Source organism: Carcharodon carcharias, chromosome 16 (genome assembly GCF_017639515.1).
Source record: "Carcharodon carcharias isolate sCarCar2 chromosome 16, sCarCar2.pri, whole genome shotgun sequence".
NCBI lineage: Eukaryota > Metazoa > Chordata > Chondrichthyes > Lamniformes > Lamnidae > Carcharodon > Carcharodon carcharias.
This window is the reverse complement of record NC_054482.1, coordinates 47,371,882-47,948,597: the sequence shown is the minus strand read 5'-3', so window position 1 is coordinate 47,948,597 and position 576,716 is coordinate 47,371,882. Positions and strand designations below refer to the sequence as shown.

At 44.1% G+C, this 576,716-nt stretch overlaps 4 protein-coding genes and 1 long non-coding RNA gene across 8 annotated transcripts; 2 read left to right on the top strand and 3 right to left on the bottom strand.

Moving 5' to 3' along the window:
- Positions 1–290,670: 290,670 nt before the first annotated feature.
- On the bottom strand, positions 290,671–301,493 carry LOC121288865. The gene is made up of 2 exons (XR_005945465.1): positions 301,370–301,493; positions 290,671–291,746 (listed from the first exon to the last, which is right to left on the bottom strand). It is a non-coding gene; the product is annotated as an uncharacterized LOC121288865 (long non-coding RNA).
- arpc5b (actin related protein 2/3 complex, subunit 5B) lies at positions 301,456–330,576 on the top strand. Its single transcript, XM_041207663.1, has 4 exons — positions 301,456–301,738; positions 323,681–323,753; positions 324,597–324,773; positions 329,995–330,576. The coding sequence occupies exons 1-4, from the start codon at positions 301,599–301,601 to the stop codon at positions 330,055–330,057; spliced, it is 453 nt and encodes a 150-aa protein (XP_041063597.1). The 5' UTR covers positions 301,456–301,598; the 3' UTR covers positions 330,058–330,576.
- Positions 330,577–350,014: 19,438 nt separating this feature from the next.
- LOC121288942 (nmrA-like family domain-containing protein 1) lies at positions 350,015–359,384 on the bottom strand. Its single transcript, XM_041207808.1, has 5 exons — positions 359,298–359,384; positions 356,076–356,342; positions 355,097–355,352; positions 352,275–352,468; positions 350,015–350,233 (listed from the first exon to the last, which is right to left on the bottom strand). The coding sequence occupies exons 2-5, from the start codon at positions 356,337–356,339 to the stop codon at positions 350,015–350,017; spliced, it is 933 nt and encodes a 310-aa protein (XP_041063742.1). The 5' UTR covers positions 356,340–356,342; positions 359,298–359,384.
- A 441-nt stretch (positions 359,385–359,825) lies between these two features.
- Positions 359,826–404,383, top strand: ncf2 (neutrophil cytosolic factor 2). 2 transcript variants are annotated; one of them, XM_041207662.1, is made up of 15 exons: positions 359,826–360,139; positions 371,718–371,800; positions 372,159–372,267; positions 374,065–374,199; positions 375,250–375,357; positions 378,050–378,109; positions 380,491–380,534; positions 383,507–383,648; positions 387,765–387,812; positions 388,613–388,688; positions 389,700–389,758; positions 391,301–391,452; positions 395,233–395,347; positions 395,479–395,563; positions 400,738–404,383. In XM_041207662.1, the coding sequence occupies exons 1-15, from the start codon at positions 359,966–359,968 to the stop codon at positions 400,842–400,844; spliced, it is 1,497 nt and encodes a 498-aa protein (XP_041063596.1). In that variant the 5' UTR covers positions 359,826–359,965; the 3' UTR covers positions 400,845–404,383. The 2 variants fall into 2 exon arrangements, 1 of the variants encoding a protein (XP_041063596.1); XR_005945464.1 differs by lacking the exons at positions 395,479–395,563; positions 400,738–404,383 and adding an exon at positions 391,545–391,606 and having other exon boundaries at positions 359,889–360,139; positions 395,233–395,307.
- Positions 404,384–405,236: 853 nt separating this feature from the next.
- On the bottom strand, positions 405,237–567,348 carry smg7 (SMG7 nonsense mediated mRNA decay factor). 3 transcript variants are annotated; one of them, XM_041208038.1, is made up of 24 exons: positions 567,007–567,348; positions 512,399–512,430; positions 507,057–507,174; positions 498,203–498,335; positions 497,563–497,734; positions 493,709–493,780; positions 483,009–483,159; positions 481,083–481,218; positions 479,117–479,279; positions 474,900–475,056; positions 468,350–468,420; positions 467,195–467,255; positions 456,531–456,650; positions 454,174–454,600; positions 446,095–446,239; positions 430,796–431,142; positions 429,666–429,924; positions 427,337–427,446; positions 425,841–425,990; positions 415,258–415,344; positions 413,181–413,340; positions 412,426–412,599; positions 411,145–411,293; positions 405,237–407,553 (listed from the first exon to the last, which is right to left on the bottom strand). In XM_041208038.1, exons 1-24 carry the CDS (start codon positions 567,033–567,035, stop codon positions 407,440–407,442), a joined length of 3,537 nt encoding a protein of 1,178 aa, XP_041063972.1. In that variant the 5' UTR covers positions 567,036–567,348; the 3' UTR covers positions 405,237–407,439. The 3 variants fall into 3 exon arrangements, with proteins under 3 accessions (XP_041063972.1, XP_041063973.1, XP_041063975.1); XM_041208039.1 differs by having other exon boundaries at positions 429,666–429,915; XM_041208041.1 differs by lacking the exon at positions 425,841–425,990.
- Between the last annotated feature and the right edge of the window lie 9,368 nt (positions 567,349–576,716).

The window sequence follows — 576,716 nt, the reverse complement described above, 5'->3', positions numbered from 1 at the left end:
TGTGACTCCTTGCCCTACTGTCGCAGTTCAGTTTGAAGTAATCTCCGAAACAAACTTTACAGAATGTGTATTATGTTGCAAATTTCTTGCCAAGTCACGTCACCGTTGCCAATTTTCAAAGCTGAAGTGCCAAAGTTTCTCCAGACTTTTGCCATAAGTCAATTCACTGAGGCTAGGAAATAAATCTTGTTACTTTTCTTCACTCCACCTTCAGGGCTTAATATCTAAATTGTATCTCTGCCATTTCTACTCACAGCAATGTCACCATGTGTCTGTCATTTCTACACATGGCAGTGTCGTCGAATGTCTCTGTCATTTCTACACATGGCAGTGTCGTCGTGAGTATCTGACATTTCTACACTCGGCAATGTCACCGTGTGTCTCTGACATTTCTACAAATGGCAGTGTCGTTGTGTGTCTCTGACATTTCTACACATGGCAGTGTCGTGATGTGTATCTCACATTTCTACACATGGCAGTGTCGTCATATGTCTCTGTCATTTCTACACATGGCAGTGTCGTCGTGCGTCTCTGACATTTCTACACACAGCAATGTCACCATGTGTCCCTATCATTTCTAAACATAGCAGTGTCGTCGTGTGTCTCTGACAATTCTACAAACAGCAATGTCACTATATGTCTCTGTCATTTCTACACATGGCAGTATCACCGTGTGTCTCTGACATTTCTACACATGGCAGTGTCATCGTGTGTCTCTGACATTTCTACCCGTGGCAGTGTAACCATGTGTCTCTGACATTTCTACACGTGGCAGTGTCACCGTGTGTCTCTGACATTTCTACACGTGGCAATGTCACCGTGTGTCTCTGACATTTCTACATGCAGCACTGTAACCAGGTGTCTCCGACATTTCTACACATGGCAGTGTCTCCGTGTGTCTCTGACATTTCTAAACATGGCAGTGTCACCGTGTGTCTCTGACATTTCTACACGTGGCAGAGTCACTGTGTGTCTCTGACATTTCTACATGCGGCAGTGTCTCCGTGTGTCTCTGACATTTCTACAAGCGGCAGTGTCTCCGTGTGTCTCTCACATTTCCACACTCGGCAGTGTCACCGTGTGTCTCTGACATTTCTACACATGGCAGTGTCACCGTATGCCCCTGACATTTCGACACATGGCAGTGCAACTGTGTGTCTCTGAGATTTCTACACATGGCAGTGTTGCTGTGTGTCTCTGACATTTCTACACGCGACAGTGTCACTGTGTGTCCCTGACATTTCTACACGTGGCACTGTCGCCATGTGTCTCTGACATTTCTACACACGCCAGTGTCACCATGTGTCTCTGACATTTCTACACGTGGCAGTGTCAACGTGTGTCCCTGGCATTTCTACACGTGGCACTGTCGCCGTGTGTCTCTGACATTTCTACACACGCCAGTGTCACCATGTGTCTCTGACATTTCTACACGTGGCAGTGTCAACGTGTGTCTCTGACATTTCTACACACAGCAATCTCACCATATGTCGCTGTCATTTCTAGACATGGCAGTGTCACCGTGTGTCTCTGACATTTCAACACATGGCAGTGTCTTCTTTTTTCTCTGACATTTCAACAAAAGGCAATGTCGTCATGTGTCTCTGACATTTCTACACGTGGCATTGTCACCGTGTGTCTCTGACATTTCTACATTCGGCAGTGTCGCCATGTTTCTCTGACATTTCTGCACATGGCAGCGATGCTGTGTGTCTCTGATTTCTACACGTGGCAGTGCCGACATGTGTCCCTGATATTTCAACATGCGGCAGTGTCACCGTGATTCTCTGACATTTCTACACGTGGCAGTGTTACCGTGAGTCTCTGACATTTCTACACATGGCAGTGTCACCGTGTGTCTCTGACATTTCTACACACGGGATTGTCACCGTGTGTCTCTGACATTTCTACACGTAGCAGTGTCACTGTGTGTCTCTGACATTTCTAAACATGGCAGTGTAACCGTGTATCTCTGACACTTCCACACGTGGCAGTGTCACCGTGCGTCTCTGACATTTCTACACACGTCAGTGTAACCGTGTATCTCTAACACTTCTACACGTGGCAGTGTCGCCGTGTGTCTCAGACATCTGTACACGTGGCAGTGTCACCTTGTGTCACTGACATTCCTACACATGGCAGTGTCACCGTGTGTCTCTGACATTTCTACACGTGGCAGTGTCGCCGTGTGTCTCTGACATTTCTACAAGTAGCAGTGTCACCGTGTATCTCTGACATTTCTACACTAGCCAGTGTCGCCGTGTGTCTCTGACATTTCTACACATGGCACTGTCACCGTGTGTTTATGATATTTCTAAACATGGCAGTGTCACCGTGTGTCTCTGACATTTCTACACGTGACAGTGTCACCGTGTGTCTCTGACATTTCTACACGTGGCAGTGTCGCCGTGTGTCTCTGACATTTCTACACTAGCCAGTGTCGCCGTGTGTCTCTGACATTTCTACACATGGCATTGTCACCGTGTGTTTATGATATTTCTACGCATGGCAGTGTCACCGTGTGTCTCGGATATTTCTACACGTGACAGTGTCACCCTGTGTCTCGGACATTTGTACACGTGGCAGTGTCGCCATGTCTCTCTGACATTTCTACACATAGCAGTGTCACCGTGTGTTTCTGATATTTCTACACGTGGCAGTGTCACTGTGTGTCTCTGATATTTCCACATGCAGCAGTGTCACCGTGTGTCTCCGACATTTCTACACGTGGCAGTGTCTCGGTGTGTCTCCGACATTTCTAAACATGGCAGTGTCACCGTGTGTCTCTGACGTTTCTACATGCGGCAGTTTCTCCGTGTGTCTCTGACATTTCTTCATGCGTCAGTGTCTCCGTGTGTCTCTGACATTTCTACACGTGGCAGTGTCGCCGTGTGTCTCTGACATTTCTACACTAGCCAGTGTCGCCGTGTGTCTCTGACATTTCTACACATGGCATTGTCACCGTGTGTTTATGATATTTCTACGCATGGCAGTGTCACCGTGTGTCTCGGATATTTCTACACGTGACAGTGTCACCCTGTGTCTCGGACATTTGTACACGTGGCAGTGTCGCCATGTCTCTCTGACATTTCTACACATAGCAGTGTCACCGTGTGTTTCTGATATTTCTACACGTGGCAGTGTCACTGTGTGTCTCTGATATTTCCACATGCAGCAGTGTCACCGTGTGTCTCCGACATTTCTACACGTGGCAGTGTCTCGGTGTGTCTCCGACATTTCTAAACATGGCAGTGTCACCGTGTGTCTCTGACGTTTCTACATGCGGCAGTTTCTCCGTGTGTCTCTGACATTTCTTCATGCGTCAGTGTCTCCGTGTGTCTCTGACATTTCTACACATGGCAGTGTCACCGTGTGTTTCTGACATTTCTACACATGGCAGTGTCACCGTATACAAATGACATTTCTACACATGGCAATGTCACGGTGTGTCTCTGAGATTTCTAAACGTGGCAGTGTTGCCGTGTTTCTCTCACATTTCTACACGTGGCAGTGCCGACATGTGTCCCTGATATTTCAACATGCGGCAGTGTCACCGTGTTTCTCTGACATTTCTACACGTGGCAGTGTCACCGTGTGTCCCTGGCATTTCTACACGTGGCATTGTCACCGTGTGTCTCTGACATTTCTACATTCGGCAGTGTCGCCATGTTTCTCTGACATTTCTGCACATGGCAGCGATGCTGTGTGTCTCTGATTTCTACACGTGGCAGTGCCGACATGTGTCCCTGATATTTCAACATGCGGCAGTGTCACCGTGATTCTCTGACATTTCTACACGTGGCAGTGTTACCGTGAGTCTCTGACATTTCTACACATGGCAGTGTCACCGTGTGTCTCTGACATTTCTACACACGGGATTGTCACCGTGTGTCTCTGACATTTCTACACATAGCAGTGTCACTGTGTGTCTCTGACATTTCTAAACATGGCAGTGTAACCGTGTATCTCTGACACTTCCACACGTGGCAGTGTCACCGTGCGTCTCTGACATTTCTACACACGTCAGTGTAACCGTGTATCTCTGACACTTCTACACGTGGCAGTGTCGCCGTGTGTCTCAGACATCTGTACACGTGGCAGTGTCACCTTGTGTCACTGACATTCCTACACATGGCAGTGTCACCGTGTGTCTCTGACATTTCTACACGTGGCAGTGTCGCCGTGTGTCTCTGACATTTCTACAAGTAGCAGTGTCACCGTGTGTCTCTGACATTTCTACACTAGCCAGTGTCGCCGTGTGTCTCTGACATTTCTACACATGGCACTGTCACCGTGTGTTTATGATATTTCTAAACATGGCAGTGTCACCGTGTGTCTCTGACATTTCTACACGTGACAGTGTCACCGTGTGTCTCTGACATTTCTACACGTGGCAGTGTCGCCATGTGTCTCTGACATTTCTACACTAGCCAGTGTCGCCGTGTGTCTCTGACATTTCTACACATGGCATTGTCACCGTGTGTTTATGATATTTCTACGCATGGCAGTGTCACCGTGTGTCTCGGATATTTCTACACGTGACAGTGTCACCCTGTGTCTCGGACATTTGTACACGTGGCAGTGTCGCCATGTCTCTCTGACATTTCTACACATAGCAGTGTCACCGTGTGTTTCTGATATTTCTACACGTGGCAGTGTCACTGTGTGTCTCTGATATTTCCACATGCAGCAGTGTCACCGTGTGTCTCCGACGTTTCTACACGTGGCAGTGTCTCGGTGTGTCTCCGACATTTCTAAACATGGCAGTGTCACCGTGTGTCTCTGACGTTTCTACATGCGGCAGTTTCTCCGTGTGTCTCTGACATTTCTTCATGCGTCAGTGTCTCCGTGTGTCTCTGACATTTCTACACATGGCAGTGTCACCGTGTATCTCTGACACTTCCACACGTGGCAGTGTCACCGTGCGTCTCAGACATCTGTACACGTGGCAGTGTCACCTTGTGTCTCTGACATTCCTACACATGGCAGTGTCACCGTGTGTCTCTGACAATTCTACACGTGGCAGTGTCGCCGTGTGTCTCTGACATTTCTACACGTGACAGTGTCAGCGTGTGTCTCTGACCTTTCTACACTAGCCAGTGTCGCCATGTGTCTCTGACATTTCTACACATGGCAGTGTCACCGTGTGTTTATGATATTACTACGCATGGCAGTGTCACTGTGTGTCTCGGACATTTGTACACGTGACAATGTCACCGTGTGTCTCGGACATTTGTACACGTGGCAGTGTCGCCATGTCTCTCTGACATTTCTACACATGGCAGTGTCACCATTTGTTTCTGATATTTCTACACATGGCAGTGTCACCGTGTGTCTCGGACATTTCTACAAGTGGCAGTGTCACCGTGTGTCTCTGACAATTCTACATGCAGCAGTGTCACCGTGTGTCTCCGACATTTCTACACTCGGCAATGTCACCGTGTGTTTCTGACATTTCTACACATGGCAGTGTCACCGTATGCCCCTGACATTTCTACACATGGCAATGTCACGGTGTGTCTCAGATTTCTACACGTGGCAGTGTCACCGTGTGTCTCTGACATTTCTACACGCTGCAGTGTCACTGTGTGTCCCTGACATTTCTACACATGGCACTGTCGCCGTGTGTCTCTGACATTTCTGCACACACCAGTGTCACCGTGTGTCTCTGACATTTCTACACATGGCAGTGTCACCGTGTTTCTCTGACATTTAAACACGTGGCAGTGTTGACGTGTGTCTCTGACATTTCAACACAAGGCAGTATCACCGTGTGTGCCTGACACCTCTATACGCGGCAGGGTCTATGTGTGTCTCTGATATTTCTGCACATGGCAGTAATGCTCTGGGTCCCAGCAGTGTCGACATGTGTCTCGCATATTTCTACACGTGGCAGTGTAACCGTGCATCTCTGACACTTCCACACGTGGCAGTGTCACGGTGCGTCTATGACATTTCTACACACATCAGTGTAACCGTGTAGCTCAGACACTTCTACACGTGGCAGTGTCACCGTGTGTCTCAGACATCTGTACACGTGGCAGTGTCTCCTTGTGTCTCTGACATTCCTACACATGGCAGTGTCACCATGTGTCTCTGACATTTCTACACATGGCAGTGTCACCGTGTGTCTCTGACATTTCTACACGTAGCAGTGTCACCGTGTGTCTCTGACATTTCTACACTAGCCAGTGTCGCCTTGTGTCTCTGACATTTCGACACATGGCAGTGTCACCGCGTGTTTATGATATTTCTATATATGGCAGTGTCACCGTGTGTCTCGGACATTTCTACACGTGACAGTGTCACCGTGTGTCTCTGACATTTCTACATGCAGCATTGTCACCGTGTGTCTCCGACATTTCTACACGTGGCAGTGTCTCCGTGTGTCTCTGACATTTCTGCATGCGGCAGTGTCTCCGTGTGTCTCTGACATTTCTACACGCGTCAGTGTCTGCGTATGTCTCTGACATTTCTACACTCAGCAGTGTCAGCGTGTGTCTCTGACATTTCTACACTCGGCAGTGTCACCGTGTGTTTCTGACATTTCTACACATGGCAGTGTCACCGTATGCCCCTGACATTTCTACACATGGCAATGTCACGGTGTGTCCCTGAGATTTCTACACGTGGCAGTGTTGCCGTGTGTCTCTGACATTTCTACACGCGGCAGTGTCACTGTGCGTCCCTGACATTTCTACACGTGGCACTGTCGCCGTGTGTCTCTGACATTTCTATACACACCAGTGTCACCATGTGTCTCTGACGTTTCTACACGTGGCAGTGTCACCGTGTGTCCCTGACATTTCTACACGTGGCAATGTTACCATATGTCTCTGTCATTTCTACACATGGCAGTGTCGACGTGTGTCGCTGACATTTCTACACATGGCAGTGTCACCGTATGCCCCTGATATTTCTACACATGGTAATGTCACGGTGTGTCTATGAGATTTCTACACGTGTCAGTGTTGCCGTGTGTCTCTGACATTTCAACAGCTGGCAGTGCCAACATGTGTCCCTGTTATTTCAACATGCGGCAGTGTCACCGTGTTTCTCTGACATTTCTACACGTGGCAGTGTCACCGTGTGTCTCTGGCATTTCTACACCTGGCAGTGCCGACATGTGTCCCTGATATTTCAACATGCGGCAGTGTCACCGTGTTTCTCTGACATTTCTACACGTGGCAGTGTCACCGTGTGTCTCTGACATTTCTACACCTGGCAGTGCCGACATTTATCCCTGATATTTCAACATGCGGCAGTGTCACCGAGTTTCTCTGACATTTCTACACGTGGCAGTGTCACCGTGTGTCTCTGACATTTCTACACATGGCAGTGTCACCGTGTGTCTCAGACATCTGTACACGTGGCAGCGTCAACTTGTGTCTCTGACATTCCTACACATGGCAGTGTCACCGTGTGTCTCTGACATTACTACACGTGGCAGTGTCGCCGTGTGTCTCTGACATTTCTACACGTAGCAGTGTCAATGTGTGTCTCTGACATTTCAACACTAGCCAGTGTCGCCGTGTGTCTCTGACATTTCTACACATGGCAGTGTCACAGTGTGTTTATGATATTTCTACGCATGGCAGTGTCACCGGGTGTCTCGGACAATTGTACACGTGTCAGTGTCGCCATGTCTCTCTGACATTTCTACACATGGCAGTGTCACCGTGTGTTTCTGATATTTCTACACATGGCATTGTCACTGTGTGTCTTGGACATTTCTACACGTGGCAGCGTTGCCGTGTGTCTCTGACATTTCTACACGCGGCACTGTCGCCGTGTGTCTCTGACATTTCTACACACGCCAGTGTCACCATGTGTCTTTGACATTTCTACACGTGGCAGTGTCACCGTGTTTCTCTGATATTTCTACAAGTGGCAGTGTCACCGTGTGTCCCTGACATTTCTACACATGGCAGTGCCACCATGTTTCTCTGACATTTCTACACTTGGCAGTGTCACCGTGTTTCTCTGACATTTCTACACGTGGCAATGTCACCATATTTCTCTGTCATTTCTGCACATGTCAGTGTCGACGTGTGTCTCTGACATTTCTACACACAGCAATGTCACCATGTGTCACTGTCATTTCTACACATAGCAGTGTCACCGTGTGTCTCTGACATTTCTACACATGGCAGTGTCTTCGTGTTTCTCTGACATTTCAACACATGGCAATGTCGTCATGTGTCTCTGTCATTTCTTCACATGGCAGTGTCGCCATGTTTCTCTGACATTTCAGCACATGGCACCGATGCTGTGTGTCTCTGACATTTCTACACCTGGCAGTGTTGACATGTGTCCCTGATATTTCGACAACCGGCAGTGTCACCATGTTTCTCTGACATTTCTACACGTGGCAGTGTCACCGTGTCTCTCTGACATTTCTACACTAGCCAGTGTCGCCTTGTGTCTCTGACATTTCGGCACATGGCAGTGTCACCGCGTGTTTATGATATTTCTATACATGGTAGTGTCACCGTGTGTCTCGGACATTTCTACACGTGACAGTGTCACGGTTTGTCTCGGACATTTGTACACGTGGCAGTGTCGCCATGTCTCTCTGACATTTCTACACACGCCAGTGTCACCGTGTGTCTCTGACATTTCTACACATGGCAGTGTCACCGTGTTTCTCTGACATTTAAACACGTGGCAGTGTTGACGTGAGTCTCTGACATTTCAACACAAGGCAGTATCACCGTGTGTAACCGTGTAGCTCAGACACTTCTACACGTGGCAGTGTCGCCGTGTGTCTCAGACATCTGTACACGTGGCAGTGTCTCCTTGTGTCTCTGACATTCCTACACATGGCAGTGTCACCGTGTGTCTCGGACATTTCTACACGTGACAGTTTCACCGTTTGTCTCGGACATTTGTACACGTGGCAGTGTCGCCATGTCTCTCTGACATTTCTACACACGCCAGTGTCACCGTGTGTCTCTGACATTTCTACACATGGCAGTGTCACCGTGTTTCTCTGACATTTCTACACATGGCAGTGTCACCGTGTTTCTCTGACATTTAAACACGTGGCAGTGTTGACGTGAGTCTCTGACATTTCAACACAAGGCAGTGTCACCGTGTGTGCCTGACATTTCTATACGCGGCAGGGTCTATGTGTGTCTCTGACATTTCTACACATGGCAGTGTCACCGTGTGTCTCTGACATTTCTACACATGCCAGTGTCACCGTATGCCCCTGACATTTCTACACATAGCAGTGCAACAATGTGTCTCTGACATTTCTACACGTGGCAGTGTTGCTGTGTGTCTCCGACATTTCTACACGCGACAGTGTCACTGTGTGTCCCTGACATTTCTACACGTGGCAGTGTCACCGTGTGTCTCGGACATTTCTACACGTGACAGTTTCACCGTTTGTCTCGGACATTTGTACACGTGGCAGTGTCGCCATGTCTCTCTGACATTTCTACACACGCCAGTGTCACCGTGTGTCTCTGACATTTCTACACATGGCAGTGTCACCGTGTTTCTCTGACATTTAAACAAGTGGCAGTGTTGACGTGAGTCTCTGACATTTCAACACAAGGCAGTATCACCGTGTGTGCCTGACATTTCTATACGCGGCAGGGTCTATGTGTGTCTCTGACATTTCTACACATGGCAGTGTCACCGTGTGTCTCTGACATTTCTACACATGGCAGTGTCACCATGCTTCTCTGACATTTAAACACATGGCAGTGTTGACGTGTGTCTCTGACATTTCAACACAAGGCAGTGTCACCGTGTGTGCCTGATATTTCTACACGCGGCAGGGTCTATGTGTGTCTCTGATATTTCTGCACATGGCAGTAATGCTCTGGGTCCCAGCAGTGTCGACATGTGTCTCGCATATTTCTACACGTGGCAGTGTAACCGTGCATCTCTGACATTTTCACACGTGGCAGTGTCACGGTGAGTCTATGACATTTCTACACACATCAGTGTAACCGTGTAGCTCAGACACTTCTACACGTGGCAGTGTCGCCGTGTGTCTCAGACATCTGTACACGTGGCAGTGTCTCCTTGTGTCTCTCACATTTCTACACTCGGCAGTGTCACCGTGTGTCTCTGACATTTCTACACATGGCAGTGTCACCGTATGCCCCTGACATTTCGACACATGGCAGTGCAACTGTGTGTCTCTGAGATTTCTACACGTGGCAGTGTTGCTGTGTGTCTCTGACATTTCTACACGCGACAGTGTCACTGTGTGTCCCTGACATTTCTACACGTGGCACTGTCGCCTTGTGTCTCTGACATTTCTACACACGCCAGTGTCACCATGTGTCTCTGACATTTCTACACGTGGCAGTGACAACGTGTGTCCCTGACATTTCTACAAGTGGCACTGTCGCCGTGTGTCTCTGACATTTCTACACACGCCAGTGTCACCATGTGTCTCTGACATTTCTACACGTGGCAGTGTCAACGTGTGTCTCTGACATTTCTACACACAGCAATGTCACCATATGTCGCTGTCATTTCTAGCCATGGCAGTGTCACCGTGTGTCTCCGACATTTCTACACATGGCAGTGTCTTCTTTTTTCTCTGACATTTCTACACGTGGCATTGTCACCATGTGTCTCTGACATTTCTACATTCGGCAGTGTCGCCATGTTTCTCTGACATTTCTGCACATGGCAGCGATCCTGTGTGTCTCTGATTTCTACACGTGGCAGTGCCGACATGTGTCCCTGATATTTCAACATGCAGCAGTGTCACCGTGATTCTCTGACATTTCTACACGTAGTAGTGTCACCCTGTGTCTCTGACATTTCTACACATGGCAGTGTCACCGTGTGTCTCTGACATTTCTACACACGAGAGTGTCACCGTGTGTCTCTGACATTTCTACACATAGCAGTGTCACTGTATGTCTCTGACATTTCTACACTTGGCAGTGTCACCGTGTGTTTATGATATTTCTACACATGGCAGTGTCACCGGCTGTCTCGGACATTTCTACACGTGACAGTGTCACCGTGTGTCTCGGACAATTGTACACATGTCAGTGTCGCCATGTCTCTCTGACATTTCTACACATGGCAGTGTCACCGTGTGTTACTGAAATTTCTACACATGGCATTGTCACTGTGAGTCTCGGACATTTCTACACGTGGCAGTGTCACCGTGTGTCTCTGACATTTCTACAAGCAGCATGTGTCACCGTGTGTCTCCGACATTTCTACACGTGGCAGTGTCTCCGTGTGTCTCTGACATTTCTACATGCGTCAGTGTCTCCGTGTGTCTCTGACATTTCTACACTCGGCAATGTCACCGTGTGTTTCTGACATTTCTACACATGGCAGTGTCACCGTATGCACCTGACATTTCTACACATGGCAATGTCACGGTGTGTCTCTGAGATTTCTACACGTGGCAGTGTTGCCGTTTGTCTCTGACATTTCTACACGCGGCACTGTCGCCGTGTATCTCTGACATTTCAACACATGGCCATGTCGTCATGTGTTTCTGACATTTCTACACATGGCAGTGCCACCATGTTTCTCTGACATTTCTACACTCGGCAGTGTCACTGTGTTTCTCTGACATTTCTACATGTGGCAGTGTCACCGTGTATCTCTGACATTTCTACACGTGGCAATGTCACCATATTTCTCTGTCATTTCTACACATGTCAGTGTCGACGTGTGTCTCTGACATTTCTACACACAGCAATGTCACCATGTGTCACTGTCATTTCTACACATGGCAGTGTCACCGTGTGTCTCTGACATTTCTACACATGGCAGTGTCTTCGTGTTTCTCTGACATTTCAACACATGGCAATGTCGTCATGTGTCTCTGACATTTCTTCACATGGCAGTGTCGCCATGTTTATCTGACATTTCTTCACGTGGCAGTGTTGCCATGTTTCTCTGACATTTCTGCACATGGCACCGATGCTGTGTGTCTCTGACATTTCTACACATGGCAGTGTCACCGTGTGTCTCTGACATTTCTACACTTGGCAGAGTCAACGTCTGTCTCTGACATTTCTACACACGGGAGTGTCACCGTGTGTCTCTGACATTTCTACACATGGCAGTGTCACCGTGTTTCTCTGACATTTAAACACGTGGCAGTGTTGACGTGTGTCTCTGACATTTCAACACAAGGCAGTATCACCGTGTGTGCCTGACACCTCTATTCGCGGCAGGGTCTATGTGTGTCTCTGATATTTCTGCACATGGCAGTAATGCTCTGGGTCCCGGCAGTGTCGACATGTGTCTCGCATATTTCTACACGTGGCAGTGTAACCGTGCATCTCTGACACTTCCACACGTGGCAGTGTCACGGTGCGTCTATGACATTTCTACACAAGTCAGTGTAACCGTGTAGCTCATACACTTCTACACGTGGCAGTGTCACCGTGTGTCTCAGACATCTGTACACGTGGCAGTGTCTCCTTGTGTCTCTGACATTCCTACACATGGCAGTGTCACCATGTGTCTCTGACATTTCTACACATGGCAGTGTCACCGTGTGTCTCTGACATTTCTACACGTAGCAGTGTCACCGTGTGTCTCTGACATTTCTACACTAGCCAGTGTCGCCTTGTGTCTCTGACATTTCGACACATGGCAGTGTCACCGCGTGTTTATGATATTTCTATATATGGCAGTGTCACCGTGTGTCTCGGACATTTCTACACGTGACAGTGTCACCGTGTGTCTCTGACATTTCTACATGCAGCATTGTCACCGTGTGTCTCTGACATTTCTACACGCGTCAGTGTCTGCGTGTGTCTCTGACATTTCTACACTCAGCAGTGTCACCGTGTGTTTCTGACATTTCTACACATGGCAGTGTCACCGTATGCCCCTGACATTTCTACACATGGCAATGTCACAGTGTGTCTCTGAGATTTCTACACGAAGCAGTGTTGCCGTGTGTCTCTGACATTTCTACACATGCCAGTGTCACCATGTGTCACTGACATTTCTACACGTAGCAGTGTCACTGTGTTTCTCTGACATTTCTACACGTGGCAGTGTCACCGTGTGTCCCTGACATTTCTACACGCGGCAGTGCCACCATGTGCCTCTGACATTTCTACACGTGGCATTGTCACTGTGTTTCTCTGACATTTCTACACTCAGCAGTGTCACCGTGTTTCTCTGACATTTCTACATGTGGCAGTGTCACCGTGTATCTCTACACACGGCAATGTCACCATATGTCTCTGTCATTTCTACACATGGCAGTGTCGTCGTGTGTCTCTGACATTTCTACACACAGCAATGTCACCATGTGTCGCTGTCATTTCAACACGTGGCAGTGTTGAAGTGGGTCTCTGACATTTCAACACAAGGCAGTATCACCGTGTGTGCCTGACATTTCTACACGCGGCAGTCTCTATGTGTGTCTCTGATACTTCTGCACATGGCAGTAATGCTCTGGGTCCCAGCAGTGTCAACATGTGTCTCGCATATCTCTACACGTGGCAGTGTCACCGTGTGTCTCTGACATTTCTACACATGGCAGTGTCACCGAGTTTCTCAGAAATTAATACACATGGCAGTGTTGCCGTGTGTCTCTGACATTTCTACACACGGCAGTGTCACCGTGAGTCTCTGACACTTCTACACGTGGCAGTGTCACTGTGTGTCTCTGACATTTCTAAACATGGCAGTGTAACCGTGTATCTCTGACACTTCTACACGTGGCAGTGTCACCGTGTGTCTCTGATATTTCTACACACGTCAGTGTAACCGTGTATCTCTGACACTTATACACGTGGCAGGGTCACCATGTGTCTCAGACATCTGTACACGTGGCAGTGTCACCTTCTGTCTCTGACATTCCTACACATGGCAGTGTCACCGTGTGTCTCTGACATTTCTACACGTGGCAGTGTCGCCGTGTGTCTCTGACATTTCTACACGTAGCAGTGTCACCGTGTGTCTCTGACATTTCTACACTAGCCAGTGTCGCCTTGTGTCTCTGACATTTCTACACACGGCAGTGTCACCGTGAGTCTCTGACACTTCTACACGTGGCAGTGTCACTGTGTGTCTCTGACATTTCTAAACATGGCAGTGTAACCGTGTATCTCTGACACTTCTACACGTGGCAGTGTCACCGTGTGTCTCTGATATTTCTACACACGTCAGTGTAACCGTGTATCTCTGACACTTATACACGTGGCAGTGTCACCATGTGTCTCAGACATCTGTACACTTGGCAGTGTCTCCTTGTGTCTCTGACATTCCTACACATGGCAGTGACACCGTGTGTCTCTGGCATTTCTACACGTGGCAGTGTCGCCGTGTGTCTCTGACATTTCTACACGTAGCAGTGTCACCGTGTGTCTCTGACATTTCTACACTAGCCAGTGTCGCCTTGTGTCTCTGACATTTCGACACATGGCAGTGTCACCGCGTGTTTATGATATTTCTATACATGGCAGTGTCACCGTGTGTCTCTGACATTTCTACACGTGAGAGTGTCACCGTGTGTCTCGGACATTTGTACACGTGGCAGTGTCGCCATGACTCTCTGACATTTCTAGACATGGCAGTGTCACCGTGTGTTTCTGATATTTCTACACATGGCAGTGTCACTGTGTATCTCGGACATTTCTACACGTGGCAGTGTCACCGTGAGTCTCTGACATTTCTGCATGCAGCATTGTCACCGTGTGTCTTCGATATTTCTACACGTGGCAGTGTCTCCGTGTGTGTCTGACATTTCTAAACATGGCAGTGTCACCGTGTGTCTCTGACATTTCTGCATGCGGCAGTGTCTCCGTGTGTCTCTGACATTTCTACACGCGTTAGTGTCTGCGTGTGTCTCTGACATTTCTACACTCGGCAGTGTCACCGTGTGTTTCTGACATTTCTACACCTGGCAGTGTCACCGTATGCCCCTGACATTTCTACACATGGCAATGTCACAGTGTGTCTCTGAGATTTCTGCACGAAGCAGTGTTGCCGTGTGTCTCTGACATTTCAACACACGGCAGTGTCACCATGTGTCACTGACATTTCTACTCGTGGCAGTGTCACCGTGTGTCCCTGACATTTCTACACGCGGCAGTGCCACCATGTGTCTCTGACATTTCTACACGTGGCATTGTCACCGTGTGTCCATGACATTTCTACACTCAGCAGTGTCACCGTGTTTCTCTGACATTTCTACATGTGGCAGTGTCACCGTGTATCTCTACACGCGGCAATGTCACCATGTGTCTATGACATTTCTACACGTGGCAGTGTCACCGTGTTTCTCTGATATTTCTACAAGTGGCAGTGTCACCGTGTTTCTCTGACATTTCTACACTCGGCAGTGTCACCGTGTTTCTCTGACATTTCTACATGTGGCAGTGTCACCGTGTATCTCTGACATTTCTACACGTGGCAATGTCACCATATTTCTCTGTCATTTCTACACATGTCAGTGTCGACGTATGTCTCTGACATTTCTACACATGGCAGTGTCTTCGTGTTTCTCTGACATTTCAACACATGGCAATGTCGTCATGTGTCTCTGACATTTCTGCACATGGCACCGATGCTGTGTGTCTCTGACATTTCTACACCTGGCAATGTTGACATGTGTCCCTGATATTTCGACAAGCGGCAGTGTCACCATGTTTCTCTGACATTTCTACACGTGGCAGTGTCACCGTGTGTCTCTGACATTTCTACACTAGCCAGTGTCGCCTTGTGTCTCTGACATTTCGGCACATGGCAGTGTCACCGCGTGTTTATGATATTTCTATACATGGTAGTGTCACCGTGTGTCTCGGACATTTCTACACGTGACAGTGTCACCGTTTGTCTTGGACATTTGTACACGTGGCAGTGTCGCCATGTCTCTCTGACATTTCTACACACGCCAGTGTCACCGTGTGTCTCTGACATTTCTACACATGGCAGTGTCACCGTGTTTCTCTGACATTTAAACATGTGGCAGTGTTGACGTGAGTCTCTGACATTTCAACACAAGGCAGTATCACCGTTTGTAACCATCAAGCTCAGACACTTCTACACGTGGCAGTGTCGCCGTGTGTCTCAGACATCTGTACAAGTGGCATGTCTCCTTGTGTCTCTGACATTCCTACACATGGCAGTGTCACCGTGTGTCTCTGACATTTCTACACATGGCAGTGTCACCGTATGCCCCTGACATTTCTACACATGGCAGTGCAACTGTGTGTCTCTGAGATTTCTACACGTGGCAGTGTTGCTGTGTGTCTCCGACATTTCTACACGCGACAGTGTCACTGTGTGTCCCTAACATTTCTACACTTGGCAGTGTCACCGTGTGTCTCTGACATTTCTACACATGGCAGTGTCACCGTCTGTCTCTGACATTTCTACACTAGCCAGTGTCGCCTTGTGTCTCTGACATTTCGGCACTTGGCAGTGTCACCGCGTGTTTATGATATTTCTATATATGGCAGTGTCACCGTGTGTCTCGGACATTTCTACACGTGACAGTGTCACCGTGTGTCTCGGACGTTTGTACACGTGGAAGTGTCGCCATGTCTCTCTGACATTTCTACACATGGCAGTGTCACCGTGTTTTTCTGATATTTCTACACATGGCAGTGTCACTGTGTATCTCGGACATTTCTACACGTGGCAGTGTCACTGTGTGTCTCTGACATTTCTACATGCAGCATTGTCACCGTGTGTCTCCGACATTTCTACACGTGGCAGTGTCTGCGTGTGTGTCTGACATTTCTAAACATTGCAGTGTCACCGTGTGTCTCTGACATTTCTGCATGCGGCAGAGTCTCTGTGTGTCTCTGACATTTCTACACACGTCAGTGTCTCCGTGTGTCTCTGACATTTCTACACTCGGCAATGTCACCGTGTGTTTCTGACATTTCTACACATGGCAGTGTCACCGTATGCACCTGACATTTCTACACATGGCAATGTCACGGTGTGTCTCTGAGATTTCTACACGCGGCACTGTCGCCGTGTATCTCTGACATTTCAACACATGGCAATGTCGTCATGTGTTTCTGACATTTCTACACATGGCAGTGCCACCATGTTTCTCGGACATTTCTACACTCGGCAGTGTCACTGTGTTTCTCTGACATTTCTACATGTGGCAGTGTCACCGTGTATCTCTGACATTTCTACACGTGGCAATGTCACCATATTTCTCTGTCATTTCTACACATGTCAGTGTCGACGTGTGTCTCTGACATTTCTACACACAGCAATGTCACCATGTGTCACTGTCATTTCTACACATGGCAGTGTCACCGTGTGTCTCTGACATTTCTACACATGGCAGTGTCTTCGTGTTTCTCTGACATTTCAACACATGGCAATGTCGTCATGTGTCTCTGACATTTCTTCACATGGCAGTGTCGCCATGTTTATCTGACATTTCTTCACGTGGCAGTGTTGCCATGTTTCTCTGACATTTCTGCACATGGCACCGATGCTGTGTGTCTCTGACATTTCTACACATGGCAGTGTCACCGTGTGTCTCTGACATTTCTACACTTGGCAGAGTCAACGTCTGTCTCTGACATTTCTACACACGGGAGTGTCACCGTGTGTCTCTGACATTTCTACACATGGCAGTGTCACCGTGTTTCTCTGACATTTAAACACGTGGCAGTGTTGACGTGTGTCTCTGACATTTCAACACAAGGCAGTATCACCGTGTGTGCCTGACACCTCTATTCGCGGCAGGGTCTATGTGTGTCTCTGATATTTCTGCACATGGCAGTAATGCTCTGGGTCCCGGCAGTGTCGACATGTGTCTCGCATATTTCTACACGTGGCAGTGTAACCGTGCATCTCTGACACTTCCACACGTGGCAGTGTCACGGTGCGTCTATGACATTTCTACACAAGTCAGTGTAACCGTGTAGCTCATACACTTCTACACGTGGCAGTGTCACCGTGTGTCTCAGACATCTGTACACGTGGCAGTGTCTCCTTGTGTCTCTGACATTCCTACACATGGCAGTGTCACCATGTGTCTCTGACATTTCTACACATGGCAGTGTCACCGTGTGTCTCTGACATTTCTACACGTAGCAGTGTCACCGTGTGTCTCTGACATTTCTACACTAGCCAGTGTCGCCTTGTGTCTCTGACATTTCGGCACATGGCAGTGTCACCGCGTGTTTATGATATTTCTATACATGGTAGTGTCACCGTGTGTCTCGGACATTTCTACACGTGACAGTGTCACCGTTTGTCTTGGACATTTGTACACGTGGCAGTGTCGCCATGTCTCTCTGACATTTCTACACACGCCAGTGTCACCGTGTGTCTCTGACATTTCTACACATGGCAGTGTCACCGTGTTTCTCTGACATTTAAACATGTGGCAGTGTTGACGTGAGTCTCTGACATTTCAACACAAGGCAGTATCACCGTTTGTAACCATCAAGCTCAGACACTTCTACACGTGACAGTGTCACCGTGTGTCTCTGACATTTCTACATGCAGCATTGTCACCGTGTGTCTCTGACATTTCTACACGCGTCAGTGTCTGCGTGTGTCTCTGACATTTCTACACTCTGCAGTGTCACCGTGTGTTTCTGACATTTCTACACATGGCAGTGTCACCGTATGCCCCTGACATTTCTACACATGGCAATGTCACAGTGTGTCTCTGAGATTTCTACACGAAGCAGTGTTGCCGTGTGTCTCTGACATTTCTACACATGCCAGTGTCACCATGTGTCACTGACATTTCTACACGTAGCAGTGTCACTGTGTTTCTCTGACATTTCTACACGTGGCAGTGTCACCGTGTGTCCCTGACATTTCTACACGCGGCAGTGCCACCATGTGCCTCTGACATTTCTACACGTGGCATTGTCACTGTGCTTCTCTGACATTTCTACACTCAGCAGTGTCACCGTGTTTCTCTGACATTTCTACATGTGGCAGTGTCACCGTGTATCTCTACACACGGCAATGTCACCATATGTCTCTGTCATTTCTACACATGGCAGTGTCGTCGTGTGTCTCTGACATTTCTACACACAGCAATGTCACCATGTGTCGCTGTCATTTCAACACATGGCAGTGTCACCGTGTGTCTCTGACATTTCTACACATGGCAGTGTCACCGCGTTTTTCTGACATTTAAACACGTGGCAGTGTTGAAGTGGGTCTCTGACATTTCAACACAAGGCAGTATCACCGTGTGTGCCTGACATTTCTACACGCGGCAGTCTCTATGTGTGTCTCTGATACTTCTGCACATGGCAGTAATGCTCTGGGTCCCAGCAGTGTCAACATGTGTCTCGCATATTTCTACACGTGGCAGTGTCACCGTGTGTCTCTGACATTTCTACACATGGCAGTGTCACCGAGTTTCTCAGAAATTAATACACATGGCAGTGTTGCCGTGTGTCTCTGACATTTCTACACACGGCAGTGTCACCGTGAGTCTCTGACACTTCTACACGTGGCAGTGTCACTGTGTGTCTCTGACATTTCTAAACATGGCAGTGTAACCGTGTATCTCTGACACTTCTACACGTGGCAGTGTCACCGTGTGTCTCTGATATTTCTACACACGTCAGTGTAACCGTGTATCTCTGACACTTATACACGTGGCAGGGTCACCATGTGTCTCAGACATCTGTACACGTGGCAGTGTCTCCTTGTGTCTCTGACATTCCTACACATGGCAGTGACACCGTGTGTCTCTGGCATTTCTACACGTGGCAGTGTCGCCGTGTGTCTCTGACATTTCTACACGTAGCAGTGTCACCGTGTGTCTCTGACATTTCTACACTAGCCAGTGTCGCCTTGTGTCTCTGACATTTCGACACATGGCAGTGTCACCGCGTGTTTATGATATTTCTATACATGGCAGTGTCACCGTGTGTCTCTGACATTTCTACACGTGAGAGTGTCACCGTGTGTCTCGGACATTTGTACACGTGGCAGTGTCGCCATGACTCTCTGACATTTCTAGACATGGCAGTGTCACCGTGTGTTTCTGATATTTCTACACATGGCAGTGTCACTGTGTATCTCGGACATTTCTACACGTGGCAGTGTCACCGTGAGTCTCTGACATTTCTGCATGCAGCATTGTCACCGTGTGTCTTCGATATTTCTACACGTGGCAGTGTCTCCGTGTGTGTCTGACATTTCTAAACATGGCAGTGTCACCGTGTGTCTCTGACATTTCTGCATGCGGCAGTGTCTCCGTGTGTCTCTGACATTTCTACACGCGTTAGTGTCTGCGTGTGTCTCTGACATTTCTACACTCGGCAGTGTCACCGTGTGTTTCTGACATTTCTACACCTGGCAGTGTCACCGTATGCCCCTGACATTTCTACACATGGCAATGTCACAGTGTGTCTCTGAGATTTCTACACGAAGCAGTGTTGCCGTGTGTCTCTGACATTTCAACACACGGCAGTGTCACCATGTGTCACTGACATTTCTACTCGTGGCAGTGTCACCGTGTGTCCCTGACATTTCTACACGCGGCAGTGCCACCATGTCTCTCTGACATTTCTACACGTGGCATTGTCACCGTGTGTCCATGACATTTCTACACTCAGCAGTGTCACCGTGTTTCTCTGACATTTCTACATGTGGCAGTGTCACCGTGTATCTCTACACGCGGCAATGTCACCATGTGTCTCTGACATTTCTACACGTGGCAGTGTCACCGTGTTTCTCTGATATTTCTACAAGTGGCAGTGTCACCGTGTTTCTCTGACATTTCTACACTCGGCAGTGTCACCGTGTTTCTCTGACATTTCTACATGTGGCAGTGTCACCGTGTATCTCTGACATTTCTACACGTGGCAATGTCACCATATTTCTCTGTCATTTCTACACATGTCAGTGTCGACGTGTGTCTCTGACATTTCTACACACAGCAATGTCGCCATGTGTCACTGTCATTTCTACACATGGCAGTGTCACCGTATGTCTCTGACATTTCTACACATGGCAGTGTCTTCGTGTTTCTCTGACATTTCAACACATGGCAATGTCGTCATGTGTCTCTGACATTTCTGCACATGGCACCGATGCTGTGTGTCTCTGACATTTCTACACCTGGCAATGTTGACATGTGTCCCTGATATTTCGACAAGCGGCAGTGTCACCATGTTTCTCTGACATTTCTACACGTGGCAGTGTCACCGTGTGTCTCTGACATTTCTACACTAGCCAGTGTCGCCTTGTGTCTCTGACATTTCGGCACATGGCAGTGTCACCGCGTGTTTATGATATTTCTATACATGGTAGTGTCACCGTGTGTCTCGGACATTTCTACACGTGACAGTGTCACCGTTTGTCTTGGACATTTGTACACGTGGCAGTGTCGCCATGTCTCTCTGACATTTCTACACACGCCAGTGTCACCGTGTGTCTCTGACATTTCTACACATGGCAGTGTCACCGTGTTTCTCTGACATTTAAACATGTGGCAGTGTTGACGTGAGTCTCTGACATTTCAACACAAGGCAGTATCACCGTTTGTAACCATCAAGCTCAGACACTTCTACACGTGGCAGTGTCGCCGTGTGTCTCAGACATCTGTACAAGTGGCATGTCTCCTTGTGTCTCTGACATTCCTACACATGGCAGTGTCACCGTGTGTCTCTGACATTTCTACACATGGCAGTGTCACCGTATGCCCCTGACATTTCTACACATGGCAGTGCAACTGTGTGTCTCTGAGATTTCTACACGTGGCAGTGTTGCTGTGTGTCTCCGACATTTCTACACGCGACAGTGTCACTGTGTGTCCCTAACATTTCTACACTTGGCAGTGTCACCGTGTGTCTCTGACATTTCTACACATGGCAGTGTCACCGTCTGTCTCTGACATTTCTACACTAGCCAGTGTCGCCTTGTGTCTCTGACATTTCGGCACTTGGCAGTGTCACCGCGTGTTTATGATATTTCTATATATGGCAGTGTCACCGTGTGTCTCGGACATTTCTACACGTGACAGTGTCACCGTGTGTCTCGGACGTTTGTACACGTGGAAGTGTCGCCATGTCTCTCTGACATTTCTACACATGGCAGTGTCACCGTGTGTTTCTGATATTTCTACACATGGCAGTGTCACTGTGTATCTCGGACATTTCCACACGTGGCAGTGTCACTGTGTGTCTCTGACATTTCTACATGCAGCATTGTCACCGTGTGTCTCCGACATTTCTACACGTGGCAGTGTCTGCGTGTGTGTCTGACATTTCTAAACATGGCAGTGTCACCGTGTGTCTCTGACATTTCTACACACGGCAGTGTCACCGTGAGTCTCTGATACTTCTACACGTGGCAGTGTCACTGTGTGTCTCTGACATTTCTAAACATGGCAGTGTAACCGTGTATCTCTGACACTTCTACACGTGGCAGTGTCACCGTGTGTCTCTGATATTTCTACACACGTCAGTGTAACCGTGTATCTCTGACACTTATACACGTGGCAGTGTCACCATGTGTCTCAGACATCTGTACACGTGGCAGTGTCACCTTGTGTCTCTGACATTCCTACACATGGCAGTGACACCGTGTGTCTCTGGCATTTCTACACGTGGCAGTGTCGCCGTGTGTCTCTGACATTTCTACACGTAGCAGTGTCACCGTGTGTCTCTGACATTTCTACACTAGCCAGTGTCGCCTTGTGTCTCTGACATTTCGACACATGGCAGTGTCACCGCGTGTCTCTGACATTTCTACACGTGACAGTGTCACCGTGTGTCTCGGACATTTGTACACGTGGCAGTGTCGCCATGACTCTCTGACATTTCTAGACATGGCAGTGTCACCGTGTGTCTCTGACATTTCTGCATGCGGCAGTGTCTCTGTGTGTCTCTGACATTTCTACACACGTCAGTGTCTGCGTGTGTCTCTGACATTTCTACACTCGGCAGTGTCACCGTGTGTTTCTGACATTTCTACACATGGCAGTGTCACCGTATGCCCCTGACATTTCTACACATGGCAATGTCACAGTGTGTCTCTGAGATTTCTACACGAAGCAGTGTCACCGTGTTTCTCTGATATTTCTACAAGTGGCAGTGTCACCGTGTGTCCCTGACATTTCTACACATGGCAGTGCCACCATGTTTCTCTGACATTTCTACACTCGGCAGTGTCACCGTGTTTCTCTGACATTTCTACATGTGGCAATGTCACCGTGTATCTCTGACATTTCTACACGTGGCAATGTCACCATATTTCTCTGTCATTTCTACACATGTCAGTGTCGACGTGTGTCTCTGACATTTCTACACACAGCAATGTCGCCATGTGTCACTGTCATTTCTACACATGGCAGTGTCACCGTGTGTCTCTGACATTTCTACCCATGGCAGTGTCTTCGTGTTTCTCTGACATTTCAACACATGGCAATGTCGTCATGTGTCTCTGACATTTCTTCACATGGCAGTGTCGCCATGTTTATCTGACATTTCTTCACGTGGCAGTGTTGCCATGTTTCTCTGACATTTCTGCACATGGCACCGATGCTGTGTGTCTCTGACATTTCTACACATGCCAGTGTCACCATGTGTCACTGACATTTCTACACGTAGCAGTGTCACTGTGTTTCTCTGACATTTCTACACGTGGCAGTGTCACCGTGTGTCCCTGTCATTTCTACACGCGGCAGTGCCACCATGTGCCTCTGACATTTCTACACGTGGCATTGTCACTGTGTTTCTCTGACATTTCTACACTCAGCAGTGTCACCGTGTTTCTCTGACATTTCTACATGTGGCAGTGTCACCGTGTATCTCTACACACGGCAATGTCACCATATGTCTCTGTCATTTCTACACATGGCAGTGTCGTCGTGTGTCTCTGACATTTCTACACACAGCAATGTCACCATGTGTCGCTGTCATTTCAACACATGGCAGTGTCACCGTGTGTCTCTGACATTTCTACACATGGCAGTGTCACCGCGTTTCTCTGACATTTAAACACGTGGCAGTGTTGAAGTGGGTCTCTGACATTTCAACACAAGGCAGTATCACCGTGTGTGCCTGACATTTCTACACGCGGCAGTGTCTATGTGTGTCTCTGATACTTCTGCACATGGCAGTAATGCTCTGGGTCCCAGCAGTGTCAACATGTGTCTCGCATATTTCTACACGTGGCAGTGTCACCGTGTGTCTCTGACATTTCTACACATGGCAGTGTCACCGAGTTTCTCAGAAATTAATACACATGGCAGTGTTGCCGTGTGTCTCTGACATTTCTACACACGGCAGTGTCACCGTGAGTCTCTGACACTTCTACACGTGGCAGTGTCACTGTGTGTCTCTGACATTTCTAAACATGGCAGTGTAACCGTGTATCTCTGACACTTCTACACGTGGCAGTGTCACCGTGTGTCTCTGATATTTCTACACACGTCAGTGTAACCGTGTATCTCTGACACTTATACACGTGGCAGGGTCACCATGTGTCTCAGACATCTGTACACGTGGCAGTGTCACCTTCTGTCTCTGACATTCCTACACATGGCAGTGTCACCGTGTGTCTCTGACATTTCTACACGTGGCAGTGTCGCCGTGTGTCTCTGACATTTCTACACGTAGCAGTGTCACCGTGTGTCTCTGACATTTCTACACTAGCCAGTGTCGCCTTGTGTCTCTGACATTTCTACACACGGCAGTGTCACCGTGAGTCTCTGACACTTCTACACGTGGCAGTGTCACTGTGTGTCTCTGACATTTCTAAACATGGCAGTGTAACCGTGTATCTCTGACACTTCTACAGGTGGCAGTGTCACCGTGTGTCTCTGATATTTCTACACACGTCAGTGTAACCGTGTATCTCTGACACTTATACACGTGGCAGTGTCACCATGTGTCTCAGACATCTGTACACGTGGCAGTGTCTCCTTGTGTCTCTGACATTCCTACACATGGCAGTGACACCGTGTGTCTCTGGCATTTCTACACGTGGCAGTGTCGCCGTGTGTCTCTGACATTTCTACACGTAGCAGTGTCACCGTGTGTCTCTGACATTTCTACACTAGCCAGTGTCGCCTTGTGTCTCTGACATTTCGACACATGGCAGTGTCACCGCGTGTTTATGATATTTCTATACATGGCAGTGTCACCGTGTGTCTCTGACATTTCTACACGTGAGAGTGTCACCGTGTGTCTCGGACATTTGTACACGTGGCAGTGTCGCCATGACTCTCTGACATTTCTAGACATGGCAGTGTCACCGTGTGTTTCTGATATTTCTACACATGGCAGTGTCACTGTGTATCTCGGACATTTCTACACGTGGCAGTGTCACCGTGAGTCTCTGACATTTCTGCATGCAGCATTGTCACCGTGTGTCTTCGATATTTCTACACGTGGCAGTGTCTCCGTGTGTGTCTGACATTTCTAAACATGGCAGTGTCACCGTGTGTCTCTGACATTTCTGCATGCGGCAGTGTCTCCGTGTGTCTCTGACATTTCTACACGCGTTAGTGTCTGCGTGTGTCTCTGACATTTCTACACTCGGCAGTGTCACCGTGTGTTTCTGACATTTCTACACCTGGCAGTGTCACCGTATGCCCCTGACATTTCTACACATGGCAATGTCACAGTGTGTCTCTGAGATTTCTACACGAAGCAGTGTTGCCGTGTGTCTTTGACATTTCAACACACGGCAGTGTCACCATGTGTCACTGACATTTCTACTCGTGGCAGTGTCACCGTGTGTCCCTGACATTTCTACACGCGGCAGTGCCACCATGTGTCTCTGACATTTCTACACGTGGCATTGTCACCGTGTGTCCATGACATTTCTACACTCAGCAGTGTCACCGTGTTTCTCTGACATTTCTACATGTGGCAGTGTCACCGTGTATCTCTACACGCGGCAATGTCACCATGTGTCTCTGACATTTCTACACGTGGCAGTGTCACCGTGTTTCTCTGATATTTCTACAAGTGGCAGTGTCACCGTGTTTCTCTGACATTTCTACACTCGGCAGTGTCACCGTGTTTCTCTGACATTTCTACATGTGGCAGTGTCACCGTGTATCTCTGACATTTCTACACGTGGCAATGTCACCATATTTCTCTGTCATTTCTACACATGTCAGTGTCGACGTGTGTCTCTGACATTTCTACACACAGCAATGTCGCCATGTGTCACTGTCATTTCTACACATGGCAGTGTCACCGTATGTCTCTGACATTTCTACACATGGCAGTGTCTTCGTGTTTCTCTGACATTTCAACACATGGCAATGTCGTCATGTGTCTCTGACATTTCTGCACATGGCACCGATGCTGTGTGTCTCTGACATTTCTACACCTGGCAATGTTGACATGTGTCCCTGATATTTCGACAAGCGGCAGTGTCACCATGTTTCTCTGACATTTCTACACGTGGCAGTGTCACCGTGTGTCTCTGACATTTCTACACTAGCCAGTGTCGCCTTGTGTCTCTGACATTTCGGCACATGGCAGTGTCACCGCGTGTTTATGATATTTCTATACATGGTAGTGTCACCGTGTGTCTCGGACATTTCTACACGTGACAGTGTCACCGTTTGTCTTGGACATTTGTACACGTGGCAGTGTCGCCATGTCTCTCTGACATTTCTACACACGCCAGTGTCACCGTGTGTCTCTGACATTTCTACACATGGCAGTGTCACCGTGTTTCTCTGACATTTAAACATGTGGCAGTGTTGACGTGAGTCTCTGACATTTCAACACAAGGCAGTATCACCGTTTGTAACCATCAAGCTCAGACACTTCTACACGTGGCAGTGTCGCCGTGTGTCTCAGACATCTGTACAAGTGGCATGTCTCCTTGTGTCTCTGACATTCCTACACATGGCAGTGTCACCGTGTGTCTCTGACATTTCTACACATGGCAGTGTCACCGTATGCCCCTGACATTTCTACACATGGCAGTGCAACTGTGTGTCTCTGAGATTTCTACACGTGGCAGTGTTGCTGTGTGTCTCCGACATTTCTACACGCGACAGTGTCACTGTGTGTCCCTAACATTTCTACACTTGGCAGTGTCACCGTGTGTCTCTGACATTTCTACACATGGCAGTGTCACCGTCTGTCTCTGACATTTCTACACTAGCCAGTGTCGCCTTGTGTCTCTGACATATCGGCACTTGGCAGTGTCACCGCGTGTTTATGATATTTCTATATATGGCAGTGTCACCGTGTGTCTCGGACATTTCTACACGTGACAGTGTCACCGTGTGTCTCGGACGTTTGTACACGTGGAAGTGTCGCCATGTCTCTCTGACATTTCTACACATGGCAGTGTCACCGTGTGTTTCTGATATTTCTACACATGGCAGTGTCACTGTGTATCTCGGACATTTCTACACGTGGCAGTGTCACTGTGTGTCTCTGACATTTCTACATGCAGCATTGTCACCGTGTGTCTCCGACATTTCTACACGTGGCAGTGTCTGCGTGTGTGTCTGACATTTCTAAACATGGCAGTGTCACCGTGTGTCTCTGACATTTCTACACACGGCAGTGTCACCGTGAGTCTCTGACACTTCTACACGTGGCAGTGTCACTGTGTGTCTCTGACATTTCTAAACATGGCAGTGTAACCGTGTATCTCTGACACTTCTACACGTGGCAGTGTCACCGTGTGTCTCTGATATTTCTACACACGTCAGTGTAACCGTGTATCTCTGACACTTATACACGTGGCAGTGTCACCATGTGTCTCAGACATCTGTACACATGGCAGTGTCACCTTGTGTCTCTGACATTCCTACACATGGCAGTGACACCGTGTGTCTCTGGCATTTCTACACGTGGCAGTGTCGCCGTGTGTCTCTGACATTTCTACACGTAGCAGTGTCACCGTGTGTCTCTGACATTTCTACACTAGCCAGTGTCGCCTTGTGTCTCTGACATTTCGACACATGGCAGTGTCACCGCGTGTCTCTGACATTTCTACACGTGACAGTGTCACCGTGTGTCTCGGACATTTGTACACGTGGCAGTGTCGCCATGACTCTCTGACATTTCTAGACATGGCAGTGTCACCGTGTGTCTCTGACATTTCTGCATGCGGCAGTGTCTCTGTGTGTCTCTGACATTTCTACACACGTCAGTGTCTGCGTGTGTCTCTGACATTTCTACACTCGGCAGTGTCACCGTGTGTTTCTGACATTTCTACACATGGCAGTGTCACCGTATGCCCCTGACATTTCTACACATGGCAATGTCACAGTGTGTCTCTGAGATTTCTACACGAAGCAGTGTCACCGTGTTTCTCTGATATTTCTACAAGTGGCAGTGTCACCGTGTGTCCCTGACATTTCTACACATGGCAGTGCCACCATGTTTCTCGGACATTTCTACACTCGGCAGTGTCACCGTGTTTCTCTGACATTTCTACATGTGGCAATGTCACCGTGTATCTCTGACATTTCTACACGTGGCAATGTCACCATATTTCTCTGTCATTTCTACACATGTCAGTGTCGACGTGTGTCTCTGACATTTCTACACACAGCAATGTCGCCATGTGTCACTGTCATTTCTACACATGGCAGTGTCACCGTGTGTCTCTGACATTTCTACACATGGCAGTGTCTTCGTGTTTCTCTGACATTTCAACACATGGCAATGTCGTCATGTGTCTCTGACATTTCTTCACATGGCAGTGTCGCCATGTTTATCTGACATTTCTTCACGTGGCAGTGTTGCCATGTTTCTCTGACATTTCTGCACATGGCACCGATGCTGTGTGTCTCTGACATTTCTACACATGGCAGTGTCACCGTGTGTCTCTGACATTTCTACACTTGGCAGAGTCAACGTCTGTCTCTGACATTTCTACACATGGCAGTGTCACCGTGTTTCTCTGACATTTAAACACGTGGCAGTGTTGACGTGTGTCTCTGACATTTCAACACAAGGCAGTATCACCGTGTGTGCCTGACACCTCTATTCGCGGCAGGGTCTATGTGTGTCTCTGATATTTCTGCACATGGCAGTAATGCTCTGGGTCCCGGCAGTGTCGACATGTGTCTCGCATATTTCTACACGTGGCAGTGTAACCGTGCATCTCTGGCACTTCCACACGTGGCAGTGTCACGGTGCGTCTATGACATTTCTACACAAGTCAGTGTAACCATGTAGCTCATACACTTCTACACGTGGCAGTGTCACCGTGTGTCTCAGACATCTGTACACGTGGCAGTGTCTCCTTGTGTCTCTGACATTCCTACACATGTCAGTGTCACCATGTGTCTCTGACATTTCTACACATGGCAGTGTCACCGTGTGTCTCTGACATTTCTACACTAGCCAGTGTCGCCTTGTGTCTCTGACATTTCGACACATGGCAGTGTCACCGCGTGTTTATGATATTTCTATATATGGCAGTGTCACCGTGTGTCTCGGACATTTCTACACGTGACAGTGTCACCGTGTGTCTCTGACATTTCTACATGCAGCATTGTCACCGTGTGTCTCTGACATTTCTACACGCGTCAGTGTCTGCGTGTGTCTCTGACATTTCTACACTCGGCAGTGTCACCGTGTGTTTCTGACATTTCTACACATGGCAGTGTCACCGTATGCCCCTGACATTTCTACACATGGCAATGTCACAGTGTGTCTCTGAGATTTCTACACGAAGCAGTGTTGCCGTGTGTCTCTGACATTTCTACACATGCCAGTGTCACCGTGTTTCTCTGACATTTCTACACTCAGCAGTGTCACCGTGTTTCTCTGACATTTCTACATGTGGCAGTGTCACCGTGTATCTCTACACACGGCAATGTCACCATATGTCTCTGTCATTTCTACACATGGCAGTGTCGTCGTGTGTCTGACATTTCTACACACAGCAATGTCACCATGTGTCGCTGTCATTTCAACACATGGCAGTGTCACCGTGTGTCTCTGACATTTCTACACATGGCAGTGTCACCGCGTTTCTCTGACATTTAAACACGTGGCAGTGTTGAAGTGGGTCTCTGACATTTCAACACAAGGCAGTATCACCGTGTGTGCCTGACATTTCTACACGCGGCAGTGTCTATGTGTGTCTCTGATACTTCTGCACATGGCAGTAATGCTCTGGGTCCCAGCAGTGTCAACATGTGTCTCGCATATTTCTACACGTGGCAGTGTCACCGTGTGTCTCTGACATTTCTACACATGGCAGTGTCACCGAGTTTCTCAGAAATTAATACACATGGCAGTGTTGCCGTGTGTCTCTGACATTTCTACACACGGCAGTGTCACCGTGAGTCTCTGACACTTCTACACGTGGCAGTGTCACTGTGTGTCTCTGACATTTCTAAACATGGCAGTGTAACCGTGTATCTCTGACACTTCTACACGTGGCAGTGTCACCGTGTGTCTCTGATATTTCTACACACGTCAGTGTAACCGTGTATCTCTGACACTTATACACGTGGCAGGGTCACCATGTGTCTCAGACATCTGTACACGTGGCAGTGTCACCTTCTGTCTCTGACATTCCTACACATGGCAGTGTCACCGTGTGTCTCTGGCATTTCTACACGTGGCAGTGTCGCCGTGTGTCTCTGACATTTCTACACGTAGCAGTGTCACCGTGTGTCTCTGACATTTCTACACTAGCCAGTGTCGCCTTGTGTCTCTGACATTTCTACACACGGCAGTGTCACCGTGAGTCTCTGACACTTCTACACGTGGCAGTGTCACTGTGTGTCTCTGACATTTCTAAACATGGCAGTGTAACCGTGTATCTCTGACACTTCTACACGTGGCAGTGTCACCGTGTGTCTCTGATATTTCTACACACGTCAGTGTAACCGTGTATCTCTGACACTTATACACGTGGCAGGGTCACCATGTGTCTCAGACATCTGTACACGTGGCAGTGTCTCCTTGTGTCTCTGACATTCCTACACATGGCAGTGACACCGTGTGTCTCTGGCATTTCTACACGTGGCAGTGTCGCCGTGTGTCTCTGACATTTCTACACGTAGCAGTGTCACCGTGTGTCTCTGACATTTCTACACTAGCCAGTGTCGCCTTGTGTCTCTGACATTTCAACACATGGCAGTGTCACCGCGTGTTTATGATATTTCTATACATGGCAGTGTCACCGTGTGTCTCTGACATTTCTACACGTGACAGTGTCACCGTGTGTCTCTGACATTTGTACACGTGGCAGTGTCGCCATGACTCTCTGACATTTCTAGACATGGCAGTGTCACCGTGTGTTTCTGATATTTCTACACATGGCAGTGTCACTGTGTATCTCGGACATTTCTACACGTGGCAGTGTCACCGTGAGTCTCTGACATTTCTGCATGCAGCATTGTCACCGTGTGTCTTCGATATTTCTACACGTGGCAGTGTCTCCGTGTGTGTCTGACATTTCTAAACATGGCAGTGTCACCGTGTGTCTCTGACATTTCTGCATGCGGCAGTGTCTCCGTGTGTCTCTGACATTTCTACACGCGTTAGTGTCTGCGTGTATCTCTGACATTTCTACACTCGGCAGTGTCACCGTGTGTTTCTGACATTTCTACACCTGGCAGTGTCTCCGTATGCCCCTGACATTTCTACACATGGCAATGTCACAGTGTGTCTCTGAGATTTCTACACGAAGCAGTGTTGCCGTGTGTCTCTGACATTTCTACACATGCCAGTGTCACCGTGTTTCTCTGACATTTCTACACTCAGCAGTGTCACCGTGTTTCTCTGACATTTCTACATGTGGCAGTGTCACCGTGTATCTCTACACACGGCAATGTCACCATATGTCTCTGTCATTTCTACACATGGCAGTGTCGTCGTGTGTCTGACATTTCTACACACAGCAATGTCACCATGTGTCGCTGTCATTTCAACACATGGTAGTGTCACCGTGTGTCTCTGACATTTCTTCACATGGCAGTGTCACCGCGTTTCTCTGACATTTAAACACGTGGCAGTGTTGAAGTGGGTCTCTGACATTTCAACACAAGGCAGTATCACCGTGTGTGCCTGACATTTCTACACGCGGCAGTGTCTATGTGTGTCTCTGATACTTCTGCACATGGCAGTAATGCTCTGGGTCCCAGCAGTGTCAACATGTGTCTCGCATATTTCTACACGTGGCAGTGTCACCGTGTGTCTCTGACATTTCTACACATGGCAGTGTCACCGAGTTTCTCAGAAATTAATACACATGGCAGTGTTGCCGTGTGTCTCTGACATTTCTACACACGGCAGTGTCACCGTGAGTCTCTGACACTTCTACACGTGGCAGTGTCACTGTGTGTCTCTGACATTTCTAAACATGGCAGTGTAACCGTGTATCTCTGACACTTCTACACGTGGCAGTGTCACCGTGTGTCTCTGATATTTCTACACACGTCAGTGTAACCGTGTATCTCTGACACTTATACACGTGGCAGGGTCACCATGTGTCTCAGACATCTGTACACGTGGCAGTGTCACCTTCTGTCTCTGACATTCCTACACATGGCAGTGTCACCGTGTGTCTCTGGCATTTCTACACGTGGCAGTGTCGCCGTGTGTCTCTGACATTTCTACACGTAGCAGTGTCACCGTGTGTCTCTGACATTTCTACACTAGCCAGTGTCGCCTTGTGTCTCTGACATTTCTACACACGGCAGTGTCACCGTGAGTCTCTGACACTTCTACACGTGGCAGTGTCACTGTGTGTCTCTGACATTTCTAAACATGGCAGTGTAACCGTGTATCTCTGACACTTCTACACGTGGCAGTGTCACCGTGTGTCTCTGATATTTCTACACACGTCAGTGTAACCGTGTATCTCTGACACTTATACACGTGGCAGGGTCACCATGTGTCTCAGACATCTGTACACGTGGCAGTGTCACCTTGTGTCTCTGACATTCCTACACATGGCAGTGACACCGTGTGTCTCTGGCATTTCTACACGTGGCAGTGTCGCCGTGTGTCTCTGACATTTCTACACGTAGCAGTGTCACCGTGTGTCTCTGACATTTCTACACTAGCCAGTGTCGCCTTGTGTCTCTGACATTTCGACACATGGCAGTGTCACCGCGTGTTTATGATATTTCTATACATGGCAGTGTCACCGTGTGTCTCTGACATTTCTACACGTGACAGTGTCACCGTGTGTCTCTGACATTTGTACACGTGGCAGTGTCGCCATGACTCTCTGACATTTCTAGACATGGCAGTGTCACCGTGTGTTTCTGATATTTCTACACATGGCAGTGTCACTGTGTATCTCGGACATTTCTACACGTGGCAGTGTCACCGTGAGTCTCTGACATTTCTGCATGCAGCATTGTCACCGTGTGTCTTCGATATTTCTACACGTGGCAGTGTCTCCGTGTGTGTCTGACATTTCTAAACATGGCAGTGTCACCGTGTGTCTCTGACATTTCTGCATGCGGCAGTGTCTCCGTGTGTCTCTGACATTTCTACACGCGTTAGTGTCTGCGTGTATCTCTGACATTTCTACACTCGGCAGTGTCACCGTGTGTTTCTGACATTTCTACACCTGGCAGTGTCTCCGTATGCCCCTGACATTTCTACACATGGCAATGTCACAGTGTGTCTCTGAGATTTCTACACGAAGCAGTGTTGCCGTGTGTCTCTGACATTTCAACACACGGCAGTGTCACCATGTGTCACTGACATTTCTACTCGTGGCAGTGACACCGTGTGTCCCTGACATTTCTACACGCGGCAGTGCCACCATGTGTCTCTGACATTTCTACACGTGGCATTGTCACCGTGTGTCCATGACATTTCTACACTCAGCAGTGTCACCGTGTTTCTCTGACATTTCTACATGTGGCAGTGTCACCGTGTATCTCTACACGCGGCAATGTCACCATGTGTCTCTGACATTTCTACACGTGGCAGTGTCACCGTGTTTCTCTGATATTTCTACAAGTGGCAGTGTCACCGTGTTTCTCTGACATTTCTACACTCGGCAGTGTCACCGTGTTTCTCTGACATTTCTACATGTGGCAGTGTCACCGTGTATCTCTGACATTTCTACACGTGGCAATGTCACCATATTTCTCTGTCATTTCTACACATGTCAGTGTCGACGTGTGTCTCTGACATTTCTACACACAGCAATGTCGCCATGTGTCACTGTCATTTCTACACATGGCAGTGTCACCGTATGTCTCTGACATTTCTACACATGGCAGTGTCTTCGTGTTTCTCTGACATTTCAACACATGGCAATGTCGTCATGTGTCTCTGACATTTCTTCACATGGCAGTGTCGCCATGTTTCTCTGACATTTCTGCACATGGCACCGATGCTGTGTGTCTCTGACATTTCTACACCTGGCAATGTTGACATGTGTCCCTGATATTTCGACAAGCGGCAGTGTCACCATGTTTCTCTGACATTTCTACACGTGGCAGTGTCACCGTGTGTCTCTGACATTTCTACACTAGCCAGTGTCGCCTTGTGTCTCTGACATTTCGGCACATGGCAGCGTCACCGCGTGTTTATGATATTTCTATACATGGTAGTGTCACCGTGTGTCTCGGACATTTCTACACGTGACAGTGTCACCGTTTGTCTTGGACATTTGTACACGTGGCAGTGTCGCCATGTCTCTCTGACATTTCTACACACGCCAGTGTCACCGTGTGTCTCTGACATTTCTACACGTGGCAGTGTCACCGTGTTTCTCTGACATTTAAACATGTGGCAGTGTTGACGTGAGTCTCTGACATTTCAACACAAGGCAGTATCACCGTTTGTAACCGTCAAGCTCAGACACTTCTACACGTGGCAGTGTCGCCGTGTGTCTCAGACATCTGTACAAGTGGCATGTCTCCTTGTGTCTCTGACATTCCTACACATGGCAGTGTCACCGTGTGTCTCTGACATTTCTACACATGGCAGTGTCACCGTATGCCCCTGACATTTCTACACATGGCAGTGCAACTGTGTGTCTCTGAGATTTCTACACGTGGCAGTGTTGCTGTGTGTCTCCGACATTTCTACACGCGACAGTGTCACTGTGTGTCCCTAACATTTCTACACTTGGCAGTGTCACCGTGTGTCTCTGACATTTCTACACATGGCAGTGTCACCGTCTGTCTCTGACATTTCTACACTAGCCAGTGTCGCCTTGTGTCTCTGACATTTCGCACTTGACAGTGTCACCGCGTGTTTATGATATTTCTATATATGGCAGTGTCACCGTGTGTCTCGGACATTTCTACACGTGACAGTGTCACCGTGTGTCTCGGACGTTTGTACACGTGGCAGTGTCGCCATGTCTCTCTGACATTTCTACACGCGGCAGTGCCACCATGTGTCTCTGACATTTCTACACGTGGCATTGTCACCGTGTGTCCATGACATTTCTACACTCAGCAGTGTCACCGTGTTTCTCTGACATTTCTACATGTGGCAGTGTCACCGTGTATCTCTACACGCGGCAATGTCACCATGTGTCTCTGACATTTCTACACGTGGCAGTGTCACCGTGTTTCTCTGATATTTCTACAAGTGGCAGTGTCACCGTGTTTCTCTGACATTTCTACACTCGGCAGTGTCACCGTGTTTCTCTGACATTTCTACATGTGGCAGTGTCACCGTGTATCTCTGACATTTCTACACGTGGCAATGTCACCATATTTCTCTGTCATTTCTACACATGTCAGTGTCGACGTGTGTCTCTGACATTTCTACACACAGCAATGTCGCCATGTGTCACTGTCATTTCTACACATGGCAGTGTCACCGTATGTCTCTGACATTTCTACACATGGCAGTGTCTTCGTGTTTCTCTGACATTTCAACACATGGCAATGTCGTCATGTGTCTCTGACATTTCTTCACTTGGCAGTGTCGCCATGTTTCTCTGACATTTCTGCACATGGCACCGATGCTGTGTGTCTCTGACATTTCTACACCTGGCAATGTTGACATGTGTCCCTGATATTTCGACAAGCGGCAGCGTCACCATGTTTCTCTGACATTTCTACACGTGGCAGTGTCACCGTGTGTCTCTGACATTTCTACACTAGCCAGTGTCGCCTTGTGTCTCTGACATTTCGGCACATGGCAGTGTCACCGCGTGTTTCTGATATTTCTACACATGGCAGTGTCACTGTGTATCTCGGACATTTCTACACGTGGCAGTGTCACTGTGTGTCTCTGACATTTCTACATGCAGCATTGTCACCGTGTGTCTCCGACATTTCTACACGTGGTAGTGTCTGCGTGTGTGTCTGACATTTCTAAACATGGCAGTGTCACCGTGTGTCTCTGACATTTCTGCATGCGGCAGTGTCTCCGTGTGTCTCTGACATTTCTACACACGTCAGTGTCTGCGTGTGTCTCTGACATTTCTACACTCGGCAGTGTCACCGTGTGTTTCTGACATTTCTACACATGGCAGTGTCACCGTATGCCCCTGACATTTCTGCACATGGCAATGTCACAGTGTGTCTCTGAGATTTCTACCCGAAGCAGTGTCACCGTGTTTCTCTGATATTTCTACAAGTGGCAGTGCCACCATGTTTCTCGGACATTTCTACACTCGGCAGTGTCACCGTGTTTCTCTGACATTTCTACATGTGGCAATGTCACCGTGTATCTCTGACATTTCTACACGTGGCAATGTCACCATATTTCTCTGTCATTTCTACACATGTCAGTGTCGACGTGTGTCTCTGACATTTCTACACACAGCAATGTCGCCATGTGTCACTGTCATTTCTACACATGGCAGTGTCACCGTGTGTCTCTGACATTTCTACACATGGCAGTGTCTTCGTGTTTCTCTGACATTTCAACACATGGCAATGTTGTCATGTGTCTCTGACATTTCATCACATGGCAGTGTCACCATGTTTCTCTGACATTTCTTCACGTGGCAGTGTTGCCATGTTTCTCTGACATTTCTGCTCATGGCACCGATGCTGTGTGTCTCTGACATTTCTACACCTGGCAGTGTTGACATATGTCCCTGATATTTCGACGAGCGGCAGTGTCACCATGTTTCTCTGACATTTCTACAAGTGGCAGTGTCACCGTGTGTCCCTGACATTTCTACACATGGCAGTGCCACCATGTTTCTCTGACATTTCTACGCTCGGCAGTGTCACCGTGTTTCTATGACATTTCTACATGTGGCAGTGTCACCGTGTATCTCTGACATTTCTACACGTAGCAATGTCACCATATTTCTCTGTCATTTCTACACATGTCAGTGTCACCATGTGTCTCTGACATTTCTACACATGGCAGTGTCACCGTGTTTCTCTGACATTTAAACACGTGGCAGTGTTGACGTGTGTCTCTGACATTTCAACACAAGGCAGTATCACCGTGTGTGCCTGACATTTCTATACGCGGCAGGGTCTATGTGTGTCTCTGATATTTCTGCACATGGCAGTAATGCTCTGGGTCCCAGCAGTGTCGACATGTGTCTCGCATATTTCTACACGTGGCAGTGTAACCGTGCATCTCTGACACTTCCACACGTGGCAGTGTCACGGTGCGTCTATGACATTTCTACACACATCAGTGTAACCGCGTAGCTCAGACACTTCTACACGTGGCAGTGTCGCCGAGTATCTCAGACATCTGTACACGTGGCAGTGTCTCATTGTGTCTCTCACATTTCTACACTCAGCAGTGTCACCGTGTGTCTCTGACATTTCTACACATGGCAGTGTCACCGTATGCCCCTGACATTTCTACACATGGCAGTGCAACTGTGTGTCTCTGAGATTTCTACACGTGGCAGTGTTGCTGTGTGTCTCTGACATTTCTACACGCGACAGTGTCACTGTGTGTCCCTGACATTTCTACACGTGGCACTGTCACCATGTGTCTCTGACATTTCTACACATGGCAGTGTCACCGTCTGTCTCTGACATTTCTACACTAGCCAGTGTCGCCTTGTGTCTCTGACATTTCGGCACGTGGCAGTGTCACCGCGTGTTTATGATATTTCTATACATGGTAGTGTCACCGTGTGTCTCGGACATTTCTACACGTGACAGTGTCACGGTTTGTCTCGGACATTTGTACACGTGGCAGTGTCGCCATGTCTCTCTGACATTTCTACACACGCCAGTGTCACCGTGTGTCTCTGACATTTCTACACATGGCAGTGTCACCGTGTTTCTCTGACATTTAAACACGTGGCAGTGTTGACGTGAGTCTCTGACATTTCAACACAAGGCAGTGTCACCGTGTGTGCCTGACATTTCTATACGCGGCAGGGTCTATGTGTGTCTCTGACATTTCTACACATGGCAGTGTCACCGTGTGTCTCTGACATTTCTACACATGCCAGTGTCACCGTATGCCCCTGACATTTCTACACATAGCAGTGCAACAATGTGTCTCTGAGATTTCTACACGTGGCAGTGTTGCTGTGTGTCTCCGACATTTCTACACGCGACAGTGTCACTGTGTGTCCCTGACATTTCTACACGTGGCAGTGTCACCGTGTGTCTCGGACATTTCTACACGTGACAGTTTCACCGTTTGTCTCGGACATTTGTACACGTGGCAGTGTCGCCATGTCTCTCTGACATTTCTACACATGCCAGTGTCACCGTGTGTCTCTGACATTTCTACACATGGCAGTGTCACCGTGTTTCTCTGACATTTAAACAAGTGGCAGTGTTGACGTGAGTCTCTGACATTTCAACACAAGGCAGTATCACCGTGTGTGCCTGACATTTCTATACGCGGCAGGGTCTATGTGTGTCTCTGACATTTCTACACATGGCAGTGTCACCGTGTGTCTCTGACATTTCTACACATGGCAGTGTCACCATGCTTCTCTGACATTTAAACACATGGCAGTGTTGACGTGTGTCTCTGACATTTCAACACAAGGCAGTGTCACCGTGTGTGCCTGATATTTCTACACGCGGCAGGGTCTATGTGTGTCTCTGATATTTCTGCACATGGCAGTAATGCTCTGGGTCCCAGCAGTGTCGACATGTGTCTCGCATATTTCTACACGTGGCAGTGTAACCGTGCATCTCTGACATTTTCACACGTGGCAGTGTCACGGTGAGTCTATGACATTTCTACACACATCAGTGTAACCGTGTAGCTCAGACACTTCTACACGTGGCAGTGTCGCCGTGTGTCTCAGACATCTGTACACGTGGCAGTGTCTCCTTGTGTCTCTCACATTTCTACACTCGGCAGTGTCACCGTGTGTCTCTGACATTTCTACACATGGCAGTGTCACCGTATGCCCCTGACATTTCGACACATGGCAGTGCAACTGTGTGTCTCTGAGATTTCTACACGTGGCAGTGTTGCTGTGTGTCTCTGACATTTCTACACGCGACAGTGTCACTGTGTGTCCCTGACATTTCTACACGTGGCACTGTCGCCTTGTGTCTCTGACATTTCTACACACGCCAGTGTCACCATGTGTCTCTGACATTTCTACACGTGGCAGTGACAACGTGTGTCCCTGACATTTCTACAAGTGGCACTGTCGCCGTGTGTCTCTGACATTTCTACACACGCCAGTGTCACCATGTGTCTCTGACATTTCTACACGTGGCAGTGTCAACGTGTGTCTCTGACATTTCTACACACAGCAATGTCACCATATGTCGCTGTCATTTCTAGACATGGCAGTGTCACCGTGTGTCTCCGACATTTCTACACATGGCAGTGTCTTCTTTTTTCTCTGACATTTCTACACGTGGCATTGTCACCATGTGTCTCTGACATTTCTACATTCGGCAGTGTCGCCATGTTTCTCTGACATTTCTGCACATGGCAGCGATCCTGTGTGTCTCTGATTTCTACACGTGGCAGTGCCGACATGTGTCCCTGATATTTCAACATGCGGCAGTGTCACCGTGATTCTCTGACATTTCTACACGTAGTAGTGTCACCGTGTGTCTCTGACATTTCTACACATGGCAGTGTCACCGTGTGTCTCTGACATTTCTACACACGAGAGTGTCACCGTGTGTCTCTGACATTTCTACACATAGCAGTGTCACTGTATGTCTCTGACATTTCTACACTTGGCTGTGTCACCGTGTGTTTATGATATTTCTACGCATGGCAGTGTCACCGGCTGTCTCGGACATTTCTACACATGACAGTGTCACCGTGTGTCTCGGACAATTGTACACATGTCAGTGTCGCCATGTCTCTCTGACATTTCTACACATGGCAGTGTCACCGTGTGTTTCTGAAATTTCTACACATGGCATTGTCACTGTGAGTCTCGGACATTTCTACACGTGGCAGTGTCACCGTGTGTCTCTGACATTTCTACAAGCAGCATGTGTCACCGTGTGTCTCCGACATTTCTACACGTGGCAGTGTCTCCGTGTGTCTCTGACATTTCTACATGCGTCAGTGTCTCCGTGTGTCTCTGACATTTCTACACTCGGCAATGTCACCGTGTGTTTCTGACATTTCTACACATGGCAGTGTCACCGTATGCACCTGACATTTCTACACATGGCAATGTCACGGTGTGTCTCTGAGATTTCTACACGTGGCAGTGTTGCCGTGTATCTCTGACATTTCTACACGCGGCACTGTCGCCGTGTATCTCTGACATTTCAACACATGGCAATGTCGTCATGTGTCTCTGACATTTCTACACATGGCAGTGCCACCATGTTTCTCGGACATTTCTACACTCGGCAGTGTCACTGTGTTTCTCTGACATTTCTACATGTGGCAGTGTCACCGTGTATCTCTGACATTTCTACACGTGGCAATGTCACCATATTTCTCTGTCATTTCTACACATGTCAGTGTCGACGTGTGTCTCTGACATTTCTACACACAGCAATGTCACCATGTGTCACTGTCATTTCTACACATGGCAGTGTCACCGTGTGTCTCTGACATTTCTACACATGGCAGTGTCTTCGTGTTTCTCTGACATTTCAACACATGGCAATGTCGTCATGTGTCTCTGACATTTCTTCACATGGCAGTGTCGCCATGTTTATCTGACATTTCTTCACGTGGCAGTGTTGCCATGTTTCTCTGACATTTCTGCACATGGCACCGATGCTGTGTGTCTCTGACATTTCTACACATGGCAGTGTCACCGTGTGTCTCTGACATTTCTACACTTGGCAGAGTCAACGTCTGTCTCTGACATTTCTACACACGGGAGTGTCACCGTGTGTCTCTGACATTTCTACACATGGCAGTGTCACCGTGTTTCTCTGACATTTAAACACGTGGCAGTGTTGACGTGTGTCTCTGACATTTCAACACAAGGCAGTATCACCGTGTGTGCCTGACACCTCTATTCGCGGCAGGGTCTATGTGTGTCTCTGATATTTCTGCACATGGCAGTAATGCTCTGGGTCCCGGCAGTGTCGACATGTGTCTCGCATATTTCTACACGTGGCAGTGTAACCGTGTAGCTCATACACTTCTACACGTGGCAGTGTCACCGTGTGTCTCAGACATCTGTACACGTGGCAGTGTCTCCTTGTGTCTCTGACATTCCTACACATGGCAGTGTCACCATGTGTCTCTGACATTTCTACACATGGCAGTGTCACCGTGTGTCTCTGACATTTCTACACGTAGCAGTGTCACCGTGTGTCTCTGACATTTCTACACTAGCCAGTGTCGCCTTGTGTCTCTGACATTTCGACACATGGCAATGTCACCGCGTGTTTATGATATTTCTATATATGGCAGTGTCACCGTGTGTCTCGGACATTTCTACACGTGACAGTGTCACCGTGTGTCTCTGACATTTCTACATGCAGCATTGTCACCGTGTGTCTCTGACATTTCTACACGCGTCAGTGTCTGCGTGTGTCTCTGACATTTCTACACTCGGCAGTGTCACCGTGTGTTTCTGACATTTCTACACATGGCAGTGTCACCGTATGCCCCTGACATTTCTACACATGGCAATGTCACAGTGTGTCTCTGAGATTTCTACACGAAGCAGTGTTGCCGTGTGTCTCTGACATTTCTACACATGCCAGTGTCACCATGTGTCACTGACATTTCTACACGTAGCAGTGTCACTGTGTTTCTCTGACATTTCTACACGTGGCAGTGTCACCGTGTGTCCCTGACATTTCTACACGCGGCAGTGCCACCATGTGCCTCTGACATTTCTACACGTGGCATTGTCACTGTGTTTCTCTGACATTTCTACACTCAGCAGTGTCACCGTGTTTCTCTGACATTTCTACATGTGGCAGTGTCACCGTGTATCTCTACACACGGCAATGTCACCATATGTCTCTGTCATTTCTACACATGGCAGTGTCGTCGTGTGTCTCTGACATTTCTACACACAGCAATGTCACCATGTGTCGCTGTCATTTCAACACATGGCAGTGTCACCGTGTGTCTCTGACATTTCTACACATGGCAGTGTCACCGCGTTTCTCTGACATTTAAACACGTGGCAGTGTTGAAGTGGGTCTCTGACATTTCAACACAAGGCAGTATCACCGTGTGTGCCTGACATTTCTACACGCGGCAGTGTCTATGTGTGTCTCTGATACTTCTGCACATGGCAGTAATGCTCTGGGTCCCAGCAGTGTCAACATGTGTCTCGCATATTTCTACACGTGGCAGTGTCACCGTGTGTCTCTGACATTTCTACACATGGCAGTGTCACCGAGTTTCTCAGAAATTAATACACATGGCAGTGTTGCCGTGTGTCTCTGACATTTCTACACACGGCAGTGTCACCGTGTGTCTCTGATATTTCTACACACGTCAGTGTAACCGTGTATCTCTGACACTTATACACGTGGCAGGGTCACCATGTGTCTCAGACATCTGTACACGTGGCAGTGTCACCTTCTGTCTCTGACATTCCTACACATGGCAGTGTCACCGTGTGTCTCTGACATTTCTACACGTGGCAGTGTCGCCGTGTGTCTCTGACATTTCTACACGTAGCAGTGTCACCGTGTGTCTCTGACATTTCTACACTAGCCAGTGTCGCCTTGTGTCTCTGACATTTCTACACACGGCAGTGTCACCGTGAGTCTCTGACACTTCTACACGTGGCAGTGTCACTGTGTGTCTCTGACATTTCTAAACATGGCAGTGTAACCGTGTATCTCTGACACTTCTACAGGTGGCAGTGTCACCGTGTGTCTCTGATATTTCTACACACGTCAGTGTAACCGTGTATCTCTGACACTTATACACGTGGCAGTGTCACCATGTGTCTCAGACATCTGTACACGTGGCAGTGTCTCCTTGTGTCTCTGACATTCCTACACATGGCAGTGTCACCGTGTGTCTCTGACATTTCTACACGTGGCAGTGTCGCCGTGTGTCTCTGACATTTCTACACGTAGCAGTGTCACCGTGTGTCTCTGACATTTCTACACTAGCCAGTGTCGCCTTGTGTCTCTGACATTTCTACACACGGCAGTGTCACCGTGAGTCTCTGACACTTCTACACGTGGCAGTGTCACTGTGTGTCTCTGACATTTCTAAACATGGCAGTGTAACCGTGTATCTCTGACACTTCTACAGGTGGCAGTGTCACCGTGTGTCTCTGATATTTCTACACACGTCAGTGTAACCGTGTATCTCTGACACTTATACACGTGGCAGTGTCACCATGTGTCTCAGACATCTGTACACGTGGCAGTGTCTCCTTGTGTCTCTGACATTCCTACACATGGCAGTGACACCGTGTGTCTCTGGCATTTCTACACGTGGCAGTGTCGCCGTGTGTCTCTGACATTTCTACACGTAGCAGTGTCACCGTGTGTCTCTGACATTTCTACACTAGCCAGTGTCGCCTTGTGTCTCTGACATTTCGACACATGGCAGTGTCACCGCGTGTTTATGATATTTCTATACATGGCAGTGTCACCGTGTGTCTCTGACATTTCTACACGTGAGAGTGTCACCGTGTGTCTCGGACATTTGTACACGTGGCAGTGTCGCCATGACTCTCTGACATTTCTAGACATGGCAGTGTCACCGTGTGTTTCTGATATTTCTACACATGGCAGTGTCACTGTGTATCTCGGACATTTCTACACGTGGCAGTGTCACCGTGAGTCTCTGACATTTCTGCATGCAGCATTGTCACCGTGTGTCTTCGATATTTCTACACGTGGCAGTGTCTCCGTGTGTGTCTGACATTTCTAAACATGGCAGTGTCACCGTGTGTCTCTGACATTTCTGCATGCGGCAGTGTCTCCGTGTGTCTCTGACATTTCTACACGCGTTAGTGTCTGCGTGTGTCTCTGACATTTCTACACTCGGCAGTGTCACCGTGTGTCTCTGACATTTCTACACGTAGCAGTGTCACCGTGTGTCTCTGACATTTCTACACTAGCCAGTGTCGCCTTGTGTCTCTGACATTTCTACACACGGCAGTGTCACCGTGAGTCTCTGACACTTCTACACGTGGCAGTGTCACTGTGTGTCTCTGACATTTCTAAACATGGCAGTGTAACCGTGTATCTCTGACACTTCTACACGTGGCAGTGTCACCGTGTGTCTCTGATATTTCTACACACGTCAGTGTAACCGTGTATCTCTGACACTTATACACGTGGCAGTGTCACCATGTGTCTCAGACATCTGTACACGTGGCAGTGTCTCCTTGTGTCTCTGACATTCCTACACATGGCAGTGACACCGTGTGTCTCTGGCATTTCTACACGTGGCAGTGTCGCCGTGTGTCTCTGACATTTCTACACGTAGCAGTGTCACCGTGTGTCTCTGACATTTCTACACTAGCCAGTGTCGCCTTGTGTCTCTGACATTTCGACACATGGCAGTGTCACCGCGTGTTTATGATATTTCTATACATGGCAGTGTCACCGTGTGTCTCTGACATTTCTACACGTGAGAGTGTCACCGTGTGTCTCGGACATTTGTACACGTGGCAGTGTCGCCATGACTCTCTGACATTTCTAGACATGGCAGTGTCACCGTGTGTTTCTGATATTTCTACACATGGCAGTGTCACTGTGTATCTCGGACATTTCTACACGTGGCAGTGTCACCGTGAGTCTCTGACATTTCTGCATGCAGCATTGTCACCGTGTGTCTTCGATATTTCTACACGTGGCAGTGTCTCCGTGTGTGTCTGACATTTCTAAACATGGCAGTGTCACCGTGTGTCTCTGACATTTCTGCATGCGGCAGTGTCTCCGTGTGTCTCTGACATTTCTACACGCGTTAGTGTCTGCGTGTGTCTCTGACATTTCTACACTCGGCAGTGTCACCGTGTGTTTCTGACATTTCTACACCTGGCAGTGTCACCGTATGCCCCTGACATTTCTACACATGGCAATGTCACAGTGTGTCTCTGAGATTTCTACACGAAGCAGTGTTGCCGTGTGTCTCTGACATTTCAACACACGGCAGTGTCACCATGTGTCACTGACATTTCTACTCGTGGCAGTGTCACCGTGTGTCCCTGACATTTCTACACGCGGCAGTGCCACCATGTCTCTCTGACATTTCTACACGTGGCATTGTCACCGTGTGTCCATGACATTTCTACACTCAGCAGTGTCACCGTGTTTCTCTGACATTTCTACATGTGGCAGTGTCACCGTGTATCTCTACACGCGGCAATGTCACCATGTGTCTCTGACATTTCTACACGTGGCAGTGTCACCGTGTTTCTCTGATATTTCTACAAGTGGCAGTGTCACCGTGTTTCTCTGACATTTCTACACTCGGCAGTGTCACCGTGTTTCTCTGACATTTCTACATGTGGCAGTGTCACCGTGTATCTCTGACATTTCTACACGTGGCAATGTCACCATATTTCTCTGTCATTTCTACACATGTCAGTGTCGACGTGTGTCTCTGACATTTCTACACACAGCAATGTCGCCATGTGTCACTGTCATTTCTACACATGGCAGTGTCACCGTATGTCTCTGACATTTCTACACATGGCAGTGTCTTCGTGTTTCTCTGACATTTCAACACATGGCAATGTCGTCATGTGTCTCTGACATTTCTGCACATGGCACCGATGCTGTGTGTCTCTGACATTTCTACACCTGGCAATGTTGACATGTGTCCCTGATATTTCGACAAGCGGCAGTGTCACCATGTTTCTCTGACATTTCTACACGTGGCAGTGTCACCGTGTGTCTCTGACATTTCTACACTAGCCAGTGTCGCCTTGTGTCTCTGACATTTCGGCACATGGCAGTGTCACCGCGTGTTTATGATATTTCTATACATGGTAGTGTCACCGTGTGTCTCGGACATTTCTACACGTGACAGTGTCACCGTTTGTCTTGGATATTTGTACACGTGGCAGTGTCGCCATGTCTCTCTGACATTTCTACACACGCCAGTGTCACCGTGTGTCTCTGACATTTCTACACATGGCAGTGTCACCGTGTTTCTCTGACATTTAAACATGTGGCAGTGTTGACGTGAGTCTCTGACATTTCAACACAAGGCAGTATCACCGTTTGTAACCATCAAGCTCAGACACTTCTACACGTGGCAGTGTCGCCGTGTGTCTCAGACATCTGTACAAGTGGCATGTCTCCTTGTGTCTCTGACATTCCTACACATGGCAGTGTCACCGTGTGTCTCTGACATTTCTACACATGGCAGTGTCACCGTATGCCCCTGACATTTCTACACATGGCAGTGCAACTGTGTGTCTCTGAGATTTCTACACGTGGCAGTGTTGCTGTGTGTCTCCGACATTTCTACACGCGACAGTGTCACTGTGTGTCCCTAACATTTCTACACTTGGCAGTGTCACCGTGTGTCTCTGACATTTCTACACATGGCAGTGTCACCGTCTGTCTCTGACATTTCTACACTAGCCAGTGTCGCCTTGTGTCTCTGACATTTCGGCACTTGGCAGTGTCACCGCGTGTTTATGATATTTCTATATATGGCAGTGTCACCGTGTGTCTCGGACATTTCTACACGTGACAGTGTCACCGTGTGTCTCGGACGTTTGTACACGTGGAAGTGTCGCCATGTCTCTCTGACATTTCTACACATGGCAGTGTCACCGTGTGTTTCTGATATTTCTACACATGGCAGTGTCACTGTGTATCTCGGACATTTCTACACGTGGCAGTGTCACTGTGTGTCTCTGACATTTCTACATGCAGCATTGTCACCGTGTGTCTCCGACATTTCTACACGTGGCAGTGTCTGCGTGTGTGTCTGACATTTCTAAACATGGCAGTGTCACCGTGTGTCTCTGACATTTCTACACACGGCAGTGTCACCGTGAGTCTCTGACACTTCTACACGTGGCAGTGTCACTGTGTGTCTCTGACATTTCTAAACATGGCAGTGTAACCGTGTATCTCTGACACTTCTACACGTGGCAGTGTCACCGTGTGTCTCTGATATTTCTACACACGTCAGTGTAACCGTGTATCTCTGACACTTATATACGTGGCAGTGTCACCATGTGTCTCAGACATCTGTACACGTGGCAGTGTCACCTTGTGTCTCTGGCATTTCTACACGTGGCAGTGTCGCCGTGTGTCTCTGACATTTCTACACGTAGCAGTGTCACCGTGTGTCTCTGACATTTCTACACTAGCCAGTGTCGCCTTGTGTCTCTGACATTTCTACACTAGCCAGTGTCACCGCGTGTCTCTGACATTTCTACACGTGACAGTGTCACCGTGTGTCTCGGACATTTGTACACGTGGCAGTGTCGCCATGACTCTCTGACATTTCTAGACATGGCAGTGTCACCGTGTGTCTCTGACATTTCTGCATGCGGCAGTGTCTCTGTGTGTCTCTGACATTTCTACACACGTCAGTGTCTGCGTGTGTCTCTGACATTTCTACACTCGGCAGTGTCACCGTGTGTTTCTGACATTTCTACACATGGCAGTGTCACCGTATGCCCCTGACATTTCTACACATGGCAATGTCACAGTGTGTCTCTGAGATTTCTACACGAAGCAGTGTCACCGTGTTTCTCTGATATTTCTACAAGTGGCAGTGTCACCGTGTGTCCCTGACATTTCTACACATGGCAGTGCCACCATGTTTCTCGGACATTTCTACACTCGGCAGTGTCACCGTGTTTCTCTGACATTTCTACATGTGGCAATGTCACCGTGTATCTCTGACATTTCTACACGTGGCAATATCACCATATTTCTCTGTCATTTCTACACATGTCAGTGTCGACGTGTGTCTCTGACATTTCTACACACAGCAATGTCGCCATGTGTCACTGTCATTTCTACACATGGCAGTGTCACCGTGTGTCTCTGACATTTCTACACATGGCAGTGTCTTCGTGTTTCTCTGACATTTCAACACATGGCAATGTCGTCATGTGTCTCTGACATTTCTTCACATGGCAGTGTCGCCATGTTTATCTGACATTTCTTCACGTGGCAGTGTTGCCATGTTTCTCTGACATTTCTGCACATGGCACCGATGCTGTGTGTCTCTGACATTTCTACACATGGCAGTGTCACCGTGTGTCTCTGACATTTCTACACTTGGCAGAGTCAACGTCTGTCTCTGACATTTCTACACACGGGAGTGTCACCGTGTGTCTCTGACATTTCTACACATGGCAGTGTCACCGTGTTTCTCTGACATTTAAACACGTGGCAGTGTTGACGTGTGTCTCTGACATTTCAACACAAGGCAGTATCACCGTGTGTGCCTGACACCTCTATTCGCGGCAGGGTCTATGTGTGTCTCTGATATTTCTGCACATGGCAGTAATGCTCTGGGTCCCGGCAGTGTCGACATGTGTCTCGCATATTTCTACACGTGGCAGTGTAACCGTGCATCTCTGACACTTCCACACGTGGCAGTGTCACGGTGCGTCTATGACATTTCTACACAAGTCAGTGTAACCGTGTAGCTCATACACTTCTACACGTGGCAGTGTCACCGTGTGTCTCAGACATCTGTACACGTGGCAGTGTCTCCTTGTGTCTCTGACATTCCTACACATGGCAGTGTCACCATGTGTCTCTGACATTTCTACACATGGCAGTGTCACCGTGTGTCTCTGACATTTCTACACGTAGCAGTGTCACCGTGTGTCTCTGACATTTCTACACTAGCCAGTGTCGCCTTGTGTCTCTGACATTTCGACACATGGCAGTGTCACCGCGTGTTTATGATATTTCTATATATGGCAGTGTCACCGTGTGTCTCGGACATTTCTACACGTGACAGTGTCACCGTGTGTCTCTGACATTTCTACATGCAGCATTGTCACCGTGTGTCTCTGACATTTCTACACGCGTCAGTGTCTGCGTGTGTCTCTGACATTTCTACACTCGGCAGTGTCACCGTGTGTTTCTGACATTTCTACACATGGCAGTGTCACCGTATGCCCCTGACATTTCTACACATGGCAATGTCACAGTGTGTCTCTGAGATTTCTACACGAAGCAGTGTTGCCGTGTGTCTCTGACATTTCTACACATGCCAGTGTCACCATGTGTCACTGACATTTCTACACGTAGCAGTGTCACTGTGTTTCTCTGACATTTCTACACGTGGCAGTGTCACCGTGTGTCCCTGACATTTCTACACGCGGCAGTGCCACCATGTGCCTCTGACATTTCTACACGTGGTATTGTCACTGTGTTTCTCTGACATTTCTACACTCAGCAGTGTCACCGTGTTTCTCTGACATTTCTACATGTGGCAGTGTCACCGTGTATCTCTACACACGGCAATGTCACCATATGTCTCTGTCATTTCTACACATGGCAGTGTCGTCGTGTGTCTCTGACATTTCTACACACAGCAATGTCACCATGTGTCGCTGTCATTTCAACACATGGCAGTGTCACCGTGTGTCTCTGACATTTCTACACATGGCAGTGTCACCGCGTTTCTCTGACATTTAAACACGTGGCAGTGTTGAAGTGGGTCTCTGACATTTCAACACAAGGCAGTATCACCGTGTGTGCCTGACATTTCTACACGCGGCAGTGTCTATGTGTGTCTCTGATACTTCTGCACATGGCAGTAATGCTCTGGGTCCCAGCAGTGTCAACATGTGTCTCGCATATTTCTACACGTGGCAGTGTCACCGTGTGTCTCTGACATTTCTACACATGGCAGTGTCACCGAGTTTCTCAGAAATTAATACACATGGCAGTGTTGCCGTGTGTCTCTGACATTTCTACACACGGCAGTGTCACCGTGAGTCTCTGACACTTCTACACGTGGCAGTGTCACTGTGTGTCTCTGACATTTCTAAACATGGCAGTGTAACCGTGTATCTCTGACACTTCTACACGTGGCAGTGTCACCGTGTGTCTCTGATATTTCTACACACGTCAGTGTAACCGTGTATCTCTGACACTTATACACGTGGCAGGGTCACCATGTGTCTCAGACATCTGTACACGTGGCAGTGTCACCTTCTGTCTCTGACATTCCTACACATGGCAGTGTCACCGTGTGTCTCTGACATTTCTACACGTGGCAGTGTCGCCGTGTGTCTCTGACATTTCTACACGTAGCAGTGTCACCGTGTGTCTCTGACATTTCTACACTAGCCAGTGTCGCCTTGTGTCTCTGACATTTCTACACACGGCAGTGTCACCGTGAGTCTCTGACACTTCTACACGTGGCAGTGTCACTGTGTGTCTCTGACATTTCTAAACATGGCAGTGTAACCGTGTATCTCTGACACTTCTACACGTGGCAGTGTCACCGTGTGTCTCTGATATTTCTACACACGTCAGTGTAACCGTGTATCTCTGACACTTATACACGTGGCAGTGTCACCATGTGTCTCAGACATCTGTACACGTGGCAGTGTCTCCTTGTGTCTCTGACATTCCTACACATGGCAGTGACACCGTGTGTCTCTGGCATTTCTACACGTGGCAGTGTCGCCGTGTGTCTCTGACATTTCTACACGTAGCAGTGTCACCGTGTGTCTCTGACATTTCTACACTAGCCAGTGTCGCCTTGTGTCTCTGACATTTCGACACATGGCAGTGTCACCGCGTGTTTATGATATTTCTATACATGGCAGTGTCACCGTGTGTCTCTGACATTACTACACGTGAGAGTGTCACCGTGTGTCTCGGACATTTGTACACGTGGCAGTGTCGCCATGACTCTCTGACATTTCTAGACATGGCAGAGTCACCGTGTGTTTCTGATATTTCTACACATGGCAGTGTCACTGTGTATCTCGGACATTTCTACACGTGGCAGTGTCACCGTGAGTCTCTGACATTTCTGCATGCAGCATTGTCACCGTGTGTCTTCAATATTTCTACACGTGGCAGTATCTCCGTGTGTGTCTGACATTTCTAAACATGGCAGTGTCACCGTTGTCTCTGACATTTCTGCATGCGGCAGTGTCTCCGTGTGTCTCTGACATTTCTACACGCGTTAGTGTCTGCGTGTGTCTCTGACATTTCTACACTCGGCAGTGTCACCGTGTGTTTCTGACATTTCTACACCTGGCAGTGTCACCGTATGCCCCTGACATTTCTACACATGGCAATGTCACAGTGTGTCTCTGAGAATTCTGCACGAAGCAGTGTTGCCGTGTGTCTCTGACATTTCAACACACGGCAGTGTCACCATGTGTCACTGACATTTCTACTCGTGGCAGTGTCACCGTGTGTCCCTGACATTTCTACACGCGGCAGTGCCACCATGTGTCTCTGACATTTCTACACGTGGCATTGTCACCGTGTGTCCATGACATTTCTATACTCAGCAGTGTCACCATGTTTCTCTGACATTTCTACATGTGGCAGTGTCACCGTGTATCTCTACACGCGGCAATGTCACCATGTGTCTCTGACATTTCTACACGTGGCAGTGTCACCGTGTTTCTCTGATATTTCTACAAGTGGCAGTGTCACCGTGTTTCTCTGACATTTCTACACTCGGCAGTGTCACCGTGTATCTCTGACATTTCTACATGTGGCAGTGTCACCGTGTATCTCTGACATTTCTACACGTGGCAATGTCACCATATTTCTCTGTCATTTCTACACATGTCAGTGTCGACGTGTGTCTCTGACATTTCTACACACAGCAATGTCGCCATGTGTCACTGTCATTTCTACACATGGCAGTGTCACCGTATGTCTCTGACATTTCTACACATGGCAGTGTCTTCGTGTTTCTCTGACATTTCAACACATGGCAATGTCGTCATGTGTCTCTGACATTTCTGCACATGGCACCGATGCTGTGTGTCTCTGACATTTCTACACCTGGCAATGTTGACATGTGTCCCTGATATTTCGACAAGCGGCAGTGTCACCATGTTTCTCTGACATTTCTACACGTGGCAGTGTCACCGTGTGTCTCTGACATTTCTACACTAGCCAGTGTCGCCTTGTGTCTCTGACATTTCGGCACATGGCAGTGTCACCGCGTGTTTATGATATTTCTATACATGGTAGTGTCACCGTGTGTCTCGGACATTTCTACACGTGACAGTGTCACCGTTTGTCTTGGACATTTGTACACGTGGCAGTGTCGCCATGTCTCTCTGACATTTCTACACACGCCAGTGTCACCGTGTGTCTCTGACATTTCTACACATGGCAGTGTCACCGTGTTTCTCTGACATTTAAACATGTGGCAGTGTTGACGTGAGTCTCTGACATTTCAACACAAGGCAGTATCACCGTTTGTAACCATCAAGCTCAGACACTTCTACACGTGGCAGTGTCGCCGTGTGTCTCAGACATCTGTACAAGTGGCATGTCTCCTTGTGTCTCTGACATTCCTACACATGGCAGTGTCACCGTGTGTCTCTGACATTTCTACACATGGCAGTGTCACCGTATGCCCCTGACATTTCTACACATGGCAGTGCAACTGTGTGTCTCTGAGATTTCTACACGTGGCAGTGTTGCTGTGTGTCTCCGACATTTCTACACGCGACAGTGTCACTGTGTGTCCCTAACATTTCTACACTTGGCAGTGTCACCGTGTGTCCCTGACATTTCTACACATGGCAGTGTCACCGTCTGTCTCTGACATTTCTACACTAGCCAGTGTCGCCTTGTGTCTCTGACATTTCGGCACTTGGCAGTGTCACCGCGTGTTTATGATATTTCTATATATGGCAGTGTCACCGTGTGTCTCGGACATTTCTACACGTGACAGTGTCACCGTGTGTCTCGGACGTTTGTACACGTGGAAGTGTCGCCATGTCTCTCTGACATTTCTACACATGGCAGTGTCACCGTGTGTTTCTGATATTTCTACACATGGCAGTGTCACTGTGTATCTCGGACATTTCTACACGTGGCAGTGTCACTGTGTGTCTCTGACATTTCTACATGCAGCATTGTCACCGTGTGTCTCCGACATTTCTACACGTGGCAGTGTCTGCGTGTGTGTCTGACATTTCTAAACATGGCAGTGTCACCGTGTGTCTCTGACATTTCTACACACGGCAGTGTCACCGTGAGTCTCTGACACTTCTACACGTGGCAGTGTCACTGTGTGTCTCTGACATTTCTAAACATGGCAGTGTAACCGTGTATCTCTGACACTTCTACACGTGGCAGTGTCACCGTGTGTCTCTGATATTTCTACACACGTCAGTGTAACCGTGTATCTCTGACACTTATACACGTGGCAGTGTCACCATGTATCTCAGACATCTGTACACGTGGCAGTGTCACCTTGTGTCTCTGACATTCCTACACATGGCAGTGACACCGTGTGTCTCTGGCATTTCTACACGTGGCAGTGTCGCCGTGTGTTTCTGACATTTCTACACGTAGCAGTGTCACCGTGTGTCTCTGACATTTCTACACTAGCCAGTGTCGCCTTGTGTCTCTGACATTTCGACACATGGCAGTGTCACCGCGTGTCTCTGACATTTCTACACGTGACAGTGTCACCGTGTGTCTCGGACATTTGTACACGTGGCAGTGTCGCCATGACTCTCTGACATTTCTAGACATGGCAGTGTCACCGTGTGTCTCTGACATTTCTGCATGCGGCAGTGTCACTGTGTGTCTCTGACATTTCTACACACGTCAGTGTCTGCGTGTGTCTCTGACATTTCTACACTCGGCAGTGTCACCGTGTGTTTCTGACATTTCTACACATGGCAGTGTCACCGTATGCCCCTGACATTTCTACACATGGCAATGTCACAGTGTGTCTCTGAGATTTCTACACGAAGCAGTGTCACCGTGTTTCTCTGATATTTCTACAAGTGGCAGTGTCACCGTGTGTCCCTGACATTTCTACACATGGCAGTGCCACCATGTTTCTCGGACATTTCTACACTCGGCAGTGTCACCGTGTTTCTCTGACATTTCTACATGTGGCAATGTCACCGTGTATCTCTGACATTTCTACACGTGGCAATGTCACCATATTTCTCTGTCATTTCTACACATGTCAGTGTCGACGTGTGTCTCTGACATTTCTACACACAGCAATGTCGCCATGTGTCACTGTCATTTCTACACATGGCAGTGTCACCGTGTGTCTCTGACATTTCTACCCATGGCAGTGTCTTCGTGTTTCTCTGACATTTCAACACATGGCAATGTCGTCATGTGTCTCTGACATTTCTTCACATGGCAGTGTCGCCATGTTTATCTGACATTTCTTCACGTGGCAGTGTTGCCATGTTTCTCTGACATTTCTGCACATGGCACCGATGCTGTGTGTCTCTGACATTTCTACACATGGCAGTGTCACCGTGTGTCTCTGACATTTCTACACTTGGCAGAGTCAACGTCTGTCTCTGACATTTCTACACATGGCAGTGTCACCGTGTTTCTCTGACATTTAAACACGTGGCAGTGTTGACGTGTGTCTCTGACATTTCAACACAAGGCAGTATCACCGTGTGTGCCTGACACCTCTATTCGCGGCAGGGTCTATGTGTGTCTCTGATATTTCTGCACATGGCAGTAATGCTCTGGGTCCCGGCAGTGTCGACATGTGTCTCGCATATTTCTACACGTGGCAGTGTAACCGTGCATCTCTGGCACTTCCACACGTGGCAGTGTCACGGTGCGTCTATGACATTTCTACACAAGTCAGTGTAACCATGTAGCTCATACACTTCTACACGTGGCAGTGTCACCGTGTGTCTCAGACATCTGTACACGTGGCAGTGTCTCCTTGTGTCTCTGACATTTCTACACATGGCAGTGTCACCATGTGTCTCTGACATTTCTACACTAGCCAGTGTCGCCTTGTGTCTCTGACATTTCGACACATGGCAGTGTCACCGCGTGTTTATGATATTTCTATATATGGCAGTGTCACCGTGTGTCTCGGACATTTCTACACGTGACAGTGTCACCGTGTGTCTCTGACATTTCTACATGCAGCATTGTCACCGTGTGTCTCTGACATTTCTACACGCGTCAGTGTCTGCGTGTGTCTCTGACATTTCTACACTCGGCAGTGTCACCGTGTGTTTCTGACATTTCGACACATGGCAGTGTCACCGTATGCCCCTGACATTTCTACACATGGCAATGTCACAGTGTGTCTCTGAGATTTCTACACGAAGCAGTGTTGCCGTGTGTCTCCGACATTTCTACACATGCCAGTGTCACCGTGCTTCTCTGACATTTCTACACTCAGCAGTGTCACCGTGTTTCTCTGACATTTCTACATGTGGCAGTGTCACCGTGTATCTCTACACACGGCAATGTCACCATATGTCTCTGTCATTTCTACACATGGCAGTGTCGTCGTGTGTCTGACATTTCTACACACAGCAATGTCACCATGTGTCGCTGTCATTTCAACACATGGCAGTGTCACCGTGTGTCTCTGACATTTCTACACATGGCAGTGTCACCGTGTTTCTCTGACATTTAAACACGTGGCAGTGTTGAAGTGGGTCTCTGACATTTCAACACAAGGCAGTATCACCGTGTGTGCCTGACATTTCTACACGCGGCAGTCTCTATGTGTGTCTCTGATACTTCTGCACATGGCAGTAATGCTCTGGGTCCCAGCAGTGTCAACATGTGTCTCGCATATTTCTACACGTGGCAGTGTCACCGTGTGTCTCTGACATTTCTACACATGGCAGTGTCACCGAGTTTCTCAGAAATTAATACACATGGCAGTGTTGCCGTGTGTCTCTGACATTTCTACACACGGCAGTGTCACCGTGAGTCTCTGACACTTCTACACGTGGCAGTGTCACTGTGTGTCTCTGACATTTCTAAACATGGCAGTGTAACCGTGTATCTCTGACACTTCTACACGTGGCAGTGTCACCGTGTGTCTCTGATATTTCTACACACGTCAGTGTAACCGTGTATCTCTGACACTTATACACGTGGCAGGGTCACCATGTGTCTCAGACATCTGTACACGTGGCAGTGTCACCTTCTGTCTCTGACATTCCTACACATGGCAGTGTCACCGTGTGTCTCTGGCATTTCTACACGTGGCAGTGTCGCCGTGTGTCTCTGACATTTCTACACGTAGCAGTGTCACCGTGTGTCTCTGACATTTCTACACTAGCCAGTGTCGCCTTGTGTCTCTGACATTTCTACACACGGCAGTGTCACCGTGAGTCTCTGACACTTCTACACGTGGCAGTGTCACTGTGTGTCTCTGACATTTCTAAACATGGCAGTGTAACCGTGTATCTCTGACACTTCTACACGTGGCAGTGTCACCGTGTGTCTCTGATATTTCTACACACGTCAGTGTAACCGTGTATCTCTGACACTTATACACGTGGCAGGGTCACCATGTGTCTCAGACATCTGTACACGTGGCAGTGTCACCTTGTGTCTCTGACATTCCTACACATGGCAGTGACACCGTGTGTCTCTGGCATTTCTACACGTGGCAGTGTCGCCGTGTGTCTCTGACATTTCTACACGTAGCAGTGTCACCGTGTGTCTCTGACATTTCTACACTAGCCAGTGTCGCCTTGTGTCTCTGACATTTCGACACATGGCAGTGTCACCGCGTGTTTATGATATTTCTATACATGGCAGTGTCACCGTGTGTCTCTGACATTTCTACACGTGACAGTGTCACCGTGTGTCTCTGACATTTGTACACGTGGCAGTGTCGCCATGACTCTCTGACATTTCTAGACATGGCAGTGTCACCGTGTGTTTCTGATATTTCTACACATGGCAGTGTCACTGTGTATCTCGGACATTTCTACACGTGGCAGTGTCACCGTGAGTCTCTGACATTTCTGCATGCAGCATTGTCACCGTGTGTCTTCGATATTTCTATACATGGCAGTGTCACCGTGTGTCTCTGACATTTCTGCATGCGGCAGTGTCTCCGTGTGTCTCTGACATTTCTACACGCGTTAGTGTCTGCGTGTGTCTCTGACATTTCTACACTCGGCAGTGTCACCGTGTGTTTCTGACATTTCTACACCTGGCAGTGTCTCCGTATGCCCCTGACATTTCTACACATGGCAATGTCACAGTGTGTCTCTGAGATTTCTACACGAAGCAGTGTTGCCGTGTGTCTCTGACATTTCAACACACGGCAGTGTCACCATGTGTCACTGACATTTCTACTCGTGGCAGTGACACCGTGTGTCCCTGACATTTCTACACGCGGCAGTGCCACCATGTGTCTCTGACATTTCTACACGTGGCATTGTCACCGTGTGTCCATGACATTTCTACACTCAGCAGTGTCACCGTGTTTCTCTGACATTTCTACATGTGGCAGTGTCACCGTGTATCTCTACACGCGGCAATGTCACCATGTGTCTCTGACATTTCTACACGTGGCAGTGTCACCGTGTTTCTCTGATATTTCTACAAGTGGCAGTGTCACCGTGTTTCTCTGACATTTCTACACTCGGCAGTGTCACCGTGTTTCTCTGACATTTCTACATGTGGCAGTGTCACCGTGTATCTCTGACATTTCTACACGTGGCAATGTCACCATATTTCTCTGTCATTTCTACACATGTCAGTGTCGACGTGTGTCTCTGACATTTCTACACACAGCAATGTCGCCATGTGTCACTGTCATTTCTACACATGGCAGTGTCACCGTATGTCTCTGACATTTCTACACATGGCAGTGTCTTCGTGTTTCTCTGACATTTCAACACATGGCAATGTCGTCATGTGTCTCTGACATTTCTTCACATGGCAGTGTCGCCATGTTTCTCTGACATTTCTGCACATGGCACCGATGCTGTGTGTCTCTGACATTTCTACACCTGGCAATGTTGACATGTGTCCCTGATATTTCGACAAGCGGCAGTGTCACCATGTTTCTCTGACATTTCTACACGTGGCAGTGTCACCGTGTGTCTCTGACATTTCTACACTAGCCAGTGTCGCCTTGTGTCTCTGACATTTCGGCACATGGCAGTGTCACCGCGTGTTTATGATATTTCTATACATGGTAGTGTCACCGTGTGTCTCGGACATTTCTACACGTGACAGTGTCACCGTTTGTCTTGGACATTTGTACACGTGGCAGTGTCGCCATGTCTCTCTGACATTTCTACACACGCCAGTGTCACCGTGTGTCTCTGACATTTCTACACGTGGCAGTGTCACCGTGTTTCTCTGACATTTAAACATGTGGCAGTGTTGACGTGAGTCTCTGACATTTCAACACAAGGCAGTATCACCGTTTGTAACCGTCAAGCTCAGACACTTCTACACGTGGCAGTGTCGCCGTGTGTCTCAGACATCTGTACAAGTGGCATGTCTCCTTGTGTCTCTGACATTCCTACACATGGCAGTGTCACCGTGTGTCTCTGACATTTCTACACATGGCAGTGTCACCGTATGCCCCTGACATTTCTACACATAGCAGTGCAACTGTGTGTCTCTGAGATTTCTACACGTGGCAGTGTTGCTGTGTGTCTCCGACATTTCTACACGCGACAGTGTCACTGTGTGTCCCTAACATTTCTACACTTGGCAGTGTCACCGTGTGTCTCTGACATTTCTACACATGGCAGTGTCACCGTCTGTCTCTGACATTTCTACACTAGCCAGTGTCGCCTTGTGTCTCTGACATTTCACACTTGACAGTGTCACCGCGTGTTTATGATATTTCTATATATGGCAGTGTCACCGTGTGTCTCGGACATTTCTACACGTGACAGTGTCACCGTGTGTCTCGGACGTTTGTACACGTGGCAGTGTCGCCATGTCTCTCTGACATTTCTACACGCGGCAGTGCCACCATGTGTCTCTGACATTTCTACACGTGGCATTGTCACCGTGTGTCCATGACATTTCTACACTCAGCAGTGTCACCGTGTTTCTCTGACATTTCTACATGTGGCAGTGTCACCGTGTATCTCTACACGCGGCAATGTCACCATGTGTCTCTGACATTTCTACACGTGGCAGTGTCACCGTGTTTCTCTGATATTTCTACAAGTGGCAGTGTCACCGTGTTTCTCTGACATTTCTACACTCGGCAGTGTCACCGTGTTTCTCTGACATTTCTACATGTGGCAGTGTCACCGTGTATCTCTGACATTTCTACACGTGGCAATGTCACCATATTTCTCTGTCATTTCTACACATGTCAGTGTCGACGTGTGTCTCTGACATTTCTACACACAGCAATGTCGCCATGTGTCACTGTCATTTCTACACATGGCAGTGTCACCGTATGTCTCTGACATTTCTACACATGGCAGTGTCTTCGTGTTTCTCTGACATTTCAACACATGGCAATGTCGTCATGTGTCTCTGACATTTCTTCACATGGCAGTGTCGCCATGTTTCTCTGACATTTCTGCACATGGCACCAATGCTGTGTGTCTCTGACATTTCTACACCTGGCAATGTTGACATGTGTCCCTGATATTTCGACAAGCGGCAGTGTCACCATGTTTCTCTGACATTTCTACACGTGGCAGTGTCACCGTGTGTCTCTGACATTTCTACACATGGCAGTGTCACCGTGTGTCTCTGACATTTCTACACATGGCAGTGTCACCGTGTTTCTCTGACATTTAAACACGTGGCAGTGTTGACGTGTGTCTCTGACATTTCAACACAAGGCAGTATCACCGTGTGTGCCTGACATTTCTATACGCGGCAGGGTCTATGTGTGTCTCTGATATTTCTGCACATGGCAGTAATGCTCTGGGTCCCAGCAGTGTCGACATGTGTCTCGCATATTTCTACACGTGGCAGTGTAACCGTGCATCTCTGACACTTCCACACGTGGCAGTGTCACGGTGCGTCTATGACATTTCTACACACATCAGTGTAACCGTGTAGCTCAGACACTTCTACACGTGGCAGTGTCGCCGAGTGTCTCAGACATCTGTACATGTGGCAGTGTCTCATTGTGTCTCTCACATTTCTACACTCAGCAGTGTCACCGTGTGTCTCTGACATTTCTACACATGGCAGTGTCACCGTATGCCCCTGACATTTCTACACATGGCAGTGCAACTGTGTGTCTCTGAGATTTCTACACGTGGCAGTGTTGCTGTGTGTCTCTGACATTTCTACACGCGACAGTGTCACTGTGTGTCCCTGACATTTCTACACGTGGCACTGTCACCATGTGTCTCTGACATTTCTACACATGGCAGTGTCACCGTCTGTCTCTGACATTTCTACACTAGCCAGTGTCGCCTTGTGTCTCTGACATTTCGGCACGTGGCAGTGTCACCGCGTGTTTATGATATTTCTATACATGGTAGTGTCACCGTTTGTCTCGGACATTTGTACACGTGGCAGTGTCGCCATGTCTCTCTGACATTTCTACACATGCCAGTGTCACCGTGTGTCTCTGACATTTCTACACATGGCAGTGTCACCGTGTTTCTCTGACATTTAAACATGTGGCAGTGTTGACGTGTGTCTCTGACATTTCAACACAAGGCAGTATCACCATGTGTGCCTGACACCTCTATTCGCGGCAGGGTCTATGTGTGTCTCTGATATTTCTGCACATGGCAGTAATGCTCTGGGTCCCAGCAGTGTCGACATGTGTCTCGCATATTTCTACACGTGGCAGTGTAACCGTGCATCTCTGACACTTCCACACGTGGCAGTGTCACGGTGCGTCTATGACATTTCTGCACAAGTCAGTGTAACCGTGTAGCTCATACACTTCTACACGTGGCAGTGTCACCGTGTGGCTCAGACATCTGTACACGTGGCAGTGTCTCCTTGTGTCTCTGACATTCCTACACATGGCAGTGTCACTATGTGTCTCTGACATTTCTACACATGGCAGTGTCACCGTGTGTCTCTGACATTTCTACACGTAGCAGTTTCACCGTGTGTCTCTGACATTTCTACACTAGCCAGTGTCGCCTTGTGTCTCTGACATTTCGACACATGGCAGTGTCACCGCGTGTTTATGATATTTCTATATATGGCAGTGTCACCGTGTGTCTCGGACATTTCTACACGTGACAGTGTCACCGTGTGTCTCGGACGTTTGTACACGTGGCAGTGTCGCCATGTCTCTCTGACATTTCTACACATGGCAGTGTCACCGTGTGTTTCTGATATTTCTACACATGGCAGTGTCACTGTGTATCTCGGACATTTCTACACGTGGCAGTGTCTGCGTGTGTCTCTGACATTTCTAAACATGGCAGTGTCACCGTGTGTCTCTGACATTTCTGCATGCGGCAGTGTCTCCGTGTGTCTCTGACATTTCTACACACGTCAGTGTCTGCGTGTGTCTCTGACATTTCTACACTCGGCAGTGTCACCGTGTGTTTCTGACATTTCTACACCTGGCAGTGTCTCCGTATGCCCCTGACATTTCTACACATGGCAATGTCACAGTGTGTCTCTGAGATTTCTACACGAAGCAGTGTTGCCGTGTGTCTCTGACATTTCAACACACGGCAGTGTCACCATGTGTCACTGACATTTCTACTAGTGGCAGTGACTCCGTGTGTCCCTGACATTTCTACACGCGGCAGTGCCACCATGTGTCTCTGACATTTCTACACGTGGCATTGTCACCGTGTGTCCATGACATTTCTACACTCAGCAGTGTCACCGTGTTTCTCTGACATTTCTACATGTGGCAGTGTCACCGTGTATCTCTACACGCAGCAATGTCACCATGTGTCTCTGACATTTCTACACGTGGCAGTGTCACCGTGTTTCTCTGATATTTCTACAAGTGGCAGTGTCACCGTGTTTCTCTGACATTTCTACACTCGGCAGTGTCACCGTGTTTCTCTGACATTTCTACATGTGGCAGTGTCACCGTGTATCTCTGACATTTCTACACGTGGCAATGTCACCATATTTCTCTGTCATTTCTACACATGTCAGTGTCGACGTGTGTCTCTGACATTTCTACACACAGCAATGTCGCCATGTGTCACTGTCATTTCTACACATGGCAGTGTCACCGTATGTCTCTGACATTTCTACACATGGCAGTGTCTTCGTGTTTCTCTGACATTTCAACACATGGCAATGTCGTCATGTGTCTCTGACATTTCTTCACATGGCAGTGTCGCCATGTTTCTCTGACATTTCTGCACATGGCACCAATGCTGTGTGTCTCTGACATTTCTACACCTGGCAATGTTGACATGTGTCCCTGATATTTCGACAAGCGGCAGTGTCACCATGTTTCTCTGACATTTCTACACGTGGCAGTGTCACCGTGTGTCTCTGACATTTCTACACATGGCAGTGTCACCGTGTGTCTCTGACATTTCTACACATGGCAGTGTCACCGTGTTTCTCTGACATTTAAACACGTGGCAGTGTTGACGTGTGTCTCTGACATTTCAACACAAGGCAGTATCACCGTGTGTGCCTGACATTTCTATACGCGGCAGGGTCTATGTGTGTCTCTGATATTTCTGCACATGGCAGTAATGCTCTGGGTCCCAGCAGTGTCGACATGTGTCTCGCATATTTCTACACGTGGCAGTGTAACCGTGCATCTCTGACACTTCCACACGTGGCAGTGTCACGGTGCGTCTATGACATTTCTACACACATCAGTGTAACCGTGTAGCTCAGACACTTCTACACGTGGCAGTGTCGCCGAGTGTCTCAGACATCTGTACATGTGGCAGTGTCTCATTGTGTCTCTCACATTTCTACACTCAGCAGTGTCACCGTGTGTCTCTGACATTTCTACACATGGCAGTGTCACCGTATGCCCCTGACATTTCTACACATGGCAGTGCAACTGTGTGTCTCTGAGATTTCTACACGTGGCAGTGTTGCTGTGTGTCTCTGACATTTCTACACGCGACAGTGTCACTGTGTGTCCCTGACATTTCTACACGTGGCACTGTCACCATGTGTCTCTGACATTTCTACACATGGCAGTGTCACCGTCTGTCTCTGACATTTCTACACTAGCCAGTGTCGCCTTGTGTCTCTGACATTTCGGCACGTGGCAGTGTCACCGCGTGTTTATGATATTTCTATACATGGTAGTGTCACCGTTTGTCTCGGACATTTGTACACGTGGCAGTGTCGCCATGTCTCTCTGACATTTCTACACATGCCAGTGTCACCGTGTGTCTCTGACATTTCTACACATGGCAGTGTCACCGTGTTTCTCTGACATTTAAACATGTGGCAGTGTTGACGTGTGTCTCTGACATTTCAACACAAGGCAGTATCACCATGCGTGCCTGACACCTCTATTCGCGGCAGGGTCTATGTGTGTCTCTGATATTTCTGCACATGGCAGTAATGCTCTGGGTCCCAGCAGTGTCGACATGTGTCTCGCATATTTCTACACGTGGCAGTGTAACCGTGCATCTCTGACACTTCCACACGTGGCAGTGTCACGGTGCGTCTATGACATTTCTGCACAAGTCAGTGTAACCGTGTAGCTCATACACTTCTACACGTGGCAGTGTCACCGTGTGTCTCAGACATCTGTACACGTGGCAGTGTCTCCTTGTGTCTCTGACATTCCTACACATGGCAGTGTCACTATGTGTCTCTGACATTTCTACACATGGCAGTGTCACCGTGTGTCTCTGACATTTCTACACGTAGCAGTTTCACCGTGTGTCTCTGACATTTCTACACTAGCCAGTGTCGCCTTGTGTCTCTGACATTTCGACACATGGCAGTGTCACCGCGTGTTTATGATATTTCTATATATGGCAGTGTCACCGTGTGTCTCGGACATTTCTACACGTGACAGTGTCACCGTGTGTCTCGGACGTTTGTACACGTGGCAGTGTCGCCATGTCTCTCTGACATTTCTACACATGGCAGTGTCACCGTGTGTTTCTGATATTTCTACACATGGCAGTGTCACTGTGTATCTCGGACATTTCTACACGTGGCAGTGTCTGCGTGTGTCTCTGACATTTCTAAACATGGCAGTGTCACCGTGTGTCTCTGACATTTCTGCATGCTGCAGTGTCTCCGTGTGTCTCTGACATTTCTACACACGTCAGTGTCTGCGTGTGTCTCTGACATTTCTACACTCGGCAGTGTCACCGTGTGTTTCTGACATTTCTACACATGGCAGTGTCACCGTATGCCCCTGACATTTCTACACATGGCAATGTCACAGTGTGTCTCTCAGATTTCTACAAGAAGCAGTGTTGCCGTGTGTCTCTGACATTTCTACACACGCCAGTGTCACCATGTGTCACTGACATTTCTACACGTAGCAGTGTCACTGTGTTTCTCTGACATTTCTACACGTGGCAGTGTCACCGTGTGTCCCTGACATTTTTACACTCAGCAGTGTCACCGTGTTTCTCTGACATTTCTACATGTGGCAGTGTCACCGTGTATCTCTACACGAGGCAATGTCACCATATGTCTCTGTCATTTCTACTCATGGCAGTGTCGTCGTGTGTCTCTGACATTTCTACGCACAGCAATGTCACCATGTGTCGCTGTCATTTCTACACATGGCAGTGTCACCGTGTGTCTCCTACATTTCTACACACGGGAGTGTCACCATGTGTTCTTGACATTTCTACACATGGCAGTGTCACCGTGTGTCTCTGACATTTCTACACATGGCAGTGTCACCGTGTTTCTCTGACATTTAAACACGTGGCAGTGTTGAAGTGGGTCTCTGACATTTCAACACAAGGCAGTATCACCGTGTGTGCCTGACATTTCTACACGCGGCAGTGTCTATGTGTGTCTCTGATACTTCTGCACATGGCAGTAATGCTCTGGATCCCAGCAGTGTCAACATGTGTCTCGCATATTTCTACACGTGGCAGTGTCACCGTGTGTCTCTGACATTTCTACACATGGCAGTGTCACCGAGTTTCTCAGAAATTAATACACATGGCAGTGTTGCCGTGTGTCTCTGACATTTCTACACACGGCAGTGTCACCGTGAGTCTCTGACACTTCTACACGTGGCAGTGTCACTGTGTGTCTCTGACATTTCTAAACATGGCAGTGTAACCGTGTATCCCTGATACTTCTACACGTGGCAGTGTCACCTTGTGTCTCTGACATTCCTGCACATGGCAGTGTCACCGTGTGTCTCTGGCATTTCTACACGTGGCAATGTCGCCGTGTGTCTCTGACATTTCTACACGTAGCAGTGTCACCGTGTGTCTCTGACATTTCTACACTAGCCAGTGTCGCCTTGTGTCTCTGACATTTCGACACATGGCAGTGTCACCGCGTGTTTATGATATTTCTATACATGGCAGTTTCACCGTGTGTCTCGGACATTTCTACACGTGACAGTGTCACCGTGTGTCTCGGACATTTGTACACGTGGCAGTGTCGCCATGACTCTCTGACATTTCTAGACATGGCAGTGTCACCGTGTGTTTCTGATATTTCTACACATGGCAGTGTCACTGTGTATCTCGGACATTTCTACACGTGGCAGTGTCACTGTGTGTCTCTGACATTTCTGCATGCGGCAACGTCTCCATGTGTCTCTGACATTTCTACATGCGTCAGTGTCACCGTGTGTCTCTGAAATTTCTACACTCGGCAGTGTCACCGTGTGTTTCTGACATTTCTACACATGGCAGTGTCACCGTATGCGCCTGACATTTCTACACATGGCAATGTCACAGTGTGTCTCTCAGATTTCTACACAAAGCAGTGTTGCCGTGTGTCTCTGACACTTCTACACACGCCAGTGTCACCATGTGTCACTGACATTTCTACACGTAGCAGTGTCACTGTGTTTCTCTGACATTTCTACACGTGGCAGTGTCACCGTGTGTCCCTGACATTTTTACACGCGGCAGTGCCACAATGTGTCTCTGACATTTCTACACGTGGCAGTGTCGCCATGACTCTCTGACATTTCTAGACATGGCAGTGTCACCGTGTGTTTCTGATATTGCTACACGTGGAAGTGTCTCCGTGTGTCTCTGACATTTCTGCATGCGGCAGTGTCTCCATGTGTCTCTGACATTTCTACATGCGTCAGTGTCACCGTGTGTCTCTGACATTTCTACACTCGGCAGTGTCACCGTATGCGCCTGACATTTCTACACATGGCAATGTCACAGTGTGTCTCTCAGATTTCTACAAGAAGCAGTGTTGCCGTGTGTCTCTGACATTTCTACACACGCCAGTGTCACCATGTGTCACTGACATTTCTACACGCAGCAGTGTCACTGTGTTTCTCTGACATTTCTACACGTGGCAGTGTCACCGTGTGTCCCTGACATTTTTACACTCAGCAGTGTCACCGTGTTTCTCTGACATTTCTACATGTGGCAGTGTCACCATGTATCTCTACACGCGGCAATGTCACCATATGTCTCTGTCATTTCTACACATGGCAGTGTCGTTGTGTGTCTCTGACATTTCTACGCACAGCAATGTCACCATGTGTCGCTGTCATTTCAACACATGGCAGTGTCACCGTGTGTCTCTGACATTTCTACACACGGGAGTGTCACCATGTGTCTCTGACATTTCTACACATGGCAGTGTCAGGGTGTGTCTCTGACATTTCTACACATGGCAGTGTAACCGTGTATCTCTGACACTTCTACACGTGGCAGTGTCACCGTGTGTCTCTAACATTTCTACACACGTTAGTGTAACCGTGTATCTCTGACACTTATACACGTGGCAGTGTCACCGAGTTTCTCAGAAATTAATACACATGGCAGTGTTGCCGTGTGTCTCTGACATTTCTACACACGGCAGTGTCACCGTGAGTCTCTGACACTTCTACACGTGGCAGTGTCACTGTGTGTCTCTGACATTTCTAAACATGGCAGTGTAACCGTGTATCTCTGACACTTCTACACGTGGCAGTGTCACCGTGTGTCTCTGACATTTCTAAACATGGCAGTGTAACCGTGTATCTCTGACACTTATACACGTGGCAGTGTCACCATGTGTCTCAGACATCTGTACACGTGGCAGTGTCACCTTGTGTCTCTGGCATTTCTACACGTGGCAGTGTCGCCGTGTGTCTCTGACATTTCTACACGTAGCAGTGTCACCGTGTGTCTCTGACATTTCTACACTAGCCAGTGTCGCCGTGTGTCTCTGACATTTCTACACATGGCAGCGTCACCGTGTGTTTATGATATTACTACACATGGCAGTGTCACCTTGTGTCTCGGACATTTCTACACGTGACAGTGTCACCTTATGTCTCGGACATTTGTACACGTGGCAGTGTCGCCATGTCTCTCTGACATTTCTACAAATGGCAGTGTCGCCGTGTGTTTCTGATATTTCTACACATGGCAGTGTCACCGTTTGTCTCTGACATTTCTGCACATGGCAGTGTCACTGAGTGTCTGACATTTCTACATGCGGCAGTGTCTCCGTGTGTCTCTGACATTTCTACATGCGTCAGTGTCTCCGTGTGTCTCTGACATTTCTACACTCGGCAGTGTCACCGTGTGTCTCTGACATTTCTACGCATGGCAGCGTCACCGTATGCCCCTGACATTTCTACACATGGCAATGTCACGGTGTGTCTCTGAGATTTCTACACGTGGCAGTGTTGCCGTGTCTCTCTGACATTTCTACACACGCCAGTGTCACCATGTGTCTCTGATATTTCTGCATGCAGCATTGTCACTGTGTGTCTCTGACATTTCTACACGTGGCAGTGTCTCCCTGTGTGTCTGACATTTCTATACATGGCAGCGTCACCGTGTGTCTCTGACATTTCTACACGTGGCATTGTCACTGTGTGTCTCTGACATTTCTGCATGCGGCAGTGGCTCCGTGTTTCTCTGACATTTCTACATGCGTCAGTGTCTCCGTGTGTCGCTGACATTTCTACACTCGGCAGTGTCACCGTGTGTTTCTGACATTTCTACACATGGCAGTGTCACCGTATGCCCCTGATATTTCTACACATGGCAATGTCACAGTGTGTCTCTGAGATTTCTACACGAAGCTGTGTTGCCGTGTGTCTCTGACATTTCTACACACGCCAGTGTCACCATGTGTCACTGACATTTCTACACGTAGCAGTGTCACCGTGTTTTCTCTGACATTTCTACACGTGGCAGTGTCACCGTGTGTCCCTGACATTTCTACACGCGGCAGTGCCACAATGTGTCTCTGACATTTCTACACGTGGCAGTGTCACCTTTTTTTTTGACATTTCTACACTCAGCAGTTTCACCATGTTTCTCTGACATTTCTACATGTGGCAGTGTCACCGTGTATCTCTACACGCGGCAATGTCACCATATGTATCTGTCATTTCTACACACAGCAATGTCACCATGTGTCGCTGTCATTTCAACACATGGCAGTGTCACCGTGTGTCTCTGACTTTTCTACACACGGGAGTGTCACCATGTGTCTCTGACATTTCTACACATGGCAGTGTCACCGTGTGTCTCTGACATTTCTACATATGGCAGTGTCACCGTGTTTTTCTGACATTTAAACACGTGGCAGTGTTGACGTGTGTCTCTGACATTTCAACACAAGGCAGTATCACCGTGTGTGCCTGACATTTCTACACGCGGCAGGGTCTATGTGTGTCTCTGATATTTCTGCACATGGCAGTAATGCTCTGGGTCCCAGCAGTGTCGACATGTGTCTCGCATATTTCTACACGTGGCAGTGTCACCGTGTGTCTCTGACATTTCTACACACGGCAGTGTCACCGTGAGTCTCTGACATTTCTAGACGTGGCAGTGTCACTGTGTGTCTCTGACATTTCTAAACATGGCAGTGTAACCGTGTATCTCTGACACTTCTACACGTGGCAGTGTCACCGTGTGTCTCTAACATTTCTACACACGTCAGTGTAACCATGTATCTCTGACACTTATACACCTGGCAGTGTCACCATGTGTCTTAGACATCTGTACACGTGGCAGTGTCACCTTGTATCTCTGACATTCCTGCACTTGGCAGTGTCACCGTGTGTCTCTGACATTTCTAGACGTGGCAGTGTCGCGGTGTGTCTTTGACATTTCTACACATGTCTGTGTCACCGTGTGTTTATGAGATTACTACACATGGCAGTGTCACCGTGTGTCTCTGACATTTCTACACGCGGCATTGTCACTGTGTGTCTCTGACATTTCTGCATGCGGCAGTGTCTCCGTGTGTCTCTGACATTTCTAGACGTGGCAGTGTCGCGGTGTGTCTTTGACATTTCTACACATGTCTGTGTCACCGTGTGTTTATGAGATTACTACACATGGCAGTGTCACCGTGTGTCTCTGACATTTCTACACGCGGCATTGTCACTGTGTGTCTCTGACATTTCTGCATGCGGCAGTGTCTCCGTGTGTCTCTGACATTTCTACATGCGTCAGTGTCTCCGTGTGTCTCTGAAATTTCTACACTCGGCAGTGTCACCCTGTGTTTCTGACATTTCTACAAATGGCAGTGTCACTGTATGCCCCTGACATTTCTACACATGGCAATGTCACAGTGTGTCTCTGAGATTTCTACACGAAGCAGTGTTGCCGTGTCTCTCTGACATTTCTACACACACCAGTGTCACCATGTGTCACTGACATTTCTACACGTAGCAGTGTCACCGTGTTTCTCTGACATTTCTACACGTGGCAGTGTCACCGTGTGTCCCTGACATTTCTACACGCGGCAGTGCCACAATGTGTCTCTGACATTTCAACACGTGGCAGTGTCACCTTGTTTCTCTGACATTTCTACACTCAGCAGTGTCACCGTGTGTCTCCGACATTTCTACACGTGGCAGTGTCTCCGTGTGTCTCTGACATTTCTACATGCGTCAGTGTCTCCGTGTGTCTCTGACATTTCTACACTCGGCAATGTCACCGTGTGTTTCTGACATTTCTACACATGGCAGTGTCACCGTATGCCCCTGACATTTCTACACATGGCAATGTCACGGTGTGTCTCTGAGATTTCTAACCGTGGCAGTGTTGCCGTGTGTCTCTGACATTTCTACACGCGGCACTGTCGCCGTGTGTCTCTGACATTTCTACACACGCCAGTGTCACCATGTGTCTCTGACATTTCTACACGTGGCAGTGTCACCGTGTTTCTCTGATATTTCTACAAGTGGCAGTGTCACCGTGTGTCCCTGACATTTCTACACATGGCAGTGCCACCATGTTTCTCTGACATTTCTACACTCGGCAGTGTCACCGTGTTTCTCTGACATTTCTACATGTGGCAGTGTCACCGTGTATCTCTGACATTTCTACACGTGGCAATGTCACCATATTTCTCTGTCATTTCTACACATGTCAGTGTCGTCGTGTGTCTCTGACATTTCTACACACAGCAATGTCACCATGTGTCACTGTCATTTCTACACATGGCAGTGTCACCGTGTGTCTCTGACATTTCTACACATGGCAGTGTCTTCGTGTTTCTCTGAAATTTCAACACATGGAAATGTCGTCATGTGTCTCTGACATTTCTTCACATGGCAGTGTCACCATGTTTCTTTGACATTCCTTCACGTGGCAGTGTTGCCATGTTTCTCTGACATTTCTGCACATGGCACCGATGCTGTGTGTCTCTGACATTTCTACACCTGGCAGTGTTGACATGTGTCCCTGATATTTCGACAAGCGGCAGTGTCACCATGTTTCTCTGACATTTCTACACGTGGCAGTGTCACCGTGTGTCTCTGACATTTCTACACATGGCAGTGTCACCGTGTGTCTCTGACATTTCTACACATGGCAGTGTCACCGTGTTTCTCTGACATTTAAACACGTGGCAGTGTTGACGTGTGTCTCTGACATTTCAACACAAGGCAGTATCACCGTGTGTGCCTGACATTTCTATACGCGGCAGGGTCTATGTGTGTCTCTGATATTTCTGCACATGGCAGTAATGCTCTGGGTCCCAGCAGTGTCGACATGTGTCTCGCATATTTCTACACGTGGCAGTGTAACCGTGCATCTCTGACACTTCCACACGTGGCAGTGTCACGGTGCGTCTATGACATTTCTACACACATCAGTGTAACCGTGTAGCTCAGACACTTCTACACATGGCAGTGTCACCGTGTGTCTCTGACATTTCTACACACGGCAGTGTCACCGTGAGTCTCTGACATTTCTAGACGTGGCAGTGTCACTGTGTGTCTCTGACATTTCTAAACATGGCAGTGTAACCGTGTATCTCTGACACTTCTACACGTGGCAGTGTCACCGTGTGTCTCTAACATTTCTACACACGTCAGTGTAACCATGTATCTCTGACACTTATACACGTGGCAGTGTCACCATGTGTCTCAGTCATCTGTACACGTGGCAGTGTCACCTTGTATCTCTGACATTCCTGCACTTGGCAGTGTCACCGTGTGTCTCTGACATTTCTAGACGTGGCAGTGTCGCCGTGTGTCTCTGACATTTCTACACATGTCTGTGTCACCGTGTGTTTATGAGATTACTACACATGGCAGGGTCACCTTGTGTCTCGGACATTTCTACACGTGACAGTGTCATCATGTGTCTCGGACATTTGTACACGTGGCAGTGTCGCCATGTCTCTCTGACATTTCTACACATGGCAGTGTCGCCGTGTGTTTCTGATATTTCTACACATGGCAGTGTCACCGTTTGTCTCTGACATTTCTACACATGGCAGTGTCACTGAGTGTCTCTGACATTTCTACATGCGGCAGTGTCTCCGTGTGTCTCTGACATTTCTACACTCAGCAGTGTCACCGTGTGTTTCTGACATTTCTATGCATGGCAAAGTCACCGTATGCCCCTGACATTTCTACACATGGCAATGTCACGGTGTGTCTCTGAGATTTCTACACGTGGCAGTGTTGCCGTGTATCTCTGACATTTCTACACGCGGCAGTGTCACTGTGTGTCCCTGACATTTCTACACGTGGCACTGTCGCCGTGTGTCTCCGACATTTCTACACACGCCAGTGTCACCATGTGTCTCTGACATTTCTAAACGTGGCAGTGTCACCGTGTTTCTCTGACATTTCTACACATGGCAGTGTCACCATGTGTCTCTGACATTTCTACACGTGGCAGTGTCACCGTGTTTCTCTGACATTTCTGCACTCAGCAGTGTCACCGTGTTTCTCTGACATTTCTACATGTGGCAGTGTTACCATTTATCTCTGACATTTCTACACATGGCAATGTCACCATATGTCTCTGTCATTTCTACACATGGCAGTGTCGTCGTGTGTCTCTGACATTTCAACACACAGCAATGTCACCATGTTTCGCTGTCATTTCTGCACATGGCACTGTCACCGTGTGTCTCTGACAATTCTACACATGGCAGTGTCTTCTTGTTTCTCTGACATTTCAACACATGGCAGTGTCGACATGTGTCTCGCATATTTCTACATGTGGCACTGTCACCATGTGTCTCTGACATTTCTACATTCGGCAGTGTCGCCATGTTTCTCTGACATTTCTGCACATGGCAGCGATGCTGTGTGTCTCTGATATTTCTACACCTGGCAGTATCGACATGTGTCCCTGATATTTCGACTTGCGGCAGTGTCACCATGTTTCTCTGACATTTCTACACCTGGCAGTGTCACCATGTGTCTCTGACATTTCTACTGACAGGAGTGTCACCATGTTTCTCTGACATTTAAACACGTGGCAGGGTTGACGTGTGTCTCTGACATTTCAACACAAGGCTTTATCACAGTGTGTGCCTGACATTTCTACACGCGTCAGTGTCTATGTGTGTCTCTGATATTTCTGCACATGGCGGTAATGCTCTGGGTCCCAGCAGTGTCGACATGTGTCTCGCATATTTCTACACGTGGCAGTGTCACCGTGTGTCTCTGACATTTCTACACATGGCAGTGTCAACGAGTGTCTCAGAAATTAAGACACATGGCAGTGTCGCCGTGTGTCTCTGACATTTCTACACATGGCAGTGTCACCGTGAGTCTCTGACATTTCTAGACGTGGCAGTGTCACTGTGTGTCTCTGACATTTCTAAACAAGGCAGTGTAACCGTGTATCTCTGACACTTCTACACGTGGCAGTGTCACCCTGTGTCTCTGACATTTCTACACACGTCAGAGTAACCGTGTATCTCTGAAACTTCTACACGTGGCAGTGTCACCGTGTGTCTCAGACATCTGTACACGTGGCAGTGTCACCTTCTGTCTCTGACATTCCTACGCATGGCAGTGTCACCGTGTGTCTCTGACATTTCTAGACGTGGCAGTGTCGCCGTGTGTCTCTGACATTTCTACACACGCCAGTGTCACCATGTGTCTCTGACATTTCTACAGGTGGCAGTGTCAACGTGTCTCGCTGACATTTCTACACGTGGCACTGTCGCCGTGTGTCTCTGACATTTCTACACATGCCAGTGTCACCATGTGTCTCTGACATTTCAACACGTGGCAGTGTCAACGTGTGTCTCTGACATTTCTACACACAGCAATGTCACCATATGTCGCTGTCATTTCTAGACATGGCAGTGTCACCATGTGTCTCTGACATTTCAACACATGGCAGTGTCTTCTTTTTTCTCCTACATTTCAACACATGGCAATGTCATCATGTGTCTCTGACATTTCTACATTCGGCAGTGTCGCCATGATTCTCTGACATTTCTGCACATGGCAGCGATCCTGTGTGTCTCTCATTTCTACACGTGGCAGTGTCACCGTGTGTCTCTGACATTTCTACACATGGCAGTGTCACCGTGTGTCTCTGACATTTCTACACACGGGAGTGTCACCGTGTGTCTCTGACATTTCTACACGTAGCAGTGTCACTGTATGTCTATGACATTTCTACACATGGCAGTGCCACCGTGTGTTTATGATATTTCTACGCATGGCAGTGTCACCGGCTGTCTCGGACATTTCTACACGTGACAGTGTCACCGTGTGTCTCGCACAATTGTACACGTGTCAGTGTCGCCATGTCTCTCTGACATTTCTACACATGGCAGTGTCACCGTGTGTTTCTGATATTTCTACACATGGCATTGTCACTGTGTGTCTCTGACATTTCAACACAAGGCAGTATCACCGTGTGTGCCTGACACCTCTATTCGCGGCAGGGTCTATGTTTGTCTCTGATATTTCTGCACATGGCAGTAATGCTCTGGGTCCCAGCAGTGTCGACATGTGTCTCGCATATTTCTACACGTGGCAGTGTCCCCGTGTGTCTCTGACATTTCTACACCTGGCAGTGCCGACATGTGTCCCTGATATTTCAACATGCGGCAGTGTCACCGTGTTTCTCTGACATTTCTACACGTGGCAGTGTCACCGTGTGTCTGTGACATTTCTACACCTGGCAGTGCCGACATGTGTCCCTGATATTTCAACATGCAGCAGTGTCACCGTGTTTCTCTGACATTTCTACACGTGGCAGTGTCACCGTGTGTCTCTGACATTTCTACACATGGCAGTGTCACCGTGTGTCTCAGACATCTGTACACGTGGCAGCGTCAACTTGTGTCTCTGACATTCCTACACATGGCAGTGTCACCGTGTGTCTCTGACATTTCTACACGTGACAGTGTCACCGTGTGTCTCGGACGTTTGTACACGTGGCAGTGTCGCCATGTCTCTCTGACATTTCTACACATGGCAGTGTCACCGTGTGTTTCTGATATTTCTACACATGGCAGTGTCACTGTGTATCTCGGACATTTCTACACGTGGCAGTGTCACTGTGTGTCTCTGACATTTCTACACATGGCAGTGTCACCGTGTTTCTCTGACATTTAAACACGTGGCAGTGTTGAAGTGGGTCTCTGACATTTCAACACAAGGCAGTATCACCGTGTGTGCCTGACATTTCTACACGCGGCAGTGTCTATGTGTGTCTCTGATACTTCTGCACATGGCAGTAATGCTCTGGGTCCCAGCAGTGTCAACATGAGTCTCGCATATTTCTGCACGTGGCAGTGTCACTGTGTGTCTCTGACATTTCTACACATGGCAGTATCACCGAGTTTCTCAGAAATTAATACACATGGCAGTGTTGCCGTGTGTCTCTGACATTTCTACACACGGCAGTGTCACCGTGAGTCTCTGACACTTCTACACGTGGCAGTGTCACTGTGTGTCTCTGACATTTCTAAACATGGCAGTGTAACCGTGTATCTCTGACACTTCTACACGTGGCAGTGTCACCGTGTGTCTCTGACATTTCTACACACGTCAGTGTAACCGTGTATCTCTGACGCTTATACACATGGCAGGGTCACCATGTGTCTCAGACATCTGTACACGTGGCAGTGTCACCTTGTGTCTCTGACATTCCTGCACATGGCAGTGTCACTGTGTGTCTCTGGCATTTCTTCACGTGGCAGTGTCGCCGTGTGTCTCTGACATTTCTACACGTAGCAGTGTCACCGTGTGTCTCTGACATTTCTACACTAGCCAGTGTCGCCTTGTGTCTCTGACATTTCGACACATGGCAGTGTCACCGCGTGTTTATGATATTTCTATACATGGCAGTTTCACCGTGTGTCTCGGACATTTCTACACGTGACAGTGTCACCGTGTGTCTTGGACATTTGTACACGTGGCAGTGTCGCCATGACTCTCTGACATTTCTAGACATGGCAGTGTCACCGTGTGTTTCTGATATTTCTACACATGGCAGTGTCACTGTGTATCTCGGACATTTCTACACGTGGCAGTGTCACTGTGTGTCTCTGACATTTCTGCATGCGGCAGTGTCTCCATGTGTCTCTGACATTTCTACATGCGTCAGTGTCATCGTGTGTCTCTGAAATTTCTACACTCGGCAGTGTCACCATGTGTCACTGACATTTCTACACATAGCAGTGTCACTGTGTTTCTCTGACATTTCTACACGTGGCAGTGTCACCGTGTGTCCCTGACATTTTTACACGCGGCAGTGCCACAATGTGTCTCTGACATTTCTACACGTGGCAGTGTCGCCATGATTCTCTGACATTTCTAGACATGGCAGTGTCACCGTGTGTTTCTGATATTGCTACACATGGCAGTGCCACTGTGTATCTCGGACAATTCTACACGTGGAAGTGTCTCCGTGTGTCTCTGACATTTCTGCATGCGGCAGTGTCTCCATGTGTCTCTGACATTTCTACACTCGGCAGTGTCACCGTATGCGCCTGACATTTCTACACATGGCAATGTCACAGTGTGTCTCTCAGATTTCTACAAGAAGCAGTGTTGCCGTGTGTCTCTGACATTTCTACACACGCCAGTGTCACCATGTGTCACTGACATTTCTACACGTAGCAGTGTCACTGTGTTTCTCTGACATTTCTACACGTGGCAGTGTCACCGTGTGTCCCTGACATTTTTACACTCAGCAGTGTCACCGTGTTTCTCTGACATTTCTACATGTGGCAGTGTCACCGTGTATCTCTACACGAGGCAATGTCACCATATGTCTCTGTCATTTCTACTCATGGCAGTGTCGTCGTGTGTCTCTGACATTTCTACGCACAGCAATGTCACCATGTGTCGCTGTCATTTCTACACATGGCAGTGTCACCGTGTGTCTCCTACATTTCTACACACGGGAGTGTCACCATGTGTCTCTGACATTTCTACACATGGCAGTGTCACCGTGTGTCTCTGACATTTCTACACATGGCAGTGTCACCGTGTTTCTCTGACATTTAAACACGTGGCAGTGTTGAAGTGGGTCTCTGACATTTCAACACAAGGCAGTATCACCGTGTGTGCCTGACATTTCTACACGCGGCAGTCTCTATGTGTGTCTCTGATACTTCTGCACATGGCAGTAATGCTCTGGATCCCAGCAGTGTCAACATGTGTCTCGCATATTTCTACACGTGGCAGTGTCACCGTGTGTCTCTGACATTTCTACACATGGCAGTGTCACCGAGTTTCTCAGAAATTAATACACATGGCAGTGTTGCCGTGTGTCTCTGACATTTCTACACACGGCAGTGTCACCGTGAGTCTCTGACACTTCTACACGTGGCAGTGTCACTGTGTGTCTCTGACATTTCTAAACATGGCAGTGTAACCGTGTATCCCTGACACTTCTACACGTGGCAGTGTCACCTTGTGTCTCTGACATTCCTGCACATGGCAGTGTCACCGTGTGTCTCTGGCATTTCTACACGTGGCAATGTCGCCGTGTGTCTCTGACATTTCTACACGTAGCAGTGTCACCGTGTGTCTCTGACATTTCTACACTAGCCAGTGTCGCCTTGTGTCTCTGACATTTCGACACATGGCAGTGTCACCGCGTGTTTATGATATTTCTATACATGGCAGTTTCACCGTGTGTCTCGGACATTTCTACACGTGACAGTGTCACCGTGTGTCTCGGACATTTGTACACGTGGCAGTGTCGCCATGACTCTCTGACATTTCTAGACATGGCAGTGTCACCGTGTGTTTCTGATATTTCTACACATGGCAGTGTCACTGTGTATCTCGGACATTTCTACACGTGGCACTGTCACTGTGTGTCTCTGACATTTCTGCATGCGGCAACGTCTCCATGTGTCTCTGACATTTCTACATGCGTCAGTGTCACCGTGTGTCTCTGAAATTTCTACACTCGGCAGTGTCACCGTGTGTTTCTGACATTTCTACACATGGCAGTGTCACCGTATGCGCCTGACATTTCTACACATGGCAATGTCACAGTGTGTCTCTCAGATTTCTACACAAAGCAGTGTTGCCGTGTGTCTCTGACACTTCTACACACGCCAGTGTCACCATGTGTCACTGACATTTCTACACGTAGCAGTGTCACTGTGTTTCTCTGACATTTCTACACGTGGCAGTGTCACCGTGTGTCCCTGACATTTTTACACGCGGCAGTGCCACAATGTGTCTCTGACATTTCTACACGTGGCAGTGTCGCCATGACTCTCTGACATTTCTAGACATGGCAGTGTCACCGTGTGTTTCTGATATTGCTACACGTGGAAGTGTCTCCGTGTGTCTCTGACATTTCTGCATGCGGCAGTGTCTCCATGTGTCTCTGACATTTCTACATGCGTCAGTGTCACCGTGTGTCTCTGACATTTCTACACTCGGCAGTGTCACCGTATGCGCCTGACATTTCTACACATGGCAATGTCACAGTGTGTCTCTCAGATTTCTACAAGAAGCAGTGTTGCCGTGTGTCTCTGACATTTCTACACACGCCAGTGTCACCATGTGTCACTGACATTTCTACACGCAGCAGTGTCACTGTGTTTCTCTGACATTTCTACACGTGGCAGTGTCACCGTGTGTCCCTGACATTTTTACACTCAGCAGTGTCACCGTGTTTCTCTGACATTTCTACATGTGGCAGTGTCACCGTGTATCTCTACACGCGGCAATGTCACCATATGTCTCTGTCATTTCTACACATGGCAGTGTCGTTGTGTGTCTCTGACATTTCTACGCACAGCAATGTCACCATGTGTCGCTGTCATTTCAACACATGGCAGTGTCACCGTGTGTCTCTGACATTTCTACACACGGGAGTGTCACCATGTGTCTCTGACATTTCTACACATGGCAGTGTCAGGGTGTGTCTCTGACATTTCTACACATGGCAGTGTAACCGTGTATCTCTGACACTTCTACACGTGGCAGTGTCACCGTGTGTCTCTAACATTTCTACACACGTTAGTGTAACCGTGTATCTCTGACACTTATACACGTGGCAGTGTCACCGAGTTTCTCAGAAATTAATACACATGGCAGTGTTGCCGTGTGTCTCTGACATTTCTACACACGGCAGTGTCACCGTGAGTCTCTGACACTTCTACACGTGGCAGTGTCACTGTGTGTCTCTGACATTTCTAAACATGGCAGTGTAACCGTGTATCTCTGACACTTCTACACGTGGCAGTGTCACCGTGTGTCTCTGACATTTCTAAACATGGCAGTGTAACCGTGTATCTCTGACACTTATACACGTGGCAGTGTCACCATGTGTCTCAGACATCTGTACACGTGGCAGTGTCACCTTGTGTCTCTGGCATTTCTACACGTGGCAGTGTCGCCGTGTGTCTCTGACATTTCTACACGTAGCAGTGTCACCGTGTGTCTCTGACATTTCTACACTAGCCAGTGTCGCCGTGTGTCTCTGACATTTCTACACATGGCAGCGTCACCGTGTGTTTATGATATTACTACACATGGCAGTGTCACCTTGTGTCTCGGACATTTCTACACGTGACAGTGTCACCTTATGTCTCGGACATTTGTACACGTGGCAGTGTCGCCATGTCTCTCTGACATTTCTACAAATGGCAGTGTCGCCGTGTGTTTCTGATATTTCTACACATGGCAGTGTCACCGTTTGTCTCTGACATTTCTGCACATGGCAGTGTCACTGAGTGTCTGACATTTCTACATGCGGCAGTGTCTCCGTGTGTCTCTGACATTTCTACATGCGTCAGTGTCTCCGTGTGTCTCTGACATTTCTACACTCGGCAGTGTCACCGTGTGTCTCTGACATTTCTACGCATGGCAGCGTCACCGTATGCCCCTGACATTTCTACACATGGCAATGTCACGGTGTGTCTCTGAGATTTCTACACGTGGCAGTGTTGCCGTGTCTCTCTGACATTTCTACACACGCCAGTGTCACCATGTGTCTCTGATATTTCTGCATGCAGCATTGTCACTGTGTGTCTCTGACATTTCTACACGTGGCAGTGTCTCCCTGTGTGTCTGACATTTCTATACATGGCAGCGTCACCGTGTGTCTCTGACATTTCTACACGTGGCATTGTCACTGTGTGTCTCTGACATTTCTGCATGCGGCAGTGGCTCCGTGTTTCTCTGACATTTCTACATGCGTCAGTGTCTCCGTGTGTCGCTGACATTTCTACACTCGGCAGTGTCACCGTGTGTTTCTGACATTTCTACACATGGCAGTGTCACCGTATGCCCCTGATATTTCTACACATGGCAATGTCACAGTGTGTCTCTGAGATTTCTACACGAAGCTGTGTTGCCGTGTGTCTCTGACATTTCTACACACGCCAGTGTCACCATGTGTCACTGACATTTCTACACGTAGCAGTGTCACCGTGTTTTCTCTGACATTTCTACACGTGGCAGTGTCACCGTGTGTCCCTGACATTTCTACACGCGGCAGTGCCACAATGTGTCTCTGACATTTCTACACGTGGCAGTGTCACCTTTTTTTTTGACATTTCTACACTCAGCAGTTTCACCATGTTTCTCTGACATTTCTACATGTGGCAGTGTCACCGTGTATCTCTACACGCGGCAATGTCACCATATGTATCTGTCATTTCTACACACAGCAATGTCACCATGTGTCGCTGTCATTTCAACACATGGCAGTGTCACCGTGTGTCTCTGACTTTTCTACACACGGGAGTGTCACCATGTGTCTCTGACATTTCTACACATGGCAGTGTCACCGTGTGTCTCTGACATTTCTACATATGGCAGTGTCACCGTGTTTTTCTGACATTTAAACACGTGGCAGTGTTGACGTGTGTCTCTGACATTTCAACACAAGGCAGTATCACCGTGTGTGCCTGACATTTCTACACGCGGCAGGGTCTATGTGTGTCTCTGATATTTCTGCACATGGCAGTAATGCTCTGGGTCCCAGCAGTGTCGACATGTGTCTCGCATATTTCTACACGTGGCAGTGTCACCGTGTGTCTCTGACATTTCTACACACGGCAGTGTCACCGTGAGTCTCTGACATTTCTAGACGTGGCAGTGTCACTGTGTGTCTCTGACATTTCTAAACATGGCAGTGTAACCGTGTATCTCTGACACTTCTACACGTGGCAGTGTCACCGTGTGTCTCTAACATTTCTACACACGTCAGTGTAACCATGTATCTCTGACACTTATACACCTGGCAGTGTCACCATGTGTCTTAGACATCTGTACACGTGGCAGTGTCACCTTGTATCTCTGACATTCCTGCACTTGGCAGTGTCACCGTGTGTCTCTGACATTTCTAGACGTGGCAGTGTCGCGGTGTGTCTTTGACATTTCTACACATGTCTGTGTCACCGTGTGTTTATGAGATTACTACACATGGCAGTGTCACCGTGTGTCTCTGACATTTCTACACGCGGCATTGTCACTGTGTGTCTCTGACATTTCTGCATGCGGCAGTGTCTCCGTGTGTCTCTGACATTTCTACATGCGTCAGTGTCTCCGTGTGTCTCTGAAATTTCTACACTCGGCAGTGTCACCCTGTGTTTCTGACATTTCTACAAATGGCAGTGTCACTGTATGCCCCTGACATTTCTACACATGGCAATGTCACAGTGTGTCTCTGAGATTTCTACACGAAGCAGTGTTGCCGTGTCTCTCTGACATTTCTACACACACCAGTGTCACCATGTGTCACTGACATTTCTACACGTAGCAGTGTCACCGTGTTTCTCTGACATTTCTACACGTGGCAGTGTCACCGTGTGTCCCTGACATTTCTACACGCGGCAGTGCCACAATGTGTCTCTGACATTTCAACACGTGGCAGTGTCACCTTGTTTCTCTGACATTTCTACACTCAGCAGTGTCACCGTGTGTCTCCGACATTTCTACACGTGGCAGTGTCTCCGTGTGTCTCTGACATTTCTACATGCGTCAGTGTCTCCGTGTGTCTCTGACATTTCTACACTCGGCAATGTCACCGTGTGTTTCTGACATTTCTACACATGGCAGTGTCACCGTATGCCCCTGACATTTCTACACATGGCAATGTCACGGTGTGTCTCTGAGATTTCTAACCGTGGCAGTGTTGCCGTGTGTCTCTGACATTTCTACACGCGGCACTGTCGCCGTGTGTCTCTGACATTTCTACACACGCCAGTGTCACCATGTGTCTCTGACATTTCTACACGTGGCAGTGTCACCGTGTTTCTCTGATATTTCTACAAGTGGCAGTGTCACCGTGTGTCCCTGACATTTCTACACATGGCAGTGCCACCATGTTTCTCTGACATTTCTACACTCGGCAGTGTCACCGTGTTTCTCTGACATTTCTACATGTGGCAGTGTCACCGTGTATCTCTGACATTTCTACACGTGGCAATGTCACCATATTTCTCTGTCATTTCTACACATGTCAGTGTCGTCGTGTGTCTCTGACATTTCTACACACAGCAATGTCACCATGTGTCACTGTCATTTCTACACATGGCAGTGTCACCGTGTGTCTCTGACATTTCTACACATGGCAGTGTCTTCGTGTTTCTCTGAAATTTCAACACATGGAAATGTCGTCATGTGTCTCTGACATTTCTTCACATGGCAGTGTCACCATGTTTCTTTGACATTTCTTCACGTGGCAGTGTTGCCATGTTTCTCTGACATTTCTGCACATGGCACCGATGCTGTGTGTCTCTGACATTTCTACACCTGGCAGTGTTGACATGTGTCCCTGATATTTCGACAAGCGGCAGTGTCACCATGTTTCTCTGACATTTCTACACGTGGCAGTGTCACCGTGTGTCTCTGACATTTCTACACATGGCAGTGTCACCGTGTGTCTCTGACATTTCTACACATGGCAGTGTCACCGTGTTTCTCTGACATTTAAACACGTGGCAGTGTTGACGTGTGTCTCTGACATTTCAACACAAGGCAGTATCACCGTGTGTGCCTGACATTTCTATACGCGGCAGGGTCTATGTGTGTCTCTGATATTTCTGCACATGGCAGTAATGCTCTGGGTCCCAGCAGTGTCGACATGTGTCTCGCATATTTCTACACGTGGCAGTGTAACCGTGCATCTCTGACACTTCCACACGTGGCAGTGTCACGGTGCGTCTATGACATTTCTACACACATCAGTGTAACCGTGTAGCTCAGACACTTCTACACATGGCAGTGTCACCGTGTGTCTCTGACATTTCTACACACGGCAGTGTCACCGTGAGTCTCTGACATTTCTAGACGTGGCAGTGTCACTGTGTGTCTCTGACATTTCTAAACATGGCAGTGTAACCGTGTATCTCTGACACTTCTACACGTGGCAGTGTCACCGTGTGTCTCTAACATTTCTACACACGTCAGTGTAACCATGTATCTCTGACACTTATACACGTGGCAGTGTCACCATGTGTCTCAGTCATCTGTACACGTGGCAGTGTCACCTTGTATCTCTGACATTCCTGCACTTGGCAGTGTCACCGTGTGTCTCTGACATTTCTAGACGTGGCAGTGTCGCCGTGTGTCTCTGACATTTCTACACATGTCTGTGTCACCGTGTGTTTATGAGATTACTACACATGGCAGGGTCACCTTGTGTCTCGGACATTTCTACACGTGACAGTGTCATCATGTGTCTCGGACATTTGTACACGTGGCAGTGTCGCCATGTCTCTCTGACATTTCTACACATGGCAGTGTCGCCGTGTGTTTCTGATATTTCTACACATGGCAGTGTCACCGTTTGTCTCTGACATTTCTACACATGGCAGTGTCACTGAGTGTCTCTGACATTTCTACATGCGGCAGTGTCTCCGTGTGTCTCTGACATTTCTACACTCAGCAGTGTCACCGTGTGTTTCTGACATTTCTATGCATGGCAAAGTCACCGTATGCCCCTGACATTTCTACACATGGCAATGTCACGGTGTGTCTCTGAGATTTCTACACGTGGCAGTGTTGCCGTGTATCTCTGACATTTCTACACGCGGCAGTGTCACTGTGTGTCCCTGACATTTCTACACGTGGCACTGTCGCCGTGTGTCTCCGACATTTCTACACACGCCAGTGTCACCATGTGTCTCTGACATTTCTAAACGTGGCAGTGTCACCGTGTTTCTCTGACATTTCTACACATGGCAGTGTCACCATGTGTCTCTGACATTTCTACACGTGGCAGTGTCACCGTGTTTCTCTGACATTTCTGCACTCAGCAGTGTCACCGTGTTTCTCTGACATTTCTACATGTGGCAGTGTTACCATTTATCTCTGACATTTCTACACATGGCAATGTCACCATATGTCTCTGTCATTTCTACACATGGCAGTGTCGTCGTGTGTCTCTGACATTTCAACACACAGCAATGTCACCATGTTTCGCTGTCATTTCTGCACATGGCACTGTCACCGTGTGTCTCTGACAATTCTACACATGGCAGTGTCTTCTTGTTTCTCTGACATTTCAACACATGGCAGTGTCGACATGTGTCTCGCATATTTCTACATGTGGCACTGTCACCATGTGTCTCTGACATTTCTACATTCGGCAGTGTCGCCATGTTTCTCTGACATTTCTGCACATGGCAGCGATGCTGTGTGTCTCTGATATTTCTACACCTGGCAGTATCGACATGTGTCCCTGATATTTCGACTTGCGGCAGTGTCACCATGTTTCTCTGACATTTCTACACCTGGCAGTGTCACCATGTGTCTCTGACATTTCTACTGACAGGAGTGTCACCATGTTTCTCTGACATTTAAACACGTGGCAGGGTTGACGTGTGTCTCTGACATTTCAACACAAGGCTTTATCACAGTGTGTGCCTGACATTTCTACACGCGTCAGTGTCTATGTGTGTCTCTGATATTTCTGCACATGGCGGTAATGCTCTGGGTCCCAGCAGTGTCGACATGTGTCTCGCATATTTCTACACGTGGCAGTGTCACCGTGTGTCTCTGACATTTCTACACATGGCAGTGTCAACGAGTGTCTCAGAAATTAAGACACATGGCAGTGTCGCCGTGTGTCTCTGACATTTCTACACATGGCAGTGTCACCGTGAGTCTCTGACATTTCTAGACGTGGCAGTGTCACTGTGTGTCTCTGACATTTCTAAACAAGGCAGTGTAACCGTGTATCTCTGACACTTCTACACGTGGCAGTGTCACCCTGTGTCTCTGACATTTCTACACACGTCAGAGTAACCGTGTATCTCTGAAACTTCTACACGTGGCAGTGTCACCGTGTGTCTCAGACATCTGTACACGTGGCAGTGTCACCTTCTGTCTCTGACATTCCTACGCATGGCAGTGTCACCGTGTGTCTCTGACATTTCTAGACGTGGCAGTGTCGCCGTGTGTCTCTGACATTTCTACACACGCCAGTGTCACCATGTGTCTCTGACATTTCTACAGGTGGCAGTGTCAACGTGTCTCGCTGACATTTCTACACGTGGCACTGTCGCCGTGTGTCTCTGACATTTCTACACATGCCAGTGTCACCATGTGTCTCTGACATTTCAACACGTGGCAGTGTCAACGTGTGTCTCTGACATTTCTACACACAGCAATGTCACCATATGTCGCTGTCATTTCTAGACATGGCAGTGTCACCATGTGTCTCTGACATTTCAACACATGGCAGTGTCTTCTTTTTTCTCCTACATTTCAACACATGGCAATGTCATCATGTGTCTCTGACATTTCTACATTCGGCAGTGTCGCCATGATTCTCTGACATTTCTGCACATGGCAGCGATCCTGTGTGTCTCTCATTTCTACACGTGGCAGTGTCACCGTGTGTCTCTGACATTTCTACACATGGCAGTGTCACCGTGTGTCTCTGACATTTCTACACACGGGAGTGTCACCGTGTGTCTCTGACATTTCTACACGTAGCAGTGTCACTGTATGTCTATGACATTTCTACACATGGCAGTGCCACCGTGTGTTTATGATATTTCTACGCATGGCAGTGTCACCGGCTGTCTCGGACATTTCTACACGTGACAGTGTCACCGTGTGTCTCGCACAATTGTACACGTGTCAGTGTCGCCATGTCTCTCTGACATTTCTACACATGGCAGTGTCACCGTGTGTTTCTGATATTTCTACACATGGCATTGTCACTGTGTGTCTCTGACATTTCAACACAAGGCAGTATCACCGTGTGTGCCTGACACCTCTATTCGCGGCAGGGTCTATGTTTGTCTCTGATATTTCTGCACATGGCAGTAATGCTCTGGGTCCCAGCAGTGTCGACATGTGTCTCGCATATTTCTACACGTGGCAGTGTCCCCGTGTGTCTCTGACATTTCTACACCTGGCAGTGCCGACATGTGTCCCTGATATTTCAACATGCGGCAGTGTCACCGTGTTTCTCTGACATTTCTACACGTGGCAGTGTCACCGTGTGTCTCTGACATTTCTACACCTGGCAGTGCCGACATGTGTCCCTGATATTTCAACATGCAGCAGTGTCACCGTGTTTCTCTGACATTTCTACACGTGGCAGTGTCACCGTGTGTCTCTGACATTTCTACACATGGCAGTGTCACCGTGTGTCTCAGACATCTGTACACGTGGCAGCGTCAACTTGTGTCTCTGACATTCCTACACATGGCAGTGTCACCGTGTGTCTCTGACATTTCTACACGTGACAGTGTCACCGTGTGTCTCGGACGTTTGTACACGTGGCAGTGTCGCCATGTCTCTCTGACATTTCTACACATGGCAGTGTCACCGTGTGTTTCTGATATTTCTACACATGGCAGTGTCACTGTGTATCTCGGACATTTCTACACGTGGCAGTGTCACTGTGTGTCTCTGACATTTCTACACATGGCAGTGTCACCGTGTTTCTCTGACATTTAAACACGTGGCAGTGTTGAAGTGGGTCTCTGACATTTCAACACAAGGCAGTATCACCGTGTGTGCCTGACATTTCTACACGCGGCAGTGTCTATGTGTGTCTCTGATACTTCTGCACATGGCAGTAATGCTCTGGGTCCCAGCAGTGTCAACATGAGTCTCGCATATTTCTGCACGTGGCAGTGTCACTGTGTGTCTCTGACATTTCTACACATGGCAGTATCACCGAGTTTCTCAGAAATTAATACACATGGCAGTGTCACCGTGAGTCTCTGACACTTCTACACGTGGCTGTGTCACTGTGTGTCTCTGACATTTCTAAACATGGCAGTGTAACCGTGTATCTCTGACACTTCTACACGTGGCAGTGTCACCGTGTGTCTCTGACATTTCTACACACGTCAGTGTAACCGTGTATCTCTGACGCTTATACACATGGCAGGGTCACCATGTGTCTCAGACATCTGTACACGTGGCAGTGTCACCTTGTGTCTCTGACATTCCTGCACATGGCAGTGTCACTGTGTGTCTCTGGCATTTCTTCACGTGGCAGTGTCGCCGTGTGTCTCTGACATTTCTACACGTAGCAGTGTCACCGTGTGTCTCTGACATTTCTACACTAGCCAGTGTCGCCTTGTGTCTCTGACATTTCGACACATGGCAGTGTCACCGCGTGTTTATGATATTTCTATACATGGCAGTTTCACCGTGTGTCTCGGACATTTCTACACGTGACAGTGTCACCGTGTGTCTTGGACATTTGTACACGTGGCAGTGTCGCCATGACTCTCTGACATTTCTAGACATGGCAGTGTCACCGTGTGTTTCTGATATTTCTACACATGGCAGTGTCACTGTGTATCTCGGACATTTCTACACGTGGCAGTGTCACTGTGTGTCTCTGACATTTCTGCATGCGGCAGTGTCTCCATGTGTCTCTGACATTTCTACATGCGTCAGTGTCATCGTGTGTCTCTGAAATTTCTACACTCGGCAGTGTCACCATGTGTCACTGACATTTCTACACGTAGCAGTGTCACTGTGTTTCTCTGACATTTCTACACGTGGCAGTGTCACCGTGTGTCCCTGACATTTTTACACGCGGCAGTGCCACAATGTGTCTCTGACATTTCTACACGTGGCAGTGTCGCCATGATTCTCTGACATTTCTAGACATGGCAGTGTCACCGTGTGTTTCTGATATTGCTACACATGGCAGTGCCACTGTGTATCTCGGACAATTCTACACGTGGAAGTGTCTCCGTGTGTCTCTGACATTTCTGCATGCGGCAGTGTCTCCATGTGTCTCTGACATTTCTACACTCGGCAGTGTCACCGTATGCGCCTGACATTTCTACACATGGCAATGTCACAGTGTGTCTCTCAGATTTCTACAAGAAGCAGTGTTGCCGTGTGTCTCTGACATTTCTACACACGCCAGTGTCACCATGTGTCACTGACATTTCTACACGTAGCAGTGTCACTGTGTTTCTCTGACATTTCTACACGTGGCAGTGTCACCGTGTGTCCCTGACATTTTTACACTCAGCAGTGTCACCGTGTTTCTCTGACATTTCTACATGTGGCAGTGTCACCGTGTATCTCTACACGAGGCAATGTCACCATATGTCTCTGTCATTTCTACTCATGGCAGTGTCGTCGTGTGTCTCTGACATTTCTACGCACAGCAATGTCACCATGTGTCGCTGTCATTTCTACACATGGCAGTGTCACCGTGTGTCTCCTACATTTCTACACACGGGAGTGTCACCATGTGTCTCTGACATTTCTACACATGGCAGTGTCACCGTGTGTCTCTGACATTTCTACACATGGCAGTGTCACCGTGTTTCTCTGACATTTAAACACGTGGCAGTGTTGAAGTGGGTCTCTGACATTTCAACACAAGGCAGTATCACCGTGTGTGCCTGACATTTCTACACGCGGCAGTCTCTATGTGTGTCTCTGATACTTCTGCACATGGCAGTAATGCTCTGGATCCCAGCAGTGTCAACATGTGTCTCGCATATTTCTACACGTGGCAGTGTCACCGTGTGTCTCTGACATTTCTACACATGGCAGTGTCACCGAGTTTCTCAGAAATTAATACACATGGCAGTGTTGCCGTGTGTCTCTGACATTTCTACACACGGCAGTGTCACCGTGAGTCTCTGACACTTCTACACGTGGCAGTGTCACTGTGTGTCTCTGACATTTCTAAACATGGCAGTGTAACCGTGTATCCCTGACACTTCTACACGTGGCAGTGTCACCTTGTGTCTCTGACATTCCTGCACATGGCAGTGTCACCGTGTGTCTCTGGCATTTCTACACGTGGCAATGTCGCCGTGTGTCTCTGACATTTCTACACGTAGCAGTGTCACCGTGTGTCTCTGACATTTCTACACTAGCCAGTGTCGCCTTGTGTCTCTGACATTTCGACACATGGCAGTGTCACCGCGTGTTTATGATATTTCTATACATGGCAGTTTCACCGTGTGTCTCGGACATTTCTACACGTGACAGTGTCACCGTGTGTCTCGGACATTTGTACACGTGGCAGTGTCGCCATGACTCTCTGACATTTCTAGACATGGCAGTGTCACCGTGTGTTTCTGATATTTCTACACATGGCAGTGTCACTGTGTATCTCGGACATTTCTACACGTGGCAGTGTCACTGTGTGTCTCTGACATTTCTGCATGCGGCAACGTCTCCATGTGTCTCTGACATTTCTACATGCGTCAGTGTCACCGTGTGTCTCTGAAATTTCTACACTCGGCAGTGTCACCGTGTGTTTCTGACATTTCTACACATGGCAGTGTCACCGTATGCGCCTGACATTTCTACACATGGCAATGTCACAGTGTGTCTCTCAGATTTCTACACAAAGCAGTGTTGCCGTGTGTCTCTGACACTTCTACACACGCCAGTGTCACCATGTGTCACTGACATTTCTACACGTAGCAGTGTCACTGTGTTTCTCTGACATTTCTACACGTGGCAGTGTCACCGTGTGTCCCTGACATTTTTACACGCGGCAGTGCCACAATGTGTCTCTGACATTTCTACACGTGGCAGTGTCGCCATGACTCTCTGACATTTCTAGACATGGCAGTGTCACCGTGTGTTTCTGATATTGCTACACGTGGAAGTGTCTCCGTGTGTCTCTGACATTTCTGCATGCGGCAGTGTCTCCATGTGTCTCTGACATTTCTACATGCGTCAGTGTCACCGTGTGTCTCTGACATTTCTACACTCGGCAGTGTCACCGTATGCGCCTGACATTTCTACACATGGCAATGTCACAGTGTGTCTCTCAGATTTCTACAAGAAGCAGTGTTGCCGTGTGTCTCTGACATTTCTACACACGCCAGTGTCACCATGTGTCACTGACATTTCTACACGCAGCAGTGTCACTGTGTTTCTCTGACATTTCTACACGTGGCAGTGTCACCGTGTGTCCCTGACATTTTTACACTCAGCAGTGTCACCGTGTTTCTCTGACATTTCTACATGTGGCAGTGTCACCATGTATCTCTACACGCGGCAATGTCACCATATGTCTCTGTCATTTCTACACATGGCAGTGTCGTTGTGTGTCTCTGACATTTCTACGCACAGCAATGTCACCATGTGTCGCTGTCATTTCAACACATGGCAGTGTCACCGTGTGTCTCTGACATTTCTACACACGGGAGTGTCACCATGTGTCTCTGACATTTCTACACATGGCAGTGTCAGGGTGTGTCTCTGACATTTCTACACATGGCAGTGTAACCGTGTATCTCTGACACTTCTACACGTGGCAGTGTCACCGTGTGTCTCTAACATTTCTACACACGTTAGTGTAACCGTGTATCTCTGACACTTATACACGTGGCAGTGTCACCGAGTTTCTCAGAAATTAATACACATGGCAGTGTTGCCGTGTGTCTCTGACATTTCTACACACGGCAGTGTCACCGTGAGTCTCTGACACTTCTACACGTGGCAGTGTCACTGTGTGTCTCTGACATTTCTAAACATGGCAGTGTAACCGTGTATCTCTGACACTTCTACACGTGGCAGTGTCACCGTGTGTCTCTGACATTTCTAAACATGGCAGTGTAACCGTGTATCTCTGACACTTATACACGTGGCAGTGTCACCATGTGTCTCAGACATCTGTACACGTGGCAGTGTCACCTTGTGTCTCTGGCATTTCTACACGTGGCAGTGTCGCCGTGTGTCTCTGACATTTCTACACGTAGCAGTGTCACCGTGTGTCTCTGACATTTCTACACTAGCCAGTGTCGCCGTGTGTCTCTGACATTTCTACACATGGCAGCGTCACCGTGTGTTTATGATATTACTACACATGGCAGTGTCACCTTGTGTCTCGGACATTTCTACACGTGACAGTGTCACCTTATGTCTCGGACATTTGTACACGTGGCAGTGTCGCCATGTCTCTCTGACATTTCTACAAATGGCAGTGTCGCCGTGTGTTTCTGATATTTCTACACATGGCAGTGTCACCGTTTGTCTCTGACATTTCTGCACATGGCAGTGTCACTGAGTGTCTGACATTTCTACATGCGGCAGTGTCTCCGTGTGTCTCTGACATTTCTACATGCGTCAGTGTCTCCGTGTGTCTCTGACATTTCTACACTCGGCAGTGTCACCGTGTGTCTCTGACATTTCTACGCATGGCAGCGTCACCGTATGCCCCTGACATTTCTACACATGGCAATGTCACGGTGTGTCTCTGAGATTTCTACACGTGGCAGTGTTGCCGTGTCTCTCTGACATTTCTACACACGCCAGTGTCACCATGTGTCTCTGATATTTCTGCATGCAGCATTGTCACTGTGTGTCTCTGACATTTCTACACGTGGCAGTGTCTCCCTGTGTGTCTGACATTTCTATACATGGCAGCGTCACCGTGTGTCTCTGACATTTCTACACGTGGCATTGTCACTGTGTGTCTCTGACATTTCTGCATGCGGCAGTGGCTCCGTGTTTCTCTGACATTTCTACATGCGTCAGTGTCTCCGTGTGTCGCTGACATTTCTACACTCGGCAGTGTCACCGTGTGTTTCTGACATTTCTACACATGGCAGTGTCACCGTATGCCCCTGATATTTCTACACATGGCAATGTCACAGTGTGTCTCTGAGATTTCTACACGAAGCTGTGTTGCCGTGTGTCTCTGACATTTCTACACACGCCAGTGTCACCATGTGTCACTGACATTTCTACACGTAGCAGTGTCACCGTGTTTTCTCTGACATTTTTACACGTGGCAGTGTCACCGTGTGTCCCTGACATTTCTACACGCGGCAGTGCCACAATGTGTCTCTGACATTTCTACACGTGGCAGTGTCACCTTTTTTTTTGACATTTCTACACTCAGCAGTTTCACCATGTTTCTCTGACATTTCTACATGTGGCAGTGTCACCGTGTATCTCTACACGCGGCAATGTCACCATATGTATCTGTCATTTCTACACACAGCAATGTCACCATGTGTCGCTGTCATTTCAACACATGGCAGTGTCACCGTGTGTCTCTGACTTTTCTACACACGGGAGTGTCACCATGTGTCTCTGACATTTCTACACATGGCAGTGTCACCGTGTGTCTCTGACATTTCTACATATGGCAGTGTCACCGTGTTTTTCTGACATTTAAACACGTGGCAGTGTTGACGTGTGTCTCTGACATTTCAACACAAGGCAGTATCACCGTGTGTGCCTGACATTTCTACACGCGGCAGGGTCTATGTGTGTCTCTGATATTTCTGCACATGGCAGTAATGCTCTGGGTCCCAGCAGTGTCGACATGTGTCTCGCATATTTCTACACGTGGCAGTGTCACCGTGTGTCTCTGACATTTCTACACACGGCAGTGTCACCGTGAGTCTCTGACATTTCTAGACGTGGCAGTGTCACTGTGTGTCTCTGACATTTCTAAACATGGCAGTGTAACCGTGTATCTCTGACACTTCTACACGTGGCAGTGTCACCGTGTGTCTCTAACATTTCTACACACGTCAGTGTAACCATGTATCTCTGACACTTATACACCTGGCAGTGTCACCATGTGTCTTAGACATCTGTACACGTGGCAGTGTCACCTTGTATCTCTGACATTCCTGCACTTGGCAGTGTCACCGTGTGTCTCTGACATTTCTAGACGTGGCAGTGTCGCGGTGTGTCTTTGACATTTCTACACATGTCTGTGTCACCGTGTGTTTATGAGATTACTACACATGGCAGTGTCACCGTGTGTCTCTGACATTTCTACACGCGGCATTGTCACTGTGTGTCTCTGACATTTCTGCATGCGGCAGTGTCTCCGTGTGTCTCTGACATTTCTACATGCGTCAGTGTCTCCGTGTGTCTCTGAAATTTCTACACTCGGCAGTGTCACCCTGTGTTTCTGACATTTCTACAAATGGCAGTGTCACTGTATGCCCCTGACATTTCTACACATGGCAATGTCACAGTGTGTCTCTGAGATTTCTACACGAAGCAGTGTTGCCGTGTCTCTCTGACATTTCTACACACACCAGTGTCACCATGTGTCACTGACATTTCTACACGTAGCAGTGTCACCGTGTTTCTCTGACATTTCTACACGTGGCAGTGTCACCGTGTGTCCCTGACATTTCTACACGCGGCAGTGCCACAATGTGTCTCTGACATTTCAACACGTGGCAGTGTCACCTTGTTTCTCTGACATTTCTACACTCAGCAGTGTCACCGTGTGTCTCCGACATTTCTACACGTGGCAGTGTCTCCGTGTGTCTCTGACATTTCTACATGCGTCAGTGTCTCCGTGTGTCTCTGACATTTCTACACTCGGCAATGTCACCGTGTGTTTCTGACATTTCTACACATGGCAGTGTCACCGTATGCCCCTGACATTTCTACACATGGCAATGTCACGGTGTGTCTCTGAGATTTCTAACCGTGGCAGTGTTGCCGTGTGTCTCTGACATTTCTACACGCGGCACTGTCGCCGTGTGTCTCTGACATTTCTACACACGCCAGTGTCACCATGTGTCTCTGACATTTCTACACGTGGCAGTGTCACCGTGTTTCTCTGATATTTCTACAAGTGGCAGTGTCACCGTGTGTCCCTGACATTTCTACACATGGCAGTGCCACCATGTTTCTCTGACATTTCTACACTCGGCAGTGTTACCGTGTTTCTCTGACATTTCTACATGTGGCAGTGTCACCGTGTATCTCTGACATTTCTACACGTGGCAATGTCACCATATTTCTCTGTCATTTCTACACATGTCAGTGTCGTCGTGTGTCTCTGACATTTCTACACACAGCAATGTCACCATGTGTCACTGTCATTTCTACACATGGCAGTGTCACCGTGTGTCTCTGACATTTCTACACATGGCAGTGTCTTCGTGTTTCTCTGAAATTTCAACACATGGAAATGTCGTCATGTGTCTCTGACATTTCTTCACATGGCAGTGTCACCATGTTTCTTTGACATTTCTTCACGTGGCAGTGTTGCCATGTTTCTCTGACATTTCTGCACATGGCACCGATGCTGTGTGTCTCTGACATTTCTACACCTGGCAGTGTTGACATGTGTCCCTGATATTTCGACAAGCGGCAGTGTCAGCATGTTTCTCTGACATTTCTACACGTGGCAGTGTCACCGTGTGTCTCTGACATTTCTACACATGGCAGTGTCACCGTGTGTCTCTGACATTTCTACACATGGCAGTGTCTTCGTGTTTCTCTGAAATTTCAACACATGGAAATGTCGTCATGTGTCTCTGACATTTCTTCACATGGCAGTGTCACCATGTTTCTTTGACATTTCTTCACGTGGCAGTGTTGCCATGTTTCTCTGACATTTCTGCACATGGCACCGATGCTGTGTGTCTCTGACATTTCTACACATGGCAGTGTCACCGTGTTTCTCTGACATTTAAACACGTGGCAGTGTTGACGTGTGTCTCTGACATTTCAACACAAGGCAGTATCACCGTGTGTGCCTGACATTTCTATACGCGGCAGGGTCTATGTGTGTCTCTGATATTTCTGCACATGGCAGTAATGCTCTGGGTCCCAGCAGTGTCGACATGTGTCTCGCATATTTCTACACGTGGCAGTGTAACCGTGCATCTCTGACACTTCCACACGTGGCAGTGTCACGGTGCGTCTATGACATTTCTACACACATCAGTGTAACCGTGTAGCTCAGACACTTCTACACATGGCAGTGTCACCGTGTGTCTCTGACATTTCTACACACGGCAGTGTCACCGTGAGTCTCTGACATTTCTAGACGTGGCAGTGTCACTGTGTGTCTCTGACATTTCTAAACATGGCAGTGTAACCGTGTATCTCTGACACTTCTACACGTGGCAGTGTCACCGTGTGTCTCTAACATTTCTACACACGTCAGTGTAACCATGTATCTCTGACACTTATACACCTGGCAGTGTCACCATGTGTCTCAGTCATCTGTACACGTGGCAGTGTCACCTTGTATCTCTGACATTCCTGCACTTGGCAGTGTCACCGTGTGTCTCTGACATTTCTAGACGTGGCAGTGTCGCCGTGTGTCTCTGACATTTCTACACATGTCTGTGTCACCGTGTGTTTATGAGATTACTACACATGGCAGGGTCACCTTGTGTCTCGGACATTTCTACACGTGACAGTGTCATCATGTGTCTCGGACATTTGTACACGTGGCAGTGTCGCCATGTCTCTCTGACATTTCTACACATGGCAGTGTCGCCGTGTGTTTCTGATATTTCTACACATGGCAGTGTCACCGTTTGTCTCTGACATTTCTACACATGGCAGTGTCACTGAGTGTCTCTGACATTTCTACATGCGGCAGTGTCTCCGTGTGTCTCTGACATTTCTACACTCAGCAGTGTCACCGTGTGTTTCTGACATTTCTATGCATGGCAAAGTCACCGTATGCCCCTGACATTTCTACACATGGCAATGTCACGGTGTGTCTCTGAGATTTCTACACGTGGCAGTGTTGCCGTGTATCTCTGACATTTCTACACGCGGCAGTGTCACTGTGTGTCCCTGACATTTCTACACGTGGCACTGTCGCCGTGTGTCTCCGACATTTCTACACACGCCAGTGTCACCATGTGTCTCTGACATTTCTAAACGTGGCAGTGTCACCGTGTTTCTCTGACATTTCTACACATGGCAGTGTCACCATGTGTCTCTGACATTTCTACACGTGGCAGTGTCACCGTGTTTCTCTGACATTTCTGCACTCAGCAGTGTCACCGTGTTTCTCTGACATTTCTACATGTGGCAGTGTTACCATTTATCTCTGACATTTCTACACATGGCAATGTCACCATATGTCTCTGTCATTTCTACACATGGCAGTGTCGTCGTGTGTCTCTGACATTTCAACACACAGCAATGTCACCATGTTTCGCTGTCATTTCTGCACATGGCACTGTCACCGTGTGTCTCTGACAATTCTACACATGGCAGTGTCTTCTTGTTTCTCTGACATTTCAACACATGGCAGTGTCGACATGTGTCTCGCATATTTCTACATGTGGCACTGTCACCATGTGTCTCTGACATTTCTACATTCGGCAGTGTCGCCATGTTTCTCTGACATTTCTGCACATGGCAGCGATGCTGTGTGTCTCTGATATTTCTACACCTGGCAGTATCGACATGTGTCCCTGATATTTCGACTTGCGGCAGTGTCACCATGTTTCTCTGACATTTCTACACCTGGCAGTGTCACCATGTGTCTCTGACATTTCTACTGACAGGAGTGTCACCATGTTTCTCTGACATTTAAACACGTGGCAGGGTTGACGTGTGTCTCTGACATTTCAACACAAGGCTTTATCACAGTGTGTGCCTGACATTTCTACACGCGTCAGTGTCTATGTGTGTCTCTGATATTTCTGCACATGGCGGTAATGCTCTGGGTCCCAGCAGTGTCGACATGTGTCTCGCATATTTCTACACGTGGCAGTGTCACCGTGTGTCTCTGACATTTCTACACATGGCAGTGTCAACGAGTGTCTCAGAAATTAAGACACATGGCAGTGTCGCCGTGTGTCTCTGACATTTCTACACATGGCAGTGTCACCGTGAGTCTCTGACATTTCTAGACGTGGCAGTGTCACTGTGTGTCTCTGACATTTCTAAACAAGGCAGTGTAACCGTGTATCTCTGACACTTCTACACGTGGCAGTGTCACCGTGTGTCTCTGACATTTCTACACACGTCAGAGTAACCGTGTATCTCTGAAACTTCTACACGTGGCAGTGTCACCGTGTGTCTCAGACATCTGTACACGTGGCAGTGTCACCTTCTGTCTCTGACATTCCTACGCATGGCAGTGTCACCGTGTGTCTCTGACATTTCTAGACGTGGCAGTGTCGCCGTGTGTCTCTGACATTTCTACACACGCCAGTGTCACCATGTGTCTCTGACATTTCTACAGGTGGCAGTGTCAACGTGTCTCGCTGACATTTCTACACGTGGCACTGTCGCCGTGTGTCTCTGACATTTCTACACATGCCAGTGTCACCATGTGTCTCTGACATTTCAACACGTGGCAGTGTCAACGTGTGTCTCTGACATTTCTACACACAGCAATGTCACCATATGTCGCTGTCATTTCTAGACATGGCAGTGTCACCATGTGTCTCTGACATTTCAACACATGGCAGTGTCTTCTTTTTTCTCCTACATTTCAACACATGGCAATGTCATCATGTGTCTCTGACATTTCTACATTCGGCAGTGTCGCCATGATTCTCTGACATTTCTGCACATGGCAGCGATCCTGTGTGTCTCTCATTTCTACACGTGGCAGTGTCACCGTGTGTCTCTGACATTTCTACACATGGCAGTGTCACCGTGTGTCTCTGACATTTCTACACACGGGAGTGTCACCGTGTGTCTCTGACATTTCTACACGTAGCAGTGTCACTGTATGTCTATGACATTTCTACACATGGCAGTGCCACCGTGTGTTTATGATATTTCTACGCATGGCAGTGTCACCGGCTGTCTCGGACATTTCTACACGTGACAGTGTCACCGTGTGTCTCGCACAATTGTACACGTGTCAGTGTCGCCATGTCTCTCTGACATTTCTACACATGGCAGTGTCACCGTGTGTTTCTGATATTTCTACACATGGCATTGTCACTGTGTGTCTCTGACATTTCAACACAAGGCAGTATCACCGTGTGTGCCTGACACCTCTATTCGCGGCAGGGTCTATGTTTGTCTCTGATATTTCTGCACATGGCAGTAATGCTCTGGGTCCCAGCAGTGTCGACATGTGTCTCGCATATTTCTACACGTGGCAGTGTCCCCGTGTGTCTCTGACATTTCTACACCTGGCAGTGCCGACATGTGTCCCTGATATTTCAACATGCGGCAGTGTCACCGTGTTTCTCTGACATTTCTACACGTGGCAGTGTCACCGTGTGTCTCTGACATTTCTACACCTGGCAGTGCCGACATGTGTCCCTGATATTTCAACATGCAGCAGTGTCACCGTGTTTCTCTGACATTTCTACACGTGGCAGTGTCACCGTGTGTCTCTGACATTTCTACACATGGCAGTGTCACCGTGTGTCTCAGACATCTGTACACGTGGCAGCGTCAACTTGTGTCTCTGACATTCCTACACATGGCAGTGTCACCGTGTGTCTCTGACATTTCTACACGTGACAGTGTCACCGTGTGTCTCGGACGTTTGTACACGTGGCAGTGTCGCCATGTCTCTCTGACATTTCTACACATGGCAGTGTCACCGTGTGTTTCTGATATTTCTACACATGGCAGTGTCACTGTGTATCTCGGACATTTCTACACGTGGCAGTGTCACTGTGTGTCTCTGACATTTCTACACATGGCAGTGTCACCGTGTTTCTCTGACATTTAAACACGTGGCAGTGTTGAAGTGGGTCTCTGACATTTCAACACAAGGCAGTATCACCGTGTGTGCCTGACATTTCTACACGCGGCAGTGTCTATGTGTGTCTCTGATACTTCTGCACATGGCAGTAATGCTCTGGGTCCCAGCAGTGTCAACATGAGTCTCGCATATTTCTGCACGTGGCAGTGTCACTGTGTGTCTCTGACATTTCTACACATGGCAGTATCACCGAGTTTCTCAGAAATTAATACACATGGCAGTGTTGCCGTGTGTCTCTGACATTTCTACACACGGCAGTGTCACCGTGAGTCTCTGACACTTCTACACGTGGCAGTGTCACTGTGTGTCTCTGACATTTCTAAACATGGCAGTGTAACCGTGTATCTCTGACACTTCTACACGTGGCAGTGTCACCGTGTGTCCCTGACATTTCTACACACGTCAGTGTAACCGTGTATCTCTGACGCTTATACACATGGCAGGGTCACCATGTGTCTCAGACATCTGTACACGTGGCAGTGTCACCTTGTGTCTCTGACATTCCTGCACATGGCAGTGTCACTGTGTGTCTCTGGCATTTCTTCACGTGGCAGTGTCGCCGTGTGTCTCTGACATTTCTACACGTAGCAGTGTCACCGTGTGTCTCTGACATTTCTACACTAGCCAGTGTCGCCTTGTGTCTCTGACATTTCGACACATGGCAGTGTCACCGCGTGTTTATGATATTTCTATACATGGCAGTTTCACCGTGTGTCTCGGACATTTCTACACGTGACAGTGTCACCGTGTGTCTTGGACATTTGTACACGTGGCAGTGTCGCCATGACTCTCTGACATTTCTAGACATGGCAGTGTCACCGTGTGTTTCTGATATTTCTACACATGGCAGTGTCACTGTGTATCTCGGACATTTCTACACGTGGCAGTGTCACTGTGTGTCTCTGACATTTCTGCATGCGGCAGTGTCTCCATGTGTCTCTGACATTTCTACATGCGTCAGTGTCATCGTGTGTCTCTGAAATTTCTACACTCGGCAGTGTCACCATGTGTCACTGACATTTCTACACGTAGCAGTGTCACTGTGTTTCTCTGACATTTCTACACGTGGCAGTGTCACCGTGTGTCCCTGACATTTTTACACGCGGCAGTGCCACAATGTGTCTCTGACATTTCTACACGTGGCAGTGTCGCCATGATTCTCTGACATTTCTAGACATGGCAGTGTCACCGTGTGTTTCTGATATTGCTACACATGGCAGTGCCACTGTGTATCTCGGACAATTCTACACGTGGAAGTGTCTCCGTGTGTCTCTGACATTTCTGCATGCGGCAGTGTCTCCATGTGTCTCTGACATTTCTACACTCGGCAGTGTCACCGTATGCGCCTGACATTTCTACACATGGCAATGTCACAGTGTGTCTCTCAGATTTCTACAAGAAGCAGTGTTGCCGTGTGTCTCTGACATTTCTACACACGCCAGTGTCACCATGTGTCACTGACATTTCTACACGTAGCAGTGTCACTGTGTTTCTCTGACATTTCTACACGTGGCAGTGTCACCGTGTGTCCCTGACATTTTTACACTCAGCAGTGTCACCGTGTTTCTCTGACATTTCTACATGTGGCAGTGTCACCGTGTATCTCTACACGAGGCAATGTCACCATATGTCTCTGTCATTTCTACTCATGGCAGTGTCGTCGTGTGTCTCTGACATTTCTACGCACAGCAATGTCACCATGTGTCGCTGTCATTTCTACACATGGCAGTGTCACCGTGTGTCTCCTACATTTCTACACACGGGAGTGTCACCATGTGTCTCTGACATTTCTACACATGGCAGTGTCACCGTGTGTCTCTGACATTTCTACACATGGCAGTGTCACCGTGTTTCTCTGACATTTCTACATGCGTCAGTGTCACCGTGTGTCTCTGAAATTTCTACACTCGGCAGTGTCACCGTGTGTTTCTGACATTTCTACACATGGCAGTGTCACCGTATGCGCCTGACATTTCTACACATGGCAATGTCACAGTGTGTCTCTCAGATTTCTACACAAAGCAGTGTTGCCGTGTGTCTCTGACACTTCTACACACGCCAGTGTCACCATGTGTCACTGACATTTCTACACGTAGCAGTGTCACTGTGTTTCTCTGACATTTCTACACGTGGCAGTGTCACCGTGTGTCCCTGACATTTTTACACGCGGCAGTGCCACAATGTGTCTCTGACATTTCTACACGTGGCAGTGTCGCCATGACTCTCTGACATTTCTAGACATGGCAGTGTCACCGTGTGTTTCTGATATTGCTACACGTGGAAGTGTCTCCGTGTGTCTCTGACATTTCTGCATGCGGCAGTGTCTCCATGTGTCTCTGACATTTCTACATGCGTCAGTGTCACCGTGTGTCTCTGACATTTCTACACTCGGCAGTGTCACCGTATGCGCCTGACATTTCTACACATGGCAATGTCACAGTGTGTCTCTCAGATTTCTACAAGAAGCAGTGTTGCCGTGTGTCTCTGACATTTCTACACACGCCAGTGTCACCATGTGTCACTGACATTTCTACACGCAGCAGTGTCACTGTGTTTCTCTGACATTTCTACACGTGGCAGTGTCACCGTGTGTCCCTGACATTTTTACACTCAGCAGTGTCACCGTGTTTCTCTGACATTTCTACATGTGGCAGTGTCACCGTGTATCTCTACACGCGGCAATGTCACCATATGTCTCTGTCATTTCTACACATGGCAGTGTCGTTGTGTGTCTCTGACATTTCTACGCACAGCAATGTCACCATGTGTCGCTGTCATTTCAACACATGGCAGTGTCACCGTGTGTCTCTGACATTTCTACACACGGGAGTGTCACCATGTGTCTCTGACATTTCTACACATGGCAGTGTCAGGGTGTGTCTCTGACATTTCTACACATGGCAGTGTAACCGTGTATCTCTGACACTTCTACACGTGGCAGTGTCACCGTGTGTCTCTAACATTTCTACACACGTTAGTGTAACCGTGTATCTCTGACACTTATACACGTGGCAGTGTCACCGAGTTTCTCAGAAATTAATACACATGGCAGTGTTGCCGTGTGTCTCTGACATTTCTACACACGGCAGTGTCACCGTGAGTCTCTGACACTTCTACACGTGGCAGTGTCACTGTGTGTCTCTGACATTTCTAAACATGGCAGTGTAACCGTGTATCTCTGACACTTCTACACGTGGCAGTGTCACCGTGTGTCTCTGACATTTCTAAACATGGCAGTGTAACCGTGTATCTCTGACACTTATACACGTGGCAGTGTCACCATGTGTCTCAGACATCTGTACACGTGGCAGTGTCACCTTGTGTCTCTGGCATTTCTACACGTGGCAGTGTCGCCGTGTGTCTCTGACATTTCTACACGTAGCAGTGTCACCGTGTGTCTCTGACATTTCTACACTAGCCAGTGTCGCCGTGTGTCTCTGACATTTCTACACATGGCAGCGTCACCGTGTGTTTATGATATTACTACACATGGCAGTGTCACCTTGTGTCTCGGACATTTCTACACGTGACAGTGTCACCTTATGTCTCGGACATTTGTACACGTGGCAGTGTCGCCATGTCTCTCTGACATTTCTACAAATGGCAGTGTCGCCGTGTGTTTCTGATATTTCTACACATGGCAGTGTCACCGTTTGTCTCTGACATTTCTGCACATGGCAGTGTCACTGAGTGTCTGACATTTCTACATGCGGCAGTGTCTCCGTGTGTCTCTGACATTTCTACATGCGTCAGTGTCTCCGTGTGTCTCTGACATTTCTACACTCGGCAGTGTCACCGTGTGTCTCTGACATTTCTACGCATGGCAGCGTCACCGTATGCCCCTGACATTTCTACACATGGCAATGTCACGGTGTGTCTCTGAGATTTCTACACGTGGCAGTGTTGCCGTGTCTCTCTGACATTTCTACACACGCCAGTGTCACCATGTGTCTCTGATATTTCTGCATGCAGCATTGTCACTGTGTGTCTCTGACATTTCTACACGTGGCAGTGTCTCCCTGTGTGTCTGACATTTCTATACATGGCAGCGTCACCGTGTGTCTCTGACATTTCTACACGTGGCATTGTCACTGTGTGTCTCTGACATTTCTGCATGCGGCAGTGGCTCCGTGTTTCTCTGACATTTCTACATGCGTCAGTGTCTCCGTGTGTCGCTGACATTTCTACACTCGGCAGTGTCACCGTGTGTTTCTGACATTTCTACACATGGCAGTGTCACCGTATGCCCCTGATATTTCTACACATGGCAATGTCACAGTGTGTCTCTGAGATTTCTACACGAAGCTGTGTTGCCGTGTGTCTCTGACATTTCTACACACGCCAGTGTCACCATGTGTCACTGACATTTCTACACGTAGCAGTGTCACCGTGTTTTCTCTGACATTTCTACACGTGGCAGTGTCACCGTGTGTCCCTGACATTTCTACACGCGGCAGTGCCACAATGTGTCTCTGACATTTCTACACGTGGCAGTGTCACCTTTTTTTTTGACATTTCTACACTCAGCAGTTTCACCATGTTTCTCTGACATTTCTACATGTGGCAGTGTCACCGTGTATCTCTACACGCGGCAATGTCACCATATGTATCTGTCATTTCTACACACAGCAATGTCACCATGTGTCGCTGTCATTTCAACACATGGCAGTGTCACCTTGTGTCTCTGACTTTTCTACACACGGGAGTGTCACCATGTGTCTCTGACATTTCTACACATGGCAGTGTCACCGTGTGTCTCTGACATTTCTACATATGGCAGTGTCACCGTGTTTTTCTGACATTTAAACACGTGGCAGTGTTGACGTGTGTCTCTGACATTTCAACACAAGGCAGTATCACCGTGTGTGCCTGACATTTCTACACGCGGCAGGGTCTATGTGTGTCTCTGATATTTCTGCACATGGCAGTAATGCTCTGGGTCCCAGCAGTGTCGACATGTGTCTCGCATATTTCTACACGTGGCAGTGTCACCGTGTGTCTCTGACATTTCTACACACGGCAGTGTCACCGTGAGTCTCTGACATTTCTAGACGTGGCAGTGTCACTGTGTGTCTCTGACATTTCTAAACATGGCAGTGTAACCGTGTATCTCTGACACTTCTACACGTGGCAGTGTCACCGTGTGTCTCTAACATTTCTACACACGTCAGTGTAACCATGTATCTCTGACACTTATACACCTGGCAGTGTCACCATGTGTCTTAGACATCTGTACACGTGGCAGTGTCACCTTGTATCTCTGACATTCCTGCACTTGGCAGTGTCACCGTGTGTCTCTGACATTTCTAGACGTGGCAGTGTCGCGGTGTGTCTTTGACATTTCTACACATGTCTGTGTCACCGTGTGTTTATGAGATTACTACACATGGCAGTGTCACCGTGTGTCTCTGACATTTCTACACGCGGCATTGTCACTGTGTGTCTCTGACATTTCTGCATGCGGCAGTGTCTCCGTGTGTCTCTGACATTTCTACATGCGTCAGTGTCTCCGTGTGTCTCTGAAATTTCTACACTCGGCAGTGTCACCCTGTGTTTCTGACATTTCTACAAATGGCAGTGTCACTGTATGCCCCTGACATTTCTACACATGGCAATGTCACAGTGTGTCTCTGAGATTTCTACACGAAGCAGTGTTGCCGTGTCTCTCTGACATTTCTACACACACCAGTGTCACCATGTGTCACTGACATTTCTACACGTAGCAGTGTCACCGTGTTTCTCTGACATTTCTACACGTGGCAGTGTCACCGTGTGTCCCTGACATTTCTACACGCGGCAGTGCCACAATGTGTCTCTGACATTTCAACACGTGGCAGTGTCACCTTGTTTCTCTGACATTTCTACACTCAGCAGTGTCACCGTGTGTCTCCGACATTTCTACACGTGGCAGTGTCTCCGTGTGTCTCTGACATTTCTACATGCGTCAGTGTCTCCGTGTGTCTCTGACATTTCTACACTCGGCAATGTCACCGTGTGTTTCTGACATTTCTACACATGGCAGTGTCACCGTATGCCCCTGACATTTCTACACATGGCAATGTCACGGTGTGTCTCTGAGATTTCTAACCGTGGCAGTGTTGCCGTGTGTCTCTGACATTTCTACACGCGGCACTGTCGCCGTGTGTCTCTGACATTTCTACACACGCCAGTGTCACCATGTGTCTCTGACATTTCTACACGTGGCAGTGTCACCGTGTTTCTCTGATATTTCTACAAGTGGCAGTGTCACCGTGTGTCCCTGACATTTCTACACATGGCAGTGCCACCATGTTTCTCTGACATTTCTACACTCGGCAGTGTCACCGTGTTTCTCTGACATTTCTACATGTGGCAGTGTCACCGTGTATCTCTGACATTTCTACACGTGGCAATGTCACCATATTTCTCTGTCATTTCTACACATGTCAGTGTCGTCGTGTGTCTCTGACATTTCTACACACAGCAATGTCACCATGTGTCACTGTCATTTCTACACATGGCAGTGTCACCGTGTGTCTCTGACATTTCTACACATGGCAGTGTCTTCGTGTTTCTCTGAAATTTCAACACATGGAAATGTCGTCATGTGTCTCTGACATTTCTTCACATGGCAGTGTCACCATGTTTCTTTGACATTTCTTCACGTGGCAGTGTTGCCATGTTTCTCTGACATTTCTGCACATGGCACCGATGCTGTGTGTCTCTGACATTTCTACACCTGGCAGTGTTGACATGTGTCCCTGATATTTCGACAAGCGGCAGTGTCACCATGTTTCTCTGACATTTCTACACGTGGCAGTGTCACCGTGTGTCTCTGACATTTCTACACATGGCAGTGTCACCGTGTGTCTCTGACATTTCTACACATGGCAGTGTCACCGTGTTTCTCTGACATTTAAACACGTGGCAGTGTTGACGTGTGTCTCTGACATTTCAACACAAGGCAGTATCACCGTGTGTGCCTGACATTTCTACACGCGGCAGGGTCTATGTGTGTCTCTGATATTTCTGCACATGGCAGTAATGCTCTGGGTCCCAGCAGTGTCGACATGTGTCTCGCATATTTCTACACGTGGCAGTGTAACCGTGCATCTCTGACACTTCCACACGTGGCAGTGTCACGGTGCGTCTATGACATTTCTACACACATCAGTGTAACCGTGTAGCTCAGACACTTCTACACATGGCAGTGTCACCGTGTGTCTCTGACATTTCTACACACGGCAGTGTCACCGTGAGTCTCTGACATTTCTAGACGTGGCAGTGTCACTGTGTGTCTCTGACATTTCTAAACATGGCAGTGTAACCGTGTATCTCTGACACTTCTACACGTGGCAGTGTCACCGTGTGTCTCTAACATTTCTACACACGTCAGTGTAACCATGTATCTCTGACACTTATACACGTGGCAGTGTCACCATGTGTCTCAGTCATCTGTACACGTGGCAGTGTCACCTTGTATCTCTGACATTCCTGCACTTGGCAGTGTCACCGTGTGTCTCTGACATTTCTAGACGTGGCAGTGTCGCCGTGTGTCTCTGACATTTCTACACATGTCTGTGTCACCGTGTGTTTATGAGATTACTACACATGGCAGGGTCACCTTGTGTCTCGGACATTTCTACACGTGACAGTGTCATCATGTGTCTCGGACATTTGTACACGTGGCAGTGTCGCCATGTCTCTCTGACATTTCTACACATGGCAGTGTCGCCGTGTGTTTCTGATATTTCTACACATGGCAGTGTCACCGTTTGTCTCTGACATTTCTACACATGGCAGTGTCACTGAGTGTCTCTGACATTTCTACATGCGGCAGTGTCTCCGTGTGTCTCTGACATTTCTACACTCAGCAGTGTCACCGTGTGTTTCTGACATTTCTATGCATGGCAAAGTCACCGTATGCCCCTGACATTTCTACACATGGCAATGTCACGGTGTGTCTCTGAGATTTCTACACGTGGCAGTGTTGCCGTGTATCTCTGACATTTCTACACGCGGCAGTGTCACTGTGTGTCCCTGACATTTCTACACGTGGCACTGTCGCCGTGTGTCTCCGACATTTCTACACACGCCAGTGTCACCATGTGTCTCTGACATTTCTAAACGTGGCAGTGTCACCGTGTTTCTCTGACATTTCTACACATGGCAGTGTCACCATGTGTCTCTGACATTTCTACACGTGGCAGTGTCACCGTGTTTCTCTGACATTTCTGCACTCAGCAGTGTCACCGTGTTTCTCTGACATTTCTACATGTGGCAGTGTTACCATTTATCTCTGACATTTCTACACATGGCAATGTCACCATATGTCTCTGTCATTTCTACACATGGCAGTGTCGTCGTGTGTCTCTGACATTTCAACACATGGCAGTGTCGACATGTGTCTCGCATATTTCTACATGTGGCACTGTCACCATGTGTCTCTGACATTTCTACATTCGGCAGTGTCGCCATGTTTCTCTGACATTTCTGCACATGGCAGCGATGCTGTGTGTCTCTGATATTTCTACACCTGGCAGTATCGACATGTGTCCCTGATATTTCGACTTGCGGCAGTGTCACCATGTTTCTCTGACATTTCTACACCTGGCAGTGTCACCATGTGTCTCTGACATTTCTACTGACAGGAGTGTCACCATGTTTCTCTGACATTTAAACACGTGGCAGGGTTGACGTGTGTCTCTGACATTTCAACACAAGGCTTTATCACAGTGTGTGCCTGACATTTCTACACGCGTCAGTGTCTATGTGTGTCTCTGATATTTCTGCACATGGCGGTAATGCTCTGGGTCCCAGCAGTGTCGACATGTGTCTCGCATATTTCTACACGTGGCAGTGTCACCGTGTGTCTCTGACATTTCTACACATGGCAGTGTCAACGAGTGTCTCAGAAATTAAGACACATGGCAGTGTCGCCGTGTGTCTCTGACATTTCTACACATGGCAGTGTCACCGTGAGTCTCTGACATTTCTAGACGTGGCAGTGTCACTGTGTGTCTCTGACATTTCTAAACAAGGCAGTGTAACCGTGTATCTCTGACACTTCTACACGTGGCAGTGTCACCCTGTGTCTCTGACATTTCTACACACGTCAGAGTAACCGTGTATCTCTGAAACTTCTACACGTGGCAGTGTCACCGTGTGTCTCAGACATCTGTACACGTGGCAGTGTCACCTTCTGTCTCTGACATTCCTACGCATGGCAGTGTCACCGTGTGTCTCTGACATTTCTAGACGTGGCAGTGTCGCCGTGTGTCTCTGACATTTCTACACACGCCAGTGTCACCATGTGTCTCTGACATTTCTACAGGTGGCAGTGTCAACGTGTCTCGCTGACATTTCTACACGTGGCACTGTCGCCGTGTGTCTCTGACATTTCTACACATGCCAGTGTCACCATGTGTCTCTGACATTTCAACACGTGGCAGTGTCAACGTGTGTCTCTGACATTTCTACACACAGCAATGTCACCATATGTCGCTGTCATTTCTAGACATGGCAGTGTCACCATGTGTCTCTGACATTTCAACACATGGCAGTGTCTTCTTTTTTCTCCTACATTTCAACACATGGCAATGTCATCATGTGTCTCTGACATTTCTACATTCGGCAGTGTCGCCATGATTCTCTGACATTTCTGCACATGGCAGCGATCCTGTGTGTCTCTCATTTCTACACGTGGCAGTGTCACCGTGTGTCTCTGACATTTCTACACATGGCAGTGTCACCGTGTGTCTCTGACATTTCTACACACGGGAGTGTCACCGTGTGTCTCTGACATTTCTACACGTAGCAGTGTCACTGTATGTCTATGACATTTCTACACATGGCAGTGCCACCGTGTGTTTATGATATTTCTACGCATGGCAGTGTCACCGGCTGTCTCGGACATTTCTACACGTGACAGTGTCACCGTGTGTCTCGCACAATTGTACACGTGTCAGTGTCGCCATGTCTCTCTGACATTTCTACACATGGCAGTGTCACCGTGTGTTTCTGATATTTCTACACATGGCATTGTCACTGTGTGTCTCTGACATTTCAACACAAGGCAGTATCACCGTGTGTGCCTGACACCTCTATTCGCGGCAGGGTCTATGTTTGTCTCTGATATTTCTGCACATGGCAGTAATGCTCTGGGTCCCAGCAGTGTCGACATGTGTCTCGCATATTTCTACACGTGGCAGTGTCCCCGTGTGTCTCTGACATTTCTACACCTGGCAGTGCCGACATGTGTCCCTGATATTTCAACATGCGGCAGTGTCACCGTGTTTCTCTGACATTTCTACACGTGGCAGTGTCACCGTGTGTCTCTGACATTTCTACACCTGGCAGTGCCGACATGTGTCCCTGATATTTCAACATGCAGCAGTGTCACCGTGTTTCTCTGACATTTCTACACGTGGCAGTGTCACCGTGTGTCTCTGACATTTCTACACATGGCAGTGTCACCGTGTGTCTCAGACATCTGTACACGTGGCAGCGTCAACTTGTGTCTCTGACATTCCTACACATGGCAGTGTCACCGTGTGTCTCTGACATTTCTACACGTGACAGTGTCACCGTGTGTCTCGGACGTTTGTACACGTGGCAGTGTCGCCATGTCTCTCTGACATTTCTACACATGGCAGTGTCACCGTGTGTTTCTGATATTTCTACACATGGCAGTGTCACTGTGTATCTCGGACATTTCTACACGTGGCAGTGTCACTGTGTGTCTCTGACATTTCTACACATGGCAGTGTCACCGTGTTTCTCTGACATTTAAACACGTGGCAGTGTTGAAGTGGGTCTCTGACATTTCAACACAAGGCAGTATCACCGTGTGTGCCTGACATTTCTACACGCGGCAGTGTCTATGTGTGTCTCTGATACTTCTGCACATGGCAGTAATGCTCTGGGTCCCAGCAGTGTCAACATGAGTCTCGCATATTTCTGCACGTGGCAGTGTCACTGTGTGTCTCTGACATTTCTACACATGGCAGTATCACCGAGTTTCTCAGAAATTAATACACATGGCAGTGTTGCCGTGTGTCTCTGACATTTCTACACACGGCAGTGTCACCGTGAGTCTCTGACACTTCTACACGTGGCAGTGTCACTGTGTGTCTCTGACATTTCTAAACATGGCAGTGTAACCGTGTATCTCTGACACTTCTACACGTGGCAGTGTCACCGTGTGTCTCTGACATTTCTACACACGTCAGTGTAACCGTGTATCTCTGACGCTTATACACATGGCAGGGTCACCATGTGTCTCAGACATCTGTACACGTGGCAGTGTCACCTTGTGTCTCTGACATTCCTGCACATGGCAGTGTCACTGTGTGTCTCTGGCATTTCTTCACGTGGCAGTGTCGCCGTGTGTCTCTGACATTTCTACACGTAGCAGTGTCACCGTGTGTCTCTGACATTTCTACACTAGCCAGTGTCGCCTTGTGTCTCTGACATTTCGACACATGGCAGTGTCACCGCGTGTTTATGATATTTCTATACATGGCAGTTTCACCGTGTGTCTCGGACATTTCTACACGTGACAGTGTCACCGTGTGTCTTGGACATTTGTACACGTGGCAGTGTCGCCATGACTCTCTGACATTTCTAGACATGGCAGTGTCACCGTGTGTTTCTGATATTTCTACACATGGCAGTGTCACTGTGTATCTCGGACATTTCTACACGTGGCAGTGTCACTGTGTGTCTCTGACATTTCTGCATGCGGCAGTGTCTCCATGTGTCTCTGACATTTCTACATGCGTCAGTGTCATCGTGTGTCTCTGAAATTTCTACACTCGGCAGTGTCACCATGTGTCACTGACATTTCTACACGTAGCAGTGTCACTGTGTTTCTCTGACATTTCTACACGTGGCAGTGTCACCGTGTGTCCCTGACATTTTTACACGCGGCAGTGCCACAATGTGTCTCTGACATTTCTACACGTGGCAGTGTCGCCATGATTCTCTGACATTTCTAGACATGGCAGTGTCACCGTGTGTTTCTGATATTGCTACACATGGCAGTGCCACTGTGTATCTCGGACAATTCTACACGTGGAAGTGTCTCCGTGTGTCTCTGACATTTCTGCATGCGGCAGTGTCTCCATGTGTCTCTGACATTTCTACACTCGGCAGTGTCACCGTATGCGCCTGACATTTCTACACATGGCAATGTCACAGTGTGTCTCTCAGATTTCTACAAGAAGCAGTGTTGCCGTGTGTCTCTGACATTTCTACACACGCCAGTGTCACCATGTGTCACTGACATTTCTACACGTAGCAGTGTCACTGTGTTTCTCTGACATTTCTACACGTGGCAGTGTCACCGTGTGTCCCTGACATTTTTACACTCAGCAGTGTCACCGTGTTTCTCTGACATTTCTACATGTGGCAGTGTCACCGTGTATCTCTACACGAGGCAATGTCACCATATGTCTCTGTCATTTCTACTCATGGCAGTGTCGTCGTGTGTCTCTGACATTTCTACGCACAGCAATGTCACCATGTGTCGCTGTCATTTCTACACATGGCAGTGTCACCGTGTGTCTCCTACATTTCTACACACGGGAGTGTCACCATGTGTCTCTGACATTTCTACACATGGCAGTGTCACCGTGTGTCTCTGACATTTCTACACATGGCAGTGTCACCGTGTTTCTCTGACATTTAAACACGTGGCAGTGTTGAAGTGGGTCTCTGACATTTCAACACAAGGCAGTATCACCGTGTGTGCCTGACATTTCTACACGCGGCAGTGTCTATGTGTGTCTCTGATACTTCTGCACATGGCAGTAATGCTCTGGATCCCAGCAGTGTCAACATGTGTCTCGCATATTTCTACACGTGGCAGTGTCACCGTGTGTCTCTGACATTTCTACACATGGCAGTGTCACCGAGTTTCTCAGAAATTAATACACATGGCAGTGTTGCCGTGTGTCTCTGACATTTCTACACACGGCAGTGTCACCGTGAGTCTCTGACACTTCTACACGTGGCAGTGTCACTGTGTGTCTCTGACATTTCTAAACATGGCAGTGTAACCGTGTATCCCTGACACTTCTACACGTGGCAGTGTCACCTTGTGTCTCTGACATTCCTGCACATGGCAGTGTCACCGTGTGTCTCTGGCATTTCTACACGTGGCAATGTCGCCGTGTGTCTCTGACATTTCTACACGTAGCAGTGTCACCGTGTGTCTCTGACATTTCTACACTAGCCAGTGTCGCCTTGTGTCTCTGACATTTCGACACATGGCAGTGTCACCGCGTGTTTATGATATTTCTATACATGGCAGTTTCACCGTGTGTCTCGGACATTTCTACACGTGACAGTGTCACCGTGTGTCTCGGACATTTGTACACGTGGCAGTGTCGCCATGACTCTCTGACATTTCTAGACATGGCAGTGTCACCGTGTGTTTCTGATATTTCTACACATGGCAGTGTCACTGTGTATCTCGGACATTTCTACACGTGGCAGTGTCACTGTGTGTCTCTGACATTTCTGCATGCGGCAACGTCTCCATGTGTCTCTGACATTTCTACATGCGTCAGTGTCACCGTGTGTCTCTGAAATTTCTACACTCGGCAGTGTCACCGTGTGTTTCTGACATTTCTACACATGGCAGTGTCACCGTATGCGCCTGACATTTCTACACATGGCAATGTCACAGTGTGTCTCTCAGATTTCTACACAAAGCAGTGTTGCCGTGTGTCTCTGACACTTCTACACACGCCAGTGTCACCATGTGTCACTGACATTTCTACACGTAGCAGTGTCACTGTGTTTCTCTGACATTTCTACACGTGGCAGTGTCACCGTGTGTCCCTGACATTTTTACACGCGGCAGTGCCACAATGTGTCTCTGACATTTCTACACGTGGCAGTGTCGCCATGACTCTCTGACATTTCTAGACATGGCAGTGTCACCGTGTGTTTCTGATATTGCTACACGTGGAAGTGTCTCCGTGTGTCTCTGACATTTCTGCATGCGGCAGTGTCTCCATGTGTCTCTGACATTTCTACATGCGTCAGTGTCACCGTGTGTCTCTGACATTTCTACACTCGGCAGTGTCACCGTATGCGCCTGACATTTCTACACATGGCAATGTCACAGTGTGTCTCTCAGATTTCTACAAGAAGCAGTGTTGCCGTGTGTCTCTGACATTTCTACACACGCCAGTGTCACCATGTGTCACTGACATTTCTACACGCAGCAGTGTCACTGTGTTTCTCTGACATTTCTACACGTGGCAGTGTCACCGTGTGTCCCTGACATTTTTACACTCAGCAGTGTCACCGTGTTTCTCTGACATTTCTACATGTGGCAGTGTCACCGTGTATCTCTACACGCGGCAATGTCACCATATGTCTCTGTCATTTCTACACATGGCAGTGTCGTTGTGTGTCTCTGACATTTCTACGCACAGCAATGTCACCATGTGTCGCTGTCATTTCAACACATGGCAGTGTCACCGTGTGTCTCTGACATTTCTACACACGGGAGTGTCACCATGTGTCTCTGACATTTCTACACATGGCAGTGTCAGGGTGTGTCTCTGACATTTCTACACATGGCAGTGTAACCGTGTATCTCTGATACTTCTACACGTGGCAGTGTCACCGTGTGTCTCTAACATTTCTACACACGTTAGTGTAACCGTGTATCTCTGACACTTATACACGTGGCAGTGTCACCGAGTTTCTCAGAAATTAATACACATGGCAGTGTTGCCGTGTGTCTCTGACATTCATACGCATGGCAGTGTCACCGTGTGTCTCTGACATTTCTAGACGTGGCAGTGTCGCCGTGTGTCTCTGACATTTCTACACACGCCAGTGTCACCATGTGTCTCTGACATTTCTACAGGTGGCAGTGTCAACGTGTCTCGCTGACATTTCTACACGTGGCACTGTCGCCGTGTGTCTCTGACATTTCTACACATGCCAGTGTCACCATGTGTCTCTGACATTTCAACACGTGGCAGTGTCAACGTGTGTCTCTGACATTTCTACACACAGCAATGTCACCATATGTCGCTGTCATTTCTAGACATGGCAGTGTCACCATGTGTCTCTGACATTTCAACACATGGCAGTGTCTTCTTTTTTCTCCTACATTTCAACACATGGCAATGTCATCATGTGTCTCTGACATTTCTACATTCGGCAGTGTCGCCATGATTCTCTGACATTTCTGCACATGGCAGCGATCCTGTGTGTCTCTCATTTCTATACGTGGCAGTGTCACCGTGTGTCTCTGACATTTCTACACATGGCAGTGTCACCGTGTGTCTCTGACATTTCTACACACGGGAGTGTCACCGTGTGTCTCTGACATTTCTACACGTAGCAGTGTCACTGTATGTCTATGACATTTCTACACATGGCAGTGCCACTGTGTGTTTATGATATTTCTACGCATGGCAGTGTCACCGGCTGTCTCGGACATTTCTACACGTGACAGTGTCACCGTGTGTCTCGCACAATTGTACACGTGTCAGTGTCGCCATGTCTCTCTGACATTTCTACACATGGCAGTGTCACCGTGTGTCTCTGACATTTCTACACATGGCAGTGTCACCGTGTGTCTCTGACATTTCTACATGCAGCAGTGTTGCCGTGTGTCTCTGACATTTCTACATGCGGCCCTGTCACCGTGAGTCTCTGACATTTTTACACGTGGTAGTGTTACCGTGTGTCTCTGACATTTCTTCAGCGGCAGTGTCACCATGTGTATCTGATATTTCTACACATGGCAGTGTCACCGTGTTTCTCTGACATTTCTACACGTGGCAGTGATGCCATGTGTCTCTGACATTTCGACATGCGGCAGCGCCACCCTGTGTCCCTGACATTTCTACACGTGGCAGTGTCACCGTGTGTCTCTGACATTTCTACTTGCGGCAGTGTTGCGGTGTGACTCAGACATTTCTACGCACGCCATTGTCACCATGTGTCTCTGAAATTTCTACACTTGGCAGTGTCACCGTGTATCTCTGACATTTCTACACATGGCAGTGTCACTGTGTGTCTCTGACATTTCTACACATGGCAGTGTCACCGTGTGTTTATGATATTACTACACATGGCAGTGTCACCGTGTGTTTATGATATTACTACACATGGCATTGTCACCGTGTGTCTCAGACATTTCTACATGTGACAGTGTCACCATGTGTCTCGGACATTTGTACACGTGGAAGTGTCGCCATGACTCTCTGACATTACTACACATGGCAGTGTCACCGTGTGTTTCTGATATTTCTACACATGGCAGTGTCACTGAGTGTCTGTGACATTTCTACACGTGGCAGTGTCAAACTGTGTCTCGGACAATTCAACTCGTGGCATGTCACTGAGTGTCTCTGACATTTCTACACATGGTAGTGTCACCGTGTGTCTGTGATATTTCTACACGCGGCAGTGTCTCCGTTTGTCTCTGACATTTCTACACGTGGTGGTGTCACCGTGTGTCTCTGTCATGTCTACACGTGGCAATGTCACCGTGTGTCTCTGACATTTCTACACATGGCAGTGTCACCGTGTTTCTCTGACATTTCGACACGTGGCAATGTCAACCTGTGTCGGGCAATTCTACACGTGGCAGTGTCACTGTATGTCTCTGAGATTTCTACACGTGCCAGTGTCACCGTGTGTCTCTGACATTTCTACATGCGGCAGTGTTGCCGTGTGTCTCTGACATATCTATGCACGCCATTGACACCGTGTGTCTCTGACATTTCTACATGCGGCCCTGTCACCGTGTGTCTCTGACATTTTTACACGTGGTAGTGTTACAGTGTGTCTCTGACATTTCTTCACGCGGCAGTGTCACCATGTGTATCTGACATTTCTACACATGGCAATGTCGCCGTGTGTCTCTGACATTTCTAAATGGGGCAGTGTCACCGTGTGTCTCTGACATTTCAACACGCGGCAGTGTAACCGTGTGTCTCTGACATTTCTACACGCGGCAGTATCACTGTGTGTCTCTGAGATTTCTACACGTGGCAGTGATGCCATGTGTCTCTGACATTTCGACATGCGGCAGTGTCACCGTGTGTCCCTGACATTTCTACACGTGGCAGTGTCACCGTGTGTTTCTGACATTTCTACACATGGCAGTGTCACCGTATGCACCTGACATTTCTACACATGGCAATGTCACGGTGTGTCTCTGAGATTTCTACACGTGGCAGTGTTGCCGTGTGTCTCTGACATTTCTACACGCGGCACTGTCGCCGTGTGTCTCTGACATTTCTACAGGTGGCAGTGTCACTGAATGTCTCTGACATTTATACACATGGCAGTGTCACCGTGTGTCTTGGACATTTCTACACGTGACAGTGTCACCGTGTTTCTCGGACATTTGTACACGTGGCAGTGTCGCCATGTCTCTCTGACATTTCTACACATGGCAGTGTCGCCGGGTGTTTCTGATATTTCTACACATGGCAGTGTCACCGTTTGTCTCTGACATTTCTACACATGGCAGTGTCACTGAGTGTCTGTGACATTTCTACACGTGGCAGTGTCAACCTGTGTCTCGGACAATTCGACACATGGCATGGCACTGAGTGTCTCTGACATTTCTACACATGGCAGAGTCACCGTGTGTCTGTGACATTTCTGCACGTGGCAGTGTCACCATGTGTCTCTGACGTTTCTACACGCGGCAGTGTCTCCGTGTGTCTCTGACATTTCTACACGTGGCATTGTCACTGTGTGTCTCTGAGATTTCTACACGTGGCAGTGATGCCATGTGTCTCTGACATTTCGACACGCGGCAGTGTCACCGTGTGTCCCTGACATTTCTAATTGCGGCAGTGTTGCCGTGTGACTCTGACATTTCTATTTGCGGCAGTGTTGCCGTGTGACTCTGAAGTTTCTACGCACGCCATTGTCACCATGTGTCTCTGAAATTTCTACACTTGGCAGTGTCACCGTGTATCTCTGACATTTCTACACACGGCAGTGTCACTGTGTGTCTCTGACATTTCTACACATGGCAGTGTCGCCATGTGTCTCTGACATTTCTACATGTGGCAGTGTCACCGTGTGTCTCAGACATTTCTACGCTTTGCAGTGTCACCGAGTGTCTCTGGCGTTTCTACACACTCATGGAAGTGTAACCATGTGACTCTGAGATTTCTACACGTGGCAGTTTCACCGTGTGTCTCTGACATTTCTACACATGGCAGTGTCACCGTGTGTCTCTGACATTTCTACACTCGGCAGTGTCACCGTTTATCTCTTAATTTCTACACGCGGCAGTGTCACCGTGTGTCTCTAACATTTCTACACGTTGCAGTGTCGCCGTGTGTCTCTGACATTTCTAAACATGGCAGTGTCGCTGTGTGTCCTTGACATTTCTACACTCGGCAGTGTCACCGTGTGTCTCTGACATTTCTACACGCGGCAGTGTCACCGTGTCTCTCTGACATTTCTACACGCGCCAGTGTCACCGTGTGTCTCTGACATTTCTACACTAGCCAGTGTCGCCGTCTGTCTCTGACATTTCTACACATGGCAGTGTCACCGTGTTTTTATGATATTAATACACATGGCAGTGTCACCGTGTGTCTCAGACATTTCTACACTTGGCAATGTCACCGTGTGTCTCTGGCGTTTCTACACAAACATGGCAGTGTCACCGTGTGTCTCTGACATTTCTACACATGGCAGTGTCACCGTGTGTCTCAGACATTTCTACACTCGGCAGTGTCACCGTGTATCTCTTAATTTCTATACGCGACAGTGTCACCGTGTGTCTCTGACATTTCTACACTCGGCAGTGTCACCGTGTGTCTCTGACATTTCTACACGCGGCAGTGTCACCATGTATCTCTGACATTTCTACACGCGGCAGTGTCACCTTGTGTCTCTGACATTTCTACACGTGGCAGTGTCACTGAATATCTCTGCCATTTATACACATGGCAGTGTCACCGTGTGTCTGTGACATTTCTACACTCGGCAGCGTCACCGTGTGTCTCTGACATTACTACACATGGCAGTATCGCCGTGTGTCTCGGACATTTCTACTGGTGGCAGTGCAACTGAATGTCTCCGACATTTATACACATGGCAATGTTGCCGTGTGTCACTGACATTTCTACACGTGGCAGTGTCACCGTGTGTCCCTGACATTTCTACAAGTGGCAGTGTCACCGATTGTCTCAGACATTTCTACACGTGGCAGTGTCACTGTGTTTCCCTGACATTTCTACACGTGGCAGGGTCACCTTGTTCCTCTGACATTTCTACACGCGGCAGTGTCACCGTTTCTCTCTAACATTTCTACACGCGGCAGTGTCACTGTGTGTCCCTGACATTTCAACACGTGGCAGTGTCACCGTGTGTCTCTTGCATTTCTTCACATGGCAGTGACACCGTGTTTCTCTGACATTTCTACACATGGCAGTGTCACCGTGTGTCTCTGACATTTCTACACGCGGCAGTGTCACCGTGTGTCTCTGAGATTTCTACACATGGCAGTGATGCCGTGTGTCTCGGACATTACTATACATGCCATTGTCACCCCGTGGCTCTGACACTTCTACACTTGGCAGTGTCGCCGTGTGTCCCTGACATTTCTACACGTGGCAGTGTCACCGTGTGTGTCTGACATTTCTACTTGCGGCAGTGTTGCCGTGTGACTCTGACTCTTCTACGCACGCCATTGTCACCATGTGTCTCTGAAATTTCTACACTTGGCAGTGTCACCGTGTATCTCTGACATTTCTACACATGGCAGTGTCACTGTGTGTCTCTGACATTTCTACACATGGCAGTGTCGCCATGTGTCTCTGACATTTCTACATGTGGCAGTGTCACCGTGTGTCTCAGAAATTTCTACACTTCGCAGTGTCAACGTGTGTCTCTGGCGTTTCTACACACACATGGCAGTGTAACCATGTGTCTCTGAGATTTCTACACGTGGCACAGTCACTGTGTGTCTCGGACATTTCTACACATGGCAGTGTCACCGTGTGTCTCTGACATTTCTACTCTTGGCAGTGTCACCGTTTATATCTTAATTTCTAGACGCGGCAGTGTCACCGTGTGTCTCTGACATTTCTAAACTCGGCAGTGTCACCGTGTGTCTGTGATATTTCTACACGCGGCAGTGTCTCCGTGTGTCTCTGACATTTCTACACGTGGTGGTGTCACCGTGTGTCTCTGTCATGTCTACACGTGGCAATGTCACCGTGTGTCTCCGACATTTCTACACATGGCAGTGTCACCGTGTTTCTCTAACATTTCTACACGTGGCAATGTCAACCTGTGTCGGGCAATTCTACACATGGCAGTGTCACTGTATGTCTCTGAGATTTCTACACGTGCCAGTGTCACCGTGTGTCTCTGACATTTCTACATGCGGCAGTGTTGCCTTGTGTCTCTGACATATCTATGCACGCCATTGACACCGTGTGTCTCTGACATTTCTACATGCGGCCCTGTCACCGTGTGTCTCTGACATTTTTACACATGGTAGTGTTACAGTTTGTCTCTGACATTTCTTCAAGCGGCAGTGTCACCCTGTGTATCTGACATTTCTACACATGGCAGTGTCACCGTGTGTCTCTGTCATGTCTACAAATGGCAGTGTCACCATGTGTCTCTGAAATTTCTACACTTGGCAGTGTCACCGTGCATCTCTGACATTTCTACACATGGCAGTGTCACTGTGTGTCTCTGACATTTCTACACATGGCAGTGTCGCCATGTGTCTCTGACATTTCTACATGTGGCAGTGTCACCGTGTGTCTCAGAAATTTCTACACTTCGCAGTGTCAACGTGTGTCTCTGGCGTTTCTACACACACATGGCAGTGTAACCATGTGTCTCTGAGATTTCTACACGTGGCAGAGTCACTGTGTGTCTCTGACATTTCTACACATGGCAGTGTCACCGTGTGTCTCTGACATTTCTACTCTCGGCAGTGTCACCGTTTATATCTTAATTTCTACACGCGGCAGTGTCACCGTGTGTCTCTGACATTTCTAAACTCGGCAGTGTCACCGTGTGTCTCTGACATTTCTACACGTTGCAGTGTCGCCGTGTGTCTCTGACATTTCTAAACATGGCAGTGTCGCCTTGTGTCTCTGACATTTCTACACTCGGCAGTGTCACCGTGTGTCTCTGACATTACTACACATGGCAGTGTCGCCGTGTGTCTCTGACATTTCTACAGGTGGCAGTGTCACTGAATGTCTCTGACATTTATACACATGGCAGTGTCACCGTGTGTCTTGGACATTTCTACACTTGACAGTGTCACCGTTTGTCTCGGACATTTGTACACGTGGCAATGTCGCCATGTCTCTCTGACATTTCTACACATGGCAGTGTCGTCGTGTGTTTCTGATATTTCTACACATGGCAGTGTCACCGTTTGTCTCTGACATTTCTACACATGGCAGTGTCACTGAGTGTCTGTGACATTTCTACACGTGGCAGTGTCAACCTGTGTCTCGGACAATTCGACATGTGGCATGTCACTGAGTGTCTCTGACATTTCTACACATGGCAGTCACCGTGTGTCTCTGTCATGTCTACAAATGGAAGTGTCACCATGTGTCTCTGACATTTCTACACGCTGCAGTGTCTCCGTGTGTCTCTGACATTTCTACACGTGGCGGTGTCACCGTGTGTCTCTGTCATGTCTACACATGGCAGTGTCACCGTGTGTCTCTGACATTTCTACACATGGCATGGTAACCGTCTTTCCCTGACATTTCTACACGTGGCAGTGTCACCGTTTGTTTCTGATATTTCTACACATTGCAGTGTCACCGTGTGTCTCTGACATTTCTACACATGGCAGTGTCACTGAGTTTCTCTGACATTTCTACACATGGAAGTGTCAACCTGTGTCTCGGACAATTCTACACGTGGCATGTCACTGTGTGTCTCTGAGATTTCTACACGTGGCAGTGATGCTGTGTGTCTCTGACATTTCGACACGCGGCAGTGTCACTCTGTGTCCCTGACATTTCTACACGTGGCAGTGTCACCGTGTGTCTCTGACATTTCTACATGCAGCAGTTTTGCCGTGTATCTCTGACATATATATGCACGCCATTGTCAACGTGTGTCTCTGACATTTCTGCACTTATCAGTGTCACCGTTTGTCTCTGACATTTCTACACATGGCAGTGTCACTGTGTATCTCTGACATTTCTACACATGGCATTGTCGCCATTTTTGTCTGACATTTCTAGATGTGGCAGTGTCACCGTGTGCCTCAGACCTTACTACACTTGGCAATGTCACCGTGTGTCTCTCGCGTTTCTACATACACATGGCAGTGTCACCACGTGTCCCTGACATTTCTACATGTGGCAGTGTCACTGTGTGTCTCTGACATTTCTACACATGGCAGTGTCACCGTGTGTGTCTGGCATTTCCGCACGTGGCAGTGTCACCATATGTCTCTCACATTTCTGCACGCGGCAGTGTCACCGTGTGTCTCTGATATTTCTACACATGGCAGAGTCACCGTATGTCTCTGACATTTGTACATGCGGCACTGTCACCGTGTGTCTCTGACATTTTTACACGTGGTACTGTTACAGTGTGTCTCTGATATATCTTCACGTGGCAGTGTCACCATGTGTATCTGACATTTCTACACATGGTAGTGTCACCGTGTGTCTCTGTCATGTCTACAAATGGAAGTGTGACCGTGTGTCTCTGACATTTCTACACATGGCAGTGTCACCGTGTGTCTCTGACATTTCTAAACGCGGCAGTGTCACCGTGTGTCTCTGACATTTCTACACGCGGCAGTGTCACCGTGAGTCTCTGACATTACTACACATGGCCGAGACATAGTGTGTCTCTGACATTTCTACATGCGGCCCCATCACCGTGTGTCTCTGACATTTTAACACGTGGTAGTGTTACAGTGTGTCTCTAACATATCTTCACGCGGCAGTGTCACCATGTGTATCTGACATTTCTACACAGGGCAGTGTCACCGTGTGTCTCTGTCATGTCTACAAATGGCAGTGTCACCGTGTGTCTCTGACATTTCTACACATTGCAGTGTCACCGTGTGTCTCTGACATTTCTACACGCGGCAGTGTCACCGTGTGTCTCTGACATTACTACACATGGCAGTGTCACTGTGTGTCTCTGACATTTCTACATGCGGCAGTGTCACCGTGTGTCTCTGACATTTCTACACTCGGCAGTGTCACCGTGTGTCTCTGACATTTCTACACGTTGCAGTGTCGCCGTGTGTCTCTGACATTTCTAAACATGGCAGTGTCACCGTGTGTCTCTGACATTTCAACACTCGGCAGTGTCACCGTTTATCTCTTAATTTCTACACGCGGCAGTGTCAGCGTGTGTCTCTGACATTTCTACACACTTCAGTTTACCCGTGTATCTCTGACACTTCTACACGTGGCAGTGTCACCGTGTGTCTCTGACATTTCTACACACTTCAGTTTACCCGTGTATCTCTGACACTTATACACGTGGGAGTGTCGCCGTGTGTCTCAGACATCTGTACACGTGGCAGTGTCACCTTGTGTCTCTGACATTCCTACACATGGCAGTGTCACCATGTGTCTCCGACATTTCTACATGCCGCAATGTCGATGTGTATCCCTGACATTTCCACACATGTCACCGTGTGTCTCTGAACTTTCTACTAGTCGCAGTGTCACCGTGTGTCTCTGACATTTCTACTCGTCGCCGTGTCGAACAGTGTCTCTAACATTTCTAAACGCGGGAGTGTCACCGTGTGTCTCTGACATTTCAACACGTGACAGTATCACTGTGTGTCTCTGACATTTCTACCCGTGGCACTGTAACCATGTGTCTCTGACATTTCTACACGTGGCAGGGTCACTGTGTGTCTCTGACATTTCTACATGCAGCAGTGGCACCGTGTGTCTCCGACATTTCTACACATGGCAGTGTCTCCGTGTGTCTCTGACATTTCTAAACATGGCAGTGTCAACGTGAGTCTCTGACGTTTCAACATGCGGCAGTGTCTCCGTGTGTTTCTGACATTTATACATGCAGCAGTGTCTCCGTGTGTCTCTCACATTTCTACACGCGGCAGTGTCACAATGTGTCTCTGACATTTCTACACATGTAGGTGTCACGGTATGCCCCTGACATTTCTACACATGTCAGTGTCACTGTGTGTCTCTGAGATTTCTACAAGTGGCAGTGTTGCCGTCTGTCTCTGACATTTCTACACGCGGCAGTGTCACTGTGTGTCCCTGACATTTCTACACGTGGCACTGTCGCCGTGTGTCTATGACATTTCTACACACGCCAGTGTCACCATGTGTCTCTGACATTTCTACACATGGCAGTGTCACTGAGTGTCTGTGACATTTCTACACGCGGCAGTGTCTCCGTGTGTCTCTGACATTTCTACACGTGGCGGTGTCACCGTGTGTCTCTGTCATGTCTACACATGGCAGTGTCACCGTGTGTCTCTGACATTTCTACACATGGCATGGTAACCGTCTTTCCCTGACATTTCTACACGTGGCTGTGTCACCGTTTGTTTCTGATATTTCTACACATTGCAGTGTCACCGTGTGTCTCTCACATTTCTACACATGGCAGTGTCACTGAGTTTCTCTGACATTTCTACACATGGCAGTGTCAACCTGTGTCTCTGACAATTCTACACGTGGCATGTCACTGTGTGTCTCTGAGATTTCTAGACGTGGCAGTGATGCTGTGTGTCTCTGACATTTCTACAGGCGGCAGTGTCACCATGTGTCTCTGACATTTCTACACGCGGCAGTGTCACCTTGTGTCTCTGACATTTCTGCACGTGGCAGTGTCTCCGTGTATCTCTGACATTTCTACACATGGCAGTGTCACCGTGTGTCTCTTGCATTTCTACACATGGCAGTGTCACCGTGTGTCTCTGACATTTCTACACATGGCAGTGTCACCATGCTTCTCTGACATTTAAACACATGGCAGTGTTGACGTGTGTCTCTGACATTTCAACACAAGGCAGTGTCACCGTGTGTGCCTGATATTTCTACACGCGGCAGGGTCTATGTGTGTCTCTGATATTTCTGCACATGGCAGTAATGCTCTGGGTCCCAGCAGTGTCGACATTTATCTCGCATATTTCTACACGTGGCAGTGTCACCATGTATCTCTGACATTTCTACACATGGCAGTGTCGCCGAGTCACTCAGAAATTACTACACATGGCAGTGTCGCCGTGTGTCTCTGACATTTCTACATACGTCAGTGTTGCAGTGTGCCTCTGACATATCTACTCACGCCAAATTTCATCGTGTATCTCTGACATTTCTACACATGGCAGTGTCACCGTGTGTCTCTTGCATTTCTACACATGCCAGTGTCACCCCGTGTCTCTGACACTTCTACACTTGGCAGTGTCGCCGTGTGTCCCTGACATTTCCACACATGGCAGTGTCGCCCTGTGTCTCTGACATTTCTACACTTGGCAGTGTCGCCGTGTGTCTCTGACATTTCTACACAAGACTGTTTCAGGGTGTGTCTCTGACATTTCTGCACATGGCAGTGTCAACGTGTGTTTCTGACATTTCTACACATGGCAGTGTCACTGAGTGTCTCTGACATTTCTACACGTGGCAATATCAACCTGTGTCTCGGACAATTCTACACGTGGCATGTCACTGTGTGTCTCTGAGATTTCTACACGTGGCAGTGATGCCGTGTGTCTCTGACATTTCAACACGTGGCAGTGTCACCGTGTGTCCCTGACATTTCTACACGTGGCAGTGTCACCGTGTGTCTCTGACATTTCTACATGCGGCAGTGTTGCCGTGTGTCTCTGACATTTCTACGCACGCCATTGTCACACTGTGTGTCTTATATTTCTACACTTGGCAGTTTCGCCGTGTTTCTCTGACATTTCAACGCATGGCAGTGTCACTGTGTGTCTCTGACATTTCTACACTTGGCAAAGTCACCGTGTATCTCTTAATTTCTATACGCGGCAGTGTCACCGTGTGCCTCTGACATTTCTACATGCGGCAGTGTCACCGTCTGTCTCTGACATTTCTACACACATCAGTTTACCCATGTATCTCTGACACTTCTACACGTGGCAGTGTCGCCGTGTGTCTCAGACGTCTGTACACGTGGCAGTGTCACCTTGTGTCTCTGACATTCCTACACATGGCAGTGTCACCATGTGTCTCCGACATTTCTACACGCCGCAATGTCGATGTGTATCCCTGACATTTCCACACATGTCACCGTGTGTCTCTGAAATTTCTACTAGTCGCAGTGTCACCGTGTGTCTCTGACATTTCTACTCGTCGCCGTGTCGAACAGTGTCTCTAACATTTCTACACGCGGGAGTGTCACCGTGTGTCTCTGACATTTCTACCCGTGGCAGTGTAACCATGTGTCTCTGACCTTTCTACACGTGGCAGGGTCACCGTGTGTCTCTGACATTTCTACATGCAGCAGTGTCACCGTGTGTCTCCGACATTTCTACACATGGCAGTGTCTCCGTGTGTCTCTGACATTTCTAAACATGGCAGTGTCAACGTGAGTCGCTGACATTTCTACATGCAGCAGTGTCTCCGTGTGTTTCTGACATTTATACATGCATCATTGTCTCCGTGTGTCTCTCACATTTCTACACGCGGCAGTGTCACCATGTATCTCTGACATTTCTACACATGTAGGTATCACGGTATGCCCCTGACATTTCTACACATGTCAGTGTCACTGTGTGTCTCTGAGATTTCTACAAGTGGCAGTGTTGCCGTCTGTCTCTGACATTTCTACACGCGGCAGTGTCACTGTGTGTCTCTGACATTTCTACACATGGCGTTGTCACCGTGTGCCTCTGTCATGTCTACACATGGCAGTGTCACCGTGTGTCTCTGACATTTCTACACATGGCATGGTAACCGTCTTTCCCTGACATTTCTACACGTGACAGTGTCACCGTTTGTTTCTGATATTTCTACACATTGCAGTGTCACCGTGTGTCTCTGACATTTCTACACATGGCAGAGTCACTGAGTTTCTCTGACATTTCTACACATTGCAGTGTCAACCTGTGTCTCTGACAATTCTACACGTGGCATGTCACTGTGTGTCTCTGAGATTTCTAGACGTGGCAGTGATGCTGTGTGTCTCTGACATTTCTACACGCGGCAGTGTCACCATGGGTCTCTGACATTTCTACACGCGGCAGTGTCACCTTGTGTCTGACATTTCTGCATGTGGCAGTGTCACCGTGTATCTCTGACATTTCTACACATGGCAGTGTCACCGTATGTCTCTTGCATTTCTCACATGGCAGTGTAACTGTGTGTCTCTGAGATTTCTACACGTGGCAGTGATGCCATGTCTCTCTGACATTTCTACACATGGCAGTGTCACCGTGTGTCTCTTGCATTTCTCACATGGCAGTGTAACTGTGTGTCTCTGAGATTTCTACACGTGGCAGTGATGCCATGTCTCTCTGACATTTCTACACATGGCAGTGTCACCGTGTGTCTCTGACATTTCTACGCGCGGCAGTGTCACCGTTTGTCTCTGAGATTTCTACACATGGCAGTGTTGCTGTGTGTCTCGGACATTTCTACACACGCCATTGTCACCGTGTGTCTCTGACACTTCAACACGTGGCAGTGTCGCCGTGTGTCTCTGACATGTCTAAGCATGACAGTGTCACCGTGTGTCTCTGACATTTCTACATGTGGCAATGTCACCGTGTGTCTCTGACATTTCTACACTCGGCAGTGTCACCGTGTGTTTCTGAGATTTCTACACGCGGCAGTGTCACCGTGTGTCTCTGACATTTCTACACGTGGCAGTGTCACCGTGTGTCTCTGACATTTCTACTCTTGCCAGTGTCACAGTGTATCTCTGACACTTCTACACGTGGCAGTGTCACCGTGTGTCTCTGACATTTCTACACACTTCAGTTTACCCGTGTATCTCTGACACTTATACACGTGGGAGTGTCCCCGTGTGTCTCAGACATCTGTACACGTGGCAGTGTCACCTTGTGTCTCTGACATTCCTACACATGGCAGTGTCACCATGTGTCTCCGACATTTCTACACGCCGCAATGTCGATGTGTATCCCTGACATTTCCACACATGTCACCGCGTGTCTCTGAACTTTCTACTAGTCGCAGTGTCACCGTGTGTCTCTGTCATGTCTACACATGGCAGTGTCACCGTGTGTCTCTGACATTTCTACACATGGCATGGTAACCGTCTTTCCCTGACATTTCTACACGTGACAGTGTCACCGTTTGTTTCTGATATTTCTACACATTGCAGTGTCACCGTGTGTCTCTGACATTTCTACACATGGCAGAGTCACTGAGTTTCTCTGACATTTCTACACATGGCAGTGTCAACCTGTGTCTCTGACAATTCTACACGTGGCATGTCACTGTGTGTCTCTGAGATTTCTAGACGTGGCAGTGATGCTGTGTGTCTCTGACATTTCTACACGCGGCAGTGTCACCATGTGTCTCTGACATTTCTACACGCGGCAGTGTCACCTTGTGTCTCTGACATTTCTGCATGTGGCAGTGTCACCGTGTATCTCTGACATTTCTACACATGGCAGTGTCACCGTATGTCTCTTGCATTTCTCACATGGCAGTGTAACTGTGTGTCTCTGAGATTTCTACACGTGGCAGTGATGCCATGTCTCTCTGACATTTCTACACATGGCAGTGTCACCGTGTGTCTCTTGCATTTCTCACATGGCAGTGTAACTGTGTGTCTCTGAGATTTCTACACGTGGCAGTGATGCCATGTCTCTCTGACATTTCTACACATGGCAGTGTCACCGTGTGTCTCTGACATTTCTACGCGCGGCAGTGTCACCGTTTGTCTCTGAGATTTCTACACATGGCAGTGTTGCTGTGTGTCTCGGACATTTCTACACACGCCATTGTCACCGTGTGTCTCTGACACTTCAACACGTGGCAGTGTCGCCGTGTGTCTCTGACATGTCTAAGCATGACAGTGGCACCGTGTGTCTCTGACATTTCTACATGTGGCAATGTCACCGTGTGTCTCTGACATTTCTACACTCGGCAGTGTCACCGTGTGTTTCTGAGATTTCTACACACGGCAGTGTCACCGTGTGTCTCTGACATTTCTACACGTGGCAGTGTCACCGTGTGTCTCTGACATTTCTACTCTTGCCAGTGTCACCGTGTATCTCTGACACTTCTACACGTGGCAGTGTCACCGTGTGTCTCTGACATTTCTACACACTTCAGTTTACCCGTGTATCTCTGACACTTATACACGTGGGAGTGTCGCCGTGTGTCTCAGACATCTGTACACGTGGCAGTGTCACCTTGTGTCTCTGACATTCCTACACATGGCAGTGTCACCATGTGTCTCCGACATTTCTACACGCCGCAATGTCGATGTGTATCCCTGACATTTCCACACATGTCACCGTGTGTCTCTGAACTTTCTACTAGTCGCAGTGTCACCGTGTGTCTCTGACATTTCTACTCGTCGCCGTGTCGAACAGTGTCTCTAACATTTCTAAACGCGGGAGTGTCACCGTGTGTCTCTGACATTTCAACACGTGACAGTATCACTGTGTGTCTCTGACATTTCTACCCGTGCAGTGTAACCATGTGTCTCTGACATTTCTACACGTGGCAGGGTCACCGTGTGTCTATGACATTTCTACATGCAACAGTGGCACCGTGTGTCTCCAACATTTCTACACATGGCAGTGTCTCCGTGTGTCTCTGACATTTCTAAACATGGCAGTGTCAACGTGAGTCTCTGACGTTTCTACATGCGGCAGTGTCTCCGTGTGTTTCTGACATTTATACATGCAGCAGTGTCTCCGTGTGTCTCTCACATTTCTACATGCGGCAGTGTCACCATGTGTCCCTGACATTTCTACACATGTAGGTGTCACGGTATGCCCCTGACATTTCTACACATGTCAGTGTCACTGTGTGTCTCTGAGATTTCTACAAGTGGCAGTGTTGCCGTCTGTCTCTGACATTTCTACACGCGGCAGTGTCACTGTGACTCCCTGACATTTCTACACGTGGCACTGTCGCCGTGTGTCTATGACATTTCTACACACGCCAGTGTCACCATGTGTCTCTGACATTTCTACACATGGCAGTGTCACCGTGTGTCTCTGACATTTCTACACGCAGCAGTGTCAACGTGTGTCTCTGAGATTTCTACACATGGCAGTGTCACTGAGCGTCTCTGACATTTCTACACATGGCAATATCAACCTGTGTCTCGGACAATTCTACATGTGGCATGTCACTGTGTGTCTCTGAGATTTCTACACGTGGTAGTGATGCCGTGTGTCTCTGACATTTCAACACGCGGCAGTGTCACCGTGTGTCCCTGACATTTCTACACGTGGCAGTGTCACCGTGTGTCTCTGACATTTCTACATGCGGCAGTGTTGCCGTGTGTCTCTGACATTTCTACGCACGCCATTGTCACACTGTGTCTCTGATATTTCTACACTTGGCAGTTTCACCGTGTTTCTCTGACATTTCAACACATGGCAGTGTCGCCATCTGTCTCTGACATTTCTACATGTGGCAGTGTCACCATGTGTCTCAGACATTTCTACACTTGGCAAAGTCACCGTGTATCTCTTAATTTCTATACGCGGCAGTGTCACCGTGTGTCTCTGACATTCCTACATGCGGCAGTGTCACCATGTGTCCCTGAGATTTCTATACGCAGCAGTGTCACCGTGCATCTCTGACATTTCTACACATGGCAGTGTCGCCATCTGTCTCTGACATTTCTACATGTGGCAGTGTCACCATGTGTCTCAGACATTTCTACACTTGGTAATGTCACCGTGTATCGCTTAATTTCTATACGCGGCAGTGTCACCGTGTGTCTCTGACATTTCTACATGCGGCAGTGTCACCGTGTGTCCCTGACATTTCTACACGTGGCAGGGTCACCTTGTTTCTCTGACATTTCTACACACGGCAGTGTCACCGTGTCTCCCTGACACTTCTACACGCGGCAGTGTCACTGTGTGTCCCTGACATTTCTACACGTGGCAGTGTCACCGTGTGTCTCTTGCATTTCTTCACATGGCAGTGACACCGTGTTTCTCTGACATTTCTACACATGGCAGTGTCACCGTGTGTCTCTGACCTTTCTACACACGGCAGTGTCACCGTGTGTGTCTGAGATTTCTACACATGGCAGTGATGCCGTGTGTCTCGGACATTTCTACACACGCCATTGTCACCCCGTGTCTCTGACACTTCTACACTTGGCAGTGTCGCCGTGTGTCCCTGACATTTCTACACATGGCAGTGTCGCCGTGTGCCTCTGACATTTCTACGCTTGGCAGTGTCGCCGTGTGTCTCTGACATTTCTACACAAGAATGTTTCAGCGTGTGTCTCTGACATTTCTGCACATGGCAGTGTCAACGAGTGTTTCTGACATTTCTACACCCTGCATTATAACCCTGTGTCTCTGACATTTCTACACGTGGCAGTGTCACCGTGTCTCTCTGACATTACTGCTCTAACGCCGCGTACCGTGTGTCTCTGACATTTCTACACATGGCATTGTCACCGTCTGTCTCTGACATTTCTACACGCGGCAGTGTCACCGTGTGTCTCTGACATTACTACACATGGCAGTGTCACTGTCTGTCTCTGAGATTTCTACACGTAGCAGTGATGCCGTGTGTCTCTGACATTTCGACATGCGGCAGTGTCACCGTGTGTCCCTGACATTTCTTCACGTGGCAGTGTCACCGTGTGTTTCTGATATTTCTACACATGGCAGTGTCACTGAGTGTCTCTGACATTTTTACACGTGGCAATGTCAACCTGTGTCTCGGACAATTCTACACGTGGCATGTCACTGTGTGTCTCTGAGATTTCTACACGTGGCAGTGATGCCGTGTTTCTCTGACATTTCAACACATGGCAGTGTCACTGTGTGTCTCTGACATTTCTAAACATGGCAATGTCGCCATGTGTCTCTGACATTTCTACATGCGGCAGTGTCTCCGTGTGTTTCTGACATTTATACATGCAGCAGTGTCTCCGTGTGTCTCTCACATTTCTACACGCGGCAGTGTCACCATGTGTCTCTGACATTTCTACACATGTAGGTGTCACGGTATGCCCCTGACATTTCTACGCATGTCAGTGTCACTGTGTGTCTCTGAGATTTCTACAAGTGGCAGTGTTGCCGTCTGTCTCTGACATTTCTACACGCGGCAGTGTCACTGTGTGTCCCTGACATTTCTACACGTGGCACTGTCGCCGTGTGTCTATGACATTTCTACACACGCCAGTGTCACCATGTGTCTCTGACATTTCTACACATGGCAGTGTCACTGAGTGTCTGTGACATTTCTACACGCGGCAGTGTCTCCGTGTGTCTCTGACATTTCTACACGTGGCGGTGTCACCGTGTGTCTCTGTCATGTCTACACATGGCAGTGACACCGTGTGTCTCTGACATTTCTACACATGGCATGGTAACCGTCTTTCCCTGACATTTCTACACTTGGCAGTGTCACCGTTTGTTTCTGATATTTCTACACATTCCAGTGTCACCGTGTGTCTCTGACATTTCTACACATGGCAGTGTCAACCTGTGTCTCTGACATTTCTACACATGGCAGTGTTTCCGTGTGTCTCTGACATTTCTACACGCGGCAGTGTCACCGTGTGTCTCTGACATTTCTACACATGGCAGTGTCACCATGCTTCTCTGACATTTAAACACATGGCAGTGTTGACGTGTGTCTCTGACCGTTCAACACAAGGCAGTGTCACCGTGTGTGGCTGATATTTCTACACGCGGCAGGGTCTATGTTTGTCTCTGATATTTCTTCACATGGCAGTAATGCTCTGGATCCCAGCAGTGTCGACATTTGTCTCGCATATTTCTACACGTGACAGTGTCACCATGTATCTCTGACATTTCTACACATGGCAGTGTCGCCGAGTCACTCAGAAATTACTACACATGGCAGTGTCGCCGTGTGTCTCTGACATTTCTACATGCGTCAGTGTTGCCGTGTGCCTCTGACATATCTACTCACGCCATTGTCACCGTGTATCTCTGACATTTCTACATATGGCTGTGTCACCGTGTTTCTCTTGCATTTCTACACATGCCAGTGTCACCCCGTGTCTCTGACACTTCTACACTTGGCAGTGTCGCCGTGTGTCCCTTACTTTTCCACACATGGCAGTGTCGCCCTGTGTCTCTGACATTTCTACACTTGGCAGTGTCGCCGTGTGTCTCTGACATTTCTACACAAGACTGTTTCAGGGTGTGTCTCTGACATTTCTGCACATGGCAGTGTCAACGTGTGTTTCTGACATTTCTACACATGGCAGTGTCACTGAATGTCTCTGACATTTCTACACGTGGCAATATCAACCTGTGTCTCGGACAATTCTACATGTGGCATGTCACTGTGTGTCTCTGAGATTTCAACACGTGGCAGTGATGCCGTGTGTCTCTGACATTTCAACACGCGGCAGTGGCACCATGTGTCCCTAACATTTCTACACGTGGCAGTGTCACCGTGTGTCTCTGACATTTCTACACACGGCAGTGTTGCCGTGTGTCTCTGACATTTCTACAAACGCCATTGTCTCACTGTGTCTCTTATATTTCTACACTTGGCAGTTTCGCCGTGTTTCTCTGACATTTCAACACATGGCAGTGTCACTGTGTGTCTCTGATATTTCTACACTTGGCAATGTCACCGTGTATCTCTTAATTTCTATACGCGAGAGTGTCACCGTGTGTCTCTGACGTTTCTACATGCAGCAGTGTCACCGTGTGTCTCTGACATTTCTATACGCGGCAGTGTCACCGTGTGTCTCTGTCATTTCTACACATGGCAGTGTCACTGTGTATCTCTGACATTTCTAAACATGGCAGTGTTGCCATGTGTCACTGACATTTCTACATGTGGCAGTGTCACCGTGTGTCTCAGACATTTCTACACTTGGCAATGTCACCGTGTGTCTCTGGCGTTTCTACACAAACATGGCAGTGTCACCATGTGTCTCAGACATTTCTACATGTGGCATTGTCACCGTGTGTCTCTGACATTTCTACACATGGCAGTGTCACCGTGTGTCTCAGACATTTCTACACTCGGCAGTGTCACCGTGTATCTCTGTCATTTCTATACGCGACAGTGTCACCGTGTGTCTCTGACATTTCTACACTCGGCAGTGTCACCGTGTGTCTCTGACATTTCTACACGCGGCAGTGTCACCATGTGTCTCTGACATTTCTACACGCGGCAGTGTCACCTTGTGTCTCTGACATTTCTACACGTGGCAGTGTCACTGAATATCTCTGCCATTTATACACATGGCAGTATCACCGTGTGTCTGTGACTTTTCTACACTCGGCAGTGTCACCGTGTGTCTCTGACATTACTACACATGGCAGTGTCGCCGTGTGTCTCAGACATTTCTACTGGTGGCAGTGCAACTGAATGTCTCCGACATTTATACACATGGCAATGTTGCCGTGTGTCACTGACATTTCTACACGTGGCAGTGTCACCGTGTGTCCCTGACATTTCTACATGTGGCAGTGTCACCGATTGTCTCAGACATTTCTACACGCGGCTGTGTCACTGTGTGTCCCTGACATTACAACACGTGGCAGTGTCACCGTGTGACTCTTGCATTTCTTCACATGGCAGTGACACCGTGTTTCTCTGACCTTTCTACACATGGCAGTGTCACCGTGTGTCTCTGACATTTCTACACGCGGCAGTGTCACCGTATGTCTCTGAGATTTCTACACATGGCAGTGATGCTGTGTGTCTCGAACATTTCTACACATGCCATTGTCACCCCGTGTCTCTGACACTTCTACACTTGGCAGTGTCGCCGTGTGTCCCTGACATTTCTACACATGGCAATGTCGCCGTGTGTCTCTGACCTTTCTACACAAGAATGTTTCAGGGTGTGTCTCTGACATTTCTGCACATGGCAGTGTCAGCGTGTGTTTCTGACATTTCTACACATGGCAGTGTCACTGAGTGTCTCTGACATTTCTACACGTGGCAATATCAACCTGTGTCTCGGACAATTCTACACGTGGCATGTCACTGTGTGTCTCTGAGATTTCTACACGTGGCAGTGATGCCGTGTGTCTCTGACATTTCAACACGCGGCAGTGTCACCGTGTGTCCCTGACATTTCTACACGTGGCAGTGTCACCGTGTGTCTCTGACATTTCTACGCACGCCATTGTCACACTGTGTCTCTGATATTTCTACACTTGGCAGTTTCACCGTGTTTCTCTGACATTTCAACACATAGCAGTGTCGCTGTGTGTCTCTGACATTTCTACACATGGCAGTGTCGCCACCTGTCTCTGACATTTCTACATGTGGCAGTGTCACTATGTGTCTCAGACATTTCTACACTAGGCAATGTCACCGTGTATCTCTTAATTTCTATATGCGGCAGTGTCACCGTGTGTCTCTGACATTTCTACATGCGGAAGTGTCACCGTGTGTCCCTGACATTTCTACACGTGGCAGGGTCACCTTGTTTCACTGACATTTCTACACACGGCAGTGTCACCGTGTCTCTCTGACATTTCTACACGCGGCAGTGTCACCTTGTGTCTCTGACATTTCTACACGTGGCAGTGTCACTGAATATCTCTGCCATTTATACACATGGCAGTGTCACCGTGTGTCTGTGACATTTCTACACTCGGCAGTGTCACCGTGTGTCTCTGACATTTCTACACATGGCAGTGTCACTGAGTGTCTCTGACATTTCTACATGCGGCAGTGTTGCCGTGTGTCTCTGACATTTCTACGCACGCCATTGTCACACTGTGTGTCTTATATTTCTACACTTGGCAGTTTCGCCGTGTTCTCTGACATTTCAAGACATGGCAGTGTCACTGTGTGTCTCTGACATTTCTACACTTGGCAATGTCACCATGTATCTCTTAATTTCTATACGCGGCAGTGTCACCGTGTGTCTCTGACATTTCTACATGCGGCAGTGTCACCGTCTGTCTCTGACATTTCTACACACATCAGTTTACCGATGTATCTCTGACACTTCTACACGTGGCAGTGTCGCCGTGTCTCAGACGTCTGTACACGTGGCAGTGTCACCTTGTGTATCTGACATTCCTACACATGGCAGTGTCACCATGTGTCTCCGACATTTCTACACGCCGCAATGTCGATGTGTATCCCTGACATTTCCACACATGTCACCGTGTGTCTCTGAAATTTCTACTAGTCGCAGTGTCACCGTGTGTCTCTGACATTTCTACTTGTCGCCGTGTCGAACAGTGTCTCTAACATTTCTACACGCGGGAGTGTCACCGTGTGTCTCTGACATTTCTACCCGTGGCTGTGTAACCATGTGTCTCTGACCTTTCTACACGTGGCAGGGTCACGGTGTGTCTCTGACATTTCTACATGCAGCAGTGTCACCGTGTGTCTCCGACATTTCTACACATGGCAGGTTCTCCGTGTGTCTCTGACATTTCTAAACATGGCAGTGTCAACGTGTGTCTCTGACATTTCTACATGCAGCAGTGTCTCCGTGTGTTTCTGACATTTATACATGCAGCAGTGTCTCCGTGTGTCTCTCACATTTCTACACGCGGCAGTGTCACCATGTGTCTCTGACATTTCTACACATGTAGGTGTCACGGTATGCCCCTGACATTTCTACACATGTCAGTGTCACTGTGTGTCTCTGAGATTTCTACAAGTGGCAGTGTTGCCGTCTGTCTCTGACATTTCTACACGCGGCAGTGTCACTGTGTGTCCCTGACATTTCAACACGTGGCACTGTCGCCGTGTGTCTATGACATTTCTACACACGCCAGTGTCACCATGTGTCTCTGACATTTCTACACATGGCAGTGTCACTGAGTGTCTGTGACATTTCTACACGCGGCAGTGTCTCCGTGTGTCTCTGACATTTCTACACGTGGCGGTGTCACCGTGTGTCTCTGTCATGTCCACACATGGCAGTGACACCGTGTGTCTCTGACATTTCTACACATGGCATGGTAACCGTCTTTCCCTGATATTTCTACACGCGGCAGTGTCACCATTTGTTTCTGATATTTCTACACATTGCAGTGTCACCGTGTGTCTCTGACATTTCTACACATGGCAGTGTCACTGAGTTTCTCTGACATTTCTACACATGGCAGTGTCAACCTGTGTCTCTGACAATTCTACACATGGCATGTCACTGTGTGACTCTGAGATTTCTAGACGTGGCAGTGATGCTGTGTGTCTCTGACATTTCTACACGCGGCAGTGTCACCATGTGTCTCTGACATTTCTACACGCGGCAGTGTCACCTTGTGTCTCTGACATTTCTGCACGTGGTAGTGTCACCGTGTATCTCTGACATTTCTACACATGGCAGTGTCACCGTGTGTCTCTGACATTTCTACACATGGCAGTGTCACCGTGTGTCTCTGACATTTCTACACACGGGACTGTCACCGTGTGTCTCTGACATTTCTACACATGGCAGGGTTTCCGTGTGTCTCTGACATTTCTACACATGGCAGTGTCACCGTGTGTCTCTGACATTTCTACACATGGCAGTGTCACCATGCTTCTCTGACATTTAAACACATGGCAGTGTTGACGTGTGTCTCTGACATTTCAACATAAGGCAGTGTCACCGTGTGTGCCTGATATTTCTACACTCGGCAGCGTCTATGTGTGTCTCTGATATTTCTGCACATGGCAGTAATGCTCTGGGTCCCAGCAGTGTCGACATTTGTCTCGCACATTTCTACACGTGGCAGTGTCACCATGTATCTCTGACATTTCTACAAATGGCAGTGTCGCCGACTCACTCAGAAATTACTACACATGGCAGTGTCGCCGTGTGTCTCTGACATTTCAACATACGTCAGTGCTGCCGTGTGCCTCTGACATATCTACTCACGCGGTTGTCACCGTGTGTCTCTGACATTTCTACACTTGGCAGTGTCACCGTGTGTCTCTGTCATTTCTACACATGGCAGTGTCGCCGTGTGTCTCTGGCGTTTCGACACAAACATGGCAGTGTCACCATGTGTCTCAGACATTTCTACACTCGGCAGTGTCACCGTGTATCTCTGTCATTTCTATACGCGACAGTGTCACCGTGTGTCTCTGACATTTCTACACTCGGCAGTGTCACCGTGTGTCTCTGACATTTCTACACGCGGCAGTGTCACCATGTGTCTCTGACATTTCTACACGCGGCAGTGTCACCTAGTGTCTCTGACATTTCTACACGTGGCAGTGTCACTGAATATCTCTGCCATTTATACACATGGCAGTGTCACCGTGTGTCTGTGACATTTCTACACTCGGCAGTGTCACCGTGTGTCTCTGACATTACTACACATGGCAGTATCGCCGTGTGTCTCGGACATTTCTACTGGTGGCAGTGCAACTGAATGTCTCCGACATTTATACACATGGCAATGTTGCCGTGTGTCACTGATATTTCTACACGTGGCAGTGTCACCGTGTGTCCCTGACATTTCTACATGTGGCAGTGTCACCGATTGTCTCAGACATTTCTACACGTGGCAGTGTCACTGTGTTTCCCTGACATTTCTACACGTGGCAGGGTCACCTTGTTTCTCTGACATTTCTACACGCGGCAATGTCACCGTGTCTCTCTGACATTTCTACACACGGCAGTGTCACTGTGTGTCCCTGACATTTCTACACGTGGCAGTGTCACCGTGTGTCTCTTGCATTTCTTCACATGGCAGTGACACCGTGTTTCTCTGACATTTCTACACATGGCAGTGTCACCGTTTGTCCCTGACTTTTCTACATGTGGCAGTGTCACCGATTGTCTCAGACATTTCTACACGTGGCAGTGTCACTGTGTTTCCCTGACATTTCTACACGTGGCAGTGTCACCGTGTGTCTCTTGCATTTCTTCACATGGCAGTGACACCGTGTTTCTCTGACATTTCTACACATGGCAGTGTCACCGTGTGTCTCTGACATTTCTACACGCGGCAGTGTCACCGTGTGTCTCTGAGATTTCTACACATGGCAGTGTCACTGAGTGTCTCTGACATTTCTACACGTGGCAATATCAACCTGTGTCTTGGACAATTCTACACGTGGCATGTCACTGTGTGTCTCTGAGATTTCTACACGTGGCAGTGATGCCGTGTGTCTCTGACATTTCAACACGCAGCAGTGTCACCGTGTGTCCCTGACATTTCTACACGTGGCAGTGTCACCATGTGCCTCTGACATTTCAACATGCGGCAGTGTTGCCGTGTGTCTCTGACATTTCTACGCACGCCATTGTCACACTGTGTCTCTGACATTTCTACACATGGCAGTGTCGCCGTGTGCCTCTGACATTTCTACACTTGGCAGTGTCGCCGTGTGTCTCTGACGTTTCTACACAAGACTGTTTCAGGGTGTGTCTCTGACATTTCTGCACATGGCAGTGTCAAAGTGTGTTTCTGACATTTCTACACATGGCAGTGTCACTGAGTGTCTCTGACATTTCTACACGTGGCAATATCAACCTGTGTCTCGGACAATTCTACACGTGGCAGTGATGCCGTGTGTCTCTGACATTTCAACACGCGGCAGTGTCACCGTGTGTCCCTGACATTTCTACACTCGGCAGTGTCACCGTGTGTCTCAGACATTTCTACGCACGCCATTGTCACACTGTGTCTCTGATATTTCTACACTTGGCAGTTTCACCGTGTTTCTCTGACATTTCAACACATGGCAGTGTCACTGTGTGTCTCTGACATTTCTACACATGGCAGTGTCGCCACCTGTCTCTGACATTTCTACATGTGGCAGTGCCACCATGTGTCTCAGACATTTCTACACTTGGCAATGTCACCGTGTATCTCTTAATTTCTATATGCGGCAGTGTCACCGTGTGCCTCTGACATTTCTACATGCGGCAGTGTCACCGTGTGTCCCTGACATTTCTACAAGTGGCAGGGTCACCTTGTTTCTCTGACATTTCTACACACGGCAGTGTCACCGTGTCTCTCTGACATTTCTACACGCGGCAGTGTCACCTTGTGTCTCTGACATTTCTACACGTGGCAGTGTCAATGAATATCTCTGCCATTTATACACATGGCAGTGTCACCGTGTGTCTGTGACATTTCTACACTCGGCAGTGTCACCGTGTGTCTCTGACATTTCTACACATGGCAGTGTCACTGAGTGTCTCTGACATTTCTACACGTGGCAATATCAACCTGTGTCTCGGACAATTCTACACGTGGCATGTCACTGTGTGTCTCTGAGATTTCTACACGTGGCAGTGATGCCGTGTGTCTCTGACATTTCAACACGTGGCAGTGTCACCGTGTGTCCCTGGCATTTCTACACGTGGCAGTGTCACCGTGTGTCTCTGACATTTCTACACGCGGCAGTGTTGCCGTGTGTCTCTGACATTTCTACGCACGCCATTGTCACACTGTTTGTCTTATATTTCTACACTTGGCAGTTTCGCCGTGTTTCTCTGACATTTCAACACATGGCAGTGTCACTGTGTGTCTCTGACATTTCTACACTTGGCAATGTCACCGTGTATCTCTTAATTTCTATACGCGGCAGTGTCACCGTGTGTCTCTGACATTTCTACATGCGGCAGTCTCACCGTGTGTCTCTGACATTTCTACACACATCAGTTTACCCATGTATCTCTGACACTTCTACACGTGGCAGTGTCGCCGTGTGTCTCAGACGTCTGTACACGTGGCAGTGTCACCTTGTGTCTCTGACATTCCTACACATGGCAGTGTCACCATGTGTCTCCGACATTTCTACACGCCGCAATGTCGATGTGTATCCCTGACATTTCTACACATGTCACCGTGTGTCTCTGAAATTTCTACTAGTCGCAGTGTCACCGTGTGTCTCTGACATTTCTACTCGTCGCCGTGTCGAACAGTGTCTCTAACATTTCTAAACGCGGGAGTGTCACCGTGTGTCTCTGACATTTCTACCCGTGGCTGTGTAACCATGTGTCTCTGACCTTTCTACACGTGGCAGGGTCACCGTGTGTCTCTGACATTTCTACATGCAGCAGTGTCACCGTGTGTCTCCGACATTTCTACACATGGCAGGGTCTCCGTGTGTCTCTGACATTTCTAAACATGGCAGTGTCAACGTGTGTCTCTGACATTTCTACATGCAGCAGTGTCTCCGTGTGTTTCTGACATTTATACATGCAGCATTGTCTCCGTGTGTCTCTCACATTTCTACACACGGCAGTATCACCATGTGTCTCTGACATTTCTACACATGTAGGTGTCACGGTATGCCCCTGACATTTCTACACATGTCAGTGTCACTGTGTGTCTCTGAGATTTCTACAAGTGGCAGTGTTGCCGTCTGTCCCTGACATTTCAACACGTGGCACTGTCGCCGTGTGTCTATGACATTTCTACACACGCCAGTGTCACCATGTGTCTCTGACATTTCTACACATGGCAGTGTCACTGAGTGTCTGTGACATTTCTACAAGCGGCAGTGTCTCCGTGTGTCTCTGACATTTCTACACGTGGCGGTGTCACCGTGTGTCTCTGTCATGTCCACACATGGCAGTGACACCGTGTGTCTCTGACATTTCTACACATGGCATGGTAACCGTCTTTCCCTGATATTTCTACACGTGGCAGTGTCACCATTTGTTTCTGATATTTCTACACATTGCAGTGTCACCGTGTGTCTCTGACATTTCTACACATGGCAGTGTCACTGAGTTTCTCTGACATTTCTACACATGACAGTGTCAACCTGTGTCTCTGACAATTCTACACATGGCATGTCACTGTGTGACTCTGAGATTTCTAGACGTGGCAGTGATGCTGTGTGTCTCTGACATTTCTACACGCGGCAGTGTCACCATGTGTCTCTGACATTTCTACACGCGGTAGTGTCACCTTGTGTCTCTGACATTTCTGCACGTGGTAGTGTCACCGTGTATCTCTGACATTTCTACACATGGCAGTGTCACCGTGTGTCTCTGACATTTCTGCACACGGGACTGTCACCGTGTGTCTCTGACATTTCTACACATGGCATTGTTTCCGTGTGTCTCTGACATTTCTACACGCGGCAGTGTCACCGTGTGTCTCTGACATTTCTACACATGGCAGTGTCACCATGCTTCTCTGACATTTAAACACATGGCAGTGTTGACGTGTGTCTCTGACATTTCAACACAAGGCAGTGTCACCGTGTGTGCCTGATATTTCTACACGCGGCAGCGTCTATGTGTGTCTCTGATATTTCTGCACATGGCAGTAATGCTCTGGGTCCCAGCAGTGTCGACATTTGTCTCGCATATTTCTACACGTGGCAGTGTCACCATGTATCTCTGACATTTCTACACATGGCAGTGTCGCCGAGTCACTCAGAAATTACTACACATGGCAGTGTCGCCGTGTGTCCCTGACATTTCAACATACGTCAGTGTTGCCGTGTGTCTCTGACATATCTACTCACGCCATTGTCACCGTGTGTCTCTGACATTTCTACACTTGGCAGTGTCACCGTGTGTCTCTGTCATTTCTACACATGGCAGTGTCGCCATGTGTCACTGACATTTCTACATGTGGCAGTGTCACCGTGTGTCTCAGACATTTCTACACTTGGCAATGTCACCGTGTGTCTCTGGCGTTTCTACACAAACATGGCAGTGACACCATGTGTCTCTGACATTTCTACATGTGGCATTGTCACCATGTGTCACTGACATTTCTACACATGGCAGTGTCACCGTGTGTCTCAGACATTTCTACACTCGGCAGTGTCACCGTGTATCTCTGTCATTTCTATACGCGACAGTGTCACCGTGTGTCTCTGACATTTCTACACTCGGCAGTGTCACCGTGTGTCTCTGACATTTCTACACGCGGCAGTGTCACCATGTGTCTCTGACATTTCTACACGCGGCAGTGTCACCTTGTGTCTCTGACATTTCTACACGTGGCAGTGTCACTGAATATCTCTGCCATTTATACACATGGCAGTGTCACCGTGTGTCTGTGACATTTCTACACTCGGCAGTGTCACCGTGTGTCTCTGACATTACTACACATGGCAGTATCGCCGTGTGTCTCGGACATTTCTACTGGTGGCAGTGCAACTGAATGTCTCCGACATTTATACACATGGCAATGTTGCCGTGTGTCACTGACATTTCTACACGTGGCAGTGTCACCGTGTGTCCCTGACATTTCTACATGTGGCAGTGTCACCGATTGTCTCAGACATTTCTACACGTGGCAGTGTCACTGTGTTTCCCTGACATTTCTACACGTGGCAGGGTCACCTTGTTTCTCTGACATTTCTACACGCGGCAATGTCACCGTGTCTCTCTGACATTTCTACACACGGCAGTGTCACTGTGTGTCCCTGACATTTCTACATGCGGCAGTGTTGCCGTGTGTCTCTGACATTTCTACGCACGCCATTGTCACACTGTGTTTCTGATATTTCTACACTTGGCAGTTTCACCGTGTTTCTCTGACATTTCAACACATGGCAGTGTCACTGTATGTCTCTGACATTTCTACATGCGGCAGTGTTGCCGTGTGTCTCTGACATTTCTACGCACGCCATTGTCACACTGTGTTTCTGATATTTCTACACTTGGCAGTTTCACCGTGTTTCTCTGACATTTCAACACATGGCAGTGTCACTGTATGTCTCTGACATTTCTACACATGGCAGTGTCGCCATCTGTCTCTGACATTTCTACATGTGGCAGTGTCACCATGTGTCTCAGACATTTCTACACTTGGCAATGTCACCGTGTATCTCTTAATTTCTATACGCGGCAGTGTCACCGTGTGTCTCTGACATTTCTACATGCGGCAGTGTCACCGTGTGTCCCTGAGATTTCTATACGCGGCAGTGTCACCGTGCTTCTCTGACATTTCTACACATGGCAGTGTCGCCATCTGTCTCTGACATTTCTACATGTGGCAGTGTCACCATGTGTCTCAGACATTTCTACACTTGGCAATGTCACCGTGTATCTCTTAATTTCTATATGCGGCAGTGTCACCGTGTGTCTCTGACATTTCTACATGCGGCAATGTCACCGTGTGTCCCTGACATTTCTACACGTGGCTGTGTCCCCGTGTGTCTCTTGCATTTCTTCACATGGCAGTGACACCGTGTTTCTCTGACATTTCTACACATGGCAGTGTCACCGTGTGTCTCTGACCTTTCTACACACGGCAGTGTCACCGTGTGTGTCTGAGATTTCTACACATGGCAGTGATGCCGTGTGTCTCGGACATTTCTACACACGCCATTGTCACCCCGTGTCTCTGACACTTCTACACTTGGCAGTGTCGCCGTGTGTCCCTGACATTTCTACACATGGCAGTGTCACCGTGTGTCTCTGACATTTCTACACGCGGCAGTGTCACCGTGTGTCTCTGAGATTTCTACACATGGCAGTGATGCTGTGTGTCTCGAACATTTCTACACATGCCATTGTCACCCCGTGTCTCTGACACTTCTACACTTGGCAGTGTCGCCGTGTGTCCCTGACATTTCTACACATGGCAATGTCGCCGTGTGTCTCTGACCTTTCTACACAAGAATGTTTCAGGGTGTGTCTCTGACATTTCTGCACATGGCAGTGTCAACGTGTGTTTCTGACATTTCTACACATGGCAGTGTCACTGAGTGTCTCTGACATTTCTACACGTGGCAATATCAACCTGTGTCTCGGACAATTCTACACGTGGCATGTCACTGTGTGTCTCTGAGATTTCTACACGTGGCAGTGATGCCGTGTGTCTCTGACATTTCAACACGCGGCAGTGTCACCGTGTGTCCCTGACATTTCTACACGTGGCAGTGTCACCGTGTGTCTCTGACATTTCTACGCACGCCATTGTCACACTGTGTCTCTGATATTTCTACACTTGGCAGTTTCACCGTGTTTCTCTGACATTTCAACACATAGCAGTGTCGCTGTGTGTCTCTGACATTTCTACACATGGCAGTGTCGCCACCTGTCTCTGACATTTCTACATGTGGCAGTGTCACTATGTGTCTCAGACATTTCTACACTAGGCAATGTCACCGTGTATCTCTTAATTTCTATATGCGGCAGTGTCACCGTGTGTCTCTGACATTTCTACATGCGGAAATGTCACCGTGTGTCCCTGACATTTCTACACGTGGCAGGGTCACCTTGTTTCACTGACATTTCTACACACGGCAGTGTCACCGTGTCTCTCTGACATTTCTACACGCGGCAGTGTCACCTTGTGTCTCTGACATTTCTACACGTGGCAGTGTCACTGAATATCTCTGCCATTTATACACATGGCAGTGTCACCGTGTGTCTGTGACATTTCTACACTCGGCAGTGTCACCGTGTGTCTCTGACATTTCTACACATGGCAGTGTCACTGAGTGTCTCTGACATTTCTACATGCGGCAGTGTTGCCGTGTGTCTCTGACATTTCTACGCACGCCATTGTCACACTGTGTCTCTGATATTTCTACACTTGGCAGTTTCACCGTGTTTCTCTGACATTTCAACACATAGCAGTGTCGCTGTGTGTCTCTGACATTTCTACACATGGCAGTGTCGCCACCTGTCTCTGACATTTCTACATGTGGCAGTGTCACTATGTGTCTCAGACATTTCTACACTAGGCAATGTCACCGTGTATCTCTTAATTTCTATATGCGGCAGTGTCACCGTGTGTCTCTGACATTTCTACATGCGGAAGTGTCACCGTGTGTCCCTGACATTTCTACACGTGGCAGGGTCACCTTGTTTCACTGACATTTCTACACACGGCAGTGTCACCGTGTCTCTCTGACATTTCTACACGCGGCAGTGTCACCTTGTGTCTCTGACATTTCTACACGTGGCAGTGTCACTGAATATCTCTGCCATTTATACACATGGCAGTGTCACCGTGTGTCTGTGACATTTCTACACTCGGCAGTGTCACCGTGTGTCTCTGACATTTCTACACATGGCAGTGTCACTGAGTGTCTCTGACATTTCTACATGCGGCAGTGTTGCCGTGTGTCTCTGACATTTCTACGCACGCCATTGTCACACTGTGTGTCTTATATTTCTACACTTGGCAGTTTCGCCGTGTTCTCTGACATTTCAAGACATGGCAGTGTCACTGTGTGTCTCTGACATTTCTACACTTGGCAATGTCACCATGTATCTCTTAATTTCTATACGCGGCAGTGTCACCGTGTGTCTCTGACATTTCTACATGCGGCAGTGTCACCGTCTGTCTCTGACATTTCTACACACATCAGTTTACCGATGTATCTCTGACACTTCTACACGTGGCAGTGTCGCCGTGTCTCAGACGTCTGTACACGTGGCAGTGTCACCTTGTGTATCTGACATTCCTACACATGGCAGTGTCACCATGTGTCTCCGACATTTCTACACGCCGCAATGTCGATGTGTATCCCTGACATTTCCACACATGTCACCGTGTGTCTCTGAAATTTCTACTAGTCGCAGTGTCACCGTGTGTCTCTGACATTTCTACTTGTCGCCGTGTCGAACAGTGTCTCTAACATTTCTACACGCGGGAGTGTCACCGTGTGTCTCTGACATTTCTACCCGTGGCTGTGTAACCATGTGTCTCTGACCTTTCTACACGTGGCAGGGTCACGGTGTGTCTCTGACATTTCTACATGCAGCAGTGTCACCGTGTGTCTCCGACATTTCTACACATGGCAGGTTCTCCGTGTGTCTCTGACATTTCTAAACATGGCAGTGTCAACGTGTGTCTCTGACATTTCTACATGCAGCAGTGTCTCCGTGTGTTTCTGACATTTATACATGCAGCAGTGTCTCCGTGTGTCTCTCACATTTCTACACGCGGCAGTGTCACCATGTGTCTCTGACATTTCTACACATGTAGGTGTCACGGTATGCCCCTGACATTTCTACACATGTCAGTGTCACTGTGTGTCTCTGAGATTTCTACAAGTGGCAGTGTTGCCGTCTGTCTCTGACATTTCTACACGCGGCAGTGTCACTGTGTGTCCCTGACATTTCAACACGTGGCACTGTCGCCGTGTGTCTATGACATTTCTACACACGCCAGTGTCACCATGTGTCTCTGACATTTCTACACATGGCAGTGTCACTGAGTGTCTGTGACATTTCTACACGCGGCAGTGTCTCCGTGTGTCTCTGACATTTCTACACGTGGCGGTGTCACCGTGTGTCTCTGTCATGTCCACACATGGCAGTGACACCGTGTGTCTCTGACATTTCTACACATGGCATGGTAACCGTCTTTCCCTGATATTTCTACACGCGGCAGTGTCACCATTTGTTTCTGATATTTCTACACATTGCAGTGTCACCGTGTGTCTCTGACATTTCTACACATGGCAGTGTCACTGAGTTTCTCTGACATTTCTACACATGGCAGTGTCAACCTGTGTCTCTGACAATTCTACACATGGCATGTCACTGTGTGACTCTGAGATTTCTAGACGTGGCAGTGATGCTGTGTGTCTCTGACATTTCTACACGCGGCAGTGTCACCATGTGTCTCTGACATTTCTACACGCGGCAGTGTCACCTTGTGTCTCTGACATTTCTGCACGTGGTAGTGTCACCGTGTATCTCTGACATTTCTACACATGGCAGTGTCACCGTGTGTCTCTGACATTTCTACACATGGCAGTGTCACCGTGTGTCTCTGACATTTCTACACACGGGACTGTCACCGTGTGTCTCTGACATTTCTACACATGGCAGGGTTTCCGTGTGTCTCTGACATTTCTACACATGGCAGTGTCACCGTGTGTCTCTGACATTTCTACACATGGCAGTGTCACCATGCTTCTCTGACATTTAAACACATGGCAGTGTTGACGTGTGTCTCTGACATTTCAACATAAGGCAGTGTCACCGTGTGTGCCTGATATTTCTACACTCGGCAGCGTCTATGTGTGTCTCTGATATTTCTGCACATGGCAGTAATGCTCTGGGTCCCAGCAGTGTCGACATTTGTCTCGCACATTTCTACACGTGGCAGTGTCACCATGTATCTCTGACATTTCTACAAATGGCAGTGTCGCCGACTCACTCAGAAATTACTACACATGGCAGTGTCGCCGTGTGTCTCTGACATTTCAACATACGTCAGTGCTGCCGTGTGCCTCTGACATATCTACTCACGCGGTTGTCACCGTGTGTCTCTGACATTTCTACACTTGGCAGTGTCACCGTGTGTCTCTGTCATTTCTACACATGGCAGTGTCGCCGTGTGTCTCTGGCGTTTCGACACAAACATGGCAGTGTCACCATGTGTCTCAGACATTTCTACACTCGGCAGTGTCACCGTGTATCTCTGTCATTTCTATACGCGACAGTGTCACCGTGTGTCTCTGACATTTCTACACTCGGCAGTGTCACCGTGTGTCTCTGACATTTCTACACGCGGCAGTGTCACCATGTGTCTCTGACATTTCTACACGCGGCAGTGTCACCTAGTGTCTCTGACATTTCTACACGTGGCAGTGTCACTGAATATCTCTGCCATTTATACACATGGCAGTGTCACCGTGTGTCTGTGACATTTCTACACTCGGCAGTGTCACCGTGTGTCTCTGACATTACTACACATGGCAGTATCGCCGTGTGTCTCGGACATTTCTACTGGTGGCAGTGCAACTGAATGTCTCCGACATTTATACACATGGCAATGTTGCCGTGTGTCACTGATATTTCTACACGTGGCAGTGTCACCGTGTGTCCCTGACATTTCTACATGTGGCAGTGTCACCGATTGTCTCAGACATTTCTACACGTGGCAGTGTCACTGTGTTTCCCTGACATTTCTACACGTGGCAGGGTCACCTTGTTTCTCTGACATTTCTACACGCGGCAATGTCACCGTGTCTCTCTGACATTTCTACACACGGCAGTGTCACTGTGTGTCCCTGACATTTCTACACGTGGCAGTGTCACCGTGTGTCTCTTGCATTTCTTCACATGGCAGTGACACCGTGTTTCTCTGACATTTCTACACATGGCAGTGTCACCGTTTGTCCCTGACTTTTCTACATGTGGCAGTGTCACCGATTGTCTCAGACATTTCTACACGTGGCAGTGTCACTGTGTTTCCCTGACATTTCTACACGTGGCAGTGTCACCGTGTGTCTCTTGCATTTCTTCACATGGCAGTGACACCGTGTTTCTCTGACATTTCTACACATGGCAGTGTCACCGTGTGTCTCTGACATTTCTACACGCGGCAGTGTCACCGTGTGTCTCTGAGATTTCTACACATGGCAGTGTCACTGAGTGTCTCTGACATTTCTACACGTGGCAATATCAACCTGTGTCTTGGACAATTCTACACGTGGCATGTCACTGTGTGTCTCTGAGATTTCTACACGTGGCAGTGATGCCGTGTGTCTCTGACATTTCAACACGCAGCAGTGTCACCGTGTGTCCCTGACATTTCTACACGTGGCAGTGTCACCATGTGCCTCTGACATTTCAACATGCGGCAGTGTTGCCGTGTGTCTCTGACATTTCTACGCACGCCATTGTCACACTGTGTCTCTGACATTTCTACACATGGCAGTGTCGCCGTGTGCCTCTGACATTTCTACACTTGGCAGTGTCGCCGTGTGTCTCTGACGTTTCTACACAAGACTGTTTCAGGGTGTGTCTCTGACATTTCTGCACATGGCAGTGTCAAAGTGTGTTTCTGACATTTCTACACATGGCAGTGTCACTGAGTGTCTCTGACATTTCTACACGTGGCAATATCAACCTGTGTCTCGGACAATTCTACACGTGGCAGTGATGCCGTGTGTCTCTGACATTTCAACACGCGGCAGTGTCACCGTGTGTCCCTGACATTTCTACACTCGGCAGTGTCACCGTGTGTCTCAGACATTTCTACGCACGCCATTGTCACACTGTGTCTCTGATATTTCTACACTTGGCAGTTTCACCGTGTTTCTCTGACATTTCAACACATGGCAGTGTCACTGTGTGTCTCTGACATTTCTACACATGGCAGTGTCGCCACCTGTCTCTGACATTTCTACATGTGGCAGTGCCACCATGTGTCTCAGACATTTCTACACTTGGCAATGTCACCGTGTATCTCTTAATTTCTATATGCGGCAGTGTCACCGTGTGCCTCTGACATTTCTACATGCGGCAGTGTCACCGTGTGTCCCTGACATTTCTACAAGTGGCAGGGTCACCTTGTTTCTCTGACATTTCTACACACGGCAGTGTCACCGTGTCTCTCTGACATTTCTACACGCGGCAGTGTCACCTTGTGTCTCTGACATTTCTACACGTGGCAGTGTCAATGAATATCTCTGCCATTTATACACATGGCAGTGTCACCGTGTGTCTGTGACATTTCTACACTCGGCAGTGTCACCGTGTGTCTCTGACATTTCTACACATGGCAGTGTCACTGAGTGTCTCTGACATTTCTACACGTGGCAATATCAACCTGTGTCTCGGACAATTCTACACGTGGCATGTCACTGTGTGTCTCTGAGATTTCTACACGTGGCAGTGATGCCGTGTGTCTCTGACATTTCAACACGTGGCAGTGTCACCGTGTGTCCCTGGCATTTCTACACGTGGCAGTGTCACCGTGTGTCTCTGACATTTCTACACGCGGCAGTGTTGCCGTGTGTCTCTGACATTTCTACGCACGCCATTGTCACACTGTTTGTCTTATATTTCTACACTTGGCAGTTTCGCCGTGTTTCTCTGACATTTCAACACATGGCAGTGTCACTGTGTGTCTCTGACATTTCTACACTTGGCAATGTCACCGTGTATCTCTTAATTTCTATACGCGGCAGTGTCACCGTGTGTCTCTGACATTTCTACATGCGGCAGTCTCACCGTGTGTCTCTGACATTTCTACACACATCAGTTTACCCATGTATCTCTGACACTTCTACACGTGGCAGTGTCGCCGTGTGTCTCAGACGTCTGTACACGTGGCAGTGTCACCTTGTGTCTCTGACATTCCTACACATGGCAGTGTCACCATGTGTCTCCGACATTTCTACACGCCGCAATGTCGATGTGTATCCCTGACATTTCTACACATGTCACCGTGTGTCTCTGAAATTTCTACTAGTCGCAGTGTCACCGTGTGTCTCTGACATTTCTACTCGTCGCCGTGTCGAACAGTGTCTCTAACATTTCTAAACGCGGGAGTGTCACCGTGTGTCTCTGACATTTCTACCCGTGGCTGTGTAACCATGTGTCTCTGACCTTTCTACACGTGGCAGGGTCACCGTGTGTCTCTGACATTTCTACATGCAGCAGTGTCACCGTGTGTCTCCGACATTTCTACACATGGCAGGGTCTCCGTGTGTCTCTGACATTTCTAAACATGGCAGTGTCAACGTGTGTCTCTGACATTTCTACATGCAGCAGTGTCTCCGTGTGTTTCTGACATTTATACATGCAGCATTGTCTCCGTGTGTCTCTCACATTTCTACACACGGCAGTATCACCATGTGTCTCTGACATTTCTACACATGTAGGTGTCACGGTATGCCCCTGACATTTCTACACATGTCAGTGTCACTGTGTGTCTCTGAGATTTCTACAAGTGGCAGTGTTGCCGTCTGTCCCTGACATTTCAACACGTGGCACTGTCGCCGTGTGTCTATGACATTTCTACACACGCCAGTGTCACCATGTGTCTCTGACATTTCTACACATGGCAGTGTCACTGAGTGTCTGTGACATTTCTACAAGCGGCAGTGTCTCCGTGTGTCTCTGACATTTCTACACGTGGCGGTGTCACCGTGTGTCTCTGTCATGTCCACACATGGCAGTGACACCGTGTGTCTCTGACATTTCTACACATGGCATGGTAACCGTCTTTCCCTGATATTTCTACACGTGGCAGTGTCACCATTTGTTTCTGATATTTCTACACATTGCAGTGTCACCGTGTGTCTCTGACATTTCTACACATGGCAGTGTCACTGAGTTTCTCTGACATTTCTACACATGACAGTGTCAACCTGTGTCTCTGACAATTCTACACATGGCATGTCACTGTGTGACTCTGAGATTTCTAGACGTGGCAGTGATGCTGTGTGTCTCTGACATTTCTACACGCGGCAGTGTCACCATGTGTCTCTGACATTTCTACACGCGGTAGTGTCACCTTGTGTCTCTGACATTTCTGCACGTGGTAGTGTCACCGTGTATCTCTGACATTTCTACACATGGCAGTGTCACCGTGTGTCTCTGACATTTCTGCACACGGGACTGTCACCGTGTGTCTCTGACATTTCTACACATGGCATTGTTTCCGTGTGTCTCTGACATTTCTACACGCGGCAGTGTCACCGTGTGTCTCTGACATTTCTACACATGGCAGTGTCACCATGCTTCTCTGACATTTAAACACATGGCAGTGTTGACGTGTGTCTCTGACATTTCAACACAAGGCAGTGTCACCGTGTGTGCCTGATATTTCTACACGCGGCAGCGTCTATGTGTGTCTCTGATATTTCTGCACATGGCAGTAATGCTCTGGGTCCCAGCAGTGTCGACATTTGTCTCGCATATTTCTACACGTGGCAGTGTCACCATGTATCTCTGACATTTCTACACATGGCAGTGTCGCCGAGTCACTCAGAAATTACTACACATGGCAGTGTCGCCGTGTGTCCCTGACATTTCAACATACGTCAGTGTTGCCGTGTGTCTCTGACATATCTACTCACGCCATTGTCACCGTGTGTCTCTGACATTTCTACACTTGGCAGTGTCACCGTGTGTCTCTGTCATTTCTACACATGGCAGTGTCGCCATGTGTCACTGACATTTCTACATGTGGCAGTGTCACCGTGTGTCTCAGACATTTCTACACTTGGCAATGTCACCGTGTGTCTCTGGCGTTTCTACACAAACATGGCAGTGACACCATGTGTCTCTGACATTTCTACATGTGGCATTGTCACCATGTGTCACTGACATTTCTACACATGGCAGTGTCACCGTGTGTCTCAGACATTTCTACACTCGGCAGTGTCACCGTGTATCTCTGTCATTTCTATACGCGACAGTGTCACCGTGTGTCTCTGACATTTCTACACTCGGCAGTGTCACCGTGTGTCTCTGACATTTCTACACGCGGCAGTGTCACCATGTGTCTCTGACATTTCTACACGCGGCAGTGTCACCTTGTGTCTCTGACATTTCTACACGTGGCAGTGTCACTGAATATCTCTGCCATTTATACACATGGCAGTGTCACCGTGTGTCTGTGACATTTCTACACTCGGCAGTGTCACCGTGTGTCTCTGACATTACTACACATGGCAGTATCGCCGTGTGTCTCGGACATTTCTACTGGTGGCAGTGCAACTGAATGTCTCCGACATTTATACACATGGCAATGTTGCCGTGTGTCACTGACATTTCTACACGTGGCAGTGTCACCGTGTGTCCCTGACATTTCTACATGTGGCAGTGTCACCGATTGTCTCAGACATTTCTACACGTGGCAGTGTCACTGTGTTTCCCTGACATTTCTACACGTGGCAGGGTCACCTTGTTTCTCTGACATTTCTACACGCGCCAATGTCACCGTGTCTCTCTGACATTTCTACACACGGCAGTGTCACTGTGTGTCCCTGACATTTCTACATGCGGCAGTGTTGCCGTGTGTCTCTGACATTTCTACGCACGCCATTGTCACACTGTGTTTCTGATATTTCTACACTTGGCAGTTTCACCGTGTTTCTCTGACATTTCAACACATGGCAGTGTCACTGTATGTCTCTGACATTTCTACATGCGGCAGTGTTGCCGTGTGTCTCTGACATTTCTACGCACGCCATTGTCACACTGTGTTTCTGATATTTCTACACTTGGCAGTTTCACCGTGTTTCTCTGACATTTCAACACATGGCAGTGTCACTGTATGTCTCTGACATTTCTACACATGGCAGTGTCGCCATCTGTCTCTGACATTTCTACATGTGGCAGTGTCACCATGTGTCTCAGACATTTCTACACTTGGCAATGTCACCGTGTATCTCTTAATTTCTATACGCGGCAGTGTCACCGTGTGTCTCTGACATTTCTACATGCGGCAGTGTCACCGTGTGTCCCTGAGATTTCTATACGCGGCAGTGTCACCGTGCTTCTCTGACATTTCTACACATGGCAGTGTCGCCATCTGTCTCTGACATTTCTACATGTGGCAGTGTCACCATGTGTCTCAGACATTTCTACACTTGGCAATGTCACCGTGTATCTCTTAATTTCTATATGCGGCAGTGTCACCGTGTGTCTCTGACATTTCTACATGCGGCAATGTCACCGTGTGTCCCTGACATTTCTACACGTGGCTGTGTCCCCGTGTGTCTCTTGCATTTCTTCACATGGCAGTTTCACCGTGTTTCTCTGACATTTCAACACATGGCAGTGTCACTGTATGTCTCTGACATTTCTACATGCGGCAGTGTTGCCGTGTGTCTCTGACATTTCTACGCACGCCATTGTCACACTGTGTTTCTGATATTTCTACACTTGGCAGTTTCACCGTGTTTCTCTGACATTTCAACACATGGCAGTGTCACTGTATGTCTCTGACATTTCTACACATGGCAGTGTCGCCATCTGTCTCTGACATTTCTACATGTGGCAGTGTCACCATGTGTCTCAGACATTTCTACACTTGGCAATGTCACCGTGTATCTCTTAATTTCTATACGCGGCAGTGTCACCGTGTGTCTCTGACATTTCTACATGCGGCAGTGTCACCGTGTGTCCCTGAGATTTCTATACGCGGCAGTGTCACCGTGCTTCTCTGACATTTCTACACATGGCAGTGTCGCCATCTGTCTCTGACATTTCTACATGTGGCAGTGTCACCATGTGTCTCAGACATTTCTACACTTGGCAATGTCACCGTGTATCTCTTAATTTCTATATGCGGCAGTGTCACCGTGTGTCTCTGACATTTCTACATGCGGCAATGTCACCGTGTGTCCCTGACATTTCTACACGTGGCTGTGTCCCCGTGTGTCTCTTGCATTTCTTCACATGGCAGTGACACCGTGTTTCTCTGACATTTCTACACATGGCAGTGTCACCGTGTGTCTCTGACCTTTCTACACACGGCAGTGTCACCGTGTGTGTCTGAGATTTCTACACATGGCAGTGATGCCGTGTGTCTCGGACATTTCTACACACGCCATTGTCACCCCGTGTCTCTGACACTTCTACACTTGGCAGTGTCGCCGTGTGTCCCTGACATTTCTACACATGGCAGTGTCACCGTGTGTCTCTGACATTTCTACACGCGGCAGTGTCACCGTGTGTCTCTGAGATTTCTACACATGGCAGTGATGCTGTGTGTCTCGAACATTTCTACACATGCCATTGTCACCCCGTGTCTCTGACACTTCTACACTTGGCAGTGTCGCCGTGTGTCCCTGACATTTCTACACATGGCAATGTCGCCGTGTGTCTCTGACCTTTCTACACAAGAATGTTTCAGGGTGTGTCTCTGACATTTCTGCACATGGCAGTGTCAACGTGTGTTTCTGACATTTCTACACATGGCAGTGTCACTGAGTGTCTCTGACATTTCTACACGTGGCAATATCAACCTGTGTCTCGGACAATTCTACACGTGGCATGTCACTGTGTGTCTCTGAGATTTCTACACGTGGCAGTGATGCCGTGTGTCTCTGACATTTCAACACGCGGCAGTGTCACCGTGTGTCCCTGACATTTCTACACGTGGCAGTGTCACCGTGTGTCTCTGACATTTCTACGCACGCCATTGTCACACTGTGTCTCTGATATTTCTACACTTGGCAGTTTCACCGTGTTTCTCTGACATTTCAACACATAGCAGTGTCGCTGTGTGTCTCTGACATTTCTACACATGGCAGTGTCGCCACCTGTCTCTGACATTTCTACATGTGGCAGTGTCACTATGTGTCTCAGACATTTCTACACTAGGCAATGTCACCGTGTATCTCTTAATTTCTATATGCGGCAGTGTCACCGTGTGTCTCTGACATTTCTACATGCGGAAATGTCACCGTGTGTCCCTGACATTTCTACACGTGGCAGGGTCACCTTGTTTCACTGACATTTCTACACACGGCAGTGTCACCGTGTCTCTCTGACATTTCTACACGCGGCAGTGTCACCTTGTGTCTCTGACATTTCTACACGTGGCAGTGTCACTGAATATCTCTGCCATTTATACACATGGCAGTGTCACCGTGTGTCTGTGACATTTCTACACTCGGCAGTGTCACCGTGTGTCTCTGACATTTCTACACATGGCAGTGTCACTGAGTGTCTCTGACATTTCTACATGCGGCAGTGTTGCCGTGTGTCTCTGACATTTCTACGCACGCCATTGTCACACTGTGTGTCTTATATTTCTACACTTGGCAGTTTCGCCGTGTTTCTCTGACATTTCAAGACATGGCAGTGTCACTGTGTGTCTCTGACATTTCTACACTTGGCAATGTCACCATGTATCTCTTAATTTCTATACGCGGCAGTGTCACCGTGTGTCTCTGACATTTCTACATGCGGCAGTCTCACCGTGTGTCTCTGACATTTCTACACACATCAGTTTACCGATGTATCTCTGACACTTCTACACGTGGCAGTGTCGCCGTGTGTCTCAGACGTCTGTACACGTGGCAGTGTCACCTTGTGTATCTGACATTCCTACACATGGCAGTGTCACCATGTGTCTCCGACATTTCTACACGCCGCAATGTCGATGTGTATCCCTGACATTTCCACACATGTCACCGTGTGTCTCTGAAATTTCTACTAGTCGCAGTGTCACCGTGTGTCTCTGACATTTCTACTCGTCGCCGTGTCGAACAGTGTCTCTAACATTTCTACACGCGGGAGTGTCACCGTGTGTCTCTGACATTTCTACCCGTGGCTGTGTAACCATGTGTCTCTGACCTTTCTACACGTGGCAGGGTCACGGTGTGTCTCTGACATTTCTACATGCAGCAGTGTCACCGTGTGTCTCCGACATTTCTACACATGGCAGGGTCTCCGTGTGTCTCTGACATTTCTAAACATGGCAGTGTCAACGTGTGTCTCTGACATTTCTACATGCAGCAGTGTCTCCGTGTGTTTCTGACATTTATACATGCAGCAGTGTCTCCGTGTGTCTCTCACATTTCTACACGCGGCAGTGTCACCATGTGTCTCTGACATTTCTACACATGTAGGTGTCACGGTATGCCCCTGACATTTCTACACATGTCAGTGTCACTGTGTGTCTCTGAGATTTCTACAAGTGGCAGTGTTGCCGTCTGTCTCTGACATTTCTACACGCGGCAGTGTCACTGTGTGTCCCTGACATTTCAACACGTGGCACTGTCGCCGTGTGTCTATGACATTTCTACACACGCCAGTGTCACCATGTGTCTCTGACATTTCTACACATGGCAGTGTCACTGAGTGTCTGTGACATTTCTACACGCGGCAGTGTCTCCGTGTGTCTCTGACATTTCTACACGTGGCGGTGTCACCGTGTGTCTCTGTCATGTCCACACATGGCAGTGACACCGTGTGTCTCTGACATTTCTACACATGGCATGGTAACCGTCTTTCCCTGATATTTCTACACGCGGCAGTGTCACCATTTGTTTCTGATATTTCTACACATTGCAGTGTCACCGTGTGTCTCTGACATTTCTACACATGGCAGTGTCACTGAGTTTCTCTGACATTTCTACACATGGCAGTGTCAACCTGTGTCTCTGACAATTCTACACATGGCATGTCACTGTGTGACTCTGAGATTTCTAGACGTGGCAGTGATGCTGTGTGTCTCTGACATTTCTACACGCGGCAGTGTCACCATGTGTCTCTGACATTTCTACACGCGGCAGTGTCACCTTGTGTCTCTGACATTTCTGCACGTGGTAGTGTCACCGTGTATCTCTGACATTTCTACACATGGCAGTGTCACCGTGTGTCTCTGACATTTCTACACATGGCAGTGTCACCGTGTGTCTCTGACATTTCTACACACGGGACTGTCACCGTGTGTCTCTGACATTTCTACACATGGCAGGGTTTCCGTGTGTCTCTGACATTTCTACACGCGGCAGTGTCACCGTGTGTCTCTGACATTTCTACACATGGCAGTGTCACCATGCTTCTCTGACATTTAAACACATGGCAGTGTTGACGTGTGTCTCTGACATTTCAACATAAGGCAGTGTCACCGTGTGTGCCTGATATTTCTACACTCGGCAGCGTCTATGTGTGTCTCTGATATTTCTGCACATGGCAGTAATGCTCTGGGTCCCAGCAGTGTCGACATTTGTCTCGCACATTTCTACACGTGGCAGTGTCACCATGTATCTCTGACATTTCTACAAATGGCAGTGTCGCCGACTCACTCAGAAATTACTACACATGGCAGTGTCGCCGTGTGTCTCTGACATTTCAACATACGTCAGTGTTGCCGTGTGCCTCTGACATATCTACTCACGCGGTTGTCACCGTGTGTCTCTGACATTTCTACACTTGGCAGTGTCACCGTGTGTCTCTGTCATTTCTACACATGGCAGTGTCGCCGTGTGTCTCTGGCGTTTCGACACAAACATGGCAGTGTCACCATGTGTCTCAGACATTTCTACACTCGGCAGTGTCACCGTGTATCTCTGTCATTTCTATACGCGACAGTGTCACCGTGTGTCTCTGACATTTCTACACTCGGCAGTGTCACCGTGTGTCTCTGACATTTCTACACATGGCATGGTAACCGTCTTTCCCTGATATTTCTACACGTGGCAGTGTCACCATTTGTTTCTGATATTTCTACACATTGCAGTGTCACCGTGTGTCTCTGACATTTCTACACATGGCAGTGTCACTGAGTTTCTCTGACATTTCTACACATGACAGTGTCAACCTGTGTCTCTGACAATTCTACACATGGCATGTCACTGTGTGACTCTGAGATTTCTAGACGTGGCAGTGATGCTGTGTGTCTCTGACATTTCTACACGCGGCAGTGTCACCATGTGTCTCTGACATTTCTACACGCGGTAGTGTCACCTTGTGTCTCTGACATTTCTGCACGTGGTAGTGTCACCGTGTATCTCTGACATTTCTACACATGGCAGTGTCACCGTGTGTCTCTGACATTTCTGCACACGGGACTGTCACCGTGTGTCTCTGACATTTCTACACATGGCATTGTTTCCGTGTGTCTCTGACATTTCTACACGCGGCAGTGTCACCGTGTGTCTCTGACATTTCTACACATGGCAGTGTCACCATGCTTCTCTGACATTTAAACACATGGCAGTGTTGACGTGTGTCTCTGACATTTCAACACAAGGCAGTGTCACCGTGTGTGCCTGATATTTCTACACGCGGCAGCGTCTATGTGTGTCTCTGATATTTCTGCACATGGCAGTAATGCTCTGGGTCCCAGCAGTGTCGACATTTGTCTCGCATATTTCTACACGTGGCAGTGTCACCATGTATCTCTGACATTTCTACACATGGCAGTGTCGCCGAGTCACTCAGAAATTACTACACATGGCAGTGTCGCCGTGTGTCCCTGACATTTCAACATACGTCAGTGTTGCCGTGTGTCTCTGACATATCTACTCACGCCATTGTCACCGTGTGTCTCTGACATTTCTACACTTGGCAGTGTCACCGTGTGTCTCTGTCATTTCTACACATGGCAGTGTCGCCATGTGTCACTGACATTTCTACATGTGGCAGTGTCACCGTGTGTCTCAGACATTTCTACACTTGGCAATGTCACCGTGTGTCTCTGGCGTTTCTACACAAACATGGCAGTGACACCATGTGTCTCTGACATTTCTACATGTGGCATTGTCACCATGTGTCACTGACATTTCTACACATGGCAGTGTCACCGTGTGTCTCAGACATTTCTACACTCGGCAGTGTCACCGTGTATCTCTGTCATTTCTATACGCGACAGTGTCACCGTGTGTCTCTGACATTTCTACACTCGGCAGTGTCACCGTGTGTCTCTGACATTTCTACACGCGGCAGTGTCACCATGTGTCTCTGACATTTCTACACGCGGCAGTGTCACCTTGTGTCTCTGACATTTCTACACGTGGCAGTGTCACTGAATATCTCTGCCATTTATACACATGGCAGTGTCACCGTGTGTCTGTGACATTTCTACACTCGGCAGTGTCACCGTGTGTCTCTGACATTACTACACATGGCAGTATCGCCGTGTGTCTCGGACATTTCTACTGGTGGCAGTGCAACTGAATGTCTCCGACATTTATACACATGGCAATGTTGCCGTGTGTCACTGACATTTCTACACGTGGCAGTGTCACCGTGTGTCCCTGACATTTCTACATGTGGCAGTGTCACCGATTGTCTCAGACATTTCTACACGTGGCAGTGTCACTGTGTTTCCCTGACATTTCTACACGTGGCAGGGTCACCTTGTTTCTCTGACATTTCTACACGCGCCAATGTCACCGTGTCTCTCTGACATTTCTACACACGGCAGTGTCACTGTGTGTCCCTGACATTTCTACATGCGGCAGTGTTGCCGTGTGTCTCTGACATTTCTACGCACGCCATTGTCACACTGTGTTTCTGATATTTCTACACTTGGCAGTTTCACCGTGTTTCTCTGACATTTCAACACATGGCAGTGTCACTGTATGTCTCTGACATTTCTACATGCGGCAGTGTTGCCGTGTGTCTCTGACATTTCTACGCACGCCATTGTCACACTGTGTTTCTGATATTTCTACACTTGGCAGTTTCACCGTGTTTCTCTGACATTTCAACACATGGCAGTGTCACTGTATGTCTCTGACATTTCTACACATGGCAGTGTCGCCATCTGTCTCTGACATTTCTACATGTGGCAGTGTCACCATGTGTCTCAGACATTTCTACACTTGGCAATGTCACCGTGTATCTCTTAATTTCTATACGCGGCAGTGTCACCGTGTGTCTCTGACATTTCTACATGCGGCAGTGTCACCGTGTGTCCCTGAGATTTCTATACGCGGCAGTGTCACCGTGCTTCTCTGACATTTCTACACATGGCAGTGTCGCCATCTGTCTCTGACATTTCTACATGTGGCAGTGTCACCATGTGTCTCAGACATTTCTACACTTGGCAATGTCACCGTGTATCTCTTAATTTCTATATGCGGCAGTGTCACCGTGTGTCTCTGACATTTCTACATGCGGCAATGTCACCGTGTGTCCCTGACATTTCTACACGTGGCTGTGTCCCCGTGTGTCTCTTGCATTTCTTCACATGGCAGTTTCACCGTGTTTCTCTGACATTTCAACACATGGCAGTGTCACTGTATGTCTCTGACATTTCTACATGCGGCAGTGTTGCCGTGTGTCTCTGACATTTCTACGCACGCCATTGTCACACTGTGTTTCTGATATTTCTACACTTGGCAGTTTCACCGTGTTTCTCTGACATTTCAACACATGGCAGTGTCACTGTATGTCTCTGACATTTCTACACATGGCAGTGTCGCCATCTGTCTCTGACATTTCTACATGTGGCAGTGTCACCATGTGTCTCAGACATTTCTACACTTGGCAATGTCACCGTGTATCTCTTAATTTCTATACGCGGCAGTGTCACCGTGTGTCTCTGACATTTCTACATGCGGCAGTGTCACCGTGTGTCCCTGAGATTTCTATACGCGGCAGTGTCACCGTGCTTCTCTGACATTTCTACACATGGCAGTGTCGCCATCTGTCTCTGACATTTCTACATGTGGCAGTGTCACCATGTGTCTCAGACATTTCTACACTTGGCAATGTCACCGTGTATCTCTTAATTTCTATATGCGGCAGTGTCACCGTGTGTCTCTGACATTTCTACATGCGGCAATGTCACCGTGTGTCCCTGACATTTCTACACGTGGCTGTGTCCCCGTGTGTCTCTTGCATTTCTTCACATGGCAGTGACACCGTGTTTCTCTGACATTTCTACACATGGCAGTGTCACCGTGTGTCTCTGACCTTTCTACACACGGCAGTGTCACCGTGTGTGTCTGAGATTTCTACACATGGCAGTGATGCCGTGTGTCTCGGACATTTCTACACACGCCATTGTCACCCCGTGTCTCTGACACTTCTACACTTGGCAGTGTCGCCGTGTGTCCCTGACATTTCTACACATGGCAGTGTCACCGTGTGTCTCTGACATTTCTACACGCGGCAGTGTCACCGTGTGTCTCTGAGATTTCTACACATGGCAGTGATGCTGTGTGTCTCGAACATTTCTACACATGCCATTGTCACCCCGTGTCTCTGACACTTCTACACTTGGCAGTGTCGCCGTGTGTCCCTGACATTTCTACACATGGCAATGTCGCCGTGTGTCTCTGACCTTTCTACACAAGAATGTTTCAGGGTGTGTCTCTGACATTTCTGCACATGGCAGTGTCAACGTGTGTTTCTGACATTTCTACACATGGCAGTGTCACTGAGTGTCTCTGACATTTCTACACGTGGCAATATCAACCTGTGTCTCGGACAATTCTACACGTGGCATGTCACTGTGTGTCTCTGAGATTTCTACACGTGGCAGTGATGCCGTGTGTCTCTGACATTTCAACACGCGGCAGTGTCACCGTGTGTCCCTGACATTTCTACACGTGGCAGTGTCACCGTGTGTCTCTGACATTTCTACGCACGCCATTGTCACACTGTGTCTCTGATATTTCTACACTTGGCAGTTTCACCGTGTTTCTCTGACATTTCAACACATAGCAGTGTCGCTGTGTGTCTCTGACATTTCTACACATGGCAGTGTCGCCACCTGTCTCTGACATTTCTACATGTGGCAGTGTCACTATGTGTCTCAGACATTTCTACACTAGGCAATGTCACCGTGTATCTCTTAATTTCTATATGCGGCAGTGTCACCGTGTGTCTCTGACATTTCTACATGCGGAAATGTCACCGTGTGTCCCTGACATTTCTACACGTGGCAGGGTCACCTTGTTTCACTGACATTTCTACACACGGCAGTGTCACCGTGTCTCTCTGACATTTCTACACGCGGCAGTGTCACCTTGTGTCTCTGACATTTCTACACGTGGCAGTGTCACTGAATATCTCTGCCATTTATACACATGGCAGTGTCACCGTGTGTCTGTGACATTTCTACACTCGGCAGTGTCACCGTGTGTCTCTGACATTTCTACACATGGCAGTGTCACTGAGTGTCTCTGACATTTCTACATGCGGCAGTGTTGCCGTGTGTCTCTGACATTTCTACGCACGCCATTGTCACACTGTGTGTCTTATATTTCTACACTTGGCAGTTTCGCCGTGTTTCTCTGACATTTCAAGACATGGCAGTGTCACTGTGTGTCTCTGACATTTCTACACTTGGCAATGTCACCATGTATCTCTTAATTTCTATACGCGGCAGTGTCACCGTGTGTCTCTGACATTTCTACATGCGGCAGTCTCACCGTGTGTCTCTGACATTTCTACACACATCAGTTTACCGATGTATCTCTGACACTTCTACACGTGGCAGTGTCGCCGTGTGTCTCAGACGTCTGTACACGTGGCAGTGTCACCTTGTGTATCTGACATTCCTACACATGGCAGTGTCACCATGTGTCTCCGACATTTCTACACGCCGCAATGTCGATGTGTATCCCTGACATTTCCACACATGTCACCGTGTGTCTCTGAAATTTCTACTAGTCGCAGTGTCACCGTGTGTCTCTGACATTTCTACTCGTCGCCGTGTCGAACAGTGTCTCTAACATTTCTACACGCGGGAGTGTCACCGTGTGTCTCTGACATTTCTACCCGTGGCTGTGTAACCATGTGTCTCTGACCTTTCTACACGTGGCAGGGTCACGGTGTGTCTCTGACATTTCTACATGCAGCAGTGTCACCGTGTGTCTCCGACATTTCTACACATGGCAGGGTCTCCGTGTGTCTCTGACATTTCTAAACATGGCAGTGTCAACGTGTGTCTCTGACATTTCTACATGCAGCAGTGTCTCCGTGTGTTTCTGACATTTATACATGCAGCAGTGTCTCCGTGTGTCTCTCACATTTCTACACGCGGCAGTGTCACCATGTGTCTCTGACATTTCTACACATGTAGGTGTCACGGTATGCCCCTGACATTTCTACACATGTCAGTGTCACTGTGTGTCTCTGAGATTTCTACAAGTGGCAGTGTTGCCGTCTGTCTCTGACATTTCTACACGCGGCAGTGTCACTGTGTGTCCCTGACATTTCAACACGTGGCACTGTCGCCGTGTGTCTATGACATTTCTACACACGCCAGTGTCACCATGTGTCTCTGACATTTCTACACATGGCAGTGTCACTGAGTGTCTGTGACATTTCTACACGCGGCAGTGTCTCCGTGTGTCTCTGACATTTCTACACGTGGCGGTGTCACCGTGTGTCTCTGTCATGTCCACACATGGCAGTGACACCGTGTGTCTCTGACATTTCTACACATGGCATGGTAACCGTCTTTCCCTGATATTTCTACACGCGGCAGTGTCACCATTTGTTTCTGATATTTCTACACATTGCAGTGTCACCGTGTGTCTCTGACATTTCTACACATGGCAGTGTCACTGAGTTTCTCTGACATTTCTACACATGGCAGTGTCAACCTGTGTCTCTGACAATTCTACACATGGCATGTCACTGTGTGACTCTGAGATTTCTAGACGTGGCAGTGATGCTGTGTGTCTCTGACATTTCTACACGCGGCAGTGTCACCATGTGTCTCTGACATTTCTACACGCGGCAGTGTCACCTTGTGTCTCTGACATTTCTGCACGTGGTAGTGTCACCGTGTATCTCTGACATTTCTACACATGGCAGTGTCACCGTGTGTCTCTGACATTTCTACACATGGCAGTGTCACCGTGTGTCTCTGACATTTCTACACACGGGACTGTCACCGTGTGTCTCTGACATTTCTACACATGGCAGGGTTTCCGTGTGTCTCTGACATTTCTACACGCGGCAGTGTCACCGTGTGTCTCTGACATTTCTACACATGGCAGTGTCACCATGCTTCTCTGACATTTAAACACATGGCAGTGTTGACGTGTGTCTCTGACATTTCAACATAAGGCAGTGTCACCGTGTGTGCCTGATATTTCTACACTCGGCAGCGTCTATGTGTGTCTCTGATATTTCTGCACATGGCAGTAATGCTCTGGGTCCCAGCAGTGTCGACATTTGTCTCGCACATTTCTACACGTGGCAGTGTCACCATGTATCTCTGACATTTCTACAAATGGCAGTGTCGCCGACTCACTCAGAAATTACTACACATGGCAGTGTCGCCGTGTGTCTCTGACATTTCAACATACGTCAGTGTTGCCGTGTGCCTCTGACATATCTACTCACGCGGTTGTCACCGTGTGTCTCTGACATTTCTACACTTGGCAGTGTCACCGTGTGTCTCTGTCATTTCTACACATGGCAGTGTCGCCGTGTGTCTCTGGCGTTTCGACACAAACATGGCAGTGTCACCATGTGTCTCAGACATTTCTACACTCGGCAGTGTCACCGTGTATCTCTGTCATTTCTATACGCGACAGTGTCACCGTGTGTCTCTGACATTTCTACACTCGGCAGTGTCACCGTGTGTCTCTGACATTTCTACACGCGGCAGTGTCACCATGTGTCTCTGACATTTCTACACGCGGCAGTGTCACCTAGTGTCTCTGACATTTCTACACGTGGCAGTGTCACTGAATATCTCTGCCATTTATACACATGGCAGTGTCACCGTGTGTCTGTGACATTTCTACACTCGGCAGTGTCACCGTGTGTCTCTGACATTACTACACATGGCAGTATCGCCGTGTGTCTCGGACATTTCTACTGGTGGCAGTGCAACTGAATGTCTCCGACATTTATACACATGGCAATGTTGCCGTGTGTCACTGATATTTCTACACGTGGCAGTGTCACCGTGTGTCCCTGACATTTCTACATGTGGCAGTGTCACCGATTGTCTCAGACATTTCTACACGTGGCAGTGTCACTGTGTTTCCCTGACATTTCTACACGTGGCAGGGTCACCTTGTTTCTCTGACATTTCTACACGCGGCAATGTCACCGTGTCTCTCTGACATTTCTACACACGGCAGTGTCACTGTGTGTCCCTGACATTTCTACACGTGGCAGTGTCACCGTGTGTCTCTTGCATTTCTTCACATGGCAGTGACACCGTGTTTCTCTGACATTTCTACACATGGCAGTGTCACCGTTTGTCCCTGACTTTTCTACATGTGGCAGTGTCACCGATTGTCTCAGACATTTCTACACGTGGCAGTGTCACTGTGTTTCCCTGACATTTCTACACGTGGCAGTGTCACCGTGTGTCTCTTGCATTTCTTCACATGGCAGTGACACCGTGTTTCTCTGACATTTCTACACATGGCAGTGTCACCGTGTGTCTCTGACATTTCTACACGCGGCAGTGTCACCGTGTGTCTCTGAGATTTCTACACATGGCAGTGTCACTGAGTGTCTCTGACATTTCTACACGTGGCAATATCAACCTGTGTCTTGGACAATTCTACACGTGGCATGTCACTGTGTGTCTCTGAGATTTCTACACGTGGCAGTGATGCCGTGTGTCTCTGACATTTCAACACGCAGCAGTGTCACCGTGTGTCCCTGACATTTCTACACGTGGCAGTGTCACCATGTGCCTCTGACATTTCAACATGCGGCAGTGTTGCCGTGTGTCTCTGACATTTCTACGCACGCCATTGTCACACTGTGTCTCTGACATTTCTACACATGGCAGTGTCGCCGTGTGCCTCTGACATTTCTACACTTGGCAGTGTCGCCGTGTGTCTCTGACGTTTCTACACAAGACTGTTTCAGGGTGTGTCTCTGACATTTCTGCACATGGCAGTGTCAAAGTGTGTTTCTGACATTTCTACACATGGCAGTGTCACTGAGTGTCTCTGACATTTCTACACGTGGCAATATCAACCTGTGTCTCGGACAATTCTACACGTGGCAGTGATGCCGTGTGTCTCTGACATTTCAACACGCGGCAGTGTCACCGTGTGTCCCTGACATTTCTACACTCGGCAGTGTCACCGTGTGTCTCAGACATTTCTACGCACGCCATTGTCACACTGTGTCTCTGATATTTCTACACTTGGCAGTTTCACCGTGTTTCTCTGACATTTCAACACATGGCAGTGTCACTGTGTGTCTCTGACATTTCTACACATGGCAGTGTCGCCACCTGTCTCTGACATTTCTACATGTGGCAGTGCCACCATGTGTCTCAGACATTTCTACACTTGGCAATGTCACCGTGTATCTCTTAATTTCTATATGCGGCAGTGTCACCGTGTGCCTCTGATATTTCTACATGCGGCAGTGTCACCGTGTGTCCCTGACATTTCTACAAGTGGCAGGGTCACCTTGTTTCTCTGACATTTCTACACACGGCAGTGTCACCGTGTCTCTCTGACATTTCTACACGCGGCAGTGTCACCTTGTGTCTCTGACATTTCTACACGTGGCAGTGTCAATGAATATCTCTGCCATTTATACACATGGCAGTGTCACCGTGTGTCTGTGACATTTCTACACTCGGCAGTGTCACCGTGTGTCTCTGACATTTCTACACATGGCAGTGTCACTGAGTGTCTCTGACATTTCTACACGTGGCAATATCAACCTGTGTCTCGGACAATTCTACACGTGGCATGTCACTGTGTGTCTCTGAGATTTCTACACGTGGCAGTGATGCCGTGTGTCTCTGACATTTCAACACGTGGCAGTGTCACCGTGTGTCCCTGGCATTTCTACACGTGGCAGTGTCACCGTGTGTCTCTGACATTTCTACACGCGGCAGTGTTGCCGTGTGTCTCTGACATTTCTACGCACGCCATTGTCACACTGTGTGTCTTATATTTCTACACTTGGCAGTTTCGCCGTGTTTCTCTGACATTTCAACACATGGCAGTGTCACCGTGTGTCTCTGACATTTCTACACTTGGCAATGTCACCGTGTATCTCTTAATTTCTATACGCGGCAGTGTCACCGTGTGTCTCTGACATTTCTACATGCGGCAGTCTCACCGTGTGTCTCTGACATTTCTACACACATCAGTTTACCCATGTATCTCTGACACTTCTACACGTGGCAGTGTCGCCGTGTGTCTCAGACGTCTGTACACGTGGCAGTGTCACCTTGTGTCTCTGACATTCCTACACATGGCAGTGTCACCATGTGTCTCCGACATTTCTACACGCCGCAATGTCGATGTGTATCCCTGACATTTCTACACATGTCACCGTGTGTCTCTGAAATTTCTACTAGTCGCAGTGTCACCGTGTGTCTCTGACATTTCTACTCGTCGCCGTGTCGAACAGTGTCTCTAACATTTCTAAACGCGGGAGTGTCACCGTGTGTCTCTGACATTTCTACCCGTGGCAGTGTAACCATGTGTCTCTGACCTTTCTACACGTGGCAGGGTCACCGTGTGTCTCTGACATTTCTACATGCAGCAGTGTCACCGTGTGTCTCCGACATTTCTACACATGGCAGTGTCTCCGTGTGTCTCTGACATTTCTAAACATGGCAGTGTCAACGTGTGTCTCTGACATTTCTACATGCAGCAGTGTCTCCGTGTGTTTCTGACATTTATACATGCAGCATTGTCTCCGTGTGTCTCTCACATTTCTACACACGGCAGTATCACCATGTGTCTCTGACATTTCTACACATGTAGGTGTCACGGTATGCCCCTGACATTTCTACACATGTCAGTGTCACTGTGTGTCTCTGAGATTTCTACAAGTGGCAGTGTTGCCGTCTGTCCCTGACATTTCAACACGTGGCACTGTCGCCGTGTGTCTATGACATTTCTACACACGCCAGTGTCACCATGTGTCTCTGACATTTCTACACATGGCAGTGTCACTGAGTGTCTGTGACATTTCTACAAGCGGCAGTGTCTACGTGTGTCTCTGACATTTCTACACGTGGCGGTGTCACCGTGTGTCTCTGTCATGTCCACACATGGCAGTGACACCGTGTGTCTCTGACATTTCTACACATGGCATGGTAACCGTCTTTCCCTGATATTTCTACACGTGGCAGTGTCACCATTTGTTTCTGATATTTCTACACATTGCAGTGTCACCGTGTGTCTCTGACATTTCTACACATGGCAGTGTCACTGAGTTTCTCTGACATTTCTACACATGACAGTGTCAACCTGTGTCTCTGACAATTCTACACATGGCATGTCACTGTGTGACTCTGAGATTTCTAGACGTGGCAGTGATGCTGTGTGTCTCTGACATTTCTACACGCGGCAGTGTCACCATGTGTCTCTGACATTTCTACACGCGGTAGTGTCACCTTGTGTCTCTGACATTTCTGCACGTGGTAGTGTCACCGTGTATCTCTGACATTTCTACACATGGCAGTGTCACCGTGTGTCTCTGACATTTCTGCACACGGGACTGTCACCGTGTGTCTCTGACATTTCTACACATGGCATTGTTTCCGTGTGTCTCTGACATTTCTACACGCGGCAGTGTCACCGTGTGTCTCTGACATTTCTACACATGGCAGTGTCACCATGCTTCTCTGACATTTAAACACATGGCAGTGTTGACGTGTGTCTCTGACATTTCAACACAAGGCAGTGTCACCGTGTGTGCCTGATATTTCTACACGCGGCAGCGTCTATGTGTGTCTCTGATATTTCTGCACATGGCAGTAATGCTCTGGGTCCCAGCAGTGTCGACATTTGTCTCGCATATTTCTACACGTGGCAGTGTCACCATGTATCTCTGACATTTCTACACATGGCAGTGTCGCCGAGTCACTCAGAAATTACTACACATGGCAGTGTCGCCGTGTGTCCCTGACATTTCAACATACGTCAGTGTTGCCGTGTGTCTCTGACATATCTACTCACGCCATTGTCACCGTGTGTCTCTGACATTTCTACACTTGGCAGTGTCACCGTGTGTCTCTGTCATTTCTACACATGGCAGTGTCGCCATGTGTCACTGACATTTCTACATGTGGCAGTGTCACCGTGTGTCTCAGACATTTCTACACTTGGCAATGTCACCGTGTGTCTCTGGCGTTTCTACACAAACATGGCAGTGACACCATGTGTCTCTGACATTTCTACATGTGGCATTGTCACCATGTGTCACTGACATTTCTACACATGGCAGTGTCACCGTGTGTCTCAGACATTTCTACACTCGGCAGTGTCACCGTGTATCTCTGTCATTTCTATACGCGACAGTGTCACCGTGTGTCTCTGACATTTCTACACTCGGCAGTGTCACCGTGTGTCTCTGACATTTCTACACGCGGCAGTGTCACCATGTGTCTCTGACATTTCTACACGCGGCAGTGTCACCTTGTGTCTCTGACATTTCTACACGTGGCAGTGTCACTGAATATCTCTGCCATTTATACACATGGCAGTGTCACCGTGTGTCTGTGACATTTCTACACTCGGCAGTGTCACCGTGTGTCTCTGACATTACTACACATGGCAGTATCGCCGTGTGTCTCGGACATTTCTACTGGTGGCAGTGCAACTGAATGTCTCCGACATTTATACACATGGCAATGTTGCCGTGTGTCACTGACATTTCTACACGTGGCAGTGTCACCGTGTGTCCCTGACATTTCTACATGTGGCAGTGTCACCGATTGTCTCAGACATTTCTACACGTGGCAGTGTCACTGTGTTTCCCTGACATTTCTACACGTGGCAGGGTCACCTTGTTTCTCTGACATTTCTACACGCGCCAATGTCACCGTGTCTCTCTGACATTTCTACACACGGCAGTGTCACTGTGTGTCCCTGACATTTCTACATGCGGCAGTGTTGCCGTGTGTCTCTGACATTTCTACGCACGCCATTGTCACACTGTGTTTCTGATATTTCTACACTTGGCAGTTTCACCGTGTTTCTCTGACATTTCAACACATGGCAGTGTCACTGTATGTCTCTGACATTTCTACATGCGGCAGTGTTGCCGTGTGTCTCTGACATTTCTACGCACGCCATTGTCACACTGTGTTTCTGATATTTCTACACTTGGCAGTTTCACCGTGTTTCTCTGACATTTCAACACATGGCAGTGTCACTGTATGTCTCTGACATTTCTACACATGGCAGTGTCGCCATCTGTCTCTGACATTTCTACATGTGGCAGTGTCACCATGTGTCTCAGACATTTCTACACTTGGCAATGTCACCGTGTATCTCTTAATTTCTATACGCGGCAGTGTCACCGTGTGTCTCTGACATTTCTACATGCGGCAGTGTCACCGTGTGTCCCTGAGATTTCTATACGCGGCAGTGTCACCGTGCTTCTCTGACATTTCTACACATGGCAGTGTCGCCATCTGTCTCTGACATTTCTACATGTGGCAGTGTCACCATGTGTCTCAGACATTTCTACACTTGGCAATGTCACCGTGTATCTCTTAATTTCTATATGCGGCAGTGTCACCGTGTGTCTCTGACATTTCTACATGCGGCAATGTCACCGTGTGTCCCTGACATTTCTACACGTGGCTGTGTCCCCGTGTGTCTCTTGCATTTCTTCACATGGCAGTGACACCGTGTTTCTCTGACATTTCTACACATGGCAGTGTCACCGTGTGTCTCTGACCTTTCTACACACGGCAGTGTCACCGTGTGTGTCTGAGATTTCTACACATGGCAGTGATGCCGTGTGTCTCGGACATTTCTACACACGCCATTGTCACCCCGTGTCTCTGACACTTCTACACTTGGCAGTGTCGCCGTGTGTCTCTGACATTTCTACACAAGACTGTTTCAGCGTGTGTCTCTGACATTTCTGCACATGGCAGTGTCAATGAGTGTTTCTGACATTTCTACACCCGGCATTATCACCGTATGTCTCTGACATTTCTACACGTGGCAGTGTCACCGTGTCTCTCTGACATTACTGCTCTCGCGGCCGCGTTCCGTGTGTCTCTGACATTTCTACACATGGCATGGTCACCGTCTGTCAATGACATTTCTACACGCGGCAGTGTCACTGTGTGTCTCTGACATTACTACACATGGCAGTGTCACTGTGTGTCTCTGAGATTTCTACACGTGGCAGTGATGCCGTGTGTTTCTGACATTTCGACATGCGGCAGTGTCACCGTGTGTCCCTGACATTTCTTCACGTGGCAGTGTCACCGTGTGTTTCTGATATTTCTACACATGGCAGTGTCACTGAGTGTCTCTGACATTTTTACACGTGGCAATGTCAACCTGTGTCTCGGACAATTCTACACGTGGCATGTCAATGTGTGTCTCTGAGATTTCTACACGTGGCAGTGATGCCGTGTGTCTCTGACATTTCGACACGCGGCAGTGTCACCGTTTGCCCCTGACATTTCAACACGTGGCAGTGTCACCGTGTGTCTCTGATATTTCTACATGCGGCAGTTTTGCCGTGTGTCTCTGACATTTCTACGCACGCTATTGTCACCATGTGTCTCTGATATTTCTACACTTGGCAATTTCACCGTGTTTCTCTGACATTTCAACACATGGCAGTGTCACTGTGTGTCTCTGACATTTCTACACATGGCAATGTCGCCATGTGTCTCTGACATTTCTACATGCGGCAGTGTCTCCGTGTGTTTCTGACATTTATACATGCAGCAGTGTCTCCGTGTGTCTCTCACATTTCTACACGCGGCAGTGTCACCATGTGTCTCTGACATTTCTACACATGTAGGTGTCACGGTATGCCCCTGACATTTCTACACATGTCAGTGTCACTGTGTGTCTCTGAGATTTCTACAAGTGGCAGTGTTGCCGTCTGTCTCTGACATTTCTACACGCGGCAGTGTCACTGTGTGTCCCAGACATTTCTACACGTGGCACTGTCGCCGTGTCTCTATGACATTTCTACACACGCCAGTGTCACCATGTGTCTCTGACATTTCTACACATGGCAGTGTCACTGAGTGTCTGTGACATTTCTACACGCGGCAGTGTCTCCGTGTGTCTCTGTCATGTCTACACATGGCAGTGTCACCATGCTTCTCTGACATTTAAACACATGGCAGTGTTGACGTGTGTCTCTGACATTTCAACACAAGGCAGTGTCAACGTGTGTGCCTGATATTTCTACACGCGGCAGGGTCTATGTGTGTCTCTGATATTTCTGCACATGGCACTAATGCTCTGGGTCCCAGCAGTGTCGACATTTGACTCGCATATTTCTACACGTGACAGTGTCACCATGTATCTCTGACATTTCTACACATGGCAGTGTCGCCGAGTCACTCAGAAATTACTACACATGGCAGTGTCGCCGTGTGTCTCTGACATTTCTACATGCATCAGTGTTGCCGTGTGCCTCTGACATGTCTACTCACGCCATTGTCACCGTGTATCTCTGACATTTCTATACATGGCAGTGTCACCGTGTGTCTCTTGCATTTCTACACATGCCAGTGTCACCCCATGTCTCTGACACTTCTACACTTGGCAGTGTCGCCGTGTGTCCCTGACATTTCTACACAAGACTGTTTCAGGGTGTGTCTCTGACATTTCTGCACATGGCAGTGTCAACGTGTGTTTCTGACATTTCTACACATGGCAGTGTCACTGAATGTCTCTGACATTTCTACACGTGGCAATATCAACCTGTGTCTCGGACAATTCTACACGTGGCATGTCACTGTGCGTCTCTGAGATTTCTACACGTGGCAGTGATGCCGTGTGTCTCTGACATTTTAACACGCGGCAGTGGCACCGTGTGTCCCTGACATTTCTACACGTGGCAGTGTCACCGTGTGTCTCTGACATTTCTACATGCGGCAGTGTTGCCGTGTGTCTCTGACATTTCTATGCACGCCATTGTCACACTGTGTCTCTTATATTTCTACACTTGGCAGTTTCGCCGTGTTTCTCTGAAATTTCAAGACATGGCAGTGTCACTGTGTGTCTCTGACATTTCTACACTTGGCAATGTCACCGTGTATCTCTTAATTTCTATACGCGGCAGTGTCACCGTGTGTCTCTGACATTTCTACATGCGGCAGTGTCACCGTGTGTCTCTGACATTTCTATACGCGGCAGTGTCAAAGTTTGTCTCTGTCATTTCTACACATGGCAGTGTCACTGTGTATCTCTGACATTTCTAAACATGGCAGTGTTGCCATGTGTCACTGACATTTCTACATGTGGCAGTGTCACCGTGTGTCTCAGACATTTCTACACTTGGCAATGTCACCGTGTGTCTCTGGCGTTTCTACACAAACATGGCAGTGTCACCATGTGTCTCTGACATTTCTACATGTGGCATTGTCACCGTGTGTCTCTGACATTTCTACACATGGCAGTGTCACCGTGTGTCTCTGACATTTCTACACTCGGCAGTGTCACCGTGTGTCTCTGACATTTCTACACGCGGCAGTGTCACCATGTGTCTCTGACATTACTACACGCGACAGTGTCACCTTGAGTCTCTGACATTTCTACACGTGGCAGTGTCACTGAATATCTCTGCCATTTATACACATGGCAGTGTCACCGTGTGTCTGTGACATTTCTACACTCGGCAGTATCACCGTGTGTCTCTGACATTACAACACATGGCAGTGTCGCCGTGCGTCTCAGACATTTCTACTGGTGGCAGTGCAACTGAATGTCTCCGACATTTATACACATGGCAATGTTGCCGTGTGTCACTGACATTTCTACACGTGGCAGTTTCACCGTGTGTCCCTGACATTTCTACATGTGGCAGTGTCACCGATTGTCTCAGACATTTCTACACGTGGCAGTGTCACTGTGTTTCCCTGACATTTCTACACCTGGCAGGGTCACCTTGTTTCTCTGACATTTCTACACGCGGCAGTGTCACCGTGTCTCTCAGACATTTCTACACGCGGCAGTGTCACTGTGTGTCCCTGACATTTCTACACGTGGCAGTGTCACCGTGTGACTCTTGCATTTCTTCACATGGCAGTGACACCGTGTTTCTCTGACATTTCTACACATGGCAGTGTCACCGTGTGTCTCTGACATTTCTACACGCGGCAGTGTCACCGTGTGTCTCTGAGATTTCTACACATGGCGGTGATGCCGTGTGTCTCGAACATTTCTACACATGCCATTGTCACCCCGTGTCTCTGACACTTCTACACTTGGCAGTGTCGCCGTGTGTCCCTGACATTTCTACACATGGCAGTGTCGCCGTGTGCCTCTGACATTTCTATACTCGGCAGTGTCACCGTGTATCTCTGTCATTTCTATACGCGACAGTGTCACCGTGTGTCTCTGACATTTCTACACTCGGCAGTGTCACCGTGTGTCTCTGACATTTCTACACGCGGCAGTGTCACCATGTGTCTCTGACATTACTACACGCGGCAGTGTCACCTTGTGTCTCTGACATTTCTACACGTGGCTGTGTCACTGAATGTCGCCGACATTTATACACATGGCAATGTTGCCGTGTGTCACTGACATTTCGACACGTGGCAGTGTCACCGATTGTCTCAGACATTTCTACACGTGGCAGTGTCACTGTGTTTCCCTGACATTTCTACACGTGGCAGGGTCACCTTGTTTCTCTGACATTTCTACACGCGGCAGTGTCACCGTGTCTCTCTGACATTTCTACACGCGGCAGTGTCACTGTGTGTCCCTGACATTTCTACACGTGGCAGTGTCACCGTGTGTCTCTTGCATTTCTTCACATGGCAGTGACACCGTGTTTCTCTGACATTTCTACACATGGCAGTGTCACCGTGTGTCTCTGACATTTCAACACGCGGCAGTGTCACCATGTGTCTCTGAGATTTCTACACATGGCAGTGTCACTGAGTGTCTCTGACATTTCTACACGTGGCAATATCAACCTGTGTCTCGGACAATTCTACACGTGGCATGTCACTGTGTGTCTCTGAGATTTCTACACGTGGCAGTGATGCCGTGTGTCTCTGACATTTCAACACGCGGCAGTATCACCGTGTGTCCCTGACATTTCTACACGTGGCAGTGTAACCGTGTGTCCCTGGCATTTCTACATGCGGCAGTGTTGCCGTGTGTCTCTGACATTTCTACGCACGCCATTGTCACACTGTGTCTCTTATATTTCTACACTTGGCAGTTTCGCCGTGTTTCTCTGACATTTCAACACATGGCAGTGTCACTGTGTGTCTCTGACATTTCTACACATGACAGTGTCGCCATCTGTCTCTGACATTTCTACATGTGGCAGTGTCACCATGTGTCTCAGACATTTCTACACTTGGCAATGTCACCGTGTATCTCTTAATTTCTATACGCGGCAGTGTCACCGTGTGTCTCTGACATTTCTACATGCGGCAGTGTCACATTGTGTCCCTGACATTTCTATACGCGGCAGTGTCACCGTGTATCTCTGACATTTCTACACATGGCAGTATCGCCATCTGTCTCTGACATTTCTACATGTGGCAGTGTCACCATGTGTCTCTGACATTTCTACACTTGGCAATGTCACCGTGTATCTCTTAATTTCTATATGCGGCAGTGTCACCGTGTGTCTCTGACATTTCTACATGCGGCAGTGTCACCGTGTGTCCCTGACATTTCTACACGTGGCAGGGTCACCTTGTTTCTCTGACATTTCTACACACGGCAGTGTCACCGTGTCTCTCTGACATTTCTACACGCGGCAGTGTCACTGTGTGTCCCTGACATTTCTACACATGGCAGTGTCACCGTGTGTCTCTGCCATTTCTACACGCGGCAGTGTCACCGTGTGTCTCTGAGATTTCTACACATGGCAGTGATGCCGTGTGTCTCGAACATTTCTACACATGCCATTGTCACCCCGTGTCTCTGACACTTCTACACTTGGCAGTGTCGCCGTGTGTCCCTGACATTTCTACACATGGCAGTGTCGCCGTGTGCCTCTGACATTTCTATACTCGGCAGTGTCACCGTGTATCTCTGTCATTTCTATACGCGACAGTGTCACCGTGTGTCTCTGACATTTCTACACTCGGCAGTGTCACCGTGTGTCTCTGACATTTCTACACGCGGCAGTGTCACCATGTGTCTCTGACATTACTACACGCGGCAGTGTCACCTTGTGTCTCTGACATTTCTACACGTGGCAGTGTCACTGAATGTCGCCGACATTTATACACATGGCAATGTTGCCGTGTGTCACTGACATTTCTACACATGGCAGTGTCACCGTTTGTCCCTGACATTTCTACACGTGGCAGTGTAACCATATGTCTCTGACATTTCTACACGTGACAGTGTCACCGTGTGTCTCAGACGTTTTTACACTTGGCAATGTCACCGTGTATCTCTTAATTTCTATATGCGGCAGTGTCACCGTGTGTCTCTGACATTTCTACATGCGGCAGTGTCACATTGTGTCCCTGACATTTCTATACGCGGCAGTGTCACCGTGTATCTCTGACATTTCTACACATGGCAGTACGCCATCTGTCTCTGACATTTCTACATGTGGCAGTGTCACCATGTGTCTCTGACATTTCTACACTTGGCAATGTCACCGTGTATCTCTTAATTTCTATATGCGGCAGTGTCACCGTGTGTCTCTGACATTTCTACATGCGGCAGTGTCACCGTGTGTCCCTGACATTTCTACACGTGGCAGGGTCACCTTGTTTCTCTGACATTTCTACACACGGCAGTGTCACCGTGTCTCTCTGACATTTCTACACGCGGCAGTGTCACTGTGTGTCCCTGACATTTCTACACATGGCAGTGTCACCGTGTGTCTCTGCCATTTCTACACGCGGCAGTGTCACCGTGTGTCTCTGAGATTTCTACACATGGCAGTGATGCCGTGTGTCTCGAACATTTCTACACATGCCATTGTCACCCCGTGTCTCTGACACTTCTACACTTGGCAGTGTCGCCGTGTGTCCCTGACATTTCTACACATGGCAGTGTCGCCGTGTGCCTCTGACATTTCTATACTCGGCAGTGTCACCGTGTATCTCTGTCATTTCTATACGCGACAGTGTCACCGTGTGTCTCTGACATTTCTACACTCGGCAGTGTCACCGTGTGTCTCTGACATTTCTACACGCGGCAGTGTCACCTTGTGTCTCTGACATTTCTACACGTGGCAGTGTCACTGAATGTCGCCGACATTTATACACATGGCAATGTTGCCGTGTGTCACTGACATTTCGACACGTGGCAGTGTCACCGTGTGTCCCTGACATTTCTACATGTGGCAGTGTCACCGATTGTCTCAGACATTTCTACACGTGGCAGTGTCACTGTGTTTCCCTGACATTTCTACACGTGGCAGGGTCACCTTGTTTCTCTGACATTTCTACACGCGGCAGTGTCACCGTGTCTCTCTGACATTTCTACACGCGGCAGTGTCACTGTGTGTCCCTGACATTTCTACACGTGGCAGTGTCACCGTGTGTCTCTTGCATTTCTTCACATGGCAGTGACACCGTGTTTCTCTGACATTTCTACACATGGCAGTGTCACCGTGTGTCTCTGACATTTCAACACGCGGCAGTGTCACCATGTGTCTCTGAGATTTCTACACATGGCAGTGTCACTGAGTGTCTCTGACATTTCTACACGTGGCAATATCAACCTGTGTCTCGGACAATTCTACACGTGGCATGTCACTGTGTGTCTCTGAGATTTCTACACGTGGCAGTGATGCCGTGTGTCTCTGACATTTCAACACGCGGCAGTGTCACCGTGTGTCCCTGACATTTCTACATGCGGCAGTGTTGCCGTGTGTCTCTGACATTTCTACGCACGCCATTGTCACACTGTGTGTCTTATATTTCTACACTTGGCAGTTTCGCCGTGTTTCTCTGACATTTCAACACATGGCAGTGTCACTGTGTGTCTCTGACATTTCTACACATGACAGTGTCGCCATCTGTCTCTGACATTTCTACATGTGGCAGTGTCACCATGTGTCTCAGACATTTCTACACTTGGCAATGTCACCGTGTATCTCTTAATTTCTATACGCGGCAGTGTCACCGTGTGTCTCTGACATTTCTACATGCGGCAGTGTCACATTGTGTCCCTGACATTTCTATACGCGGCAGTGTCACCGTGTATCTCTGACATTTCTACACATGGCAGTATCGCCATCTGTCTCTGACATTTCTACATGTGGCAGTGTCACCATGTGTCTCTGACATTTCTACACTTGGCAATGTCACCGTGTATCTCTTAATTTCTACATGCGGCAGTGTCACCGTGTGTCCCTGACATTTCTACACGTGGCAGGGTCACCTTGTTTCTCTGACATTTCTACACACGGCAGTGTCACCGTGTCTCTCTGACATTTCTACACGCGGCAGTGTCACTGTGTGTCCCTGACATTTCTACACGTGGCAGTGTCACCGTGTGTCTCTTGCATTTCTTCACATGGCAGTGTCACCGTGTGTCTCTGACATTTCTACATGCGGCAGTGTTGCCGTGTGTCTCTGACATTTCTACGCACACCATTGTCACACTGTGTCTCTGATATTTCCACACTTGGCAGTTTCACCATATTTCTCTGACATTTCAACACATGGCAGTGTCACTGTATATCTTAATTTCTATACGCGGCAGTGTCACCGTGTGTCTCTGTCATTTCTACACATGGCAGTGTCACTGTGTATCTCTGACATTTCTAAACATGGCAGTGTTGCCATGTGTCACTGACATTTCTACATGTGGCAGTGTCACCGTGTGTCTCAGACATTTCTACACTTGGCAATGTCACCGTGTGTCTCTGGCGTTTCTACACAAACATGGCAGTGTCACCATGTGTCTCTGACATTTCTACATGTGGCATTGTCACCGTGTGTCTCTGACATTTCTACACATGGCAGTGTCACCGTGTGTCTCAGACATTTCTACACTCGGCAGTGTCACCGTGTATCTCTGTCATTTCTATACGCGACAGTGTCACCGTGTGTCTCTGACATTTCTACACTCGGCAGTGTCACCTTGTTTCTCTGACATTTCTACACGCGGCAGTGTCACCGTATCTCTCTGACATTTCTACACGCGGCAGTGTCACTGTGTGTCCCTGACATTTCGAAACGTGGCAGTGTCACCGTGTGACTCTTGCATTTCTTCACATGGCAGTGACACCGTGTTTCTCTGACATTTCTACACATGGCAGTGTCACCGTGTATCTCTGTCATTTCTATACGCGACAGTGTCACCGTGTGTCTCTGACATTTCTACACTCGGCAGTGTCACCTTGTTTCTCTGACATTTCTACACGCGGCAGTGTCACCGTGTCTCTCTGACATTTCTACACGCGGCAGTGTCACTGTGTGTCCCTGACATTTCGAAACGTGGCAGTGTCACCGTGTGACTCTTGCATTTCTTCACATGGCAGTGACACCGTGTTTCTCTGACATTTCTACACATGGCAGTGTCACCGTGTGTCTCTGACATTTCTACACGCGGCAGTGTCACCGTGTGTCTCTGAGATTTCTACACATGGCAGTGATGCCGTGTGTCTCGAACATTTCTACACATGCCATTGTCACCCCGTGTCTCTGACACTTCTACACTTGGCAGTGTCGCCGTGTGTCCCTGACATTTCTACACATGGCAGTGTCGCCGTGTGCCTCTGACATTTCTACACTTGGCAGTGTCGCCGTGTGTCTCAGACGTTTCCACACAAGAATGTTTCAGGGTGTGTCTCTGACATTTCTGCACATGGCAGTGTCAACGTGTGTTTCTGACATTTCTACACATGGCAGTGTCACTGAGTGTCTCTGACATTTCTACACGTGGCAATATCAACCTGTGTCTCGGACAATTCTACACGTGACATGTCACTGTGTGTCTCTGAGATTTCTACACGTGGCAGTGATGCCGTGTGTCTCTGACATTTCAACACGCGGCAGTGTCACCGTGTGTCCCTGACATTTCTACACGTGGCAGTGTCACCGTGTGTCTCTGACATTTCTACGCACGCCATTGTCACACTGTGTCTCTGATATTTCTACACTTGGCAGTTTCACCGTGTTTCTCTGACATTTCAACACATGGCAGTGTCACTGTATGTCTTAATTTCTATACGCGGCAGTGTCACCGTGTGTCTCTGACATTTCTACATGTGGCAGTGTCACCGTGTGTGTCTGACATTTCTATACGCGGCAGTGTCACCGTGTGTCTCTGTCATTTCTACACATGGCAGTGTCACTGTGTATCTCTGACATTTCTAAACATGGCAGTGTTGCCATGTGTCACTGACATTTCTACATGTGGCAGTGTCACCGTGTGTCTCAGACATTTCTACACTTGGCAATGTCACCGTGTGTCTCTGGCGTTTCTACACAAACATGGCAGTGTCACCATGTGTCTCTGACATTTCTACATGTGGCATTGTCACCGTGTGTCTCTGACATTTCTACACATGGCAGTGTCACCGTGTGTCTCAGACATTTCTACACTCGGCAGTGTCACCGTGTATCTCTGTCATTTCTATACGCGACAGTGTCACCGTGTGTCTCTGACATTTCTACACTCGGCAGTGTCACCGTGTGTCTCTGACATTTCTACACGCGGCAGTGTCACCGTGTGTCTCTGACATTTCTACACGCGGCAGTGTCACCTTGTGTCTCTGACATTTCTACACGTGGCAGTGTCACTGAATATCTCTGCCATTTATACACATGGCAGTGTCACCGTGTGTCTGTGACATTTCTACACTCGGCAGTGTCACCGTGTGTCTCTGACATTACTACACATGGCAGTGTCGCCGTGTGTCTCAGACATTTCTACTGGTGGCAGTGCAACTGAATGTCTCCGACATTTATACACATGGCAATGTTGCCGTGTGTCACTGACATTTCTACACGTGGCAGTGTCACCATGTGTCCCTGACATTTCTACATGTGGCAGTGTCACCGATTGTCTCAGACATTTCTACACGTGGCAGTGTCACTGTGTTTCCCTGACATTTCTACACGTGGCAGGGTCACCTTGTTTCTCTGACATTTCTACACGCGGCAGTGTCACCGTGTCTCTCTGACATTTCTACACGCGGCAGTGTTTCTGTGTGTCCCTGACATTTCTACACGTGGCAGTGTCACCGTGTGACTCTTGCATTTCTTCACATAGCAGTGACACCGTGTTTCTCTGACATTTCTACACATGGCAGTGTCACCGTGTGTCTCTGCCATTTCTACACGCGGCAGTGTCACCGTGTGTCTCTGAGATTTCTACACATGGCAGTGATGCCGTGTGTCTCGAACATTTCTACACATGCCATTGTCACCCCGTGTCTCTGACACTTCTACACTTGGCAGTGTCGCCGTGTGTCCCTGACATTTCTACACATGGCAGTGTCGCCGTGTGCCTCTGACTTTTCTACACTTGGCAGTGTCGCCATGTGTCTCTGACGTTTCCACACAAGAATGTTTCAGGGTGTGTCTCTGACATTTCTGCACATGGCAGTGTCAACGTGTGTTTCCGACATTTCTACACATGGCAGTGTCACTGAGTGTCTCTGACAATCTACACGTGGCAATATCAACCTGTGTCTCGGACAATTCTACACGTGACATGTCACTGTGTGTCTCTGAGATTTCTACACGTGGCAGTGATGCCGTGTGTCTCTGACATTTCAACACGCGGCCGTGTCACCGTGTGTCCCTGACATTTCTACACGTGGCAGTGTCACCGTGTGTCTCTGACATTTCAACGCACGCCATTGTCACACTGTGTCTCTGATATTTCTACACTTGGCAGTTTCACCGTGTTTCTCTGACATTTCAACACATGGCAGTGTCGCTGTGTGTCTCTGACATTTCTACACATGGCAGTGTCGCCATCTGTCTCTGACATTTCTACATGTGGCAGTGTCACCATGTGTCTCAGACATTTCTACACTTGGCAATGTCACCGTGTATCTCTTAATTTCTATACGCGGCAGCGTCACCGTGTGTCTCTGACATTTCTACATGCGGCAGTGTCACCGTGCGTCCCTGACATTTCTACACGTGGCAGGGTCACCTTGTTTCTCTGACATTTCTACACACGGCAGTGTCACCGTGTCTCTCTGACATTTCTACACGCAGCAGTGTCACAGTGTGTCCCTGACATTTCTACACGTGGCAGTGTCACCGTGTGTCTCTTGCATTTCTTCACATGGCAGTGACACCGTGTTTCTCTGACATTTCTACACATGGCAGTGTCACCGTTTCTCCCTGACATTTCTACATGTGGCAGTGTAACCATATGTCTCTGACATTTCTACACGTGACAGTGTCACCGTGTGTCTCAGACATTTCTACACTTGGCAATGTCACCGTGTATCTCTTAATTTCTATATGCGGCAGTGTCACCGTGTGTCTCTGACATTTCTACATGCGGCAGTGTCACCGTGTGTCCCTGACATTTCTACACGTGGCAGGGTCACCTTGTTTCTCTGACATTTCTACACGCGGCAGTGTCACTGTGTGTCCCTGACATTTCTACACGTGGCAGTGTCACCGTGTGACTCTTGCATTTCTTCACATGGCAGTGACACCGTGTTTCTCTGACATTTCTACACATGGCAGTGTCACCGTGTGTCTCTGACCTTTCTACACACGGCAGTGTCACCGTGTGTGTCTGAGATTTCTACACATGGCAGTGATGCCGTGTGTCTCGGACATTTCTACACATGCCATTGTCACCCCGTGTCTCTGACACTTCTACACTTGGCAGTGTCGCCGTGTGTCCCTGACATTTCTATACATGGCAGTGTCGCCGTTTGCCTCTGACATTTCTACACTTGGCAGTGTCGCCGTGTGTCTCTGACATGTCTACACAAGACTGTTTCAGCGTGTGTCTCTGACATTTCTGCACATGGCAGTGTCACCGTGTGTCTGTGACGTTTCTACACTCGGCAGTGTCACCGTGTGTCTCTGACATTACTACACATGGCAGTATCGCCGTGTGTCTCTGACATTTCAACACATGGCAATGTTGTCGTGTGCCTCTGACATTTCTACATACACATGGCAGTGTCACCGTGTGTCTCAGGCATTTCTACACTCGGCAGTGTCACCGTGTGTCTCTGACATTTCTACACTCGGCAGTGTCACAGTGTGTCTCAGACATTTCTACACTCGGCAGTGTCACCGTGTGTCTCTGACATTACTACACATGGCAGTATCGCCGTGTGTCTCGGACATTTCTACACGTGGCAGTGCAACTGAATGTCTCCGACATTTATACACATGGCAATGTTGCCGTGTGTCACTGACATTTCGACACGTGGCAGTGTCACCGATTGTCTCAGACATTTCTACACGTGGCAGTGTCACTGTGTTTCCCTGACATTTCTACACGTGGCAGGGTCACCTTGTTTCTCTGACATTTCTACACGCGGCAGTGTCACCGTGTCTCTCTGACATTTCTACACGCGGCAGTGTCACTGTGTGTCCCTGACATTTCTACACGTGGCAGTGTCACCGTGTGTCTCTTGCATTTCTTCACATGGCAGTGACACCGTGTTTCTCTGACATTTCTACACATGGCAGTGTCACCGTTTGTCCCTGACATTTCTACATGTGGCAGTGTCACCGATTGTCTCAGACATTTCTACACGTGGCAGTGTCACTGTGTTTCCCTGACATTTCTACACCTGGCAGGGTCACCTTGTTTCTCTGACATTTCTACACGCGGCAGTGTCACCGTGTCTCTCTGACATTTCTACACGCGGCAGTGTCACTGTGTGTCCCTGACATTTCTACACGTGGCAGTGTCACCGTGTGTCTCTTGCATTTCTTCACATGGCAGTGACACCGTGTTTCTCTGACATTTCTACACATGGCAGTGTCACTGTGTTTCTCTGACATTTCTACACGCGGCAGTGTCACCTTGTGTCTCTGAGATTTCTACACATGGCAGTGTCACTGAGTGTCTCTGACATTTCTACACGTGGCAATATCAACCTGTGTCTCGGATAATTCTACACGTGGCATGTCATTGTGTGTCTCTGTGATTTCTACACGTGGCAGTGATGCCGTGTGTCTCTGACATTTCAACACGCGGCAGTGTCACCGTGTGTCCCTGACATTTCTACACGTGGCAGTGTCACCGTTTGTCTCTGACATTTCTACATGCGGCAGTGTTGCCGTGTGTCTCTGACATTTCTACGCACGCCATTGTCACACTGTGTCTCTTATATTTCTACACTTGGCAGTTTCGCCGTGTTTCTCTGACATTTCAACACATGGCAGTGTCACTGTGTGTCTCTGACATTTCTACACTTGACAGTGTCGCCATCTGTCTCTGACATTTCTACATGTGGCAGTGACACCATGTGTCTCTGACATTTCTACACTTGGCAATGTCACCGTGTATCTCTTAATTTCTATACGCGGCAGTGTCACCGTGTGTCTCTGACATTTCTACATGCGGCAGTGTCACCGTGTGTCCCTGACATTTCTATACGCGGCAGTGTCACCGTGTATCTCTGACATTTCTACACATGGCAGTATCGCCATCTGTCTCTGACATTTCTACATGTGGCAGTGTCACCATGTGTCTCAGACATTTCTACACTTGGCAATGTCACCGTGTATCTCTTAATTTCTATAAGCGGCAGTGTCACCGTGTGTCTCTGACATTTCTACATGCGGCAGTGTCACCGTGTGTCCCTGACATTTCTACACGTGGCAGGGTCACCTTGTTTCTCTGACATTTCTACACACGGCAGTGTCACCGTGTCTCTCTGACATTTCTACACGCGGCAGTGTCACTGTGTGTCCCTGACATTTCTACACGTGGCAGTGTCACCGTGTGTCTCTTGCATTTCTTCACATGGCAGTGTCACCGTGTGTCTCTGACATTTCTACATGCGGCAGTGTTGCCGTGTGTCTCTGACATTTCTACGCACGCCATTGTCACACTGTGTCTCTGATATTTCCACACTTGGCAGTTTCACCATGTTTCTCTGACATTTCTACACATGGCAGTGTCACTGTGTATCTCTGACATTTCTAAACATGGCAGTGTTGCCATGTGTCACTGACATTTCTACATGTGGCAGTGTCACCGTGTGTCTCAGACATTTCTACACTTGGCAATGTCACCTTGTGTCTCTGGCGTTTCTACACAAACATGGCAGTGTCACCATGTGTCTCTGACATTTCTACATGTGGCATTGTCACCGTGTGTCTCTGACATTTCTACACTCGGCAGTGTCACCGTGTATCGCTGTCATTTCTATACGCGACAGTGTCACCGTGTGTCTCTGATATTTCTACACTCGGCAGTGTCACCGTGTGTCTCTGACATTTCTACACGTGGCAGTGTCACCATTTGTCTCTGACATTTCTACACGCGGCAGTGTCACCTTGTGTCTCTGACATTTCTACACGTGGCAGTGTCACTGAATATCTCTGCCATTTATACACATGGCAGTGTCACCGTGTGTCTGTGACATTTCTACACTCGGCAGTGTCACCGTGTGTCTCTGACATTACTACACATGGCAGTATCGCCGTGTGTCTCAGACATTTCTACTGGTGGCAGTGCAACTGAAAGTCTCCGACATTTATACACATGGCAATGTTGCCGTGTGTCACTGACATTTCTACACGTGGCAGTGTCACCATGTGTCCCTGACATTTCTACATGTGGCAGTGTCACCGATTGTCTCAGACATTTCTACACGTGGCAGTGTCACTGTGTTTCCCTGACATTTCTACACGTGGCAGGGTCACCTTGTTTCTCTGACATTTCTACACGCGGCAGTGTCACCGTGTCTCTCTGACATTTCTACACGCGACAGTGTCACTGTGTGTCCCTGACATTTCTACACGTGGCAGTGTCACCGTGTGTCTCTTGCATTTCTTCACATGGCAGTGACACCGTGCTTCTCTGACATTTCTACACATGGCAGTGTCACCGTGTGTCTCTGACCTTTCTACACACGGCAGTGTCACCGTGTGTGTCTGAGATTTCTACACATGGCAGTGATGCCGTGTGTCTCGGACATTTCTACACACGCCATTGTCACCCCGTGTCTCTGACACTTCTACACTTGGCAGTGTCGCCGTGTGTCCCTGACATTTCTACACATGGCAGTGTCGCCGTTTGCCTCTGACATTTCTACACTTGGCAGTGTCGCCGTGTGTTTCTGACATTTCTACATGCGGCAGTGTCACCGTGTGTCCCTGACATTTCTACACGTGGCAGGGTCACCTTGTTTCTCTGACATTTCTACACACGGCAGTGTCACCGTGTGTCTCTGACATTTCTACACGCGGCAGTGTCACTGTGTGTCCCTGACATTTCTACATGCGGCAGTGTCACCGTGTGTCCCTGACATTTCTACACGTGGCAGGGTCACCTTGTTTCTCTGACATTTCTACACATGGCAGTGTCACCGTGTGTCACTGTGTGTCTCTGAGATTTCTACACGTGGCAGTGTCACCGTGTGACTCTTGCATTTCTTCACATGGCAGTGACACCGTGTTTCTCTGACATTTCTACACGCGGCAGTGTCACCGTGTGTCTCTGACATTTCTACACATGGCAGTGATGCCGTGTGTCTCGAACATTTCTACACATGCCATTGTCACCCCGTGTCTCTGACACTTCTACACTTGGCAGTGTCGCCGTGTGCCTCTGACATTTCTACACTTGGCAGTGTCGCCGTGTGTCTCTGACGTTTCTACACAAGAATGTTTCAGGGTGTGTCTCTGACATTTCTGCACATGGCAGTGTCAACGTGTGTTTCCGACATTTCTACACATGGCAGTGTCACTGAGTGTCTCTGACATTTCTACACGTGGCAATATCAACCTGTGTCTCAGACAATTCTACACGTGGCATGTCACAGTGTGTCTCTGAGATTTCTACACGTGGCAGTGATGCCGTGTGTCTCTGACATTTCAACACGCGGCAGTGTCACCGTGTGTCCCTGACATTTCTACACGTGGCAGTGTCACCGTGTGTCTCTGACATTTCTACGCACGCCATTGTCACACTGTGTCTCTGATATTTCTACACTTGGCAGTTTCACCGTGTTTCTCTGACATTTCAACACATGGCAGTGTCACTGTGTGTCTCTGACATTTCTACACATGGCAGTGTCGCCATCTGTCTCTGACATTTCTACATGTGGCAGTGTCACCATGTGTCTCAGACATTTCTACACTTGGCAATGTCACCGTGTATCTGTTAATTTCTATATGCGGCAGTGTCACCGTGTGTCTCTGACATTTCTACATGCGGCAGTGTCACCGTGTGTCCCTGACATTTCTACGCGTGGCTGGGTCACCTTGTTTCTCTGACATTTCTACACACGGCAGTGTCACCGTGTCTCTCTGACATTTCTACACGCGGCAGTGTCACAGTGTGTCCCTGACATTTCTACACGTGGCAGTGTCACCGTGTGTCTCTTGCATTTCTTCACATGGCAGTGACACCGTGTTTCTCTGACATTTCTACACATGGCAGTGTCACCGTTTGTCCCTGACATTTCTACATGTGGCAGTGTAACCATATGTCTCTGACATTTCTACACGTGACAGTGTAACCATATGTCTCTGACATTTCTACACGTGACAGTGTCACCGTGTGTCTCTGACATTTCTACACATGGCAGTGTCACCGTTTGTCCCTGACATTTCTACACGTGGCAGTGTAACCATATGTCTCTGACATTTCTACACGTGACAGTGTCACCGTGTGTCTCAGACGTTTTTACACTTGGCAATGTCACCGTGTATCTCTTAATTTCTATATGCGGCAGTGTCACCGTGTGTCTCTGACATTTCTACATGCGGCAGTGTCACCGTGTGTCCCTGACATTTCTACACGTGGCAGGGTCACCTTGTTTCTCTGACATTTCTACACACGGCAGTGTCACCGTGTCTCTCTGACATTTCTACACGCGGCAGTGTCACTGTGTGTCCCTGACATTTCTACACGTGGCAGTGTCACCGTGTGTCTCTTGCATTTCTTCACATGGCAGTGACACCGTGTTTCTCTGACATTTCTACACATGGCAGTTTCACCGTGTGTCTCTGACCTTTCTACACACGGCAGTGTCACCGTGTGTGTCTGAGATTTCTACACATGGCAGTGATGCCGTGTGTCTCGGACATTTCTACACACGCCATTGTCACCCCGTGTCTCTGACACTTCTACACTTGGCAGTGTCGCCGTGTGTCCCTGACATTTCTACACATAGCAGTGTCGCCGTTTGCCTCTGACATTTCTACACTTGGCAGTGTCGCCGTGTGTCTCTGACATTTCTACACAAGACTGTTTCAGCGTGTGTCTCTGACATTTCTGCACATGGCAGTGTCAACGTGTGTTTCTGACATTTCTACACCCTGCATTGTCACCGTGTGTCTCTGACATTTCTACACGTGGCAGTGTCACCGTGTCTCTCTGACATTACTGCTCTCGCGGCCGAGTTCCGTGTGTCTCTGACATTTCTACACATGGCATGGTCACCGTGTGTCTCTGACATTTCTACACGCGGCAGTGTCACCGTGTGTCTCTGACATTTCTACACTCGGCAGTGTCACCGTGTGTCTCAGACATTTCTACACTCGGCAGTGTCACCGTGTGTCTCTGACATTTCTACACTCGGCAGTGTCACCGTGTGTCTCTGACATTTCTACACGTGGCAGTGTCGCCATGTGTCTCTGACATTTCTACACATGTCACTGTCGCCGTGTGTCTCAGACATTTCTACATACACATTGCAGTGTCACCGTGTGTCTCTGAAATTTCTACACACACATGGCAGAGTCACCGTGTGTCTCTGGCATTTCTACACATGGCAGTGTCGCTGTGTGTCTCTGACATTTCTACATGCGGCAGTGTCGCCGTGTGTCTCTGACATTTCTACACACACATGGCAGGGTCTGAGAAACATGGCGACACTGCCGCGTGTAGAAATGTCAGTGACACACGGCGACACTGCCATGTGTAGAAATGTCAGAGACACACGGTGACACTGCAGAGTGTAGAAATGTCAGAGACACACGGTGACACTGCTGAGTGTAGAAATGTCAGAGACACACGGTGACACTGCTGCGTGTAGAGGAGTCAGAGACACATGGCGATACTGACGTGTGTAGAAATGTCAGAGAAACATGGTGAGACTGCCGCGTGTAAAAATATCAGAGACACATGGTGACACTGCCGTGTGTTGAAATGTCAGAGAAACATGGCGACACTGCCGCGTGTAGAAATGTCAGAGACTCACGGTGACACCGCCGTGTGTGGAAATGTCAGAGACACGCGGTGACACCGCCGTGTGTGGAAATGTCAGAGACACACGGCGACACTGCCTTGTGTGTTTCGAAATGTCAGAGACACACGGCACACTGCCACGTGTAGAAAGAACAGAGACACAGGGCGACACTGCCATGTGTGTGTAGAAATGTCAGAGACCCATGGCGACTCTGGCGCGTGTAGAATTGCCTGAGACACATGGCGATACTGCCGCGTGTAGACATGGGTAGAGACACACTGCTGTATGTAAAAGTGACAGAGAATCACGGGGGAACAGCCATGTGTAGAAAAGACAGGGAAACTTGGCGACACTGAAACGAGTAGAAATGTCAGATACACACGACGACACAGTGTGTATAAAATTGTCTGAGACACATGGCGATACTGCCGCGTATAGAAATGGGGAGCGAAACACTGCTGTATGTAACAGCGACAGAGAATCACGGCGGCACTACCACGTGTAGAAAGATCAGAGACACAGTGCGACACTGCCATGTGTGTGTAGAAATGTCAGAGACACATGGCGACACTGGCGCGTGTATAATTGCCTGAGACACATGGCAATACTGCCGCTTGTAGAAATGGGGAGAGACACACTGCTATATGTAAAAGCGACAGAGAATCAGGGCGGCACTGCCATGTGTAGAAACGACAGGGAAACTTGGTGACACTGAAAAGTGTAGAAATGTCAGATACACATGGTGAGACTGCCGCGTGTAGAAATATCAGAGGCACACGGTGACAATGCTGTGACACTGAAAAGTGTAGAAATGTCAGAAATACATGGCAACACTGCCATGTGAAGAAAAGTCAGAGAAACATGGCGACACTGACACTTGTAGAAATGTCAGAGACACAAAGTGACACTGCCGCGTGTAGAAATGTCAGAGACACACGGTGACACTGCCGCATGTAGAAATGTCAGAGAAACATGGTGACACTGACTAGTGTAGAAATGTCGGAGACACACGGTGAAACTGCCGAGTGTAGAAATGTCTGAGACACACGGTGACACTGCCGCGTGTAGACATGGGGAGAGACACACTGCTGTATGTAAAAGTGACAGAGAATCACAGCGGGACTGCCATGTGTAGAAAAGACAGGGAAACTTGGCGACACTGAAACGTATAGAAATGTCAGATACACATGGCCACACTGCCATGTGAAGAATGGGTCAGAGAAACATGGCGTCACTGACAGTTGTAGAAATGTCAGAGACACACGGCGACACTGCCGCCTGTAGAAATGTCAGAGACACACGGCGACACTGCCACGTGTGTGTAGAAATGTCTGAGACACACGGCGACACTACCGCATGTAGAAATGTCAGAGACACACGGTGACACTGCCTCATGTAGAAATGTCAGAGACACACGGTGACGCTGCCATGTTTAGAAATGTCAGAGACTCACGGCGACACTGCCGCATGTAGAAATGTCAGAGACACACGGTGACACTGCCATGTGTAGAAATGTCAGAGACACGCGGTGACACTGCCGCGTGTAGAAATATCAGAAACACATGGAGACACTGCCGCATGTAGAAATGTCAGAGACACACGGTAACACTGCCGAGTGTAGAAATGTCTGAGACACACGGCGACACTGCTGCATGTAGAAATGTCAGAGACACACGGTGACACTGCCGCATGTAGTAATGACAGAGACACACGGTGAAACTGCCGCGTGTAGAAATGTCAGAGACACACGGTGACAATGCCGCATGTAGTAATGACAGAGACACACGGTGACACTGCCGCGTGTAGAAATGTCAGAGATACACGGTGACACTGCCGAGTGTAGAAATGTCAGAGACACACGGTGACACTGCCATGTGTATGTAGAAATGCCAGAGACACACGGCGAAACTGCCATGTGTAGAAATGTCAGAGACACACGGTGAAACTGCCGAGTGTAGAAATGTCAGAGACACACGGTGACACTGCTGAGTGTAGAAATGTCAGAGACGCATGGCAACACTGCCATGTGTAGAAATGTCAGTGAAACATGGCGACACCGCCCTGTGTAGAAAAGTCAGAGAAACATGTTGAGGCTGCCACGTGTGGAAATATCAGAGACACACGGTGACACTGCCATGTGTTGAAATGTCAGAGAAACATGGCGACACTGCCGAACGTAGAAATGTCAGAGACACACGGTGACAATGCCGCATGTAGTAATGACAGAGACACACGGTGACACTGCCGCGTGTAGAAATGTCAGAGACACACGGTGACACTGCCATGTGTAGAAATGTCAGAGACACATGGTGACACTGCCATGTGTAGGAATGTCAGAGACACAAGGAGACACTGCCACGTGTACAGATGTCTGAGACACACGGCGACACTGCCATGTGTAGAAATGTCAGAGACACACGGTGACACTGCCGATTGTCGAAATATCAGAAACACACGGTGACATTGCCGTGTGTTGAAATGTCAGAGAAACTTGGCGACACGGCCGCGTGCAGAAATGTCTGAGACACACGGTGACACCGCCGTGTGTAGAAATGCCAGAGACACACGGCGACACTGCCTTGTGTGTTTCGAAATGTCAGAGACACACGGCGACACTTGCACGTGTAGAAAGATCAGAGACACAGGGCGACACTGCCATGTGTGTATACAAATGTCAGAGACACATGGCGACACTGGCGAGTGTAGAAATGTCAGAGACACAAGGTGACACTGCCAGGTGTGTGTAGAAATGTCTGAGACACACAGCGGCGACACTGCCACGTGTAGAAATGTCAGAGACACATGGTGAGACTGCCGCGTGTAGAAATATCAGAGACACACGGTGACAATGCTGTGACACTGAAAAGTGTAGAAATGTCAGAAATACATGGCAACACTGCCATGTGAAGAAAAGTCAGAGAAACATGGCGACACTGACACTTCTAGAAATGTCAGAGACACACTGCGACACTGCCGAGTGTAGAAATGTCAGAGACACACAGTGACAGTGCCGCGTGTAGAAATGTCAGAAACACACGGTGACACTGCCATGTGTAGAAATGTCAGAGACACACGGTGACACTGCCGCGCGTAGAAATATCAGAAACACATGGCGACAATGTCGCGTGTAGAAATGTCAGAGACACACTGTAACAATGCCGAGTGTAGAAATGTCTGAGACACACGGCGACACTGCTGCATGTAGAAATGTCAGAGACACACAGTGACACTGCCGCATGTAATAATGACAGAGACACACGGTGAAACTGCCGCGTGTAGAAATGTCAGAGACACACGGTGACAATGCCGCATGTAGTAATGACAGAGACACACGGTGACACTGCCGCGTGTAGAAATGTCAGAGACCGACGGTGACACTGCCATGTGTAGGAATATCACAGACACACGGTGACACTGCCGAGTATAGAAATGTCAGAGACACACGGCGACACTGCCATGTGTAGAAATGTCATAGACACGCGGTGAAACTGCCGAGTGTAGAAATGTCAGAGACACACGGTGACACTGCTGAGTGTAGAAATGTCAGAGACACATGGCGACAATGCCATGTGTAGAAATGTCAGTGAAACATTGCGAGACCGCCCTGTGTAGAAATGTCAGAGAAACATGTTGAGGCTGCCACCTGTAGAAATATCAGAGACACACGGCGACACTTGCACGTGTAGAAAGATCAGAGACACAGGGCGACATTGGCGAGTGTAGAAATGTCAGAGACACACGGTGACACTGCCGAGTGTAGAAATGTCAGAGACACAGTGTGACACTGCCACGTGCAAAATTGTCAGAGAAACATGGCGAGACTGACGCGTGTAGAAATGAGGAGAGACACACTGCTGTATGTAAAAGCGACAGAGAATCACAGCGGCACTGTCATGTGTAGAAAAGTCAGGGAAACTGGGCGACACTGAAACGTGTAGAAATGTCAGATACACTTGGCGACACTGCCATGTGAAGAAAAGTCAGAGAAACATGGCGACACTGACACTTGTAAAAATGTCAGAGACACTCGGCGACACTGCCATGTGTGTGTAGAAATGTCAGAGACACACGGCGACACTGCCGCGTGTAGAAATGTCAGAGACACACGGTGACACTGCCATGTGTGTGTAGAAATGTCAGAGACACACGGTGACACTGCCATGTGTGTGTAAAAATGTCTGAGATACACGGCGACACTGCCGAGTGTAGGAATGTCAGAGAAACATGGCGACACTGCTGCGTGTAGAAAAGTCAGAGACACATGGCAATGCTGCCGTGTGTAGAAATGTCAGAGAAACATGGTGAGACTGCCGCTTGTAGAAATATCAGAGACACAAGGTGACAGTGCCGTGTGTTGAAATGTCAGAGAAAAATGGCGACACTGCCGCGTGTAGAAATGTCAGAAACACACGGTGACACCGCCGTGTGTAGAAATGTCAGAGACACACGGTGACACCGCCGTGTGTGGAAATGTCAGAGACACACGGCGACACCGCCTTGTGTGTTTCGAAATGTCAGAGACACACGGCGCACTGCCACATGTAGAAAGATCAGAGACACAGGGTGACACTGCCATGTGTGTTTCGAAATGTCAGAGACACACGGCGCACTGCCACGTGTAGAAAGATCAGAGACACAGGGCGACACTGCCATGTGTGTGTAGAAATGTCAGAGACACAAGGCGACTCTGGCACGTGTAGAATTGTCTGAGACACATGGCGATACTGCCGCGTGTAGACATGGGGAGAAACACACTGCTGTATGTAAAAGCGACAGAGAATCACGGCGGCACTGCCATGTGTAGAAATGTCAGAGACACACGGTGACACTGCCACGTGTAGAAATGTCAGAGACACACGGCGACACTGCCGCTGTAGAAATGTCTGAGACACACGGTGACACTGCCACGAGTGTGTAGAAATGTCTGAGACACACGGCGACACTGCCATGTGTAGAAATGTCAGAGACACACGGTGACACTGCCATGTGTGTGTAGAAATGTCTGAGACACACGGCGACACTGCCATGGGTAGAAATGTCAGAGACACACGGCGACACTGCCATGTGTAGAAATGTCAGAGACACATGGCGACACTGCCATGTGTAGAAATGTCAGAGACACACGGTGACATTGCCATGTGTAGAAATTTCAGAGAAACATGGCGACACTGCCGCGTGTAGAAATGTCAGAGACACATGGTGAGACTGCCGCGCGTAGAAATATCAGAGACATACGGTGACAATGATGTGACACTGAAACGTGTAGAAATGTCAGAAATACATGGCAACACTGCCATGCGAAGAAAAGTCAGAGAAACATGGCCACACTGACACTTGTAGAAATGTCAGAGACACACTGCGACACTGCCGAGTGTAGAAATATCAGAGACACACAGTGACACTGCCACATGTAGAAATGTCAGAGACACACGGTGATACTGCCGAGTGTAGAAATGTCAGAGACACACGGCGACACTGCCGCATGTAGAAATATCAGAGACACATAGTGACAATGCCGCATGTAGTAATGAAAGAGACACACGGTGACACTGCCGCGTGTAGAAATGTGAGAGACACACGGTGAAACTGCCAAGTGTAGAAATGTCAGAGAAACACGGTGAAACTGCCGCGTGTAGAAATGTCAGAGACACACGGTGACACTGCCTAGTGTAGAAATGTCAGAGACACACGGCGACACTGCCATGTGTAGAAATGTCAGAGACACACGGTGACACTGCCAGTTGTCGAAATATCAGAAACACACGGTGACACTGCCGTGTGTTGAAATGTCAGAGAAACATGGCGACACGGCCGCGTGTAGAAATGTCTGAGACACACGGTGACATTGCCGAGTGTAGAAATGTCAGAGACAGACGGTGACACCGCCGTGTGGAGAAATGTCTGAGACAAACGGTGACACTGCCATGTGTAGAAATGTCAGAGATTCACGGTGACACTGCCATGTGTGTGTAGAAATGTCAGAGACACAAGGTGACACTGCCATGTGTATGTAGAAATGCCTGAGACACACAGCGACACTGCCATGTGTAGAAATGTCAGAGACACACGGTGACACTGCTGAGAGTAGAAATGTCAGAGACACACGGTGACACTGCCAAGTGTAGAAATGTCAGAGATTCACGGTGACACTGCCATGTGTGTGTAGAAATGTCAGAGACACATGGCGACACTGCCATGTGTAGAAATGTCAGTGAAACATGGCGACACCGCCCTGTGTAGAAACGTCAGAGAAACATGGTGAGTCTGCCACGTGTAGAAATATCAGAGACACACGGTGACACTGCCGTATGTTGAAATGTCAGAGAAACATGGCGACACTGCCGCATATAGAAATGTCAGAGACACACGGTGACACTGCCATGAGTAGAAATATTAGAGACACACGGTGACACTGCCGCGTGTAGAAATGTCAGAGACACACGGTGACACTGCCGAGTGTAGAAATGTCAGAGACACACGGCGACACTGCCATGTGTAGAAATGTCAGAGACACACGGTGACACTGCCTATTGTCGAAATAGCAGATACACACGGTGACACTGCCGTGTGTTGAAATGTCAGAGAAACATGGCGACACGCCTGCGTGTAGAAATGTCTGAGACACACGGTGACACCGCCGTGTGTAGAAATGCCAGAGACACACGGCGACACTGCCTTGTGTGTTTCGAAATGTCAGAGAAACACGGCGACACTTGCACGTGTAGAAAGATCAGAGTCACAGGGCGACACTGCCATGTGTGTATAGAAATGTCAGAGACACACGGCGACACTGCCGAGTGTAGAAATGTCAGAGACACACGGTGACACTGCCGAGTGTAGAAATGTCAGAGACACACGGTGACACTGCCGAGTGTCGAATTGTCAGAGACACACGGTGACACTGCCACGTGTAAAATTGTCAAAGAAACATGTCGACACTGACGCGTATAGAAATGGGGAGAGACAGGCTGCTGTATGTAAAAGCGACAGAGAATCACGGCGGCACTGTCATGTGTAGAAAAGTCAGGGAAACTTGGCGACACTGAAACATGTAGAAATGTCAGATACACTTGGCGACACTGCCATCTGAAGAAAAGTCAGAGAAACATGGCGACTCTGACACTTGTAAAAATGTCAGAGACACGCGGCGACACTGCCGCTTGTAGAAATGTCAGAGACACACGGCAAGACTGCCGCATGTAGAAATGTCAGAGACACACGGTGACACTGCCATGTGTGTGTAGAAATGTCTGAGACACACGGTGACACTGCCACGTGTAGAAAAGTCAGAGAAACATGGCGACACTGCCAAGTGCAGAAATGTCAGAGACACATGGTGAGACTGCCGCGTGTAGAAATATTAGAGACACACGGTGACAATGCTGTGACACTGAAACGTGTAGAAATGTCAAAAATACATGGCGACACTGCCATGTGAAGAAAAGTCAGAGAAACATGGCGACACTGACACTTGTAGAAATGTCAGAGACACACAGTGACACTGCCCTGTGTAGAAATGTCAGAGACACACGGTGACACTGCCCTGTGTAGAAATGTCAGATACACACTGCGACACTGCCGAGTGTAGAAATTTCAGAGACACACAGTGACAGTGCCGGGTGTAGAAATGTCAGAAACACATGGCGACACTGCCGCGTGTAGAAATGTCAGAGACACACGGTGACACTGCCGAGAGTAGAAATGTCTGAGACACAAAGCGACACTGCCGCATGTAGAAATGTCAGAGACACACGGTGACAATTCCGCATGTAGTTATGACAGAGACACACGGTGACACTGCCGCGTGTAGAAAGATCAGAGACACACGGTGACACTGCCGCGTGTAGAAATGTCAGAGACACACGGTGACACTGCCGAATGTAGAAATGTAAGAGACACACGGCGACACTGCCATGTGTAGAAATGTCAGAGACACACGGTGAAACTGCCGATTGTCGATATATCAGAAACACACGGTGAAACTGCCGTGTGTTGAAATGTCAGAGAAACATGGCGACACGGCCGCGTGTAGAAATGTCTGAGAAACACGGTGACACTGCCGACTGTAGAAATGTCTTGAGACACACAGTGACTCTTATGAGTGTAGAAATGTCAGAGACACATGGTGACACTGCCGAGTATACAAATATCTGAGACACACGGTGACACTGCCATGTGTGTGTAGAAATGTCAGAGACACACGGCGACACTGCCATGTGTGTGTAGAAATGTCAGAGACTCACAGCGACACTGCCGCGTGTAGAAATGTCAGAGACACACGGCGACACTGCCGCGTGCAGAAATGTCAGAGACACACGGCGACACTGCCATGTGTAGAAATGTCAGAGACACACGGTGACACTGCCATGTGTTTGTAGAAATGTCAGAGACACACGGTGACACTGCCATGTGTAAGTAGAAATGCCTGAGACACACGGCGACCCTGCCATGTGTAGAAATGTCAGAGACACACAGTGAAACTGCCGAGTGTAGAAAAGTCAGAGACACACGGTGACACTGTTGAGTGTAGAAATGTCAGAGACACATGGCGACACTGCCATGTGTAGAAATATCAGTGAAACATGGCGACACCGCCCTGTGTAGAAATGTCAGAGAAACATGTTGAGGCTGCCACGTGTAGAAATATCAGAGACACACGGTGACAATGCCATGTGTTGAAATGTCAGAGAAACATGGCGACACAGCCGCGTGTAGAAATGTCAGAGACACATGGTGACACTGCCGTGTATAGAAATGTCAGAGACACAGCGACACTGCCATGTGTGTTTCGAACTGTCAGAGACACACGGCGACACTGCCACGTGTAGAAAGATCAGTGACACAGGGTGACACTACAATGTGTGTTTAGAAATGTCAGAGACACATGGCGACACTGGCGCGTATAAAATTTTCTGAGACACATGGCGATACTGCCGCGTATAGAAATGGGGAGCGAAACACTGCTGTATGTAACAGCGACAGAGAATCACAGCGGCACTGCCACGTGTAGAAAGATCAGAGACGCAGGGCGACACTGCCATGTGTGTGTAGAAATGTCATAGACACATGGCGACACTGGCGCGTGTAAAATTGTCTGAGACACATGGCGATAATGCCGCGTGTAGAAATGGGGAGAGACACACTGCTGTATGGAAAAGCGAAAGAGAATCACGGCGGCACTGCCTTGTGTAGAAAATCAGGGAAACTTGGCGACACAGAAACGTGTAGAAATGTCAGATATACATGGCGACACTGCCATGTGAAGAAAAGTCAGAGAAACACGGTGACACTGCCGTGTGTAGAAATGTCAGAGACACACGGTGACACTGCCGAGTGTAGAAATGTCAGAGACACACGGTGACACTGCCGAGTGTCGAAATGTCAGAGACACACGGTGACACTGCCACGTGTAAAATTGTCAAAGAAACATGTCGACACTGCCGCGTGTAGAAATGGGGAGAGACCCGCTGCTGTATGTAAAAGCGACAGAGAATCACAGCGGCACTGTCATGTGTAGAAAAGTCAGGGAAACTTGGTGACACTGAAACGTATAAAAATGTCAGAGACACACGGTGACACTGCCATGTGTGTGTAGAAATGTCAGAGACACACGGCGACACTGCCGCGTGTAGAAATGTCAGAGACACACGGCGACACTGCCGCGTGTTGGAATGTCAGAGACACACGGTGACACTGCCGCATGTAGTAATGACAGAGACACACGGTGACACTGCCGAGTGTAGAAATGTCAGAGACACACGGTGACACTGCCATGTGTAGAAATATCAGAGACACAAGGTGACACTGCCGCGTGTAGAAATGTCAGAGACACACGGTGACACTGCCGAGTGTAGAAATGTCATAGACACACGGCGACACTGCCATGTGTAGAAATGTCAGAGACACACGGTGACACTACCGATTGTCGTAATATCAGAAACACACGGTGACACTGCCGTGTGTTGAAATGTCAGAGACACAAGGCGACACTGACACTTGTAGAAATGTCAGAGACACACGGCGAAACTGCCGAGTGTAGAAATGTCAGAGACACACAGTGACACTCCCACGTGTAGAAATGTCAGAAACACATGGCGACACTGCCGCGTGTAGAAATATCAGAGACACATGGTGACACTGCCGCATGTAGAATTGTCAGAGACACACGGTGACACTGCCGTGTGTAGAAATGTCAGGGACACACGGCGACACTGCCATGTGTAGAAATGTCAGAGAAACAAAGTGACACTGCCGAGTGTAGAAATGTCAGAGACATACGGTGACACTGTCATGTGTGTGTAGAATTTTCTGAGACACATGGCGACACTGACGCATGTAGTAATGTCAGAGACACACGGTGACACTGCAGAGTGTAGAAATGTCAGAGACACACGGTGACACTGCCGAGTGTAGAAATGTCAGAGACACACGGCGACAATGCCATGTGTAGAAATGTCAGAGACACACGGTGACACTGCCTAGTGTAGAAATATCAGAAACGCACGGTGACTCTGCCACGTGTTGAAATGTCAGAGAAACATGGCGACAATTCCGCGTGTAGAAATGTCAGAGACACACGGTGACACCACCGTGTGTAGAAATGTCAGAGACAAACGGCGACACTGCCTTGTGTGTTTCGAAATGTCAGAGACACACGGCGACACTTCCACGTGTAGAAAAATCAGAGACACATGGCAACACTGCCGGGTGTAGAAATGTCAGAGACACACGGAGACACTGCCATGTGTAGAAATGTCAGAGACACACGGTGACACTGCCGAGTGTAGAAATGTCAGAGAGACACGGTGACACTGCCGTGTGTAGAAATGTCAGAGAAACATGCCGACACCGCCGTGTGTAGAAATGTCAGAGAAATATGGTGAGACCGCCACGTGTTGAAATATCAGAGACACACGGTGACACTGCCGAGTGTAGAAATGTCAGAGAGACACGGTGACACTGCCATGTGTGTGTAGAAATGTCAGAGACACACTGCGACACTGCCGCATGTAGAAATGACAGAGACGCACGGCAACACTGCCATGTGTAGAAATGCCAGAGGCACTTGGTGACACTGCCATGTGTGTGTAGATATGTCAGAGACACACGGTGACACTGCCATGTGTATGTAGAAATATCTGAGACACACGGTGACACTGCTGAGTGTAGAAATGTCAGAGACCCATGGCGACACTGCCATGTGTAGAAATGTCAGAGAAACATGGCGACACCGCCCTGCGTAGAAATGTCAGAGAAACATGGTGAGTCTGCCACGTGTAGAAATATCAGAGCCACACAGTGACACTGCCGTGTGTTGAAATGTCAGAGAAACATGGCGACACTGCCGCAGGTAGAAATGTCAGAGACAGACGGCGACACTTCCGAGTGTAGAAATGTCAGAGACACACGGTGACACGGCCGAGTGTAGAAATGTCAGAGACACAGCGCGACACCGCCATGTGTGTTCAGAAATGACATAGACTCATGGCGACACTGGTGAGTGTAAAATTGTCTGAGACACATGGCGATACTGCCGCATGTAGAAATGGGGAGAGACACACCGCTGTATGTAAAAGCGAAAGAGAATCACGGCGGCACTGCCAGATGTAGAAAAGTCAGGGAAACTTGGCGACACTGAAACGTGTAGAAATGTCAGATATACATGGCGACACTGCCATGTGAAGAAAAGTCAGAGAAACATGGCGATGCTGACAATTGTAGAAATGTCAGAGACACACGGTGAAACTGACGAGTGTAGAAATGTCAGAGACACAGAGTGACATTGCCGTGTGTGGAAATGTCAGAGACACACGGTGAGAGAGCCGAATGTAGAAATGTCAGAGAAACGTGGTGAGACCGCCACGTGTAGAAATATCAGAGATACACGGTGACACTGTCGTGTGTTGAAATGTCAGAGAAACATGGCGACACAGTCGCTTGTAGAAATGTCAGAGACACACGGCGACACTGCCTTGTGTGTTTCGAAATGTCAGAGACACACGGCGACACTGCCACGTGTAGAAAGATCAGAGACACAGGGGGACACTTCCATGTGTGTGTAGAAATGTCAGAAACACATGGCGACACTGCCGTGTGTAGAAATGTCAGAGACACACGGTGACACTGCCGCATGTAGAAATGTCAGAGACACACGGCGACACTGCCGCGTGTAGAAATGTCTGAGACACACGGTGACACTGCCGCATGTAGAAATGTCAGAAACACACGGTGACACTGCCGCGTGTGTGTAGAAATGTCAGAGACACCCGGCGACACTGCCGCATGTAGAAATGTCAGAGACACACGGTGACACTGCCATGTGTATAAATGCCAGAGACACACGGTGACACTGCCATGTGTGTGTAGAAATGTCAGAGACACACATTGAGACTGCCATGTGTATGTAGAAATGTCTGAGACACACGGCGACACGGCCATGTGTAGAAATGTCAGAGACACATGGCGACACTGCCGTGTGTAGAAATGTCAGAGAAACATGGCGACACCGCCCTGTGTAGGAATGTCAGAGAAACATGGTGAGACTGCCACGTGTAGAAATATAAGAGACACACAGTGAAACTGCCGTGTGTTGAAATGTCAAAGAAACATGGCGACACTGCCGCGTGTAGAAATGTCAGAGACACACGGTTACACCGCCGAGTGTAGAAATGTCAGAGAAACACGGCGACACTGCCATGTGTAGAAAGATCAGAGACACAGGGCGACACTGCCATGTGTGTGTAGAAATGTCATAGAAACATGGCGACACTGGCGCATGTAGAAATGTCAGAGACACACGGCGACACTGCCATGTGTAGAAATGTCAGAGACACACGGTGACACTGCCTAGTGTAGAAATATCAGAAACACACGGTGACACTGCCGCATGTTGAAATGTCATAGAAACATGTCGACACTGCCGCGTGTAGAAATGTCAGAGAGACACGGTGACACTGCCGTGTGTAGAAATGTCAGAGACACACAGCGACAATGCCAAGTGAAGAAATGTCAGAGACACACGGCGACATTGCCATATGTAGAAATGTCAGAGACAGACGGTGACACTGACGCGTGTAGAAATGTCAGAGAGACACGGTGACACTGCCCTGTGTAGAAATGTCAGAGAAACATGCCGACACCGCCCTGTGTAGAAATGTCAGAGAAACATGGTGAGACCGCCACGTGTAGAAATATCAGAGACACACGGTGACACTGCCGTGTGTTGAAATGTCAGAGAAACATGGCGACACAGCCGCGTGTAGAAATGTCAGAGACACACGGCGACACTGCCTTGTGTGTTTCAAAATGTCAGAGACACACGGCGACAGTTCCACGTGTAGAAAGATCAGAGACACAGGGGGACACTTCCATGTGTGTGTAGAAATGTCAGAAACACATGGCGACACTGCCGTGTGTAGAAATGTCAGAGACACACGATGACAGTGCCAAATGTAGAAATGTCTGAGACACACGGCAACACTGCCGCATGTAGAAATGTCAGAGACACACGGTGACACTGCCGCTTATAGAAATGTCAGGGACACACGGTGATACTACCGAGTGTAGAAATGTCTGAGACACACGGTGACACTGCCGAGTGTAGAAATGTCAGAGACACACGGTGACACTGCCGAGGGTAGAAATGTCAGAGACACACGGTGACACTGCCGAGTGTAGAAATGTGAAAGGCACACGGCGACACTGCCACGTGTACAAATGTCAGAGACACACGGTGACACTGCCGAGTGTAGAAATGTCAGAGACACACGGTGACACTGCCGAGTGTAGAAATGTCTGAGACACACGGTGACAATGCCGAGTGTAGAAATGTCAGGGACACGCAGTGACATTGCTGTGTGTAGAAATGTCAGAGACACACGGTGACACTGCCGAGTGTAGAAATGTCAGAGACACACGGTGACACTGCCGAGTGTAGAAATGTCTGAAATACACGGTGAAACTGCTGAGTGTAGAAATGTCAGAGACACACGGTGACATTGCCGTGTGCAGAAATGTCAGAGACATACGGTGACACTGCCATGTGTGTGTAGAAACGTCAGAGACACACAGCGACACTGCCATGTGTAGAAAGAACAGAGACACAGGGCGACACTGCCATGTGTGTGTAGAAATGTCAGAGACACATGGCGACTCTGGCGCGTGTAGAATTGCCTGAGACACATGGCGATACTGCCGCGTGTAGAAATGGGGAGAGACACACTGCTGTATGTAAAAGTGACAAAGAATCACGGCAGCACAGCCATGTGAAGAAAAGTCAGAGAAACATGGCGTCACTGACACTTGTAGAAATGTCAGAGACACACGGCAACACTGACACTTGTAGAAATGTCAGAGACACATGGCGAAACTGCCGAGCGTAGAAATGTCAGAGACACACAGTGACACTCCCATGTGTAGAAATGTCAGAGACACACGGCGACACTGCCGCGTGTAGAAATATCAGAGAAACACGGTGACACTGCCGCTTGTAGAAATGTCAGAGACACAAGGCAACACTGACACTTGTAGAAATGTCAGAGACACACGGTGACACTGCCGCGTGTAGAAATGTCTGAGACACACGGTGAAACTGCCGAGTGTAGAAATGTCAGAGACACACGGTGATATTGCCGTGTGTAGAAATGTCAGAGACACACGGTGACACTGCCGAGTGCAGAAATGTCAAAGACACATGGTGACACTGCCGTGTGTAGAAATGTCAGGGACACACGGCGACACTGCCATGCGTAGAAATGTCAGAGAAACACGGTGACACTGCCGAGTGTAGAAATGTCAGAGACTCACGGTGACACTGTCATGTGTGTGTAGAATTTACTGAGACACACGGCGACACTGCCATGTGTAGAATCGTCTGAGACACACGGTGACACTGCCGTGTGTAGAAAAGTCAGAGAAAAATGGGGACAACGCCCTGTGTAGAAATGTCAGAGAAACATGTTGAAACTGCCACGTGTAGAAATATCAGAGACACACGGTGACACTGCCGAGTGTAGAAATGTCTGAGACACGCGGTGACGCTGCCATGTGTGTGTAGAAATGTCAGAGACACACGGCGACACTGCCATGTGTATGTAGAAATGTCTGAGATACACGGCGACACTGCCGCATGTAGAAATGTCAGAGACACACGGTGACACTGCCGAGTGTAGAAATGTCAGAGACAAACAGTGACACTTCTGAGTGTAGAAATGTCAGAGACTCACAGCGACACTGCCGTGTGTAGAAATGTCAGAGAAACATGGCGACACTGCCCTGTGTTGAAATGTCAGAGAAACATGGTGAGACCGCCACATGTAGAAATATCAGAGACACACGGTGAAACTGCCGTGTGTTGAAATGTCAGAGAAACATGGCGACACAGCCGCGTGTAGAAATGTCAGAGACACACGGCGACACTGCCTTGTGTGTTTCGAAATGTCAGAGACACACGGCGACACTGCCGTGTGTAGAAATGTCAGAGACACACTGTGACACTGCCGAGTGTAGAAATGTCTGAGACACACGGTGACACTGCCGAGTGTAGAAATATCTGAGACACACGGTGACACAACCGAGTGTAGAGATGTCAGAGACACACGGTGACATTGCCGTGTGTAGAAATGTCAGAGACACACGGTGACACTGCCGAGTGTAGAAATGTCTGAGACACACTGTGACACTGCCGAGTGTAGAAATGTCAGAGACACACGGTGACACTGCCGAGTGTAGAAATGCCTGAGACACACGGTGACACTGCCATGTGTATGTAGAAATGTCAGAGGCACACGACGACACTGCCATGTGTGTGTAGAAATGTCAGAGACACACGGTGACACTTCCGCATGTAGAAATGTCAGAGACACACGGCGACACTGCCATGTGTAGAAATGCCAGAGACACACGGTGACACTGCCATGTGTGTGTAGAAATGTCAGAGACACACGGTGACACTGCCATGTGTAGAAATGTCAGAGAAACATGGAGACACCGCCATGTGTAGAAATGTCAGAGAAACATGGTGAGACTGCCACGTGTAGAAATATCAGAGACACACGGTGACACTGCCGTGTGTTGAAATGTCAGAGAAACATGGCGACACAATCGTGTGTAGAAATGTCAGAGACACACGGTGACACTGCCATGTGTAGAAATGTCAGAGACACACGGTGACACCGCCGTGTGTAGAAATGTCAGAGACACACGGCGACACTGCCTTGTGTGTTTCGAAATGTCAGAGACACACGGCGACACTGCCGTGTGTAGAAATGTCAGAGACACACTGTGACACTGCCGAGTGTAGAAATGTCTGAGACACACGGTGACACTGCCGAGTGTAGAAATATCTGAGACACACGGTGACACAACCGAGTGTAGAGATGTCAGAGACACACGGTGACATTGCCGTGTGTAGAAATGTCAGAGACACACGGTGACACTGCCGAGTGTAGAAATGTCTGAGACACACTGTGACACTGCCGAGTGTAGAAATGTCAGAGACACACGGTGACACTGCCGAGTGTAGAAATGCCTGAGACACACGGTGACACTGCCATGTGTATGTAGAAATGTCAGAGGCACACGACGACACTGCCATGTGTGTGTAGAAATGTCAGAGACACACGGTGACACTTCCGCATGTAGAAATGTCAGAGACACACGGCGACACTGCCATGTGTAGAAATGCCAGAGACACACGGTGACACTGCCATGTGTGTGTAGAAATGTCAGAGACACACGGTGACACTGCCATGTGTAGAAATGTCAGAGAAACATGGAGACACCGCCATGTGTAGAAATGTCAGAGAAACATGGTGAGACTGCCACGTGTAGAAATATCAGAGACACACGGTGACACTGCCGTGTGTTGAAATGTCAGAGAAACATGGCGACACAATCGTGTGTAGAAATGTCAGAGACACACGGTGACACTGCCATGTGTAGAAATGTCAGAGACACACGGTGACACCGCCGTGTGTAGAAATGTCAGAGACACTAGGTGACAGTGCGGCAGTGTCACCGTGTGTCTCTGACATTTCTACACATGGCAGTGTCGCCGTGTGTCTGACATTTCTACACTCGGCAGTGTCACCGTGTGTCTCTCCCCATTTCTACACGCGGCAGTATCGCCATGTATCTTAGACAATTCTACACGCTCCAGTGTCGCCGTTTGTCTCTGACATTTCTACACACACATGGCAGTGTCGCCCTGTGTCTCTGATATTTCTACATGTGGAAGTGTCGCAGTGTGTCTCTGACATTTCGAAACACACAAGGTAGTGTCACATTGTGTCTCTAACATTTCTACACGTGGCAGTGTCGCCGTGTGTCTCTGACATTTTGAAACACACAAAGCAGTGTCGTCGTGTGTCTCTGTCATTTCTACATACGGCGGTGTCAACGTGCGTACCTGACATTTCTGCACAATGCAATGTCACCATATGTCTCTGATATTTCTACACGCGGCAGTCTCACCATATTTCTCTGACATTTCTACGCAGGGCGGTGTCGCCATGTTTCTCTGACATTTCTTCACACGGCAGTGTCACCGTGTGCCTCAGACGATTCTACACATGGCAGTGTTGCCGTGTGTCTCAGACAATTCTACACACACATGGCAGTGTCACCGTGTGTCTCTGACATTTCTACACATGGCAGTGTCGCCGTGTGTCTCTGACATTTCTACACTCGGCAGTGTCACCGTGTGTCTCTCCCCATTTCTACAAGCGGCAGTATTGCCATTTGTCTCAGACAACTCTACACGCGCCAGTGTCGCCGTTTGTCTCTTACATTTCTACACACACATAGCAGTGTCGCCCTGTGTCTCTGATCTTTCTACACGTGGAAGTGTCGCCGTCTGTCTCTGACATTTCGAAACACAGAAGGCAGGGTCGCCGTGTGGCTCTGACATTTCTACACACGGCGGTGTCACCGTGTGTCTCTGAAATTTCTACACGCGGCAGTGTCGCCATGTTTCTCCGACATTTCAACACACGGCAGTGTCACTGTGTGTTTCTGATATTTCTACACGCGGCAGTGTCGCCGTGTGTCTCTGACTTTTCTACACTCGGCCGTGTCACAGTGTGTCTCTGACATTTCTACACATGGCAGTGTCGCTGTGTGTCTCTGTCATTTCTACATACGGCGGTGTCAACGTGTGTACCTGACATTTCTGCACAATGCAGTGTCACCATGTGTCTCTGATATTTCTACACGCGGCAGTCTCACAATGTTTCTCTGACATTTCTACGCAGGGCGGTGTCGCCATGTTTCTCTGACATTTCTTCTCACGGCAGTGTCACAGTGTGCCTCAGACGATTCTACACATGGCAGTGTCGCCGTGTGTCTCAGACAATTCTACACACACATGGCATTGTCACCGTGTGTCTCTGACATTTCTACGCACACATGGCAGTGTCCCCCTGTGTCTCTGATCTTTCTACACGTGGAAGTGTTGCCGTGTGTCGCTGACATTTCGAAACACACAAGGCAGTGTCACCGTGTGTCGCTGACATTTCTACACATGGCAGTGTCGCCGTGTGTCTCTGACATTTCTACACTCGGCAGTGTCACCGTGTGTCTCTCCCCATTTCTACACGCGGCAGTATTGCCATTTGTCTCAGACAATTCTACACGCGCCAGTGTCGCCGTTTGTCTCTTACATTTCTACACACACAAAGCAGTGTCGCCCTGTGTCTCTGATCTTTCTACACGTGGAAGTATCGCCGTCTGTCTCTGACATTTCGAAACACAGAAGGCAGGGTCGCCGTGTGGCTCTGACATTTCTACACACGGCGGTGTCACCGTGTGTCTCTGAAATTTCTATACGCTGCAGTGTCGCCATGTTTCTCCGACATTTCAACACACGGCCGTGTCACTGTGTGTTTCTGATATTTCTACACGTGGAAGTGTCGCCGTGTGTCTCTGACTATTCTACACTCGGCCGTGTCACAGTGTGTCTCTGACATTTCTACACATGGCAGTGTCATCGTGTGTCTCTGACATTTCTACACTCGGCAGTGTCACCGTGTGTCTCTGACTTTTCTACTTGCTGCAGTGTCACCGTGTGTCTCAGAGATTTCTACACTCGGCAGTGTCACCGTGTGTCTCTGACATTTCTATACTTGGCAATGTGGCCGTATGTCTCAGATAATTCTACACGCGCCAGTGTCGCCATGTGTCTCTGACATTTCTACACACATGGCAGTGTCCCCCTGTGTCACTGATCTTTCTACACGTAGCAGTGTCGCCGTGTTTCTCTGACATTTTGAAACACACAAGGCAATGACGCCGTTTGTCTCTGTCATTTCTACATACGGCGGTGTCAACGTGTGTACCTGACATTTCTACACACGGCAGTGTCACCATGTGTCTCTGATATATCTATACGCGGCAGTCTCACCATGTTTCTCTGACATTTCTACACAGGGCGGTGTCGCAATGTTTCTCTGACATTTCTTCACACGGCAGTGTCACCGTGTGTCTCAGACGATTCTACACATGGCAGTGTCGCCGTGTGTCTCTGACATTTCTACACTTGGCAGTGTCACCGTGTATCTCTGGCATTTCTACACGTGTCAGTGTCACCATGTGTTTCTGACATTTCTACACGTGGGAGTGTCACTGTGTGTCTCTGACATTTCTACACTCAGCAGTGTCGCCGTGTGTCTCTGACATTTCTACACTTGGCAGTGTCGCCGGGTGTCTCTGATCTTTCTACACGTGGCAGTGCGCCGTGTGTCTCTGACATTTCGAAACACACAAGGCAGTGTCACTGTGTGTCTCTGACATTTCTACACTCGGCAGTGTCGCCGTGTGTCTCTGACATTTCTACATGTGTCAGTGTCGCCAAGTTTCCCTGACCTTTCTACACATGGCAGTGCCGCCGTGATTCTCTGTCGCTTTTACATACAGCAGTGTGTCTCTCCCCATTTCTACACGCGGCAGTATCGCCATGTGTCTCTGACATTTCTATACTTGGCAATGTGGCCGTACGTCTCAGACAATTCTACACGCGCCAGTGTCGCCATGTATCTCTGACATTTCTACACACACATGGCAGTGTCGCCCTGTGTCTCTGATCTTTCTACACGTGGCAGTGCGCCGTGTGTCTCTGACATTTCGAAACACACAAGGCAGTGTCGCCGTGTGTCTCTGACATTTCTACACACGGCGGTGTCACCGTGTGTCTCTAATATTTCTACACGCGGCAGTGTCGCCGTTTGTCTCAGACATTTCTACACACACATGGCAGTGTCGCCCTGTGTCTCTGATCTTTCTACATGTGGAAGTGTCGCAGTGTGTCTCTGATATTTCGAAACACACAAGGCAGTGTCACCGTGTGTCTCTAACATTTCTACACACGGCGGTGTCACCGTGTGTCTCTGAAATTTCTACACGCAGCAATGTCGCCATGTTTCTATGACATTTCAACACACGGCAGTGTCACCGTGTGTTTCTGATATTTCTACACGCGGCAGTGTCGCCGTGTGTCTCTGACGTTTCTACACTCGGCAGTGTCACCGTGTGTCTCTGACATTTCAACACTCGGCAGTGTCACCATGTGTTTCTGACATTTCTACACGCGGCAGTGTCACTGAGTGTCTCTGACATTTCTACATGTGTCAGTGTCACCAAGTTTCCCTGACCTTTCTACACATGGCAGTGCCGCCGTGATTCTCTGTCGCTTTTACATAAAGCAGTGTGTCTCTCCCCATTTCTACACACGGCAGTATCGCCATGTGTCTCTGACATTTCTATACTTGGCAATGCGGCCGTATGTCTCAGACAATTCTACACGCGCCAGTGTCGCCATGTATCTCTGACATTTCTACACACACATGGCAGTGTCCCCCTGTGTCACTGATCTTTCTACACGTAGCAGTGTTGCCGTGTGTCTCTGACATTTTGAAACACACAAGGCAGTGACGCCGTTTGTCTCTGTCATTTCTACATACGGCGGTGTCAACATGTGTCTCTGATCTATCTATACGCGGCAGTCTCACCATGTTTCTCTGACATTTCTACACAGGGCGGTGTCGCAATGTTTCTCTGACATTTCTTCACACGGCAGTGTCACCGTGTGTCTCAGACGATTCTACACATGGCAGTGTCGCCGTGTTTCTCAGACAATTCTACACACACATGGCAGTGTCACCGTGTGTCTCTGACATTTCTACACTCGGCAGTGTCACCGTGTATCTCTGGCATTTCTACATGCGGCAGTGTCACCGTGTGTTTCTGACATTTCTACACGTGGGAGTGTCACTGTGTGTCTCTGACATTTCTACACTCGGCAGTGTCACCGCGTGTCTCTGACTATTCTACACGTGTCAGTGTCGCCATGTTTTTCTGACATTTCTACACGTGGGAGTGTCACTGTGTGTCTCTGACATTTCTACACTTGGCAGTGTCGCCGGGTGTCTCTGATCTTTCTACACGTGGCAGTACGCCGTGTGTCTCTGACATTTTGAAACACACAAGGCCGTGTCACTGTGTGTCTCTGACATTTCTACACTCGGCAGTGTCGCCGTGTGTCTCTGACATTTCTACATGTGTCAGTGTCGCCAAGTTTCCCTGACCTTTCTACACATGGCAGTGCCGCCGTGATTCTCTGTCGCTTTTACATACAGCAGTGTGTCTCTCCCCATTTCTACACGCGGCAGTATCGCCATGTGTCTCTGACATTTCTATACTTGGCAATGTGGCCGTATGTCTCAGACAATTCTACACGTGCCAGTGTCGCCATGTATCTCTGACATTTCTACACACACATGGCAGTGTCGCCCTGTGTCTCTGATCTTTCTACACGTGGCAGTGCGCCGTGTGTCTCTGACATTTCGAAACACACAAAGCAGTGTCGCCGTGTGTCTCTGACATTTCTACACACGGCGGTGTCACCGTGTGTCTCTGATCTTTCTACACGTGGCAGTGTCGCAGTGTGTCTCTGACATTTCTACACGCGGCAGTGTCGCCGTGTGTCTCTGACATTTCAACACACACATGGAAGTGTCGCCCTGTGTCTCTGATCTTTCTACATGTGGAAGTGTCGCAGTGTGTCTCTGACATTTCGAAACACACAAGGCAGTGTCACCGTGTGTCTCTAACATTTCTACACACGGCGGTGTCACCGTGTGTCTCTGACGTTTCTACACTCGGCAGTGTCACCGTGTGTCCCTGACATTTCAACACTCGGCAGTGTCACCATGTGTTTCTGACATTTCTACATGCGGCAGTGTCACTGAGTGTCTCTGACATTTCTACATGTGTCAGTGTCACCAAGTTTCCCTGACCTTTCTACACATGGCAGTGCCGCCGTGATTCTCTGTCGCTTTTACATAAAGCAGTGTGTCTCTCCCCATTTCTACACACGGCAGTATCGCCATGTGTCTCTGACATTTCTATACTTGGCAATGTGGCCGTATGTCTCAGACAATTCTGCACGCGCCAGTGTCGCCATGGGTCTCTGACATTTCTACACACATGGCAGTGTCCCCCTGTGTCACTGATCTTTCTACACGTAGCAGTGTCGCCGTGTGTCTCTGACATTTTGAAACACACAAGGCAGTGACGCCATTTGTCTCTGTCATTTCTACATATGGCGGTGTCAACGTGTGTACCTGACATTTCTACACACGGCAGTCTCACCATGTTTCTCTGACATTTCTACACAGGGCGGTGTCGCAATGTTTCTCTGACATTTCTTCACACGGCAGTGTCACCGTGTGTCTCAGACGATTCTACACATGGCAGTGTCGCCGTGTTTCTCAGACAATTCTACACACACATGGCAGTGTCACCGTGTGTCTCTGACATTTCTACACTCGGCAGTGTCGCCGTGTGTCTCTGACATTTCTACATGCAGCAGTGTCGCCGGGTGTCTCTGATCTTTCTACACGTGGCAGTGCGCCGTGTGTCTCTGACATTTCGAAACACACAAGGCCGTGTCACTGTGTGTCTCTGACCTTTCTACACTCGGCAGTGTCGCCATGTGTCTCTGACATTTCTACACTTGGCAGTGTCGCCGGGTGTCTCTGATCTTTCTACACGTGGCAGTGCGCCGTGTGTCTCTGACATTTCGAAACACACAAGGCATTGTCACTGTGTGTCTCTGACATTTCTACACTCGGCAGTGTCGCCGTGTGTCTCTGACATTTCTACATGTGTCAGTGTCGCCAAGTTTCCCTGACCTTTCTACACACGGCAGTGCCGCCGTGATTCTCTGTCGCTTTTACATACAGCAGTGTGTCTCTCCCCATTTCTACACGCGGCAGTATCGCCATGTGTCTCTGACATTTCTATACTTGGCAATGTGGCCGTATGTCTCAGACAATTCTACACGCGCCAGTGTCGCCATGTATCTCTGACATTTCTACACACACATGGCTGTGTCGCCCTGTGTCTCTGATCTTTCTACACGTGGCAGTGCGCCGTGTGTCTCTGACATTTCGAAACACACAAGGCAGTGTCGCCGTGTGTCTCTGACATTTCTACACACGGCGGTGTCACCGTGTGTCTCTGATCTTTCTACACGTGGCAGTGCGCCGTGTGTCTCAGACATTTCTACACACACATGGCAGTGTAGCAGTATGTCTCTGACATTTCTAGAAGTGTCAGTGTCGCCATGGTTCTCTGACTTTTCCTCACATGGCAGTGTCGCCATGTGTATCTGACATTTCTACACGTTTCAGTATCGCCATGTTTCCCTGACTTTTCTACAATTGGCAGTGCCGCCCTGATTCTCTGTTGCTTTTACATGCAGCAGTGTGTCTGTCCCCATTTCTACACGCGGCAGTGTCGCCATGTTTCTCTGACAATTCTGCACGCGGCAGTGTCGCCGTGTGTCTCTGACACTTCTACACTCGGCAGTGTCACCATGTGTCTCTGACATTTCTACACGCGGTAGTGTCACCATGTGTCCCGGCAGTGTCAACGTGTTTTTCTGACATTTCTACATGCAGCAGTGTCGCCGTGTGACTCTGACATTTCTACACATGGCAGTGTCACCATGTGTCTCTGACATTTCTACACATGGCAGTGTCACCGTGTGTCTCTGACATTTCTTCACGCGGCAGTGTCACCGTCTGTCTCTGACATTTCTACACATGGCAGTGTCACCGTGTGTCTCTGACATTTCTACACGTGGCAGTGTCACCGTGTGTCTCTGACATTTCTACACATGGCAGTGTCACCGTGTCTCTCTGACATTTCTACACTCGGCAGTGTCACCGTGTGTCTCTGACATTTCTACACGTGGCAGTATCACCGTGTCTGTGACATTTCTACACGTTGCAGTGTCACCGTGTCTCTCTGACATTTCTACACGCGGCAGTGTCACCGTGTGTCTCTGACATTTCTACACGCGGCAGTGTCACCGTGTGTCTCTGATATTTCTACACGCGGCAGTATCACCGTGTCTGTGACCTTTCTACACGCGGCAGTGTCACCGTGTGTCTCTGACATTTCTACACATGGCAGTGTCGCCGTGATTCTCTTACATTTCTACACACACACGGCAGTGTCGCCGTGTTTCTCTGACATTTCTGCACGCGGCATTATTGCCGTGAGTCTCTGACATTTCTACACATGGCAGTGTCGCCGTGATTCTCTTACATTTCTACACACACACGGCAGTGTCGCCGTGTTTCTCTGACATTTCTACACTCGGCAGTGTCTCCATGTTTCTCTGACATTTCTTCACATGGCAGATTCGCCATGTATCTCTGACATTTCTACCCTTGTCAGTGTCGCCATGTGTCTCTGACATTTCTACACGTTTCAATGGTGCCATGTTTCTCTGACATTTCTTCACATGGCAGTTTCACCATGTTTTACTGACATTTCTACCCGTGTCAGTGTCGCCATGTGTCTCTGACATTTCTATACTCGGCAGTGTCACCATGTTTCTCTGACAATTCTACACGCGGCAGTGTTGCCGTGTGTCTCTGACATTTCTACACGCGGCAGTGTCGCCATGTTTCTCTGACAATTCTACACGCGGCAGTGTTGCCGTGCGTCTCTGACATTTCTACACTCGGCAGTGTCACCATGTGTCTCTGACATTTCTACACTCGGCAGTGTCGCCGTGTGTCTCTGACATTTCTACACGTGGCAGTGTCGCCGTGTATCTCTGACATTTCCACACGTGCAGTGTCACCATGTGTCTCTGACATTTCTACACTGGGCAGTGTCACCGTGTGTCTCTGACATTTCTACACATGCAGTGTCGCCATGTTTCTCTGACATTTCTACACGTGGCAGAGTCACCATGTGTCTCTGACATTTCTACACGCGGTAGTGTCACCATGTGTCCCGGCAGTGTCACCGTGTGTTTCTGACATTTCTACATGCAGCAGTGTCGCCGTGTGACTCTGACATTTCTGCACATGGCAGTGTCACCGTGTGTCTCTGACATTTCTACATGCGGCAGTGTCACCGTGTGTCTCTGCCATTTCTCCACGTGGCAGTGTCACCGTTTGTCTCTGATATTTCTACATATGGCAGTGCCACGGTAAGTCTCTGACCATTTCTACACCTGGTAGTGTCACCGTGTGTCTCTGACATCTCTACATGTGGCAGTGTCACTGTGTGTCTCTGACATTTCTACACACGGCAGTGTCACCGTGTGTCTCTGACATTTCTACAAGCAGCCATGTCACCGTGTGTCTCTGATATTTCTACACATGGCAGTGTCACGGTAAGTCTCTGACCATTTCTACATGTGGCAGTGTCACCGTGTGTCTCTGACATTTCTACATGTGGCAGTGTCACTGTGTGTCTCTGACATTTCTACATGCGGCAGTGTCGCTGTGTGTCTCTGACATTTCTACACATGGCAGTGTCCCGGTAAGTCTCTGTCCATTTCTACACATGGCAGTGTTGCCGTGAGTCTCTGACGTTTCTACACATGGCAGTGTCGCCATGTTTCTCTGACATTTCTACACACGGCAGTGTCGCCGTGTGTCTCTGACATTTCTACACACGGCAGTGTCGCCGTGAGTCTCTGACATTTCTACAAACGACAGTGTCGCGGTGAGTCTCTCACCATTTCTACACATGGCAGTGTCACCGTGTGTCTCTGCCATTTCTACACGTGGCAGTCTCACCGTGTGTCTCTGATATTTCTACATATGGCAGTGTCACAGTATGTCTCTGACCATTTCTACACGTGGTAGTGTCACAGTGTGTATCTGACATTTCTACATGTGGCAGTGTCACTGTGTGTCTCTGACATTTCTACACACAGCAGTGTCACCGTGTGTCTCTGACATTTCTACAAGCGGCAATGTCACCGTGTGTCTCTGATATTTCTACACATGGCAGTGTCACGGTAAGTCTCTGACCATTTCTACATGTGGCAGTGTCACCATGTGTCTCTGACATTTCTACATGTAGCAGTGTCACTGTTTGTCTCTGACATTTCTACACACGGCAGTGTCTCCGTGTTCTCTGACATTTCTACACGCGGCAGTGTCACTGTGTGTCCCTGACATTTCTACACACGGCAGTGTCACCGTGTGTCTCTGACATTTCTGCACGTGGCAGTGTCACCGTGTTTCTCTGACATTTCTACACGCGGCAGTGTCGCTGTGTGTCTCTGACATTTCTACACACGGCAGTGTCACGGTAAGTCTCTGTCCATTTCTACACATGTCAGTGTTGCCGTGAGTCTCTGACATTTCTACACACGGCAGTGTCGCCATGTTTCTCTGACATTTCTACACACGGCAGTGTCGCCGTGTGTCTCTGACATTTCTACACACGACAGTTCGCGGTGAGTCTCTCACCATTTCTACACATGGCAGTGTCACCGTGTGTCTCTGACATTTCTACACATGACAGTTTCACCGTGTGTCTCTGACATTTCTGCACATGGCAGTGTCACAGGGACAGTTTCAACTGCGGTTTTCAAACGGAAACTGATAATTATCTGAAGAGAAAATATGTTACAGGACTACAGGGTTAAGGTGAAGGTGTTGGACTACATGATGTGCTGTAGCAGAGAACTGACACAGAGACAATTTGCTGAATGTCTTCTTTCTGTGCTGGAACCATTCTATGATTCTAGTATAGATACATTCAAGGAAGTTGATAAACACATGAGGAAGAAAGAAGCTGACGGTTACCCTGATACTGTGATCAAGAAGTGTGGGAGGAGGTTCATGTGGAACATAACCACCAACACAGATGAGATGGGCCAAATGGCCTGTTTCTGTGCTGTAACTTCTATGTAAAACTGCAGTCAGAGACTGCACAGGGAATACAACACCAGACAGCATTTTACATCCTCAGGCCATCAGAAGCAAGGAATTAATGTTCAGTAGGCAAATGCAGCAGGCTGTTTGGGGATATTGATGCTGCTTTAGATCCTGGGAACCTTGAGCACCAAAAACCCTAAAATGCTTGTTTATGAGAAATGTGTGTGCAGGGAGTTGTAAGGTCTGTACTTTTTCTCTCCGCCAGCTCTTAATCTCCCAGGCTTCGGATTCACAGCCACAACGTGAGCTCTGGATATTCTGGTCAACTCTTACAATCCGGCCTAAACTCAAACTCCAAGAACATGTGGCCAATGTAATTACACAGGTAGAATTCACTCAACATGGTCCCCGCACCAGCCACCTCTGCTTCACGCATCACACAACCGCACGTGGTTGCGAGAGGATTTCCCTCCAGTTCTGATTGTTGGCATAACTAAGCCAAATCCCCTTACATGTGTTATTCCTGGAAACAAGTGGCTTCAATTTGGAGGCAGTGAGGGTTAAAATCAACACCAATCTTACAGATTGAAAATCCAGTTAATTAATGGGGTGGATTCCACTGAGAATCCCCCCAACCTGCCCCTCCAATCTCCTCCCCACACCTACCCCCAACCTCCCCAATACCCTCACTCGGAACTCACTTCTCCACAACACCCCCTCTACACCCTAACCCTCCCAATCTTCATTCTAAAATTTGTCAGTGAAATCTATTTCTACACTTACAACAACAGTGACTATTCTAAAATAACTTAATTGGCTGTCAAGTACTTTGGGACACCCTGAGATTATGAACGGTGCAAATAGAAATACACTTTTTTTTATATATAGGCAGCCTCTGATATGGCCATAAAACCATGGGAGGGAGAGGCTTGCCTCAATCCAGTCCCTGTCAGACTCAGTCATGATGCTCTCACTTGTGAAATGTTCGAAAACACGGACATCAGTTTAATCTAACGCAACAGGCAGGTTTTAACATTTCTTATCATGCTTCTGGGACCACTCACCACCTGCACAGGCCAGGCATATTTATCATCTGGCCTGGCAGGTGCCCTGCTTACACTTTCTCCATCTCTATTTTTGCAGGACAAGCTGGCACACAACAAGAAGGAGAGTTCACAGACCGGTGGCAGAATGCCCGAAATCAAGGTCCTCACTGACTTGCTGGCCGGCAAGGATCTGGACCGGTCCTGTGTTGATGGTGAGGTCAGCGCTGATCTACCAAGTGGGGATCCAGCAGTGCAACATCCATCAGACAACCATGCTGTGAGTGATGTGTCCTGTTTCACAGGCCACTGCCATATACTAATTATCTCCCCTTGCTTTCGCAGGCACTTCTGCCAAACAGCCAACAGTGTCCATGATCCAGGTCCTAATCAAGCCCAAAGAATCCTCTGAAGAGGAATCTGAAGGCGCCCTCCCTGAATCCCGTCACAGCGCTCACCCACATCCTCCTCCAGTGCAGAGACACACACCTCGGTTGGACCTAACTTTAGAACAGACATGGGATTATAATCTGGTGAGCACATCGCACTTTCTGATCCACTGCAGGCGGCGACAGGGACCTCCCAGGTGTCTGGCACTCAGACCACTGCTGGAGGCCAGAACGTCGCTGAGTCCGAGTCAGATGATGAGCCTCTGCACTTGGTCATGTCACAGTTGCTGGAGCTGCAAAGGCAAGCTCGGGAACATCGGAAAGGGATGTCTGCTGCACTCTTCAGATTGCAAGGCACGATAAAGGAGTCCATCTGTCTTCATGCTGAGGTGACAGTGCCAGCATGTCAATGCACTGATGTCAACACAGGTAGGATAACAGCCGCAATGGAGACGTTGGTCCGGCTCGTTGCTCCTGCACTGCTGCGCATGCTGAACTCCATCACTAACATCTTAGTTGGCCTCCAAAAGTGTATATGAGAGAGGATGCAGGGCAGCTCGGTCTCACTCCAGCTACCCCTTCCCCTCAAGGATTCAGCCAAGGGCCCTCAGACACCCATAGAAAGGAGGATCAGCAGCTGCACACTCCAGGGTCATTCACCCAGGAGATTCTGGGAGTGTCTGGCCCACCTGAATTCCTCTTCCTGTGACTTCAGCAGCTCCGGCTCCACAGGCCGAGAAGCGTGCCGCTGCCACATAGCAGGACCCCGAAAGCAGGCCGGGGCCCTCCAAGTCTCGGCCCTCCAGAGGACGCCCGCCAAAGTCATCAGAGACAGGGCGTCACAGTGAGCAGGCTACCTCCACCTCCGCTGTGGATGTCCGGGGAGCACCAAGGTGTAGCAGCAGGGTTAGGAAAGTTAAGGCGAATTAGTTGCACAGCCTGGGCATGTGTGTTAATCACTTGTACATACTGTTCGCTATTATCAATGAACTCCCAAGAATGTCTCCCTGCCTATGGCTCCTTGTCCAGTGTTCTCATCACTCAGATGTGAAACCTTTCTGCACAAGATAAAGGCAGGTATCTCAGTCCAGGGCCTCTCCCCTGTGCTCTGTGCAGCCTTCAGACCAATGTGATGGTCCAGCCTCACAATCCCTGGAAACATTACTGATGCCTGCACCTCGATGGTTGTTCTCATTCTCTCTGTGTGCACCTTTAAGGTGGGGCTGGCCCCCATCACACCAGCATCTGCAACCAATGACGCTGTGCTCCTGAAGGGCTCAGATGCTTCTAAAGTTTCTTGACTGCGCCTCTATGATATGTCCCTGATCATGGAGTGGAAGCGAGCTGCCCTCAGCCAGACAGGAGTCAAACATTCCCAGTGGCTGTGTGAAGATTTATGGGGTGTCCCCACTGCATGTTGTCATCATCCTCCTACAATCGAGAGACTATTAGCACCTCCACCACATCTCCATGACAGGAACATTCTCACAGAGGGTATTTGCACTGCCATAAGCCAGACTGGAGTCAAACTTTCACAGATATGATGTGAGGATCTATGGGGACACCTCACTGCATGTCCTCATCATCTTCCACAAATCTAGCAGCTATGAGGGCTCCCCAAACACACCTGCCTCGTCTGGCCAGTGTGATGGCCTCATCCCTGTCATTGTCACCTCCGTGGACTTTCTGACCCTCATCCCTGTTGGCGCCCTCCTCATCGGCAGAGACGTGCAGCTCCTCCATCTCCTCCTCAGCCAGCTCCTCTCCCTGTTGAAGGGTCAGGTTGTAAAGGGCGCAGCGGACAACGATAATGCGTGACACCCTCTGTGGACTGTATCGCAGGGCTCCACCAGACCAGTCCAGGCGTTAGAACCTCATTTTCAGCATCTCGATGGTCTGCTCCACCAAGTTGTGAGCTGCAGCATGAGCATCATTATAGCGTCGCTCTGCTGCAGTCTGAGGCCGCCTCATGGGTATCATCAGCCACGTCCTCTGCAGGTAGCCTTTGTCCCCAAGGAGCCAAACCTGCAGCCTCCGTGGACCCTGGAATTCTGCAGGGATCTGTGACCAATTGAGGATGTAGACATCGTGCACACTCCCTGAAAACTGTGCGCGGACCTGCAGGATGTGATTCTGGTGGTCGCATAACAGCTGCACATTCAGTGAGTGGAAGCCCTTGCAGTTGATGAAGTCCACCGTGTGCAGCAACGGAGACCTGAGCGCCACATGAGTGCAGTCAATTGCACCCTGCACCTGTGGGAATCCCGAGATCAGGGCAAATCCAATGGCCCTGGCTGGCCCGGTCCCGGATGAATTGCACAAAGTTGTGTGCCATGGAGAAGATGGCATTCGTGACCTCATGGACACATTTTTGGGTGGTGGTTTGTGATATTCCACAGAGGTCACCTGTGGAGCCCTGAAAGGAGCCACTGGCATAGAAATTGAGCGCCGCTGTCACTTTCACAGCTACTGGCATTAGATGTCCTCCATGTCTCTTTGGTGCCAAGTCCTGCAGTAAGTGGCAGATGTGAGCCACCAGGTCCTTAGACATGTTCAGTCATTGGCGATACAGGTTCTTGGTCATCTGCAGGAATGACTGGCGGCATCTGTAAACCCTGGGTGTTGCTAGGTTCACTGTCGCTCCTGGGCAGCGTATGCAGGAGCCCCAGCAGCCCCTTCTTCCTGAGGTTGCTGCTCCTGCCCTTTGCATGGCCGGGAGTCTCAGTCACTCTCTCCTCCGTCCTCTTTGTTCTCTGCAGGCCATCAGGCATACAGCTAGGTCACCAGGCTCCATGCTCCTGATGTGGTCCTCCTGCAGCATGAAAGAGAGATAGATATGGTTAGCATGGGTGAACTTAGCACCTTTCCTGGCCCTGTTTAGCGGCCCCTTAGCACTTCCCAGAGAGTGCTGACCACCCCTTGGATGGCCACAGATGAGTGAACTATGTGGCTGCCCTGTCAGCCTGCGACATGGCGGGGAGACAGCTCCTAACTGGGTTGCTGAGATTGCAAGGGGCTGTGAGCGCCTTGAGAAGTGACTGCTATATGGCTAGCGTTGGCGTGGAGATTGTACAACGTGTGCAGTACAGCTGTTGCGCGATCCAGTAAAGTGGTCATGGACTCTCAGTCTGTGCTAGGGGTGGGCTGGGTTGGGGAGGGGGTGGGTAAGGTCTGGAGCGCTTGGTTGTACTTTCATGCCTCCACAAAGCTTGTGTGGATAAGCAGTCTAGGAACCCGACTCCAATGATATCACTGTGGCTACGCCTGAACTGTCTCAGTTGCAGAGGAATGGTCAGTTTATACAGATGTCTCTAATACATGGCCACTTCCCTCACCTACCTTGCCTCCCGCCTCGACTTCTTGTGCGTGGGATCCAAAGCCAGGGCAGCAATTGCCATCCCCATGCCTCCCAACTCCCCCCACCCCCACCTCCTTGATAACAGTCGCCTCTGAAGTGAAGCAGCAATTACCCCCAGACACCCCCCTGAAAGCAGTTCCCTCCGTGGCAGGGCGGCTCTTTACCCAAGCCCCCTGACACCCCTGAAGACTGCAAAGCAATGGGTGACCCTGGCGAGCTGTGGAAAACAATACTGTTCACTCACCTCCAGTTCCCCAGAAGTGAAGGTCGCCAAGTGCCCGTCACCTGTGTGCTGTTGTGAAACACGTCAACATGCTTTCCCACCAACGTGACCAGATGATCCAGTGGGGCTGCAAGAGCCCAGTGGGGTGGCCTTTTAATGATGCACTGATGTATTACGATGACTATTGGTGGGAAACGCGGCCCACTGTTAGTGGGCTGAGCAGAAGATCGCGACCTGCCTTCTTGAAACCAATCGCGCCGTATTGTCCGCACACGCCACCTTTTACACCCGTTGCTAGTGGGCACGGAAAATTCCACCCTATGTTTAAAATTCAGCATTGATCACAGGACAAAAAGCAACACAGAATGAAAGTTTCAGTAAAGGTGGGCAACATTAATGTTATTCCAGGAGAAAATAAGGAAAACACACACGCATTATGCTGATTCATTTTGGGCCAATTTGGCTTTCCGGTTCAGATCCATGATTTTCTTTGAGATGTAGCTGTTCAGTTTTGGTTGCTCCTTTGAGACCTCATCCTAGCTCAAACTCATCTTCTTCAAATGATGAGTGAAACATGCTGCAGATGGGGAAAGAAGAGGGAAAACAGAAGCATTGATTCATTGAAATCATTAACGTCACGACTGTAGTCAGCTGTATAAGTGAGATAGCATGTCACAGCAGGGAGATGAGACAAAAACAGAAGTATATTGACATCTACAGTGAATACAATCTAAGAGTAAATAGTGCTGGTGAACAGCTGCCTTTGACAGCGCTCATCTTCCTGGGCGAGATGGAGGCTTGGCTGTTTGCTGTGTGCTACTGTTTATGAAGTGTGGACAAACACGGCCATATATGGAGCTGCCTCTGAGCACATCAGAGCCCCACAGAGCAGTGGCCAGGGACTTAACAAATAGGGAATTTGTCCTCTGGCCTGTCATGCTTGCCCACTGCTGTTCAGTGAGCACCAGACTGCTCTGCAATTGAACCTGTAGGGAAAAAAGGAACATATCAGTGTTCTGCGTGCAGATTAAATTAGACATGAATGCAAATGATATTGGCCATGGGATGTCTATCTTTTTAAGAATGCTTTGTGTGTGAACCAGTACTGTTTTTATCCAGAACACTGATTGAAACATACCTTCCCATCTATTGGAGTATAAAGCACCACCGCACGTGTGTTTGCCTCCCCGACTGTGTGAATAAATTTGGATGCAGCTTCAATCTGTGCAAGCCTGGGCAGGATTGTCACTCTGAGAAGCATCACCGACTCTTGTGTCCCCACACACGATTGCTGTGGTCCTCAGGCTGTGACAGAAAACAAGGGAAGTAGTTAAGCTTATATGATTCCCCTGCAATAAGCTGTGCCATGAGGGCTGCAGTTATCTAAATGCATATTACTATGCATGTATGTGTTGAGAAATTGGTCCTGGAGCCTGCAGTTGAGTCTTGATACCTCCTCCAAACTTTCCTGGAGGCCTCGATTAATCTTAGAAATCTCCTCCCGCCTCTGCTGCAGGGCTGCCTTCTCCAGCCTCCAGATTCTGAGTGGCCAATAGCATTTCCTGCTTCTGGGCAGATTCTATGCAATCCTCCAAATGCATTTCAGCCTGGAAGTACTAGCTGTATGACTCTTGGCTGCCAGATGTTGGGACATCACGCTTCTTAGCTTGTTGCATCACGCCACCTCTGCTTGGACAATCTTATCCTTCTTTCAGGAAAAAGAAATAAGAAGTTAACAAGGTTGTTGGCATTTTTGAAGTGTGCAGGCATAGAATTTCCATGCGCTCTTTGCTTTCAGGCACATTATTGTTCATTTGGGTTTGTGAGAATACAAAATTAGCTAACATGATGGTAAATAATGAGCTGACAGCTGCACATTTACCCTGGTTACAGTAGCATCTTCTAGTGCCTGTTATGGCACACCGGATGGTAAATGCCAAACTGCTCAAATCCCAGAGCGAAACTTGAAACAACTGCCACAACTGTTTTGCAATTTGTATTTTTATTTCAAGGTGCGTGCCTTGAATTCAGTAGTAATAAATCCACTGAATCTTAGAGGTTATTTTTATAAAACTAAATTAAACATTTATTAATAAAAGAAATAATTTTAAGCACATACATAGGTCTACAAATTACTACTATGTTAACTCCTAGCTCCTCTAATTAATCTGACTCCCAATTACACCCCCATTAAGGCAACATTAAAACATATAGATTCTAACAGACTCAGGCAAAGCATAGTGAATTCTCTAACTTTGATGCCTATAGACAGCAGCTTGGTACATACAGGCTGGAGGTTTTTCACACTTGCCTTCACCTTATACATAGCCTCATCTCCTTTATACATGTTTCTCCCTTTTTAATGTAAATCCCATTGTTCCAATATGTACTTGGACTTTATCTTTCTATTATTAAAGATCTTTCATAGTACCAATTTTATTAGTAAGCTTTGGGAAAAATAAACACACTGTTTTTCTTCTGGCTAAGTGTAACATTTCACACTCTCTTTTGAAATTCAAATTACTCTGGTTTATCTAAAAATGCAAATTTTCCTTTACACCTCATATTCTAAAACTTCAGCCATGTTTACTTATTTAGCATTTTAAATTTAGCTTCTCTTCTGATATATCCAAGCCTTCAGACCAGCTGCCTTTAATTCAATACACATATGCACACACTGTCCAGATCCCACTAATCCTACTTTACAATAAATCCCAATGACATTATGAAAATTATTATATTTTCATGGCAGTGCCTTCTTCGCTTGAAGAGTTGCAAGGGTACCTCATTGGCACTGGTATCACTCTCTACACTGATGTTGCAAACCTTTGGTATTCAGATGCGTGTTGACTCCTTCTGCTCCTTAAGGCCTTCGCAGGCGCTGCATGCAGACAACGAAAGAAAACTTCATCATATCTCAAGATACACTTAATTTGCAATAGACATGAGCACGAAGTTTCAGCTTTTTCATTGAGATTTACTTCCAAGCAAAAGGATCCGTGCCTTATAAAAGACATCATCCCGCATGCGGTTCTCTTCTCAATTGAGGCACCGACACTTGCCTGCACCCACCGCACATTGTAGACTTTTGAGTCATGGTGGGTCTCAGAATCAAACTTTTTAATGTCCTCTTTAATGGACACAATCCTGCAGACTTGCTTATCATCCAGGAATTGGATGTAAGTGAACTTTGCTGCACCAGCCATACTTGGATCCTAGAGATATGGATTGGATTGATATAGGAAATCAGTGCCAAAGAGCTCCTTTCTCCTAAGATGCGAGAACATAAGCACGTCTCCATTTTACCCACTCTGTACCTCCCCTCAGCAAATCAATTCTACCCCCATCTCTGGAGGGCAGCAGCTTTTAAAGTCTATTACTGTGGCTCTTAAAATCTCATCACATGGACTTGTGAATATTCAAAGATCAGATCATTGTTAACTTATCTCTTTCGACCATCCCTTTCCTCTCATATGACCCTTTTAAAAGTTCTCCTTCACCCGCGCCCCCTCCCCCCGCCCCCCACTTCCCCCATTGGATGGCTTTTTTGCACTAAAATTATCTTACCTGCTTTTCTCTTCACCTTCACTGTTCAATGCAGAAATTGAAATGTGCCCTCAGACTTTCAGCCTCATTTTTAAACTTGAGGCATGAAATTCAAAGTGACCAATCAGCGACCAGCATTGGGGCAGCTAATGGCCAATCAGGTTCCAAATAGGCTGGAATTTCTGTTTTACACAGGAGAAATGATGGGAGATCTTCAAAACAGGCAACAAAAAGTATAAAACCTATAACCTCCAGGAGCCATCTTGAAATTCTGCACAGATAAGTAAAAATTTATGCCCTACCATCCATTCTTAATTAGCACATTCGTTTAGATAATATCACCAACTTTAACACATATGTGTTCTTTTGTTCTATTGTTGTTGACATCTTTTGATGATCTGCTTCTATCACTGCTTGTTTGTCCCTACAACCACACACCCCCCCCTCTACTTCTCTCTGTCTCTCTCTCTCCGCTCCCCACCCCCACCCCCCACACACCTTAAACCAGCTTATATTTCAACTCTTTCTTGGACTCGAACTCAAGTTCTGTTGAAGGGTCATGAGGACTCGAAACGTCAACTCTTTTCTTCTCCGCCGATGCTGCCAGACCTGCTGAGTTTTTCCAGGTAATTCTGTTTTTGTTTTGGATTTCCAGCATCCGCAGTTTTTTTGTTTTTATCTTAAGTAAAAATTTAATTTTGCTGCAATTAAATTTAGCTCTGAGGGGGCATTCTATGATTGTTAAGTCTTTAAATTTAATCGAAAATAGAATCTGTGAAACTAGTTTAATGTCAGCTTTGTAAGTGTAAGATAAGTGTAGGTGTAAAAGTGCAAATAATTTAAACTTTGTGAATTATGCTGAAAATGATCACAGTTACAGTGACTGAATTTTTTGACTATAGCTGGCTGCCGGGTGCCTACACGATATGATCCCTGCATTAGGGAATATCTTTTACCATGGGGACTAATTGATCCAATTTAAAATCAGTCTGGAGACTCCCTATTTACACGTGTCCCAGACTGATCGGATGCTAAGGAGTCCCCAGACGTGGGTCGGATCCAAGTGGAGTCCCTGATCCTGCTTGTTTTTGGATCCAAGAGGGATCCCCATGTCTGTTTAAATTGGATCCAACGCTGCTCAAAGGGAGTCTCCGAATTGCTTGAGGGAGTCCCCATTCGCCAGTCGAGCGCTGGATTGTCAAGTCAGCTTGTATTGGATCCAAGAGGGAGTCCCCAGATGCTTGTATAATTCGGATCCATTGTGGCTAGCCAATGCATCCTATTTAAACATGCATCTGGGGACACCCTTTGGCCAAAGTTGATCCAAAAAGCAGTCGGGGACTCCCTTTACCCATGGGAGCACTGGATCTGATTTGAACAAGTATGTGGGGTCTCCCTGAAAACAAGCAATCTCAGATAAGTTCTGGCTGCTCAGTGTGGATGACCTGAATTCTGTTTAAAACACTTAGACCCTGGGCTCCAATATTTGGAATTGTCTGCACACCCTTCTCCCGGGCTCTGCTTGGAGGTGCCAGAGTGGCGCTCCGGCACCACTACATTCCTGCTGAACAGGTTGATTCTTGACCTGCAGATACTTGGGCTCATGGGTCAGGACCTCCCACGAGGTAGTGGGATCTGGAATGCAGGATTTTCTTCCTTTTCTGTCCTTCTCTGCTGCCACTCTGCCTCATTAAACTGTTTGGGCTCAAAACATGATGTAGCTTGATAGACAAGTTGCTGCCATTTTGAACCATCCTTCAAGGAGAGCTTCAGCGTGTCTTTGAAGCATTTTCTTTGCCCTCCCCTGGAACATTGTCCATTTGAGAATTGAAAAAGCAGGGCCTGGTGGGGGAGACAGTTTTTGGCCACCTGGATATCCAGTCCATCCTAGTTGACTTTGCAGGAGTTTGGCCTGAATGCATGTGGAGCTGAGTTCAAGAAGGACAGTAAGGTTTGTTGGACGGTTCCTCCGTTGCCTAGTACCCTGAGTTCAACCCCATCCTGTCCTCACCTGCTATCCTACAGCCAGTGCACTTTCCAACATAGAGGAAGTAGGTGTCAGACACTAACAGCACTCCTGATTTTTTTGATCCACTTTGTTCAAAGGATATTGGGGCAAATTGTAGTGGTCTCACATCTGTCCCAACTGACATTAACTATTTATTATTCACTCGTAAGGCATCCTGAGACCTTCCATCATTGCTAGGCACATTCTGTATGTGTTCATGAACCCTATTTAAAAATTGCCAACATTGCTAAATCACTTGTTAATTTGTTGCAATGTAGCAAAATGGTTACGAATATTCAGAATCAAATATATTGAGTTTGTTCATTATATTTTACTGAGAGATTTTTAAAATCACAAAATAAATAGTTGAAGATTATTGTTTTAAAATGCAGTTAACTAAAACGATTTTTTTTTTAACCAAAGTGAAGCTGTAAACACAATAAAATCCGGCCAATAATAGAACTAACAAGTGAAATACTTGTAGAAAAAGTACTATCGACTTCATCACGGCTATCACTATATTCTAATCTCCATTTATGGATTTACATCAGCTCACAGCTGAGGCACACGAATGTTGAAGAAGCACTGCAAACAAAGAGTGCACCTAACTTTTATACGATACATCAGAAGAGAAAAATAAGATACGTTTTGTAAATAAATCAAATATACTTACCGAAAGAAAAAAGATAATTCAGCTGCTTAGAATAAACAGTGGACATCAGTCCCAGAAAGAAAATCTAGTTAGCGATTTAAAAAAGAAAAATCAGTGAATGGTTGACCTGATTGTCAGGAAGATATAATAACGTTACTGGAATTTATTAGAAAATAGTGGCATCCATGTCTATATATATATATATATATATATATGTGTGTGTGTGTGTGTGTGTGTCTGTCTGTCTGTGTGTATGTGTCCATGTGTATGTGGAAATCAGTACTTACTGACAATAATGGATGTGCCTACCAGGTTTCCTGAAGCAATACCTTTGAGAAATATTACAACAAAGAAAGTTGTGGAAGATTTTTTTTTTACCAGATATGGTTTACCTAAAGAAATACAATCAGATCAGGGTTCAAATTTCATTCACAGCTGTTTAGGGAAGTAATGAACAATTTGGGAATAAAGCAGCTGCAGTCGACAACTTATCATCTTCAATCATAAGGGGCTTTGGAAAGATGGCATCAGATTCCAAAAACGATGAAGGCATATATTCAGGATTATCTGCAGGATTGGGATGGTTACTTATTACTTGCTATTAGGAACGCTCCTAATGCATCAACTGTCCTTTTGAACTAGTTCATGGTCATGAGGTGAGAGGGCCACTGAAATTGATTCATGAGAAATTGTGGGTCGAAATTCAGAAACTACTTTCTTGGATTATGTATCAAACTGCAGAGAGATATTTGACAGAGCATGTGAGTTGGCTAGGGAACATTTAAAGATATCACAGCAAGTGATGAAAGTGAAAGCAGACAGGAAGGCTACAGCTCGTATTTTTGATTCTGGGGAGAAAGTGCTAATTCTGTTACCAGTACTGGGTGACTCATTAAAGACAAGGTTTAGTGGGCCTTAGAGGATTTGAAAGAAGCTGAGTGAAGTGAATATTTACTAAATACTCCAGATAGAAGAAAGAAGCAGAGGTTGTGTCATGTAAATATGCTTAAGTACTTTGACAGGGAAGAGGACCAAAAGTAGGTGTAAGTGGTGGTAGATAATGAGAGAGAAGTAGAAATGCAGGATTCTGAAATTGATTTTCCTCTAATCAAATTGGATAATGAGGCGATACTTGAAAATGTAAATGTAATATTGAACTACCTTCCAGACAAGTGTCAAAATGATTTGGAGAAGCTATTGCAGTCACACAAATTTATTTAAGGAAATAAGTTGGGGAGGACAAATTTAGCTATACATTATGTGTCTGTAGATGTTTCATCTTCACTAAGGCAACATCCTTATAGATTAAATCTGGCAAAGTTATCACAAGTACAGGAAGAAATCAAATTCATGCTTCAAAATTATATCGAGTCTAGTTGCAGTAACTGGAGTTCACCTATTGCGCTGGTAACCGGATGGAACACAAAGACTGTGGGCAGAATTTTTCCATTGGCATGTGGGAGCTGGCCCCTCACACCGAAGTGTAAAATGATGCATGTTGATGTCGGGCGAGTATCCCGACGTCACCGCGCGCCTTTGCGATATTTCAGTGGGCGGGTGCACAATGTTCCCTGATGCGCGTCCACCATTAATTAATGGGCCACTTAAGGCCCTTGAAGCACCAATTGTCGGGGATTTTTGGGGGCCTGTGCAGTCTTCAGGTTGTTGCACGGGCGCATGTAGGACACATTTGTATAAACTTCATCCACGGGTGGGATAAGAGGGATCAGTGGGGTCGCAAATGTGCTCAGACAGATAGTTAATTTGGAAAGTTATTGATACTTGCCTGTGTGAGCAGAAATACTTCAAAGCTCATACCAGTTGCTTGAACAGGACTCTCAGCCTTCAGGTCAGCACTCTGCAGCTGAGGTCCTTTTGGGGGCCTGCAGGTTTCAGGAAGTCTTCCCTTAGCCTAGGAATGGGAGTTGTGTTCTCCATGGAGGCACCTCCTCCTCTGAGGAAGGGAGGGCCAGAAGGTGGAGGGGGCCAGGAGTGCACAGTCAGCCTCCAGGGGAGCCACCTTTGGAAGGAGAGGTGCAGGCACAAGGGATGCAAGGCTAACAGGAAGTCCAAGATGGAAGGAGCCACAGAAGATGCCACTATCCTACTACCATGGTATATAGGCAGCGAAGCAGCTTCCTCAATATGTCTGAGGTGCAGTGCCAAAGAGGGTCAATGTCTCAAGGGAGACAGTCAACTCTATCTGTCAGATGCTTGGGCCTGAGATGTCCCCTAACTGTGTGGGTGGACACCCCTTGCCAGTGGTGCTAAAGGTCTCAGCTGCCCTCAACTTCTATGCCTCTGGCTCTTTCCAGGGCTCAGTGTGTGATTTTTGCGGTGTTTCCCAATCAGCTGTCCATACTTGTGCCAAGCAGGTGACAGAAGCACTGTTCAGGCATGCATTGACCTTCATCCACTATCGCTGGGACCAGGCCGGCCAGGCTGAGCAAGCCAGAGGCTTCGCAACCATTGCTGGTTTCCCCCCGGTCCAGGGTGCAATTGACTGCACACATGCGTCCATCAAGACGCCAGCAGGTTAGCCCAGTGCCTTCGTCAACAGGAAGAGTTTCCACTCCATGAAAGTGCAGATAGTGTGTGATCACAGGATGCAGATTCTACAAGTCTGTGCAAGGCACCCAGGCAGCTCGCATGACGCCTACATCCTCATATACTCCCAGGTGCTGGGGCTCTTCAGTGCTCCAGCCCGGCTGGATGGATGGTTGCTGGGTGACAAGGGCTATCCCCTGCGAAGGTGACTCATGACGTCTCTCCACCATCCAAGAACAGAAGCTGAGCAGCAGTACTATAGGAACCCGGCACCACAAGGGCAGTGGTGGAGAGAACCATTGGTCTTCTCAAGATGTGCTTCCGATGCCTGGACTATTCAGGGGATGCACTCAAATACCCCCCAGATCGTGTGTCACTGATAGTGGTTGCATGCTGCACTCTCCACAATCTCGCGCTGGAAAGGGGTGATGCAGTGGACGACAAGATGTAAACGCAGCTGCTGCGGCTGCACAGAATGAGTCTAACAGTGAGTCCAAGGATGAGCACACACACGGAATTGTTGAGCGGATAGACGCTGACCCGGACATACTCCATGGAGGCAGGGAAACCCGGGAGGCTTTAATCCAATGAACCTTCAGCTAGAACACCACAGATGGACCTCCAACAAAAGTCTGTGCTGCAGACTTCATACTCAATACCTGAGTATGAGTAACTAAGGGCCTTGTCAATAAAGTTCAATGTGACACTCACTCATAACATCATGGGTAACCATCCACCTGCAGAGGAAAAGAGACACCCTCAGCCATGGTCATGTCTAAATTTAATGATATTACAAAATGAACATAAGGAAACAAAATGACAAGGGTGTTTAACACCACACCAACTAATCATGACCTCATTGCGGGCAACACAAAAACACCAGTGAGAAACCCATGGTTTGCCCAAGGTGCCTTAACTTCAAGCTTTCGGGTGCTACATCCAGGTTCTGTCCCCTCGCTGGCACTGGCATCTGAGACAGCCTGCTCACTGTGCTGTCCTGTTGGCCTCAATGACCTTGGCAGCTGTCCTCTGGCCTGTGGAGCCTGTGCTGGCCCTGCCTGGGAGGGATCAGCCAGTTTCACAGCTGGCATCTCCCCAGTCATCACAGCGGTGACTGGCAGAGGAGCTGCCGCCCTCATCTGGAGCACCCTGAGAGGAGCCCACAGAGATGACAGGCAGCTGTTGCGCCAGCGTGCGGTTGCTTCAGACCTCCCTGCTCACTGTGGATCGATGGGCACCGAGCTCGGAAACTTGGTGCCCAGACCATCTCCCACACTGGTACTGGCCAGCTGAGGTCAATGCCGACGTGAGGGATTGCTGGTCCAAGCACATCCCCAGGAAGCCCTGATTGGGCTCCTGGAGGAGCCTCTCCACAAGAGTCACCACTCTCTCCATGGAGGACGCATGGCATTTGGCCATGAGGCTCATCGCATTGGTGATGGTCCGTGTGGACTCCTCCACCAGGGAGACCAAGCCAAGCATAGCCTCGTGTATCTCCGCCAGATCCTCCCTCTCACCCTGCTGGACATCCAGCATTTGCTACCTCAGGGATGACTCCAGAGGCTCATCATCAGCCATCGTCTGAGCATGTGCCTGGTCCCCTGTAGTCCCCTGACTGCTGGCACCATGGGCACTCTGTCTCTGCCAGCTCCTCCAGCAACTGTGAAATGCCCTCACCGGTGTTTCCCAGGGCATTAGCCGATGATCTAATTCCCACCAAGGTGCTAGTATCTGCACTGGTGCCCACCTGGCAGAGGTGGTGTGACGCTGGTGGGTCAGAAACTTCGGGGCCCTCAGGTGTGAGGGGGGCCCCTGCTGCTCCTCCTCCCGGCCCTGCTCCGGCGATGCTGAAAGGAAGAACGAGGACATTGGATCAGTTAACATGGAGACAATGACAATGTGCATCTCTGTACCCCTGATCATTATGCGTTCATCCTGCCATAAGCAATGGTCAAGCAACGTTGCAAACTTCAATCACTGAACATTCAGCAGTTCCATGGCTGCTGGGACACTAATGGTGACCTCAGTGCTGGGCTAACATACCTGTCTGTGGCACCCCAGCCTCACCAACACCAGTGGACCTGGCTGCATGGTGCCTCTCCAGATCGAGGGCCTCCTGCTCAAACCTGGTAATGATGGCCAACAGGGCCAGTCCTCTGCCAGTCCTCAACCGCTCAGCGACATTATGAGCATTCTTATCCTGAAAAGGAGAAAAGAACATTGATTAGTGCTACTTGTACCTGGAATCTCTTTGCTGCCGTCCCACCCCAACCATTGTGGAACAGTGCCTCCTCACCCCGCAGCCGCTGCACACTCACACAAAGATGCCTGGCCTGTCCCCCTTGGCCAAATGCAGCCTACATCACGTTTGGCACCACACGGTCCAACCTTGCAAGGTAAGGAGGCACAAGCACATGGAATGCAAAGGGCAGCAGATGGATCAGTGCCCTGCCACCTGGAAACTCCCCTCCCAGCTTGTCAGCACCCTGACTTTGATATGTCCTGGAGTTCAAGCGCTGCACCTAGTGCAGATCCTCCAGGTGCCCCCAAAACAGTAATGTGGGTCTCAGTGTACCACATGCTGCAGGTGCAGAACTTATCTCATCACCACCCTCTCGAGGTGACCTCGGCATGGCCAATATCTGCTGGCCCACCCAGTGCAGGGCACAATGCTGTCAATCATTCAAGGCAGTAACTGAACTCAGAGTTGGGGGTGGGGGGTGGGAGGCGCCAGGGGGGAAAGCCTACCTGCTGGGTTTAGTGACCAATGCCAACATGGTACTCACCCTTCCAGAGCGCAAAAGGTCATTGAAACACTTGCGACACTGGATCCAGGTGCATCACACCACGGTCGTGGGAGCTCACAATCTCCGCCACCTCCTCCCAGGCACATTTGGTCATGTGGGGGGGGGCCTCCTCCTCCTATCCCTGGGAATGAGGGCCTCCCGCCATGCTGCCACCTCCTCAAGGAGGTTAGCAAAGCAATAGTCTGAGGAACGAAGACACGGTGCCCGCCTGCCCTGTCCTCCTGCCTGGCCTGCTCACCAGCAGTGCTCTGGGGAGCCCTTCTGCTGGCCATGTTTGACAGTCTTTGCAAGGCTGCAGGAGCACTTTTAAACAAGCCGCCGTATCGCCTTTGTCCCAGCGATCATAGCAGTCCCACCGCCACCTGCCCACTCCCGCTGTCCTAGGGAGCCGCATTTCACACTGGGTGGTCTTTAATTGTCCCAGCCACATAAAATAGCGGTGCGGACCCAGTCGCGGGTGGCGATCAGGTCTGTGCCCGCTCCTGTTCCAACACGGCCCGTCCAACAAGCAGAAAATTCTGCCCTATGTGTGGACTATTGCATGGTGAATGCGGTGACAAAAGTGGATTCATATCCTATACCAAGGTTGGAAGATTGTATTGAGAGAATGGGACAATCAAAATTTATCACAAAGATCGACTTGCTGAAAGGATATTGGCAAGTACCGTTATCAGAGAGAGCAAAGGAGATATCGGCTTTTGTGACACGAGATGAACTATATCAATTTAAAATCATGCCATTTGGTATGAAAAATGCAGCTGCAACATTTCAAAGACTGACAAACAAAGTAATTGCAGGTTTGAGCAATTGTGCTGTTTATATTGACGGCTTGATAGTTTTCTGTTAGACATGGGAGGAGCATTTACAACATCTGGAAGAATTATTTACTGGATTATAAGAAGCTAATTTGGTGATGAGCTTGGCTAAAATGAATTTGCAAAAGCGTAAGTTATGTGTCTAGGCCATACCATTGGACATGGTAAGGTGGCTCTGGGGGAAGTAAAATTAAAAAGCTATTATGAATTTTCCCATGCCTGCAACAAAAGGAGAAGTTTTGAGATTTCTAGGCACAAGTGGGTTTTATCAGAAATTTATACCAAATTTTAGCAGTGTGGTTGCTCCATGACTGAACTATTATAAAAGAACAAGAGGTTTCAATGAACAGAGCAGCATTTTGAGATTTATGTTACAAACAATTCAGCAGAAACAATTGTTTTTATAGACTATAATCCTTTAAAGTTTCTGGATAAATTTCGGGACAAAGTGCAAGGCTGTTCAAATTGAGTTTATTATTGCAATGATTTCATCTGCAGATTATACATGCAGCGGGATGAGGAAATCTGATTGCAGATGTATTATCAAGAGTTGAAGCTTAAAGGGAAAATTGGACATTTAAACTCTGCACACTGAACTGAAATGATTTTTGTTGATAGGATTTGTATATATATTGTTGTTAATGCATGCATCTGGTAATAGTGTAAGTATATAGATAAGTATAGGAGATAGTATTAGATGGCTTAGTAAAAATGGAGCCATCATTTTAAATTATGACAGTTCATTTTTCAATAAGGATGGGGATGTCAGGAAGATATAATAATGTAATTTATTGAAAAATAGTGGTTTCTGTGTCTATATGTGTGTGTGTGTGTGTGTGTGTGTGACTTAATTGGATTAAAAGCAGCTGGTCTGGAGGCTTTGATGTAACAAAAGATAAGCTAACTTTGAAATGTTAAGTAGGTAAAGAAGGGGTAGGTTTAGAATGTGTGGTGTAAAAGGACATTTGCATTTTTAAATAAACCAGAGTAGATTGTTTTCAAAGGAAGAGTGAAATGTGTCACCTTGCCAGATGAAGGTCAGAAACAGTGGGCAGGATTTTTCCCTTGGCGGGGGTGCTCGGCAGGGGCGGTCAATAAGCCAACTGCCACCCGCGATCGGCTCCGCACCGCGATTTCATGCGGGCGGGCCAATTAAGGCCCATCCTGAGTGGATCGTGAGCGGCAGTGCTGAGCGCTGCCTGTGCAGATGGGGGGAGGAAATGGACCCGGGTCCAGCATGTAGTTCACGTATGCACCCGAAAAAGCCTCCGGGAGATTGAAGCATTTTTTTAAAAAATGAATAAAGACAGTAAAAATTTAATAAAACATGTCCCCTCATGTGACTCTGTCACACGAGATGGGACATGTTTTTAATTCCAAAATAAAGTTTTTATTTAATGCGTATTAGCTTTAGGAAACCTCAGCCTGCTCATGGATGAGGTTTCCTAAAAATGTAAAGGTCGCTTGGCCTTATTGCCTGCCTGTCCAACCTAACGGTTGGTGGCGTGCGAATAGGCCAAGGCAGCCTTTCCATTTTTTAGGAAACGTCATTCTTGGGCAGGATGGGGTTTCCAACAGTAACTTAAAAAAAAAATTAATATGTCCCTGTTCAGGTGACTGAGTCACATGTGGGGGCATGTTTCCCTTATTTTTAAAATCCTTATTTTTCTTTGTAAAATTCTTCAATTTTTAATTGGGCAGCCAGTGTGAAATCGCAGTCGGCAGTCCGTTTCACAGCTGCTCCCGGGCCTATTTGCTGTGCCCGCCCGACAAACGAAAATCCTGCCCAATGGTCTGAATATTGCCATCAGCGTGCAGGGGTAGGCCTGACACGCCGATGTGCAAAATGACGCAAGGTGACATCAGGCATCTGCTCATGGATGAAGTTTCCTAAAAAATCTAAAGGCTGCCTGGCCCTTTCGCCCTCCTGTCCAACCGACTCACGCACGTGCCTGCCGACCAAAAGATCGTGAGAGTGTGTGATGACATCCAGACGCTCACCCGACGTCATTGCGCACTATTTTACTCCCAATTGGGTCAGGCCTGTGCCCACCTGTGGGGGGTAAAATTCTGCCCACAGTGAAACAATTGGAATTTGCATTCTAGGGGGAAACATATATAAAGGAGAGAAGGCTGTGTTTAAAGGCAGGCATTTTAAGGTATAACAAGTGTGAAACACTTTCAGAATCTATGCCTGAAGCTGCTATCTACAAAGAAATGAAGTTAAGGAAACTAATTTGAATTGGATTGTCCAGGGTATAATGTTTCTTTGCCTGGGTCTTTTAAAATCTATATGTTTTACAGTTGCCTTAACAGAGGCATAACTGGGAGTCAGATTAATTAGGGATTTAGAAGTTATGATGATAGTAATTTGTAAACATATGTATGCGTTTAAAATCATTTCTCTTATTAACAAATATTTAATCTAGTTTTGTAAAAACCTATAAGGCCTTGTGGTCTTATTACTACCGATTTCAAAGCCCGCATCTCAAAACATACAAATTGCAAAAAAATAGTTGTGGCAGTTGTCTGAAGTTTCCCTTTGGGATTTGAACAACATTGCCATAACATTGATACTCAGTATTTTTTTCTTCCCGCTGTCATTGTCTTTTTGCCATTTTGAAGATGCCTCGCTCTTGTCCCAAGTGCCTTTGGCTGACCTTGCTCCTATGACAGGGTCTTAATTTAAGACCCTGGAGCCTGCTGCAGTGTAGCCCCTGGGCCCCAGTGTTAGGAACCGACTGCACAACCCTCTCCCGGGCCCTGGTTGGAAGTGTCAGAGCAGTGGTCCGGCAGCACTATACCCCCACACCAACTTCATGCCCTCTGTTGTTTTAGCTTGGAGATGATCGTGTTCTCATAATAATGCTACTCTTGTGTTTCTCAATGGTAGAAGCTGCAGAGGGAGGATCTGCTATCAAAATGATTGGGTAAGCAGCTGCAGTGCTGTAGATCATATACAATGGCCACATTGTGGCTATACTAGAGGAATGAGTATTGAGCTTGGTAACTTTTGCCAATTCAGCAAACTGACATGACCTTGATGGCTTCAGCTCTTTGAGTGTTGTTGTTCCATCAATGTAGGTGAGGGGGGTAATGTCCCATTACAGGCCAGACTTGAGTGTTGTAAGCTTTGAGGGATCAGGAGGTAAGCCACATGTCACAGTGTAGCCAGCCTCTATTCTGCCCTTGGAGGCACAGAATTGATATGGCCAGTCCAGTTTAGCTGCTGGTGAATAGTGACCTCCAAGATGTTGATGGTAAGAGATTCAATGATAATGGTAGTCATGGAGTTGGGCTTTTTCTTGTTTGTATTGGATATTACCTGCCATAAATATTAGCAACAATTTATCAGCCCAAGCCTGAATAATATCCAGTTCTGATTGTAACCATGTGGCTCACCTCATTATCAGAATAGCTGTGAATGGAGCTGAATACTGTGAATTTGTCAGCAAGCATACCCAATCCTGATCTCACCCAATCCTGATCTCACCCAGTCATACTCAATTCTGATCTCAGGAAGATCATTTGCAGCATAGGATAGTTGGGCTAATGCAGTGAATGCCATGGAAGTGTGCTGAATGGCCTCTGATTACCATCTTCATTTGTATCAGGTACGACTGTTGAGCTTTCCCTTTGCCCACTCCCATTGACCTCAGTTTTGCTAGAGCTTCAGTGGAAAAGAAAACCAGGTGTAGGTTAAAACCTGCTTGCACTAGGCTAAAGTCAAATATTGCCCGCAAAGCTTTAATTTTCAGATTCATCCAATGCAGCTTTAGCTCTGCAAACGGCTGCAGTTATGATACAAGCATGTTTTTTTTTTAATTCATTCATGGGATGTGGGCTTCGCTGGCTGGGCCAGCATTTATTGCCTATCCCTAGTTGCCCTGAGAAGGCGATGGTGAGCTGCCTGCTTGAACCGCTTCAGTCCATGTGGTGTAAGTATACCCACAGAGCTGTCAGGAAGGGAGTTCCAGGAAGGAATGGCGATATATTTCCAAGTCAGGACGGTGAGTGACTTCGACAGGAACTTCTAGGTGTTCGTGTTCCCATTGATCTGCTGCCCTTGTCCTTCTATATAGTAGTGGTAGTGGGTTTTGAAGGTGCTGTTTAAGGAGCCTTGGTGAATTCCTGCAGTGCATCTTGTAGATGGTACACACTGCTGCTACTGTGAGTCAGCAATGGAGGGAGTGAAGGTTTGTGGATGTGGTGCCAATCAAGCGGGCTGCTTTGTCCTGTTGTCAAGCTTCTTGAATGTTGTGGGAGCTGCACTCATCCAGGCAAGAGGACAGTATTCCATCACACTCCTGACTTGTGCCTTATAGATGGTGGACAGGCTTTGGGGAGTCAAGACGTGGGTTACTCGTCATACTATTTCTAGCCTCTGACCTGCTCTTGTAGCCATAGTATTTATATGGCTAGTACAGTTCAGTTTCTGGTCAATGGTAACCTCAGGATGTTGATATGGGGGGATTCAGTGATGGTAATGCCATTGAACATAAAGGGGTGATGGTTGGATTCTCTCTTGTTGGAGATGGCCATTGCCTGATACTTGTGTGGTGCGTATGTTACTTGCCACTTGTCAGCCCAAGTCTGGATGTGGTCCAGGTCTTGCTGCAGTTGGACATAGATTGCTTCAGTATCTGAGGAGTTGTAAATGGTGCTGAACATTGTGCAATCATCAGCGAACATCCCCACTTCTGATCTTATAATGGAAGGAAGGTAATTGATGAGGCAGCTGAAGATGGTTGGGCCGAGGACACTACCCTGAGGAACTCCTGCAGTGATGTCCTGGAGCTGGACCACAACCATTTTCCTTTGTGCTAGGTATGACTCCAACTAGCGGAGAGTTTTCCCCCTGATTCCCATTGACTCCAGTTTTGCTAGGGCTCCTTGATGCTACACTCTGTCAAATGCTGCCTTGATGTCAAAGGCAGTCACTCTCACCTCACCTCAGGAATCCTCTTTTGTCCATGTTTGAACCAAGGCTGTAAGGAGGTCAGGAGCTGAGTGGCCCTGATGGAACACAAACTGGGCATCAGTGAGCAGGTTATTGCTAAGCAAGTGCCGCTTGATAGCACTGTTGATGACCCCTTCCATTACTTTACTGATGATGGAGAGTAGACTGATGGGGCAGTAATTAGCTAGGTTAGATTTGTTCTGCTTTTTGTGTACAGGACATACCTGGGCAATTTTCCACAGAGCTGGGTGGATGCCAGTGTTGTACCTGTACTGGACAGCTTAGCTAGGGGTGCAGCAAGTTCTGGAGCACAAGTCTTCAGTACTATTGCTGGAATATTGTCAGGGCCCATAGCCTTTGTAGTATCCAGTGCCTTCAGCCATTTCTTGATATCACGTAGAGTGAATCGAATTGGCTGAAGACTGGCATCTGTGATGTTGGGGACCTCCGGAGGAGGCCGAGATGGAACATTCACTCAGCTCTTCTGGCTGAAGATTGTAGTGAATGCTTCAGTCCTATCTTTTTCACTGATGTGCTGGGCACCTCTATCATTGAGGATGGGGATATTTGTGGAGCCGCCTCCTCCAGTGAGTTGTTTAATTGTCCACCACCATTCACAACTGGATGTGGCAGGACTGCAGAGCTTAGATCTGATCCGTTGGTTGTGGGATCGCTTAGCCCTGTCTATCACTTTCTGCTAATGCTATTTGGCATGCATGTAGTCTTGTGTTATAGCTTCACCAGGTTATAGCTTCACCAGTTTGACACTTCATTTTTAGGTATGCCTGGTGCTGCTCCTGGCATGCCTTCCTGCACTTTTCATTGAACCAGGGTTGATCTCCTGGCTTGATGGTAATGGTAGAGTGGGGGATATACTGGGCCATGAGGGACTCGAAACATCAACTTTGCTCTTCTCTGCCGATGCTGCCAGACCTGCTGAGTTTTTCCAGGTATTTCTGTTCTTGTTACAGATTGTGTTTGAGTACAATTCTGCTGCTGCTGATGGCCCACAGTGCCTCATGGATTCCAAGTCTTGAGTTGCTAGATCTGTTCGAAATCTATCCTGTTTAACATGGTGGTAGTGCCACACAACATCAATGTGAAGGTGGGACTTCGTCTCCACAATGACTGTGTGGTGGTCACTCCTACCGATACTGTCATGGACAGAATAATCTGTGGCAGGTAGGTTGGTGAGGATGAGGTCAAGCATGTTTTTCCATCTTGGTTCCTTCACCACCTGCCACAGACCCAGTCTAGCAGCTACGTCCTTTAGGACTCGGCCAACTCAATCAGTACTGGTGCTACCGAGCTACTCTTGGTGGTGGACATTGAAGTCCCCCAACCAGAGTACATTCTGCGCCCTTGCCACCCTCAGTGCTTCCTCCAAGTGGTGTTCAACATGGAGGACCACTGATTCATCAACTGAGGGAGGGTGGTACATGGTAATCAGTAGGTTTCCTTGCCCATGCTTGACCTGATGCCATGGGACTTCATGGGGTCCGGAGTCAATGTTAAGGACTCCCAGGGCAACTCCCTCCTGGCAGTATACCATTGTGCCGCTACCTCTGCTGGGTCTGTCCTGCCGGTGGGATAGAACAAACATCCTAAATATGACTTAATTCTTCAGGGTCCAAAGCAGGGTACAATGGCATGAAGGGGCACATAAACATATTACTCAAACAGCTATGTAGATCACCTCAGCAAGAGCGACATTGCTTAATTGTTTTATTTATTGTTTTTGTGAGTCATTAGCCTTTCTCGTATTTGTAGGAGTCACAGTAAGTCACCATGGGTGAGATAATCTCTTAGCATCATTTAATGAAGTAAGACATAAAGAAGTTGCATTTAAGTTACACCTTTGAAGACTTCAGGGTATCCAAAAGCAAACTGCAGCCAATTTTGTACTCTTTGAAGTGCAATCACTGTTATGATGTAGAGAAATACAGCAGGCAATTTGCACAAAGCAAACTCCCACAAACAGCAATGAGATAAATGGCAAATTCAATAGTTTTAGTGATGTTGGTCAAGAGTTACCTGGTAGTCAGGAAATGTCCCCTGCTTGTCATAGATTCAAGACCTTTTATATCAATCTGAAAGCACAGGTGGACTTTGATTTAACATCTCTTCAAAGCACAGTATCAGTCAGCATTATAGTTTCATGTCCTGGAATGGGCCTTGAACTCACAACCTTCTGTCTCTGAGGCAAGAGTGCTAACCACTGAACCAATGCTAACACTTGGTGAACAGCTTTGATTGTGAAGTGCCACAGGACATGGCACTACCTAAGTCTTACACCCTCCCTGGTGGTGCATGCACATCTGACAAGGCCCACATAGCATATCCAGTTGAGAAGAGTGACTGCATGGAAGTCCCATGCGTACACCAGAAGCAACTGAATCAGTACTATCCTGATGTCATGCAGTAATACCATCTGACACTGTATTTCCTAATTTGGACCACACAGATCCATTGAACAAACTTGCACGTCACTCTCCAAAGAACAAGCTACAAGATTAATCCTGCACCAGTGTTATTTGAAGAGCCAGGTCACCTTGCAGGTAAAGTAACTTAGATAAATTTCTGCTATTGCAACGAGTCTGGAAGATACTGTGGAGTGTTTCTGGAGGTGTTGTGGCAAATGGATTTGTGATGAAGTATTGTGGATTTGCCAGAGAGTGATGTTGCATCCTCACAGGCATGGCAGAAGAGTAGGTGACCTGTCCACACAAAGGCTGCAACAAGTGTGGGGCAGGACTGACATGGCCTCTAGCTGTGCAACATGACAGGGAGATGGGCAGAGGTTCTGGAGAGGGCAAGAGCTGAGCCATGCCCTCTACAATTAGGGTCAGACTTCTCCCTGCTCTTTGGCAGTGATTATGAAGCTGTCTGGCGAGCCAGCTAATGCACACAGCATCTTGGTATCCATATTCATCAGTGTTCTCCTGTATACAGCCCCATTAAGGTCCTCATCTGAGTCTTCTGTAACAGAAGCAGACTGTGACATCACCCTCTGGAGAACCGGCAAACAACCCATCCTTTACCTACGGTCTGGCTGCAGTCCACTCGGGTCTGGTGATTCACCACATGCTGATCCCAACTCTACATTAGTCTCCAAGGTACCTCATGAGCTGGTGTCTGAGCTGATGTCAGATCAAGTGATGGGGCCACTTGGTCAGTGCTGTGCTGTTTATCTCTCTCTTCCTCTGGCCAGGTGACAGTTCTTGGATGTCTGAAAACAGGAGCTTGAAGGCAAATGTTGTTGTGAAGGTGGGTGGGGGTCAGGTGAAAAGCAGGGGGTCTATGGTCACACCATCAGCAGTTTGTTCATCATGCCAAATAGTAGGATGAGGATGAGCTGGGAGTTGAGAAAGGGCATAAGGCTGGAACATACCATCATCCTCGATCTTCTTAGTGATGCTGCATGCCACAGGCACTCTCTGCTATTGTGTATCACCTTGCAAGAGAAGACAGAATGTCAGTGGCTGTGTTGCACTCTGTTTTGGTGACGTGCCTGACATAGCTTAATAGGTGGAGGCAGAGGGATGTAGATGCAAGGCTGACAGTATTGGTAAATGTGTGGGGGTGAGGTGGAGCATTTGAATGTTTGGTGTGAGTCCTAAAAGCCAGGGATTGGTGCTGGGTGAGTGCTAGATCAGTGATAGGCATGTGATACAAAGAGTAGCATGAGTGGCTGGTGCAGATGCCATTTCCACTCCATGACTTTAATCACAAGTCTATTGTGTGGCACTGCCTTTTCAAAGTCCATGTATACCACATCAACAGCATTACCCTCAACGACCTTTTCTATTACCTCTAAAAAACTCTAGCAAGTTAGTTAACCATGATTCCCCCATGTAACTACTAATTCTATCCCGAATAATTCTTTCTAGAATCATGCCCACCACTGAAGTTAAACTGGCTGGTCTGTAATTGCTGAGCTTATCCTTATAACCTTTCTTGGACAAGGGCATAATGTTTGCAATTCTCCAGTCCTCTGGCACCACCCCTGTGTCTAGGAAAGACTGAAAGATTATGGCCAGTGCCCCTGCAATTTCTACTCTTGCTTCCTTCAATATCCTTGGATGCATCTCATCTGGTCCTGGTGCCTTCTAAACTTTAAGTACTAACAGTATATTCAACACGTCCTCCTTATCAATTTTGAATCCTCCTGGTGACAGTTTCCTCGTCTGTCACCATTGGCTTGGATAGCATCTATCTCCTTGGTAAAGATGGATACAAAGTATTAATTTAATAACTCAGCCATGGCCCCTTCATCCATGTGTAAATTCCCTTCTAGATCCCTAAGCGGCCCTACCCCTCCTTTTACCACCCTTTTGCTATTTATATGCCTATAGAAGACTTTGGGATTCCCCTTTATGTCGGCTGCCAGTCTTTTCTCATAATTCCTCTTCGCTTCTCTAATATGCTTTTTTACCTCCCCTCTGAACCTTCTGTATTCCTCTTGGCTCTGAATTGTATTTTCTACCTGACACCTGTCATAAGCACTTCTATATCCTAACTTCAATCTCCTTTTTCATCCCGGGAGCTCTGACTTGTTTGCCCTACCTTTCCCTTTCAATGGAATATACCTTGGCTGTGCCCGAACCAATTCTTTTTTGAAGATGACCCATCATTCAGCTGCAGATTTTCCTACGAATCTTTCATTCCAGTCTATCTGCCCAGCTCCATTCTTGCCCCATCGAAGTCGGTTCTTGTCCAGTTAATTGCTTTCACTCTGGATTTCCTATCATCCTTTTCTATCATCCTAAAACGTACAATACAATGATCACTGTCTCCTAAATATTCTCCCACTGACACTTGATCTACTTGGTCCACCTCATTTCCAAGAACTAGGTCCAACAGTGCGTCTTTTCTTGTTGGATTGGACACACACTGCTGTAGAAAATTCTCCTGAACACAATCTAAGAACGTATGACTCTCACCGCCCTTTACACTGCCACTGTCCCAGTCTACTTTCAGATAATTAAATTCCCCTATTATAACTACTCTATAATGCTTGCATCTCTCTGTAATTTCCCTGCAGATTTGTTCTGCTACACCCTTCTCAATATTTGGCAATTTATAGTTCCTTAGTCCTAGCCAAATTGATTTTGTCCTTGAACCCACTGGGACATCCTCTTTCTCCAGCACTGCAATGCTCTCCTTAACCAATACCACCACCCCTCCTCCTTTCCTATCTCCTCTGAACACCTTGTACCTGGGAATATTTAACACCCAGTTCTACCCTTCCTTGAGCCAGGTCTCTGTTATCACCACAACAACATATTTCCACATGGCAATCTGCACCTGTAACTCCCCAATCTTATTTACTATACTCCATGCATTCACATACATGCATAGTAACCTTGCTTTAGATTTTGCTACTTTCTCCATTACCCTGACTTTACCTATTAACTTACTATTCTCTATACTAGTGCAATATGTCCCTCCCAGTGTATTGCACTCCCTGGTATTCCTCTCTAATATTTTTTCTTGGTTCCCACATCCCTGCCAAGTTAGTTTAAAGTCCTCCCAACAGCACTAGCAAAACATCCTGCAAGGAACTCAGTCCCAGCTCTGTTCAGGTGCAACCCATGCAGCTTGTACAGGTGCCATCTCCCCCAGAGCCAGTCCCAGCATCCCAGGAATCTAAAGCCCTCCCTCCTGCACCATCTTTCCAGCCACGCATTCACCTGCTTTATCCTCCTATTTCTGTACTCACTGGCACCGGGACCAATCTAGAGATTACTACATTGGAGGCCCTGCTTGCTAATTCTCTACCTAGTTCCCTAAGTTGTGATTGCAGGACCACATTCCCCTTCCTACCTAAGTCATTGGTACCAATGTGGAGCATGACCTCTGGCTGATCACCCTCCCCCAGAAGAATGTCCTGCAGCCGCTCTGTGACATCCTTGACCCTGGCACCAGGGAGGCCACATACTATCCTGGAGTCACGTCTATGGCCACAGAAACACCTGTCTGTTCCCATAACCAATGAATTTCCTACCATTATAGCTCTTCCTTTCTTCTTCCTCCCCTCCTGTACAGCCACCAACTTGTTTAAAAATATTACACTTTTCTAATTTACTCACTAGTTCCTACTAACCAAGGCCACCACTCTTCTTTCTAAGGAAAGGTAGAAAAAGAAAGGAGTACTTCCTCCCTTCTCACTACACTCCCTCAGTCATCAAACTCCAACTGAAGCTCTCTACTGCAGCCAAAAGCAGCACTCTAGGGCAAACAAAGTCAGCACTATAAGATAGCCTACTTTTATACTCTCTAAACCTAGCTTCTGAAAACCTGATTAGGCCAGTTATCAAATTAACTAGTTGCAGTTGCAAGCAGAGCCTGTATGAGCCCTGTTTTAAGGCTGGACTAAAACTCACCTTCTTCCAACCCTAACAGCAGCTTTTAATTAATTGCTAAATTAAAGAAAGACTAGACTTTAGATAGAACTTAACCCTTTAGCTCCCTCAGTCACCAATCTCCAACTGAAGTTCTGTACTGCAGCCAAACACAGCACTCCAGAGCAGACCCTGGGAGTCTCCTGCCATGACCAAGTTCCGAGTTGAGCAATTGCTTCAGGAGTCTGGTGTCAGCCGTATGAACTACATGTCCTGCCCAGTAGAGCTGGTTTAGAGTGATTAGCGCCTCAATGCTGGGCATGTTGGCTTGGGAGAGGGCGCTGCTGGTGATCAGCTTTTCTTGCTGCTGGATTTGGAGGATCTTGTGAAGGCACTGTTGGTGGTATTTCTTCAGTGCTTTGAGGTGCCTGCTATAGGTTGTCCACATCTCCGAAGCATATAAGAGTTTGGGGATCACTGCTGCCTGGTCAACCATGAACTTGGGTTTGAGATCCTGATCTTCAAATGCTATTTTCCTCAGATGGCCAAGGATTGAGTTGGCATATTGGAGGTGATGATGAATTTCGTCATCTATGTCTTCCTTTGTTGAGAGGAGGCTCCAAAGATACGGAAAATGATACACGTTTTCAGGATCTCATCATTGATCTTAATTGATGTGGAGAAGTGTTGTGCTGGAGAAGCTGACAGGAAGAGGACCTTAGTCTTCCGGGTGTTTAGTGTAAGGCCCATTTTCTCATAGGCTTCAGATGCTTATTATATTCATATGCTCATTATCACACACTAACTTCCACTCATTCTCCCACACTCACACTGACTCACACTTACTCACTCACACTCACTTACAAACTCGCACTCACTAACACAATCTCCTGCACTCACTCACTGACTCAGACTCATGCATTCACTCATGAACTCACACTCACACCGACTCGCACTTACTCTCCAGCTCACATTCACTTTCTCGCGCTCACTCACTAACCTACTCTCCTGCACTCACTCATGAACTCATACTCACTCTTCTGCGCTTGCTCACTCACAAGTACAAATTTAGTATTGTTGTTGAGTATGTAAAGACATCCTGTGACACAGTGGGTAGTGGCCCTGTTTCTGAACCAGAAGCTCTGGGTTCAAGTCCCACTCCAGGACTTTATGGCCAAGGAAGATGTGTCTCTAACCTGGCCAAACAGGTTGAGTATAAACTTGTAAATCCTTCCAACATATGCTAATGGCAGACAGTGAGACTGTGAGAGTCCTGGTCAGCCATGTGATGGAAAGGAATTAGAGCTTCTACAATCACTATCTATGGCTACAACGTATAAAGTGAATGTTGCCATAGTGGCTCAGTTGGCTGGATGGCCAGTGTAGTTCAGATTGGTGCCAGCAGCACAGGGTTTGATCCTTGTTCCGGCTGGGGGTGGAGATTGCAGAGCTGTGGGTTGGACCTGCCTTCAGGCAGAGAACTCAGGATGGAAGGAATTGTATCAGGTTTTGCCTTCTCTTTCTATCGTGGTGTTAAAAATCAGGTTCACTCATTTTAAAAAAAAGCAGCACAAAGTATTTTGACATAATTTGCAATTTCCTGATTGAAGGGAAAATATAACCAACTCAAATATACCCAAGGTGCAAGATGAGTTTTATTTCTATATGATTAATCAGTAGCTCCTTCCGAGTTCAACAGACACAAATGTCAATTTGTTTTGTCCAGTTATTTTTTGAGAAGTATTTTTCAGTCTGCCTTGTAAAACAAAGTAATATATCTGAAGCCATCAGAGAGAGACAAGTGATAAAAAAATAGCAAAAGAAAATGGATGGTAAGCATAAACTTTGCAGTTCAGCATGGTAACCATGCCCGCTCAAGGAGAGGTGCTGAACATGGATCTATGTGAACCTATCATGAGTCACCGCTTAATCACCTGTCTAATTAATAATTAATAACTCTAGCAATTTGTTTTATCCTAAATCAACTAACAACTGTGTTGTTTTTGTTTCCTGCTAATCTTGTATCTGGGAAGGAATCGCAGGCTGACTAACAGTCTGACAGATCATAATGTCAATGCTCCTTGCATGGCTATAAGCACCTTTATACCAGCAAATAGAATAGTTGAACTTTTTTGGTGTGAGGCTTAAAGGCTCTCAGAACCTATACGATGAAGAGGGACTAAAAACAGCCACCAAACCTCTGTGTTCCTCAAGATGGCAGCACAAAAGTCAGTGCTAGTGCACCAGTCTCCAAACCAAAGGACAGAATGCTGCCACTAAGCCAAAGGCTCACTCTGGCATCTTGTAGTGAAATATTTATAATACCATCCTCGAAAGTTGAACAAGATCACTTGAGGGCACATGATGCAACCAGTAGCCGAAACAATGTTTTATCTTTAATTAGTACTTAAGTATCAACTAGGTAAAGAAACACTTCAAGAATTAGAGAGAGAGGTCCTGCCCAAGTGAGCAATCTCACATGATCAAGAATAATGTCCAACATAAAAACCCATAATCATAACATTGGTCACTCCCCGGTAAATCTCCCAAGTGTCTATTGCACATGTATAAACCTGGACAGTGTGTATCAATAGTCTACGTGACCCTGACAACACAACAGCAGAGCCCAACCCTGTTCTCATTGGACATGCATTTTTATTGTTTATTTCCCCGTTCCCTGACCATGCCCCAATCACTGTCACAGTTGAGATCAGCTAACAGCACATACCTGGCAAATCCACAGTTGGTTACACAGTAAACGTATTAACCAAATGAACAGAAGAACCTCTTTGACTGTTATAAAAATATAACAAGTAGTTACTGAGAGATGCCGCTAAGTTTAGCACTCCAGCTAATGAAATTTGTTTTATGGGTATGTTGTTTCTGGTCCTTCTACATCAGGTAATTTGCATACCCATGCTTGATGCTATTATAGGTGTCTACACTTGCTGCGAACCAATGTCAGTGTTTTACAAAACAAATGGTACCATGGTTTCCTCATATAGCTCAGAGGGATTATGTTCCTAATAAATCATTCAAGTGACTGAATACATGTAACATACAAACTAAAGTTTTACTATCACTTTCTCAGGGGCACTGTTTTGAAATGGGAAATTTAAACTGAAGTTAATAAGTACTTGAAATAAAGACACAAACATACAGCTAAACAGTGTAAAGAGAAAAAGCAGAACTTCAGGATGATGTGCCGATTGTAACATGGCTTATTGGAAAGACAATCCAAAGTGGTACAGAGCTGCGCCCATGATTGTTTTCATGCACATGCCTGCACACATACACCTTCAGGAAGAGCAGAGAGAAAACCAGTGAATAAAATGGAAAGAAAGAGGTAACATTGACCGTTAAAAAAAAGAAAAATAAAAGGAAAGAAAACCATTACTATTAACAAGTGGCTAATGCTTGATGCATTTTGTAATCTACTTTGTCCTGTGTATTCAGGTTGGAGCCTTTGGATTAAAATGAAGGAAAGTTAGTCAAAGTCTGAAGAAGAACCATTTCAGTTCATTGCTTTGGGACCATCGCTACGTCATGTTGCAAAGAGAGAAGGATTATCTGATTACTTTGACTAAAGATTGGCAGTAGGCAGCAGTCATTTTAAGAGAGATTTTTTGACTTGGGGTTGGAAAGTTGGAATTTTCAAAATTGTCTAATGAAAGCTGTAAGTTTTGTGAGAAGACAAACCTGCCTTTGCTGATAGTATCTGATCATAAACACAAGAAGTTGAGTTTCTGTGATCAGCCCTTCGTGTTTTACCAAATACATAACTGGGGAAAAGAGAAAACACTTTTGGCTCTGAAAACATTCAGCCGTTCCAAAAGACTGACATCATATGATTGGTAGTCATCTATTGGAACGGTCACAAATGTGGCCACAGGATGACTTTGTCAGGGCAGAATTTTTGCTCACCTCCCACAAGGCCATTGGTACCATGATTTGGGTGTAGTCTCCCAAAGGTTTGGGTTGCCTCTGCCTCATCCTCAGTTGTGGCCCTGTGTGACAATGGTGCGTGCAAACCTAATGTTCACCAAAATCTGGGGTAGAGTCCATCTAGGAGTGCAGGCCAGGGTTACTGTCTGCATTCCTGAAGGGTGGGGGAGACAGAAGTTTACAGGAGCCATCTGACAGAGGCTCATGGGGGAAAAACTTCATCACCCTTCCTGGGACAGAAGGAACACAGCGTGCCCCCCTCCCACCCCAAGCTGTGTGGTTCCCACTGGCATTTCTAGTCTGCATCATCACTCTCTGTAACCTCCTCCAGCCCTACAACTCTACAAGGTCTCTGCACTGCTCCAATCTGGCCTCTTGTACAGGCCCAATATTAATTATTCCACCACTGGTGGCCATGTCTTTAGTTGCCCAGGCCCTAAAGTCTAGCATTGCTTCCCTAAACCTCTCATTGTCTCTAGCTCTCTTAATTCTTTTAGGAAGCCCCTTTAAAACTACCTTTTTTGAGCAAGCTGTTGGTAGCTTATCTTAATATCTCATTATATGACTCTTAGTCAAATTTTCTTTAATAACACTCCTGCGAAATGCTTTGGGACACTTTTGTTTAGCAGAAAATGCAGCAGAATTGCTCCCAAATCACCAAAGGCTGGATCAGGAGTCCCCCTCTACCTGACCCTGCATATTTTGGGAGGATCAGGTCACACCAAGCTTGATCCTGACATTAATAACGTTCATTTCTTAGCTCTTTTGTTCCACCCAGGCTTTTCAGAATCAGTTATGACTAATATCTCTGAAATGACTGCAGGTGTCGGACAACAAGCATCTGCACCCAAGTCTTGCAGCTACTGTTTCAAGGCTTGTTTATCTCTTGTTTTCAGTTTTGATTGATGCCCCCACCGTCAATGTATCAGTATGAGAGGATGGCTGGAGACCTGCTTTCAAATGTCAACAAAAGATAATTTGTAGTCAGCCGTTATAAAGGATGTGACCGCAACCCAGATCGTGAATCCTCTGACTTCTCCCTCGCTTTCTATTGAGGACTGTCTCACCTCTATTTTCAGCCTACTGGTAGCATCATGGCTTTGGTCAGCAGCTGTCAGTGCAGACAATTGTGCTCCAAACCCATATTCAGCATTCCATAGGTCAGTACAAAGGAAATCCACCTGCTATGCTTCCTCTCATCCATTTACCATAGCTAAAACAATGTATTTTTCATGGAGGGAATGCAAACAACTTCATTCACTGCTTTCTGTGTTTTCTGTATATTTTAGGTGACTTGTGTGGAAATTCATTGGGTCCATTGTCTCTCACCCAACTTCACAAGTTTTGTACAAAGACCTCACTGCTCACATGCTGACACAAGAATCATGTCTGAGCTCAGAGGTCTTCGACAGACAAAAGTGAGTCATTTTCACTGGGTCACATGGTTTAAATGCTGTTCCATGTCAGTTCATACTGCACATTTATATTAGGAAATATCTTTGTCAGGCTTTTGTGAGTCTCAGATTATTTGTTTGAAACAAATTAATATTGGGAGTCCTTTTGAGACTGTACGGTGAGAGGTTCTACTTGTGTGCATGTTTTTATGGGTCATAGAAGGAAATCAACATGTAATAGAGACAAAGAAAAAGAAATGAAGGGTTGGAAAGAGCTAACAGGCAAAAATATAAGTTGAGAGGGAGCGAGAGAGAACATTCAGTTTCAAGGACTGATTGATAGACAATAGAGAATCATGTTAGTCAGGTTACTGAGTAAACAGAAAGGGAAGGGAAGGAGGACAGTTGTCAGTTTAAAACTGGGAATGAAAGTGGATGAAGAACATGAAGAGGCATGCATGTGAAGTCATTTTGGCAATAGTATGCAATGATTGCAAAGCACAGAGCCTAAACCCTATAACTCCGGACCCAACTCACTTGGAAATGTGCCTGAACAGCAATAAAGAGAACAGACTTGAATCAAAACATCAACTTTTTGAAGCATGGATGATGCTTAGACAGAGAAATTCAGAGATATAACTGTTTTATATCGGTTAGTGCAGGAATGCTAAATAATATGATAACATTAAGTTAACTCAGCAATAACCAAAGATGTAAGAAGGGTTCAAGAGGACCACTAGCAGTTGAATAAGAACAAACCCACAGAGAAACTCACGACCAGGGATTCTCTTGACCAGGGATACGATGTATCTGGTTCATGGTCTCCAAATTGCAGGACACAGTGAATAGCTGGAGCCCGCATGTTCTAGGATGAGGGGGTAGGACTCACTAGAAAGGGTGTGAGGTTCCCAAGGCTGATGAGAGGAGCAGGGGCATTAGCAGCAGCAGCCAGGCTCTATAATGTAGTGGTTAAACTGTTAAAAACATGAACAACAGCAGCATTCAGAACAGACCGTGCCAAAAATAAACAAAAAGCGCTTATCGGGAGTTGGTGGAGGCCAAACCAGGACCAGACCCAATCCGGTGGATTACCAAAGGACCCATGGTTACATAGGAAATCAATTGCTTTTTGTATTGGTCACAGGGCTCCCTCCCTTTCCCTTCCAGCCCCCACCCTCCCACAGCGCCCTCAAGAGCCCACGCCAGTGGGTAGAAAGCCAAGCTGACACAAAGAGAGAGTCTTACCCTGGTAATCTCATTTGAACATTCAAATGGGCAAATTCTGTAAGAGAAGATTTCAGCAGCAATTGAACATCTCACTGAATGTATGCCAAACTGAATCGGCGGGAAGTAATGAGGAAGTGATAAAACAGCAAAAAATTAACGAGGTAGCTGTTTACCTGAGCAATAAATTAAAATATAGTTTATGATAGTTTCCTTCTCTCTGTGTCATGATGGAAAATAAACTAATACTCCATAAGTTTTTTTAAACTCCTTTCCCTGTCTCCTCCACCCTTAGCTCTAACAACGGACCAGATGTCACCAGCTCTCTAGGGATGAGCTGGGATGGAATGGATTCCTGTAAAATGGCAAGAGAGGGTGGGGAGAGGAATGCCCATCATCTTCCTGTTACCAATAGTAGGGAAGATGGCGGAAGCTCTACCTCCCCTGCTCAGACAAATTGAATCACTTCAAAAGCCAATTAAGGGCCTCTTCCCACCACTATTGGCATTTTATCAGTGGCTGGTGGGCCCTGTGCTGCATGTGGAGACAGCCTGGTGAATGCTGGTGGGCTGCCTGCAGGCTCAGTGGGATGTCATTTCAATGTTGTGGCCCACAGAAGGGGGCCCCCCCAGTAGCAATTGATGCCCCTGCGCAACCTCCCTGCCGCTCTCACCGGCCCAGCTTGCCTGATTGGCCATGGCAACCCCAGACCCCTGCACCCGTGGCGTCCTCTGTGTTGGTACAGTCCCAGAAGTGCCCACAACTCCCAGTGGTACTGCTGAAACTGAAGAGCTGCCAACTCTGCAATTGGCTGCTCTGGGAGGTGGGCCCTCATCCCCTCCTCTTGGAAGCCCAATGGCAACTAATTGGCCAAAAATGCAGATGAGGGGTTCCTACAAACTGCTGAGGCAAGGTTGCCCCACCCCAGCTTTCAGGCCTGTCGTCAGGGCTCCTGCCACCCAGAAAACATTCTGCCCAACAAGTGTGAAGAGCCCATGGATTTCTTGGGGCGGAATTTTCTGAGCTGCTGGTGACGGGCGTGATAGGAGGCGTGAATGCAGGTCACAATCATCCGCTTAGCCTGCTGATGGCGGGCTGTGTTTCCCGCCATCGGTTGGCGGGGAGCTAACTGTAATACATCAGTATATAATTAAAAGGCCTTCCCGTCGGGCTCCTGGAACCCTGCTGTATCGTCTGACGGTAAAGAACGTCGATGTGTTTCACAACAACTCGCAGGTGATGTGCACTTGGCGGCCTTCTCTTTGGGGGAACTGAGGTGAGTGGGCAAGAGCGTTCTCCACAGCTCGTCTATTGTTTACAGGCCTCAGGGACACCAGGGGAGGGGGCAGGGGCAACTGATGCCTGGCCTCGGAGGCGACTTCTGGGGGTGGGGGGTGTGGTGATATCCGGGGGCAAGTCCTGGCCAGCCTTGGAGGTGACCGTTATCAGTGGGGGAGGTGGGGCAGGGTGGTGGTCAAGTGTTGCCCTGGCGCTGCATCCCGTGCACAGGCAATCAAGGTGAAGGTCAGGGTAAACAAGGGAAATGGCCACATGATAGGGATACCTGTATAAACTGACCATGCCTCTGCAAATGAGACAGCACAGCCACATTGATGTGACTGGGGTCAAGCTCCTAGGCTGCCCGCCCATGCAAGCAATGCAGAGGCCCCAAAGAGCTACCAAGCACTCCATACCTTACCGCCCCCACAACAGACTTTGAGACCGCCACCACTTTATTGGACCGTGGTGCAGTTGGACTACACAGGTTGTAGAAGGGACTGAGGCACCAGGCTGTGCGAAGACAGGAGCAGCAACCTCATGAAGGAGGGACAGCAGGGGCTCCACACGTCCTGCCCACGAGCGACAACAAGCCGTGGCTGGTCGGTGCCTAGTGACACCCAGGATCTATAGGTGTTGCCTGCCATTCCAGCATACAACAGAGAGAACCAGTGTCGCCGAGGACTGTGCATGTATAGGGACCTGGTGGCTCACATCTGCCTCTTACTGCAGGACTTGGAGCCAAGGGGTCATGGTGGGCATCCACTGCCAGTGGTTGTGAAAGTGACCATGGCACTCAATTTCTACATCACTGGCTTCTTTCAGGGCTCCACAGGTGACCTCTGTGGGATTTCACAATCCGCCACCCACAAATGCATCCATGAGGTCACAGATGCCATCTTCTCCATGGCACACAACTTTGTGCATTTTGCCCAGGACTGGGACAACCAGGATGCAAGGGCCATTGGATTCACCTATATCTCAGGATTCCCATAGATGCAGGGTGTGATTGACTGTACTCATGTGGCGCTCAGGTCTCCATCACTGCACCCAATGGACTTTATCAACCACAAGGGCTTCCAATCACTGAATGTGCAGCTAGTGTGAGACCACAAGAAACACACCGGCAGGGTGTGTATACACGGTTTCCAGGGAGTTTGCATGATGCCTACATCCTGAGTCACTTGCAGATCCCTGCAGTCTTCCAGGATCCAAAGAGGCTGCAGGGTTGGCTCCTTGGGGACAAGGGCGGAGGCTGTGACACATATGTGGCCTCAGACTGCAGCAGAGTGACGCTACAATGAGGCTCATGCTGCAGCTCCCATCTTAGTGGAGCAGACCATCGAGATGCTGAAGATGTGTTTCCAGTGCCTGGACTGGTCTGGTGGACAGACCGCAAGAATGACCCAAACCTCCCTGTCGCTTGCCATTTTAACACTCCACCCTGCTCACTTGCCCTTGGCTTGCTGCATTGTTCCAGTGAAGCCCAACGCGAACTGGAGGAACAACACCTCATCTTCCGACTAGGCACCTTACAGCCTTCCGGACTGAATATTGAATTCAACAACTTTAGGTCCTGAACTCCCTCCTCCAACCCCACCCCCTTTCTGTTTCTTCCTCCTTCCTTTTGTTTTTTCCAATAAATTATATAGATTTTTCTTTTCCCACCTAGTTCCATTATTTTTAAATATCTTTAAATCTTTTATGCTCCCCCCACCCCCACTAGAGCTATACCTTGAGTGCCCTACCACCCATTCTTAATTAGCACATTCGTTTAGATAATATCACCAACTTTAACACCTATGTGTTCTTTTGTTCTGTTGTCTGTGACATCTTTTGATTATCTGCTTCTATCACTGCTTGTTTGTCCCTACAACCACACCAACCCCCTCCACTTCTCTCCCCCCACCCAAACCCCGCCCCCCCACCACACACCTTAAACCAGCTTATATTTCACCCCTTTCTTGGATTCACTCAGTTCTGTCGAAGGGTCATGAGGACTCGAAACGTCAACTCTTTTCTTCTCCGCCGATGCTGCCAGACCTGCTGTGTTTTTCCAGGTAATTCTGTTTTTGTTTTTATTTTGGATTTCCAGCATCCGCAGTTTTTTTGTTTTTATCCTTCTTAACTTTCCTAACTCTGCCGCTATGTCTTGGTGCTCCCCGGACATCATCAGCAGAGGTGGAGGCAGCCTGCTGACTGCAACGCCCTGTCAGTGATGACTTTGGTGGGCGTCCTCTTGAAGGGCCAAGACTTGGTGGGCCCCGACCTATTTTCATGGTCCTGCTGTGTGACCTCAGCCTGTGAAGCTGGAGCTGTGGAGATCACAGGAAGAGGGGATTCAGATGGGCCAGTCACTCCCAGAGTCACCTGGGTTGATGGCCCCGGGATGTGCACCTGTTGATCCTCCTCCCTATGAGTGCCCAAGGGCCCCTGGCTGGCTCTGTGAGCGGAAGGGGTGGCTGTAGTGAGATCGAGCTTCCCAGCACTCCTCTCACATATACAATGTTGGAGGCCAACTATGGCATCAGCACTGGAGTTCAACCCGTGCAGCAGTGCAGGAGCAACATCCTGGACCAAGGACTCCATTGCAGCCGCCATCCTACCTGTGTTGACCTTGGTGTATTGCGATGCTGGTGCTATCACCTCAGCCTGAAGATGAACAGACTCCTCCATCGTGCCTTGCAATGTGAGGAGTGCAGTGGACATCCCTTCCTGATGTTCCCAAGCTTGCCTTTGCAACTGTGACATGACCGAGTCCAGAGGCTCATCATCTGACTCGGACTCAGCAATGTTCTGGCCTCCAGCTATCCTCTGAGTGCAGGGGACCTGGGAAGTTCCTGCCTCTGCCTGCTGTGGATCAGAAAGTACGACGTGCTCAACAGATTGTGATCCCAAGGCCACCCTAAAGCTAGATCCCACTGTGTCTCTCCACTGGTGGAGGGTGTGGGTGAGCGCTGTGATGGGATTTCAGGGGTGCCTCCAGATTCCACTTCAGAGGTTTCTTTGGGGCTTGATTGGAGGCCCTGGGTCATGAATTCTGTCGGCTGTTTCCCAGATGTACCTGCAAAAGCAAGGAGAGATCATTAGTGCATGGCAGTGGCCTGTGAAACAGGACACATCACTCACTGCATGGTTGTCTGATGGATGTTGTACTGCTGGATCCTCACTTGGTAGAGTAGTGCCGACCTCACTGTCAGCACAGGAATGGTCCAGTTCATCGCCGGCTAGCTGGATGGCTCAGTTTTCGAATTCTGTCAAAGATTTGATCTCCAGCATCCCTCCAACAGTCTGCAACCTTTCCCTCCTGTTGGATAGAGATGAGGAGAGTGTATCAGGATGCCTGCCAGGCCATATGATAAGAATGCCTGGCCTGTATGGGTGCTGAGTGGTCCCATGGGCGGGATGAGGACAATGATGGTATGTGTGATAGAATGAATGGTGACATCACTTGAACTGGCAGTGAGTGAGGGCCCTGTGGATGCATGATGGGTTTGTGAGTGTGTGAGTTGGGAGTGATGAAAAGAGTGACTGACCCTGGCATTCCGTTCCGGAGGAGATCATTCATCCTTTTGCGGCACTGGGTGCCTGTCCTCCTCTGCAGGGTGTTTGCGCTGACCACCGTTGTCACCGCCTCCCAAGCGGGTTGGTGACTTTGCTGCCCGTCCTGCGGGCAGAGCGGGAATAGAGCACATCCTGGCGGTCCTCCACAGCATCCAGCAGTTGCTTGAGGGACCCGTCGTTGAAGCAGGGAGGCTGTTGTCTTTATTCCTTTGCTGCCATGTCTCCCGGGCATTGGTGGTGAGCGTTGGTGATGAGCGCTTTGCTAGGGGCTGCTTTTTAAAGATGGCAGCCGGTGTGATGCAACAGCTAGGTGATGGCGGGCGGGCAAATAAGAGCCAGGCTGCTATGGAAATGGCGTGTTTCGTGGAAGTGAATAAATAATGAGGTGGGCTCAGGACAATACAGCATGAAAACCCATCATTACCGTCGGCGGGTAGGAGTCCATTTTACCTGCCCGCTGCCACACTTAATGCAATTCTGGGAAATTTCACCCTTGGTCACTGAGATTGAGACCATCCATTCAGCTGCGTGCCTCTGCTGCTTCCTCCCCTTTCCCTGGAGGCTATCAAAAGACTTGTGTTGTAATACAAGTGATCCAAAGAATTTTTATAACATGGGAGATGGGGGGGCACTCAGAAGCTCTAGGTTGAGAATCCCAGTATGAACTGTTATAATTGAGTGAAAAGGTACATAAAAGTGATATGAGCACAAGGCAAAAATATTTGCAATCAGGAAAAGATTAAAACTGAGAGACATGAAATATTTTTAATAAGGTTTCAATCCTTAGACTTTACCAGTGTAGTGCACAAGTCCATGAATGAACTGGTGAATTGAAGATTTCAATAATAAGTAATCCCAGGCAGATTACTGAGGAACTGCCACAGACTCTAGGGAAACAATAAAGTATCCCACAAAAGAAAACAAGTTACCTTACAAACTTCTTTTGTAAAACCATTTTGTTTAATTAAACACTTATCTCCATTTTTTAAACTCTCCCTTCTTCTGTAATTGTCCAGGTGGCCACTCTATAACTTGCCCAAGTATCAAATCCTAGGTAGACAGGGTTGGCTCAGGGTGGTACCACAGTAATGATGAAGAAATCAAAGTTGACTCCAATCTTGTCATCATCCAGGATCCACATGGTTCACATAGAAGCAGTGTGCTAAATGGAGGTGGCCCGTTGGGGTGGGTGGTGGTGGGGGCTAGGTTTTAATGAAGAAAGAGGGAGCTGCAGGCAGGGAAATTCAGCACCCGTTGCCCCAATGGTTTCCCCAGGATGTTTCCTCTCCGACACTCAGCCCTGTGATTCTTTTCCTTGTTTTCTATAATTACCTGCTGTAGGTATATAAGGAGACCTCCAGGTTTCTGACATTCCTCAGCAGTGATCACCTCTCCCAGTGGAAGAGCTGAGGCTTTGGAGCTGCTGATCAGCACTGTGGGTGTACTGACACCACATGGACTGCATGTCTCTTTCTTTCTTCCTCTCCCTCTCCCTCTCTATCCCAACCCATCTCTCTGTCTCAATCACCCCGTCTTTCTCTCACCCGGTTTCTCACTTTCTCACCCTAGGGTTGTAGGTCAGATAGCACACGTGGGAGCTTGTCTAAATGGAATTTAGTTACTGCAGGTATGTGTTTATGTTAGGAAAATGTGTTACCGATAAAGTTAGCTCAACTACAATGTCAACAGCCTGTGTGCGTCATTGAAACAAAAAACAAGACATGGTGTCAGAAGTAAACTAAACACAGCATAAGAGGTTCTGAAACCACCGACAGAGCTCAGTTTCGAGGGAAATCTCGCCTAAAACTGGAGGAAGTTCCGGCAGCGATTCGAGCTGTACCTCACAGCAACAGGCAGTGATAACAAAGACCCCCAGGTACAGTCTTCCATCTTTCTTCACGTAGCAGGGGAAGCAGCCCTAGGAGTCTATAACACATTCATGTTTGAAAGTTATGAGAAACAAAATGACTTAAAAGAAATAATGGAAAAGCTCAAAGAAAAACATCACATATGAAAGATATTGATTTTTTACATGCATACAAAGCAATGACAACATTAGTCAGTATGTAACTGAGTTGAGAAAATTAGCTAAATCGTGTGAATTTGGAGAGCTTGAAGAATCACTCCTCCCAGCTGGAATAATTTATGGGATTGCACATGATACTCTGAGACAATGGCTTTTGAGAGAAGTTGATCTCAAGCTGGAAAAAGCAATAAATATCTGCAGAGTGGCAGAAACAACAAAATGACAGTTTAAACAGATGACTGAAGATGACAAGCTGCATACAGTCAAGCAGTTAGATGCAGTTAAACAGAAACAGCCCTGGGAAAGAACAAATAGACAGTCTGAAAAGAAAAAGAACAAAACTGCATTAAAACATTTAATTGCAGCCGATGCGGAACACAGCATTTACCATGTAGTTGTCCAAACTACAGAAAGCAGTGTAAGAACTGTGATAAACTAAATCACTTAGCTACGATAAGTAAATTGAAGAAAGTGCACATGATTGACACAGACACTGAAACTGTAACAACAAATTCTAAAGCAGATGAATGGAAGGTTGATTTAAAAATTGCCAACATGATGGTGAATTTCAAGCTTGACACAGGTGCACAAGCAAATGTCATTCCCATAAGCTGTATCATAAGATTAGAAAAGAAAAACAGCTAACTAAAAGTGAAGCAGTCCACTTATACAGGTGAAAAAATTGCTGTACTAGGCAAGTGTGCACTTAAAGTGAACTACAAAAAACAGTCTCAAGCACTTCCATTCATAGTGGTGAAAACTGATGCAAAACCCATTCTTGGAATCAAACCTCGTGAAAATCTGAAGCTAATCAAGAGAATAATGACTGCCACCACTGATGATCTCTTGAGTGATTATAAAGATGTGTTCCAGGGGATTGGGTGCCTAAAATGAGAACACACCATCAAGATTGATGAAACTGTGACACCCAAAATACACCCACCCAGCAAAATGCCAATAATTTTGTGAGACCAACTGAAAGCAGTCAGACAGAGTGGAGAAACTTCACATCATCAAGCAAATTGAAGAACTGACAAAGTGGGTTAATCTAATTGTACTTGTAGAAAAATCAGATGGGAATCTGAGAGTCTATCTGGATCCAAGAGACCTAAAGCAGGCAGTACAAAGTGAGCATTACTCACTGCCCACAGCAGAAGAGACCATGTGTAAGCTAGCCGATGCTAAATACTATTCAGTCTTGGATGCAAGCTCAGGCTTCTGGCAGGTCAAGCTGGATGAATGCAGCTCCTATCTCTACCTTCAACACCTTATGGGCGATTCAGGTTTTCATGCTTACCTTTTGGTATTAATTCACCTCTGGATGTGCTCCACAGAACAGTGAAGCAGCTGTTTGAAGGGTTAGAGGGCATGAAACCTATATCGACAATGTGCTGGTCTGGGGTGCATCACGAGAAGAACACGACCACAGACTGAGACAGGTGCTTGCCAGAGCTAGAGAAAGGAACCTCATATTGAAGAAGGAAAAGTGCAAAATAGGTCTTCATGAAATCAAATACTTGGGACATGTGCTAACAAGTGAGAGACTGAAGCCGGACCTGAGTAAAATGGAAGCAGTCGTGAACATACCACCCCCAGAATGTAAGAGCGGAGATGTTTTTTGGAACGGTGACCTAACTTGGGAAATTCATTTTGAACATGTCAGACCTGACAGCACCTCTCAGAGAACTTCTGCAAAATGATGTGCAGTGGCACTGGGAACAAAGTCACCAGGAAGCTTTGACCAGTCTGAGGAGAACACTGATCCAGGCACCAGTGTTAAAGTGTTATGATGTGAGTCAGCCGGTCAATATCTCAGTGGATGCTTCAGAGACTGGCCTGGGAGCTGTCCTCTTGCAAAATGAGGCAGCAGTGGCATACATTTCAAAGGCAATGACTCAAACATAGCAGCAGTATGCCCAAATTGAGAAAGAAATGGTTCCAATTGTGTTTGGCCTAGAACACTTCCACCAGTTTGTCTATGGCAAAGACGTGGAGGTAGAGCCTGATCAATAAGCCTTTGGAAACTATACTTAAAAAGCCCCTGAACTGTGCACCACCAAGAATTCAAAGATTCCTAATGTGTCTGCAGAAGTACCAGGTCAGAGTTAAATACAAACCGGGCAAGGAAATGCATGTTGCAGACACTCTGTCACATGCATATTTACCCATCACTGAGGAAAAGGATAAAAAAAACAGAAGCACAGGTTCACATGCTGACAAAAAACTTACCTGTGGCTGTAACCAAATTGGATGAGATCAGGGAAGCGACCAAGAACGACGCCACCCTGAGAAAACTGCAGCAGATTGTACAAACTGGCTGGACCACACATTAGAGCGGAACCCCTTCTGCTGTATGAGATTACTGGAACTTTCATGAGGAACTTTATGTAGCAGAAGGAAGACTTTTGAAGGGAGAAAAGATTATAATTCTTGCAACACCGAGGAAAGAAATGCTGTAGCGCATACGTGAACGTCACCTCGGCTTAGAAACATGAAGGAGAAGAGCTCGAGATGTATAATGTATCGGTCTGGAATGGGAGTACCAATTGGGGAAATGGTGAATATGTGTGCAATATGCCAAAAGTACAGTAAGTCGCAACAAAAAGAACCATTCAACCACACAGTGTTCCAGAGAGGCCCTGCCAGAAAATTGGAGTGGACTTGTTCATAATTTGACAACAGCGAGTACCTACAAGCAGTAGATTATTACTCAAAGTGTTTTGGGTCTGTGCTGCTGGGAAATGATAGTAAGAACATCACTGTAATAATTCATTTAAAATATATTTTTGCTCACCACGGCACACCTGAAGTGCTCATCTCAGATAATGGTCCACAATTCTCAGGCACTGAGTTTTTGCAAATTTGCACAGGGCCAGGAATTTTGCCACATTACATCAAGACCCAAATATCCACAATCCAATGGAATGGTGGAACATATTGTGCATACCTTAAAACACCTGTTGAAGAAGGCAAAGGTGGACAGAGAGACCCCTGCCTGGCTCTGATGGATTTCAGGAATACTCCATTAGAAGGCATTGGATCATTTCCAGCACAGCTCCTAATAGGGAGAAGACTGAGAACTAAGCTTCCAACTGCGCCCCAACTGTTATTTCCACAGCTAGTGAGCAACAACATGCAGGATCTGCTCAAACTGAGACAGCAGAAGCAGAAACAATACTTTGATCAAGGCCCCTGACCTCTGCCTGACCTGAACATGGGAAAGACAGTGTGAATTCAGCATTAAGAGATCTGGAATCCTGCTGTTGTCACAGGAATCACAGGAGAACCAAGGTCTTACATAGCGCAGACTCCAAATGGACAACAGTACAGGAGAAACCAGAAAATCTTACGGAAAACAAATGAAACGCAACCCTGCACTGAAACAGAAAGTGTCGCTGAAGATCAAAAGCCAGAATGCACCAGTGAAGGAATAGATAACAAGACAAAGCCTGAGAGTCATGAAACCTACCCAAGGGGTGATAGTAACACAGAGCTGAAGAAGGCCCCTTGTCCTTCAAAATCACCTCTGTCGCCATTCAGGACATTCAGTAGAAGAATTGTTAAAAAAACAGAGATACAGAGATCAGTAAAAGACAAAACAGACTGATCAAAACAATGTGAGAAAGAATAGATAAGAGACTTTGTGTACTTGAGTTGTGTAAAAGTTTTTTTTAATAAAAGGGATATGTCGTGATAATAGTTGATTGTGGTGTTGGAGTCCAGTATTCAATACTATTTGGTACTCTGTACTAGGTAGGGTGCCACCTGACCCGGGGGTTGAAGGTCAGATAGCAGATGTTGGAGCCTGTCTAGATGGAATTCAGTTACTGCAGGTATGTATTTATGTTAGGAAAATGTGCTTTCAATAAAGTTAGCTCAGCTACAACGTCAACAGCCTGTATCATTGCATCATTGAAACAAAAAACAGGACAAGTTGGTTAAGAGTGAACATCATAACATAATATTTACATTAGTAATGGAGAAGAGCAAGGAGTAATCTAATACGGAACTTGTAAATTGGAAGAGGGGTAATTTGAATGCGATGTGAAGGTATCTATTCAGGATAAAATGGAACTAGAGACTGGCAGGAAAAACTGTAATGGAACAATGGGTGATATTTAAAGAAGTGATGCTTCAGATACAGGCTAGGTACATTCTAACAAAGGCAAAAGGTAAGGGAGGCAAAAAAACAGAGCTCCTTTGATGACAAGGGAGATTAAGATTATGATAACATGTAAAAGGACGGTGTCTGATGCATGTCAGGTAAATTTTGTTGAAAAGAGAGACATGTTGATGAAGCCTTTCACCTTGCACTCATCAATGCCAAATTTCAAACAATCACAACAATTTATACTACAGGAGAAAAGAGTGCTGGATGCTTGCCAATTCAAATCTAATGGCTGAGACATTGCCATGGAGAAAGCAACAGGGAGCTATAGGCTCCCCAAGCTCCCTGGGGTAACTGAAAAAAGATGCAAGGCTTGAACAAACTCTTTTTGTTTGTAGATAACGGGTCCTGACGTATGAATATATGTCACCTCTAGCAAGTGTAAATGAACCACATTATGAGCATGACTGATGGTCTTAAATTGGGTGTTGGTTTGGCTATTAGCATACTCAGGATTGTTCATCACGTGAAATCGCATCTAACAGTAAACATTTTGTCTTGGATTTTGCAAGCGTGGCTGATTAAATACGGTCTGTACTCTTCCTGCTATGAACAACCAAAAGCACATGCTGTTTGATTCGATCAGCTTGTCGTTGGGACATACAGCCTACATACTTGGCATCATATCAACATGGAATTCATACACAACGTTGCTCAACATTGTGTGGTAGGCAGGTTATCTTTTTGGGCTGATGGCAGCATCCTGTGAGTGGAAAATACCATTTGCATAATAGCAGTGTGAAACATCTTCCTTAACTTTTTGTTTAAATTTTTCAGGTACATTGCCTTTCCAGGGTAATTTGAGGTAGACTGGACATTTTCAGATCCAAAAGTGCCAGCCTTTGGCCCATTTGAAAATTTGCACAATGCACAGTGAAGAATGGTGCAGAGGTAGAGCGCATTCACAGCTATCCTGTGGGACAATGGCTACCCGATCAGATCATTGCAAATTTGCATTACAAAGTTTGGGTCTCAGGTCAGCATTATTTGACTGCCCTGGAAATGTGCCCTATGTCCCTTACAATCAGGAGTTTACCTTTATTGTCCAATACCTAGTCATACAACACTGGAAGGTCATAATAATGAAAATCATTGTTAACTAAATTGGATGCCTTAATCTCCAATGTGCTACCACAAGCATTTCCCTTGTATTCCAAAATGCAAGCCTGATGAACTCTTTATTGGGATGAAGGTAGTTGTAAATTAATAAGATGTGTGTGCATGTTTGCAGAGAGTTTTGGTCAGGACAGGATATTCTTGAATGTAGGTGGTTGGCACTTCACTATATTGACACATAAATGAAGAAAAACCACACAGGAAAGTTAACAGCTAACTTATCCCTTCTAATGTCAAAAGAAAGGAGCAAACAGAAAAACTTGGAAAGAAAGGGGTTTTCACTAAAAAGCAAATGTTATTTAATAGAGCAAAAAAATTGGTTTAAAATATGCAACATTTAAAAATAGCACCAGTTTATACCAAGGCCTGGAAACACTGTATCTATGGATTCTACAAGGCAAAAGACACTTAAGTAGGGTTAGGCAATCTCAAAAAAATGTGACACTGCTCAGGCATAAAAAAACATGAACATGAGGCTGGGCATTCCATGAAGTGAATAACCACATCTAAACCCATCCTATGTATTTCTCTGCATGGGGTGAACTTCCTGAAAAAGGGTTATGAACAGTAATTATGCAACCCAACTGCTTGCTTAAACAAAGCTAAGAATGTATTTTTTTAATAAGCTGCTGCTTTACAACTTACTCAGTGGTTATCCTACAATAAACGTCAAGAAAGCAGGCTCATAATACTCAGGATTGTGCTTATGACTTTTATTAAACACTAGAATTGAAAAAAAATATTCAGCAGCCTAAAGGGGCTGAAGCGACAGTGGCTATGGAAGAAACTATACTATTGAGAAGAATTCTAAGTTTTGAAACAGAGGAGATTTCAGTGGACCTGCATTCAGCCAGTACTTTCTGTGACTTGGGTTGGGCAGTTTCCCAAAGAGATCAGCAGGTTCCCTGATGCAATCAATGCCATTCACATCAAATTTGCCTGAAAGCTTGATCTGGACATTACAGAAATATAGAAAGTCGCAGCAGAAAAGAATGCCATTTGGCCCATTGTGGCTGTGCCGATTCTTTGAAAGAAATACAAATAGTCTCACTTCCCTGTTCTTTCTCCATCATCCTGGAGATTTTTCTCCTTCCAGTATTGATCCAATTCACTTTTGAATGTTATTAATCAAGCTGTTTCTACCACCCATTCCAGATCACAGAAGCCCATGATATGAAAGCATTTCTCTTCATTTCCCATTTTGCCAACTACCTGAAATGGATGTCTTCTATTGAGCAATCCTAGTACCACTGGAAGTTGTTTATCCTTGTCTCCTCTTTCAAAACCCTCCATGATTTTGAACATCTCTATTATATCTCCCTTTAATCTTCTCTGCTCTGAAGAGAACAATTCCATCTTTCCTAGTCTCTCCACGTAACTGAAGTCTGGTGTCCCTGGTATTATTCTAGTAAATCTCTGCACCCTCTGCCCTGGCATCCTTCCAAAAGAGTGGCAGGCAGAATTGGACACAGTAGTCCAACTAAGGCTGGAGCTTTATATAGATTTAATATGTCTTCTTTGCTTCTATAATCTATGCTACTGTTTCAAGCCAAGGAGTCTACAAGCTCTATGACAAGCCTTATCAACTTATCTTTCCACCTTCAATGAGTTGTGTGCATACACTCCTAGGTCTTTGTTCCTGTTGAAATTGTACAATTTTGTTTATATTTTCTCGCCCCATTCTTCCTACTAAAATGTATCATTTCACATTTTCTGCATTAAATTCCATCTACTATCTGTCTGCTCATTTCATAAGTTTATCTGTTTGGTCCTGACATCTGTTTATTACACTTTTGCATTTTGTCCCATCTGCAAACTTTGAAATTATGCCCTTTGTAGCCATTAATATACACTAAAGAGAGCAACGGTCTAAATATTGACACCTGGGCAAACACCATCATATACATGACTCAAGTCTGTAAAAGAATTGTTCACTAATACTCTATGCTTCTGTCTCTTAGTTAATATTGTATCCACACTGCCACTTCCCCTTTATCCCACAGGCATCGATTTTGCTATTGTGTGATACTCTATCAAACTCCTTTGGAAAGTTCATGTACACAACATCAATATTCATTGATCCTTTTCATTACTTCATCAATGAACTCAGTCAAGTCAGGCAATCAAAAACAATTTGCTTTGAATGAATGACCCAAGTCATTAATATATATTTACAATATATTTTAATGACTTGGATGAGGGAAGAGGTCAGATGTGCACCTCGGGATCAAATATGACATCAAGGCTGTGAACAATCTGGCTTAATCTCAGACTGTTGCCAGGAAGAGGGATGGAGTCAGTAGCTAGGGAATGTGGTTTGGAGCACAGACCAAAAACAATGGCTTCAGTCTTCTCAATATTTAATTGGAGGAAATTTCTGCTCATCCAATACTGGATGTCAGATAAATAGTCTGATAATTTACTGCCAGTGGAAGAGCCGAGAGAGGTGGTTGCGGTGGAACTGGGTGCCGTCAGCTTGCATGTGAAAACTAATGCTGTGCTTTTGGATGATATAATCAAGGGACAGCGTACAAATGAGAAATAGGAGGGGGCCAAGGATAGATCCTTGGCGATGCCAGAGATAATGATGTGAGGACAGGCAGAGGAAGAGAAATCTTGTAAGTGACTCCCTAGAGCCATTGGAGAAGGATGGTGTGGCCAACTGTGTCAAAGGCTGGAGACGAGGCATGAAGGGCAAGGAGGGTAGTTTGTCACTGTCACGTAGCATGTCATTGAAAACTTTACTATGAGCTGTTTTGGTACTGCAGCAGGGGTGGAAACCTGATTGGAGAGATTCAAACATCAAGTTCCAGGAAAGATGGGAATGGATTTGCGAGGTGAGAATGCATTCAAGAACTTTGGAGAGAAAATGGAGATTGGAGATGGGGCAGTAGTTTGCAAAGACAGTGAGTTGAAAGTCCTGTTTTTTGAGCAGACGGATGATGATATCAGATATAAAGGCAAGAGGGACAACACATAAAGAGAGAACCATTTAAACATGGGCTAACATGGGGACCAGGAGAGGAAGTTAGGCGGTTAGCAGTTTAGTGGGAATAGAATCGAGGGAACAGAAGGTGGGTCTCATGAACAAAATCAGCTCAGAGATGGCGTGAGGGGAAATAGAAGAGAAGCTTGGAAAGATGATTAAGGGACTGGCGGGGGTGGGGTGGGGGCTGCATTATGGGAAGTTGGGCCAGGTGGGCAAGTGGAAGGGAGGGAAGCAGCAGAGGCAGCTTATCGGATAGTTTCAATCTTACGGACAAAGAAGTCCATGTGCGCCAAGCAAATATTGTTGGAAGTGAGGGTGGAAGGGAAAAGGAGATGGGTTTAACAAGATGGTTTGTAGCCAAGATAAGAAGCCAGGGGTTATCTTTACATTCCAGGATGATCCTGGAATGGTGAGCAGCTTTCGTAGACAAAAACAGGACCTGATAGTGCTTTAAGTGGTCAGCCAATTCTGGCACTGGATGGCTAGACCAGTTGTCCGCCATATCCTTTCAAGTCTGCATCCCTTGGACTTAAGGAAATAGAGATGAGGGCTGTACCAGGCAGAAAAGGGTGAAAGGAATGGTTTTATTGGGGACTAGGGCATCAAAGGTGGAGGTCAGGGTGCAGTTGAGCAAATCAGTAGTTGCTATTGAGGCAAATGGAGGGCCAAAGATTAGACAGTTAGGATTTTGAAAGTGTAGTTATAAGTGTTTTGAAGGATAGTTTTTTGCAGGGATGGACACAGAATGAGGGATATTGTAGCAGGTGTATTGTAATAGGAGCATTACAGTAGGAATATTGCAGCAGGAATACTGTAGTAGAAATACTCCAAAGGAGTACTGTAACTGGAATGCTAAAGCAGATGTATTATAATAGCAGCACTACAGTAGGAGTTCAGTAGTCGAAATACTGTAGCAGGAGTACCGAAGCAGGAGTATTGAGCAAGTGTACTGTAGCAGGAATATGGTAACATGAATACCAGAGGAATATAGCAGTAGGTATTCTGTAGTAGGAATACTGCAGCAGGAACACTGTAACAGGAGTATTATAGTAGGAGTACTGTGGCAGAAATAGTGTAAACAGGAATATGTAGGAACACTACTGTAAGAGTAGAGTTACTGGACACTGTGGTAGGAACATTACAGTAGGAGTACTATAATAGGAGTATATAATAGGCATACTGTTGGATCTTAGCAAGCCCAAATTTATGTTAGGCTTCTTGCCCCTTTCATCTGTGACTACTAATTCATGGCTCTTGTCACTTTGTAACAAGTTCTTTGGACTCATGGACGTTGGATATGCCCTCATCGTCAGTGGTCCTTCGGCATCAAGGATGATGTCCGTCAGGCTTGGTGAGACTTCAGATGACTGAGGAACCCAATTCTGGATCCACATGTTCTTCAGTAGTGGGGGCACGTTGTTGCTCAGGGGAGTGGAAATCGCAGCCCTGGGTTTTCTTCCTTGTCCTTCCTCTGCCCCCACTGTTCCACCTCGCTGTTGAGTCGCTGAGCTTCGAAGTGGCTTGCACCATGCCAAGCGATCAGCAGCATTCTCCTCCCTGTCAGTGGTGTTAATGCCTCTGTGCTTTAGGGCGACCTTGAGCGTATCTTCTACCTTTTCCTTTGGCTACCCTTCCTGCGTTGGCCAACTGAGAGCTGTGAGAAGAGAACCTGCCGAGGGAGGTGGTTTTCAGGCATCCGGACGCAATGGCCTGTCCATCGGAGTTGGTTCCGCAGGAGCAGGGCTTCAATGGTAGACCCAGCTTCATGGAGGGTGCTCGTGTTAGTCCGGCAGTCCTCCCATTTGATCCCCAGGATTTGAAGCAAGCACTGCTGATGGAAGCTTTCAAGGATCTTAATGTGGCATTGGTAGACAGTCATATCCTTAGATCCTAAAAGTTTTCAGCCAATTTTACACCAATAAGCTGTTTGAACACCTGATACTCAATAGGATAGCACCAACTGTAGATGTGAAGATCATTCCTGAGCAAGCAGGTTTCCGCCCTGGCAAATCAACAAGCCAACTGCTCAACCTCACACAACATATCGAAGATGGTTTTGAGCAAGTGATGATAACAGGTGCTGTTTTTGTAGACCTGTCAGCAGCATACAATACAGTGAACCATAGATGTCTCCTCTGCAAGATCCTAGAGATGACAAAAAATATTCACTTAACAGAGCTGTTAGAAAGCATGCTTCAGAATCACCGGTTCTATGTTGAACTAGGTGGGAAGCGCAGCAGGTGGTGTATTCAGAAGAATGGTCTTCCTTAGGGAAGCGTGCTTGCACCACTGCTGTACAACATCTACACGAATGACCAACCTATAGACGGTGTCACATGCCGTTTTATATATGCTGATGACTTATGTGTCACTGCCCAAAGCACTGATTTTAACACCGTAGAGAAAACACTTTCTGAGGCCTTGGAGGGACTAACATCCTACTATGATGAAAACCACCTTTGCGCAAACCCATCAAAGACGCAAGTTTGTGCATTCCACCTCAGAAACTGTGAAGCCAAATGCCAGCTTAAAGTAACCTGGTGTGGAGCAACACTGATGCATTGCGAGCACCCTACCTACTTAGGAGTCACCCTTGACAGATGCCTCACCTTCAAGAACCACATTGAAAAGACAAAGGTGAAAGTGAGCACACAAAACAACATCCTCAATAAGCTTACTATCATAAAATGGGGAGCAAACTCGAAAACATTGCGAACCAGTGCACTTGCTCTTTGCTATTCCACTGCCGAATACGCCTGCCCTGCAGGGGAAAGATCTGCTCGTGATAAGAAGATGGATAGCATTCTGAATGCAAGCTGCTGACTTATCATAGGTTGGTTTTAAACAACAAACACCAACAGCCTATATATCCTGGTGGGTATCGCTCCCCCTGTTATAAGAAGAACGGTAGCCAGCATGAAAGAGCGACTCTGTCAAACATCAGATGAGAGGCACCCTCTACATGGTCATACATCTACACCTAGCCGCCTAAAGTCAAGGAAGAGCTTCATGAACAGTGTTGTTCCATTACAATCAACCCCATCTGAAGCTTGCATTGCCTTGTGGAAAGATTGGCTCACCAGTCTTGAACAACCCCCAGTGATGGAAATTCTACCAGATGAAAGCCTTTCCCCAGGAGCTAATTGCAACTGGGCAACCTGGAAGTGCCTTAACAGACTTAGGACTGGTGTAGGTCATTCAAAGGTGTCACTAAGCAAATGGGGATATACAACATGCCCGACAACTTATGAATGTGGAACTGAGCCACAGACTATGCAACATCTCCTGCAATGTCAGTCGCTAGAGGAACCCTGCACTGTTGCAGACCTTGCCGAATTCAACAACAAGGCGCAAAAATGTGGCCAGTTCTGGCTGGGCCATGTATAGACTGTCCATGGACACGATAAGAAGGTAGACAGTCCATGTTTCGTTGCAGTAGAGGAAGGTGGTCAACACTATGGCCTTATAAACCAGAGCCTTTGTTGACTTGCAAAGGTCCCTGTTGTCAAAGACACATTGGCACAGCTTGAAGAAGGCAGCACTGGCACAGTTGATTTGGTGTTGGACTTCCTCATTAATGGTAGTCCCTTGGGAGAGGTGGCTGCCGAGATGAGGGAAGTGCTGCACACACTCCAGAGCCACCCTATCTACGTGGTTGCATCCTACGGAGTGAGTGTGTGCACCCCTAATCAGGCCAACAGAAACCACTTATGTAAATTTCTTAATTTGCTTTGGAATCTATTAAACTCTGTAATAGATTTTCACCCATGTCAGACAATCTACAAAAGTCATAAAATAGAACTCTTTTCTGTCAGTGTAAATTTGCAAAGTCTTGATAAAGATGATGACAGTATGTTGGTAGAATTGATGGCATCCATTCTATTTGGAGAAGTTAGCAGTGGCCATCATTGTGAATCCCATGGGACTATTGAGAGGCTGATTGATCTGGTGTGCTGAAGTGTGTGATGCTCACTGGTGGAATTACACTGGACTTAATTGCCAGTGTGGCTGTGGGCTGTGGAAATTCAGAAAGATACTAATAGCATAGAGTGTGAGCAAAAAGGTTAATGTCAGATAGGGAATCCTTCTTTCAATTCAACCTACAGTCTACCTCTATTGCAACCTTTCTTTTCCCTCTCAATTTCATCAGCATGCTGTGGTCGCTACTCTTATAAATATTCCTCTAATGTTCTTCATATCCTTCAAATACAATGCACCAGAGTCTTCAAACACATTAATACTCACTTTGTAAAAATCAGACCTCATTACAGTGCCTCATGTTGTCACTCATTATTTTGTAGCATTTTCCTCCTTCAGTCTACTGAAGATCAAAACTTCATCAATACATTCTGATTTACTTTGATTTCACCCCTCCTGATCTCAACCTTGGTTGGCTCTTTGCTTAAGATTTTCTAATCAATATATTATTGTAACATTGTCACAGGTTGAACTGAAGCTGTGAGCCTAATGCTTGTAGTATAAGGGTGAACTAATGGGATATGCTAATATATGACGTAGGTGATGATGTACCACTGACATCAGTCAGTCATGTATTAGGCTTAAGAGAGTGAGAGAGGTTGGAATCATGACTAGGAGCAAGGTGCTTACTCTTTAAGCTGTTTAGATGTAGTACTTAATAAACAAGTGTTAAGCAGATAGCAGAGTATGTCTACAATCTATACTAACCAAGTCCCATACTTAGAGTCCAAGGTAGAAGGTCACATGTCAGAAAAAGTACTTAGCAATATAATTTATTTCGTTGGACATGCTACATGCGGCACTATTCATCTGTGAATATGAATTTCTGCAAATAGAGGTTATTTGACCAATTATTAAAACCAATTTGAGACCCAGAATTGTGGTATGTTTATACCACCAATACCCATCACCTAAAAGAAAGAAAATATTTGCAGTTATATATATCTTTCAGAACCTTTCTAAATTATTTTATGGAATTTTCATGTCACTAGCAAGGCCAGCATTTGTAGCCCATCCCTTATTGCCCTTGAGAAGGTGATGATAAGCAGTGCTTGTGGTGTAGGTACATCCACAATGCTATTGGGAAGGGAGTTTCAGGATTTTGTACCAGCGACTGTAAAGGAATGGTGATATACTTCCAAGTCAGGATGTGTGACTTGGAGGGGAACTTGCAGGTGCTGGTGTTTCCATGCATCTGCTGGTCTTGTCCTTCTAGTTGGTAACCTCATAACATCCAAAGCGCTTTACAGCCATGAAATATATTCTAAATTGGGAGGCAGCAAACACAATACCCAATTTGCATACAACAATCTCTCACAAATAACAATGTAATAATGACCAGATAATCTGTTTTAAAGAGAGTAAGTTGGTCGAGGGATAAACATTGGTCAGGATACCAGACAGAACTTCTCAGCTTTTTTTTAGTACTATAGAATCTTTTACATCTGCCCAAGAGGAAAGTCCAGGCCTCAGTTTAATGTCTCATCTAAAAGCACCATAATATAAGTGACAACTAAAGCTAAAACAGCTAGCCATTTATAGTCTGTTCCATGAACTACTGCACAAGGCAATCCAGAGCCTATACTGGGGCCAAATAGTGAGTGTCAGGCTAGAAAATGGACAATCAGATATGTTTCAAGTGAAGCAAGTTGTATGACAAGACTTTGTATTGTTGCCAAACTCTCCCTAAAAGATTATTTGGTCATCATCATATTGCTATTTGTGAGAGCTTGCTGTATGCAAATTGGGCATCATGTTTCCTACATTATAACAGTGACTACACTTAGAAAGTATTTAATTGGCTGTAAAACATTTTGGATGTGCTGAGCTTACCATCTAGAGAATTAGATGAACCTCCAGGGGTAAAAATTGGAGGCAAGAACATAATAAACTTGCAGTACTCTAATGACACAGCTCTACTTGCAGAATCAGGAGGCCCTACAAAATTTCGTAGATCAAGTAAAATCCAGAAGTTTAGGATATGGATTGAGTATGAACACCAAAAGACAAAAACAATGGTAGTTAGAAGGAATATGTTAGAAGAAATTAAAGTGAAGATTAAAGTAGATGATGTCACACTGGAACAAGTAGATAAGTTTGTCTATTTAGGACCTAACAGAAGATGATAGATGTGATGCAGAAGTTAGAAGAAGGATAGAGACAGCCAGAAGTAATTTCATGAAGATGAAAGATGTGTTAACAAGAAAACTCAAGCTTGTAACAAGAATTCTATCCACTTTCTTGTATGTCTCAGAAACCTGAGGAATAAGTAAAAATCTGTGGAAGAAAATGGGAGCCTTTGAGGATGCCAAGATGTGTGCTAAAATTCCATGCACAAGACCATAAGAAAAATGGAGAGGTACTTGAAATAGCAAAAGCAAAAATTCTCCAGAAAGTGACATCCAGTAAAGAAAATGTCAGTATTCCAGCCAGTTAATCATAGCTGAAAAGCTGCAGAGACCTTTTCTAGAGGGTAAAGTGGAGGGCAGCAGGAAGAGGGGTTGGCCCAGGTGTAGTTGGATGAGGATGTCACAGAGTGATTGCAGACAGGCTACAGCGGATGTGCGAGGATGGTGCAAGATAAACAATCATGACAGGAGTAGCTACAAGCAGCAACAGCAGCCAAATTTCCCAGCTTGCGTAAATGCAAAACGCATTGTTACAAAAATACATGTATGCTTGAAAAGCGCCCATAGTAAAATGCCTCAAAATATGACACACAATTCAGAGTGAAACAACTTTTAGTTTACATGACTAGGCAAATATTGTCTAATTCCTGGAAGTTACAAGAGCAATCTCATAGCTTGTTTTGTAGGCTTTAATTTTAATAACATACAGCAGTATGATGACATGGACAGGATTGAGTCATAGACCTGCTACACTTTTGACAGATCAGCTAACAAGAACCTTATTATATGTGTTATTCAAAATAGATTGGAGTAAATGTAGTGTCACTTAAGGATTCTGCAAAATTTTGTGTACAATTAAACAGTCTAATGAAGCAGAGGATTGGTACCATGTTATATACAGTCACAGGTTAGTGTTGCAGAGAATTGTACCAGTGCTGGCTCCTCAAACTGACCCAAAAGTTTCTTGTCATTGTCAAGAACAGAGACATAGGAGGATACTGTGGCACAGGGACTTTAAAAATCAAAAAGGTTGCTGTTTTATAAAAGTTTTTTGATAAAATCATAATAAAAATACATATTTTATAATCTAAAATTTTAGGCCTGAATTTCTTTGTAGCCTGAGATACAATAGATTAGGAAAGGGAGGTTAAAATGGGTGCAGGATGCTAAGAGTAGGAAGCAGAATGATTTTCCATTTGGGACTGCAGAGATGGTGGGGGTCGGGGCGAGGATGCAGTTGAAAAATCGAGTTTGACATCTCAAGGAATCAGGACCAACAGAAAAACTACTTCTGCCTGAATTCTCATTGCTCCTACTTCTTTTCATTTCAGGGTGCAGGTGAGGCCCACCTGAATGTTCATTCCTCCGCTCTGGCCCCTTTTAAAGAGTGTCACCTTAAAAAATACTTAGCAGGCTGTGGCATCAGCTGAGTACCCAAGCAGCTTTTCAATGCCACATCTCTGTACCCCGTACCACACACCTCCCCACCCCCCCTCATCACCCACCAAAGCAGGCACACAAGTGGTACTCGTACTTGTTCGGACAGCCACTGACAATATTCAAATGCTATAACTGCATCCTGACCCTGAACACTACAGCATAGTAGAGAGTGGAGGACTGGAAAGACAGGTGTGACAATTCTTCATGGGCATAATGTTTCTGCAGTTACATGTGGGGCTTAAGCAGCAAGTAATCTTCCTAAGGTTGCGCATAATTGGCAGAAAAACAGCACCTGTAAGCACTCAGGAGAAGCAGGGATCTGGGAGAGTGCAGGTTTTTTACTCATTTTGTACATTATTCTATTAAACTATGTGCACTGATGTTTTTCGGTTTGCATGGAGGTTAGATTTGTAGAGGAAAGAATGCATATTTTTGATAACTTGTTCACTACACCATCCGTTATTGCCACTTTCAGGGTGGGGCATGAGGACCAATCTGTTGTCACATTATAGGATGGGTTGTGGATTAAGGGAATGTCCCTTTAATTTGAAAAAAAAGGTGAGGCTCTGATGTGAAAGGTAGACAATTAAACAGAAGAGAATTCTCCAGTCATGGGATGTGTTTATCAGTGGATGGGTGGCTGCAAGGGCCAAAAAGTATGTAGGAACATGGGGGAAGCCATTTAATGGCAGAAAACAAGTGCAAATGGTTTATGTCCTGTTTCCGTACCAGAAATATTTTCCTGCACTACATTAACACAGTAATTACTTTGAAAATGGTATGGAAATTCACTGGCATTATGGGTTCAAACAATGAGCCATCAGTTGCGACACTGTTGATTTTTGTAATTTTTGTTTTAATTGCAGATTCATTTTAAAAACATAATGTAATTCCTTCACAGTACATCTAGCTTCTTCTTGTGGCTCTGTTACTTTTCATCATAATATTTTCCAGTCCAACTTCAGGGTATTAGGAATAATTTGCGGTTGGACAACTATATTCAGGAAGCATGCAAAAAGGTTCTGTGCCATTTTGATAAGCCTACTGGACAGCTTTTTGTTGAATCCTGAATGAATGCCCAATGGCTCAATGTTTCAGTTGGGGTTTATATCATAAAATGCATTGTTTCTAAGTATTCTAATTAGATCTTTGGAAACAGATTGTGGCTGTGCATTTGTGAAGGCTTTGCTTTTGTTGGCCTACCTTTGAGTGGAATTTGAATTGAATTTGTTTAGATACTTGTATGTACCAGAATGTTTGAGGCCCTGTAGGAACAACAGAATCGAGTAGCCAGGACATTGACCAAAAACACTCCCCATCAACAACAGTGTTATCTAATTCTCTATTTACTTTGGATCCAGTGTCTTAGGCAGGCTGCAGGGTGGGCAGATGAAGTGGATCTACCCAATACATACTCCACATTTTCAAGAGACAGCAGTACCTGCTGAATTTATTTTATGAGTATGCATCAATCTGAAAAGATATATTGGAATAAGAAAACAAACTGATTTCTATGTATAAAAACAAAAAACTGCGGATGCTGGAAATCCAAAGCAATAACAGAATTACCTGGAAAAACTCAGCAGGTCTGGCAGCATCGGCGGAGAAGAAAAGAGTTGACATTTCGAGTCCTCATGACCCTTCAACAGAACTGAGTGAATATTAGGAGAGGGGTGAAATATAAGCTGGTTTAAGGTGGGGGGTGGGGGGGTGGTGGTGGTGGGGGGTGGGGGGAGAGAAGCAGGGGGGCTGTGGTTGTAGGGACAAGCAAGCAGTGATAGGAGCAGATAATCAAAAGATGTCACAGACAAAAGAACAAAGAGGTGTTGAAAGTAGTGATATTATCTAAACGAATGTGCTAATTAAGAATGGGTGGTAGGGCACTCAAGGTACAGCTCTAGTGGGGGTGGGATGGAAAGACTAGCAGGGCATAAAAGATTTAAAAATAATGGAAATAGGTAGGAAAAGAAAAATCTATATAAATTATTGGAAAAAACAAAAGGAAGGGGGAAGAAATGGAAAGGGGGTGGGGATGGAGGAGGGAGCTCAAGATCTAAAGTTGTTGAATTCAATATTCAGTCCGGAAGGCTGTAAAGTGCCTAGTTGGAAGATGAGGTGCTGTTCCTCCAGTTTGCGTTGGGCTTCACTGGAACAAAGCAGCAAGCCAAGGTCAGACATGTGGGCAAGAGAGCAGGGTGGAGTGTTAAAATGGCAAGCGACAGGGAGTTTGGGTCTTTCTTGCAGACAGACCGCAGGTGTTCTGCAAAGCGGTCGCCCAGTTTACGTTTGGTCTCTCCAATGTAGAGGAGACCGCATTGGGAGCAATGAATACAGTAGACTAAGTTGTGGGAAATGCAAGTGAAATGCTGCTTCACTTGAAAGGAGTATTTGGGCCCTTGGATGGTGAGGAGAGAGGAAGTGAAGGGGCAGGTGTTGCATCTTTTGCGTGGGCATGGGGAGGTGCCATAGGTAGGGGGTTGAGGAATATGTATGGTGGACTAAATGGAAATGAGCGCTGCAAATGGAACAAGGATAAATGTGATAGGTGGGGAAGAGATAATCTAGGGGAAAATCATGTGTCTTTTGCACCAACTCCAGACTGACACTGACAAAAAATCCACCCCAGGGAAGCTTCAGTTAATGCTATTGACAACCTACTGCATAGACTTTTTAAAAATTACATTAGCAAATGGAAATAAGCTTGAGGCAAATGCTAGTCCCAGCCTAAACAATAGTTTAAACAAGGTTTAATGGATACAAATAATTAAATATAAATTACAACACAGAAACTGGCCACTGGGCCTAAAGACTCCAAACTGGTGTCTATCCTCCAAATTGGCATTGTTCCTTTATCCATTTATTTCAACCAATTATCCAACCTATTTTTAAATGTTGCCATATGATCTCTGCTTCAGTTATTTTAGTGGAAGGGTCTGACACATATAGGGTTAATGTTGGACTGAGTACAGTACCACCCAGTGACGTATGAAGGCAGATGGCCTAGACCCAGTGTTAGTGTGATGTTGGCCAGAGATGTGTTAAGACTTAGGATGGAGATGGCTCCATGCCTGTATCCTTTACTGTGTATTTGTATGTCATTACAAGTAGCTAATAAAGAACTGCTGTTAACAGTCAGAAGACTAGGAACACTTCTCTAACAGACGTGTTCTGTAACCAACACCATCCCAACATGATGGTAGTGGTGGGGTCAAAAGCCCTCATCCTCAGAGAAATGCTGAAAAACTAAGAAAAAGGACATCTTCAATGAATTCTGAACTGAAAGAGGCTCCCAAATGAAGCTACTAATGTGGGGAAAATTATCCTAGAAAAAGCTCCAGAGACACGAGCCTGAAAGCTAAGGTCAGAAGTTTTACCGCAGCAGAAGACTCCAAAATCTCCCCTGGAAGTCCAGCTTCAGCATGCAGAGTTCATAGCCTGCAAGGGTGAGCTAGATCCTTTTCATTTCCTGGCTGCATTCGGTCCTGAGAAGGCCTTTTACTAATTCATCAGAAGCACCAAAACATGTGCTAATCCCGATTCCCTGACTCTGAGCCTCAACATGTAGGCTCCAAGTTGAACAGAAGAAAAAACAAATTAATAATTAACCTACTCAACTCTTGGGCAACTTGCAGCTGTCTGAATCCTTAAACAGCAAGCTTGCAGTTCATTCAAATGTCTTACTACTCACTGATTAAATCAAGTCAGCTCAACGCCAAACCACGCAGCCATTGTTGAAAATTCTTCTTCCCGAAAAGCACCACTGCCAGTTTGCAAAGCCCACCAAAACCAGCAAGCACAGTAAAACTATTGTCCTGCAATGAACGGCAATGCCATCTTGGAAGCCTGTAAGCTCTTAAAAGCTGCACCCATACTTCTAAAATCTTCAACATGGATCACAATTTCACTCTTCCAACTCCACTGGGACTCACTCAAGGCCCGGACCAGTCACAAAATTGGAGTCTTTGGAGGAAAAGATATTTAAGAAATGGCATTGCTTCAGGTTTAGATAAAAAATCAGAAGTGTAAGAAGCAAACACACTTCTTTACTCAATAGGGCCAATTGCACATGACATCATTGAATGACATGATACTGCTGAGTCATCTGCCAAATTTGAGGAGGTTTTAAAATACTTTTATGTTTACTTCAACTTGAGATCCAACAAAATATTGGAAAGAGCCAAATTCAATAAGAGAGTCCAACTGCCTGGGGAACCTGTTGATTCCTTCATAAATGATCTCTACAAGATGACAGAGGGGTGTGAATATGAAGATTTAAAATTTAAACTCATCTGAGACAGAACCAGAGGATTCACTCTCTGATGTCCTACAAGTGAAAGATAATCTTATCCTAGACATCCTATTCTGCTAGTTAGACTGTCTGAGCTATATGCACAACACAGGACAATCCTAAGGGGAATGAATACATAGGGCAGAAGCCACTCCTCAGTCCAGCTTATCAGGTCGCAAAGGCACAGGGATAATCTAAGTTAGGGAGAGCAATTCCTGAACTGCGCAGCAGAGCAACCCTGCCAATGCCATGGTGCGAAGTGTCCTCACAGGAGAGATTAATGTCCTGGGAGTACAGCCCAATCCTTCCACTGCAACTGACAGGGACACTTTGGTAAACTGTGCAAGTCAAAACCCCAGCACTGCACAGGCATCCCAAAGATATCCACAAGGTTGAGACCGAAAACCCAGAAGATACTTCTTGGGTGAGATCAAAGATCTTCATTTTGGAATGCTGACATCCTGGTGAATGGTCATCTAACAAAATTTAAATTAGATTCAGGTGCCAGCATGACAGTCCTGTCAGACAAGGAAACATGGATCAAAGACCTCTGATTTCAAACAATGGACACTCCGCTTTACCGAGCGGGGGAGTCCGACTCCCGGTCATCGGCATGATCCTGGAGCCATTGAGGTATGGCAGCAAATGTACCTTTGGGCTGATGTACGTCATCCATAACCAGCTTTTCTCTCTCCTGATCTGGAATGCCTGTGCAGCTCTGGATATCTTCCAGATGGTGGCGGATGTCAAGACTACCAGTGTCACTAGCCAGCCTGAACAGCACAGTGCTGAGTCCTCAAACACTAAAGAGCATTCAGACTCTGGTTTCACCTTCTTTCTTTGCGGAACAGGCTTGCTCATTATCGTTTCAGGTTCCAGAAAGCCCCCAGTGGTTAGACCAAACTACCGCCCACAAAATTACCATAACACCTCTGATGGAAGGGGTACCAAAAGAATGATCAGCAGTCTGAGAAGCCTCTACCTCCAACTACGACAGTGTTACAGCTGGTTGATACAGCAACCACTGTGCGCTCACTGCAACTTCTAGCCAGCATGCCACAACCGCATGGGATGCTGGAACCTGGTAGCAGTCTATCACCATCAGCAACAAAAAGTAGAGGTGAGCGTACCATTAAACTTTCTTCTCACCACAGAAACACTCTTCCTCAGCCTCAGAGAGCTTTCAGACACCTCACATGGCAAAAGAAGAAAAAGCAGCACCAGGGAGATTAATACTGTGTTTGTCCACCCTGCAAGAAATGATGGAGTCAACATGGATCGACACAATAGCTAAACTGACCATGCGTAGTTCAATATAAAGCAATGGAAGAAAAGAATATCCAAACGCCAGTCCCACCTCCAAACCAACAACAAAAACCAGAACCAAAAGAGCCTAGCACTCTTCTGACAGAACTGAGAACAATATGTGGAAGGGTTATATGGCCTCCAGACTGCTTGAACCTCTAATTTTAAGGACTTGAAGGAGGGAGATGGGGTAGTGAGAATGTTGTTAATGTTAATACTGTAATAGCAATAATGTTGGAATTGCAATAAGGCTGTAACAATAAGGTAAATACATGAGAATTATAATAATGTAAGACTTGAAGTAAATTAAAGTAACTCTATATCCATGAGATAAAGACCTGGGGGGGGTGTAGTAGAAGATTTTGATATGTACAGGGTTAATGTAGGACGGAGTACACTACTGCCCACACAGTGATGTAAGAAGGCACGTGACCCAGAGGTAGAGTCAGTGTGGTGTTGACCAAAGACGTGTTAAGACCTAGGGTGCAGATAGCTCCATGCCTGAACCCTTTATTGTATATTTGTACATAGTTACAAGTAGTTAATAAAGACTACAAAGACTTCTTTAACAGACACTTTCTGTAACAAATACCATCACAATATTCATGAACACTGATAATTTAGCCTAAGTCTTCTGGGTGAAAAGTTTCTCTTGCACTCTGTACTAAATTTCTGATTCTTTTCTGACATGTTTTATTGAGCAGGGTGCCTGCTGTCTTTCCTTTCTGACTAGCTTTTAATCGTTACCTCCATCTTATTCCTTAATCTTCTCCAAGTCTCTTGTCTGTGACATTATCAAAGATATTCTGAAAGTCCATGTCCTCTATATCCACTCAATTTCCCACATCCATCATATCTGCCACCTTATCAACATTTTGGCTTGACTAATTGTTTGGAGGAGAATTCCAACTCAGGACCCAAGACAAGGGAGAGAATTTTCACCCCATCAGGGGGGTTGGGTGGGAGCAGGCACAAACCTGATCAGCACCCCCGATCGTATCCGCGCCGCCATTTTATTGGCCTGCCCTGCGTGATATGTGCCCAAAAGCACTGTGTGTGTGGGTGTGGGAGGTGCCTCAGGGAGATTAAGGTTTAAAAATTTTAATAAAGACACACGCCCGATGTCACCTTGTGTCACTTTACACATCGGAGAGCGGGCCCTGCCCCTGCTCGCCGAGCTGAAAATTCTGGACAAGGAGTAAAAATTAGTAGGTTTCCCCAAAAGAATAATTCAATGTGCAACTTTCCCCATGGTTAGGCAATTTCACAATGATACAAGAAAAAAAGATAATCTTGCATTTATATAGCACCTTTCATGACTGCTGGACATCTCAAAGTGTTTTGCAGCCAATAATGTACTTTTGTAACGTAGGAAACACAGCAGCCAATTTGTACATCATGTTATTCTGCAGCAGCAGGAAATTATTTAATTTGATTCAAATTACATAATCTGGAAAGCAGGAGAATAGTTTTAAACTTGTGCTATGTAACACTTAGTAACACAGTCATCTGAAATTAATCTCTCATTAATTCTGTGAAGATATTAACCATTTAAAATAAAATGGAATAGTGCTCTAGATAAATCCGCAGAGGAGGGAATCACAGGCAGATATGTTAAACAGTTGCATATTAATATCCCACAGCCATAATTTCGGAGTCTGCTTGTTTTGTTATGTTCAAAACTAGATGGGCAGTAAGACAGAAACTTGGAGGGTAGTAGCTGGAACTGTGTCTTGAATTCTGATAATCCTCTTTACTGCTGATGAAAATTCAGTGGAAACCTCAATAATTAATGCCTCCATATCATAAGGTAGAGAAGTATGAGCAGGAACAGGCATTTTAAAATCAGATTTTAACTCTTCCCAATTGACAGGAACGGAGAAGTTAAAATGGAGAAGATTCATTTCCTATTCCTTTCCTGCCGATTCCCCATTTTAAAGCTGCTAGGAACCTCATTAATCAATGCAAACCTGGGTCTCATGACCTTCATGGGCCCCTGATGACATTTAACACTCGGCAGCCGTCCCACCAGATAAAGCTGTTGGGAACCCAGCGAGGTCCTCTGGGGTGAATTAAAATAAAAATCCCTAGTGGGGTCAGGAAGAGCATGATGTTTAAGATCGAGTTACAATTGGCCCTTTAATGTCTGGGTCACATTTTAGAAATTTCCAGGCAGTTCCACCAAAAACAGACTAGCTAGTCCAATATTAGATGAATATCAAGTGATAGAAAATAGTAGTAGCCAAATTTAGATTGTAAGAGAAGAATATCCTGGAGACTCTTCCAGGGCGGGGTGAGGGTGTGGGGTGAATTTCCTTGGGGGATCTCTCACTTGGTTGATGTGACTTCAGTGCTACAGACAAAGAGACCCTTGAAAAATGGCATGAATAGCATTTTTTCCCAGGATTTCTGTGGTTCTTTCTGTGAAATTCCTGCTAATGATTGGAAAGACTCCAGTGCACCACCACTTAAGTAACCTCAGATAACCACAGTAAGTACAGATGATCAATACCATTCAATTCAGAACTGGGTGAAAGCAAATTACTCCCAAGTTCTTGGTTTCTCACATTGTTTTGTGTTTTACTTATTCAATGAACATTCCATACCATCATGGAAGGTTGCATTTTTGGATTCTGGAGAGGGTCACTAAGCAGAAAAATAAAAATTCTAGTAACCAAACAAGTGGACAATTATATATATTTAGAGCATTCAAAAAAATCTTCAAAGAATAAATAAAGGCAGCTAAGTCTGTGTTAGTGCGTACTGGAATGCTTACTGTATCAAATCTTGGTTAGATCACACTTGGGGTACTACGTGCAGTTCTGCTCACCATATTATAAAAAGAATATAGAGGCACTGGAGAAAATGTAGAGAAGATTTACAAGGGTAATATCAGAAATGCATGGGCATACATACCAGGGAAGGGTTGTCAGGCTGGCTCTCTTCGCTTTTGACCCTGAGCTAACCAACCCTCTTGTGGAGAAGAGCATAACTAGAGGCCATCAATATCAGAGTCACCAAGAAATTCGATAGTGAATTCAGAAGAAACTTATTTAATAAAAGAATGGCAAGAACATAGAATGTGTTACCACATGGAGTGGTTGAAGCGAATGTATTTGAAGGAAAGTGAGAAAAGCATATGGGGGAGAAGGAAATAGGTGGCTATGTTAGATTTAGATGAGGAAAGACGGGAGGAGGGTCAAGTGGAGCATAAGCACTGGCATAGGCTGGTTGGGCTGAATGGCCTGTTTCTGTGCCTCACATCCTGTGTAAAAGTCTTGCATATAATATTAACAGAAACAGTCAAAGAGAAGAAGAATTTGGCAATTAAGATGGAATGTTAACTCCAGCAGAATTTGTATATTTGATATTTGAGAAAAAATGCAAGAACTATAGGGCTTTGAAAATGGGACTTCAATTATCCTAACATCGATTGTAAAAATAAGTGTTAAGGGCAAAGAGAGGAGGAATTTCTGGAATGTATACAAGAGAACTTTTTTTGATCTCTATGCTTCCAACCCAGTGAGGAAGGAAGCAGTGCTAAATCATGGTCAGGAAATGAAAAGGTGGAAAATGGATCCTGTTTGCAAGTACTTTGCAAAAACTGATCATGAAATAGCTAGGCTTAGACTAATACTTATGGAAAAGGTGGAAGAAATGTGAAAAACTGCAACAGGAGAAGGGGAAATTTCAGTGAGAAAGAGGATCCAGCCCAGATGGATTAGTATAAATGATTGGCATGTAAAACGGTAAATGAGCAATGAGAGGCCTTCAAAGAGGAGATTGTTTGGATACAGATTAGAAAATATTCCCACAAGGATGAAAAGAATGGAATCCAAAGCTAGCAGAGATACAGGGATTAAAAGGAATAGGAAAAGGATGGTTATAGTAAATGTCAGGCTTATCGTACAATGGAGAACCAAGCAGAATACAGAAAGCGCTGAGCACAACTCAGAGGATCAAAGAGGAAATAAATTAGTGGCAAACATAAAAGGGAACCCTAAAGTCTTTTATAAATGTATAAATAGTGAAAAGATGGTCAAAAGAAGGGTGGGAATAATTAGGGACCAAAAAGGAAATCTCGTTCTGGAGGCCCAGATCTTCACAGAGTCAGAATGGCAGGTGGGACCTGAGTCCATGATTCATGCCACTATTACCCTGCTCCCAATTTTCGTTAGCACGGGATGTGGGTGTGGATGGTGAGCCCACATCCTGCACTCCTGACCTGCCCAGCTCCATTGTGAGGGTAAGCATCTCCTAGCCCCTGCAATTTCCTTGGTGTCGGGCCAGCTTCTGGGTGACTCTTGGTTCATAGCCCCTCAGAGAACTTGTGAACCATAGTCTGTACTCTCAGCCAAGCATGCATAATGAGGACAAGTGTAAGAACTCTTTCAGTCAAACTTGATGACCTCAACCTGTGTGCTAGGCCAAGAGCCCAGACTTATAAAAGGATTTTCTCATCAGAGAATTCTATTTCGACAGCTGGAGAGAACTGTTGACTTTGCTTGATTGACATCTTTAAGTTGTCATAATAAATTGTTCTTTGTGATCTCTTTTGTCAATGTCTCAATGTTTACTTATGCAAGATTAAGAGGTCTGAAGTGCTTGAAGCTTCTGTTATTGATACTGTAATGGTCTGTCAGAGTAACTTTTATAGGGTTGTAAGAATAGTAGTTTCTTTTTAAAGATGATTTGTGAATGGGTGTTTTTTATTGAGCAGTTCCACACATGCCAATGTTATGATAGAGTTCAATGATTCTGTACATGGTGCATACTGGGTGAATAGGCATGAAAGGGTCATAGATTGGCATGGAGGGTATGAGGGGCCATTCAGTAGAGTCATGAGTTGGCATGCAGGCTAAAAGGGGCCATCGGGGTGGGTGGGGGGCATGACCTGGTATGGTGGGTATAAGGAACAATGGGGAGTGGGTTGGGGAGTGAGGGTTAAAGGGCCTAACAGTTTTTAATACTGTGACAAATTTCCAGTGAACCGAAGTGGGCCTTTTAACCAGTCTGTCTCAGGACTCGGCTGTACTTTTGCCCAACTCTGATTTGCCTCCTGGGCCTGACTACATCCTGCAGCACCCCACCCCTCTCCACTCGAGTGGAGATCATGCCAATCAAGGGCAGTTCTACCGAGGTGGGTCTGGTGAGTCGGGACATTTACCAGCTTGAGCTACCCTGCCTCTGTAGGGAAAATCCAGGCACATGGCTGAGGAACTAAGTGAATACTTTGCACCTGCCTTTACTAAAGAACAGGATGCTGCCAATCTCACATCAGAGAATGTCACTAGTGTTCATAGAGAAATTGGATAGGATAAAAATAGATAAAGAGGACGTACTTAAATATCTGGCAGTGTTCAAAGTTGAAAAGTCATTTACTGTGGATGGGATGCATCCTATGCTGCTGAGGGAAGTAAGGGTGCAGATAGTGGAGGATTTGGCCCCAGTCTTCGAATCCAGCTAGACATGGGTACTGTGCCAGAGGACTGCCAATGTTAGATCTTGTTCAAAAAGAGGGCAGGGATAAACCTGTCCAAAATATGGGTTAATAAATGACAGCCAGCACAGAGTAGACTAAAAGATCATAAGACATAGTAGCAGAAGTAAGCCATTCAGCCCATTGAGTCTGCTCCGCCATTTAATGAGATCATGGCTGATCTGAAAATCCTCAATTCCACTTTCCCCATAACACTGATTCCCTTAGATTAAAAATCTGTCTATCTCAGCCTTGAATACACTTAACAATTCAGCCTCTATAGCCCTCTGTGGTAAAGAATTCCACAGATTCACTACCCTTTGAGAGAAGAAATTCTTCCTCATCTCTGTTTTAAATGGGTGACCCCTTACTCTGAGATTAGGTCCCCTGCTCCTAGACTCTCCCAAAAGGGGAAACAACCTCTCAGCATCTACCCTGTCAAGCCCCCTAAGAATCTTATATGTTTCAAAAGGCTGCCCCTCATCCTTCTAAACTCCAATGAGTACAGGCCCAACCGACTCAACCTCTCCTCATAAGAAAATCCCTCCATACCCGGGATCAACCTAGTGAACATTCTCTGGACTGCCTCCCATGCCAGTATATCTTTCCTTTGATAAGGGGACCAAAACTGTTCACAGTATTCCAGGTGTGGTCTAACTAGTGCCTTGTATAGTATCAGCAAGACTTCCCTATTTTTATACTCCTTTCCCTTTGAAATAAAGGTTAACATTCCATTTGCCTTCCCTATTACCTCCTGTACTTGTATTCTAGCTTTTTGTGATTCATGCATGAGGACCCCCAAATCCCTCTGTGTAGCCGTCTTTCTCCATTTAAATAATGTTCAGCTCCCCTATTCTTCCTGCCAAAGTGCATAACCTCACATTTTCCCATATTATATTCCATCTGCCGAGTTTTTGCCCACTCACTTAACCTGTCTATATCCCTCTGTAGACTCTTTGTGTCATCCTCATCACTTGCTCTCCCACCTATTTTTGTGTCATCCGCAAAGTTGGCGATAATACATTCATAGTCACACCATCACTAAGACCACCTCTTTCCACCTCCATAACATTGCTTGAATTTTCCCCTGGCTTAACTAATCTGCTACTGAAACCCTCACCCTTGTCTTTGTTGCTTCCAGACTTGACAATTCAAATGCACTCCTGCCTGGTCTCCCACATTCCACCCTCTGTAAACTTGAGATTATTCAAAACTCTCCAAAAGTCTCCAATGACTTAACTTGCACCAAGTTCAGTTCCTCTATCATCCCTATGTTTGCTGACCTACATTGGCTCCCAGTCAAGCAACATGTTGATTTTAAAATTCTCACCATTGGTGGCCACACCTTCAGTTGCCTAAGCCCCACCCTCTAGAATATTCCCCCTACACCTCTCCACCTCTCTGCATCCCTTTCCTCCTTTAAAACACTCCTTAAAATTTACCTCTTTGACCAAGCTTTTGGTCATCTGACCTGATATCTCCTTATGTGGCTTAGTGTCATACTTTGTTCTCTAATGCTGATATGAAATGCCTTTGGATGTTTTATTAGGTTATAAGTGCTATTTAAATATAAGCTGTTGATGCTACAGTACTCCGACTGCATTTTCTTTGGTATGTTTACACACTTATTCCTTTTGGGGAATAGTGGAGGCATGTTTAAGGGATTGGTAGGCTGATTATCAACTTGTTGAATTATGTCTGTGGCCATTAAGTTCTGGAGTGGGACTTGAACCTAGGGCTTCTGGATTTGAGGTGGCTGCACAACACAACTGAGTCTCAAAACCTCCAGATTCCTATGACAGTACTGCTGTGGTAGTCCTACAGTTGGACCTTAACCAATACAAAGCAATGATAAGCTTCTTCTTACTTTGTCTTGCAGGATTCTCAAAATGTGATTGGCTGTTGACTGTTGTTGCTATGTAAAACCAGTTTTAAAGAGTAATAAATGAGAGATTCAGCAAAGAGGAATTTACAGCATTTAAGCAGATTTGGAGGGAGACAATACCTATGTGGAACTTAAGAAACATTCAACTCTGTGGTTTGAACATACATTTGACTTTTAATAACTGTCAACAGTATGGAAACTGCTGTGATAGATATCTTGTAGAAGCTTGTGGAAGTTGTTAATCAGCAGCTCTCTTTATCCAGAATTCCTACAATGTGAAGCTTCAGTGCTAGCTAGGGGTTTTGGATTTTTTTTTTCCACAGGATGTGGACAATGTGACCAAGCCACATTGATTGTCCTTCCTTAACTGCCCAGAGATGATGATGAACCTTATTTTTGAATAACTGCAATCTTTATACAGATGGTGTTCCCACAATGTTTTGGAGCAGGGAATTTAAGTTTTGATCTGGCAATGATGTAGGAATAGCAATATCCATCCTCAGTCTGAGTCAGAATGCTATGTGATTTGGGGAAATTTCAGGGATATTCCTTCTTTTGGGTAAATAACATGGAGCTGGAAGATGCTCTCAAATTTGGTTAGTTGCTGCAATGCATTCTGTGGATTGTACATACTGCAGCTACCAGGCTCTGATAAAGGAAGGTGGGCTGATCAAGGAAACTATTCTGGCTTGGATGCTGTCAAACTTCTTGAGTTTTGTTGCAGTTGCACCTATCTAGAGGCAAGTGGTGACTATTCCATGGCACTCCTGACTTGAATCATGCATCTGGTAGAGGCTTTAAGGGGTCGGGAGATGAACCACTTGTCACAGGGTACACAGTCTTGTAGCCACATTTTTGACATGGATGGTCCAGTTAAATGTCAGATCCATAGTGACTCATCAGGAAGTTGAGGACAAAGCAGTTGGCAATGATGGTACCTGTGATGGTTAGGGAACAATGGCTGGGCTTTTTCTTGTTGGACATGGTTAGTGCCTGGCAGTTGTGTGGCATGAATGTTATCTACCATTTGTCACCTTGAACCTGCATGTTATCCCAGTTAAGCTGGAGGCTGAGATGACTACTTCATTATTTGAGAAGTTGTGAACGGAGCTGAACACTTCAGAATCATCTAACAGTTCTAATTCTGACTTTCTGACAAGTGAAATGGTTTGGAAAAGGAAACTTCACTGAGAAGCTCCAGCAGTATTGTCTTGAGACTCTGATGACTGGCCTCCAAAAACCATAATCATTTTCCTTTGTGGCAGTATGATTCCAGCCACTGCAGAGTTTTCCCTTTGACCCCTATTTTTAAAAATTCTTTCATGGGATGTGAGCATTGCTGGCAAGGCCAACAGTTTTATTGCCCATCCCTAAGTGCCCTTGAGAAGGTGGTGGTGAGCCACCGCCTTGAACTGCTGCAGTCCATGTGGTGTAGGTACACCCATAGTGCAAGGGAGTTCCAGGATTTTGACCCAATGACAGTGAAGGAACGGCAATAAATTTACAAGCCAGGATGGTGTATAGCTTGGAGGGGAATTTCCAGGTGGTGATGTTCCCCTGCATCTGCTGTCCTTGCCCTTCTAGCTGGTAAAGTTTGTAGGTTTGGAAGGTGCTGTTGAAGGAGGCCTGGCAAATTGCTGCAGTGCATCTTGCAGATGGTACACATTGCTGCTACTGTGTGTCAGTGGTGAACGTAGTGAATGTTTAAGGTGGTGGAGGGGGTGCCATTCAAGTGGGCTGCATGTTGAGCTTCTTGAGTGTTGCTAGAATTGGAGGGTATACCATCACACTCCTGCCTTGTGCCTTGTAGATGTTAGACAGGCTTTGATGAGCCAGGAAGTAAGTTACTCATCTCAGAATTACCAGCCTCTGACCTGCTCTTGTTGCCACAATATTTATATGGCTGGTCCAGTTCAGTTTCTGATCAATGGTAACCCCCAGGGTGATAAGGGTTACAGTGGTAATGCCATTGAATGTCAAGGAGAAATGGTTAGATTCTCTTTTGTTCGAGATGTTCATTGCCCGACCTCAGTCTTTAAGTGCTCTTTGATGCCCTCAAGAAGCACGTTTTTATCCAAGATTAGAACTCCAACTCATATACTAGATACTTGCAGTTTTTCATCCTCAACTTTTGAGGAGTGTGGTTACATAATTCCAATGTGCTATGCCACTACTTACTCTTTACTACAAGTCCAAGTGGAAGATGGACATTGAGACAATTGGAAATGGAACTATTTATTTAATTATTTAGAAATCCAAGCTTTTTTAACAATTTGCTCAGGATTCTGATATATTTTGAAATTATTACAAGGAAAATATATAAAAACACAAAGCTTACATATTGGGCCTTTTCAGCAAACTATGGCTTAGAGTGTCTCTTCACAACTGTACAGATGTCAGTTTATTTGCAGCAGTCATTAGGAAGCAGTTGCAATACTGCTGTGTCACAACACCATCTCCTGGTAATCAATGTTTATACATTTGGATGTGTATTTATATAGCACCTTTATGCTGGGCAGGAACAGAGGCTGAATGGGTGTGAATTAAAATCAGCTAAGTCAACTCACTGAACTATACTTCAGTGCAATAATGTGGGAGTGCTGCACTGTCAGAGGTACTAACGGTGGGTGTGATGTTAAGCTGAGGCCCTCTCTGCCTCCTCAGGTGGATGTAAAAGATCCTGTGACACTATTTCAAAGAAGAGCCAACTTCACCAGCATCATTCAAACAGATTATCTTGTTACCTGTTTGTGGGGACTTGCTGTGTACAAATTGTCTGACGTTACAAAAATGACAATTTTTTTTAAGAAGTACTTAATTGGCTTTAGGACATTGTGAAAGATGTTGTACAAATACAAGTCCTTCTAATAAGAATAACTTTTGAACTTTACAACATTTTACCTTCCACTTCACTCCTCTACCATCCCATAATCTAACTAACTGAGTACTCTAAAGCGACTCACCATTTCAATGCCCTATTCTCTTCCTGTCCACTCAGCTGTTTATTTTCATCTACTCCACTCAATCTCTGCAGTCATTTCTTTGCACCTCCCTCACTGTTTTCCCCAGTCTCACTCTATTACCTGCTGTACTACAGACTTTATGTCCACTACAGCTTCTTATTACAATCTTCTGTTACACTATAACGTTCCTATTCTTACACATCATTTTATGATACTTTGAGCAACAACACCAGAGATCTAATAAGTGTATATCTATGTATATAGTCTGGCACAACACACACAGATATATATTTAAATAAGTACTTTCATATATTGTGGTATTCATAAGTTGGTAAATCACTCACAGTTTATCTATGTTTACTTACAAAGTACATTTGTGCCACCTAGTGCCCAAAAATAATATTAATTTAATGCAGTTAATGGAGTGATTTTGATTCAGCTAGGTTCATTGAAACCACGAGTGTCTGTATTGGAGGACCCCTTTTTGTTGTTTAGAGTGCAATAATTCATCTGCAGTAAGAATCTACCAAAAAAACACAAAAACTTCCGTTTATAAAGCTTTCCTTATACATGGATACTTCTTAGGTTACTTTGTACAGCAATGGGCTAATCAAGAAGGAGAAAGTGATGAATGGAGTTTAGAGAAGATTGAAGCACCATCGCAGAGAAGGGAAAGGTTTTTGAAAGCAAGGGGGATCCAGAGGGTTGGTGGGGGGGGGAATGGTGCTGCTAATGGTGAAGTGAAAGAAGTGGAGAACAGGTAGAAAATGAGGGTCGAAACAGCAGAACATCCATGAGGTACTATTGCTGGATCCATGGATGGGTTTGAGAGAGATCAAAGATCTTAAGGTCAATTCTCTGCGGTGTTGGGGCCACGGGAACTCGGCAAGCAGTCCGGTGTCCTGGTAACTGTCACAATGCCTTCATTCTGCAGCCGTCCTCTGTGCCAACTGCCACCAGGGCAAACCAAAGGTGCTGCTCCTTGACATTAACCACAGGTTTTCTGACAGATTTCCCAAGGTACCAATTGTGCGTGCCCATTAGTGTTCTTCTGTGGCTGGCTCCATCCAAGTGCTCATCCAAGTCTTCTATGCCCTTACTCTCCAGGGAGTTGGCACATGTGCTACTCTTGGCCCCTGGCCTGGCTGCAGAACACTTGTGCTCAAGTGTATCATTGGGTGGAACTTAAATACCCCCACCACCCAAAGCAGGCAGGGAGGCTGTGGGATCTCCTAATTGAGTGGGAAGGCATGAGGTGGAGAGGTTGTCGTCTTCCTGACTTATCACAATTAAGTCCGGTAGAGGAAGGGTTGTGTATGGCCTTTCCACTTGGAGGCCTATTGAGGGCTTCATCCCGCTGCCACTGGTACTCTACTAGCGGTGGGTGGGGCCACATCATGTGGGGGTGCAGCCAATTCACCAGAAAATATGATGACAGGGCCACCACTGTGGCCTTTAAATTCAGTCCATTTTGTGCAGATCCCACCTCTAATTATCCTCTAAGATATGTGCAGTGTCAGTATCTGAGATGTTGGTTGCAAATGTGAAATCAAAGTGACAGTTCGTCTTCATCATCACCATCTTCCTGGTCGTCTTCAACTGCCTGGCCAGGTTGTACTTCCTGGATATCTAAAAGACAAAGACACAGGGTAAGATTTTGGTGTGGGGTGAAGAAGGGAAGGTAAAGAGTGCATGCTTCATCATCTCATCATCATCGTGTATGCTCTGCCTGAAGGCAGGTCCTTGGTTCATAGTAGTATTTCCATATCTCTCTATCCTGTGTCTTTTCATTCACCAATAATTTCCATCAATTTTCAAACCATCCAGCATTGATGTTCTCTTCCTGTTTATTCCTTGAAACTTTCCCTCCACAACATCTCTTACAAGTCTGTTTCCTTTGAAGACGTGCCCTATCCACACTCGGTCTGATCCTAATAACATTCAGCAAATTTCTTTGTTCTTTCACTCTCCTCAGTACTTCACTATTTATTACTGTTTCTGTGCAGCTGATCCTTTCCATTCTCCTACAAACCTACATTTCAAAGCTATTTAGCAAGCTGGCCACCTCCTTCCACAAGGTCCAAGTCTCACATCAATACAAAACAACACTCCAAATCCAGCCCTTTACAAGTCATTTCTTGAGTTGTTCATTCAGCTTTCTGGCAACCATCTAATCTTACCAATATCTATCCTTCCTCATTGCTGTACTTGTTCTTATTCCTTTGCTGCACCTTCCTCCTGCAGATATTATGCTCCCTAAATACTTAAATTCTTTCACCTGGTCTTGTTCTCTTCCTTCTATGAACATGTGAATATTTCTTGCTGATTTTGTGACATGCGTCACTTGGTTTTGCTGATGTTCGCTTTCATTCCAAAGTTCATGCATGCTGTCAAAAGTCTGTCTAATAGTTCTTATAATCTTTATTCTGTGCTTGCTACAAATGCTTCGTCATTTGTAAATCTAACTGATGTTCTGCTGCACTCCCCCCCACCCACCTCAATCTTAACGCCAGATTCTGTGTCTTCAAACAATTCTTTGATCATTGCTTCCACATAGACATTGAAAAGGACTGATGATAAACAACAACTTTGTATAAGTCCTCTTCTAATTACACAATTCAAACTCCCCTTTGGCTACTCTCACTACTGATGCCATGTCCAGATTTCTTACAAGTTGTTTCTCTCTCCAGTCTACTCCAATGTCTTTCAGCACTGTCCAAGAGTTTAATCCAGTTAACCTGACTGAATGCTTTATCAAAATCTACAAAGCAACCATATAATTAATATCCAAATTCTAAACCGTGCTCACTCATTAATCTTTTGCTTCCCTCATCCTCCCTGAAATCCAAATTGGTCACCTCCAATGTAGTTCAGCCCCTTCCCACTCACTCTCTTGTTACAATTCTCTACACAACCTTCGATGCATGGGCATGGAGATTGGAACAATATTGTTGGAGAAGGAAGAGATGACAAAGAAATAGGACCATGTGACCTTGGAAAAAGAAATGAGCAAGGCCAAAAACAGTTAGATTTTTGCAGAAGAACAGGACTCATGATAACAAATACTGGTTTAGGCATCATAAAAGGTGATATACATGGAAAATGTTTGATGACACAGGAAGATTTCAACTGGACTATATAATGGTGAGACCAAGATACAGGAATAGTGTTAAGAACTGAAAAGCACAGCAGGGAGCCAATGCAGAATCAGATCATAATCTTGCTAAAATGGAAGAAGATCCAAGGTGGAATGTGCAGAAAACGATGGAGACTAGAGAGGCTGAAATAAATAAATGGAGAATTTGTAAATGAAACACTGGCTAGAATGGATAAGGAATGTGCACTGAAAACAGAATAAAGAATCTGTCGATGAAGGAGAGGCAAGTAAGATTTTTATGATGAATAAAGGTCATAACCATGGGTGATGACTGCAATGCTGCAAAGAATGGAAGAAAGGCGGAAATGGAAGAAAATCAACACTGAAGAAGACAAGCTTTAATACAGACATTTGAATAACAAATTTAGAGGAGAAACAGAAAAGGTACAAGTACCATGGTTAAAACAGCAGTGTGATATACTTGAAGAATTGGATCAATTATTTAAGTTAGACCTTATGTATGCAAAAGCAAATTATTGGTAGAAGTGACCACCAAACAGTCCTCATGGGGACAAAGTCCTGTTTTCTCAGAGGACGCCCTCCATCATGTTGTGTAGCACTACCAACACACGAAATGGAATAGATTCAGAACAAATAAAGTGGATGTAAACAGGTATGATATAGTCGAGATTACAGAGACATGGCTGCAGGATGACCAGGGATGGAAACTCAACATCCTGGGGTATTCAGTATTTAGGAAGGACAGACAAAAAGGAAAAGGTGGTGGAGTTGCATTGCTGGTGAAAGACGAAATTAACGCCATAGTGAGGAAAGATATTAGCTCCGACGATGCCGGAATCTGTAAGGGTAGAGCTGAGAAACACTAAGGGGCAAAAAAACGTTATGGGGGGTTGTTTATAGACCCCCAAACTGTAGTGGCGATGTTGGGAATGGCATTAAACAGGAAATTAGAGACGCATGCAATAAAGGAACATCTGTAATTATGGGTGACTTTAATCTGCATATAGATTGGGCAAATCAAATTAGTAACAATACTGTAGAGGAGGAATTCCTGGAGTGTATATGGGATGGTTTTCTGGACCAATACGTTGAGGAACCAACTACAGAGCAGGCCATCCTAGACTGGGTATTGTTAATGAGAAAGGAATAATTGGCAATCTAGTTGTGCGAGGCCCCTTGGGGATGAGCGACCATAATAAGATCGAACTCTTCATCAAGATGGAGAGTGACGTAGTTGATTCTGAGACTAGGGTCCTGAATCTTAATAAAGGAAACTACAATGGTACGAGGCGCGAGTTGGCTATGATGGATTGGGAAACGTTATTTAAAAGGATGACAGTGGATAGGCAATGGCAAACATTCAAAGAGCACATGGGTGAACTGCAACAATTGTTTATTCCTGTCTGGAGCAGAAGTAAAACAGGAAAGATGGCCAAACCATGGTTTACAAGGGAAATAAAAGATAGTAAAAACAGAATTACCTGGAAAAACTCAGCAAGTCTGGCAGCATCGGCGGAGAAGAAAAGAGTTGACGTTTCGAGTCCTCATGACCCTTTGACAGAACTTGAGTGAGTCCAAGAAAGGGGTGAAACATAAGCTGGTTTAAGGTGTGTTTGTGGTGGGGGGGGGTTTGGGTGGGGGGAGAGAGAGAGAAGTGGAGGGGGTTGGTGTGGTTGTAGGGACAAACAAGCAGTAATAGAAGCAGATCATCAAAAGATGTCACAAACAACAGTTGTTTGTGACATATTTTGATGATCTGCTTCTATTACTGCTTGTTTGTCCCTACAACCACACCAACCCCCTCCACTTCTCTCTCTCTCCCCCCACCCAAACACACCTTAAACCAGCTTATATTTCACCCCTTTCTTGGACTCACTCAAGTTCTGTCGAAGGGTCATGAGGACCCGAAACGTCAACTCTTTTCTTCTCCGCCGATGCTGCCAGACCTGCTGAGTTTTTCCAGGTAATTCTGTTTTTGTTTTGGATTTCCAGCATCCGCAGTTTTTTTGTTTTTTTGTTTTTATAAATAAAAGATAGTATTAGATCGAAGGAAGAGGCATGCAAATTGGCCAGAAAAAAACAACAGGCCTGAGGTTGGGAGCAGTTTAGAATTCAGCAAAGGAGGACCAAGGGATTGATTAAGAAGAGGAAAATAGAGTACAAGAGTAAACTTGCAGGGAACATAAAAACTGACTGTAAAAGTTTCTATAGTTATGTGAAAACAAAAAGATTGGTGAAGACAAATGTAGGTCCCTTACAGTCAGAAACAGGGGAATTTATAATGGGGAACAAAGAAATGGCTGACCAACTAAATACATACTTTGGTTCTGTCTTCACAAAGGAGGACACAAATAATATACCAGAAATGTTGAGGACACAGGGTTTAGAGAGAGGGAGGAACTGAAAGAAATCAGTATTAGTAGGGAAATGGTGTTGGGGAAATTGATGGGATTGAAAGCCGACAAATCCCTGGGACCTGATAATCTACATCCCAGAGTACCTAAGGAAGTGGCCCTAGAAATAGTGAATAGTGGTCATCTTCCAAGATTCTATAGGCTCTGGAACAGTTCCTACAGTTGGAGGGTAGCTAATGTAACGCCACTATTTAAAAAGGAACGTAGAGAGAAAACAGGGAATTATAGGCCAGTCAGCCTGACGTCAGTAGTGGGGAAAATTCTAGAGTCTATTATAAAAGATTTAGTAGCTGAGCACTTGGAAAACAGAGGCAGAATTGGACAGAGTCAGCATGGATTTACGAAAGGGAAATCATGCTTGACAAATCTACTGGAATTTTTCGAGGATGTAACAAGTAGAGTTGATGAGGGGGAGCCAGTGGATGTGGTTTATTTGGACTTTCAGAAGGCTTTCGACAAAAGTCCCACATAAGAGATTAGCTTGTAAAATTAAAGCGCATGGGATTGGGGATAGTGTATTGAGATGGATAGAAAACAGGTTGGCAGACAGGAAACAAAGAGTAAGAATAAACGGGTCTTTTTCCGAATGGGCAGGCAGTGACTAGTGGGGTACAGCAGGGATCGGTGCTGGGACCCCAGCTATTCAGTATTAATGATTTAGATGAGGGAACTAAATGTAATATCTCCAAATTTGCACAAAGCTGGGTGGGAGGGTGAGCTGTGAGGAGGATGCAGAGATGATTTGGATAAGTTGAGTGAGTGGGTAAATGCAGTATAATGTGGATAAATGTGAGGTTATCCACTTTGGTAGCAAAAACAGGAAGGCAGACTATTATCTGAATGGCTATAAATTGAGAGAGGGGAATGTGCAACGAGACCTGGGTGTCCTCGTACACCAGTTGCTGAAATTAAGCATGCCGGTGCAGCAGATGGTGAAGAAGGCAAATGCTATGTTGGCCTTCATAGAGAGAGGATTTGAGTACAGGAGCAGGGATGTCTTGCTGCAATTATACAGAGCCTTGGTGAGAACACACCTGGAATATTGTGCAGCTTTGGCCTCCATATCTGAGGAAGGATGTTCTTACTATAGAGGGAATGCAGCAAAAGTTTACCAGACTGATTCCTGGGATGGCGGGACTGACATATGAGGAGAGATTGAGTCAGTTAGGATTATATTCGCTGGAGTTCAGAAGAATGAGGGGGTTCTCATAGAAACCTATAAAATTCTAACAGGACTAGACAGGGTAGATGCAGGAAGTATGTTCCCGATGGTGGGGGAGTCCAGAACCAGGGGTCACAGTCTGAGGATATGGGGTAGGCTATTTAGGACTGAGATGAAGAGAAATTTCTTCACCCAGAGAGTGATGAGCCTGTGGAATTCGCTGCCACAGAAAGTAGTTGAGGCCAAAACATTGTATGTTTTCAAGAAGGAGTTAGATATATCTCTTGGGGTGAAAAGGATCAAAGGATATGGGGAGAAAGCGGGAGCAGGCTATTGAGTTGGATAATCAGCAATGATCATAATGAATGGCGGAGCAGGCTCGAAGGGCCGAATGGCCTACTGCTCCTATTTCTATGTTTCTGTGTAAATCCAGCAGATCTCACAACTGGGCATCCATAAGAAACTGTGCATATCAGCAGCTGCAGAATTGTATTGAGCCATAATCTGTAGCCTGATGGCCAGCATATGCCTCAATGTACCATTACCATCAAGCTGCAGGAGCAACCCTGGTTCAATAAAGAGTGTAGAAGATTATGCCAGGAGCAGCACCAGCCAGAGATGCCAACCTGGTGAAAATATAACACAGAATTACATGCCTGCTAAACAGTTCAAGGAGCATGCTATAGACAGAGCTAGGCAATCCCACATCAACGGATCTAAGAATCGCAAAATGACAGCACAGAATGATACCTTTCAGCCCACTGAGTCCACACTGGCACTCTGCAAGAGCAACTCTGCAGGTCCCACTCCCTCAGCTTTTACCTCTAACCCTACAGTCTTTTTCTTTTCAACTCCCTTTTGAAAAATACAATTGAATCTGCCTCCATCACAGTTAAGTCAGTGCATTCCAAACCCTAATCATTAGCTGAGTAAAAAAATATTTTCTCATGTCTGTCGCTATTGGTTCTTTTCCCAACCATCTCAAATCTGCATCCTTTAATTCTCGACCCCTCAAAAAGGGAACAGTTTCTCTCTATCTACTCTGTCTGAACTCCTCATACTTTTGAACATGTCTATCAAGTCTCCTTTCAATCTTCTCTTCACTAAGGAGAATAACCCCAGCTTCTCTGATTTATCCTCATAACGGAAGCACCTCATTCCTGGAACTAGTCCCATAAATCATTTCTGCACTCTCTGTAAAACCTTTACATCCTTCCTAAAATGTGGTGCCCAGAATTGTGCATGAGAAACAGACCAAATCTTTGAAGTCCTATCACATCCAGTTATGAATGGTGGTTGACAATTAAATGACTAACCAAAGGCGTAGGGTCTAAAATCATCCCCATCCTCAGTGATAAGAGAGACCAGCTTGTCAGTGCAAAAGTCATGACTGAAGCATTGTAACCATCTTTAGCCAGAAGTGCCAAGTGGATGATCCATCTCGGCCTCCTCCTGAGTTTCCTACCATCACAGATACCAATCTTCTGACAATTCAATTCACTCCACATAGTGTCTAGAAATAGTTGTAGGCTCAGACAGGATACAACAAAGGCTATGGGCCCTGACAATATCCTGGCTGTAGTACTGAAAACTTGTACTCCAAGTCAAGCAATTAGTCAAGCCCTTAGTCAAGCAATTCCAGTACAGATACAACATTGGCAACTTCCCAGCAATGTAAAAAATCGCCCAAGTATGTCTTGGCCACAAAACACAGGACAAATCCAATCTGGCTAATTACCACCTCTCTCAACCAGCAAAGTGATGGAAGGTGCAAGAGGTGACGGAATGAACTGGCCAGCAGCAAATTGGATCGGTCCCTAGTCACATGCAGTAAGTGATATCACTTCGGGCAACCATAAAGCCATACTGGCACCAGCTCACCAATGTTAGCAACAATGCATGCATTGGCAGGCGTAGTGCGAACCAAGAGCACATGCACAACTGTTCCTGACACAGGGCAAATAAACATCAGGAGTTGCCGTGTTTTGTTATCGACCTGACATCTTTTATACACACCTTTTTCTGCCTCATCTTCCTCCTTCTCCTTCATGCTCCAGGAGCTCCAGCTTTTTATCCTGACTTTTCCCCTCAATGTACCTCAACTGTGCCCAAACTATCTCCCCTATAAAGGCAGCCCATCGTTCAATTACAATTTTACCTGCCAATCTTTGATTCCAATTCACCTGAGCCAGATCTGTTCTCACCTCACTGAAATTGGCCCTTTCTGCAATAATTATTTTTACTCTGTATTGCTCATTGTCCCTTTCCACAATTAACCTAAACCTAATTATATGGAATCACTGTCCCCTAAAAGGTTTCTTACTGACACTTGATCTACTTGATCCATCACATTCCCTCAGATCCATCAATGCCTCCTTCCTCATTGGGCCAGAAACATACTGATCTGGAAAATTCTCCTGAATGTGGTTCAAAAATTTTTTCCCATTTTAGCCTTTACACTATTACTATCTCCATCTATCTTAGGACAATTAAAGTCTACTGTTATAACTACTCTATAGTTTTCAGATAGCTTTCTATTTTTCTTGCAAATTTGGTGAATGGCTTACTTCTGCTCCTAAGTCTTATGGCTCTCTATATCTTTCCCACTAGTTAGTGGTCTTTAGAATATACCCAATAGTGTAATGGCACCTCTACTGTTTCATAACTCTAACCAAATTGATTCTGTTATTGTCTCCTCTAGGACAACATCTCCTTCTAGCACTATAATATTCTCCTTAATCAATACTGACACTCCTCCTCCTTTCTTTCCTTCCCCATCATTCCTGAACACCTTATATGCAAGAATATTTAGTACCCGGTATTGCACTTTTTTGAGCCAGGTCCACATTATTGCCACAGCATCATATTCCCACATGGCTATCTGTGCCTACAGCTCACCAGCCTTACTTATTAAACTCTGTGTATCCACACTCATGCACTGTTGAAGTGAACAAAAAATAATATTGGGCAGGGTGTAAGACTGGCATTCCACTCAATCCCCAAGGGTTTCCCACCCAGAGTTAAGTTAGTCCTGTAATTATTAAACTCCCCAAGCTGTTAGGGGTCAGTTTATCAAAAAGAATATAAAAACAGAAAATGCTGGAAATACTTGGCAGATCTGGTAACACAATGGAGAGAAACAAAGCAAACATTTCAGGTCAGTGACTTTTCAACAGAGCTTTCATATCAAAAATTGTGCAGTGATGATCCGCCCAAGGGCAGGTTCTCTGCTAATTTCTCCAGGCCTCGTGGTCCTGCACTTTCCTCTTCAATTACTCTGAGGAACCTCCCATTTTCAACTTCATTGAGAAATGATCAATATGGCTAGGGAAAAGAATACATGAGGTGGTTTCCCATAGTCTTCCTCATATGAGCTTAAAGGAAACACAAGTCATCTTCCCAATGGTTCCTCTGCCAGTAAGCAGCCATTGTCCCTTGAGGTGCTAGTTCTTCTGCTATCACCACCAAAAATTCACATGACCCACTATTAGCCATGGCTCATACCCTGAGCATGGGATGTTTACTAGGGGTTGGGTGACTGACAAAAGGGCCATCCCATGAAATCTCAAATGACCCTGCTAATTGCACACACACAGTATTACCTAGGATACATTGCACAGAAACAGGCTTTTCAGCCCAACCAGCATGCCACATAAGATAAAAGCAAAATACTGCGGATGCTGGAAATCTGAAAGAAAACAGAAAATGCTGGAAAAACTCAACAGGTCTGAAAGCATCTGTGGAGAGAAAAACAGAGTTGACATTTTGAGTCCGTATGAACTTTCATATGGAAATTCATTTTGGCTACATTGCTCCACTGGCACCTCCTCCCAACTTTCCTTATCTAAATCTATCAGCATAACCCTCTATTCTCATCTCCCTCTATGCTTGTCTAGCTTCTCAAGTGCATCTATACTTTTCCCTGTGGTAGCGAGTTCCAGTTCTCACTACACTTTGGGTAAAATTCCTTATTGGATTTCTATATGACTACCTTATATACTCTTCCTCACAAAAGGAAACATTCTCACTGAATCCACTCTGGCAAAACACTTCACAATTTTAAAAACCTCTATTAGATCACCCTCCTTTTTTCTAGAGAAAAGAGACCCACCCCGTCAATCCTTTCCTGATATGTATACCCACACGTTTCAGGTATAATCATTGTAAATCTTTGCACTCTCCCCAGTGCCTTTATATCCTTTCTATATGGCAACCACAACTACACACAGTACTCATAAGTGTGGTCTAAAACAAGGCTCAATAGGTTTGACATAACTTCCCCAGCTACTTTTCAATTCTATCCAAGTAAAAATAAAGCCTAGTACTTGGCTTGCATTTTTATGACCTTGTTAACCTGTTAAAATTCTGAGGTCTGATCTCTACCCCACCCACATTCGCACTTTCCAAGTAATCCTCCTCTTCCCAACAAAATGTACTACCTCACATTGAGTCTTGTTTATTTCTGGATCAGAAACATAAACACAGGTCGCCATTCTAAACCAAAACGGATTGAGCCTTATTCCAATGTAATTGGTGAATGTGCCAAAGAAACTTCAACCTCTCTGAACGCCTGCCTTGTCCGCCACAAGCACGTGACCTGGCTGAGTCTCGGTGCGCACGGGCGGTCTGTGCTCGCACACGCAGAGGGCGCGCTCGGGAGGCAAATGAGCGGGTTCGCGCAGCCTGGCTCCTCCCTTGTGCGGAAGCGCCGGCCTCCGTTTACTTTGGGCTACGGCGGGCGGCTTCCGAGTGAGTGAGAGGGTTTGAAGCTGCTGCCTGTCCCCGACATGTCTAAGAACACCAGCGTCGACAAGTTCCGTCGGGTTAATGTCGATGACTACGACGAGAACAACTACGTGGACGAGGAGGATGGAGGCGAGAACCAGCTGGGACCTGACGAAGCCGAGGTGGACGCTTCCATTAGACAATATCCTTCCTGAGCTGGGCCCCGGAGCGGGGCGGGTGTACCTGGCGGGCTGGGGTCGGGTGAGGGCAGTGGATGTAGCTGAGCTTCAGGGGGAGCACTCAGGGTGGCCCCGCTTGTTCCCAAAGCCTGAGCTGTTCATTCACTCAGTGGGAAGCCCACCTCCCCCTGTCGGCTGCACTCGCTGCATTTTCCTGTGGTCTGGGCGTGGTTTTTGCACTAAGGATCTGCTTTGTGCTTCTGCATTTAATGTCACCTTATACCGTTTTTACTTAAATACTTTTTTATTTGAGAGATTTTGTGTAAGGGCACCTTGTATTTACACAGTATCAATTATTGCATTCAAGGGTGGAACACAAATGATGAGCAATGGTTAGAGAGAGTTAGACTGCTCACTGAAGGACCTGGTGGTTTTGAAGGAGCTGTTTGGGTGGGAGATGAATGTCAGAAATTTTAGGGTCAAGAATGCTGTAATTCTGTTTCAAAATGTAGAGCAGAAGATTCACGGGGAGGCATGAGGATATGGAGAGATTGGAAGATGAGGATTTTATTTTACTTTGTGTGTTTGGGTACAATTCAGTATACAAGCTTGGCTTAAATAGCCAAGTGGTTATGTTACTGGGTTTGTAACCACAAGATCAAGAGTTCAAATCTCACAATGGCAAACTATGAAACAATGTAACTTCATCTGAAACAGATGGAAACATGAAAGAGTTACAATTCAGTATAGATTGGTGGGGTAGGTGTGACAGGAGTGGAACTTAATGCAGAATGGGATTTGAGAAGGTTGGCATTTTTGTAGAATGGAACGCAGCAGAAGCTAAGAATTGCATTGGATAAATGAAGCTCTGATTTGATCAACAATAACTTGCATTTATTTCAAGTCTTTAATGGCATAAAATGTCACAAAGCTCTTTGCAGAATTTCAAACCACTTAAGGAGACATTAGGACAAGTGATCAAAAGCTTGTTTGAAGAGGTGGGCTTCATGCAGCACCTTAAATGAAGAAAAGTAGCTAGAGTGGTGTTGGGAGGGTAGTTCCAGATGTTGGAGTTTCAAGGCATGGCTGCCAGTGGTGAAGAAGCAAAAGTCAGGAATGAGCAAGAGACCAGATTTGGAGGAGCCCAGAGATCTTGTAGGATTGTATAGCTGGAAGAGGTTTCAATTGTAACAAAAGGCAAGGCCACAGAGGGATTTGAAAACAGGGATATGAATTTTGAAGTCACGACGTTGCCAGAATGGGAGAGTCAGTGCAGGTCAGTGAACATGGGTGGTAAGTGAATGGGATTGGTATGCGTTAGGGAATGGGCAACATTTCTCAATGAGCTCAAGTTTGAGGAGGGTGCAAGGTAGGAAGCTGGTCAGTAAGGAGAGCACTGGAATATTCAAATGTACAGCTATCAAAGACATGGATAAGGGTCTCAGCAGCAGATGAGCTGAGACAGTTGTGGATAACAGGTAATTTTACCAAGGTGTATGTAGCAGTCTTAGTGGGAGAGAGGATATGGGGTTGGAAGTTCAATTGAGGGTCAAATAGGAAATTGTACACTGTCTAGCTGAGCCTCAGATGGCGACCAGGAAGAAGCGCAAGTCAGTGCCTAGGGAACAGAGTTTGTGGCGGGGACCAAAAGCATTCGCTTTGGTTTTTCTAATATTTGAAGGAAATTTCTGCTCATCAAGCACTGTATTGTCAGACAGATACTGAAAAGCTTGAGAGGACGTGGTTAAATAGGCCTGGATATCGTCAGCATAATATAGAACTTGAACAGTATTTGAATGATATCACAGAGGGCAGCATGTAGATGAGAAATAGGAAGGAACCAATGAAAGAGGGCTCAAAGGGTAACTGTGCAAGGCATCAAGGCATAAATGACTGTTTCAGTTATGTTAGGGCCAGAGTTGCAGGGTGATGTAAAACTGGAAATAGGTATTCTCAGTGATAAGGTGAGTTTTGGAGCTCATCTCAAGGTCAAACAGGACATTGGGGTTCACAGTGTCAAGTCCAGTTGTCAGGAAGTGGGCTGGAACTGGAACTAGTGTGGCTGCAGTATTGCTTTTCTCAAGATGAAGGAAGTACACTCATTTGAAATTTTTGAAACATTTTGGTCACTTTTTCATGCAGAAAGAGGAAGATGTCTTTTTGTGCATTATTTATGTGGGAAACAGTGTAAGACTCTCCAACAGCTCCAGAAGACTGGGCTTTTTTTAAAAAAAGGATTGTAAAAAGACAACATGGATCTATCCCTGCCCTCACACTCTTTCATTAAAAATTGAATTATGAGTTTGGGTAAAATGATGTGAACCTTGATTACGTCACCAGTTTAGGCCCCTTCCTTAGTGATAATATGGTGGGTAAATAATAGCATTCTTAACAGAATACAAGAAATAGGAGCAGGAGTAGATTATATGGCCTGTCAAGCCCGCTCCACCATTCAATACAATCATGGCTGATCTTGGGCTGCAACTTCATTTTTCCCACCTGCTCCCCTTATTCCTTAATTTCCTGAGACACCAAAAATCTTTCTGTTCCAGTCTTAAATCTATTCAATGACGGAGCATCCACAACCCTCTGCAATGAAGGTTTCCAAAGATTCACAGCCCTATGAGTGATTTCTCCTCATTCAGTCCTAAATGATTGGCCCCTAATCCTGATACTGTTCCCCCACGTTTTAGACTCCCCAGCTGGTGGAAACAATCTCTTGGGCATCTACGCTAGCAAGTCCCCCTCAGAATTTTGTATGTTTCATTCCTCTAAACTCCAGCGAAAAAAAGCCTTTCATCATAGGACAACCCCCTTATCCCAGGGACCAATTTAGTGAACCTTCAGCCTCCAATACGAGTATATCCTTCCTTAAAAATGGAGATCAAAATCACGCACGTTACTCCAGATATGGTCTCGCCAAAACCCAATGGGGTTTCAAGATTTGTACCTCATTTGCTGTGTACTTGCTTAGTTTTGTAAAGGTTTATTTTTCTGCGATACTGAGCTTAACATCTCAACCCTCATGTGAAGTAGAGTTGCTGGAGGGCCTCTAGAACTGCACGCTAGTAATGAGGTATTCTTAATCTGCAAATGATTGGTGCAGATTGCTGTGTAGCTTTAGAATAAGAACTCCGAATATGTTTATCATAGGGGAATTAAGGATTTAAGTCCCTGACAGCATTGCTGTATTGTTCAGAATATGATCATATGATGAGATGTAAGAATTTTACAGGTTGCAGCAGATGTTAGTGCAGTAGGTACTGACATTGTAGCTTTGTTCATATTGATTACGTGAGTACCTAGAAGAGATGGTTCTGCAACTTGGAAGTGTGTTGAACAGACCCCAGACTGTCTCATACAAGTTTAGATATTGGGTATATGATACAGTCAGAAACTTGTCACTGTATTAACAGTGCAGCTTTTCAATACAAGGTTGTGACATTAAGTTAAGTGCTGCCTAAAATGGCTGCTTTGTCATACCTGCTGTTAATTTCCACCAAAGTATTTATAGGTACGAGTTTTAAAAGGTCATAAGTTGAGTAAGCTTTTCCTTGAATAGATCTTTAAACATAATTCTTATTTGACATGCAGATACAAAATGTGTGATATGGAGGCTTTCAAAAGACAAGACTTGTTTTCAGTGCATATTTGACACCCAAGCTTGAATTTGTGGTGAATGAAGGCGAAATATGAAAGTAAAACAGAAAATGCTGGAAACCCTCAGATCATTTAGCACCTGTGAAGAGGGAAAGGTAGAGTTAATGTTTCAGTTCGAAGGTATTACATCGGATGATTTGCAGTGAAATATGTGGAAGTGAATTAAATGAAACGCTATATTTTCACTGGGTTTCATAAAGTTAAGACCACTAATTTGTGGGGATAGTCTTATTGTCTAATATAATCTGAATACATAGAATACAGCTAAGACGACAATTTTATAGCCGCTGAGTAGGTCTTGATGTTTTTAAGTTAGTGTGGATTTGGTTAAGGTAAGCTCCACCTTTTCCTGGTTACTATGCCTATTGCAACAACTACTATGATAACTTTTAGCAATCTTAACAAGATCTTCAGCCTCAACCTGAATAATTTTGGGTAGAGAAGTACCACACTTGCACATAGCTGTTTTGAAAAGGAGGGTCTTGTGCTGCCTCCATGTTGCCTGCATGTAGATCGCCCTTGCTTTTGTTTTGTAATCCTGATCTACAGTGTTTCTTTTGGAATATTGCTATAGAAATTTCAGCATAGGAGGTGACCAATTGCCCCATTGCATCTGTGCTGAAAGAAGCTTATCAACCGGAAAAACAGTTAGCTGTTTAACTTCTAATAGTTGACATTTTCAAGAACATCTTAAAGATAATCCCTAGCTTTTCTCCATTACTAACCAGCCCCTTAAACTTCTGCCACAGCCAACGAATGTGTTGAGCTGCGGATGATTTTTGTCACCAAGAATGAGACCATTCATTCAGCTGCCTTTGCTGCTTCCCCTCTGCTTGTCCACCATGCCAAACTACACCTACCTTAGCTATGACCCTGTGTCCTTCACTGATTTCTCTGTCTCAGCTCACCTTGCTTGTGAAACCCACATCCTGCTCTCTTGACATCTTTCCCTGAATCGATTACGTCCACCCTCACCCACCCCCAACTTCTCTTCCTGGCCCAAACCGCGACCCCCTCCCCCTCAGACCCCAAACCACCCCACCATAGTAAGTGGTTCTCTCTCCTCTGGTATTGCTTCCATTCGAAACTCCTCTCATCGCCCGCTTTCTCACAAAAAAAACAAATTGCTTAACCTGTTTTTTTTCTTGCAAACTGTCACCCTATCGCCATATTTCCTTTCCTCTCCAAAGTTCTTGAATTTGGAAAGCAACAATACGTTCATATTCAAGTTCCCTGCAACTTCATGTGTAAATCTCTTCAATCAGATTTCCACTGCTGCCACAACACTGAAATAGTTCAAATAATGTTTCAAACATTTGAGGAGGGGTGAAGTGGCTCCCCTCTTCCCTCTCCTCGTTTGATCACAACAGGTTTCTTTTGAAAGAAATGGATACTTGCCAGCAGTGCTGCTGCTTTCAGCACCAAGGCGATTTAAAGATGTAGACAGAGAATTTATCTGTTCTTTTGGAGACGGCAGCATTGAGTTGAGTTTTTGTTAGAATCTCTCTGTGGCAACTGGATAGTCAAAATCAGCAAATGTTCAAAACTTGCAAGTTGAATGGGGAGAGAGAGAGAAATAGGAAAGGAACCTACGAAGGGTCTTGTTCCTTTGGTGTTTCAGTTGCTTGTCCAGTTCTGCAGAGAAAATAGGTGCTGAAGCACACAAGGGGTTGTCTTGTCATATGACCTCTCTCCAACTGCCCAGTGACTCAAAAATCGTTGTGAGTAGTGTATTTCAGTTACCTTGATTAGATTATGGCTGGGAATTCCTCTCTCTGCCAGGGTCCTATTGTCAAGGTCATTATATCTAATACAAACATACGAAGTAGGAGCAAGAGTAGGCTACTTGCCCCTCGACCCTGCTGCGCCATTCAGAAGATCATTACTAATCTGATTTTAACCTCCACTCCACATACCTGCCTATCCTTATTGACCTTTCAACCACTTGTTTTTCAAAAATCTATCTAGCTGTGCCTTAAAAATATTCAAAGACTCTGCTTCCGCTGTATTTTGAAAAAGAGAGTTCCAGAGACTAATGACCCTCTTAGAGAAAAAATCTTCTCCTCATCTCTGTCTTCAATGTGCGACCTCTTATTATTAAACCGTGACCCCTATTTCTAGATTCTCCCACAAGAGGAAACATCCTCAACACATAATGGCTTGTCCACACCCAGTTGAGTACCCAGGTGATTGTCTGGACACTTTGCTAAAGGGATAGGCAACAGCACCGTTCATCTCTTTCGAAGCAATTTTTCCTGGTGTGCCTTTGCATATAGGTTGTCTCCATTTCAATAGTTTTGGAATGTAGCAGGTACAGTGATACTCATGTGCAGCCTTCCTTGACTATGATCCAAGTTGTTGGAATGTAGCTTAGTCCTTTTTTCAAAAAAATCAATCAGGGGTTTCCAGCAGTAATTTCAAAACTCATTTTTGATATAAAGCAGGGTTTCACATCATAAGTCACAAGGCCACCCTCTGACTGTCACCATGGTGCATTTTCCGTACTCTCTTTCAACCTTTCTGCAGCCTTTGATTGCACCAACCCCTTAATTCTTCAGTTCATACAGACTGCCCTCACTTGGTTCCAATCTTTCACATTCAGAGCATCCCTAAGACCAGCTTCTCTTTCCATCCTGTACTGTTATTTCTGGAACTAAGAACCTGGGCCTTTCATCTTTCTCGCCCACATTCTGTTCCCCAGTGATATCTTCTAAAAACTTGGGGTCGGCTTCTACACGTTTGTTGACACCCAGGTCTACCTCCTACCGCTTTGTTTGACGTCAGTGTTTTCTGACTGCTTGGCCTACATCCGGTCTTGGATGAGCTTCAGTTTCCTCCAGTTAAGCTTTGGAAAGACTAAATTCATTGTCTTTGGACCACAGTACAAACTGCATCCGTTGTCTTGCCATTAATTACACTTCTCTCTCAATCATAATCTCGGGATGAGTCAGTCTCCCCGCAACATCGCCATCCTTTTTGATCCTCAGAGCTTTCAACCCAGTATTCCTCTATCACAAAAACTGCTTGCTTCATAACCTTACCTGTCCACCAATACCCCCTCTAATTTTTTTGTGTGTGTATGGTACCTTTGAATTTTTTGCCTAGCAGCGCACATGCACGATCTTAAAGAGGGCAAATTGTGTGCTCCTGAGCAATAACTTCCAAGTTGCTTAAAGAGAACCTTGTTGTTCACGCACTGGCCTTAGTATGTTTTCTGCTGTAACTCCCATCCATGTATTTTCAGCTGTTCCAGTGCTTTATGGCTAGCCCCCATTCCAGCATGCGATGTAAACTTCAGCTTATCCACCCCCTCTTTTTCATTTGATTCTTCTTAAAACTAACCTCCTTGGCCAAGCTTTTGCTCAATTCTCCTAATATCTTCATCTGCCATCCTATCTCCATTTTTGGCTGATTATGCCTTTGAAGTGCATTGGGGCATGACAGAATTTGAGTCCATTAAATTGGTTTAAAACCCATGAATAGGCAGGTGGTTTTCATAGAGATCTCAATGTTCTGAATACCTTGAATAACAACAAAAACTCTACTGCACTCTGGATGAAAGGTCACTTTTGAGGCAGGTAATTCTGAGCTAACTCTTTGTCTGCAAGCTGTATGAAACTATATACCTAGTCTGGTGTCTTTAGGGTGGAGGGTAGAGAGAGAGATTGTATATCCGACTCCCATTGTTTCCTAAAAAAAATTCCTAGCAAAAGGCTAGATTCCCTATTAGTTGGCTTCCATTACTGCTGTCTTTCTTTCAACCTATCACCACAAAATCTGTGCCACCTTTATTGCTGGCATCTGCCTGCCCACTCCATCAGTAAGCCTTTTTTCAGCGCATAATATGCCTACAGAATATTAATTGAATTTCAAAGTAATCCATTGTGGATTGATTTGAGATGTCCAGACGCATGACGTTTTATAAATATGAGTCATCTTTTGCAATCTTGCTGTACTAGCAGTGTGAGCATTAGTTACTGATGTCTCTCTAATGACAGCATACAAGTTAATGTTCATTGTGTTGAAAATCTTGAAGCATTGTGAACATGGCCGTATAGTCACCTGAAATTTGAGACTTGCAGGAGTATATGTAATCAGGTTTGTGGAATAAGAGTTGATTTCAAATGACCCACTTCCTTGTTTTGAAAGGGAATTGGGTACTTATTTGTCGATTAAGGAGTGTAAGGAACGTGCCTATCCAACCAGAGTGATATCAGTGGTGCCAAATGAGGACTTGAGCGCTGTGATGTGTAGATATGCACACTTGAATGCTCTTATTCTGGGTAATGTCGCTCATTGGCTTATTCTCTGTCTGCCATTAATGGCTTCCCTTTTACGGGTTCTGCTTCTGATTCTGAGCTCATTTGAAAACTTTCTGCCTGCTTTCAGATTGATTGTTCTTTATCTTTGACTGTAACCACTTTGTTTCCTGACTTGTTGATTCATTGATGTTAAGCGTATGTGAGGATATATTTAGGATGAATTAAGAACAATTGTTTAAAATAAGTTTAAAACATTTTCTTCAGTGTGGTGGTGATGTAATTGATCTTAGGAGGAAGAATGAGGAGAGGCAACTGAATTATACAGTTTTAAAGGGGATGAAGGAACAGAGACCTAGAGCTGTTTTGGTCGTGCATCTTTAAGGCTATCAAGACAAGTTGGAAAGGCTGTTTAAAGTATGGAGCTTTAAAGTACAAAAACCTGGTTAAGCCTGAATCATTATGTTCAGTTCAGGGCACCGTGCTTTAAGAAGGATATCAAGTGTTTAGAGGTGGTGCAGAGAAATTTGCTAGAATAGCACTGGGAATGAGGAACTTCAGATATTTGGAGAGATTGGCGAAGCTGGAGTTGCTCTCCTTAGAGCAGAGAGGGTTAAGAGGAAGATTTGATGGAGGTGTTCAGAATCAACAGTTTTAATAGAGTAAATCAGGAGGAATTGTTTTCAGTGGCAGAAGGGTTGGTAACCACAAGACACAGATTTAAGAACATAACATAAGAACAAGGAGCAGGAGTAGGCTTGAGCCTGCCCCGCTATTCAATATGATCATGGCTGATCTCATTTTGGCTTCAACTCCAATTTCCCGCCCTCTCCCCACAACCTTTCAACCCATTACTAATTTAAAATCTGTCTATCTCTTCCAAATTTATTCAGTGATTGACAAAAGAACCGGAGGCAACATGTAAAAACAATTATTTACACAGTGAGTCAGTCATATGATCTGGAATGCACTGCCTGAAGGGGTAATGGGAACAAATTAAACAAAACTTTCAATAGTTGGATAAATACTTGAAGGGAAAGCATTTGCATAGCCATGGGGGACAGAGTGGGGCAGTGGGACTTGTTGGAGAGCTCTACCAAAGAGCTGACGCAGGCCCAAATGATCTCCTGGGCTCATTATTCTATGCCTCGATAAAAGAACAATTGATTTGGAAGCTGAAGCTGGGTAGCAATAATTTATTAACTTTAGTTTTGTTCTCTCCAAACCCAGATTCCCGATCCAATAAATATAAATTTCCAGACAGTGGTCCAGTTGTAATTTGTCACTCAAACCTGCAGAAGCTCAGAGTTCAGAAAATAAACAGCACAACTGAAAATCTTCTCCTGTATTTAAAAAAAACACTTTTTTTTAAAGTTGGATTTTTTCCCCAATTTAATACAAATGAGTAACAATCTAACCGCCAGCTTCAATACCAAGAGTGGAAAGATTAGTGTGTAGAGGAACATTATGGCAAAACTAGAATGAGAAATGTGCCTTATCATACATCATGGATATCTCAATGCTTCACATACAATGAATAACTTGCAAATACTTGGCCAGTCTCTGTTTAGGAAATTGACTTTGGAATTTCATAAAGGAACGGCATTGAAGCTTGTTGGAAAATTGTATATGCTATGTAATTCATTTAATGGAGATTTTTTAAAAATGAAACTATCCAATTCAGTGTGTACATAGGTTTTACACATTGCACGTGCTAACGTGCAATTTGTACTATGTTAATGTATCACGGAGCAAAAGTGGAGTTGTATGCTGTATGGTGCAGTGGAACTCATTGCCACAGGATAAGCAAATAGTGCAGATGCATTAAGGGGAAGCTAGACAAGCATATGAGGAAAAGGGAATAGAGGGTTATGATGATAGGTTTAAGTGGGGAAAGGTTGGAGGAGGCTCCGCTAGATAATAAACATCGGCATGAACTAATTGGATTTGCTTTTGTGCCATGTATCTAATGTAATCCTATGGATTCCATTGTATATTGTTTGGTAATGACTTGTTCCAAGTCAGCTCATGACTTATAGATTGCATAGTGGTAAACTTCTTGGGGATGTTTGAAAAGTTACCATAGATGGTAAAATTGAACTTGCAGCTGTCTATCCCAGATATTACAGCCTCAACTTATGGTGTGCAGCGTTGAAGGTGTGCAACTGTTGTGTTCTGGTCAGGACATGAGATTTGTTTTTTCGTGCTTCAACTTTGACTGGCTTTGAAGGGTGAGTCAGTCACTGACTGAGTTAACCAGACTGGTTCCCTGTGTTTGTATCCATAGTGCAAGAACCCCATTTGCCCATCTGCTTAAGGATAAATTACTGCCAGAATTTAAAAGAACATTTTAAAATAATCTCAACATTACTCACAAGGAATCTTGTCCAGAGTAATGTTTCATATTGCTTGCAAGGGTCAGCAAAGTGGCTGCATTAGTTTTTAGACTAGTAATGTTAATATCTGGTAGAAATATATATTTTGAGATCTGGAAAGGTGGTCAGATATTAAAGCTCCACATAATTCCACATCCTTGATAACCATGGATTATTTTTTACACACCTATTTAAGCTGTGTAAATTTGGTCAGACATCATAACCTGCTAGTTCTTCACTTGAGCATTCAGATTATCTGACTGCTATGGAAAAGTTGGGAATTGAATTTTTTTTTCATTCATGGCATGTGGGCTTTGCTGGTTGGGCCAGCATTTATTGCCCATCCCTAGTTGCCCTTGAGAAGGTGGTGGTGAGCTGCATTCTTGAACCCCTGCAGTCCATGTGGTGTAGGTACACCCACAGTGCTGTTAGGGAGGGGGTTCCAGGATTTTGACCCAGTGACAGTGAAAGAGCGGCAATATATTTCCAAGTCAGGATGGTGAGTGACTTGGAGGGGAACTTCCAAGTGGTGGTAATCCCATCTATCTGCAGCCCTTGTCCTTCTAGATTGTAGTGGGTTTGGAAGGCGCTGTCTAAGGAGCCTTAATGAATTCCTGCAGTGCATCTTGTAAATGGTACACACTGTTGCAACTGAGAATCAGTGGTGGAGGGAGTCGGTGTTTGTGGATGTGGTGCCAGTCAAGTGGGCTGCTTTGTCCTGGGTGGTGTCAAACTTCTTGAGTATTGTGGGAGTTATTCCATCACCATCTACAAGACACAAGTCAGGAGTGTGGACAGGCTTTGGGGAGTCAGGAGGTGAGTTACTCATCGCAGGGTTCCTAGCCTCAGATCTACTCTTGTAACCACAGTATTTATATGGCTAGTCCAGTTCAGTTTCTGGCCAGTGGCAACCCCCCCTAGGATGTTGTTAGTGGGGGATTCAGTGATGGTAATGCTATTGAATATCACGGGGCAATCATTAGATTCTCTCTTGTTGGAGATGGCCATTGCCTGACATTTGTGTGACATGAATGTTACTTGCCACTTGTCTGCCCAAGTATGGATATTGTCCAGGTCTTGCTGCATTTGGACATGGGCTGCTTCAGTAACTGAGAAGTCGTGAATGGTGATGAATGTTGTGCAGTCATCAGCGAACATCCTCACTTCTGACTTTATGGAAGGAAGGTCATTGATGAAGCAGCTGAAGATGGTTGGGCTGAGGAACTCCTGTAGTGATGTCCTGGAGCTGAGATGACTGACCTCCAACAACAGCAACCATCTTCCTTTGTGCTGGGTATGACTCCAACCAGCGGAGAGCTTTCCCCTGATTCCCATTGACTCTAGTTCTGCTAGGGCTCCTTGATGCCACACCCTGTCAAGGGCAGTCACTCTCACCTCACCTCGTGAGTTCAGCTCTTTTGCCCATGTTTGAACAAAGGCTATAATGAGGTCAGGAGCTGAGCAGCCCTGGTGGAACCCAAACTGGACATCAGTGAGCAGGTTATTGTTAAGCAAGTGCTGCTTGATTGCACTGTTGATGATCCTTTCCATTACTTTACTGATGATGGAGATGGTAATTGGTTGGATTGGATTTGTCCTGCCTTTTGTTTACAAGACATACCTGGGCAATTTCCCACATAGCCATGTAGATCAATTTCCCACATAGCCATGTAGATCAATTTCCCACATAGCCATGTAGATCAATTTCCCACATAGCCATGTAGATCAATTTCCCACATAGCCATGTAGATCAATTTCCCACATAGCCATGTAGATCAATTTCCCACATCGCCATGTAGATCAATTTCCCACATAGCCATGTAAATGCCAGTGTTGTAGCTGTACTGGAACAGCTTGGCTAGGGACTCGGCAAGCTCTGGAGCACAAGTCTTCAGTACTATTGCTGGAATATTGTCAGGCCCATAGTTTTTGCAAGATCCAGTGCCTTCAGCCATTTCTTGATATCAGGTGGAGTGAATTGAATTGGCTGAAGACTGGCATCTGTGATGCTGGGGACCCCCAGAGGAGGCTGAGATGGATCATCCACTCGGCACTTCCGGCTGAAGATTGTTGGAAATGCTTCAGCCTCATCTTTTGCATTGATGTGCTGAGCTCCCCCAACATTGAGGAAGGGGATACTTGTAGAGCCTCTTCCTTCAGTGAATTGTTTAATTGTCCACCACCATTCACAACTGGATGTGGCAGAACTGCAGAGCTTATATCTGATCCGTTGGTTGTGGGAGCGCTTAGCTCTGTCCATCACTTGCTGTTTATGCTGTTTGGCACACAAGTAGTCCTGTGTTATAGCTTCACCAGGTTTTTTAGGTATGCCTGGTGATGTTCCTAGCATGCCCTCCTGCACATCTTTATTGAACCAGGGTTGACCCCCTGGCTTGATGGTAATGGTAGAGTGGGGGATATGCTGGGCCATGAGGTTACAGATTGTGTTTGAGTACAATTCTGCTGATGATGGCCCACAGCGCCTCATGGATTCCCAGTCTTGAGTTGCTAGATCTTTTTGAGATCTACCCCATTTAGCACAGCAGTAGTGCCACACAGCATGATGGAGGGTATCCTCAATGTGAAGGTGGGACTTCACCACCACAATGACGCTGCAGTGGTCACTCCTACCGATACTGTCATGGACAGATGCATCTGCGGCAGGCAGGTTGGTGAGGATGAGGTCAACTGTGTTTTTTCCTTTTGTTGGTTCCCTCACCGACTACCGCAGACCCAGTCCAGTAGCTATGTCCTTTAGGACTTGGCCAGCTTGGTCAGTAGTGGTGCTACTAAGCTACTCTCAGTGATGGAGATTGAAGTCCTCCACCCAGAGTGCATTCCACGCCCTTGCCACCCTCAGTGCTTCCTGGAAGTGATATTCAATATGGAGGAGCACTGATTCATCAGCTGAGGGAGAGAGGTACGTGGTAATCAGAAGGAGGTTTCTTTGCCTATGTTTGACGTGATGCCATGAGACTTCATGGGGTCCAGACTCAATGTTGAGGACTCTCGGGACAACTCCCTCCCGACCGAATGCCAGTGTGCCGCCGCCTCTCCTAGGTCTGTCCTGCGGGTGGGACAGGGCATACGGAGGGATGGTGATGGTAGTGTCTGGAACGTTGTCTGTAAGATATGGTTCTGTGAGGATGACTATGTCAGGCTGATGCTTTACTAGTCTGCGGGACAGCTCTCCCAATTTTGGCACTAGTCCCCAGATGTTAATAAGGAGGATTTTGCAGGACCAACGAGGCTGAATTTGTCATTATCGTTTCCAGTGCCTAGGTTGATGCCAGGTCGCCCGTCCGATTTCATTCCTTTTTTGAGACTTTGTAGCAGTTTGAGTGGCTTGCTAGCCCTTTTCAGAGGGCATTTAAGAATCAACCACATTTGCTGTGGGTCTGGAGTCACATGTAGGCCAGACCAGGTATGGTTTTTAACAGCAATTGACATGGTTTCATGGTCATTATTAGACTTTTAGTTCCAGATTTTTATTGAATTCACATTCCACCATCATGTCGTGGTGGTGAACCCAGATCCTCAGAGCATTCCCCTGGGCCTCTGGATTACTAGTCCAGTGACAAAACCACTACGCCCCATCGCCTATTTGGAGGCTCAAGTGACTGGGATGCCAATTAAAATGTTTGGTAAGGCATCAAAATAGCTGCTTAGAATGTAATATCCTTGCAATGCAGAAGTGTTACAATGGTCCCTGAGCATTTCATTGTTATCATTCAGGTTCCTTAGAGCTCACAATCGTGAGTACGAATGGGCCTCCCCAAAATGAGCTTTTCTGCTTGTACTGCTTTTTAATCAAGTTGTTGAGCTGTTATATTTATCCACTTTGGATAGTATCTCAAATTACTTTATTTTTAGATAGATTAGAAATTAAAGCTGTTTCCATTCCATTCCTTTAGCATTCTGCCTGAAGGCAGGTGCTTGGCTTATTATCTGCTGATGCTTCATCCTGAGCCATTTTCTTTGGCAGTTTTTTCCATGATGGTTTGTGATTGCCTTCCACTCTTAAGAGCAGGATAAGGAGGCAGCTCCCAGGTCTACCTCAGCTGGAATAGGAATTGAAACCATGCTGTTGGTGTCATTCTGAACCATCAGCTAGCCATCTAGCCAACTGAGCTAATTAACTCTAAATCTGCTTCAGAGATATGTAAATTTTTGTTTAAAACTTGCATTTATATAGCGCTTTTCATGAGCACCAGACATCTCAAAGCACTTTATAGCTAATGAAATACTTTTGAAGTGTAGTCACTGTTATAATGTAGGAAACGAAGCCAATTTGCACAAAGTAAGCTCCCACAAATAACAACATGATAATGACCAGACAATCTGACTTTTGTGATGTTGATTGAAGGAATAAATATTGGTCAGGACATCAGGGATAACTCCACTGGCCATCATCAGAATAGTGCCATGTGATCTCTTATGTTCACCTGAGAGGCAACTTGGTTTAGCATCTCATCAGAAAGATGGCACTTTGTTGGTTGTAAAGCTTTTTGGTATCCCTTTCCGATCCCCCTTTTTCCAATTATTTATATTTTTTTATATATATATTTTTCTTTTCCCACCCATTTCTACTATTTTTAAATGTATTTCCATTCATTGTTTTATCTCCACCTTTTAGCCCATTTCGAACCCTTCCCCCTACCCCACCCCCACTAAGGCTATCTGTCGCTTGCTCATCCTGCTTTCTATCCTTAATGTCACCATTAGCACAATCCATAGCTAATATCACCACCGTCAACATCCTTTTGTCTATGACATCTTTGGCAATCTCTTCTTTGCCTCCACCTATCACTGGCCTTCTATCCAACTCTACATATCCCACCCCCCTTCAACAAGCTTATATTTCATCTCATTTCTATTTTTCCTTCGTTCTGATGAAGAGTCATACGGACTCAAAACGTTAACTGTCTTCCTCTCCGCAGATGCTGTCAGACCTGCTGAGTTCTTCCAGCTACTTTTGTTTTGTTTCAGTATGTTTGGTGGGTCAGGAAAGGTGCTATATAAATGCAAGTTTTTTTATACTCACCATAAAGTTAAGTCAAGTTTTTTCAAGTTTTTAAATACCCTTTTAATAATGTAATGAATGCTAATTGCTGCCAAACAACCTCTGACACTGAAAATTAACGATTGCAAACATGGAATCTTGTTGATTTTGGTTACCTTAAAAATATTAAAATTTAAATTTAATTTGTTTTTACTTTGTCTCTTCTTTCACTTATCGAATCCTTCTTTCTCCCTCTTTTTCTGTATCTGATTTGACATTGAATTCACCCACTCTAATTTACGCTTCCTTCTCAGTCTTGTGCTGTTAATTTCACAGCCCTTCAATCTGATCAATTAAAGAGATGTACGCTTGCTTGATAAAAACTAAAAACTGCGGATGCTGGAAATCCAAAACAAAAACAGAATTACCTGGAAAAACTCAGCAGGTCTGGCAGCATCGGCGGAGAAGAAGAGTGGACATTTCGAGTCTTCATGACCCTTCCACAGAACTGAGCGAATATAAGGAGAGGGGTGAAAGTGGCGGGGGGGGGTGGAAGAGAAGTTGGGGGGGCTGTTGGTGTGGTTGTAGGGACAAGCAAGCAGTGATAGGAGCAGATAATCAAAAGATGTCACAGACAAAAGAACACAGAGGTGTTGAAGGTGGTGATATTATCTAAATGAATGTGCTAATTAAGAATAGATGGTAGGGCACTCAAGGTACAGCTCTAGTGGGGGTGGGGTGGAAAGACTAGCAGAGCATACAAAATTGAAAAATAATGGAAATAGGTGGGAAAAGAAAAATCTATATAAATTATTGGAAAAAACAAAAGGAAGGGGGAAGAAACGGGGTGGGGATGGAGGAGGGAGTTCAAGATCTAAAGTTGTTGAATTCAATATTCAATCTGGAAGGCTGTAAAGTGCCTAGTCGGAAGATGAAGTGCTGTTCATTCTCTCAGTTCCTTCGCCTCCGTCGCATCTGTTCTGATGATGCTACCTTCAAAAACAGTTCCTCTAACATGTTCTCCTTCCTTAACCAATGTTTTCCACCCACAGACGTTGACAAGGCCCTCAACCGTGTCCGGCCCATCTCCCGCGCATCTGCCCTCACGCCTTCTCCTCCCTCCCAGAAACATGATAGGATCCCCCTTGTCCTCACTTATCACCCTACCAGCCTCTGCATTCAAAGGATCATCCTCTGCCATTTCCGCCAACTCCAGCATGATGCCACCACCAAACACATCTTCCCTTCACCCCCCTGGCGGCTTTCTGTAGGGATTGTTCCCTCCGGGACATCCTAGAGCACTCCTCCATCACCCCCTACTCCTCAACCCTCACCTATGGCCCCTCCCCATGCCCACGCAAAAGATGCAACACCTGCCCCTTCACTTTCTCTCTCCTCACCGTCCAAGGGCCCAAACACTCCTTTCAAGTGTAACAGCATTTCACTTGCATTTCCCACAACTTAGTCTACTGCATTTGTTGCTCCCAATGCGGTGGTCTCTACATTGGAGAGACCAAACGTGAACTGGGCGACCGCTTTGCAGAACACCTGCGGTCTGTCCCAAAGAATGACCCAAACCTCCCTGTCGCTTGCCATTTTAACACTCCACCCTGCTCTCTTGCCCACATGTCTGTCCTTGGCTTGCTGCATTGTTCCAGCGAAGCCCAACACAAACTGGAGGAACAGCACCTCATCTTCCGACTAGGCCCTTTACAGCCTCCTGGACTGAATATTGAATTCAGCAACTTTAGATCTTGAACTCCCTCCTCCATCCCCACCCCCTTTCCGTTTGTTCCCCCTTCCTTTTGTTTTTTCCAATAATTTATATAGATTTCTCTTTTCCCACCTATTTCCATTATTTTTAAATCCTTTATGCCCTGCTAGTCTTTCCACCCCACCCCCCACTAGAGCTGTACCTTGAGTGCCCTACCACCCATTCTTAATTAGCACATTCGTTTAGATAATATCACTACTTTCAACACCTCTTTGTTCTTTTGTCTGTGACATCTTTTGATTATCTGCTCCTATCACTGCTTGCTTGTCTCTACAACCACACCACCCCCCACCCCCCCCAACTTCTCTTCTCTCCCCCTGCCCCCGCCAACCTTAAACTAGCTTATATTTCACCCCTCTCCTTATATTCGCTCAGATCTGTGGAAGGGTCATGAAGACTCGAAATGTCAACTCTTTTCTTCTCCACCGATGCTGCCAGACCTGCTGAGTTTTTCCAGGTAATCCTGTTTTTGTACAGTTGCTTGTCCTGTTCATTCAGGCCTCAGACATCCTGTTTCACTCGCTGTGATGTTATCAGTTTATGCTTTCAGCACCTTGCCACAAAAAATGTAAAAGACCGAATGTGCTTGGACAAGTGTAACAAAGGCATGTTACAATCCCTGTGAGGGAGCCATTAACCAAATTTGCCAAGCAAATTCTCCCCCCACCCGTGAAGACATGACTAACAATATTTTACTTTTTGTAATTTGTACTTTAATATGAATCAGAACCAATGCAAATGAAATATAAATTAACAGGGAACTGATATTTCAAATAAAAAGGCACATTTCACTTTAAATAGTCGATAGGATAAAGATACATTTTCGCAGCCACAAGCACCCATATCACACCCGCACAAAAAAATGCGGCACTACGTGCAATCTCTGTCTTTCGAACTCGATCAATTCAGCCCTCAAGTTGCATTCACCAACAGGCATATTCCACCTGAGGTCCGCAGATATGATTAGCACCAACATGGTGCACATCTACTAATTCCCCCCTCACTCGGGTCATGTCAGTCTTGATGGTGTAGATTTCCAGAGCTCCTTTTCAACAGACCAGCCAACAACACCAGTTCACAATCTGGTCCTCTGATACAAACTCTAAGCTCTTTTGCATGCTTGAGCTACTTGCAACACTTTTTAGGATTCAGTCTCTTTTAGTTCGCTCGTATGTCGCTTCTAGAATTCTGTTTTTTTTCTGCCAAACACAAAACTGACCCTTTTTTAAAGCTTTTCTGGCTTCTTCTCACACAAACTGTTCCTCTTTCTGTCTCGGTCTGCTTTCTCTTTGTGTCTGCATCTATGTGCTGATTGCCTTCATCCTTCAGCTTTCCTGTTTGTGGCTCTCCTTTGTCTGGCCACACAGCTTCTGTCTTCCTTCCTGTTGGTACTGCTTCCATAAGACCATAAGATGTAGGAGCAGAAGTAGGCCATTTGGTCCATCAAGTCTGCTCCGCCATTCAATGAGATCATGGCTGATCTGGTAATCCTCAGTTCCACTTTCCTTCCTTCACTTCCCTCATCCAGATTATTTATATATATTTTGTACATAATTGTGGCCCCAGCACTGATCACTGTGGTACTCCACGAATTACAGGTTGCCATCCTGAAAATCCTCCCCCACTTATCCCAACTTTCTGCCTTCTATTAGTTAGCCAAGTCCACTCCAGCCAACTTTGCCCTCATTCTTTTGCAATTACTCTCATTTAAGTGTAGCACAGTTGTTGCCGACCCAAGTTTCTCATTTTCAAACTGCTAAATTCTACCATGTTATGGTCACTGTTTCCTAGGGGATCCTTTACTCTTAGATAATTTGAGATCATTTATGAAACCTGCCTCATTACACATTACCAGATCCAAAATAGCCTGATCCCTGGTTAGATCCGCAACATATTGTTCTAGGAAACTGCCCCAAATACACTGAATTCTTGGTCGTGGCTACCTCTGCCAATTTTATTTTTCCAATGTACATGAAGATTAAAGTTACCCATGATTAATGTGCTGCTTTTTTTACATGCCCTCCTCATCTGCTGATTTATTCTCTGTCCTATAATATAGCTACTGTTGTGGGAGTAGTCCATAAGCCCCCTCAGTGTCGTCTTCCCCTTGTTATTTCTTACCTCCACCCATATGGATTCTACATCTTCTGAGAAGATCATTTCTTACTGTTGTACTTATTCCATCTCGTAGTAACAAAGCTACCTTGCCACCCTTTCCATCCTGCCTATCCTTTTGAAAAGTCATGTACCCCTGAATATTTAGTTCCCAGCTTTGATCTCCTTTTAACCATACCTCAGTAATGGCTATAAGATCATACCCATTAATCTCTATTTGTGCCATTAATTCATTTATTTTGCTCCAAATACTATGTGCATTTAAGTAAAGAGCTAGTTATTTTCCCTTTTTACCATGTTTTCTCCCTTTGACCCTATTTGCTGCTTTTTCTCATGTTTGCACACACTGTCCCTTCCTGTCACACCCTGGCTATCATTTCCTAAATAGCTGTCTTGCAATGCTCCCATATCCTTTTGCTTTGTAAACCTACTCCGGTATCCCCTCTCCAGAACCCACCCCTCCCATTTAGTTTAAAGCCCACTCTGCAGTCCTAGTTACTTGATCGCCAAGATACTTGTCCCATTGTGGGTCAAGTGCCCCTCCCACCGGAACAGTTCCCTTCTACCCCAGTACTGGTGCCAGTGCCCCATGAACTGAAACCTATTCCTCCCACACCAATCTTTGAGCCATGCATTTAACTCCTTGACTTTATTTACTCTATGCTAGTTTGCCTGTGGCTCAGGTAGTAATCCTGAGATTACCTTGGAAGTTCTGCTTTTTAATTTAATTCCTAACTGTTCAAATTCTTTCAGCAGAACATCCTTTCTAGTCCTATTAACATCGGTGGTACCAATGTGGACAACAACAACTAGATCCCTCTTCTCCCACTCCCAAGTTCCTCTCCAGCCCTGAGAAGATGTCCTTAACCCTGGCACTGGTCAGGCAACACAGCCTTTGGGAATAGGCTGCAGAGAACAGTATCTATCCCTCTAATTATACTGTCCCCTATCATCTACTACATTCCTACTTCCTCCCCCGACTTGAATTGCTCCCTGTACCACAGCACCGTGGTCTGTTCGCTCATCCTCCCTGCAGTCCCCCCCTCGTCCACATAGCTTGCAAGAATCTTGTAACTTGGAAAATTGCAGGGGCCGAGGCACCTCGAACGCTACCAGCTGGGTCCCCATACCTGTTTCACCTGCAGTCACACCCTCCTATCCCTGATCACAGGCCAAATTTAAATTACCTAATCTGAGGGATGTGACTGCCTCCTGGAGCAAAGTGTCCAGCTACCTTTTCCCCCCCCCGACATGGTGCAATGTCTGCAGCTCAGACTCCAGCTCCTTAACTCGGATCTGAAGTTTTTTGAGCTGCAAACACTTACTACAGATGTGTTCGCTCTGGATCACCTTGGTGTCTAGTTGGTCCCAAATGCTGTAGTAGCAACACATCACCCGTCCTGCCATCACTATTGTACTTTATTCAGTTTATTAATTCGGTAGTATCCCTGCTGTTTACACTTGAAGAACCACCCGCTCTTTACTCTTTATTGTTATTAATTTTTTTTACACCAGTATCAATCTTGTACTTAAGCTATTTTTTTTAAAAAGAGACGGAAAAGAAGACTAGACACCTAAACACAAACTAAAGACCTTACTTTTACTTTAAAGACTACAAATCCTCACCAATCCTACTTGCCAATCAGCTGCTTTCCCTGCACTTGTGTCATGTTGTGGTTCATAACACCTCTTCGCCGCTGCTCTCGCTGCAGATAGGCCTCTTGTTCCATGCCTTTAAGCCACTCCCACTCACCTCTTGCTCAAAATATACTATTTTGAGCCTAAGGAGTAGAATAAACCTTAATCACTTACCAGATACTCACCAACTAACCAGCTTCTCCTGTAGCAGAGCAAGAATCAATTCCTGGAGACTGAAAAAGTTTAGGCAAAAGCAATCAAACACCCCTTTCCCCTCCTCCGCTTAACTCCCTGAAGCACTCAGCTCTGGCACTGTATCCAACTCTAGGGCCACCAGGTCATATGGACCAGTATTTCTTCCTTTCCAGGAAAATTAGAATTGATCCCTTTACAATTGATGCAAGCTCTTAAAAGCCTCTTTCAAACATTCTTAACACGGGCATTTTAAAAACAAATTTTCCTTTCTGTACTGCTTTTGAGGTCAAAGATCCCTCTTAGATGTCTTGCCAGAGCAAATTATGGCCCATTGTTTGTTTATTTAAAAAAAGCTTTGCAATTGCCAGAAGATTCCTTATTGAAATATATTAAACCATATTTTCATGATAAATTCACAGTATCTTTTCTCCTTTTCCTGATCAATTTGCCTTGCGCAGTTTTACTACTTGGCACCAAGTATCAGTCATAGCTGATGAATATTGGTTAGTTGAAAGATATTTTCAACTTCATTAAGCAGGTGAGCTTGAATGCGGACCTGTTGGTGCTGTGGTATATTAATATCTGCGGATAGCAGACAATAAGAAGTTTGTGTCTCTTTTGTTCTGTGTGTTATGTGTGAGCTTGGCCTAGTTGTGTCAGCTGTGGCTCAGTTGGTAGCATCTTTCGCCTCTGATCGAAAGATTGAGTTCAAGTCCCACTCGAGGATTTCAGCACAAAAATAAAGGCTAACACTCCCCTGCTGAGGGAGTACCACTGCAAATGCAGAGGTGCCAACTTTCAAAGGAAACATCAAACTAAAGCTGCCCCCTCAGGTTGGCTTAAAAGACCTCATAGCACTATTTCAAAGAGAAGGGGAATTATCCCCCATGTCCTGTATTCTTATGGGTAAAATATGAAATCTGTTATATTCCTTAATATCTGTGCACAGGAAACCTGAATGCAGCTCTCCAAGCAGCACTGAAAAATCCCCCAATTAATACAAAGAATCAGGCTGTTAAGGTAAGGCTGAAGGATTAAATATCTTTGCCCTTGCAGCTTTTTGAAACTTAGTCTGAGGTAATTTTCTTCCAGCAAGTTCGTCCAATCCACGTGAGGCGGTCTAAGGATTTATATGCAGAGTCTAAAACTGGTAAATTTTGATGCACTGATTTTGTTTGCTGGTAAAGTTTGTCAACTTCAGGGCCTTGATTTCAAGTTGAATTGATATTGAGTTAAACTTCATATGGAATTTAGATTCATGGGCTGAGTAGGTTTAATTCAGTTTGGTTAATGGCACAACTTACATTTGGCGGATCTGTTTTAAGCTGAGGCCTAATTGAACTTATCAGCAAAAACACTGACTTCAAAACTATTATCATTTGCTCAAATTCTTATCTGTGTACAATCTGACCCATCTTGGGATTAGTTTTGCACTTGAATCAATTAGGGCATATGCTATCACAATCTACAAACACACGGGACAGCGATCTGTGTAACATAGCATCTCCTCGTCATACTTACATACAGTTAAACTGCATGTTCTGCCTGCCCAAGTAGATGCATACACACACTACATGCACATGAGTTGTTGAGGGGAAGGTGAGGGGAGAGAAGCAGAGGAAGGTTTTTGTGAGCTGCCTTGTTGAAAGTATTCCATATAGCTTTCCACTCCACCGATTCAATTAAGTTTACTAAATCTAGTTTGTCAGCCCGTGCAAGCTATTTGGTATAGTGGTAGTAAGTTGACGCCTCTGCCGAGTTCTTGTCTAAAGCAAAGAAATGCAAGTGGGACATTTAAATTCAGTTGATAATTGTAAGTATAGTGTAATTACCACTGACGAAGCCTTGTTTTGTCTTTAACAGGACCGAGCAGAAAATACTGTTGTTAAAGTTTTGACTTCATTTAAAAGTAATGATATTGAAAAGGCTGTTCAATCCCTTGACAAGAATAGCATTGACCTCCTGATGAAGTACATCTACAAAGGTTTTGAAAAACCATCAGAAAATAGCAGTGCAATTTTACTACAGTGGCATGAAAAGGTTAGTAGAGTATAGTATTTATCAATGTAAGAATAATGATTATTTTGCATTTTCTTCACCACAAGGGTATAGCCCAACCTGGTAGGTTCTGGGGGAAACTACGGCCACAGTATTAATATATTGACAATTTCTGGGCAGGGAGGTGGAAATGCACGGGACAAAGCTGGCAGTTAACCCAGCAGATCAAATCTGCAATCTCAGCTTTATTGAACTAATTTGCCTTCTGGATTTTGTGTCTCTAAGCTGTGCAGCAGATGTGATACACATCACCATGACTATGTTTAAAAGGAAAATGTACAAATAGAAATTGAACGTGTTCAGGATGGATGACAGACAAGAGGGCAAGGGCAACACCCAGAGCTAATGATACATTCCTAGAATTACTACTAGGTGCAGTCAGGAGAAGGAAGGAAATATTTTTCCCCAGCAGATCATCAAGATCATCTGGTTGCAGATGGCTGAGGAGGTGAGTAGTAGAAACAGTGTGCCCCAGTCTTGGGTACAATGTAGGAAGCCGCTTACTGACTTAACCAGGTTAGGAAAAGTGAGTACATTAGCTGATTCAATTATATCCTGTGGTTTAAGCTCTTGCCCCCTTTCCTCCTTGCGAAGCATTCTCCATCACATCACTCTTCACTCACAATGACCTTTTAGCAGCTCCCAGCATCACCTACTATGCACTTCTTTAACTCTCTATTTATTCATCATTGCCACTTACTCCAATGCTTTTGCAATTTGATGCATCTGTCTCATTGTAGCCTTCACCGTATGCACTGCATCCGTAGGGTGACTGCCTGACCTTCACTCATTCACTCACAGGTCTGTTTTCTAGCCTCTTTAGAAGCGAGTGCAAAACACGAGGAAGAGGGCTGGAAGTGGACTGTCACAAATAGTCCAGCTAACGGATGCCAAGAAGGAGACCCTGGAAATAAGTGACTGCGTTTCTTTTGGTTGGATATGGCAAGCCGAGAACTCGCTGATAGCTAGTGACAGAATTACAGTTATCTCTAACAGGCAAATACCCACTTTAATTCATCATTGACTAAACTATGAGAAGACTGAGTATGGTGATTGTCAAAATTGTGACTTTGCCATTATCTGATCATTTCTTTTGCATTTCAGGGCTTTTATTGTTTCTGGACATGCATGAGGACAATTTCTCAGAGGACCTCAGTCATTCTGAGGGCGCACTGTCATAGGGCATACAGGCATGCATCAGTGCAAATGCTCTAACTTCAGTGGATCTACTTTAGCAGTCAGTTGTCTTTTCATCTGGTTAATTCATCCCCCACAAGTGTGCATGAGCAGACATTGTTGGCAGGGACAGTGGTGAAGAGTTCACATCAGGGAACATAATGCTCTCCAAGCTCTGATCAGCTAGATGCTGATGCTGAACCAGGAGGTGCTGATGTTGAGAAGGAGAATGCTAGAGATATATCAGCAACTGAGCCAGGCACTGACAGATGTGCCTTGTACGCTCTCAACAAAAGTGAAGAGCATTAAGGAATTTAATTCGATTGCTGGGGAATCAGTGGAACAGGGATTTGTGAGAATGTCTACCATCGCTAGAGTATAAAGCACGGCACTGAAATTATTCTATGCAAACATGGCTGTGCACATTTTGGATTTCAGCTTCTCTGCAGTTTTAAACATGATGCCACATGTGGCCTTACGACATGCCACTGACCTCAGGAAACTTGTGCTGCATAGGCTTAAGTTGAAGCAAAGTTAAAATCAAGTTTCAAAGGCCTTATTAACATTTCCTTAGGATATTAATTGGACCAACAACTTGCTTACCTGCAATAACTTCAGGGAGCAGGTTTCTAGCTGGTATCCAGACGTACCTGAGATAACCCATTGGAGTTAAGTTGCTGTTGTGCTTTATGTTTCTCCAATTTTAAGTACACCCACAAACTACCCATTCTTGCCTGTTAAAATCCCCTCCTACATACCTGGTGCACATAAGAAGAAAATGTGATACTTCAAGTAGACAGTAATGCTAGTTCTACATGTGTTCCATGTAGATTTACATTCAACATTGCACTCGTTCATTTTGCCAACTAAAATTCTTTATTCCCCATGCTGGTTATTGTTAAAAGTTTGGAGAAAGTCACTGGCTTCTCTTCAGGGGTAAGTTAGTTTGCCTTTTTTCATTTTTCTCTGGAACCTAACCTCTCTGCCTTTTTTTTTAAGATGCTTCTTAAAATCAGCCTCTTCAACCATGCTTTTGTTCATTTGCCTTAATAACTCCTTATGTGGCTCAGTGTCAGATGTTCTTTGATAATGCACCTGTGTGCTGTACAAATGCAAGTTGTTGCTCCCTATCTTCAAAACTCCATAAAAGTGTTAATGCCAGTTTAGTGCACGCATCCTTGTCTGAGGATATTAGAGTCTTAATTTAAAGAAAATAAATGAATACCAAAAATCACAGGCTAAAGATGTGCAATTTTCCGTATCCTGGGAGAGCTGATGTGGAAAATCTCCAGCTCCCCATTTGGCATTTATCATTGGGCTTAGTTAATTTATTTTGGTTTTGAGTTTGCGTTGAACTAGGTGAAGTGAAGTGACCAAGAAATGTGATGTCATTACAGATTTTATTTTTGTTGGAATGATTTAATAAAAGGAATTTTAGGATTTGTCAAGTGCACTTCTTGCTGAAATCGTGACGCAGGTACTTCAGGCATCTGCACTGTCATGCATGCACACACCCAGTCCACAAGAAGGTTGCAGTCATGTGGGGAAGTGGCAAACAGATTGATATCAAGCTCCTGGCAAAAGCTTTTGAATTGTCATCTGCATCCTTTACCATTAATAAGTTAGAGTCATGCAAGAGCAAATAATAAGTCAACAGTAATATCATTACCTCCTCAAGTAGGCTAATTGTTATAACCTAGGTGATTTCTCTTCAATAGGAACTGCCATTAATGGGATCACTGGACTTATAACTGTGCAGTAACAAACTGAGATGCCTTGTGGTTCTGGCAAATGTTAGAGAGTTGACTACTGCAAACAATGATCTGTATAACAAGATTCCACTGTAAACCATTTCTCGATGCTCTCAGTCTTTATATGGAATGCTTGTTGCTTAAATATACCACAATGTACTGTATTTACTTTGGATTCACAACACATATCCTAAAGGAACAATTGCACCATGGCTCTTGTATTATTCAAAGCAAGATAGCTAAATATTGTAAGCCTAAGAAATCCAGACACATCCATTTGGGGACTCGGCAATATGGTGTGTTGACATGCTAAGGAATCTTTAGCTTTAGTTGACACTAGAGAGGGATTCACTTACCTCAAAGGGGAACAGTCCAGCCAGCCAAAGTGTTTAGGGCATTTTTTGGTGCGAACAAATTTCAAGAGTTTTGTGTCACTTGTAGCACCAAGCTTTTGTTGACACAGACCTGGCTGTCTATTTTGTTCAAGGATGGAATGCTCCCAATTCACCAGAGGTAGCTTGAATAAATAGCTAGAAGGCTGCAAGGTAGAAAGTAGGGTAATTAGGAAATATTTGGAGTGGGAGAAGGTGGAAACCAGGGCCCCATAGCGCTGGGACCAATGTTCAACAATTTATATTAACGTTTTAGATTTTGGAATTAAGCAATTTCTAAATTTGCAGTTGACAGAATGATGATGGGATGGGAGTGGTGGAATGGTCAGGATTGAGCAGCACTGCAACAAAGTATAGGACAGCATTAATAAGCTTGCAGAGTAAGTATATAATTGCTAAATGAATTTTGCCACTGAGATATTACATTTTGGTTAAAAAAATAAGGTTACATATTACCATATGTGGAAAATAATCTAAATGGGATACAGGAGTAAAGAAATCTGGGAATACAAATACATCAGTAAAAGCAATGATGTAGGTTAACAGTTGATTTTTTTTTTTCTTTTAAAATGAGCAAACCAAACATTTGGGCTTATTCCCAGATGGATAGAATTGAAAAATTGAGAAGTTATGCTAAACTGCTGTTAAAGCTTGACACTTGGAGTACTATGTACTGTTCTGATTGCCATCTTATAAAAAGGATAGAGATGCATGGAGAGGATGCGAAAAGATTTACAAAATTGATTGCTGAAACATAGCTATGCCCATCAGGAAAGGAAGAACAAAATGTGTGTCTCTTCTCACTGAAAGAAAAGATTGATTGGTGACCTGACAGAGGTCTTTAAAATTATGAAAGGTTTTGATAGGGTGAACAGAGTGTTTCTATTAAAGAGAATTGCATCAATATAATATGGTCATCAAGAAATCACATGGCAAATGCAGAAGAAACTGGTTCATCAGAGAGAATGTGGAACTCATTACCACAGGGAGCAGCTGATGCAGCTGGTATATATGCATCTAAGACGAGGCTAGATAAGCAGAAGAGGGAGAAGGGAATAGAGTATTATGCTTGTAGTTAGATGAGGAAAGATGGGAGGGATCCCAAGTGAAGCATCAGTGCCACCACAGACTCATTTGTTGGCCAAATGGCCTGTTTTTGTGCTGTATATTCTATGTAATTTGCTTAATGACACAAGACTCCAGGATCTTCAGCTCCAAGCCCTCAGCAAGTACCAGTGAAGCAACTAAGGAGCCAGCCAGTAATAGTTTTAGACTAAGTGGCTAAAATATTTAGCACACTGTTCTGTAGAGAAAATTTGCTATTAATATCTTTTAGAAATTATTCAGGACCAAAAAAAGTATCAAATGCACAAGTCACTGCTCAATAGAAGTGACCAAAAGTAGCAGGTTACACAATATAGCTTCAATAGCTCCAATAATCACCACAACCTGGTAACTGACCCAAGTGGTGAAATCCCAGGTTTCAGTCTTCCATGGAAAATCTGGATAGTCCTCAACTGCTTGAAGACAGGTTGGGGAAGCTGTGGCCATTTGCTCCGCAAGTGGATCATGAAGAACAGCGCAAATTATGACTATGGCCATCCAAATGAAACCATCACTCACATTCTGAACACCTACCATGACAGACCCATTCCTGGTGATATCATAGACATCACCATAATATAAAGTAAACTCACTGCATGTGGGGAGTTATTAATTTGAAGAGGGTTATGTGTCACTTTTTCTTACCATGACCAGTTTCCTCCTCTTCTACCCCCCCTCTCCTCGCTACACCCAACCCCACAAATAAATGTTTGGAGTTTAAAATTCAAAGCAAAATTATTGTTGAATCAGCCATTACCACTTATATATCTTGTTCCTTAGGTGTTAGCAGCTGGAGGAGTGGGATCCGTAGTACGAGTCCTAACAGCGAGGAAAACTGTTTGAGCAATGGAACCAAGAGCAGCTATCTGGTACAGAGAGGCTGGTGCCGAGACCAAAAGAACCAGTTTGTGCAACACTGGAGTCATATAATCTCCTTGCATTTTTTTTAAAAATTTGGCTTGCTTTTTATGACCAGTTTGTATATGTAATTAGCTCTGTTCATTTGTCTGTTAACCAGAATCAAAGATGCAATTTAATCTGGTTTTATTAACCCAGTACTTAGTACAATTTTTGTATTCAAACAAGAACATTTCTGAAGCACGGTTTTATTTTTAAAAAAAGACTTGCCAGAAAATTGGAGATTTTTCTTTGCAGAAAACTGTATCCTTTTTTACTTCAAATGTTTTATTGAATAAAGGTACAGTATATGAATGTTTGATGCAGACATGAACATGACTAAAATTTGATGCATTCAGATGCAGTTGGCCACACATACAGCTGTTCATGAGCATTTTAAATTTGAAGCTCGGATGTGTAGCTGAGTGTTAAAAGTTGAACCACATAAAATATTTCTGTTTGAAATCATGTCTTGGTTGATAATGGTAATAGTGAATATTAAGGTTTCAACATGTTAGGGGTGAATTAACATGCTATTATTATACCTGGCATGAAGGGTGTGAGTGATATAAATAGACCTTGGAGATAATTCCTTCCTGTCAACCTGTATGGGCGATATACCACCTTTCACTTTTTTTAAGATGAATTTTAAATTAAAGAATTGCACCAGAAGTACACAGTGAACAAATAAATTCAGACAATTACTGCATCAGAATAACCAGGGGTTTACAACACAATGGTCACTTCTCAGTTTTGCTACCATATCAACAATGAGCTCATCCAGGTATTGCAGACTTGACTTGCCAGGCTTAATATTAATTCAGAATATCTAAATAAAGCTTCAAATTATATTAAAAATTATACTTAAACACACTGCTTTCAATGATTTAAAAGATAGGAAATCCAATTGAAAACTTCCATTCTCTCCATTAGTTAAACAGTGCGGTTCACAAATGGCACAGAAACTCGTGTGTATGGCCTTTTGTACCATGTGTACTAGTTCTAACTAGCATAATTATTTCAAAATGGTGCATTCAGCTGATGGCAAATTTTGATGTTTAAAGCAAATCACTACTTTAAAGAAAAAGTTGGTACCACAATGAAAACACAGAAGTGAATCAGCCGTGAAATGGTTTCCCCTAATCCTGCCGAGCTCCTGTACCACCCCCCCACCCCATATTCCTGAACCTTGTTAACCCCAAGGTTCAGCATCTAGTTACTCCCAATTATAACAGACTCACCAAGGAGCACAGTTTAACTTTATGCTTAAAAATGTATCAACAGCAGCAAAAACCTATTCGTTGCACTGACATTTTACCTCAGAACTTAACTGGTTTAGAATCTTTAGCAGACAATCGTGTTTCATTTTTTGTGACCATAAATGTCTATTATAAAACAGTGGACAAGGGGCTAAATAGCAGTTAAAACGTAAGCTCTGGTTCAGGGAAGTCTGAAAAATCATTGAATCATGAATCATCCTATTATTGATGATGAAATAAATGTGTTTTGATAGCTCAGCTACTACATCTAAAATGCCTGAAACAAGTGTGTTAAATAGGAATCAATATTTTTAATTTAAGTGATTACTGTTACAATTGGAAGCATTTTAATCAAATTGCCCCAAGATTTTAAAATTTTTTTTAAAGATAAGATATTAAAATACCATTGCAATTCTTTATTACATGGTCGGGATTTAAATCACCCAATACTTACAGTTTACCTTAAGTTTGATGATAGGTTCTCTTTTATACTGCCTGTGTTAGGCCCCAATTGGGCCTGATTTAAAGTCTATGTCAGTGAAGGGTGACACTCAGTATTTTAATTTCTTCCTTCTTGTGGAAGGAGCACAGGGCTGGATTTTAACCTCCAAGCTGGTGGGTTTGAGGCCGTTGGGGTGGGGGCAGAATCGTAAAATCCGGTGTGTGGCCTGCCTGCGCCGAATGGTCTCAAATTTTATGGGTGGCAGCGGAGGCGTCAGGCAACCTGCCTGCCTTTGGGCCTATCGAGGCCGTTAAGTAGCCAATTAAAGGCCTGATCCTGGACCCGCCACTATTTTATCAGCAGCAAGGAAAATCCAGGCCATGAGGGAAACCAGGCAGCTTTAGCTGCATAGGACGGTGTTAGGTAAGTAGGGGGTATCTCTTTTACAGGTTCCCTGTGTGCCCATTGACAGCAACCCCCTCTCCTAAGGTCATCTTTCTCTCCCCTGCACCCCCTCCCCCACAGCATCCACAGAAGCTGCCAAATCTGCCTAGTTTTTCTAGCATTTTCTGTTTTTATAAAAGCAATCATTGGCTGAGTGAGAGGTGCCAGATTCCCCAGTCCCTCTTTCTTTCCTCATGTGAGTAGAGTTCTGTTTGTTGGATGTTAGTAGGGGATTGTGTTGTTGTAGATGCAGGGGGTGCAGCAGGTGCTTTCTTCAGACCTGGAGCACAAGGTAAACAAGATGAAGCACCTGTCCCTGCATTAAGTTACTGGCCAGAGAAATTGACAGCTTTAAATAACATCTTGTTCAGAAAATCACGACCATGGCCTTTTAAAAAGCTTCAGCAGGAAAATGCCACGATTGCACTGAAGATTGCCTTTGGCCACTGCATGAAAATGAACTGGTGGAGCTCAGCTGGGGGACATCACAATCCACTGGGATTCTGCCTTCACAGGTTCGCATCAACTTTCCAGCAGTGAGTAACCAAGTCAGTAATCACGCTCGACTAATTCTGCTCATCGTCCTGAGAATTAGCACAAAGGACTAACGTTTCAGCCTCAGCCTCTGTACAAATGGGCAGTTAAAAATTAGGGTTGTCTTAGGGCAGATGGTTCAGTAATGTGTTGCTTTTATTAGCTAAGCCATCTGGGGAGCTTAAGGTGTGCTGTGCTACAGTCGCTGAGTGTTTAATCATTGTCTCATACCCATCCCTGCCTGATGTACAAGCACAAAACCTTTCTCGCTGTTGATTCAGTTTGGAAGCTCCAAGAGCTGGGGAGTTCAGCTGTTGAACCGTTAGCAGGTGGTTTGCACTGTCATCTGTTCAATACTCTGCTCTTTTTAACATTAAAACAAGGTGCTGGTTTTAATTATCAGATTGTGCAGTGACACTGTTTTAATTGATAGTTGAGGTTCAGGCCTGTGAGGATCCATGTGAGAAGTCAATTAAACTGTTGATCAACCCTAAATGCGCACGGTGCACCCTCACCTTGTTTTTCCCCCATCCTGAACTCAAAAGAGTGGATTTGAATAAAGGATTTCAGCCCACCCTGAACACCAAATTGCTGAACTGGAAAAGACCCACGGCAATGACAGAGCTCCATGGCCCTGAAGCACATGCTGTCCTGACATGAGTGTTTGTTCATGTTGGCTGCCACATGAAGGAGACATGTAACCTGTTCTCATCACTTGGGTATTGCTGATACTTTGGTTGGATTCGTATTCTGTTTCTTTACAACGAGGTAACTGGAAAATCAGCATCCTGACCAGACCAAAAATGAGCTCAACTGCAGTCATCTCATGGTACATTTACAATTTCTGCAGCATCGGATGATGTTCAAAAGTTGGTCAATCCAAAGATTCAATTTTACAGTAGTTCATAGGTGAATAAGGAACTAGCAACTGCAGTAGCCATTAAATAGTTGCTATCAGCATATAGAGCAGACCACCCAATTACCCTTGCATGGGATGTGGTCAGATGTGAATATTTCCCATAATTTTGCTGATTTCTGTTTTGACCAGAAGTTGTTTGTAAAATACTTCATCCTATGCACTATAATCTGTGTACTTGTGTTGAACTGCATAGGTTACTTTTGTGATTTGATACTAATGCATTAGTCCACAGTCTTGACAGTAATGGAAGGTAAACAATGTGAAAACTATTCTTTCTACCAACTTGAAGTCTAATAATTCCATCCATTTAAAGTGGCCTAGAAGGATTTGCATTCACTATAGATCATTAAAAAGTGCTATAATGACAAGATTCCTTGTCACAAAAAAACCATACTTTTTTTGTCTTCAGCCACTCTCATCCCTGCTTCCCCTTTTACCCTCCTCCCCTCTGGCTTCTCAAACCTGGCACCTCACCAAACCTACCAGCCTGTACCCAGTAATAACCTGGACTTACTTTAAGTCCAGCCTCCTTTTCATTAGGGCTGCCAATGGACCCAGTGGTGGCCATCACCCCTGACATCCAATTGGCTGGCAGCTCTCATAAGGTGAGATTTATTCCTGAGATGGGGTGAAAGTCTCACTTTAAAGCAATTAACTCTGCTTCCAGTATTAAATTGTTGAAGGGCAGCTATCACTTTGATGCGCGGTCTCACCACCAACTTTTTATTCAGGTGGCCAGGAATCATGGCACCAGGTAAAATCCAGCCCTCGGTGCGGATATTGAAACTGCATTCCACCTCTCCTGGCATCCAAAGTTAGAAACAGGAATAGGCCTGTTCTGGGATTCATTTCATTCATGACTGAACTGATTTGTACCTCAACAATCCAATTCACTACGTTGTCATGCTAAGTTGAATGTGTCATTACACTGAGGTTAAATTAATTTCACAATTGGTGTACTTAATTATGTTTTGAAACTTGTGTTCCAAATATACTTAGAGACTTAAGCCTCATTATTCTTAGGATGCAGATATAAAAGAAGCACACTAGGCAACGTTGCGCTTTTGGTTTTTGTGCATATTGTGAAATGGAGCAGAGTTTGTTTGCATAACTGGTGTTACCTGTTACTACATTTCTTGCCTTAGTTGACACATCTGTAATAAATTCTCCCTCCACATATGATTAACTAAATAATCAAAAAAAGTTTGGTTGTTCAACTGTGCATTGTGCTTGCTTATCCATCCTGACTTGGAAAATGCTGATTTACCCACCATGCTCAGTCATTATGAAGAGCAAATCTCTGACTTATAACATTTTTAAAAAGTCAAGGAGTTACATAGACTTCTGCAAAGTAAGTGAAGTAACCCATATATTATTTTCAGATTTTAATAATGAATTTTTGAATGTGGGCCATCTCAGCAGAGCCCAGTATTATTATGATTGTGAGTGCTGAGGCTCGTTGAACTTGCTCTTGTTAAAATACAGGCATTATTTAGCTTGTTGATGCTCGTAACATATTCCTCTAGTCTAACAATTATAGGCATGATCATCAAATTGCTTCTAAGAATCAAACTAAAAGTGAGAAACCAAATCGGAGGATTTTATTCATGGCAACATCTGGATCTAAACCCCACAAAATCAGACCATTAATGAGTCAGTCCCATTCCCTTGCAGAAAGAGCCCTCTTTCACGCTCTATGTAAAGGAGTTGCCTTTGTTTATTCTCAAACATTCACCCAAATATAAACCTCGGGGCGGGGGCATGGTGGAAACTCCTTGGTTGCTTATCTAATTCAATTAAAGGGAAAGGAAAATCTTTTGACTCGGAGTTGAAATCCATTTTCTGTTGGGCTTTATTTAAAAGCAATTAACCTTGATTCTGCAAATTTGTAGAAGAGTTCTGTTTTAATTTCAAAAACTCCGTTATCCAGACAGCATGTTATGTACTTATCACTTCCGTGTACACCTTTTTCATTTTAATTTAGTAGTTTCTTCATTTTCTCAGTGCTGTATTCAGAGCCACATGACTTGAGGCTGAACCAGACTGCTCGCAATCTTGGTGTCATATCTGACCATGAGATGAGCTTTAGACCACATCCACACCATTACTAAGACCACCTATTTTTGCCTTTGTAACAGTACTAAATTCTACCCTTGTCTCAGCTCATCTGCTGCTGCAACCCACAGCCATGCCTTTGTTACGTCGACTTGACTACTCCAGCCTTCCATGTCGACCCTCCATAAATTTGAGGCCATCCAAATCTCTGCTTACCTGTGTCCTTGTTCACACCAAGTCCCATTTGCCCATCACTCCTGTGTTTGCTAACATTGACATCTATATAACAACGCCTTGATTTTTAAATTTTCATTCTTGTTTTCAAATCCCTGCATAGTATATCCTCTCCTTGTCTCTGTAACCTCCTCCAGCCTCACAATCCACAATCTGCCACCCTGCAATTCTGGCCTCTTGAGCATCCCCAATCTTAATCACTCTACCCTTGACTTCAGCCACCAAGGCCCTAAGCTCTGGAATTTTCTTTCTAAACCTCTAGTTCTCTTTCCCCTTTTAAGACATTCTTTAAAATCTATCTGTTTGACCAAAGTTTTGGTCATATGCCCTAATATTTCCTGATGCAACTTGGTCTCATATTTTGTTTCTTAACACTCATGTGATGCCTTGGGACATTTTACTACCTCGAAAAAACTATATAAATACAAGTTGTGGTTGATGTTTGAAAGCAACATAAATATTAAGCTATTGGGTTGCAACTCCTTGACCAATGTTAACATTGTGAATCAATTACTTTCCTGGTCTCCTGGGGGAAAGCTTTAGAATTTATTGATGGCTGTCAGGTAGGTTGGAGGGGATGGGCATTTGAATTTGATTGCGAAGTAAATTTGCATTGATTTGAATATGAAATGCAAATCGCACATGAAATCCACCAATTTAGATGGACACTGAGCAGGAATTAAAGGAGTTTAAGCAGGCCAGTGAAAAACATGGTCAACAAGATGGTGTTAATTCAGGCAGTAAGGCTCAGTGAGATTAGAAAAAAGATTCCACAGATGCAGGCCGGGGTGGGGGGAATATTTCAGAGATGGTGATGGGGGTTTGAAGGGGGTGCTAGGTGGTGTGTTGGCTCAAAGATGGATGTAGATTTCAGGCCAAGATACAGCATCATTACCTGCAGCGAAATCTGTGTAGTTTTAAGATATAGTTTATCTTTAAAACTTCCAGCATTTCCATAACTTCATATGACCTTTTTGCAGGTAATTGGTCTTCCAATATATTTTAAAGTTATACCTGTATCATTTTAGACCAAGGACCTGTTTCCTGTGAGCACACGATCATTTCATTGTTTTAAGCTGAACTGCTATTGTGTTGATTTGGAAGTAAAGTTGGGTTGTTTTAGGCCTGCCCGATGACTCAATCTTCAAACCTGTGTGTTCCAGGACACTCGTTGATACTTTCGTAACTCTTGAGTTACACATCAGAAGCAGTTCAGCAATGATGCAGAGATACAAAAAACTTGAGTACATTGAAAAACACAGGCTCTAAACTGCTTCAAATTTACTAGACAGGCAGACCATTTATCACGGCCAGGGTGTAATCTGCAGGATTTGTTGCCTGCTTGCTTGCAGTAGCTGTGCCCTTGGGAAGCTTTGCTGCTGCATATCATCCCTTTGATTACCAATGCATAGCTTGCCAATACTATGTAGGTTTTGGATGTTTGAGGGTAAAGGCCTAAACCTCAGGCCATGCAGATAATAAACAAGTGATCTCCAGTATATTGTGACTTATTTTGCAAAACAATTTAACAATCAACTCAGTTGTTAGTCATGGCTACTTATTAACGACAACAACTCATACATTTACTGTAGAATAATAAACAGTGGCCCATGCTTTAGAAGAGTTTAAAAAATACCTGTTTTTCAGAAATGGTTTCCATTAATCGGTAAAAGAAAAGCTGATTAATGAGGTTATCTTCTGTGCTGTGTGTGCAAAATTTTGAAACGTTTACAGTTCTGTAACATAAAGTATAATGAATTATATATCCCCTCCCTGTGGACAGTTTACAGATGAACTCAATCTAGTGATATGGAATATAATTATTTCTCATTGCAGAACCACATCATATACACTCTTTAAAAACTGTTTTTTTTCTTGGTAATATGACTGAGGGCATACTATTGGAGAGGAACCCTTTTTACTCTAACAGTCATAAAGTTTTATGGACTCAAACATTGACTTTATTTTAAATGATTTAACTCAGGCACACCCATTGAATCCTTCAACACTGCCTCTATGGTGTTCCCCCAGTTTTCTCTCAAGATGATGCTCATGGATATGTGCCAACTTCTACTGAGGCTGCTGATAGCACTCAGTCCTTCTACACAATAAACCTCTAAATTATACTTTAGCAAACAGGTCTAATTGTAGGATAGAGTAAGACTCCAAGAGCAGAATTTCACAGTTGGCGTGCAGGGGCGGGCCTGACACGCATGTGCATAAAATGAAGCACAATGACATTGGGCGTGCGTCCTGAAGTCACTGCGGGCCATCATGATATTTCGGAAGGCGGGTGCGCTATGAGTTCTGAGACGCACCCGCCATTAATTAACAGGCCAGTTAAGGCCCTTGAGAAAGTAATTGACAATGATTTTTCGCAGCCCGTGTGATTTTCAGGGTGTCGCTCGGGCACAACGGGCAGACAGGAAGGCCCATTTTTAAAACCTCATCCACGGGTGGGATAAGAGGGGTGAGTGGGCTCGTGAATGCGAGTTGTTAGAACTTAGATTATTATTTACTGCTGCTTGCTTGTGTGAACAGGACAACTTCATTTCGCTTCAGAGCTGCTTTGACAGAAATAACAGGCATCAGTTGAGGACTCTGGAGGAATCATAACACTTGGGGCCTTGCAGGTAGAGACAGCCTTCCCTTACCCTGGGAATGGGGATTGTGGTCTCCACTGGAGACACCTCCTCTGAGGAGGAAGCAAGGGCCAGAAGGGGGAGGAGGGCAGGAGTCCATTTTCAGCCTCCAGGGGAGCCACATATGGGAAGAGAGGCGCAGGCACAAGGGGCGCAGAATCAGCAGGAAGCCCAAGGCCGAAGGGGCCACAGAAGATGTCACTAACCTGCTGCCAGAGTTTACAGGCGGGGATGCAGCTATCTCAATATGTCTGAGGTGCAGTGCCGAAGGAGGGTCCGTCTCTTAAGGGAGACAGTGACCTCCATCTGTCAGAATATCGGCACTGAGATCCACTCCGATTGTGTGGGTGGATACCCCATGCCAGTGGCGTTGCAGGTCATGGCTGCCCTCAACTTCTATGCCTCCGGCTATTTCCAGGAGTCAGTGGATGATCTTTATGGAGTGTCCCAATCAGCTGTCCACAGTTGTGTCAAGTTGGTGACAGACGCTCTGTTCAGATGTGCATTGACTTTCATTCACCACCACAAGGACGAGGCCAGCCAGGCAGAGCAAGCCAGAGGCTTCACGGCCATTGCTGGCTTCCCCTGCGTCCAGGGTGCAATAGGCTACACACGTGGCCATCAAGGTGCCAGCAGGTGAGTCCGGTGCCTTCGTTGATAGGAAGAGCAGATAGTGCATGAATGTGCAGATAGTGTGTGATCACAGGATGCAGATTCTACAAGTCTGTGCAAGGTATCCAGGCAGCTTCCACGACGCCTACATCATCAGACACTCCCAGGTGCCAGGGCTCTTCAGTGCTCCTGCCTGGCTGGATGGATGGCTGCTGGGTGACAAGGGCTATCCCCTCAAAAGGTGAACCATGACATCTCTCTGCCATCCAAGAACAGAAGCTGAGCAGCGGTACAATACGACCCACGCCTCCACAAGAGCCATGGTAGAGAGAACCATCGGTCTTCTCAAGATGCGCTTCCAATGCCCCTCAGATCTTGTGTTTATGATAGTGGTTGCATGCTGCACTAGAAAGGGGGGATACAGTGGAGAAAGAAGATATGTAGACGCAGCTGCTCTGGCTGCAGATGATGAGTCCAAGGACGAGCTCAGGAGAACACTGAGGGGATAGACGCTGACCCAGGTAACCTCCAAGGAGGCAGGAACACCCAGGAGGCTTTGATCCAATGCTCCTTCAGCTAGCCCACCACAGATGAACGTCCAACACATGCCAGGGCTGCAGACTCCATACTTGATACCTGAGGGCAACATTTGCCTGGTTAGGAACAATAACTATGCGCCTTGTCAATAAAGCTCAATGACAAACAAGTCACTCATAACATCATGGGTTCCCGTCCACCTGTAGAACTAATGAAGCACCCAGAGGCTTGTTGAGAACCAACACATTTAATGATTCGCAGCTTGGCATACAGAAATCAAACTCAATGAAAAGGTGTTGAACATCACACCAATTTAGTTGGGCAAAACAAAACCACTAGTGACAAGCCTGTGTTGTGCTTTATGTTTATGCTTGTGGGTGCTCCGTCTAGGTGCTTCCCCTCACTGGCACCAGCATCTGAGACAGCCTGCTCACTCTGCTGCCCTGTTGGCCTTGATGACCTTGGTGGGCGTCCTCTGGCCCATGGAGCCTGTGCTGGCCCCACCTGGGAGGGAGCACCTAGTGGCACAGCTGGCATCTCCCCCATACACCACAGCCTCATTGGATGCCACAGTCACTGGCAGAGGGGCAGAGGAGCTGCTGCCCTCATCCAGAGTGCTCTGAGAGGAGCCCAGAGATGACAGGCAGCTTGTGCACCAATGTTACGTCACTTTGGACCTCTCTGCTCACCATTGATGGATGGGCACCTAATTGGGATCCTGGATGCCCAATCTATCTCCCACACTGACACTGACCAGCTGAGGTCAATGCCACTGTGAGGGCTTGCAGGTCTGAGTGCATCCCCAGGAAGCCCTGATTGTTCTCCAGGAGGAGCCTTTCCATGAAAGTCGTCACTCTTTCCATGGAGGAGGCAGTGCGCTCATGCTCCACATGGACTCCTCCATTGCGGAGACCATGGTATGCATTCCCTCATGTATCTCCTCCACCAGATCCTACCGCATACCCTGCTGGATGTCCAGCATCTGCTGCATCAGGGACGACTCCAGAGGCACAACATCAGCCACCAACATCAGAACATTGTCCTGATCCCCAGCTGTCCTCCGATTGCCGGCACCCTGGGCACTCTCTGCCTCCACCTGCATCTCAAGCGAGTGTGAAGTGCACTCAGCGCTGTACAGCGAGATAGTAGCCGACCATCTTATCCCCACCGAGGTGCTGATATCTGCGCTGGTGCCTGCCTGGCTGAGAGGGTGTGACACTGGTACGTTTATATCTTCTGTGCCCTCAGAGGTCAACGGCGGACCCTCAAGCTCCTGAGTCTGGGCATGCTCCGGTGAGGCTGAAAGGAAGAACAAGGACATTAGATTAGTTGAAGTCATTACACTGTTGATCTGCTTGCCTAGACCCCCGGATCAGGATGCACTCCTACTTCCATTATCAATATGAAACCCATGTTGGATGCTGAAATCAATATACAGCCACAGGGGAATGTTTGCACTGACAGACATTGTGCCCTCAGTGCACTGCACTTACCTCCCACTGACACCCCAACCTCACCGCGGCCAGTTGCTCCAGGTGCATGGCACCTCTCCAGCTACAGTGTCTCCTGCTCATATCTAGTGAGGATTCAAAGGTGGGGCTGCCCTCCCTCAGTCCGCAGCTTCTCAGCATTATTGTGTGCTGTCTTCTCCTGAAAGGAGAGAGGAGCATTGATTAATCCACCCTGTACCTGCATTGCCATTGAAGCCTGGCCAAACCCACCAGAGTGAAACATTCCAGGGCTCATCTGATTCGTGACCCTGGAGCCACCATACACTCATTCCAAGCAGCCAGGGCTGACCCCCTTGCCCAGATGCTGCCTCCATTACATTCGCCACTCATATTCTAAGACCTTCCAAACCCACGAGCACTACCACCTAGAAGGACAAGGGCAGCAGATAGATGGGAACACCACCACCAACTGGAAGTTCCCCTCCAAGTAACTCACCATCCTGACTTGAAAATATATCAGCGTTCCTTCACTGTTGCTGGGTCCAATTCCTGGAACTCCCTTCCTAACTGCACTGTGGATGTACCTACACCATATGGACTGCAGCGATTCAAGAAGGCAGCTCAGCACCACCTTCTCAAGGGCAACTAGAGATGAGCAACAAATGCTGGCCCAGCCAGAGAAGCCCACATCCTGTGACTGAATGAATAAAAAAACAAGGTGGAGGATGTGCAGGCAACCTAACTGCTGTGCTAAGTGACCCATGTTAACACGGTACTCACCCTTCCCGATCGCAGGAGGTCATTAAACCACTTGCGCCACTGCGCCCATGTGTGCATCACCACATCGCGGGAGCTGATCCGTGCTGCCACCTCCTCCCAGGCACATTTGGTTAGCTGGGAGGGGGGGCTCCTCTTCCAGTTCCTTGGGAAAAGGATATCCTGGCGTGCTGCCACCTCCTCGAGGAAGGCAGCAAGACACTCAACGGAGAACCTTGGGGCCGGCTGCCCCGCTGACCTGCCCTCCCAGCTCAGTGGCAGATGAACAAACTCAGTGGCAGCCTTAGGACGGCTGCCTGCGCCGTTTATGAATAGGCTGCCGTGTCGCCATTGGACCCGGCAGACGTTGGCCTCCAGCCACCGCCTACCCCCTTCCCAAAGATCTCGGGTGCCATGAAATTACGCTGGGCGGGCCTTAATTGGCCCGCCCGCATAAAATTGCAGTGCGCACCCGATCGTGGGCAGCGTTCACGTTCACGTTCCCGACCACCCCTGCCCGCTCCTGCTGAGCCCACCCCCCAACTCAGAAACTCTGCCCAATAGTATGTCATGAAATAATCCTCACTACTTGTTTGCCTGTTTGCTTATGCCTATAATTACCAGAGGAAAATATCGCACAAAGCCTTATTTCAAAAATGGTTTTCTGATGACCATATATGGCTGCACTGTGCTTGTAGCACCATCTGCCTTATAGAGGAGAAGTTCCATTTCTAATATTGCTGTGTTTTTGTTTTAAGAGCAACTACGTTCCTCATTGATACAGAGGGAGCAGCTGATTCAACAATGGACTAAGTTTACAGTAATAAAAATCCCTGATGGGAGACAGTGTTCCTGATATTTGGTTGTGTGATCTCATAGTATTACCCCACTGATTTTATATTCAATGCAGGATTAAATGAATGAGACTCTGGGACTAAAGTGAAAGGAACAATATCATTGTGAGCATTTATTAAGTAACAAGCTGAATTTCTGCAGAGCCTGAGTGAAAGCAGGATGTGGTCAAAGCAACGTGGCAGAAAATAAACTATTGAAATCATTTTCAAAATCTAGTGTCCATTTTGAGGTCTGCCTTCACAACAGTTCCTTTAACATCTGCCTTCACTGGAGTTGTGGAAAAGAGCTGCTACAAGTGCTTTATGTGTCCGTGACGCTGCCATCGGGATAATCAAGAAGGTTTTGGTTATGTAACTGTGGAGAGTAGGCCCTTCATTTTGTACTTCTGTGGGCTGTGGTATAGAAACAGAGGCAGAGAATGAGCAACCCGGTTCCAGTGTAAAAGCCATGGAGCAGTGTACAGACAACAACATTGTGCAACAGATGCAGTATCAGCACATGTATAAAATCAGTGCTTAAACATTCATTTGAAATAAAAAGAGTGGCCGCACTGAACCTGGCATTTCCCCACATGTACACCACTTGTAATTGATCCTTGAGTTTTCCACTTTATTAAGCAGTAGTGTATTCAAAATTCATGTACTTAAAAGGCAGTTCTTCCAAAATACAAATCTTGCTGTGAAGATTGGCAGGCCTAGGACAGAGACAGGATACCTGAGCTTTTCATCCACAGGTTACCTGGTAACATGCGTATTGCTAGGCATGATGTCCTGTGCGGATTGGTAGAGTAACCTGTTTGAAGTGAGATCCTATGTTAATTTTAATGTGGAACCACTTGGTCTGCTTAGAATATTGTTCTGATTGACAACCCTTTCTGTCATGCTGAAATCTTATTGCATTAATTTCAAATCTGTTTATATTGTGTAAAGAGATGTTGGTTTTGTCCATGTATTAAAAACAAAAACAAGTTTTATTGAATGCAGGTGACTTCAGCCATATTACAACGAAAGAATAACAGATCTCCAGCTATGCCTGTCTCTTTATGGGGTATGTGGAACATTCCTTGTTCCAGTCCTACTCCGGCCCCCTCCCACAACTCTTTCTCCGGTACATCGATGATTACTTCGGTGCAGCTCATCCTCTCATCTGGACCTGGAAAAATTTATTAATTTTGCTTCCAATTTCCACCCCTCCATCATTTTCACATGATCCATCTCTGACACCTCCCTCCCTTCCTTGACCTCTCTGTCTCAATTTCTGGTGATAGACTGTCCACCAATATCCATTACAAGCCTACCGACTCCTACAGCTACCTCAACTACAGCTCCTCAAACCCCACTTCCTGTAAGGACTCCATCCCATTCTCTCAGTCCGTTCGCCTCTGTCGCATTTGTTCTGATGATGCTACCTTCAAAAACAGTTCCTCTGACCTGTCCTCCTTCTTCCTTAACCGAGGTTTTCCACCCACAGTGGTTGACAGGGCCCTCAACTGTGTCCGGCCCATCTCCCGTGCATCCACCCTCACACCTTCCTCTCCCTCCCAGAAACATGATAGGGTCCCCCATGTCCTCACTTATCACCCCACCAGCCTCCGCATTCAAAGGATCATCCTCCACCATTTTTGCCAATTCCAGCATGATGCCACCACCAAATACATCTTCCCTTCACCTCCCCGGTGGCATTCCGCAGAGATCGTTCCCTCCAGGACACCCTGGTCCACTCCTCCATCACCCCCTACACCTCAACCCCCTCCCACGGCACCTTCCCATGCAACCGCAGAAGGTTCTGCAACACCTGCCCCTTCACTTCCCCTCTCCTCACCATCCAAGGGCCCAAACACTCCTTACAAGTGAAGCAGCATTTCACTTGCACTTCCCTCAATTTAGTCTACTGCATTTGTTGCTCCCAATGCGGTCTCTTCTACATTGGAGAGACCAAACGCAGACTGGGTGACCGCTTTGCAGAACACCTTCAGTCTGTCCGCAAGTATTACCCAGACCACCCTGTCGCTTGCCATTTCAACACTCCACCCTGCTCTCATGCCCACATGTCCGTCCTTGGCTTGCTGCATTGTTCCAGTGAAGCTCAACGCAAACAGGAGGAACAGCACCTCATCTTCCGACAAGGCACTTTATAGCCTTCCGGACTGAATATTTAGTTCAACAACTTTAGATCATGAACTCTCTCCTCCATCCTCACCCTCTTTCCAATAACCCCGCCCCCCCCCCCACCTTTTTTTCCAATAATTTATATAGATTTTTCTTTTCCTACCTATTTCCATTATTTTTAAATGTATTTCCATCCATTGTTTTATCTCTACCTTTTAGCCTTATTTGATTCCTTCACCCCACCCCACCACCACTAGGGCTTTCTGTACCTTGCTTGTCCTGCTTTCTACCCTTAATTAGCACATTCCTTAGATAATATCACCACCTTCAACACCTCTTTGTCCTTTTGTCTGTGACATCTTTTGGTTATCTCCACCTATCACTGGCCCTTTATCCAGCTCTACTTGTCCCACCTCCCCCGCCCCCAACCTTAAACCAGCTTATATTTCACCTCTCTTCTATTTTTACTTAGTTCTGTTGAAGGGTCATTCGGACTCGAAACATTAATTGTGCTCCCCTCCGCAGATGCTGCCGGACCTGCTGAGTTTTTCCAGGTATTTTTGTTTTTGTTTTGAGATTGATAAGACTGTCATTCCTGGTCTGTATTTAGTTAACATAGAACATTTGGAGTGCTGTATTCAGCCTCAAAGCTACTGTGCACAGGAGAGGAGATCAGTCGGGGCACCCACACCTGTTATCTGCCTAATGATCCCGCTGGAAAATGTGGGGTGTGGACATTGGATAAGGGCTATGATTCTCTTCTTGGCCAGATAGCCTAGTGATAGTATCCAGGCTCTGATGATGAACAGTCACCTGTGTAAATACAACCCATTGGCCGGAATTTTCCGTCCCCGTTAGTGTCAGCCATTATGGCAGGTGTGATTGGGCAACATGGCGAGAAAGCCAAAAATTATTTTCATGGCGTTGTGAAACTTGTTTGTGATTGTCCACTCCACCTGTCAACGGCAGGCCACATTTCCTGCCACTGGACGTTGGGAATGTTTATGCCCTGTTCACCATTATAATCCCCCCATGTCAAATTTTGCTACCCACATCGGTGTCAAAACACATGGGCCCAGGATCTGTCTTGCCAAGTGTGATGTGCAGAAGTCAGGACTCACCATTAGGGCCTTGCTCAAATCGCAGAGGATGCTGGCGCCCTACAGCAACTGGACCCTGGAGGAACACATGCACCGTATATTGGGTGGATTCTCATGAACATGGCTCCGCCACGAAGCAGCTCACCGAAGCTGGGAGGTCTCTGTTGATGTCTACGGTCTGCTTGATAATTATCGGGGGTGGGAGAGGAAGGTCCAGCTGTGAGTGGAAGAGGAAGGTGTACAGGGGAGTGGGGGTTGGGAGAGGAACGTCTATGTTTGACTGGGTGGGGAAGGTATACCAGGGTGGGGTGAGGTTGGGAGGGGGGGAACAATGGTGTTGAGGGGTGAGGTTGGGAAGGGGAGTGAAGGTGTCAGGGGAAAGTTTGGGAGTGGGGAGTGAATACAGGGGAGGAAGGCATGATGGGGGAGAATGTGGCAACTGGGGAGGTAGGTGTAAAGGAAGGAGTTCAGACGGAGGAAGGAGGTCAGAGGATGGAATGTGTCCGGGGGAGAAAGGAGTGTGGAGGGAGGAAGGAGTTCAGAGGCGGGAAGGATTCCAAGGAGTGGAAGGAATTCAGAGTGGGGGAGGAGTCCAGGGTGAGAAAGGACTCTGCAGGGAGGAAAAAGTCCTGAGGGGAGGATGGAGTAAGGATGGAGGAGGGAGTAAAGGTGGTGGAGGGAATAAAGGCGGGTAATGTCCAGGTGAACGTGCAAGGGAGAGATCTGTGGAGTCAATGACTGCCTCCTGGGGAGTGAACTGAGGGTGGGAGTGGTAGTAGGGAATGATGAGTATGAGAGAGGGCAGAGTGAGCTGGTAGGGTGGAAGGGTAAGGATGCAATGGTAACGGTAGAAGAGATGGTGAGGGTGGTTGGTGGGGACTCGGAGGCAGGCACAGTCCCTGGGGGTCAGAAGGAGGAAGTCAGGGAGGTCTGTGTTGATGGGGGTGGGATTCTCAGGAAGGTAGGGAACATGCACATTCACCTGGACATCCTGAAAAAAAGGTTCAGGCTGGTGGGTGACGAAGGGGAGGTGGAAGGTGATGTCATGGGGTCAACAGTGATGAGTGAAAAGACATGGGTGGCTGGGGGAGGGGAAAGGATGGGGGAGCTGAAAACAAAGATTAAAACAACTATGCTTCTGAAATCAAAAGTGAGTGGAGCCTCATGGGCAGGCAGAGATGCTTCATGGGTGTGTGGTAAGTGGGTGGGTGGAGATGCAGGTCAGCTCAGATGGACAACTGAAAGAGAACCCCAGCAGGCAGCATTGAAAATGCTCAGGACATTGAGATGAGTGTGATGGAGGAAGGATCCACGTGCGTGGCAGAGTGCTTGTGTGAGATTCCGAAAGGCCCTGCCCCATACACAAACACTTCTCCCTCCAGAATCACTCGTGATCCAGCTGTGTGCAGCTGAACTTCAAGTTGGGGGGGATGTAGGGGGGTACTCCTGAAGCTGAAAGACAACATTACACATTACTCAGTGAAAATGAATATATTTTCAGATTACAAAATGACAAAATGTGTTCACCCGTGCAATCACTTCTGATCGGAAATTCATAACTTTTCTAGGCCTATCACTTCTTCTAGGTGCTGCCCTGACATCCGCAGCAGGGGTGGAGGCAGCCAGTACAATGGTTGGCCCTGTTGGTTCTGTTGCCTTTGGCATGGGTCCTCTGGAGAGCCGAGTCCCTGAGGTCACGGCTTACTTTGACTGTCCTCCTGTGGGCCAGCTACTACCTCTGCGGTGACAGGACAAGGTTGAGGGGGTCACAGGCAAAGGGGGATCAGAGGGAGAGGATATTACTGCCTGCCCCCTATAATCTTTGACTCCCTTAATTATAGATCAAAAGTTCATCTCACTCAGCCTTGAATACATTCAATAATCCAGCCTCCGCTGATCTCTAGTGTAGAGATTAACAACCCTCTGAGAGAAAAAAATCCCTCTCATTTAAATGAGAGACCTTTTAGCCTGAAACTAGAATTCTAGGAACCAGGAACCTAGTTCTAGATCTTCTGTTAAATAGAGTTTGTAAAATTATTGCCAAATGCACTAACGTAATGATTTTTTTCAGAAGCGTGGCATTTCTAAGAGAAGTACACAATACCAAGAATGCAAACGGATTCATGTGAAGTACTTATAAATACCAGAAGTGAAAGTTTTGTCCTGTTGAACAGTAATGAGGGATTTGTGTTTTAAATCATTGAGGAAAGACTGATGTCATTTGAACTGTGGAATGGTGACAGTGTCAGCTCCCAGGCTGTAATTCATGGGCAGTTATGATAAAGCTTTAAACTTGGGGGAAAAAGGGTATCATCTTAGTTTGTTCTCAAATAAATCCTAATACTGGTCACCACAGAATCACAGAGACTTTACAGTGCAAAAGGAGGCCATTCAGCCCGTTGAGTCTCACTGCCTCTCTGAAAGAGCCTTCTACTTAGTACCACTCCCTGTCCGCACATTTACTTCCAACATATTATGTTCACAGGGACCACTAGAGAGGGGAGAAATAATTTTTAAAATTTAGAGAAACAAAATTATACGATAATCCATGAGATTGAAAATGGTGTGGCATCATGAAATAGAAACAGAAATAAAATATCTTTGTGCACTAAAATCAGACAATGCGAGCAGTGCACAGGAAATGAAGGGTCACCATCTGAAACATTCATCTTTTGTCTTTAGAATACTGGTTGGCCTGCATATTTCCAATTTGTCCTTTTTATAACCATTTTATTACAGGGTGTACTGAATCAATAAGATTAACATTTCAAATTTAGTTTAGGGAAATAAGGTTTCCAGATGCCAGGAAAATGTAATGAGTATGTGCGCTAAGTAATGCTACACAAGTAGGATAGGTTGGGCATGCCAAGTATTCCCACTTGGTGACTAAGGGAGCTTATTCTTGCACTATAGGGTGAAACTCACAATGGGGGAGGCAGTGCACCAAAAAAAATGAACAAAAATCTGATATGAATGGGCCTGCACCAGTGCTGTTCTCTCTCATCAATGCTGAGAATGCAGCATTGCCAGAAGTTGGCAGAGCCCTGCTGCACAAGCTCACAGTCCAAAGTGGGCACACAGTAAGGGTGAACGTACAAACATGAACAGAAGTTTCAAAACAGGAAATGATATTTCAACAGCCCATGGCCACAATGTGGGGAATTACTGGAAAACTAAATGTGTATATATATATATATATATATATATATATATATATACATTATATATGTTAACTTTCAGCACCTTACTGGGGAAACTATGCCAACAAATTAACTCTTGTTAACTGGTTAATTATTAATGATTAAAATTAGTTTTAAAAATGTTTTATTGACTGAAAGTTAAAGCAGTTTTGTATTTATCACACAGTGTACTTCTCGTTTCTATAAATTACTAGTGACTTCTTACGTAACATGTGACATAGCACTTTGTGGCTGAGGTTTTATCCTCACACCCACAGATAGATGATGGCACAAAATACTGCAGGCCTGAATGTGAAGGTTGGCTCAGTTATTACAGCCCTCATTTGTGGGTGTTTAATTTTTCTTACTGGATCAGTTGGGGCAATATGTAGAACCAAATGCACTTTTGTATGGCCAAGTGGGTCACAGTTTGATCCCACCTGGCACTAGGCTTGTAATATTCATTCTGAAATCCTGAAATTAGAGGAGGAGATTTCAGAGGAGTGCCATTTCTGGGCTACTCACTTCTTCAGAATACCAGCAGAGGACCACACGTAAATTGCCCTGTAGGTCTCAGGCAGAGTTTGAACCAGTGAGATGAGCAAAACTAGAGCGAGAGAAATTTAATACACATAAACCCAAAAGTGTAAAGTTTATTTCTGAGCACCAATTTTTGCTAAACATGGTCAATGGTGTATTCTCCAACAACCCTATCTACTGTCTTTACCTTTCTGTGAAAGATTAGGAAACAGGTGTTACTCTCTGCCTATATGAATTCAGCTGCCCATCGGTACTGCCTGTTCATTATCCAGAGAAGCCCTGAGCAAGGTGCTGTTAGCTGAAACCCACCGTTGGAATTGTTGTAACTCAGGATACAGCTCCAGAGTTAAAGCATGGTTCATTTTCTGTCCACCTCGCTTCCAAAATTCAAACATATTCCCGAGGTCCTGAGCTCCTGGTCCGCCAAAAAAGTCCACAAACTCTCGGACTGAAATCTGTCACAAAGAAAAATAAATGGGAAAGTTTCTTTCAGATTATTACGGAAACCGTATAAAATATCCCGAGTGACAGAGTGGGGTGTTGTAGTCAGCATTTATTTTCTTGCTCCACATATATTTTGTTTGGAATATGTAACAGCTGTAAGTGTTATCAAAAGGGTCTGTATCAGGTTAAGAGCAGGAAGAGTTGTATGTGCACTCTCATTCCTGGTGCATGTGACATAGCATTATGTGAAATGCCAAAGATTGAAGAAGAGCAGATGATGAGCTAAGTAAAGAGATTGTACTGGTGATGCCAAGTCTAGGTGGCAGAATAGTGATATTGTCACTGGGCTAGTATTCCAGAGACCCCACCATGGCAGATAGTGAAATTTGAATCCAGTAAAAATCTGGAATTAAACCATTGTTGATTCTTCAATAATGTCCTTTAGGGAATGAAATCTGCTGTCCTTACCTGATCTGGCCTACATGTGACTCCAGACCCACACTCTTAAATACCCTCTGATCAAGGGCAATTTGGGATGGGCAATAAATGCTGACCTAGCGAGTGATGCCCACATCCCATGAATGAATAAAAAAAGTCTTCAAAATAAGGAAGGAAATCTGGAAGGAAATGAGAGGCTTAACAATATTTAACCCCATTATAGGGGGTGATGAGTTGAGTCTTGCTTTAAACAGAGTGGGGCTGCAGAGGAATAACTGGAGCAAGGAATGAAGGGAGGATATTTTCGAAGCACAAGGCCACAATATCAATGATAAAAGAGAAGACTGGAAGGGGGACCTTGGCAAGAGAAAGTTGAGAGACGAATCACACATAGACAATAAATCTTTCTTATTCAGTATAGGAGTATAAAACAAGTGATTGAAAAGTCTTCCAGATATGGGAACAGTGTTCAAGTCTTGGACCCAATGGCAATATCTGCTTTGTGAAGACTCTTTACAATTGCATTCTAAACATTTCGCCCAGAGTTGCAACTATGCCTTTCATTTCTGTGCAAACAAGCTTGGCAAAATTTTCAAGATATTTTGGACTTTTTATAAAATCACACTGAACATTGACACTTCTTGATAGTTGATGACAGAAGAACTGGTCTTTAAGGTTGAGATGAACTGTAAAATTTAAAATTTAATCCCTACTCAGTTCATTTTCAAAATGGCCACCTGTCAGACTTGAAGAGAAGCTCCCCTGACATGAAGGAGAGAATTAAGGCACACTTTCCCATTAGAATAATTCCCAGTACCACTCAATGAAGAAATAAAACAAAAACTTTGATATCTCCACTTAAAACAATTTACCCTTAAGTTGTTACATATATCAGATAGTGTGGGATAATCAGCTGGTACTATTTTATTGACTTGAGTTATCAGAATTTCCACACAGTATAATAAACTGGCTATCTCGGTGTTTTTTCTGTTATCTTCTTTCAAAGATTGGATCAAGATGACACCTCCTTATCAGGCCTGGGCGTTCATTCTGCACACAGTAGCAATCTTTATAAATTCACTTGGTGGCTGTGGGTAATGAATGCAAAAAAGCATTTTAAAAGCTTTTTAGTTTTGTGCTCATTCAGTATCTCACTCTTGGAGAAAAGGATATCTTTGAGGTTTTTTTAACCCCTATCATCATCAGCTATTTCATAAGTAGATAAACTATGCAGATTTAAACTCTGGATCAATCTCAGAGGAGTACCCTGGCTACACCCAGTATGTTGTTTCCGTTTTTCAAACCAGCCCTCCTTGTGATCCGAGTAACACTCTTTAGTGTCACATTAGGGGCAGCTCTGTGCCAAAGATTTAAATTCACAACAGATTGGCTGGAGTTTGTCTAAATTCATTTCACTTTGGATCTTTACAGACAATGAGGAGGACACATTCATCTGCGTTGTCTAGATTTCCAATCTAAGTCCCTGAAGTGAAAGGTCAGTGTGCTGACCCATTGCAGCATGCTGCTCAGCAGCAACTCTGTTTCATTTTCAACCACAAGACGCTTATGAGAATCACCTAATTTAATGACAGTGCTTTCTTGAAATGGTCATACCCGGGAATCTTTAAACTGTTTGGGGCCTAGGTGATGTGTGAGGATTTGTGCATATTCCGGGATCCTCAGACTGCCTGCTGACAGAAAGCAGCTCTTTCCTATCCAGCGCTGTGGGTTTTTAAATAAGGTTGTTACAATCGGACCGATCTGTTTGATACTTATTCCGTCCATGGCTGCTTCTCCCATAGGAATGGCTGAAAACAACAACACAAAAGTTCTAAAAGTAAAACAATGGCATCTGGAATATTTCCACCCACTAAAAAAATGAACACTTATTATAAAATTTATATACTCTTTATAGAGAGCCAACATGCTGTTTAGACTTTAACAATTATCTTTTCTTCCACCATGTACCAAGGAAAGGAAGTAACAACGTGCATTTATAAAGCACATTTCACATCTTAGAAGCACGCTACAGTCAATGAATCATTTTTGAAGCATAGTCACTGTTGGTATGTAAGCAGCAGCCAGTTTGCTCATGGCAAAAGCCCACCAACAGCAAAAGGCCAGTTAATATATTTTGTTGACTGAGGGAAGAACGTTGGCCAGGACATTGATAGAACTTCATCCTCTTCATCGAATCCTGTACATCCACCTGAAGAGGTAGATAGGGCTTCATTGTAAAGTATCATCCAACAAATGACACCGCCAATAATGCAAACTCCCTCAGTGCTACACTTAATGGTCAGCTTCGGATTGTATATTGAAGTTCTGGAGTGGGACTTATCCTCTCTAGCTTTTGCCATCTTTATCAACAGTAGGTGTTAGAGGTGACAATACCACTGCCAGTCAAACTGAATCACAGAATCGTTACAGCACAGAAGGAGGCCGTTCAGCCCATTGCATCTGCACCAGCTCTCCAAATGAGCAATTTACTTAGTACTATTCTCCTGCCTGTTCCCGTCACCCTGCACATTCTTCCTTTTCAATAACTTTCTAGTTTCTTTTTGAATGCTTCAATTGAACCTGCCTCCTCCACACTCTCAGGCAGTGTATTCCAAACCTCAACTGCTCGTTGTGTGAAAAAGTTTTTCCTCATGTCACTTTTGCTTATTTTCCAATTACTTAAATCTGTGTCCTCTCATTATCAATCTTTTCATGAGTGGGAACAGTTTCTCCCTATCTACCCCGTCCCAATCCTTCATGATTTTGAATACCTCTATCAAATCCCCTCTCAGCCTTCTCTTCAAGGAAAGCAGTCCTAACTTCTTCAAACTATTTTCATAGCTGAAGTTTCTCATCCCTGGAACCATTCTCACGATTTTTTTCCTCACTCTTTCCAATGCCTCAAAATCCTTCCTTAAGTGCGGCACCCAGAACTGGGCACAATACTCCAGCTGAGGCAGAGCTAGCGTCCTATACAAATTCAACATAACCTCCTTGCTCTTGTTCTTTCTGCCCCTGATAATAAAGCCTAGGATACTGTTTGCTTTATTAACCACTATCTCAAGCTGTTCTGCCACATTTGATGACTTATGCACCCAGGTCCCTCTTTGCCTTTTGCGAAATTTACAGTTTAGAAAGTTTGTCTACTCTTTATAGAGAGCCCAAAACTAGAGAAACAAAAAGGAGGCCACTGCCTCCTTTAATTGCAAACAAAATGCATCTAATCAACTTGAGATCCAGGGCCAGGGAGGACAGGAGCAAGGAGGTTATGTTGAATTTGTATAGGACGTGAGTTCTGCCTCAGCTGGAGTATTGTGCCCAGTTCAGGGTGCTGCATTTAAGGAAGGATTTTAAGGCATTGGAAAGAGTGCAGAAAAAAATCACGAGAAAGGTTGCGGGAATGAGGAACTTCAGTTACGAAGATAGATTGGAGAAGTTTGAACTGTTTTCCTTGGAGAAGAAGAGGCTGAGAAGAGATTTGATAAAGGTATTCAGAACCATGAAGGGTCTGGACAGAGTAGATAGGGAGAAACTGTTCCCAATCATGATAGGATTGAGAATGAGAGGACATGGGTTTAAGTAATTGGTCAAATAAGCAAAAGTGACATGAGGAACAACTGAATTCAATTATTTATTTACTGAAAGTGAAAACCAGTCTCATCCCATGTTTCCTCTGTCTATCATCAAAGTGTGTGGGGCAGTGTTCAATGCTCAAACAGCTGATAATGTATCTCAGTGATCATGAATGAAAAGTACCACTTACCAAACCAATTTTACAATCACCTTTTTAAATGGCTGTTAGGGACGTTTTCAGGAACATCACTATTCCAAGTAATAAAAACAAAAAAACCGCGGATGCTGGAAATCCAAAACAAAAACAAAAACAGAATTACCTGGAAAAACTCAGCAGGTCTGGCAGCATCGGCGGAGAAGAAAAGAGTTGACGTTTCGAGTCCTCATGACCCTTCGACAGAACTTGAGTTCGAGTCCAAGAAAGAGTTGAAATATATTTCAACTCTTTCTTGGACTTGAACTCAAGTTCTGTTGAAGGGTCATGAGGACTCAAAATGTCAACTCTTTTCTTCTCCGCCGATGCTGCCAGACCTGTTGAGTTTTTCCAGGTAATTCTGTTACTATTCCAAGTACCTCCTCTGATGATCATCTGTCACAACGCAAACTGCATACACAGCATGTATAAATGTGAAACTGGACACTCCCCTCTAACTTCACTCTTTTCAATGGGAAATGTGAGAGTTCTCAGCATAGCTGATGTGTGAGCAATTGTAAGCCATTCAGTGGGTCTTCAACTCACTGAACCGCTGTTATTAATGATCTTTGGGGGAATATATTGTGGATTCTTTACAACATTTTGCCTTGAGATTATAGTAAATAGAAGGTATATTTGCAATTCACTAAAACTGAAACACAATCCTTACCAATTTTATAAGTATTATTTCCAGTTGGACTTGGTTTGAATGTTGTCAGAAAACTTTCAAAGTAAAATGGAACTATAATCTCAGTCTTGGGCAAATCAATTTCGTTCATATAATCGTTGATGCAGGCCTTTGCATCCATGTGCCTCGCTGGGAGGCTGTATTTCCTGTGGACATGATGAGCTCCACTTAACACAACCTGCCTAATGTTGTGCTGTTTACATACGTCAGCAAGTTTATACCCCTGCTGAATTTCAGTCTGTAAAAGATGCAAATGTTTTTGGTCAGAAAAAGCAACTGTTTTTAAATGGTAAAACCTTTGCATGATCTTTATATTTCTTTCAATGGCTCAGTGACTTATCTCATCAACTGCACTGGACCAGCCGTTATACTCCTGATACAGCCTGTGTCTAAATGGAGTTGATGGGTGTTGAACAAGTATATATGCTGGTAGAAATTATGGTATAAATCAGCAGTAATCTCATTGCATTTATAGACTTCCACAACGTTTGGCTACTGTATACTGTCCACCACTTTTTTTCTTGAAAATACAAGAAATATGGCCTTTGAACAGACTTTATTTAGGCTGAATGAGATGGTGAACGTGTCTTCTGGACACCAATTGACCAATTCAGGAAAATTCACTGCAGGGTGACTGCTCCTGACACAGTGCAGGGACAGGACCCTCATTTCACCTCACATTAGGGTCCCAACCCAAAATGCGAACTCCTCCCTCAGGGGCCAGCTGCCCGGAGCTATTGTCTGCACTGCTTCCAGGGTGTGAATCTCTCTCTAGTGACTTAGTGATGCATGTCGCAATTAGCTTTTCCCAAACAGCTCCCCCACAACCAGTTTAAGTACTAATCCATCATTTCCATTTCTGTATATGTACTCAATAGTTTCAGTAAGTGGCTGTGGAAGCAGCTAAAACAATCATGCCTCCTACATGTGATGTTTGATTGTAAATGGTGATGTGACTAACCCTCAGGGGTTCCTTGTTGTTGAAATCTGTGTGGGTGATGACAAAACACTTATGTGCACCACACAGAGTGGAGTCGATGCTTGCAGGCTTGTTATAGTCCACGAGAAAGGTGTGTGCACCACCTGCCTGTAGCTGCTGACTGGTCAGAGAGGTTAACTCTTGCACGACAGCACGCACTGTGAAATGACCATGCTGGAGCAAGGCTGTGGCTATCGCATTCCCTTGACACTTGTCAGCACCAAAAACAGTCACGGTCTCGGACATTCTCTGGAAAGAAAGGATAATGGAGAATTAACAGGGAATGTTGGGAGTGAGATTCTTCCTGTTAATTGCAAAAGAAAAGATAGAAATGCTGTTTTGCAATTGCATCAATTTTTTTCACTGAAATTATCTACAGGATGAATTTTCTCCCCATTTAGGGTTTAGTCAGGTGAAGAGAAATTGAGTTCATGACAGTTTATAATTAGCAAGAGAGCTACTAGTTGAAGTTTGGCTGTTTCAGATGTAAGCAAGCTTTTTAATTTAGACTGTTGATTACAGAACTGAAGGACATGGGGGGTAAAATGAACATATCTGATCCATGACTGAAGACCAGGAGAAAGTCTCTTTCCTTCAGAGCCGTGGATATGTGAAACAGTAAAATCCAGTTAAATCTCAGGTGCTCAACTTCTTTAATCTTTGGGAATAGAGATTATAGGAGTAGGAAACTCAGATGTCTTCTCAACTGGAGATGTTGTGTTGTGGGTTGGAGGATTGCAAGTCAGCAATGAACAATGAAGGTGGGAGAATGGTTTGGTGACTTTCTTTTAATTACATTCGGGAATTTACACTAATTTCAAATGGATTGAATAGTACAGTTGATAGGTGCCTGTATTGAAATTGAGAGTCAACTAGCTTTTCTTCTTGTTTTTATGTAGATCATAAAGGCCTGTAGACAGAAGATTAAACTACAGCGGCCATGGAGCAGAGATTGAGACCAGGGTCTAACGTGTGGCCAGGGAGGAGAGATTGAGACCAGGGTCTACAGTGTGGCCAGGGATCAGAGATCGAAACCAGTGTCTATAGTGTGACCGGGGATCAGAGATCAAGGCCAGGGTCTATAGTATGACCAGGGATCAGGGATTGAGACCAGGGTCTATAGTGTGACCAGGGAGGAGAGATTGAGACCAAGGTCTACAGTGTGGCCAGGGATCATAGATTGAGACCAGGGTCTACAGTGAGATCAGAGATTGGGACTAGGGTCTACAGTGTGACCAGGGATCAGAGATTGGTACCAGGATATACTGTGTGACCGGGAGAAGAGATTGGGAGCAGGGCTAGTGAAAGTCATTGAGGGTTATCTTTGGAGATCTGACACAGTACATAATGGAGCAGTAGAATGTGCTTGTGCTCTCAGTTTCCCTCAAAACATTGAGTATTTGGTTTTAGTTGAAGCTGTTGAGTTGATCTCTTCTTTCCAATGACAACATGATGGGTAATGTCAGCTATGATAGGGCAGCGTTGGAACTCTTTGAGATCCGCAGTGAGGTCAAACAGAGTTGTGTTCTGGCACTGACACACTTTGGCATATTCTTCTCCTTGCTGCTCTCATATGCCTTCAGGTATCTGGGAGGTGGTGGCATAGTGATATTGTCACTGGACTAGTATTCCAGAGACCCAGGTTAATGCTCTGGGGACCCAGGTTTGAATCCCACAGCAGATGGTGAAATTTGAATTAATTAAAAGCCTGATGATGACCATGAAACCATTGCCGATTGCCAGACAAACACATCTGGTTCACTAATGCCCTTGAGGGAAGGAAATCTGCCATCCTTACCTGGTCTGGCCTACATGTGACTCCATACCCAACAATGTGGTTGACTCTAAACAAGAGCAGTTAGGGATTGGCAATAAATGCTGGCCTAGCCCACATTCTATGAACGAATAACAAAAATCTACAGAGGTGTCTACTTACATACCAGAACTGACGGAAAGCTATTCAGCCTAGCTCATCTGAGATCCAAGACAAGGGGCAAGTCCTTATCAGCAACTTGCCCTACACTAATGATATTGCACCAGCATTCTATAGAGGAACACCTTCAGTAGCAAATGGACAGACTCTCTCATGCCTGTAAATGCTTTAGCTTTACCATCAGCGTCATAAAAAGAAATGTCATGGTCCAGGATGTTGCCATCTATTAGCTTTGACAATGTGATGCTGGAGGTTGTTGATAGCGTCCTGTATCTAGGTCAGCAATCTATCGCTTGATGCTGAAATCATCAAACATCACAAAAGCTACAGCTGTTATGTCCAAGCTGAGCAAGGTTGTGAAACAACAGCAACCTGACTGCGAAAACCATACTGCATGTATACCAAGCCTACATCCTTAGTGCACACCTCACAGTGGTGAGGCTTTGACAACATATACTAGACAGGAGAAAAGGCTGAACAGTTTCCACCTTCACTGTCTCAAATGTATCCTCAGCATCTCTTGACAGGACAAGGTCACCAGCTCAGAGTTCCTGAAATGTGCTAAATCTATCAGCATATATTAATTTCTAAGCCAATGACATCTCCACTGGTTCGGCCACGTACATCAGATGATTGGCAGCCATATACCCAAAGACCTTCTGTACGGTGAACTGGCCATGAGCTCCTGGGTATCCATACCTCCATTACAAGGACACCTGCAAGCTAGATATGAAGATGGAGGACATTGACATAGACAACTTGCAGACAGCCACTGGCATCCCGTGACATCTGGAGACCGACTGTCTGGAGGGATATAGGAAGAGGTGAGATGAAACAGAAAGCTCAGCTGGCTGAAGAGGGAGCCCACTGAAAACAGAGGCCAGTGAATAGTGCACCTTCTCAGTCCACTGTCTTTGTCTGTAGCAAATGCGGCACAGACCACCATGTCAGACTGGGGCCCCTGAGCCACACCAGACGATGTTTAACATGGAGTTGACCACCACAGTGCAAATGATCATCTCACGAGATGGAAGGCTCCCAAAGATTATTGAGGGGTTAAGTAGAGAATACTACAATCACAAATGTTATTCTTAACTGCTATGGAGAGAACAATCTCCCATCTACTGCAATATCTGCTACCTGGGTGGTGATGAAGTGGAATATCTTCATGCAATTGAATCAAAAAATTGTAATAAGGTCTATCACTTGGTAATAAACATCATTCATAATACACTGACATAAAATCAGATAAAATCCACAAAGCTACTCACCAAATCTTAGTGCTTTTTGCCTTTTTTCCCTAATTGGAAGAGATGGCTCTTCAGCAGTTTGTTGGCTCGGCATCTGGTCTTCCTGGGAGGTGGATGGCTAAACTGTTGTTTGTTGATAATTTCCTTGTTGCCAAAGAAACATCAAGGCGGAACAGGTTCAGTATAACAGCAGACGGACTGTGCACTGCCCAGAGTTTGATCCTTTATTACATTTAGCAAATTCATTCCAGCCTTTGATGTATTTGATTTGCAAGTTTACAACAGAAAAATAAAAGACAAAATACACAAAGGGATTTGTGAAGGGGATGGGGTTGGGTAAATTAAATACTTTGCACCATACTTTTCTAATCCTTCTTAACATCATTATAAAGATCAGATTTTTCAGTCTGTTTACATTTCCACACAAGCCTGAGCAGCTGAATCAAATGGTGAGGTCAGTGCATTAACTTCCTGTGAAACTGGTCCGCACAGAGCTGAAGCTCGTCGCTTGGCCACATTTCCTGAACTATTTTTGTAGCATATTCGGTTAGTGGAGGAAGCAGATGGTAAAAGAGGTAGTGTCTAGAATGTGATTACTAGTTCACTAGTTGAACAAGTGCACAGGAGACACAACATTTCACACATTACAGCCTGTGTGTAAGCATACACACCAAACGCCAGGGCCCAGCATGTCTTTGACAGATCTCATAAGACTGTGGGATGAAGGAATCACTGCAGCAGACCGGCAAGAATGGGTAACGGCACTGGACAGGTTTACTGCTATTCTAGAGCCCACCTCCAAAATCTGCTTCAACATTGGCTGCCTCCTCCTCTTACTGGGAGAATTAAACCAGGCTGAAAAGGTAAGTGACTGGTAATTCAGTTCCACCTTCTGAAGGAGCACTCAGACTAACCTGAGATACTCCTGTATCCATTGCAGGATATATTGATAAAAGGATTATAATTAACAGATTAACATTGTATATCCATGAACAGATCTTTAAAAAAATGGATATGATTTCATTAGAGAGGGTTCAGTTCATAAGAATTGTAGGAAATGTAGTTTTTTAGCTGCTAATGGGGAAAGGAAGCGGTTGATTTATTGTTTTATGGATGCAAGCAATTTAATAAAAAAATGAAAATGAAACTGCTCATGACACAAATATAAATCAGTTTCAAAATATACCGGATATTAATCTAACTGCTGCGCACTACATTGGTGTATTTGTGCAGTTCGGTTATAATATCAATTAAATAAGCACAAAGGCTTCTACAAACTCCTTTGAACATTACAAATAGCAGCTTTGGGCTGACGAGTGACAGGTATCATTTTTGCCACATGCACCAGGCAATGATCATCAACAAGAAAAAGCTTAAGCACCTTCCCCCAATTCTCAACATCAACATTCTACAGGCTACTATTAAACCATCACCTCCAAGTCACACTCCAACTTGACTTCCAGCCAATATCTTACAAGTTCCTACCCAACTCCATCTCCTCAGCTATTTCTTCCCCATAACAAGGCTTGGCTGAGTGCCCAGACATCAATTAGCCAGCTGAAACTGCTGTGTCCAAGGGAAAACATTGCTTGATTGACAGCTTCTTTTGTTAACTCTATTTCACAATGGCTCAATGCTTATTTACACCAGCTAAAGAGGTGTCAAGTGCTTATAGTTCCTGATATTGATAAGTTAAAGGTCTACCTCGCAGAGGCTGAGTGCCAACTCGCAGACACTACCTCCTCCTGGACCAAGACTCCACCACTGAACATCAAGCCATTGTTTCCAGGACTGTTACTGACCTCATCTCCTCTGGAGATCTTCCTCCCGCAGCTTCCAATCTGATAGTCTCCCAACCTCGGTCGGCCCGCTTCTACCTCCTACCCAAAATCCACAAACAGGACTGTCCCGGAAGACCGATTGTGTCAGCCTGTTCCTGCCCCACGGAACTCATTTCTTGCTATCTTGACTCCATTCTCTCTCCCTTTGTCCAGTCCCTTCCCACCTACATCCGTGATTCCTCTGACACCCTACATCATATCAACAATTTCCAGTTCACTGGCCCCAACCGCATCCTCTTCACCATTGACATCCAATCCCTCTCACCTCCATCCCCCACCAGGATGGTCTGATGGCTCTCCGCTTCTTCCTCGAACAGAGGCCCGAACAATCCCCATCCACCACTACTCTCCTCCGACTGGCTGAACTTGTTCTCACACTGAACAATTTCTCCTTAAACTCCTCTCACTTCCTCCAATAAAAGGTGTGGCTATGGGTACCCGCATAGGCCCCAGCTATTCCTGTCTCTTTATTGGGTATGTGGAACATTCCTTGTTCCATCCTACTCCAGACCCCTCCCACAACTCTTTCTCCGGTACATCGATGATTACTTCGGTGCTGCTTCATGCTCTCATCTGGACCTGGAAAAATTTATTAATTTTGCTTCCAATTTCCACCCCTCCATCATTTTTACACGGTCCATCTCTGACACTTCCCTTCCCTTCCTTGACCTCTCTGTCACAATTTCTGGTGATAGACTGTCCACCAATATCCGTTATAAGCCTACCGACTCCCACAGCTACCTCAACTACAGCTCCTCACACCCCGCTTCCTATAAGGACTCCATCCCATTCTCTCAATTCCTTATTCTCCGTCGCATCTGTTCTGATGATTCCACTTTCAAAAACAGTTCCTCTGACATGTCTTCCTTCTTCCTTAACTGAGGTTTTCCACTCACGGTGGTTGACAGGGCCCTCACCTGTGTCCGGCCCATCTCCAGTGCATCCGCCCTCACACCTTCCTCTCCCTCCCAGAAACATGATAGGGTCCCCCTTGTCCTCACTTATCACCCCACCAGCCTCCGCATTCAAAGGATCATCCTCCACCATTTCTGCCAATTCCAGCATGATGCCACCACCAAACACATCTTCCCTTCACCCCTCCCGGTGGCATTCCGCAGGGAACATTCCCTCCAGGACACCCTGGTCCACTCCTCCATCACCCCCTACTCCTCAACCCCCTCCCACAGCACCTTCCCATGCAATCGCAGAAGGTGCAACACCTGCCCCTTCACTTCCCCTCTCCTCACCTTCCAAGGGCCCAAACACTCCTTACAAGTGAAGCAGCATTTCACTTGCACTTCCCTCAATTTAGTCTACTGCATTTGTTGCTCTCAATGCGGTTTCCTCTACATTGGAGAGACCAAACGCAGACTGGGTGACCACTTTGCAAAACACCTTCAGTCTGTCCGCAAGTATTACCCAGACCACCCTGTTGCTTGCCATTTCAACACTCCACCCTGCTCTCATGCCCACATGTCCATCCTTGGCTTGCTGCGTTGTTCCAGTGAAGCTCAACGCAAACTGGAGGAACAGCACCTCATCTTCCGACTAGGCACTTTACAGCCTTCCGGACTGAATATTGAGTTCAACAATTTTAGACCATGAACTCTCTCCTCCATCCCCACCCCCTTTCCGATCCCCCCCTCTTTTTTCCAATAATTTATATAGATTTTTCTTTTCCCGCCTATTTCCATTATTTTTAAATGTATTTCCACCCTTGTTTTATCTCTAACTTTTAGCCTTTTTCGATTCCTTCACCCCACCCAACTCCTACTAGGGCTATCTGTACCTTGCTTGTCCTGCTTTCTATCCTTAATTAGCACATTCCTTAGATAATATCACCACCTTCAACACCTCTTTGTCCTTTTGTCTGTGACATCTTTTGGTTATCTCCACCTATCACTGGCTCTACTTGTCCCACCCACACCCCCCCGCCCCCCCTTAAACCAGCTTATATTTCACCTATCTTCTATTTTTATTTAGTTCTGTTGAAGGGTCAATTGAACTCAAAACCTTAACTGTGTTCCTCTCTGCAGATGCTGCCAGACTTGCTGAGTTTTTCCAGGTATTTTTGTTTTTGTTTTGGATTTCTAGCATCCGCAGTTTTTTGCTTTCACTTTAAAGATCTGTTTGATTGATGCTTTTAAAGGGCTATAGTAAAAGCAGTTTCTAAAAAGCAGAGTTATAAGTGAATGACTGTTTTTTTAAAGCTTTTTCACACATGCCATTGTAACTATAAGGTTCATTGTGTCTATGTAAGTGCTGAATGGGCATAGAAGTGCCATTGGTTGGCATGGAGGGTATGAGGGTCTACGGGAGGTGGGAGGATGAGCAAAGGTTGACATGAGAGGCATGGGTAAGACCTTTTGAACTTACCTTTCAAAAGGTTTCCTCATCTAGGCTAATGGTTCACAATGCCTCTGAGGGGTCGTGAACCACAAGTCCTTTAAAAGCTGGCCCAATTTCATGAAAATTGCAGGGTGCTCGGAGATGCCTATCCTCACAATGAAGCTGGCCAAGTCAGGAATGCAGAGTGCAGGCTCGTGACCTGCACCAGCCTACACTCTTATCCCATGCTGACAAAAATTGGGGGCACCGGGAATCCCAGAATTGAGTTCTGCCCTATAAAATCCAGCCCTATATCTCTCTCACTTTTAACCAGTTCAGGATTTCTCTGCTCTTCAATATCCTCTTATGTCAACATTGAAGTGAAGGACCTGTTAATATCCCCACTAATTTCTGCTTATCCTCTACTAACTCACTATCTTCTCCCCTCAGGATCCACCTCACATTTACCAATTATCTCTACTGAGAATACTTTACTGTTCTTAATATTTTTTGAGAGTCCCTCCTCATACTTCCTCCTTATTCCTCTCCTTTTCCCTTATTTTCTAGTATTTCTCACTTACGCTCAATCTCTGTTAGGTCAGTTAATAGTCTAATTACTGGAGCCATGGCAGGGCATCTCCTGTCGAATGCATATCCTGCGACAGGTGGGAACTCCAAGATGCTTCTCATATACAAGAAGTGTTGCCAGCACCAGCAACTCACGCTCTTTGTTTTGGAGTTTAAGCCGCAGTTGGTGTCACGGCAGTGCATCCATGAGTGTGTGAGTGCAGCCAGAGCCAAGTCATATGGCACCATGGCTGGCTTTGCTGTATAGGGGGACAGGAAAGAAGACTAAGAGAGCAGTAGTGATGGGGAACAGGCAGGTATTTCTACAGCAACAGACATGAATCCAGCATGGCATATTGCCTCTCTAGTGCTTTGGTAAGGGTGTCACTGAGCAGCTGAAAAACATTCTGAGGTGGGAGAGTGAACAGCCAGAAGTCATGGTCTAAATCGATACCAAAAACATAGATAGAAAGAGGGATTAGGTCCTACAGGCAGATTTTAGGGATATAGCAAAGAAACTAGTAAGCACTTTATCAAGATTAGTAATCTCCAGATTACTCCCAGTAGCATGCACTACTAAGTATGGATGTAGGAGGATAGAGAAGATGAATGCATGGCTGGAAAGATGATGCAGGAGGGAGGACTTTTGATTCTTGCGATATTAAGACCAGTTCTGAGGGAGATGAGGTCTATTCAGGCCTAATGGGTTGCACCTAAACAAAGAAGGACCAATGTCCTTGCAAGGTGGTTTGCTGGTGCTATTGGGGGGGTATTTAAATGTAAAATTCACAGGAGGATGGGAGCCAGGGGGCAAGATTAGAGAGGAAAGACAATGTGCACATAGAATTTGGAGGGACAGATATCAATGGAATAAGAAATAATAAGGTATTACATGTGGTCAGAGTAAGAGGGAATGCAATAAAACCTAAATTAGGTTCACCGTGCAGGAGTGTGATAAATAAGGTTGGTGAGGGGCAGGTGAGAATGGAAATTTGGCTCCAAAAATGACTGGGTACAAAATATTCCTGGATATATCGTGTTCAGGGATGATAGAGAAGTAAATAATAGGGGTGGCAGCAATAAGGAGAATACTACAGTGCTGGAGAGAGAGGTTGTCCTAGAGAGGTCAGGGACAACATCTTTTTGGTTAGAGCTAAGAAACAATAGAGGTGTCATTACACTACTGGGTGTATTCTATAGTCCACCAGTTGGTGAGACAGATATATAGGAACAAATTTTCTAGGAAATGACAGAGAGGTGCAAAAACTATACAATAGTTATATTGGAAGACTTTAATAATCCTAATATGGACTGGGGTAGTAATAGTGTAAAGGACAGAAAGGGTAAGAGTCTCTAAAGTGTGCTCAGGAGAATTTTCTGCATCAGTATGTTTGCAGTCCAATAAGGAAGGATGCATTGCTGGATCTGGGGAATGAGGTAGGTCAAATAGGTCAAGTGTCAGTAGAGGAACATTTAAGAGACAATGATCATTGTATCATAAGGTTTAGCTTAGCTATAGAAAGGGACAAGGAGAAATCCAGAGTGAAAGTAATTGACTGGGAGAGGGTTAATTTCATTGGGGTGAGAATAGATCTGGCCCAGATAAATTGCAAGGAAAGATTGACAGGCAAATTTGTATGAGTTATAGACTGCCTTTAAAGAGGAGATTGTTCAGGTACAGTTGAGGTACATTCCAATGAGGGGGAGATGTAGGACAAATCAAGCCAGTGCTTCCTGGATATTGAAAGAGTTAGAGATTAAGGTGAGACAGAAGAAGGGTGCATATGACAGATTTCAGGTTGATAACACAAGAGAGAACCAGGTGGAACATCGAAAGTTCAGACGGTAAGTGAAAAAAGAAACAAAAAGCAAAGAAAGAGTATGGGAAGAGAGTGGCAGCTAACATAAAAGCAAATCTAAGTGTATTCTATAGGTATATAAATAGCAAAAGAGTGGCAAGTGGAGGAGTGGGCCAATTAGGAACCAAAAAGGGGATTTACACATGAAGTCAAATGTCATGGCTGAGGTACTAAATGATTATTTTGCATCTTACTTTACCAAGGAAGACGATGCTGCCAAACTCACAGTCAAAGAGGTGGTATTTGAGATATTGGACAGGCTAAAAATTGATAAAGAAGAGGTGTTACAAAGGCTGGCTGTACTTAAAGTTGATAAGTCATCAGAATTGGATCGGATGTATCCTAGAATACTGAGGGAAGTAAGGGTAGAAACTGCAGAGATACTGGCCATAATCCTCCAATCTGCCTTAGATACAGACCTGGTGTTAGAAGACTGAAGAGCTGTAAATGTACACCCTAGTTCAAGGAAGGGTGTAAGGATAAGCCCAGCAACCGCTAGCCAGTCAGATTAATCTTGGTGGTAGGAAAATTTATAGAACTGATAAACCAAGACAAAATTAACAGTTTTGTTGAACAAACATTGGTTAATTAAGGAAAGTCAGCGAGGCTTTGTTAAGGATAAATCATGTTGACTAATTAGATTCAGTTGTCTCATAAGGTAACAGAGAGGGTTCATGCGGTTAATGTGGTTGTTGTGATGGTACATGGGCTTTCAAAATATGTTAAGTGCCACATAACAGGCTTGTCAGCAAAGGTGAATCACATTGAATAAAAGGGGCAGTGGCAGCATGGATATGAAGTTGGCTGAGTTCCAGGAAGCAGTAGTGGTGAACAGTTGTTTTTCAAACTGGAGGAAGATATATAGTGGGGTTCCCCAGGGCTTGGGATGGGAACAAAAGATAGAAACAAAAAAACTGCGGATACTGGAAATCCAAAACAAAACCAGAATTACCTGGAAAAACTTGCTTGGGATGGGATCTTTTCTTGATCTGTATGACTGGTCTAGACTTTGGGTGTACCGGGCACAATTTCAAAATCTGCAGATGACACAAAACTTCAAAGTAGTGTGAACACTCAGGACAACAATGATAGACTTCAAAAGGACATAATTTGGTGGAACAGCTGCTAGATGAAATTTAAAGTGGAGAAATGTGAAGTAATACATTTTGGGAGTAAGAATGAGGAGATGCAATACAACGGGTAAAATTCTAAAGAGGGTGTAGGAGCAGAGGGACCTAGGCATATAGGTGCATAAATCATTGAAGGTGGCAGGGCAGGTTGAGGAAGTGATTAATGGTTGTTTGTTAATACAGAACTTGAGTATTACTGAAAAAAAATACATGTTGAAGTTTTTTGTCTTGCACTCATCAGGACGCTTCGCAAGGACACCAATATAAGGGGAAAACAACAATTTATGCTCTATGTGAAGAAAGTGATGATTAGTTGGCAAGTGGATTCAGATTGGCAGTGGTGTTGCCATGGAGAATGCACCAGTTATAGTGACTGATAGTTAACTGTCAGCCATTGTTTGAAATTTAAACCGGGCAGCTTGACACTGATTGGTCAAGGCATTGCCCTGAGGAATTAATCAGTGAATGGCTGTCACTTATTTTGTTTAGCTGAAATAGTTGCAATGTCATTCCATCAAAGACTTGTTTCCCATGGAACCCAACAAAGGCGTTTGCAAGAGCTGGGCCTAGAGGGGATCCCATGGCAACATCCATTTGGGCGTACATGGTGTCATTAAAACTGAACTCAACTGTGCGAGTTACTGAATTCATAAGTTCAATGAATGCTGATTCGTGCAATGGTGGCAGGTCAAGAGTGCCATGATATAGTGCTGCAGTGCAAATATCTATGGCTTCCTTAAGTGGGACGTTGGTGAATATCCAAAAAATTTGAGCAACAGGTGAAACTAGCTGTTCCACACTGCTACTATGCAATAGCAACACGAGTGGTATTCACCACTAACAGGATGCTGCCATCAAGCCAAGAAGACGTTCTGCCTATCACACAAATGAGTAATGTGGTGTATGTATTTCAGTGCCAGTGTGACACTAGGTATGTAAGCCGTACATCCCAAAGACTGGCGGATCGGAACAAGCAGTATGCCCCAGCCGCTGTTCGCAAGGGGCAAGGTACAGATCATACCCAACCAGCCTGTGTTTGCAAAACTAAAAACACAGTTTCCAACATTAGATGTGATTCCATGACTGGACAACATTTGCTAAATAATCCTCAATGTGCTAAGAATTACGCTGACAACCAGTCAGGCTCACAGTGTGGTGCCTTTGTGTGTACTGGAAGCTACATATATTAATACACAGGGTCCCATTCTTTGCAGTTGCACCTGTTTCAGCTAAACAAAATAAGTGATAGCCTTTCACTGACTCATCCCTCAGGGCAATGCCTTGACCAATCAGGGTCAAGCTGCCTAGATTAAATTTCAAACAATGGTTGACAGTTAACTGTCAGTCACCATCACTGGTGCATTCTCCATGGCAATGCCTCTACTAATTGAAGCCCACTTGCCAACCAATTGGCATTGTCTTCACATGCAGTATAAATTATTATTTTCCCCCTGTACTGGCATTCTTGCAAAGCATCTGATGAGTGCAAGTCAAAGAGCACATGTCTCTTTTTTCAGCAATACTAACATGATTAATAAGGCATACAGAATCCTGGAATTTATAAATAGAAGCATACACTACAAAAGCAATGGTGATGGTGAACGTTTATGAAACATTGGCTCAGCCTCATTTGGAGTATTTTGTCTAATTCTGGGCATCGCACTTTAGGAAGGATGTGAAGACATTAGAGAGGATACAAAAAAGATTTGTGAGAATTGTTCCAGGGATGAGGGACTTCAGTTACCTGAATAGTTTGGAGAAGCTGGTGCTGTTCTCCTTATAGTAGAGAAGGTTTAGAAGAGATTTGATAGAGGCGTTCAGAATCATGAGGAGTTTGGACAGAGTAGATAGAGAGAAACTGTTCTTATTGGCAAAAGGGTCGAGAACCAGAGGACACTAATTTAAGGTGGGTGGCAAAGAACCAAAGGCAACATTTTATTTTTTTATGCAGCGAGTGGTTAGGATCTGGAATGCAGCACCTGAGAGTGTGCTGAATGCAGATTCATTTGTGGCTTTTAAAAGGGAATTAAATAATTATCTGAAGAGAAAAAAATTCCAAGATTTTGGGGAGAGGATGGGGAAATGGGACTGGGTAAGTTGTCCTTGTGGAGATAGCATGGACACAATGGGCCAAATGGTCTCTGTATTGTAACCAATCCATGGATCTATTCTAAATTTTCCAATCCATTTTTTTTTAAAAGAAAAATCCAGTTATTGATTCGCAAATGTTTGCCACTTACTCTTACTGCCTCATCTCACTTTTCTGAGGTATGCTGTATTTCAGCCTGGTCACCCTTGTTTATGTACTAGCTGTTCTCCCTTCTATGGATATATTGGTGTGGTCACTGCTTTTGAGGTATTCACCTACATTTAATTCAACTGCTTGATCTACTTTGTTACACATAACTAGAACTAGCAATGCCTCATCCCTTGTAAAGATAAAAACATTGGCTGGGATTTTCTGGCCCTGTCACGGGTGGGACCTACCGCGGGTGAGGCGGCGTCCCAGCCAGAAGTCCATTGACTTGCAGCAGGACCAGAAGATTGCAGCGGTGAGCGGGTGTGGAAAATCCCACCGATACTGTTTGAGGAAGGAGCCACGCCTTAGGAATTCCATTCCTTTCTCTGTATATACTTCCCCCCCGACCCCAGACCCCAATTAATGAGTGGGTGTGATTAAAATCTCCCAGAACAAAAATGTTGTTATTCCCTACTTGTTTTTCTTATCTGTCTACATATGAGATGCATACACATTTATTTCCACAATTACCGGTTCTTTGGTACAACCCTTGTTTGGTGTCCACCTCTTTCTTCTTCCCTCCTTGTAAATGTTTGTCCCCACACTAAGCACTTATATAAATGTAAACTGTTGTAATGGCTGTCTAACCTAACAATTTTTATTATCCAATTCTGGCAACTGTTTTCTACAAAGCAGTTTTTCTCAACTGCAAAAGGACCCCTCATATTCCACAGGGTATTTAATCAGCTCTATCTGAGACCTCCAATCCCGGTCATTGCTAAATATTTCCCTAAGGTCTTTAAAACAATGTAATCGAAATGAAACAAATTACTTCTGATGAGACTCCATTGTTCATATCAACTATAGTATGTGAGGGGATATCTTTTATCTCTGGTTCAGCTTGAAATTTATTAATTTTGATGTCCTCTAATTATTTTTAATAGAGGATCTGCATTGTATAAAGACACATTAACATTTACTACTTAAGCATTTTAGATGATAGGCAAATTCCCTGCAGGAGTTCTTTGCATTAACATTGCACATTGGTGGGTCTACAATTCTTCTTTCATGTTTAGGAAGCAGTGTTTAGCAACATCATTATGTGAGGGATCAGTGCAAGGTTGCTGCACCCCCAGAATCTGAATTGCAGAAGTGGTAACTACAAACCTGTGAAGAGGAAAGAAAGAAGTTGCAATTGTACAGCATCTTTCACAACCTCAGAATGTCCCAAAACAGTTCACAGCCAATGAAATATAGCCACTCTCATATTGTAACCAAATACAGCTACACACATCAAGACCCTGCAAATAGTGTAAGATAAATGAAAACTGCTTTAGTGATGTTGGTTGAGAGATGATTGTTAGCTGGGCACCAGGGGAACTCTCCTTTTCATCGAATAGAGTAATGAGATCTTTTACTTCCACCCTGAAAAAGGCAGGTTTAAAATCTCCGGACTGAATATTGAATTCAACAACTTTAGATCTTGAACTCCCTCCTCCATCTCCACCCCCTTTCCGTTTCTTCCCCCTTCCTTTTGTTTTTTCCAATAATTTATATAGATTTTTCTTTTCCCACCTATTTCCATTATTTTTAAATCTAAATCTTTAATGCCCTGCTAGTCTTTCCACCCCCACACCTACTAGAGCTGTACCTTGGGTGTCCTGCCATCCTTTCATAATTAGCACATTCGTTTAGATAATATCACCACTTTCAACACCTCTTTGTTCTTCTGCCTGTGACATCTTTTGATTATCTGCTCCTATCACTGCTTGCTTGTCCCTACAACCACACCCCTCCCACTTCTCTGCCCCCTCCCCCCCCCCCACTTTAAACCAGCTTATATTTCACCCCTCTCCTAATATTCACTCAGTTCTGTTGAAGGATCATGAGGACTCGAAACGTCAACTTTTTTCTTCTCTGCCGATGCTGCCAGACCTGCTGAGTTTTTTCAGGTAATTCTGTTTTTGTTTTAGGTTTAAAATCTCAACTGAAAGATGTCACCTCAAACACTGCAGCACTCCCTCAGTACTCCACTGGAGTATCAACTGAGATTAGTACTCAAGTCCTGCAATGGGGTATCTGAGGTGAGTATGTTGCCATGGGGTGAAGGCTGACTTTGAAGGGAAGTCTCAAACCCAGCTGCACTAGTTCCATCCTTTGTCTCTGGGTAAGATTCCTTTTTTAATTATGAGCAGGAGAGTCAGTTTTTGTACTCCATTTTTTACTACACTTTCAGGCATTACTTGTGTTGTTCCCACAATTTTGCTCGCAAGCTGAAAACAGGCATTCTCTTGTTTTGTGATAAAAGATGGATATCTCCCCATGGAAACGTTACTATTACATGAGAGCTAAATAGGAAGCAAATTAAGTTGACAATGAATCATTGCAAAGCGCTAAAGCATCTTGAAGTACAGATGTGTTACCATTGGGTACTTTTGATTGAAAAGGAAGACTAATGTGAACTCCTTGCTCTTTAGGCATTTGATAAAAGCATCTGCAGGGATGAGCATTTAGCAGTCGCTTTCTTTCAACGTGGAATAACTTTGTACAAAAGTGAAAAGTAAGTTGCTTTGCTACACTGTTTTGGAGTCAAATCCAATGCTTCCAATTGAAATCAGCAACTGCCTATAGGCTCCAATGGTAGAGCGGAGCAGACTGTTTGGAAAAGCTTGACATTGTTCTTCACAGTTTCAATAATGGTCTAGAATTACATTTTTAAAACTGTTTAAAAACAGTGTTAATGTGAGAATTATGACCGACTCACAGCGCTGCTTTTGTTTCAGTTGCTTCTGAACTCGGTCCTATATACATGCTGCAACTTGCAAGTAAAAAATTCTTGATGAAAATATTCATTTAAGTTAAATATTATTTATGTGATGTACTTTTGGAATTGATGTTGATCCAAATTCTGTGTCTAGATATGAAGAGGCCTTGAGGGACTTTATAGAAGCCTTTAACCGTATGAGGGGGAATCAGTTGATTGACTACAACCAGTTGGGCCTGAGGTACAAGCTGTGCACTTGTCAAGTAAGTACATTTAAACAGCTGATACTCTGGGGGAAAAACAAACTGCGCATTCCCAGCTCACCAGGAGAAGTGCAGTTGTGGTTGTGACAGGAAACTAGATCAATTGTTCACAAGACCATAGTAGAGACTAGTAGGTAACACTAGAGGTCTTACTGCAAGAGATGACCCAAAGAAAGGCAACCCTCTTTGAAGATGAGCATCACCCTTCAGTAAAAGCATAGCTATCATCTGCATGGATTGCTGACTGAATACCTAACTTCAAAAGAGAAAGCCATGCTGCTGTCAAAAGAGAAGTAATGATAAATATACTGCTGAACTTTGCAGGAATTTCTTGTGGGGTGCATCAGCTGTGATACAAAGCTGAGTTGTGAAAAGCTGCATGTTCTGGATTGTGCACAATTTTTCTTTGTGCTAAAGCTTTTCTTGATGGTGGAGGTGGTAGTCAAAGATCAACAAACAAATGCTGAGATGTCTACACCCAGATGCTCCATGCTTTTAGGATGTTTCCGGCCGGCATGTATATGGAGGATTGTATTGTTCACCTAAATGTCACCTTCCTCCAAAAAATGTGGGAACCTCAGAATGTCACACATCATCGTTACTTCCTGGATAATGTGCAGGATGATTTTCTGTAGTGGGTACCGCCTGATTATTAATTGATTGGAAAGCTTTTCTTTTCATTAAGGTGGGTAACGTGAAGAATGTTATTTAAGCATCATTAGATAAGTACAGGTGTGACTCTTTGTAGATAAGGGAAATATGTATTTGATAAAAGATGCGTATCCTGTCAAACTAATGTCTCCAGCCACCAGAAAAATTATGAACATGTTCCCCTGTGCACGTTAATATTCATCACTTGCTTATAGAGCTGTGTACTGTGGATTGTCTGCCCTGATGTGACAGATGTTCCTTGGAATGGGTTGGAAGGAAGCCAGCACAATAACAGCCTGTTCCATGCAGTGAAGGTGGCAGACAAGCTTTCCCTAATCTGTCTAGGATCAACTCCTGCACTAGTGATGCTCATGGCCAGAATATATTTTTGGCTCATCTTAATTAATTGTTCAGAAACATCCCAGGAATATCTATTCTGATGTATTGTAAAGTGTCATGCCAAAATCAGCAGAATGCAAGAATAGTGAAGAAAAGGTAATCTTGGATTAAAAAAAAACTAAAATTCAACAATGGAGAACTTGAGCAAAGAGCAACTACTATGTGGAGCAAAATTCAGCGCGGGCACATGAAAATGCAAATTTGCAGTTCCCCAAAAATAATTTTTTAAAAAGTTACCTTTTCCCTTTAAAAGGGTAATCTGAGCAGCCGAGCTCCCAAAGATGCTAGTGCACCTAGTCTTTTTTGGATAAGACTGGAATTTTGGAGGAGCCTAAAGCAAAATGTAATATGTGACCTCCAGACTGCTCATTTAAATAGATAACAGAGCCAAACTTCACCAGCTTGACTTTGCCAAAACACTGGTCATAAATTCAGACACGGTGGGACTTGGACACATGGGCCGGAATTTTACAGCCCCGTTGCGGCAGGGATGGGGCTGTAAAATGCGGTGAGTCATTCTAAACTCCATTGACTTCAGTGGGATCATAAAATCCCACATCATAAAATTCCACCCATGAAGTCCCATGCCCAATATCTGAATGTGCACCAATATGCAAGATTAGTAAAGTCACATTATATTTATTCTGTTGTGTTTCAATAATTGTTGTTAATAGTTGCTGATGTTTTAAACTTACAGGTAGAAGAAAAACCAGTTCTCTGTACTTAAACTTATATTGGCCCTTCCAGGTACTTCACAATGTGGCGCTGGCACATGCCACAATACAGAAATGGGACAAAGCTGAAGAGGCTTTAAAGAAAGCCTTAACTTTTAAAACCGAGGCCAAGCCCAATTTTGTGGATCAAGCTCTGGAAGCTGTTCTGGTATTGACTTTATTCTAATGTTCACAAGCCTGGTATCTTCCCCTCCTCTTATGTGTTCACTATACACTTCCATTTTCTACTGTGCCCACAGGTTCTTGCTGTTTATTGATCTTACTGATTTGGCTATTTTTTTCGTAGAATATTAATTAAAACATGTAGTTTTGCCTGGAGGAAGATATAATTGCTTAAGTATCATTAATTGCTAATATGGGTGATAAGAATCAACTATAACTAGCATAGGGAGTAATCTCAGCTCAGCACAGTTTTACTTAGCTAATAGAACAAGCAACTGATCTCTGCTTCAGACTCATTCCCTGATGCAGTAATGGACTGGTACACACCCTGTCTCTGTTGATATTAGTTAGGGCGTTATCACAGGTCTCATTAACATGCAGGAATGACAAGAATAGAAATGATCTTTCCTTCAGTGGAGACATTCACTCATTAGGTTTAGAGTCATAAAGTCAGAGTTATACAGCACAGAAACAGGCCCTTCGGCCCATCGTGTCCATGCCGGCCATCAAGCACCTATCTAGTCTAATCCCATTTTCCAGCACTAGGCCCATAGCCCTGTATGTTATGGCGTTTCAGGTGTTCACCTAAATACATCTTAAATGCTGTGAGGGTTCCTGCCTCTACCACCCCATCAGGCAGTGCATTCCAGATTCCAACCACCATCTGGGTGAAAAAGCCCCCCTCAAATCCCCTCTAAACATCCTGCCTCTTACCTTAAATCTATGCCTCCTGGTTATTGACACCTCCACTAAGGGGAAAAGTTCCTTCCTCTCTACCCTATCTATGCCCCTTATAATTTTGTATACCTCTAACAGGTCCCTCCACTGATGTCAGTTAAACATCAATCAGAGATTTCACATCTTGTACTGAATCAGGACAAAATTTGTTGGTGCAACTATAGTGAAAATAAACTTAAAGAGCGGAAAGCAATTCCCCCCACATTAAAGTGCTCCATTCTAAAAATGACTCCTGCAAGTTTGGGAGGTATCTTGTGTTTTTGTCACATGTTGACTGGATCTAATCCCTGATTCACAGAAGCAGGAGCTGTTTCAACTCATACAGCTGCCAACAGGAGAACTCTTCAGGCCGAAGAAAAAAATTGTAGCTCAACTGGAAAAGCAGGACTTCCTGGGAGAGGCCAAGGTACTGACTCATTCCCAAAACATTCCCACTTCATCAAACAATATGGAATGATTTTGAACATCAGACATCTGTGAACTTAATTATGAAGTGATTTGCTCAGCAGAGCTTCAGCCCAGTACTGTGAACATTGTATAGACAGCTGCTGAACAAAGGGCTGCAATTCACAGTCACAGGTACAATCATAAGCCCTCTCACTTGAAAAAAAATTGGTCTTATCCATAAAATAATTAAGGCTTCAGAACACTTTCCAAAGTTTGTAACTAGGGATACCATCTCGTAGCAAATTCAAAACCAGACTGTAAGTAGGTGGGATCATTGCTTCAGTTCTGAGGCTTGCTCTGCCAGTGATGAAATCCATATAAACCTAATAATGAATGCATCCACACCACTAGATACAAAAGTGCAAAATATTGACTTTTATTTGAAAACATAGACTTTTTTTGTTTATAGTTTACATATTTCTGGACAGTTGTTAAAAACCTGGATGAATAGCAACACAAAATTGCAGGTGGCAATAATACTAGGCTATGATACATAACCTCTTCAACATGATTGTCATTCTTTTCATGATAACTATTGAACCTAGAATCAAGTATTCTTAACTCCTGTGTTGTAGTTCATGCTTCATTTGCTCTGCAGAGTCTGCTTTATAGTCCACTGCCAATGATGTTCTTGTATAAGCTGATAGGATTCAAAGAATGACCTAGAGTGACTTTCTCTGAGAGAGGCCATTGCATCTTTTAAGGAGAAATTGAATGAATATTTGAAGCAGAGGCAGAGGCCGGGGTGGTGGGATTAGATCTGGACTGCAAGTGGACCGATGGCCTCCTCTTGTGCTGCAGTGGTTCCAAAGGAGTGCTCTGCCCTCCGTTGGCCATCCTCCCACAATGGCTGAGGTCTGAAACTTACTGCAGGTAACCTTGACTTTGTATAATAGTGTGAAACAAGTGATAGAGGCTCGAACCTATTTTACATCGCTTACGATTTTTATTTCTGTTGCAATAAAAAATCCAGGAAGATGTAAAACAAGTTGCTGAGTCACTCTTACATTCAATTAAAATTACCCCTGTTTTGTGGAGCTTGCAGACCTTCATTCCTATGGTGTCCAAGGGCAACATTTTCCCCCCGTTGGGGGGGTTGTGCGGGAGCATATGCGGGCAGGCGGGTTCCCAATCGGCACCGCCGGTCGGGGGCGCACTGCCATTTTACATGGGCGGGCCAATAAGGCCCACCCAACTTGACGTGGAGCAGGAAGGGCTTATGCGCTCCCTGTGAGGGTGGGGGGATTCCCTGAGCCGGGAGTGTGCTCTTTCGCGCATGCACACGAGAGAGTGCACAGATCTCCCTGCGGCAGAGTGCTGCCTCAGGGAGATTGGCTCAGGTTGGAATCATTAAATAAAGATGAGAAAAAAAATCACTGACATGTTCCCTCATGTGCCACTGTCACATGAGGTAGGATATGTCCATTTCTTTTATTTAGAGATTTCATAAAAATTTTAATAACCTCATGAAACCTCATCCCTCCCGTAGATGAGGTTTCATGTTTTTCAAGAAGCCCGCCCGGGCTCCCGACCTGCCCACCAACCTTAAGGTTGAACTTTATCACTTTAATTACTCTCTTAATGGCCTTAATAGGCCTTTGACAGTTCAACGGATGTCGGCTGCGCACCCACCAAACTGAAAATCTAAATGACACGGGATGATGTCAGGACGCACGCCTGACATCACCTCAGCTCATTTTACATGTCGGCAAACACCCCCCCACCCCCCACACCCCCCCTCCACTCGCCGAACAGAAGATTCTGCCCCAAATCCTTCATGAATGAATGCTGGAAATATTCAGCAGGTCAGACAGTATCTGTGGAGAGAGAAGCAGAGTTGACAGGCAGAATTTAATCAAGCCAATAGGAGAACCCTTCATCGTCTCCTTTGGGGAAGGCCCACCATATTAAGTACCAATCAGGTACAAAGCGGGGCTTCCGCAGGATCAAGGACTCCACAGGCTAAAAATCCCACCCCTCAGAGCTGTCAACCAATCAGATGCCAGCAGCTCCCCATTGCCATCAGTACCACTGGGAGAGCATTAAGTGCCGATAATGCACCCACCAAAAGGCCAGGATCAGCAATGGACCCATGTCGCAGTTGAGTGAGGGCAGGATGGGGTTCGTGGGCAGGATGGGGGTCGTGGGGAGGATGGAGGTCGTGGGGATGGGGGGCTGGCTGGGGAGGGAGTAAAAAAGACAAGAGTAAAACCAAAACCTATGAACAGAAAGGAAACAAAATGGGACACAGGGGTTTATGGTCTGAAATTATTGATAATTAATAATTATATAATAATAATTATTGAAATTATGTTGAGTCCAGAAGGCTGTAATATGGCTAGACAAAAGACGAGCTGCTGTTCTTTGAGCTGACATTGAACTTTATTTGAACACTGTGGTAGGCTGATGTCAGAGTGAGAACAAGTTAGCGATTTAAAATAATAGGCAACCAGAAGCTCAGAGTCAATCATACGGACTTTCATGAACGAACTTACGTCTGTTGTGTGTCTTAGTGTAAATGGGTTACATTAAGGGTATGAGTGTGTGGTTATTAACTAAGTCAGCATTGTGCAGACTGCTGACCTGACAGAACATTCACCAGTTTTCAGAGATTATAGACTGATTCCAGCTGCTTTCTTCTTGCATTCTAGGTGGTAGCATCAATCATTGACAAAGATGCATTCTCTGGCTTCGCTCCCCTGCAGCCTCAGGTACATTTTACTTTATAAAATTGGTTAAACAAAAACAATGACCATATGGCTTAGGCCACAGGTATTAATTACATTAATTAATCTATTTTCTATACTGTAGACTTGATGTAAAAGTTACTTTTTTCAGAAATAAGGGTGCTGAAATGTCATCACTCTGGTACCAAATGAATGGTACAGTCTAGACAGATAGGGAATGAATTTGGGGTTGGACCTGGTTCCCCTACAAATCTACTCCATTTTGCCTCTGTCAGAAATTCTATTAATCTTGGGGCCTGATATATAATAAGCAAAACTGGCTTACTATTACCTAACTCTGACCCTCAAAATGGAATAATGCTCCATATTGTGCTGTAGGATTGAACTTAGCTGCCTCTGCCGTTAGCTAGACTTGTCTGTGAACATTTAGATTTTTTATTTTTTTACCTGGCAAGTTGCTGACAGTGCAATCTGATAATGTCAAAGTGAGGGGAAGCAGGCATCTGGGACCTGAGTGAACAAGGCAAGCAACTGTGTTGCTCCTTAACAATCAGGTTGAAGGATTGAGAAACGAACAGTGCAAGGACTGAGACGGCAGTGTAAGAATGGATAAATTCAATGCCAAAACAGATATAGAAAAGGAAATAAATAAAGAGAAAAAGAGAAAATAAAGAGCCAGAAGTAAAAGTTAACATTTTTTAAATGTTTTTAAAGTTTTCAATAATTAACACCTGGAAAATTGAGACTGTACACTTGTAATAGTTAATTTTCAGTGCCAGAGAGATTGTTTGACAATAATTAACATACATCACATTATTAAAAGGACACTTAATCTGCAATGGGCAATACTTAACTTTCTGTGGTGAGGTTAATTATCTACTGTGCATGTCATTTATGCCAATCGATGTTGAGGTAGACAGTGAGATGCTGTTTCTGCAAAGCTCATAGCAAAGCAGCACAACTCCAAATTTTTGGATTTAACTGTGCATCTGCCCCACATCTGCAGTTGCTGTACCATTTGTGCAGAAATAGCTATTGGTGCTATTTGCTCCACCATAATACCAAAGGGAAAATGTGGGTTGATAACTACAGGAAGTAGTGACATTCAAATTTTAACTGTTGTTTCTATTTAGTTTTGGTTATATTGTCATTTGGAAGCTCTTTTGCTCTACATATCTATTTTATAATGGGATTAAGTAGAAAGTATCAGTACATAAAAAAATGTAATTATTGTACTACTTTTATTGGTTGAAATAAAATGATAATTTTCTGTAGCTATTTATTTACTTATGCTCCTATTATCATTGGCTGTTCTCTGATTTCTAACACTTCCTTTTTCCTCCTGTGTTTATTCTACATTGCTGATTCACTTTCATTTTCTCTCTCTTACTCTTTCTCTCCTTTATTGCCTCAGTAAAAATCCAACCCTCTTATGTCCACTGATTTCTGACGTGTTATTTTGAATTTCTCCTTCACAGCCCATTTCTTTCCTCATGGTTTATTAGCATGTTCAGAGACCCACAGCCCAAAGAAACTGCACCAAAAATAAATTAGAGCACACATTGTCCAACCTTCAAAAGAATACAAGCAAGTTATCTGGTTTCAGATCATGAGGAAAGGCAGTGGCTGGTAAACATGTACAAACTTTATTTCCCTCCTTCCCTTTCTGCTCCTGGTGGTAACAGTTCAACGTGGACCATTGGTGCAAGTTTATCATTCTTTCTTTGCGAGCTTGGCTCATGAATGCTAGAGGTTGATTCATCCATGGGATCCACCAGCAGAGCCAAGCCTAATCAAGCAGCCTTACATGTGGACTTTTCATTAATGCTCAATCAATAATAATCATAAATGGGGACCCTGGATAATTATTTGTCCCCTCTCCATCTCTAGCTTTGGGCCAGCAATGCCACTCCATTACTGCTCTAGATTAGATCATTCAGCCCAGTTATGATATTAATGACCATACTTTCTTAGTCTGGTTTAGTCAGCACTCCACAACAATGTGCAACAAACCATTGAAACCCTGGAAGCTAAAAATATGTTTTGTGTTCCTGTGTCCTGTGTGTTACACAGTCCATATGACTCTGAATTATCTTCAGTAATTACAATGCAACTTTGCAGAAACATCATCTCACTGTCTACCTCACTATTGAATGACATGAGTGACATGCTCGGTAGATAACTAACTTCACCATAGTAAGTTAAGTATTGCCCAATGCAGAAGAATCCTTTAATTAATGTGATGTGTGTTAATTACTGTCAAACAACCTCTCTGGCACTGAAAATTAGTTATTACAAGTATATAGTCTCATTCTTTCAGGTGTTAATTGTTTCATTCATTTTATTCAGTGAACTGCTTCTTTTCAACTCTTTAATGAGATATGTGATTCTTATTTAATTAACAGGCCCCTGAACCTGTTCCTCAAAAGAAAGTACCAGAAAAATTCAAGTAAGTGGATTCTACTCACTGCTTTGTTCTACTTTGAGTTCTGATCAGCATTTAGGGCTGTGTGCTGGTTAGTACACAGCAGTTGAAAGTGGTGTGGGCCTACTTTTGTATATGTCGCCGCAGTGAGTTATGGAACCAGTTATGCTATTCCAAAAGGAATGCATACTACAAGAATGAAGATCCACTGGATGGCCAGTACTTACTGCCACTGCTGAGCAGAGGCTAATTTACTGGCTTTAAGTCACTTTTATCTTTCATGGATTTGCACTCTATTCTGTTCCAGAAACTCCCAAAAACCGCAACGTGATAATGATCAGAGAATCTATTTTTGTGATGTTGATTGAGGGATAAATATTGGCCAGGACACCAGGAAAGTAGTGAAAGATAGAACTAGATTCTAATCTTTACACACTTCTATAAGCTCTTATTTACAGAGACACACATTGCAAACATGCACCTCCAAACCCAACAATCTCAGTTTCAGCCTTCTCCTCTAGTGAATTTCCAGTTAATGCCCACCACCTAAATACAATTAAGCACTCAATTACCATACAGTTAACACTGAGTGTGCTGTTACATTCTTTGTCTCTCAGAAAAGACCATTCATGTACTGCAGCACCCACAGATCATGTGCAATCTGCCCCTTTGTGAACTGTACCTCATTCATTTAATCTCCTGAGGGAAATGTCTGCAAAATTCTCCTTGATCCTGAAAGGTAATAAAATCATAATCCAAAATAGTCACCTATTCTCACATTTCCACTGCAGACCTGCTTGTTGGGTCAGCCCTTGCCACCATCTCCAACAGCAGAGACGAATGTGCTCTGTGGAGAAATTTGAATGCTGCAGTTCAGTTTTAATGCCATTCAAAAACCATTCCTAACTAGGCAATTATGTTCAGTTATGGTAGCACTTGCATCTCTGAGTCATAAGGTTCCAGATTCAAAGCTCACTTCAGGGCTTGAACACAAAAATCAAGGTTAACATTCCAGTGCAATACTGAGGGGGTGCTGCACTGTCAGAGGGACCGTCTTTCAGGTGAGATGAGGCCCCATCTGCCTATTTGAATGGATGTAAAAGATTGAAGAAGGGAAGGAGAGTTATCCCTGGTGTCCTGGACAATAGTTATCCTTCAATCAACATCACAGAATCACAGAATTACAGAATTATTACGGCGCAGAAGGAGGCCATTTGGCCCATCGTGTCTGCACTGTCTCCCCAAATGAGCATCATGACATAGATCCATTCTACTGCTTTTTCCCCCTCCCTTGCACATTGTTTCTATTCAAATAATCATCTAATGCCCTCTTGAATGCCTTGATTGAACCTGCCTTCACCACACTCCCAGGCAGTGCATTCAAGACTCGAACCACTCGCTGTGTGAAAAAGTTTTTTCTCACATCACATTTGCTTCTTTTGCAAATCATTTTAAATCTGTGTGCTCTTCTTCTAGATCCCTTGATGAGTGTGAATAATTTCTCCCTTTCTACTCTATCCAGCCCCCTCATGATTTTGAATACCTCTATTAAATCTCCTCTTAGCCTTCTCCTCTCCAACCCAGCTTCATAAATTAAGTTTCTCATCCCTGAAATCAATCTTGTAAATCTCTCTCAAATGTGATCACATCCTTCCTATAATGTGGTGCCCCGAACTGTACACAATACTCCAGCTGAGGTCTAACTACTGTCTTACATAAGCTCAGCATAACTTTCCTGCTCTTATACTATATACCCTTATTAATAAAGCCCAGAATATTATATGCTTTATTAACTGCTCTCTCCACCTGTCCTGCCACCATTAATGATCTATGCACAAAAACACCCAGGTCCCTCTGCTCCTGCACCCCCTTAGGAACTGTATCCCGTATTTTATATTGTCTCTCCATGTCCTTCCCACCAAATGAATCACCTCACAATCCTCTGCATTGAACTCCATCTGCCACCTATCTGCCCACTCCACCAACTTCCTTTTGAAGTTCCACACTGTCCTCTTCACAGTTTACAATGCTTCCAACTTTTGTTCCATCCGCAAACTTAGAAATTGTCCCCTGCATACCCAGATCTAGATCAATAACATATATCAGGAAAAGCAAGGGTCCCAATCCGACTCCTGGGAAACTCCACTACAAACCTTCCTTCAGCCTGAAAAATATCAGAATTCTCCTCTGGTCATTATTGCAACACCTTTTGTGGGAGTTTGCTATGTGCAAATTGGCTGCTGCATTTCCTACATTACAACAGTGACCACATTTCAAAAAGTGCCTTATTAGCTGTAAAGTGATTTGAGACATCTGGTAGTCATGAAAAGCGCTAGACAAGTGCAAGTCCTTCTTTCTTTTCATTCTTTTTGGAAGAGTTAATCATTTTAGCCCCTTACTGGAGGTTTGTTCACCTGCCTTCTTGAGACAGATTTCTGCCTCTCAATTAACAGTCTACAGTTTATTAAACATAGTAAGATAATTCATTGGAAAGTCGACAGTGCCACAGTTTCCCCTTGTGGGAGCGAGTAGAACTAGGGGACACAGTTTAAAAGTAAAGGGTCTCCCAATTTTTTTTTTCAAAGGATTGTGTATCTGTGGAACTGTCTTCCCCAGGTAGGGACATTGAATAGTTTTAATGTTGAATTTGATAGATTATTGATTGACAAGGCATTCAAAGGGCATAGAGGGTAGGAAGGACAGTGGAGTTGAAACCACAGTCAGATCAAACATGATCTTAATGAATGATGCAGCAGGTTCAAGGGTTGAATAGCCTACTCCTGCTCATAATTTGTATGTTGGTATGTATGTTCATATGTAGCACTAATGGCTTTAAAAGGAGTTTATTGGGATAAACTGTCTAAACCTTCTAAAATGGGCTACTGTTGTGATATTCTACATTGAACAAAGGACATAAAGACAACATAAAGACCTCATAAGAGGTCTGACATAAAGAGGTCTGACTTTAGATTTTATAAATGTCTCCTTCCTTGCAGGACACTGGAGGGTGCACCTCACCGCGTGTTGTTTAGCTTCATCCCAAGTAATAGATGGGAGCTGGAAGTACAGTCAGGAAATATAGTCTTCCTGCTGAAGAAAGGACAGGACAACTGGGCCACAGTCATGTTCAACAATGAGGCAAGTTCTAACTAAGGAGCATTCAACCTCCAGAGCAAAATGATGAGTGACTGAATAAAATCACAGGTTGCAGATGGCTGGCCAGTGGTCCCAGAATCATATTTCAGATTCTTTTATTGCAACAATATTTTATGAAGGAATCATGGGCAGACATCTGATGACGTTCAAAGCAACCTTCCAGTAAAATGCCTTTATAATCAATAACAATGAGTAAATCTGAAAAAAAGAACAGAAGCTGAACCAAAATATTCAACACTTATTTATTTATTTTTTTAATTTATTTTTGGTATTCTGTTGATGGGAGACAGATAACTCAGAGCCTAGCATTGACCACCATGAGTGAACCCTCCACTCAGAGAGCTGGTAGTTTTATCCACAATGTGAGAAATAGTAGGATGAGATCAAAACAAAATTAGCAGGTGGGTCATTTCACTGACCGGCACTGGCAAAATACAAAGGGTAATCACCAGACAATGAGCAGCCAATCCTCAGAATTCAGATTGAAGGACAAAAAAATAGCTAAAATATAATTTTAAAAAAGCGACATAGTGACCTAGCTCCTCATGACTTCATGAGTGAGTGACCAAGTTTCCTAAAATTCATCAATTTAAATTTCCCACCAAAGTGCATCACCTCCAGGCGCTGCCCACCCCAACCCTTCACCCTGCTTCATGATGTCACTGGCTGCTATAGGGGAAGCCTTCGGCTCAGTGACATTGCCAGCAGAGTGGGGACCCACTGTAGAGGAAGCCGGAGCATTTCAAAGGTCTCTGCATTCGGAGGGGTGTCAGCAATTGGGAATTCTCAGCATTCGGAAGGGATCTAAAATGATGGATGCTGGTTCCTTGGCTTCCTGTCTTTGGCCTCCTGGTTGTTGGAACATGTCACACAACAGCTACTGGTGTGAAACCACAAGCAAAAATACTCAGCTACAGGGGACAAAACCTTTATAAGATAAATACAGTAACATTAGTAGAACTCATGTGAACATGTCATGTGATTAAGCATTACAGATCCAGCATCAATGTGGTAAGGATGTCACATATTGAAACATCCATTATCTTAATCGAGAATTAGCACCAGTACCTGTCCTGTAGCTGAAAAAGCTCCTGTAGGAGGAAAGGGTGAAGGACTAGTTACAATGGGCATCTGTTGTGAAGCTTTACAGGAAAACAAACTGAACAGCCTCTGGTTTACTTGAAATAAACACTATGGAGTTTGTTTTTTCTTGTTCCTCTTCCTGGCCTCTGAACCCTGTTCCATCTAGTGGCCTAACTTGAGAACTACCAGAACTCACCAAAATTGAGGCTGGCTCCGCTGCAATCCATTCACCTTTGATCTCATTTTGGGCCTGACATAAGGTGGCATCCCTATTTTGGGCCTTGGCATTGTGAAACAAGAGTTCCAGGACTATTGAATGTTTAATGTTAGTCTACATTGCGCCAAACAAATCATGTGACTGAATGGTGCAGGGCACAGGAAAGTCATTGAGATCATTTTCAACAAGATGTGTTTGTTATCGTTGCTGTTGTTGTCTGGCGCACTGACCGCTACCTCGTGGAGGCTGAGCGTCAACTCGCAGACACTTCCTCCTACCTCTCCCTGGACCATGACCCCACCACTGAACGTCAAGCCATTGTTTCCAGGACTGTCACTGACCTCATCTCCTCTGGGGATCTTCCTCCCACAGCTTCCAACCTGATAGTCGCCCAACCTCGGACGGCCCACTTCTACCTCCTACCCAAAATCCACAAACAGAACTGTCCCAGTAGACCGATCATGTCAGCTTGCTCCTGCCCCACGGAACTCATTTCTCATTATCTTGACTCCCTTCTCTCTCCCCTTGTCCAGTCCCTTCGCACCTACATCCATGATTCCTCTGACACCTTACATCAACAATTTCCAGTTCCCTGGCCCCAAGCGCTTCCTCTTCACCATGGACGTCCAATCCCTCTACACCTCCATCCCCCACCAGGATGGTCTGAGGGCCCTTAGCTTCTTCCTCGAACAGAGGCCCGAACAATCCCCATCCACCACTACTCTCCTCCGTCTGGCTGAACTTGTTCTCACACTGAACAATCTCTCCTTCAACTCCTCTCACTTCCTCCAAATAAAAGGTGTGGCTATGGGTACCCGCATGGGCCCCAGCTATGCCTGTCTCTTTATGGGGTATGTGGAACATTCCTTGTTCCAGTCCTACTCCGGCCCCCTTCTACAACTCTTTCTCCGGTACATCGATGATTACTTCGGTGCTGCTTCATGCTCTCGTCGGGACTTGGAAAAATTTATTAATTTTGCTTCCAATCTCCACCCCTCCATCATTTTCACGTGGTCCATCTCTGACACTTCCCTTCCCTTCCTTGACTTCTCTGTCTCAATCTCTGATGATAGACTGTCCACCAATATCCATTACAAGCCTACCGACTCCCACAGCTACCTCGACTACAGCTCTTCACACCCCGCTTCCTGTAAGGACTCCATCCCATTCTCTCAGTTCGCTCGCCTCCGTCGCATCTGTTCCGATGATGCTACCTTCAAAAACAGTTCCTCTGACATGTCCTCCTTCTTCCTTAACCAAGGTTTTCCACCCACGGTCGTTGACAAGGCCCTCAATCGTGTCCGGCCTATCTCCCGCGCATCCGCCCTCATGCCTTCTCCTCCCTCCCAGAAACATGATAGGGTCCCCCTTGTCCTCACTTATCACCCCACCAGCCTCCGCATTCAAAGGATCATCCTCCGCCATTTCCGCCAACTCCAGCATGATGCCACCACCAAACACATCTTCCCTTCATCCCCCTGTTGGCATTCCGTAGGGATCGTTCCCTCTGGGACACCCTGGTCCACTCCTCCATCACCCCCTACTCCTCAACCCCCACCTATGGCACCTCCCCATGCCCACGCAAAAGATGTAACACCTGCCCCTTCACTTCCTCTCTCCTCACCGTCCAAGGGCCCAAACACTCCTTTCAAGTGAAGCAGCATTTTACTTGCATTTCCCCCAACTTAGTCTACTGTATTCGTTGCTCCCAATGCGGTCTCCTCTACATTGGAGAGACCAAACGTAAACTGGGCGACTGCTTTTCAGAACACCTGCGGTCTGTCCGCAAGAATGACCCAAACCTCCCTGTCGCTTGCCATTTTAACACTCCAACCTGCTCTCTTGCCCACATGTCTGTCCTTGGCTTGCTGCATTGTTCCAGTGAAGCCCAACGCAAACTGGAGGAACAGCACCTCATCTCCAACTTTACAGGCTTCCGGACTGAATATTGAATTCAACAACTTTAGGTCTTGAACTCCCTCCTCCATCCCCACCCCCTTTCTGTTTCTTCCCCCTTCCTTTTGTTTTTTCCAATCATTTATATAGATTTTTCTTTTCCCACATATTTCCATTATTTTTAAATCTTTTATGCTCCCCCCCACCCCCCTAGAGCTATACCTTGAGTGCCCTACCATCCATTCTTAATTAGCACATTTGTTTAGATAATATCACCAACTTCAACACCTCTGTGTCCTTTTGTTCTTTTGTCTGTGACATCTTTTGATGATCTGCTCCTATCACTGCTTGCTTGTCCCGACAACCACACCACCCCCCTCCACTTCTCTCCCCCCACCCAACCCCACCCCCACCCCACCTTAAACCAGCTTATATTTCACCCCTCTCCTTGGATTCACCTAGTCCTGTTGAAGGGTCATGAGGACTCGAAACGTCAACTCTTTTCTTCTCTGCCGATGCTGCCAGACCTGCTGAGTTTTTCCAGGTAATTCTGTTTTTGTTTTGGATTTCCAGCATTCGCAGTTTTTTGTTTTTATCTCTGTGTTTGTTAACATGGCAGCTACAATAGAACTATAACACAACAAATGCTGCTCTGCCCCTCCCTTGAGCACTCAACTCATTCTTAAACACCTGAATTCCATCTGTATGATTGTCCAATAAAATACTGATGTTCTATTTCTTGAAGTTGTTATGCTATTTTTTCTGCTTTTTGTGTTTCATTTGACATAACAAGTAATTTTAAAACATCTTCCTAGCTGTTAATGTGAGTAAATCCATTTTGGTTTAATTTGATGTACATTGGTTATAGATATCTCCTGACTGTGTTTTCTCTTGTTTGTTAGACGGGATTAGTTCCCTACAACTATTTGGAGCCACTGGAACCTGAAAAGGTAAAACTGTGAGTGGCATGTCTATAAGAGAAAAGTTCTATTCTGCTTGATGCAGAAAATAACATTATCTATTTCTTTTGATCTTGAAAAGCTCCCCTCATGGCCAGGTAGATCCGGAAAGTGTCATATTCAACCCCTGCTTCTTGCTGATTATATTTCAGGCAGTGGTAGCAACCCTATATTTGGATTCAGTGCACCTGGATTAGGTAAAGGAAAAATCATTCAGTATCACAATCCCAATTGCTATCCAGTGACCTTTGTTGGCAGTGCATGCATGTTGCTGTGCTGCCATTCTGGTTCTCCTCCTTGGGGTTGAACAGCCTATTGAAATTTAAGAGAAGTACAGATTGTGCTTTTACTACCATCAGTGATGGTCACTGAATCACAAGCAAGAAATACAGTTCAAGCAGCATTTAATTTCTGTTGAAGAGTCATGCGGACTCGAAACGTTAACTGTACTCCCTTCCACAGATGCTGCCAGACCTGCTGAGTTTTTCCAGGTATTTTTGTTTTTTATTTCTTTACTTCCCAGAATTGAACCGTTATGTTCCCAGGTAGACACCAGGTAAAGAACTAGTAACATTTGTCCAAATAAGGCAAATCCTGGATTTTCTGATTTAAATTTGAACAGAATTTTGTTTAAAAATGCACTTTGTGTTATTCTTTTCATAATTTATTTTAGAAAAAAGTCCTATTTCAGCTCATGTAAAAAGAACATGAACCCCGAAAGAGATTTCAGCTCATGTATAAAGAACGTGAACCCCGAAAGAGATGATGTTTTCTATGTGTTTTTTGATTAGGGTGAAAAATCTCCACCTCCCAATATCCCAGCACCGCCCACAACAATAGCTCCTGAAAGACCAGCCAGTGTGAAAGGTGAGGAGGTCCAGAGTCTCACCAAATGGTGTGACCATAACTGCATCAGCTAGAAAGTTACAGACATAACAAATTATGTAAAATATGCAAAGCAAAATGGCCAAAAATCTTTTAAGAATTAAAACTGTGAGGCTCAGTACATTCTAACAATGACTTATGGTTTATGGGACTAACTGTTGTGGAAACATGCTGAGTGTATGCCAGTCTAGCTGTCATTAATGGGAGCTGGAAAATGCAAGTAGCTTTCAAAGTGTAACTGGGTAAATACTTGAATCAAAACCATTTGCAGAGCTATGGGGAAAGAGCAGGGCATGTAGGACTAATTGGATAGTTCTACCAATGAGATAGCACAGTCACAATGGGCCAAATGGCCTCCTTCTGTGTTGTATCATTGTGTGATTCTTCTACATTCAACTGAAGAAGGCCTAACCCCTTTGCAATTTGACCTCCCACACAGCAATGACAGAGGCCTTATAACAGAAGTTTGTCTAGTGTCTGGTTGCAGGAAATACATGGACTGAAAGTCCTTGGGGAAATCGTTTTTCCAGGTGTTTATGATCCTTCACTTCATCCCTCCTCTGCTGAAGGTATGGTTTGATAGGTGTCGGCAGCACTCTGAGTTCTCAGGGAGAAAATTTCATTTGTCAATTGGCTTTGGAAGCGACTACATGTGTTCAGGTTTTTGCATGTGCAGCTGCTTGGGAAATAAGTTTGGGGTTTTGAACATCCTCAAAGATGTTGCATCTCCACTTTTGTACTGGAAATGGAGTTGGATCAAGAGCATGGGAACCTGAGACTCATTTTATAATGATTCAGGGAAATGGATGGCTACTGTTCAGTTGTCTGACGATGAATTGACTATGGCCATTGATGAGTAAGTCCTAGAGTGCCCTAAAGTTTAAGCGACATGGCAGTGAGTGATGTCATAATAGAAAATTACAAAGTTAGCAAAAAAAATTTAATGGACTGTTGGGAGTTAAATTCATAGAAATGTATTTGTTGATCTTTCAGATGAGAACTCATGCACCAATGCAAGTCAACAGGTGATAGAACATTCAAAAAAGATTGTGGTAAGGGACTTCAACTTAAGTATTACAGAAAACAGAAACTAAGCTGCGCATTTATTTTGTACATTATCACATTCTTAAAGTACTTCATGCATGACAAATTAAGATGTGACTTATTATGTAGCAAATGTAGCAATCATTTTGTGACCTGCAAATAACAACGAATAGTAAAGAGATAATTGGTTTTTGGTGGTGTTGGTTAAGGGAGGAAAGCTGGCCATGTCACTAGGAGAAACCCCTGCTTTTCTTTGTATAGTGCAGTGGGATCTTTAATGCTGATGTGAACTAGACAGCCTTTGTTTAACATTGCAATTGAAGGACAACACCTCTAAAATAGCACTCCCTAATTTATTGTACTAGAGTAGTCTAGAATATGTGCTGAAGTTCTAGAATGGGGCTTGAACTCACAACTACTACATAAAGTGTTACCAATTAAAACAAGTTGCATGTCATCCTGGTACCCCAGTGTTAAGTACAAAAGTTGATTCTTAGTTTCACAGCGGTAGAACAATGTAGTCATTTTAAAGTTACAGGTAGGGTATTTCACTCTTCCAAAGAGCAGGAGGTGGTCTGTAAATCGTTTCACAGATTCTTATGCTTTGATATTTCTTTGTCTGAGAAGAGAATTATATATGTAGAAAAGGGTTTTCTGCTGCAATGGAAAATGGTATTGTTTTGATCTGAATTTTAATTTCTTAAAATTTATTTATTCTTGGGAGTGGGTGTGACTAGCAAGGCCAACAATATTGCCCATTCCTAATTTCCCTAGCAAAGGTGGTGGTGAGACACCTTTTTGAACCACTGCAGTCTCAGCTGTGAAGGTACTTCCACAGTGCTGTTGGGTAAGGAGCTCCAGGATTTTGAACCAGCAATGAGAAATGCAAAAGCAAAATACTGCAGGTGCTGGAAATCTGTATTAAAGACAAAATGCTGGAAATACTCAGTAGTTCGGGTAACATCTGCGAAGCAAACTAGAGTTCACTTCAAGACTGATCTTGCACCAGAATTTTTGATCAATGCTGTGCATTACTTTTTTTTCTATTAACTTAATTGAATTTCATCAACAATAATTTTCTTGACTAATTTCTGAGCCAGCTCCCCTAATTTTAACACATGTCCCTAGATGTTGGCGAGAAGGACTTTGCAGGCTTGACTGGGCAGGGTATGCCTTTGTCGTTTCAGTGCCCAGGTTGATACCAGGTTTTTTTACTCTTCCAATTTTTCTGTAGCAGTTTGATATAACTGAGTGACTTGCTAGGCTATTTCTGAGGACAATTAAAAGTCAATCACACTGAGGTGGGTCTGGAGTCACATGTAACAAGGCTGGTGAAGGACAGTCTTTGCTACACAGCTTACCTTATCTCAATTGTGGAATAGCACTAAATGAAGAATTATTATTATTCGTAAAGACAGCAAGGACTGAGGGGTTTGTTAGCACTTTTAATTCCTTTCTTAAGCCAATAATTTGACCAATGTAATCCATTTGAGTTACTGACTGTACAATATAAAATGTCACCAATCTACAATTTTCTTCCTCATGGAAAGAACAAAGATCACCCTATGCCGGTATCTTCCATTGTTAAAGTGCACTTCAAGTACACAGTAGCTATACGTGTAAAACCCAGGCTGTCATATAGTGAACTGTTGGCTGTCATCGGTAAGAAGCTTCATCTTCCTGAGAAAAGACTTGGGCTGAGGTATGAGTGAAACTTTTTAAATATATTTAACACTGCCACAAAAATGTTTTGTTTTTCACATTTACTTTTCATTGAATTTTTGCACTTATCAGATGAAGAATCATCAATGCTGGGAAATTTTATATTCAAAGTTGTTGTCAGCTATTTGGATCAGGTAAAGCACAACTTGGATGCAAAATAAACTTTTTCTACCCTACTCTGTTTCAACTCTGATCTTCTGCTGCACCAACATCACTTTAAACCACCTTGGTAGCCAGAGTGGCACTGCCAATTCACTTCCAAATTGGGCCCTTGTTGCACTGTGGATGCTACACCTACCTGAAATTGAATTGAGCATAGACTCATAGATAGGCTCATAGACATTTACAGCACAGAAGGAGGCTATTCGGCCCATCGTGTCTAAGCCAGTCAACAAAGATCTGACCACACCAATCCCATTTTCCAGTGCTTAGCCCATAGCCCTGGAGACTATGGCAACCAAGTGAATATCTAAATACTTCTTAAATGTTACGAGAGTTTCTGACTCAACCAACCCTTCAGGCAGTGAGTTCCAGACTCCCACCAATTTCCTTAATTCCCCACTTAGCGTTCCATCGCTTACCTTAAATCTATGCCCCTGATTATTGACCGCTCTACAAATGGAAAAAGTGCCTTCCTATCTATGCCCCTCATAATCTTATACACCTCTATCAGAACCCCTCTCAACCTTCGCTGCTCCAAGGAAAACAACCCCAGCCTATCCAATCTTTCCTCATAGCTCAGATCCTCCAGCCCAGGCAGCATCCTGGTAAATCTCCTCTGCACCCTCTCCAGTGCAATCACATCCTTCCTATAATGTGGTGATCAGAACTGCATGGAGTACTCCAGTTGTGGCCTAACCAGCATTTTATATAGTTCCAGCAAAACCTCCCTGCTCTTGTATTCCATGCCTCAGCTAATAAAGGCAAGTATCCCATATGTCTTCCTAACCACCTTTTCTAACTGCCCTGCTACCTTCACGGATCTGTGGACATGCACATCAAGATCCCTCTGATCTTCAATACTTTCCGGGGTCCTACCATTCATAGTGTAATCCCTTGCCTTGTTAGCCCTCCCCAAGTGCACTACCTCACACTTTTCTGGGTTGAATTCCATTTGCCACTGTTCTGCCCACCTGACCAGTCCATTGATATCCTCCTGCAGTTTACAGCTACCCTCCTCACTATTTACCACCCTACCAATTTTTGTGTCATCTGCAAACTTCTTGATCATACCCCCTACATGTCCAAACCCATTTCATTTGAGCTATTATAGTTAGCAGAGAAATAATGATTTGAATTCAAAATCAGAGGTGAAAGGACAATGTGCCTACTCACTGCATCACCTAAGCCTGAAAATGAACTTCCTTTTAACTTAAACTTACTTTTAATAAGTTAAATGTGCTCCATTACAAAGACACACCCATCCATTCAATGCTTTCATTGAGTAGGTCTATAGTTGTTTGGATCCAGAGGTGAATTACCATCAGTTGCTATTTTTCTTCACAGACGATTTGAACTTGAGTAATTTGTTGATCATTTTCTGTGAACTGCTCCTGCTCTATCACTGTTATCTCACCAAAAGTGTGGCAGGAGTATCTAATCATCTTAATGGGATTTCTGATTAAACCATGCTAGCGGAGTAGAAGCAACTTAGGAAATTCCCAGCTATTGCTAATGACAGTATTGTTAAAATTTGACTAAAAAGATCTGGATTTTTTCCTGGATGTGGAGGCAGAGGGAAAGTGTAATGAACAGTGCAGACAGAGAGTTTGTTATGAGGAGTTTCACTGGACTTTGAATTTTCACAGAATCACAGTGCAGAAGAGGCCCTTCGGCCCATCGAGTCTGCACCGACACATGAGAATCACCTGACCTACCTACCTACCTACCTAACCCCATTTACCAGCACTTGGCCCATAGCCTTGAATGTTATGACGCGCCAAGTGATCATCCAGGTGCTTTTTAAAGGATGTGAGGCAACCCGCCTCCACCACCCTCCCTGGCAGGCATTCCAGAGCATCACCACCCTCTGGGTAAAAATGTTTTTCCTCACACCCCCCATAAACCTCCTGTCCCTCACCTTGAACTTATGCCCCCTTGTGACTGACCCTTCAACTAAGGGGAACAGCTGCTCCCTATCCACCCTGTCCATGCCCCTCATAATCTTGTACATCTCAATCAGGTCGCCCCTCAGTCTTCTCTGCTGCAATGAAAACAACCCAAGTCTATCCAACCTCTCTTCATAACTTATATGTTTCATCTCAGGCAACATCCTGGTGAATTTCCTCTGCACTCCCTCCAGTGCAATCACATCCTTCCTATAATGTGGCGACCAGAACTGCACAAGGTACTCCAGCTGTGGCCTCACTAAGGTTCTATACAATTCCAACATGACCTCCCTACTTTTGTAATCTATGCCTCGATTGATAAAGGCAAGTGTCCCATATGCCTTTTTCAACACCCCATTAACATCTTTTCCTTCTGGCTTCTTTGCCATTATCAATCTCATCACAAACTTAATCTTGCTGTGGCAAGAAAAAGGTTTAGCAAAGCCCTTTTGCACATGGCTCTGTACTTTGAGAAGGGGATTAATAAAATAAATGGGGTTTTAGGGTGTATGGATTAGGAATTCAAGATGTTAGATTAATTCTACGCAAATACTGAATATGAAAAAGATCTGAAATAACAGAGGTTATTGGGAACTCTCAGCAGGTCAGGCAACATGTGTGGAAAATGTTAGCGTTTCAAGTCAGATGACCCTTCTTTCATTGTGAAGATATGCTTCTCACTTTACAAAGTGAATGTTGAGTCTATGAATTTTTTCAAAACAGCCCATTATAGTTCTCTTGGATGAAGGTTAAAAGGCAGGCGCTGAAAAAAGATGATGCTAATTGTTATTGACTATGTAATGAAAATTGTAAAATAGTAATCCATCAAAGACGACAAGCTTCACAAATGGAATGGTCTATTCTTATCCCAGGTCAATTTTAGAAACATGTACAAATCATAAGAATATCAAAATAAAAAGTGATTTAGCTGATCTAACTTACTTGCTCATATTTAGCATCCATAGATTTAATTTCTTCTTGGGTTACGCATTTAAATTTCTGCTCAGTTAAATCAAAATTCTTTTTTGAGGGGCATTTCCACTGCTATTTATTGGATATTTATGTTATTCCATGTTAAGAACTGCAAAAACCCACTAAAAGGCATCTTTGTGATTTTGACAATAATTATACTCCTGTTACTGCCCTTATTTTTCACTTAGTGCCAGTTTGGCTTTGGTAGCAATTTGGTGATTTAGGTTGAACACTCCCACCGGCTTTTAAAGTAAATTGCTTGAGATTTTGAAATGCTGCTCATAAATTGGCGAACATGTCAGTCATTTGAAGTTCACTCTCCTATATAGTTCCACATGCCATTGAGACCAAGTCTATCTGTTGTTCGCCAGTTGATCCTATTTTTATAATACTGTTGCTTACTTCTATTATCTTTAGCCTTTGACATAAAATTGCCGACATTTGTAGAAGTTTAAGAGCATGAAAATACCAATGTTGGGATTAGGCTGTCTATATAAATATATTGTCCATTTAAGAGAAGAGATATACAGATATGCTGTAAGTGCTGGGAACTGCGAAATTGGTGGGGTGGGGTGGGGGCAGCGTAGGACAAAAAAGACCACAAATGTGTGACCTGTTTACCCAAAGCCTTTGACGTTTTTAAAAATGTGTTTTCTATCTCTAATGATTCTTCTTTTCAGTTACAAGTCACAAGAGAATGGTGAGCTCATTTCCATTACCAGTGAAACTAAAATGAAGAATGCATGGATTGAGGTCAGAAATCAGCGTTTGAGCATTTGGTGCAAGTTTCTGGAGGTAAGAGATGTTTATTCATATGTTTCTATATTCAGACTTTTAATATTTATTTTTGTTATTTTTCTCAAGCCTCAAGCCTGGGAGTATTAAGTAACCTGAGATTTTCAAATTCATTCATCTTTCCACACCAGGTAGTGGCACTGTATGATTATGAGGTATCTGTCCCTTATGATCTGGGCTTTCATGAAGGAGATATAATCCAAGTCTTAGCAGAAGGTAAGAACCATAAGCTCCTTAAGTATTAAATATTTATCATGACCTTTTATTGGCAATCCCTCCAATGTAATTTTTTTGGACTAGTTATTTTGGTCATAGTTTGTAAATGTAGCATCTGATAAAATACTTACACCTGAAGTAGTCCTTTGTATATTTGCATTGACTGTTCAACTTCACAAAAGCTATAATATTTTACTGTTTATGTTAAAAAAAATGAAAATCCCCTCAACTATTGATTTCAGAAAAACAGTCACTCACATCAATACATAGAAACATAAAGAAGTTGCAACACGGAAACAGGCCATTCAGCCCAAATTGCCATTTATGGCCCATGTCAGCAAATAGTTCTAATCGTACTTACTCACCCTGTAGCCATTATCTCTTCAATTCCTCACCCACCTATTCAATCTAACTTTGAATGTTGCAATAGACGTTGCCTCAACTGTTAAACCTGGAAGGGAAATAGTGTAATCAGCACAGGTTGCAAAAAGGAAGCTCATGCTTGACCAACTTTATTGAATTTTATTAACTCACCTAAACAAGTGGAGAGTATTCTATCACACTCCTGACTTGTGCCTTGTAGATGGTGGACAGGCTTTGTGGAGTCAGAATGTGAATTATTTACCTCAGAATTCCCAACCTCTGATGTGTTCTTGTAGCCACAGTATATGTATGGCTGGTCCAGTTAAGTTTCTGATCAATGGTAATCCCCAGGATGTTGATAGTGGGGGATTCAGTGATGGTAATGCCATTAAATATCAAAAGGAGATGGTTAGACTCTCCTTTGTTGGAGATGGTTATTTTTTGGCACTTGTGTGGTGTGCATGTTGCTTGCAACTTATCAACCCCAGCCTGAATGTTGTCCAGGCCTTGCTGCACATGGACATAGACTGCTTCAGTATCACAGGAGTTGTGAATAGTACTAAACATTGTATAATTGTCAGTTAACACCCCCACTTCTGATAGAGGGGTTATTGATGAAGCAGCTGCAGATGGTTGGGCCGAGGATACTACCCTGAGGAACTCCTGCAGTGATGTCCTGGAACTGAGATGATTGACCTCCAACAATCACAAACATCTTCCTTTGTGCTAGGTATGACTCCAACCAGTGGAGTGTTTTCCCCGATTCCCATTGACTCCAGTTGGGCCAGGGCGGTTTGATGCCAGACTTCATCAAATGCTGCCTTTACATCAAGGGCAGTCATTCTCACCTTACCCCTTGAGTTCAGCTCTTTTGTCCAAGTTTGGGGCAAGGCTATGCTGAGTGGCCTGGTGAAACCCAAACTGAGCATCAGTGAACAGCTTATTGCAGTGTAAGTGTCACTTGAGCACAAGTCTTCAGTACTATTGCTGGGGTGTTGTAAGACCACACAGCGTTTGCACTATCCAGTGCCTTCAGCCATTTCTTCATATCGCATGAAGTGAATTGAATTGGCTGAAGACTGGCATCTGTGATGCTGGGGCCTCAGGAGCATGCAAAGATGGATCACCCACTTGGCACTTCTGGCTAAAAATGGTTGCAAATGCCTCAACGTTACCTTTTGCGCTAATATGTTGCCCCCCTATTATTAAGGATGGTGATATTTGTGGAGGCTGTTCCTCCATTAGTCGCTTAATTGTCCATCACCATTCCTGACTGGATGTGGCAGGACCGCAGAACTGATCTGATCTGTAGGTTATGGGATCACTTTGCTCTACCTCTGTTTGGCATGCAAGTAGCCATGTGTTGTTGCTTCACCAGGTTGACACATTTTGAGATACATTTGGTGCTTTTCCTGGCATGCCCTCCAGCACTCTTTATTGAATCAGAGTTGATCCCTTGGCTTGATGTTAATGGTAGAATGAGGTATATGCCATGCCATGAGGTTATAGAGTGTGGTTGAATACAATTCTGTTGCAGCTGATGGCCTTCAGGACCTCATGACTGCCCAGATTTGAGCTTCTAGGTTTGTTCTGAATCTATTTCATTTAGCACAGTGGTAGTGTCACACATCACAATGGAGGGTATACTCAGTGTGAAGGGAGGACTTCAGCTTCACAAGGCCTGTGTGGTTATGTTAAACTTGTTTCGAAACTTGAGTAGATCACACTTCAGAGAAGTGTACAGTGATCTCCCCATTATGAAAAGGTTATACAGGCATTGATGTAAGTACAAAGAGATTCACAAAAGATACCAGAACACAGAATATACTTAAGAGGAGAAACTGCAGTTCTTTAGCCAAGAGAAGGCTGAGAGTTGAGCCGATAAATCATGATACGGTTTGATAGGTTAGATGTGGAGAAAATGTTTCCACTTCTGGGGAGTCCAAAACTAGAGGCTATAAATATGAGAAAGTCGCTAATGAATTCAAGAGAAGCTTCCTTACCTATAGAATGTGGAAGGTGCTGATCCAGTTTCTCCTTCATTGCATCTATTCTACTCATCTCAACTAGCAAGTTCCACATGCTCACCACTGAATTTCATGTTAACGTCTTGCTGATCAAAGTTCCTTCTAATTTTTTTTGGAGCACGCAGATGATTTATTTAAGTGTGTGGCCATCTTAGATTTTTTTTTGCATGGGCATTTAAAGGGCCAACTTGTGCATGGTGTGTTTAGGGACTCATGGCTGAGCAGCTTCCAAAGAACATTGTCACGGACTATGTTACATTGATGCCCACTAGTTTTGGTGGTTCTCAGAGCTGGAAACATACCGTCTACTCTATCAAAGTTTTTCATAATTTTTAAAGTCCTCTGTTAGGTCACCTCTCAGCATTTATTTTTAAAGAGGAAAGAGACAGATCCTGTCAATCCCTTCCTGATAAATATAACCTCCTAATTCTAGTATCATCCTTGTAAATCTTTTGGCACCATCTCCAGTGCCTCTGTATCCTTTGTATAATATGGTGACCAGTACTCAGATCTAACCAAGGTTCAATCGTCAGCATTAAATTCTGCTTTCACTCTAGAAATATACTGTTGCTTTCTTTGCTTTTGTTAGGCCTAATTAATCTGCATTGCTATAAAAACAAAAAACTGCGGATGCTGGAAATCCAAATCTGCATTGCTACTCTGTGATTTGTATATTTGTATTCTCAGAATGCATTGCTCCTCTACACCATTTAGATTCTTTCCAACATGTGATCTCATGTTTCTTACCAAATTCACACTTGTTTAAATTCATTTGCCAATTAGATGCCCATTCTAAAATTTTGTCATCTTGTAATTTGTTGCAGTCCTTCTCGGTGTTGACTATTGACCCCAATTTGTTGCAGTTCCTTAACTGAGAAATTGTCTCTGATTTCAAAGTCTTAATCATTAATTTAAATGGTGAACTGTAACATTGATGAAAGTGCATGAAAAATTAATTTCACTGCCTCATAACTAAAGTAACTTCTTTTGCTCTGTTCTAAATGCTACATTTAATCTTGTATCTATGACCCCATGACCTTAATACCTACACCACTAGAAGCTGTCTCCTTCAATCCTTTTATAATTTTAAATACCCATGTCATTTTAATGAAACGATGAGCTTTTGCATGCTTTTCATATTCATTTCTTGCTTGTACCTAGCAATCTAGTAAATTAAGTTGTAACCTCTTTAAATATCCTTTCTATGCTGCAAAAACACTTGCATTTATACATTTTCATGACCATTGGACATCTCAAAATGCTTTGCAGCCAATGAGGTACTTTTTGAAGTGTAGTTACTGCTGTAATGTAGGAAACGTGGCAGCTAATTTGCACTCAGCAAACTCCCACAAATAATGTGATAATTACCAATTGATCGATTTTTGTTGATGTTGATTGAGGTATAAATATTGGCCAGGTCACTGCGGATAACTCACCTGCTCTTCTTCAAAGTAGTGCCATGAGATCTTTTACACCCACCCAAGCAGGCAGATGAGGCCTGGGTTTAATATCTCATATGAAAGGTGGCAGTTCAGAATACAACAGTTCAGATGCACTGGAGCATCAGCCTGGATTTGCATGCTTAAGGCCTGGAGTGGGACTTGAACCCAGAACCTTATGATTCAGCAACAAGTGTGCTACCAACTGAGCCACAGCTGACACGCACTGCATGCTGAGCTCTTAATATCTTATATAATTTTATAATCTATACTCTTTGCATAAAATTAGCTACTTTATTTATATAGCCTTATTAACTGGAGTTGATGTCTCTAATGTCCTGGGAACCTGTACTGCTAAATCCCTGTTATTTCACAGCTCTGAACTCATTTTCAGAATATAATCACTGCTGTCATTTATTTTAATGAAAATGCATAATCTAAATCTTACTGACATTGAATTCCATCTGTCAGCTTTATCCATTCTACTCACCTTAATATCCCTTTGCAGTTTGGGGTTGGCCTTGAGCAAGTGGCATGGGTACACATGCCAATTTCAACACAACTCCCTCTAGGTCCATATACAATTATTGATATGCACAGTATGCAGAAGTGCCCTAAGAACTGAATCCTATGGAACACCACTGTCCACTTTGCAAAAACTGCCCTAAACTCCTACTTTCTCTCTCCCTTCCAACTTTTAATCTAGTTTACTATCATCCTTCATGATCCTAAGACGTATCCTGTCAGGCAATGGCACATTGTCTTCTTTTAGCTTAACTAACTTATCTAAAATGTCCATAATAGCATTCATTCTACACTCAGCCACTTTAGAATTAATCTTGTGAAGATATTTACCTTAGTAAAGACTGATGCAAAGTATTTCTGAAATACCAATGCCATTTATTGCTCATTTCAAATGGACAATTTTCTCCTAAGAGTACTCACTTGTTTTTAATAGTTTTATTTACTGATGTACTCTACTGTCCCTTTTGATATTTTTAAAAATTGTTTCCCCATACACCTTCTTAGCTTTCCTTATCCTGATCTTAGCCTCTATTTATCCATGGAAGCCTAAAATTAGCATTGGCATTTTTGAAAAGGAACAAACATGGACAGTTGTTAATGTATATGTCTATATTGTGAAAGTTAGCAAAAGTAGAACTGAAGGCTTGTTCTGAAATTCTGAATCTATGAAATAAATTCTAACATTCAAATATAAGTTTAAACATTCATACACTGATAGTCACAAACGTACTTTTCTTTGAAGTCATCAAGCTTGGAAATCTCTCCGGTATCTCATTTCAGATCTGTATTTAAACATAGTTTCACGACTTTGCTTTCACAGTGAACAGCAATTGGCTGGAAGGACAATGTGAAGGAAACACAGGCATCTTCCCAGCAACTTTCGTCAAAGAATTAAGCATGATGGAAATTCTGAATTCGGGAATGTAAAACACATGCAAATGTGCGCTGATTTTGAAGTGGCCCCTTTCTCCTAGGGTTATTTTAGAAGGATTATCTACAGATAAGGTGTTTAGTGGTTTGAATTTTTAAAATTGTTTTATCCACACTCAAAATTGATTCAACTTGTGTTTGGGCTTGTGACTACTGCCAAAGGATTGGGAAAATGCTGAGTTTCCTTTGAATATTGTGTTGTATGGCAGTATAACTTAATATAAGTTTGCACTACTCAAAATTCCAAAATTTCCAAAAATGTTTGTTTTGAAAGCCCTTAGTTGCAGTCATGATTATGAGCAAGAAACCAAAGTCTAGCTGCTCTACTCATTCTGTTCTCAAGTGACTAAAAAAAAATCTAATTACAATTTTTAATTTGAGGGAATCGTGAAGTAGATTCCAAAACATTATATATTATTTGTAGTAACTTTATATAAATGAACCCATAATGGATCAGATTAATTGGTTTTGCTCTCTCATTCATGAGTTGTTGATTGCTTACTTAGCAATGAGAGTATTTTTCTCACTGCAAAAGACGAACAGGTTTACAGCATCCAGCATCACCTACCTGTCCTTTTCATGACTGATCACATTGGCCATCTTCCCTGATTCAAACTACTAAGTGAATGAAATTATTAGAAAAATCCTATAATTCCAATTTTTTTTTCTGTTAGCAAAAGGTTAACAATGCATTTCGATTTTGCAAGCATACAGAGTAAACTGTAGTTCCTTGTATTCTCTATGTTAAAGAAGGTGGTCCAGGATATTCAAATTTATTGACAGTCAGTTTCTTTGACACTGTATTAAATAAAAATTGGGCAGGTCAAGACAACTTGTTCTGAAATTCAGGGCTGTTGCTAAAGTACTAACATGACTTGTTTCAGAGACAGCAACAGGTTTATACCAACAATCGTACCTAATGTCTTCCCTTTATGTGTGGCTACAGATATTGATAATGCTTTTTTTCTCCCCAAAGTCATGACTACAAAAAGTACAACCAAAATGTTATAAATCCATTTCTCAGCCTTATGAGCTCCATCCTTCTCCCTATTAACTGTCTGAGGCTGAACCATGGTTCATAACCTTGGTGTCATATTTGGCCCCAAGATGAGCTTCCAACCTCATATCCACACCATCACTAAAATTGCCTATTTCCACCTCCCTAACATCACTCGCCTCAACTTATTTGCTGCTGAATTTCCCATCCATGCCTGTTACCTCTAGACTTGACTATTCCAAAACAGTCCTGATCAGCCTCCCATCTTCCATAATGAAAGCTTCATTATTCAAAACTCTGCCTGTGTCGTATCTTGCATCTAGTTCCATCCGCTAATGTACAAAGGGTCCCAGTTAAACAACTGCTCAATTTTAAAATTCTCATCCTGGTTTTCAAATTTCTCTACAACTGTGTCCTCACCACCCTGCCCCCTTTTCTCTGTAGCCACCTCCAACTTTACAACTTTTAATGTGTTTCACCAATTCTGGTCACTTGCGCATCCTTAATTTTAATTGCACCAGCATTGGCGCCAAGGCCCTAACCTCTGGAATTCCCTCCTTAAAACTCATTTCTCATTTAAAACACTCATTAAAAACCTACCTTGTTTGACCAAGTTTTTGATCATCTGCCTTAAGATCTCATTAAGTGGTTTGGTGTTAAATTTTAAAGTTTTATATGGGTACAGCAGAGGCCATTCAGCCACTCATGTCATGTCAACTTAACTCTCTGAAAGAGGAACTCGGCAAGTCCCACCTTTCTGCCTTTTCCCTATAGGCTTCCAAATTTTCATCTTCAGATAATTATCCAATTCCCTTTTGAAAGCATGATTCAATGTGCCTCCTACCACACACTCAGGCAGTGTATTCCAGATCCTAACCATTCGTTGCTTCATGTTATCTTCAATTCTTTTGTCATCACTTTAAATCGGTGTTCTCTGATTCTCGACTCTTCCATCCCACTATACTCTATCCAGATCCCTCATGTTTTTGAACACCTCTATCAAATCCCTCAACCTGTTTTGACAGCAGCCACAGCTTCTCTAAACTATTCACATGACCTCATCCCTGGAGCCCTTCTCAACTTTTTCTGCACACTCAGATTCAAAGCCTTCACATCCTTCCTGAAGTGTGGCACCCAGAATTTGAAACAAAACTCCAGTTGAGACTAAACCATCCTTTTATAAAGGTTCACCCACAACTTCCTTGTTTCTTTATTTAACTCCTCTATTTATAAATCCTAGGATGCTTTAACAACTGTTTTCTCAACCTGCACCTTCAATGATTTGTGCACATATACTCCTAGGTCCCTCTGCTCCTGCACCCCTTTTAGAATTGTACCCTTGATTTTATATTGCCTCTTGTTTGATAATACTCCCTTTAAGTACCTTGGGACATTTTACTACATTAAAGGCACCATATAAATACAATCTGTTTTGGAATTCTGTCAGTTTTGTCCTCTTTGTTCCCGTTTTCCTATAGCTTTAATAATGTTACACAAATAGATGTTGAAGATTCCAACAGATTTTGCAGTCTGCATTACATTTTCTGCTTGCGTTTTTTTCAGTAATGTTAACACTATCAGCCAATGCAAAGCAATATTAATGCTGAGGATCACTGCAAGTAGGTTGTACAGTATCTAAACCCTTGCGCCACTTAATGGCTCTCTGGACTGCATTCATGTTTTTAAGAAGATGTGCAAACTCAAAGAACTGGCTAAACAAACGTTATTCATGGTGTCAAATTTCACTATTCTGTAATCAAATATATTAAATTTCAACACATTTGGTTATTCAAATCATTGCTGAGCTTTACAAGCCTCATGTGATTTTTTGGAATGCTTTTTTTTAAAGAATAAGTTACTTCTGCTGGCAAAATATAGTGCCTTTCACGAGCTCAGAACATCCTAAAGTTCCTAACAGTCAATTAAGTATACTTGAAGTGTAGTCACTATTGTAATGCAGGAAACATGACAGCCAATTTGCAGACAGCAATCTCCCTCAAACAGCAATTTAAAAACAATCATGTTGCTTTTAAAAAGTGATGTTGATTGAGGATGAAAATTGGCCAGGACACTCCTGTCTAAAATTGTGCCTTTGAATCCACCTGAGAATGCAGACGGACTTCGGTTTAACATCTCATATGAAAGACAGCACCTCCAGCAGTCCAGCACTCCCTCAGTACTATACTGAAGTATCAATCTAGATTTTTGTGCTCAAGTCCCAGAGTGGGACCCACAACATTCTGACTCAGGTAGAGTGCTACCAACTGAGTCACAGCTGAAATAAAGTTCATGAGCTACTAGTTTTGGTACTTCAACCAAGTGACCATCCTTTATGTATGTCAGGAGGATATAATAATTTTCATGTTATTGGAATCTATTGTAGAGTAATAATTGGGTCTGTATCTATGGTCTGTGTGGAGGGAGGGGGAACTTAATTGAATTAAGGACAGCTGGTCTGAAGGCTTTGATGTAATAAGACAAGCTAGGTTTGAAATACTAAATAAGTAAACACAGGTGAAGTTTTAGAATGTGAGGTATAAAGGGAACATTTGTATTTTTAAATTAACCAGAGTAGCCTGAATTCAAAAGAGGGGGTGAAACGTTACACCTAGCCAGAAGTTAAGAAAGTGTGTTTATTTTTCCCAAAGATTACTGGTAAAGTTAGAATGATAAATTTTTATTATTAGAGAGGTAAAGTCCATAGACATAATGAAACAGTGGGAATTTGCATTCAAAGGGGAAAATATGTATAAAGGAGAGAAGGCAGTATGCAAGGGCAGGCATTTTAAGATCTAAGACAAGTGTGAAAAGCCTCCAACATCTAAGCCTCAGGCAGCTGTCAAGGAACCGAAGCTGAGAAAAACTCACTTTGAATTCGATTGTCCAGGGTGTGCTTTGCCTTGGTCTGTTTAAATCTGTATTTTACTGCTGCCTTAACGGAGTTAGATTAATCAAAGGAGCTAGGAGTTATCATAGTAGTAATTTGTAGACCTATGTATACGCTTAAAGTCTTTTTCTTTTACTGATAAATGTTTAATTTAGTTTTGTAAAAAAAACCTCTAAGACTTGGCGAACTTATTGCTACTGAGTTCAATGTATGCATCTCAAAATAAATATACAAATTGCAAAACGATTGTGGCAGTTGTTTCAAGTTTTCCTTTGGGATTTGAGCAGCTCAGCATTTACCATTGGCTGTGCCATAACATATACAAGCAGAGTGTGTTCTGCTATGCTATTCAATTCTGGAGATATTACAACTAAGTCCAATCCTCAACCTTTTCTAGCTGGGTTCACTACATAGCAGCCAGGAACCCTGGCTGACTTCTGCTCCGTATAACTTAAAAAAATGTAGACAACTATGAAAATTTAAATAGCACACAACACAATATATCTTGCATGTTTAACAGTATTTAATGTAAGTTTAGCACCACACCAATGTTTGTAGATTTTTCCTTCAAGGATCATCCTTAAAGGAAAACACTCTGCACAGAAGAACAAGTGATTAAACAAACAGTTTTATTTAGAACATGGTTTCATTTATTGAAGGCAAAGCTGATTCCAGCAATTGCTGCACAAGTTCTTACACAAAAAAGACATGAACACAAAAGCTTAGAACAGAAACCATTTTTCTTCCAAGGGCCCTATAATCTTTCTTGCAGTGCTCCTGTTCCCCAGAAATATAATTATTCCGAACAGCATACATGCATGCAGGATGTGAATTCATGCCCTGGTACTTTTGCTAACCGTCTGGGACTTGTCAGCTCAGTGAATAGACCTGGGGGAGACAAGGTGATTCAGTACCAGAGTAGTTTTAGAGTTAGGTGACCAGAACGGTGGAATGTTTCAGTGGGTTGGCTGTGGAGCTGCGCTTCTGTTTGACTTGCAGAGCACTGTTTGACTTTTTTTTTTAAACTCAGTGTGGGAGTTGTCTTAGTTGTTTTCAATCTGTAGGTCTTTACTACCGTGAAGAGGTTGTTATACACCATTTCCCTCAAAAAAAAATCTTTTTCTCCACTTCTTCCTAGTGTTGCACTTCATACCAACCTGGCCTGAATTGTCCTAGCACCCACCTGAGTTTCATACTTTCCCCCACAAGCATATGAGACATTGGTTTTGAACAGTTCTCAGTAACTCAGACATGTAACTCTTCCACCCCAAAATAAGAACAGAAAGAAATGTGTCCCTACACAGTGTTACATCAGCTTTTGCCATTAGAAATTCAATTGATATCGAGTTTTGACTGAAAATATTTTCATTATGTGACTTAAAGAATGGCTTTAACAGGCATTTTCCATGTGAGTCTGCAAACGATACATTCAGATCTTTCCACAAAGCTCAAAGGACAGAAATGTTTGTTACATTCAAGAGCCTGAAACTTTTACTGATATGATGACCACAGTGTATGACCCATGCTTTTCATATATTTTTTTAAATTGTAAATGGGAGTAGCAGGTGGCCACAAGCAGCAACACACACCCACAAGTACAAGTGGCCCACTTACTCACACCTGCTTTGTGCCCCGTTTTGCTGAACCAGCAGCATTGCTGGACCCTTTTTCCACTTTGAAAGACACTGCCAAATTGGGAATAAAAATTACCATCAGACAGAAGCCGACAAAAGCTGTTCTTATCTAGTAATTAAAAGAAGCCTGAACTAGAACTAAATAGATAAATTAACCCCTTTCAAGGTTGGTATGCTATAGTAAAATTTATAGCTACTGTTATAATCAAAAACCACTAATTTAAAATCCTTAGCAATTACTGCTTTTTTGTTTTAAGCAGAGCTCTCTGCTGTACGTCTCATCACCATTTTAGCTAGGACTGCTACAGAACAGTATCACAAGTATTTAATATTGTAATTACTACTGCAGCTATTGACATTAACAACTAGTTTTTTCCTTTAAAAAAATCTATTAGCTAAAGGTGCAGTGATGTGAAGCTGTTTTCAAACACACAAAACCCTTGCCTGTCTGAAAAGTTGCCTTCATATAAATTCACTAACAGAATGCCTCCACACATCCTTATGTAATAGGTTTGAGGAAAGCTGACAAATGGGCCAGTGTCACTACATTTAGAGATTACAAGCACACCTGTTCCTTAACAGAGCAGAAAATGATCACTCTCAAAAACCAAGATGATAGAGGATTTAAAAAACGTAACCACGTCCTCACTAGCAGAGCATTCATTAGTTGATTCTCCTCGTATTTTATTTTTTTACAATGCAACACTACTTCAGCCCACTTGATTTTTCCTTCCCCATCTCATCTCCCTTCATTGCCCAACCATATTAGAGATGTATAAAATGGAGAAGAACATAGGAGATCTTTGAGCAGAATCAAGTGTCTAGGAGATAACTGAGTGAGGCCGGTGATGGACCTTCCTCTGGAAGTGACAGGAAGCATGTAATGTTCTTTTTTGTTTTTTCCTCAGCAGCAGCTTTGTGCACACGCAGCACTGGTGGAGTGCTTACGCCCTCTCATCAGCAAGAAAACAGAGGAGAGAGGGCTGCCACCTGCAGGGGACCGTGGGTTGTAATGCAAACCCAACATGCCTTGAGTTGTGAAACCTGGATTCACCGGTCATGCCATTGTGCCTCTCAGTGTGGTGGGTTCAGTGTGCCGAGTCCTCGCTGTTGCTTCTGTTTCTGCTGCATTAGCAGCTGCTCCAGTGCAGATGGTCCAGGATGCATCATTGAACTTGACCAGATTGACTGAAAAGGGAAGGGGGATGAGGGAATGAAAAAGAATGAAGAAACCAATATATCAAAATTTAACAGCCTATAAAGAAAAATACTTTTGAGTAAAGGAGTAACAGTACAGACACTGAGCATGCCCACCCTAACCAACAGAGGAAGTTTTCTTTCCGGAGACAAAACTCCTACTAGTTAAATAAATGTTGTTTGACTAATGTCACATTTGCTGACTTAACCCAAAATTGGTAGTTTATTGTAGGACACAGGGTGCCATTACCAAAAATTGCAAGAAATTTTGCATTCTAGAAAACATTATCAAAGAGAAATAAAATGTATGAAATCATTTTTATATTCAGCTTGCCCTTAATGCAACGGTATATTTTATTAATGCATTTTTGGAATGAGGGAGTAACTCAAGGCCAGAATTTTGTGCCCGAGTTTAATACAAGTGAAGTGGCATGCTAGGCTACTTCAGTGGCCAACTAAGAGTCGACTATTCTGGTATGTGACTAGATCTGCACATAGGTCAGACCATGCAAAAACATCAGGTTTCCTTCCACAGATAACATTAGTGAACCACTGGGCTTTTAGGGCGATCTGACAGCTACATGTTTTATGTTTTATTTCTAGGTTTTTAAAAAAAAAAGATTCAAAATTCTCAAGTTGTCATTATGAGATTTGAACTCTCATTCTTTGCTTTGTTAGTCCAGGACTCTAGATTATCAATCCAGTAAAATAAGCAAACTAAACTGTCATACCTACTATATTAATTTTTGTGTTGTTTTAGGGTATCTTGAAATATGGTTGCAGTCTTAACAACTTGATCATTTAACTACTCTTTAAGAGGCTACTTTCACTAGTAACTTTATTCCAGAAGGAATGAACAAATTTGTATTTATATAGCACCTTTCATGTCCTCAGGACATGCTTCCCAGCTAATTAGTTCTTTCTTCTGGTCAATGTTGTAGGAAAATGAAGAAGCCAATTTGCACTCAACAAGGCCTCACAAACAGCAATGTGCTAAATGATCAGATAACTGTTCTGATGCTGTTGATTGAGGGAATAAGTGTTAACCATCTAAATACACTTACAACTCAATTTCTTTTGTATTCGTACTTGGAAAAAAATGCTCCAAGTAATTTGGGACAGTACTTTCAAAATCAACCATCTTGTGTTGGTCTTCCATTCACAATGATACTTCTATAGTTGTCAATTTGATCAACTACTCCCTCACCTTTGATGGTCTTGATCTCAGCCAAATCTTCATTCTTCCCTATCCCAGGAATTTTCCCTGGTATGGTCCCCTCCATTGTTCCCTTAAGTCTAAGACATATGTGCAGTTGCCACAATTGGTTTGGCCATTCATCAGCAGGTCTAGCTGAGCCATATTGGGTGCCAACTGGTCATGTTCTCCTATGCTAAATCCACCTAACACTTCAGGATCACTCTGGAGAGTAAAAATAACACTTGGCTTCTCCATTATCAGCAGTCTCCTTAAACCACTGCCCCCCCTCCACTCTAATCTCCAACAACAAATACAAGGAGGTCATGAACTTCTTTGTCATTAAGCCTGAGATCATCCATTTAGCTGCCTCTGCTGCTCCCTCACTTTTCCATTTTACACCAAACTAAACCTTTTGTCAGACATCCTCTTGTTATAACCCCAAATGTTCAACTCATTATTTTCTTTCCCATCTTCCCTCATTCCCTTTAGTTAATCACACCAACCATGACTTCTCTGTCCTTGCAAGCTACATTCCCATCTAAAATTTCTGTTTCCAAAGTGTTTGAACATCTCTTGTTGCCTTCCAAATCTGTGCCCATCTTTCCTGCAATTTCCTGTTTGAATTTTCCCAATCAAGCTTTTGCTCTGCCGCATGCTCACAACGGCCCTAATCAAAGTCATAAATGACTGCTTCTGTGGTTGAGAGCGTGGTGCATTAAACCTCAATTGCTCTGCAGCCTTTGACACCACATCGACTGTACCATTCTCCTCTAATGTCTCCATCTGTTACCCAGCTCAGTGGGATTTCCCGTGCTTGGTTCAGCTTTTACTTATCCAATCATAGCCAGAGAATCTCTAACAAGGGCTTCTCTTCCCATATCTTTATCTGTGAAGTCTCTAGGATCTTTTCTTGCTCCTTCCTGTACCTCATCCACATGTTACCCCTCGACAATATCTAAACTGGCATGGGATGAGCTTCCAAGCATATGCTGATGAAACTCACTCTACCTCTCCAACGTGGTTCTTGACTTCACTCAGCCTCTGTTGTCCATTATTCAGCATGGGATGAGCAGTGATTTCCTTTAGTTCAATATCAAGACTGAAGCCATGACAGACTCTGTACCCTTGCCTGCCATTTCATTCCCCACCAGAGTCTCTGACTCAGGATGAGTCAGACTAATCGCAATCTTGGCATCTTCTTCGATCTTGAGTTCAATTTTCGATTCCATATCCTCTCCTTAACAGAGACCACTTAATTTCACCCAATGAAAGCCACCTAGTTCTGCCTCAGCCAATCTGCTGCTGAAACCATCATTGATGCCTTTGTCACTTTCAGACTTGATTAATACATGTCTTGGGCGGTCGTGTAAAACAAGCAATAGCCAAGTCTGCACCCACTTTACAGTCTAGCTCACTGTCTTTTGCATTGAGTTTTAATGCCTGTTCTGTGCCAGATTTGCTGATCTCAGATTGTGCTGCTACAACTGGCTTCAGCATCACTGTATTGGGGGGATAGAAGAAAAAATCTTAATGAGCTAGACTCTATGTTGCTGTCCAGAATACAATGGAGTAGAAGTCATGCTTCAGCTATAAAAAGCTATACATTAGATCATGCTTGGAGTACTGAGAGCAGTTCTGGGCACCACACCTTTGGAAAGACATAGTGGAACCGGAGTAAGTGCAACATAGATTTACTAGAAAGACACCTGAACTCCAAGGGTTAGATTATGAGGGCAAATTACACAAACTAGGTTTGCAGCCCCTGGAATTGGGAAGATTAAGGGATGATTTGATTGAACTTTTCAAGATATTAAGAGGAACAGATAGAGTAGATAGAGAGAAACTATTTCTACTGGCTGGGGAGGTTAGGACTAGATGCATAATCTAAAAAGAGCCAGACCATTCAGGGTTGAAGTTAAGAAACGCTTGCACGCACAAAGGGGTGGTAAAAGTTTGTAACTCACTTCCGCAAATGGCAGCTGAAGCTAGGTCAAAGTTTAATTTTAAAACTGAGATTAATAGATTTTTGTTAACCAAACGTATTAAGGGATATGGGATATAGAGAGTTAGTAGATCATCAGCCAAGATCTCACTGAATGGCAGAAGAGGCTTGAGGGGCTAAATGGCCTACTCCTGTTCCTACGTTTTAGTGACCGTACTAGAAGTATCTGGACAGGATGATAATTGCCAGTTTTGGTCCCAATGATTGAACAAGGCCACCAACACAAACTATACAATATTAAATTTTAAGAATACGTACCCAAGGAAAGTAGGGAGGCGCTATTCCCACCTGTGGAACCATATCCCAGCATTATTCATTACTCTCAGAACAGGAAAGGAAAACAGGAATCGGGTAGGGGAAGGAATCTAGTGAGATATCATACCTTGAAACTGTCCATGAGCAATGTGGACGAGTCATCCAGTGTGGTGTCTGGGGCAGCCCACGTGTTGCTAGGAGTACCACCTTGATGCCAGGTATTGTCTGAGGAGGAAGATGCGGCAGGTAGATAGTCCAGGCCAAATCCACTCATTACTATGTTTTTTTTAAAGAAACAAAAGACCAAGGCTAAATACAAAATATCTTAAGGAACAATTTTAATGCTCATTTTAGAAAGATTAGACTGCCAGCTGTGAAACTGTTCTGATAATTGGAAATTATTCATAATATTTGACAAATTATGAATGGAGTAGCCACTAAAGTGAAACACTAAGACGACAAAGAAATGCTGCAAATGAAAATGGCATTTCAATTATCATCCAAGTATAATTATTCCATTATGGATTTCCCTCCCTTTGACTTGCTATGCTCTGACAATATTAATTACATTAACGGATACACTTATAAGGAAGACTTCTTTTGGCACCTTATCACATCATCAAGATGTCTCAAAGCCCTTCATGCAATGGATTAATTTTGGAAGCACAATGACTACTGATGTTTAAGCTAGCACGGCACGAGTTACTTTGCAAAAATGGCTACGAGATGAAGGACTAAATAATCTGGGCCTTTTTGCTAGTTGCAAGAAGAATGCTGTTCAGGACATTAGAATTCTTCATTCTTCTTCAAACAGTGCTGTGGGATCCTTAATATCCAAATCAGCAGGCAGATGGTGATTAGGGATAATCTCTCATTACAAAAGCTGAAGTTTATATCAGGGTGGTGGGAAATTAAATTAAATTTTTAATCATTGTCACAGTCAAGGAAAATTGATAAAACTGTTTTTAACACAAGTTATCGAGAGCTTGTAAAAACATTAAGAATTCCGTTAAAAGTTTTACATTCTTCCACTTTCACTGACCATATGCTGATCTAAAAAAAATTGTTTAATCTTGAGGCATCTCTTTTGAAGAAAATGCTGAGCCCGACAAGGAACCCAAGTTAACCATTCACCTTCCTTGAATTGTTTCGCCATTTCAACCACAAACTCTCAGCAGCAAGCTCAATCAATAACTTACGTAGGACAGTTCTGACTTCATAGTGGGCCATTTGAAAAGAAACATGCACAAATTGCAGGCACTGGAAATTTTTTAATAAAGTTTAGATTTTTACAAAGAATACTGGAATTCATTCTAATAATTCAAAGAGTCATTTCCTGTACATAGCTAAACCACTTAAGTAAACAGGCAAAGAGATGCTAACATTTGAGGATGTTAGTGTATTCTACCTGGCTTGTCTGTACGTTTCATATTCCAGCGGTCAGTTAGCCTTCTCTCACTGTTGTCAGGTGTTCCAATCGGTCCAAAGCCAGGGAATGAGTTTTGGTTGTGAGTTGGAGGAGAACTGGGTAGGCTGCTGGGATTCGAGGAGTGTGGAGACTGGCTTGCTGGTGTTGAGTGATCTATTATTTGAAGAAGCACGTAAAGAAAGAATTTTAAAAATGACGTGAGATTCCTTGCATCCAGACTTGTAATTATTCAGCTAAAGTTGAAAAAAAATGCCTGTCATCCCATCAGTGTGGGCCAAGGGGTTGGATTTGAATCTATGTCCCAGAGGTGGAACTCACTGTCATCCAAGTTTTTTACTGGTGTTTTGGGGTTTTTTAAAATATATGATATTAGTTTTCTATGAAAAAATACAAATTAGTGCCCTTAATTATTTTACGATATGAGTGGTTACCTGAGTCATAAATGCTGGGACGAAAAAGAAACAAAATTCACTCTCTATTCTTGCAGTCCAACTTGCTGAAAACAATTTGTTGTACAAAATAGTTCCATAATAAAACTTGATATTATCTTGACCAAGATGTTTGTAAAGTTGCTTAGAAGATGCCAATAAAATTAGAGGTACACTAGCATCCATTCATACTGAAAACAGGACTTCACTCACAGCTGCTCAATCATGAAAGGAACTTTTTCCATGGCGGAATGTCTTGTTATAAAGTGTTCTTAGTAAGTAAAGACTGTGTTTAAAAGGACTAACCTGAGCTGGCAGGAAGAGATGGGGACCAAGGGTTTCCATCAAATAGTGAGTAGCAGGAGGCCTCATGGAATGCATGCGGTAGTGCATTCTCTGATTTCCCACTTGGTGCTAGATTCTTGCCATAAACCTCACTGAAAATGCTATTATTCTGAGAGTTCTCCTGAAAGCAACAGGGAGGATGTAATAAGACAGTTAGAAATGGCACACTGGTAGCAGTAGTACATTTAAGTTAAAACATCATTCCACTGCTACGTTTTGTAACTATCACAAGATCTACCTATATTTCCTTCAAGCAAAACATCAAACAGGATAGTAAATGGCAGCTGCACACATGGTCTAACCCAGGCTTGTCCAATGTACGCCCCTCAATGCAGCCCCCGGAGCCACTTTTCAAAATGCTGGTCAAAGAAGTACGTTTGAATGGAAGATTCAGCATGGTGAGCCTATGAGCAGCACATGTGGGAGAGAAACAGCCTGTGATTGGAGGAGCAGCTCACATCAGGCAGAGGGGCCAGGGAGTGGGGCCCAGGTGTTATGAACAGGGCCCAGGCGGGCGTGTGGGGTGACTGCGAGCATAAGGGCAATGTGTGTCTGTAAGTCTAGCTCACTCCCAGTATCAGGGTTCTCTTTAACCCTCATCTCCACGCACCATCAGCTCTGCAAGTCCTTTCTTTTCATGCCTCGGTTTTTGTTTTGAAATTCATGTTTAATATTGTGCCAAACTTTATTTTTCCAAAATTTGCTCATCAGCCCCTGGAGAGAGAAACATTTTGAAATGTGGCCCTCCATACGAATAGGTTGGACAAGCCCAGTCTAACCATTCATTACTAGATGTCAGCAAGACCTAAAGGTAGCATTACAGGTTTTAAGCATGGTGTTTTAGGCACTTTACGAGGTGCTACAAGGTGGGAGAAAAGGAATTTGGTAGTAGATGAGACAACAACCATCTGCTTTTAGAGACATTTCATTCAAAATGGTCCGATAACTTCGATTTTTTAAAAAATCCTAAAAAATCCACTAGCTTCTGTCTGTAAATGTGATTAAAATTTGGATATCCCCCAGCAATTTCAACTTGTAGTAATGAAAGTTGCTACTTTGCTATCAGCACAAGTTGAAACTAGCATCTTTATGTACAGTGTGAATCAGTTAATGTGCCAATTTTTTATCATTTTTTTTAAAGGCAGCATAACTCAGTGACCAAAGGGTGCTCTAAAGTAACAAATTCTGAATGTTAAAACAACAAACATGCATTTTAATAGCGTCTGTCACCCCTTAGTGCTTTCAAAAATACTTCACAGCCAATGAATTACTTTTAAGAGTGGTCACTTGTTTTGTAGGTAAACTCAGCAGTCAACATGAACAGCAAGTCTCAAATATAGCAAATAAGAAAATGACTAGCTAAGGTTTTTGATGGTGTTGAACACTAAACAGGACACCAAGACACTTAACCATCCTTCTGAAAAATAATGCTACAGGGCCTTCCCATCCACTTAAATTGGGCATTGGTTCGACATTTCATCCAAACAGCACTTCACAACAATACAATAACCACTTAGATTACATATTAAAAGTCTTGGAGTAAAGCTTGACCTTTCTGATCCAGAAATGAGCGTGCTTGCAACTGACTTTGTAATACAATGTTTGCGCCCTTGCAGTCTCAATTCCTACGTCTGTCTACAGAGGCCAAGTATCAATAGCATAAATGAAAACTAAAAACTGAACTTAAACAATGAACTAAGGATGTTGAGCAAAGATTACAGTATACATCTCTGACAAAAAGAATGAAGAGCTGTCAAATTAAAAAAACTGAACCACTCCTGGAACATAGGAAACAAAAAAAGGGGGCAGAGAACTGGCCTTAGTTCAATCAGCTTTTTAATCTCGGATTCACTGCATGTGACTACATGCAGTGCCTTGCAGAACCAATACAACAATGTCTGAAAGATTATTTCCTTAACATATATTAATAAATACAATTAATTATAAAATTAAATGTACTCCTGCTGCTTTTTACGTTAAAATGATTAGAAATCATCAATAGAATTATAAACATAACCACAATGAAACTAAAACTTACCTGATTGAGTGAAAAAGGCGGCAAAGACAGTAAGGAAGGAGAGGTAATTAGCTCAGAAGGTCTCTCAAGTCGAGATCTGTTTGGCATCTACGTGAAACAGAACAGGAAAAGCAATTTAAATACATTACAAAATTAAATGCAGTAAAAAGTCTGTCATATCTACTGATCCATATTAATTTAGTACAGTACAACTTACAGTACATTCATATAATAGAATGAACATGGTCATATCAGGCCTCTAACATTTGCTGATATTTTCATTAGCTCTTCCGTGTGAGCAGTGGTCTAGAAAACAATTAATATATTAGACAAGCTGAATTTTTTAAATTCACTCATGGGATGAACGCGTTGCTGGTATGGCCAGCACTTATTTGTCCTCGAGGTGGTGGTGGTGAGCCACCTTCTTGAACCGCTGCAGTCCATCTGGTCCAGGTTCCCCCCTAGTGCTTTTAGCAAAGAATTTCCATGTTTTTGACCCAACAGTAAAGGAATGGCGATACAGTTCTAAGTCAAGATGGTGTGTAGCTGGGATGGGAGAGAACTTGCAGGTGGTGCTACTGTGCATCTATTGCCCTTGTCCTTCTAGGTGGCAGAGGTCTTAGGTTTGGAAGGTTCTGTCGAGGAGCCATGACAAGCTACTGCAATGCAGCAACACTAGTGCTACTGCATCAGTGGCGCAGGGAGTGAATGTTCAAGATGGTGGATGGGCACCGATCAAGTGAGCTGCTTTGTCCTGGATGGTGACAATCTTCTTGAATGCTGCTGGAACTGCACTCATCCAGGCAAGTGGAGAGTATTCCTGAGTTGTGCCTTGCAGATAGTTGACAGGCTTTCGGGTGAGTTACTTGCCACATAACTCTTAGCCTCTGATCTGCTCTTGTAGCCACAGAATTTATATGGCTGGTCCAGTTAAGTTTCTGGTCAATGACAACTACAGGATGTTGATGGTGGGGGATTTCCACAATAGTAATGCTGTTGAACATCAAGGGGAGAGGCTTAGATTCTCTCTTGTTGGAGATGGTCATTGCCTGGTACTTGTGTGGTGCGAATGGCACTCACCACTTATCAGCCAACTCTGAATGTTGTCTATATCTTACTACATATGGGCACAGACTGCCTCATTATCTAAGAAATTGCAAATAGTACTAAATATTTTGCTGTTGATTCTGCATACCCCCATTTCTGACCTTATGTTGGTGGGAGGGTCAATGATGAAGTAGCTGAAGATGTTTGGACCTAGGACACTACATGGAGGAATTCGCAGAAATGTTCTGGAGCCAGGATGCTGGGCCTCCAACAACCACAACTACATTCCTTTGTACTAAACATGCCTCCAGCCAATATACCATTTGACTTCCATTGACTTCAATTTTTCTAGTGCTCCATGATGTCAAGGGCAGTAACTCTGGCCTCACACTTCACACACATTCAATACTAAAACGTAAAACAATACAATAATACGATACTGCTGTCAAAGGAACAACAAAACCAACAGTAGCAACAACGAGAGATTATAGGATTTATTAAGTCAGTCAGTTTAATATGCAACTGAGACATCCTGCTCCATTCCAGTTCCCCCCCATATTAAGTAGTCACTGTCAGTTTATGTACTTTTTTATTCATTTAAGGGATGTGGGCTTCACTGGCTAGGTCAGCATTTATTGCGCATCCATAGTTGCTCTTGAGGTGGTGGTGGTGTAGGTACACCCACAGTGCTGTTAGGGAGTGTCCCAGGGTTTTGACCCAGTGATAGTGAAGGAACGGCGATATATTTCCAAGTCAGGATGGTAGGTGGTTTGGAGGGGAACTTCCAAGAGGTGGTGTTCCCATATATGCCTGCTGCCCTTATCCTTCTAAGTGGTAGTGGTAGTGCAATGTGCTGTCTAAGGAGGCTTGATGGGTTCTTGCAGAGCATCTTGTAGATGGTGCATACTGCTGCCGCTGTGCATCGGTGATGGAGGGAGTGAATGTTTATGGATGGGGTGCTTAACAAGCGGGCTTTGTCCTGGATGGTGTCAACCTTGAGTGTTGCTGGAGCCGCGTTCATCCAGGCAAGTGGAGAGCATTCCATAACACTCCTGACTTGTACTTTGTAGATGGACAGGTTTTGGGGGAGTCAGGAGGTGAATTACTCACTATAGGATTCCTTGCCTCTGATTTGCTCTTGTAGCCACAGGATTTATGTGGCTAGTCCAGTTCAGTTTCTGGCCAATGTTAACCCCCAGGATGTTGATAGTGGGGGATTCAGCAATGGTAATGTCATTGAACATCAAGGGGCAATAGCTGGATTCTCTCTTGCTGGAGATGGTCATTGCCTGACACTTGTGTGGCGTGAGTGTTACTTGCCACTTGTCAGCCCAAGCCTGGATATTGTCCAGGTCTTGCTGCATTTGGACATGGACTGTTTCAGTATCTGAGTCATTGCAAATGGTGCTGAACATTGTGCAATCATCAGTGAACATCCCCAGTTCTGACCTTATGATGGAAGAAAGGTCATTGATGAATCAGCTGAAGATGGTTGGGCCTAGGACACTACCCTGAGGAGCTCGTGCAGTGATGTCCCGGAACTGAGATGATTGACCCCCAACAACCATAAACATCTTCCTCTGTGCTCAGTATGACTCTAGCCAGTGCAGATTTTGCCCCCGTTTTCCAGTGACCCCAGTTTTGCAAGGGCTCCTTGATGCCACACTTGGTCAAATGCTGCCTTGATGTCAAAGGCAGTCACTCTCACCTCACCTCCGGAGTTTAGCTTTTTTATTTATGTTTGAGCCAAGGCTGTTATAAGGTCAACTGCCGAGTGACTTTGGCAGAAATCAAATTGAGCATCAGTGAGCAGGTTATTGCTAAGCAAGTGCTGCTTGATAGCACTGTTGATGAGGACCATCCATCACTTTACTGATGGAGAGTAGACTAATGGGGTGGTAATTGTCCGGGCTGGATTCATCTCGTTTTGTGTGTGCAGGGCATACCTGGGCAATTTTCCACATTACCAAGTAGACGTCAGTGTGGTGGCTGTACTGGAGCGGCTTAGCAAGTTCTGGAGCACAAGTCTTCAGTGCTATTGCTGGAATATTATCAGCCTCATAGCCTTTGCAGTATCCAGTGGCTTCAGCTGTTTCTTGATATCACTTGGAGTAAATCGAATTGGATGATGACTGGCATCTGTGACGCTGAGGGCTTCCAAAGGCCAACATGGATCATCCACTCGGCACTTCTGGCTGAAGATCGTCGCAAATGCTTCAGCCTTATCATTTGCACATGTGCTGGGCTCCCCCATCATTGAAAGGATGGGGAATTTTCTGGAGCAGCCTCCTCCAGTGAATTGTTCAATTGTTTTTCACCATTCATGACTAGATGTGGCAGGACTGCAGAGCTTAGATCTGATCTGCTGGTTGTGGAATCGCTTAGCTCTCTCTATTACATGCTGCTTAGGAATACTTGTGTGCCAAACAGCATGTGTTGTAGTTTCACCAGGTTGATACCTCATTTTTAGGTATGCTTGGTGCTGCTCGAGGCATGCCCTCCTGCACTCTTCATTGAACAAAGTTTGATCCCCTGGCTTGGTGGTAATGGTATAGTGGGGGATATACTGGGCCATGAGGTTGTAGATTGTGGTTGTGTACAATTCTGCTGCTGATGGCCCACAGCGCCTCATCAATGCCCAGTCTTGCTAGATCTGTTCAAAATCTATCCCATTTAGCACAGTGGTTGGGCCACATGGCACAATGGAGGGGATCCTCAATGTGAAGACAGGACCTTGTCTCCACAAGGACTGTGCGGTGGTCACTCCTGTTGATACTGTCATGGACAGATGCATCTATGACAGGGCAAGGTCAAGTATGCTTTTCCCTCATGTTGGTTCCTTCACCAGTCTAGCAGCTATGTCCTTTAGGACTTAGCCAGCTAGGCCTGCAGCAGTGTTACCACGCCACATTTGGTGATGGACACAAGTTCCAAAGTACATTTTGTGCCCTTGCCACCCTCAGTGCTTCTTCCAATTGGTGCTCAACATGGAGGGGCACTGATTCATCAGTTGAAGGGGGAAACAGTAGTGGTTGTCAGCAGAATTTTCCTTGCCCATGTTTGACTTGATGCCATGAGACTTCATGTGATCCGGAGTCACTGCTGAGGAGTTCCAGGGCAACTCCCTCCTGACTGCATACCGTTGAGCCACCACCTCTGGTTGGTGTGCAGCCAGTAGGACAGGACATATCCATCGATGGCGGTGGTGGTGTCTAGGACATTATCCGTAAGGTATGATTCTGTGAGTATGACCATGTCAGACTGTTGCTTGACTAGTCTGAGACAACTCTCCCAATTTTGGCACAAGCCCCCAGATGTTAGTAAGGACAACTCTGCAGGGTCAACAGGGCTGAGTTTGCTGTTGTCATTTCCGGTACCTAGGTTGATGCCGAGTGGTCCGTCTGGTCTCATTCCTTTTAGACTTTTTAGCGATTTGATACAACTGAGTGGCTTGCTAGGCCATTTCAGAATCAACCAAAAAACTCTAGTTAAACTGTAACAAGTAGTAATCTGAAATGTCAAATACTTCTCTCCACAGTTGCTGTCTGACCTGAGTATTTCTTGCATTTTCTATCTTTTTTTCAAATTTCTTGCCTGTGCAGTATTTTGCTTTTATCAACTGCATGGTACCCCATGTAAACTTACAATAGCCTAAGCCTACGATAGCTATTATCTAAAGTAAATAAAATGACTAGAAAAATAAGGCGCATCACTGAATAATAAATACAATATCTGTACTAACTTTCTTTCTGACATGTCCATCACAAAAATCGCAAAGTAAACAGTGCAGACAAATAACTAGACTTCCTGCACTAAAGGTTGATGAGATTCAAACAAAGCAAGATTTTTGGATGCGCTCGGTTTTCGGATTTACAGATAAAGGACACTTGACCTGTACGAGCAATTAGGCCCTTATCCACTACTATTAGTAATGCTAAGTTTTCACATCATGCACTTGGATTTAGGATTACAATATAAGTTTAAACAGCAGTATTTGACAAGAAAAATTATTACATTGGGTTCCAGTACCTGCATTCACAGGAATCATGCAGATGATGCACCAAATCTGTTCCTCACATATTGATAGGATTAGTGAAGAGACTTGTGTTTTCACCTAGTCTTCACAAGTGAGCAGGAACAGATAATAGAGACAGGGATAGCAACAGTGGAGATACAGAAACTGTAACCCAAGGGTGTCCGATGATGAGGAAAACTACGGGGCAGCAGAAGTGGGTGATGTACTGACAGGCTTTCAAAGTAGAATTCACACAGTTGGAGAGATTGGAGGAATCCACCTCAAAACATGAAAGGTCACAAGCCAATGAGATGATATGATTTTCCATGGATGATGTGCAGGCACCACGAACTGTCATTCACTATGCAAATGAGCTCATGTATGCTTTCAACATAAAGACTACTCTGGATGCCAACATGTCTGCCACCTTAAATAAACTGTCAGATACCTCAGCCTTGGCTTCACAGGGCTGCACTGATCTGCACCAACACCCTCTCCAGCATGCTTGTTACAATGAAGTGTGCTGAACCATGTGAAGGATGACGGCAAAAGAATACTGGTAATTGGATTAGGTAGGTAGGTCAGGTGTTTCTCATGTGTCGGTGCAGACTCGATGGGCCGAAGGGCCTCTTCTGCACTGTGATTCTGAAACTCCACTGAAAGCATTTCCACTTGTCATCCACAGGCCACCTTGTCAATCAGTAGCCCATATGCTGCCTCATCTCTCAATGGCTGAGCCTGTACCCATACAGGTGAAACACTCCATGATGGAGCACTCGAAGACTCCAAAATGCAGATTACATTAGCCAAGAACATCTCAGCAGTCAGAACAGGGATTTGAGCAGCCTGCTTTTATCTCCACTGAAGCCATACAGGTTGCACCACATAGCAGTAGCAGAAAAAGGAAGATCAAGGCTAATGCACAAGGGCATCTGATAAAATGGTGTTGATAAGCTGTTTTTAGTTCAGATCACATAAATGTTATTCTTTTTCAAAACTTTTCCACCTTGTCCATTTTTGGACACTTAATGGCAAGTGGCCTTTTATCTTGTTTGCTGATGATCGCAAGTACATGAATTCCTGGGACCGCTGGTGGGTGGGGGGTTGGAAAGAGATGTTCAAACCGTGGCTGGTTGCAAGACTTCCGTTTATCACTGGTGCTAGGATAGGGAGGCGAAATAGTGGTCATTACATTTTCAGCTGACATGGTCCCATTGGTACCACCTAAGGGAACCTGACATTAGTAAAGGCATCCCAGGCAGCAATGAGAGTAGCTGGGGGGTGCAATGCCGTCTCCACCACTGAATCATCCAAGGAGGATCTGAGCTCTTTGCCACCTTCCTACTACAGATCTTGGCCTCACTGTTACATTGTGTTGTGCATTGCACAGCAAACCACAACCATTCTGGAAACTGTGGGTGGTGCATTCTGAAGCCTGCTGACCTGTCCAGAAACCTAAATCACACCTTTGATGGCATGTCTAATTACATATTTGATGGTGATATGACATTCATTGGAGCACTGTTGGGCTTCAGTGGTCAGGTTTCTGAAGGTGGCATGAGCCAAGTTTGCAGCTAGTATTCCTTAAGTCTGCTTCCAGGTGCGAAGAGATCAAGGAGCTTGGGCAGGATGAAAGCATTTTGATAGCTGTCTGGGAATCTTGCGCACAGCTGCATAAACACTTTTTTTGCAGCTGAACACCAGCTACATGATGGAATGGAAATCCTTGCAGTTGACAAATAATTGTGGTTTTCTAGTGAGTCCAGATTTCCACCCTTGTGCAGTCAATGGCGCTCTGCACCTGTGGGAAGCTGGCCATATCTGGAAAGCCAGTGCTGGCTCATTTTGATTGGTATTGGCAGCAAAGTTGTCATAATTGCCAGCCAAACAAACAACCTGTCACCTGCTTCGACTAGGAAGAGCCTTGGAAAGATCCAGAGGATAAAAGGTTGAGGGATGTGATGACTTGTAACACGTGACCACCAGGTCCAGCAGGCACTGGCCCTTATAGGAGGTTGTAGATATCTGTCACCATCTGACCTGACACTTTGAGGTCTTTGAGACACTGATGTTCAGACACGTCAAAGAAACTGATCTGTAACAAAAAGTCGGTAGCACCTCCTGCGAGCTGCACCCCTCTGCTGTGCAGTTACAGGTCTGTGAGCAGCAGGCTTCTGCAGATGCTGTTGTTGATCAACATCTGAGGTTTAATCTAAGGCAGAAGCAGCAGCAACCACCCTGAAGCATTAGAGCAAATTTCCGAAGGGTAGAAATTTACCTCTAAATTGTACAAAATAACATGTCAGTAAAAGTACTGTGCAATGATCCTTTCCCAACAACTAGTATGATAGCATTTCTGAGTACTGAATATTTATTGGCATCGTTGCCCAGAATTGGCTCAGTCCCCTCAATTGCTGCTGTGTACTTGTCTTACTTTCACAGGTGAGTTTTAAGAATCCCAGGAAACCCATGAATCTGATGTTTAACTGAAAATAGTGAGTCAATATCACTTTAACTGGGCAGCTTAACGCACTCCAGTCAATTGTGGAAGTTGGGAGGTCTGAGCTCTCACTGTTAATTTAGCTAGTTATAAGCCCCCTAACTTTCACCCAAACCCATGTGCTCTTCAAGCTTAAAATTCAAAGTGCCTACCACCAAAATCAGCAGTTAACAATGTTTTAAAAAATCAAATATAAAATAACAATATTATGCATTTAGGGCTACAATATAAATCCATCGGCAGAACTGCATAAACCGTAATGACTTATTTCCATTTACCCACAAAAACAGACCTCATGGTCCAATGACTAACAAGGTTGGCTAACTATCACATCACTGAACTGGGGATGAGAGGGATTGGAGGAAGTAATGAGTTCCATGCTTCAAAGTTAAAAATCAAGTAAAAACAGCATTTCTAAGAATTCCAAGTATGAATTCTATATTTAAAAGGAAGACATATGGCAGAGGGATCTGGAACTTCTCACTACATTTAATTTTAGGCCCAGTCAGATAAATGCAATGTATTTCTAATGCAGTATAAATAGAGAGCAATGAAAGAACCTGGAAACTGAAAGCAGTCCAGCGTCAACTGATCAAAAAAAAACAGACTGGATTTCAACATAGCATGGATTTTCTTCCAAAGGCAGCATTTTCACTGTTATATTCGCACATATATACATAGCTTTCAGCTTTTGCAACCAGGAAATGTCATGCAGGTTATGCCTCAATTAAGGCAATAGGAATTATAATGACCAGAACCACATTTTTGCATTATAATAAAATCTACATTTCTATCCATTATGGCTTCTTTCATCGAAAAATTGTGTAAACTGTCCTGATTCTACAGACGGGATAAATTTGGCTTATTGTTGATTACTTCATGTTACATGTACAACAATTATTTTGATAGCTAGCAGGTTTCCCGTGGCACTTTACCAAGTTCAATAGATTATTTTATGAAAGGGCATTTAAGCCATCAGGGAATAACACCAGAGCCACTGATTCACAGTAACTTGAGACCAATGGAGGCTCTGTTTGCTTTAAATTCAAATCAAAATGTGCAAAGGTATTGCCAATATAATTTCAGAAATTTGTACAGCATTTATAATGGTACAGCAACAAAAGTTATAATGGGTGGGTATTCAGTAAGTGTTATTTCCTTCTCTCACTGAAAAGTTTAAGTAAATTTTACCTGAAAATGGTTTTTGAAATGTACCTTCTAGCTTTTCATCAAATAACTTTGAAAAACAAACAAATCAAATTTGTTGGAGACAGAGAAAAAGTCTACTGATGCATCCAGGAAATTAGGCAGTGCACATGTTTAAACCAATTGGAGGGAGGGTAGGGAGAGCGACACAAGGAGAGAGAGAGAGAGAGGTGAGGGAAGAGGAGAGAGAGGGCAGCAGAGGAAAAAAGAGAGAGAAGGGTGGGGAGATAGGTGGATGTAGAGGTAAATCTGAGTGGGGAGGATGAGGTGGGGACTTTGATAACAATGGTAATACAAAAGGCATTTGCTAGTGAATTACTGCCACAAACTTCAACCCAACTGTCAGCAATCACAATTTTTAAATCTATTTATTTTACCTAATAAGCACTTTTTAAAGATATTTATTCAATTGAACAGGCCTTCGAGAGATAGTGGATGTAGTGGCACATGTGGGCTGAAGCTCAAGTTAACAATTGAAGTAGCCACATAGCATCCGACTAGTAATGTGCAGCAGGGTCGCAAGGTTGCATGTCAAGGAAGAGACATTTAAGAGGATAAATGCAAAACAAGCCCCCAAGATGGGATGATACAATGAAATAAGGGTTGGTGGGCATCCAGTGACATTGATGATCATTGCAAACAGCATGGGAAGTAAAAATTAAGGCCTGAAGGAAGAAAAGATTTAAAAAATTAAAATTAAACAATAATGCCTCAATGAAAGAGAGATTAGGAGGAAAGGTGGAAAAGAAACACTGATTTTTGGGGCAGTGGGGGGAGTCAGCAAAATTCAAATGAGCCAAACTGGGACAGATCAGAAATTCACTCTGCATGTCATCTAGTGGTGAAAGAGTGCAATTATACTGTGACAAAATTACATAGGTAAAATCTACTGTAAATGTGGGTAGAGGCATTTATAATAGCAAAAATTTATGCCAAAAGCACAATGAAAATATTAACAGGAAGCTGGGTTTTACAGACAGGTCATGCAATTTTCTTAGTATTATCTTTGTGCTGACACTCCTGCCATGTACAACAATTCAGATCTTAATTATATCTCAATTATGCTAAGTTTATTGAGTCATACTTTCTCGGCTTTTTATTGTCTGCCTTTCCATAATTGAACTTTTACCACTCAGCACTCTCTTCCATCATACTAATCTATGATTTTTTATTCCCCTCATTGTTCTATTCTATGCACACTTGCCACTGGCTCCAGCCAGCCCCTAATTCTGTTTCTCCCCTTACTATCTTTATGATGGCTTTTGTTTTTACTTTTCTTTTGTTTTTCTTTCTCTCTCTTTCAACATTCACATCTTTTCTTTTTACTGCCACAGACTTGGAACTCCAAAAAATTTTCTTCTGGACAGCTCTCCTTTGCTGCCAGCAATAGCAATGAATATGCTGCCATGATTGGGATGTTACATATCCATGATAATGATTAATCTGAGTTCCCTGATCATTAGACCTGTTTTAACCAGTGTTTTTAACAAATTTATTATTAAAACAATTCTTTCAAAATGTTAATGCTAAAAGACGTGAAGTTGCAATAAAATTAATCGGTGTGTAGGGTGACTTGTACCAAGATAATCAGAATTCTGAGATATATAACAGCACCTCAAAAAGAAAACACAAATCACTCAAGTTTATGCTCCAATAAGTCACTTGCCTGGAACATTGCCTTTAAACAAAGAACACAATGGAGCAAGCAGCATACAGTAATTTACTGACACTGCTGCTTGAATAGCTACTATACAGCAAACTACGTTTTGTTTTATGCACTTATCAAGAATGGAAATGTAAGACAGAAAACAGAAGATCAAAGTAGTAAGTACATACAAAGAAACCTCGCCCCGAAGTACTGCAAAGAGGGCTAGCCAAGGCCTGGTAGAAATCATGGGGTTTGGAAAAAGCCAGCTCTTCCTCCTCCTCAAAGTCAGCAATACTTTTTAACAGATCAGGAGGCAACAGAGGTGAGCTCTTGGCATCCTACAGACAGAAGAGGAACAGAGGAAGAAAGTATACTCAGAGAGAGAAAACAAAAATAAACGAAGTCTTAGAGCCGGCCTCAGAACCAGAAATACTGAAAATGTGTTCATCAATAAAAATTCTTGACAAAATGTAATTTATCCTATGGCTGGAAATTTCCTTGGGGGGATGGGAATTGCTTAGAAACAATGAAGCTGAAGTTAATAAGTGAAAACCAGGCATGATTTTAAATGGTTTAAAGCACAGTGCTAACAAATGGTTCATTGTAGAAAATAAAGTAACTCTTATCATATAGCATACACTGATAGTAAATCTTTTCAGTTAAGTGTATCACTTAATTTATATGAATTCAAGTTTGAGGAACCCACAATATAATTTTTTTTTTTTAAAAACTCACCCGTCCTTTTAAGTACACATTTACAAACTACCTTATCTCATTCCACATTTAAATAGTTCTACTTTTACAATGAAACAATATTAAGAGGCAGTGTGATGTTTTGAACAGGATTGTTGCAAAGATGACATCCAAACCACTGACCAGGACTAATTAATATACTTAACTACGTTAGTGAATAGCTAATATAAAGAACTGCAATATACAAACAGAACATTTAATGAGATTTAGAAGCTGTTGAAATGTCAAAATTATCTGAAATTGCACAAAACATAGCAGGCGGAAAAGGACAGATACAAAATGAGATGCACAAGATAAAAAAGTGAGGGCGCTGCTTGAAGATTACTCTATGATATATTAAAAATGGTTATGAGTATCAGTAATGAAGCGGTATGACATGAGGGTTGGTAATTTTAGTTTACAAAATTATTTCAGCCCAACTGGTAGGTGTTTACAGAATATGAACACTGAAAAAGTCATTTCTAAAAGCTAAAAAACAAATGAAACAGAGCAAAACAAAAATTTATCAAGCTGCCAAATCAATGTCACATCAAGTAATACTTTAGATACATTTCATTTTAATTCATATGTCCTTTTGTACTAACAATAGATTGAGTTTTCATTTCTCTTCTCAAACCTTCTTCAAATAGTTTATTTTCACAAGCAAAGTTCTCTCAAATTCCACTATTTAATTGGACAGGTTAATCAGGAAAAAGTTTATTTTCTTATGCCCAAGGACAGACTAGCAACAAGAAGGATTAAAAATCTCAAAATAAATGTTGAGGTGAATCTAAATATTTCTGGCAACACAATAATTATACAAATTCTATGGTATAAACTTATGAGAATTAGCTCGACTAGATTGAAATCCAAGACCAACTAATTTACGTGCACATTATCTGAGTTTCACATTACATTAAATGATCCTTATTTGCATTCATTTGTACCTTACCTCATACGACTGCATTCTAGGCATACTATCTTGATCTGTTCGGAATATCCCTGGCTGTCGTTTCACTATACGGTCATTACTCAGTTGATGTCCCATCATATGCCGCATGTCTGATATAAGAATATAAACATTTTTAGCAACACAAGAAAAACATTAGCCCTAATATACCTGTCCTGTTTCATAGATTAATTCTCTATCATCTCAACCATTCTCTTTCCAGAAATAGAATTCTAATAGTATCCGTTTTCAAAGGTCCTCCATGTAATTTATTTCACAAAACGTTTCACCTGATTTTTCATCTTACAAATTCCAAGTTTTTAAGCATGAGCCCCAATTTTCATTTGACCGTTTCATAATGGCAAATATGTCACTTGAATCAATGCTGATTTACTTTGTAAACCCGAAGCATTCATTTTATAAGAATTGCAGCCACCCAGATTTTAACTGGGAAAGTAGCAGAGAGAAAATAAAAAATACGTTTGTCTCTCAGTTTGTAGAGCATTGAACTTGAACTTAGTATTTTGAGCAATCTGGATTGAATCTTTGATATGACCTTTTTGTCGTCTGCAAGGTAGAAAGTCGTCAGAAAATATTAAGGATGCTGTGGTCCTATTATGATTAGAGCTATGGGTGCACTTTCAGAAAACAGAACATAAGCTTAACTGACTTAACCGGAACACAATAGAGTAGAAAACTGGGAAATATTAAAAACAATGTTAATTGAGGCTACAATGAAACTTCAATCTGACTAATTGGCCGGGTGGTTAACAGTGAGGTTGAGTGTCTGCTACAGGAAGATATAGACGGGATGGTCAAATGGGCAGATAAGTGGCAGATGGAATTTAACCCTGAAAAGAGTGAGGTGATACACTTTGGAAAGAGTAATTTGACAAGGAAGTATTCAATGAACGGCATGACACTAGGAAGTTCTGGGGAACAAAGGGACCTTAGCATGTGTCCATAGATCTCTGAAGGCAGAGGGGCGGGTTAGTGGGGCGGTGAAAAAAGCACATGGGATGCTTGCCTTTATTAATCAAGGCATAGATTACAAAAGTAGAGAGGTCGTGTTGGAGTTGTGTAGAACCTTAGTGAGGCCACAGCTGGAGTACTGTGTGCAGTTCTGGTCGCCATATTATAGGAAGGATGTGATTGCACTGGAAGGGGTGCAGACGAGATTCACCAGGATGTTGTCTGGGATGAAACATGTAAGTTATGAAGAAAGGTTGGATAGACTTGGGTTGTTTTCATTGGAGCTGAGAAGACTGAGGGGCGACCTGATCGAGGTGTACAAGATTAAGAGGGGCATAGACAGGGTGGATAGGGAGCAGCTGTTCTCCTTAGTTGAAGGGTCAGTCACATGGGGGCGTAAGTTCAAGGTAGGGGCAGGAGGTTTATGGGGGGATGTGAGAAAAAATTTTACCCAGAGGGTGGTGACGGTCTGGAATGCACTGCCTGGGAGGGTGGTGGAGGCAAGTTGCCTCACATCCTTTAAAAAGAACCTGGATGAGCACTTGGCATGTCATAACATTCAAGGCTATGGGCCAAGTGCTGGTAAATGGGGACTAGGTAGGTAGGTCAGGTATTTCTCATGTGTCAGTGCAGACTCGATGGGCCGAAGGGCCTCTTTTGTGCTGTGATTCTGTGAAATCAAACCAGATTTAAGGGCAATAAAAGACACATAGGGATGCAAATGGTAATATTAGGGTTAAACAAAGGCTTTTGAAACATTCAAGGAATATGACAGAATGAAAGTTATAAGAACTGCGTAGATCAACTTTTTCTATGGAAAATAATGGAAAACATTCCAAGTATCTTTTTCCCCCCCAATATATTTGCAGTGGTAGTGTAAAATATATGTGGGCCACTTAGAGGTAGCAAGAATCAGGGATAAACAAGATCTGTATTCTCTTAATACTATACCAAATGTTCCATTTACTGTAACAAAAAGGCAGCATATCATATTCACTCAATGTTTCTCAGCCCATACGGCAGTCCAATGCTGTAGACTATCTCCACATATTTTATTTTCTCCTCTCCTGAAACTGTGACATTAATTATCAGCAGGTTGTTTAATAATGACAAAGAGGTCAAAGTGGGGATTACAGCAGAGTCCAATCCTATTTTCTCCCAGCTTCTATATAAGTGCACTTTATAGATGGGTTATTAGACAGTTATCAGATAGGTTGATTTTCCATTCCCTGCCACTGCCACAGGGATTAAATAGCTCAGAGACCATGCGGTTGAACCAAAGTCCTTCTTGGTGAGAGCATCTCAATTCCAAACAGTATAGCGCATTTATCATATCAGTAACCAAATCTTCTAAACATACCATAGTCCCATGCAAAATCCTGCAGTTTCTGCACATCTGAAGGGTTCTGGGTAAATGGTTCCATAGCAAATGCCTTCAGGTTCTTCTCCATTTGGACTTGCTGTGATTGTTGAAGTGACTTTTCAAACAGCTTTAATGGGTCCTGACGCATGTAATAGGGTTGTTGCTTCAAAGACATCTGGATGGATGCCTTTTGATGCTGAGAGGGGACCGCATGATGTTGATTCCAAAGCTGGTTGGTCTGATCAGCCTGCAGATACTCAATGAGAGAAAATATAGTATTTTAATTGGAAGTAATCAAGGATTGATTATCTAGGCTAGAAAACGTCTTTATTCCTTGAATTGGAAAACTTATCCTACATACAATTCTTGACGGAATGTCATAAAAATATTTAAGTTAATTTATGTATGTTACAACACTGGCGCACAATGTTTTCCATCTGACAGTGCTTAATGTAAAATACCAACCTTCTGATGCTTCGTTTTTCAACGCAAGTAATAAAGCTTTGCACCTTATGTTAACCTCAAAAGGCAAATGGTCATTATGCTGAGGATCACACTCAATGAGGAAACTAGCTAATTTCCATCCCACAGTGCCTCCACAAAAACAAGTTTATAACAAAAGTGTGCTTGAACATGGAGATGATGTTTAAAGCAAACTGGCAAAACAACATTAGCACAGAAATCTATTTTTAATATTTTGCTGCAAGGGCAGGCATTACAAAAAACTATTAAAGTACAATTATGGAATTTACATGAATAATTCAAAATAAGTCCATTCTTTTCAAATGTCATCATTTGAAACTCTACTATTAATTCAGCAACATTTATAACACCTGCTTTATATAGCAAAATCCCATCTTGTAATGCAGAATTCTTCTTAAAAGTAACTGGCAGGGATACCATATAGGGGAATAGAATAAGCCCTGTAATTAAAACACACTATTTTGGGTCATTACCAGGCACATTAGTATTATGGTACTGTGTTGATATTAGTCCATAATCAGCTCAGACTGAAGAGACAGGCAGCTCTCAACATAAAAACTGGATCTTTTCTTTAAAAGAAACTTGTACAATTATTTTATTTACTTGCTCCTTCAACACTGTGGAATTTGTCACGATTGCCTTACCTGCTGAGGTCCGAGATGGTGTTGATTCTTTCCCAGTTGCTGTGCTGCCTTAGTGGGTGACTGTTGGTTCACAACCTGAACCTGAAGTTGTGATTGGGACTGGGCAATCTGATGTTGCTGAGGTTGTTGCTGTTGGGGTCCTTGGTTTATTGGCCCTTGTCCTGACGGCCGCTGCTGGCTATAAGGGACATGGGACTGCTTCCCACCTGGCACCTGGTTTCCTGACTGGGGGTGACCAGTGGCTTGAAGGAAAGGCCCTGGTATGGAGACTCCAGGTGGAAATGTGTAGCCAGGAGTCATCTGGAAAGTAACCGGTGGAGACACAAGATAGGGAGGTGGAGGGAATCCTGCAATAAAAAAAACACTTATGGATCACTATCAGGCATATCAGTACTCTGATACAGCATATATGCCAACCCCCAATCTGTGTTAACAGAAATACATGCTGCTTGCTAGAGCCAGAGAATCATAGAGTCATCGATGGCACAGAAGGAGGAAGCCATTCAGTCCATCAAGTCGATGTTGACTCACTGCAGAGTAATCGAATCAATCCCACTCCCTAGCTCAAACCCTGTAGCCCTGCAAGTTCATTTCTTTCAAGTATCCATTCAATTCCTTTTTGTATCCATTGTTTCGGTTTCCACCAGCCTCATGGGCAATAAGTTCCAGGTAATTATCACTCAATGCATTAAAAAAACTCTTCCTTATATTCCCCCTTAATCTCCTGCCCAAGGCCTGAGATCTGTGTCCCCTAGTCCTTCTCCCATTAGCCAATGGGATCAGTTTTTCCTTATCTAAGCCTGTTACAATCTTGTACACCTCTATCAAATCAAATTATCACTGAGTTGATAAAATTAGCATAAAGCATCCTTTGGTCTTTTTCTTACGTTTCAGTAAATAACTTATGATTCACACCTTCACTACAGTGGTTTGGCAGGACAGATAGTGGCAAGTATAGTCAGTCAGGGGGGATTCACTAAGGAGCAAGGTGTCAACATGCATGAATCAAGTTTAGGTAGAAAATTAGGAAGTCAATGCAAACATCCACAATTGGTGAACAGGCATTCTGGAGAGAAATGCAGTGGGGGGTGGGGTGTTGTGGACAGTGCACGTTGCTTTGCTGACAAAGTCTAAAGGGCCAGTGATAGTTGGGATGGGTGGGATTGAAAGGAAGTTGCTAAGATTGATAGCTTCCTTTGCATGGTATGTTGCCTGCCCGGTGCTAGGGTGAGGGACATCTCTGACCGGCTTTAAAGGATATTGGAAAGGGAGGGGGAGGATCCAGTTGTTGTGGTCCACATCGGGACAAATAACATAGGTAAGACTAGGAAAGAGGACCTGCTTGGGAATTACCAGGAACAAGGAACTAAATTAAAGAACAGGTCCTCAAGGGTTATAATCTCCGGATTACTACCTGAGCCACGTGCAAATTGGCATAGGGACCCGAGAATAAGGGAAGTAAATACGTGGCTAAAAGAGTGGTGTGGGAAAGAGGGGTTCCATTTCGTGGGGCACTGGCATCAGTATTGGAACAGGAGGGATCTGTACCGTTGGGATGGTCTCTACCTGAACCGATCTGGGATCAATGTTCGAGCGAAAAGGGTAAATAGGGTGGTCAACAGAACTTTAAACTAGAAAGTGGGGTGGAGGGAGGGGGGGGGGGTGGTTGGAGAAGGGTAAAACTCCAAGAAGTATGAGTAATGGGAAACAAAGCAGCAGGTTAGCAGGGGGTGGATTCAACTTCATGGAAAATTATGAAAAAACTGAAAAGAAAGGAGAGCCCAGGAGAGGCTATTAAAGTCTCCAGAACACAAAATAGGACAGAGTGTTTGGAAAGGGCTAGGAATCTAACTTCAAGCACATCAGATAAAGGGACGACAATGAGAAAGGGGACGGGAAATACAAGACTGATTGTGTTGTATCTGAATGCATGCAGTATATGAAATAAGGTAAATGAGCTTGTGACGCAGATTGAAATTGGCAGGTATGATGTGGCGGGCATCATGGAGACATGGCTGCAAGGGAATCAGGACTGGGAGCTAAATATCCAAGGATATACATCCTATCGAAAAGATAGGCAGGTTGGTAGAGGGGTTGGGGTTGCTTTGTTAGTAAGAAATGAAATTAAATCGATAGCAAGAAATTATGTAGGGTCAGATGATGTAGAACCTATGTGGGTAGAGTTGAGGAACTGCAAAGGTAAAAAAACCATAATGGGAGTTATGTACAGGCCTCTGAACAGTAGTCAGGATGTGGGGCACAAGATACTCCAGGAGAATGAAAAGGTGTGTAAGAAAGGCAAGGTTATAGTGATCATGGGGGATTTCAATATGCAGGTAGACTGGGAAAATCAGGTTGGTAGTGGATCCCAAGAAAAGAATTTGTGGAATGTCTACGAGATGGCTTTTTGGAGCAGCTTGTGGTGGAGCCCACTAGAGAACAGGCAATTATAGATTTAGTGATGTGTAATGAGGCAGATTTGATAAGGGAGCTTAAGGTGAAGGAATCCTTAGGAGGAAGTGACCATAACATGACAGAATTTACCCTGCAATTTGAGCGGAAAAAGCTGGAATCAGATGTAACGGTATTACAGTTGAATAAAGGCAACTACAGAGGCATGAGGGAGGAGCTGACCAGGATGGCAGCCGGTGACTAGTGGAGTTCCGCAGGGGTCAGTGTTGGGACCACAACTTTTCACTTTATACATTAATGATCTAGATGAAGGAACTGAGGGCATCCTGGCTAAGTTTGCAGATGATACAAAAATAGATGGAGGGACAGGTAGTATTGAGGAGGTGGGGAGGCTGCAGAAGGATTTGGACAGGTTAGGAGAATGGGCCAAAAAGTGGCAGATGGAATACAATGTGGGGAAGTGTGAGGTCATGCACTTTGGTAGGAAGAATAGAGGCATAGACTATTTTCTAAATGGGGAGAGAATTCAGAAATCTGGAGTGCAAAGGGACTTGGGAGTCCTAGTCTTAAGGTTAACTTACAGGTTGAGTCGGTAGTTAGGAAGGCAAAAGCAATGTTGGCATTTATTTCGAGAGGACTAGAATATAAAAGCAGGGATGTGCTGCTGAGGCTTTATAAGGCTCTGGTCAGACCACATTTAGAATATTGTAAGCAATTTTGGGCCTTGTATCTCAGGAAGGATGTACTGGCCCTGGAGAGGGTCCAGAGGAGGTTCGCGAGAATGATCCCAGGAATGAAAGGCTTAACATATGAGGAACATTTGAGGACTCTGAGTCTATACTCGAAGGAGTTTAGAAGGATGAGGGGGGATCTGATTGAAACTTATAGAATACTGAAAGGCCTGGATCGAGTGGACGTGGGGAAGATGTTTCCATTAGTAGGAGAGACTAGGACCCGAGGGCACAGCCTCAGAGTAAAGGGAGGACCTTTTAGAACAGAGATGAGGAAAAACTTCTTTAGCCAGAGAGTGGTGAATCTATGGAATTCGTTGCCACAGAATGCTGTGAAGGCCAGGTCATTGAGTGTATTTAAGACTGAGATAGATAGGTTCTTGATTGGTAAGGGGATCAAAGGTTATGGGGAGAAGGCAGGAGAATGGGGTTGAGAAACTTATCAGCCATGATTGAATGGCGGAGCAGACTCGATGGGCTGAATGGCCCAATTTCTGCTCCAATGTCTTACGTCTTATGGTTAGATCGCACTGGGTGAGCTGGTGAGAGATCTGATGAGGGTGGGGGAATTAAGGTTGCTACTGCTGCTATGACAGCTGTAATGGATACCTCAATGGGTTCCTTTTAGAATTTCAAAAGAGGCACAGTGGGTAGTTGTAGGCTCATTTAAGCCTGGACTGGAGACAGGAAAACAGATCAGGAACAGAGAGTTCAGATAGAGGCAAGGTATTGTTACAATCCCTGCTGATGTTACTACTGGACAAGTCAGATCCCAGAGTGGAACCCGGCTTGATAAACCCCAATTTCGATTTGTTTTTAGAAGTGGTGGAGTTTTAAGTTACTGAACAAATTCACAGGAGTCTGATGAACTTGTAGCACAAAGAATAAATCATTTATTAAAGAAGAAAAATGAACCATATTGCACCAGACAAAAGGTTTGGAAAGATCTCAATACAAACACAAGAAAATTATTCAAATATTCACAATTCCTTCACCCCAGCTATATCGTTACAGATACAAATTCAGAAAAATAAAACAATTTACCAGATTTATCTTATACTCTAATATTCAAGTTAAGTATGTGGCACAAGTGAACCAACTGACAAACCGTGATCAGACACACCACACTCCAAAGTAAAGGTCAGATGCGACTAAAGCCGATTCTATGGATTTCTCAACAATCCACCTAGACGATTATTACACTGTGAGTCAACTGGTCTCACTGAAACTGTCTTTTTCATTGGGCTTCCAATCTCCACATTTGAAGAACTCGCCTTGGAATTCTCTTCAAACATCACTTCCACTTGGATGGCTTCAACAAAGATCCATCTCAAGGGTTTCAATCTCGCCTTCAGAAACTGCTTTGGCCTGGGTATCTGAGTACACTCAAGGTTCACTTTCCAAGCAGAGTTTAAGATCTTCGGCCATGCCAAGCAGCACAACACTGGTCCAAAAGGGTACCTTTGCCCTTACAGCCCACAGCACTGAGTCACCAACTTCCTGCTGTCCTCGCGAATCTTCAGGTCTGCTCCTTGCAGCTCTTTCTTTACTTAGAGCCTTTTTCTCTGCGCCTTTCTCTCAACTTCACTTAACAGGATCTGTTTCTGATCTCTGCCCTTGTGCCTTACCTGAGGCTGTCTTCTTGGACCTCATTCTGTCCCACTCCATGGTTTGGGACCTTCTCCCTGTCCACCTCCCAGGGACACCTTCTTTCTAACGGCACTTCTGTTCAGGTCACCTGACCTGCTTTGCATCTGCTTCACTTTTCTTTTTTCCTCTGTACATGTGTGCAAGGCTGCTCCCAGCCTGAAAACGGTGAAATTAACGAACCGTGCAGATGCGGCCATTCTCTGGCTGGTGCATATAAAGAAGTCCCAAAGTCCGCCAGAAACTGAAATTCCTGAACTCCTGATTAGAGTAGGTATTTTGACTTTCCTAACTCCTACTCCCTCAGTAGAAAGCAAGCTTTACTATAGTGAAGGTTTCTTTACAATGGCTTAACACTTTCTTTACAAGAATTTATCTTAATTTTCTAACAAATTGCTTCATCCATACTATACAAATAAACTTTTCTTTTCGTCTCACAACTACACGTCATATTATACAAATACAAAGGTTTAACCAAAACAAAAGTCAATATATGTAAAAAATAGGCTTAGCAAAGTTTAAACTTGTTTCTTTTATCTCTTATTTCCGCTCTTAAATGAGATGTTCTTTGCCTAGTTAAAGTCCACAGCTTAATCACCGCCCTTTTTATTAGCTGTAGGTATAAATCCATCATCAAGCTCATTTCCTGAACTCAAACATGGTAAATTCTCATTTCAAGACAATAGGGTCAAAAATTGCATCTTTATGCTTTAACTCATTTCTCCTTTGATCAAAATCTTTTTTTTTTTAGCTGTTTCAAGGATGTTATTGAGAAGTTTTTTTATGTTCACACAAAAGGGTTTCATACCCTTGCTTGGTTTGATCTTTGAACATTTTAAGAATTTGTAATTTCCCCTGATCTCATTCCAAACAGGTCTTATTTAATTCTCTTTGCGCAACATCAACTACTTCCTCCCTCTGAAGTTTATGGTTTGTTCCAATACTTCAACTCTTTTATATAATTCACAAACCAAATAATTCCATTCCTCTACATGGTCCTTTAAATGGTCTTTTGCAAACTGTCTACTTGCCTGGACTCCGGCTACTGTACGCAATGTGTCAACACTAGCAAGCACTTGTGAATCAGTGTCTCTGGTCATTGACTCTTCCAGACCATTCATCTCATCTTTCATTTTCTCCAGATTGCATCGAAGTTTAAGAATCTCATTATTCTTTTCATCAACCTTGGTTTTTAATTCTGCATTCAACCAACTGTTTTGATTCACCAGCAATTGTGTTTCCTGTTCAAGGCACTTTTCATACTTCATAGAGATTTCTACTGCTTGAAGTTCATCAAGTTTTAACTGAAGATTTATCTTTATTGAATTTAATTCTACAAGTTTATCATTTAGACATTTTAAGTCCTCAGTCAAGTGTTTTACTTCTTGGGACTGATGCTCAATTGTTCTCATCAATTATTATTTTTCATTAGCAAACTCGTCTTTCATGTGTGTAAGTTATTACTCCACACTGATCAGGATTTCCTTCAATTGCTCATTATCAACAATAAACTTCTTGTATTTAGCCAATTTATTTAGTAATTTTTGGGGTTTTGTTAGATAGCTATGAACATATGAAATAGGGGCAGAAGTAGACAATTCGGCCTGTCGAGCCTGTTCCGCCATTCAATTAGATGATGGCTGATCTGTTTGTATAATTAATTCAGTGTCACACAACCCTCAAAACAAAAAAATTCTCCTTATCTCAGTCTCCTCAAATGCATGCTGCAATACAGTTGTTGCCATATTACTGTCTCCACTAACCAAATTACTCAGAATAAAATCTACCTCTTCAATAGGTGACCTAGGAATAATTCCCACCGTAACAACTCCGTTTAAAAAGTCATTTTGTAAACTGACTTTACATAAAGGAATAGGCTTATAATCTAAATGAATATCTCCTGTTAATGTTTTTTCCTTCATCAAACAATCTGGAACACAAATTGCATCACCAGCTACCATCAATGACTGATCTGCCTCAGTGTCTCTCAAAATTTTAATTTGTTTACTTATTTTGTTGGAGGAGTATGGGAAAACTTCTTCCTTCAAGATAAAACATCCAGACCTCCAGTGCCCAATTCTTTTTAGCAGTAGTCAAAGAAAAGTTCTCTGGACTATCTTGAGCCATGCCCCTTTCCTAGTAGGTTCTGAGCAAGCACGTTTCACCTGTATCACTATGATTTTAAAACCCATTTCCTTTTCTGATGATTAACACACGAACAAGGAGTAGAAGTAGGCCATTCAGCCCCTTGAGCCTGCTCCGTCATTTAATAAGATCATGGCTGATCTGATAATAACGTCAAATCTGCATCCATTTACATCTACTCTCTGCTTCCTGTTAGCCAGCCAATCTTCTATCCATCCCAATATGTTATACCATGAGCTTTTACTTTCCGCAATAACCTTTGACGTGGCACTTTTACAATTGCCTTCTGGAAATCTAAGTGCAGTATATCCACCGGTTCCCCTTTATCCACAGCACATGCTGCTTCCTCAAAGAACTCCAATAAATTGGTTAAACATGATTTCCCTTCCACAAGATCATGCTGATTACCATGAACTTATCCAAGTGCCCTGCTATAGCTTCTTTAATAATAGTTTCTAACATTTTCCCTATGACAGATGTTAAGCTAACTGGCCTGTAGTTTCCGGCTTTCTGTCTCCCTCCCTTTTTGAATAACGGAGTTACATTTACTATCATCCAAACTAATGAAACCTTTCCTGAATCTAGGGAATTTCAGAAAATTAAAACCAATGCATCAACTATTTCACTAGCCACTTCTTCTAAGAACCTAGGATGAAGTCCATCAGCAGCTGGACACTTGCCAGTCTGCAGCTCCAATAATTTACTCAGTACCATTTCTCTGGTAATTGTAATTTTCCTGAGTTCCTCCCTCCCTTCTATTTCCTAATTTGTAGTTGTTTCTGGGGTGTTACTTGCATCCTCTAAGTGTAGACTGATGCAAAATACTTGTTCGATTCATCTGCCATTTCCTTGCTTTCCACTATCAATTATTCAGACTCACTTTCTATAGGACCAATGCTCACTTTGTTAATTGGTTTCTTTTTGAAATATTTATAGAACTCTTACTATCCATTTTTATATTTATGGCTAGCTTTCTTTCGTACTTTAATTTTTCCCTCCTTGTTAATCTTATAGCCATCCTTTGCTGTTCCTTATATTCTGTCCAATCTTCTGGCCTTCCATCTATCTTTGCACCCTTTAAGTTTGATACCATCTTTAACCTTTCTAGTTAACCATGCATGATGTGTCCATCCCTTGGACTTTTTCTTACTCATTGGAATGTATCTATTCTGTGTATTCTGAAATACCTCCTTAAATGTTTGTCAATGCATCTCTATTGACCTATTCCTTAACCTAACTTGTCAATTCACTTTAGCCAGCTCTGCTTTCATGCCCTCATAATTGTGCTTATTTAAGTTTAAAAACATAGTCTCGGACCTACTCACCTCTCCCTCAAACTGAATGTAAAATTCAAGCATATTATGGTTGCTGCCACTCAGGAATGCCTTCAGTATAGGATCATTAATTAATACCATCTCATTGCACAGTACCAGGTCTAGTATAGTCTGCTTTCTGGTTGGCTCCAAAACATGCTGTTCTAAGAAACTAGCCCAGAAACATTCTATGAACTCATTTGGGTTACCTTTGCCCATCTGACTTTTCTAGTCTATATATAGATTAAAATCTCCCATGATTGTCGCTATCCCTTTCTGACAAGCTCTCCTTATTTCTTCCTTTATGCTCCATTCTACCATGTGGTTACCATTAGGGTGCCTGTATATGACTCCCACAAGTGACTTCTTGCCTTTACCATTTCTCACCTCTACCCAAACCGTTTCCACATCCTGGTTTCTGAACTTTGGTCACCCCTCTCTATTGTGCTAATACCACCGTTAACTAATAGAGCCACCCCTCCACCTTTTCCTCGCTTCCTGTCCTTCCTAAATGTCCTATACCCATTAATATTCATGTTTCAATCCATGTCCTCCTGCAGGTTGCTTAAGCGTTCCCACTACTGCCACCGGTTTACCGTTCAGCTATCGATAATGGGCTTTGAGATGTCCTGTCTTATAGCAATAAAGGCACACTAGTTTATTTTCCCCCGTTTTATTCTCTCCACCATCATTTTTCTTTACTGCAACAGCTTCTGCATTTCCATAAAGGTAGACTCTTTTCTGTTCCTACAGTTTCCCTGTTGATTCCCAATTGATCGTTTACCCACGCATGAGACATCATAGGTATCAGCCAAAACTGCTGCTTCTCGGATCTTTGCTTCTTGACAAATTTAAATAAGTCTTAACGGTTACAGGAATGCTATTTTGGAATTCTTCCATAATCATGATTTCCTTCATGTTCTCAAAATATTTCCCTAACCAAGCATTTCTTTTTCCCTTGCAAATTCCACAAATGTATGATTAGGCTTTCACCTTATGTTCCTAAACTTTAATTGATAAGCTTCAGGAACAAGCTCATAAACATTTAGTATCGCCCTTTTAGCCACTTCATAGTCTGCAGGTTGCTCTTCTGACAGACTAGTGTACATACTTATGGTTGTACTTGTCAGGATACTTTGTAACATTAAGGTTCAAGCATCTTTTGGGCACTTCAACTTCACAGCTATCTTTTCAAATTAAGTGAAACATCTTTCAACTCCATCCTCTGTAAACTTAGGCACTAAACAATGATTTTTAGTTAAATCAAAATCCTCAGTTGAATCAGACTACTACCCTGAACTACTATCTCTCCTTTCTTTATTCTAAGCTTCTCTCTAGCCAGGTCATGCTGAGTTCTTTCTCTTTGAAACTCAAACTTTCGCATTTCCCTTTCTTTCACTTTTTCTTTCTCCACATTTGCTTGTCAGTTCAAGCTTTTTCATTTCCATTTAATTTGCTCTTATCCCTTGAATTCAAGTTCTCTCATTTTCTCTTTTTCAAGTTCAAGCTTTTGCTTTTCTCTATTTATTTCTTTCTATTTCAAGCTGTTTCATCTGCAACTGAATTTTTGCTAACTCTAGCTGTGACACACCAATTTCAGGTTTCCCGCCTTCTAATTCCAAGTGCTGGTTAATTACTTTAATCATATCATCCTTACAAGGTCATGTTTTTATTTCTACCTTCAATTTTCCTGCTAACTCTCCTACTATAGCCTTAGTCAAGGATTTCAAATAATCTAGTGTTACATCTGCTACTCCCAGAAAAGTCTTAGTAACCATCAAAGGCAATTCTGAATTCCAACCAGTATAATGTACTTCACAGGGAATCCTGCTCCTATGCCCATACCTCCACATACTCGTTTCCTCAAGGATTCACAGATCCCATTTAAATTCAAGGATTGTTGATCTCACAAGAGCCAATTTGTTACAATCACAGCTGATGTTACTACTGGACAAGTCAGATCCCAGAGTGGAACCTGGCTTGATAGATCCTAACTTTTATTTTTTTTAAGAAACCGTGGAGGCTAAGTTACTGAACAAATTCACAGGAGTCTAATGAGCTTTTAACAAAGAATAAAACATTTATTAAACAAGAAAGTTGAACTAGACAAAAAGGTTGGAAAGATCTCAATACAAACACAAGAAAATGATTCAAATATTTACTATTCCTTCACCCCAGCTATATCTTTACAGACACTTACAAATTAGGAAAGGTAAAACAACTTAGCATATCCATCTTATACTAATATTCAGGAGGTAGGCGGTACATGTGAACCAACTAGCGAACTGTGGTCAAACACACCACACTCCAAAGTAAATGACAGGTGCGACCAAAGCAGATTCTATGGATTTCTCAAAACTCACCTAGATGCTTGCCACTCCGTGAGTCAATTGTTCTCACTGAAACTGTCTTTTTCACGGGGGTTTCCAATCTCCACGTTTGGAGAACTTGCCCTGGAATTCTTTCCAAACGTCAGTCCCACTCGAACGGCTTCAACAAAGATCTGCCTCAAGGGTTCCAATCTTGCCTATTGAGACTTCGTTCCTCTGGATCTCAGAATACACTCAAGGTTCACCTTCCAAGCACACTTTCAGATCTTCAGCCGTGCTAAGCAGAATACCACTGCTCCAAAAGGGTACCTTTGCCCTTACAGCTTGCAGTATGGAATCACCAACATTTGGCTGCCCTCTTCAGTGCTTCTCTAGTGCCCAATTTACTTCAAGTCCGATCCTCACAGCTCTTTCTTTAACAAGGAGCCTTTTTTCCTGCTTCTCTCAGCTTTATTGAATAGGATCCATTTTTGATCTCTGCCCTTCTACCTCGGACTGTCTTCTCGAGCCTCTTTCTGCCACATTCCCTAGTTTAGGGCCTTCTTCCTATTCCCCTCCTAGTGTCCTGCTTCCTGGGACACCACCTCTATAATGGCGCTCCTGTTCAGGTCACCTAACCTGCTTTTCACATTTTCACTTATTTTCTTAATTCCTTCTGCGCGTGTGCTTAGTGTCAGCTTCCGGCCCAAAATCAACGAACTGCCCATGTGACATTCTCCAGTCGGCAGATGTGCAGAAGTCCCGATTAAGGTAAATATTCTGAGTTTCCTAACAGTATCTGAGAAGGGAGAAATGAAAGGCAGCATGGTTGGATGACAGGGAGGGAATGAGACAAAAGCCAGAGAGGAAGAGAAAGCAAAACTGAGATAGAAGTCATGTGCTCAGGTTCAGAACAAACGTTAGAATGTGCACATGTATGGATGGATGGAATTTGGGAGAGACATGTTCTCGTCAGATACAGAGGATAAAGAGGAGACGACATGAAGGGTGAAACTAAAGCTCTAATTACATTATTTAAGTGCTCAAGCAATTTTCTATCATTTACATCAAAGGGGTGCCCTGTCAACTATAGATTTACAAACTGGATACTCGCAACATTTTAAGATTATTGGAACAACATCAGATTTAACAGGAATCCTCTTCATTATACTTTTTGGAAGGAGGAGGAGGAATGAGGGAGGAATGCACGAAGGTTCAGATTGTACCAACAAAAGACTGTGCTATCTTTCACCAATATTTACAGCCAAGGACTGTGCAAAACTGGCAATACAGGCTACAGGGCAGCAGACAAATAGACTTGGAGTTGTGAAATCTGCTGCAAAGATACCTGAAACTAATGTGGGTCACAGAACTCAATAACGGTCAGTAACAACCTTCCTACCAGGCATTTGTTAATGTTGTGTTGTGGAGAACTTTAGGCCTTTTAAAACAAAAAAGAAATAGTATGGTTATGACAGATGTCAGGTGGATAATACAATGAGAACCTGGCTGAATATAGAAGGTTCAGAGGGGAAGAGATAAAGCAAAGAAGAGAAGCAAAGAGAGCATGAAGAGAGACTGGCAACTAACATAAAAGGGAATCCTCAGTCTTCTATAGGCATATAAATACTAAAACTGTGGTAAAAGCAGGAGTAGGGTGAATTAAAGACCAAAAAGGGGATTTAGGCATGGAGGTGAGGAATAGCCGAGGTATTAAATGAATGCTCTGCATCTGTCTTTACTAAGGAAGATGATGCTGCTCAGGCCATGGTGAAAGAGAAGGTGATTAATACACTAGAAGGATTTAAAATTGATAAGGAGATGGTGTTTGATAAGCTGTCTGTAATTAAAGTTGATAAAACACCAGGACCGGATGAGATGCATCCAAGGATAAGGAGGAGAGTAAAAGTTGAAATTGCAGAGGCCAGTCTTCCTTAGACTCAGGAGTTTTCAGAGGGCCAGAGAATTGCAAATGTTACACCTTTGTTCAAAAAAAGGAGTGTAAAGAAAATCCCAGCAACTACAGGCCAGTCAACTTAATTTCGATGGTAGAGAATCTTCTAGAAACAATATTTGGGACAGAATTAATATCGCGTGGACAAATGAGGGTTTATTAAGGAAAACCAGCATGGGTTTGTTAAGGGCAAATCATGTTTAGCTAACTTGGCATTTTTTTGAGGAGGTAACAGAGAGGATTGATAAGGGAAATGCTGTTGATGTGGTGTACTTGACTTCCAAAAGGCATTTGACACGCTGCCCACAAGTTTGTTGTATGGCAAAGTTAGAGCTCATAGAATAAAGGGGATACAAACAGCAACACGGATACAAAATTGGCTGAGTGATAGGGAATAGAGAGTAGTGATTAATGGATGTTTTTCAGGCTGGAGAAAAGATCAGTACTGGGGCCCTTGCACTTCCTGAAGATATATTCATAACCTAAATCTTGGTGTACAGGGCACAATTTCAAAATATGCATTGTGAACTATGAGAAGGATAGTGTAGAACTTCAAAAAGACATAGACAAGTTGGTGGAATGGACAGACAAAGTGGTAGATGAAGTTTAATGAGAAGAAATGTGAAGTAATTCATTTTGGTAGAAAGACCATGGAGAGATAACTTAAAATAAAGGTCACAACTCAAAAGTGGGTGAAGGAGTAGAGGGACCAGGGTAACTATGAGTTTAAGTCATTGAAGGTGCTAGGACAGGTTGAGGGAGTAGTGTAAGGTATCCTAAGCTTTATTAGTAGGGGCATAGACTACAAGAGCAAGGATGTTATGTTGGAATTTGTATAAGACACTAGTTCGACCTCAGCTGGAGTATTGCATCCAGTCCTGGGCACTGCACTTTAGGAAAGATGTGAAGGCATTGGAGAGAGTGCAGAAAAGATTTGCAAGAATGATTCTGGGGATGAGGAACTTCAGTTATGAAGATAAATTAGAGAAGTTTTCCCTGAAAAGAAGATTGAGAAGAGATTTTCTAGAGGTATTCAAAATCATGAATGGTCTGGACAGAGTAGATAGGGAAAAACTGCTCCCACTTGTAAAAGGATTGAGGATGAGACGGCACAGTTTTAAGGCAATTGGCAAAAGAAGCAATGGAGACATGAGGAAAAACTTTTTCATGCAGTGAGTAGTTAAGGTCTGGAATGCACCGCATGAGTGTGTGGAGGAGGCAGGTACAAGTGAGGCACTCAAGAGAATGAGTGTGTTATTTGAAAAGGAAGAAATGTGTAGGGTGTCATGAAGCAATTAATGCATATAATATTATTGGAAACTATTTTTCTTTTAAAATAGAGGTTTAGTCTGTGGGTGTGTCTTAACTGGATTAAAGCCAGCTAGTCTGGGTGCTTTGATATGTAGGAGAGATAAGAGTGCATTTGCATTTTTTTGAAAAGAGCATTCAAGAAGGGGGTGAATTCTGTCTCCGAGCTAGCAGAGACTAAGCAATATGCTAATATATTTAATAAAATTGGTACTGTGAAAGGGGCTTTATTGTTAGAGAGGTGGAGTTCAAAGCGGCTGTTGATACAATGAGAATTTACATTCAATAGGCTGTGCTAAGTATAACAAGACAACTGTTTTGTGTGTGTAGAGCAGATGCAATGTGAGATCAAAAGCAGCTGTAAGCCTCCAACTGTCTCCACAGGAACCAAAGTGAAAAAAAAACTCATTTTGAATTCATAAGGTGAAAATGCTTTGCCTGGTGTCTGGTTAAGTCTTTGGGTTGCTGTTGCCTTAATGGAGATTAGTTTGGGAATTTGTTAAAAGTTATGATCGTTGTAATTTGTAGCCATGTGTGTATATTTAACTTGTGTAAATTAATAAAATGTTTCATTTAACTTAATATAAAACCTTTCGAGAACTGGTGGTACGATTCCTGAAGTTAGAGTTGCATCTCAAATATAGCACTTAAAATCATAGGTTATGACAGTTGTTTAAAGTTTCTCTCTAGGATTTTTTAAAAAATAACTCAGCTTTACCAACTGCTTGGTCATAATACAGGGTTACAAGGCGAACATGAGGAAACAGCATTAGGAGAACTGCTCATTTGGACAGCCGGTGCAAACACAATGAGCTGAATGACCTCCGCCTGCACTGTAACAATTCTGTGATTCTGAGAAAGGCCACCCTCCTTGCCATCATCTCATTTCCAATTCATCAGTCAAACAGAATTGGAGTGTTCTGCCACTCCGTTGCATGGCAAAATATTTTTCCTGCCTTCACATCTGTTGTGCCAGGCACTGGTTTTACTAGACATTTTTGTTACCCAAACAACTTCTGCAAAAGCTAAAATATACATTAAAAATATTAGGAGCTATTTAATTAATTGCTTTATTGCCAAAGGTGGCCTCTTGCATTTAAAGAGATATATCCATCAAAGTATGATATGGGGGAATGCTTATTTATTATGTCACTGGTGATTTACTATGTCACTGACTCTATACAGTGCCTACAGCTAAAGTAGGAAATTGACCACACTTTGTAAGTGAAGCTAATGCTGCAAAATCTGGTGTGGTTAGAACATTGCACACTAATTGTTGGACGAGAGCTCATGAGACAGCACCTAGTAATACCCATGTGAAAATCTATCCTCAAATCAGCTTCCAATGGTCAACATTTAGGATCAATTTAAAACAAAGAACAGAAACAAAATGCAGTGCAATATATGACTACATTGCAAGGCTTGAAAGATCATCGTTTGCAAGTAATGTTTCCAAATTTAAATGTATAAATCCACTCACCTGGTCGGCTAGGAAGAGGAGGAAACGCTCCTGGATGGTGGATGGGGATGAACTGTGAGTTGCTGGTTTGGTTTTGTGACTGAGTCACTGGTGTTTTCCTTGCCTCTGATACAGGTGTCTTTCTCAGATCTGATTGAGCTTTTACCTAATAAACACAAGTTATAAACTATAATCCATAAAGTCAAGTAAAAGTATTCTATTTCATAAAAGCAAAAAACAGTGGATGCTGGAAATACAAAACAAAAATAAAAATAAAAAACAGAACAGTTCTGTTTAAGAGTCATACAGACTCGAAACGTTAACTGTGGTCCTCTCCGCAGATGCTGCCAGATCTGCTGAGCTTTTCCAGGTATTTTTATTTTTATTCTATTTTGTATTCTGATTCAAATTAATCATGACTTTTTTCTGATAGGGTTTTGCAAAATTCTAATTTTCTCCAGATTTATCAAACATAAGACAGACCATGTAAATCTCAAAAACAAGTTCAGCTGCCATAATGGCCATAAAACAGTACTACAGTGTGGACAAAGGGTCATAAAATCTTAACTATTCATTCTCTAGTTCATGCCAAGATTCAGTTTCCTGCATCATCTTGGAGGCAACTCCAACCCATATGCACCTTCAAGTGCCTCAAGGCATGCCCTTGAGTTCCAGAAAGGATCTTTCATTGTCTTCTGGTCAATCTGATCAAGATTTTGTTTGAAGAGTAGAAATATCAGTGGATACTAGAATACAAATTCAAGTGAACCAGCTGACAATCCAGAGCTTGAACATTGAACTGACTAGACTAGACTAGACCTTGAGGTTTGCAACGTTTTTTATAAACTGAAGTTCTCTTTTATTTACAGTAATGTCAAATGCATACATAGTATAACACTTTGCACTGCACAGGTTATAGCACAAAATAAATGGACAATCAACATCACATTCTTATACAATCACATATATCATACTGAAGCACAATGAAACTCAAGACCCAAGAGCTTGGCCCTGGTTAATTATTTCCATACAATCAAAGCAAAAAGCAAAGAACCTCCTTTTCATCTTCTAGACCATCACAATACCTCCGTCACTCAGATATGGAGGGGAAGAAGGCTGTTTTGTAATATATCAGACTAGTGAACAGCTGGCAAAGATCCTTGATCCATCTAGGGAATCAGCTACATGTTTTGTCCTTGTGAGATAGTAGAATTTTCTTACTACAATAGTTGGGGTATTGTGATTCTAAGCTTATGGAACAGAGGCGATTAACAATATCGGGTATGTAAATACAACTTGTGATCATTTAGGGCCCTTAATATAATAAAACAATGAGTGGCGAGGTTGTGAAACTCGCTATCACAGAGAGTGGTTCCAACGAATAGTATAGACACATTTGGGGGGGGGTGGGTTTGCTATACAAACATATGAGGAAAAAGGGAATTGAGGATTATGCTGATAGATTTAGATGAAGAAAGATGGAAGGTATCTGGATTGAGCATGGACTACTCGAGCTGAAGGGCCTGTTTTTGTGCCCTATATCCTATGTAATTGTATGTCTGTAAATATCCCAAGGTGTTTCACAAGAGTATTAAAAAGCAAAATTAGACACCAAGCCGCCAAGATAGGTGATATAATGGCCAGATGGCTAAAAATTTGGTCAAAGAGTAATGTTTTAAGGAGTTTCGTAAAGGAAGAAAGAGGTACAAAGGAGATGACATTTAGGTACAGAATTTTAGAGCTTAGGGCCTAGACAGCTGAAGGCATATATACCAATGGTGGAGCAATCCACCAGGGATGCTCAAGAGGCCAGAATAACATAAGTTCAGGTATCTCAGGATTGTGCAGATGGAGAAGATTACATAGGTAGGGAGGGTTGAGGACATGTGGTATCTGAAAACAAGGATGAGAATATTAAGATCAAGGCATTACTTGACTGGGAGCCAACATAGCTCTGAGTACAGTGGTGATAGCTAAACAGGAGGGCTGGCTAACATTCTACATTCAACCAACATGTAAGTGTTTAATCTAATGTGAAGGGCATCAAGGCATCTTCAGTGGGTAGGTACTACATAATAGCATGTTCTGTTTTTTCTTACTCATTTTGCAATTCCAATGAGAGCCAGAAATTAACACTAATTCATTACACCGAGACAGCAAATTCGTGACAGTGAGATTCCTCAGCATAAAGGTTTACATTCCACGGTGTGATGGCTTGATAGTTTATCATCTATTTTCTCAGTTTCTAGTACCGCATATTACATTTGTAGCTCAGCCACTTGTTTTTGAAACGCCCAGCTGGGAAAATAGTACACTGTCCAATGATTCCTTCACAACTATTCAGCCCAACGATGATCCACATTTACATTCAAATGAGTAAAATAATTATAGGACATTAAACATATTTGCTGAATTGTCAACATTTCTCTTGCTCCTCTGCTTATATACAGGGGGGCTGGCGATGAGGAGGGGGGGGTGCGGGGGGGCTCTTCAGCACCAGGCCAAGCCGGGGTACAAAGAGGAAGGACAAGGGGGCTTGGAAAGGCTGGAACTATTGGGGCGGTGGGTGCAGTAGGTGAATCTGAGGCCAGAACAAGCCACGGGGGAGAAAGGGTCAAGACTGGGGGCAAGGCGGGGGAGAGAGGGTCAAGATTGATGGCAAGATGGGAGAGAAGCTAGAGAAACAAGGCTGGAGATCAGGGAAGGGGGCAAGGCTGGAGAGCAGAGGCAGTAGGGGGTGGGATGTTGGAGGAAAGAGACTGAAGACCAGAGAGTATCGGAAGAGGTTGCAGGTCTTGTGGAGATCATTGGATGAATCGAGGCGGATCAAAAGGGTTGGGGTACTGTCTGATTGCTGGGGCTGTTGGTGAAGGAGTTAAACATGGCTGTGGCAGGTAAGTGAATAGGCACTTAACTCCTGGATCCGATAGTCTTCTACTCCCTTTAGTCACCTGGTTTCCCAAGACCTGGAAAACTCAGCTGGTCATGACTGAAAACAAGGCCTTCTGCCTCTTTATTGTATTTAAATAGCTACCCCACCGTTAAAACTGCAGTGTCATGATTCAGAATGTTCCCATTTTAAACTCCCATCGGCTTGTTTTCAGGGGTTAAAATTCAATGCCCCCCAATAGTCACAGAGACTGCGACTTTGGGTAGAGCCAATTTGACCCTGCAGCAAGAACATGGATCAGAGAGATTCAAACAAATCTGCAGGAGGGAGAGGTTTTGAGCAATTATGCAGATTTGAAAAGGAAGGGAGTCGTACCCAAGGCCAGAAAAGAGCTTACAATGTCAGCTATTTTGGGCCCATGTAGCAAAGTTGGGTGGCCAGCAGTTTAATGGAAATAGGTCAAGTCAGAAAGAGGTGAGTCTCAAGGGTGAGATCAACTCAAGAATAGCATGAGGCAAGATGGGAGAGAAGCTAGAGAAATAAGGATTCAGGATTAGGAAAGATGGGAACCAAGGGAGAGTTTCAGCTGAGGGGTGGGGGCGGAGGTGGTAAACAGGAAAGAGGACAGCTGAAGTAATAGTCTCAATCCTGGTGACAATGAAATCCATCAGTTCCTTGAACCTGATGGATGGTGGAGGCAGGGAGAAGTGTTTTAGAAGTCAGTTGAGTTGGTTAAAAAAAAACATAGGTATCTTTGCCCCTGAGGGTGATCCTAGAATACAGGAAATATTGCCAAAATTTTTAAGTTCACAGCTTCAGGTCAGTTTCTGCAAATAGTTTCATATAAATTCTGTATATCAGGGTAAATGATGCTAACTGCAAAAGTACAAAGTTTAACAAATTTTTATATTTTTATGATTAGACCATAAAATATGTATAAAGACCAATGAAATGGTCTCAGTATGTCCCTCTGTCTCGATGTACATGCTGCAATATATCTTCCTACACACTATCACAGTACACTACTTTTAAAGGCAGTAGATCATAGCATTGGGAGCTTACAAAAACAGAAAATAAAGAACAGTTTAAAAATTTAGCACATTCTAATGAGACCTTTTAAAAGGCAACATATGTAGCAAATGTAAACTAGGAGTTCACAACCTTTTAGAAAGTACATCCCAATCAAATGATCAAAATTCCTAAAAGGTATAATGTTTATCATTTTTATGTTTCATAATTATTTAGAGGAAAGACTTAAAAGCAGACTTTGCACGTTAAGAGTCTTCCTCTTCTAATTTTATGAAGTTCTGCTCCAGTGTTACCCTTTAACTTTATGGAATACGGCGTCTTCTCCTGTCCACTTTTAAGTTTCAGCATTAAATTTAAATCATTTAGGCTTCATTAAAACTTGCAAGAATTGAAAAGCGTAATTTAAAAAAAGCTTCCCAGAGACAATCATATTAGTTATCAAAACATAACACCCTGAAAATTGTGTGTTTTTAATGAAACCACTAATTACTTTAAATGCTTGCATTTTAAACCAATTTTTAACTCTGCCACTATACAATTATGGTCCATTTCTCAAAAGTAATGAAAATCAAAAAGAAAACCTTAAGAAACATATATTAAGCATCAGCACATTAACCTCACAGACAGGGATTAAAGCCTTACTTGAGCACATAATCTTTGTTTGACACTTTAGTATTGATCAGAGAGAGTGTTATATTGCCAGAGGAGCCATTTTATGAATGGCATTAAAACAAATCCAGCTGCTTAAGAGGACCTAAAAGATCCCAATCACAATATTCTGGACCAGTTATCCATCAGCTACAAAAAAAAAACCATTATCTGTTCACTTCTCATTTACTGTTTGCAGGACCATGCCGTGCACACATTGGCAGCTCTGTTTGTCTACACAACAACGCTTGCATTTTAGAAATAATTAATTGGCTACAAAATATGAGACACACTCTTAGGTTGAGAAAAGCACTATAGAAATGCAAGTTTTTCTTTCTAGTATGCTTAGATGTTTATTCTTTCAGAAGAGTTAAACAAGATCATCCACATGGATCAATTCAAGACCAATTTTGGTTTTTGCCTCAAACCTGCTGTTGGGGAGAGGTTAAACTAACTTGGGAGGGGGATGGGATCCTGAGAGGAGGTTCAGTAGGGGGAAATGCACAACCAAAATTACAAGAGAGAGCAAGTGAGTCTGGAAGGCTTAGAAATTATAGGCCAGTTAAGGAACAAGGGAGTTTGGCAAGGTTGGATGGTATTTATTTTAATGCAAGGAGTCTGATGAATAAGGCAGATGAGTTGAGGGCACAAATTAACACATGGAAGTATGATGTCATTGCTGTCTCAGAGACATGGCTGGCAGCTCAATATTCCAGGATATAGGGTCTTCAGGCAAGTCAGGGAAAGAGGTAAAAGAGGAGGGGGTATTGCAATATTGGTCAAGGAATCAATTATAGCAGTAAGGAGGGATGACATCTTAGAAGGCTCCTCAAATGAAGCCATATGGGTAGAACTGAAAAACAAAAAAGGAGCAATCACATTGCTGGGAGTGTACTATAGGCCCCCAAACAGTCAGAGAAATAAAAGAGCAGATATGTAGGCAAATTTTAGAGAAGTGTAAAAATAATAGGGTGGTAATAGTGGGGGATTTCAACTTCCCCAACATTAACTGGGTTAGTCATAGTGTGATGGTTTTAGAGGGAGCAGAATTCTTAAAATGCATCCAGGAGAGCTTTTTAGGCCAATACGTAGAAGGTCCTACAAAAGAGGGGGCGGTGCTGGACTTAATTTTAGGGAATGAAGCTGGGCAAGTGGTAGAGGTTATTAATGAGGGAGCATTTTGCAGATAGTGATTATAACTCTGTTAGATTCAAGGTTGTTATGGAAAAGGACAAGGATGGGCCAGAAATAAGTTCTAAATTGGGGGAAGGCCAACTTTAATAAGATCAGATATAATTTGGCCAGAGTGGACTGGGAGCAGCTACTTTTAGGTAAATCTGCTTCAGAGCAGTGGGATTCATTCAAAAAGGAAATAGGGAGAGTACAGGGCCAACATATTCCAGTAAAGACAAAGGGAAAGTAAAGACCAACAAATACAGGGAACCCTGGATGTCGAGGGATATATAGGATTGGATAAAGAGAAAAAGGGAGGTTTATGGCACATACCGAAGGCTCAAAACAGCGGAAGCCCTAGAGATGTATAGAATGTGTAGGGGGGAAACTTAAAAAGGAAATTAGGAGAGCAAAAACATTGGCAGGTAAAATAATGGAAAATCCAAAGTTATTTTACAAGTACATTAAGGGTAAGAGCGTAACTAGGGAAGGAGTAAGGCCCATTAAGGGCCATAGTGGTAATTTGTGTGTGGAGCCGGAAGATGTAGGTAGGGTTCTAAATGAAGACTCTGTGTCGGTGTTAACAAGTGAGAAGGATGACGTGGGTATGGAAATCAGGCAGAAGGACTGTGGTATAATTAAAGAAATTAGCATAGAAAGGGAGGTGGTTCTAGGTGGTCTGGCAGGCTCAAAAGTAGATAAATCTCCAGGCCCGGATGAAATGTATCCCAGGTTGTTAAGTGAAGCAAGGGTGGAGATAGCAGGGGCGCTAACAATAATTTTCAATACCTCTGACCACAGGAGAGGCGCCAGAGGACTGGAGGGCAGCCAATGTGGTACTGTTATTCAAGAAGGGAGGAAGGGATAAATCAGGGAACTACAGGCCAGTCAGTCTAATCTCAGTGGTGGGGAAACTATTGGAAGCAATTTTGAGGGACAGAATTAATCTACACTTGGAGGGGCAGGGATTAATCAAGGACAGTCAGCATGGTTTTATTGAGGGGAGGTCATGTCAGACCAATTTGATTTAATTTTTCAAAGAGGTGACCAGGTGTGTAGATGAAGGCAATGCATTTGACGTAGTCTGCTTGGACTTCAGCATTGCTTGGGAGACTGATAATGAAGGAAGAGCTCATGGGATCTAAGGCAATTTGGCAAACTGGATCCAAAATTGGCTGAGTGGCAGGAAGCAGAGGGTGGTGGTTGAGGGGTGTTTTTGTGACTGGATGGCTGTGTCCAGTGGGGTTCCACAGGGATCGGTGTTGGGTCCCTTGCTGTTTGTGGTATATATAAACGATTTAGATTTGAATGTAGCAGGGTTGATCAGTAAGTTTGCGGATGACACGAAAATTGGTGGGGTGGTAATTAGTGAGCAGGATAGCCTTGGATTACAGGAGGGTATAGACGGGCTGGTCAGATGGGCTGATCAGTGGCAAATGGAATTTAATCCAGATAAGTGTGAGGTGATGCACATGGGCAGGACAAACAAGGCACAGGGATACACAATGAATGATAGGGCCGTGGGAAGTACCGAAGATCAGAGGGACCTTGGTATATGCATGTCCACCGGTCCCTTAAGGTAGTGGGACAGGTAGATAAGGTGGTTATGAAGATATATGGGATATTTGTCTTTATTAGCTGAGGCATAGAATATAAGAGCAGGGAGGTTATGCTGGAACTGTATAAAACACTGGTTAGGCCACAGCTAGACTACTGCGTGCAGTTCTGGAATCCGCATCATGGAAAGGATGTGATTGCACTAGAGAGAGTGCAGAGGAGATTTGCCATGATGTTGCCTGGGCTGGAGGGTTTTAGTTATGAGGAGAGATTGGATAGACTGGGGTTATTTTCCCTGGAGCAGAGGAGATTGAGGGGAGACATGATTGAGATGTATAAAATCATTAGGGGCATAGATGGGGTAGACAGGAAGGGACTTTTCCCCTTTGGTGGAGGGACCAATAACCAGGGGGCATAGATTTAAGGTAAGGGGCAGGAGGTTTAGAGGGGATGTGAGGAAGAATTTTTTTCACCCAGAGGGTGGTGGGAATCTGGAATTCACTGCTGAGGCAGAAACCTCATAACATTTAAGGAGCATTTAGATATGCACTTGTGATGCCATGGCATACAAGGCTATGGGCCTAGTGCTGGAAAACGGGATTAGAATGTTTGGGTACTTCTTTGACTGGCGCAGCCTTGATGGGCTGTAGGGCCTTTTTCTGTGCTGTAGAACTCTATTATTCTATGACTTCATGCACTCTCTCTGAATTTTCAAAGTATATTTAGAGCAATCTTTCTACAAATGGAAGGTTTGACTTCTATTACAAAGCCATAGATTTCAAATTCAAGAAGTGGCTCCTTACCTGCACCGCCACATTCTGTTTCCGTGCATGTTCCAGGTTCTTCTCCTGATTGTTTTTCTTTGGTTCAGTCTTTCTCTTATTGCTGTCTCTTTTTACATCCATTTTGTTTGCAATATCGTTTCCTTTGTTATAGTCCCATCTTTCCTTCATGCCTTCTTTCAGATGGTGATTCCGATTCTGTTCTCGTGGTTTGATATTCTCCTTGAAGGTAACCAGTTTTTCACCACTATCTGAACTGTTACTCTGAGTCTTGCCTGAAGACAAGACAGATTTTAGACCCTGTCCAATCTCAACGCTGCTAGGTTCTAAAAAGGGAGGTTCCAGCAAAATCAGGCTATCCTTTGTTTCAGAAGAATCCTCATTAACCAGTTCTGGGATGCCAGTTACAAACAGTAGTTTTCCTTCTTCATTTTTGCTCTGGATAAGTCTGAGAAAGTGACATATATTATGAACAAACACTTGCACAGAATGTGCTTTAGGAATGTTGAAAGGGTTAAAATATGAGGGCAAATTGTATGGACTAGGCTTTTATTCCCTTGATTACAGGAGTTTAAGAAGTGATTTAATTGCCTTTAAGATGATTATGATGATTAGATAGGGTAAATAGAGAGAACTATTTCTTGTGATGGAAGAGTACAAAGCAAGGGGACATAATCTTAAAATTGGAGCTAGGCCATTCAGGGGTGATGTGAGGTGCTTTTTCACACAAAGGGTAGTGAAAATCTGAAACCCTCTCTCCCCAAAAAACTGAAGATAGGTCAATTGAAAATTTCAAAAAGATTGACTGGTTTTTCTTAGACAACGGTACTTGTGTGCTGTGGAACCAAAATATGTTGATAGAGTTAAGACATAGATTGGCCATGCTGTGGAACCAAAATACGTTGATAGAGTTAAGACATAGATTGGCCATTATCTAACTGTTTGAACAAACAGGCTTGAAGGGCTGAATGGTTTACTCCTGTTCCCATGTTTAACAATAGTATATTTTACTTGTCTTTTAAGTGCTCAATAAAATTCACCGAAACTTTGATTAAATCTTTTCATAAATCCTTAACTTGTAGGTTTGAGTCACATTTAAAAGAAATTTTATTTTCCAGTAAAATGCACTATAAACCCCTTTGAGTGAAAGCCCCTGCAAGAGTGGCTCAATACTAAGGTTAGTTCCAGGGGCAACTAGATTTGAGCAATTTGTTTTAGTTACTATAAGATTTAATGGTAGCCTTGTTTCTTTCAGTTGTGTGCATCCAACACTGGACTGCTTTGCTGAGGATCAGGTGGAAGATTTTGTGCCAAGGTCTTCCTGATTTGTCTTAATTTGAAAAGTTTGACTTCAAGGTTCAAGGAGGGCAGCCATCTAGACAGGAGCTGGTCAGACCTTACCCTCCTGCTGAATCTGGAAACCACTTTATTCATTTCAAAAGACTGCAATCATGAGAAACAAAAGAACCATATGGTAACATGTATATGTATTCTTCTTAGAGAGGTGGTCCCAAGTTATTTTTGTCCAGAGAATGAAAGGCAATATTCCATTATATGTGAAGTCTAAACAAATGAATTAGGCTTTCAGTTTCAAACCAATGTTGAGCAGTCTAACTTCCAGTCCTTCATTATGGCATTAATTGGGAAAATAAAGACCTGCTTTCCAGTTTCAAAGCACTAATTAAAATGCTAAAGCATCTGGATTTAATATAAATAAAATTTCATGCCTTAGTTTCTCATACATTTACAAATATTGCTTTGTTACAATTTTAAAGTTCAATTTATGTACACAATCTTATGAGAACTTTGTCAACCAGCATAAAAAAAAGGAATGTGACTTTTTACAATGATGCAACCCTACATTCAATTGTATTTTTTCCTGTTTTCTCAAACCCCCACCTGCAGACTTGGATACCTTGCTGGTGCACAATTCCATCGCCCTTTAATATCTGGGCCCAGCGTGAGAATACTAAAGGCTTTTTGATTGGAATAAGTCCAATGCTGTCCTTGACCACTGTTCATAGACATGCAATTCCAGCAGGGGTAGCTAGATAGAGATCAGCAAACTAACACTCAGGAACTGAAGGCAACTGTAGACACCTCAATGAGATCAGATAACTCAATGCAATTCAGAGATCAAACTAAAGACCTTCCTGGTCTGTAAGGCTCAGACACCATTGGATAAACTTGCTAAGTCATCAGGGAGCAGCCATTGTTTTTGCTTTTGAAATTACAAAAAGAAATCAAGAAGTTAAAATACAATTGATTTTAATCCTCTCTCCTTGGTTAAAACCACCATCAGCCAATTTAAGTGGAGGACATTAAATTTACTCATGTACAAACAGTGAATTTTAAAACTTAATTTCGGTTACATATACCTGGAATGATTTTCTGCTATCCACTTTCCCAAAGCAAGTAATCGCTGATGGCGTGTCCTTAGCTGCTGCCCTTCCTTGTCTCCCACTATTCCTTGGTGCCCGCTCGAGAAATCCAGATTTCTTTACAAGAATGAAATACATCAACGTATAGAGCATCTTGAACAGATTCATTACACAAAACAATGGAAGTAAAAAAAAAAATCCTCAGTACAAGAGCAATAAATGACAACCGAAATACAGCAATCAAATAACTTCAGCAAATGGAGAAATTTGGAAACAAAAATCTCAAAGTCATGCAAAGAACCAAGATGTGTGTCATCCATCTTTGGAATCCTATTTCTCTCCCCACTAGAACACAGTTAAGAAGCCCAAAAGGGTGAGGTACAAGTAGATAAAGAGAGGTATGTGTGACCGACAGTCAACAAGGTAACAGGAGCCTAGCAGATGCATGGAAGGAGGAACCACAGAAACCTGTCCTGTCTAATAGGTACGATTTTCTTGTTACTTATAGAAAGGCACTGGGAGCAGCAGGTAGTCAAAGTGGGGATGAGGGTAGAAGAAACAGACAGCAGCATAGAGAGAAAAGAAAATGCTGGAAGTGCTCAGCAGGTCTGGAAGCATCTGTGGAGAGAGGCTGTTAACCTGAAATGCTAACTCTATTTTTCTTCTCTCCATTGATGCTGCCAGACCTGCTGAGTATTTCTAGCACCCTCTCTTTTTATTTCAGGTTTCTAGCATCTGCAATACTTTATTCTTGTGGCACAAAAGGCTCCAGTTATTGTGGATTTATAATTAGGAAGTACGAGAGAGATAATATCCTGTGTAGATGGGAGCAAGAGATCAGCAGGATGTGTTACTCAACGAGGTAAGGGATGTCTTGAATTGGCTGGACACAAAGTGTTATGATTCTGGGCCAGACCAAGTTTTTGGTAAGATATGGTTAGGGACCAATAACTTTGTTTAAAGTGAACAAAGTTTGGGATGCAAAACATTTACTGAAAATAAAGCCACAAGATTCCACAGGTTTTGAGCAAATAAAAATAAACTTTAATATACATCAGAAAAATGAAACCATCTTATATTAACCCTGAAAGTTAGAGTATCAAGTACATGTGAATTAACAGGAAAATTGTGGCCAAGCAGACCACACTGCACAATAAATAACAGATGTGACCAAGACAGATTCCACAGATTTCACAACAACTCATCCAGACATCAGGAAATGCTGAGAGTCAACAAATCTCATTGAAACTCTCTCTTACGAGGGATTCCAGTCTTCACCTTTGAATTCTCTCCAAAAGTCAATCCAACTTGGACGGCCTCAACAACAGCCCATCCCATTCCCAAGTCTGCACTCCAGCAGCAACTCACAAGCACAACTTCAGCTCTTTGGCCACACTGATCAGGAGTACCTTTGCTCCCAACAGCCCAGAGCACAGAATCACCAACCTTCTGCTGCTTCCTTCAATCACCAGGGCTTCTCCTGAGACCTCTCCATTTAAGGTTTGCCAATTGCAGCCCTTTTTTTTTGCTTGGAGCCTCTTTTTCTGCTTCTCTCCCTTCTTACCTGGGGCCTCTCCCTGTCCCCTCTCTAGGATTCTATCTACCAGGGAGCTCCACTCTTGGGTCATATGATCTGGTTTTCGCACAGTTTTTTTTTCTTTTTGCGAAGGTGTCCAGGGCCATCCTCAGTTCGATGCACTGCTCACTCCCATGCATGCGCGAAACTCCATTAGCACTTGGGAGTTCTTGGCCCCCTGGTTCACAAGAAGGTAAGTTGGAACTCATAATAGAAAGGGAGGGGAGATGAATCAGCTGTTATGAGCTATATTGGAATCAATGACATAAGAGCAAAGAGGGGGTTCTGTTGAGAGCATATCAAGAGTATCAGCTCGACATTAAATTGAATAACAAGACCTTGAGGATGGTAATCTCTAGACTGCAACCCAAGCCACATGCAGTTTCGCATAGGGATAAATAGATCAGGAAAGTAAACACGAAAAATAAAAAAAGTGAGAAATACACCACAGATAGGGTAGGGAGTTGCCCAAGTAAAAGTAATGGACACAAGTGCACATAGCATAAAGAATTTTTTAAAAAGTTAGAAGCTCAAATCCAACTGAAAGGATATGAACTGGTAGCCATTAGAGGCTTGGGCATAATTGGGAACTAAACATTCCAGGCCACAGAATCTTCAGAAAGGACAAGGAAATTAGTAGGGGTGGTGTAACAATAATATTGATAAAAATCAAAAGCATAGCAGTGGAAAGAAAAAAATCAATAAGGGTGAATAGGCAATGGAAACAGCATGGGAGAACAAAGGAACAAACAGTAAGGGATACATGACTTGGGTGAGAGATGTCTTCCCATCTGCAGGTGGGTAGTGGGGAATTGTATAAAGATAGATCAGAGAAGCAAATGACAGAAACAAAATGGTTATAAATAATGGGAGGTTTCAACTTTCTCCTAAAATGGGAGAAGCAAAAAAGCTCAAGCTGTAATGCCAATGTGTTTTCAAACCAACAACTGAGAAGGGCATATTAGATTGTTATGAGCAATGAGGCAGTTAAAAGTCTAATTGTGTAAGTCAACAGCTTGTAAATAGTAACAATAGGATGATTAAATTCAATATTAGGCTTGAGACACAAGCAAGTCACAAATCAAGGTTTTAAATTTAAGTAAATCAAAAGGAAAAGAAATAAAATGACCGCAGTAAACCTGGGTTAAGCAGTTAATAGGTAAACCTACAAACAATGGGAAGCATTCAGCAAAGTATTTGGTACAATACAAGACCAGCAAGATCCTTAATGGCAAAGGCTTCACTTGTGCATTTAATCAATGAAAGGTGCATGGGGGCATACCTGGAGCAGCACCATGCATACCTAAAAATGAGATGTCAACCTGGTGAAGCTACAACACACAATTACTTGCACACCAAACAGCAGGCAAGAGACAGAGCTAAGTGATCCCACAGCCAACAGAAACGATCCAACCTCTGCAGTCCTGCTATATCCAGTCATGAATCATGATGGACAATTAAACAGCTAACTGAAGGAGGCGGCTCCGCGAATAAGACAATCCTCAATGATGGGGGGCGACCAGCACATTATTGCATAAGACAAGGCTGAAGCAGTTGCAACCATCTTCAGCCAGAAGTGTCGAGTGGATGACCCATCTTGGCTTCCTTCCGAGGTCCCCAGCATCACAGATATCTTTCTTCAGCCAATTCGATTCACTCCACGTGATATCAAGAAACAACTGGAGGCACTGGATACTGCAAAGGCTATGGGTCCTGACAACATTCGAGAACGTTTGTGCTCCAGAATGAACTGCACCCTTAACCAAGCTGTTCCAGTACAGCTACAATGCTGGCATCTATGCAACAATGTGTAAAATTGGTCAAGTATGTCCTGTACACAAAAAAGTAGGGCAAATCCAACCCAGCTAATTACTGTCCCATCAGTTCACTCTCCATTATCAAAGTGATGGAAGAGGTCATCAACAATGCTATCAAGCATCAGTAACCTGATGACTGATGATCAGTTTGGGTTCCACCAGAGCCACTCAGCTCCTGACTTCATTATAGCCTTGCTCCAAACATGGACGAAAGAGCTGAACTCAAGAGGTGAGGTGAGAGTGACTGCCCTTGACATCAAGTTAGCATTTAACTGAGTGTGGCATTAAAGTGTCCTGGCAAATTTGAAGTCAATGGGGTTCAGGGGGAAAACTCTTCACTGATTGGAGTCACAACTAGTATAAAGGAAGATGTGGTTATTGGTATTCAATCATCTCAGTCCCAGGACACTGCTGCAGGAGTTTCTCAGGGTAGTGCCCTCAGCCCAACCATCTTCAACTGCTTCATCAATGACCATTCCTCCACCAAAAGGCCAGAAGTGGGGATGTTTGCTGATGATTGCACAAGGTTCAGCACCATTTGCTATTCCTCAGACACTGAAGCAGTCTGTATCCATATGCAGCAACATTCAGGTTTGGGCTGTTAAGTGGTATTCATGCCACACAAGTGCCAAACAATGACCTCTCCAACAAGAGAGAATCCAACCGTTTCCCCTCGACATTCAATAGCATCATTATCACTGAAACCCCCATCATCATCATCATCATCCTGGGGGTTACCACTGATCAGAAACTGAACTGGATGTAGCCAAAGTATTTATATGGCTAAACAGCAGGTCAGAGGCTAGAAATTCTGTGGTAAATAACTCACCTTCTGACTACCCAAAACCTGTCCACCATCTACAGGGCACAAGTTAGATGTACGATGGAGTATTCTCCAATTGCCTGGATGAGTGCAGCTCCAACAACACAAAAACTTCAAAACAATCCAGGGCAAAGCAGCCCACTTGATTGGCACCCCAATCCCCATCTTAAACATGCATTCCTTCCACCACCAACACAGTGGCAGCATGGTGTACCATCTTCAAGATGCAGTGCAGTAACTCACCAAGACTACTTCAAAAGCACCTTCCAAACATCAACCTCTACCACCTAGAAGGACATGGGCAGCAAATGCATGGAAACACTACCACCTTCAAGTTCCCCTCCCAGTCACACACCACCCTTACCTTACTATATTGCCATTCCCTCACTTCATTGGATCAAAATCCTGGAAGTTGCTCCCTAACACCACTGTGGGTATACCTACACAACACGAACTGCAGCAATTCAAGGCAGCAGCTCACCAACATCTTCTCAAGGATAATTAAGGATGGCAATAAATACTGGCCTCAGTGATGTTCGCATGTTGTGAAAGAATGAATGAAAAATAAAATCATGGTTCATAAGTAAAAGACAGTATTAAGCTAAAAGAAAAGGCTTATGCAAATACAAAAAAGTGAAATCCAACAGAGTGGGATTAATTACAAAAAAGATGCAAATCTGTAGTATGAATTAAAAACTTGTAAATGATATCAAAATTAACGGCAAAAAATCTATAAGCATATTGAGAAAGTGTGGGGTGAGGAGCACACTAAAAGCAAATATAGGCTGGACTATAATAGACAATAAGGAAAGTGCAGATTTGTTAAATGAGTATTTTGTATCTGTTTAGACACTAGAGGAAGATGGCAAAATATCACAGGTACAAGGGAATGTAAATTAAGTGAGGGGGAGGAATTTAATCGATCTAAACCGTTTAAAAATGGTGGAAAACCTCAGCAGGTCTGACAGCATCTGTGGAGAGAGAAAAACAAGTCCGTATGACAAGAAATGTCAAGCAATGTAATAAAATTTCATCACATTTTCACTTCTCTTCAGCTCTGAAGAAGGGTCATACGGACTCAAAACTTCAACTTTGTTTTTCTCTCTCCACAGATGCTGTCAGACCTGCTGAGTTTTTCCAGCATTTTCTGTTTTTGTTTCAGATTTCCAGCATCCGCAGTATTTTGCTTTTATTTTAGTTTAAAAGTGGCAATGGGGGAGGTGGAACCGAAGGTTGACAAATCTCCAGAACTTGATAAGTTCCAGCTTCAGATATTAAACAAAGATGAAGAAACTACAGCTGAGTTTGTACTAGTTTTCCAAAGGTCTCTTGATTCAGGGTTGGAAAGTTGTAAATGTCACTATTATTTAAGGCAGTAGGGAAGGAGAAGGCATTTGATAAAGTTCGATACAAGAGGTCATCAAAAATGAGAGCACATGGAATGGAAGGTAACCTGAGGACACAGACTGAAAATTGGTCCAGAGGTTAGAGACGCAGTAGTGATAAACACAGCATACTCTTGATTGGCAGGATGTGACAAGTGGTATTCCCCAGGGATCTGTATCATAAAACAGGATAAAGATCGGTTGGAGACTTGGGTGGAGAAATGGCAGATGAAATTGGACAAACGCGAGGTAATGCATTTTGGAAGGGTTAATACAGGCAGGAATTACACAGTAAATGGCAGACCCCTTAAGTGTATCGACGGGCAGAGGGATCTGGGTGTACAGGTCCACAGGTCACTGAAAGTGGCAACGCAGGTGGATAAGGTAGTCAGGAAAGCATATGGCATGCTTTCCTTCATCGGCAGGGGTATTGAGTATAAAAGCTGGGAAGTCATGCTGCAACTGTATAGAACCTTGGTTAGACAACACTTGGAATATTGCGTGCAATTCTGGTCACCACATTACCAGAAGGAAATGGAGGCGTTGGAGAGGGTGCAGAGGAGGTTTACCAGGATGCTGCCTGGTCTGGAGGTTATTAACTATGAGTAGAGGTTGGAGAAACTCGGATTGTTCTCACTAGAGCGACGGAGATTAGAAGTTTACAAAATTATGAGTGGCATGGACAGAGTAGATAGTCAGAAGCTTTCTCCCAGGGTGGAAGAGTCAATTACTAGGGGACATAGATTTAAGGTGAGAGGAGAAACCTATAAAGGTGATGTGCGGGGCAAGTTTTTTTACACAGAGGGTAGTGAGTGTCTGGAATTCGCTGCCAGAGGAGGTGGTGGAAGCAGGTACGATAATGGTGTTTAAGAGGCAGCTTGACAAATACATGAATAGGATGGGAATAGAGGGATACAGACCCCGGAAGTGCAAAATGTTTTAGTTGACGTGCAATATGATCGGCGCAGGCTTGGAGGGCCAAAGGGCCTGTTCCTGTGCTGCACTTTTCTTTGTTCTTTGTACACATCAATGACTTGGCTGAAGAAATAGAGTTGCATATACAAGTTTGCAGATGACACCAAGTTAGGAGGAAGAGTAAGTGAGCAGATGGGAGCACAAAGATACAAAGGGACATAAACAGGTTAACTGAATGGACAAGGCTGTGACAGACAGAGTTCAATATGAGAGGATATGAGGTTATCCACACTGGGTATAAGACAGACAAATCAGAATAATTTTTAAATGATGAGGGACTAGAAGTTGCAGAGGACCACAGGGAATTGGATTTCTAGATTTATAGATCACTAAATGCTAGGGCAGAGGTTCAAAAAGTAATTAACAAGAAAAACAAAATATTGGCCTTTATTTCAACGAGGCTGCAATACAAAAGGAAGAAAGTTAAGCTTCAGTCGTAAAGAGCCTTGATCAGATTGCATCTGGGGTATTAAATTCAGTTTTGCTCACTCTACTTCAGAAAAGATATGTTGGCTTTAGAATGGGTACTGTGCAGATAAACAAAAATTATACCATGGCTTAAAGGGTTAAATTATGAGGGCAGGTAGGATAAACTTGGGTCATATTCCCTTAAGTTTAAGATTACTTCTAGTACTTAAAATTCTGAAAGGGTTTGGTAGAGTTGGTAGACAATACATTCTCTCAGGTGAGGGAATCAAGCAATAAGGGGACACAATCTTACAATTAGAGCATGACTGCACCAGAATGAAATCAACGAGCACTTTACTTCACTAAAATGTAGTGGAAATGAGGAATTTTATTCTCCAAAAGAACTGGATGCTGGGTCAATCAAAATTTGAGACAATCACAATTTCTTTTATTGGTAAGAGCACCAAGGGATATGAAATAAAGGCAGGTAAATGGAATCAAGATACAGATCATCCATGATCTAATTAAACAACAAACAGGCTTGAAGGATTGAATGGCTTACTCGTGTTATATCTTATGAGGAAGAGGCATTACTTTGGGCGTAATCTGAAATTATCCAAATGAATGACCATCTCCAAATATGATCATCTATTCTTTTAAATAATTCTGCCAAACAAACTTCCACTGATGCCACTAAAATCATAACCATTTCCTTTTACTGAGACAAGTTTTGAGAGTGCAACCAGCAAGGTTAATATTACTCTTTTACCTTCTCAGCATTTCTAACACTATGTATATAAAAAGTTTATAAATCTAGTTTTGGTCCTCCTGAATCTATCAGCAACAAATTAACCAAGCATATTCTGGAATTAATGGATGACATGCAAAAAGATCTCAATTCCATGTTATCTTATTTTACAACTCTTGTATTTAACCCCAGTAAGTTACTTTTTCTATTTAAATTCTAGCTTCACTGCTAAAACTGATACCAGACCAGACAGGGCAAACACAACTATTTCTTTCTGTTCAGTGTATGCACTAGTTTCAGCACTGCTCACCCACAGAGTTTCCCTAGTAACTTAGTAATTATGGGAGTGAAAGCAAGTGGCTTAAGGAGGTCGTTAAAAAGACTTGCACGTTTGCAGACAGTGCTGCAGTGTTCTCTTTTGTTAAGGAATTCTAGTCGCTTTTAAGCTGTTAGTAAAAGACACTAAAATCAAAGGGACGCCTTTCCTGGCTACACAATTAGAAAAATACACAGCATTTGTCTTCTATAGACTAACTACACCGAGAGATCTGTCTTTTTTTTTTAATGGATTCGGGTAGATTCTGAAACACCCCAACAGTTCCAGTGACTAGTTGAGTGATGTAACCATGAACTCTTCTTTCTTGTCCCGACGCCAATGCTGTAACCAAATCTGCTAAAATTCCAAACGTGTTGCCACCGTTAAGACATGGGATCCTTCAAAGTGAAGCTGCCTCCCCAACAGCAGACTCTAAGCCAAACAAGGTACTTGCAGGTCTTTACAAACATCAATAATATGTTCAGAAGGGAAATAACCCAATAAACTAATTTCACTGTTAAGATTTAAGACATTATTGAAGCTTTTTTAAAAAAAAAAATTCATATAATTGCAAAGTGCCACTCAGATTAACTGTTTAGAGGCCTATACCAATGGTGCATAACAACAACTTGCATTTATATAATGCCTTTTATGTAGAAAGATGTCCATGGCTTCAGAGATCCAAGAGGAAAAAGGATGCCAAGCTAATGAAAAAGACAATAGGACCAGTTATCAAAAGCTTGGTCAAGAGGTGGGTTTTAAAGAAAGGCTTAAGGGGGAGGCTAAGTTAGGGAGATAGAAAAGCTTAAAGCAGAGAATTTCACAATGTACTGCTTAGGTATCTGAAGTCACTGCACAAGTGGTAGGAATTAGAGAAACGAAGAACTGGTGAGGTGGGACTGTACCACTGGAGCAGCTTCAAGAGATAGGGAGAGCCAAGGTTATGAATGGATTTAAACATGAGGTTGGGAATTTTGAATTTAAGATGCTAGAGAACCATAAGCCAACATAGATCAGGAAGAATAGGGGTGACAGACATGCAGGACTTGACATGCAACAGGATATGGGCAGAGCTGTAGGTGAACTTAAGTTACAGAGGATGGAGAATGGATGACAGCCATGAAGGCAATGGAACAGTCGAGTGTAGAAATGACGGAGGTATGAATAAGGGATTCAGTGGCAAGTGGGTTAAGGTATGGGCAGAGGTGGGTAATGTTACAGAGATTGAAGTAAGCATTCAAGATGGAGATTATGGGGTCAGAAGCCAGATCAAATGCAACTCTTCTGGGTTTTGAGCATATAAATCAGAAGATAGGAGACTTCACAGTTGGAAAATGTTTTCTATGCAATTAGTTCATCAGACTATGAAGAAACTGTACATTATGAATGCGAAGTTAGCTAAAGAAACGAATAGCAGTTTAAAGCAATTTGTTCCCTGGTTAGAAGGTTAACTGTTGTATAAGAATTATTCTGACTTGTGATAATTGTATATTGTTGCATTGGAAGTAATGAAAGTAATGCAATTTTATACTTTTGCAATCCTAGAATAAAATATGGAGAGATTAGTTCTGATTCTTACGCTATTTCATTCAATTTAGTGAATGAATTGTTTCAACAAAACACACTGAACTCAAACACTGTTTAAAGAAAGTATTATTCAAACTGCGTATGCAGGTCACAAGATGCAACTTTGTCACTGACTTCTACCCTGTTAATTTTTTTAAAATTAAAATTTTGAGAATGAAGAACATTAAGCTATATCAAGTAGATAAGGTGAATCCCGGTATTGTAAGGTACACAGAAGAAAAATATTTCCACTAGTCAGCAAGCCCATTAAAAAAGTTATTCTAACCTCCAAGTTAAATGCACAGAGCTACTAGAATTTTCTGGCAGGAAACACAATGGGAGCAGAATCCTTACAAAAGCAAAATACAGCAAATGCTGGAAATCTGAAGTAATAGAAAATACTGGAAATACTTAGCTGGTCTGGCAGCATCTGTTAAGAGAGAAACAGAATTATCATTTCAGGCCTGTGATCTATCAACGGGACCTGTATTCACGAGCTTGAAACTTTAACCCTGTTTCTCTCTCAACAGATGCTGCCAGAATTGCTAAGTATTTCAGTATCTTCTGCTTTTATTGGAGCAAACTTCATAACAGCTTTTTAAGTGAAAGTGAAAGGTGTGGAGAAAAAAAACAGGGAAATGAAATTGTGAACACTATTTTAAAAAGCCAGCACAGGTGTGATAGGCAGAGTGGTCTCCTTTTGTACTGTAAAACTTTATGATTCAAGTCAGATCAGGAGCACCAGAGGAATTGCATTATGGTGTGAAAAGTAATTTGAAGCTAGCCTTAGAAAGATTTCTGTACTCAAATATTTCAAATAATTCATTGATATGGTAGCATATTAAAACTGTAGAGAATGAGTTGTTCAAAATGCAGTTTGATTTAGGCTGGTTGACTTGACTTACAAGAGCCCAAAGGCTCTTTTCTCATCCTTTTCCTGTACATACTTATGAAACTCGTTACAACAAAGCAGGCTTTCTTTAAAAGGATCAATGCCAATCTTGTGCATGTTATATCACACCTATTAAAAAAGTGATTTTTTTTTACCTTAATGAAGGTCTGAGTGCAAGGAACCCCTGCAGTTCAAATTCTTCAGGAAGAGGAGTTGCTGTAAAGGGGATGGGAAACAGAGAAAAAAAACAAAGGGGAAATAATAGCATTAGGCAAAAAAAATTACAGAAATTGGTCATTTAATTTTTGTTTTGGATAGTTGTAAAAACGTCTCCTTATTCTGATTTTAAAAATCAACTAGGAACTATTGAGAATTTCAAACGTGTTTAAGAATTTTATCCAGTAATAATTTAATGACAGAGACTGGATAATCATGCCAAACTTCTACTTAAATTCCTCTTGCATTATTAGTTCTCATAGATGCAACTAATGACAATGTTGCCAAAACCAACTCTACAATAGGACCCTCAACATATTTTGGGAAAGACTCTTATGTTTTTCTCAGTTCTAGAAGATCCACATACTCAGAATATCAAAAGCTGCTCATGCTGGCTATAGACAAACTTTCCTTTAATTCTGAACCTAATCATGAAGGGAACAGTTGTTATTTAAATGCAAACAGTGAAAAGATTGTGGATTAGTGAGAAAAAATGCATGCATCTTCCCTCCTCAAAAGTAATTTTTGTCAGAATTGATATTTCTTCAGGGTTTCAATCTAAATTTTGGGGGGAGGAGGAAAGGAAAGACTGTCACGTCTACACTTCCTTCCACATTGGGCCATTTCTTCAAAATAGTTACAAGGCATCAAATCTGCCAAGCTGGAGGGAAAATGGCCATTGAGCAGTTCTTGGGTATCTCAGTCAGATCAAGAGCATATCTGCCTACCAGCCACTCAGAAGTGTTTGGTCTAGGCAACAAAAACTTTTCAAAGAAAAAAATAACCCAAGGAGAAGTAAAGCAGAGTACTTTAAAAGAAAGCTAGACCATTTATGTCTGAAAGATTGAAGCACAATATAATCACAACGGTTATTTAAGGATAAATGCTTGGCCCAGCTCAATTATTCAATTGCAATACAGACATGTGCTTTCACATTTGTGACTACTCAATAATTTAAAAGCCATGTGGAAGACATGCCGAAATAAAATTACCTTATCTTCCAATGAGAGTTCCTCATGCTCTATACAGTGCATCCATTTTCTCCTTTACATTTAAATTAAATTGTTCATAATTTCAAAAGCAACAAACCTCACCATTAAAGCCAGAAAGATCATCTTCCTGCGGATGAAAGCTGTTTAGCAACGATACAATCCAGGGCCAAATGCTGAAGGAAAAAGACAAAATTCTAATGATAAGAAGTTGGAATTCTGAGTGTTGCACATCCTGCTGCACTCGAGAAAAACCCATGAAAAAGTCTTATGAATTGAGGAAGAGAAGAATTGATCACATTAAGTGGCACAATACCAGTGTTGGATATTTTTTACTACCCAGTCTCAGGTACACAAAAACTAGGAATAAGAGTAGGCCCCATGGCACCCCGAACCTGCCCTGCTTTCAATAGGACAGCTGATCTCTGATTCCATTTTTGCACTTCATTCCCCTATTCCTCAATTCCCCTGGAGTCTAAAAATCTAGCAATCTCAGCTTTGAATATATTCAATGACTGAGCATCCATAGTTCTCTGGGGCAGAAAATTCCAAAGATTCACAACTGTCTAAGTGAAGGGATTTCTCCTGATCTCAGTCTTAAATGATCAATCCCTTCTCCTGAGACTATGCCCCCAATTCTAAACTGTATCAGGAGAAAAAAACTCAGTATCTACCCTGTCAATCCACCCCTCAGAATCTTATAAGCCTTAATGAGATCAACATTCATTCTAAACTACAGCAAGTATAGGCCCAATCTACTCAACCTCTCATGGGGCTATATCCTCATCCCAGGAACCATTCTAGTAAACTTTTGCACGCCTGCTTCCAAAGTATATTATTCCTTAGATAAGGAGACCAAAACTGTGCACAGTACTCCAGGTGCAGTCTCAGCAAAACCCTGTGCAATTGCAGAAATACTTCCTTAGCCTTGTACTTCAGCTCTATGCAATAAAGGCCAACATGCCATTTGCATTCCTAACTGCTTGCTGCGGGTGCATGCTAACTTCTCGTGATTCATGACAAAGGGCACCCAGGTCCCTCTATAGGAAGCATTCTGCAATCTCTCTCCATTTAAAAGATATTCTGTTTTTCTAATCTTCCAAGCAAAATGCACAACATCGCATTTCCCACATTGTACCCCATCTGTTGCTTTTATTATCCACTCATTTAACCTATCTATACCCCTTTGCAACCTCATATTTTAATGCCCCACTTATCTTTGTATCATCATCAAAATTGGATATATTATTCTCAGTACCTTAACCTAAATCATTAATCTAGTTGTAAATGGCAAAGGCCCCAGCACTGATCCTTGTGGCAATCTTCTAGTTACAGTGACCGTTGCCCATTTATTCCTACTCTGTTTTCTGTCCATTAACCAATGTTCTATTCATGTTATACTATTCCCTCTGCTTTAAACCAGAAGCCTTCATCGTGTCCAACAACATTGTGTGTGGCAGAGGTGCTACATCACTGATTCCCCTTTATCTACCACCACTTACATCCTCAAAAATCTCAAATTCTTCAGACACTATATCCCTTCCATAAAGCCATGCTGACTCTGTGTAATCATATCATAATTTTCTAAGTGCCTTGTCAACAGGAAGGGCAGGAAGCAAGGAAAAGGTGGAGGGTGGCTCTATTAGTTAATGGTGGTATTAGCACAATAAAGAGGGGTGACCTAAGTTCAAGAAACCAGGATGTGGAAACAGTTTGGGTAGAGATGAGAAATGGTAAAGGCAAGAAGCTACATGTGGGATTCATGTACAGGCCCCCTAATAGCAACCACATGGTAGGATGGAGCATAAAGCAAGTAAAAGGAGCTTATCAGAATGGCATGGTGATAATCATGAGAGATTTTAATCTACATATAGACTGGAAAAGTCAGAAGGGCAAAGGTAGCCTAGATAAGGAGTTAATAGAACGTTTTTAGAACACCATGTTCTGGAGCCAACCAGAGTAGGCTATTGTTAGACCTGGTATTATGCAACAAGGTGGTTTTAATTAATGATCTCATATTGAAGGCGCTCCTGGGTATCAGCGACCATTATATGCTTGAATTTTACATTTAGTTTGAGGGAGAGAAGAATGGGTCCGAGACTACGGGCTGAATTTTCCTCCTGTACGGGTGGGGGGTGGTGGGGGAGTTGATGGGCAGGCAAGTGTGGGCACACTTCTGATCAGCGCCACCCGATCGGAGACATCCATTTTATGTAGGCCGGCCTGTTAAGGCCCACCCAGCGTGACATCCGCACAGAAGCACTATACACTTCCTGTGTGGGCGGGCGGGGGAATGCTTAAATTCAAGAATGTGCATGCACACGAAAGAGCGCACTCATCTCCGAGGCTAAGTGCTGCCTCAGGGAGATCGCCTCTACTTTCAAAAATATTAATAGAGAAAAAAAATTCCCTTACATGTCCCCTCTTGTGAAAATGTCACAAGTTGGGATACATTCATAATTTCAAAAAAAAACTTAATTAATTAAAATTTTTAAAACCCTACATGAAACCTCATTCTGCCTGTGGGTGAGGTTTCATGTTTTTTCTACTTCCCACTGGGCAGGTCCACTAATTACTTTAATTACTCTGTCAACAGCCTCAATTGGCCAATGACATCTGGCAGGCGCGCAGTAGATCTTGCTGAGCCCCCACCTTCCTGAAAATTAAAATGGGGCGTGGTGACGTCGGGAGTTCTGCCCTACATCACCGCATGTCATTTTACGCTTCGGCGAGCAGGCCCTGCCCCCGCTCACTGACGGTAAAATCCAGCCCTATGTCTTTAAACTTAAATAAGGGCAATTATGAGGACACGAAAGCAGAGCTAGCTAAAGTGAATTGGCAAATTAGTTTAAGAGATAGGTCAATAGAGATGCAGTGGCAAACATTTAAGGTGATATTTCAGAATACACAAAATAGATATATTCCAACGAGTAAGAAAAAGCCTAAGGGACGGACAGACTATCCGTGGTTAACTAGAAAGGTTAAAGATAGTATCAAACTTAGAGAAAAGGTGCAATTGTTCAGATAGGTGCAAGGCCAGAAGATCGGACAGAATATAAGGAACAGCAAAGGATGACTAAAGGATCAACAAGGAGGGAAAAATTAGAGTACGAGAAAAAGCTAGCCAGAAATATAAAATCAGAGTTTCTATAGATATTTAAAAAACAAATGAGTAAACAAAGTTCTGAAGAAGGGTCATACAGATTCGAAATGTTAACTCTGTTTCTCTCTCCACAGATGCTGCTAGACCTGAGTTTTTCTGGCATTTTCTGTTTTTGTTTCAGATTTAGTACTTAAGTTTCCAGAAAACATTTGAAAAAGTGCCACATCAAAGGTTATTTCAGAAAATAAAAGCTCATGGTATAGCGAGTAACATATTGGGATATATAGAAGATTGGCTGGCTAACAGGAAGCAGACCTGAGACCGGGTTTCAAATCCCACCATGGTAGATGGTGAAATTTGAATTCAATAAAAAAATCTGGAATTAAAAATCTGATTATGACCATGAAACCATTGTCGATTTTGTAAAAACCCATCTGGTTCACTAATGTCCTTTAGGGAAGGAAATCTGCTGTCCTTACTTGGTCTGGCCTACATGTCACTCCAGACCCATAGCAATGTGATTGACTCTTAACTTCCCTCTGAACAAGGGCAATTTAGGGATGGGCAATAAATGCTGGCCTAGCCAGCGATGCCCACATCCCATGAACGAATAAAAAAGGCATAAGTGTGTATTTTTCAGGTTGGCAAGATACAACAAGTAGTGTGCCACAGGGATCAGTGCTGAGACCTCAAACGTTTACAGTTTCTATAAATGACTTGGATGAAGGGATGGTTGCCAAATTTGATGGCGGTGCAAAGACAGGTAGGAAAGTAATTTGTGAAGACATTAAGGAGGCTACAAAAAGATATAGATAAGTTAAGTAAGTGGGCAAAGATCTGGAAAATGGATATAATGTGGGAAAATGTGAAATTGCCAATTTTAGCAGGGAGAATAAAAGAGAGGCATCTAAATGGTGAGAGATTGCAGAGCTCTGAGATGCAGAGGGATCTGTGTCTTTGCCTTAGCAAAAGGCTAGTATGCAGAAACAGCAAGTAATTAGGAAAGCTAACAGAATGTTATCATTTATTGCGATGGGAATTGATTACAAAAGTAGGGAGGTTATGTTTCAGTTATACAGAGTAGTAGTGAGACCACATCTCAAGTACAGTGTACAGTATTGGTCACTTTAAGGAAGGATGTAAAATTGTTGGAAGCAGTTCAAAGGAGGTTTACCAGACTAATACCAGGAATGGGCGGGTTGTCTTCTGAGGAAAGGTTGGACAGACTAAGCTTGTATCCACTGGAGTTTAGAAGCTTAAGAGGCGACTTGATTGAAACATGTAAGATCCTGAGGATACTTGACAAGGTGGAATTGGAGAGGATGTTTCCTCTTGTGGGAGAATCTAGAACTAGGGGTCATTCGTTAAAAAAATATGGGGTCACCCATTTAATCCAAAGATGAGGTGAAATTTTCTCTCTCAAAGGGTTGAGTGTCTTTGAACTCTCTTCCTGAAAAAGTGATGGAAACAGGGTCTTTGAATATTTTTAAGGCAGAGTTGGATAGATTCTTGGTAAGCAAGGGGGTGACAGGTTGTCGGGGTTCGGTGGGACACAGATTAGAGGTTACTATCAGATCAGCTATGACCTTATGAAATGGCAGAGCAGGCTTGAGGGGCTTAATGACCTACTACTTAATAATAGATTTCAGCATTCTCCTAACAGCTGAGGTCAAGTTAACTGGCTTCTGGTTTCTCATTTTCTCTCTCCCTCCTTCCTTGAACAGAAGAGTTACATTTGCTATTTTCCAATCCTCTCTACTGATATTAATTACTTTTAAATTCCTCTAACTCATTAGCCCCTTGCTTTCCCATTATTTTTGGTAAGTTTTTTGTGTCTTCTACTGTGAAGACAAAGGGGCCAACTTTTATTTTTGCTGCTCTTTCTTTTAACATACTTGTAGAAGCCCTTTTAATGCTTTACTTTTCTTGCTATTTTACTTTCATATTTAATTTTTTCCTTTATACATTTTTGGGTTGTCCTTTGCTAGTTTCTAAAAAAATCTCCCAATCCTCAGACTTACTACAATTCTTCACAATTCTTTTTATAATCTAATATTATCATTTACTTCTTTGGTCACCCACTGGTGGATCACCTTTCCTATAGAGGTTTTGTTTCTAAACAAAATGCATTTTTGTTGAAAATTTTGCTTTTATCCATGTTTAATGCTCATCTACCTCCATATCTTTTAACACATTTTCCCCATCAACCTTAGCCAATTTTCCCCTCATATATATGTAACTGGCTTCTAATATGTCAATCTCAAACTTGATGTAAAATTCTATCACATAATGACCACTCTATCCCATACCAATAAATCTGTTTCATTACATAACACACGATCTAAAATAGCCTTAACCCTGGTTGGTTTCATGAAATATTGTTCCAGGAAACTGTTTCGAATGCATTCTATGAACCTGTCCATCAGGCTATATTTGTCAATTTGGCTTGCCAAATCTGTATGAAGATTGAAGTCCCCCGTGATTATTGCACTACCTTTGATATTTTTTAATTAGTACTCTATCCAATGGTAAAGCTTCTATTAGGGGGCCTGTAAACTACTTCCACCAGTGCTTTCTGTTCCTGTTATTCCTCATCTCTGCACTTGCAAAGTATAGCACAGATCAGGTAAGGGCACAAGATATAGTGGTTATAGTACAGGACTCTTATCCTGTCTAAATCTCACAATGGCAAGTTGTGACTCATGGGCTGGCACATAAAAATACCACAAAAGCTATTGTATAATTCTGAAAACCTAACTGGGTCAGTAGTGTCTTTTAGAAATGGGAACCCACCCAGCCTGGCCTACACCACTCCAATCCCATTCTTAATGAAATAGCCTAGCAAACCACCCAATTGGCAGATCAATTAGGGGTGGCATTAAATTCAGTCCTGTCAATGTCACCCATCCCAAGAATAAATAAAAAAGTAAACTGCCTCAAAATGTGCACCTTGTGCTCAAAAGACTACTTCCAAACTGCACTTGCGGAATCTTATTTCCCACATCAGCCATCCTTATAAATATTCAGAGCTCATAATTTAAATTTATACAGAAATGTGAACAGCTTTGTGTTGCTTCTATTGGGAACAGGGCTGTGACTATCCAAACTCACTTCACATGGGACCTTTACAGTCAGTGGTCAGAGCAGACTAATCGCTACCCAAGATCTAGGTGTGAAGCAGCTGAATACTAACTCAGAGTATCAGTTACCTTTGCATTATTTGTAAACTATTAGCTGAAATAAATAAAGATGGTCAGTGCAGGAGCATATTGCTCGAAATGAAACAGTTAATTAATACCAAAACGTCTGCATGCATGCTGAAACATCCAATAGTTTCAAAAACTAATTTTTAAATGCTGAAGCAGAAAGGTACACTTAACTATTTCCATTCCCGAACCACAATATGGGTCTACATTTGAAACATGCTAAGAAAACTGTACATCAATGCCAGACAATGGGCGGGGGAGAGGTGTATTTCCTGTCTTCAGATCACTTAAAAGGTTTATTGTTGAATATATTAAACTTGACTAGTTCTTAAAATTGAATACTTACTACTGTCTTTCTTCTAATGCACTCTCCTGAAAGACATTGGGTCGGAGTTTCAGCCAATCCAAAGAAACTTTAACAGCAGGTAGGGGGCATTCACCCAAGGTTTCTTTAAGATTCTCGTCCTGTAATGCACACTTGCACATGACTCCAAGAAAAGACACTGGAAAATTGTGGGAAAATTGAACATTAAAAAAAAATTAAAATACATTTATTTGCCATTTTATGTTGATTTCATCTGAATTTTTAAATTAACCAAACATTAACTATAAGCTAAAAACAAAAAAACTGCGGATGCTGGAAATCCAAAACAAAAACAGAATTACCTGGAAAAACTCAGCAGGTCTGGCAGCATCGGCGGAGAAGAAAAGAGTTGACGTTTCGAGTCCTCATGACCCTTCGACAGAACTTCTGTCGAAGGGTCATGAGGACTCGAAACGTCAACTCTTTTCTTCTCCGCCGATGCTGCCAGACCTGCTGAGTTTTTCCAGGTAATTCTGTTTTTGTTTTTATTAACTATAAGCTACTTTTTGTGAAGTGATGAAATAAAGTGCTCCAAGTGGGGGCAAAACCCAGATGTTCCCTAAACCAAAAAACCTCAAGGGCAACAGAACAATGAATGGCATATACCTTCTCCACATCCCAAACTATTTATAATCATGTTCTGAGGAAATTAATTGCAGATTTCAAGCAAATCAGTTCTCCAGGAAGTCAGGCTTCATGTGCAGATTTGTAAATTTTGACAAGAAGAAACCTCTGACTACGCTGGGTATGAACAGGCACTCCAGGCTGATTTTACAGCTTTAGCCTGCACGCCAAAATTATTTTAGTTAATCTAGTAGACAGTCTCATCAGTTGTAGCATTCTCATCTGAGTCCAAAGGTTATGGGGTTAAAGCATCCCTGCAAAACGTGAGCATACAATCCAAGCTTATGCTTCAGGGCAGTACTGAGGGAGTTGTTACAATTTGAGCTGCCTTTCAGGTAAAATGTTAAACCGAAATCCCACCTATCCTTTCACATTGATGTAAAAGATCCTATAGCACTACATGAATAAGTGTAGGGTAGTTCTCTTGAAGCTCTATCTAATATCCATCCTTCAACCTGAATATCTAAAAAGATTATCTGTTCATTTACCTCATTGCTGTTTCTGTGATTTTGCTCTATGCATTTACATACATCACAGTGATGATACTTCATAAGTATATTAACTTTAAAATGCTTGGCAAGGCCTAAGCTTGTATAGCATGCTATCTAACTAAGTTATGGCTTTTCGTTAGACACCCCTTTAATATCTCTCAGATCTTGCTGTACTCAAATGTAAGATAAAAGACTGAAATACAACATGGTTGCTTGATAAGCAGTGTTTCAAGAATTTTCATGATCCTATTTTGCAAAGCAAAACAGGTAACACATGGGTGAAAGAGTCAGGATACAAAACAAATATTAATTAGAAGATAAATCACTATCCCTTTAATTACAGAAGTCACCCTCAAGATGAATTTTGAAGTAATTTCTGAAGCTTTCAGATCAATAAATGTCACTGAAATCTCCAATTGCAGCTAATAGTTGCATATGAAAAGTTGGAAAGTTGCATGTAATTTCTTCTTTAATAGTAGTTTTCATTCTAATTTTTTTTCCTCCCTCAAGAACCAAAACCTGCAATTATCGTAACCTTCAAAGGGAGAGAAAAACATTCATGCAGTGGACTACTCGTCGAAATGTGAAATCTTAATTGTAATATTTTAGGAATTTAAAATAAATGATTCATCCACATCAATGATTTGGATGAGGGAGCCAGATGTAAAATTTCTAAGTTTTCTGACGACACCAAACTTGGTGGGAATGTGAAGGGTGTTCAGAGGCTTCAAGGCGACTGAGACAGGTTGAGTGAGTGGACAAACATATGGCAGATGCAGTATAACGTGGTTAAGTGTAGAGTTATCAAATTTGTTGGAAAAACAGAATGGCAGAGTGTTATTTAAACGGTAATAGATTGGGAAATGTTGATGTACAAAGAGACCTGGATGTCCTTGTACACCAATCACTAAAAACAAGCATGCAGGTACATCAAGCAGTTAAGGCAGCAAATGATATGCTGGCCTTCACTGCAGGAGCAAAGATGTCTTACTGCAACTGTACAGGGGCTTGGGTGAGAGCACACCTGGAGTATTGCTTGCAGGTTTGGTCTCCTTACCTAAGAAGGAATATACTTGCCATAGAGGGAGTGTGCAGCGAAGGTTCACCAGGCTGATTCCTGGGGTGGCAGGATTGTCATATGAGCAGAGATTGGGCCGACTAGGCCTGTATTCACTGGATTTTAGAAAAATGAGAGGATCTCATCAAAACGTACAAAATTCTGACAGGGCTGGACAGACTGGATGCAGAGAAGATGTTTCCTCTAACTGAGGGGTCTAGTACAAGGGTGTCACAATCTCAGGATACGGGGCTGAGATGTGGAGAAAACTCTTCATTCAGACAGCGGTGAATCTGTGGACTCCACAGAAGGCTGTGGAGGCCAAGTCACTGAATATATTTAAGAAGGAAATAGATAGATTTCTGGACTCTAAATACGTGAAGAGGTGTGGGGAGAAAGCGGGAGTATGGCGTTGAGATAGAGGATCAGCCATGATTCTATTGAATGCTGGGGCATGCTCGAAGGGCCGAATGACCTACTCCTGCTCCGATTTTCTATGTTTCTAGACTTGTTTGGCAACAATAACCTCCACTTACAAAGTATGCCCAAATATACAAGTTTATTGCATGTCTACGTTAAGCATATTGCCTGGACGGAGATCCCAATTAAAACACCAAGCTAGAAAAAGATCATTGTTTCCTGGGATGGTGGCACTGACATATGAGGAGAGATTGAGTCAGTTAGGATTATATTCACCGGAGTTCAGAAGAATGAGGGGGGATCTCATAGAAACCTATAAAATTCTAACAAGACTAGACAGGGTAGATGCAGGAAGGATATTCCCGATATTGGGGGAGTCCAGAACCAGGGGTCACAGTCTGAGGATATGGGGTAGGCCATTTAGGACTGAGATGAGGAGAAATTTCTTCACTGAGTGGTGAGCCTGTGGAATTTGTTACCACAGAAAGTAGTTGAGGCCAAAACATTGTATCTTTTCAAGGAGTTGGATATAGCTCTTGGGGCGAAAGGGATCAAAGGATATGGGGAGAAAGAGGGAGCAGGCTATTGAGTTGGATGATCAGCTATGATCATAATGAACGGCGGAGCAGGCTTGAAGGGCCAAAAGGCCTACGCCTGCCCCTAGTTTCTATGCTTCCTGCAGTTTCGCATCCAGATAAAAATCACCAACAATTTGTGCCCAAAATGTTTCCACTCTCCCCAATGTAATCTAACTACAACAAAAATAAGAATGGATGGACACCTATATAACATAGTCTTTAAACCACACTTTATTGATCTTTGTGGCACTGTAGTTAGCGTGTTATCACAGCTAAATTTGATTTAGCATTCTGGCAACAGATTGCCTTGAGGTCCTATGTTTACTTTTCACATGGGGGGAAAAAGCTGATTTTTAGGTTTAAGTAGAATCCAATAGCATGATAATTACACCAAACACTCAAGTTCTGGTTTAAACTGTTTGGTTGGTGTTGCTCAACTACTTTCTTTCCACAGAAGAAAATTAACTGTTTGAATCAAATGACCAATTTGAAAGTTATTTTGCACAGTATTAGAGGTTGGATGGGGGAGAGGGTGCAGAAATGTAAACAAACATTCAGCGTGAATAAAATATCACTTAGCATTGTCATCTAAAGAAATGTAGAGTTATGACAAAGCCAGTAATCATTAAATGCTAAATTCGAGAAATACATCCAGTGTGCTTTTGTCAGCAGGTAGTTAGATTTGGCAGCAATTTTGAGCACCAACTTATGATAAAGAGACACCAACTTGCCTGACCAATATAAAATGCCGTCAAAATTGCAGATCTTCAAAACGAGTCAATTTAATTGATTTCTGACTAACTGCTTTCTTTGCCAAAAAATTAGTTTTCAAAAAAATGTAATTACTTCATAGTGTCCCATTTGGCACCTAATATGACCTATAAAATATTTTAAATGCAATTTCAGACTTTGATAGATTTAATTGTAAAAACATTTCTTACTTCTGATCATCTCACCATGTGTAACAGATGCTTTAAACATGACTACTTCACAAAAACAAAAACTCTTTTTAAAGGAAGAATCACTTACTGAAGAGACCCAGGAGCTGTGTCCAACACAGCAGTTCTTCTTGACCATAGCTATGGTCATCAGATTCAGTACTGAAGTCACGGAGATGGTGCAACTCAAACAGGTTAATGACTGTGAGATGCACAAGTTGCTGAGAACTAAATGCCTTCTGAGGAAGAAGTCTCTGAAAACAAATCAAAACTAAATCAGAATTATGGTTGCTCAAGACAACTCCAGAAAATAGGAGTGAAGATATTGAAAATTACCAAGTGGAAAAATCTGTTAATCATAGGAACCAATATCTTAGCATGTACATCCTGCACCCTGAACAAATTAAATTATCCGGTAATTTGAATTAAGCAATAGAAAACCGAGGAACTTAACCTCATGTTTCAAAAAGTAATTACCCATTAAAGCTTCTTTTCAAATTTTATTAAAAGTACATGTATTCTTTTCAACTAACAAAGCTGAGTGAGGCAAAATGGGTTGTTAAATTTATATCCTAAAAACAAGGATTTATAGAAAAATTTAAAAACAATCAATTTGAGATGCATAAGAGGGATAGGTTGAATCCCCACTGTTACTTTTAATTTAAAAATCTTGGTGGCAATTTTCAGATGCAAACTACGTTTCCAAAATGCTAGGGAGCTGTGAGCAATGAAGTAGCATGCAACTTGCTGATTGGGGGTGGGTGGAGCGCAATCATCAACTTGCTAATTTTGATGGGGTGGAGGTGGGGCAAGAAAGACCACATAGCTCCTCCACGAGTTTAAGCCAGAATTGATCAGTGGGAACTGGGGTTGTAGATGGGCCGGCATGGGACAGAAAATTGTTATTGGGTTAGGAGAAGCAGCCAGAAGATTCCCACCTGCTTCAGGGAGGACCCATCAGGACTTTTTAAAAAATTTGGCAGGGGATTTTAAAAAAAATTGTCTGCCAAGCACCCCGATTTTCAGTACGAACAGTTTTGGTAGACAGCCAAAAATCATGCCCTCCAGCCCCACCCCAAGATTTTTTTTTTCTATCTACAGTAAAATCTTTATTCTCCAGCATGTGTGGGGAATCGGCGATGCCAGTTAATCAAAAATGCCAGTTAACAGAGAGCTCCATGTACCGATGAAATACAGCGCAATACTTGAAGCATGAACTAATAAACAAGTACTCGGGAAGTAAAGAACAATATTCTTTTTACTTCTAATCTTCAACAGTGCATTAAAACACAAATTAAAATATAAAATAACATAGTACACAAGTATGAGTTCTGGATAACTTTGTAATTGCTTCCAGTTGGTAAAGTGATGATTTGTATTAGGGAAACATCAGAAAATCTGATTAGTAGAGAATTCTGGTGGGCAGAAGGGGAAGGCAGTGGTGTACTGGTACAGTCACTGGACCAGTAGTCCAGAGACCCAGGCTTGAATTCCACACGGCTGATGGTGAAATTTAAATTCAGTAAACCATTGCTGTAAAAACCTATCTGATTCATTAATATCCTTTAGGGAATGTCCTTTCAGGAAGGACTTTCCTTGCCTGGTCTGGCCTACATGTGACTCCAGACTCATAGCAATGCAGTTAACAATGGCCTAGCAAGCTACATAGTTGTATCAAACCGCTAAAAAAAACCTGAAAGGAATGGAACTGGATGGACCACTGGCATCGCACTGCAGCTCACCATCTTAACGGCAATAAATACTGGCCTAGCCAGTAACACCCTCGCCCCATGAATGAATAAAAAAAATGCCAGATAATACAAACTTTACCAAGCCTGTACTTAACTTGCTTCAATTTTAATTCAATTTCACTTTTAACTCTCATTAAGTGATAAATCAAATTCAGTAAATTCCTCAATTTGCTTTCATGCTTCTGTTTTCAGAAGTAGCAACAATAAAGCAGTGAAATTCATGAACAATCTATTTTTTTACAGCAGTGAAAACTTAAACATGAAAATGAAACTAGTATCTACTGCTAAAATGCATCTTATTCATACCTTGAACTGGTCTTCCAGCTTCTCTCTCAGAGTACACAATTTCTCTAAACTTTTGGTCAAATACACATGACCGTGGAACTTAATAAAAGCTTTTATGAAATCAGAAACATTCCACTTCGTCTTCATATCATCACGGCTACAAAATAGCAAACCGTGAAAAACAAACATTAACATTATATGATTGAAGAATTAATTCTGCAAAGTAAAACAAATAGCTAGTCAAAGTATTACATTTATAATCACCTCAGATGCAATGACTACATAATATAGTTATACTGAAAGTCATTCTATACATTCAATATTTTTAATCCTTAAAAAAGCCTTCAATCTGTATTTGAGAAAAATTAGAAGGGTAATTTATCAGATATTTTAAAATAGCTGTGGAATGCAAGTATCCAGAGACAGATGTTTATATGGAGATTGAGATAATGCATTTATAATGTTCATAGCTGGATAGATTGGAAGGAAAAGTTAAACCAGAAAAACAGTGGCACAACAGTTAAAAAGCAGAGGTTGCTGAAAAATAAAACACTTCACCATAAGTTGTGGTAAATAATACATCAGTTACAATTAAACTGAAATCACTTCAATATGAAAGTGTAGAGAAGGAAGAAATTAGGCTTATGTAAAAATATCTCCAGAGGAACAAAATGGATAAATGGCCTCTTTCTATGCTAGAATTTTTATGTTTCTATATCAAAGTAATTGCTTCTGTCAGGATTTAAAAGCAGATAAAAATGTTTTAAGTGGCTAGCAAACACGCATTATGGAATTTTTTTGTGATAACCAAATGAAAAAAAGATACAAAGTAAAATTTGGAAGCCAACCTACACTATGACAACACATACAATTTGCAGCCCGGGTTGACAGGCAGACTGCTGCCTTATTTCTGTAACTAATCAGTTAGCCTCAAATGACTTATGCTCAGGCATTTCCTTGTGGAGGGAACACTTAGTTTCACAATAATGGTCAGGGCAAAACTAGGAAATCACAATGTGGGGAACTACAGTGCAAATCTTGTCCAATACTATGCAACATAGCACTCCAGTACATCAACACAGAAGACTTATTATCAAACAGACTAAAGAAACAGAAAGAATACATCTGCTTCAAATAAGTTTTTAAAATCAAAGCTAAAATATTACATTGGTTTTCTGCATCAAAAGGCAAAATAGCCTAGATTGTGAATACATAGAATTAACTTTGTAACTTTGGAAAAATAGCTGAAAATAGATATATTGCAGATTACTTACGATGTTTTACTAGGATTTCTGATATGCAACAAATATTTTAGATAGCATAATTTATTGCAAAGGTAATGAGACCAACAGTGCTCACCTTTATAAATGCACAAATCAGACAGCAACTTCGGATGAGCGCAGATGCTCAATTAAACACAAAAATAGAGATGTGTTGAGAAGTCCAGTGCTAATTTGAACACCATCATGCTCCTGTACTTACGCCTTAGGTATGGACTAAACTCACCACAGAAATTTAGGGCTTATTCATTTGAACTCAAGTGCCATTGTTAATAGCATGATAAATCTTAATTACAGCCAAACAACTTCTCTGGCACTGAAAATTAACTTTTACAGATGTGGAGTCCCATTCTTTCAGATTTAATTGTAGATTTTTAAAAATGATTTAGTTTCTTTTTTCTCTTAATCTAATTTTTTTCCTCTCTAAGCAATATTCTAGCTTACACTTCCTGGCTCAGACAGCACTGAGATACACAACTACTTGCCCTGTGTTAGGTCCCAGGTGCCCTAGAGGGTACTGCTTCTTTTTGATCTTTAACTTACAGTGTAAAATGTTACAGAAATTAAGTGGGCAAGAACAGGTCTCGCAAATAGAGGGCCATGCTCATTTATATTAGCTTACAGTAAATTCTAGCCTATGATGCTTTTGGTGCATTTCTTTGCTCACCTCTCTAGAGCTTTAGAAAGCGCTTTCTGTAGATTAGTAGAAGCAGCTGGGAAAGGAAATTTGACAGCAATACTTCTGCAATAATAGAAAATGGTTGTAAGGTGATCGCCTTTAGAGGAAGCCAGAATGGCCAGCTGATTGTATGGTTGACCTGAAACAGAAAAAGTAACATGTAATAATTCAAAGTATAACATTTTGCTACAAAAGTTTGCATTTGACCCATTATTGCAAATCTCCATCAAATCCCTATTTCTAATGTATTGTCCAGCAGGAAGTTATAGATACAGAATCAGTGAGAAAATTTCATTGATGGCATATACATCTCTTTATAATCATTCCATTTGACCTCGCTGGTTACTCTTGCTTTTAAACCATCTGCACAGAAACCAGTCCCGCTCTCAAACCTCATTATTATACCTTATTTTTCTTTCAAATACTGAAGAAAAAGAAACTCTCAATGCGACTGCATTTGTGGCACAATACGAGCAGTGTAGTGCCAGATAAACCTCAGAGCACTGCTTTAATCTAATTGTGCCAGAGCTTCATCAGTTTCTGATATAATCTATTTTTCCCATTGTCACTAACTTTGGACAGCTTTACAACCCTATATTATCAACTTTATTGTATTATCACATTTAACGTGAAATGAGGCACTTTGGAGTCTGCGAGAAAATAACCCTGCATTTAGTCTTCACTTGCTTTTTACTTATCAGTCCCTTGTGATGCACAACAGAGCAGCTTGCTATTGCATTGCTGTAGGGAATTGGATGAAAATCAGAATCTCATAAGGGAATTTTATGGACCTTTGAACCAAGATTAGCCCACTTAAATTTGAATGGCTACGAGTACAATAAGTCCCTTCACTGAAGGACAGTGAAATCATAAGTGTGGTGTACGTAGACAACACCAATAAATGGAGCCCATCACTCAATATATCGTGTCGGTACAACTGTGTACGCACTGCGTTGGCAGCAAACGCAGCCTACTTTTAAACCATGTCCTCTAGTTCTAGTCCCTCCCACAGGGGAAGCATCCTTTCAGCATCCACCCCATCAAGTCTGTCAGGATCTTGTACATTTCAATAAGATCACCTCTCATTCTTCTAAACGCCAATGGGTACAGATCCAACCTGTACAATCTTTTCTCATAAGTTCTGCACCCTCATCACAGGAATCAGTTGAGTGAATGTTCTATGAACTGCTTCTAATGCAATTATGCCCTTTCTTAAATAAGGAGACCAAAACGGTACACAATACTCTTGGGTGTGGTCTCACCAACATGTTGGGAAGATATAATAATTTACAATAAATTCCAATAAAATTATGAAAAATAGAATAAAAGTGTGGTCTGTGTGCATGCACGTGCAAGAGAGTGACTTAATTGAATTAAAGGCAGCTGGTCTGAAGGCTTTGATAGAACAGAAGATAAGCTAGGTTTGAAATGTTATGTAGGTAAACATGGGGGAAGTTTTAGAATGTAAGGTGTAAAGGGAACAGTTGCATTTTTAAATAAACCAGACTAGCTTGAATTCAAAAGAGGGAGTGAAATGTTTCACCTAGCCAGGAGAAGTTAAGCAGTGTGTTTATTTTTCCCCAAAGATAACTGGTAAAATTAGTGCTATAATGGACTTTTATTATTAGAGAGGTCAAGTCCAAAGACATAGCGAAACAGTGGGAATTTGCATTCAATGGGGAAAATATATATAAAGGGAAGGCATTCTAAGATCTAAAAAGTGTGAAAAGCGTTTAGCATCTAAACCTCAACCTGCTGTCTACAAGGAACTGAAGCTGAAAAAAACTCACTTTGAATTTGACTGTTCAGGGTATTGTGTGTTACTTTGCCTGGATCTTTTAAAATCTGTGTGTCTCACTGTTGCTTTAAGAGAGGTGTAACTGGAAGTTAGATTAACCAAGGGTTTTAGACGTTATCATAGTCGTAGTTTGTAGATCCATATATGCGCTTAAAATCATTTTTTCTATTAATAAAGGTTTAATTTCGTTTTGTAAGAAACCTTGGTGGCCTTCTTTTACTGAATTCAAAGTCCACATCTCACAACAAGTACAAATTGCAAATAGTTGTGGCAGCTGCTTCAAGTTTCCCTCTGGGATTTGGGCAGCTTGGCATTTACCATCCGCCTGCCGAAACATAAATTAGGGGCTCTTTGTGGGATATATTTGAGATTCCTTGATTGGTTTGGAGTTGGTGAACCTTAAGGTAACGAGTACGAGAAGCACTTTGAATTCAGAAGTTAGTAAGAGGTTTTTCTCAAGTGGTAAAACTGCAATATGGCTTTAGCAATTGAAGTTATAATTTTGGCTGGATTACAAAAGGTAAATAAAGGTAAATTAATGGAACTGGCAGATACAATTGGAATTATCTGCAGGGGCAAAGAAAGCAGACATATTTGAAGGTATAGCACAGCATTTAAAGTTGGGAGTGATACCTGACACTAGTGAGTCACAGCTGGAGGTGGTGAGCCTTCAGTTACAAATGAAGAAGCTTGAACTCGAACAAGGAAATGAAAGAAACTTGAGCCAAAGGCAGCAGAAAAAGGAAAAGAAAAACAAGGGCATTTCAAAGGGAACAGGCAGAAAAATAGGAGAGAAAAGGCAACAGGGAAGGGAATGAGAAATGGAGAGGTTAAAAAAGGAGAGCGAGAGCGTGAGAGAGCGCACGAGAGCAAGAGAGCGCGGGCGGGCGGGCGTGGGAGGGTGGGCGAGCGAGGGAGGGAGGGCGGGCTAGCGAGGGAGGGCGGGCGAGCGAGGGAGGGCGGGCGAGCGAGGGAGGGCGGGCGAGCGAGGGAGGGCGGGCGAGGGAGGGCGGGCGAGCGAGGGAGGGCGGGCGAGCGAGGGAGGGCGGGCGAGCGAGGGAGGGCGGGCGAGCGAGGGAGGGCGGGCGAGCGAGGGAGGGCGGGAGGGCGGGCGAGCGAGGGAGGGAGGGCGAGCGAGAGCGCGAGAGAGGGGGCAGGCGAGAGCACGCGCGAGAGGGAGCGAGCGTGCGGGAGAGCGAGCGTGAGCGCGGGAGAGCGAGCGTGAGAGAGCGTGAGAGAACGAGCGATAGCGAGGGAGAGCGCAAGCGAGAGCGCAAGAGTGCGAGCAAGAGCGCAAGAGTGCGAGCAAGAGCGCAAGAGTGCGAGCAAGAGCGCAAGAGTGCGAGCAAGAGCGCAAGAGAGAGCGCGGGAGAGCGAGCGAGATCGTGGGAGAGCGTGCAAGAGCACGAGACAGCGAGCGAGAGCATGAGAGCGAGCGAGAGCGCGAGAGAGAACCCCAGCTTCCAATGCAGGCAGTTAAAAACAGAGACACCAGGAGTTGAAGGAGGACTTATTTTAGATTAGCAGTGGGGAGATGTTTAAATTTGTACAAGCTCTTCCAAACGTTGAGTAAAGAGATGTTGAAGCATTCTTTATTTCATTTGAGAAGATGGCCAAACAGATGAATTGGGCATAGGAATACTGTACATTGTTGTTACAATCAGAGCTGGTGGCTAGAGCACAAGGTTTATGCTTCACTGTCAGAAGAAATGTCGGTAAAAAAAGGCTATCTTGTGTGCATGTGAGTTGGTTCCTGAGGCATACAGGCAGAAATTTCAGAATATGAAATAACCAGCCTTGGCAAACTTTTATTGAGTTTGAAAGAGTAAAACAAAGTAATTTTGACCGATGGATACGGGCATTAGAGATAGAGACAACATATGCAGCTCTCAAAGAGATAATTTGTTTGGAGGAATTTAAAGATTCAATTCCTTCAGTAGTGAGAACTCACGTGGAGGAACAGAGGGTTGAAACGGTAAGACAAGCAGCAGAGATAGATGATGATTGAGCTAGTTCATACAGCCACACCAATTTTTGTCACCCTTTAAATCAGAAAAGCATAGAAAGTGGAAAGGTGAAAGGAAGGTGGCTAGTAAGGGAAGAAAAGGAGTAGTGGAAATTTCCAGGAAGTTTTTCTCAAAATAAAAAAGGACAGCGTTGAGGAGACACTTGAAAATGGAGGTGTTTTCATTGTAATATAGTTGGACACAAAAAGTATGTTGGAAATTGCAGGGAAAATCTGTTGGAATTATAGGCTGCAGGAAAGCTCTGGAAGTAAAAGTACTGTCGTTTCTGAGGTTCAGGCACAGGGTAAACCAGTGGTATGTGTACAAGTAAAACAGGAAGAATCAGTGATAGGTAAAGAAGTGGGAATGTGTTCACAATTAACCCAAGGGAGTTGAGGAGCAGGTTGCAGAAACATGGAAAGACTTTCCCTTCACACACAAAATCTTTAAATGTGTACAGGGTGGAGTAGGTAAAGATGTTAAAATTTTAGGGGACACAGGGGCTAGTCAACCATGTTGTGGGGTAGTGACATTTGCTGTTCAGAGGGAGTATCGTAGGAACAGGTGATAAGTGGGGTTCATGGGGATGCTAAACCTATTCCATTGTGGAAGGTAAATTTAGAGAGGAATTGGAAACCAGGTGAGGTAATTGTTGGAGTAGTGGAAAAATTACCCGTTGCAGGAGTTCAATTTATTGAGAATGATATAGCTGGATCACATGTGGGTGATGTCTATGGTAGTTGAACAGCCTGTAGAAGTGTTTTCAACAGAGCGTTGCAGATAGAACATCCTGGGTTGTTTCCAGGTCATGTGATAAGATCACAGGCTCACAGGTTGAAACAAGAGCAGCAAGAAGTTCAACGGTAGAGGTGTCGAAATCCAATTAGCTGTCACTGTTTGATAAGGTTGTTCAGGAAGAAATACTGGAAGACAATGCAGCTGAAGTGTTTTAACTCAAAGCAGTTAGTGGAGTTACAGAAAAAGGATTCGCAAATAAAATAGTTCTATCAGACAGCTTACTCAGAAACAGAGGCAAAATGGTGAGTCAAAATTCAGAAACTACTCTCCTGGATTATGCATCAAACTTCAGACAGCGACTGAACAGAGCATGTGAGTTAGCTAGGGAACATTTAAAGATACCACAGCAAGTGAAGTGAAAGCAGACAGAAAAGCTACAGCTCATGGTTTGGTGCCGGGGAGAAAGTGCTAGTTTTGTTACTAGTGCTGGGTGACTCGTTAAAGGCAAGGTTCAGTGGATCTTATAGGTCTTGGAGTGTTGAAGTGAAGAGGCATTCGCCCTATTTTACGGCACTAGCTGCTGTAAACCAGATAAGTTTAAAGGTTCATTGGAAGGAAGAAATCGGGGGGTGAGTGGGCCGGGCTTTGGGGGGAGGAGGAGGGGATCGGTGGAGGGGTGAGACAGGGGAAAGCCTCGGGGGTGGGGGGGGGGGGGGGGGGTGTGTGTGTGTGTGTGTGTGTGTGTGTGTGTGTGTGTGTGTGTGTGTGTGTGTGTGTGTGTGTGTGTGCAGTGTCCCGTGGGGGTTCCAACTGAACCTGCACATCTGTACAATAGTTAGCAAGAATTTGGAAGAGATTTTAATTCTTCTAACCTGTTCTGGGTAACCATTGTTGTAACCCAGTCAGAAGTTTGAGATTAAATTGCATTTTCAGATGGCTCCCAGTATGGGGCAATCGCCCAGGGAAAGTTTGTACTTCTGAGCATGTGAAGTTCTGAGAGGGGTTCCCGAGGGCATCTTTGGGGTACCCCCACAATCCAACGTTGAGGAGATCGGTTATGGCCCAATACACTGCTTTTCTATTCTTGTGTCCTCTTCACAAGTTACTTTCCTACCTATCTTTGTCATCAGCAAATTTAGCAACTACACATTCAGTCCTTCATCCAAGTCATTGATATACATCTCAAATAGTTGAGGCCCCCGTCCTGATCCCTGTGGCACTCCACTTGTCACACCTGGTCAACCTGAAGATCCATTTATGCCTACTCATTGATTCCTGTTAACTAACCAATCCACTATCCATGCTAACATGTTACCCCCTACACCATGAACTCTTATTTTGTGCAGTAACCTTTGATGTGGCATCTTATCAAATGCCTTCTGAAAAACTAAGCTGCACATCCACACCTGATCCGCATCACTCATTACTTCCTCAACTGACTAATAAATTAGCCAAACACAATTTTCCTTTCACAAAACCATGTTGACTCTGCCTGATTGAACTCAGATTATTTAACTGCCTTGCTATAACCTCCTCAATAATAGATTCCAGCATTTTCCCTATGATAAGTATTAAGATAACCGGCCTGTATTTTCCAGCTTTCTGTCTTCCTCCTTTCTTGAATGGAGGAGTTACATTTGCTATTTTCCAATCTGATGGGACCTTTCCAGAATCTAGTGAATTCTAGAAAATTAAAACCAATGCATCTATCATCTCAGTAGCCACTTTTTTTTAAAAAGACCATTGGATGAGTCCATCAGGACCTGGGGACTTGTCAGCTTTTAGTTCTAATAATTTTCTCAGCTGTAATTGTTTTAAGCCCCTCCCTCCCTTTCAACTTTTGATTCACAATTATTTCTGGGATGTTATTTGTATCCTCTAGAGTGAAGACGAATGACAAATATTTGTTCATCTGCCATTTTCTTTCATTCTCAAACACACTCTAGAGGACCAACACTCACTTTGCTTACTCTTTTCCTTTTTAAATACCTGTAGAAACTTTTACTGGTTTTTGACCTAGCTAGCTTTTTCTCATACTCTTAATTTTTACCTCATTAGGTCATTTTTTTAAAAAAAATATTCTGTCCAATCTTATTAACCAGCCACTACTTTTCACAGGATTGTAAACAACTTCCTTCAATTTGACACTATCTTTAACTTCCTTAGCTAGCCATAAATGGTGGGCCTTCCTCCTTAGCATCTTTCTTTCCCACCGGAATTTATATTTGCTGTGTGTTCTGAAATATCTCCTTAAATGTCTGTCATTGCATCTCTACTGACGTATCCCTTAACCTAATTTCCCAGTTTACTTTAACCAGCTCGGTCTTCATACCCTCATAATTTCTCTTAAGTTTAAAATACTAGTCTTAGACCCACTGCTCTCTTCTTCAAACTGAATGCAAAACTCAATCATGTTATGATCACAACTACTTCGAGGAACCTTTACTATGAGGTCATTAATTAATCCTGTCTTGTTGCAAATGACCAAATCTGGATCATGCAGCATATGGGATCTCACAAATCCCTCTAAAACCATATTCAGTGTACTCCACATCTATAATGCCAGTGCCAAAAAGAATTACATATCCACATGGATGGCCAGAGACAAAGGGCTAAAACCATCCCTGCTGCATTTCACTTATCACTCCATGGCCACCTGTTCAATCTACCTACTGTCTGCCTTCCATCTCGACACTCCATATGGAGCACTCAATGAGTAAGATCTACCAGCACATATGCTTTGAATCAAGGAATGGGAAACATGGGAAGTCACTAATGCATCCCTTGTGACAAACCCTATCTGACAAATGACAGGCTTTGAGATAACATGGCAAGAGTAGTCCTTGCTAAACAGGATCAAGGACAAGCCAGGGCCACTGTGCAGCCGACCTCAACGATTGGGACATCAGTACATGCCCCTTATGCACTTGTGGAAAGACACAATCAATGCTGCACATTACTGAGGAGTGCCCCCTCTATGGACTAAGTGGCGGACTAATCACCTTAGCCTCCTTATTTGCTGAGTTTATCAATTGGTTTTGAGGATTTGCATTTGCTAAATACAACACAGATCTAGAATAGCCTGTTCTCTGACTGAATCTAGAATGTGCTGCTCTAAGAAATTATCCCGAAAACATTGTGAACTCATCTTCCAGGCTACCTTTGTCTATCTGATTTGTCCAATCCCACATGTAGATTAAATTCACCCATGATTATCACCATACCTTTCTCACAAGTCCCTATCATTTCTTCCTGTACATCCCATCCTACAGTGTAGTTACTATTAGGGGGCTATAAACTACTCCCACAAGTGACTTCCTACCGCTACTATTTCTTATCTCTACCCAAACTGATTCTACATCTTTAGAATGAAGGCGATCTCTCTCTATTGTACTGTCATCCTTAATTAACAGAGTTACCCCTCCACCTTTTCCTAGTTTCCCGGCCTTTTAAAATGTCACGTACCCTTGAATATTCATGTCCCAGCCTTTGTCATCTTGTAGTCATGTCTCTGTAATGACTAGCAGATCATACATATTTATTTCTATTTAAGCTGATAAATTCATCATTTTGTTACGAATGCTATGTGCATTCAGATACACAGAGCCTTTAGTTCTGCCTTTTTACTATTTTTGCAACCTTTAGCCTTATCTGCTGGCACACTCTTAAGTTTGTATGCTCTGTCCTTTTCCCCCTTTCTGCCACACTGATTATTATTTCCCTGATTGCTACCTTGCTCTCTTGCCTTGTCCTCTCTCTTTAATTTATCACATCTTCCCTTATTTGATCTCTTGCCTTAGTTTACACTCCCTCTACTGCCCTAGTTACATTCACCAGAACTCTGGTCCCCAGCACGGTTCGAGTGAAGACCATTCCAACGGTACAGCTCCCCCTTGTACTAATGCCAGTGCCCCATGAATCAAAACCCATTTCTCTCACACCACTGAGCCACACATTTACTTTCTAATTTTGCATACCCTGCCTCAAATTGCTCATGGCTCCAGGAATAATCCAGAGATTAGTACCTTTGAGGTTCTGATTTTTAATTTAGCCCCTAGCTGCTCATACTACCCAAGCAGAATAGCATCACCAAAAAATTATTTCCCATCATCCATGGTAAAGGAAATGTGAGAGTAAAGTTTGATTATGCTGAGTTTCTAATTTGATGATTTCTTTATACTGCCTAAATTGATAATGTTGAACATTAATAACGCCTAGCTCTAGAATGCACCCAGGATCATAAACTGCAGCAAACACCACAACTCATAACAGATGAAATATGCATCAAGTAAGCTAATGGTTCCAAGCAGGCAAAACACAATAGGGTTTTTTTTTTGGGGGGGGGATAACAGTATTGTAACATAGATTGTACATTAATACTGAACCTCCAGATAGCAAAGGATTAGGCTAAATTAGTATGAAACTTAGTGGTGAGACTCAAAGCCAAAATATATCACAGCTTTTCATCCTGAGCCCAAGAAATTGCTTTGCTCTAGGACGCCGCTTTGCAGATAGTGTCAGAATCTTTCACATATGCATGGTACTCTACAGACAAGCAAGAAAAATCCTTCTGGTAGCACATTCCTTGCCAGCAAATAACACATAATGACATATTCGACTACCCAGTGACAAGTTTAGCTTCCATACAAAATAGTTGTCTTGTTGGCTCTGTCTCTACAGTAACCTAAAACTGCTTGCAAAAGTGATACTCTCAGTACAGGCTATAGTTGGAATTTGTATGGATTTACAATTCAAAAAATTCAGATGCTACTTATTCAAAGAGGGTTCTGATCAGCCAATGAATAATAATGAAAACAGCCAGACCTTCAGCTCAAGAATTGCTGCTTTTATAGACACACACTGGGTAACAAAGTAAACTCATTTTAAATTGGTGGTAAATACATGTTGCATTGAACTGCTGATGTTTTTCCTGCTGCTCTCTAAACCCAAAGTAAGAGCATTTGTGATGCACAGCTGCCAGCCAGTCTCCTGGGCCGTACTGGGCAGAATGATTGACAAATTTACATGCAAAAGAAAAATACATCTTGGGGCATCAAAATATAAACCTGTAGATGATTTTTAACCGGTATCCAAAAACGACAGAATGAAGCAAAGAAACAGCTAGATTATAGTGCAGCTGGGACACTAATTGTTCCATTATGTGGTACGGTTTGTGAATGTTTAGTTTCAACATTTCTTTCAAATACATTTTCAAAAGGAAACTGTTCAACAATTATAATATGAATTCAAATACATGAAAAATATTTTGTGGAAATAGCATCATGTGGAAAGGAAAAACATTGGATCCCTCAACAATCTTCAGGTTACAGAAGTTTTCACAATTAAAAGCAACAAGAAAACACATTTTCAAACCACTTGGTGAGGCCACTCAATATCAATAATAAAACAACTGCATGGTGCATCTGTCTCTAGGACATTCTATTTAAACAAACAATTACATTTTTCTAGAAAAACTCAGCTGGTCTGGCAGCATCGGCGGAGAAGAAAAGAGTTGACGTTTCGAGTCCTCATGACCCTTCGACAGAACTTGAGTGAGTCCAAGAAAGGGGTGAAATATAAGCTGGTTTAAGGTGTGCTTTGGGGGGGGGGGGGTTCCTGATTATATAACAAGCATAAGAAACTGTCAAATAGGGAAAGAACAACTGGTCCATTTAGGCTGTTCCATGCATATGCAATGTCTTTTGCATCACATCAAACACACCTTAAACCAGCTTATATTTCACCCCTTTCTTCTCCGCCAATGCTGCCAGACCTGCTGAGTTTTTCCAGGTAATTCTGTTTTTGTTTTGGATTTCCAGCATCCGCAGTTTTTTTGTTTTTAATTACATTTTTCTACCAGAAATGAATAATTTATTCTTACGTTTTTACACCTTCCTGGTAAGTGTGTTTGGGTTTTAAGCTTGAATGCAACTTTCATGCTATTTGAACTAGTTCAAAAATTACCATAAGCAATGTATTTCACCTGTTATGATTGTTGATGACCACAAATTAAAATGGAAAATAAACACACAGCCTCACTACATAGGATATGTTGATCCTTTTGTTGTATGTGACTAACATTCTGTCGATATTTTCTTCGAACACAAATGAGTCACTGAACAATAGATAAAAAAGTCATATCTTACCATTTGAAGGAACAAGTTGAGCTGCATGCCTGTAGTAGGACTCAGCCTGGCTAGTTTGATTTCTGTATCGAGCTGCAGGCCAAAGCATAGATACATTAGAGACCAATATTTTTAAAAATCACATCTGATAAAAATGCAGATTATCCCAGAACAGCGGCTCACCTATTTTCCTTCACGTAATATAATGCAGTTTTACCCCCTACCCAACAGTCAGGGACCCACTCACAACTGGAAGCGTGATTGTTTTATTTACATGCACTGGCAGATCTGTTGCAGTATAGCTCAATGTAAATAAGAGGTTACACTATGGCAAAAGAATGCAATCATAGTTTAAAAACAAAAAAACTGCGGATGCTGGAAATCCAAAACAAAAACAGAATTACCTGGAAAAACTCAGCAGATCTGGCAGCATTGGCGGAGAAGAAAAGAGTTGACGTTTCGAGTCCTCATGACCCTTCAACAGAACTTGAGTGAGTCCAAGAAAGGGGTGAAATATAAGCTGGTTTAAGGTGTGTTTGATGTGATGCATAAGACATTGCATATGCAGGGAACAGCCTAAATGGACAAGTTGTTCTTTCCCTATTTGAGTTTCTTATGCTCGTTATATAATCAGGAACCCCGCCCCCCCCCCCAAACACACCTTAAACCAGCTTATATTTCACCCCTTTCTTGGACTCACTCAAGTTCTGTCGAAGGGTCATGAGGACTCGAAACGTCAACTCTTTTCTTCTCCGCCGATGCTGCCAGACCTGCTGAGTTTGTCCAGGTAATTCTGTTTTTGTTTTGCAATCATAGTTTGCCTGTTGAGTAAAACTGACCACAACATTAGAAATTAGTGTTTTCACCTGATCATTCTTGGAATTAATTTTATTAGCATAAGTTTACAGATCTATAGCATGAGATTTGCTACCAACATAATAACGACAAGGGTCATTTGCAGCAATGAGCTATTAATTGCCCCCTTTTTGGAACACAAAATGATGACACAGGAAGTTCTGTAATCCAAGATGAGGGATACCAAGACAAGAAAGCAATGTTTCCCACTTTGGCCATTGAATACAGTATCAAGTAATCCTTAATCAGGCAAACCATTGTCTCTGTACCTGACACCTAGGAAGTAAGGAGTCTCTTGATGTGATGCATAAGACATTGCATATGTATGAAACAGCCTAAATGGACCAGTTGTTCTTTCCCTATTTGACAGTTTATTATGCTTGTTATATAATCAGGAACCTTAAACTCGGCCTATTAAAAACCAATCTGATTATTTCATTGCCCATACTTATCATCAATGGCCTCTGACAAAGCCCAATTTAGTGCAGGTTTATGGGTGTATTGTCATTCAGATTACTGCAGAAATGGCTAAATTTAGTTTCACTTGATGGCTTACAGTCATAAGATAGAGGTCTTTATCTGGTTTTGGATTCAAAACTACAGCTCAGAAGAAGTGCATTCTAATTGACTTGATCTCCCAAGTTTCCCCAACTCTTAGTGCATATAATGGGCCATAATTTGGTGTGGCAGGCATCTTGCAGCATCTGCTGTTAGACTGTCCCGTACACATTTAAATTTTTACATTTTTTTGCATGCTAAGCTGCTGAAAGCATACATCGGACATTGCAGCAAGTGAAACCAGACATCTGGAACCTGAGTGAGCAGGACAAGCAACTGTATATCCCCTTAACCAGATTGAAGGATTGTGAGATGAACAGTGCAAAGGCCGAGAAGGAAGTGTAAATTAGAGTGGGTAAATTTGATGTCAATTTAGGAAGAGAGAAATAGAGGGAAAGAAAGATTAGATTAAGAGAAAAAGGTAAAGGAAAAGTTTTTAAAAATCAGTTTGATATTTTAAAAACCTCCAATGAAAGCCAGAAAGAATGCAACTCCACGCTTGACATAGTTCATTTTCAATGCCAGAGTGATGTTAGTAATTAATATATCATTTCATTAAAAAGGTGCACTAGAATGGGCATAATTTTCTGTAACCAGTTTATTTCATATCTACCTGCAAAAACAGAAAGTTCATGCCACTTAATGCACTGTAAAGATGAGGCAGATAGCAAGACACTGTTTTTGCAAAACTAACAGCAAAGCAACGCGACTTGGACAATGACTTTTAGATACTTGAGTTTAACAGCCCATCTGTCCCTTGTCTAAAGTTTCTAGCCAATGAAGTGCTTTTGAAGTGGTATCAACATTGTTAGATTGGTATTGTATGCATTTGTACATAAATAATGACAAGTGTTGTTAACATCATTTTGACAGGAAAAACTGGGCCTATATTAAAGGGAGGCTGAAGAGGTGGTAGAAAGAGAAAGAGGGGGATTCTTTCAGTATAGAGTACACCCAATCTTTGCTATTTAATAAGTAACACATTTCTTTTTAGATAGGAAAATACAAATGGGCATGTGCTGAAGGTAATTATCTTTTTTTTCTCCTCCCACAACATTCAACCAGCTTGCCTGCTTTGATTATAAAATGTCAGCCTTTGTTGAGAGGTTTTTTTGGTTGTTATATATTTATTTTTTATAAATTCAACCTACTTAACTGCATAGTGTTGTCTTCTTCCCAAATGAAGGTCAAACAATCAGCACCATGACACACAGTTCATCCCATTAATCAAGTCACTCCAGCGCTTCTATGATTGCTTCATTAGCTTCTATGCTAATTAAGGCCTCTGCCCGTTCTATCTCACCAGAAGCAGATGATAGTTCAGCATTGGCCTTGTCCAGGTTAGCCTTTGCAGCAGTTATGTCTAATTCATCCAGAGCTGCTGCCTCTTCAGCCAAGAGCTAAGCTGATGAGTCTGCACTCACTGTCACAGAACCACTGCTCACAAAATATTTGGTCAGTGCACCATCTTCATCGAACAGTTATAACTCCAGGTTTTAGCACCTGTAGTGTGGGTACATGGGAAGGGAGAATGCCAAAGCATCCAGTTGGTGTTGGAACATCAACTTGCTTCATGCTTCAACACTTCAAGTGGGAGAGGCAAATGTAATAGACATCTTGATGGCCAAGGGAGCCAATGGCATCGCTTCGGCATAGCCCCTGGAGAGAGCTGCCTGGGCCAGGTGCAGCTGCTCAAGGCGGACAATGAAGCGAATGGCAGTGGTGAACATCCCAGGGGTTTGTCTCCCTCACAAACTGACCTGCAGCTTGGTCAACCCTGGAAAAGGCCACTAGTTGGCATACTATCCAAAAGAAGCAGTCTTGAGGAAATACTGACATTAACAGCATTGGCACACTGCAGAATACACAGAAGCAGTAAAATTAGCTCCAGAAAACTTAGTGCCCTGGACTGCTCTGTCCTCCCAGCTCAGATAACAGTGTATAAAGAATTGGCAATGTAAAAGAAAAGGAAGAGGAAGAACATTAAAATACACTACTATATTAATAGCATTGACTTCCCAACATACTTCAGAATATTACTATAAAGTTACTCTACTAAAAATGGTATTTAGGATCGCCTGGCTGTAGAATTAGAACCAATAAGGACTCTTACTGGCAGCTAAAAGGAATTTGAAACAAAAACTAAATTACAGAAACAAATGTGGAAAACGTTTTGAGCAACATCTGATGCGGAGTTGGCCAACAGTTATATATAATATTGATGAAGATGCAGCTTTTAGATAAGTGCTGTTCTAAGTACCAAAAACTTTATGTGCAAGCCACAATGCATGTTAATAGTTGGTCTGAAGCCAGAATTATATGTCCACATATATAATATATCTAGAACCATGGATAAACAACACTTGCTTGAAATATACATTAAGTTATACAGGAATAAATAAAAGCTATTTGACTGAGCCACCACTGGTCAAATGATGTTGTTAAATCTTTAAATTATGTACCTATGTCTCCAAGGTGTACAAGGCAGTGCTGGCAGATATAAGAGCAAGAGCTGGGTTGGGGCTTCACAATTCCACTGGTGTTGCATTGCTTATTGCTGATGATTCCTAGCTGTGAAGATTTAACACGGCAAGGAAGGTCCACATTGAAGACTGTGCACAACTCCTGCAGCAACTGAAATGAAAAAAAAATAAATTCCCAAAACACACTTGAAAGAGTAAATTTATTGAAGTACTCCCCAAAGTGTAGAAATCTAATTATGAAAATCTTATTTATTTCTTCATAAAGTCATTTTTACTGCTGCCATGAAGAACTCAGTTGGATTGCTTTCTGTGTCCTGCACTACACTGCTTCTGTGAAGTCACAGGTAGAGAACATCTTCCCACACCACTGATTATTAATTAAAAACAGGGAGGGATCCAAACTTTAGGATGTCCCAAGAGAAGAGCACACATTACCCAGTTGGTAACACGTTTTTTCAGGGCTCCACAGCTTCATTCAAATTTGCTCAAATGTAAGTAAGCCCAATTTAGGTCACCAGTATTTATGCTGACCAACTAAGCTGACTGGCCCACTAAAGACTAGATCAGGCCAATCAATTCATTTTCTCAGTGAAATCTCATCTTTTTCTTGTGGACTCACCTGTGTGTAGAAGCCACTAGCTGCCTCTAAGAAGAGCGAAAGATTGGCCTGTACCTCACTGCGATTAGGATTGGCTCGGTTCTTGGCCTGACCCTGTAGTGTTGTAATTTGATTTTTGAAGGCATGATTCCAGCTACAGTAAATAAATCATTAATCATTAAGATGAATCAACCTCAAAAGATTATTACATTAGCTTACGTAAACACAGCGAGAAAACAGGTTCAATTTCCTTCAATAGTTTCCTTCAAACATTTTAAAGCAAGTTACATGGTTTTTTCAGTTGGCTCTTACACATTGCTTGAATCTAAAATGCAACATCGAGGATATTGGAAAAATATCTCATGTATAGACAGCACACGTGTAACAAATAAAAATATAAATATAAAATATAAAAAATGCAAAGCAGTTATAACAATCAACCTCATGCCAATCTAAGGATTTTAACTAACAAATGAAACACAGGCCAGTTAATTTCCTATAACCTTACAAGTACTATTTTCCCATCAGCACATGGAATGGAGTTTGTTAGAATGGTGGAGGCAAACACTTGCTAGGCTGCAGGATGGAGTTGTCAGGCTGTAGGTATGGGTGATTTCATATACAATGTAGGGGTTGGGGAATTGGAAAACTTGAAGTAATGAAAAAGAAAAAATCTAACTCTAAAGGTTTGAGTCAAGGGAAGAATTGAGATCAACGTTTTAGACCAAATGAGCTAAAGGACATTCCTCATTCACATCAGCCTTGTGATCTCAAACAATATGGTGTAAACTAATAATCTATTCCTCTTCCTACCATTCCAATCTCATATGAAGCGCTTCAATACTGAAGAAAAAAATCAAGTATTTCTTGTGAAATCGGAAATCATGATTTTAATCGGAGATTTCAAAAGTATTATAATATCTTACAATCATGAGGACAGATGAACAACACACTATCAGAAGGTTTGATTCAGTACTATGACTTAACAGTAATGTGCGCAGCATAATTTAAATTAGATCATGAAGACCTCCACAAGCTAACAGTTTTTGTTCAAATCGAATGGTCATGGTATAAAATAAAAATAAACTGTATTTGTCTATAGCACATAAACTAACAGCAATTTACTACCGGGTTAGTTTATAACAATGCGCTTATAAAGGCTAGAAGCCAATGAAAATTTAAAATATGATCCAACTGGGTGATTAAAAATAAGGTTGCATTTTCCTAGAAGAATAATCCATCAAAATAATCTTTTGATGGTAGGTAAATCTGATTCAAAGGAATCATTACTTCTAACAGATCTGAGAATCAAAATGTGAAGAATAAATATGCATTTCCATGGCTGATAAACCGCTAATACAAACTTGGTCAAAGATGTTTTATAAAAGATCAAGGAAGAGACATCCCATGAGTTGAGGATAAACTGCTTCTGGCTCCCCTAACATCCATCGTTGAAAACTGATTCCACATTCATTTCATTTATTATACTTCTCCATAAACCATTCTAGTTATAAACTTAGAGCTAGTTCTATGAAAAGATGTTGCCAAGCTGTGGCAATATGTTTCTTCGTGTGGAGTTCTTTAAACATAACAGGAAGCAGTGAAAACTTCCATTTGCCTCCTACTGACATTGGTTTAAGAGCTTTTTTTTAACATTAGAACTTTGATAACAATTAAAAAACATCCTTAAAACTGCATTAGTTTGTTCTTACAAAACACGTATCATTGGTTTAAAACAAATGACTTATAAAAAGTAATGACTCTTTGGTGACATTGTTCACAGGAACTCAAATGATATACTGCTTTATATAGACACGTTTTTTATTCTTCTCTCAAGGTCTGGCCACAATGTGTTATTTGTCTGCTGAACTAAAAGTTTGTTTAAAGCTGATCCGTCTATCCCTTTGAAAACTACAAAGTCTAATTGCTGAAAGTAAACACAACTCAACATCACAAGTGTGCCTCACTTGCTCAGGAAGTTTACAGATTTGAAGCTGCTTGTAAATTTACAGCTCTAGGTAGAAAGAACAGGATGAAATCACAGCCTTTTCTCTGAAGTGTGACAATTACTCTCAGAACTTTTATATAGACAGATGAACAAAGCCAAACTAATCAATGATGCTATTCTTTGGAGCTATGACGAAAGCTACTATGCAGAGATTGGGAATAAAATATTCTAACAAAGATTTATTAAGAGTTTTCAAAAGGGCTATCAAAACCAGCTTTTTCCTATTTTTAGTCTGATTATGATCCCTCCGAGATGAAGTGCTTCAAGGTAATACAATAAAAAGCTCAAAGCTGCAATCCTTCGCAATCCTGGCAAGCACAACGTTGACGATCTCAATTCTTCCCTTGACTCAAACCTTTAAAGTTAGATTTTTTCTTTTTCATTACTTTACTTCAAGTTTTCCAATTCCCCAACCCCTCCATTGTATATGAAATCACCCACACCTATTCGCCTGAGTGATGACAACATTTTCAAAAAAAAGTCAAATTTTGAAGCTCACCGTGTTTTAACTCCAAATGTAATTTGCATCTGACAGTTAAAATGGTCAATTTTAAATGCTTATACACTTATGAAACCCTAGGGATGGGAGTTCTGGAACATCTATGTAGACAATGGGAATGCATCCATGTGACTGAAAGTGCAAGGAGGAAAGTGTATGGAATACAAAGACAGAAAGAAAAACCATTTCTTCCAAATTATCACAGCATGGATTTTACAGTGTTAATGACAACAAAACTGTTAGCATTTGCCAACTTAACCCCATTGAGATTGACAAAAGCTTTGAGAGTCTGTACACGCGTAGAATAATATGGAAATCCAAAAGTTGCTGTCAGTGATTCGACACTCCTCTGGAGAGCGCACTGTTGGGGACCCCCAGAGTGCAACTGCTAAGCAACCAGGGAATTGATGAAAACTTCCACTTTTATACTGCCTCATTATAAAAACCCACATGGTTAGAACTTGTTGAATGGAGTGTAACTGGATTTTTAACAATGTACTAAGTTCATAATTACTTCTAAACACCCTCACTAGCTCTGAAAAGCTAACGTTATATCAGTGGAGTGTTAAATTTTTCCATTATGATTTAAAGAAATTATGATACTTTAGTTTTTAACCTTGATCCAATCATAAACATTTGTTTTTCTATTAAAAATATAAATTAAAAGTGAAGAATAAGCAGTGCATTTGACTTTCTATATGAAAATATAAAATAAAAGAATGAAGAATTTGCAGTGCTTTTTACTTTCTAGCTTGTCATCTGCATGAACACTTCATCGTGTTTGGCTGTTTACTCTGCTTGCTGACATCGCTGTTACTGCACACCCGAAGATCCTCTTGACTTGGCACCATAATTAAAATGCCAGTGGAAAACAGGAAGCCAGCATTACAAGAATTGTTAGATTTTTGTGGACAGGCTTCCTAAAGTTAGCTGCAAGTGCTGATGCTTTGCCACTGACCACAAAATTCATCCCAATATGATTTTTTTGGTTGTAAAAATAAAATTTCAATTTTGAAAGCAAACAAAGTTTGGGAGGAAACAAAGAAATGGAGGGAAAAAGGAAAATTGGTAGTCCATAAGATTCCACTTTCCTGCCTTTTCCCCATAACCCTTGATTCCTTACTGACTAAAAATCTGTCTATCTCAGCCTTAAATATATTAATGACCCGGCCTCTACAGCCCTCTGCAGTAAAGAATTCTACAGATTGACTGCCCTCAGAGAAGAAATTGCTCCTCGTTTGTCTTAAATGGGCAGCCCCTTACTCTAAGGTTATGCCCTCTGGTCCTCCATTCTCCCACAAGGGAGACAGCCTCTCAGCAACCATCCTGTCAAGCACCTTAAGAATCCTGTGTGTTTCAATAAGGTCGCCTCATTCTTCTAAACTCCAGTGAGGATAGGCCCAACCTACTCAACCTCTCGTCATAAGAAAATCCCTCCGTACCAGGCATCAACCTAGAAAACGTTCTCTGGACTGCCTCCAATGCCAGTATATCTTTCCTTAGATAAAGGGGACCAAAGCTGTTCACAGTATTTTAAGTGTCGTCTAACTAATGCCTTGTATAGTTTTAGCAAGACCTCCCTATTTTTATGCTCCATTCTCTTTGAAATAAAGGCCAACATTCCATTTGTTTTCCTTATTGCCTGCTGAACTTGTATGTTAGCTTTTTGGGATTCATGCACAAGGACTCCCAAGTCCCTCTGTGCTGCAGTCTTCTACAGTCTTTCTCCATTTAAATAATTTTCAGCTCCTCTATTCTTCCTGCCAAAGTGCATAGCCTCACATTTCCCCACATTATATTCCATCTGCCAAGTTTTTGCCCACTCACTTCACCTGTTTACAGCTCTGTAGACTCCTTGCGTCATCCTCACCACTTGCATTCCCACTTATTTTTGTGCGAAGTGCATTCACTTCCCTCATCTATTATAAATAATTGAAGCCCCAGCACTGATCCCTGTGGCACTCCACTAGTTACAGGGTGCCATCCCGAAAATGCCCCCATTATCCCAATTCTCTGTCTTCTATTAGTTAGCCAATCCTTTATCCATATTAATATACTACCCCCAATACCATGGGCTCTTATTAAGTAGCCTTACGTGCGGCACCTTATCTATGCCTTTTGGGAATCCAAATATATTACTTCTACTGGTTTATCTATCCTACTTGTTTCCTCCTCAAAGAATTCTAATAAATTTATTAGACATGATTTCCCCTTCATGAAGCCATTCTGACTCTGCTTGATTAGATTTTTTTTATTCATTCATGGGATGTGGGCTTTACTGGCTGGGCCAGCGTTTATTGCCCATCCCTTGAGAAGGTGGTGGAGAGCTGCCTTCTTGAACCGCTGCAGTCCATGTGGTGTAGGTACACCCACAATGCTGTTTGGAAGGAAGGGAGTTCCAGGATTTTGACCCAGCGACAGTGAAGGAATGGCGATAGATTTTCAAGTTAGGATGGTGAGTGGTTTGGAGGGGAACTTCCAGATGGTGGTGTTCCCATCCATCTGCTATTACATCCTTTATACTAGACTCCAACATTTTCCCAATCACAGATGTTAAGCTAACTGACCTATAGTTACCTGTTTTTTGTCTCCCTCCCTTTTTGAAAATGGGTGTTACATTGGCCATTCTCCAATCCTCGGGACTTTTCCGGAATCTTGGAAGATTACTACCAGTGCATCCACTATCTCTGCAGCTACTTCCTTTAATATCCTAGAATTGCAATCCATCAGGTCCAGGGGACTTATCGACCTTTAGCCCCATTAGTTTCCCTAGTACTTTTTCTCTCGTGATAGTTTTGTATTTAATTCCCCGCCCTTGCTTTTCCCCTTGATTATTTAGTATTTTTGGAATGCGATTAGTATCTTCTACCGTGAAGACTGAAGAAAAGTATTTATTCAGCTCCTCTGTCAGTTCCTGGTTCCTCATTATTTCCCCAGCTTCATTCTCTAAGGGTGCCTAAGTTCACTTTGGCCTCTCTCTTCCTTTTTATATATTTAAAGAAGCTCTTACTGTCCATTTTTATATTACTTGCTAGTTTACCCTCAAAGTTTATTTTCTCCCTCTATTATCTTTTTGGTCATCTTTTGTTGGCTTTTAAAACTTTCCCAATCCTCTGGCTTGCCACTAATCTTTGCCACATTGTATGTTTTTTCTCTCAATTTGATACTGTCCTTAACTTCCTTGGTTAACCATGAATGGTTTATCACCTTCCTTGAATCTTTCTTCCTCATTGGGATAATACATTGTGATGTGAGCCATGAACTATTTTCTTAAAAGTCTGCTATTGTTCATCAACCATCTTTTCTGCTAAACTGCTTCCAGTTCACTCCAGCCAACTCTGCCTTCATTCCATTGTAATTACCCTTATTTAAGTTTAGCAGTTGTTGCGACCCAAGTTCCTCACTCTCAAGCTAAATTCCACGATATTATGGTCAGTGTTTCCTATGGGATCCTTTACTCTGAGGTCATTTATTAAACCTGCCCCATTACACATTACCAGATCCAAAATAGCCTGATCCCTGGTTGGATTCACAACATATTGTTCCAAGAAACTGTCCCAAATACACTGAATTCTTGCTCATGTGTACCTCTGCCAATTCGATTTTCCCAATCTACAAGATGATTAAAGTCACTCGATTAATGTACTGCCTTTTTGCCATGTCATTATCTCTTGATTTATTCTCTGTTCTTCAGTATAGCTACTGTCAGGGGGCCTATAGACTACTCCACCAGTGTCTTCTTCCCTTTGTTATTTCTTACTTCCACCCTTACGGATTCTACATCTTCTGATCAAAGATCCTTTCTTGCACTTATTCCACCTCGTACCAACAAAGCTACCCCACCGCCCTTTACTTCCTGCCTGGTCCTTTCGAAAAGTCACACATCCCTGAATATTTAGTTCTCAGCTTTGATCTCCTTGTAACCACATCTCCGTAATGGCTATAAGATCATGCCCATTAACCTCTATTTGTTCCATTAATCCATTTATTTTGTTCTAAATACTATGTGCATTTAGGTAAAGAGTCATTAATTTTGCCTTTTTACCATTTTTCCCCCTTTAACCCTGCTGCTGTTTCTTTATGTTTGTACACTCTCCTTTCCTGACACCCTCTGGGTATCATTACTTAATAGCTGCCTGCAAGGCTGCCACGTCCTTTTGCTTTGTAAGCCTACGTAGCTCCTTTCCAGAATCCTCCCCATTTAGTTTGAAGCCTCTCTATAACCCTAGTTATTCGGTTCATCAGGACACTGGTCTCAGCACGGTTCAAGTGAAGCCTGTCCCACCAGAACAGCTCCCTTCTACTCCAATACCGGTGCCAGTGCTCATGAATTGAAACCCATTTCTCCCACACATTTAACTCCTCACTTTACTTGCCCTATGCCAGTTTGCCCATGGCTCAGGTAGCAATCCCAAGATTATTGCCTTGGAGGTTCTGCTTTTTACTTTAGCTCCTAACTGTTCAAATTCTTTCAGCAGAACCTCCTTCCTCGTCCTATCAATGTCGGTGGTACCAACATGGACAACAACAACTGGATCCTTCCCCTCCCACTCCAAGTTCCTCTCCAGCCCTGAGGGGATGTCCTTAACCCTGACACTGGGCAGGCAACACAGCCTTCAAGAGTCACACTCACGGCTGCAGAGAACAGTATTTATTCTCCTAATTATACTATCCCCTACCACTACTACGTTCCCATTTCTTCCCCTCACTTGAATGGCTCCCTGTGTCACAGTGCCGTTGTCAGTTCGCTCATTCTCCCTGCAGTCCCCACTCTCATCCACACAGCTTGCAGGAACCTTGTAACTGTTGGACAGTTGCAGGGGCCGAGGCTCCTTGAACGCTACCTTCGGGTCCCCAAACCTGCTTCACCTACAGTCACACCCTCCTGTCCCTGATCACAGGCCAAATTTAAATTACCTAATCTGAGGGAAGTGACTGCCTCCTGGAGCAAAGTGTCCAGGTACCTTTCCCCCTCCCTGACATGGTGCAATGTCTGCAGCTCAGACTCCAGCTCCTTAACTCGGATCCGAAGTTCCTCAAGCAGACATGTTACCCCATTGCCAAGGCTGATATCTTCAAAGCCAAAGGAGCAATGGACGGTACAAGAGAGCTGACATTGAGGGGTGGAGTGCCACATGAGTGATCAGGGCTGCTAAGGACTGTAATTTCCCCACAACTTTTTTTCTTTATTCTTTCATGGAATGTGGGTGCCGCTGGCAAGGTCAGGGTTTGTTGTCCACCCCTATATGTCCTTGAACTGACCATGTTAGGCCATTTCAGAGGGCAGTTAAGAGTCAACCTCACGGTTGTGGGTCTGGAGTCACACGTAGGCCAGGTAAGGATGGCAGATTTCCTTCCCTAAAGGACAATAGTGAACCAGATGGGTTTTTACAACAATCGATGATAGTTTCATTACTGAGACTAGCTTTATTTAACTGAATTCAAATTCCACCAGCTGCCATGGTGGGGTTTGGACCCATGGCCCCACAACATTCGCCTGGGTCTCTAGATTACTAGTCCAGCGACATTACCACTACACCTCTGTTTCCTCTAAAAGCAGACTGAAACCAATGGCAGCTCCTTTGTTCACCACACAATGCCTCCCACTGATAAATAAAAAAAAACATGATGTGGGGCAGGTCAAAGAGAGAGAGGTAGATATAGGGAAAGAGAGGAGACTGAAAGAGAAAGGGTAATACAAAAGGCAAAGTAAGAGTAACCATATCTTTCAACTTGCTGCATGCATTTTCCAGGGGAGATCAACTAGTATCAAAGAATGCTAATAATCAGGTTTCCCATACAGTCATCGTTTATATAAATGAAACACAAATCTACTATTTGCCTAGGTGAATGCATTAAGAGGCACATCAATGAATGCTAACACAGCTTAAGACAAGAGCTAACTTTGACCTATCCTTCAAAGAGGTCATATCACGATATCAAGATCATATTGGTATCTATAAGCAAGATTTGTCTCAAAAGATAATTTGACCCATTGTAAATTTGCTTCAACACAATGCCCACTTCAAGAATCAGAAAAGCGTCAATATCCAGTCTGCAGAGCACTGTCATATTCAATGTAGTTTTTTTCTAAAGTGACTAATACCACATCACAACTCGGTGTGCTATAACAAGATATTAATAACATATCAGCAACATCTGGAGCAAATATAGAACAGAACCCAAGCAAACATAAATGCCAAATTTTCACCTCTGTCCACATCATTTTCTTCTATTTCCTCCGTTTACAGGTGAGCAGTCCGATTTGTATCCCTAAGCAATTATGATCAACGAAAGAGAAAATAGGAAACTCAACAGAGAAGCAAGTAACATTTTTGTGATGTCACTGAAACTTATTGCATACTTACAGATCCTGCTCCACCTTCTTATCCAGTGCATACTCCAAATCTGTAACCAACATCTTCTGGTAGAGGTCCTGTAGAGCTTGCCTGGAAGTCCAGACTTCAGCTGGACCCAGCTTTGAATCTGTTCAGAAAAACAGAATGCAATAGCATTTTAATCTGATAAAAGAGTGTACCTTTCCAGTCATAAGCAAGCTTTTCCTTCTCGTTTGGTGTTAAATTATAAAAGTAACGTAAGAAAGAAAAATCTTAACACATAAAACACACTTTTTCAATTGAAACGATCTGAAAATACAGACCAATGGGACATCTACCAACTAACTCCAGATCATATGTGCACATTAAAGCTATGTAACCAGTGGCAAGACTATGTTTGTTGGATAGAAAATGAGGGCAGCAGTGATGTTGTTTTGAATGCAACCAAATAGTATGTACTTAGATTTTAATAAAACCATAATGAATGGCCACTAGTACACCTATGTCGGCCTTGTGAGATGACCATGCTTATAAGCTCACTACCTCACCCAATGAAAAATTAGTATTCTAGGCTCAATCTTTTAGAATCCCTGTCATAAACTGAATTTATTGGAAATCAACCAGCTCACAATTAGGTCTTGATGACAAAACCAAGGCAGACATAACTAACCTCTAATGGAGGGGCAAGGAAGAAGCAGCAGGGGCAAAAAAAATGGGAAAATTTGAAAGAAAATCAATGTGAACAGTCACAGCCAGGGATATAATTAAATAGAAATGTTTGCTACTTCGCATAAAGATTAATGAGGAAAAAAAACACTCTAGGTTAGTTGGAGGCAATTACAAAAGCATGAAAGGATGAATAAAGTGTGGATTTATTATTGCTATATACTCAGGACTGTAAGAACATTACAAAATTCAAAGTTCCAAGGTAAAACTCAATTCCCTGCCTATAGTAATGTTATGGTGAGGAAGGAACCTGCAAATCACAATCCTTTTCAATAGAAAAATTTTTGACATTCATTAACTTTTCATAAAAAATTACATGGATTTTTCCACACAGCAGTGTAAACTGGTGGAGCATGCAGGTACACTCCATCACAGCAATCAAAAGATATTATACAGCGATCAAAAAATATTATACAGACTGCTGGGTATCTAGTCTCAACTGTAGTTAAACCTTGCAGGTATTAAGACAGAAGTCTTCCAATTTTAGAGAAAGGTCTGACACAGGAAAATAAAAACTAGAACATTGAGCAACAGTGACAAAAGTTCCCAACCTTTTCCTTGGTCTCACATGCACCAAATGCAAAAAGAAATGTACTTGATTTATCTTTCAAGTGTTTAAAAGAATAGCTGCATTCAACCATCATGGCAGTTAATGACCTACAGGTGATATTCAGTGATTGCATTATAAAGCATATGCAAAAAGATAAAATATAGGTTAAGATACTAAAAAATTCAATATGGCTGCTTTTGATCAATATTTCAAGATTCCAGTGCAACATGTCCATTTGTAATAATGTGCTGTGCAAAGATAAATTTACATTTCTTTATTTTGAAAAATGTATCTAGAGTCAATGCCTACTCTTAGATAAGATGCAGTATAGAATGTGTTTCTCCTTCTGCTTGGTAAAATTAGTGTTTGTGTATAACCAGGCAGGAATCCTCTGCGGTTGTCTTAAAAAGGAGTTAAATTCTTTTTATTAATTAATTTATTAAACTGCATGTGAAATCTTCAATCTTTGACAAGCCTGTAGGCAAATGTTACTTAATATATTTAATTGAAAAGTTCAACTAAAAATTTTGACTGATAAATTTGGTAGATACCACATTTACACTCTCTATAAACGACATTTATCTTTGCACAGCACGTTATTACAAATGGACATGTTGCACTGGAATCTTGAAATATTGATCAAAATTGTACAGAAGGCGGGGAGAGTGAACCGCCTCCACAATGTTCACTTTCAAACAGTACCTGAAGAGAAAAAGTCAAGTTTATGTTATGGTGCGATATTTACATTCTCAATGGACAGTTCAGCATCCACATGCAGGGCAGCAGTGCCATGATCCATAATACATCCACTACAGTTCAAAAATGCATTCAAATACATATTCACATTTACTTTCAAAATGTTTAATTGATCTGAATCACCTCCAAGCGATAAGCTCAACATTTCTCCGGATAGGAGTTCAACTCTTAAGTAACAAGGTTTTAATGCAAACTTTGGTCTTGAATTGGCTAAATTTTTGTATCATTACACCTTTCCTGTGTTTATATTCTACAGAGACAAGGCAGGTTTCAAGAGAGATCATTTGCTAATCAGTGATTACAATAAGAGCTAGGCACCTTAATGAAAGTGGTTTTACTAAATGCTATTCTAAGAAAGATTCACTATTCACATATTTACAAAGAACATCAGGTACTTACATGAATTTACCTCACATCTGAAAATGCTGAACTTTTCCCACTATCTTTATTTCATAAACTTTCAGCTGAATTCATGCAGTTCACTGCCATGCATCTGAAATAATCTATTTTCAATGTTTTGAAAATCAAGTAGAAGCCATATAAACAGTAGTGACCAAGTGCTACAGGAGATTCACAATTTTTTTTAAAAGAACACTGCGGTGGATCAGAAGAATTATTGAAGCATATTAGGCCTGCTAATTTATTCAAATCAACTTTTACATGAAGAATCAAACTCTGAATGAAGACTATTTAATCTTTTAAAATGTTTAACCACCCATCCAGCTAGTGGACATTTTTGTACTAATCCACAGTACAGCTACATAATAATGGCCTGATATTTGCTCTCGGTGGCTAAGGAATGGCGCATGCCATTCACCTCGCTGACAGTTGCCCAAAGTCTCTGAGTTATGAGCAGATATATACACTAATCCAGCATCTTATCCAACGCAGCAGTCTGAGGGGATCCGGATAGCAGCAAAAAAAGTGAGGATCTTCAATCAGATTTCTTAATGAGGCATAGTGTCCAAACCAGGAAGTATAAAGAAGGAAATACAAAATATAAATTGGATTTAAATCAAGTATAGAAAACAAACTGAAGGTCAAGAAATACAGGTAGGATTAAGGGAAACAGATAAAGGGCAAATAGCAAAACAAAAACCATTTTAAATCTTCAATGCTAATTTGAGGGAAAATTAATTTTGTAAAATTAATTTTTCAGAGCCAGAGGTGTTGTTCATCAGTAATTATCACTTATTATACCTTAAAAACTCAAACCCCTGAATGCAACAACCCTAATCTTTTCAGTTGTTTTTAGTGGGCAACTAATAAATTTTCCCTCTAAATTTTATTCAATGTGCATAGCCTATTGGTTTCAATGCATGGTACCCTAAAATGCACAGTTCCCTAAATGGACAGCTTATGGCTGGCCTATTGGCACCTTCACAATTGCTGCATTACTGCATAAAGCTTAGAGGAAACATCGGGAAGTAACCCAAGTTCATGCAGTTGCAGTCATCTGAATACCGAATCTATTGGCGAGGATGGCAACAGCACACCCTTTGGAGGAACAGGGTATCACTGACAACCACCTCAGGATTTCTGTATTTAACTGCATATGCGCAGTTAAAAGAGAAATTGTCAGATCTACCAGCAATTACTGATGGCTGAAAGCTTTAGTATTAAAGAAATATTTGAACAATTATGTTTCCAAAACAGTCTAGCCATGGCATTAAAAAAAATAACTGATGGGTTGTACTCTTGAGTCAAGTGAAAATATTGCTTTATAGGGCAATATTAAAGTTTGGCAAGAGTATACATGTAATCACCTGCATATCATTATTACCTCTGTTATCTAGATAAATTACAGTTAAGTGCACTCCATTTGAATCTCTTCATTCCGACTTCCACTTGTTCCTAACAGCAAGATGGCTTTGCACAGTTACAAATAACATCCTCAGTGATGTGATTTTGTGTGTTATCTATCCCCATACTCTTCAACCACTATATAACATTTGGCAACCTCTCCCACCATCTCTCCTGTTACCCAACTACATGGAATTTGTTGTATGATTATATCTATACGTATTCAAATGAATCAAGCACAACAACATCAATAGATTCCCTTCATTCCTGTACCATCAGAGTAATCTTGGCCCACTCCTCTTCCTCATCTACATACTGCAACTCAGTAATGTCATCCATTGGCAGAAACTAAGTTTCCATCTACTTGCTGTTCCAATGGCCAGCTCTCCCTCTCCACCACCGCACTAGACCTCAGCCCCTTTTTCTTGAAGAAGTAATGGATGAGCAAATACTGACTTAAATTTAACACTGAGAAAACTGTTTTTCTAGACTCCTGCCATAAACTCCTCCCTTGTTATCGATTCTACCCTGCTCCATGGCTACTCACTTGAGATAAACCAAACAGTACAAAACTCTGACGTTCTCTTTGACCTGAAGCCGAGCTTCAAACACCATATTCTATCACAGCAAGAATGCAGATTTTCACTTTCACAACAATGGCAGCTTCCACTCCAACCTCATCAGTGAACCACTATACATGTTTCCCCGCCTCTTGCCCCCCCACCCCCCCTTCCAAATTCAATTATGCTCATATGCTCTTTTCTGGTCTTCCAATTCTCCAGAAATTCCAACTTATCCAAAATGTACCTTTCTGTCCAAGATTTTAGTCACCCTTCCCAAACATCAAATCTGACATCTATTTCCTACACTGCAACAGTGACTGCAGCTGGTTGTGACTTCCTTTGGACAACCTGAGGTCAAGGGACACTACATAAGCACAAATCCTAGTTGTAGTCTTGAATACTGCAGCCACAAATCACAAGGGAGATATTTTAACGTTGGCTGCAATGCATGAAGCTGATGCCCAGTGTCAAAGGCCCGAGTTATGAGAAAGACTGAAGAAATTTTGGTATTTCACCTTGAAAGGGGGTGCCTGTAGACTGATCTTATGAACACATGTAAATGGTCAGGAATAGTAAATGGTGTGGAAAAGATAATTTTTGAAAACTTTCAACTACGAGTAGAACAGGAGGACACACATTCCAAATAGTAAAAGGCAAATGTGGAAATGACAGCAGAAAAATTCTTCAGTGATCAATACCTGGAGGATAGAGAGAGAGAGAGCAGGATATACAAGGGTAAAAGAAATTCCCAATGTACCTCCTGGATCACCCTAGATCAGGTAGTATCAAATTCTATGTCGTGACTCAACCTATCAATACTAACATGATACATACTTTTTGTTATCATTGAAACAGTTAACAGCCATTGGATCTTGAGATAGTTATTCGTAATCCTGAAAGTAAAGGCATCAAATCCCACTTAAATCAGGTTTGTAGAAGTGGTACAGGATTAAAAAACAGAAAGTCAATCTTACCTGTCATGTCAGCCTTGAGGGCCTCTGCTTGCCTGGAAAGAGAAGAGAAAATATATAAATACAAAAGTAATCAATCCTGACTGAATATTTCAAATTTAGTGCAGATTAATTAGTGTTGCACTTCATTGTAATAATTATCCAGCATTAAGCCCAGTTATATTCACACCTAGGAAATACTAATGCAGCACACTGGGTAAACTGACAGACAATAATTGGAAATGTGCAGTTTACGATCTCTCAGCAGGGTGGCTCAATGGAAGATGCAACAAGCTGTGAAGGTCCATTCACTTCTAAGATGGAACAGATGGTTTTTAAAAAAAGCTGAACTGAAATACAAATGCAGATGACCACTGCAGCAGACAGCTTTGTGGGTCACAAACGCATTGGCTGCAGTGGGTACACTGAGTTAAATCAAATATTAGTTTCCACGAGCATAAAATATCAAAAATAGTAGTGAAAAAGGTGGCTTAAAGTTAACCCCAAAAACAGGTGGTTTTACGTTGGAATACAGCAACTAAATTGGGTCTTTACATAGCTTCAGAAATGATTACGCCAACAGACCTTAATTTCATCCAAGAAATGTAGAACTCCAAGTGACATTTACAACTACTGTCACCTGTTGGTGTCTTGTCCAGCATCTGGAGGCATCCATTTAGGGGTAACTAAATAGTTTTACTGTTGGAACAAACTGTTCCTGTGTGGCTTTTGGTGCATCTTCACTAGCCACTTTTCCAACAGGTTTTCTGATTCATCATGGTGTTGGTTACCAGTTCACACAAGTTTCACATTCAATGAAAATGTACTTAATAGATTTACACTTTTTTAAAAAGAATATCCACTGCTACAATAATAATTTCCAATGAAACTTTTGTAATTTGAGCCCATCAGAAATCTGTTAATTGAAGCTTAGTGGAACATTTGATCCTTCAATTTATGTTCAATGGATATAATATATGTTCTTCATTCCAAGGCTTTCATAGTATACAGAATTGGGTTTTTTTGGGAGATATTTTATCATAGCCAACTAATAGCTTTTGCTGCAAATATAAAAATACTCTACAAAGAGTATGCGTATATGTTATCATTCCAAAATAAATATTTTAAATTTCCCCTTTCCTTTCTCATTTGGATTCATACTACCAATTAAATACCAGCTAATGCAGCTAGTCTGCTCTCAGGGATTGCTTGCTCATGGTAATCAAAGGTGAGGATGAAGATTATTCACCATCCGATTTTCTTCCCCTATCTCAATATTTGTCACTAATAATATAGTGGAAACCAGGAAATAATTGAAGGAAATAGCAAAAATTAAAACTAACCCAAAATGTGATCTACATGTCAAGGGTTAAGTCGAGTTAAGGCCACAATTAGATCAGACATGAACTTATTAAATGGCGGAGCAGGCTCAAAGGGCCGAATACCTACTGCTCCTATTCCTTATGATGAGTCTACTTTTGGAATCTCATTTCTGGCACTTTCGCTATATCACTTAATATACTCAGAATCCAATGATTTACCCAGTTCTAAATGACTTAATTAAATCTGTATCAATGGCCTCCTGTGCTAGTATGTTTATATTCCCACCAGATTTTACAGTAAGAATGCTTATTTCTGGGCTAACTTTCCAACACCTTTTCATTACAGATCTCCCAATTAGATAGCAAATAAGGGGAACCTGTTCCCATTGGCGGAAGGATCAAAAACAAGAGGGCAGTTTTAAGATAAATGGCAAAAGAAGCAATGCAATGAGGAAAACCTCCTTCATGCATTGAGAGGTTACATAAGAACTAGGAGCAGGAGTAGGCAATTCCGCCCCTCGAGCCGGCCCCGCCATTCAATACGATCATAGCTGACCTCACTTCAGCCTCAACTCCAATTTCCCACCCTGTCTTCATAACCTTTCAACCGTTACTAATTAAAAATCTGTCTATCTCCTCAAATTTATTCAGCATCCCGGCATTCACTGCATTCTGGGGTAGTGAATTCCACAGATTCACGACCCTTTGAGAAAAGTAATTCCTCCTCATCTCTGATTTAAATCTACCACCCCTTAGCCTAAAACTATGGCCTCTCATTCTAGAATGCCCCATAAGGGAAAACATCCATTCCACGTCTACTTTGTCTATCCCCTTTAGCATCTTATATACCTCAATTAGATCTCCTCTCACCCTTCTAAATTCTAGCGAGTATAGGCCTAAATTGCTCAATCTCTCCTCATAAGTCAAGCCCCACATCTCTGGAATCAATCTAGTGAACCTCCTCTGAACCGCCTCCAGTGCAACTACATCCTTCCTCAAGTAAGGGGACCAAAACTGTGCACAGTACTCCAGGTGCAATCTCACCAATGCTTTGTACAGTTGCAACAACACTTCACTATTATTGTACTCTATTCCTTTAACAATAAATGCCAAAATTCCATTTGTCTTCCTTATTACCTGCTGTACCTGCATACTAGCTTTCAGCGAATCATGCACGAGGACACTCAGATCCCTCTGCACTGAAGCATTCTGAAGTTTCTCTCCATTTAATTAAGTCGCCTATTTATTCTTCCGACCAAAATGGATAACCTCACACTTATCCACGTTAAACTCCATCTGCCAAATTTTGTCCCATTCACCTAACCTGTCCATGTCCATTTGTAAATTTCTTATTTCTTCATTGCAACTTACTTTCCCACCTATTTTGGTGTCATCTGCAAATTTAGCTATAGTACCTTCTATTCCTGACTCCAAGTCCTTAATATAGATTGTAAATAGTTGGGGCCCAAGGACCAAACCCTGTGGCAGCCAACTAGTTACAGCTTGCCATTCAAAAAAAGACCCATTATCCTGACTCTCTTTCTGTTGGTTAGCCAACCCTCTAACAAAGCCAATATATTACTCCTAACTCTGTGTGATCTGATCTTGTGTATTAATCTTTTGTGCAGCACCTTATCAAAGGCCTTCTGGAAGCCCAGATATACTACATCTACAGGATCCCCATTATCCGCTTAGGATTGTAATGCACTGTCTGACAGTGTGGTGGAGGCAGGTTCAATTAAGGCATTCAAGAGGGAATTGGATTATCTGAAAAGGGGAGAATGTGCAGAACTATGGGAGAAAGCAGGGGAGAGTGGCACTAGCTGAATTTCTCCTTCAAAGGGCCAATGCCACTGCGGTTAGATTGTGGTTGCACATTTATAATAAAAAACAGGATTTAGGGTTAGAATCAAATAAAGAGGGAGGGTGGAAAGAAGAAATTGTCTTGAATTGATGCTATAAATATAAGCATGTGCCACTTAAGAGAGAGAAGCAAAGGTACAGAATGAATTCTGGGTGGTGGACTTCAATGACGATTAGGAAGAATAGCTCAGTGGTACCAGCACCGACCAAAGCTGTGACAACTCAAACAACGTGGCTGCCAAATTGGGTACCCACCAGGTGAAAGAAATAACATGAGAGAGTAACCTACTTGGTTTCATCCTCATCAATCCACCTAATACAGATCATGTATGTACGTACAAACATATGAAATAGGAACAAAAGGAGACCATTCGGTCCATCAAGCCTGCTCTGCCTTTCATTAAGATCATGGCTGATCTGTTTGTATTACTAATTCCACATTCTCATCTACCCCCAATAACCTTTGATTCCCTTGCCTAATACAAATCTGTCTACCTCCACCTTAAAGTTATTCAATGACCTTGCCTCCACCACCTTCTGAGGCAGAGTTCCAAAGTCACACAGCCCTCAGAAAAAACTTCTCTTCTCTGTCCTAAAAGGGCACTCCCTAATTTTAAAACAGTGGCCCCCTAGTTCTGGACTCACCCACAAGCAGAAACATCATTTCCACATCCACCTTTTCAAGACCGTTCAGGATCTTTTATACTTCAATCAAGTCACCCCTCACTTTTCTAAACTCCAGTGGAAACAAGCCAAGTCTGTCCAACCTATTCTCATAAGACAACCCGTTTATTCCAGGTATCAATCTAGTAACCCTCCTCTGAACTGCCCCTAACGTATTAACATCCTTCGTTACATAAGGAGGCCAAAACCACACACAGTATTCGAGATATGGTCTCACTAGTGCCCAATAATACTGATTGCCATTGCGCAGTCTTGGTGAAGACAAAGTTTCCTATCTAGTGTGAGGGCTTCTTCTATCATATAGCATATGATTATTATATATATTATACACATTAATATTGTTATATTAATAATTCACATATGATTACACATTACTGATGTGTTCTTTGCCTGTCCCACTTAGCACATGTAGCAGGCTAAAACCAGGCTTCCATGAGGCCATCAGCCACAACAAGCTTGAAGGATGCAATCTGTGATCACATGCCTCAGCACAATCCTATAAAAAGGTATACCAGGGACAGTACCAAGCATATCTTAAGGTTAGATAGCAACAACAGATTGTATTTATATAGTACCTGCAATATAAAACATTGCAAGGCACTGCACAAGACCATTATAAAACAGGATATGACAATGGGCCATATAAAGGAGCTACTAGGGCATGATCAAAAGATTGGTTAAAGAGGTTGATTTTAAAGGAGTGTCTTGAAGGATGAAAGCGAAGCAGAGATTGCTTAACCAAGAGCCAATATAGATCAGCCAGCAGAGGGGTAATGCGTGAAAGGGACTTGGTATGAGTTGTGGCACAGGCAGAGTTTTGGGTGACCAAGTTTACAGAAGGTAGAATGTGGGAGCTGAGCAGGAGTGCATTAGAATCAAGTCTGCAGGTAACAAAGGCACGAATTAGGGTTTCAGCAGATCAGGTGAGGGAGGGTAAAATTGGGCGATGTTACATGGATGGAAATAGGCAGTTTTATGGCAAGGATATGTGGTCAGATACTCATTTCAGGATTCAATATGATACCAAGGTTGTGCAGTTTGGTTCAACCTCAGACAGTTGCCAGGAGAGGGATGGAGTCAATAGCTAGGGAGCAGAGTTTATTGCAAGAACCAAAGACAAAGGCTTTGTTTTTCCGATATTTACTTGGAGGAAATCTTTGCTCATGCAGTACTGGATGTCAGAGAAGCAGTGTGACAATTTAGAGATGAGGTCAAGAATGGTGAAGAAGTAGAACTGGATGTCATCAGAGTGCATGTGGAAACTGATAGTATGTTTTCAGGTGATGTTATCAAGGGGTAGCATATGAATGAGAGGGGAAAGCGTAGGGGACAGCTTCTTTGAGGGCACTAGAGGTAACAGTATGACAGCAGGAAGAGAAGCCATTGCAAGTGATTCTCTGGCTTTGTCTGGATATATAATAACGAAAGAAGATTTGTGCCATCCCATCTACCAGTGCAACAGTGGAGAGGTGTTAGAAAAGGACGACGTGATCAACCGTGTCCAAGGCTGCAGACAGAGCTATGTGGCACCATAACAGAAATCAGAGCAAATCTCTCCAGAGCCAACATAGTTGATCACAAATGGTGGAGGCCAACCAGACAACTGGAGAGAGGCTCTACAAATATCCTCTTCTTCAGCATGATCAAGTCCAGCATGGCTTAAGAGATGCTGCTGCATGTTTGCAAGTCTTCAGCCAAAGGTGTCAAGTGAATGACCCTATTCAGCCAGAACCGCATTGTTCACTCCCAACTCCAGACTCAGACTCTAACCCATTTCTTCTCCCTTGCTTGAATTTCCAGTATCAGTCTCAGGTTTTGTATTCCTTCCCAGAAACAAGCTTTTTTTCAGTTCACCTTCCCTCCCAACGTAAAAACTATAGCTTCATGTTCCCCGATCCAAATTCACTGTAAGTCTTAGCCAAGAATCCCCCACTTCCTCTCAGCCCAGATCCCCCTGCCTTTGAGAGCAAGGTTATTAATTTAGTTAATTAATTCAGCAAATTTAGGCCAGCTTTGTTTATGATTAACTTGCTGAGTTTTAAATACTGCAAATGCAAAACTCTTTTCTTCAAAATTTTATATAAAATAAAACATGATAAACAGAATTAAGTGATGTCAAATCTTAAGATAAAACCACTAAATTGATCAGTTTTTAAATCTGGTGGAGAAATGCTATTGCAGTGAAAGAGTTTATAATACAACTCTATAATTAGTGTTACCTCCAAGGCATGTTTTACTGCAGGAAACATTTTCACTTTCAAAAGGTAAAATAAAATTTGAATGGGCAAGATGCAGCTGATTATTACATATTGGGAGATGGAATTAGGGGTAGTCACAGAAAATTGCATCCAGGGCAGTTTTAAAAACACACAATCTGAAAAATTTGCACCAGTGTGGCAAGAGACAAAACAAAAGTCTTTTCATAATCCACTGCAACTTTGATGCAAATTTAAAAACAAAAAGAAATTGTAATTTATAATCAAGATAAATCTACTGGCATTTTAAGCATCGCATTTTGATGTGCAACTTTAACACAAAAAACTAAGTTTATTAGTCTGTTTCCTCAGTGCACTTTCACATCCAAGGAAGATGCCAGATGGCCTGCAGCTGTGAGTAGCTTCAACCTGAATACAAGTGGCATCACCATGGCAGTGTGCTGTGATTATATTACTTTTCAATTTTATTAAATATGCAAAACTTCATAAATAATACATTACACTTACTGAAAAAATCTCTCATAAAAGCAACAAAACATGTTCTACACTAAACTATAATATGGAACATTGTGGAACAAAGAAACTCAAATCTGAATCAGCTCACAGAAGTGAATGAAAACTCCAGAAGTAATTCTAGCACTCCGCATCAGTTTCTTAAAATTTTGTTTTTTTTGAGCCAAGAGGAGTGATTCAACACAGCCTGTAAAAATGATCAACCTTTACTCTGACCTCAATACAATTTAGTCTGTCATTCTCCAAAGTAAACTTTATTTTCTGAACAGGTAGACTGTGAGGGAGGGTACTGGACATTTCAACAGTGTTTCCAAAGGGGAAACAGCTGCAGTGCAGCATGATGAATTGATGAAGAAAACACCATGTATGCAGACTGGTGACGTTGTTTGATCACTTCAGGCTGTCCTGCCCATGAGACACCATCTGTCGTCATGACAGCACCATTGCCACCCGAGACACACGCCATGATGTCACTGTTGCTATGCCCATAATCTCCAGGAAACATCAAATGATGGACGAAATAAATAATTGCATAAGTAAGACCAACTTACATTTATATAACATCTTTCATGACCACTGGACATCTCAAAATGCTTTACAAACAATAAAGTACATTTGAAGTGAGTCACTGTTGTAATAATACAAATACACAAGAAATGGGAACAGGTGACCACACGACCTGTTGAAACTGCTCCGCTATTTAATAGGATCATGCCTATCTCAGGCCTAAACTCCACTATCCGACCTGCTCCCTATATCCCTCAATTCCCTGATACATCAAAAATCTATCTCGGCCTTAAATATATTCATGATAGCCCTGAGTGAAGAAATTTCTCATCACAGCCCTGAATGATTCACCCTTTAACCTGATATGTTGTCCCCTTGTTCTAGATTCTCTAGCCAGGTGAAACAATATCAGTTATTTACCCTGTCAAGCCACTTCATAACCTTGAATATTTCAATGAGATCATCTCTCATTCTTCGAAAGTCCAGAGAATATAAGCCCAATTTAATCAGCCATTCATCATAGGACAATCCTCTCATTCCAGGGACCAATGTAATGAATTTTCACTGTACTGCCTCCAGTGCAAGTGCATCCTTCCTTAAATATGAATGCAAAGTGCACCAACAAAAGCAAAATACAAATTTTATGGATACTTATTTATATTTTCTTCCATCCTAAAATAGCCTGATAGGCTTCTGAACTACCTATTTTTCTCACATGAAGCACGGCCAAAAATAAACTTAAACAGAAAGATCGTACAGTTCTGCATGACAGATTTTTTAAAATCTGGCAGGTTTCCACCACCTCATTATTTTCAATTATTGAAAATTTGTTCTGACAGCAGGTATGACACTTGCATAAGACCATTCAATGAAAGCGACACTGACAGAATGGCTGAGGAGCAGTAGCACTCAGAGAAAGAAACGGGAGAGTTGAGAGCTCAGCTACCTAGCAACACACCCTTTCCGGCATGTGTGTTTGGATGAAACTCAAAATGGGAAAATGAGAATTTCCACTTTCAAAATTTTTCTTTGACGTTCATCCTCCACTAGGTATGATCAAGCTGGTTGATCCAAGTTTTGTTTTCAAAAGCTGCTGTGTTTTACTTTTTAAATAATGCAGCAACTGGTCTGTATTAGCAACAAAGGAGACAATAAATTAGTGACCACGAAAAACCATGTCAGATTGACAGCAGTGACAATGGCGAGTGTTGTAGTTTTTCCTACATGCATTTGATCGGGCCAGATATTTCAGCTTTTGTGGTGTGGAGAACAAATTGGAGAAGGGAAGTAGCAAGTTGTCACATCCACTCTGTTCACCTCAGCGTTTACGAACAAGAGGTCTTGGGAGTGCAGAGCTGCAGTGCATTTAGTGGAAAAGTTCAAAGAGCTCCTTTTACTCAACCAGTTTGAGCCTGAATTGAAAGAGGGAGACTTCGTCAGCCTGTCGTTTCACCCTGAATTGTTCCATTGCCTCACTACAAAAACCATGTTGTGTGCATCAGCAGCTTTCTGGGAGAGCAAATATTAAATGGTATCCCACCATAAATAAAGAAATCAAACTATTTCTGGGTATGCATACCTACAGGTCTATAATTTTCATGGTAATTTTTGACCCTTGGCAGATGCTTAATGGATATCATAGAATCAGAAGAATTACAAATTTTTTCTTTTCTGATAATGATTCAATTTACTTTTAAAAGCTTCAAATGACCTTGTCAACCTCCACAACACTTTCAGGCTGTGCATTCCGATCTGTGCATGTAAATATTTTTCCTCATGTCACCACTGTTTCTTTTGCCAATTACCTTAAATGTGTGCCCTCTGGTTCTTGATCCTTTCAACAAAGGGAACAGCTTCTCACCAACTACTCAGTTCAGCTCTCTTATGATTTAGAATACCTCTATCAAATCTCTTCTCAACCTTTTTTCCTCCGAGGAGAGGCCCAATTCTCCAATTTTTCTGTATAACTGAAGTTTCTAATTTCCAGAACCATTCTTGTGAATATTTTCTGCACACTCTCTAATGCCTTCACATTTTTCCTAGTGTGATGCCCAGAACTGGACTCAAAACTCCAGCTAAAGCCGAAGCAGTGTTTTATATGGATTTAACATAACTTTCTTGCTGCTATTGATAAAGCTCAGGGTGCCGCATGCTTTATTAACCATTTATTAATCATTGCAGAGCCAAAAGGTTCAAATGAAGCATTGAATGTAGCAGCTAATTGGACCTCTAAATGCCAAACCTTTTCCTGTTGCTTCAGCTGTACATTTGCTAATATAGGAAACGTAGAAACAGTAGGCCTTTAAGCTCCTCAAGCCTGTTCGGCCATTCAGTGCGACGACAGATTTGCAACCGAACTCTATATGCTCGTCTTCATCCCATAATAGCTTTAGCTAACAACAGTCTATCAATCTCAGATTTAAAAGCAATTAATCTAGCATCAATTACTGCCTGCAGGATAGAGTTCCAAACTTCTACTGCGCTTTGTTTGTAGTATTTCCTAATTCCACACCTGAAAGGTCTGGCTTTAATTTTTAAACTATGTTCTTTAGTCCTTGACTTTCCAATCAGCAGAAATAGTTTCTATCTACCCTATCTTTTCCCTATAACATCTTGAAAAGTAGAATCAAATCACCTTTAATCTTCTAAATTCCATGGAATATAACACTAGGTTTTGCAATTACTCCTCATAATTTAAACCTTGAAATCCTGGTAGCATTCTGGTAAATCTACACTGCACTCCATTCAAGGCCAATATATTCATCCTTCAGTGTGATGCCCAGAACTGTTCACATTGTTCTGGGTGTGATCTAATCAGGACTGTGTGTAGCTGTAGCAAGACTTCTACCCACTTATATTCTAGCCCTCTCAATAGAAAGGCCAGCATTCCAATAGCCTTGTTCATTTTCTGTACCTGTTCATGACATTTTAATGATCTATGTATTCAAAACCCAAATTTCTTTGGACTGGACCTGTGTTGGTTGGAGCTTTTGACCATTTAGAAAGTACTCTGTTCTATGCTCCAACATAGATCTTTGTGGGACAGCACTAGTCACATGTTGCCAATTAAAGTACCTACCTATTACCCTTATCTCTTGCTGCTTAGCCAATTTCCCAACCAGGTCAATAGTTTGCCTTCAATTGCATGAACTTCAACAGTCTCTTGAGGGAAGTAATGTAATATTTCCAGAACATTGTATAAGACTGATAAAAAGATAGAATTCTAAGTTTTATATGAAGGTGTAGAAGATAAAAGCCAAGAGGTAACAATGAGCCTATACAAAGTCTCAAGGCCTCAGTTAAGAGTAAAATTTGCAGTATTGGGCTCTATAACTTAGCAACTATATTGAGCTTTTGGAGAGGGTACAATGAGGATTCACTTGAGTGCTGCCTGGTAAGTGAAAATGTAAAGGAAGACTTGTAAAATTGTGCCTCTTTTTAACTGAGCATTGAAGGTTATGGCATGGTAGAATGGCAGTATTTATAATTATGAAAAGATAACCCAGGGTAGACAGACAACAATTTCCATTATTCAAGGGATGAAGAGTGAGATACTATACATACAGGATTAAGTATAGGAGATTTAAAGGAGAAACACAGATTACAAAGCTGTGAAAATCACTTCCAGGGTTAGTGGTTTGGCCAGAAGCTGTATCAACATCCAAGATTAGAAAGGTGGATGAAGAATATGGGAACAAGGTGGATAAATGTGATTAGAACTATTTGCTCTAGTGAAGGGTAAACACCGAGAAGGACTAATTGGGCCAAATAACCTGTTTCTGTTTTGTAACAGCTATTCAAAAGCAAGCTTAACCAACACCCAAATTGTTCTTGAATCATGAAGTCAGCCACATGTCACAATATCACTCCAATACCAAGCACTTAATTTTCTCCAGTTTTTCCTGTTGAATCAAATCTCCTTAAGCTAATGCTTTTACTGCAGTTTTAATTAATTGATTTAATTACCAGAAATAAAGAAACTTCTCTAACAATGTTCATGTCCACTTACTGAAAGATGTCCAAAACAAGATTTTCCCCCTTCCTGAAGACATTGACCCAGAGTGCAATAGATGTTCTAAAATAATGTGTAATCCACCCAGGCCCTTTGACCCAGTGGGCACTCTTCAATTAAGCTAACAGAATAGTGATCTACAACCACACCCCCACTCCACCTCTCTCTCTCTCTCTCTCTCTCTCTCTCCGCCCCCCACACACACACCTTAAACCAGCTTATATTTCAACTCTTTCTTGGACTCGAACTCAAGTTCTGTCGAAGGGTCATGAGGACTCGAAACGTCAACTCTTTTCTTCTCCACCGATGCTGCCAGACCTGCTGAGTTTTTCCAGGTAATTCTGTTTTTGTTATAGAATAGTGATCTATATTGTTGGAAAATGCATCTGGGTCATCACGATGGGCTAGAAAAATACAACTGAGAAGAGGTAAATAAGAGAGAAATTTATAGAAGGGCGCAGAGAGAATGGAAAAATTGCAACCCCCTTTTCCCCTCCCTCACTAACATGCTGCCCCTTAGGTGACAGTATCTACATACATGTACATGTACATGTCTCCACATGTACACTGACAACACTCAGCTCTATCTCTCCAGCACAATTCCTCTACTACCTTTGTTTTCAGACTGCTGACTGTCATCCAGTCTTGAATGAACCACAAAATCTCCAGTTCAATATTGGGAAGACCAAGTCAGTGTCATTGGTTCCTCCACAATATCCTGCTGTCACCACTGACTCAATCCCCCTCTACACCCCCATCTCAGGCTGAAGCAGTGTGTTTGAGTCCTCAGCAAGAGGATTCTCCCAGGACAAGCTTCTGAGCCTATATCTCCATCAAAAGGATCACCTACATCCACCACTGGAACACTGCCACCTTTTCACCTACTTCAAGCCATCTGCTACTCAAATCCCCATTAATGCTTCTGTCACCTCCAAAATCACCTACTCCAATGCTCTCCATGCTCTGTAAACTCTGTACACTCAGTTCATCCAAAACTCTGTCTGCATTCTATCCCACACCAAGACCTGCTCACCCATCACTTCTCCCTTTGCTGATTTACGTTTACTCCTCATTATCCAACACTTCCAAATTAAAAATTATATCCTTTGTTTAAATTCTTTCATGGGCTTGCCTCTACCTAAATCTGTAACCTTCTCCAGCCATACAACACCCTGCACCCCTACAAACTCTTCAGTCCTCTGAATCTGATTTCTTGTGCATCTCCTGTCCCTTCACCCCAACACTAGCAGCTGTGACTTTCAGCTATATAGGCCGCAAGTTCTAGAATAACTTCTCCAAACCATGCAGATCCCCACCTTCCGACCTGCTTTGGCTCCAAGACTTCTTAGAGCTCACCTCTTTGACCAAGGCTTTGGCCATCCCTTCTAACAGCTCAAACTTTGAGCTGGCATCCATTACTGTCTGAAATAGTCCTATGAAACACCCCAGGACATTTTCTATGATAAAGGCATATACAAATGCAAGTTGTTATGAATCCAGCAAGCATTATTTCAAAGTTATGCCATGTTGTGGAAGCAAGTAGGAAACAAATGTATGGGAAGTTCTGGATTGAACTCATGAAGCACTTGAAGCAGAATGATTAATTCCTAGAATGCACTTTTGGATAGAGCAAAGTTGACAAAACTGGAATTATGCAGTCCTCTGACAGGCAGATCCATGGATTTCTAGGGAAGGATAAGTTGCACTATGACAAGTTAAATACTTTTTTTCATCTGTACTTAGCTTTGTGACGTTATTCCCAACAGCCAATAAATTCACATTTGCTTTGCCTCCAGCTTAGATTTAAATTTAACACTAAGTATACTAACTCTCAACATCAAGTGTACCACTGCCTTAGAATAAACTAGACAGCAAAAATGCCAAGGGTACATTACTTAACCCACTTTACCAAGTCACATTACTCTAGTGTCTCCAGCCAAAATAGTTAGTAAGGTTCATGGTTGCTTTGAAGTTACTTAACTCAGAACATAGCCACCCAGGGTTGCTTCAGAGCACAAGCATTCTTTCACCCATTTTGATACTAGTTCTATGGAAACCATTCCACATGGCATATATCTCTGCATTAACTGGCTCGTACTAGCCCACCTATAAAAAGTTCACAACACACAAATATCACATGATTTAATTTAAACATAGATATATAAACAAATTGTTGTGGAACAGACCAAGAAGGTGCTATGGAACTCAATCATATCCTTGATAAGATTAAAGGCAGCCCACAAAGTACTAATCCAAATTTTCAGCAGAGTGCTATGTTTTCAATCAACAATTTCTTCCACACAAAATTATCCCCTCTCATGCTGAAGATGTGAAATGCTTCACAGACTGCATTCCCAAGGATGGTCATCAGTCAGCAGTATCCTGCACACAAATAGGTGTTATTTATGCATGATCTATGACAATAATTGTCAGCTGGTAACTCAACTGTAAGCTTAATCCTATCTTCATCTTAAAATCACACAATACACACTTAACTCAAAGCACTGAATAGCTATCAAGTGCAGGTTTTGATCTCTCCCTTTACAGTCAGTGGATTCCTAACCTCTTAATTTCAATGCAAGACTTTGTTGTAACTGACATCAGCTACAGCATCAAGCAACAAAGAAAATGTTTAACATTGCAGTAAAGAATGGTTCTGAGAGACAGGTGGAATGTTGATCTCCAGAGAGACAGCTCAAGGGGAGAGAGAATGGAATGTTAAAGTTTGAGTTTTGGTTTCTTGGTCAGGCTGTGGACAGTCCTTCAGTCCCGCTTCCTTGTAGTTCTTGATGTGAGCCAGAAGCCAGGCTGCAGGGATCAGAATCACAACAGACATTACACTGAATCCAATCATCGACTTCACGGTGCCGGCTTTCTTTCAACATGACAGCATATGACCTCACTAATGGCTCAGGTAATAAGCAATTGACCCACACAGACCAGGTGGGTGCCAAGTTCCATCCTAGTTTGGGTTCAATTAGTCAATCTTAACGGAGTTGGCAGTCGGGAGGGGGAAAACAAAATCACTGTCCAGTGACCTCTGCCATAGTGCACGTCAGCATCAGGATTGAATGTGATGTCCCACATGGTCAATTAATCTGCTAATACTTGAAACAAGAACATCCATGCAACTATAACCAATCAGCATATCATACTATAAATGCTAATAGAAATAGGGAATAAAAATCTCTAACTGGAAGCTGCTGTCTCTTAGTACTGAGGTACATCCAAGGCTTTGAGAAATGTAATGGCCAGAACATTTTCTCTTTTTACAGTCAAAACTCAACACGAACTACACATATATCATGCGTGATTCTCATTGTGTTCTGTATCACTGATTTGCAGAACATAGTATGGAAATTAAAAAATTAGATTTTATCAAACAAAATCACTATGTTGGTGATACTAGATGACCATTTCTTCCCACTTGTAACTGGCCTGTTTCGACAATTCCTCTGGTACAGCCTATAATCATTGTTACTGCTGAAATGCACTACTTTACTTGTCAATCTGGAACCACACCCCTTTCAATCCTAACCAACAAGAGCAGATATGTATTGTTATAGCACACTTGTTCACCTTAGTGATATCGATCACAAAGGACTAATGTATTGTGATTTTTATTACTGTGTAGCAAAAAAAAAAGAGCCAATCAAGAATTAAAGCAAAATAAATCTATGGAACAAAAAATCTCAACACTTAAGTACCGTGTTCAGTCATCCAGTCATCCCAACTTTATTTGCTGTAGCATATAAAAGCAATGCTCAATACTATACTTTAGCAGCCATTAACTGTTCCGATACTTACAATTTTTATAGTCAAAAAACTATGAACTGATCTCTGAAGAGCATTCATTCAAAATAAAATCCTATAAAAGTGAAAAGACACTACTTTTACTTTTGCGTAAATATGTTTTAGTGTAATATATCATGCATGTCATTTAGAGTTTGGATGGATAATTCAAATGATTAGGAAAATTGGATCTACCAATAAAAACAAGACCAATTGAACGCTAATCATTTATACAGCTGCAACATTAGTGCTTCACCACAAGGCAGAGCTCTACAGTATTTCAAAAAATTTCTCAATGGTCCATCATTGAGGAAGAAATAGTAGAGCATTTAGAAAAGCTTAACGCAATCAAACAGAGTCAACATGGTTTTGTGAAAGGGAAATCATGTTTGACAAATTTGCTAGAGTTCTGAGAGGGTATAACAAGCAGAGTTGATAAAGGTAGATGTAGTATATTTGGATTTCCAGAAGGCATTCGATAAGGTGCCACATAAAAGGTTATTGCACAAGATAGGAGTTCACGGAATTGGGGATTAAAGTATTAGCATGGACTGAGGATTGGTTAACAAACAGAAGACAGAGTTGGGATTAATGGGCCTTTTTCAGGTTGGAAAGACGTAACTAGTGGAATGCCACAAGGATTAGTCCTAGGGCCTCAATTCTTTACTATCCACATTAATGACTTGGAGGGAGCAGGGTGCAATGTATCAAATTTGCTGACAATACAAAAATAGGTGGGAGGGCACGTGGTGATAAGGACATAAGGAATCTGCAAGGGGATATAGACAGGTTGAGTGAGTGGGCAAAAAGTTGACAGATGGAGTTTAATGTAGGAAAGTGAGGTCATGCACTTTGGTAGGAAAAATCAAAAGGCAGATTATTACTTAAATGGAGAGAGACTCCAAAAAAGTGCAGCACAGAAGGACCTGGATATTCTTATGCATGAAACACAAAGTTACCATGCAGGTGCAGCAAGTAATTAAGAAGGCCAATTGAATTTTGGCCTGTATTGCTATGGGGTTGGAATTTAAACAAAGGGAAGACCTGTTACAACTGTATGGAATATTGGTGAGGCCGCTCCTGAAGTAGTGTGTCCTATTTTGGTCCCTGTATTTAAGAAAGGATATACTGGCATTGGAGGCAGTTGAAAAGAGATTCACTAGGCTGATTCTTGGGATGAAGGGGTTGACTTATCAGGAATGGCTAAACAGTTTAGGCCTTTATTCATTAGAGTTTAGAAGAATGAGAATTTAGAAGAATCTTATTGAAACGTACAAGATTCTGAGGGGACTTAACAGGGTAGATGTTGAGAAGATGTTTCCACTAGTGGGGAATCTCGCACTAGACAACATAGTTACAGAATAAGGGGGCACTCATTTAAAACTGAGATACAAAGGAATTTCTTCTCTCAAAGGGTAGTGAATGTCTGGAATTCTCTACCCCAGAGACTTGTGGAGGCTAGGTCATTAAAGTATTTAAAGAGGAGGTAGGTAGATTTTAGAAATAATTGGAGAGTTGAGGGCTATGAGGAGCTGGCACCAAGGAGGAGTTGAGCCCTGGGGTAGATCAGCCATGATCTTATTGAATGACTGGCAGGCAGGCTTGGGGGGGCTGAATGGTCTACCCTTGCTCCTATTTCTTATGTTATGTCTTCACTGGTAGAAACATGGCATTGTAATATGATGTAAGCCAAATCATCTAAAATGCCAATGCACTTGTGCATTTTGGCACCATCAAAATCTGGGACCAGAAGTGTTCAAACATTCTAACAGCTTTAAATGCTAGGCACATTACCCACCTGGAATTCATGCTGAAGAATACCTTTGCTTCAGCAATTGTTCAACAGATGATACTACAAGGCAAGTCAGTTTAAAGGAAATGAATGGGAAGCACTTCTTATGGCAGGGCCGGGTGTTAAGGAGATCTCTGGTGTCCTACCTGTAAGTTTTGAGGGCCTTTGATAATTACTTCAGCCCTAAACAGAATCTGGTCATTGAACAGGCTAGATTAGCCAAAGGCCAGCTGAGTCCATTGATTCATTTATTAACCACTTGTATCTTGTAACTGCTTGAACAGCAGTTGCAGCTACGGAGCTGTAAAGCACCAGTTAATTCGCAACCACATCGCACTTCGATGGCACACTGTTGGGCTTCTTGCAAACCAAAAAGGATTTAATGTTAGAGAAGGCAGAAAAGCTTGCAAGGCAGGCGGAGCTGCAACAGCAGAATCAGGGTGTACTTCAGGGAGACGCTGAGGCTCGGGAGGGGTCCACCCAGTATGTCGGCCCAAAGTCGGGAGCCTCACCCACTGAAATGCCCGCCAAAGGAGCGGGAAGAACTCTTCCACCTATTTTAAAAACATTCCAGATGCAGTGCCAAAATGCAACATCATCATGAAAAATGCCCAGCAGAGGGAACTGAACACCTGCCCCTTCACTTCCCCTCCCCTCACCATCCAAGGGCCCAAACACTCCTTACAAGTGAAGCAGCATTTCAATTGCACTTCCCTCAATTTAGTCTACTGCATTCGTTGCTCCCAATGCGGTTTCCTCTACATTGGAGAGACCAAATGCAGCCTGGGTGACCGCTTTGCAGAACACCTTCGGTCTGTCCGCAAGCATTACCCAGACCACCCTGTTGCTTGCCATTTCAACACTCCACCTACTCTCGTGCCCACATGTCCGACCTTGTTCCAGTGAAGCTCAACGCAAACTGGAGGAACAGCACCTCATCTTCCGACTAGGCACTTTACAGCCTTCCGGACTGAATATTGAGTTCAACAATTTTAGATCATGAACTCTCTCCTCCATCCCCACCCCCTTTCCAACCTCTCCCTTTTTTCCCCCAATAATTTATATAGATTTTTCTTTTCCCACCTATTTCCATTATTTTTAAATGTATTTCCATCCATTGTTTTATCTCTACCTTTTAGCCTTTTTCGATTCCTTCAACCCACCCCACTCCCACTAGGTCTATCTGTACCTTGCTTGTCCTTTCTACCCTTAATTAGGACATTCCTTAGATAATATCACCACCTTCAACACCTCTTTGTCTTTTTGTCTGTGACATCTTTTGGTTATCTCCACCTATCACTGGCTCTACTTGTCCCACCCCCCGCCCCCCCTTAAACCAGCTTATATCTCACCTCTCTTCTATTTTTACTTAGTTCTGCTGAAGGGTCATTTGGACTCGAAACGTTAACTGTGTTCCTCTCTGCAGATGCTGCCAGACTTGCTGAGTTTTCCCGGGTATTTTTGTTTTTGAGCTGAATGCTTTCTCTGTGGCAAGACCAGGCATTTTAAACAATTCTGCAGATTTAAAGTTCAATTTTGCAGATGAAAGCTGGAACAAGCTTTCAATCATTTTAAATTTCAGCATTTTAACCTATTTCCCAGGAGCAATCTCAGATCCTGATAAGCAATTCTGGTCTGTAGAGCTAAAAGTCTAAGGATACAGAACAGAATTTAAAATGGACACCGGGGCTAGGTTTACAGCCTTATCAGGTAAATTGGAATGGCTTCAGGACTGACTTAAGTAGAAATCCAACCGTCTAAGATAATGCTACAGGGGCCAGGGCGCACAGACCTCAAAGTGAAGAGTCAGTTCACTACAACCCTGCTGCATTAAGATAAAGGAATTAACAAAACTCTATTGGACAGAACCAGCAAATTTCTCTGCATAGTAGGTCAGTGTGTTTAGGATTTGGTCTTCTACAAAAGGCTGATGAGCTAACAATAGAGAGAAAAGTTGTCCCAAGGACGGGAAACCTCAAAACTGTAATTGAAATTAAAGTCGACATATTACGCAGTGAACCAGTATTTGGCAGAAGCACCATCCATTAGGCCACAGGAGAAGATTGCATATCTCTTGCTTCTCTCCAGGCAAGTTAGAATAGACAGAAACAGGATTCACTAACAAACGCGGTGACCATCCATTGGAGGAGGTTCTAGATGTTGGTTGACTCTGTCAGGGCAAAGTTCAAGCAAATAAAGCTGCTGCAGAAGTCCTTGTTCTTACAACACTCTGACTCCACTTACAATGATTGTGAAGGTTTTGTTGTCTCTTTTGAGGAGATTCATCTTTTTGTTGAAGTTGGTAATAAAGAGGTAAATTTGTCTACTTATTCCACTGAGCCCACCGATGACATACAATAATTGCATACAGCCAGCAGAAAGTGATGCTTAACTCCAAGTTGGATCGAACCAATAGAGGAAGTTGAAAGCTTATTAATTTGTACAAATGTAACCAGCATCTCACACTTAGATCTCACCAGCAAGTCACGGATGCATACAAATCTTCTTTCAGTAAAGGAACAGACCCAAACCACTGAGCTTCTACAGCTGAAGAGTGCTACGCAGGAACTTCATATAGATCCAGATCTGGAGGTTTATTCTATTGTTGATGGTGCAATCCTACTTTCTCATGCTGACACTGTGATCTCATTGTCTGCACTGGAGCAGCACTATGCTGAAGCAAGTGTGAAAATTATACCACTACCTACAGAAAGTGTAATTCATATCCTAAGACTTGCATGGATGTCTTCCTTTCCTCGTATCCTGTAGTGTCTTCAGGGTGTTCTTGGTTGTTCTTTTCGTTTATCAGATTTATTCATGATTCAGGTACTGAATATTTCTCGTCATTACACCTGCAGAGAATGATACAGCTGCAAAATTCTTCATAGCAGATTTGATAGCATAGAAGTGCTTCATTTTCACAAGCCAGTGCTTTCACCTTTCCTCAGTGTGCAACGCAAAAGATGATTACAGAGAGAATTTCAGTTTAAGTGGTTGTGATCGTTTGAGTCCTAAAGGCTTCTCACTTTAATTAGTTTTTCCATGATTGGTTTTCACTACTTTTATGTTTAGGTCACAGCCCAGGAATCGTCGTCAGAAGCTGATATCCCACTCCCCAATGTATATGCCTTACAAGGACAAGGTGACAACACACATAAAGTCCTAAACATCCTCCAAGAGAGCAGAGAACACTGTCTGGCATTGACGCCTTGACAGAGGTAGGGGTTGAATGGAAACTGTAAACAGTACGAGGTCAACAGAGGGTGGGAATGTAATATAAATAGTTTAACAAATGATGTAATTGTTTTGAGATTATACTGGGGACATGGGAGATGTAAAGGATAAATGGTTATGTTAATTAGACAATGATGGTAATGATGTAAGCATGACATCAGGGTCAGATGCCCAAGAGGCTCCAAGATAGCAAGACACAGAACTGTGTCCAGAGAATAATGTACTTACCATGAGGCCTTTGTAAATAGTGTAAATAAATAGCTTCAAGAAAAACTACATACTATTTCCAAGTCATACTCAGTGTAAGTGAAACCTCATCAAAACAGAACTCATGACTAGAACTTTCAAGATTACCCAAGATCCCAACAGAGGGCACTATATTTCAAAAAAAGGTGTGAAATGTATTAAGATAGTTAGACATAGATGAATTCAAGTGTTAAATTATTATGCAGGCAAGGAATAGATACATTACCTACTCTGGAACACCATATGTTTTGATATTTTCTCTCAATAAAAGGAGAGAAAAACAATATTAGGAAACAATTGCAGGCATGATATTCACTTCAAACAATGAAAATTAATTTGTATAATTTTCTACCTTCCTAAGAGATATACTCTACCCTCTTACTAGTTCCTTTAGTTCTTTTAATCCAAGGAAGCAGGTAGAATTGATTATAAATCAAAATCATAAAACAATGGTTCTAACAACCACCATATTAGGCAGGGAGAATGGGGGAAAAGAGAGGTTTGGGCCAGCGGTTTGTACTTTTGAAACAGTGGAGGTCTCTATTGTTGTGGGAAATCAAGCCATTTGATTATTATCCTGTTTAATAGTAAGCAAAACTTGCACTTCAACTGACCTTTCTAATCTCAGTTCATCTAGAGGAATAAGTTCAAACAGGTGATTAATAAACATGGTCTGGGTGCTCTAGCTAACACCTAACAAAAGGTCCAAAGCTTCCTTTATGAAACAGTCAATGTAGTGCCATTAAAGTGAAATACCCTTTAACCTCACAGGCACAAACTAAGTTACAAACAACTTATATTTACAAAGCGCCCTTAATGTAACTAAACATCCCAAAGCAGCACACAGAGTTATTCACCTTCCAAAACCAATAAGATAATGTGCAAGACCTGTAAGCCCAGTAATTTAACCGAAAAGCAGAATACTGCAGGTGTTGGAAGTCTGAAATAGCAACAGAAAATGTTGAAAATACTCAGGTCAGGCAGCACCTGTGGAGACGAAAGGTTATCAACCTGAAATGTTTCCATTGGAGTCTAGAAGAGAGGGGTGATTTGATTGAACTTTAAAAGATCCTGAGTGGCCTTGACAAGGTGGATGTCATGGGTGAATCCAGAACCAGGGGGCATTTTTTTAAAATTAGGGGTCACCCTTTTAAGACAGAGCTGAGGAGAATTTTTTTTCTCTGAGGGTTGTGCAACTTTGGAATTCTCTGCCTCAGAAGGCAGTGGAGGCAGGGTCAGAATATTTTTAAGGCAGCGGAAATTGATTCCCTTGCCTAACAGGAATCTAAGGTTATCGGAGATGGATGGGAATGTGGAATTCGAAACACAAGATGATCAGCCATGATCTTATTGAATGGCGGAGCAGGCTCGAGGGGCTGAATGTCTCCTCCTGTTCCTATTTTTTATGTTATGTTCTTAACTTGGGTTTTTCTCTCCACAGCTGCTGAGCATTTCCAGCTTGTCAAGGATTGGATCTCTTGGTATGCTATAAATTAACCTATGTAGGGACAGAGAGTGAAGGCTCACCAATGGGCATGGTAAAGAATGCCAAATTCTTAGCTTAAAACAGGTTAAAAGATCTCTAAGAATGAACATTATTAGGGAGGCAGAACTCCATACAATAGTAATGCAGCCTATTCAACACCTCATGCAAGTTCAATATCATTGCCTTGTTTTTATGAATCTGACCATGACAGCAAGAAACATTATGTACATAATCACTGCTATATGTTGAATCTATGATGTACATATTAGTACTGATAATTTTATAGCTATTGCTTTCCAGTTACAATGTTGTCATTAGGTTTGCTTAGCATACTGATAGCAAGGTGGACTCTATTTTAACCTGAGGCCTGAGAAGAGTGGCAGCCTTGGTTTTCTTGTCAGGATAAAGCTATTGGGGCCAGGATCCAGGGACTGAAAAATCCAGGTAAGTGTTCATTTAAGAAAAAAATAAAGAACCGTTTCCTGTGAACCGGGAGTGTCCCATGAACCAGGCCACCAGCAGTGGCCAAGTTCCCAATTTTAACTGGTCAGCTTTTTTTAAACTAAATCAAAAGTCAGTCTTATTTGAGGCTTTCAAATTTTGTGCTCTTATCCTTTAATTCTAGTGATCGCCCCGTTTGCATCTACATTAGTTATACCTTTTTCAATATTTCTCACTCCTGGACCTGTTCCTCTTAAATTTATTTTCTACAATTAAAAGTAGTTAGCTGGAAAAACCGGTAAATTATATTGAATTCCAGAATAATCTTTGTTCTTTGAACCTTCTCCAACATAAAGTCCTTTTGGAGGTAAGCAAACAATATATAGCAAAATGGTTAAAATATCTCTTTCAATCTATAATCAAACGTGCACATAGTCCAAATCCTGATCAAAATGCACAAGCAAAGGGTATTTTCTTTCTCCTTAACCCAAGCATTTCCTTTGTCAATAGTGATCCCATATTGGGTATATTTCAAGTCTTCAATATCAATAGACAATATATGTTTCTAACTAAAAATGTCATTCCTCAATCCATTTACTTAATTTGTACTTTTAAACACTGCCATCATCTGGTTACAGAACTTGACTGCAACAGCTTTCTCCAAGACTTAGACCAAACTCCTATGGAATTCCACAATCGTGTCAGAATGGATCTGGCACAGATAAATTGGAATTGAATATTAGCAGGAGAAATCATAAAGGGTCAACAACCTTTAAAGAGAGATGATTCAGGTGCAGTCAAGGTACATTCCCACAAGGGGGAAAAGATAGAACAAACAAAGCCAGAGCTTCATGGATAATGATAGAGATTGAGTAAGGTGAAATATATAAGATCCTGAACGGTATTGACAAAGTGGGCATGGAAAGGATGTGTCCTCTTGTGGGTGAGTCCAGAACTAAGGGGCACCGTTTTAAAATTAGCAGTTGGACTTTTACCAGATAAGAAATTTCTCCAGAGGATTGTGCAACTTTGGAACTCTATCTCTGAAGGTAGTGGAGGCGGGGTTATTGAATATTTTTAAGGCGGAGGTAGATTGATTCCCTTGCCTAACAAGAATCTAAGGTTATCGGGGATAGATGGGAATGTGGAATTCGAAACACAAACAGATCAGCCATTATCTTAATGAACGGTGGAACAGGCTCAAGGGGCCGAAAGGCCTATTTTTGCCCCTATTTCATTTGTTCTTTTGAATTGGAAAAAAGGGTGCATATGACAGATTCAGATTGATAATACAAGTGATAACCAGGCTGAATGCAGAAAGTTCAAAGTGAAAGTGAAAAAAATAAATAAGTAGAGAGAGTATATGAGAAGGGACTGACAGCTAACAAAAGAGAATCCAAGTCTTCTACAGGCCGACAAATTGTAAAAGGGAGGTGAAATGAGGGGGATGGGGTCAATAATGGAGCAAAAAGGAGATTTATGGAAGCAGAGAGCATGCCCGAGACACTAAAATGAGTATTTTGCATCTGTCTTTACCAAGGAAGATGCTTCCAAAAAAGTCATACTGAAGGAGATGGTTGTTGAGACAGTGGATGGGCCAAAAGGTGATAAACAGGTGGTTTTCGAAACGCTGGGTATACTTAAGCTTACGGCACCAGAATCAGGCCAGTGTATCGGAGGATACTGAGAGAAGTAAGGGTGGAAATTGTGGAGACACTGACCATAATGCTCAAATCCTCTTTAGATACACAGGTGGTGCAAGAGGACTGGAGAACTGGAAATGATTACACCTGTTTTTAGGCAATGGTGTGAGATAAACCTGCAGCTACAGGCTAGTCAGAATAATCTTGGTAGTGAGAAAAATTCTAGATTCTATAATCCAGGACAAAATTTATAGACATTTGGATAAATGTGAGTTAATTAAGGAAAGCCAGTGGAATTGTTAACAGCAAATCACATTTAACCAAGTTGATTTGAGTATTTTTGATGAGATAACAGAGAGGGCTGATGATGGCAATGCTGATGATGTAGTGCACATGGACTTCCAAAATGCAAAGTAGTATTATAACAAGCTTATCAGCAAAGTTAGAGCCCATAGAATAAAAAAGACCATGGCAGCATGGACAGGAAGTTGGCTGAGTAACAGGAAACAGATAGTATTGGTGAACTGGTATTTTGGACTGGAGGAAAATGTATAGCTGGGTTCCCAGGGCTCGGGATAAGAACCACTGCATTTCTTGATCTAAGTTAATGGCCTAGACTTTGGTGGGCAGCACATCATTTCAAAATTTGCAGATGACACAAAACTTAGAAGTATTGTGAACTGTCAGGAGGATATGGATTGGCTTGCTTGATTGGCATCCCTTCCACAAACATTCACTCCCTCTCTCACTGACAAACAGTGGCAGGAGTTTGTACCATCTATAAGATGCACCGCAGAAACTCCCCAAGGCTCCCTAAACACCACCTTCCAAACCCACGACTGCTACCGTCTAGAAGGACAAGGGCAGCAGATACATACGACACCACCACCTGGAAGATCCCCCCAAACCACTCACAACCCTGACTTGGAAATATATTGCCGTTCCTGGGTCAAAATCCTGGCACTTCCTGCCTAACAGCACTGTGGGTGTACCTACAACACATGGACTACAGCAGTTCAAGAAGGCAGCTTGCCACCACCTTCTTAAGGGCAATGAGGGATGGGCAATAAATACTGGCCTAGCCAGCAATGCCCACATCACATGAATACATTTTTTAAAAAAGGAGCAGAGGGACCTGGTAGGATATACGTTCACAAATCATTGAAGGTGGCAGGGCAGGTTGAAAAAGTGGTTAATAAGGCATGCAGGATCCTGGGATTTACAAACAGAAGCAGAGACTACTAAAGCAATGATGATGTTGAACCTTCATAAAACATTGGCTCAGCCTCAACTGGAGTATTGTGTCCAATTCTGGACACTGTACTTGAGGAAGGATGTGAAGACATTAGGGAAGGTATAGAAAAGATTTTCAAGAATGGTTCCAGAAATAAGGGTTTTCAGTTACAAGGACAGGTAAGAGAAGCTGTGGCTGTTCTACTCAGACAAGTTTGAAAGCAGATTTGATAGGGGTGTTCAAAATCATGAGGGGTCTGAACAGAGTAGATAGGGAAAAACTGTTCCCTTGCAGGGTCCAGGAGAGGGGAATTCAGATGGTGCTAAACAGCAGAGCCCGTGCCTCTATGGGGCCCAAGCTCATTGGCCAAGAAGCTTGTCAATCCAGACGGTCAATGTCCAAAGCAGCCAATCTGGCACTTAGACCATCCTGATTGACAAGGTAATAAGCCAATGATTGCTATTGTTCTGAACAATAGCAATCATTGGTCAAGTAGTAGGACACTTTCTTACCTCATGGACTTCTGTTTGGGCCTTGTTGCGGAGTGCTGCTTTCCTTAATCTTCACTATTCTTTCTTCAGAACTGTCTGGATGCTGCTGGAGCGCAAGGTAAAGTTGGTGACAGTTGTTTCTAAGCAGGGTCCCCTCACTCCTGCGCACCCCCCACCCCTTCCTCTTGTAAAGTGTAGGCAGGTGAGCTCCTCCTCGGACTCGACTGCCCGATTTTGAACACTCAATTCACTGGAACCAACTCCTGGGACATTCTGGGATTTAAAGCTGGCTCCCCCCACCTTTTCTTCTCCCTGCTCTGTGCATCTAGCCAGTTTCGATGGCAACAGTTGGCAGATGGCGGTGCCAGGTAACAAGAGTGGTGGCAGCGTGAGGCAGCTGGGCCAAGCAGCTTGAGGCTGCCAGTTTTGAATATAAATGGAATTCGAGTCTGTCTTCAAAGTCCTTGCAGAGAGGTGGAGGAAAAGGGGTAAACAGAAATCTGGAAGTCTGATCAACATTGAGAGTTTACCATGTGAAGTTCTACTGCAGATCATTTCTTGCTTAGATGGGTCATCTTTGTTGTGTGAAGACTGTGTCAGCAACTTCTTCTACCATGTGTCTAATAATTCAATTTGGCACAGAATCTACTGCAGGTATTTTGTATGCAAGAGAAAGACATGGAAGCCCAAGGCTGTAGACATGGCTACTGAGAAGCCACGTAGAATTTCAATACAAGTAGTCCAGGAGGATTTTGGAAAAAATGCAAATGTGCAGTCCTCAGCACAAGAGGAGTGGGGCAGTTGATGAAACCCATTAACCATTACACAGGATTGCCAAAGTTCAAAGAGGCTGTGAAAACTCCTGTAATTATTTGGACGGTTGTTCTTTGAGATAGAAATTGGAATGAATATGTCAAGGGGTAGAGTACAGTCTGTGATTCTGTATAAGATAAGGTGCCTAGTGCCTCACCTCTCCAGCCCTTACGGACCCTCATTCCTCAATGGTGAGGAAGCCCTGGCCCTGGCCCTTCCCATTCCCCTCTGATCACTGCTCTTGGCGTTAACACAGAGTTCCACCACATTGCTGTATCCTGTGATGAATTCTTTCAGCTCCGCCTCATCAATATCATGAGGCAGGCTCCCAACAAATAATTGATAACCATCTGGGTTATTGAATCGTGTTCCATAGTTCTGTATCCCTGATTCACTTGCACGGCGACCTGGCCTAGGGTCCTGTGGTGCTGTTCCTTAATTTACTGATCACAAGGCCTCTGGGGTAGAATCTATATTTCTGGTTTTGTCCCAGGTTGGGGCTATGGTGTTGGGGCTTTAACAGCATGAAGTAGAATTCCATAGGTCGGGCCAATGCCACTAGTGGGAAGATTCTTACTTGTTACTGAAGTCCAGGAGAATGTCCTAGAAACCTCAGCCAGAATGGTTGCTGGATCAGCAGATGGAGGGGATAGAAGTTTTACTACAGGGTCTTCAGCAACTTCTTCCTTTAATAGAGGCTCAGGCATTACTTCCTCCATGGGTGGTTCTGATTATGTTCTAAGTGTTCTATGTTCCCTCCTGACTTCAGTTCTCCCTCAATTGTGAGCAAGAGCAAGAACCCAGAGACTGGGAGTGAAACAAACGCACACACACACAGCTTGGTGTGGGGACACAGACCCTCCCCAAAAACCTATCAACATGCTGAGCGGAGAAAGGAGAAAAACCCAGGCTGGTAAAGGTAAAAAAAAAACAAGGTTTTTATTAGTTACCTCTGCTGCTTGGCACTTTTTAACATTCATTTTTATTAATTACTCATTTAAATTCTCCATCTTTGCTCTTTTTTTATTTTTATTTTTTTTTAATATGTTTTCTTTAAGTTTAATGCTGTGCCAAACCTCACAATTGCTTTTTGGAGGGATGGCAAAAGTTTTTTTTTAAATGGGGTGTGGACATCTCTGGCTAGGCCAGCATTTATTTCTCATTCCTAATTGGGGGCATTGAGGATCAACCACATTGCTGTGGGTCTGGAGTCACATGTAAGCCAGACCAGGTAAGGACAACAGATTCCTTCCCTAAAGGACATTGGTGAGCCAGATGGGTTTTTATGACAATCGGCAATGATTTCATGGTCATCATCAGACTTTTACTTCTAGATTTTTTTTATTGAACTCAAATTTCTCCATCTGCCAGGGTGGGATTCAAACTTGGATCCACAGAGCATTGCCCTGGGTCTCTGGAATTCTAGTCTAGTGAAAATACCACAATGCCATAGACTCTCTCTATTGCTCCAATAGAAATGGGAGATGTTGGAAACGTTCAGCACATCTGGCAGCATCTGCGCAGAGAAACAGAAGTCAGTGACCCTTCGTCAGAACTTGTGCAGATTGTGGACCTGAAGCATTAACTCCGTTTCTCTCTCTCCACAGATGCTGCCACGCCTGCTAAGTATTAATGGCATTTTCTGTTTAAATTTCAGATTTCCAGCATCTACAGTACTTTGCTCTCCTATTATATGATCCATGCTGCACATTTATAAGTATGATTAATTTCAATTTAAATGAGAAAATATTTATCACTGAACGTAAAATGTAATTTTTCTGTTAAAAAAAGCCAATGTGTTTAGATAAATAGCACATTATTGCAGGTGAATTACTTGGTGATAATTTTTGAACTTGGAAATGAAATCAGGAATTATGCTCCAATAGAACATGTTCAAGATATTCTCATTTATAAATAGGATTGTTGGTTGTGGTGCTTGTGAGGTTCAAGCCTTCTGGATGTTGCTGTCTGGATATTGCTTAAGTTCAAAGAAGCGGAGCTGGTTGCAAAATATGAACAACTAAGTTGTGTGTAATTGTCCGACAAAGCCATAGTTGTAAACTGTAACATGCTGAAACCTGAGCTTTCGACGGGCTCTATAAATGGAGGCATAGATTTCAAAAGCCAAGAAGTCTTGCTAAACCTATATAAAACAGTTTGACCCCATTGTGACTATGGTTCCTAATTCCGGGCCAAAGGATGTGAGGGGAAGGGTTGGGGGAAGATGACGATAAGGGGCCCAGAAACAGGACATGCACCAGGACCCATGATTTCCTTCTTTGGCAGAAGGGTCGAAAACCGAGGATGCCAATTTAAGGTGAACAGCAAGAAATCCAAAGAAGACGAAGAAAAACGTTCTTCTGCAGCGTGTGATTAGGATCTGGAATGCACTGAGCGTGTGGCGTAAGTAATTTCAATCATGGTTTTCAATAGGGTATTGGATAATTAGAGAGAGAAAAAAAAGTATGGGTACGGGGAAAGGGCAGAGGTGTGGGACTAACTAGTTTCTCTTGCAGAGAGCTAGCGCAGACAGTGAGCTGAATGGCCCACTTCCATGCTGTAACCAGTCTATGATTCTATGCCCTTCATCATCAGTTTGGTATCATACCTGCCAGTTTTCAATCCAGCATTGTAATGCTATTAATTTCTAACAGCTCCAAACTTTTTTTAAATCTTTCACATGTAAAAAACTCAAATGCCATCTGAAAATATTAATTGATATCCTTCAGTTAATTCATTACGGAATCAAAGAATCAGGTAGATAGGTGAAGTATAGCATACCCCTTTAGGTTTTTTTTTAAACTGACACCTAAATATCCCATAACACTTGCATCACCATGTGTGCCAGCCATGGCTCAGTTGGTAGCACTCACAACTCTGAGTCAAAAATTTGTTGGTTCAAATCCAACTCCAGTGACTGGAGCTCAAAATCAAGATTGACACAGTACGGTGGCAGTCCTGCACTTTTGGAGGTACCATTTCTTGGATGAGGCATTAAACAAAGATTGCTCTTTCAGGTGGATTTAAAAGACCCTATGGCACTATTGCATAGAAGAGTGAGAAATTATCCTCTGTGTCCTGGTCAATATTACCTCTCAATGACGTCGCTAAAAACAGGCTATCTGGTCAATATCACATTGGTGCTTGGGAGTCTGCTGTGCGCAAATTGGCTGCCGTGTTTCCTACATTAAGACAGTGACTACATTTCAAAAAATACTTCAATGGCTATAATGTGCTTTGCATGTTCTGAGGTCATGAAAGGTGCCACCTAAATGCAAACGTGTGCCCCATTACCAAGATAAACTAAATATTAACACTTTAATTCCTGTGTGGACATTTTAATTCAGGGACTGTAGAATTCTAGTACTCAATCATAGTCCCTGTACTATTGACATCCCAAAAATAGGAACAAAAATACTGTTATTTTTCAATACATTAGTTTGAAGATTCTGACCTAAATTTCAGAAGTTTGAGTTTCTTCATAACGTGCACTACAACCACTATTACAAGTGTCAGCCTTGGCTCGGTGGTAGCACTTTTGCCTCTAAATCATGTGTTTAAGCTCCATTCCTGAAATTGAGCACATAACCTAGGCTGACACTTCAGTGCAGCACAGAGGGAGTGCAACACTGTCAGAGGTACAGTCTTTTGTATAAAACTTTAGACCAAGGCCCAACTGCCTTCAGATGAAAGTAAAAAATCCCATTGTACTATCTGAAGAGCAAGGGAGGTCTTCGAGGGCCCTGCCCAATATCTAATTGCCAGTGAACATCACTAAAAAGAGATCTAGTCACTTAAGTCTAATATTTGTTGAATATATGCTCTGTGTTTCCCTACATTACATCATTGCTCAGAGTTGAAAAAGAGCTAACAGGGTTGCAAAGCACTTGGAACAGCTTGCAGTTGAGAAAGGCACTGTGTAAATGCAAGTTCTTATGCCATGCATTTAATTTATATCAATTTGTATTTAAACAGCATAAATCAAAATTCAGCAGCAGATATCAATTTAAATAGCTTGATATCAATTTAGTAAAATAGGACAACCAACACAATTCCCCATAGTTCGGCTACTGATATGATATACACAGAAAAATGGACAGTATTATTGTTTGCAAAGGTATTCATAAACTTTAATTATACTGTTCTGTCCCAAGTTTTATCACTAGTACCTTTGCTTGAGCTTACAAATTACTATATATATGTACACTTTTTGAAATGGCACCATGTGCATTTGCAAATCATTCAACTTCATTCCAACTTCTTGTATGTTACATTCATCAAGAAGAAGCCCATCTCAGATATCACATCAGGCAAAATGGCTAACAGTGGAATTAATTCTCAAAATTTTGGAAGTCTGGTAGTATAGGTTTTTTGAATTCAGGCTGATGATAAATTTAAGTCATTTTTGCACTAATTTTTAGGATGGAACCCATGAAAAATTTCACAATACAAAAACAGGCACAACTGAAGCCAATCCCAAGCAATATAGACAATCAAATATTTAAATGTAATTAATTTGATGCCTCAAGCAAAACTGAATCCTTGCATAGATGGGAGCTGACTGACAGATAAGACAATATGGATAAAAATACATTTTCAAAGTATTATTGTAACATACACCAATCATGAATCTGGAACAATTCAGATTTAAATGTACACATGGCCCTTGCAATACAAGGACACACAGTTAGCAGACCTAGCTCCATATCTGCATATTCCATACTTCAATAAAATCAGGCAAGTCTTTTATCTGCATAAATTTATCTCTATTTATTTTAGATGTAACATCAGGCACTTGGAAAATTCACACTGCACAAAATGCTTCCAAACAGATCATTGCATTCTGTTTAACAAACTATAATTCATCAGCGGTTCCCCAAGCATGGGCCACGGAGCTCTGATAGTCCGTGGGCCGGTCCAAAATGCAAGTCGGTGACTCTTAATGCCACAGCCAAGGCTATATGAGAACACAGGCCAGAACCCACGACTCACATGAAGTCACACAATCAGACCACGCTCAGCACGAGTCATAAGCGCAGGCAACAGTAACAATTTTACAAGCAAAATTTATGTTATTGTTAATTTTGATTGATTAATACAGGTGAAAGATATTAATATTTATAAAATGTAAAAAAAAAGTCTATACTTTTATTTCTGGTGTGAATTAACAATCTAATTACAGGGATGAGCACGGCTAAGCACAATAAAAAAAGTCCAAAAATTAGTGGCCGAAGCCAAAAAGCGCTGAAAATTTTTGTGAAAAGCGATTGTGTCATTATAGCACTTTTTATGAATCTGTAGTGAATGCAATTGCTTCTATGCTTCAAACAGGTGGAATTATTAGACTTCCAAGTGGGTAGAAACATTAGATTTCCCTTTATCTTCTATTACCGTAAAGACTGTGGACCAGTGCATTTGTATAAGATCACTAAAGCGACCTCGGTACTTCAGCACTGAATGCAGTTAGTACATGACACACACCCTTCCAACCCCTCCCCTTCAGTAGCCCCACTTAGCCCCCCATCCCTCACTCACTTGGTGATCCCTCTACCCAAACCCCACTACTCATTCACTAGCAGCCCGAGTTTGGGCTGACAAGTGGCAAGTAACATTCATGCCACACAGGCAATAACCATCTCCAACAATAGAGAACCTAACCATTGCACCTTGACATTCATTGGCATTACCACCACAGAATCCCCCACTATCAACATCCATTGACCAGAAACTGAACTTTTTTTTTTATAAAAATACTTTTATTCGTTCATGGGATGTGGGCTACACTGGTTGGGCCAGCATTTATTGCCCATGGCCAACTGCCCTTGAGAACAGAGTGGCTCACTAGGTCATTTTAGAGGGCAGTTAAGAGTCAACAACATTGCTGTGGGTCTAGTAAGGCTAAGTAAGAACAGCAGATTTCCTTCCCTAAAAGGACATTAGTGAGCCAGATAGGTTTTTACTACAATCAGCAATGATTTCACGCTCATCATCAGGCCTTTAATTCCAGATTTTTTATTGAATTAAAATTTCACCATGTGCCAGGGTGGGATTTGAACCCAAGTCCCCAGAGCTTTACCCTAAGTCTCTAGAATAATAGTCCAGTGACAATACCACTATGCCACCATCTCCCTGTGGGCTGGGCTAGAAGAGCTACAAGAGCAGGCAAGAAGCTCGGACTCCTGCAGAGGGTAACTCACCTCCTGACTCCCCAAAGCCTGCCCATTATCTACAAGGCGCAAGTCAGGAGGGTGATGGAGTGCTCTCCACTTATCTGGATTAAGTGCAGCTCCAACAACACTCAAGAAACTTATCATCCAGGACAAAGCAGCCGACTTGATTGACACCCCATCCACAAACATTCACTCCCTCCACCACCAATGCAGTGGTAGCCGTGTGTGCCATCTACAGGACACATTGCAGAAACTCACCAAAGCTTCTTAGACAGCACCTTCCAAACTCACAACCGCTACGATCTAGAAGGACAAGTGCAGCAGACACATGGGAACACCACCACCTGGAAGTTCCCCTCCAAGCCACTCACTATGATTTGGAAATATAACACTGTTCATTCACTGCCACTGGGTCAAAGTCCTGGAACCCCCTCCCTAACAGCACTACCTACACCACATGGATTACAGCGGTTCAAGGCGGCAGCTCACCACCACCTTCTCATGGGAAATTAGGGATGGCAATAAATCCTGGCCTAGCCAGTGATGCCCACATCCCATGAATGACTAGAAAACAAAATTAGTGGAACATAGAAGAAGAATGAGGTCTTCAGCTGTGCTATCCAGTGGAATCAAGCAAATCTTTAAAGCACTACAGGCTCCATCTATTACATATGCACCTTTACGATTAGAGAACAGGCAGAAGAGCAAGTTCACTGTAAAGAATGATTTGCAAACAAAGCCCAGGGACATTAAAGAGCTCTGAAATCAATATCATACAAACAAATGCAAACATATTTAGGCAGAACTGAATGCTCAACAATTAAAGGGTTTATATTTGTGGGCAAATCAGCTGCAACTAATTAAGTTGATATTTCCAAGTCTCTCAACCAGTGAGATTCGCAAACCCAGATTTGGTAGGATGAATTTTGTGGTCTTGTGCTAAACCAGCACAAATGAGTGGCAAGCAATCAACATACTGAAATCAAGACATGTGTATTGTTTACTTAATAAGCAGAAACAAGCAGGAAGCCGGATAGAACCAACAGGCAGCCAAGGTTTTCTGAGCTTCCTGAAACTTGCCATTGAAAGCAAGCAAGAACATAATAGCAACTGGGGGGTGGTTGATGAAAAATGGAAATAACTGCAATAAATACTCAGTACACCAAAAAAAAACTGATCAGCCATAAATAACCATCCCAAGTCAGTAGTGTTTCAAAGGGATAGAACTGGATTTGCTCTAACAGATGGTATCATTGCACAATATTGAATGAAAAGTGTAAAGCCGATCAGGGAATTCTCACTTCCCCTTTTTGACCTCAAAGTTGCTAAAACAGCATTCCAACATGACTAAACTCTGCACATGTTCACAGCAGTCCTCTTTTCTAATATATCTGCACGCATGGGAAGATTCTGAGGGATTTGATAGGTAGACACAGAGGTTGTTTCCCCTGGTTGGAAATCTAAACCCAGTAGCAGAGTCTCAGAATATGAGGTCAATCATTTAGGACTGAGATGAGAAATTTCTTCACTCAAAGGATTATGATTCTTTGGAATTCTCTATTCCAGAAGGTTGTGGATGCTCTAGTGAATATTTAAAGTTGAGACAGACAGATTTTTAGCCTCTCAGGGAATCAAGGAATAGGTAGAGCAGGTGGAAAAGTAAAGTTAGGGCTGATGATCAGCCATGATGGCACTGAATGGTGGAGCAGGCTCACAGGACCAAATAGTCTACTCCTATTTCTTTCATTCTTATGATTCAGCACCATACACACAATTAACTGGATCAGTGCAAACTTATTCTGGGACAAAATAATAATAAAGACAGTTAGATGTCCATTTCCAGATATATTGGAACTTAGTTACTTTGTACATTCATCTATTACAATTTACAGCATGCAGCTGTTATACGTTCGAGGTCAAGTAACCTAATGATCATGAAACCTAACTAGTACCAGAGGTCATGAATTCAAATTCCACCAATGGAAACTTATAAATGGAATTTTAAAAATCTGGTAATTTATGATCTAGCACCAGAAAATGACCATACATTTCCTGTAGAAATCCATCTAGTTCACGAGTGTAATTCAAAGATGAGAGCTGATACATGCAACTCCAATTCCATGCTATGTAAGCAACTTCAATGCACTCAGATCACTCAGTAAAATGCAATAAATATTGCCTGATCAGTGTTACCCACATCAAGAACAAAAAAAAACAGAAAAGTAAACCATCAAAATAAAAACCCTGATAGCACTGCAATTTAAAAGCAGAAAAGCTCAATTAATCCCTGGTCCAAACCTAATTAGGAAAGATATCTCAATGAAAAGCTTGCTTTCAATTTTTAACTGAAGTAAAACTAAATCTCATTTGATCAAATCAAACTTTTGTAAATTTAAATACTTCTTCAAAAAAAAAATGCACAACTGCCTTCTTCTATCCTATATGAATGAGTATGCAGAACAAACATAAATAAATGAAAGAAGCACAGAAAATGTAAGCAGCAAAATTCAAAAAGTTTAGCTTTCTATTCATTCACACAGGATTTTGCTTGCAGGTCTAAATAAGACTGCAGGTTAATACAAAATTACAGTAAGTAAGCAAGATTTAAGGTGAGGTTAGATTAAAAAGAATGGGGTGTGAACTAAACATAGCTCTGGTGATCAAGCTACCAGTTTTGAGTTTAAATGAATCAAAGATTAGATGAGTTCATTTCTTGAGTTATGTTGCAAGTTTTCCTAGCAACTATAATTATGGTTGAAAATATTGCACCTGAAAATATTATTGTTCAACTGACTGGTTCATAAGATAAAACTCATTTGGTGCTATGACCGATGCAGTTGGCAAAGCGAAGTTATTTAAAAATCCCAGAGGGAAACAACTGTAATAACCTATAATTATGTGTTGTTTGAGATGTGACTTTAAATTTAGGAATCAGACCATCAGTTCTTGAGGTTCTACATTAAAACTAATTGAAACATTTTATCAATTTACACAGGTTAAGAATATATATACAAATTCCCAAACTAATCTCCATTAAAGCAACAGCAACTCATAGACTTAACCAGACACCAGGCAAAGCATTTTCATCTTACAAATTCAAAATGAAGTTCTTTTCACTGTGGAGCCAGTTGGAGGCTTACAGCTGCCTTTTGATCTTACATTGCCTCTGTTCTGCACACCTGAAAAATACTGAAGTTATACCTACCACCATTGATTTAATTCAAATTCTCATTGTCTCACCTGTCTCTTTGACCTTTACCTTTTAACAACGACACCCCATTCATTGTACCAAATTTTATTAATAACAAATATATTGCTTGGTAGATGCTAGAAAGGCGTCAAGTTTTCACCTCTTTCTTGAATGCTCTATTCAAAAATACAAATGTATGCTATCTCTCTTACATATCAAAACTAGTAAATATCAAAGCACTCAGGCTAACTGGCTTTAACCCAAATAAGACACACCCACAGACTAAACCTCTATTTTAAAGAAAAATGTTTTCCAAAATATTATATACATTAATAGCTTTCATGCCATCTGGGAAGAACAGTGAGCCCATCCTAGTTCATTTATTTAGTTCCCCAAAACAGCATCCAACTGCCTCTTCAATGACTGAGGATGCTGCTTCCATTAACACTAGCCCAATAATAATCATTCTTCACAAAGAAGTTCCTGATATCGGTAGTAAGTTTGTTCATTATCCAATTAACATCAGGTGCAGTAACAGATTCCAGAATCAAATACAGGGGGTAGAAGCCACAACTATTCCACACCAGTGTTAGAGGAAAGTGAAAATCTGAGTCAATAACATTAATCATCTCAAAGTTGTAACAAAGTTTAATTGGCAAGATTTACAAGCTCAAATTCTGATGAAGTTTAACCAACAAAGCTGCCAGAGATAAAAGCAAAATACTGCAGATGCTGGAAATCTGAAACAAAAACAAAAATAGCTGGAAAAACTCAGCAGGTCTGACAGCATCTGAGAAGAGGAAGACAGTTAAGATTTTGAGTCCGGATGACTTTTTAAGGGCAGTCAGAAATATCTGGATCATCTGGCAATGAATTTATAAGACCCCAGTTATCTTGGCTAATGAAATTAGATTACTGGTAATTAGGTCAGGCAGCAGCTACTGTGGCCCACTCAAGTCCAAAATAAATGAGCAACGCTAAGTGACTGTAACGCTTAACTAATCTTAAGAATTAGCAAGCTTCAAATGAGAAGTCAAAATACTGCAGATATTGGAAATCTGAAATATATATAAAAATGCTGGACATACTCAGTAGATCAAACAGCATCTGCAGAGGGTAAAACAATGGACATTTCAAGCTTGTTTGACAAAAGACCTGAAATGTTAACCATTTCTCTCTGCACAATGCTGCCTGATCTGATGAGTATTTCTAGCACGTTCTGTTTAAGCTCAAAGAGACATGAAGTTAGAAGAAATGTTCCCACGTAATAGGTGTAGCAGACTGTAAAACCAGCTAATGCTCATCAACATCTGGTTGGAAACTGGAGTAAAGACTTAAGGGATGAGTCATAAGAACTAATACAGCCAAAAAGTGAGGTGTTCCATGTCACAATACTGACACTCAAAAGTAATGGAAACAGAGGTATAAACTGTAATCACCTCAGTTCCCAATCTGACCACTCCACGTAGGGGGTCCTGTATAGTACCACCTTGTAAAGGGGAAGCAAAACAACATTTAGAGGTAAAGTCACTTGTGAGGTCTTTAGCCCTAGCTGGTGAGGGGGTACAGAGGTATTGCATCTAATCTAGCAATAAGGAAACAGTCCATCCCACATGCCAGAAATGCCTGAGGCAGTCACATTAAAAATTAAAGATAATTTACAACAATTTTTTAAAAAAAAGTTGAAGAAATTAGGTTTTTCACCAAAAATTGCTTGGCGCAATCGTTAACATTTCCCTCCTGAGTCAGAAAATTATGAATTTAATTTCAACTCCAGTGCTGAAGGAGTGCTGCATTATTGGAAGTGCTAACTTTTGGATGAAGTATACAATCGAGGTCACGTCAGCATTCTCCTGCAATTCAGGTGGGCATTAAAAATCATGGCATTGTTAGAGTAGAGTTCTTCCAATGACTTGCTAAAACCCAGCTCTCAATTGACCCCAAAGTAAATTAACTGGTCGTTCATTCCATTGTTTAAATTTGCTTCCAAGTTTCCCGACAAAACAATCACCGCACACCAAAGTAATTAATTATACAGAAAGTGTTTTGGGAGATGTATTCAGGTGCTTTATAAATGCAAGATTCTGGCTTGGATTCAAAATCATGTAGTGTTGAAACCAAATCCTGAAATGTAAGTGGTCAATCTGTAATTTGTTAGAAAATAGTACAAGTTTAGTTAAATAGCAAGTCAGCACTTTGCAGAGTGAAAACTTCAGGTGCTGTGAATTATATTTTCCAATCAGTGTCACACACCTGAATAATGAAGATCTAATACATGATATTACATTTGGTTGGAATAACACATGCTACCAGTTTTCAGCTGGCCAATATTGTAGCACACAGATATTGATGGGATAGCTTAGTGCTAAACCAATAAATTATTTTAATCTCTGATCAAAGTTTACAAAATTATAATCTGCATAGCTCTGAATGCAATTTAGGAAGTCAGTCAATTAATACAATTATAACCAAATATTTCTAATATTAATTATGAAATGAACCCATAAAGAACTCCTGAAGCTGAAGGGTGGTGGGTAGGGAAGGAAACATATTAAACAAAACAACTATATTGTCTAATTATTTCAGTGGGAACAGATTTCTTCCCCTACACATGATGTGGGCCACGCCGTGGCTCAGTTCACATTCTCACCTCAGAAATCAGAAAGTTGTGGGTTAAAGGCCCAGTCCAGGATTTGAGCACAAAAACCTAGGCTGACATTCCAATACAGTGATGAAAGAATAGCTGACTTATACTGTCATGAAAATATAATAATTTTCATAAGTGATTTATTGTAAAAGTGGGGTAATAGTGAGGTTATATTAGTTTGTGCGTGTGTGTGTATATGTGTGCATATGTGCATGTGTATATATGCGTGTGTGTGTGCGTTGTGTGTAAGTAGGTGCACGTACGTGCGTGTGCGCATATGTATGTGTGTGCATGAGAATATATGTGTATGTGAGCGTGTGTTTATATGCATTTGTGTGTGTGTGGAAGGAATTTAACTGAATTGGAGACAGCTGGTCTGGAGGTTTTGAGTTAACAAGAAGCTAGGTTTGAAATGCTAAATACATAAACATGGCTCAAGTTTTAGAATGTGAGTTGTGAGGAACATTTGCATTTTTAGATAAATTTGGTTAGTCTGAATTTCAAATAGGTGGGAAGATGTTATGCCTAGTCAGAAGAAGCTAAGTCAAAGCGTATTTATTTTTCCCAAAGCTTACTGATAATATAACTCTGTTCATAGTGCCAATTTTATGAGAAAGATAAAGTTCCAAAAACATACTGGAACATTGGAATTTGCATTAAAAAGGGAGAAGCATGTATAAAGTAGATGAGGCTATGTGTAAGAGAAGGCATTCTAAGATTTAAAGCAAGTGTGAAAAGCCTCCAGCCTCTGTGCATCAAGTTCCTGTCTATAGGAACTGAAGCTAAGAAAACTCACTTTGAAACTCTCTGCCCAGGGTATTGTGTTGCTTTGCTTGGGTCTGATTAAATCTATTTGTTTTTACTGTTGCCTTAATGGAGATGTAACTGGGAGCCAGATTAATTTGAGGTTTTAGGAGTTATTATAGTAGTAATTTGTAGACTTATGTATGTGCTTGAAATCTTTTTTGTTAATAAATGTTTAATTTAGTTTTCTAAAAACCTCTGAAGTTACAGTAGTCTTATTACTTCTGAACTCAGGGCACGCTTCTCAAAATAAAATACAAATTGCAAAACAGTTGTGACTGTCAGATCGAGTTTCCCTTGTAGATTTGATTCGCCTGGCACACATCATCTGCCACATCATAACAGTACTGTCTTGGGGGCAAGATGTTAAACTGAGATCCTGTCTGCCCTCTCATAAAAGATCCGTGGCACTATTCTAAAAAGGAGAGAATAGGGTACTTTCTAAATGGTGAAAAGCTGACGACTGTGGTCCAGGTACACAGATCATTAAACTGTCATGAACAGATAAAGAAAATAATCAAAAAGGCGAATAGAATGCTGGCCTTTATATCAAAAGGGTCGGAATACAAAGAAGGCTTTGGAAGTTATGCTTCAGCTATACAAATCTGTGATTAGACCAGTGAGAGCAGTTCTAGGCACATCTTAGAAGGGATATATTGGCCAATGCAGTGTATATTGATCAGAATGATCCCTAGACTCCAAGGGTTAAGCTAAGAAAACAAACTCTTTCCTAGAATTCAGAAGGTTAAAGGATGATTTCACCAAAGTTTTCAAGATATTAAGACGATCAAATGCAGTAGATTGGGAGTTGCAGAGTTTAAGACTAGAGGGTATAGTCAAAAATTAGAGTTAGACCTTTCAAAAGAAGGGTGGTGGAAGTTTGGAACCCTCTTTTACAAACTGCAAAAGATGCTACATCAATTGTTTTTTTTTAAATTGATATACTTTTGTTAGCATAAGATATTAAAAGATATAGGGCAAAGGCATAATTGGAGTTAGGTTACAGATCAGCCATGATCTCATTGAATGGTGGAAGAAACTGGTGGGGCTGAATCGCCTACTTCTGTTCCTTTGTTCCTATTTCAAAAAAGAGCAGGGGAGGCTGCCTCATTCCTCACCAAAATTTAACTCCTCAATCAACATCACTAAAACCAGATTATCTAGTCATTACCACATTGCCTTTCCTACATTATAAAAGTGACCACACTTCACAAGTACTTGATGAGCTCCGAGGTGCTTTGGGATGTCCTTACATCGTGAAAGGTTATATATAAATGCAAGTATTCCCTTCTTATTGAGGAAATGCCATGCCTGGAAAGTGATGACACCTGTAAAAGCTGACCAGATAACTTAAATAAAGCTACAATGTGCTATAGTTAACTCCGCCCACTCAAGATATTCTACTGGTAGCACATTTAATATATTTTCACATCTGCATTCACATCTTCCAAATATCCCTATTACCAACAATACTACAATGATATACATTCCAAAAATATTAAATAGGTACACCAGATAAAGAAATGGCCCATTAGATGCAGATTCGGAGAGCCAGTGCAGACAAGATGGGCCTTATGGCCCCCTTCTGCATTACAACATTTCTGTGGTTCTGTGATCTGTGACAAGGAAATACCCTTTCTTGTCCCTCTGGCCAGTTGGTCTCAGCTCAGATGACTCATTGAGAGGATCTACTGCCCACATGACTATATATCAATAGCCTGCCAATACTCACCAATGAGGACATTACGCCAAGTCCTGTCCTCACCTGATATATAAACATGTGCAGGTCTGGGGAGAAACAACAGATAACAAGCAGCTGCAGAAAACCTAGTTGATTTTTCTGCTGGCAACTTTGGATTAACTAAGGCCAATCCCAATGCCACCCACAGTTACTCTGGTTAAGATCAGCTCAGCTCATCACAAACCAGGAATTGAACCACGGCACTTCTTAGCTTATATGGCTTGGTTCCACACTTATACGAGGGACAAACTTGCATTCATGACCTAGGACACCCCAAGCACTTTACACTTAATGAAGCACATTTCATATATAGCCACCGTTATAATATATGAAACGATGCAGCAAATTTGCAGACACCAAGCTCCCACAGGAATGAGATAAATGACATCATCTCTTTTCAGTACTGGTTGAAGAATAAATAATGGCCAGGACACCAGGACCCCTGCCCTTTTTGAGTTTTCCCATGGGTTCTTTTACATCCACCCGAGAAGGCAGAGGGTTCCTCATTTTACATTCTCATCTGAAAAACCACACATCCGACAGTATAGCACTCCCTCAGTACTGCACTGATGTGTCAGTCTAGTGTTCAAGTCTCTGCAGTGGAACTAAAATCCACAACCTTCTGATTCTGAGGTGAGAGCACTGCCAAGTAAAGACACCAATGCCTTTAGTGAGATGTTGTAGCATGATTAGCTAAGACATCAGGCGAACTCCCTGTTCTTCAAAAAAGTGCCAACGGGACCTTTTACCTGCATCTGAATATGCAGACAGGCCCTTGGTTAACATTTCATTAAAAAAGAGTACTAAAGTTCTAAATTACCTGAGCGGAAATGAGATTGGAAAGTATTTCAGGGTTTCATATAGCTTACAAATCAGTTTAAAATGTCATTCACAAGCTATTTAACAGCTGATCAGCACCTCTCTCCCACCCAATGCCAGCTTTGGAATAAGGTTTAACCTAAACAGTAGTGAGATTGCAACCTTGTGGTCTAGATCTCCATGTACTGTTTTGTAACATAATCAATATTGAGAGTTCAACACAAATTGATCAGTACAACTAACAAACAGAATTTGAGCATTATAAGCCTACAAGGGGTGTTCATGTAATAAAAGTTTTTGGAAGCAACTGTCAATTTTTTTCTTTCTTTCATGGGGTGTGAATGTCGCTGCCAAGGCCAGCATCTGTTGCTAATTTCTGATTGCCCTTGAGAAAGTGGTGGTGAGCTATGAACCTTGTATATGGTCTACACTGCTGCCACTGGATGGAGTGAATGTTTAAGGTGGTGGATGCAGTCTTACAGGGAAATGCTACAAAACAGACAACTCCAACTTATGAGAACTATCCACTGCTTTCCATGGTATAATGCTCTTGCCTTTACAAAACAATCTGTACAGCAATACTTTAGGAACTATCCTTGTGCCTCTACTTATAGTCAAGAATCTCTACATTGGGAAGAAAATCAAGTTTAGATATGATTGAAAGGAGCCCAGCTTTTTTGACTGATACTTCCCTAGAATTAAGTATCTTTCTAGGTGTTGGCAAGACCAGTTGCATGGATACATCTTCCCACAACAATGAGAGAGGAGAGTTCTTCCAAGTGTTGCATATCTTTCACTACAACAACAATTTGCCTGAAATGTAAGCACTTTTACCCCCACCCTTCAGAAACAGAATTGGCCCCAGGAACCAATTCCATTGTTGCCAGTATTTGGTGAAAATGCAGTGCAGACTACTGTGGATTTCCTGCTGCAGTCACTGACTGTCTTTTCTTGCTCATAATGTTTTGTGCTTGCTCATCAGCTTTAACAACGGTTGGTAGGCTGGCAAGAATGAAAGCAAAGAAAAATTGTCCTTGATACCCCAGTATATGAAAAAGAAGTTCTGTGAAGTTCAAACAATGTTGAACCTAGATACAAGGAGGCATAGTACACCCAGGATCAAGCTCTAAAATGGCAGAATTTAAGATGTTTAACCGGGGCAAGTCCATAATTATAATTAAGATCATAAGTAGATACTATGCTAGTTTGCACTGCCAAGTATTTACCAATTTTATTAAAAAAAACAAAAAAAATTGATTTGGAAACCTTATTATATTGAGGCCACCAAATTTTCTAGAGACTTGAGTTAAGAAACACAAGCATTTGTTTTTAGTGGTGTATACACCAACATATAAATGCAAAGACAGGTAAATTTTGGAGCAGATACTTTTTCAGAAAATTGTACAGCTGGAAGAGGTTACAGAGATAAGGAGGGGCAAGATCATAGAGAAAACATTATGCTAAGAAACTCAAAATCAAGACTTCACTGAGGTAGTCACCATGATTGGGAGAATATGAGCTCAGCAGCTCAATTTAGGATCATATATGACACCAACGATGCAAATAGTCTGGTTCAGCCTGAAACAGAGGAGGGTGGGATCGATGTTGAGGAAATGGAAAGCATGCAAAGGATGGTGTGAAGACAATGGCTTCAGTCTTCCCAATTGGAAAAAAAACTGTCATATCCAGGACTGGATTTCAGACAAACAGGCTGACAGCACAGAGACAATGGAAACATTTAGAGGAAATATTGGTGAGACAGAGCTGGGTGTTGTCAGCATGCACGTGGTACCTGATATGACAAATGGTGTCGCCAAGGCTGCAGATGAGGAATAAAATGGAGCCAAGGATAGGTTCCATAACCAGCAAGGGGGCTACGGAACCTATAACATCAGATTTAGTGAGGCAGATTTAATTAACAGTTTAACAGTGCATGAAATTTATCTAACAGCTCATCAAATAATTTATCTAATAACATCAAAAGTTCAACGTGTTTGAAAGGGAGAAACAAGAGTGAGCTGCAAGATTCTAGATTTAGGCAAGACTAAAATAGGATGTAACAAAAACTACCCAAAGTAAACTGGACAAATCTGTTAATGGGTAAAATGACAGAAGATCATTGGGGGTTCAAAAAGAATTTAGTGTGATACATAACTAGCTTATGCCACGAAGGAACAAAAGTTCTATGTGCCATAAAAGACAGCCATGGACAACTAAAGAGGCAACATAAAAGTAAAAGGCAGATAAAAATACAAAATAAAAACAACACAAATCCTGGCAAATGGAAAAAATAAAAAGAACAGAGAAGAGTGACAAAACAGATACAACTGGGAGTATGAAGAGAAACTTCCAAAAGATATCAAAATCAATATAGGTGGTCAAGAGCATGTGGCCCTTGAAAACTTAATGGTGATGGTGTCAATGAGAAAAAAGGAAATAGCAGACATGCTGAACAATTACTTTACATCAGTACTAACAGTAGAATATGACAGCATGCCAAACATCCCAAGGTAACATTTAATCATGGGAAGTCACCAAAATAAACAAATGCAAAATAACAGTAATGCATAAAATAATTGCATGAAAGAGTGACCAACCACCAGGCCAAGAGGGTTTCTACCCCAGAGTTTTAAAGAACATTGCTGATGCCCTAAATGTAACCTTCCAAAGTTCTCTCCATTTCGGAACCACTCCTTTAGGTTACACATGCCGTTCTGCTATTTAAGAAAACAGCAGAGGAAAATTAGAGAATTACAGACCAGTTAGCCTAATATCTGTTGTCAGAAAATTACTAGAGCATATAATCAAGGGTAGGATGACTGAACACCTTGAAAATTTTAGCTCCTCAGAGAGAACCAGAATGGATTTGTAAAGGATAGGTCATGTCTAAGGAACATGTCTGAATTTTTTGAAAAGGTGATTATTGTAATGGAAAGAGGAATGTTGATATATTTTATTTATACGAGCTTCCAGAAGGCATTCCCTCACTGTTAGTTAAAGATGAAGCTCATGAAATTGAAGGCACATTATTGATCTGGTGATGAAATTGGTTGAGCGTTAGAAAACAGAGTAAGGATAAAGGGAAGGTACTCCAACTGGCAGGATGTTACAGGAGGTGTCCTGCAAGGAGCTTTGTTGGGGCCTCAAATAGTCTTTGAATTTATTCAGGATTTAATGATGGAATAGAAAGCTACATATCCAAATTTGCTGACGGCAGTATTGTAAGCAGTGTAGGCAAAAGCAAGAAATTACGAGATTTTGATAGATTAAGTGAACTGGCAAAACCAAGACACAAATGCATCTCAATGTAGACAAATGTGAAATCATTCATTGTGGACTTAAAAAGGATAATAAATAGAAAAAAGCTAGAAACAGTGAAGACTTGGGGAGTCCATGTATAAAACTCATTAAAATGTCATGAATTACAGAAAATAATAAAAAGTGAATGGAATGCGGACATTTATTTCTTGAGAATTAGAATACAAGGGGAAAGAAGTCATGTTTCAGTTATACAAAGCTCTGGTTGGACGATATCTGCACTGCCATGAGCAGTACTGGGTACCACACCTCAGGAAGGATAAACTGATTTTAGAGGAAATGCAGCACAGATTTACCAGAATAATACCTGGACACTAAGGGTTAAATTACAAGGAAAATTTCAACAAACTGGGTTTGTATTCCCTAGAATTTGAGTTGTCATGGCTCAGTTGGCAGCACTCTTGCCTGAGTCACAAGGTTGAGGATTCAAGTCCTACTCCAGGAATTGAGCACAGAACAAAAATTAAGGATGACACACTACTGCAGCCCTGAGCAGCTGCTGCACTTTTGGAGGTGCGGTATTTAAAACCATTAAATTGAGGTCCCACTTGCCTTCTCAGGTGGATATACCAGCAATGAGTTGTTTCCTGTGCCTGGTCAATATTTATTCCTCAAACAACATCACACAAAAAAAACAGATTAGCTGGTCATTATTACACTGCTGTTTTTGGGAGGCTGCTGTGTTTCCCATATTATACAGTGGCTACTCTTCAAAACGGTACTTCATTGGCTGCAAAATACTTTTACATCATCCTGTGATAGTGAAAGATGCTACATAAATGCATTTGTTCTCATCTCTTTCTTTAAGGGGTGATTTCATGATATTAAGGGAACAGGTATTTTTTCTCCATCTACCTATTTCCACAAGTCTATGAATAAGGGAGTAACTAAAATTCAGAGCCAGACCTTTCAGGACTAAAATTAAGATACAGATCTTCATACAAAATGAAAGAGAAGGTTGCAACTCTATTTAGGCCTACACTCAGCATGTAAATTGAGCCCCCATTTTTCAATAAATGCATCTTTAGGGCTATACTAATCTTATAATTCAGCACTTGGAATCAGGCAGGTGATATGGGCCATGTTGCCAACAAGATGCACAGGATACACAGACCAGAGTGACCAAAAAGATACTAGCACCAATACCGGTGGTTTACATTTTATATTGTGTGTGTAAATCAATCCCCGTTATTGAAGATTTTTCAAAGTTTTAAAGATTGATTTATACAAGTTGTAATCTATGGTAGATCACAGATCACTCATGATGACATTGGATTGCAAAACAAGCTACTGTTCCTATGTTCCATCTGCAGTTCTACAGGTAATAGTGCAGAAATGGAAACAGGAACCATGGGATAAGGTTCTCCGGTTATGACTGTAAATGCACAACTGGAACCAGGTGAGGACAACATAGAATAGGGACAATATCAGCATGGATACAAAATTAACTGAAGGTCAGAAAACAGACTGGTGGTGAACAGTTGTTTTTCCTGTTCACCAGGATTCGATATTGAGAATTTTGGTTTTTGACATACACTAATCGTCTGGATTGAGCACATAGGCTATAATTTCAAAGTTTGCAGATGGCATGAAATTCAAATTTAACAAATAATGATAGCAACAGACTTCAGAGTGACATTGGTAGGCTGATAAAATGAGCAAATAGATTAAATTTAAACACAGAAGTGTGAAATAATACCTTTTATTAGAAAGAATGAGGAGGGGTAATAAATTAAATGGTACAACTTTAAAAGAGAGGCAGGAACAGAGATATCAAGACATATGTTCACAAATCTTTGAAGGTGGCAGGACAAGTTGAGAAGGCCATTAAAAAAAAACACAAGATCACTGTCTTAGTAAGAGGCATAGAGTACATTAGCTAGAATGTTAAGCTAAATCTTTATAAACAAAGACTTCAGTTGGAATAATGGGTCCAATTCTGGGCATCATACTTTAAGAAGGTTGTCAAGACCTTGGACAAGGTGGAGAAGAGAATTACAAGAATGGCACCCAGGATAAGATGCTTCAGTTATGTGAGAAGTTGAGGTTGCTTTCCTTACAGCGGAGGAAGTTAGAAGAAAGTTTGTTAAGGTGTTCAAAATCATTAAGGGTTTTGACAAAGTAAATAAGAAACTGCTTCCAATTGCAGAAAGGTCAGTAATCAGGAATACTGATTTAAGTTGATTGGCAGAGGCAACATAAAGGGATCATTCTTTTTTTTAAAGACAGCCAGTTGCTGTAATCTAGAATGTACTTTTGAAAGGGTGGTGGAAGCAGATTCAGTAGTAACTTCCAAAAGGGAATTGGATAAACGCTTGAAGCGAAAACATTTACAGGCTATGGGACAGAGGTAGCGAATGGTCTAACTGGATATTTCTTCAAAGAGTGGGAAAATGCCTCAATGGTCTGAATAGCCTGGTCTGTGCTGTAATGAATGATTCTATGAAGAAAATTAAATCTTCATATATTGACATAGTTTTTCTTTCAATCCCACCTGCACTATTGTTAGCTGATCTCAAGTGGGGTCACAGACTCATGTAATTACAATTCACCACAATGCTTTGGGATTAAGGTGGAAAGCACAAAAATATCATCAGGTTTATATATGATGCCTTTCACAATTAAATAATACAAGGCTAGGGCTAAGCTCAGAAATGATGTTATTTTGGTGAAGTTGCACCATATGCTAAACTTGTATACTTGAAAAGTAGAGAACTTATGCTAAACTTGTACTGAACCTTGGTTAGGTTACACTTGAGAGTAGTGTACAATTCCACTTGCCATATTATAAAAAAGACAAATACCAGAAAGGGTGAAAAAAGGATTTTCAAGAAAAACACCAGAACTACAAGGTTACACCTATCAGGAAAGAATGAACAGGCTGGATGTTTACTCTTGAAATTATAAATCTGAGGGGTGATGAAAGTCTTTAAAATTGTGAAAGGTTTCCAGTATACAAATATCTTCTCTTTTGTGAGGAAGAGTGAACTAGAGGCCATCAATATAAGATAGTCACTGAGAAATTCAATAGGGAATTCAAAAGAAACTTCTTTACTGAAAGAGCGGCAAGAACTTGAAATTCACTACCACAGGGAATACAGTAAAATTTTTGTTATCTGGCACTCTACCAACCAGAATTCTCTAACTGGAATTCTGGGGTCAGGTCTGTTGGATGTTTTTTTGATTGGAGATGTCAAACTCACCGTAATAGTTATTGATGGCCTGTCCTCGCTCTGGTCTCAGTCTCCCACTGCTCTGTAGCACCATCTCTCCTCAGTCTTACTCACTCGATTCACATTTTCCCACATCTCTCATGAGACCTCAATACCTGTGTGATCATTCTGGAGTTATCTCATTGGATGAAAGCATGGAACTGACCTTAAATTTCAATTAACTGACACCTCCCATTCCAGGAGCATGCTACATAACAGAATTTTTTCTGCAGCTGAGATGAATAGTAGGAGAAATAAGATGAGACATAAGGGGATAAGGGTATTGCTGATGGAATTAGATGGGGAAGGTTGTAAGGAGCATAAATGCTGGAAACAAATGGTTGGACTATATGGTTTGTTTTTCTATTGTATATTCTAAGTAATTCTAGTAGAAGGAACTGTTCCTGGTATAATCAGCGAAATAATGCTTTTATTGTACCTTTAACCTAAAAAAGCCTTTCAGACGATGAGGGAAATGGATACCAAGTCAAAGGGGAACATTGTTTGAGGTAACAAATTAGGTTTTAAGGGGTGACGTAAAGGAGAGGATTGTAATGAGCTTAAATAGAGTACCTTAAATTCTCACACTTATTAAAATTAAGCAAACAATATGCAAAAACAATTAGAACTTTACTGCTAGTCATTTTTCTTATTTTCTAATGACACCTTTTCAATGAACAAGTGCCTTCGATTTCTAGTCTTCTGTTAAGTTAGTACTTGTGTAATGCAATCAGAGCTCTCTTACCAGAAACCAAATAAAATATTATCCTCTAGAATCACTGACTGGAATTGTTTAATTGTGGATCTAACTGAAATGATTTTAAATATAAAAGGATGGTTACGTTTAGCTGAGGTAAAAAACCATTCATTTTAGAAATTCCAAAATAGTGTACCACAATGAAGCTGTGTCCCCTTTAAAGCAAAAAGAGTCAAATGTTGTTGACATAAGAAACTTCAATGTAGTATATTTTATAGAAATCCTCCAAAACACCAATGTGTAAACCCACCATGAACCCATTTTCTGTGTCACAAGGTTCTACAGAAATCTATGAAGTGGTCACACTGCTTTTACCCAATAAACAGAAGCAAAGATACTCTAAAGAGATCTGATAAAAGGTGTTCAATCTGAAATGTTAACTGTAATTCTCTCTCCACATATGCTGCTAGGCCTATGTATTTCCAACATTTTGTTTTTATTTCAGATTTCCAGCATCTACAATATTTTGCTTTTATAGTAAACATAATCTGTCAATTAACTTGATACAGCATTGCAGCCATTTCCTAGTAAAACATGTAATGAAGATCAACCTACAATCTATAGGCCATAATTGTAAGGCAGGAAGACTGTGGTTCCCCATGTCAGTCATGATAAAAGCATCTACAGAACAACGTGGAAAAACTGCCCAAGTAGACCTATCTGCAAAAATCAGAAATCTAGCCAACCAAACATCCTCTCCAAAGGACTCCACTTAATCACTAGTAAAGTGATGGAAGTAGTCCATAGTGTAGACAACATCCACTTTCCAGCAGCCTGCACATCAACACATGGTTCTGCAAGAATCACTTGCTCTAAGTCTCATAGCAGGCTTGCTCTGGACGTGCATTGTCAGTTGAATGCCAGAGGAAAGAATAAAGTAGATGCCCTCCACTTCAAGGTTGGATTTGACTGAGCAAGGTACCAAGGAGCAAAGGGAGTCATTGTGAATACACTCTAGTTACTGCAGTCACATCTGACAGAGGAAGGTGGTCGAGATCATCAGGCCAATCACTGCAGCCCCAAGACATTACGACTGGAGTTCCTGAGGGCAGTACCTTGACCCAAACACCCTCAGTTGTTTTACCTTCCATCTCTCACAAGGTTAGGAACAGCATTGTTCACTTATGGTATTCACTTCATTCACAATACCTCCAAAAACAAGCAGCTCCAACCAACCTACAGTAGGACGAGGACAAAAACCAGACAGACAGACTGACAAGCAGATTATATTTACACCATCTAAGTGCACGGCAATTGGCTATCTTCAACAAAAGAAGGCCCAACCACTTCTTACTTCAACACCTCTTAGCACCATGAATTTTGCTGACAAAGAGCAGCAATATCATGGAAACATTTCCCATTGCCTTCCTAACCATGGACTTTCCTGGCAACCAACTGACTTGGACCATGTACTGTTTTTTCTTGTTTCTTCATTTTTGTCCTGTATTGTAGCTGAGCCCAGGTCCTGGAAATCTCTACCTAACACCATTATGGAAGCTCCATCACTATATGAGCTACAGCACTTCAAGGAGTAGGCCTACCATCACCTTCAGAGGTGAAATAGGGGTAAACAATACACCAAGTCTTGGAAGACAAATTGCTTTAAACAAGTTCAAAAACATTGAAAGACAATCTGGGTGGAAAAAACATTCACACCTTTTATTGCTCACTATGCAGAACAAGTAATGTTTGAAGTTGAATAATTCCCCAAATCTAAAATTTTAGACTTTCCAAATGGGTTATGAGGAAAGGAAAGGAAAAACAAGAAAGTAGTGGTCATTCCTACCAAAAAGATTTTTCAATGTAGTTAAAATGATCAAACTGAGTTACCAGCTTGCTCAATCCTGTCAAGCAACTATCAAAAATGTACTTTTTACATCATGCTCATCTTTTGATGGCTGCATGTAAACAATCACTGGACTACCGTCTTGAATAAATTCAATGTTCATTTTGATTTTGGAGACTATATAAAGTATATTTTGAACACAGTATCCCAAAGTCAATGTATTTATGTGAGCATCAGCTTAAAACCAATTTTTACACTCCATCTGCAGAACTGTGCCCCAGAAATCGATCCTTACCTTTATTCACACTGTCAGGAGAGTGCAAGTAAAAGGATTAATGAAATAATTAGAGCATCCTGAAACACCAACAGTAAAATTTCCACACTACAACAAATCCATACAATAGCAGTTTTGTCATATCCAACATCTTTCAAAATAAAAGTTTGATAAGTAACTGGAAAAAACCCAGGCTTTCACATTGGTTTTGAAAAATGCTGGTAATTTCCTGTGGATTTTTTCTAGATCCTAAAAGGGTTGTTTTCTCTGTTACAACCATCATTGGTATAAGTATTATAGAATATATTAATCCATACACAAATCTGTTACCTAGTGGTTGTCAACTACACAAGGTTTGACAATCATACAAAATTGAGAAAGCACCAAATGAAAAGTGGCTATTCAACCCATCAAGCCAGACCCTTTGGATCTATTCGTGCTCCTGAAGGAAAGCTCCAGAAAAATATACCAATTCTAAATTCAGCCAAGGAAAATTCCTAAACACTTTCTTCTCTGCTTTTCAACATGAGTGTCTGGTTTCCACAAAGGCTGCTTCTTTCTCCTGCCCTGCAAAAATACCACATTCAATGAAATTTTTGATCTATCCTTAATCCTGTAAATCTCACACTATGACCTACAATTCCATCTAGATGTTTACCTTGTTCATGATACCTGGTACAGCATTAACAGCTTCTTTTAGGGTTGAATTACATCTGTCCACCACTCTCAAAAATATTCTGATCTTCAGCATTGTTCAAAGATAGCTCATTTAGTTCTATGCAGCCATTGTCAAATTAAATAACCTTCCCATTTCTACACTAATCATGCCATTCTTATTTTCAATATCTGAACCCAATCATATCAATTCTTCCACCAATAAAAGGCAGGCAAGTTCAATTATCTTCTCTCGCAGTTTAGGAAGTTAAGTATAGAATTTTCTGGTCATCAAGACATCAAAAGGAATTTTAAATCATTGCACCTAATTTAAAAGAATTTGGGAAGACAATTAAGACAGCAACAAAAACTCCATTAAGATTCAAGTGCATTAATTCTATATATCTTGAAATAGCATGATTAAAAAAAAACACCAAGCATTATGCCCAGCTTATTTCTGAATTTTTGAAAACATTTTGCCCACAAAATGGAGCTGGAAGATTATTTCCAATGCCGCGTTTTTAAAAGCAATGCCTATTCAAGGCCTTTAAGTGCCAGATGTAAGGAGGTTAACATGCTAATTGGATATTGGTTCCCCAAGAAGCTAAACAATAAGCGATTTGTTAGTTTGTCTAGGTGGTTGGAAAGACACCTCTCACCATTGTTGGAAAACTTTGATCGCTGTTGATAAGAGGGACAAGCTTTTTGTCATAAATATAAAATGCTTTTAGTCATAATATAAAATGCTTTTAAGCACAGAACACATGCACTACAGAAGGCAATCAGGCCTTTGATGAGATACTACACAAGCAGGCAGAAAAACACTGAAAAGGGACTCCAGGGAGAATGGCCTTGCTACTTGTGTTTAAGACAGTAGATCAACTGAAGTGAGGGCAACGTCATATTCCCTTTATTTTGTCATAAAGCAAAGAAATTGCATCAATTGAACTAATTGATTCTGACCCTACCCATTGTTCTTTATGTTTCACCTCACTATAGAATAAAGCAGTTTACAATTCACATCACATTTCATCTCATTTGGTGTTAACAATTCGAAAGAGGTCAAGGAAATATACATGCACATGATATGAGATCCACACTGCAAGGGGATGTGATTGTTCTTTTTAATTAAAGTACCATGCTTAGACCACTGGCACCACATAGCCCAAGTATCTACCATCTCCAGTGGTATTTTTAACGTAAATACACACACATGCAAGATAACTGAAAACCTATACGACTTCTGATAAACCTAACAATCCACTCGCATCTCAGCCTTCAAGATCAAGGTCACAAACCTCTAGACAAGAGAATCAACAGCTGTTGGTTCACTGTCTTTTTAAAATAAGAAAATAAAAGCTTTACTTACTGCACTTTTCACAAAAAAGGTGCCCCAAATTTCCACAAAACAATTATGTTTGTGTCAGTGAACCAAACAATGTGACAATTTGTCTTGGCTGTGGAACACTTGGTATTGTACTGTGTAGTGCTTCACATACAGTGGTCTAAGAAATTGTCTTTGCCTATATCAGCGTTACATTTTATGCTGCAACCACCTTATGTGTACAAGCAGCATATTTTAGACATCTAAAACTTTGGAGCTTCTCTGAAACTCAATGCACAACATATTTTTGTTAGTTTTAGTCTTAGTTTGTTAATTCCTTACTCAAATCCCAATTATCAAAAGCTGTTAACCTAATACAGAAATAGCAGAGAATATATTTTACTAATAGTAAATTTAAGCTTGTATAGCATATACACATACAAGTGTGACTGGATTCCAGTATTTTATATTACTGACCAAAACAGTCTTACAAGTGTGAAGAATTAATTCTTAAGGAAGTGAGGCACATACCAAATTATTATCAAAATATAGCTACAATGACAATTAAAATCATAATGGATTACATGTTTTTATGCATCTTCCAGCTCCATTTTCAGCAAACTTATCTGAAGCTTCCAATGGCATTTATCAAATTTCCTCCTATTTCTAGAAGCACAAAAATATGGGGAAATGAGATAATCAAACCCACATCATAGCAGCTTGTGGAGCAAAAACAACCAAGAATCAGTGCCACCCCCTCCAATTTGTCAAAGCATTGGATGAACTGATTTCCTGCAAAAATCCTAATGAAACTGAAACCTATAGACTTACATGGGCTGCAGCGGTTCAAGAAGGCAGCTCACTCCCACCTTCTCAAGTGCAATTAGAGAAGGGCAATAAATGTTGTCCTAGCCAGCAATGCCCACATCCCTTGAATGAATAAAAAACTTTACATTCAAATAAAATGTACATTACTCCCCCTGCAAATGATGTCAATCGACACTTGTCAAAATGTCAATTATCACAGTTGACATTTTTGCTAACTTAAAAATATCAGACTGACCATTTCAAACAGCAAAACATGGTAGTTTCAAGTCACCGCTATGGACAGTATTGGACCACTCTTCAAACAAGGAAATCGCTAATCAGAGATTAGAGTTTCATGTAGTAATTCGACGCGCGCAAGGAACACCACCAGAAGACATTGCTATTGAAACCTGCGTGTTGATAAGATGTGTGTGTGTGTGTGTGGTAGGTACTATCTGATGTGTACACGCCTGCAGAAATCTTGAGGTAACGAAGACTATGCCCCGTGTTGGGTTAACAGTCAAACCCCACCTTTGGGGGTGTGGGGGAGGAAGAGTTGTTCATTTTCTGGCAAGGCACTGCGCGCATGTCCTGACCTGGTGCCGGATATAGTAGCTCATTATTTGGCAGGGGGGGGTGGAATGAGACGGGACACTAAGCAACCAAGCGGCTCCAAGACGCTACGTTCACGCACTGCGGAAACCGAGAGCCGGGCCCAGGGCCTGGTGCTTCCCCGGGGGAGATAAATAATAACCCAGGCCACCCTCCCACATCCCATTCACACACCTCCCACCACTCCAGGCCGCCATTAACAGCACACCCGGGGCTCCAGCCTCTCACCGTAAATATTGCGCGCAGAGCGGGTTCATTCTTCCTCGCTAAAGCCTAGCAGCAGCCGCCATGTAATCTCCCGAGTGCTGAACGATCCGGATGGTGTCGGCGAGGAGGAGGTTAAACTCATAGCTCGGCGCTTGGATAGAGGACGAAAAAAAAAATCTTCAAGGAAAAGGAAGGGAAGGTGACCGGCCGGCTATAAAGCCGGCTGAAAGAGCAGGCAGTGCGGGGGCGGTGTTGTTTCTGTTGGGCCGTCGCTGCCTCCTCAGAGAGCGCGGTTGTCCGCGCGCTGTCTCCCAGGCCACCGTCTGCCGCTCGCACTCCGCTCGCTACTCGGCGGAGGATTCATGTGTGTCACAGCCAATACCGTCCCCCCCCCCCCCCCCCCCAAGCCCCCGGCTACACACAAACATACACTTCCGGCTTGACTGCCGGTGCAACCCCCGTTACCCTCCGACGGAAATACGCCATCAACTCAATATTCCCTACTCCCCAACTGCTGACAAACACTGAGGAAGGGGTACACCTGAGGACTCGCTCATTTGGGATTAAAAAGCAGCAAAATATAGCACTACCCATTTAAAGCGAACAAGGAGGAATTTAGCGCTGTTTGGCCAGAAGATTTGAATATAATTTTTTGAAGCAGTTGAGTTAGTACAGTGTTGATCTTGCTCTGTTTCCAGCCGTAATATGAGGAAGATATCCAGGCTCAGAGGGTGACACTCTCGCTTCTAAATTCAAAGGTGTGGGTCCAAGTTTTAGTGCAAAAACCGGGAACACAAAAGCTGTAAAATTTGGATCCTTCGTATCAGTGGTCTTGTAGAATCATTGACAGCACAGAAAGGGGCCATTCGGCCTGTCGTGTCCATGCTGGCTCTAAAACCAATTCCTCCAGTTCCCCCACCCTGTCTTTTCCTCATAGCTCTGCAATTTTTCATTTTCGGATAATTATCCAGTTCCCTTTTGAATGCCATAATTGAACCAGACCTCACCACACCTTCAGACAATTCCAGATCCTAACCACTTACGACAGCATAAAAGGGTTTTCTTCATATGCTCCTTTTACCTTAAATCTCTGCCCTCTGGTTCTCGATCCTTCCACCAATGGGAGCGTTTCTCCCTAACTACTCTGTCTTTTGCCTCAAGATTTTGAAAACCTCAAACCTCCTCTCAAGCTTCTCCAAGGAGAAAGTCCCAGCTTCTCCATTCTATCCACATGATTTCTCATCCATTGAACCATTCTTGTGGATATCTTCTCTGCACCCTCTTAATGCCTTCACACCATTCCTAATGTGTGGCGCCCAGAACTGGAGTTCAGCATCAACTGAGCTTCCTTGCTTTTGTACTCTATGCCCCTATTTATAAAGCCCAGAATCTCATAGGCTTTATTAATTACTCTCAACCTGTTCTACCACCTTCAATGATTTTTGCATAAACCCCTTTAGAATTGTACCCTTTATTTTGTCTTGTCTCTTTATGCTCTTCCTACCAAAGTAAATCACTTCACACTTCTCTGCATTAAATTTCATCTGCCACTTGTCTGCCCATTCCACCAACCTGTCCATGTCCTTTTGAACACTCTCCTCCTCACAGTTCACACCACTTCCAAGTTTTATATTGTTGTCAAATTTTGAGATGGTGCCTTGTATACCAAAGTTCAGGTTATTAATTTATATCAGGAAGAGTTTGAGTCTGAACAGTGACCCCCTGGGGAACACCAAAGACATTCATTAACCATTACTCTCTGTTTCCTGTCAGTCAGCCAATTTTTTATCCATGTTGCTATTGTCCCTTTTATTCCATAAGCTCTTTAACTTTTCTCAGAAGTCTGTAGTGCGTCCCTCTATCAAATGCCTTTTGGAAGTCTATGTACAACATTACCCTCATCAACCTTCTCTTACCTCATCAAAAACCACAAGCAAGTTAATTAAACATGATTTGTCCTTAACAAATTCATGCTGGCTTTCCTTATTTAAATGCATTTGCCCAAGTAACTATTAATTTTGTCCTGAATCATTGTTCCTAAAAGCTTCTCCACCACTGAGGTTAAGCTGACTGGCCTGTGGTTGCTGGGCTTTTCTTTACACACATTTTTGAACAAGGGTGTAACATTTGCAATTCTCCAGTCCTCAGGTTGTACCCCTTGTGAGCCAGTGCCTCCACAATTTCCGTCCTCACTTTCCTTTGTATTCTTGGATGCATCTCATCCAGTCCTGGTGTCTGGTGGCCATTTGTCCCATTTTACACTGGACACACTGGTTTTTAGCTGGCCTGTCCACTGTCCAATATAGAATGCTTTTTTGTCCAGTATACTAGGGTTAGGGTGGAAGAATCATTTAAAGAGGCATGCACCTAAAGTAAGCTCACAAAAAGACAATGACTAACCAGGAATACATTGCAATTCAGCTTGTTGGTCTTTTCAACATTTTTCACTTGAAATTAAGCCATTACACTCACAAACAAAAGTGGTTCTGGTGTGATTTTTAGTTGCAGGCTTGTGGATGGGAGGCCTATGATGACATCATCTCTGTATGTGGTCTTGTCTTTCCTCCACACCACAGCACTTCTGGTGGCTGATATTCATTGCCTCTGATAGTCGCCACCTTAGGCTTTGGGAGCTGGTGCAAATGAAAGTGGCTGCATTAGGGGAGGGTACTTCCAGCACAATTCACACTGATCACCATGTTTTTGAGGCCACTGCTGCAAGCATTCCACACTTGGGCCACAAGTATGCAGAGTGGGAAGATCATGACATCTAATGTTGATTTGATGCCTGACCTACCATGTTGGACTTTGGCACTCTAGGTAACATTTTGTCTTAAACAGGCACAGTTGAACATGTGCTCAGCTGAACAAGAGATTACCTCATTTAAAGGCATCACCATCCAACTTGCAGGTTAGTCACTTTTGACTATTTTAATGCAGGTATTGAGTTGTTGTGGTGCTGGACATGGGGCTTCGGAAAGGCACCTGCTCCCAGTCACGGGCAATAGCTACCATTCCCCTTGGGCTGCAGCATTGGAGGGTGATAGAGCAGAAGGAGAGAAGACAAGCTGCTGCTAAAGGAAAGATGAGGAAGAAGTCAGCAAGAAGTCTTACCTACCTGGGATCTTTAGGGAGCACTTCCTATTCCTACACCAAAACCAGGAGCAGTGTGTTCAGCAGCAACACTTCACCTGGAGGTGCTCATAGAACATGTGATGTTTCATCTCTTTGAACTGGACTTGTCACCTCAGAGCCAAATGAGCGTGACACTGCTGGTGGCTGTCAAGGTGAGAGTGACCTAAAATTTTACACCAGAGGACCCTTCCAGGCTGGAACAGGTGAAATTTGCAGACTTATTGTATATCACTGTCCATTGCTGCATTTGGGAGGTAATAGAGGCCCTTAGCACCAGAAGAGGGGACAACATTCTCTAAACAGAGAAAAGCAGGAGGATGAGAAGGCACATGGCTTTGCCAGGTTAGCAAATATTCCCACAGTGCAGGGACTATCAACTGCATGTACGTGGCCTTGTGTGTGCAGCATCTCAATGGGGATACTGAAACTGCAAGGGATACCAGTCACTAAAGTGTAGTTGGTGTATGACCATGCCCAGAACCTCTTGTTGGTAGATGCCCATCATTCTGGCAGCACTCATAGAAACATAGGAAATAGGAGCAGGAGTAGGCCATTCAGCCCTTCAAGCCTGCTCCACCATTCATTATGACCATGGCTGATCATCTAACTCAACAGCCTGCTCCTGCTTTCTCGCCATATCCTTTGATCCCTTTCACCCGATGAGCTACATCTAACTCCTGGAAAACGTACAATGTTTTGGCCTCAACTACTTTCTGTGGTAGCGAATTCCACAGGCTCACCACTCTCTGAGTGAAGAAATTTCTCCTCATCTCAGTCCTAAATGGCCTACCCTGTATCCTCAGACTGTGACCCCTGGTTCTGGACTCCCCCACCATCGGGAACACCCTTCCTGCATCTACCCTGCCTAGTCCTGTTAGAATTTCATAGGTTTCTATGAGATCTCCCCATATTCTTCTGAACTCAGCAAATATCCTAACCAACTCAATCTCTCCTCATTTGCCAGTCCTGCCATCCCAGGAATCAGCCTGGTAAACCTTTGCTGCACTCCCTCTATAGCAAGAACATCCTTCCTCAGATAAGGAGACCAAAACTGCACACAATATTCCAGGTATGGCCCTATATAATTGCAGCAAGACATCCCTGCTCCTGTACTCGAATCCTCTCGCTATGAAGGCCAGCAGACCATTTGCCTTCTTTACCACCTGCTGCATCTACATGCTTACCTTCAGCAACTGGTGTACAAGGACACCCCGGTCTCGTCGCACATTCCCCTCTCTCAATTTATAGCCATTCAGATAATAATCTGCCTTCTTGTTTTTGCTACCAAAGTGGATAACCTCACATTTATCCACATTATACTGCATCTGCCATGCATTTGCCCACTCATTCAGCTTGTCCAAATCACACTGAAGTATCTCTGCATCCTCCTCCCAGCTCAGCCTCCCACCCAGCTTTGTGTCATCTGCAAATTTGGAAATATTACATTTAGTTCCTCATCTAAATCATTAATATATATTGTGAATAACTGGGGTCGCAGCACCGATCCCTGCTGTACCCCACTAGTCACTGCCTGCCATTCGGAAAAAGACCTGTTTATTCCTACTCTTTGTTTCCTGTCTGCTAACCAGTTTTCTACCAATCTCAATGCACTACCCCTAATCCCATTCGCTTTAATTTTACACGCTCATCTCTTATGGGACTTTGTTGAAAACCTTCTGAAGGCCCAAATAAACCACATCCACTGGCTCCCCTCATCAACTCTAATTGTTACATCCTCAAAAAATTCCAGTAGATTTGTCAAGTATGATTTCCCTTTCGTAAATCCATGCTGACTCTATCTGATTCTGCCACTGTTTTCCAAGTGCTCAGCTATTAAATCTTTTATAATGGATTCTAGAATTTTCCCCACTACTGACGTCAGGCTGACTGGTCTATAATTCCCTGTTTTCTCTCTACGTCCCTTTTTAAATAGTGGAGTTACATCAGCTATCTTCCAACATATAGGAACTGTTCCAGAGTCTACAGAATCATGGAAGATGACCACCAATGCATCCACTATTTCTAAGGCCACTCCCTTAAATACTCTGGGATGTAGATTATCGGCCTTCAGTCCCATCAATTTCCCCAACACTATTTCCCTACTAATACTGATTTCTTTCGGTTCCTCCCTCTCACTAAACCCTGCGTTCCCCAACATTTCTGGTGTGTTATTTGTGTCCTCGTTTGTGAAGACAGAACCAAAGTATGTATTCAGTTGGTCAGCCATTTCTTTGTTCCCCACTATAAATTCCCCTGTTTCTGACTGTAAGGGACCTACTTTTGTCTTCACCAATCTTTATCTCTTTACATAGCTATAGAAACTTTTACAGTCAATTTTTATGTTCCCCACAAGCTTATTCTCGTACTCTATTTTTCCCTTCTTAATCAATCCCTTGGCCCTCCTTTGCTGAATTCTAAACTGCTCCCAATCCTCAGGTCTGTTGTTTTTTTCTGGCCAATTTGTATGCCTCTTCCTTGGATCTAATACTATCTCTAAATTTCCTTGTAAGCCATGGTTTGGCCATCTTTCCTGTTTTACTTTTGCGCCAGACAGGAATAGACAATCACCCATACGCTCTTTGAATGTTTGCCATTGCCTATCCACCGTCATCCCTTTAAGTAATGTTTCCCAATCCATCACAACCAACTCGCGCCTCATCATAGTTTCCTCTATTAAGATTCAGGACCCTAGTCTCAGAATCAACTATGTCAATCTGCATCTTGATGAAGAATTCTATCACATTATGGTCGCTCATCCCTAAGGGGCTTCGCACAATTAGATTGCCAATTATTGCTTTCTCATTACACAATACCCAGTCTAGGATGGCCAGTTCTCTAGTTGGTTCCTCAGCGTATTGGTCCAGAAAACCATCCCCAATACACTCCAGGAATTCCTCCTCTACAGTATTCCTAATTTGATTTGCCCAATCTATATGCAGATTAAAGTCACCCATATTTACAGATGTTCCTTTATTGCATGCGTCTCTAATTTCCTGTTTAATGCCATTCCTAACATCACCACTATAGGTTGGGGGTCTATATAAAACCCTCGCTAACGTTTTTTGCCCCTTAGTGTTTCTCAGCTCTACCCATACAAATTCCACATCGTCGGAGCTAATATCTTTCTTCGCTTTGGCGTTAATTTCCTCTTTAACTAGCAATCCAACTCCACTGCCTTTTCCTTTTTGTCTGTCCTTCCTAAATACTGAATACCCCTGGATGTTCAATTCCCATCCCTGGTCACCCTGCAGCCATGTCTCCGTAATCCCGACTATATCATACCTGTTTACATCTATTTGCACAGTTAATTCATCCACTTTATTGCGAATGCTCTTCGCGTTAAGGTACAAAGCCTTAAGGCTTGTCTTTTTAACATTACTTGTCTCATTCCCACTATTTTTCACTGAGGCCCTGTTTGATTCTTGCCCTTGATTCCTCTGACCATCACTTTTCTTACTCCCCTTTCTGTCTTTTGTTCTTGTCCTTGATTCCCCCTCCTCTGACTCCTTTCATAGGTTCCCTTTGTCATTTTAGTTTAAACCCTCCCAACCACTCTAGCAAATAATCCCCCTAGGACATCAGTCCCGGTCCTGCCCAGGTGTAACCCATCCAGTTTATACTGGTCCCACCTCCCCCAGAACTGGTCCCAATGCCCCAGGAATCTGAAACCCTCCCCCTCACACCATCTCTTCAGCTGCGTATTCATTCAATATACCCTGCTATTTCTACTCTGACTAGCACGTGGTACTGGTAGTAATCCTGAGATAACTACCTTTGAGTACCTACTTTTCAACTTGCTTCCTAAACCCCTACATTCTGTTTTTAGGACTTCATCCCTTTTTTTACCAATGTTGTTTGTACCAATGTGTACCACGACCACTGGCTGTTCACCCTCCCCCTTTAGAATGTCCTGTAGACGCTCTGAGACATCCTTGACTCTAGCACCAGGGAGGCAACATACCAAGACAAAAACAAAAATACCTGGAAAAACTCAGCAAGTCTGGCAGCATCTGTGGAGAGGAATACAGTTAACGCTTCGAGTCCGAATGACCCTTCAACAGAACTAAGTAAAAAAAGAGAGGTGAAATATAAGCTGGTTTAAGGAGGCAACATACCATCTTGGAGTCTCGTTTGTGGCCACAGAAACGCCTATCTATTCCCCTTACAATTGAATCCCCTATAACTATTGCATTCCCACACTTTTTACTCCTCCCCTGTGAGAGGACACTGTGATGGTCTGTAATAGAGGAATACTAAGATGGGAAAATGTTGACCAATGGGGATCTGGGTTTCATTCAGGGTACACAGAGTCTGATGATGCACTCGCGAACAACCCATTCGGAATGTTTATGTACCAGCTGCCGCCTCCTCTTCCCACTCATTTGCTGGTTGCTGAAGCCCTGGTGGTTGCAGATAATGCAGCAGATCAGCATGAATCAGGACACCTGCTCTGGTGACTACTGGAAGGTTCCTGGTGAGAGCTTTCAGACTGGAAATATTGCTTCAGTATGGTGATGTTCTGCTTGACAATACTTCTTTTACAGCACTTAAGAAGGTGCATAAGACATCCTTGATAGCTTCAGTGATGCCGCTGGCCACCACCTCAGTGATTTTGTAACTCCTAGCTTCCATTCTTTACTGTAAACTGTTTTCTTAAATTCCTATCCTCTGTCTCCTTCAACCTCACCTGCAATACCAAGCACAAGGAGCTCAAAGACAACTTTATCTTCACCTCAGAATCTGTTATGATGTACAAGCTTCAGGTAGTGCAACCATGCCCACTTCCCTCAGCCAACTAGCTACCCCCACGCCCCCCCACCCCAACTTATGCTTTCAGATACCTAAGCACTTCCAGGTGGCCAGCCAGTGGTGACAGAAGCTTAAAGCATTGTCAATCCATCTGACAATCACAGCCATCAACTCAGATACTATCACTACATGAACTTTAGAGGGTAGCATAGAGACAGGATCTGCATGTGGTGAATCACCAGGGACGAGGGACCTGCAGCCAAGTCATAGAGAGGGATAGCACGTGTGTTGGCTCCCCAGAAGGTGAGATCTCACATGAATTTTGCTGCGGAGGACTCAGATGAAGACTTCAAAGCAGCAGCAAACAGAAAAAGCCTAACGGGCATGCACACAGAAATGTTTTGTGCATTGACAAAGCTTGCTGAATTTGTCAAGGAGCATGGAGGATTCCAGCACCAACATGGAACAGGGCTTTGTGCAGAGCTTGGAGCCCATCCTTTCTAGCATGGAAGTGGTGGCCAACTTCATTAGCACAATCGGAGACCTAGCCATGAAGCAATGCCTGACTTTTGATGTCTCAGCTTCCATTGAAACAAATAGAAATCACCCAGTGGCTGAGTACTGCAGTGGAGGCTAAACTGAATAATGAAATCTCTGCTTGTCGTCATGCAAGCCCAGCTTAGTTTCACAGTCTCCCCCATTCAAAGTCAATAGCCTTTCATCAGCCATGCTGCAGTCACTGGGGAAGCTGCAAGGAGAACTAGGATAGGAAAAGGAACATGTGAGACAGGCATTAAGGGGATATACAAGAGGGAATAGTTGATTATTGTATGAAATATTGGATGTGCTGTTGGATAAAGTTAGATATGGAATGGTTGTTTTGTAGTGGCTTTTGTTTCTGTATTGTGGCCTCGAACCTATCCTCACTGATCTGTTAACTACCCAACTTCCCTTCCTGGCTTCCATGTTAGCTGATATTTTTAACAATTCTTTTTCCTCGGGCACAGTTCCCCTCTCCTTCAACTCTGTTATCATCACCCCTCTCCTGAAAGTTAGCAACCCTTGACCCGTCCGTCCATGCAAACTAATGCCCCTACCTCCAACTTCCCTTTCCTCTCCAAACCTTTGAACACATTGTCACTTCCCTGCTTTCCCACAGCTCCATGTTTGAAACCCTCCATCAGGGTTCTGTGCCTGCCACAGTACCAAAACAACCCTTTTCAAAGTTATAAATGATAGCCAACGTAACAGTGACAAAGCTAACTATCCTTTTGTGTCCTTCTCAAGCTGTCTGTAGCCTTTGATATGGTTATATCCTTCTCCAGCACCTCTCCACTGTCATCCAGCTGGGTGGGACTTCACCTGATTCCATTCTTAGCTAGAGAATCACCTGTAATGGCTTTCTTTCCACTCCCACATCCTTACTTCTGGTGTTCTTCAAAGATCTATTCTAGACCCCCTCCTATTTCTCATCTACATGATACTCTTTGGCAATATTATCTGAAAATACAGCATTAGTTTCCATTGGACTCCGATGTCGCCCAGCTCTACCTCGCCATCACCTCTCTTGACCCATTCACTGCTTGTCTGACAAATAATACTGAATGAGGAGAGATTTTCTCCCATCTAAGTATTGGGAAGGCCTAAGATATTGCCTTTGGTCCCTTCCCCAAACTCTATTCCCTGGCCATCATTCCAACCACCTCCCTTGCAGCTCTGTGAGATTATCACAACCTTGGTTTCATATTTGACCCCAAGTTGAGTTTCTGACTACACATTCATGCCATCACTAAAACCCCCTATTTCAGCCTCTGTAACATCACTCACCTTACCTCTGCCTCAGCTTA

What these genes read in the sequence shown, in the direction of transcription:
- LOC121288942 (XM_041207808.1), bottom strand. Translation starts at nt 356,339, where the DNA reads ATGTCCGAGACCGTGACTGTTTTTGGTGCTGACAAGTGTCAAGGGAAT. An exon ending in AAATAATACTTATAAAATTG is followed by an intron (nt 352,469 to 355,096) that starts GTAAGGATTGTG and finishes TGTTGTTTTCAG; the next exon opens with CCATTCCTATGGGAGAAGCA. An exon ending in AACAGTTTAAAGATTCCCGG is followed by an intron (nt 350,234 to 352,274) that starts GTATGACCATTT and finishes TCTTTGTGACAG; the next exon opens with ATTTCAGTCCGAGAGTTTGT.
- arpc5b (XM_041207663.1), top strand. Translation starts at nt 301,599, where the DNA reads ATGTCTAAGAACACCAGCGTCGACAAGTTCCGTCGGGTTAATGTCGAT. An exon ending in GTGGACGCTTCCATTAGACA is followed by an intron (nt 301,739 to 323,680) that starts ATATCCTTCCTG and finishes ATATCTGTGCAC; the next exon opens with AGGAAACCTGAATGCAGCTC. An exon ending in CAAAGAATCAGGCTGTTAAG is followed by an intron (nt 323,754 to 324,596) that starts GTAAGGCTGAAG and finishes TGTCTTTAACAG; the next exon opens with GACCGAGCAGAAAATACTGT.
- ncf2 (XM_041207662.1), top strand. Translation starts at nt 359,966, where the DNA reads ATGTCTTTGACAGATCTCATAAGACTGTGGGATGAAGGAATCACTGCA. An exon ending in ACTTCCTGGGAGAGGCCAAG is followed by an intron (nt 375,358 to 378,049) that starts GTACTGACTCAT and finishes CTTGCATTCTAG; the next exon opens with GTGGTAGCATCAATCATTGA. An exon ending in AGCCACTGGAACCTGAAAAG is followed by an intron (nt 387,813 to 388,612) that starts GTAAAACTGTGA and finishes TTTTTTGATTAG; the next exon opens with GGTGAAAAATCTCCACCTCC.
- smg7 (XM_041208038.1), bottom strand. Translation starts at nt 567,035, where the DNA reads ATGAACCCGCTCTGCGCGCAATATTTACG. An exon ending in CTAGAATGCAGTCGTATGAG is followed by an intron (nt 425,991 to 427,336) that starts GTAAGGTACAAA and finishes TTCTGTCTGTAG; the next exon opens with GATGCCAAGAGCTCACCTCT. An exon ending in TGCTCATGGACAGTTTCAAG is followed by an intron (nt 407,554 to 411,144) that starts GTATGATATCTC and finishes TTCCCTTTTCAG; the next exon opens with TCAATCTGGTCAAGTTCAAT.